Genomic DNA, 432,465 nt, shown 5'->3' on the forward strand with positions numbered 1-432,465 from the left:
CGTCCATTTTCGGTTTAATGCATCAAATTTAGACACATAAGCCAGAAACGACCCACATCCATTGACAGTGAAAATTGTGTGAAAGTGTTCCCCTTTGCCCATCTAATATATGTATTATTTTTCAAAATTGCTCTAATGTTACCTACAACAATTGTGAAAGATAATTGTACATATTATTTGATTAGGTTTAGGTTGTAGTTATCAAGGTTACCTTGAGAGAGTACTTTTCATAAGTAATTACTATTGGCTAGCTAGCTATTATGCCATATTCTATTTTAGTGAGATGTTCTATTGTAGTGAGCGAACTCTCACCTCAACTTTATATAAATGTGCATGTATGTTGATGTGCCTTTGAAAATATTGTGCTTCTGATTATTTTTTTACCCAGAGTATGGGTAGAAAACCAAGACTGGGAAGATATGGGGGCAATTTGGAGGTTTAGGGCCCCGAAAAATTCCCTTGTTCTCTTGGTCCCTCATCCTCTACCCTGCCTTCCTCAAATACTTCGACCAGGAGTTCCCTCCCAAGCCGAGTAGGGCATCAGGCAGAGAATCTCGAGGTGGCCGGCCCATGATTCTCTGGTACAATTTGCTGGATGAAGCCACCCTCGATGCCTGTACCAACTTCACAGCACAACACGCTGATTCTATGGGTGGTGAGAACAACATACACAACCATTCATCGAGGAGCTGGGCAAAGCGCTTGTCCAAAGCAAAAAGCACATAATGTTAAGTGTCCATGTTATCTTTTATCATAGGTACAGTATGTGTGACAAAATGACAAATAACCATGTTGCAAATATTAAATACATAAGTGTTAGGCCTCACTCATTGCTAAAGTAATTATTTGAAACAAATTATTTTTGTAATATTTAAATCACACTTGGAAGAATGGGTCATTTTTGGCCCATGCATTTAAACTCTATTTAGTAACATAAAAACAATTATTGTTCATAAATTATGAAAAGAAAGGTGTAAATAATGATCTATCGCAATTAAAAACAAGGTACTTAAAGAATACTTGGAATATTCAATCATTAAAAAGCTTTATTTCAAAAGATAGACCCAAAGAAAAACTCAGCCAGCATGAAATAACATGGGGAAAAAAAATGTGGGTCATTTTTGACCCATGTTGTGCATTAGAAGGAGTGTACATACAGTATGTTGTGCAAGGGTTAATCTCTTGCGAAACTATGTCTCTGCTATGTAGACATGAGCTACACAATTAATTTCTTTTAAAAGACTGTTCTTTTAATTGCAGTTTTCTTCAACGCCAGCCCGGCTCCGAAAGCACTGTGCAGATATTAGTTCTCCTTTAAGACTGTTAAATGTTTGTTTTCTCATCTGCCTCTGCTGGAGTGTATTGCTTGTTTGTAAGACCCAGGGGCAGTGTGTGTGCGGCTGTAAAAAATGATTTATTAAATAGTTTTCTCACAACAACTACAAATATCTGTCTGATGGCATGTGGTGCCAACATACGGATAAATGCCATCTGGCAAAGCCAAACACGTTCTTTCATGTCTGCAGACATGACACATACACCAGACAGATTATTACTGATTCAAAATAAATCTTTGTCAGTTAAAGGGGAAGTCATCGCAAAATTTGTTTTTTCAAGAATATGTTCTATGCAAGCCCACTAGTTGAAACAGGGCATTCTGATAAATATTGCGTTTGTGGAATAAGTGTTAATCCACTCGTTTTTAGCCATCCCTGGGGGGGCCATTTTGTCTTCTGTCGAATGAAAATGACAATGAAATGATTCTTGATTTTTGCTGCAAGCACAGGAGAGAACATATCAACTCCACACAAACCAGTACGAGCCCAGATGCCAAGAAAAAACTTGCTTTGAGACAGAGGCGTTAACCACACAAGTAACACAACACAACTACAGGGAGCAGGGGCGGAGCCATGGGGCCGGCCTGGGTGTGCACAGTATGTGGATGTATGTATGGCAACACAACAGACAAGTGGTTAACACTTCTACCTCAGTGTTTTAAGTTTTTAATCTCGGTGGAGTTTGCATGTTCCCTCCTCATGCGTGAGTGGGCTACTCTAGCTTCCACCCACATTCCAAATTATGTTTGTTAGCTTCATTGAAAAATGGTTGTTTTTCTATATGTACTCTGCAATTGGGTGGCGACCAGTCCAGGGTGTATCCTGTCTCCCGATCTCAGAAGGGGTCCAGCTCACCTGCTCCATAATGAAGAAAACAAAACAGGTAGGTGGATGAATGGATGATTATGTATGGGGACGTGGTGGAGCATTGTGGTTAGCATGTCTGCTGCCCTGACAAAGGTTTCTGGGTTTGAGGCTAACGGCAAGCCTTTCTGTGTGGAATTTGAATGTCTTTCGTCCACGTTCTGTAAACATGCATGTTTGGTTCATTCTAGGCTTTACACAATCGTGATTTTGGAGCTGATCACTGATCAGCGAGTTAAAAAAAAAAACATAACCAATTACTGATTCAATCAGAAGATGGACCATTCTATTGAAACAACTTGTTAATATACTGTAGAGTCGATGCCCAATACTCATGGGGCATTGGCACCAGGCTGGCCCATGAATAGACAAAATTCACGTATAATCGACACCCATTGAAATGCATTGGGGAAAAAATAACCATCAAAACGTAAAAATTCTCCCACAAATGCTGTCTACGTCAAGGGAGGGAGCCAAGCGTGGTATTATTGCTCGCTTTGTCAGTTCTGTTGTCTAAAACAGCGACCGATCGCCACCAAAATGCAAATGCACATTACTACTCTTGTCCACTTCAACCTGTGAAAGTATAAAAGTGTTCTGCACAATAGTTTGGATTTATTGACATAAAACGTGATCTCACCATGATCACCTCCACAAAATCAAAAATAGCGTGGCGATCGCTTCTCCACTTACACAGGCTGAAGCGGACAAGAGCATGAATGCGCACACGAACCCCGAATGGTCATATTTCGGACATTTAGCGACGCTAAACTCGTGTCAACTCTCGGGAGGCACACGGCGACTGGCAGTGGGCAGGCAATGAGGCAAGCATGAATCTTTATCCAGAAATGGGGGACTTGATTCTTATGACTTTACTCGAGTCAAACTCAGGTTGCTATATTTAGGACTTGCGAATTGCTCGGAATGACTTGACTTGAGACTTCATATCTAACTGACTCAACTTGACTTAGACTTGCACCACATGAATTGACAAGTCATCTTGTTTATAGTTTGAAATCTGCATTTTAACAGAGTTTGCCTTTTTAGGAAGGAAGGCAAGAAAGAAAACAAAGAGTTTTTGTTTAATTCACGGCAACCTGGAACCCAGTCAGCTTCACTTGTTAGTGTGAAGTGGTGACCAAAACACCAACAGCGTGGGAGCAACTCCGTAGAACATTAATTTGAATGTAAGGATTATTTTTGATGGCAAAGTGCATGGTATGCCATCCTATTTAAGAAATGAACACGCAACAATGACGATGTCTAACTTCATTCGTCATTAGAAAGCCCATAGATAGGAAAGCTAACGTCAAAGTTCAGCTAGCAATATAAACACTGGTTCTGAACCTGTAAAAATATGTGATTGTGAAAATTTAAGGACACCTAAGTCACTTTACTAGAGGTGTGATGTTTTGTGAAAACTGTGTGAACTGTTGTTTCGACCGTGACGTTTCCATCCGCATTGTCATGCACAACAATACCCCAGGCCACGCCCTCTACTTAATAACAAGGTGAAGCGACGTGCACTTCAAAGTAACTCCTATTCACCAAAACATAGATGCTAACCACTGAACGCAAAAGAAGTGAACGTGCGTGTCAACTGTGGAGAGAAAAAAAAAAGGTGGAGATGCTTGGTATTCAAGGATGATCATTTTGATGAAACTGGGAAAAAGAAAATAGTAACATGCAAGGTTTAAAACTCAAACATATTTCTCGAATCTTTATTCAAGTATTAGGATTTTAGTACGAGGTTGCCAAGCGCAGGTCTTTTTACAAACGTGCTCATGTTCTTAAAATGCCTTTTCACAATGTGAAGGAGCTCACAAAATCAATTTTCACCTGTAAGCCAAGTCAATTCTAAACACTGGGAAAAATAAACAAAAAACAAAACTCTGCTCGGCCAGAGGAAGAAAATCCTTTGTCTGTTGCATTGTATAATCTATTAAGATGTTCCCACACAAGCTGCACTCTCACACCTGCCAGCTTCAGAGATCACCCACACAATATGTGCATTTGTCTGTCTGCCCTGACTAACAGCTCAACAGCTACGTGGCAGGCTGTGACTCTGCCTCCACGGCCACTGAGACCTATGCACATCCATCATAATTATGTACTGCAGCGACTGAAATAGCAGCTCTTCGTTCTTCAAGAGGAATGTTGCAGCATTCCCTCTCAATAATATTCCACGCTTGCAGCACAGAACATTTGGAATACATCTAGAATGTACAAAACTCATCTGTCTCAAATGTGTTTTTCTTGTTACCTGTGTGGGAGAGGTCACCTTTCGATTGGCAATTTTACTCATTTTCAGAGGGATTTCAAGCTGGGCTTCCCTGCCAGGACCACATCCACTTTCTCAATTGCATCTGAGACTCAGTTAACCTACAGTCCTAACCTACAGCACACAGAAAAATCTCACAGCCTCTCAGAAGGATTTCACAGGATGTAAACACACATGGAGAAAATTGGCACTACCCTTCATTTAAAGAACAACAATCATCACTAAAATAACATGTTACTTATTATTATTGACAAGCCACAAAGCTTCTGGGAGAATGTCCTTTGGAGAGATGAGGCAAAAACTGGAGATTTTGGAATGTCGCATCAGCTCTATGTTAATACCAAAATGAATGAAAAGAAGAAAAGAACACTGTCTTGGTTATTTTCTGGCGCTTCTTTGCTACATCTGGCAGCGGGTGTCTTGACTTGATGCAAGGTACCATTAAATCTAGTAAATACATCATGTCCGTGTGCACGACAATTTGTTGCCCAGTGTTAGAAATTCTGGGCATAGCCCAAAAAGCCATAATGGCCTCTTAATTAAAGGATTACTAATTACCAAAACACAACGCTAAAAAAAAGTGCCCTTTGATGAGTCTTGATCTGTGGAAGAATCTTAAACATTTTGTCTGGGTAACGTAAGAAAACTGAAGCACTTTACTAATAAAGAGTTAGCCTAAATACGCGTTTGATAAATCAAAGCAATGTTGTGCATCCGATGGACGGACCATTCCATTCCAGAGGTGGGCATTTTACAAAAAATGTGTGGTCCGTTTATCGCCTACAGCCGGAATACGCTTCGGCCTATAGGGCGGTCCGCCTATATTTTAAACGGGCTTCCTTTAGCGTTTCTGACTACCAACTTCCAACAACAACCACTATACACACTTCCGACTATGCTTAGTCTGACTATTCTTTTTAAGTTTCCCGTTTATTATTTATCGCCTACAAAATGGGCATCCGTCATAGGCAACTCGACGGACTGGTCCGTCACATAGGTGGAATGCACAGCTCTGCAAACAACCATTCATACATATGGAGTATTTAATAAATGTGCATGTTTTTGGAATGTGATCAGAAGCCACAGCAATCTGAGAAAACTTATTTTTTTCATTGGCCATTGTGGGTTTATCTTTTTCTTAATGGAGAAGTACCAACACCCAACACTTTGCCCCTAATGAACTCCTTTGTTGTTTTGGCCATGTGAATGCGTGTGTTATTATGCTGCATGAGGTAATCTCCCAATCTGGTTGAATCGTTCTTGAAATTGGCAGTTTTAGTTTTGCTGCTGCCATCACATTTCTCAAAAATGAAGATAAATGAGCCAGTCGCAAATGAAGCCATGTAAACCCAGGCCACGACATTACCTCCGCTGAGCTTCAAAGATAATCTTGCTCATTTTTCTCTCATCAGTCCACAAAACTTTGTCCCAGATTTTAGGCTTGTCCCATTACTTGTCAGCAAATTCCAGACAACCTTTCGTAGTCTTCTTGCTCCCGAATTCTCTGCATCTTAGAATATAGCAGCTGTACTTTTATGTACCTCTTCGACAAATGGGCAAACGACAAAAATTGCCTCAGAACGCTTCAAACGCGCCACTAATTACCCAACTGCGCATAGTTGCTTGCATTGGGAACTCCCCGGCGGGAACGCTGTGCACTGCACACATTCGGTCTGCATGGAAGGGAGGAGAAAAGGAAGAATGAGAAGAAGAATGAGACAAAGAAAAAGGAGAAGGAGCGCTAGCGTTTGACCGTGGGAAATTTGAAATCTGGATGCCGCTGCCGCTTCATCGCACATCGGAGAGGGGAGGGGCTTTGCTTGGCAGTAGACGACGCCTGGCAAAAACAAAAAAAAGGTTTCGACATCGCAATCAAGTGGCCGACACTGTGCAAAAGCTAATGCAAACAATAATGCAGTCTTGGTAAAGTTCTCCTGCTCTTTTTTTCTTGTCCCAGTAGTGGTAACTGGCCGTGTCATATAGCTCGTGATGTCCACAAACCACGACGATAATCTTGTACTCCATTTTGCTCTTTCCACAAGACCCGCCGAGTGTACTGGACTCTGTGTGTAACGCAGTACTCCCCGATGCTGATTGGCTGCCGCAAGGTGAAGAGCCGCCAGTTTCAATTGAACATTCACATGTAGCAGCACCGAAACTGCTCTTGCACGATTTGTTTCTCCACACACGGACTGAGGGTCCAGTCAGTGCTCCGGAAGCATTTTCTTATTTTGCTGGGCGGGGGCGGACGTAAGGAGGGAACCGCTTTAAAAGGACGAGGACGGACGGACGGGGTCGGAAGATGATCCTATTTACGAATCAGGACGGAGGGACGAAGCCGGAAGTGTACCCAGGTAGCGGATGGAGGACGGAGGACAGACCAGGGTCAAGTGCCCAGCTCTCTACATTTACGCATTGTGCCTTGGCGCCCGTGCTTACGTCATCAACTAGTGGACGTGTAATATGATGTGATAATGTTATAAGACCTCTGGGTGACCCCAAAAGGAAAAAGGAGGCGGCTGGATGCAGCCAAACAAAAGCTTGGTAGAGTTCTCGTCTCAGAGCTTCGTCAGGACCACCAGGGGTGGTTCTCCTGGCCTTCAAGCACGGAGCAAAGCCGCCTTGTTGCTTCAGCTTTTGCTCCCAAGAGCTAGATTTTTCTCGGCTCACCTGCCATATGCGTGGTGGCATCGTAATTTATTGCTCCTGTTTAGCTGTGAATGTGGCATTTATGGCTATAATTTTCTCTCCAGAGACTTATTAAATTGCCTTCGGTTGTGCAAAGTTGGATACGGTCCGCTTTAGCTCAGTTCAAGCCAGACTTCTGTGAAAAGTCTCCCCGACATCCCAAGCAATGTCAATCTTCGGTTAATTTAGCAATTACCAGGGTTTCTCCTCCGTCTTCTGTTAATTACCAGAGGTGGCCATTCCGTCAGACCGACGGATTGACGGACGCCCGTTTGGCTAACAATTTTTGGGGGGACCAACTGACGGACCAACAGACTTCTGACAGACGAACTGACAGACCTAACAGATGGACTGACGATTACAATTCAATTCATCACAAAAAATGTCAGACGTGTACGCTAGCCACTGACGGATAACAAACCAATAAAATTTAGTAACATGCCCAACGTTGTTAATTAGTACTCGCCAACCCTTCATTAGAACAGTACTTGTAAGAAGCGAAGCTTATTCACCGCCGTGGAGGCGATGGTTACTGATTTAGGAGCAATTCCACAACGTGTTTAGCCACACTAGTAGCGAGCCGAAGCTACATGCCAGCTAGCTGGTGCGGTATAAGTAGCACTAAGCTCACCTCGACCTCCTATTTCCCATGCGTCATTGACGAAAGCCCGCTGTAACACGTGAGTGCATCCAACCCAGCAAGGCTTTTTCAGATAGTCTCTGCAGGTGCAAAATAAACTTTAATTGTTTCTAGTGAAAATGGGATTATTCTCCCTTTAATTTTCCTCTGATCCCTTTTCCTACTTCGACAAGGGAGGCATAATTGTTGCACAAGATTTGCAGGCTATCCATGGCATTTTCCAGGATAATGTGCACAAGGTTAACCTTGAGGCAACTTTCGGACATCAAAGGAAATGTAACGGAAAGGAAGAGGAGAATCGTAACCATAAATCATAAAGTTTTAACTCCTTGGAAGAGGAAAGCTGGATGAAACTCGGGGGAGATTAAGTGAGATTAAAATTTCTTAATACTTGGCAGGCTCATCTTTGGGCAGCTTTCCATGAAGCAGTGACACTAAAGGTGACTTTGATACGAAGAGTTGAGCTGTGACACCTTGTCATGTGGGAGCGGGGCTTTTCTGCCCCATTCAGCATGAAAACACAAGAGAAAGAACCTTCTAAAACGCTGTTTATTTAGTTTGGATCTTCGAGTTAAAAGGGATCTGAAATTGGGGTTTATTGGTGCTTTATTGGTTCATTGACTTCATTAGGTGCATATTGAAATTCATTTTTCCTTAAATGGTTAACTCGGGCAATCACTGTACATTGCAAGAGAATGTGTTTCACTATTTACAGTATAACCTCAATATAGGTTTTATTGTTAATTATATTTGTAATCATTTATACCATACATGTACATGTGAACCAATGTTTGAATGAAAAATTCTAATCAAATTCCATTTTTGTACAATTGAGAAACGTCCAAAAATGTGAATTTTGAAATGTTTAGTTTGAATTATTTATTTTCATTAAACTCAACTCTTGCACCGTAATCATCCTCCTCTAACCCCCACCCACCCATATATACTAAAACACACACAATACACATGAAATTGTTATACCTGTACCGGTATTTGTTTCTTTTGTTTTCACCATCTGAACTGAATATCTACATTCTAGTATGAGGATATTGTTGTGTTATTATAAATTACAGTAAGTGCATGAATTGTTTCCTACAGTTAAAAGCATTATAACATTTAAAAAAAAACAAATTTAAAAAGAGGTGAACATTAGTTTATTGTTCACAAATCATAAATGTATTATGTAGAGTTCAGCCGCATTGGCTCTTCTCAATAGGCTTTTAACCAAGACATAAGGCTATTATTTAGCATCTAATCATAATTTCACTATACTGTACTATTAATCATACTTACTCTACAATGGTTTCTTATAGTCAGAAGAAACAAACCTTTCTCAAATACCATCATTCATCCAGTAGAGAAGCAGCCTAGCAGATATTTGAATACATTAACTGAATTAAAGTGCAGTAATTCACTAGTGTCTGGTTCATTTTCCCAACATCATGTTTGTTTGATTGCATTTAATCAGGGCATCATCCACTGTGTATTTTTTTCTTCATACGATGCATTTTAATAAATCAGCAGTTATATTTTAAAGGGGTTGCTCTATACTCCCATATATTGTAAGATGTAAGATCAGTGTTTCATTGACTTGGGAAAAGCTTGCCTATGTTCAATTTCCTTCTCAATAATATGCCCTTGAATAGAATTGACTTGTAAAATTGAAAATATAGGAAACTATTTTGGTGTGATGAAATTATATTTGGTACATTGAGAGTAAAGTCTATGTCCCTTTCTAAGCAATTCCACCGATAAGAAAATCAATATTTCTTTGGCAGCATTTCTGCCAACTTAATGGAGGCGGTTGACTACAGGTGGAGGGAGCAGGATCAAGTTAGGAATCAATCAGTTTCCAAATATTTCATCTGAAAGATGGGAAATACAGGGCACAGAAGGGGGAATGAGTCAACTTTAATAAGGTTCAGTTGTGGTGGAAAAGTGTGCACCATCTTGTTCGCGAGGTAATAGGAAGGTTGGATTGAAAATCTTGTGTGATAGAATTTATAGTTGGTGTAAGATTTGCACTGTTAAAATGGCCTCTTACTAGCCCAGGATAGCCTTATTATCTGAGAGGTTGAATAATGCCAGGATGGAAACCAGAAGAAAGGTGAACTTTTGATTTTTAACCCTTTCATGCAAAGTGGTCACTACACTGGACAGCGATTTAAAAGTGGCTTTCGCCTATATTAATTAAACTAAAAAATATATTTATATTTTAAATAATAACATTAAATCATAATTAATGCATGAAAGGGTTACAAATGTTTTTTTTTAATTAGATTAATGAATATAGGCGAAAGCAACTTTTAAATAGCTGTCCACTGTAGTGACCACTATGGATGAAAGGATTAATCCCCCTCCTCTACATACAACAGGCAACCCCTGACATTTTTTTTCTTCAGACCCTCTTAACTAGTGAGAGGTTTAAACCACTTACATTGATTGAGTGACAGTTTGTTTACAAAAAACATATTCTCAATATTATTTATATTCTTAGCAGCATATACACACTTATTTTTAGCAGTAGCAATACGTTACATGTGTTTCTTCTTTTAAGTTACAATTTAAATGTCTTAGTTTAGCATTACAACAGAGTCTCCCAATTAAAGCACCTCTCGACCCTCCCATGGGTGCAACTTGGGAGAATCTGATCAACGTGATGATGTGCACCTGGCCTACACCCACATGGTCATGCCTCCATGTAAGTGCTCCACCAATCACCTCAAGGAAAGGAGAAACTCATGAGAAATCGGGGGGGAAAAAAACAATAACCTTTATGTGAAAACTAACTAAATAAGGATCCAATCTTCAGCAGACTAATTGGAAGACGAATTGACTAATTGGAAAAGAAATGTAATATATTCATTTAAGTGGTGGTTTAAATGTACAGTATGATTCAAAGCAGAAACCCTATTTACACACCGTCGTTGTCCTGTGAAAATCACGTATGTCCAATTTTTTATTTTATTTTTTCACATTAAAGCGATGTCTGTAAAGCGGAAACACCATAAACGCAAAAATAAGAAAAATGAAATAAAATGGACATGAGTATTTTTCACAGGACAGCCACGAAATACAAAATACGAGTGGGTAAGTATGGTCAGACCACAGTTGATGGGGGTTCTGGATAGCATCTTCACAGGAGGCACTGTCTGTCTTCTACATTGCGTATTGACTTTTCAGTTTTGAACTATTAAATTCAAGCATTTGCAATATGATAAAACAATTAGTCATCCTCAAAAAGGAAGTCAAACTAAAGATTAGATTGTTTTTCAAGAATATGTTCTATGCAGGCCCACCAGTTGAAACAAGTCATTCTGATTAATATTGTGTTTGACATGAGTCAAGCAGCAAAATCCACCCGTTTTTAGCCATCTCAGGGGACAGCCATTTTGTCACTTCTGTCGACTGAAAATGACATCACAGTTGCTCAGGGCTCAGGTAACAATCAATCACAGCTCACCTGCTTTCTGAAGCTGAGCCATGATTGGTCATTATGTGTATAATTGAAACGGCTGGAGAATAGTAACCAGGCACATCATTTAGGCATGAATGATGCATTCATCTGTGACATCATCATTTTAGTACTCCAGATGTCTCATCTTCATACATTAGTGTTCCAACTGCTGTCTAGCTAGTATAATCACTATAATAGAGACATCCCATAAAAAATGATAAGTGCAATTAAGTATGGTGCATTATTTCTAGATAAATGAATAAGTGAATGTTAAATCAATTGCCTACCAACATAAGGTCCATCCTGAGCCACTGATTCCCATCCAAGGTGCCTCAGCACTCTAGTGTGTCATGAGACAGCATCCGGGTGGGAAAATATCCGATTTCACTTGTGCCTGTGACGTGTATTAAATGGTTTTCCGTTAGATGGCATAAGGCGAAGGTGTCACACTTATTTTTATTGTATTTACGGTTTCCCTTGGAGGGCCATTATAATTGCGAATTTTGTGAAATCATATAAATGTTTAATCATCTCCACATGTTATTACATACACACTGCACAACAAATTGATAACTACGTTCAACAATAATTATTTATTCAACTATTGTTTATATCCATGTAATAACGGGTATGGTAACAAGAAAATGCTGGCAATATCTCAGTGTTATTTTGTATTACCAGAGGTGGGAATTTTACTAAAGTTTGCCGGTCCGTCATTCATCATTCGTCAGCAACCTGGGTATCCGTCCGTCATTCATCTTTTTGTCAAGCCGAACCAAATTGTAATCGTCTGTCAGTCAGTCCATCATGTTATTTTAACTGTGCTTCCGTCAATTAACATCAAAGTTCCGTCAGTCCGTCAATCGTCAATCCCCGCCCCCCCCACCGAAAAAAAGGTCCAACGGCTGAAATAGCCATTAAATGAACCGATTTGATTAAAATAGTAAATGGAGTGCACTATGTACATTATAATATGTTGGCTTGCTGCTCAAACACCTCTGTGTATTACATTTTGCATTCAGAAATTTTGGTTCAAATTTTAGCAAGCATCATGGAAGTTGACATGCTTGATTTGCTTTCGCGGACCACATAAAATGATGTGGCAGGCCAGATCTGGCCACCGAGCCTTGAGATTGACACTTATGGCACAAGGTAAATGAACGTGAATAAATAAAAATGTGTTTATCCATTTCCATTCTTCCATCAATGTGTCAATACTTCAATAAGTTACGTTTTTCTGTGAGTACATGAGCTTTGTGTTCAATTGAATAGGCCCACATTTCACACCAAGTCAATTTGTGAGTAAATTTAGACTATCATTATTTCAGTACTTGTACTTTTTGTGAAATCTTTGTTTGGTGTTGTGTTTTTGTATTGTTTGGTGTTGTGTGTTTTTCTGAGGTAAATGGGTGTCTTGGCTCAATAAAGTTTGGGAAAGACTGGTGTGAGACACATGAGGATGTGTTAAGTTCATAAACATGTTTATACTGACAATAACAATGACATATAAGAGCAGCCTTTGTATCTAGTCAGGCTTTAAAAGCCATCCATTTGTTCACATTGAAATAATAGGGAATGATAATCTCACACCACACTAATATTGTTATACAGACACGAGCACATGCATAAAATGTCAGTGTGAATCCAACCGTGGAACTAATGTTCATGGAGAGTCTCTCTCATATTATTGAATTACTTGCCATCCATGAAATAACTATTAAGTACATTAGAGAGGGTGAACTTCAAATCAGTGTGGGCATTTCTCACTCATCAAGCTTCAAATGTGTCTATCCGGCTTTAGAGGCCTAAAATTAATAACATGTTTCCAAGACAATCCTGTTAGCACCATCTAATCCGGCTCAGACTGAAAGACTTGAAGACTGGTCTCAGAGGAAGTTGAAGGATTACCTAGCATCAATCTTCTAGACAACATTTGTCTGCTTTGGCTAGAGACTGTAGAAAAACATGTCCATTGGAATGAGAGACAGAAATTTTGTGATCTGACCTGAAGTCTTCAGTGCTCACCAAACATAGTCAGGGCTGAAGTGAGGAAAGAATATCAGAATACTTTGCTATTAAGACCTAAGGCATAACAGGCAGCATGTTCCATCCACTTGCCATTGTGGGTTTTGAAATGAAAATCTATCCACTTAAAGCCTCCAGTGGTTGGATTGTGTCCTACTAAATCCTCATGGGGTTTGTCCATGCCTTGATGAGAGGCGCTTAGCTAATGGGCTAATAGGCTACCAGGCACCACAGACCCTGCGCCAGGGCGTACAACACGTCCGCACCTTATTTGGTGGTGTGTCGGTGTGTGGGTCCACATAAAAGAGACACTAAAGGGAAAGTTAATCATAACCAAATCAACCACAACCTGCACACATTATACAGCCAGGTGGCTGGCTAACTTGGATTGCCACCCCTTCCGTAAAATACGGAACGGTTCCTTATTTGGCCATTAAATGTCGTGTCTCAAATTGAACCAATACAGGATGCGATTTGGTTAGCATTTTCTTTCATTTCCAATGTAAATGTCCATCATACACTAAATCTGACAATGAAGAGCCAAATAAAACAGCAAAGGACAGCAAATCTGTCATGCGAGATACGTTATGTGGGAGCTCTGCTCCAGTCTTAGTGTAGCTCACTAATGCTGTCATTCATGGTTTACTGGATTTTTTTTTCTTTTTAAATGTCCAGTGCACCCAATATTCACCAATGTCCGCGAAAGAGAAAACATTTGCAGAAATAATACAGACATGACTGGGTAGAGGTTAGACAGCATGAGTGGAGATCATTCTAAAGTGTTTTCAATGGCTCATGGCGGGCTGTTTGATATCCGAATCAATAAAAACGGAGCGACCAATTTAGCAAGAGCTATTAACACCAATACTATTGGAGCTATTACAATACATACATTTTTATCAACGTGCTGAATTGTGGGTACAGGTTACTAAACTACAGTTTAGTACGACAGATATGACTAAATGTTGAAAACAGAGCTACATTAGCCACATACTAATGCTAACAGTGAAACTCATCATTAAATTGCAATGTATCGCCGTAAGCCTGTGAGTCCAGCTATATTTGAGATAGAACGACTTTATGAAATAAATATTAATAAATTGCACGATGCTGACTTTATCTGCTGTGAAGATGCGTCTCCTGAGCAGCTGGAAGCGCTGTCCGATCCGCTCGCGTTCGCCATCTTTGTTTTCTTCTCTACACATGCGTGGGGAGAGGAATCGCGGATCGAATAGCTCCCCTTGGGACCTGCCTGTGGCCTGCGTGACGTCATCCTAATTTGCATGTTGTGTTGATTCATCCTCTCACAAAGTGATTCGTATCGTCAGCTGGCAATTCGTGCGTAGTGAAGATTCGTAGTCGTAGAAGCGAGAGTTGTATTCACAAAACAATGAACTCACAGATTGTTGATTCGTACTCAATAAAAAATTAAAACCCTCACAATTTTGATTCATACTCAAGAAAAAAAAAAAAAAAAATCAAACCCTCACAATTTTGATTTGTACTCACAGGGAAATAATTAAAACACAAATTATTACTATTACAGATACGAATCGTGAATCACGCATATGACTTTTTGACAGCTAACTTACTCCATAGATACGTAGAAGAGACGATCGACATCACTCACAACGTTGTGTTTACGGAAGTACATGTGGTGCAGCGTGTCGGGGCATTTCGACAGTGGAGCCAATCGGTCGGAGGGAGAAATACAGTATATGGGGGAAATGATGAGGCGAGGCTTTTTAATACAGACGCCACTAAACCATCATAACGTGTAGGGTGGAGTAAATTTGGTTCCTGATAACAGAACGCTTCGGGAGGAGTCGCACTTGGGTCAGTTCGAGTATCCTACTGCCTAACCTGGGTGCTCAAACCTTCGCACTACTGGGCCAGCAGATTAACAACACAGCAGAGTTACGCGAGCGCCTCTTCCTGCTGTCCCACCAGGCATCCCTGGCTGGTCAAAGCATTCTTAGATTTCTCAGATTCTGCGGGATCCATGGTCGGACAATTCTGACGAGTCCAACTGAAGCGGACGGACAATGATGTGTGATCCCAAAAATGCTGAATCAGACAAAAGGCATAGAGTACAAAAAGCGCTTGTAAAAAGCAAGGGAAATAGCAGAACTGAAAAGTATAACCGAGATAGGCAAAATCCAATCGCATGAAACATAATATGCTCAGTCAAAGTGACGAGGAAAATACTATCAAACAAGCAACAAAACTATATAGAGACCAAGATCGAGAACCTGGCGTCTAGAAAATGAGCTTGAGCTGTGAGCCGAGAAAGGTCAATAATCCGACAAAACATGGTGGAGAATGGAGTCCTTTTAAACCCTACTGATTGTGATCAGCATCAGGTGCGCAGCTGAAGGGAATGCCCCCAACTTCAGCTGGGCTGAAACGAGAGAGAGTGAGAGAGAGAGAAAACAAACAACAAAAACCAAGCCCAAACCATGACACATTTTTATTACGATCGGGAATTTAATCCGAATAAGTGTGTTCATTTAAACGTGGCGATATCGACGGCTTTGTAACAGAATAGAGGATGGTAATTACCACTCAATTTTTTTATTTTTTTATTAAATTATATATATAATTATAAAAATATGCTTCTCTTGCACTGACACTTTATTTTTACATCTTTGATTGAAACATTAAATAATAATGGACTCCGGTTTGTGTGACAGCCACATGTCTAAGATCTGAAATTCTTTTGTAATTATGATCTGCTACAGGGGCTGAGATATCAATTATTTTATAGGTGTTGAATTTCCGGGAAAACCTCAGAGGGTGATTCTATAGGCGCCCTTAGGTTTTAGAGGGATGTTTCGCCAGGCGCTTTAGGCTGAATGGTAATATGCAGCAGATACATTACTTTTTCCCTCTCATCCACTTAAAAGGGTACATCGACGTGTAGAATACATTAAAGTTAATTAAGCATTTTTGCCTTGTGAGCTGTATTAATTGAAAAGCCATTACTCCAAGACATGTACCAAAAGACCACATTGAGTGTCAACATTATATTTGATATCTTTCCAGAAGAATAAGTGCCTGACAAGGTTTGAATGCACTCATACAATCAGCGGACAAGTACTAAGCTTGTGTAGGTGGTTGGGTCAAAAGTCCAAGAATGAACTGCTGTCACCGGTCCTAATTGTTGCTGGATGGGTTTTCCATGTGGTCCTATTTTTGTCCCCATTGACTTTCGTGGTCTTTTGCAAACTCGGCAGACACTTTTTTCTTTCTTTTCTTTTTTTTAAACCACATTCTAAAAATATGTTAGAGGTCCCTTGTTAGCAGGAAAGAGATAGAGGAGACAAAGATGAAGAGGTAGTAGATGTGGCACTATAAGATTCTGTCCATCAATTACCCATAATCAGCAAAATGAATGAGCAGCGCCAAATTAATGAGATAAAACAAGGACTTTGCACTTCCTGCTCCTCCGTGTTTACCTGAAACTTGGCTCCGTATTTTACATCTGCGAGGCAGTCATCAACACTGAGTGACTCTAATGTTGTTTTGCCAAAAAGACAGAGAATTAGCTTTGATATCAGCAAAGTTTGAGGGAGAGGCGTCACAAAGACCAGTATAAACAGAAAGAATAAAAACCATATTTTTGAACAGCCTACAAATTGAGTCAACATGACACAACACTAATTTCCTGACTCCACATTAAATGGCAAATCTGGCATGATAACACTAAACACACTACAGCGTGTTTTAACATGAGTTGTAAAAGTGAAGTGCATAGCTGAAGCGTCAATATGAGCATCATAGTTGCAGGATACAACACACAAAATGGAGAGTCCAACAGCAAACACTTCTCAAACATGTCCTGCTGTGGGCATGCTGCGGGAAAACACTATGTTTTGACATTATTTTAAAACGATTGGGTTTTTCAGAACAACACAAATAAGCGTTTCCAAATAAGCTGCAAACATGGATTTACCACAGCTGGGCTCTTTCCTAAAAATTGAGCGTCCGTTATTCGTCATCAGTCTGCAGCGTGGGTACCCTTCCATCACCCGTCATTCGCCTCTTTTTCTGGGGGGACTGTCTGACTAGAATCTGGAAATGTTATGTGCCTTGATGAGCCACTTCTCTGACTGAGAGCCTTTCACCTTGACACACTGCTTATATAGAGCTCTCACCTGCACTGCTTGTTCATGATTGGTGGCCCTCGTCGGAGAATCGGCCATCCAATCAGTGCGCGCTGTGTGCGGGAGCCCTCTCATCAGCGCGCTGATTGGATGGCTGATTCTCCGAAGAGGGCTGCCAATCACAAGCTCGATATAAGCAGCGTGTAAGTGTTCCTAGTGAGACAAGCGGCTCATCGAAGGCACGCAACATTTCCAGATTCCGGTCGGACAAGGGGAGCGCTCACTGAGTCCGAACAGAAAGAGTGGCTCACTGTATCATGGAAGCCTGTTCATGGCCTGGTCCATCACTCCAATCTGTCCCCCAAGCAACAACAACTCACTATTGCTCCTCGCAGTGAAGCCTCGCTGGGAAAAACAGACTAAAGACAGACTACAGACCAAGACGGATTCAATATATGGGCTTCTGACTATGCTTAGACCGTCTATTTAAAATGTTTTCCAGTCATTCGTCAACCGTCAGCAAAATGGGCGTCCATCGTAGGCGAATAGACGTAATGCCCTGCTCTGCTACTTACAACATGCATGAGTTCATGGATCCAGTCTCCGCTATATAAATAAAATTGTAATGTATTGTATTGTATAAGTCGCTATTGTACAAATGCATGTAAGTCTGTTCTGCAGAAATGGAGAACGGTGAATGGTAATTACAAATTTGTTTCTCTTTTTATGTCTATCTTATCTGAAAATGGGACAAAATGTTTATGGGATTTGGTATAGACTGACATTGGCTTCATCGGTACCGCACGGAACCGCGCCCGTCCGCGCTAACGACATTAACTTCAATTGAATCGCACTGCCAGAAATGCCCTCAACGGAACCAGCGAGCCAATCAGCAACCCGAAGGGGGCTGACCAATGGAAGCATTCCCTGTCCCTGGACCAGGCGTCTCCGCCCATCCGTTCGGAGACTGACCTCTCTCACGTCAGCTACATTGACATATAAACAATGACCGCTATTAAATAAAGCAGTCACATTACAACTCTCGACTCGCTCACTTCGACTCGTTACACAAATACAGCGTATGCCGGAAAACAGTACGTCAAACCGGTAAATCAGAAGTGGGTGCCCATAAATTAAGCGGATTTGAATCGTAAATTAGCCAGCCAATGAACTTTAATCAAACTTCTGCCTTTAGCATCCCTCACGCGCCGTCATGCACGGACGCTTTTTTGGGGGGGAGGACGTAAGGACGGAACCGCTTTAAAAGGACAAGGACGGACGGGGTTGGAGGATGATCATTTTTATGAATAAGGACGGTGGGACGAGGGCGAAAGGGTACCCAGGTCACGGATGGAGGACGGACCGTTAAAAAGGGGTTCAGCTCTGATGCTTTGGGAAAAAAAGCAATCAACATTCTCCCCCTTCACAATACCAACCAGTCCTATGTTAGAGATTTTCGTAACGACTTTCCCCAAGATCTGAAGGAGGGGAGCTGCTTTTACTCTTTCTATGTCAACAACAGTATGTTATGCCGCAGGGGATTTTGAGGCAGCTCAATCTTGTCCAGTGAATCCATCCGGTGCAAATTCATCAGTCTGGTTTGAGGCTGACAAACCGTACAAAAGCACACCACAGCAAACATTTAAGATGCATAGTAAAAAAATATCATTGCCGCTCAGTGTACACCCTCCCAGACTTTAAAAGCTAGAATATTTCCAGGGGTGGGGCGGGGGGAAATTGGGGATTCCCAACACGGGTTTTTACATGGGAGAAGTTTGTGTCCTTGTGTGTCATCCACATAAATAACACCCCCAAAAATTGGTGATGCAACTATTACTGTGATTTGTGCACCAAGCTATTACACTGATTCACATCAGAAGGGACTCGACACTCCAAGCACCTAGCGGCATACTCTATTTCTTTCCAGTATGTGTTTTATAATTAATACAGAGCAATGATTCAGTTGCATAATTGATATGTTCTGTATGAATGAACCTGCATTGCATCACAGATGGCTACCAGTGATGGCATGGATACATTTGACAACGCCATGGACAGTGTGTGGGGCAACTCTCATCCTCCCTACCTCGGCGTGCTGCATGTTCGTTGCGTCATATGTGACAATGACTCTCAACTGGTGGGTCAGGAGCCAAAGGTTGGTCGCGGAGCAATTTTCGGTGGGTCGTGAACAGGTAGTAAAAATTTCCATGGGTTCCTCAGATTACAGCAGTACAGACATATGACAATCCATTGTCCATTGTATTAAGAATATCTATTATTATACTTGTAAAAAAAAATTCTTTGCAGTTATGCTCATCATCATTTTTTTAATAAGGTTCTGCAAGGCACTTTGAACATGTAGGCTAAGCATGTGTAGTTGAAATATCTTTTTAAAAGTTATTTTAAGATATTTTTCCTCTGTTGCTCTTAACGTATAATTGTGTGCTTTGTTTTGTGTGTGTGTGTGCACACGTGCGTACATGTGTGTTTTAGCATGCCTCAACTTTCTCAGTCTTTTGTTGTCCCTGTCCCTGCTTTTTTGGAAAGTGTATAAGGCATCAAATTGAATTTTAATATGAGAGAATATTTGCCCAAAAAACATGCATCCATCCATCCATTATCCAATCCATTATCCTCACAAGGGTCGCGGTCGTGCTGGAGCCTATGCCAGCTGTCATCGGGCAGTAGGCGGGATACACCCTGAACTGGTTGCCAGCCAATCGCAGGGTAAACAGAGAAAAACAAACATTCCCACTCACACTCACACCTAGGGGCAATTTAGAGTGTCCACTTAACCTAGCAAGCATGTTTTTGGAATGCGTGAGGAGTACCTGGAGAAAACTGGCAAAAAACAACAAAAAATAACGTTTACCATTTTTGAACATGTAATAATAACTTGTTTTTGTGGTGTTTTCAATTGAAAATACAGTAGGTTAAAAAGTATTTCCAAATCATTGTAGAGTAATCCCTCACCTCTTCGAGTTTCGCGACCTCATCATATCGCGTGTTTTCAAAAAGAATTCATCCAAAAATAGAAATGAAAAACACAGCCGTAGCCGCAGCCATATTACAGAAAGACGCGTTGTTTCAAAGGGATGAGTTGACTCGGAGGCTTTGTATATACCCGCAGGCGCGTGATTGCTTCCCAGTGCGAGATTAACCAATTGAGCTGACTGGCTGCGCATCATCACAGCCTCTCGCCAGTCTCGTCCACGCTAACAAACAAACATCACTTTTGAACAATGTTCGTTATTCGAATGTGCCGTTCAGATGGTCAGAGTCGAGACGGATGAACGGGTAGTAAACAGCCGTGTTCAGACGTTGTGAGCCGAGCGCGCTCAGCCACCCGGCAATCATGACGCGCTCAGCACGTCAAGGACTACAAAACATCGGCAAATAAAATGTTCAAGTGTTTGTTAAAGTTTGTCTTAAAACAGCTTGCCTTAACTAGAATCCCGCGTTGCATTTTATCCAAAGCTCCTTGTTGATGTTATTGTGTTAAAACTAAATCAAGCCATGATTATTAGGACGGCGACCGTGCTTCTTCTTCATGGTCAAAGAAGAGTGAAGGAGACGACAACGAAGAAGGAGCGGCAGCAACAAGAGCAGAAGTAATGACACTTGCTTTCGCTTTGCACAACAACAACTAGGATTTAAAAGTGCATTGATACACCAGGATTGTACCTTTGGCTAAAATGCACTGCGGAATTCTAGTTACGGTAGGCCAACTTTAGGATAAAAATTAAACTTTAACGTAATTATTAAGCAAAGTTCCGTCGTAATCATCCGCTGCCGGGCTTGTAGCTCTCACAGCCTGCAGCTTGGTATTTATACTTCATTTTGCATTTTTTTTCACCTTTCGTGGAGAGTTCTGGTCCCCATTAACCGCGATAAACAAGGGATTACTGAAGTCTATTCAGTTTTTATTTATGTTTTACACAATATGCTGACATTGGAAGTGGGATTTGTATTTGAAATGAACTGAGTTCATCCATTGCTTCATTGGGTCTCCAATATCACTATGCAATAAAATGTTTTTCATATGTTTGGAAAGCTGCACTCGAAAAGTTTATGTCACCAATGGATCAAATGCATCTGAAAGGAAAAAAAATACTCTACGGTTGCAGTATCTCAGCTTTATAGTCCATTTTATTGTTACGGTTTACTCATTCCCAAAGCTCCCATCAACATTGTTTGCAGCAGTTTTATTTTCAAAAAAAAATAAAAAATCCATATTGCTAGTAAAAAAAAAAAAAAAAAAAAAGGAAAAAGAACATACAAACAGCTGGCAGAGACTCAACAAGCTAGTGGTCACAATACTCTCAAGAGTAAGTGCAGTCCAAATTGGAACGCAATAAACAAATAAAACCAAAATATGTGTGTGTGGGTGTGTGTGTATGTGTGTGTGTGTGTGTGTTGATAAGGATACCAATTGTGTTTAACAAAAGTGCTCAAGCCAACAGAAACGCTGAGGTTCACAGAAAATTTTGAGATCATAATCCTGTTATATCAGGCACTCTGTGCTAATAAATGAAATCATCTGCTGCAACTGGCAGGTTGCCAAGTTGACATAAATAAATTAAGCAACAGATTTATTCCAACCTCCTTTGGTGTTTGCATCTGGTGTCTCTTAGCAGAAGCCAGATTAATTCCGAAGATAAAGATCTTAAAATAAATTACATTCAGACTGAATTTATTTCAGCCATGTCCATGTTTTTATTTGTATAGGCTATTGGTAAATTGATCAATGAAGTCGTATCCTCTTTCCAGTATCTCTGTGTGAATGAATGAAATTAGCAAGGACTAACAAAATGAATGATTTTTATGAAGACTGACACTGCATGAAGTACACCTACCCACTCACTCATCACAGATATTTCTAAAACGTGCTGACTTTTTTAAGATGAATGAGAGGAGCCAAATATCAACAACTTCTGTTGTGACACAGTGTTGTCCTACACCATTGCACATTACAACTACAAAGCTAAACACAGCTGTATCTCTGCTACGCTAAAGGTAGTAAATAGGGCCTGCCCTGACCGATATGGATTTTTTTTTAGGCTGACGCCGATTTTTGGCTGGAATAAATACTGATTAATCGGCTGATTGATTTTAAAATTATATATTGTATTAAACAAAAAAAAATCCCAGTACATTTCAATGGGAGGTATATATATGCAGATTTTCACTATTTGCGGGCCTGCCTGGTCTGTATTCCCCATGGAAAATGGAGGTCCACTGTAAATACATTGTTCAAAAAAATAACTTTCCTTTTTGATTCCCAAAATGCATTGCGTGGCGCAATGCATTTTATTAATGAAGTTATAAGAACATTAATACTTGTGTTGCTAGTTGTTGAATGTGTCTTATTTAACACAATTATGTTTGATTTTATGTTGCACATTTTTTAACTTGTTTATTATTATTATTTTTGTAATCTGTGATTTTAGGTTGTGTGTGAAATAGTGATATCCAGGTCAGTTCTTGCTGAACTTACATTTGATACCTAAACATTGCTTAGAATGACCTTCTCAACAATTGCCATGATATATATTTAACGAAACAAGGTCATATAGATTCATGTGTAAATGATATTGTGTGTGCCATAGATGACAAAGATTATTGTGCTAATGTTTCTGTGGATCTGACACAGGTATTTGATTCTGTTACATTCCATACTGATAAAAAGATTGCCCAACATTGGCAACATTGAGAGCTAACTCCAAAAGTCTTCCAATATTTACATCATCAATATAACCCTTGCACAGTATTGACAACTTACCCATTGTATGCCAACAACAAATTTATACTTGTCGCACCTCCTTCCAAAGCGCCATATCTGTGCTTCAGACGAGTTTTATTCACATTCAAAATGATGTTTCCAGTCTACAGATTTCCCTGAACATTAGCAAAACTATATGTATGGTCTTCAACAGAGCACCCTGGGAATCAGTTACTTAGATTTGAAACGCATATAAACACACTTCTCTCTCAACAGGAGTCAGGTCGAGACCCCGATGAGGATGACGACCATGCAGATGAGCTTCCCCGAGACGGCTTTTGACATTTGTGCAGAAATTCTTTGGTTATGCAAACCGATTGTTTCAGCAGCAGTCCGAGTGGCTGGTCTCAGACGATCTTGGAGGTGAACATGCTGGATGTGGAGTTCTTGGGCTGGTGTGGTTACACGTGGTCTGCGGTTGTGAGCCTGGTTGGATGTACTGCCAAATTCTCTGAAACGCCTTGGGAGACAGCTTATGGTAGGGAAATGAACATTCAATACACGAGCAACAGCTCTGGTTGACATTCCTGCTGTCAGCATGCCAATCGCACGCTCCCTCAAATCTTGCAACACCTGTGGCATTGGGCTGTGTGATAAGCCTGCACCTTTCAAAGTGGCCTTTTATTGTGGCAGTCCAAGGCACACCTGTGCACTAATCATGGTGTCTAATCAGCATCTTGATAGGGCACACCTGTGAGGTGGGATGGATTATCTTGGCGAAGGAGAAGTGCTCACTATCACAGATTTAGACTGGTTTGTGAACAATATTTGAGAGAAATGGTGATATTGGGTATGTGGAGAAAGTTTGGACCCTTAAGTTCATCTCATAAAAAATGGAAGCAAAAACAAGTGTTGGGTAAATATTTCATATTTTTGTTGAGTGTATAAAACTCCATATAAGACTCCACCCCATCTACGCCCACTGCTCACCATCAATACCACCAACACTCTCCATTGCAACAGTTTAATTAACCTCTCATATCATACACATCATAATTTTAAAAAGTAGTGTAAAACAACTGTACACGATAGTTACCAGAGCTGGGCATCGCCTAACCGTGACAAAGTTCTAGTCGGCATATTTAGCCGACCCACGCCACGTGGCCCCAGTCGGTCCAGATCAGCCAAACGGAATTGAGAATGGACTTAATCGGTATCAAGTCAAACGCAGGTGCCGCACTCCTGACACGCAGCCAAATACAGAGAGTGTTGTATACCTTTCAGATCCACGGACGCAATGACATGTTCCCCATTTTGTTTTTATTTCACCAATCAGCACTGTGCGTGTGTGCTTGTCTGTTTTTTTTAATTTGGCAAAAAAAAAAAAAAAAAAAACTCAGTTAACTCAGTTTTATTTACTTCCTGTAGCTGACCTCTGCTCACTGCGCATCCAAACTTAGAGGAGAGTCACTGTCGCAAAGACGGACTTTTACATAGTGTTGCTTTAAAAAGTTGCTCGACGGCTCATTGGAGAAAATAATTTGCACACTTTGAAAAGCCAAATTCAAATACCATATTAGTTGTACGTCTTTGGTGTGTCGTTCAGCTGTTGTATTTTATACAATACAATACAATACAATATATTTTCAAAGTGCATTTCATAACAGCTACAGCTGTGACAAAGCACTTTACATTACAACAACAAAACAGCAACAATATAACAAGTGAAAGCAATAAATTAAAACACAAAATACTATATACTAAAGATACCGGAAAACAGCAGAAAACCGTCAGTCTCACGTCGGATCAAAAGCTGGAAAAGAATCGTATTTAAGGACCAAAATATAATCAAAATGAATCCAAATACATTTGAATGTTTTTCCATGTTAATTAGTTGAAAAATATGATTAATTGTGATTAATTATGGAAAATTTTGTGATTAATCCGTTAAAAAAAAATTAATCGTTTGACAGCACTAATATATATATAACTACGTATCCTGGCTGGTCTGTGAATGCCTTGGGATCCCCCCGGGGGAGCTGGAGTAAGTGGCTGGGGAGAGGAGCTGCTGCCCCCGTGACTCGACCCGGACAAATAGAAGAAAATGGATGGATGGACGGATGAGATTAATAAAGCATTGTTTTACTTTAAAAAGGCATCTATACTATAAATGTATTAAGAGTATTTGTGCTCTAAAATAAGTGAATGACGCGCTCAAAATAATGAGCCGGTAATTGTTTCGATTTGCTGCCAACTAGATTCTTGGATACACATTGTTTGAATCATCTATAATTGAACACAATTGATGGCATGCTGTTAAGACGTTCACACAGTCTCGCGCACGAGCACACACACGCGCACACACGCACACATTTGCCAGTTATCAAAGAGGGAGTACATAACAATGTCTGGAAGAGTTAATGATCTTGAGCTTAAGGTAGCAGCCTGTCTGAGCAGGGAGCGGCAGTCGTGCGGGCTCTCTAGTGTGGATGGATGGTGCTCTTTGATCGCTTGTTATCCAGGTGTGTTACTCCAAGGTCGTTGCGTTACTGCATCTAGTCCAAGTCAAACCCAGCGTCATTTCACATTTGAATTTATTCAGTTTGGCGGGGAGCCTTTCCCTCAGCAACATCAAAAAAGGGAGGAAAATTCTTTGCAAACAAATCAAGTTTACATTTCTATGGTTAAAGCTGTGTGCCCATGTTAGGGGGAGGAGTACGTGTAGAATTATAGCACGTGTTTATCAGGCAAATCATTCTAAATCCTTCACTAAACCTAATTTAAAATGAGACCTTCGTTGACAAAAGGATATTTCCAATTAATGGCGCAGAAATGAAAGATCTTTCATCAAATGTATGAAATGACTGTGCCACATCATTCATTTCTTTCAGATGGATGAGTCTTTTTCTGTATCAACCCCGGATTAATGCTCATCCGCACACTTGTCTTTCCCTCTTTCAACGGATCATTTAGTGCAGACGTAGATACACATTGCCAAAATAGTGGAGAAAACATTTGTGTACTTCATTGAGATAGATGTTTGTGTGCTTGAAACGTTAGCTTAATTACAAATGTAAACACTTTTTTTCTTTGTCCTGCAATCCACAAGTGGAGCAAACATGAAGTAATGATCCCAAGTCTATTACATTTTAATTATGTTATTACCTCATGCGAGTACAATTAGTTAATCTGAAGGAGTTGATCATTTCTAATGTCCTCGCTCTTTTTAACAATAGCAGGATTCTGGCGCTGCAGGAAAAACACCTTGTATGAGGTGGGTGACATTTAAAACCAGAAGCTATTTATAAAAAAAACTGCGATTGTGTGCAATTTACCCGAAAAGCCAATCTACTTAGCATAAATTTTGCATGCAATACTGAACTAAAATATCAGCATATGAAGGATGAGCCTGCGAGTAAGCCGTTACTTAATTTTCAAGCTCTTATGATACTTTTCTTCATTGAAATATGAAGTCACTCTCAGATTCATTTGAAATTTAGTCCACTAATTTTGTAACCACAAACATTCCTGCACAGAGGTTCTAGTTGGGATGTGCTGTTTTATTACCCACCTGTGATGCCATAAAAAACTTACGTTTGTTGTAATCAAGTGAGGTATAGCTGGAGTGATACCTATATCCCATCACAGCAAGACCTTTGACAGGTTCCCGCTTGTCAGAACACCGCAATGCTATCTGATAGGTCAATTTGAAATTGGACAGGTGAAACAGTATGCCATCCTGACAATGGGAACAGGATTATCATTCATAGGAAGAAAAATTGGATTCAGGTTCACCTATTTTAGCGGTTGCATGACAGGGAAAATAAAACGTGCTTTTGTTTTAACAAAGCCTGTTCAAATGATTAACAAAAGTGTTTTCCGATTGTGGAACTGAATAACAGTGCTGGGCACCGCCTAACCATCACGAAGTTCCCGTTTGCATATTTAGCCGTCCCACGTAGTCTCAGTTGATCCGAGTCAGCCAAACGGTATCGAGAACGGATTTAACCGGTACCTCGTCATACGCAGGTGCCACACTCCTGACACGCAGCCAAATAAAGAACAGTGTTGTACACCTTTCGGTCCCACCGATGCAATGACATGTGTTTTTATTTCACTGATCATCTCGCTGTGCGTGTGTGTGTTTGTTGTTTTTATTTGATGTTTTTTCTTTATTTGGCGGCGTCGGCTTGTGCGGCGCCTGCGTGTGACGTGTACATTCATTTCACGACACAGATTGGGTGTCACCGACCAGGGATGGACTGGGACCGCGTGGGTCGGCTACATATGCAGACGGGAACTTCGTGACGGTTAGGCGGTGCCCAGCTCTGATGAATAATATGTCAATGTGGCAAATGAGTTGTGTTAAATAGAGGGTTTCAATCCTGTTCCTCGAGTGCCGGTGTCCTGCCTGTTTCCCATCTGTCACTGCTGCAACACACCTGGTTCAAATGATCAGGATCCTTATCCAGCTTCTGCAAACCTTGCTGATTACCTGATCATTTGAGTCAGGTGTGTTGCAGCAAAGAGAGATGGAAAACAGGCAGGTCACCGGCCCTCGAGGAATAGGATTGACGATACCTGCCCTGAGGCAACTACATATTTTAACTGCAGTTGCAGTGTTGTGCCACTATTGAGGTACTATATCAAAAGCTGTGCGCCTGACCTGACCTCCAACACCATACTGCTCTTACCCGCCAACCGAGGAGTATTGGCGCAACTTCGTGCCCGAGCTGCCAGCCGCATCGACTGCGGACCAGGCTCTCTTCAGCGCGCTGTCGAGAGCAAAGCAGCAGCAGCAGCCTCCGGCCATCAAGAAATCCCCCGGTCACGACTGATGACGGAAGACAACACCCGGGGCAGGATCTCCGAGCTCTGTCATCGACAGGACCAACCTGACGGGCAATTGCATGCTTCTTATATTGATGCTAACTGTCATTTAAACATAACCGTTGACGATACACACTCATGTATGAAAATACTTAAATGTTGTACTCTCAAGTAATCCCAAAAATATATATGCATGCAAATAAGCTAATAAAGGCCTCCTCATTCTCAAAATTAAGATCCACATCCGAGGCACAGCCACGTGTCAGGTTGGCGAGGTTGGCGTACCTCAAAAATCATCGTGTAGATTTTTAATCATCATTTTAAAAATCATCATTAATATTTTCAAATCTCACCATGATGACTTTAAAAGTCATCATCACGATGACTTTAAACTCATGACTTAAATCTCATCCTGTCCTTTTTTCCTCACTGGGTGACACTAATAAGCCGTCGTCGTTATGCTCCTAATTAGAAACGGATTTAAGTACCCTCGCCTCGCCGACTCCTCCTGTGTCCCGCATTCTGACCGCTGCTATCTCTAGACCCTCGTGAACTACTTTCAGACCTGACACAAATTTCCATCACCGCCATGAATTATTAGATTTTAACTGCCTGTTACGTTAATTTCTCGGCTCTGTTTCACCTGGAATCTTGACTTCCTTCCTCGCAAGGTCGTTTTTTAAAGCAGTGGCTGATTTTGCCTGCCATCTGCAACATTAAAAATCATAACGTTACTCCGACATAAAAAAAACTTCAATTTAAATGAACACGACATGCTTGGATGCAAAAAAAAAAAAAAACAGGCAATACTTACCTATTTGTTACTATCCGCCAGGGAAAATCAGGACACCGATAAAACTAAACTGGTGGAAAAAAAATGGAAAAAACACAATTCGATCTGTTTCTTCTTCAGTAGCTGCTTCAGGTCTTTCCTTAAGCTCAACCTCACTAACCTTGCCAACCTGCCACGTGGCACTGTTAAAAACGCATTGTCAACGCGTGCAGTGCCACGTGCTAGGTTGGCAAGGTTAGTGAGGTTGAGCTTGAATGAAGGAGGAGTAACAACCACAACCACAGACAAAAATGAGTTATATCAAGACTTATACAAGTGGCCTCAATAGCTTCCAGATGCTATCGGGCGGTGCTAGAAGCAAAACAGTATACATAAGGAGCACACAAACAAGTCCAATCTCATAGCCAATGCGACTGTAGCGAATGTACTGTATGCAAACTTAATGGACAGGCGCAAGGCACAGAAGAGACACTTTGCCATACAAAAGAAGCTCGCGGCAAAAAGACAAAAAACAGAGGAGCAGTATAGTGAGCAGGAGAAGAAAGAAACTCAGCAAAGTGAGTATAAGCGAGAGCAAATTCCTAATCGAGACGCCAAAGAAGGAGACGATCCGTCGAAAGAGGATCTTTACGGACGTAAAGAAACTTTTGCCAGCCAAATACCACAGCTCGCAATTCCAACTGACTCGGGAGGGACTGATCTTCCACTGCACAAGATTCAGGCTGAAAAACACCACGGTGAAGGGCAGCCCGCGGACCCTGCACCGGATGGTGACGGTGACCAGGTTCCCGGAGGCTTCCATAGACCTGCAGGAACTGCTGAAGCTCAGGAAATTGGAGGATCACTACAAAGTGCAAGACTTCGAGAGATACTACCAAGACCTGAACAGGGACAACAATAACGACTACAAGGAGTAAATGGAGCAGATGCGGGCATAAGTAGGACATCCATGGCAGCATGAAGTCAACCAGTCACGTAGCTCGGTTGTAACGAACGCCAGGATACAACCAAACATGAAGTCGCAAGTCTCCATACCGCAATGATTAAAGAGTGGGAAAATGCGCAGATGTTGCAGTAAATTGCAGTTATCGTGATGACTTTTAATCTCGTCATGACGACTTTGTTTCTCATCATGAACTTTAAACCTCGCCATGACGACTTTAAATGTTCTCGCTGGGTGACGCTAATACGCCGTCGTATATAACGCAAAGCCAACATGTACGTGATTGAAACACTATTTTTTATTCCTCTTTCCAGAGTCAAAAACACAGAGACAATGGTTTTGACAAACAAGGAGGAGGCATGCACTATTATTTTATTTTATTCTATTTATGCCAAAAGAACTGTGCCCCAACACAGCAGGCAATTGCTGCCTCCGTCGTGAGACAAACATCAACCAACTACAGGCTGGACACATTAAAAAGGCAATAAGAAATAATTGGTTGTTTTTTTTGTTTGTTTTGTTTTTTTGTAGGGATGGCATGATAATAGTCATATTCCTATTGGAACGCTTATGTCATGATTTGTTTTGTTTTTTGCCTCCTTCTCCTGCTGGAGTGGTGGGCGTGTCCTTGGCAGCACACCTGTGCTGCATTTTCAATCAGTGGCCTATTTAAGGACTGCCAGGCATACTGCACGCTGTCGGATCTTTCGCCTTGCTCATGACCTTGTGTTGCCAAGTGATATTTCTAGACGTTCCATGGTTTTCCCCGTTTGCTCTTTTCTCGTTTTTTTTTTTTTTGCCTAGCCTCGTGGAAGTAATGTTTTTCTTCCGAGAATTACTTTAAGTTGTATTATACGCGTTTTGGCTTTATTTGTTCTTTAGCAACAAGCAATTTTCGTTTATCTCCTACCTTGCCTTTTGCAAGCACTTTTCGTTTCTCACGTTTTTCCTGGTTGATTGATTCCAGCGTCTTAATTTGTACTTTGTCGGTCCTGCGGTCTTTTTCTGTAAGTAAAACGGTTTTCCAAATTCTTATCCTGGTCTGCGTTTGTAGAATCTTTCTGGAAACTTTCCAGATTAACGTGACATCTTAATTTAAAAGTATGTTGCTTGTAAAAGAAAGTGAGTCAGTTGAATTTACAGAATACATGTACGTCATGGTGCATGGTCAGGATGGAACCACGTCTGGTTCCTGAGCCAAAAAAAAACCTGCATTATTTGCAAAGAATTAAGAATATATGTCCGTGAGTATTGTTGTATGGACTGTCTGCATGTGTTGCAGCATTTTTTTATTTCAGATACAGGTTGGTTAAAGGGTAACACCTCCACAATAGATGCTACTTGTTAGCCTGTGTTTCTTTAGTTTTGCAATCAATATTAGCAGTGAGGTAGCAGAGGCTATCTGGTTGCTTTAAATATATGTGTAATTCTTTTTGATTTATGTTTGACAGTAACCTTCAGATGAGTGTGATTAATAAACAGTTTGAAGCGTCTTTTTTGAAGACTATGTACGAATTAAATCCAGCAAACTGCTGCTTGTTGTGAGTTGAGTCACCTGCCACCATTCAGCACTCGTATTGCAAGTTTTTACTCCCAAGTCAAACCAAAGAATCAGCCGATCGACGGCTCGTATCTCAAAATTCTAGTCATTCGTATCTCGAGGCACCACTGTAATTTTACTGAATGCTCAATCATCACATTGAAAGGGTTTATATATCTATTATGAATGACAATAAGATTTCGCACGGCAGTGAAACAGGAAGAATGTTGGGGGAAAAATGGCAAAAGTTTAGAAATGTATATACTTTTCTGCGTCACACAATGTTTACCAAGCAGTAATTTGCCAGATGAATTAAATTGAGAAATATAAAAGAATATCGACATCAAAGGACAACACATGCAACTGAAAAAGACATGGAATGTGACAGGAGAGACCCTCATTGTTGAACATTAAACTTGGCTCCTTTGATTTCAAGTGGTGTCTTCGAGGTTCTTGTGATGTTTTTCCCGCACGAATGATGCCAGGCTGCTGCTGTGAAATGCAGAATTATATAGACCTACCTGTCTTTCAATGTCATTCTATTTCATTGTTTAGTCGTCAATGAAATATCACCACTATCAAATATGATAAGAATTGTATCATTACAATGTTTAACATGTTTAACAATTCAGATTTTGGGTGCATTTGCTTACTGATTAAGATTTATTTATCTATCCAGCCATTATCTATACCGCTTATCCTCACAAGGGTCGCTGGAGCCTATCCCAGCAGTCATTGAGCAGAAGGCGGGGTACACCCTGGACTGGTTGCCAGCCAATCGCAGGGCACACAGAGACAAACAAAACAACGCACTTACAACCACACCTAGGTACAATTTAGAGTGATCGATCAACCTACCATGCATGTTTTTTGGGAGTGTGGGAGGAAACAGGAGTACCCGGAGAAAACCCACGCAGGCACGGGGAGAACATCCAAACTCCACACAGGAAGGCCGGCCGGAATCGAACCCACGACCTCTGAACTGTGAGGCGGACGTGCTAACCAGTCGACCAACATGCCGCCTATTTGTTTATGTATTTATTACAAGTTCAAGTAAGTGGTTAATGGTTGTTTGTTTTTTTCACAAATTAGAAAAGGGTACAGAATATTTCAAAAACTTGGAAAGGGATTCCACAAGCATTGTTTCTGTAACATCCATTTTGGGCCATTGACATACAGTCAACAAGTGGGTACCATGTTTGGTATGTACTGTCTGTCTTGCTGAAGCCAGTCAGCAGAAGTGAGAGAGAGTGAAAAATATATGTCCATTCAGAAAGGACTTCTGTGCTCATCTTTTATTAAAGAACTATTGACAAGTTCTTTGAAATCTGCTGCTTGTGAGAATCCAATCTCTCTTTAGAAGCTTTGACGCGTCAAGGCTACACCTGACACTTGTAGCTAGCTACAGCCTATGTCTACTCAGGACATGCTGCCACTGCTGTATTTATTGAGTACATCTTGTAGCTTAACAACAAGGATTTGTGATACTATATCACGTAAATTGCCACTAAGTCTTTACAAAGTTGGGAAGCAGGCCAAAGCGATTCCCTGAACCAAGTCTCAGGCCTCTATAATCAAACCAATGATCTAATTTGTTCTATTTGTACCTAAAGCATAATAGATTGAAAGATTTACCCTGAACTTTTTATATCGATATATCTATAATAATGATATATCTATAATAATTATATATATATATATATATATATATATATATATATATATATATATATATATATATATATATATATATATGGACTTCCATTGCACTGAGCAAAATAATGCTGCCATGAGGAATTGTCATATGTTTAGATGTTTAGAGTTCAACCTTCTGGAGGTGATGGAATGTTTTTTACGTTGTTCTTCGTATTCAGGCCATTAGCTACTTGGGACTGAATCAAAAGCGCTTCTGCTGCTTGCAGTCAAGCAGTAAACTTAAATTTTGCCTCAGTTTCTATCAGCCATCAATCCTGCACAATTGATGTTAATCAATTACTTATTTTTGCCCAAATTAGGTTAGAAGCGATTGTCAGAAGGCAGGCATGTGCACATTCTACATGCATTTGTTCAAATATTGGTTTCTTACATGAGCTTTCCTCTGGAAATACTCCAGCTTCCTTCTACATTTCAAAAATGTGTGTTCGGTTAATTGAAGACTAATTCCCTATAGGTGTGAATGTGAATAGGATTTTTTTGTGTGGTTTTTTTTCCTCTGGTCTCTGTGATTAACTGGCGACCAGTCCTGGGTCACCTGAGATCAACTCAAGCTCACCCATGACCCGAACAGGATAAAAAGTAGAAAACGGATGAATGGATGGTCACGATGATCATAGAATAATAATACTGCATTATTCTATAAAAAAAAAAAAAAAAGAAATTCTGTATTGGAGTATTCTTTTAAAGTTGAACGTAGTGAGCCACACAATACTGTAGCTATGTACAGTATACAATACTTTTTAAAAATTACATTCAAACCACGCAAAATTGTAATTACTACATAGTCTATTTTATTGTCTGTATTTGTTTATTCTTTTGGGGATATTTTTTCTGTCACAAACAACAGTAACAGTTCCAATATATCCTCCTATGAAAACACCCACTTCTCATCACTCGAGGTATGCACACTCACACGAACACAAATGAACACACTTAGCAAACCAAACACTCTTCCCAGAAGTGAAAATCGGTAAACAAGCAAACAACTGACATTTCTTTTGTTTTCGTCAGGCTTTTCTATGCTCCTCTGCAGTGACTTCAGAAAGAAGCACTGTGCACCAACACTATGAAAGAGGTGATTGAGATCAAGGGCAATTCAAAGAAAGAGATCTGGATCTTTGGAAACTAAAACATGGGGAGACCATGACATGTGCTTCCTCACTTCAAGTTAAAAAGCTTGTGGTCCTTTTTCTGCCTCTTCTCAAGCCTATTAAGTCATCTGGATTCACCAGTGTTTGTTTTTCATTCTTCTTTATCAGCCTTCTGCGTGGGGGTAAAGGGGGGTGGCTGTACCGTAGACAACAATGGAAACCTGCCAAGACATAAAACCGTGCTACCTCCCATCTGCTATGAATTGACATTATAAAACGTGATTTTCACTGTGGAGTTCATTGAATCTATTTTTACTCATGCACAACTTAAAGAATCAGCGAGGGCATGACCATGTCCTCGATGAGAAAATGGAGAAAGAAAGATGCAATAAAAGCAGAGTAAATCCCTCTGATGCCACTTGGCAGACGGTGGCTTGCTACACCTCAGGCTGGATATTAAAAAATCTCAGATGGGCTGTCCAACTGACAACTTAATCCATTTAGAGTCTCTGAGTAAGCAGCAGGAAGCTGAGTCAGGGTCAGCGTACACAGAAGTCTGTCATTTCTCACACGAGGCACAATAGGTTTACAGTATCTCTGTTAATCTATAAAACACACCTGAGACACAAACAGCAGAGAGGCAGGAGGAGAATGCAATCATCCTGTTGATATCATGATGATTAAAAGGTGCCCCGGCCCCCAACACAAACCTTCACGGATGGAGGTCACACGACAAGTGCTTGGAAAGGAATGGCGTGTATTATCCATTTTCAAACAGCAGGAACGATGCACCAGTAACAATGGACTGTATATGATATTATTATGCAAAATGCTTCAAGTGGGTAAGGTAGATGACCTTTCAAAAAAAGGAGAAGTTCAATATGTTAATTAAAAAGTCCATGTTCCAACCAGGCAAAATGAAGAAGATCAGCTAAGAGCACCAGTGGTCTCTCTGACTTTCTTATTATCATCGCAGGTAGAAAGAACAGACGGTGACATTTGCAGTACATTCTAGAATAGAGTTCTGGTGTCCCCGTGACATGAAAAAAAAAGAACATTTGTGTACAGCCGTGAGTGAAAAGCAACATGACTTCTAAACAATAACTCAACTGCTGAGCGGGACGCCAGACATTAGAAAAGCACTTGAAACTCTTCAATCTGTTAAGTGAATGCTAGTATTCAGTATTACTTACATTGAATGATATCTTAAATTGCATTTTGCTGAACTGCTTGATCATAAGCCACTATGAAACCACCATATTTATGATTGTATACTGTGCTTATTTAGTCATGTTGTCAAAGCTATTTATCGATACACATCAGCGGGAATTCCTCATTGTGAGTTGAAAGATAAATCGGAATAATAATAAGTCAAGATGTTTTGAAAGCGACCAAATGCACAGAAAATGGAATTCAGTAGAAATGTCTTACACTAATCGGTTCAGATAGAAATTCCAGTATACAGTACATGGTATGCCTCTTGACTATTTAAATTCCAAAATGATTATATTATTTAAAGATTATTGAGATTTTGCAGTCATGTTTTCAAAAGTAAATTGCTGGAATTTCTGTGGAGTTTTGTGGCAGGATACACTGGCTTTTTCGGGGGACAATTTGGTAAAATCCTTAATCTATCAAACCCTAGCAACTGCAGCTGGTACTGTTAGCTCACTGTGACTCATATATTGACAGAAGCATTTACAGGCAGTTTAGGTTTTGCAAAGAATGTCAACTCTGACAGGTGTCAGCCACGTCAACTGTGCTCCAAAGCCACAGAGAAATAGAAGGATAAATGCCCGTGTGCGCGTGTGTGTGAGCGTGCGTGTTGTGTGGGGGAGTAAGAGCTCATTAAAGTAAATTAAAATCCAGACATTGAGTTGGCAGTGTCATAGTGCCATCTCCTGGATAATTACCGTCCTGTCATGACGCCGAATCTGTCGGCCATACGCAGCCATTATGAGGAGATTCTGATTTATAAAATTGTTGCCATGCTGCTTTGAAACTGATTACTGTTGATTATTTGACAGAGAGTCACATTTATAACGACTTAAAGATATTGTGTGCAAATATGTGGTTATAATAATTACGGGTAAATAGATGGATAGCTTTTGGCTAGTCCAGTAATTACATAAAAGTATAGGTGATTTTAGTTTTTGTTTGCGCTGTACCTTTTTAATTGTATTGTTTTTTTCTTATCTTATATGATGAGTGTTACTAGTATTCATATTGTTTAATTCTGCTTTTCTAACATGTGAATTTAAGACCATTGATTCCCAACCAGGCTGCACATGAGTATGCCCTAAAAGATCATTAGGAGTTCGCAGGAATTTATCCAATTTCACTTAATTGGTCTGAAAAAAATTATATTTACCACAATGATGTATGCTACTCTGCCATACACATACTGGCATTTGTACAAAACAATAAGTCATTGCTTGCGAGGAGAAGAAAAAGGAAAACAAGACAGGGGTAGTGTAATAAGTTAAAGTTGTTTATGACTGTCAGTGTACTGTGTACCGGTTTAAGCTTAAACAGCTAGCTAGCTTCTGCCTTCTAATACTATTTCAATTACTTGAAGGAATAAAATTATGCTAATTTGTTGACTTTTTGTACAAATGTGAAACAGACACAGTCACTGAATGGGAACCAATCCCACGCCACTCGCACGCAACTCTAGGCGAATGTATATTTTATGTATCCTTATATTCTATTTTACTACTTTGGTTTCTTTAGCTTTAATAAGGGAAATATTTAGTTATGTAAAGAAATATAAATGTGCACGTTATTTTATTACTTTGGTTTGAGTAGATTTAATAATGGATATATTGTGTTTAAAGAAATGTAGATGTGCGATTTTTACTCATGTACGTGTATTACTGTTTTTATTTTGTTTCAATAAGTCACTTAAATGAAGCACAATTAATGGTGATTGTTTAAGATGCAGATGCAATTTTCAAATTAAACTATGTATACAACAAATGTTTGTTATCGTGATAGATAGATGTGAATTTTCTAGTCCCTGGAGGCGGCACGTGTTGACAGCTCTCAGTGTGGATCCAGTGATATTTGACGTTGGGCCTTGTTCATTAACAGCTCAAGATCGTGGGAATAAGACAAGAGTGCTGGGCGTGAAGCCATCAACTGGTTTGTGACTGAACCAGGATGCCGGGGGAAGTAGATGAGGATGGTATGGAGTTTGATAAAGGGGTGTTGGGTAGTGGAAGGAGAGAGTGTGGACAGGTACAGAATAGGGGCGAGGGCAATAGAGGCAGTCAAAAGGCTAAAAGAAGCCTGGAAGGAAATAGTTCGGATGAGGATAGGCAAGTGGTGAGAATGAAGATGGGTAAGGAGCAAGTTAAGGTAATACTTCATTTTAGGAAGGAAGATAAGGATATTAGTTGTTGCCCTGTGACGTTGAGTAAGGAAATACAAAGGAAAGTAGGAGAGGTGGAAACGGTGAAGGTACTGAGCGATGGGAGTTTGTTGATAAGTTGTAAAGATGAGGTGTAGAAAAACAAAGTCCTGAACTTGGTTAATATTGGGAAGACGTCGATATGCGAAAGGAAGGTATTGAGGGAGCGAGGGGAGGTATGGGGTGTTATTACAGGGATTCCGGTGGAGGAGGACTTGGGGAAACTTAAGAAAAGTACAAGTGGAATACAGGTGAGTGACGCGAAAAGGTTGATGCGAATGGTAAATGGTGAGCAGTCCGATAGTTTGTCAGTTTTGTTGGTTTTTCAGGGGGAGGCGTTACCTGAGAAAATACGGATAGGGTGTATGAGTTTTCCGGTGATCCCTTATGTTCCGCCGCCTCTAAGGTGCTTTAGGTGTCAACGCTATGGTCATGTGGCTGCAGCTTGAAAAGGGAAACAGGAGTGTCCTAAATGTGGGGGGGAGCACAGGTTTGAGGAGTGTGGGGACGTCGTGGAGAAATGTTGTAATTGTGGAGGGTAGCACAGGGTGATGTATGGAGGCTGTGAGGTATGGAAAAAGCCGGTGGAAATCTGTCGTGTCAAAGTGGTCAGTAATATTAGTTATGCTGAAGCGACGACGAGGGTCCAGAATAAAACACGGAGTGAGGATGATGAGAGGTTAACCGGTTCAGAACGAACGGCAGAACCAAATTATGAGGAAGTGTGTAACATATTGTTACAGAAAAGTTCATTCCTTTTATGGCTTGTGTCGTAAACTGTGTGGAGCAGGTCAAACAAAAAACGGAAACGATTCAAATCATCGTGAAGGCTACAGAGAAGTATTTGGTGGGTGAAAAATGTCTCATGGGAGCATATGAATAGAGGACTAAAAGTAGATAAAAGGTCAGGAGTTTCAGGGCAAGGGACATACACGTCGTGTTAATATTACAATGGAATGGGAGAAGTTTTATTTCAAATGGACAGGATTTTAAAGGATTTACAAAAGGACTAGCAAGGACACCTAATGTTATTTGAGTACAAGAAACTTGTCTTAAACCTACTTTGAATTATGCGTTGTATGGATATGAAAGTGTTAGGAGGGATAGGGAAGGGGGAAGAGGAGGTGGGTGTGCAACATTTGGGAAACACGGGCTGCAATATAGAATTTTGGGGAAGGGGATAGAGTTGGAGTATATAGTAATTGAGGTGTGGACCAAAGAAGGTGATATTACAATAATAAATTATTATAATCCATGTAAAAAACTTACAGTTAATTCTTTGGGGGAAATGATCACGTGTATGAAAGGTAAGATGGTTTCGTGTGGCGATTTTAATGCACACAGTACTTTGTGGGACAGTTTTAATGATGATAATGGGGTTGTAGTGGAAGAGATATTAGAAATGAAAAACTTGGTGTATATGAATGATGGGAGAGGAACAAGGATAAATGTGCGGACTGGGTCGGTGTCGGCAATTGATATCACAATGGTTTCGGATGTGTTGGCTGGTTTGTGTGAGTGGGACGTACTGACCAGAACTACGATAGGCAGTGACCACTATCTGGTATGTGTTGAAGTGTTCATGGGTCTGGACAAAAGTAAGAATGGAGTTGATAAGTGGAGGTTTATAATAGTGCAGATTGGGAGAAATACAGAGATAGATAGGTGTGAGAAAGCTTTGCTGAAGATCAATATGAATGACGATGTTGAGAGTTTGAATCATGGGGTGTCGGAGCATTCTCGAAGCAGCGAGGGTGTCTATCCGGAAGTCGGGAAGTGGACAAAGGACTAAGATAGTTCCTTGGTGGATGAAGGAATGCAAGAGTGTGATCAAGTTTAGGAATAAAGCATTTAGAGAACTGAAGCGAAATAATATTTTTGTAATGTATTTATTTAAAAGGGACAGTGCATATTAATGAACATTTACATGTAAATATGCCAGAATTAGCCAATGCCTACTTTCTATCTGCAGTCCCTAGCAGGTCAAAAGAAGTAACATTACAATAATAACACCAATAAAGAAAAGGACAGAAATAAATCAGCACATAGAACTGACACATCAGTGACATGCAAAACAAAACCAAAAAATAAATATATGATAATACAGTAATACTAACAAGAGGGAACATAGAATAATATCAATAGTTTACAAAACTTGTTGGAGTATAAACATAGACAAGCTGTGGTGAGAAGAACTGTGAGGGAAGATAAGAGGCAGTATTGGAAATCTTTTTGTAACTCGGTGGGAAGGGAGACTCCTATGGATAAAATGTGGATGAATGAGTGATAAGACGAATGAATGGTGTAAAGAGAAGTTATGGTTATCCGGTAGTAGAAGATGGAGAATTATTGGCGATAAGAGATGACGAAAAAGCGGAGGTGTTTGTAGAACATTTTGTTAAAGTTCATGGTTACAATAATATTAGTGAAGAAGGAAAAAAGGGAAGGGAGGCAACGAGAACGAAATATAACGAGTTTCTGCTGGAGGTGGAAGATCCTAACGACCTTCTTAATACACCTTTCACAACAACAACGGAGTTGAGTAGGGCATTGTCAAAAGTCAAAATGACTGCGCCAGGTAAGGATGAAATTTGTTATCAGATGATAAAGCAGTTAATCAATGTGTCCAAGGATATTTTGGTCTGATTTTATAATAGAGTGTGGATGGTGGGACAACTGCCAGTGAGGTGGAAAGAAGTGGTGCTAATTCATATCAGGAAACCAGGTAAGGATCCGACAAAACCAGAGAATTATAGGCCAATAGCTTTAACATCTACATTGTGCAAAGTTATGGAAAGGATGATAAATGATAGGCTAATGTACTTTTGTGAAAGGAATGGTTATCTAAGTGTGTTTCAAAGTGGTTTTAGAAGGGGTGGGAGTAGTTTAGATCCAGTGGTATGCTTGGAGCGCGAAATAAGAAAGGCACAAGTGACTGGTGAGAGCGTAGTGGTCGTCTTTTTTGATATAGAGAAGGCTTATGATATGATGTGGAGTGAAGGTTTATTGATTAAATTGAGTCGATTTTAGATGAAGGATTTATAGATGGATTAACGAATTTTTACTAGGTAGAAAGATTGAAGTTAGAGTTGGAGAGATTTACTCGAGTATATGTGGTATTGATAATGGAACTCCTCAGGGTAGTATCATTAGTCCTCTATTATTTTCAATAATGGTAGATGATTTGTTTTGGGGATTGGAGAAGGAGATAGATGTGTCGCTGTTGGGGCCATTTGGAGAAGAGGAATAAAATTGGCGTTTGTAGTTAGATAATTGAATGAATCAGTTAAGAGAGCGTAAGAATGGTCATATGAATGGGGTTTTAAATTCTCTGTGGAGAAAAAAAAACTGTTTTACTCAGAAAAGAGACTGTGGAGTAAAACTGAAATTATACGGGGAAAAATAGAGAGAGTAAAACAATATAAGTACTTGGTGTTATGGTTTGATGAAAAATGAATGTGGGAAATACAAGTCCAGAAGGTGATTGATAAATGTAAAAAGGTTATTAATGTGATGAGATGTCTAGTCGGCAGGGACTGGCAGGCAGATAGAGAAGTATTAAGGCGTGTATATCGTGGATTAATTCGGTCTACTATACATTATAGCTGTATAGTATATAGGTCGGCGGTTAGAACGGTTTTAAAGAAGTTGGATGTAGTCCAAAATCAGGCATTGAGGATCCATACAGGTGCATTTCCAACAACTTCCAAAGCGGAACTAGAGGTAGAATTGGGATATATGCCATTAGATATTCGTAGGGAACAGTTGTCACTCCGTCATTGGGCCATCTTGAAGGCACGAACTCAGGATCACCCCGTTAAAAAAGTTTCCTGGCAATAAAAATCTATTAGTAGAAAAAGAAGAAGAAGCTTGCTAAATAGCAAACAAGAACAGGTGGGGGCGTATAGTTGAGTATTTGCATAGAACGGGGTTGATAGGGAGGATCTTAGTTCGATTTTTTTTAGATTTGGTCTGTAACTGCCAAAATCATCATCTTCCAAACCGCTTATCCTGTACAGGGTCGCGGGGAGGTGCTGGAGCCTATCCCAGCTGACAATGGGCGAAAGCAGACTACACCCCAAACTGGTCGACAGCCAGTCGCAGGGCACACACAGACATCGTCACTGAGCTGGAACCGATCCCACGCTGCCTGCACACAACACAGGCGTGTGTACCACTACACTATCAGTCACTTGTAACTGCCAAAATCTCTCGTCCAAAATCTGTCCCAGTAGATGGCGGTAATACCCAAATAATATGTGGTAAACTGCCATAACAAAAGAAGAAGAAAAAGCTTGCTAGCAAGCTAGTCCCTTCCCGTCCGCTCGAATACTCGTCGGTGCTTGTCAGACTCAGACACCGGCTCACATTTGGAAGGATGGCAAGTGTACATGAAAGTTTGTATTTCAACCCGATGATAACCAACGGGGTGGTCCATGCTAACGTTTTCGGGATTAAAGACTGGGTCACTCCGTACAAAATCTCCGTATTGGCGCTACTGTACGAGATGACATCGTTTAAGATCACTCTGCCGGAAAGAAGACGCCTGAACAAGCTCATCTTACCTCTACAGCAGGTAGTCTGAAAAGAGTGGACACAATACAGTCTGCACCAGTGAGTGTGCCTGATGATGCTTGTTTCATGATGGGTGCAGAGCTCGGACCTGTCTCTTGGCCAGTTCCTCAAGACTGTGGGAGAGTGTTGTCCTGAGACCGCATATTCCGTCAAAATGAGGTTTGAAAACAGAAAAAAGTTCCGTGAACCTATACAAACTTTAATATATTTCTAATATTTTGTCCCTCACTCGCAGGTGTATTTAATTTACATTATTTATTGGTATATAGGTAAGGAAATTGAGAATATATTGTCTTAACCAAATTGCAGACATGCATGGCTGCAGACAGCAGAGTCAAACAAGGCTATGTAAAAGAAAAGCAAATACAAATAACACAACAAACTGTGCAGTGTGATGTACATAGACTGTAAGCAAAACATATACACAAACACACAAAATAACAATAATAAAAAGCAGTATGGTGGCTAACTGGTTAGCACATCTGCCTCACAGTAAAGCGGTAATGGGTTCAAATCTGGGTTTTAGCCTTCCTGTGTGGTACTCCGATTTCCTCCCACATTCCCACCTCCTAAAACCATGCATGTGAGTTATGTGAACCATGTGAGATGCATGGTACACCCTGGACTGGTCATTGCAAACAATTGCAGGCCACATACAGACAAGCAACCATTCACTCTGATGGACAATTTTAGTCCTCAGGTATCCAAACTGACTCGAAGAAAACCACAGGAGGGCCTGAGATTCAAACCCATCATCTGTTTATTATTATTCATACATGTTAATTACACACTTGGCCTATATCTGGAAATCGCAATGTTGCTTGTCAGAATAAAAGAAAGCAAGATCTGTGTACAACAAATGTATATCTCATATTGTTGCTGTATTGTTTTTGCATTCAAAGTCTTCGTGAAATGGTTGATGGAGAGCTGAAGGACATGGAACATTTCTTTTCCACTCTGCTCACTCCGTTCACAGCTTTTGATTCGGAGGCGTATAAAACCAGTGTTGTGGGTGGGTAGCAGTGCAAAGCCCCAAAAATGTCTGTTTTAAAAAAAAAGTGTTACAATGGAACTAATCATGCAATAATCTCTGCTTCTCCTGTATTTTAGGTCTTTTCATGAGACACATGCTCCTGGCCTATAACAAGCTTTCCTTCAGTCAGGTGTACAAGTTGTACAAGTCCCTGCAGCACTACTACCACAGCAATTACTCCAAACCCACTGAGGGCCAAGTGGGTTTGATGGCACTGGCTGTGGACAACTTTGATATGGATCTCACCAGCACTGAGGATGCAGTTGGGGACCGACTAGACAGAGAGGAGGGGGACAACTCTCTGGACGAGTCAGAAATTCGGTATGTGTTTTTATTCGTTTTATTCAAAGTATCAATTTTGTTTTGATTGGGGTGACTCCTCACTTGTATTACTCTGATGGTATTTTAGACCTGAAAACGCTCCAAGCCGGGGTCCCCTGTCACAAAAACAAGCCGAGTACTTCCTTGCGAGACAGGTGAGTTTCGAACTTGGGCAATTGTTTCATATCAACTTGCATGTGCGTGATGCATATTTGGCGTGTACGTGTGTCCTCAGGCGTACCTTCTGAAGAACGATGAGAACAAAGCTCTAAAGCCTGCATTGCTGCAGGAGGAGCTCAACAACATGCTCAAGTTTAATCCAGACTTTGCTGAGGCGGTGAGACTCGTCTTCTGCAACCTTACAATTTCGACCTTTGCATAATTTCATGGATGGTTTTCTCTTTCCTTAGCACTACTTGAACTATCTTAACAGCATCAGAGTAGGGGACATCTTCCTCTCCGCCCACAGTCTCTTACATTATTTTGACCGCCTCATCTTGTCTGGGAATGAAGGAAAAAGCAATGGAGAAGAAGGCTACGGCAGAAATCTTCGCTATGCCACTCTAAACCTGGCCAGCCTTCACTGTCGCTTTGGGCACTAGTGAGTAAAAGAGAAGTTGAACTCAACAGACGGGTCTTTGGACTGCCTGAGTGTTCCCTTTTCCTGTCCCCTAGCCAGCAGGCTGGTCTCGTTCTGCAGGAGGCCATCCGCATCGCCCAAGAGTCCAATGATCATGTCTGCTTGCAGCACTGTTTGGTAAAGCCAGCTTTTATTATATATGTGTGTTTTTGTACAAATATGAATTATGAGCATTGTCCAATTTCTTTTCCTTTTCTTCTTGTACCCTCTTGCCTCAGAGTTGGCTCTATACGCTGGAACAGATGAAGGGATGCGACAGCACTAGTTTAACTGAGGATTCTGTCAAAATGGCTGTTCATTTCTGCCTGCCGGTGAGTGTAACATGACCTGAAATGGGATTGCTGCATTGAATAGTGTCAGGGGCCTTATTTTACTGTTGATTTTTTTTTTAATTAACAGCTTCCAACAGATTAGATTTGAATGTGGCCAACTCAATATTTAGTGGAACAGCAATGACTAAAATAAGATACTCACAATACTGTTCTACATTACTGTAAAAGGTAAATAAAATGAAAAATAAAATTTATATCAAACAATCAGACAACGATGGATGGATTATTCAGTGAAGGCAGTTGAGAGCAGATTCTCATTTGCAGTGCCGACTTGGCAATGATGACAATAATAATAATACAGTGTACATAGTAGGTTCTGGGTGATATGACTGAAAAGTATATCACAATATAAATATTAATATATTGGTCAATATGTATTCATTTATTTATTTATAACCATTGAAAATAAATACCTTGAGAAAAACAGGCTGAATTAAAGTAATTTTATTTTAACATATCGTCGCTGTCCTGTGAAAAACACTTATCTCCAATTTTGGAAACTTTTTTAATTTTCACCTTAATGCGATGTCAGTAACACGGAAACATGATTCATGCAAAAATAAGAACATGAAAAAAATGGAGTTTTCACATGACAGTGACGATATAATACGAGGTCTTTAATAAGAGGTCAACGCAACTATGAAAAATTCAAATAAACTGGTCAGTATAAAGATTAAATAAACTCCTTTTTAAACATAACATGCTTAGTAGGGCTCCGCGATGTGGCTGAAAAATGTTTCACGATACAAATATTTGATATTGATTTTTTTTTTTTTTTTTTAATCTATTTAAATTATTTAACTGTTTTTATGTGCATTGTAATGTAGTGTAATGTACAAAGTTGCTCCTCAAGCAGTGCACTGTAAATGCAGAAGACGCACTGCACTGCATGCAGTGCCGTTGGCTTTATATTTTTAGTGAGCTCATTATTGCCATAGTCCATTCACATTTTACTTGCCGGATTTTAACTTGTAAGTCCGTCAGTTAGTCCATCACAAGTCCGTTGGTCCACCAAAAAATGTCAGAAAAACGGGCGTTCACCAGTGACGGACCATCACTGACCTACGCGGTTAGTGATGATTACACTGATGGATGAAAAAACCCACTTCCGTCATTCGTCAGTCTGCCATTTTTAAAAGGTGTCCCATCATTCGTCAATCATCAGCAAAACGTCAAACTGATGGAATGCCCACCTCAGGTTCTCCATTTGCATATTCACCTATTCGCATGTATAGGCAATTCTGAACCACTAAATACTTTTAGATTACTGTACATGCAAATCACACAGCACTTGAAAGTTACACAATCCAGTAAAGCCCTATTTAAATACATTCTTTTTAAAAGCTTGTAAAAGTTATCAAAGAGTGTGTGTCATCTGCAACACCACTTAAACTGTACAGGGTCGCGTAGAGGTGCTGGAGTCTGTCCCAGCTGACCCTGGGCGAAAGGCAGACTAAACCCTGAACTGGTCGCCATCCAGGCGCAGGAAGTTAGCAAAGATTGATGACAAATTTGCTTTATCAGAGAGATGTTACAGAAACAGCAGTCAGGTGTCATTGGAATTATTTTGTTAGTCAGACTAAAACCATAAAATTCAGGATGTTTTTTTATTTCAGTTTTTTTATTATTATCTTTTTTTTTTTTAGCTCGCCTCCCTATAAACTGCAGCCACTTAAAAAAATAAAATAAAAAGCTTTTTATTACTCATACAAACATGAGAAAAAAACAAAAACTACCAAGTTGACAATTGGAAACACAATTTGACGTCTGCATCATTGGAAAGATGTCGTGTTTTCGACATGATACACGGGTGTGTGCTTTTGCAAAGCAGCTCTAAATAATGAACCGGATGTTTCAATATGCGTTTAAAAATGTTAAAACTTCGACTTGGAGATCATGAAAATATTCAAGAACAGTAAACCCGAAGATAGCACCCTCCCATACACAATGAAATCAGTATTTCACTCCCTTTTGACCAACATAATGGGAAGTTCTGTACCCAGCCTGCATTGCAATTTACGGATGGACAGCCCATAGAGCTGCATCAACGTCAGCTCAGATGCAGACTGCGCAGAAACGACAGAAGCAAGTTGGATGGACTGGACTGTCTCTCTTGTTGTGTTCTAAAGGGCTGTACAGCAACTAGCAGAAGTATTCAGTTAGATCGTCAGCCTCTCGCTCAAACAGACTGCATTTCTCACTTGCCATAAGTCAGCCACAATCATCCCAATACCCACGAAAACAGTAGTGAACTGCCTGAATGACAATCATCAGGTTGCTCTCTCATCACTGCAAAGTGTTTTGTGAGGCCGATCCTTCCCTGCATCGGGGCTGCCATCCCTGCTGATGTTGACCCAACATCAGTTCGCATACTGACAACAACAACAGATCGACAGATGATGCCATCATAGCATCCCTATTCACAGCACTTACACATCTGGAGCAATCAAATTGCAGCAATAGGGTGGTGTTTGTTGAGTTCAGTTCACCATTCAAGACAATACTCCCTAACAAACTGGTTCAGAAATGAGAAACCTGGGCTTTGAACAGCTGACTGTGCAGATTTACCTTGGACTTTCTGAACAATAGACTAAAAACTGTCCCGATGGGAGATTACACCTCATACCCTAATCATGAACAATGGAGTTCTGCAGGGGTCTGTCTTCAGCCCTCACCTCTACTCCCTCTTACCACACAATTGCTCCGCCCGTCCATCTCTCCAATACAATTTTCAAATTTGCTGATGACACCACCATAGTAGGTCTGATACACCACAACGCCGAAGCACTCTACAGAGAGTAAATATGTCAACTGGCAGAGCCCCCAAAGCAATGTCGACCTAACCATCACAAAAACCCAGGAGATGATCATAGACTTCAGGAGATCACACCACATTGAACACAGGCAGGAGGTGGGGAGAGTGGAGTGTCTAAAGTTCCTTGGAATCTACATCTTAGCTGACTTCACCTGGAACACAAATGTCTGTCATCAGACAGGGAAGGCCCACCAGAGGCTCTGCTTCCTTCGGAAGATGAAGTAGGCACAGCTCCCAAAATAACTGCTAGTACATTTTTAGTGAGCCACAATGAAGAGCCTCCTCACCAACCTGCTGTACTGAGTAATTCAGCAACTGCACGACAGAGAATCGAAAAAACCTGCAGCGATAGCTCAAGTCAACTAAACGGGTCATTGGGACACCCCTAAGCCCCTCAGTGATATATACAAGGCCTGAATGAGCAAGAAAGTGAGCAGCATCGTGAAGGACCAAACCCACACGGGTTACTGTTTATCCCCGCCACCCTCCAATATAGAGCTCCGGACGTCACGTCACAAATCCCGCGCGCATTTGTTTACGCAGCCATCCTGGCAGTAGAGTAGCGCCAGCACGTCAGGAGTAAGACTGGAGAGCAGCAATAAAACTAGCGTTTATCCATCAATATTCCATCCAAGTAAATTCACATCTCACTTGGATTAAAAGGACAAAAGAAAATACATGTGCAAGATGGGCAGGTTGGCTATTACTGATCTATCCAGCGCCAGGAGTGCTTTACCCAGATAGCTACAATTATCTCATTGAGTTTCCCTCTCACTACACGGATGAGTGCTTGCAATCATGCAAAGGCTTGGAAGGTTACAGGTTGGTACAATACTGATTTGTTATGCCTCTTAATGTGTGGTCATTGGTCAATATGCTATCTAAGATAGCATCTTAATGCAGGCCTTGCACTGTTGTTCGGTGTGTTAGCATCTGCTGTTTCGGCCGCAACTGCCGTCGTTTGTGCCGTAAAAAGTATCCTTTGTGCTGCTACTGTTGGTCAGTTATTAAATTTAACTGTGTAATATATATAAAATCATAGCGGCACAAACAAGTTTTTGTGGCATAAACGAAACGGTCTTATTTTCCTCAAACTTTGCATGTGGTGGGAGACGAGCTTCACGCAAGTCTTGCACTAGTCTTATTAGGTATTTTAGCATTTGCTGATACAGCTATCGTGTGCCAAGTGCCGGATCACAGCTTTTGCCATTGTTTAATAATGAATGGCTATACAATCAAGCAACATCTACATGACTAACTGATTCAGTAAGATTTAAGATTGTGCTATAACGCAATACTATTACATACGTTGTACGTCATGTACAGTAAGTAATGATGACCTCCTCTCTCTGCTACAGTACCTGGCATCGCTCGGCATCCAGTCTTTGGTCCAGCAGGGGACAACACAGGGGAAAACGGCACACAAGCTGATGGATGCGCTCAAGGACACGGACATCCTGCACTGGAAGCACAGCCTGTCGGAACTGATCGAGATCAGCTTGGCTCAGACTACATCCATATGGAGGATGTGTGGCAAAAGGTCGGCCTTGTTTACCTTGTAATGCCGGTACAAAGTTTCCGGCATTCATCATGCTAGGGCTGAACAAATACCCTAAAATCCTGTATATTGACACGCAGCCGTGTATAATACGCCCCCTCCAAATCAATTCTCTTTACCCATGAATACAGTGCCCTGATTTTGCTGATATCCATTATTATCATCTGGTTGCATTTGTGCAAGTGCGTGTTCTTAATGCTTCCGTAACACAGTCTCACTGTACATTATAAAACATGGTGGTTGAAAGTTGCCCTCTTTTTTCCTCGACTAGCACCTGTTGTTTTGAAGAGAATGCCAGGAGAGTGTGCTGAGACAGAAAAAAAAATCCTTTGCATTTACTTAATTTGAACATGTGAATTTGTTGCACATGATTAAATTGTTAAACTGACATGTTTTTTGATTATTTGTATAACTGGCTGTAGAAACCGCTATGAGAGTGTAACAAACTTGTTTTGCATTTTATTGTTGAGTGTTGCTGTTGAAGGTTGTAATGAGCATGCCGAGCTGAGTAAAATGTGAACATTTTACACACTGTCCCTTTAAAAAGCGCAGTCCCGCATGAACGTAACCTAAAATCTCATACACGTTTGAAATGTGGTAAATAACATTTACAGTTTGAGTAATAATGATTTCAATAAGTCAATGACAATACAGTCTGTAAATATGAATTGTTTTTCTGTGTGCAGCACCATGGCTCTGCAGCAGGCTCAGTTGCTTCTCCACATGAGCAGCTTGGAACCGGTCAATTATGGGATCCAGCAGAACAACACAGAGGCCTTCGCCGTGGCTCTCTGCCATCTGGCTGAATTGCATGCTGAGCAGGTAGCACTTTGGATCTTGTATACTGTACATGTGATTTATGCCCCGCTGTTGTATATCTGGTATGCCCCGAGGAGGAGGTAATAAACACAGCGGTTCACATACCGTTGTCTCCAGGGTCTGTACGCTGCCGTTTCCGACATCTTCCAGCACCTGAAAGATCAGTTTCCTGCTCACACCCAGCATGCCAAGGTGTGTCCTCTCACCTGCAAATCATTTCTCCATAAATCGTGTCCTATATTCAGCTTGTTTGATTTTCCCAATGCAGCTCTGGATGCTGTGTGATCTAAAAATCCAGTTTGAGAGGCACATGATTGAGGGGAAATACAATTTGGCAGAGCAACTGGTCCCTTCCATTTCTGCTTTAAACAAAACAGAGGGTCTCTACAGGTAATATGAAGGCACACGTGACGTTATATCTCCCAGCTGGAGTTGATTTTCTGTATTTGCTGTTGCCAGGAAAGTGCAAGTTTTAAAAGTTCTCAATCGAACCACTGAGGCTTACAGCATCTTGCAGCGACTGCAGGTGCACTGCGAGAAGACCAAATGCACAGAGATGGTCATCAGGTAGAAAGATGCTGCTGGATCACAAACCCTATCCCATTGCAAAATTCAAAACTGAATATGTGCCTTTAACATTTCTTATCATTAGAAATATTGTCACGCTTTCGTCAGAGGAATCACCGGGCGTTTTGTGTCTTGCAGAGTTATGCTTTCCACGGCTGAGCTCCACTGGGAGTCCTCTGGCTTCTCCACTGCCCTTCCTCTCCTCTTCCAAGCCTTGGCTCTGGCCCGACAGCACCACCTACAGTCTCTGGCTTCTGAGACCCTCCTTCACCTGACGTTTACGCAGGTCAGTCCAATAAGTTTTTTTCAGGGCCGATACCGATAATTAATAGTCGAGGAGGCCGATTAGTGATATTTGGAGCCCATATTAATTTTCAGTAAAAGAGAAAAGATAGGCAGAAAAATCTTTTCTTTTTTTTTTTTTTTTTTAAACTCTTAACTTTGTTGAAACGTCTTTGATTGTTTATTGAACAATTTTTCAGTTTTGCATTATGTTGATTTTTTTTCTTATTATTCTTCTTATTATTATTACTATACATTTTTGACAATATACATCTTTGTTGTAAAATTCTAACAAAAAGTTCAGGGAGCACCCTGGGTCGTCAGCATGTTCAAAAGAGGAAGTCAACCCAAACATTTTTTTTCAAGAATATATTCTATGCAGGCCCACTAGTTGAAACAAGGCATTTTGATTAATATTGCATTTATGGAGTATGAGTTAAGCAGCAAAATTCACCCGTTTTTAGCCACCGCATAGGGCGGCTATTTTGTCACTTATGTCGACTGAAAATGACATCACAGTTGCTCAGGCTCAGCTTCAGGAAACAGGTGAGCTGTGATTGGTCATTAGCTGAGCCCTGAACAACTGTGATTTCATTTTTAGTCGAGTACCCCCCGAGATGGCTAAAAACGGGTGGATTTTGCTGCTTCACCCATATTCCACAAACGCAATATTAATCAGAATGTCTTGTTTCAACTAGTGGGCCTGCCTAGAACATATTCTTGAAAAAAATATGTTTGGGTTGACTTCTGCTTTAAAAAGTTAAATGAAAATTTAATAGCTCCACATACTACAGTAAATGAAGTCCTCCAAAATTTCAAAATGACAGAAAAGTAAAACTTTCACACATTTTGCCGAATATCGGTCTATCCCTATTCCAAACCCATTTGCTATAAAGTTGTAGTCATCACGTCATACAACACTTGTTTGTTGTTTTTTTTTCTTTCTGCAGTTGATGTTGGGCGTACCTGAGCAGGCGCTGCTTGTTCTGCATGAAGCCATTGAGCCTGTTCTGGCCCATGGAGCGCTGGTGGACAAAGGGCGTGCTCTGCTGCTGGCAGCCCGATGTCAGATGGCTGTTGCTGGATTTAGGCCAAGTAGACAAGGACAAGCAGGTAACACTCTGTGCCTCACACACATTCCTACGTGAGAGTAGCTCTTCAGCCTCACACACAGCTGGTATTGAAGACTGTTTAAAGTGGAAGTCAAATGGAAAAAAAAATCTTTACAATAATGCGTTCTATGCGGCCCCACTAGTCTAAACATGGTATTCTAATCAACGTCGCGTTTGTGGAATACAAATAAAGCAGCTACCCCTTTTCTCCATGTCAGCGGGCGGCCATTTTCTACTTGCAGTCAACTGAAATGACATCACAGTGCCTATGGGCTCAGCTTGTAAACGTCACATAACCAAACCCAGAAAACAGGTGAGCCGTGACGTTATCACCTGATTATTGTAAAGAAAATTTTTGACTTGTCTTCCACTTTAAACTTTTTGGGTTTTTTCCACAATATCCTATCCAATATCCAGTTTAACGTCCAAGTACTAGTACACCATTTGTTTTTCATTCATAGGACATGTACATGTTACTAGTGAGGAAAAACTGCACTAGTTGATAACTATGTGCTACTAGTCTAGTACCACTGATGACCTAAGACACTTCTCAGCAATCATCAATATAGCACTTCACTAATAGGACTAGTAGTGCAAAGATAACTAGTGCACAGGTTTCCCTCACTAGTAATATTTGGGTGGCGGGGTGGGTAAAATGACAGACGGAAGTGTGTTTAAAATAATAGACGGACTTACCGATAGGCGATTACTATTTGGTCCGGCAAATAGACGATGGCGGAAGGGTACCCAGGGTGCAGACAGATGGTGATTGACGGACGCGCAAATTTTTGTCAATTTCCCACCTCTGCTAGTAGGCCAAAAGTGGCGCCAGTAGTGGGAAAGAAAAATTTTACTAGTAGGACACAATTGTTCTACCAGTGCGCTGCGGCTGAATTGTCTTACTCGAGAGGACAAAGAGTGTACTAGTACATGTACTTCAAGCTTGAGCCCAAGCATAAGGAATAAATGCTCAAACGGTTTTCCATACGTGGCCGACTGTCTCCCAGCAGATTTGCATGTTGCAGCTTTGGCGGTGGACATGTTAAATGAGGCCGCAGTTTATTTCTCCAAGCTGAACTGCAAGGAGCACCTGCGAGAGGTCCATTACCTGCAGGCTCAGCTCTACCATTCTCTGGGACAAACATCACAGCGCAACAAAAGTGCCATGCTCTTTCGCCTGTTGGACCAGGACCTGCAATCACCGGCACTGCCACTCTCGATGCGCCTCTAACTCTCTTTGAACAAAGAGGACATTTTGAGCTTTGAAAGGAAGCCTGAACCAACCACTAGATGGCAGTAAGGCCATGTTCTACTTGATTCTGCTGCCAGCTCCTTCACCTTGAACATTTATTTATGACACCGACTGGAGGAGAATGCGAATCAACTCCTGTATTGTGTTCCTGCACAGAACAACCCTAAGATGAACACTCAGCACTATGAGTTTTTCGTAGACCAAAACTATACCTCCACTTCTGTTCCTAATGGTGTTCAAGTAGCAAATGATTGCACATTGCGAAATATAACGTGGTTTCATAGCTCGCGCCAGGTGTCAGACACTGCTAGATATGGCCAAAGTTTATCATGAGTTGTCATTCCGCTGCGGTTGTCGCTGCAGCTTTTTGATGAATGGAGGTAATCTTCTCGTTTCACTGGCCTGGATAATATTCACAGCACGGCAGGAGAATACTGATGATGAATCCACAGGAGGCAATTGTGATTCCACTTACAATGTTGAAAACCTTCGATGACGTTACTAGACACTGTCTGGATTCCATTTATTTTTGACACGCTGAGGATAAGCGGATTGGATAATGGATGGATGAATGGATGTATGAAGACTGCCAATAACGATGTTCTATGACTGGACATCCCCCCTCCAAAAAAAATATAAATAAATAGTTTTGTCATACTTTGATTTTATTCATGTGATTTGTAATATTTGGAGAACAATGGAAGCTCTTAAAAGGATTTACGCTTCTTTTTGCTCTGACATCAGCATATCGATGTCATTTAAAAAAACATTGAATGATACTATCGTTTATTGCGTAAAATGTTCAGGCATCCCTGATCTAAAATAATTTTTTTAACAAAATGTATTTGAAGAATTTTGATGACAAACCTGGTCACAAACAGCAAAAAAAAAAAAAAAATGCATGTTTTAGAAAAACATGTACAGATGTTTTCAGGATCGACAATACATACATTTAACAGCCACACTATATAAAACATACAAACTAATTGTAAAGTAATAAGTTAACGCTTACGCTTGTGGTAAAGAAACATGTTTATTCGTCTTCAGACAATCACGATAACATTACAGATCAGAAGGAAGATATTAGCAGACGTTGGACAGGCAAACAACCTGAGGTGTCTTTATTTCATGAAGAGCAGCTGCTTGCAAGTCTAATACTTGCGGTGTTAGATGGCAAAAAAAAAAAAATTAAAACACTTGTACAACATTCAACGTACAACTTCTTACATTTCGACTCAGAACATATTGTATAGCTGCATTTTACATTTAACAGGATTTAAGATGCATATTTTAAAAATATATTTTTTAAACTCATGTACATGGATTTGGTTACTGTCCAAATCAAGTAGGCTTCACTCAACATCTCAAAATATTAAAAACATCACCATTCTCTCCCTTGAGGACTGAATAACATCAGTGCAGGTAGATGCAACTTCTTACTTAATGAAACAAAGTAAAAAAAAAAAAAAAAAGTCAGCAATGCTGGATACTTATAGCTTGTCTCACAGAGGTATTAAAACGGAATCATTCCTTGCTATGCGTTTTTGAGCGGGTCTAGAACGACATTCAGTATCCGGCAGGGTATCCTCCTTTCCTGGGGTCCGATTCTGCGCAGAGATGCTCTCCCTGTCGCATCACCACCTGAACCACAGACTCCGGATTGCTCTGCAGCCGTGTTACATGGTTCTTCCAGATTAAGCCTTCGAGGATTCTCTAGTATAATCACACACAGGCATGCAAGTCTTATGATGTGTGTGTGGTTGTTATTTTGCACTTAACAGCACCGTTGTAGGACAAAGGTAAGACTATGGCACCCAAAACGGTCATACGTCCTTTTTACTCCTCATAATTACACTATCGAAAGAATTGCGCAATAATCCAAGTGCCATTTTAGCACTCGATATCTTCCCTCACCTTTTCAAAGTCTTGCTCCACTATTGTCATATTTGGATTGAGCTGATTGTGCACTCGCGGTTCAGTCACCGCTTTCCTCAGGTTGTACTTAAAGAACAAAGAGTTCAGGATGACCTGCTCACAGGACAAAAAGGAGCGTGCAATTGGAAGAAAGTAAATACTGTACATAAGACTGCATGGGAGTGGTTTTACCAAGGCAGTAGCTGTGGTAATTTTTGTGCCTCCAGATGCTCCAACAACCATTTTAACTCTTTTGTCTTTGTCAAAGATTATTGTGGGAGACATGGAAGACAGAGGTCTCTTTCCTGTAACAGATGAACACAATAAACCATAAAGCTTTATTCCAGAACATTTTTCTCAGTTTGCTCAAGATAACAAATGCACATAAGGCATAAAAGGACAGTTGTTGTGAACACTAAGCCTCAAAAGTCCTCAAGAGCCCCTAACCAGCCTCTTTTCTATCTCTCCCTGCCTGCAACACATGTGCCCCTGATTCAAACGATCACAATCGTTATCAGGCTTGTGCAAAGCTCGCTGTGGGCGGATCATTTGAATCAGGTGTGTTGCAGGCAGGGAGACATGGAAAACAGGCTGCACTACACTAACAAACACGCTCCATGGTAATGACCTAAATTGGACAACCTGGTTGGATGAAGTTGTTAGGCGAGGGAGGGATTCCAAAGCCATTGGTTATGTATGGAGAGCTGAAGTCATCCATTTCATCATTGAAAATGATTCCAGTTGATCGAGACATGACTTTGGACCCAAAGCTGGATGCACAAACAAGCGTGTAAATTAAGCAGCAACATCATTTATTCATACCTTGGCCAAATGTTTTTGGAAAAAAAAAAAATGTAATTGCTGAATCGGTGTCTTTTAGTTAGAAATGACAATAGGCATATTTTTTAAATGGGTATTTTCAGCAAACTATTCATATCAGTCCTTAATAAACGTATATCTATGCTCTAAATGTGTTGTTGATTATAATGTGCCATTATGATTCAGTCCAAGGATTCCAAATGATTAAGATCCTTCAAAATTGTCAGGAATATAAATATATCATTATCTCTGCCATAACTGCTCAGTGTTTTCTTTCCTAGCTCAAAGATACTCATTTACAAATTCATTTTAACTTGAAATTTGGCCAGTGTATGAAAAACTTTCCTATATGTACTGTTCTACAAATCTGTGGCCACAAGAATTACTCAGAATGCCTATGTAGGCTACAGGTCAAATAGAAGTGAATGTTTGGATTTATTCCAATAAGGCAGATAAGAATCTTACTATAAATTAATGGTGCTGGTGGCTGCCACTGCGCTTCCGTCTTCAGCTATCACCGACAGATGGGCTGTTCCGTGGCTGTCTGGCACAAAATAATCCGGCTCGTAGTAAATGTCAGGATGAGTGGTGTCGTCTGTAATTTTCTTTCTTATGCCCTCGGCAAAGAAGGCCGATGTCATGTTCTGAATGAGCTGAGAAGAGCCAAACAATTTGCCGTTTAAGATGATGACCACACAAAAGACAAATGTTTTTGATAACATTTTTATCCAATCAGTCTTTAGTCAAAATCAATATGTTCATATCCAATATGTTCATATCCAAGGCTTGACATTGTCACCAGCCAACGCAGCAAATGTGTGTGAATTTCAGCCAGTCTCACTAGACATTTTTCTCAGACGATAATGGATGGATGGTATCTGTAATAATAAATCGATTGCAATGTGGGACTACAACAACTCCCGTGAGGCCTGCCAAGTACACAGTGTTTGCTCATTTGTGAAGCCTTTTACCGACATCACTGCTGACAGTGTCACACAAACGGACGTATATAATGGCCGCGTTTGGAAATTTACTCTGATGCCTGTGCATTACTCTAAGAGTGGGTGTGTTCAGAGAGGCAGAGTGTGCTCCGCTCCCATTAATTTCCGAACCCAGCCTATGTTCTAAACTAAGGATCGGCAACTCCTTCATCCTTCTGTTGCGGCTCTGCGTAATTGGGAAAATACATTACAAGTGTCCAATTGAAGTGCATGTTATTTGTCTCAAAAACGTGCATCATGTCTTCTTATCAAGTCAAAGTTTTTGGCCACTTTCATATGTGGTCCTAGCGTGGATATCTATCGGATTTTTTGCAATGCAACCGCAGTCTGAACTGCCAGGTCGCATACATCTGACATTTAAGTCAGGAGCCGAAAAATGCGCTGCGTGCTGACAGCAGGGAAATCCACTCTTCAGTTGTTTTGAGTGTATATAAAGTATTGACGTAATATTTGACTTTAATTGAATCCCACTTGAAACATGAAACATAAAGTGGACATTTATGGTAATAGTATCGTAATTCGGCCACGGCTTAATCGGCTCACTTTTTACACGCATTTGTGACATGACATCATCTTTGGTGACGTCTCCAAGAAATTAGATCGAAAAACTTCCTCTCATCATTTCTCCCAAATACTGTATTTCTACCTCCAACCGATTCGCTCCACTGTCGAAATGCACTCACGCGTTGCACCACATTTACTTCCGTAAATACAACGTCATGAGCGACATCGTCTCTTCATATGCGCATGCGGGTCACTTTTGGGATGCATATGATCGCCAAAGAAATGCCCCAATACATAAGGGCACTGAGAAAATAATTTATTAATATATTTTACTATATGAAATAAAATGCTGGAGGGGTACCATTTAACAAGAGCTGCGCATATTTCTGACGGGGCTATATAGCCCCCCTCTCCAGCCCCAGTGTAGCGCCATCCCTGCTCGCCATAGTGAGAAGTCACGCTACTAGCGGTGTCACTCACTAAGCTTGCCTAATTTGAATACATCGGTCTTTCTGTGGTGTTTTGACATTACAGTCTGTCTGTATGGCGAAAATACCACAATGTGTGGTGTACATTTTTAGGCTCAAGTTTGGGAGAAGTTCAAAATGCATATTTTATCAGTAAAAAGGAAATTATATTTTTTTCTCTTACAATGTATAGTTCGGAGTGCTGCTTAAAGATTCGTCTGCATCACAATGTCGGAACCATGAACAACGAAATGAAAGCAAAAAAAAAAAAAAAAAAAAACGCAGTGAAATATGAACCTGACTTCTGTATGTCCCGATAAACGATACTGAGTTAATATACTCTGTATTGCGTATAACCTCTATTATCCCAAAACAGAATTATGGCTACTGAAACTGCTGAGTGGATATAGTAACTATGGGAACCCACTAGCCACGGTGGCTGGTGAGCAAAAAAAAGTGTGTCTGCGGGCACCACAGAAAGAAATCTTGAACTCTGTAGTTGCTCTGTCGATGTGTTGTCGTCGAATCTTATGTGGTTTTCTGCAGTTAAGTAAAAATGGGCCACTTATTTACAAGCTTATCTGGTCATTTTATGTTTGTCACAACCCATTACGGCTACATGCTATTTATATTAGCATGGGATTGATAAAAAAAAAAAATTAACTGAGGAAACTATAGTCTCCCAAAGAGGACTATGGCCAATGTAAAATCTTTGAGATATTAGTTTGTGAAAGGCAGCGATAACTTGGAGGCTTACATCTGTGATGTTGAGAAAATGTGGGTCCCCAAGTCTGCTCCTCTTGGCGTACGCAAAACGGAAAGCTTCTATGATGCGATGATACGTTAGGGTCTTCATCTCAGCTGTGGAAACACTTGTGTTTGTGAAGTTGTACCCTGGAAAACATCCACAGGGACAAATGTCTGCAGTGAATAAACAATCACATTTTCTTGGCCGAAACATTTAATGAGGCTTCTTCATCAATGTGCTAAAAGCCAATGTCAGATGCATCCACAGCATTGGCAGGTTGTTAAAGTGTTCACTCAAGTCATACAACATGAACGAATGAATGAATGGGAACATACTCTTCCTTTATCGGTGAAAACAGCGTACATTCAATTTAACTTACTTTTGGGTTCAATATTTTCATTTAGGGAGTGGATTATCATTCAAACACAGACTTGAGCAGTCGCTTGATTTTCCGTGACCGAAACAGGTTTGGAAACATGACAGGAATGACCGACCAAAAGGAAGCATGTGCATGACAAAAGCTTGGCCAGGCTGCTCACCGTTCACTATGTTGAGAATGAGTGCCAACACTGGGCCACTGGAGGGGGCGTCCGGAACATACATGGTGTATTCGCCGACACTCATCTTCAGGGGATTTTCATTCAAAACTGGCCGGTACTCCGATAAATCATCTAAAGTGATAATCCCACCTAGAACATTGATAGAGATTTTAATTGATTGTGAATAATTATCCTTCCTCTTGTTTTGCTAGTTGTTAATTTAGTATGCACACGCTCATTTTTGTCATTTGTAAGAGATAATTTAACAAAACCTGATGCCTGGATGTCATCCACAAGTCTCTGTGCCATTGAGCCATTATAGAACACGTTAGGGCCTTCTTCTGCTATTCTCTGGTAAGTGTCTGCCAATTTTGGGAATCTTACAATGTCGTTTTCCATGAGAATGTTTTTTTGTGCATCACAAAACACTTCACTGTAAGATGAGAGGAGATGAAAATGTGTTTAGTATGTAGAAGTTCAGTAAAAGTCAAACAGGATTTTGCAATGAGCCAAAAAAATATTTATGGTTTCTTGTTTTGCCTGTTTTTTTTTCAAGAATATGTTGTATGCAGGCCCACTAGTTGAACCAAGGCATTCTGATTAATATTGTGTCTGTGGAATATGACTTAAACAGCAAAATCTAGCCATCTCAGAGGGCGGCCATTTTGTGACCTCTGTCGATTGAAAATGACTCAAGTAACGACCAATCATGGCTCAGCTTCGGAAAACACCTGAGCTGTGATTGGTCGTTACCTGAGCACTGCGAAACTGTGATGTCATTTTCAGTCGACAAAAGTGACAAAATGGCCGCCAAGAGATAGCTGAAAACGGGTGGATTTTGCTGCTTAACTCATATTCCACAAACGCAATATTCATCAGAATGCCTTGTTTCAACTAGTGGGCCTGCATAGAATATTCTTGAAAAAAACTGTTTGGGTTGACTTCTGCTTTAATATTGGGTTTGTGGAATATGAGCTAAGCAGAAAAATGCTGTGCTGTGCAAATGTGATGTCATTTTCAGTCGACAGAAGTAACAAAATGGCCGCCCCATGAGATGGCTGAAAACGGGTGGATTTTGCTGCTTAACTCATATTCCACAAACGCAATATTCATCAGAATGCCTTGGTTCAACTAGTGGGCCTGCATACAACATATTCTTGAAAAAAAAACATGTTTTGTTTGACTCCCAAATATGTTTATATCAGAAGTAATTGCAGTATGTTCTCTACAGAATGTAAAAAAGCAACACAAACAGCAGTTCAGGATTAGTGTTCCACCATTTATGTTGGTAACGATTTCTCCTCACCAAAGGTTAGCGTTTCCTTGAACGAAATCCTTGTTTTTAAAGATGGCATGAGCCAAGGCTTTCCCAATGGGAAAGCCTTCGCGGGCCAGGGCGATGCTTGGCTCGAACAGCTCTTTCCATGGCAGCCTGCCATGTCTCTTGTGTGCCATCTCATAGCCGCGAATCTCCCCGGGGATGGCTATGGACAGTCCACCTGCCATGTACAAACATGTTCAGTGTTTTCAATATCACATGGCTGTTCTTTGTTCTGAGTTACTACAACTTAGTCATACTGCTACTACTCCTACTATTATATTACATTTTAGCACCAGTCCATAAAATCATTCCCGTACCAGCCATATTGAAATGGTACATAAAGGGTGTGTCTTGACACACTGCTGTCTGTTGAGTGTTTGACAAAGAATTATTACATCTGTGCAACATTGAAAAGAAGAATAACTGAAAACGCACATTTTCCTCAGCCAAGCACCGGGAAGAAAGTACACACGATATTGGATATCTTCTACGTCCTCTATTTATTCTTTGTTTTATTAATGTTTGATTCATTCCTTGGCCGGTTATACTGTCGCACACGGCCGATGTGGTCATTTCCATCCATCCTATCCACCCTGCCAAGGAATTTCCAATTAGTACTATTCCAAATAAAACCGTGGCAAACTGAACCGTGCCCCCTTGTGGAAATGCGGTTACAGTCAAATTTGACTGTCCCCACTGGCATGTGATTGCACCTGTACCTGTACGAGAAAGTTGTGTGTTGTTCCCAAACATGTCGTCAGTGGCGTTCTTGGGTGCTGTCTCCCTTGCATCAATGGTTTCTACTCTCCCTGTTGAGTAGAAATGCAAGGTTCAATTTTGCTCATTAAACTTTGCTAAGACGTGATAAATAATAAGGCGCACCCACCCGAAGAGGCATTGTAGATTACAAAGAAGACCCCTCCTCCGATGCCCATGCTGTGCGCATTAAAAAGGCCAACACAGAGCAAGGCAGCAATAGAGGCATCCACCGCTGAACCGTTTTTCTTCAAAATGTCCCTATGGACATTCGAGAAGTTCATAGTTAGGTGTGTCATGCACAGACAGACGATAAACAGCACATTTGATAAACAAACACCTCGTTACCTCCCCACTTCTGAACACTTTCCAGCATCCGCAGCAACGGCAGCCCTTAAGAACAAGTGGCCTGAAGCGGGAGTCATGTTTTTGTTCCCCATGCCGATGAAGAGGAAGAGCCCCACAACAACCACCAGAAGGGTCACCAGAGCAGCAATCAGAGGCTTTGAAACCATTTTCCTGCCATGTAAATTCAACAAAGACCATCATCAGACGGGATTTGGTGACCGAGACAGGCCAAGAGAAGTGTCGTAATTAATAGCCCATTCATTCGATGTGTGTCCTGTGTGAAATGATAGCAGAGCATCTATGTACCTTAATTTGCTGTTTTAATACAGATACTGTACATTGTCAAACCTTGGGGTGGACGATATATGCATATATAAATGAAATTGTATAGTATATTGTATTGTATAAACTAATGAAATACAATGCAACAGCTCTGCCAATCTCGATCAAAACCAGACAAAATTATATTGCACAAGAACAACTGTTGATAGAGTACTTGTATCAGATCTCAGATGGGCAGGCGGCGTACCTTATGAATGTATCAATGTGTTTTTCCTTTGTGTTATTTGCTCAGCCAGCAGTGGCACGGTTGCAGTATCAGTCTTTCGTTTATTCTGCTCTCATCTCACACCGATTGACATGTTAGACTGCAACATTGAGCCCAGCCAGTATTTGTGATGCAAGCTTCTCAACAGCATGTTCCTTTGTGTGTTACCTCATATTCCTCGTTTGCCTCTCATGCTGCTGCTGGGGAAGACTAATAATGCGTCTGCTGCGGCTCCTGCCGCCGCTGCTTTGATTGCATCTAAATCTAATCACAAAGGTCCTGTTCTGAGTCTACCAGGTTCAAAGTCTGCCGCAGAAATGCCAATGATCATTCACAGTAGGAGTACGATTCTACATCTTTGTTACAGATGACAAAAATTCTCATTTGCCTGTTTGTGTATACACCACTGTCAAAACTTCAGTCTGAAGTTTGTTTCAATTTCATTATTTTCTATGACATACTGTTTAGTTTATATTTTGACTTCCTCCCCATGCTAGCAGGAGTTTTCTGGGCGAGCTAAGCTTCCTCCTCACATACATATTAGGTTCATCCATCCATCCATTATCTGTACCGCTTCTCCTCACAAGGGTCGCGGGGCGTGCTGGAGCCTATCCCAGCTGTCTTTGGGCAGTAGGCGGGGGACACCCTGAACTGGTTGCCAGCCAATCGCAGGGCACACAGAGACAAACATCCGCACTCACAATCACACCTAGGGGCAATTTAGAGTATCCAATCAACTTACCATGCATGTTTTTGGAATGTGGGAGGAAACCGGAGTGCCCGGAGAAAACCCACGCAGGCACGGGGAGAACATGCAAACTCCACACAGGGAGGCCGGAGCCGGGATCGAACCCACGACCTCTGAACTGTGAGGCGGACGTGCTAACCAGTCGGCCACCGTGCCGCCCATATTAGGTTCAGTGAACTGTAAATTGTCCATAGGTGTGAAGGTGAGTTGAAATCATTGTATATGTGTCCTTTGATTGGATACCCCACCTTCTCGAAAAGGGATGGTAATATCTGCCCATCCATTTCTGTTGTGCTTGTTCTTGTGTCACGGGTGAGCTGAGGCCTCCCAGCCAGGGGCGGAGCCATGGGTGGGCGTGAGTGTGCACAGGCCCACCCAGATTGACAGACTGCCCACCCAGTGAGATTCATGAAAAAAATATACTTAAACATTTTTTAATTATTATGACATTATTTTTGAATTTGTGTTTTGTTGGTTTTTTTATTGAATTGAATATTTAAGAATTGCATAATTGTGGTTGTTTAAGGAAGATCTGAACTTCATATTATTCACTTTGTCATTTTTTTAATATAAGATGTGTCAGGAAAAGAAGACTGTGCTCAGTGAGAGAAATATTCAGGCCCACCCAGATTTTTCGAGGCCCCCCCATTAGCCACGTTCTGGCTCCGCCCCTGCTCCCAGCAGACTTGAAGCAAGAAATGGGTTACTGATCGCCAGCCAATGGCATTACACATATAAACAACCATTCTCACGAGCATTCATACCTGTGGACAATTTACGGTAAAGTCTTCAATCAACCCAACATGGATGGATGGATGTATAATTAGCTATAGCATCCATCAATCCATCTGCTATTTTACATCGTGCATGTCCTCATAGCATCCATCCATCCATCCATTATCTATACCGCTTTCCTCACAGGTGTGTTACAAATTATTATGCAAATGTTTTTTTCCTCAGATTTTTATAGTCTATGTAAATGCCGCTCAGCATAATTTTCAAGTCATCAGCTGTATTGTAATGCTGTTAAACAAACCTCCCAATGTTAGCAGTATTTTTTTTTTCCCCCCCAATTTTTTTAATTCACTGTTCCAAATTATTTTTGCACAACACTATCATCAAGCAACTACACTTCCTGTTGCTTACCTAATATGTCCCATATGGGAATGTGGTACCTCTCTGTACCAAAGGGGGAAATAAAATTAAGAATACATGGAATGAGTTTTTTCTTTGTACGAGCTGTGCGCAACCCACCAAAGATGGGTCTGCGATCCACTTTTGGGTCCAAGCCCATGAGTTGAAAATAACTGATTTGGAGGAAGAGGGGAAAAGTGAGATACACTTCTCAGCGGAAATTACATCATAGGGTTAGTCCTCACTTAGGCCACAGATCCATATATATATATATATATATATATATATATATATATATATATATATATATATATATATATATATATATATATATATATTCAGCCAATGCAACCCTGTTACTCCTATCAGAAAAAGATGTTACTATAAACAGTGGCAATTTATCTAAGACTACAAGGGAAGCTCAACTTCCCTTAAAAATGCCACCACTCTCCCACCCAAAAAAAAAGTGGTGAAATATGTACTGCTGTATGTACATTTAATTCATTAAATATGCACTAGAGTACAGAACCAGCTACTTTTATCACAGGTACGACTTCCTTCTCATTCATCTCTGCGGCTCATCATACACAGTCGGACACTGAGCGTCTCCTGCCTTGACGAGGAATCGTAGAGTGGACGGTCATTGAATTTTACCCCCATAATCCCGCCGATTGGACACTCAGCGTCTCTGGGGGTCTATGCAGCAGTGGGCTGGTCCGAGCGCTCGGTTTCTGCTTGATGATTGGATGATCTTTTAGAGGCGGAATCCCCTTTAATTGACAACGAAATAAGCAAATCAGCTGTCATCAAATATAAACGACTGGAGCATTTTTCATTCCGTTGTTATGCTGGTTTAGTAGCCCAGCGACTTTATCTTTGTTGAAAACGACTAGCGTTGTGTTTAGTGACTCTGTTTCTTGAAAAGGAACGGAGGGTAGAATTAACATATAAATAAATTAACAAACACGTTTAGGATGTAAAAATGAGCGATCCCCTCCTCCAATGGCCAGCAGCCGCAAGTGCATACTGTATGTACAACGAAGTGTTTTTAATTTATTTTTGATACGTATTGTTTAGCAATTTCCTGTTCCTGTCATTAAAGTAAAATGAATTATTTAAATAAAATGTAACTTGCTCTATTTATTTGTATTTAACACAGTGTTGTGTCAAACACAGAAAAATATATTACATTATATGACCAGTAAAATATATTATCCTTCGATATTAAGTGTATCCTTGTTGGCTGACCTGAACGAATCCTTTTTGTTGTTTTGTTTTGTTTTGTTTTTTCTTGAACACATCCTAGAAGAAATTGTTCTTTTATTTTTGTTGGTGCATAAATTGTCCTTCAATTGTGGAATGACCGTTGTTCCTAGTGTCCATTTATTCAGACAAGATTTATGCCTTCAAATGTCAGTGCACAGTGGGAGTGGGGGGGAGAGTCAATCACGTAGGAGGGGCACGCAGTGGGCTACGCGTGCTGCGATTGGTCAAACGTTCCACGTTGGTAAAACCTAAACAGCAGCGTAAAAACAGCAGACTATTCGTGATAAAGCATTCAGAGCATTGTGTCCTCATCGCCGTCATCACGTGAGCCAAGGAAGGAGGGAGACGTCCGAGTATAAAGTAAGGACAAATCCACGTTGAGTGTCGTTGTGGTAAACATCGGCTGCTTAGTGGTGACCAGCGACAGAGGCAGACAACACGACGCTGTGTCAAAAGAAGGCTGATCATGGGTCAGCCCTGCTGCTAATCTCGTCTGACTTGGAACAACAACAAGGCAGCCTGCACCTGCGCCACATATCGGCATGGGTTCCAGACTGAGCAGACAGAACAGCTTGGACAATGAGAATTTCTCCAAGAAGCGACGCAGGCTCCTCGATGTTGCGTCGGACGGCGACAATCGAAGCGGCCGAGCAGGCGGGGACTTCCTGTTCGCCCTTATGCTGAAGACTGACAAACTGCCTGGGATGCTGCGTCGGACCAACCACAGCCCCTACATGAGAAGGGTGGCGTGGATCAGGGAGATCCAGAAGCTGCTTCGCGAGCGCAGGATGGAGCAGGCAACCGACGTGCTCAGACTACTGAGGAAGGTGAGGTGAAGCACATGGGAGTCTTGCTGAGACATGTCAGAGCCTGCATGCTGCTGTCGTCCTGTTTTGGGCCTTTTATGTTACTGATGCAATCCAAAAGCAACAGATGGCTACCAAACATGTCAGTGTAGATAGAGGGCTCTGTAAAGTCTTGGCCTTTCATAGAATGGTTGTTGCATTGCTACAATGAATTATTATTATTAGTAGTACAATCTGATTACACGGTCCAAATTGGTCACATGCTTAAATGGCCGTTAAGAATGTGTTGATTATGTTGAAGTTGTTGTTAATTAGAGCAGCGTAGTTCATGTTTGTTGTATCAATTCTGCCTGCTGTGTTTTGCATCATTAATTATGCATGTGTTTGTGTCATTAATGTAAGATTTTAAATTGCCCATAGCAGTGAATGTGAGTGTGAATTGTTTTTCTAGCTTACACAGGACAAGTGCTGTACAACAAGGATGTATGTATGTTGGTGTCATGGAAATGCATGTCATATTTTTGTGTTTTTTGGAGTTTTCTGTAATTCTGTAAGGAACCACATTTCTAATTTGAGGTGAAAATTATGAAACCCTGCTATATGAAACCATCTTCCCCATCCAACATCAATCATCATCTGATGATGCATTGTGCACACACACAGCCATCTCCGGATGTGTTTATTGTTATCGAAAGTAGGTCACTGAGAAGAGTGGTGTAGACACACGGCCAAAGTTGCAGACACAGCATGTGACTGACTCACCACAGCGGTCACGTTCACTCATGGTCAAATGTGCAGTGTTGATTTTAATAAGGTAAACCTGCCCTCCAAATGAATAAATGTATCATGGCCTTTGGGCAGACAGTTATCTTCCAATGAGGACAGGGTTTTCCCACACCATCATCCCTACCCTGTCCTCTCTTGTTGTGTCCTAGTTTCTTACACATTGAGTTCCACTCTTGGTGGGCTTTTTTGACATTAGAGCACTATGTGTGCTCCGTAATGGCCTGCACTCTTTGAAAAGGTCACTGATAAGGAAATATGGAGCCGTCTCTGCCCTTTTGTACGGCTGTCGGCATTGATGTAGTGATGTGAAATCATTGTAATTGTTGGTGACTGATCCAATTTTCCACCAAACGTAATATGCTTTGTGCATGTCCATCAAAGAACATATACCGTACTGTATGTTTGCTTTGGCAAGCATTAACACAAAAAAGCTTCACTAGCATCAGGTGATGCAATTGTGATGGTGCATGAAAATGGTGGTTTCCAGATTCTTAAGGGAAATTCAATGATGTTTTTTTCCTCTCCATTTATATTTTTTGCTTTCAATTTTGCTCTTCAAAAAAGGTTTTTAACATGTTTGTGGTGATGTCATAAAAATAATCATGTCGTGGAACAAGATACGTCTGACCCCAACATCCCATAATGTTACTCGAAAACTGTGTAAAAATGCAGTAGTAGTATGATTACATTTATGCAAAATGAGGCCAGACTAATAAAGGATTATGCTGCACATTTTGTAGAAGCAAACCAGCTCATTGTAAGCTCATCTGCTTGCGTCCGCATTCTCCTTTTTGTCTTTTAGCTGCCAGGCAATCCTGTGTTAATTATGCTGAAGTCTTGACACTGGAGGTAGCAAAACCTCCTTAATTGATTCGAGCCAGGCACCATTAGAGACATCACAAGGGACATATGGATTCTATTTGACTGCAATTCTGAAGCTTGTCATATGATATATATATATATTAAAAGGGAAGTCAAGAAAAAAAAATCTTTACAGTTAAATGTTCTATGCAGCCCTGCTAGTCTAAACACGGTATTCTAATTAATATTGCGAATGTCTAATATGAATTAAGCAGCAAAACCCACCCTTTTTTATCCTTCTCAGGAGGCGGCCATTTTGCCACTTTCTTTCACTTTATAAACTCCCTAAATCTCAATAAATATCCCATGTTCGTCAGCGTCTCTCCTTTCTCCGATCTTTTGATGCTTCGTTTACATCATAAAGGCTTTTCTCTTGGACCAGCATCGCTTAGATCCTGCTTTGTTTTTTTCACACACACTTTGGGGCTAGAGACACAAATGGACGACGAGACTTAGGCCTCGTAAAGTCAAAACAGTGTAGGTCAAGTGCCGCGTAAACCGAGGACCATAATAAATAACAAAAATTAGAACGATTGAGAAGGTATGATGCATGCCTTTGTCATCAGTATGAATGAGAAACAATGATATCCACCACACATGTGCCCAGAGCTCAGAATCTGTCTGCCTGCACCTCGAGCAAATTCACCAGAATCACGTTACACCACCGGCGCCACAATTTAGAGCTGCTTCAATCTGGTCTAAATTTTAGTCTACTTTCAGATAACAATAAAACACCTTTGGTCCATCTGAACGGCTAGTAGCATGGCTCAGCGCAGACTGCCAAATTCCCAAACACGTTAAACGAGGCTTGCACCTGCACGAAAATCAAGATGTCAGTTTTTACGCCCGAGCGCACTTGCGCTGTCTACAAAAATAAATCCCAAAGAGATTAGTTTAGAAAAGACGCTATCGTTGCAGCCAGCAGTTATATAACACTTTTTTCCTCTTTGGCTGGCCTATTTGGCTTGCAGTCAACCGGGATTCCCGCCATATAATTAATCTGAGATATATTCTAAATGGCTATAAGATTGCTCCCATTAAACTTCAGATCGAATCCAGTCCTTGATGGCAACCAGTGAGTTTTATGAAATTACGCGATGCTTGTAACATTTTTTGAGTCTTCCTTCGAAATTTAACTGCATTCATCTGACATTCATCAACGGTGCTGTGATCAGAAGTGTCTCATCTCTTCCACTGCTACTTTCTAGACAGTGCTGGCTTCGACTGCAGTATTTCAAAATGTGTTTATTTTTAGACATGTGTTTATATTATGTAGGGTTTCAGAACATCTATGTGGCATCATTAAGAATCTACAAGACACTGTATATTGTGCAGTACAATATACTGTATGTCAATGGAAAGGAAACAATTAGTACTTTCCTAATAAAACACAAATAGCTTTTTGGCAGATTTAGCATCTGAAATGTTGTACCAAATTGTATTTGGTAATGTGGGTGGGTAGCTGACTCATTGATTTACCATGAAGACTGGGTACTGCTCAGAGTATATTATATATTGTAGACACTAGGGGCCCTACTTTCGTGTTCGACACAAGTCTAGTGCAAAGTGCAGACTGTGCGCATGGGCAGAGTCTTTTGTCGATGTGTGCCCTGCGATTGGCTGGCGACCAGTTCATGATGTACCCCGTCTACCGCCCAGACAGCTGTGATAGGCTGCAGCCTGCCCTTGTGAGGATAAGCGGTTTGGAAAATGGATGGATGGATGGATGGATGGATGGTATTTTCCCCCGACTTTGCACAGGTAGAATTGGGCGTAATGGGGTGTTGTGCCATTGTGGAATGGAATGAAGCTGAATCCCAGCCAATCATAGCAGATAGCCTCATCTGCATTCAAATCAGGGCCGTCTAAGTGCGTGCAGTGCTTGAAGGCCTGACATTGTTGAAGGAGAAGTTGACTCGGTGCAGTCGGTGCATGAGATTGTCACGCACGAAATATGTTTATACAAGTAAACTGCAAGATCTCCCCTTGGGGATGATGTAGTCAGCCGCACATGTGACATGGACAATTGGAGATCCCCTTTGCACCCTCGTCTTTGTGTGACCCCCCCCAAATAGTTGTGCTGTTCGGTCGGGGCAGGGGTGCTATTAAAATATTTTTCAGATTTAATGATTATAATATGGTGATTTCTACAATGATTCAGAGGAATTGTCCCACGCTGTTGTCATACTTATGAATGACATCCATCAAACATGTCCACGGAGCGCCAAATCTGTCTGCATGCGCCTCAATCAAACACACCAAAATCGCCTAGTAGCACCTGCAATACCATTTAGACCAGCTTTTAGGAAGTCTGAGATTTAGTCGACTGTTTCTCACCAAACTCGGCTGAACCGAGGGATTGCATAAGCAAACGCCCTTGGAACACCTAGCAGCACTACCAAATTCAGAAACACACTTGCCCCGGTATGAAAAAGCGCAGTCAAATTTATATGACCAAATTGTCAGGTGCGTCAGTGGTGAACTTGGTCCCAAATCCGCTAAAATAGACTTGCCCCGGCACCAAAATGAAGTTGCACCCATTTTTAGATTTATAAAAGATTTATAAAAGATTTATTTATAGACGCGTCTATAAATATATAAATTGATAAATCTGCCCTACTTTTATAAATCAGCCTTACTTGATTAAGCAAAATTAGATATTTTCTTTTCTGTCCTGGTTTAAGAATATTAATTATTTTGAGTTTTGGTCAGTTGGTGTTGTAAAACAGTGGCGATGAATGGCCCTTTATTGATGTCATAGTTATAATATCAGGTCTTTCTCCAAATACAGTGCAGGCTGGAATCTGATTGTTGACATGTTATTAATTTGAATGTCACCCACAGCCAAAAGACAGCATATTGTATTCCGTGTAAACTGTTGTGCAGATGCTAGAAAGATCACTTTCAAGTTGGTTTCAAATCAAAACTAACCAAGGTCTGTCTTTCTACTGTTCCCGTTAAAAGGAGAGCCAGTAATGTGGAGCGGCCAGCCTTCCACTCAAACTGTCTATTGAAATCAATGCCTATCCTGCTGTGGAAAAAACAAATGTGTGTGCAGGCATGTCTGTCTCCAAGGCTTACTTCTTATTAAGGTTGCATGCGCTTGACCAAGTGCTTGTCATTGTAGTTTGCCTCATTAGGGCCTCAGTGCTGGACTTGCTGATGAGGGCAGTTGCACACCTGTATTGCTCACTGACAGTTGCCTTTCTTATTGTGCTTTTGAATCTTGCATTCCAATTATAGTTTTCATACACCTGCACAATATAAGATCCAGTACAAGTGGATGTTGTATGAAGAATTCCACTGATAATTAGTTAAGATCATTTTGTATGTGAAAATTTAATACGTAGCAGTAGAGATGGAGTAAATAGTGAGAGGAGAATGTGAGCTGTGTCCCGTTTACTCTCCACACAAAACTGACTACACAGCAAGCAGCAAGTGAATCTCTTTAATGCCTTTCATCCCTTTGAAATAATAGGAGGAAAGGGTGCTTTACCTCCCTTAAAGGTAGTTTCCAAGTGACTGTCTCACCCTTGAGGGTCACCACACAGCCCCAGGAGAATTCAATTTACCATAGTAAAAGTATAATCATGAACAATGCCAAGAAAAACTGTTAAAAAGTGTTGGGAGGGCAGCATAAGTGGCCAAAACGGCTGCGCTTAGCCGGAGGAGGGGCCGGACTGGAGACCTCTGAGGGCAGGCGCCCCAGCTGTGGTGGCACGACCAACTGCAGCAGCATATCGATGTCGACATTTGCAGGCTTGAGTTGGTCTATCATTGTATTCGGTCTGGTTTACCTCCAGTGTCTACCACAAAGCGCTTAGCCCCTGCCTCCATCCTGAAAGACCCATTGCGGCGTATGACGAAGACTTGGCGGATGATAGGTCCGCTGGCACATAGGACTGGGGGAGGCCATGGCGAGATATGAACAGCGACAAAAACACGAGCAACCTCAGGGGACACAGCCCATTGATAAGCGGCAGACCAGAAGGCAAGCAGTAGCTGACTGTAAATCAGTTCACCAGAACGGCCTCCAGAAGGGACTCCTTCGGGGCAGAGCGGAGACCCAGCAAGACCTATGAGAGATGCTTGGGCCAGATGCTAACTGTGAGGCTGGCCCGCAGAGCGGCTTTCATACAACGATGAAACCACTCACAGTCCGTTGCCTTGCGGGTGGTATCCTGTGGCGAGATTGAATTTTCACCCCTCAGTGACTGCCGTCCAGAGATTTGGCAACTCTGTGGGCCTACACAGTCAGAGGTAAGGTCAGCTAGCTTGCGAAGCGGGCAATGCAGGATGTGATGAACGCCCAGGCCACCTTGGCGGAGGTAGTAGATAACGGGAACAACATCTGGACACTTGGTGGTCCTGTTTACCATGGTCAGGATGTGAGTGAAACCGCAGGAGGGAGCTAGCGGTCCTGCTAGGTCGGCGTTCACATGGTTGAAACACCACTAGAAACACTGCCACGGCAGCCTGGTGCGGCGTTATGCCTTGGTGTGCTGGCACGCCATGCAGGAGCCGGCCCATGTCCTTTCTTGAGGCCTGGCCAGATGGGCTTGGCCCCCACTAGCTTAGTGGTGGTAGATGGGTGCACTAGCAGAGCTGCATTGGCCAATGCAGCCTTTGCAGAGTCAAAAGCTTCATCCATCTTTGTGGACAGGTCCACTTCATACTTGGGGCCCTTTTCCCCACACAGTTGATACAGATCTCTGGTTACCACCAGTGACATAGATCTGGAGGCTATAACATAACATCCCAGCTGAAATGCTTACACCAAAACAGATGTCCACATACCTAGTGCCGTAAGTACATACTGTATGGGCATGCCATAAGCAGCTTCCATCCTGGGGCTGTGTCCGCCCTCCGTAGTGTCTTCTGGCTAAGCTGGTAATAGGCTGCTTTGAGCATCGGAGTCCACCAGCAGACTGGCGTTATCTAGGCCCTTGAAACTGCAGGGTTTGCAGTGGCCCCAAACATGGCATGGTAGTAAACATCCCTACATGAGGTTGGCGGTGGGCCATCAACGCAGCTGCGGTGTGTGTAGCGTTCTCCGGGGTTAGTAGCGAGGCCCAGGTGTCCTGTTTGGGGAGTATGACATGGATACACTGTCGCCAAAGAAAAAAACCTCCGTGGCAAGCTCACGGTAGTTCTTGGAGAAAGAAAGAGGGCCAGAGGCTAGCACGGTGCGCAGTGGTGCTGGAAGCTGCTGCAGGAAATTGTGATTAAAAAGGCAGGATCGGACGAACCCTTCACAGCCAGCATCCTTTCCTCCAATTCTGACAGTTTGCTCTCGCCAAGGCCGTTAAGTGACAGCAGCCGGTCTGCTTTGCACCGCTGGTCCGTTGTCGTTGTCGTGTTCTGTCATAATTGATCACGTTGGGGTCACCAGTTGTGGAGCTGCGGTAAATGAGGAAATGGAAGCCTATTGTGTCCCATTTACTCTCCACACTGAACTGACCTTAAACAGCAAGCATCAAGTGACTCTTTCATCCTTTCATGTCTAATCCCTTTGAACCTGGAAACATGTCACCCTCCCCTCTCTTAAAGGTACAGATTCCTGGTGAATTTCTCTCCCTGATGGATCATGACATCGCTGAAGTTTTTAGAGGAGTCTTAATAAACTTAATACTCAATCTCACAGCACACTACCAAACAAAATGTCAACAATATACTTCCCATGATCTAATAGAAGATCATTTAGTTGGTCTCCATGTAACTATAAGTCATTGTTATGGATAGAGGAACAAAGATACATTATTTTTTATAAATAATTTTTTCACCAATTAAGTGAAATTTTATCATTTTCCGCGGCACACCAGAGCTCTCACGGCACACTGGTGGAGAATCACTGCCTTAATGTATGCGCTATTGATTGAAAGGTGACAAATACACCGCTAAATTCTTATTTGTTGTGTTACACACTTGTTTGGCTGTGGTATCATTCATTGTTTTTCTGTTTTTAGGATCTGGGGCTGGAAGGTACCTCACTCAATGACATACTATACAAGAACGCTGCCTTCCTCAATCTGGTGGATCCAATTTCGCACGAGCTACTGCTGAGCTTGGCCCGAGAGATGCAGAATCCTAAGAAGGTCAGCCTCCCCCATCCCCTATAAAGCACTGCTTCTCTCTTTTCTGTTATAGGAAGAAGAAAACATTGCGTGCCCCTCCACCGTGACTATAAATAATAGTCTGTTTATAAGTTACCTTTGCCCATCATTGTATTCTTATTAACATTAATGAAACACAAAAAAACTTAGAACAATGAATAACGTAATGTTGTTTGTTAGTCTGTAGGAAAGTGTTAAACTAATTTGCCTGAAATATAAAAAAAATAATGAATCCCTATATAAACATTTTTTGACAGACTAAGTGAACCACTGATTGTTTGTCTCATTATCTCTGTCTCCCTCCGACTTTCTTTCATCCCTGTTAAGTATTTGTCGATGGTGTCTCTGAAGGGTTTGTTCACTGCACTCCATGTGTGTGTTTGGAAATTTGACTTACCACGACTCTGAAAGTGAGTGTTCTGAGAGGTAGACTGCAGTACCTTTCTATGAGTTAACGAATGCAGCTGTGTTTTTGTTACTATGACTAGCGAGACTACTGTAAACAGCTACAGTGACACTTTCAGTAACGCCACTAAACTGCCACAGAAAAAGTGAATAACTTACCAACACGAGTTGTATTCATGGTATACGAATCATGAATGAGGTTGTTTAAATCCTCCATCATCCCACAACCCTCACATCTTGCTTTTAGAGTTTCTCTTCGTCCTGCCTGGCTATCTGGCTATTTTGCGTCCACAGTCCGGGTAGCCAGAGCATACTCCTTGACTCCTATTTTGTGGCACTCTGAATAAGCGACCGGCACGTTCCAACAACGCTCTTGAGTTTCCGAACTGTCGACGTGTCACAGAGCATGCTCTGAGTGTATTCCCGAACCCACCCGTAATCTGACGATGTGTGCGCTGCCACGTGCTGTAGTGGATGTGCAGTTAAACTTTATTTTAGTACGGAAAGAAAGCATGTTCCCCGTCGTGCCACTATTTGAGAAGGACTGCTACAAATCAATACACTCAATGCAAAATCCTGTTGTAGTCAAGAGCTTCTTTACGATAGTTCACATTGTGAACTCCTGAGTATGTGTTCATACTTAGACACATAGACAGATCGACAGATACTGTAAATGGTTCCAACGAAAGTAGAAATTCTGTGTGATAACAAGGGCAGAATTACATATCGTCGCTGTCATGTGAAAAACACTTACCTCCATTTTTTTTTTCATTTTCTTGTTTCCAAAATTGGAGAAGTGTTTTTTACAGGACAGCGATGATATTTGTTTGTTATCTGCTTAAAAGGATTATAAAAGATACTGTATTTCTGGGAGTCGAAACGTACCTTTGAGTGACAAAATACTTGCTGTCTAAAATGTACTTGAGAACCATGCAAAAGTAAACCAATCACAGTTTATGTCAGAGTCAACCTTGTCAAATGTCAAATGCAAATATAAACCAATATTGTAATTGGTACTAAAAGCGCCTCCTCCCGCCGAAACTGAATCACAATAACACGGAAGCTCGCCCCCACTTGAGCTGCCGTGCTCCTCTCGGTCAGCTCCTCCGCTCGCTTCGTGCCGGCCGGCAAGCCCGGGCCGCAGCAGTAACTCTGGGCGTGCCCTTCCCACGGATCTCCACAGCTGCGGCGGCCACTGCGACACCGCCGTGGCAGCAGTCGCCTTCGGCCGACGCCTAGCCATAGAACTGACACGACGCGGCTCCAGCTAATATTTAGCTTATAGTATACACAGCTGTAGCATATACATACATACTGGACATATACACATGCAGCATATGGTTACATAGACTGCTTACTAGATTAGATAGACTTTCCTTGCTTGCCCGTAAAATGCAGCATTGTGTTTGTCATATATATTTTCTTTCTAAAGCAAAACGAAGTTAGCCAATCAACTGGTGTTCAGTAGCATGCTTTCAGTAACAGCTGCATTAATTTGTCGTGAACTTCTCAAAAATTGTGAAATTGTGAAAAATAATACGAAATAATAATACTAAACATTTTATTAAAATAAATATACTGGTTAAAAACAACCCTTTGAGTAATTCATGGTAAAGTTCACAAACAGTAAAAAGTTGATGAAATTAAAGAACAGAGAAGTTCATGTGATTGGTCCAAAAATAACTCTTTTTTTGGTAAGAATCAGAATCGAGAATTGTTAGGAACCGGAATCAAATCATAGAATCGGAACTGGAATTGTTCAAATTCAAACAATGCCCAACCCTATTGAGGCATGAGTGCATTAGTTTAAATTGCAGCTTCAAGGTAGTGAATTTTACCAGCTCATTAGTTTAGATTTTAATTATATCATGGCTGAATGGTCCAGTCTGTGTTGCAACTGCAAAGTTACCATTAAAAAAAAAAAGTTTGACTAGTCGAATAGCAGGTGGGCATTTTAAAAAACTTTGCTGGTCCGTCATCCATCAGCAGAGGTGGGGAATCCAGGTCCAGAAAGTAAGCACCTCTGGCTAAAGACAAACTGGCAGGGTTTTTACTTTCTGGACCTGGATTATCCACCTCTGTCCATCAGCGTCATTTTTTTCAAGCCGTACTGAATTGTAATCGTCAGTTGGTCAGTGCATCAGTAATGTCCGTCGGTCCGTCAGTCCCCCGCTCCCCCAAAAGTCAGAAAAACGGGCGTCTGTCAGTCACGGACGCGGTTAGTGATGGTTACTCTGACAGATGAAAATCAACTTCCGTCTGTCATTTTTTTTGAAATTATCCCGTCATCTCAATTGTCAGCAAAACGGGCATCCGTCAGTCTGTCGGAATGCCCACCTCTGTCTAATAGTGAGTTAAATAGTGAGCTGTGATGTGTTGGAAAAATTAGGCGTATGGGCTAAATTACAGCAATTACAAGCAACAACATATTTTTATAAGATATCTTCTACTTTGGTCCACAGGATTCAGACACCATAAAGTCATCAGATAAAATTTGCAGACAGCTGATCTACCACCTGACCCCTCATTCAAAGTGGCTGAGGCAGAGCATGTCCAGACGGAAATCCCAGGCATGGTAAGCACTTGTGTCCAGACATCACTCCATGTCGAGCTGTGCACAGTTCCCTCTCCGTATCTGACATTGAATTAGGACAGAGCTGGCCACAGGCGGACCTGATGGGGAAGCCATGGTAACCACAGCTGTCAATCATCTTTCCATTTAAGTGCTTGTCCATTGCCACTGGCTTCTCCTGCTCTCCGTCGCGCACTCTCGAGCTCTCTTCAGAAGTGGCACTGCAATACATTCTCTGATAGGGAAAAAAACTACTCCAAGAGCGCAACACTTCTCTTGCAAATCATGAATACAAAATAAGCTTTCTTTGTGCATGCGTTGAAAAATTCCGAGGGAACTACTCACCCGGTCCTTTTTCATTATACTAAGTTATCTGCCAGCAGACTGTTTATTTGCAGTTAAACTATTTAATGAATGCCAGGAAGATCGAGACACGGCGGAGCCTTTTCTATAAGATGCAGAAGAAGGCAATTCATCCAACATGGTTTCATATCATTTACACTCTCTCCGTGGGCGACTGCCTCGCCCATTTGACCATGTTTGACTCCACGGTCTTGACTGGTTCCAACTAGATACATTACATGTGTGCCAGAGTGCAGATAGATAGGAAGATGCCGAACCAGGAGGAAAGGTCATAGCTAGCTCAACAGACTAGCTCGAGTCACCTAATTATTTGTGTCAACGAGGCCTAATCTAACAGTGTGGCTCAGGTATTATACTCATGACAAAGCTACTGCCAGCTACTGTAAATAACATTTATTTCTGAATATATATTTTTTTTGTGTGTGTGTCTGAAATAGACATTTTGAGCCAGACGATCAACAAAGATGATCTGAGCTCTGGCAGGATCACAAAGTTCACGGTTGAGCTTACTGTTGGTTTATTGAGCTCAACACCATGTCTTGGACAGCCTTTTCACATTTTTTCTTGAAAATAGGATACTTAGTTGCAGTTATGGGTCAGATGTAGTATGTGTTGCAATTCAGGATGGGCATAACAACCCATTAGTTAATTAAACGATCATTGAGAACTCTGTTGATTGTCTAAAACATAGTTGTTTATTTGCCAGCAAAATAATGTGCACTACCTGGCTGCAACCAGCAGCGGCGCTATTGATTCACCTCTACTAGTTTGTAGTCTGATGAACCACAAAAGCAGCTACATTGTAAAATAGTTTTTTTTTTTAAAGTACGCTTTCTACAATTAGTATAATATCATGTTTTAAGTCATCTTTTTTTTTTTTTTTTCCCTAGTTGATCACTAACCGTCGATCCGTAATTGCCATAGTAGCTTGAAAGCAGTTGAATACTGCTAGCTTGCTTCGTCCAAATGCAACAAAATGCCAAGTTGTGGCAACTTACTGTCCTTTGCCACCTCAAAACAATAATAAGACTTCAGGAGGTCTCGTCAACCATTCGGTTGTATGCTTAGTGAGATAATTGTAATTATTGCTGTAATGTAAAGTGCTTTGTTACAGCTGTAGCTGTTGTGAAATGCGCTATATAAATAAAGTTGTATTACATTGTATTTTAATATCAGACAATTGCCAAGAAAAAGTTGCTCTATGCTTCCAACTAAGTATAGATAACTGCTTATAATGAAAGCGTTATCTTGCGAATCTTGAACAAAGTTGCACGGTATTACTCAGGCAGGATTGTTATTTATTTGTCTAGATCTTATTAATTTTAGATTTTTCTCTAGACAATTGAGTTTGATGGAAGAAGTGATCAGCACACAGGCTGTTGAGCCATGCTCTAGTTATGGTAATTTAATGTTCGGGTACAAATGTAGGATCTTTTACTCAACAATGTTATGCCACCATCTTCAAATTCATTCAATGTGACTTACCCTCAGTATGGTATGTCCTCTTTGAATGGTTATTTTGTTTTCAATGCTGTCCATTCCTTATTCCAAACAGGAAAAACTGCATCGTAACAGATGCCTAAGAGTGCTTGAAAGCTTAAAAAAAAGACTCTTTACGTTATAATAATATTAGTATTGACTGTGAGGATGGAGTTACTCTACTGTGGAGGACCAAGCTGAGGAGCGAAGGCCATCAATCAGATCCACTCGAAGCGCAACACACATTTATGATATAGAATTCTCAGCTCTGGTCCGAAAAGATCTCTTTAGACTGGATTGCCATCTCGTGTTTATGGAAACGGTTTCACACTGCTTTTTGTCTTGAGATTTGCCATTAGATTTGAAAGTTAGTTTATTAACTGTTTTATGGTATTAGCATTTTTAATATCCACAGCAGTTGCTTATTCATTTTCTAAATCTGACCTGAGTTCAATCAACTTAACGGAATGAAATGTATTTGACCTCAGACTGTGTTTTTATTACAATTAGCATAACAAGTGATGTCGTTGATAATCAACAAATCCAATGTTGCCTTGCATTAAATTATCAACCTACTGTTGATCCTCACACGGTTATAAGACTTTGATTTTACCTAAGAGATCTCTTGACTATGCAATATGAATTTAATTGAAAGCATGGTTATGTAATGGATGTTAAATAAACGACTCAAATCAACAGGCAGTTTGCTGAGCATCAGTAATTTCCTGATAGCAATTGTCATTATTAATCTCACTTCAATTCAATTGAGTGATTACTCCCTATACTTCAGATGCTGCGTTATATCATATATAGTTACTTGATTAACCAAGTTTTGATCATTTTAAACAAACCGTATTGTGTTGCTGTGAAACGATTTTAAAAAATGTCTCTGTGCTCAATATTATCTTTGTGACACGTATACCTGCAAATTCAGCTGAAAGGAGGATAAAAATGGCTTTTCAACAGGATGACATCCATTTTTCATGCTTGCTGAGCTCAAAAGACAGTGTAGCAGGGTGGGGGAAGGGAGCTGCGTCATCAAACCCAATTCACATATGCAGGGAGCCCTGCACCAGGCAAAGGACAGTATGATTTTAGTGCCTGTAGTGAAGATTTTGCTTTAAAGGCCAGACAGTCGAGATAAGGAAGTGAAATCTTGCAGTGTAATAATTGGATGGCCTACAATGGTGTCTATATTAAAAACATAATGAACTCTTGTTGAACTGACATTCATGATTTTTTGACATTGGCCTTTGCTCTCTTTGAACGTGAGTGAGTCACATCGGCATAACGCTCTGTCATTGTGGCCATGTATCACTATAAAGCGTCAGAAGTGACAAATACAACAGTAGAGCGAGTCATAAAGCTGCCTGCCATTCTATAATTCAAAAGATCAATCAACAAGCCACGCCAGTAACAGCTCAGAAATAGCACTCGCTCACCACACTGAGAGGCTACAGGTGGTATGAAATAGTATGATGTACATGAAATAGCCACTCAAATTTTGCGCATGTGTGGGCACCAGCAGACCAATGTTGGTTCTTTTGGCCGATTGACTGGTAAGGCGTCAGAACTTGTGCACATACATTTTGTATTGTAGCTTCCATTAGCTGCGTTTTACATCTCTGTCATGAAGGTCACTGCGCTCTTGGCTGGCGCGGATGTTTTGGCTCCTCTGTTAAGTCAGTGGCCATGCTGCAGTCTTAGTCAGCCTTTGGCCTCAAGGCTATCCATTCACTCCCTCTGTTACACAACACGGGAACAACAGCATGAAGCCAGGCCCATGTTTCCAGATCAGTAGCCCAACTTACACCTCATTTAGTTTGTGCTATTTAAAGTGGAGTAGGCCTCTATTTTGACCGTGTTCTTCCCGTTCCTTTCATTATACAGCCTCAAGACAACACTCCAGAAGAAACTGTCCAATGACACTGTGGACTTGTCGGGCATTCCTCTGTCCACCCGAGATGTCCGTCAAGTGGCTTTCTACCTGCAGAACAACAGAGACAGTGTGGTGGCTGTGGATATCAGCTTTACAGAGCTCCAAGATGAAAACCTGAAGCTGCTTCTTCCTCTTCTCGCCTCAATACCCAAACTCAACACCCTTGCTCTCAACGGGAACCGTCTCACCCTGACTATACTCAAGGACTTGACTGAGATGCTGAAAGACCCCAAGAACTTCTCCAGCCTGGCCTGGATAGACCTTGGCAACAACGTTGATATTTTCACCATGCCTCAGCCGCTGTTGGTAGCTTTGCGCCGGCGCTGTAGCCTGAAGAGCAGTCTACCCACCATCTACGAGTACACCGAGGGTCAACCCTACTGCTACCGGCTGGAGACTTCTATCGAGGAACCCAGCCACTATGAGGAGGAAGAAGAGGAAGATGCAGAGGACGACACAGATGAGATGGGTAACAAATTTGAGCTGGAGTCATGGGGCTTAGGTGAGAAGCAGCTCTCCAAAGACTTCACCCTTCACTATTGTGAGAGGTGATCAGCTGTTTCTCTCTGAGGCTCTTTCAACTCTGGCTGAAATGTTATCACGCAGCAATCTGTTAACTTCCTAAGCTTGAACAACCTCACACCTTCCGGCCCAATCACCCTTTGAGGCACCAGGGAGACCGCATTGTGTAACACTCAACCAGACAATACCAAGACGTCTCAGAATAAACTAGCCGACGGCGGAGCGAGTGTCATTGTAGCGGACTTACTGTGTTGGTGGATGGTGCGCTCGGGAACAAGGAGTGGAGGACTGGAGTCATTGGAGAAACGTGTCTCTCTTGCCCCCTCGCTTCCCTTTACTATATATCTGTCTGATTGGAGTAGTAAAGAAGCCAATTCCAAGGAGGTTTCGGTCAGTTCTCTGGCTGGAGGAGCAGCATTTCAGCAGTATTTCAAGTGGAAGGCAAGTCCGTTTGGAACCAGTGGATCCCCCCCCCCCCCCGAGTTCTCAACCAGGACTGAGACAATCTCCGGCAGGCAGAGCCTCGCTCCGCATTGTGTGTTCTTTGTTAATCTCTCAACAAAAGCTTTGACACAAGTTCAACAGACTACGCGGCCAATGACCTGTCACGTGACTCTGACAAAACTGCTAGGTCAAGACTTTTCCCTGACTTTCCTAATGTCTACTTGTGAATAACCATGCTGCTCATGTGTATATGTAAATTAGGAGACAAAACATGGCTCTGTTTTCACACTCACTGTTTTTTTTTTTGCACTTTTTGTGAGCAAAGCAATCTTAGATGTCAATAAGTAGGAATAAACAATGGTAGCTGTTACTTGTTCTTTATGTACTTGCTTAAATACTTAACCTCTCTAATGTCGTCGTCACCACTGTTTCAATTTGACCAACTTGTAATATGGGCTTCTGAATTCACACAGCCCCCAAACAGTTGTCTGTTGTTCATTTCTTTGATCATTGTCATTAGCAGTCATTTACTGTTACTACACTTCTTCTTCGCCTGTTTCTGTTTTTAGAATGTCATGACTGTTACTCATGATAAGACTGACTTTCAGGGTCATGTCCTTTGCAGTAGCACATAATGCTCACGCAGACCAAAACAGTGCAATGCACTTCAATGCACTTTTCTGTTTATATTTCTCCATATAGCAGACTCTGTGGGCAATTGTATAAATTTACAATGAAGAAGCTATCACATTTACAATACTGATACAAATGGCTCAAGATTGTTAGAAAGTTCCACAAAAAATGCTGCTCCATTAGAATATATGTACACAAAATGTCTAAATGTGCAATATATATACATGCTTGTCTCACTGAAATGTCTGGTTATTGTTGTAATGATTTGTGTTTGGTGTCTTGTCCTATTCTGTGACTATGTGGCTCCAATTTCATCAAATTGAGCACAGTGGCCTTCTCGTGTATATTGAAACAATGAAAACAAAGTACAGTATGTGGCAAAGGGTGTTACCGGAGTTTGGCAACAGTCCGTCATCCGTCAGGGTTCTGGGTACCCATCTGTCATTCGTCAGTCCCTCATTTTTGTGACGAACCAAATTGTAATTATCAGTTGATCTCAGAATTCCAATCGTGACGATTACTCTAATGGCCACTTCCGGAATCCACTTCCATCAGTGATTAGTCCGTCATTTTTAAAAAGCGTTCTATCGTTCTCATTAGTCAATCGTCAGCAAAACTGGCGTCCGTCAGTAACAAGTCCCTCGGTCTGACGGAATACCCACATCTCAAATATTGTAATTTGTGCATTTTATGTTCATAGTTTAGTCTGAGTAGGGAAGAACACTGACCTGTGGGTTTGTAGCGTATGTTCCATGTCTGCAAACAACTCTTCCTGTATTTCCGAAAGCCAAACACTACCAATAAAATGATCCACATTGAGTAATTGACTTCTGGTCATTTTTCCGGTCGCATTTACAGAGATTCTTAAAATGGGCCAGTGATTGAGAACTGCTTCTCTGGATTGGGTGGCTGGAACAAAACATGTTTTTTGAGCAGGTGGCTGTGAATCATTTGTGTCCCTTTTGCATCGTTGCGTTAGCTACCAATGTTGTCATCAGATAAGGTCCAATGCATGATCCTGGGAAGGAAATCTTTTGTTCCTGTTCTCAGACATGGTAATGTGGCATTAGCAACGGGTAGCTCTCATAAGGTGGAGAAGAGCGCAGTATGACTCGCAGCCCGAGATCAGAGTGTGTGGTACGTCAACAAGAATCATCCCCAAAAACTGCATGCCACGACTAAAAGCGGTGTGCATTGAAAAGATTAAAGCATACACCAAATTCAATCATCACTCCCATTTGCATACCAAGCATATTTCAGCCCAGTCAGCCTGACTGCTGTCAAGCCGGCTCCCACTGATTGCTGCAAGTTTCAATTTCAACATAACAGCCTAACAAGGCATTGATGTCCATGTACAGTAGTACTTGTTAGCCAGAGCTGGGCACCTGACCCTTTTTTGGAGGTCCGGCCACGACCCTCCACCCTTGACCTGGGTACCCTTCCGGCCGCGACCCCCCCGCCCTTATTCATAAAAATTATCATACCCCCGCCCCGTTCCGGCCCAAAAAAAAAAAAGTGTCCGTGATTGACGCCGCCGCGGGAGAGATGCTAACGGCAGAGGCTTTTTAAGGATCATTAGCTGGCTAATTTACTATTCAAACCCGCTGTGGACGCGCTTCAAACACGCTTCAAAATACACCTCTAGTACTTTACTACTTACCCAACTGCATGTGCTTACTTCCATTGCGAACCCCGGGGTTGGTTTTGTCGTATTGTGTAATTATTTTGAGTCCCAACAGCCGGCCAGAAGTTGTAGTCAAGAAGTTACTTATTTTACACACTTCCCCTCCTTCGCGGCCTTCAAAATAAAAGCAGAACAGCAAACCACTATACACAGCAGGTTTGCTACGGTGTATTTCCAGAAGTAGAAGACGCCAGAAGAAGTGCATGAACTCCACCTTGATGTGGCAGCATCATCCTTGAGTCAGTGCTGCGCGCAGCTTGAATATACTCGTGGACACAAGTTGTTTTGAAACAGTTGAGTTCCAAGTCGGGCGGCACGTCCGCCTCACAGTTCAGAGGTCGTGGGTTCGATCCCGGCTCCGGCCTCCCTGTGTGGAGTTTGCATGTTCTCCCCGTGCCTGCGTGGGTTTTCTCTGGGTACTCCGGTTTCCTCCCACATTCCAAAAACATGCATGGTAAGTTGATTGGACTCCCTAAAATTGCCCCTAGGTGTGATTGTGAGTGCGATTGGCTGGCAACCAATTCAGGGTGTCCCCCGCCTACTGCCCGAAGACAGCTGGGATAGGCTCCAGCACGCCCCGCGACCCTTGTGAGGATAAGCGGTACAGATAATGGATGGATGGATAGAGTTCCAAGTCGGTCGGCGTCGCTTCAAAAAGACAGCGACAACAATGGATATCGTGCCTGCTACAACCATAAAGGGACCGAGCTGACAAGACGATGCATTTAATTTCATTGCCAAACTAGTTTGCTTTGCAGCAGCAACAAGCCGCGTGCTCTCCTCTTCTCCGTGTGGGAAACTATGTCATCGCAACGTGTGACATAATGGACCGATCAGAGCAACAACAATTCCTGACGTGTGCGTGGCATGTGTCGCAGACCTGTCGCCAACAGCACAATGCGTCGGTCATGTGAATCAATGCGGAAGTTGTTGCTCATGCCGAGGCGGCAGTAGAAAGAAGCCTAAAAAGAAGCCTTTCACCGAGTAGGCTGAGATGAAATTTGGCCACCTCGCGACCACGTTAAACGCATGAGGGCCGATTAGCGGGCCGGACTAAAATCCACTTTCGGCCATGCTTAGTCCAGCCATTTTATTTCAAATTTATCAGCCCCCACACCCCGCTCCAAAAATGGGCATCCGGCCGGGCCGGAAGGTCCGACCGGTCCGGCCCAGGGACGGACTGCCCAGCTCTGCTGTTAGCCTTGTATTTAGGAGTTGGACCTTGCCACATGTTGGCGGCGTGTCACCAAAATGCATATTTGAACAATAGTTGTGGCAGCTGCCTTGACTTGGTTGGCTTGATCACACGAGAAATTCCCCCGAAACAAAACTTGCGAGACGGCAGCGGTTGCTAAATCTGAAGGAGCCGCCAACTATCCACCATATTTCTCAGGGTTCTCATGTACAAACAAATAGTGAAGCTAGTTCCGGTAAGACATCGGAAGTAACGTGAGCCATTTGTTACGGCTTTTGTTTCCCGCAGCGGTTTATTTGAACATTTCTTTTTCTAAACGATCACAAGCCCCTGTAGTATTATAGCAACTTGTTGTACTAACAAGCAGAAGAAGTCGAGTGTGGCTTCAAAAGTTACATTTTGAACATGCATCCCGGATGAAGAGACAATGTTGTGATAATCGGTAAATTCCCAGCGCCTGCCTGGGGATGATGTACAAAGTAGGATTAGGCTGAGAATCTTCATTTGAAAGGATTTGCAAATTACCAGTAGCGTATTTATTTATTTTTTTAGTTTTTTCACAACATTCTAACTTGAGTAGGATTGGGGGTTTTAAGGACTGCATACTTTTTATTTTATTTTGACTTCATAAAAGCTACAAAGGCAGGTCAGGGTGGCCCACAGGCTGTACTTGTGAGCTATAAGTCTTAGACCTCTATTTTCGTAGACAGCGCTCAGCCTATTTTGGACTTTGGCAGACCATATTTCACAATTTCACTTCGACAGTTTGGTGGCTGAAAGTAGACTGCTGTGTCCGCCTTGCTGAATGAGTAGTGGCTCGCTGTGATTTTTTTTCCTCATTTAAGATCTAGGGAGTCACTAAGGGGACCTGTTTTGAAGACATGGTCAACATCAAGATGGCTGTACCGATGGAGCTGTGGAGATCCTTTCCTAATATTTCCAGGAGTGCATGAATCCATGGCAGGTAAAGCTCATTAGATTCTCGTGGAATTACTTCGAATGGGAAAACTTGTAGTCTGTAGTTGAAAAATACTGTAGCTTTTGTTATACCAGTCCTGGAGCTTTTCTGCCACAACTCCTATGAAGTCACAGCAATTTTACTAAAGGATTTGACCTTGGGTAACCTGTTATACTGATTATCTGGCTCCAGGTGCATCTTACTGAAGTACAAAAATGATAGCACAGCTACTCTAAAAAAAAAAATGCAGCACAGAATGGTCAAAATGACCTGAAGCACTTTTTACAACCATCGTGTATTAAAATGAATGTTACATGTACAAAAACAATATTAATGGTATTTACTGCATCAGCATGTTGTTGTTCACAATTTAATAGTAGCGCAATATGAGTATGACATCCAGCAATTCATGAACCGATATTGTAGATGGTACAGTAATTGATAATCCATTGAGAATGTATATTAAATAAAACTACTGCAAATGCAGAATCCTAAGAACATATTTGAGGACTATTTATTATTAAATTCATCAAAGAGTATCTTACTTGTAATAAATTAATACAATATTTGAAAAAGAACACATTTAATCAAATTTTATTTATATAGCACCTTTCACACATAAAAATGCAACTCAAAGTGCTGCACAATAAAAATATTAAAATACAACATAAAAGAAGACCCGCTCCCTCCTTCCCTCGCAATATACACAAAGACAGATATCCACAAGCACTCCTGCACTCACACACACACACGACCTGATGAACTGTAATAAAAAAAAGACACGGCAAGGCACAGAGAAACCATATGAGGAAAGAGTACCCAAGGGGAGCTCATCCACGCTGAGAGGAATGAAAGCCCATGGCCACGGGGAGCGCCACCGTCACAGAGACCCCAGGGCCACATTAACCGGGGCACACCCTACACATAGTGCAAGAAGGCCAGCCACACCTCCCAGCGCGGAGGCCCCACATGAGGAAACGCTGGAGCTACAAGCTAAAGAAAAAAAATAAAAACAATAAATCAAGCTAAAAGACAAAACAATAAAAAACGCTAAGAACTATAAAACAATAAGATTGGACAAAAATAGTCCAAAATAAAAAGAGTAAGTGCGATTATTTAAAAGCCATACTAAAAAAGGAATGTCTTGAGCCTCCCCTTAAAAATATCAACAGTCTCTGTCCCATCAGGAAGTCATCTGCTAAAGATCCCAATAAGATAAAACATAAAAGATAAAGAGTCAAATTAATTGCATGCATGTACAAAAACAAATTCTACATTTTGTGGATGTTGTGTTCAAATGCAATTTTTTTTTTTTTTTTAAATGCTAATGCTCGTTTATGCAGTTTCATGTTCAGGACATGATGGGAGCATTAATCTTTCATGCTGTACATTATTTGTTGTCTGCGCAGGTTTGTATCTCCCCTGATTTATGTCTATATTTTTAAATGTTCTTTTTGTGAACCATATCATACAATTGAAAATAAGTCAATAAAAAATGTGAAATTTGTTTTTATTGGAATTTGACAAAAATGTATCTAAATTGTAGCTGTAATACACTAATGTCCGATGGTAAAGTAGTTGTAAAAAATTATTTTATGCCACTTCTTACAGCAAAAAAAGTGTGCATTTGAAAATCCTCACAAATGAAACAATCAAGGGATAAATGTCTTGTAGCGTGATAATATCTGCTCATTACTAAGTCGAACAAGGCTTGCACGCAAAAGAACAGTTTGAGTGCCATGGCAAGAGAGGCACTAATCCCATCCAAATTATTTGATTTTTTTCTCTTCAAGATTAAATGTACTACATATTCTGTCTTAGTTTTGATGCGCTTACACGTAACAAGGTGGCATTCAACGGTAGGTTACATTAATTTAGCGCCACAAATCTTGCTTCCATATCCATGTTGACTGATGCAGAGCATCAGTAACCAGCTGGCTCACCCAATTTCCTTGAATCAGACACTGCACTGATACATCCATCCTCCTTCTCCACACCATTGATCACAGTAAACATCTTCTTGGCAGGTTTGTGTTTTTGTCCCAGAGCTTTCAGATCCTCAATTACATCCTGAAAGACAATGCAAAAAGATTTAGACGGGATAACAGCACGCGTTGTGCCCAAAAGAAATGAATTCAGTTCATTACCTTATCAAATTTGTCTTCAAACTGCACTGCATTTTCAGAGTCAACAAAAAGTACTGGAGTGGCAATCGCCTCCTTAAGGCTCTTTCCAAACCAAAGGTTGTTTATGATTGCCTGAAGGGAAACATAATTATACGTCTGCCAGCTGATACACTTGTGAACAGAGAACGTGTTCTGAAAACCGTGAGTTCTTTGCATCTTAAAGGGTCCATATCATGCAAAATCGGCTTCTTTTTTTTTTTTTTTTTCCTTTTAGCCATGTTAAAATGCACTCTTCTCACGTATCCGGAAAAGAGGCGCTATGAGCGGTCACCTCGGCGACGGACCATTCGGCAGCTGTTTGTCTGTGATCGTCATTTCTCAGAAGACTCCCAGGTGAACCTTGGCCAGTACCGAAGTGGATTGGCCGGGAGATTAAACATTAAAACTGTCTCAATTCCCACAATAAAAACTGCTAGAGAGGCCAAAGTTTTAAAGCGGAAGTCAACTCAAACATATTTTTTTCAAGAATATGTTCCCAGCAGGCCAACTAGTTGAAACACGGCATTCTGGTTAATTTTGCGTTTGTGGAATATAAGTTAAGTAGCAAAATGCAATCGTTTTTATCCATCTCTGGGGGCGGCCAAAATGGCTGACCTGTTTTCTGAATCTGAGCCGTGATTGGTCGTTGCGAGCAGTTGTGATGTCATTTTCAGTCGACAGAAGACAAAATGGCCGCCCCCGGAGATGTCTAAAAACGAGTGGATTAACACTTATTCCACAAACGCAATATTTATCAGAATGCCCTGTTTCAAGTAGTGGGCTTGCATAGAACATATTCCTGAAAAAAAAATGTTTGCGTTGACTTCCGCTTTAAGTAGATGCAACCGCCAGATAAATGATGACATAATACTAGCATTAATGCACTAACGTTAGCTTCATTGTCAAGCACGATATGTCAGACGTATTGTATAAAAAAAATAACTTACTTTTTACACACCTTACCAGGTGCACGGATGAATAATACATCAATGTTTTATAAAGATTGCCACTTGACTCTAAATCGAGGATGTAAGGCTCCACAATAATGTTTTGTGGGGGGTGAGCGTAGTAGCCGGCTTTGTGACTTCATAAAAGGGTTGCGGTAGACACACGGGGAGAGGCTGGGTTTCAGTGAACTGGGCATCTTACTTCCGGGTTCGCAAAATACCCACCAAAATAAGTCATATTGCATAAGAAATGAGATTGCTATTGTGCCAAAGGTAATACATAACTGTGGAACGATTCAAATAGCATGATTCAGACCCTTTAATGGCACTTAGCATGGACACGCACTGAGGACATTCCACTGGTGATCATACTGCCACCAGATGATCCAATAACCAGCACTTTTGACTTAGACTTGATCACAGTAGGAGCCATAGATGAAGGAGGCTGCTCCCCTGCAAACAAAACAAAAGCCTATACAGTTACTACTCAGCAGAGATGGGCATTTTACAAAAAATTTGCGGTCCGTTTATCGCCTTCCGCCTACAGCCGGGGGTACCTTTCTGCCGTCTGTTTAGCCGCCATTTAGTCCGGCCGAACCAAATAGTAATCGCCTAAAGGCCGGCCCGACTATCATTTTAAACGGGCTTCCGTTAGCGTTTCCGACTACCAACTTCGACAGACTTTAAGAAAAGAATAAATATTTGACAATACCACTCTTTTGATTCGCACAACAACAACAAGGGTTTAAAATTACATTCATCCACTATAGGATTGTACCTTTGGCTAAAATGCACTGCAGGATTCTAGTGAGGGTAAGACAATTTTTGGATAAAAATTACAACTTTAATCGTTGCACGTTATTTGAAACGAAAGACGAAAGACTAAATTGTATTTATTTGTATTTGTATTTCTTTTTTTTTTTTAAAGTATACAGGGACAGTGCATATTAATTAAACAGTTTCCCGTAAATATACCAGATTATAGCCAATGGCTAATTTGCATCTGTTGTCCCTGTGGCAGGTTGATGTTAGGATTAAAAAATAAATAAATAAAGCGTCTCCAATGGCACATATTTTTCAAATCACCGTAACTCATGAACCGTTTAAGATAGCAATGTAATACCAACGGATTCTGAAAGCAGAGAAGTGGAGCTTTCTGTCAATACCACGTACATTACGGTAGCTGACAATTTTATGCTTTCAGCTGATCAGAACCAGATCATTTTAGAAAACAAAAATGTATTAGATTTATCTTATTTCATTTTATTTTATTTTACTAAGGGCTACAAAGCAACAAAAGCGCGGAAGCGCGTGCATTTTGAAGCACACGCACTACGGTGCCTCTGAGAGACCACACGTCACAAGCCTACCAACAGTTTCTTCAGCAGAGGTGCAAGAAAATGTCATCACGACTTCTAGCATTCCCTCAAGTGAGCGAATCATGGCAGCCTCCTTTAGGGGAGGCACACCCTATGTAATATAATTAGAGATTACTTCACATACAATTACATAAAAATAATTACTTTGATGTGATAGAGCATATTTTTGTTGCACATTGCTGAAATGAATAGTGTGTTTTTAAAACGAAGAAGCATTGAAAAATCCAAACATTCTACACACTGTCACATTAAGAAAACGTTGATACGCTCTTCATTTCTGCTTAATACATTGCCAAGGTATCAGATCGGGACCGGTATTGGCAGATCCTCAAAATCAGGTGACTCTGACTTGGACTTGGGTGCAAAAAAATGTGATTGGGACATCCCTACACACAACCCTTAATACTCATATTCATGTCACCATCATCGGTTGGGCACAAACGCCATGTTTGCATGGAGGCCACATGACATTGATGCAAATCCTCACTGCTGGTTAGCTAAGGGTTAATAATTTACACGACAGAGTGATCCACTTGGGCCTACCTGCAATTAATCTGTCAACTCTTCCACAGAAGTCACTCAGTTGACTGTTGAGGATGACTCCGGTGCTTGGAGATAAGACTCTCGAGCCAAATCTGTAACGAAAACGAATACAGTAAGCTTTCACGTGTAGAGAGGAGACGCATCAGCTGAATTTTCCTGGGTAACACTGACATGTGGTTGATGCTGCTGGTGACAGAAACAGCAGATCCGTCCTGGGCCAGCACCGACACATGTGTGGTGCCCGTGCTGTCCAGATATGGCGTCATGTTGTAATACTGCGGATCGTGTGACATTTTGTCGTTGATTAAACTGCGGATGTAATCGCCGAAGCTGTCCTCTGTGAATTTCTTTGTCGGCTGTGAGAAAGACAACGTTGTGCATGTGTCACAAGAACCAAATTTAAAAAGGTGAAACTTGAAGCTCTGTTTATTCTTTTGTCTGCCCTCCGTTGTCCTCCATTGTCATTAGGCGACCTTTGTGAGGCTTGACCTCGGCACTGGAGAGTTTTTATTTGCCATGGCTTTTGATGAAACCCATCCTATTTTCACTGAGCCACGTGAGCTTTGGCTCAATAAGATGCCTATGTACCTCCACTCTTCATCCCCAAAAACTAGGATAGTGATCAAGAGACATGAACGTGTACAAATGCTGTCTTATTTTTTTAAAGTTTTTTTTTATTATTAATTGTAGACTTTACACACTCAGGATTTTGGAGCCGGTCACCGATCAGTGAGTTTAAAAAAAAACATTTTTAAACGATAACTGATCACCGATCCGGTTAGAAGATGGACCCAATCTACGCAATCTACTTAAACAACTTGTTTATTTACTGTCAAGTCACGGGGGACTGGGACTGAATCCCAAAATTTGCGTATAATTGATGCCCATTAAAATGCAGTGGGAAAAATTAATCAAAATTGAACCCAAAAAATTCTCCCAAAAACACTGATAAAAGTTCAGTCCACATAAAAAAAACATTTTTGAAGGGAAATCAACCCCCCAAAAAATCTTTGCAATATGTTTTATGCGCCTTCACTAGTCTAACCATGGCATGGATCATGTCTCGTGGAGGTAAGTCTCTGTTTCATTTTAATATCCACTTAACAGATAGGGTTAGTTGGCTCATTATTTTATTTATTGCATCACTCATGGCTATAAACCTTTACGAAGGTGTTTTGTGAAGATGTAGTAGCCTAGGGCAGACGTTTGCTTTTGTGGACATTTTGCACGATGGGGGCTTGACATGAACGCGGATTTTGAAATGCTTGGCTGTGTCGGCTTCATACTCTCAATAAATGCAAGTGTTAAATTAGTGATTTAATGTATGTTTTTAAGGGATGGTAAATGGACTGTCACCTGTATAGCGCTTTTCTACCTTTTTGGATAATTCAATTTGAACGATCGAAGCAGTGCCTGGGAACTCAAAAAAGCTGCGTTGTTTTTTTTTTTAACATCCTGTAAAGTTGTCATTTTAACACTACGAGGATTCCGCCCGACAACGAAGATATATACATTGATATATGCAGAGCTGGGAATTTAACAAAAAATTGAGAGTCAGTTATTTGTTATCCGTCTGCAGCGTGGGTATCCTTCCGTTGTCCGTCATTCGCCTTTTTTTCCAGGGGAAATAGTACTCGTCTATGGGCTGATCCACCTCTGATTTTAAACGGGCTTCCGTCAGCGTTTCTAAACTATTACAAAAAAAAAAGCTTACTGTCAGCTACACTCAGCGCTGAAAATGCGTCACCTGCTTTTCCCGTGAGGACACACTGCAACAATCATCGCCATTTTGGGGTGATTGTGTATTATGCACAGGATTTTACAGCAATAAAGATTAATTTTGTTTCATATTATGAAAAATTTCAGGTATGAACTTACTTCGGAACTGAACTCAAGATTGCGGTTATGTTTCTTTAATCCATTAGTAAACTTGAGAGCTTCAACATAGCGGTGATAAAACAATGTTTTTTGTTCACCTCTCAGGGATGCTGGAGTCAGGTCATATCCTATAGGAAAAAAATGAAAAATGAAATGCCTCCTCACACATCTATTCAGTTCAATCTCAATTGTCATTAGGCATAAAGCCTTACACTGGCATGCATACAGTATGATGCACAGTAGGAATGAGTCAGTATGTGATTTCAAAGTAAACTACACTGTGGGGGTTACTCCAGCAAGCAGGTTCAAGACGTTCCTCATCTAAACCAGAGTTCTTAGTCGACTTCTCCTGAACTGGAAAACTGTGACCATTCAGTTACAGAACAATTAAAAGGAATTACTTCAGTCAAGTCTGAGTACTCTCACATGCAGGGCCACAACCCAAAAACATCAATCGATCCCAGATATGTCGATTAACCCTGGAAACTGATAGAAACATTTCAAGTACAGTATTACTGTACTTGAGCTCTCTACATATTCGTATAACTGTTGTTGACCAATATTCCGCAGCTCCAAATGGTAAATGGATTTTTCACCTACAAGGTACTCAAAGCTCCTCAACACTGACTCCTCATTCACCTACTGATGGTGCAGCATCAGGAGGAACTGGGGGTTCAGTATCTTGCTCAAGGACACTTCAAATGGTCACAAGGGCCAAGGATCGACCCCACAACCTCTGGGTTGGGAGACAACCACTCTACCACGGCGGGTCTTGTGGAGAGCGCAAAACAGAGTCAAAGATTATCGTCGCACTTTGTGGACATCCCGAGCCATGACACGGCCAGTTACCACTACCAGGACAAGAAAAAAAGAGAGCAGGCTTGGAGAAGCGTGAGCGAGGAGCTTGTTACATCTGGTATGTTTTGACTTCCTTTCTTCCTTTAGTTTTTTATAGAAAAAAAATTGTGTGCTGTGGCAACCCCGACAGGAAAAGATGAAAATTTTTCTTACACCATTACAGTTAACAGGCATTTGACTGTGAGGGTGATTCTTCTCACTGGCAGACACACTGTTGCTTTTAGCAAATAAATAAATAAATTGCGCGATGTACAAAATCCACACCAATGTCAACGCAAATCCGTGTGCAAAATCAGCAATGTATCGCCGGAGAATATTATTCAGGTAAATAACTCATGAAAAACATTACTGTCCAATAAATCTGGGAATACCACCGTATCATTTTCAGTGTAGTTGTGCCTCAATATTGCAAAGAAACGAACAAGTCATGTCTGCTTGAGTTGGGAGGAGACTGGTAAGAAGTCAGGTTTTTGCACGCAAAACCTGCAAGCGAGCAGGTTAGGTTTACAGAGTCTGTTACCGCAGTGACCGTGTTGGAATTTCTCCCCCCCCTTCTCTTTGAAATTAATAGTTCAGGCTTTCCCTCATCTCAGGGTCAACTTCCTCCGAGTTTTCGCATAACCTACTAGCTGGAATACCGCTGTGGTCTGTGTGCTGAAGCAACCTTTCATGATGTTGAGGACCAGGCTAACGATGTCTCCACCTCCAGGGGGTGGAGCAATATACATCTGATATTCTCCCAGAGGAACAGTCCATGCATCGCTCACTGTTGCTCTGTAGGATACCAAGTCCTGCAATGTCAGTGACCCTCCTGGGCAAAAACGTGGGACAAACATGGGTTCTGTTACACAAACAGAACACAAAAGAGCTACACATGATCAAAACTTGGAATGGATCAAGGCAGCTCACCCTTCCACTTGGGAGGGATCGCTGTACTGCTTTAAAGGCAAATGAAGATCTCAAACTCAAAAGCAGACATCTCCATCTTTGTGAATTGAGCAAAATTTGTTTTGTTATTTCTAATTCCAGGTTAAAGATTTGAATTTGTATGTAAAGTATTGTAAATGAACATATATAAAGCAAGTAGGAGGCTATTTTGGTGAGAAATCTAGCTATTATTGAAATGGTCTTTCAAAGAAGTCCTTCATGTCATTTAATTTAAAAACCAGACAACCCTAGGAAAATAATTTTGTTCAAAAGTGAAACATTTTCACAAATTAAAATTACAGTGAAATGGCGACTAGCACATTTTTTTTTGTTAGTTTTAATTAGTTTTCATGGCAGCTTTATAAGTTTTTCTTAGTTTTAGTTTTTTCAAAAACACTAGATTTTTGTTGAGGTTTAGTTTTAGTATAAGTTTTTTTTTCAATTGTTGTACTTATGTGGAGGAAAAACTGTTTCAAAAACACCACCATATTGTGTGATATAAATCCAACAAAATATTATTTTAAAACATTTTGATAATACAGGGTACAGTTTAACAATCCACAGACATTGAATTTCAATAAGTGCAGTACATAAACTCCGCTTCTAAAATTAGATGAATGCATGCACCCTAATTAAATTAAGATAGGATGCCTCGTTTGCCAAGTTGCCAAGCCACAAGGCTTGAATTCCTGTGGAGAAGTATTAAAGCGGAAGTCAACCCAAACATATTTTTTTCAAGAATATGTTCTCAGCAGGCCCACTAGTTGAAACATGGCATTCTGATTAATTTTGCGTTTGTGAAATATAAGTTAAGTAGCAAAATGCACTCGTTTTTAAGCCTTCTCTGGGGGCGGCCACTTTGTCTTCTGTGGACTGAAAATGACATCACAACTGCTCGCAACGACCAATCACGGCTCAGATTCAGAAAACAGGTCAGCCGTGATTGGTCGTTGCGAGCAGTTGTGATGTCATTTTCAGTCCACAGAAGACAAAGTGGCCTCCCCCAGAGAGGGCTTAAAAACGAGTGCATTTGTGTTATTATGTTCCCAGCAGGCCCACTAGTTGAAACACGGCATTCTGATTAATTTTGCATTTGTGGAATATAAATTAAGCAGCAACACACATATAACGCCCAGACTGCTGTTTGACCTTCTCTTCTTCCGGCTAACTGCCGTGCAGCAATATCGAAATAAATACTAAAAATTTAAAATCAACCATAAAGGCTTATGTATTCAATTAATTGCCAAAGACGAAAACGAAGGACATTTTTGCTATCAGTTTTAATTAGTTTCAGAAACGTACGTTTCGAATGTAGTTTCATTTAGTTTTCATCTTATTGAAAGCATTTTTGTTTTTATTCCATTTCATTAACGAGAATGTTTTTTCAATTTTAGTTTTAGTTATTTCGTTAGTTTTCGTTAACTTAAATAGCCTTGGAGACAAGACACACTGACTGCAGGTAACTTTCTTGTTGCTGGTATCCCTCAGATCCTGTCGACCCACTTGATTACGGGTGCCAGTTTGATGGTATACCGCGATTATAAAAAAAGTCACAGTTTCAAAATCACGTAAAGTTTTCCTCACCTCTGCCGTTTTTGTTTTGTTTTGGTTTGGTTTTAGTCCTGCTTAATATGATTGGCTACTGCAGTCAGAATTATTGACGCCTGTTGTAAAGAAAACGGTTCATTAAAGCGGCTCTTTTTCAAGTGAATGATGAGCAGTCTCCCGATTGTGAGCTGCTATTTTTCTTCCACTTTGCTCTCACTGTTTTTCTACAAGGCGTTTGCAATTGATCCTTTATTTTCGACAACTTTGACGCAGCAGTTGTTTGGTTTTGCAAGTGGTGCAAATGCGCCTTTGAAAGACAGGTAGCATACTAGTATGCGTGGCTCTATATTTGTCTAAATTTTGTGTTTGAACTCTTGAACTATATTTCCTCATTCACAATGAACTTATTGTAAATGGCAGACATCATACATGGTTGGGAAACAGATCATGATTGAATTCATCTCACAATACCTGCCTCCTGTATGTCTCGGATTAAATCTTCCGCAATTTTTCCAGTGTAGAAAGCATCCGCTCCATGATTTGCAATTGTCTCCAATGTGTTGGCTAGCGTCTCAAATTTCACAAGATCTCCTGTTTTCAGCAGGTTTCCTTTTGTATCTGAGAACAGCTCACTAGAGGATAAATACAGTATAAGAATAGTACTCATTATACAGAGGCAAAGGATGTACACTTAGGTATGACTGCACAACCTATATATATACAATGGGAGCTGTTTCTAATATTTTGGCACCTTAATTAGCTAAATGAAAGGGACAAAGCACTCCAAAAACCTGCATTCAGTTATCACTTTACCTTTTGTGAAACTGGGACAGTAGAATTGGTAGTAATAATGGCTAGCTCAATGGTTAACATGTATTGTATTTCAAATAAAACTAGTCTTAACTGTAAAGAACATCAATGTAAGGGCAAAATTGATGGTGTTGGGGGGGTGTCCTACCGCAGTGGCCGCGACTCGTTGGTATCAATAATAGGCAGGTATTGACCAAGGATTTGTGGAATAGGAAACCCCCGTCTGGCCAGCTGAATGCTCGGCTGGAAGAGGGTTGCCCATGGCAATTTGCCATAAAGCCTGTGCGCTTGTTCATAACCGCGGAGTTCTCCTGGGATTCCAATCCACAGTCTACCTGGCTGGGGAGCGACTGAAATGCAATGCATAAAATAATCAGCCACAATGCTAGCTACGTATCAGTATCATGCTGTAAAGTGCTACACCACTGCAAACTACAACCATGATGAACATACAGTACATACTGTATATGTCTTATTTTATGGTGTTCCATGTTCATGTGTTGTCTTGCTTGTTAGGTTTTTGGTGCCAACTGGTCTTATCAGCCCCAGTTGCTTGTATACCAATCAGCTCTCTCATTCACTCGTGTCTTGTCCAGGTGTAGCTCGTTGTCTCATCCATTTCTTTGTATTTAAGGTCCCTGTCTTCTGCCAGTTTGTCGGTTCATTATTTTGTGGCTCTCATGTGTCCAAATGTCTGACCTTGATTACACTGAGCATGACAGCACTAGAGATTTTACATTGGATACATGCCTATGTGCAGGGATGGGCATTTTACCCTTTTTTGCTGGTACGTCCTCCATCCGCAACCTGGGTATCTATCCGCCCTCATCCCTGCATCATCATTCATCAAAATATCGTCCTCCGACCCTGTTCGTCCTCATCCATTTAGAATGCTTCCGTCCTTACATTCCAAAGCGCTTTAAAACGACGAGGACGAACGGGGACGGAGGCCAATTTTTTTTCGGAATAAGTACGGAGGGACGAGGATGGAAGGGTACCCATTTCGCGGACGGAGGACCTGTGGCTAAGACAAACTGTGGCAGGACCAGTTTTTCCCATCTTTATATCTAATTTCCAGGGGGGCAGGCAAACTACTTTGACAATTATTACAGCACATTTGATAATGTAAATAGTACTCTGTGGGCCGAATTAAAGAACATAGTACTTTGCTCGATCACCCCTGCTTTATGGAAAGCAGAGACACTCTAGAGAAAGGACTGGAAATTACTACATTAAGAACAGTTACGAGTAGTTACTGATGTGATAACCTAGAAAGCTATGGGCGTCTAGGTAAGAATCTGGTAGTAAAACAGTGCATCTATCGTTGGTGCAAGTGCGCAAGTGTTCAACAGAAGTGGAATACCTGACATAAACACGGAAGGACATGACTTCAAAATGTCAGCTTGAAACTTCTCAGGGACACGTTCTCTGGAATTGATGATTTTTACTTTTCCTTGGAAACAAAGAGACAAGAGTCGTTTTTCAGCTGTATCGGTTCAGAGTTGGAACATTAATGCGTGAGTGAACGTGACTTGGCACCGGTGCTGTCCATCACTGTGAATATGGCTCCGCCCCCAAGGCTCAAACTCTGAGGGTTCAGGAGGGAAGTGCAGAGCAGAGCAGCAATGGCGCCATCTACCGCTGAACCGCCTTTTTGAAGCATGTCCCTGAAAGATAATCACGCCACATTTACATGTTGATGTTGTTTAGTTTAGTTTATAATTTAGTTTAGTTTAATTTCGTTTTGTTAAAATTACAAAGGTTTTAAAACCATTTGTTAGGTTTAACACTATTGAACAGTTTATTTTTTAAAAAATAGGTTAAGAGCAGACAAAGCCCATTTCCTGAATCTGTCCCCTCTGTGACCCCCTCACTTTTAAAGCCATTAAAATGCTTCAATAATGTTTAACAACACGTTTTTCCGAGTTTCCCAACAGTCGGTGCACACCTGCAGACCCTCAATTACACAGATGGCAGATGAGAAACGTGCTGTGTGCTGGTTGTGGAAGGGCTGAAAAAAACTTTCAAGAGCCAATACTAATAACAATAATAATAATAATAATGATAATAATAATTATAATGATGATAACGATAATGATGATAATAACCTTTCTCTCCATGAGTTAAGCAATACTGTTACACCTTGGTAATGTTGCCAATCTATGACAAATTTATGTCTAAATTTAATATTAGGGCAATAATTTCCAGATAATATGGGTCATCTATTTGTTGACCCAGCCACTTAACATAACATCTTTCTAATTATCAATAAGGAATTGCAGCTGCAAGCTGCAATTGATTGCAAAATGTCTTACTTCTGAACAAGTAGTGTCCCCCACTTTTGAAATGATGGCTATGCCCCTGCCCTGAACGTCACAGTTAGCTCTGCCTGTGTGTCTGATTCTTGGTCACTCAGCCCCATTTTCAAAGTAAACAGAAATTCTACTTACCTTGCAATTCGTGAACATGTCCCAGTGTCTGCAGCGACTGCAGCATGAGAGAAGAAATCTTGTGGACACTTGCGCCTCCCAAGTTGATTGATGCACACAGACACGACAATCACGCAGAAGACCAGCATCAGTGCACAACATGCATACATTTGCCCCTTTGACCTGGCCATGGCTGCTATGTGCTCTCACCGCTCATTCAGGTTGCATCCAAAATGTGACTTATTTATTTATAAATGCAGGATGTGAAAAGTATGAAGATATGTGTCTGTGTGCTTGTATGAATGTGGCGGTAAACTCGTGATGTCAATAAAGCTCCAGAAAGTGGGCTGAGCTGGGCAATTAGGCTCCACCTCTGCTTGGCATGCAAGAGGGGGAGCAAAGGTTTTCAAAAGTGTTAAGCGAATTAATTAAACAAAAGAAAATGTTGAAATTTTTTTCAGAGCTAATGAAAAGTGTACAGTTAGCTGAGCTGCAGCTGATCTCTAATTACATGATAGATTATTATGGCTTGAAAGATAACAAATGTATTTCAAATATGGTTCATTTAATAAAAAAAGATGCTGCTGCCTAGATTGTCCTCCATTTGTGGACTGACCAACACAACCAACCTAGAAATGTAAACGGTAGTCTTTAAAAGCAGTAACTTTGAGGTGAAAGCCCAGTCAATTGTGTTCCCCGGCTGATAACGTTGCAGTCATTGGACTGTTAAAAGTGTGTCAGGCAGAAATGTTCACCAGGTTCTGTACTGGTCCCGATATTGTATCTCTGTTCCATGCTCATACTCATAAAAATCCACTGATACTACACACCGATACCATTCTACCAGTCTGATGTATACAGTACCTTTTAGGTAGGGGCCATGACAGATATGTGGTGACTCTTTTGGGCAGGGCTGCCCAAGTCCAGTCCTCAAGAGCCCCTATCCAGCCTGTTTTTTGTCCCTCCTCCAACACACCTGATTCAAATGATCAGCTCATCAGCAAGCTCTGCAGAAGCCTGATAATGATCTTGATCATTTGATTCAGGTGTGTTGGAGGAGGGAGACATCATATTTAGCCAACCGCAAATTATGCAGTGCTCGGATTGCGATGAAGGCGGCCGCCCCACGAGCCATCCGGCAAGCGCAGAGGTTCAAGCCCTGTTCAAGCTCCACATTGCTTGGCTCGAATTTGGCGCCCTCGTGAAGAAGTGATGGTTAAAAAAAGTATCACTTCGGTAGTCCTGTCACAGAAAAATCTGAATCAAACTTGCAAATTTACTGCACTTTTTACAGACAAAAATTACAAGAATTTTTTTTCCCCAAAAAATGCCTGTTCAACATAAAGTTATAGTTAAATATTTGGCTGTAGCTATTTTCCATGACTTCTAATTCCAAATTCAAATCATTGTTAAAAATAATGATAATGAAATACAGTGTCATCCATCCATTTTCTACCACTTATCTTAAGGGCCACAGGGAGCTGAAGCCTATCTCAACGGTGGACTGCACCCTGGACTGGTCGTCAGTCAATCAAAGGGCACACATTTCACATTACACACTATCACTGAGAGTGGGAAGTGAACCCTACACGGCCTACACTAAAGTCCTGCGATTGAACCACTAGACCATCTACCACTGTATGAGTATTGTACAGTATTTTATGTCTTTTTGAATGACACAATTTTTGTGCTTGATTTCCTTTGTTATTTTTGCCCTTTGATTTAGGCTTTTATTGATGTTATTCCATTTGATTAGTCTGTTAACCTCAACAATTATTGTGGAAAAGCACTTTTCTGAAACATCTTTCAACTTTAGCACGGTTGTAGCGACTTCCTGGAAGCAGACAACCAAGGACGATCGCCCACTGCTTTCCTCAAACAAAGCTTTGCGGCAAACACAAATGTTAAGGAGACCACCAAGGCATCATAAAGCTTTCATTTGCATATTCGGAATGAGTCACTTTAATTTGATTTTAAATTGTTTGGATACAGTGTTTCCCTTTGTGCTTTATTGATCCCTTTATTGCCAATGAAAATCAAATATTTGACCTTTCCCATATTCGTGTTTAGGGCTTAATAGGAATTTGTGAAGAACACAAACTATTTATGACCAGTTTTTAAGATGATCATATAATTATTATAGCCATGGATCTGAAGAAAAATGTTCAAGTGTCTTAAAAAGAAAATATGTGGTGTGGAATGTTATGTGGTACAAGAGATGACCTAATTACAGCATTATTAAGGTGTCATATGAACCTAAAAACCACTCTAGCTAAAGTGCTCTAATAGAAGGCTTTTTTTGTGGGGGGGGGGGGGGGGATTCTTCATGCCCAAGTACACAACATACATATGCAACAATAAACATTTTGATTGACTAGCCTCTGTTTGTAATCATGTCCTGTTTTGTGATGTACAAAACATTACCAAGAGGAACAATTAACTGGCGCCACAATGGCTTTGTGTGGCACTGAGTCCACTGATGTGGTGAACTGCAGACAACATCAACATGTGGTCTGTCTTCCGCCACTATTATAAAACATCATCATGGGTAGTGAAGTTTACAGCTGTTTTCAAATCGATGGACGAGCCATGAGACATACGGAAGGGGGGGTGTCTGTCATTTGAATGAAACAGTTGGGGTCGGATATGGCAACGCTTCCCTTTCAGAATAAAAGTACTCCTTGAAAAGTATATCAAGTGATTGGGTGAGAATGTGTGCACAGTACATATATATATATATATATGTGTGTGTGTGTGTGTATTTGTTACGAAATAAATTTCAGGGTACGAAAGGTAAAAGTATGGGCTGCTACTCGCAGTATGGGCAGCTATTAGCAGTATGGGCTGCTCCAGAGTTTCCTGAACGCAACATACTCACAGCTGCTCTGCCATTGTGTATTGTCTTCCGATAGTTTTATGTGAATTAGAAACGAGGAAAAGGAAAAAAAGAAGAAAATCGGTTTTTTGTCCATACAAACAAAGAAAGGGATAATAGAAAAGTATGAAAAAGGGATGCGTTTGGCTGATCTCGCCCAAAAATATGACGGTAATGACAGTCGCCACGTTATTAAATCAGTTCTTTACAAAACGCCAGGCAAAAACCACTTCTGAGAGAGAACATGAACCAAAGAGGGCAAAAAGCGATGAGGACAGCAATTAAAAGGTAACCGACCATCATTTTTATTCTTTACTCTATTCTTTGTTTTTTACATTATGCACAACTCTAAATTATTGTGCAATAATCTAATTGTAACATGTATTTTTTACATGTTTTGATGCATTTCTATGCTTCATAAAACATTTATGTCTGAATATTTGGGGGCTTGTAACGGATTAGGGCATTTACATGTAAAACATGACTTGGACCAGGAAACAATATTACAATGCTTGCCTCCTTCCCTCTATGAGGACAGGATGAGATGAAAAAAACAAAACAAATAAACAAGCCAGGCCCCAAAAATGGGCGTTCCAACTCGTGTTAAAAGTCATCCCAAAAAAAGAAAATCACGTAATTGCAAAGTTTATTTTGAAACGTGAAACCGGATGTAGTTAGGCATATTACTCTTTCTTTGTCCACACACTGGGTGTCTTTCCGGATGGATCTTTAGTATTTACGAGAAAATTATCCTGTCAGCGGTTGGTCGCCACTACAGACACAAAGACAGAGTGTCAAGTTGTCGGTAGGGTGGTGTATTTTTGGGGGGGGTCAACACGAGTGGTGTGTTTTGCTGTTTTGGAGTTCCATTTTGCGTTTCGAAGAAATGTGTTTTCATGTTGAGTGATATCCGTATGCGTGCACTGCAGTGGTGCGCTGCTTAGCCAGGAGGGAACACCTGTGTGCCTTCTGTTCTACTCTCTTGTGGTCACATTATGAATGTTGAGCAGGTATGGATGCACGATTCAATGTGTCGAACATTCAGGGGAGCGGGGGCGGGGACACAGAAAAGACTGACGTCAACTCGAGTGTTTGTAGTGAATGTTGTGGTTTATGATGGTATGTGTGGCGAACCTTTGTGTCTTTATAATTGTATTGTGAGCTCTGTGTGTGTTTCATGCTGTGGTTTGATGCTACCAGCCAGGCTTCCGCAAACGCAGTGTGTGTGTGTGTGTGTGGGTGTGTGTGTGTGTGTGTGAGAGGGCTGGCTGCGGGGGCGTCTTGAAGCTGTCAGCCAGGATGCTGGAGGGTTGGTGGGGGTTAGGGTGGCGATGTTATAACAGAAGGATTACCCGACCATTTTTGGTGAGGTATCTTGGTGGAGCTCTGATCACAGTTGACGCGATGCACTTGGCTGTTGGTTTATTATCGTTATATAATCACAATCATGTATTATTTTTTGGGGGGTTATTTCAAACAGACATTACACAGATTTCACATCACTCCTTAGCTCACCAAGATGATCTCATATGCATCTCTTACAGAATCCCACTTAGAAATATGTGTGGACATTATTGGCACTGCTTTATGTAATGTTATTGTTTAATGTGCGTGTCTGCATATGTACTCAGGGAGGAAAACCCCAGGGAGAGATTTGGGTTAAAGGCAGCAAAGTGCCAATGACTCGTGTTTTTTTCCAGTGGATACAAAGTCCACAATGTCTGGATATTAGATGGATGCACACAGTAAGGAAAGTCTTTAGAAATTTTGTTTACACACATGCGGCACAGTGAGCTTGGGATCAAGTTGAGGGCCGCAAAATATCATGTGGGCTGCAAATGGTCCCCAGGCCGTGAGTTTGAGACCCCTATATTGTCCATAAGTGTGAATTAAAGTGCGAATGATTGTGTGTGTGTATGCAGAGCTGGGCATTTTACTAAAATTTCCCGGTCCGTTTATCGCCTTCCGCCTGCACCCGGGGTACCCTTCCACTGCCCGTTTATCCGCACCTTTTGTCCGGCCAGACCAAATAGTAATCGCCTATTGGCCGATCTGCCTAACATTTTAAACATGCTTCCTTTAGTGTTTCCGTCTACCAACTTCAACCGACTTCCACTAGGCAGTCCATGGTGTCATTGGCCTCTCATCCAAAATCATCCAGGGTAGCCTCTAGCTCCCTTGCAACTCAAGTGAGGATAAGCGGTGTGGAAAATAGATGGATGAAATAAATAGGAAGGAAAAAAACAAACCTATAATTCAACAAACACATAAAAAGGTGAATCAGCAAATTAGGAGTCAGCAACTAAATGTTTTCAAGCATTTCAAGATGTTCAATCTCCACAATGGGAAAGGAATCTAAAGTGACTTTGAACGTGGTTGCTGCTTCCCGACCGGCTATTTCAGAAACAATATTGGTGTGTTTTTTTTTTTAACCTCAAGGGCCACCCTAGGTCCTATCCATACCCGGGAATGCTGAAGAAAACCAAAACAAGTCAAAACAACCACCAGTCAGAGTCTTCAAGCCACATCACTATTTCTTTTGTGTGCTCCTTTTGAAATTTTGTGCCCTCAAAATGTTTTGTCCAAGCCCTCCCACATTCCGTGATCACAGTATGTATTCTTTTAATAGCTACTTTAAACAAGATAACACACTTAGTCACAAAGCAAAAATAATATTAATACACCTTCCAATGGCCTCCACAATCACCTAACAGAACACCTTTGAATGTGGTGGGCCTGCAGTTTTACACCATGGATGTGCACCTGTCACATTTTCGCACTTTCCAGCACCTTTGACGATGCGACCCAAAATTCCGGAATTTCTTCATGAAAAATAGGGTCCCATTTAGAACTAGCAAGCTGTAACCAGTAGACTGCATACCCATCCATTTTCTCTTCTGCATTTCCTCATTAGAGACAGATTGTTCAGTGTTAATTGCCAATAAGTCACAATTTCCATCTTTTGATCTGAGCTGGATACATAGCAAGAAGTTCATGGTTGAGAATAGTTGAATATATGGGCAGATGGATAGATAGATAGACAGACAGAAAGCAGCCCCCTGATGTCAGTTCCAGCCTCATCCTTATCGCTCTTTCCCTCCTTCTGTCCTTGTTTTTCAGAGAGCGGATAACCTCGAGGCGCAGCGTCTGTCTTCATTTGTGTGAGAGAACAGGAGTGGCAGCAGCGCGAACACCGCAAGCCCAAAAGCAAGCATGGAGAGAGCATCCCTCTTTGCCAAGAGCTGAAATGTTAAAGTTGGAGACGGAGGGTGCCGGATTAAATCAGCAGACTGATTACTTTCAAATCAGGGACAGGAAGAGCTGCTTGACACAAGAGCCTTTGTGTGGTTTGAAGGTGCTCCCAAGCCCAATCCAGAACAAGTCCCATTAACTGTTAGCTGCATCTCCCCTCCGCTGTGCGAGTGAGCCTTGTGGAGCAGAGCCCAGATGGAGTGGTCACTCGAGAGTGTGAGGGAAATGGTGGCAGGAGGCATGCAGTCTGTGAGAGAGTGTGAGATCTGTGCTTGCGCCACGGTGGCGTGTGTCCTGCTGCTGTTCTTGTGGTACTGCTACAGGGTGGGCCGCGATCATAGCTCCAGCCCATTGCGGGGAAGGTATCTGACCGGGCCTGGCAGGATCGGAGGGGTGGTGGGGGGCTTCATTGGCGCAGACTGTCGTAATAGGGGCAAAGGGAAATCCGGCTCCATGTTAGAGGAGCAGAACGGCTTTGCTTTCTGCCAGTCGTCCGAGTGTTTCCGCTGCACCAGCGCTGGAGAAAGTCTGAACCAGAGGCTCTACCACAGCCTGCAGGAATACGCCAAACGCTACACCTGGTCAGGTATGGGCAGGGTGCACAAAGGGGTGCGCGACCAAGGCCGATACCTTAACAGCCGACCAACCATCCAGCGACCGGAGGTCTTCTTCCTCCCTGACCTACCGTCAGCTCCTTTCTTCTCCAGGGAAATTCAAAGACATGATGTGGAACTCCTGGAGCAGAGCTTCCCCGCCCTTCTGGCTGAGTTTGAGAGCATCTACAACCAACCCCCGGCCCGCAGCGGCTCCCCGCTGCCGCCGGGATGGAAAGCCAACAGCACTCCTCGGGGCCAATGGTGGACCTACTATCTGGTCAACCAAGGCACCCCGCTGGTACTCAATGTCAGGAGGTGTCCACGGGCCTGGAGGGTGCTGGGCCAGCTGCGTACTTTCATCGCCAACAACGTGTTTGGAAATGCCTGCTTCTCTGTGCTGTCGCCGGGAGCTCTCATCACGGAGCACTATGGTCCTACAAACGTGCGGCTGCGCTGCCACCTGGGTAAGAGCAAGAATCGGGCCAGCTAAAACACATTCGGGCAGATGTGCAGTGTGGACTCGCCGTAGTTCAGGAGGGGCACACGAGAAGTTGGTTACACACAAGGAAATCTATCGTACTTTCTTACTATCTGATGTGCAGTTTTCAATTCAAATGGCTCTTCAAACTTCAGTGTTATCACCCACGCAGACGGATTTTTTTGTTGTTGTTGTTTTTTAACAATTTCACAATTTAAGTTATCTAGCGGAAGAATTAATATAAAGTTCCCCTCACACATGTTCACAGTTGAATCACTGCAATGTATACATTCTAATATATGTATATATATATTTAATATAAACACCGCCCTATGTTGTTGCCCGGCCCCTCATTCAGAGTTGCCACAAAGAAGAGAGTACCTGTGAAATCATCTGCTGTTGCGTTCAGTTGTGACTCTCTGGAGACATGATGACATGCGTACCAAATGACTGGCATTATAAACGCTCCTTAAAGAGGGAAGTCAACCCAAACATATTTTTTTTTCAAGAATTCGTTCTATGCATAGTTGAAACAAGGTATTCTGGTAAATATTGTGTTTGTGGAATAAGAGTTGATCCACCCGTTTCTAGCCAACCCTGGGGACGGCCATTTTGTCATGCTGACCTGTTTCCTGAAGCAGAGCCGTGATTGGTCGTTACCTGAGCCCTGAGCAGTTGTGATGTCATTTTCAGTCGACATAAATGACACAATGGCCGCCCCCGAGATGGCTAAGAAGAGGAGGATTTTGCTTCCTAACTCATATTCCACAAACACAATATTAATCAGAATGCCGTGTTTATAGTAGTGGGGCTGCACTGACCATTTTCTTGAAAAAAAATGTGTTTGGGTCGATTTCCACTTTTAAGTTATTTCCTGCAAGCAACCCCCTATAATAACATTTGCCATGTGTGCACTGTGTTCTGCTCTGCAATTGCTGTCGGTGATTTTAAAAGATATGAATTTGATTGTGATGTTTATTTGTGGTTGTTGCTGTTGTTGTTGACAGGTCTTCGAGTGCCCTCCTCCTGTGAACTGGTAGTTGGTGGAGAGCCCCAGTGCTGGTCTGAGGGCAGCTGTCTGCTTTTTGATGATTCTTTCCTCCACAGGGCCTTTCACGAAGGTAATTTCTGCTTTTTTTCTTGCAGACTGATTGAGCTAAAAGTAGAACCTCGAATCAACTGTAAGTGAAACGCAACAATGACATGTTTTGATATGACTGTCTGGGTTATGTTTGTAGGGGGTCCAGAGGACGGCCTCAGGGTGGTCTTCATGGTGGACCTCTGGCACCCCAATGTGGCCGCCGCCGAGAGACAAGCCTTAGACTACATTTTCACTCCAGGCCGCTTAGAGGAGAAGGACGGCAAATAAGTGAACATATGTGAAGAATCGTGTCCAAGCAAGAAGGTAGAAAAGTGTGTGTGTGTGTGTGTGTGTGTGTGCGCCGCAGAACAAATATTCCTCTGCTTTCAAGACCAGCTCTCACATTCACCGTGTGCTTTATTTTCTTTCTCTTAACTGAGCTCAACTGAGAAACTGCACAAATATTAGCCTCATGTCCGTGTCAAACACAACCACATTTAACAGCACATTTACCATTTACTTCCAGTGAGTGCAAGCAGTATTTTGGGAAGTGACACTCATTTTTTGGCCTTTATAAACCATTACAAAGGATATCATATAAAACAATCAGCCTGTGATGCTTTCAACGTTATCTTGAGAGGTTTCACAAAAGTTCTGGTATCTGCTGTAATATTTAGCAATTACACCCAGAGATTTTTGTACACAAAAGTATTTGTATTAAAATGATTGGAGGAGAAAAATGTGGAGAAGCAAAGGGACATTATCCTAAGAGTATGTGGAGCACGGTGGAGCAACGTTATAACACTGGCATGAATGGCTATCGATGGGACGGAATTAGTGCTTATTCATAGTGTGACAGTTGGCAGGGATTAAATTAATGAGAAGGTATGTCAGGCTTTAAATAACACATTCTGCAAAAGTGATCAGCTGGCGACTCGGTGTGGATGGATAATGATCCGTAACGAGCCGTGAAAGCATCAAGAGACATGTCAGTGCTTGAAAAATGTATTAGACCACCTGTCATAAGAACGAGAAGAAACCTGGGAGACTTTTTTGGAATTTAGAACTGATTTTGCCTTTTTATGCATCTACCATAAATTTGTGCCAGTTTCTCTCAGAAGTCCGAAATGAATCAAGTCAAGTAACATTCAAACACAAACTCATGTTTCTGTTTGGGGATGCAAGTAAATAACCAGAGCTGGGCATACCGCCTATGTCCGTCTGTCCGCCTTTGACGGACGCCCATTTTGTAGGCGATAAACGAAAGACGGGAACCTTTAAAAATGAAACCGACTAAGCCTAGTCGGAAGCCCATTTTTTCCGTCCCATAATCGTCTATTGTCTATTTTTGCGGTGAGGTCTCCGTTTCCCATTGACCGCGGCCGAAGCTTTTTGACAGCTTCAGGGTCCTAAAAGGAGACACATTTAGTCCGGCCGCGATGAGGCTTTCGTTTCACGATTACTATTTGGTCCAGCCGGACAAAAGGTGGATAGTCGGACGGCGGAAGGGTACCCCGGCTGCAGACGCAAGGTGATAAACGGAGTGGGAAATTTTTGTAAAATGCCCAGCTCTGTAAATAACTATATTCCGGCATCATCAATAAGTAATGTGCTATGCTATTTTTTCAGGGTTCTTCTTGTAAAGGATTGAATCTAAAAATACATGGATGACAGTTAATTATATTTTAGCATCAAAAATATAATTTTGGTTGATGAGTTTTTACATCCCTCTGTATTAACTATTATAGAAACATACAGTTGTTTTTCCTATGCGCTATTAATTTAGGGCGACTGGCACCAGCAATAAGTTCGGTTAGGTTGGTCTAATACATTTGTTACGCACTGCATATTCTGTAATGAAAAAGTATGTGGCCTGATCTTAACCTAATAGTGCTTGTGCTTCACTGACTACATTTACATGCAGTCAATATTCGGGTTCAGGTCAAAATTCGGATTTCTGAACTCTTTGGAAAAATCCGTTTACATGCGTTAACGGACAGCGGTACGCCCGCATTTGAATAAACCAATTGAAACGGCGCCACACGGACGTCGTGACGCACATGGACGTAATTTCCGCTTGTTACTAAATGTAGTCAATGTCTACAAAGTGAAATCTCTTAAATTATGGAAGTCTTTGTGACATCTGGATTGTTTTAGTTCAAATCCATTGTGGTGTCAGTGTTCACACAAAATATTTCTGAATCTTGATCATTGGTCATGCAGAGCATTGCTTGCTTATTTTGCTTATTTTTAAACATGAAATTACACATTGGAATTTTTCAAAACATGCAATTTGGCATCAGCATTTAAAAATGTGAGATCAGCCACTTATGTCATGTACAATTGGAGATTCTTAGGTTTGATGTTTAACTGATAAAACCAATGTCTAAACTAGATATTTGTACCAGTGGTCTCAATCCAAATATGTTTGATAACAGGGGTACTACGTCAGTCATTATATGAATGTTTACAGAGCTAATGCGGCTGTGGTCGCTGATTGTGCTCAAGAGTCTCCACCTGCTTGTACAAGACATGGTTGAATAAGCACATTTTTGTGTGTGTGTGTTAGATGATATGAATCAAACTGTGCAGACACAATGAAGATGAATACAGTATGTTTTGTTAAATTTGCTAAACTGTGGTGATTTGGATGTATTTGATATTTACATTTGTACTCTTGTAAATACACAGTGTAAGGGTTGAAGTTAAACTGGGGGGAAAATGGTCTGATATGTTTTGGAATAATGGTCTTTAATGCTTGTAATTATCGTGTTGTCTTCAGTTAAATAATGCGCTGGTCCAGACACAATGTTGGTTGCGATTTATTGATTCTGAAAAATACTTTTGAAATTGCTACACTTGCTGTTCTTGAGATATTTTATTTTATATTATGCATGAACTGCAAACATCCATCAATATGTTTGTATAACCTAAATCCATATTTACATACATCATACAGTACGTGTGCTGTTTAAAAGGGCCTCTTTTTTTTTTGCACATGAAAAGTATTTAATCTCAAACAGCTTTGCGTGCCGTTTGAAATCTAACACCAATGTTTACAATGTCTAAGAACAATGGCACTCACATTGAGCTGTCTGTTTTTAAATTTTGATTTATGGACGACAACATGAAGAAGAGCATAATTATCAAAGCTCGTTCTTTAGACTTCATGGGGGAACAACAACATTGTGTTTACATTTGGATTAGAGGCAGTAACAAACTAACACTGTCTTGCAGAGGCTATAGCGACCTCTGCTGTCTGAAGTGATAATTACAGGACACTGGTGCCTACTGCTGTTGCCACCCACTTGTCAAGGATCTACAAAGAGAAACTATTTAAAGGACTTTGACATGTTGCGGTGATATTTTGTAGTGTTATAGTGCAGAGGTCTGAGTATACTGACTTGAGATGTTGAGTATTGCGTGTGTGAGCATAGACAGATAGGACAGTGACAGTGCCTTCAGAAGTCTTTACAAACAACTTTTGAAATTAAGTATGTCTTATGTTATTGTGTGATGAGTTTTAGTCAACAACAGTTTGGTGGGAATATCAGCCATCCGTGAGCCATCAATGTTGTTGTTTTTTTTAATGCTGTTGTATTGTATATATTCTCATTATGTTGCTTCCTTGTACATTTTCAAGTGTTTCTGCACATTTAATAAATGGTCAACAACATTCATGTTGTCAGTTCTTTGCGAAGAGTTCACTTTAAAATGATGTAGCTTTCCTTATGGATTTACAGCTGACTCTCATAAAATATTGGCTTTGTTTGAAATTACAGTGAGGAGCATTATTCAGACTCATTGCTAACACTGAATGGTTGTTTCATATTCATTTGAAATTCTTTATTCAAAAAAAAAAAAGTTCATCTGTGTTTTGCAAACTACCCTGTGATAGGCAGGTGCCCAGTCTCTGGTGAACCCCGCCTCTTGCCCCATTTCAGCTAGGGTCCAACTGGCCGACCCTAATCAGGAAAAGCGGCAAAATGGATGAAAGAATGCAAACAAAATATTCAACAGTCAATTCAAGTATACAAACTGGACACTTCATGAATACTTTACCTGCCTTTTCCCCTCGGTTAAGACACTGTTGTCTGGGACCTACTATTCTACTTGAGTTTGTATGTGCACATTTCATGACTGCTGGAGTTTCTCTGTTCCCTCAATCTTCAGTTTTTTGCAGGTCTTCTCTCTGAGTCTGAAGATACTGAAAGTGGCATCATTCCTAATCTGGTTTGACATTATTATGGAAAACCAAAAGGATCAACAACAATTTTAGCATTTCAATTTTGACCTCGGCGGCACTGTGATCGACTCGTTAGCATGTCCGCCTCACAGTTCATAGGTCGTGGGTTCGATCCCGGCCCCGGCCTCCCTGTATGGGGTTTGCATGTTCTCCCCGTGCCTGCGTGGGTTTTCTCCGGGTACTCCGGTTTCCTCCCACATTCCAAAAACATGCATGGTAAGTTGATTGGACTCTCTAAATTGCCCCTAGGTGTGATTGTGAGTGCGGATGTTTGTCTCTGTGTGCCCTGCGATTGGCTGGCAACCAATTCAGGGTGTCCCCCGCCTACTGCCCGAAGACAGCTGGGATAGGCTCCAGCACGCCCGCGACCCTTGTGAGGATACGCGGTATGGATAATGGGATGAGTGAATGAATGAAACATTTGTGTCAAATAATGTAAAAACAGAATTCCTTAATATTTGTTTTCAAAGCTTTTAATTATGTTTTACTCAATTCCACACTGTCCAACAATGTGATAGCAAGAAAAACAAAAGAATAAGGTCAAGTACATTGTTGTCGGGTTGTTGTTATCATATATTGGTCTTCTTTTCAGATCTCTCTTAAAAAAATAATTTGGTCTTCGCTTCATATATAATGTGTTTTGAAAGCCCCTTTTATAGAATGACCTAGATGTCTGATATCATAACTGCAACTGCAAGTCTGATGTTTCTCACAGGACAATCCGTATCAAAATCGGTAAAGAATTTGAGAAGTTACGATAAATTTATTGGAGCCAAACACACCATGTCAATACAAGTGAATGGAAGAGATCACCATGAACTCCCGGTTCAAGATGGTGGCTAAATCTGCACATCATCAATCAGCCGAGGCTCGCTCCAGTCCAGGGGTCTCAAAGTCCAAATCGACGGCCACTTTCCTGCATGTTTAAGAAGTTACCCACCTGCAACACACCTGATTCAAATGGTCAGTTCATCAGCAAGTTCTGCGGAGGCCTGATAACAATCCTGATCATTTGAATCGGGTGTGTTGCAGGAGGAGACCTCTAAAACATGCCCCCCCCCAAAAAAGCATCCCTCGAGGACTGGAATTTGAGACCCCTGCTATAGTCAGTGCAGGAGTGGACATTTCCGGTGCCTGGGCAAGCACCCTGAATGTTTTGTACGTCTCCCTGCTCCAACGCACCTGATTCAAATGATCAGGACCACTCCTGCTCTAGTGGTGACACGTCTATGGGCTTCTTCTACAAGCCAAAAGAGCGCAGCACTGCCACATGCTGGCAGCGGCAATGTACTTGCTTACAATATTATTATTATTAATATTGTGCACGAAAAAGACTAAATACGTCACACACATTCATGAACATCAGCATGTGCATTACATGTGTGATAAATTACGTTTATTGGCGATAGAAAGACAAACAGCGTCTCTAGTGTTCGTGCCTGAGTTGGCAATGAATGCGGGCATGGTCACCAGCCGCATGGAACGTTCAGTCCCTCTCTTATTGTTCGCACATTTGAACAGGAAATACAAATTCAGATATGAAGGAAATCAATGTAAAGTGCAGACCGTCGAACTAAATTGTAAGATAATTTGATGTAATCATGTGAAATGCGCTATACAAATAAAATTGTATTGTATTAGGTTGATGTTTTTTCCTTTGTTATTTTACTCTTCACATGCAGAGATCGGCTAGCAGGGGGCGGCACTGCTTTACTTGCCTACCCTGACCACACATCTCTGACTCACTGTCACCAAGAACAAACACCCCCTTGAAGAAAGTGTACAGCAGCTGGGTTGAAAGACCCTCACCTCCAGGAAAAAAGAATGCAAATACTGTATTTATAGTGATTCCAAGAATAAGAAAATTACCGGTCGGTTAAATAATAATGTAACTGTACGGACTGTATTGGGACACCAGTGCTCAAGAGCCACATGTTATTCATAAAACGGACGGATGAGCTACAGTCAAGGCTGGGCGATTATGGAAAAATGATCATAATCACAATTATTTTGGCTGATACTGAAAATACAATTAATAAAAATGATTATTCATTGATTTCAAAACAGGGGCGGAACCATGGGTGAGCCTGGGTGTGCACAGGCCCACCCAGACTGCCCACCCAATGTGATTCATGAAAAAATATGTTGTTATACTTTCGGCTTTTCCCCCCAGGGGTCACCACAGCGAATCAAGTGCAGCATGATTCGCATCATTGATTTGGCAAAGCATTTTACGCCGGATGCCCTTCCTGGCGCAACCCTATTAGCAGGGCACACACACAGACACCATCACTGAGCGGGAAGCGATCCCACGCTGCCCGCACACAACTCGGGCGCATGTACCACTACACTATGAGTGACTCTATTCATGAAAAAATATATACTTTTACATTTTTAGTAAAATTATTAAATTGTTTTTTATTTTATTGAATATTAAGAATGGCATGATTGTTGTTGTCTAAGGAAGATCTGAACTTCATATTATTCAGTTGATCATTTTATTTGAGTGTACGATATGTCGGAATAGGAGGATTGTGCTCAGTGAGAGAAATATTCAGGCCCACCCTAATTTTTCCAGGCCCACCCATTAGCCACGTTCTGGCTCCACCCCTGCTTCAAACCGTCACATTTACTGTATTTAACTACCAAAACTCAGCTATTCAAAACTACCATCATAGGCTCATTCCTCCCTGCACGTTGAACACTTTATTCTTGAACTCTCTATTCTTTTTGTCACCTACAAAATGACCTTGTAAATAGCATGTGAAATTCAAGCCTATTGCATTTTCATTCTGCTGTAGCAACACCTTTGATACTTCCACAACTTTGCTGCATTGCATATTTGCACACATTCAATTCAGGAATATTGTGCATATTGTTATATCCGCATATGTTCCTACAGCGTTTGTTTGTGGACTCGCGGAAATCAATGCTAGTTTTCTGTTATCATGTCAACGGGATTTTACACTGATTTTAACATTAGCACTGGCAATATTTTTAACTCGTTGAGAGGAGCCAGATGAGGTGGCTCGGGCATCTGATTAGGATGCCTCCTGGACACCTCCCTGGTGAGGTCATGTGCCACTGGCAGGAGGCCCCGAGGATGACCCAGGATACGTTGGAGAGACTATGTCTCCCGGCTGGCCTGGGAACGCCTTGGGATCCCTCCGGAAGAACTGGAAGACGTGGCTGGGGAGAGGGAAGTCTGGGCTTCCCTGCTGAAGCTGCTGCCTCTGCGGCACTATCTCGGATAAGCAGCAGATAATGGATAGATGAATGGAATGTTTTTAACTCGGCCTAAATGATCTTTATTTATATAGTGCTTTTACAAAGCATTTATTGTATTTAAATATGCAATATGTGTAATTATTTTGGTTGTGTTTAGATTTACAGTAAACTCCAACTGGGGTGTCATTAAACAGTTTAAAAGCATGCTCAGGGAATGCAGAAATGTCTCCACGCTTGAGGCGCAAGTGACAAAATTAAAATCACGATTGAACTTTTATTAATTTCCCAGCACTAGCTAGAGTGGGAGGAAAAATTATGTGAACTTTTTCTTTGGAATTTCTTTCATTTCTCTATTAAATTGTTAGAAAATGTGGCCTGATCTTCATTTAAAAGACAAACAGAGTCTGTTTAAACTAATAGCACACAAATTATTTATATGTTCTCATACTTAGTTGAAAATCGGGGAAGATTATGTGAATGTTCAGTGGGCCGGTTTGAAAAAACGGCCCGTCTGCAAGTGGCTCGTGAGCCATACTTTGCCAACCTTGCTATAGGGACTTAAATAACACTGGTCAATGGAACATTTTAATCAGACGGCTTTATGCGTCTAAAAAATGTACTTTTGACGCTGATTTGAAAAATGGCTTTACTTTTCTTTCCCAGCTCATAAGGTTTTTAGATATTTGGCCTATAATATGACGGAAAAAAACGACCTGTTACTGAACCGAACCCTTAATTCATAAATACAGTATTACTAAATGTATTATTATTATTATGATTGGTATTTTTATTATTATTATTATTATTATTATTATTATTATTATTATTGTCATTATTGTTGTTATCATTATTATTATTATTGTTGTTGTTGTTGTTATTATTATATTATTATTATTATTATTGTTGTTGTTGTTGTTGTTGTTGTTATGATGAAAACCTGATGTGTTAGAGAACAAAACGAGGGCAGATTCTGAATTAGAGGAATAAATTCACCGAGAAAAGTTTTACTTGCATCTCTTATTGAAAAAAAATGTAAGAATGTCATCACCAGTGTAATCAATCAGGTTGCAAAGACGACGAAAGACGATTGCAAATAAACGATCGTATGAAGCTGTGCGGTCAATATTATCCCCGTGTTCTCTGGACCTATTTGCTTGCCATACACGTGTGGCACACACATACACGAGCAGGTGCTGCTGCTGCTTATCGCGAGCAGGAGAAAACTGGTCGACAATGGAAAGGGAAGGACGCGTGATGTCGACGATCACCCCGCCGTCACATACCAGAGCAGATCCGCAGCAATGAGCACCTCCTTTCCAAAATCTGACTCCACAACCTCATTGCTGAAAACATCATCGAGAAGATCCACGCACGTCCACGAACGCACGCCAGAGAGCCGGAGAAGTCATCATCAGCACCATCATCACCGTCCCACCGCCGCCGCCGCGTTCCAAAGCAATGGAACAGCCGATGAGGCTTTCTTGTCTGCAGAAAACGACGTCAGCTCGCGGAGACCGCTCTGCCACCCTTCTCTCACTGACACCCTGGACAGAGTTGAATCCACGCGGGTCAAGTGTCGACCCCACGCGTCTGACAGCCACCTCGACCCCCCAGAGCCTCACAGTGAGGCCGGCCGTGGCGTGAGGGAACGCGGCACACACCGACACCACCGGCGCAGGAAACACAACCGCGAAGATCGAGCTCCCACGGCCGGACCGCCCGAACCAGAGCCACCGCCACCGCCACCCCCACAGCCGGAGCATCGCCGCCGTTGCCGCGCACGCCCTCTCCCGAGGATGCCCTCGTTCTCGGCCAGCCATGACGACAGGACTCCCTTGTGCGAACCGCGTGACCAGAAGAGGGCCGGTTTGACCAAAAGCGTTGGCCAGGCCAGTAGATCTCCGCCGTCGGCCAGCTCCCCGGTCCCACTGTCCAGCACCTCCTCTCGCCGCTCCCGGAGGTCCAGTGCTGCTTCTTCCGCATCGGATGTCAACCTGCGTACTGTCCTCAATTCACTTTTTGGCCAGGTACGACCCCCCTTGAAGGGGGCCATTGTCACTTACCTATTGCGCCAAATCACGCATGGTCCGTTAGAAAAATCCAGTAACGTAGGCAGTAGCCTACATCGTTACTGTACTTAAGTAGACTTTTCTAGTACTTGAGTTGATTATTTTTGCCACGACTTTTTACTTTTACTCCCTATATGAAAATCGTTATCAGTAGGGATGGTGCTCCACTGGGGCTAGGCGACCTATAGCCCTGTCAGAAATCTGTGTAGCCCCAGTTAAGCCCCTCCAGCAGTTTATTTGATATTCTAAAATATGTTTAGAAATAAAATTTTCAACCCCCCAATGTATCGGTCAAGCCAAAAACTCGATGGAAAAATAAGTGGGATGGCGTGTGACATGTTCCTCTTTGGCCCCAATTTACATTTGAGTCAAATAATTGGCCCTGTGAAACATAAGATCTTTGAGGGAGGGAAATGGACACAACAGTGCACATGCACCGATGACCTCAAGTCTGGTTATTTGTTTTTATGAATTACTGATTTAATGACACAACACTTTAAGAATCTTCTGGAGATAATGTCCCTGTTTTCTTCAGGGTTCTAATTGACCACATGTTAATTTGTCGAACTGACTTCAGACGTCACACACATTAAGGTTTTGTCGATATGCAAATGTGCTTTACACAGTCTGTAAATATAGTACTACCATTTTTGGACAGGCAACACATGCAATCCTTGCACAAATTCATTTCTTATGTAATATATCCTCCTACAGACCTTCTCAATGAGAGCCCTTCCTTATTGAAGTGGATTGTGCTGGGGCAGAGGAAATGTTCCAGTTGAGGTGCAAACCTGTGGCCAAATTTAACTTCCTGCATGATTTATTGGGAACTCTGTTTGTAGCGAACTGATATGAAAATGCCCCGGGCTCCGTTTTGAGCATCATTTCAATCTGAGGTAATCTGACTCATTCGGGCTCACGGAGCTTCTATCTTTTTATGTTTTATTTTTTACCTTTCTGCATATGTCAGTGAAAAACACGGATTCAATCATTCATTTCCCATGCAGTTATAATTTTTTCCCATTTAGGTATGAAGCAAAATGTAGCCGCAAGTAATCACAAAACTGGACAGTGGTTAGTCACAAAATATGCTTGGAAATAAAGTACTGTGTTGTAAAGCGATGAATGTCTCAAAATTATAAGAAAGAAATCATTCCGCAAAACCACAATTCAGAGGGAATACATCAATGTAACCTAGAGAAGAGACATAGACGCACAAGCGCCTTTATTAATCCGTGTAATCATTACACTATGTTTCATTGTTACATCCGGCATGTCATATGGTCGAGCACTGCCGTGTATAACATTTCCATGTTGCTGCTCCCACACAGTATTTGTGTGCTCCTCTACAGGGAGCGTAGTATCTGCTGCAGGTCAGAGCGACCTTGTCTCTCCCTGCAGAGGGCAGAGGATGACATGTGTGTGTTGTGGGGGGGGGCACGGAGGCTGCAGCTTACATGACGCATGTCATGTGGGTAAAATGGACCATTTTGGAGGGCAAGAATGAATGAATCCCAAAAAGTGATTGCCAGAAACCTTTTAGCACCTCACAATACAGTATGTTTATGCAAATATTCCGAGGTATTATTGGGGCCATTTTCTGCTATTTTTATCCTTTGGTGACTGTGCATCTGTGCTGAGTTGTATCGCTTGGGCAATGTGACATGAAACACTGGATCACCGCCCCTTTAATAGGCGTACTCCTGTTTCTGCCCTCGGCCTGCTTTTGTCTGTTTTAGTTACAGTCACAGGAACGCATTCTATTACATACGGTATCAGTGGGGAAGCTTACGGTTCTTACTGTCATTCACACTCAGAAAGGGAAGTTGGAGGTTTGGTAGTTCTTCTGTCCACATGGGTCTTGTTGAAACCAGAGTTTACGCTCCTCTCAAAAGTCCAGCTGCAAATGTTTCAGAGAAAGGGTCCACCTGGTCCTTTTTAATGCCATTTTTCGCCTTTGGTTTGGGAAACTGCCTAGATTCACCCTGCACAATGGTAAGAGTCTTATTCTTGTGTGTTCTATTCTGCTTTTCTTTCTAATAATTGTTGGTTTGAACTGTATCTGGAACTGAGCAGGGAATGTCACAGTATGAAATTAAAATGTGCTGTCTGTTTTTATTCAAACTTAACAGTTGTTGTTTTGGGAATTGTAGTTGGATGTGCACAACTTTGATGCGTTTGTGCAGGGCTACTTCCAAATGAACGTCAGAAACCTGTGCTATTTTCTAAAAAGCACTGTTGTCATCATGTTGTCTTTGTGTGGCTGTGCGACTGTATTATCATTCTCCGCTCCTGAGTATGTTTACCGTTCCCGTGACAGCGTACAGGTGGCAGTCTGTACACTCTGTCATGTAAACCGAAATGAGTGATGAATGGAAACTTGGCAGCCGGCCTTTTTTATCAATGCTTTTAACTTGTTTTCATACAGTACATTCTCTCCATTCTCTTGCACAACTCACTCACAATTATGACAACAGACACCGGTAAAAACTCTCGTCTTGCATACTAATACTGTTATGCTCCAGCTATCAAAGGATGCTTGAGGATGCGGTACTGAATTCTGTCCTGTAAGCAGGGGTGAGCCAGGCTGGCTATCTCGGATCCTATTAGGAGTTCATTGTAGATTACATCCTCTGTACATCACAATGTCCGAGTGAGGAACATACTTGGACAAAGCTTTGTCTTCATCAGTTAGGTTCGGCAGACAGTAAATAAAGTCTGAACACATGCAAACATTTTGTATGGTTTAAAGCAAGCGTGGTTTTTATTGATGTTTGAGATACATTGGCAAACAGGCAGCTTTCACAGTGCCGCTAGTTTTCAATGACCCAGTTTTCCACATCACATCTTTCAATTTCCACTTGGTTACAACCCAAAACTATCCGCAAGATTTATTGCATATAGGACTGAAGCGTGACTGAGCCTGAAGAGTGGAGCGTACTGAGCCATTGCATGAATTCAACAGTACAGTAGATGTACTTGGCCTTCTACTACTTGGCCATATTTTTTTTCTAATAATTTGTTTACCTTATTTAGCTACATGATAGGGGGAAAATATTAGGAACATCTCTAAATATGATGCGGTCCAACTCTACAAAACTACATATGACACTACGACAACAATACACACTTCTCTGACAGCGTCAACAAAACAGAGCATGATTAACTTTAAAAGTACTGAATTCTTGATACAGCTCTTTAGTTGGATTCCATTAACGTTTATCGGTGTACCTAAAGAATAATTTGGTGAGTGTATGCACATACTTAGGTTTTCTTCTCTCATTATTCCTTGCGCGGCTTCGTAGAACGGTGTCGCATATAGAGTACGTGCAAAACACATAGTGATCATTTGTGATACTCTGATATTATGTATAAACTGCATGTACCTGTACGACTATCTGAATACAGCTTGCATGTGAGCACGTGGAGAACAATTTGCTGTCACTGAATGTGCTGATGTTTGATGAGCTGACAGTCGTGGTTACAGGAAGTGCTGATAATACAGATTCAATTGTCTGCTTGTGCTCCCTGCGCCCTTGCGTCAAAGCTGTTTCCAGCTCCTTCAGTCGTCAAATCTTTGGATCTGACGTCAAGACACCATGTTGTGTTTAGACTCCGCACTCCTTCTGCTGTTAACCCCTGAGGCTTCTGGGATATGTCTGCTGCTGTCTCTGCCCTTTAAAGGTTGCGTTCATTGTAAGCAAGCATTGGGGGGGATAAGAAGACACATTCACATTCTTTTGTGAACACTGTATCATGGAGGTGGCCCATTCAAACATGAAATAGTTTCTACTTGCTTATGTTTACATCAGTTGGTTTATGGAGATGATTGCTGCTCTTTGTTTGGGCATCAGTTATGGTTTGTTTTGTTTTTTTTCCTTGTGCTGACAAATGATTTATTGTGTTTTCTCACTAGGACAGAGAGCTACGTCCAGAGGAAATGGATGGTAAGTTGACTTTTCTTCAACAATGAGTCACCAAAAACAAATACACAAGGAGTGAAATGAAAGCATCGGGCAAGATGAATACTCTTTTCTCCGCACTTTTGCACATTTGTTTTTGCTGAACAGAGTTGCGGGATGCATTTAAAGAGTTTGACAAGGACAAGGATGGTTTTATCAGCTGTAAAGACCTTGGAAACTGCATGAGAACTATGGGATACATGCCTACTGAAATGGAGCTGATCGAATTGAGCCAGCAGATAAATATGAACTGTAAGAACTGACTTGTTTTATATTGTATTACTGTGTTTATTTGTTGTTGTGAAATCATCGTTGTAGTGATTTTATATTGGCATTTTCTTTAGTGGGCGGTCATGTTGATTTTGAGGATTTTGTCCAATTGATGGGTCCAAAACTCCTTGCCGAAACTGCGGATATGATAGGAATAAAGGAATTAAAAGATGCATTTAGAGAGGTAAGAATATCTATTTCATGTATTCCTTTATCTATTTGTCCTCTCAAATATGTGTTCCCTTGCATTCTCTGCTCGGCTAGTTTGACACAAATGGAGACGGTGCCATAAGTACGTCTGAGCTCCGAGATGCAATGCGTAAGCTCCTGGGACATCAGGTACTAGTTGCAAGACATTAACAACATACTTTAAAAACAGTTGGGTTAAATAACACAATTTGGGGTCAAAAATGGACCGAACCACTAATTGGGTCAATTTGACCCACTTTCGTGCATTGTTTTGTACAAAACAGTTCAATTTTAAGGGGTTATTTTGTACAAAACTACCAACTGTTTGGGTTGTTTTCTGCATAAACAACCCATAGAAAGTTGGGCCAAATTGACCTAAATAGTGGATTGGTCCATTTTTGACCCAAAATTGTGTTATTTTTAACCCATCTGTTTTTAGAGTGTAACATGGATCCTTCTTTGAGAGATGTCCAGTGTGCAATTTTGCTGTGCTAACTGTTGCAGCCTGTTTTTCCAGGTTGGGCTGAATGAAGTGGAGGATATTCTGCGGGAGGTTGATTTGAATGGGGATGGGCTTGTTGACTTTGAAGGTAATAAAAAAAACACTTTGTTGAAATATTCATAGTCAAAGACGCTTACTGACTTACTTGCAGCTGACAACATGAGTCTTCTACTATCTTCTCTGCACAGAGTTTGTACGAATGATGTCACGTTGAGATCACCGGATAGTCTTCAATGTCAAGCCTCACCCCTCGCCATACTTGATCCAGTAAACGAGAGGACACGTTAAGATTTCTGAGCCATTCAAATTTTGACTGACACTGGAATTTCAACTCCTTGAATGTTCTGGAGTGGAGAGTCACCGCAAACTTTCAATGGATAAATGTTCTTCCTGATATGTCTCCAATGCAACTGAGGCAGAACTTGCTGTAGCTTAGCTGATGATTGTATATTTGTTTTTGCACTTTAACTCTCACTTAATAACGTCCTGTGTGCATAGATTGCTGGTGTTATGTCTCACCTTCTACATGGTGAGATTAAATGTATTACAAAATATTGCCTTCTATGTTAGACGAAGTCAGGATATGAGAATAATTGCTTGTAGATTCGACTTAAAGACTGAGTGCACTGTTAAATGTTTTCACACATGAGGTGTAGATTTTTTTTTTTAATGAAAAATGTATATTTGGGATGTTGGGCATTGGCATGTGACATTGGGGCCCCACTTGGGATCCCCTGTAGCAATACTACATCTGTATCAGACCTGTGTGTGACCGACTGTCATTTGTCACTGTGCCTGTCTAGTGCTATAGCATCACTCAGACAGTCACATGAAATGTACAAAAAATGAACTGTGAGCAACTTCTAATGAATGTTATTCCTGCAATCAGACCACAAAGCACTTGCTATAACGTACCTCTTGGCTCTTGATATAATACTTTTAGATTGATTTCTGTTAAACCTGAAATCTAGACAACCAAAGTTGAAGCTGTCCTAATCCTGTTGTGTGTTTCAGCATGTGCCACAGTGAATTTAGAACAGTTTCACGTCACAGAGTATTTCCATGCTCACAGGCTCCAAGTCCCTGAGTTGTCAATCTAGCTTCGGTAACACACAATGTTGGAATGACATGTAAGAACAGTATTTACAGTGAATGTCAGTGTCAATATGATTGTAATAGTGGCAAAGTCTCTCAAATCTGTGTTGTTGAAGCAAATTCTATGCATGCCAAAGAGAGATTTCTGTACCGGAAGCACATTTGGATTTTGGGATCACAGAATAAATATAAACATTTTGCCAAGTGCAGTGTGCAAAATAAATGTCATTACATTGCAACCATATTTTAAGTGTTGATTCGTGATTGTGGGATATATCAAGGGTGTTACCCATAAGTACATTTGAAAATGCAGTCCCCTTTGTAGCTAGTCACTCGTCTTTGGCAAGAACAGTTCAGACCTTTGCCAAAGCTTAAACATTTTTCATCTGAAATCATACCAGCATCTGAAACCTGAAAATAGGATTTTTTTTCTTGGGTCCAGTAAGTTGTGGATCTGGATGAAGTTTACTCATCAAAATGCAGATGAAAACAACAATTTTCAACCTAATTATGCATTACACTTTAATTTGCTCGAGTGCAGTCAAAGCGGATCAGTCTGGATCATTATCCAAGTAAAACTTTGATATTACAGCCTGAAGTCCGACGTGATTTTAAATAAACATTTTCCCCATAAACACCATAAACAAAAGATATTATTTTAGGAAAATGACTAAATGCATTTGCTTTAAGGGCAGATGTTACTTGGAGAAAGGTGTCAGTAACAAATGTTTACCCAAGGTACTACTTTAACTCTGTTAAAACAATTTCACTGTGTGATAGCTGGCTATAAATGTTATACTGTAGTTTATTGCGTTGCCCTCTGTTTGCTTCATTATAAAGTTGACAGGTATTATTACCACATATGTTGGCCAACGGTGTGTTTAATTAAACTCCGCGATGAGGAATCTGTCATCTGTGGAGCTGATTAAATGTTACCATAGTAACCTGTTTGGTCGCATTTTTGTCAACCCTCTCGTGAAGCGAGTTGCGTTGGATTCTCCTGATTGGACAAGACAAGAGATCAGCCATACGCGAAATGAAGGAACCGTTCCGGAAAAAGGGGGCGCGGCGAAAACGTCAAGGCCACGCGTATATTACTGGACGATTTCACTTATTATCATCATAGTTATGTTACTTCAAAAGTCATTCAATAAACACAATGATTAGCACTGGTGTATACATAAACATACATACATAGAAATGTCAGAAAACATACTGACAGATGGTTTCATGTTCGATCGTAGCCATGAAGGACGTCGTTGAACCAGCCTGTGAAATGCGGGAGGATGTGATTGGTCAAAATATATGTCACTCATCCGATGTGTTACGTTGCACTGCAGCTAGTAGCCAGTGTCGATGCACACACTTTGAATGAAAGTCGTCAAGTGTTGCTGTCAGAGACCTCCACCATTTGGCAATATATGAACGCTACCAACACTAAAATTATTCGTCAGTGTATGTATTCAGTGAGACTGTTTCACCAGTGCAAGGCTTTCACTTTGGCAACATTTCCGCATTTCCGAGAAGGTAAGACACATGGTAGCCGCTCTCCAGTTGACCACGTATTTCTGGTTAGACAGGTATGCTAGCTAGCATAACTGGCGACTGTTAACCCTATGTTAATTGCTATTTGAATGCCATTATTTGCATACATAATAAGTACGCGTTATGATATAAACGTATTCATCTTTGTCTTTAATGACTGTGCTGTCGTGTGTTCTGTCTTGCTCCTGCTAGCATCCAGGCTAACCTAAACCTATCATATTGCATGTCATCACGTCAGGCTTTCTAGCTCGTTTTGAAGACCTGCTAAATCTCTCGTACATTATTGACTGAAACTGTGTCCCTTGACAGTGCCCGTCTCCGTGTCGAAGACTGGAAGTGTGCGTGGCGATGCAGCGGTTCACGGTGCACCTCTTCGCCGGGCTGGTTGCAGCGGTGCTGTCCGTGCTACTTGTGCAGTGTTGGGCGGACGGCGGCGGCGGCCCCCCCAGTCTCGCCGAAAGGGTGGTCTGGGCTGTCAATGCTGGAGGGGAGTCGCACGTAGACGTACATGGTATTCACTTCAAAAAGGACCCTTTGGAAGGCAAACTCGGTAAAGGTGAGTAATCAAGTAATGATGTATCAGTATGAACCCACATGCCCACAATTGAGATGATTAAACTAGTGCAAATAAAACAAAAAGATAAAAAATGTTAAAAAGTGAGAATAATGGAGTGTAGATGATATACCGCTTGCGTGTATTTTGCTGCTTCGGAACCTGGAAAAATACAGATGGTACCCTGGTGTTTACCACCATTAATTAATTGAGCCAATCTGTCATATTCAACATGAGAAAAATCTCATGGCAGCACCGCCAAACAAAAATATCGCAAAAAGCGGATACTCAGGTAACTGAAGTGTTACGTACCTTCTGCCATTTAATTGTTATGCTTATAACCAGAGCTGGGCATTTTACAAGAAAATGAGCTTCCGTTATTCATCATCCGTCTGCAGCGTGGATACCCTTCCGTCATCCCCCATTCGCCTTTTCCCGTCTATAGTAGCCGTCCATAGGCCGGTCTGCCTCTAATTTTAAACGGCCGTCCATCTTTCACTCACTAGCACTATCACTCAAATCTGTCCCCCAGGCAACTACGACTGACTATTTGTTCATTGCCGCGGCCGTCGAAGCCCCGCCGAGAAAAATAGACTAATGACAGACTACAGATGAATGACGGATTGAATAAAGGAGCTTGCGACTATGCTTAGTCCATCTATTTTAAAATTTTGCCCGTCAACCTTCAGCAAAACGGGCATCCGTCAGTGACGGATAGACGGATCGGTCCGTCACATAGACGGAATGCCTAGTTCTACCTATAACTATATTTCACTGGCACAAAGGCACAGAACAACAAAGCTACTTTACATTATATTACATCATATGGACCATACATTCCCACGCCATGGCACTACTACCACACTTCACTGATAAGCTGGTAGTGAGGTCCATGGTCGTGAGGTCCATAAATATTAGCATCTTTTTGGCTCTAAATACCACTTCGATGGATTTGAAATGATATGTCGTAAGGACGGAAGCGCTTTAAAAGGACGAGAACGGACGGAGTCCGAGGATGATTATTTTTACGAATAAGGACGGAGGGACGATGACAGACTGGTACCCTGGTCGTGGACGGAGGATGGACCGGCAAAATAGGGTAAAGTGCCCATCTCTTGAATTTATAACTAACTTAGGTGAACGGCGTAGGGACACCATTTTGCATATGTGTCACCAACTTTTTTAAGAGACCAAAAGTAATGGGACAGTTGGCTATGGTAGGGGAATACAGTACTACCACAATAAACACACATCCACTGTTATTTTTTTCCCACCAATATGAAATGACTTTTTAGCCTAAGCAATGTGGTTAGCTACCTAATATGACACTCTCTTGGCCAGGGGTCACCAAGTCCAGTCCTCAAGGGCACCTATCCTGCATGTTTTCCATCTCTCCCAGCTGCAACACACCTGAGTGAAATGATCAGTTCATCAGCAAGCTTTTCAGAAGCCTGATAACGATACAGATCATTTGAAACAGGTGTATTGCAGCAGGGAGAGATGGAAAACATTCAGGATAGGTGCCCTTGAGGACCGGACTTGGTGACCCCTGGCCAAGAGAGTGTCATATTTGGTAGCTAACCACATTGCTAAGGCTAAAAAGTCATTTAATATTGGTGGGAAAAAAAATAACAGTGGATGTGTGGTTACTTGGTGACGCCTGCTCTAGGCACTTATATTTGTTGAACGATCCGTTTTGAAGGCTTCATTGACTTGGAGAGCCACTCGCCGCATATTTTGCAGAATGTGAATGAGAATCACCTGTTGCGATAAATCCGCATGTCAAGTAGGTCTCCTGGTATTGTTGTCTGAGAATGCACCTTTTTTTTTTTTCCCGGGGGAATAGGCTTTTGTGTTGAATCCTCACTGGGCCTTTTACCCTTTGCAAAGAAACTTTCCAAATCCGTCTTTTTTTTTTTTTTTTTTTATCTGTGGGGCCCTCCGCTGCCTAATCCAAAGTCCATGTGCCGTAGTCCGGTGGTTGAGGACCATTGCTCTAAACAATTACTTGATTGTTAAAATAGTTACACATTCATTTGGTAATCGATTAGTTGTAGATTAACCCATTAATATTGTCACCTTGTAACAACAGCAAATGTCTGAGTTACACCACCTTCCCAAAACACTTTTTCAAAGTTGTTAGAGCCAAGAGCAATGCAATAAATGCATCTGTGAGCTAACGAACTGGCGATTATTAACCTGCATGCAAACTTACTCCATTGCTAGACAAGCTTCCTTCTGCAACAAAGCTTTACAGCACAGGTGTCAAACTCAAGTCCCGAGGGGCCAGATCTGGCCCACCACATAATTTTATGTGGCCCATGAAAGCAAATCAAGCATGTCAACTTCCATGAGGCTTGCTAAAATCTATACCAAAATTAAAAATTGTCATATGTAATGAAAAATAATGTTGAGATATTGAAACCATTTTGTTCTTATGTTAATACAATAACTTGAACAATAGTTGAACAAACTATTGCTTGACTTCTGATTTCAAAGCTAGTTTCGCATCAATTTGTATACTGTATATGTAATAAAATGAGGAAGTGATTAAACATTTACATGGTTTTACAGTCATATTGGCCCTCCGAGAGAAACTGTAACTGCAATGTGGCCTGCGACAAAAGAGAGTTTGACACCCCTGCTTTACAGCGATGGATTTTAACAAAACAAGCATACTCAAATGTATCCAAACGTACTATTTGCACTTGTTACTGTCTAAATAACATCCAGACTTTCAATATAGGTGGGAATTATGCCGCATGGCTTCTCTGCAGAACCTAGGAAGAGGCGGAGTTTAACAACAGTTCTGACATTTTGAGCGTTCAGGAGTGTTCTCAAGCTATTTTCAACCCTTGAAATTTGCAAATTTTGAGAAAAAAAAACAAACGAAATGGGAAGAGACCAAATAGCATCGAGTTATGAGGAAATATTAAATTGACCATTTTTGGACATGCAGGGTTTCCGCCCAACAGTAACAATATAGTGCAATAAGTCTTTATCTTTAGTTGAGCAACAAGCCGTTACCAGTTAATCTGTTGTTAACTTCCATCACTGCCTGTAGCAATCTGGACCTTTCTTTGCATCACCTTTTAGAAGTTTACTATTCTGCTACCTCCTGCACCAACACCACAAGCACCCTCAGATGCCCGTCAGACCTCTACTGGAATCTTCCATCGTGCTACTGTTTGTTGTTAAGCCTGACGGCTATCAGCTTGTGGCCATACTCCTCCGCTAACATAGTCCTCCTAACATAGTTTGAACTTCCCACACGTCCTTGGTAGCCTTGGAAGGCGGAATAGACAGCAAATCTAAGGTAATATTATCAGTTTGTTGTGAATGTAGTGTTTGAGCTGCTTAGAGTGACACACTCGCATGTAAAAGCTGTTACCCAGTATGTCAAAAGAAGGAACATACACTCATTAAAAAACCAAAACAATGGCTCCATCTTGGTCAGAAGCTACGATAGTCGTATTCCATAAAGATGGCAAGGACCCTACTAACTGTGGCTCTTACTGGCGCAATGTCTAAACCAGTGATTCTCAACCAGTGTGCCGTGGCACATTAGCGTTGAGTGAGAGCTCATCAGGCGTGCCGCAAGAAATGATCCAATCTAAATTATTTTGACATAACATCAAAATATTCTAATTCCAAAAAAATGTTTTGATTTATTTATGCCATCCACGAATAGTAACAGGCAAAGCAATATATATTTTTTCTTCCACTAGATCAGTGTTTTTCAAACTGTGCACCAGTGTGCCACGAGATATTGTCAGGTGTGCTGTGGGAAATTATCTAATTTGTGTGACTGTGCGGTCTAGCACCTGGTAGCAGCAGGTAGCCAGTTGTCTTTGTTTAGAGACAAGCGAATTAGTGATGCATGTTTATCCAAACAGCCCCATGTTTCACACTATCAATATGAAACATTACAAAATACTTTTTTCTTTGTGTTTATTTAATTCCTATTCAAGACGTTATAATATAACGTCATTCTTCAATGTTAAAAAATGCTTATATAAACAATATAACACTTACCTTGTTAAGATAAGCTTTTTTTTTTTTTTTCACAATTTCAGCTGCTGGTGTGCCGCGGGATTTTTGTCAATGAAATAAATGTGCCTTGACTCAAAAAAGTTTGGAAAAACACTGCACTAGATGACCGAAGGTACATAATGACCTTGTATAGCCACTTTTTGTGAATCGTTTTGTTTAGTGGTGTGCCGTGAGATTTTTTTTCTGATGTGAAATTTGTGCCTCGGCTCAATAAAGGTTGAGAACAATAACAGATTATTCGTCCAGATCAGACCGGATTTATTATAGGGAGGCATTATGGTCATAACTTGAGGCATTTACTTAAAATGGAAGTCAAACCAAACTAATTTTTTTCCAGAATATGTTCTGTGCAGGCCCACTAGTTGAAATAAGGCATTCTTATTAATATTGTGTTTGTTGAATATGAGTTAAGCAGCAAAATTCACCCACTTTTAGCCATAGTCAGGGGTGGCCATTTTGTCACTTTTGTCAACTGTAAATGACATCACAGTGTCTCAGGGCTCAGATAACGACCAATCCTGGCTCAGTTTCAGAAAACAGGTGAGCTGTGATCGGTCGTTACCTGAGCCCTGCGCAACTGAGATGTCATTTTCAGTTGACAGAAGTGACAAAATAGCGATGGCTAAAAATGTGTGAATTAACTCTTGTTCCACAAACGCAATATTTATCAGAATGCCTTGTTTCAAATAGTGGACCCGCATAGAGCATATTCCGGAAAAAAAATAAGCTTGGTTTGACTTCCCCTTTATATCATGTTAAATTTGGTCCTGAATTTATAAACTGGATTGAAACAATATCTTCTTCACCTCAGGCAGCTGTCAAAGTCAATGGGTTCTGGTCTGCAAGGTTTAATTTGGAGCGTGGATGCTGCCAGGGGTGTCCACTGTCACCCTGGGTTTTTGCCAGAGATGATGATGATGATATAAAAAGTGTTAATTGGGGGAGAAGTACCTAAGATATCCTTGTATGCAGACGATGTCCTTTTGTATTTGACAGAACCATCCACTACAATTCCATGTCTCGGGAACAAGATACTATTGTGTGGGTGTAGAGGCTTGGAAATATTTATGCATATGCGAAATGTGTTCAAATGAAACTTTGGGTAAAGTAAAATAGAAACGGGTACGAATACATTTTTACATCTCCACGTGTAAGAGTTCTGGAACCATAACCAATCACTTTTTGTTTGTTTTACTGTGTCTGATACAAGACAGCTCCCAAGTCTTTGTCTGACGCATCTGTATGCAATACAAATGGAAGGTCAAAATTGGGATAGGCTACAACGGGAGGATTACTCAGAATGTCCACAAATCTTGATACCACATCCTGATGTTCACTGGTCCAACTTAGAAGTTGATTTTTGTCTCCCCTCTTTTTTGCCCTTTGTTTTTTTGGTGACGGGTTGTTGTCATTTGTTTGTTTTGCTCTGCAGGAGTTCGAACAAGGGTCTCGCCAGATGTGAAAAGTCTTGAATAAACGATTTGTAATAACTGAGAAAACCCAGTAATGTTCTGAGCTCTCACATTCATACCTATTCCAACTGTTCCTTATTGGAATTCCTGGCTCAACATTTGTAGAACTTGACAAAATCAAGAAAGACAGTGGACTTAATTTACCAAATTTAAAGTTATTTCTGGGTGTCACAATTAAGAGCACTGATTACATGGATGCAAAATGATGTACATACAAGCTACATTGAACAGTCAATGTGTTCTTCTGAACCACTATAAGCATTTCCGTTTGTTATTACTCCAGTTAAGGGCTTAGCAAGTGGACTAAAACCACGCTTGACATTTGGAAGAAGGTCGGAGTTGCCTTTAAGTTACCAACTCATCTCTCGGCGCTCTCTAAAATTGGGCATTTGAAATTCTTCACTCCAATTAGTTCAGATGTGGTTTTCCTGAAATGGGCTGACTACGGTCTTATCTATGTTCACATGTTGAAAAGGACGCATTATTGTCATTTGAACAGTTAAGGAGACATTTACAACTTCAAAAAAAGTGATTGTTTTTTTTCCCCCCCCCCAGATCTTTTTTGATGTCTCATAAAAAATGGTCAGGGGGGAAATGGATCCATCACCTATTGAGACTTTTAAAATTCAAATTAAAAAAACGACGAGGCGATTAAAAAAATATTACAAATCTATATAAAATGGTATCAATGGCTCAAAATGAGCCCATTCAGGCAAAACAAAGATGGGAGGCAGAAGCGGCCCAAAGCTGTGCCGTGCACAGACGTCATCATCCGCCATGTTGGGAGCTAAGGTGAATGAGCGTACGTGAAAGGCTGTGTATTTGTTGATTCAAAAACATGTTAAAATGCAAGAAATTGGCGGGGCTTGAGAAGGATAATTTAGACCGTGAAGCCAGAGACCGATATCTTACAAAAATAGACACTATAAATGGTTTGGATCAGAATTCCCAATACTGAGTAAAGCTACGAAGCGGACCTACTTCCTCCTTTTGTGTGCGCCGGATATTTTTGCGTGCCTTGTGAAGAAAAAAAAAAAAAAAAGAAAAGAAGATCCACATAGTGAAGCTTTTTGAAATAACTACAGAATAATGAGGACGTAGCAATACAGTACATGAACGTGTTACCCCTTCACACCTATCCGTCTCAGCCCACTGTCAAGCATGTGGAAAAGCGGGTGATGATCAAATGGTCTCAACCAGCAGAGTCTTTCTGCTTGGACTCTGGTCACAACAATCAATGGTGCACTGCAAACTATGATGTAGCTTGTCATTTCAGACAGACAGGTTTCAGCAAGTTCACGGAAAGGTCACGGCTAGCACACATGCAGGTGGCGTTTCTATAGATTCCAAACTGTCAGCAAGTTATAGACTCGACTGTAGCCATGTTTCATCGTATCTGAGTGCAAATATGGTTTTGTTTGTCTTTGTAGCATCTGATTATGGGATGCGTTTGCCAATCCTTCGCTCCAGTCCGGAAGATCAAGTTCTCTACCAGACAGAGCGCTACAATGAAGACACTTTTGGCTATGACATCCCTATACGTGAGGAAGGCGACTACATACTCGTAATGAAGTATGCAGAAGTATACTTTGCCCAGTCACAGCAAAAGGTAATCATGAAATATTACACTGGTCAATAAATAATATAATATAATGTGGTAGATATGTATAAACAGTGTTGGGGTAAGGCGGTACAGTAATATATTACTATGTCTAGTTAGTAACAAAGTATATCACGAGTTACTCCCCAATTTTTTTTAAATATTATTACAATTACTGAGTCTGGTAACGCGTTACGTCTTGTATTGCCACTTGGCTTTTGACGTTTGTAAGCTGAGCCCATAGGCACTGGGATGTCTATCAGCCGTCAGCACGCGTCAATACAAGGCAAAATGGCCGCCCTCTGAGGTGGATAAAAAGAGCTGGATTTTTCTGCTTAATTCATGTACCGCAAACACAATATTAAATCATAATATCATCACAATATCAGAATACCGTGTTTAGACTAGATACGGTGGATAGAATAAACTATTGTGTAGAAATAGTTTGACTTGTCCTCATTATTAAAGGTCGTATCTCACCGAGCGGCGCAGGTTTGCGAGTGTGGGTGCAGGGAGCGAATGTTGTTTTTCCGTCAGGGTTCGTTCACGGTCGCAAAGACGTTCGCCAACAGTTTTAATGGTCGTAAACAGTTTTTCTTGTCGGAACAAGTGCCGACGAGAAAAGCTGTTTGGAACCTTTAACACTGTTGTCTGTCGAACATCTTCTCGACCGTTTGCACCCTTGAACGAACCCTGACGAAAAATGGAACATTCGGGCCGTGCACAAACACTCGCAAACACTTACAGGCTAAAGTGTTAGGTTCAGAAACAGGTGGGATATTTTTCTTCATAGCTATAAATGATAACTGTGCAATCTTAAAGTTAAAAATTGGAAGTTGATGTCCAAGAAAAAATGAAGACATTTTTTAAAATCTGTGTGAAAATACGTTTAGGGACAAGGGGAAGCCATCTCTAAAATTTGCTGTTGACCAGTGTTATTAACCATTTCATGAATCAATGTAAAAGAATATGTAACAAATTGTGGTTTAACAGGTATTTGATGTTCGACTAAACGGCCACGTGGTGGTGAAGGACCTAGATATCTTTGATCGAGTGGGTCACAGTACAGCACACGATGAAATAGTGGCCTTCTCCATTCGACGCGGCAAGCTGAGTGTACAAGGAGAGGTGTCGACGTTTAACGGCAAGCTCACGGTGGAGTTTGTGAAGGTGAGTTCAGTGAGACCAGCAACACTTGAAAAACAGCTTTATACAGTGGTACTATGACTCAGGACTTTAATGTTTTTAATTTTCCCAATTGAATAAGATAAAATGCCATTAATATGTTCCAGCCGCATAAAAAAGTTTTGTCTTTGATTAGGAAAATAACACTGTTGTATAAAAGTGAATTTAAATAAATCTATTGGTTTCATTTGTTGAAAACTCGACCAAGCGATGGCTCGGAACACTGAAAGCTTGAAAGTTGGGGCACTTTCAAACTAAATCAAGGTACCACTGTATAATGATGATAATAATGGTGACGATGATGACAATTCAACTTTATTTCTTTACAAATTGCTGTATAATTCACAATAACATCAACAACAATTTATAAACAATAATGTAAATATGCATCCATCGACAAAGCCGAAAAACAGACAATAAGAGTGAGCTTTTAGAAAAGACAGTGATGTAGCTTGTCTGTCTACCATAATCTTGGAAGTCAAACCGCAAAGGCTCCATCATCATTAGAGACCACAGGAGGACATGTTAAAAAAAATTCCTGGCGACAAGAAAAGCTGTTAAAACTGTTGGCGAACATCTTTGTGACCTTCTTCATCCTTCTTCATATCTCTAATGAGAAATCAAACATTTGGGCCATGTGCCAACTCTCGCCAACCCTTTGGGAGTGACTCCGCCACGTGTTTAGGCGCACTAGTAACCAGTTGAAGCTTTTTCTAGCTAGCTTTTTCTGGCTAAGTAGCACAGAACTTCCCCTTGACCTCACCCACCAGCGGTGAGTGACGTGAGCCCAGCAAATCTTTTTGGGAACACCTCGTGGTTCATCTTATACTTTCTTTTGACAGTTGTTTCGACGTTTGAATCTCAGTTTTGCTATTCAATATGTAATAATGAGGCACAGAACGTCAATTTTGCTCTGCAAACAGCAATGCAAAACCGCTTATTTCAAGCTCTGCGATGACAGGTAAACTGGCAGTTAGCCAGAGAAGTATTCCAGAATACAGCATTGCAGGAATCAAAACTGCATGAAATAAAAGCATGGACTACTTTTTACTTGATAGGATTTCACACTTTGAGTGGGCAAGCACTCAAAGAACTATTTTATTTAATTATTGATCTTCGGTGGATTTTAACCGACAATTTTACCAACATAATTCATTACATTTAATTGAATACATTGCCAGAACTGTAAAAGTGAGTCTGCTGTTGATCCATTGAACTTGCAATCCGAGTAAGCATGTCTATATTTGTGGCCCGTATGCATACATGGCTAATCTTAGCGCTGAAGAGAGAACCTTTTTAAGTTTGAGAACAAGTGACAAATGATGTCCAGCTTGCCTGAGGCTTCTAACAAATGGAAGATTTTGTCTCTGTGGATCACAGGACGGCAGCATGGAAAAAAAAAAAGCCTCCATACTTCCCATGTGCCGATAGTGGGTCAACAATTATCAGTTACATTTGTAACGGTTTCTTCGTTCGTCCACATAGAGGTCATCTTTGTGGAGCTATGTGTCGTTTGGAACACAAGTGATTTCTCTGTCGCAAAAGACATGTTGCCTCGTGCGCTGACTTTGCGTTGGACCTTTTCTGTATTTCAGGGCTATTATGATAACCCAAAGGTCTGTGCGCTCTACGTAATGAAGGGAACACCAGAAGGTATGTTTCTTGAGATTCATATCTGGATGATTCTTTTTCCGTTGGTTGTACACATGTGGACAATTGTCGGTACCCCTCTGTTAACCCATTAAGGCCGGAGCGCATAACCGCATTTCTTCCACTAAAGCCGGTAGCGCCGTTGCATCTTTCCGTCCATAAAGCCGGGAGGAGAGCATTTACGTCTTTGTTTTTGCCAATGAAATGCATCAAAATGTAGGCGTGATAATGATGATCGTTTGAAATTAAATGAACATGATCATTTGAAAATAAATGATCATGATCGTTTGAATCGGGTGTGTTGGAGGAGGTAGAAATCTAAAACGGGCAACTTTGAAGGCACCTGTGATGCTAATTAGAGGACACGCAATGGTTCAACATGGTAAAATTATTTTTCAAGGGGTACCATCATTTTTTTCCAGGCCTGTTTCATGAGGGTTTTTTTTTTTTTTTTTAATAATTCTGTTGAACCACAATTCAAAAGCAATGTCTGATTTTCATTGGTTAATTTTCATTACATATTTTAAAGAAGTTATTTCTGTGAACACTGTGGGTTTTTCTTTCATTAACAAAGAGTTACTGACAGTTTTGTGCACATGTGTACTCAATCCAAACATATTTTTATCAAGAATATGTTCCCAGCCGGCCCACTAGTTGAAACACAGCATTCTGATTAATAATGCGTTTGTGGAATATGAGTTAAGCAGCAAAATCCACCCGTTTTTAGCCATCTCAGGGGGAAGCCATTTTGTCATTTCTGTCGACTGAGAATGACGTCACAACTGCTCAGGGCTCAGGTAATGACCAATCACAGTTCAGCTTCAGAAAACAGGTCAGCCTTGATTGGTCGTTACCTGAGCCCGGAGTAGTTGTGATGTCATTTTCAGTCGGCAGAAGTGACAACATGGTTGCCCCCAGAAATGGCTAAAAACGGGTGGATTTTGCTGCTTAACTCATATTCCACAAATGCAATATTTATTTATTTATGGCACAGAATGAACCTCACTTTTCTGTGCCGCCCATTTTCTTGTGAAAAGATGTACCGAAACTCCAGCCTCACCCTGGCTTGGAGAAGCATGAAGAAGAAGAGGAAGAAGAGGAAGATGGAGAGGGAGGGGACGATGTGGGCAAGAAGAAGCTCCCGCCGGATTCTAAGCCCAGGGTCCAATCGGGCCCCCGAACGCCCAACCCGTACGCTGCCGACAACAGCAGCCTAATGTTCCCCATCCTGGTGGCGTTTGGCGTCTTCATCCCAACTTTGTTCTGCCTCTGTCGGCTGTGAGATGACTGGACGGACATGAGACTACGGCAGGTGAGGGAAGGGCGTTGAGGGCGGGAGTTTCGAGGAGGTAAAGCGTACACACGACCCGGAGGAAATATGGACCGTGGAGGAGAGTAAGTGCAGGCGAGAGACGGTGAGCAGAGTGAATGTTTACCTTCCCACCTGCTCTCGACATCCTTCATCCATTTCATTTCCCAGATGAAGTCTTCAAAAGTCTGAGCTCTGCAAACGCGCGCTCACCGTTCTCTCCTGGGGGGCCGCTGTACCAACATTTCAGTATTTTGCACGCAGCCTGGGGGAAAAAAAAAACACTGTCTGACACACTCCTCATCATCTGGCCACACATGGGATTAGGAACAGGCTCCATATGGAATAAACCACAAGATGAACCATGGGAATATAGCCACCATCTTCTTTTTCGCTGCTTGCCTTTCTGTGTCGAGGTAGTCCATTGTAAGTGTGGCGTCCTCTAACATGATATGGAGAGCCGTGTGAGCATTTATTCAATAGTCCCAATATCCATCTTAAAGTCCATGTACTACTACCCGCTTCGTCCTCACTAGGCAGCTTTATTTATGGAGCACATTTCATACACAAGGCAATTCAATGCGCTTCACACAGGCAAAGAAGCGACAGTTAATGACATTCAGAAGCAAAGTAGAGAAAAAAGTCGATTTCAAAAAATGCTAAAAGAATGTAGGTTAACAGAAAACTTCAAACAAAACATTTAAAGTAAAGGAATAAGAATAGGGTTGAAAAAATGATTTAAAAGCTGTGAGGGGGGGAAAAAAATTTTTTAACCTGGATTTAAAAGCATTTACTCTTGGGGTTGACTTCACTTCTGTTGGTAGCGTATTCCATTTGTGTGCAGCATAACAGATGAATGCAGCTTCACCGTGTTTGCTTTGAACTCTGGGCTCCACTAATTGACTCAAGTCTGCAGATCTCAGAGCCCTTCAGGGTTTGTATTCAATAGGCATGACTTCATTGTATTTTGGACTCAAACTATTCAGTGATTTATTTATTTATTTAAAATCGATTCTACAGCTGATTGGCAGCCAGCTGTAGAGGACTGGAGTAATATGTTCTGATCAGAACCCGAGCTTCAGTGTTCTGAATGAGCTGTTTGAGTCTCTTTTGAGGGTGACCATTACAATAATCAAGTCTACTGGAGATAAAAGCATGGACACGTTTCTCCTGGCTTGCTTGGAGCATGCAACCCTTCAGTTTTTCAGCCGGTAAATGGCTGTTTAGTGATTCATTTTGATATGATTGCTGAAAGTCAGGTCTGAGTATATCAGCACTCCAAGATTTCGGACTTGGTCTGCGGTTTCTATAGACAGTGACTCCAGCTGTTTTCGAACTCTTTTCCTTTATTGCCAAAAACGATCTCGTTTCATGGAGACGTCACTAAAGATGCCGTCACCTCATAAACGCGCCTAAAAAATGAGCCGATTGAACCATGGCTGAATTACTATCGCCATAAATGTCAACTTTATGCTTCATGTTTCAAGTGGGATTAAATTAAAGTCAAATATAAAGTCAATACTGTTACTCAAAACAACTGCACAGTCCATCTTTTATTTATTTTCCCAAGCCACGCAGAGCCGCAACAGAAGAATGAAAGAGCTGCATGCGGGTCGCCGACCCCCGCTCTGGGGACATTGATAATTATAGTTGTGTGTCATCTGCATAAACATGATATCAAACATTGGCGTTCTGAAGCATTTGACCCAAAGGCAACATATACAGACTGAACAAAAGTGGTCCAAGGATTGGCCCGTGAGGGACCCCACATGTCATGGTCATTTGATCAGATGCAGAACTACCAATGGTGATAAAGTAACTCCTTTCCTCCAAGTAGGACCTGGACCATTTTAGGACTGCTCCATTCAAACACACCCAAGTTTCCAACCTGTTCAACGGTATGTTACGATCAATTGTATCAAATGCTGCACTGAGATCCAATAAGACGAGCACCGGCACCTTCCCTGCGTCAGTGTTCAATCTTATGTCGTTTTAGTACTTTGGTAAGAGCTGTTTCTCTACTGTTATGAGGTTGGAATCCTGATTGGAATTTATCAAAAAGTCTGTTTGAGTTCAAGAATTTAACGAGTTGCTTAAAAAACACTTTCTTGACAATCTTGGTTGAGAGGGGTCTATAATTTGCTAACAAGGAGACATGCAGCGTTAATCTATTTTCTGGGGTTTCGGAAGATCGCCTGATTGAAGTGAGCACTTGATTATTTGCTGTAACTCCATTTGAACACATTTCGTAATAGTTTTGAAAAAGTCAAACGTTATTGAGTCAAGACAGCTAGTTGAAGATTTCACCTGCTGAACCAAATCTGTTACCGTGTTTTGATCCACTGTATCAAATTCTGTCAAGGTAATTGAATTATTCCTGGGTGACTTTTAAGTGCGTCATCATTTTGTAATTTTGCTGGTTTGTGACAATGTTTGACCTGGTGTGCTTAGATAGTTTTAATAAACAGTGTTAGCGTTGCACTTGTAGGACAAATTGGCGCACTTCACCATTTTTCTACTACTACGGCATTTCTTCACACTCGTAGAACAGCTAGAACAGATTACAGCTGAGTGTGCCGCATTTGTATGCTCCTAATATGGTCCATGAGGTGACACATGTTGACACACATAGTTGAACTGAGGAGTTTAACTAATGCAGCAAGAGTTAACTAGTAAGGCCAAAAGTCACACCAGTAGTAGAAAAGTGTTGCTAAGGCGGTCGTTTGTGCGCTCGGTCATTCTACTAGTGTGCAGAATTGTGTAGCGCGCGTACATGGACATTATGCTGGATATTAAGGATATGGACTACACGTAAATGTTCAAACAACTTTCCATAAGCCGGAGACCGTGATCGTGAGTGTCCTCAGCAGTAACCACGGTGATTAGGATGGATCCATTTCAAAACATCTTTGCATTTCTGTCTTTTTTTTTTTTTTTTTGCCAGACTCGGTTCAACAATGAGTGTCATTTAAAACTATTCCGACTAAATGTGACTTCATCAAGAGAGCTCACTTTGTCTATGATGGTGGCAAAACAAGAGGGAGTCTGTGTTCCCTTGCATTCATTAGTTCACTCTGACTTGTGTGTCAAACATGAAGTTTTGCTGTGTGATAACGGCGTTTAGTTCCCAGGAGGAGCCTGTGGCCGTCATCGCGTCGGTCTTCCCATCCCTGAAGTGACTCGAGTGTGTTTTCCATTGACAAGAAGAAAGCACAACGTCACTGGTGGTTGCAAACAAATGTTTACTCCACATCCTCTGAATTCCCAGCAGCCTTTTAAAAACCTCTTGTCTTAAATCTTCCCTAAATGTCCGGCCTACTTTTTTCTTTTTTTTCTTTTCTTTTTTTTCATCCCAATGGGAACTTTTAGGTTTAGTTCAGCTGCAGTTTGTGGTTGTTGAGCAAACATTGTTTAACGACTTTGATAACCATGGCCTCATTACCAGAGTCCTCTTTGTGTTTTCGTCTTGGCCCTTGGACAAGACCAAACTATTTTCTAAGAGTTCTTTTGCCAACCCTCTCCCTAAAAGTGTTGGGCATTTTTTTTTTCAATGTTCAATTAAGTCTTAACATGTCAATGCCTCATGCATTCAACCCAATTACAAATTCATGTGCTGCGGATGCTTCCCTACTCCTCCTCATTTTTTTTTTTTGGACTGATAATTGAACACCAAGAGATCATGTGGTGCCATTTTATTCTTTTGCATTTTGTAACACTTTGCCTAAAGACGCGAGCACCTTTTTTTTCCCCGTCTGAAAGGATGCAAAAACATCCATGTCCACGGTCACGTGTGTATATACTGTATGGTACAAGTTCACACATTTTCGTTCCACGGTTCTCTCCCCACTTTTCCGTTGGGAGTTTGTTTCAGTTTTCTCTTAAAGAGACCAGTGGCCTTTCTTGAGGAGAGGAACGGCTGTTGGAACACAGAATGAAACAACAACAAAGATGAACAGACAGACAAATGAAATGGCTGTCATGAAATCAAATAAATTAGCTTATCTGAAAATGTGGGCTCTTCCGTTTGATTATGTGTAATTTAAATGTGAGTGGGGCTGATCTGGAGATTTAATATACATTTGGATTTAGTGTTTGAAATGTTGCCTCAGGATGTCTTTTTGTTTTTGTTAGGAATAGTTGAACATATTTTATTGGTGTGACATTTTGCACTGCCTCGTGTGTCATTGTTGTTGCCTTGAGTTATTGAATACATTGTGCTTTACCATCTTTAGCCTTCTTTTCCCTCTTGTGCTGAGGTATCATTCTACACAACTTTTGCTGGAGTCATCTGTCAGCAGAATTGAATTCATACTTGGTCAATTTGTTCCACGAGCAAATATGTGGAAAGTGGGAAACTTCTGTGAACGGGACGCTCGGCACCGCTTTTATTTTTTTTTTATTTTAGCCGTCGGCCCCGGTATTGTTAGTTCATTGCACTCATAAAAGCACTGGAGTGGAATGAAGAACCGCCCTTGTCTTTTCATATGAGAACCAAAGATGTGTCGTCACTCCATCCACACGCTTCTTGAACATGGGGTCCTATCTTTCCGATTCTTTGCTTACCTTACTTATTAAGCGTTCAATAAATCAGGGAAGGAAGCCCCAGCCATGGTGAAATCTTGTCACTCTCCTCAGATCACATTCTTTTAAACTTGCTTTGCAATTAAGGGGACATTGTTTATTTCGTGATATCATTCTGTATCTCATTTAGGTGAATGCCCTGCTCCGCCCCCTCCCCCTGTGTTATTTTCCACTCAACTGTCCAGGATATGTGAGGTGAATTTAAACAAGAGACAAATTTACACAGCAACACCTCAGTCAATGTCTCCACCGTCCAGGCAACACCAAAGTGTGTCACCAACCTCAATGTGAGTGTGTGAGATGGCCCGTCTATGATCCGACTGCCATGCACATGTTTTGGATTCACAAATTCTGCTATGAGGCCTGAAGGCAGCAGCAGGCGGACTGAGAAATGTGCTCAAGTCCCTCCACGATTGCTCACGTGTGTCCATGCAAAGTGACAAAATGCTGATAAATGCTGTCTCTTTTTAATAAATGTGCTATTTTATCAGACTGCCGCTGCTGTTTTTTCAGCCTGACATCATGACAATCCTGGTTCTGACAATTTTTTGCTTGTTTTAAATTCCATAAATCCCTCATCTGTTTTTAAAGAGGTTTCCCGAGGAGCCGATCACTGCTAAGTTCAGCATGCTTTTGTTTGTCCAGGTGTCTCCTCCTGCCCCAACAACCGAAAAAGCATCTCTTAAATAGGAAATCAATCCAAACCTTTTTTTTTCAAGAATATGTTCCCAGCAGGCTATGAAAGCCCATTCCCGCAAGTAAAAAAAAATTAAACATCTTTTTGTTACTTTGGAAGAAGCCCATTCACGGCAGTAAAAAAAAAAATTTTTTTTTAATTGCAGAGGCCTGTCTCCACCTGTTTTTTTTTTTGCACAAGCCCATTTACACCAGTGGAAAAAAAAAAGGTTTTCTTAATTGTACTATGTCCACTAATAATGTTTGATATAGACGGCATTTGAAGAGCATATACCTACGGTCTGTAGGTATACCCTATAGTGCGTGCAACCCTTTGCATCAACGTCATGGGCTATATCGCATATAGGCCTATAAAACCAAAACTCACACCAGTTTAACACACGTTGTCAAATACTAGTAGACAATAATACCATTTTTTTTTGTTTTTTTTTAACCAGCGGGACTAAAAAAAAAAAAAATCCATTGGCGGAAACAGGCTTCTGCAAGTTAAAAATATATATATTGTTTTGGGGATATTTTTGCAGGCGGGAATGGTCTTCTTCCATAGTAACAAAAAAAAAAAATTTTTTTTTTTTTACTGGCAGGAATGGGCTTCCATAGTCAATAGGCCCATTAGTTGAAACATGGCGTTCTGATTAATATTGCATTTGTGGAATATGACCATTTTGTCACTTCTGTTGACTGTAAATGGCATCATCATCAGGTAATGACCAATCATGGCTCAGCTTCAGAAAAAAGGTCAGCCGTGATTGGTCGTCACCTGAGCCCTGAGCAGTTATGTCATTTTCAGTCGACAAAAGTGACAAAATGGCCGCCCTCAGAAATGGCTAAAAACGGGTGGATTAACTCAGTGTTTTTCAAACTCTGTCTTGGTAGCTTTGGAAGGCGGAATAGACTAGAATAAATCTAAGGTAATATCAGTTTGTTGTGAATGTAGTGTTTGAGCTGCTTAGAGTGACACACTCGCATGTAAAAGCTGTTACCCAGTATGTCAAAAGAAGGAACATACACTCATTAGAAACCAAAACGATGGCTCCATCTTGGTCAGAAGCTACGATAGTCGTATTACATAAAGATGGCAAGGACCCTACTAACTGTGGCTCTTACTGGCACAGTCTAAAGTGATTCTCAACCAGTGTGCCGTGGCACATTAGTGTTCAGTGAGAGCTCATCATGTGTGCCGCGAGAAATGATGCAATCTAAATTATTTTGACATAACATACAAAATATTCTAATTCAAAAAATGTTTTAATTTATTTATGCCAACCACGAATAGTGACAGGCAAAACAATATTTTTTTTCTTCCACTAGATCAGTGTTTTTCAAACAATTGTGCCAGTGTGCCACGAGATATTGTCAGGTGTGCCATGGGAAATTATCAAATTTGTGTGCCTGTGCGGTGTAGCGCATGGCAGCGTAATGTCTACTACATTGTAGTGCTCTTCCGTACCAGCAGGTAGCAGCAGGTAGCAAATTGTTTAGAGACAAGCGAATTAGTGACACGTTTATCCAAACAGGCCCATGTTTCACACTAAGTATCAATATGAAACATTATAAGATACTTTTTTCTTTGTGTTTATTTAATTCCTATTAAAGATGTTATAACGTCATTCTTCAATGTTCAAAATGCTTATATAAACAATATAACACTTATATTGTTAAAATAAGCTGTTTTTTCACAATTTCAGCTGGTGGTGTGGCACAGAATTTTTTTCAATGAAATAAATGTGCCTTGACTCAAAAAAAGTTTGAAAAACACTGGATTAACTCATATTCCACAAACGCAATATTTATCAGAATGCCTTGTTTCGACTAGTGGGCTTGCATAGAACATATTCTTTAAAAAAATATGTTTGGGTTGACTTCGACTTTAACTCATTGAGTACCAGGCATTTTCAGAGCCTCTTTTGCCCTAATGTTTGAAAAAATATATATAAATTCCTGGGATTGAATGGCTGGACTGTGAAAAGACATAAATATGTCTTTGGGATTGAATGAATTAAGATGCATATCGTCGCTGTCCTGTGAAAAACACTTAAATTTTCACTTTGATGCAATGTCTGTAACGCGGGAACATGATTCGTGTAAAAAATAAGAAAATGAAAAAAAAAATGGAGATCAGTGTTTTTCACATGACAGCGACGATTTGCTAGAAAAGATGGGAGACTAAACAAGCAGCTACACAAAGATAACTGAAGCCACAATATACAGGAGTAGACCAGCGTGTTTGTGACTTTGCTCATAAGCTCTTACGTGTATTTTAAAAAAAAAAAGCATAGTATATGAAAATGTTCATGTGTATATATATTTATATAATTTCTACAAACCATAACATTCATAAATTAATATATTTGAGTAGGAAGTGCATCATTTCAGACCAGTCTTAATTTGACAAGTTCAAAAGTGAAAGTCTCTGTGTGATTGAGTCCAGTGTCAGTCAGTTTGACCTCATAGGTAGAAGAGGGCCATGAAAGGCGCGTGTAGGAGGCCAACACCGCTTTTTTCACAGGGCACACCGACTCCGGCCCGACTGCAGCCTAAGGCCAAGTCCAGCTCCCCCCACACGTCTCCACCATTGTCCTGGAGATCCACTGAGGCCAGCTCTTTATGCGAGGAGGAAAGCATGACCTTCCGCATGTTCACCAAGCGGCGACCTCTTCCGGGACCACCCGCCGCCTCCTGAAGACTCTGGAAAAGGAACAGCAGGTCCACTCGCAGCTCCGCGGTGTTACCGTGGGATCTTGAAATAAATCTACAAGAGGAAACAACATGGCGACATTAAGGAATTAAACACTGCCTTTGTCCCTCAAACACAGTACAGAGAAGAGAGTTGTGCTGGGAGTTATTACCTTGTCGGAAGGTTGCTCTTTGCCGTGGACAAAAGCGCGGGATGAATGTCCACCTGTTGCGGATTTGTCAACTGAAGGTGAAGCTCAGCTCTCTTTATACTCAATGATAAGACCTCCCTGGTGAGGAGCAACTCTACAACCGAACCTGAGAATGAGGAGCAAATTGTCATTGGTTTTATGGACCGGTCAAAACTTTACATTACTCTCAATCCAGCGGATCAGAATAGCTTCCTGGAGGTGATGTTTTCACTCCTAATGCCTTGTTAATCTGTCAGCAGGATCTCTCAACAACTCTTGGAGAGAACATTAAGCCTGCTAAGTGTCATTTGTATGCAGATATCATTGTCTCTTCGGCACAGCTGAATTAATCGAGCCATTAGCGTGCAAGAATGGCTTTCCAGCAGCTTGACAAAATGCTAAATGGGAGCTTGCAAGGACGCTTGCCACTCTTTCAAACAGCTGCATGACTTACATATATTTGCTTCCATCTTCCAGGTTTATTTTGTCATTTCGCTTCCATTATCTTACATGCAGTTCTGCTCATTTTACTTGGCCGTGCACATTGTTTCAAAGAGCATGTGGGAAACTACTAGTTGGTGGTGGGAGTGCATCCTATGGAGGCAAAAGTGGATTATTCAGAGAAAAGAAATCCTGTTTCTATTAGCACTGCTACATACTCGCTAGGCAAAGTATGGCCCGGGGGCCACGTGCAGTCCACCGAGCATTTGCATTCGCAACAGTCCTGCAATCTTTTTCACATTAGCAAAGTTTTTACCCCGACAATTTGTTGATTAAACATGTATTGATTTGTATACATTTTGCCATTCATCTCATTCGATATTTGATGTACTACAGGGATGTCGAACTCATTTTTGTCACAGGCCACATCATAGTTCTGGTTTTCATCATGAGCATCAAAATGTCACCTCATCATATACACATACATATATATATATATATATATATATATATATATATAACCCTTCAGATAAATATATATATATATATATATAGCAATTGATTACTTATATTGTTAATTTAATTTGAGATCGGAAGTCATGGAAAATTGGCACACTATTATAAGTATACATATTGATCACTTTATGTTAAGAAGGGATTGGCGGGAAACAAATGCTTTTTATATCTGTTAAAAGGGATGAACATTTGCATGAAAAGAACAAAGTTACTTGGCAAGAAACATGAAGCCCACTTTAAATGCTTGGGCCACAAAGTGGCTTGACCTGGCCCCCGGGCCTTGAGTTTGACATATTGTAAATATGAGTCAAATAAACAATTGTGCATGCATGTATGTTTACATTTTTAGTCTAGTTAACAAAGGGCTATGAAAAAGTTTCCCATATCCCGTTTTACCTCGTCTAAAACGGCCCTGGAGCCCTTTGACGCTCCTGCAGTCTCGTCTGTCCTGACAACACCGATAGACCCGCCGCACAAGGCTGAAGAGGGGCTTCTCTGGAAACACCAAGCCCCGGGAAACTCCAGCAGACAGAGGCCTGAAACTGATGCGGACCACTGTGGAATTATCCCGGGCATTACGATGCGAGCTTTCCTGCCAGGCCGCCGTGAGTTCTGCGCAGCGCTCCCGTTGAGCCTCCGCGGCCCCTCGCCTCCAGCGCCTCAGGAGGTCCAGGCGTAAAGATGCACTTTGGGACCGAGTCGACCTTCCATGCAACGGTGCTACGAAAACATGCGCGTCCAGTGCGCGGCCCCATACTCCGATATCGCCAATAATCACCGTGATAAGAAGTAAAGCAATCCAAGGGTGGAAGTGTGTGGAGGCCATGGTGGTGCTTCTGTTTCCGAACTCGAGCTTCTCTCCCCTCCGCCGGGTTGGGCGCCTGCTTTATATCCCCGCTCACAATGGCAACAACTTTCCACTTAGAATTTGAATCCCGACCCTCGTCCCGATTCCTGCCTCTCTTTTTGTTCGTACCCACTTGACCCCCCGCTGCTTTCTTTTAATGCGCTTGCATAATGAGGCGCCCCGATGAGGGCCAACCCCACCCATTCATATTCAGCTACTTACTTCACTAATGACTCCAATTACTCCATATTTGCAACATCGCCATGTTTTCCAGACGCACAAAGGCACCGACAGAACGCGAATCGTGTTTTATAAGACTGTTTGCGCTTTTTAAACAGCGCGCGCCATTCTTCGGGCGTTTGTAACACTTGAAATCAAATCGTTAAGGTGGAGCCTGCGAACAACGGAACGGAGGTCGGTGTCGGCCTAATAACGGCCTTGTTGCTCCTGCGGTTCTCAACAAATCGCTCACAAGGCTTGATCACATGTGACTGTTCTGTCAGCTTCCACTAATTATGGACTGCTCAGCGAAATCCATTCATTTGTATAAAGGCAAAGTTTGTAACAACACAATAATTGCGCTAGCTAGTAAAGTACAAACAATTTGCTTTTGCACTTCAGCAGAATTTTCTCTGCTTGAGTATTTACTTTTCTGACACCTTTTTACTTTTACTTCCTACTTTAGAAAACAGATATCTTTACGTTCTACTCGTACTTTGTAGGCTTGTTACTTTTTCAACCTCCACAGAAGACTTACACAATATAAAAAATAAAATATAATTAATTAAAAAAAAAAAAGTTAAAAAGGCATAAACAGAAAGAGGTGGGGTAAAACGTCATAGTTAACTAATCAAATTGTCGGTTCTTTCAAGAAGAAAAACAGGACAGTGGTTATTCGTAAGGACATGAACCGAAATTAGTTTTTGAAAATGATGGAAAAGATATTCCGCAACCATGATGTTATTTATGGAAATTCAATTAATTCACATATCATATATTACAGTTGCACACTTCCTACCACCATGAGGGCAGCCTGAAGTTTACCATACAATCACATGTGAATGAGACAACGCATAGAAGCTACTTTAACCTTATTTGGTGGGGCTCAGGACATTTAAATACATACCAAGACAATAAAGTTGTGACAACAACGACGACAAAAAAAAAAACAAAAAAACTTCACAAACAACAACAAAAACTTCACACTTCACAAACAATAACAAACAGGACGATGCCAGTCATTAGATTCAGCTAAATTATAAGAGTCTAGTCAATAATTAATTTATTAATCTATTGTAAAACAAAGATGTCAAACCTATATTTGATGGTTAAGATGGCTCTAGATCTGTGGGCCATAACACACAACATGTAAGCTGGTTGTTTAAGGCCTTGGCTTCTTCCCGGTGATGACGTCTTTCTTTCTGGTGTTTTGCCCATCTAGAGAGGAGCTAGGTGGGATAAGCTCGCTGAGGTCAGGGTTCAAATTATTAATGACTTGACACATTAAACATGCGTTATAGTAAATACTGAGCTCAAGGAATCTTAAGGAATCTTCCATGGTGACGAAAAAGTGGGCTAGAAGGGGGATTACATTCAGACCAGGAAAAAATACAGTACACACCACTTCCTTTTGCAGAGCTTGGAGGGTTTTTTTTGTGAGGCTAGGAAAAGTGTTGTACAAAATGACATAGTGGTAATGCAGATGGGGTTCAAATTGTTTTGTATAATGTAAGGAGTTGGAGGTGGGAGAAAATATTAACTTCAAAAAGAGGCCCACATATTTTAAGTTTTTTGTTTTTTTTTTAACGAGAATCAAAGTGATTTTTAAAATTTTGTGATTCATCAGGGTTTATTCCCAAATATTTGGTAGAGCCTACTTGTGATATTGTCTATCCATCAAGTTCAATACTGTATATGTGTTTTGGCATAATCTTGTTTTTGGTAAGAGCGAAAAATCATATAAAATTTTTTGGGACATTCAAGTTTGTTACGTTTAAACCATTTGTCGATTTCACAAAGTTCTTTGTTTATAATTCGGTTCAGTTTCGAATGGGCTCTCGTGGGCCAAAAGGAGACTAATGTCATCCGCAAAAAAAGACTCTGGAGCACTTTCGAAGAGTTAAAGTCATTGATATACAGACTAAAGAGAAGTGGTCCCAATATGAATCCCTGAGGGAAACCCATGTTTAATAATTCTATAGAATGATATGTGATCTTTCACAGATACATATTGTTCCCTTTCATGTAGGTAGCTGCTGAACCAGTTCAATGCGATGCCTCTGATGCTGTTTTGCTGCAGCTTTCGTTGTGGCATTGTGTTTTGTGCCAGCCTAACGAACACCAGCTTGTGCCTTACATAAATTTACCAACTAATCTTGAGAAAACACAAGAAAGAATGTTTTCGTGTGCTAATATAAAGTACAGCGCCTCTTGCCCACAGTCAACTGGGACAGGCTCAACCGTACCCCTAGTGAGGAAATCACTATTGCAGGAACAGGCTGTTTCGATGGCATAAAAGTCAAAACAACGCTAGCAAGCTTCTAACATGCGAGATGTAGCATGACTGAGTACGAGCATTATGTAATTTTTTTTGTTAGGAGCATTACGTTTTTGTTTTGTTTTTTAATAGTGTGTGTGGTTTTTCATTGCACCGTTATTGAAATAGATATTGTTTGTGCTACAATAAAACAAAAAATACTTTTGTACATTTCCACCTCATTTTTTTTATTTGTACATACTGTGAATACAGGAGTTGAATCGGTACCATACTTTCCAGTGTCTTTTTACACAACTAGCTGTACTTAAGTACAGTGTGAATACTTTTGCAACCACTGTAATAGATGAAAACAAAAACAGCTGCCCAACTTATATCAATGTCTGTACGAATACAAATACATTTTCTAAGACGAGGAATTAATGTCATCAATGTATTGATAAGACGAGTGTAAATGATCTCTGATCAGAAAAGTGAGGAAAATGTTTGGCAAAAATGAGCTCACGTTTGAAGAACTGAGATCATGATCTTGTGTGCTTGATTATAAATAGGCCAAATGTACGATACTTGAAATGGCGACTCGCCGATTAAACAAGTGTATTATTGTTTTCAGTGCAAAGCGTTGCTAAATAAGGTGAGTTGATCTAAATTCGGGTTTACCAAAACGCATGTTGACAAGGCTTTAAATAGTTTGAAGTCCTGCTGTGAATTGAAGCGGCGCTGTCACATCACACGAGGTTAACGCCATGTTTGAGCAGTCTGTGCCGAGCCTTGCTGGGCAAGGAGAACGCGCTGTCCTGGTGGTTGGGGATGCCCGAGTTCCTCAGCGTGACGCCGCACTGCATGAAAAAGGTCTCCTGGGCCGCAGTGCGGGCCCCGTACACAGCAGTGGAGGCGTTCCTGCAAGTGGCAATGCACCCATAAAAGACATAGGAGAGATGAGCATCAGTTCGGGAAGGCTGTGTTGCGATGATAGACTTGATGACAGATCCTTAACCCTGCCCCCCAACCTCTGTTGAAAGGAGCCATGAAAGGCCCCCGCCCCCGCCAATCCAAACCGCCACCGTTAGCAGTCACTGGCATACTGACCTGATAATAGCCTCCTGCAGAGTTTCAGTGTTACAGAAATGCGAGTGAAGAAGTGACGTGGCTCTGACAAAAGGACGCTCGGGGGCTCCCTCTGGTCGACCAGACAGGTTGGCTACACAGGCACACAATAACGGCGTCAGTGCGAATTAACCTGGACAGGCTTTCCTGCTGCACAAAGGAATGCTCGTGACAGTCCCGAGTGGCACAAGCTCCCTTACGCAAAACTGATGATTACAAGGAATCGGGCAAAAGGAAAACGATGAGGCCTCACTTGTTAGCGTGCTCTGAGTGCAGTCGAAGTGGGCGAAGATGTAGGGTCCCGCACTGCCCGGCGCCCCCGGAGAGATGCTTCTGAGATGGGCCTCCAACCCGTTTAGTGACGCTAAGCAGCTGTGATACTGCATACAAACCATAAAGGCAGAGCTGACTGGCTGACAAAGCTCGGCCATTAGCATCACAAAGGCAACTTAGTGCACTCGTGTACTTTTCTAAATCGTCAGTGGCATTTTTCACATTCAAATTTGAAGGATAGTACCAGGATTATAAATATTCTAATGCAACATATTATTAAGATTCTTTATGTTCTACTCTGTGAAAAGAGGTCATCAACTTTTAACGTGACAGGGTCAGAATCATTTGGAATTTTTTCCCAATATACTGGAACTCGTTTTTATTTCATTTGGACTTTTGTTGTTGAATTTCAGTTACTTTGCATTAGTTTTTAGAGCAGGTTTGTTAGTTTTTGTTCATTTTTTTTCTCCGAAAACGCCTTGTTTTAATTTTTTATTCAAAGACAGCTGGGATAGGCTCCAGCACGCCCGTGAACCTCGTGAGGATAAGCGGCTTGGATAAGATGGATGGATAGTTTTAGTATTAGTTTACTCATTTTTTTAATACAGTAAATAGAGTATTGGAGCATGATTTTTTATTATTTTTTTAAAGATCAATATGTATTGTGTAAGAAAGCACGGTAAACTACAATTGTCAAATGACTGATCTTCCTTCTGTATGGATGTAAAGCAATCACAAAATAAATACATTTAAAATGAACTCTGACAGCTCATGTATGATATTAATTGACAAGGACGAAAACTAAGGACATTTTTCAATATTATTATAGTTAGTTGTAGTTAGTTTTCGAAATACAAAACGTAGTTTCAGTTAAGTTTTAAGTATTTCCGTTTCTATTTGATTTCATTCGTGAAAATCTTTTTTCAATTTTAGTTGAAGTTATTTTGTTAGTTTTCATTAAGTATGATAACCTTGGACAGGTATCTGACATTCTTGGTGACCCGATGGCCCTGGGCCATCACGGCACAGTGTCAGATGCTGGCCCAATCGGTCCAGTAGAGATTTTCGAAATACGAGGATGAAATCAGTGTATTCTTGCTTTTTTTATATGCAAAAAAATATTAACTAATCAGAAAGAATATATTGTTAAAGTCTTAAATAAAACAGTATAATGTTGTCAAATGTGAAATAATCACAGAAACGTGTCACAGTAGATTATGCTCCATGTGCGAGTACCGTTTCTGACAGGGCCACCACCACAACGTCCTCTAAATGGCTTCACGTTGGACCCTGTGTGATGACGTCTGGATGAAATGTGTTGCTTCTTACCACTTCCTCCATGGCGGCTTGGTCACATAAGAAGTGAGGTTCCACCAGCAGGGCCAGCACAAGACCCTTGACCCTGTGCAGGTACAGTGTCATGGGAACCAGGGGGGTTTCATCTGGGTCGACGGGGGTATTCTTGGTCCCCCTGCCATCTGTATCGGAGCCTTCTAATATTCCATGCTGTGATTCCTCATTGCAGCGCTCTGTGTCTCCCGAATCGAATACCGTGCCGCAGCACGCGCCCACTCCATCCTCTCCACCGAGGTGCGATGTTGCGTTCTGCTCCGAGTCGCCTCGTTCCCCTCCGCTGCTGTGAAAACTATCATTGGTGGAACTTTGTAAAACTTCGTCCTGAGCTTCATGCGAGGCCTCTCCATTTGGTCTGGGGCGGACTAGTTCAGTGGTGCTCTGCGATGGAACCGGGCCGAGAAATGAGTTGTCCGACGCAGACAAGCGAGGGCTTACGATTCCCTTTTGGGAGGAAGGTGGATCTGAAGGCAAAGACTCGGAAGAGGCTGTATCCGATGGCGTCCTTGACAGGCTCTTATGTAGGGAAGAGTCTTTCCTTGGAGTACAGTGGGACCTGGGGAAGAAAAGAAAAAAAAAAAAAAAAAAGAATTGCGCAATAGTTTGGATTTATTGACATAAAATGCGATGTCATCATGATCACCACCACAAAATCAAAAACACCGTGGCGATCGCTTCTCCACTTACACAGGCTGAAGCGGACAAGAGCATGAATGCGCACACGAACCCCGACTGGTTATTTCGGGCATTTAGCGACGCTAAACTCGTGTCAACTCTCGGGAGGCACACGGCGACTGGCGGTGGGCAAGCAATCAGGCAAGCATGGATCTTTATAAATCTATGGACCGGTAGCTCTGCTCACTTCCACATTTCCTCATCCTCAGATAAATCAGCCACAGAGAGGTTTATCCTTTTGATATGTTGAAGTGGTCATTAGTAAGGATGTCCACATACATTTTGGTGCCAATTGATCACCCTTTTTGGACGTTATAAGCAATGAAAGTACAATGATTTCCAATGGAGAGTTTGGAATCGGTCCCTCCAGTGACTCCGACCGAACATGGATAGAACGAAAAGGGGCGCGGCCATTCTCCTCATTAACAAGAGGCGTTATTCATGGAGTCACTTATTTCCTAATTTCTCCCGAATTTATTGATGAAATAGAAAACTTTTCATTTTCCTGATCGAAAAAATATATAAAATGAACTTGTTAGTGAAAACATGGCCATCCCTTTAAGTATAACACAAGGTCCCAACTCTCATTGGTATTGGGTTTGTAGATCTCCGACTTAAAGCAGGTCACAGACACATTTTGACCAACGTTATGCAAAAGAAGTGGAAAAAGATTGGGATTTTGATGGCATGGGACCTTTAACACACCCAACAGCAAAGGTGAAGCAATCAGAAATATAGAAAATCGGGCCTAATTTGCTGATTTTCATAGGGGGTGATGCTGCAATTACACCTTATTATCGGCGAGTGTGTACCCAAAGTAAAAGAATCAGCACCCAACGTGTAAACCAGAGTACCAGACTAGAAGTATTAATATGGCCTGAGAATCACACACAACGGAAATATGTTTTGTGTTACCGTACCATGATTCTCTGTCAACAGGAGCAGACTGCAGGTACTGAAGTTCAAACATGGTGAGGAACACAGAAGTAGAGCTGACAGCATCACCGAAGAAGCTTGATGGGCTCGGGCCTTTGGGCGATTGCGCCTGAACAGAAATGTAAAACACAGGTGTACCTCAGTTTTGTTCCAAAACAGGACTAGACATAAACAGTCATACATTCTGTACTGCGAGACAGAAATGCTTGTTTGAAAAAGGTAGAAGGTCCAAAGTCAGACATGCCTTTTACAAACATGCACAGTGTGAACAAATGTAATAGTATGCTTTTGGACTTAATCAAAAAGTAAAGCATTATTTGAATTGTGTGTATATTGTGGTCTTAGTATACAGTAGTGCGGAACGGTACAAACTACAACACATCAGTTGCTAAACGAAGAGCGTGTGACAGCGTCATCCAACTATTAATGGCAAGGACGACTCTTGCCTTTTGCCCAAAGTTAGCTGGGATAGGCTCCAGCTCACCTGCAACCCCAATAAAAACTAGCAGTATAGAAAATACATATATTTACAGGTGTACCTAATTAAAGGGCTGGAGAGTGCATGCTAAAGTAAGCTAACTTAACCCATTAAAGCCTAAAGCGCCTGGCTCAACAGCTCCCCAAAACCAAAGGCCGTCTTTGGAATTGAAAACCTGACGTTTTCCCAGAAATTCAACATCTACAAAATAATTATCTCAGCCCCTGAAGCAGACCGAAACATAATTCCAAAAGAATTTGAGACCTTAGACGCGTGGCTTGCATACAGGCCCAGTTTATTCATCTTTACCCATTCAATCAAAGATGTAAAAATAAAGCACTATTATTAATGTAAAAAAAAAAAAAAAATCGAGTGGTAATTACCATCCCTCTATTCTGTTACAAAAACGTAGATATTGTCATTGTCTACAAACATATCATAACTATATATCACGTTCGACTGGTTCTACTGGTTCAAAGTCGTCTATATCACTGCCATTACTCATTTCATAGCTCCCGCGATCGACCGCCATTATGACTCACAAGGATTCCGAAACATCCTTTGTGGGCTTACGACACTGTCACGTGTATATTCCGATACATTTTATTGGTTAAGAGACCAATAATTAAATAATAAAAAGAAAATGATGTGTACGCTCTCTCGGCTTTAAGGGTAGAAAGACGCAACAGCGCTCCCGGCCGGCTCTAGTGGTAGAAACGCGGTTATGCACTCCCGTCCTTAATTGGTTAAGGGAAGTACCGGTACATGCAAACTACACACATGCGAACCTGGGCAGGCATGTTAAATATTATTCCACTGCAAAACTCATCTCCCAGGTAACGTCAGCTAATAAAATAATGATTCATTCACCTTGAAGGTTTCACTCTCATGAACCATAACTTTCATGGTAACATCTGGTGACATCTGTGTGCTCACGACTCTGTGGAGGAGATGTGGAAGAATATGTCCTTGACAAAAATCCAAAATTCACAACATATCTAGAGAATACAGCACTCACAAAAAGTTAGGGATATTCAGCTTTCAAGTGAAATTTCAGGATGAACTGCAAATGCATGGTAAATGTTACAGGTGAACTTAATTTTACCTTTTTGAAACTTTTGAATGTGCATGTCCAACTGCTCAGTGTTCCAATACTTTCTGCACAATTTGCTGTGGTCCAAAAAGGAGGAGGAGACTCCTCAGAGGGAAGTGGCCACTGACTGTAAAATTAACCGAAAGTAGCTCAAACATCTTTTGTGAATTTTCCCATGCAGCTCCACATTAGAGAGCAGCAAATTGTGCAACATAGAATAAACAGTCCGACTTGTGTTTAGAGAAGAAGAAATGAAATTTTTTTTTAAAGGTTAGAGTACATTTTGGGTTCATCTGAAAATTTTACTGGAAAACCCAACATTCTTCCTTTATATGGATGAGTCAGCCTACCTTCCTCTGAAAAGAATACAGCCTGCTAACACTAGGGGGCAGCGCTGGCAGGCCTGTAGAATGAGGGCGGCTTTAAGAAGCAGAAGAGGGTCAACCTGAGGACCAAAATATTGCTCATCATCATAAACAAGTACAAGTACAAAAATTCTAGTGAAAACAACCAGACAGTTAACAACAGTGTTAATAATGTCGTCGGTAGAACAAGATGTGCACCATTTTTTTTTTTAATTACTGTATATCATCACTTAGATCAATGTGATGTGCCCCAGGGCTTGTTTTGCAAAAACCTGCGGCGTGGCCTTGTGTAACCAGTGAAAGCAATTTGCATGGGCTGTATCAGAACTAATAAATGCAGAAGCATATTTTGGTATTGCTCAATAACACAGGACATGCTGATAGTCATATCCTGTTTCTACTCATGCATGAGCAGCAACGATACAGTTCCAGTGCATCAACATTTGCATTCACATTTTTTTCACCTTTTTGGGCACTCCGGTGTTCTCACCTCGCACTCTGAAAATATGCATTTTCAGTTCATTTAATCCTCTAAATTGTAGATGCGAATGTTAGCGTTAGCAGTGGTTTGTTTTTGGCTCCAGTTCGCCCAAACCCAAAAGAAAACAAGCAGAATAGAAAATGTATGTATGGATGAATCTTGACGTACATTTGTCGAGTCAATAGTGGTCAAGGAGCTGAAGATGTGATGAAGCTCAGAAGGTACAGCTAGCAGGTGTGACAAGTACTGTGACCACCGAGCAGCCAAGGTTTCCCGACTATGAAGCTAAGGGAGAAAAAAAAAAACACTTAATGATAACTTATTTTCAATGATGGACAGTCAGGACCAGCCTTCTCTGGCCTTCTCTGCTGGCCTAAACATTATCCCGAAGCCCAAACTAATATTTATAACCATAATTGTTAGGGGTGTAACGGTACACGTGGGTGTATTAATACGTTTCGGTATGGCATATTCGGTTGGGTCCACTTGCGTTCGGTTGGGTCCACTTATTAGCGCGGGTTTACGCACGGGCGCTATTGACTGCTGCATGCGGGAGAGGAGGGCGGCGGCACTAAAGGGGAGAAGCCGTGATAAATCATAAATGCGCGGATAAATGGCATTATAATGGCATACGCAAACAAGCCAGAGCTCGAAGGTTCCCCTGTACACTGCGGTCTCCTGTTTGGGAACATTCTGGCTTTGCTGTTAAAATCGCCGATGGGGAAAGGTATGTGGATAAGTTCCAAGGTTGTGTGCCAACATTGCTACATGAGATTGGCAGCAATGTTGCAGGTAACACGTCTAACATAATAACGAATACCGAACTTTGAATGTTTCTTAGACGAGGAAGCAAGCAGTCTTTTTAGCCAAAAACAAAGTACAACAGCTCTCTCCTTTGTTCTCCGCTGCCGTACGATGCATTCATGAACCTCGGAAACATCACAACCCAGCAAAACACAAAGCCGACCACAACACAGATAACCCAATTCGTTACAATATGCTGTTGAACATTCAAAGATTTCAATGCCTAAAAAGTGCAAATAATTTCATAAAGACTTTAAAGTTACCGTATTTCATTATAAAAAGAGTTTTAATACAGTTAGCAATAATTGTAACTGTTATTGTATGTATTTTTTTTCATCACAAAAAGTGTACTGTAATGACAACTTGTCTTTAACTTGAATACTTAGATGTGTCATAGGCTGTTGCTGCTGAGTGTTTAAAGATTTCAGTGTTTTAATACTTTACAAAATTAAGAGACCTTTATTGTTAGTATATTTTTTACTCTGGTGTAATTTCTCAGAATGTCACCCGAATGGTTCACTTTTATTTAAAGAAAAAAAACGTACCATTTACTTGTCATCTTTTCAAAATAAACTTTTTTTTTTTTTAATCTGTTTTTTTGTACCGAAAATATACCGAACCGAAGTTTCCAAGAAACCGAACCGAAATGTGATTTAGCGAACCGTTACACCCCTAATAATTTTAATAGTTGTGCCATTAACACGTAATAATGTGCTGCCATGTCAATCTAATCTGCCCAGGGCCTTCAGAATCAGTAGTGCTGGTAGCAATAGGCGCACCTCTTTCCAAATTTTCCTCATTGTACCAGCCAATTGGTCTACAATAACGGCATTCTTATGTCATCTGATCAGTCGGTCAGTTCAAGCCAAGTTCAACTAGCATAACACGTCTCTAGAGATATGCACACATCAATGCATTTACCGGTAATAATCAACATCTCTGGTGGTGTATTTTATTGAAAGGATAAGTATTGATTGTAAACTGGACCGGATGATATATGTGGTAAAGTCTGCATAAGTACCTACTGAATGCCCCTGGACCAAATGCACTGCCCACAACTGCTTTTATTACTTCAAGATTGCCATGCACTATTCCTAAAACACTTTTGAGTCACCCCAAAATGTCACCATTATTGTCTTGCTTTAGTTTCAGCGTGCGTTAAGGCCTAGATAGACCAATCCGACATCAGCCAACTGTGACCGGCGCAGACCAATCCGACATCGGCCAACTGTGACCGACGCTTACCCTCTGTGGCGTCGGGCACATCGCGCTGGAAAAATACACAGCAACGACAGACAGCGACGCTGACCATAAAGTACCTAATGCACATACGAGATGTAATACCCCTCCATACCATCGGCGGCGGTAGTCACTATTCCTGATGGTTAGAAAAAGCCAACCGGAAAGCTATTGGCGTGGGCGGAATATAAAAACATAAACAATGCATTCTGCTCTATTTTTCGCTCCCACGCAAAGTAAAACCTCACACCTCTTGACACAATGTAAAAGGGCACAGTACCTGGTAGCTCTGGCGAACAGAGCCATTGTAGAAACAAAAGAGGTTGATTATCTTATCCAGTAGCTCACAGATACTGACGGTGGGAGTTTCCATGGAGCACCCCAGAGCCTGAAGGAGGAAGAACAAGAGAAAGGTCATCTATCACAGACTGATAACTAGTTCTCAAGACATCACACACACACTCACCCAAAAGAAGTCCTCTTTCATGTGAATTGCAAATTTGTGGCGACGCAGCCTCAGAAGGCGCAGAGGGGAGGAAGAAAGCTCCGAAATGCAACGGCCCACTCCGGCAAGTTGGCCACAAAGTAGTTCCTGCTTATCTATGGGAGTCTGCAGCAAAGATATGTATGATATCATCATCATCAACATCATCATTATCCTTTTAAACATCAACAAATTCAACTGCATTAGGCAACAGTTTTCCAGCAGACAAACCTCTTCCGGATAGAAGTAACAGATCCCCTTGCTAGTTGGATCGCCCTCACCCTGCACCTTGGAGCCATCATAGAGGAAAAAAATATTACACCTGTAAAAACAAGTGTAAAAACGTGTCATGAAAAAACTCTTTTTCTAACAAGGACTTTTGATAATGTTGTGAAAACATCTGCACTTTTTAACATCACTGTTCATGATTAATTTACAAATTCCTTTAAAGCGGAAGTCAACCAAAACAGATTTTTCTCAAGAATATGTTCTATGCAGGCCCACTAGTTGAAACAAGGTATTCTGATCAATATTGCGTTTGTGGAATAAGAGTTAATCCACCCGTTTTTAGCTAACTCAGGGGTGGCCATTTTGTCACTTCTGTCGACTGAAAATGACATCACAACTACTCAGGGCTCAGGTAACGACCAATCACAGTTGACCTGTTTCCTGAAGCTGAGCCTTGATTGGTCGTTAACTGAGAACTGAGCAGTTGTGATGTCATTTTCAGTCGACAAGAGTGACAAAATGGCCGCCCCTGAGATGGCTAAAAAGGGGTGGATGTTTGGGTTGACTTCTGCTTTAAGTTTAAAGCAATATACAGAAGTCATCAAAGGATGTTCATATCAGATAGATAGAATAACATTATCACATCACAGCAGCAACATTCACACGAACACTCATTAATAATGTAGAACAAAGTACATTTAGCAAAATTGAGCATAGATTAAATTCAATCTATTTTTTCCAAGGTTCGGGTGTTCAAACCTTGGCTGTTTTTTTTTGTGACAAAACAAAACCATACTGGTCTATGCTGTGTTTTATTATTACAGTATTTATTTTTGGGGGTAGGACTGCTATTTTCTCTAAGGAGATTATCGAATGTTCACATTTCTACTTTTTTACCTGTCTTGTCTGTGTTTTCCTTTCTGTATCACAAAGACTTGTCGTTCTGATGGCACTGACATGTTCAATGATACAGATACTTTTGAGGGATGTTCTCAAACCATGATGTTTTGCTATTTGTACGAATTGTTTTGAGAAAGTACATACTGGTTTGCAAATTTCAATTCTGATCTGAGAAATATACCAAAACGACTGAGAAAAACTAAAGTATAAGTACAGTATTCCTAAATGGGAAAAAATGGGTGAAACCATTTGAACTGCACTGTGCAGTAAATCCTATCCCAAACTTTGTCTTCAGCTTCAAATGTTCATGTCAAATTTATTAGGGGTAGTCTAAAACGCTTAATCTAAAAAAGCTTAACATCACTTCATGACAGAAAACTATGACCAATCGTTAACAAAATTCACATGTACTTATGCCCACTTCAACCTCTCACAGTATCAAAACAATCACTATAGTATTTTGGATTGTATAGGCGTTCAGCTTTTTCCTCCCCTTAGACGTTCACTATAGAGAAAAAGCTTAAAGTTAGAAAACTATATCCAATCACAACCAAAATTCATGAGCATATCTCTACCTGAGCCCACATCAATCTCTGAAAATACAGTGTCAAAACGATCACACCAATGTTTGAGATTTCATGGCCATTAACGTCTTTCTCTTCAAAGGTGCATACTTAAGTTTAATGTCCCTTAAAGTGGAAATCAACCCAAACATATTTTTTTCAAGAATATGTTCTATGCAGGCCCAATAGTTGAACACGGCATTCTGTTTCATATTGCTTTTGTGGAATATGACTTAAAACGGAAATCAACGCAAACATATTTTTTTCAAGAATATGTTTTATGCAAGCCCACTGGTTGAAACAGGGCATTCTGATAAATATTGCGTTTGTGGAATAAGTAATTAATCCACTCGTTTTTAGCTATCTCTGGGGGCGGCCATTTTGTCTTCTGTCAACTGAAAAAGACATCACAACTGCTCACAACGACCAATCACGGCTCAGATTCAGAGAACAGGTCAGCTGTGATTGGTCGTTGGCATTTTAGTACTGATGTCATTTTTAAATGCAAACCAATTAGACAAGTGCAAATGTTAAGCTCATCCAAGTGTCCCTTTAATGCCCATAATATCCAAAATACTGTGACGAATACTTTGGGCATAAGCGGAGATGTGCATGTGAAATTTGATGACGATTCATAGCGGCTTTCTGGCATTAACCGACGTTAAGCCTTTTACGCGCACATTATGTGTTGTTTAGACTGTCCCCGTTTATTAGACAAATTCAAGAAACATACAACGGGTGGAAGAAAAAGGAGACGCAAAGGGGCATACAGGTGGCATGTAAGGATAGAAAAAATATCCCAAACATACACTATACCAACATGTGTAACAGTTGATTTAGCGAAGAAGGGACGAAAAAGTGAAAGGTAGAACATGAGGGTCTTACCCTCTGGAGTCCGGCGGAATAAGTTCCGCCATGGTCCAAATGTATGTATTAAGCCGCCATCAGTTATCTCGGGTCTCCTCAAGTCTCTGCCACCAAAACACAAAACGGCGATGTTGTCCCAGGTCACGTCAGATGCTGCAAAATAAAGTGCCCCGAAAATCTAAACGACAATGTTGTAATGTGAAAAATAAAAAGTTGAGTTAATTACAGCAAATTTCACGTTTTGTTGTGGTCAGTCTGCCGGTGAAAAAAATGGTTTGACAAGAGGAACATAGCTGGAGGAATGCAAATCAGTCACACGCAAAGAGAGTCATGTGAAAGTACGGCGAGTGGTAAGGGACAAACTCAAAATGCGTTCCGTAGTACAGGAACTACTACTGTACTGGCTTAGTTGAACGGAGAAAAACAATGACATCAAAACAGCAGTATGGTATGCACGTTTCATATTTTGATGGAAAATATATATTTAAAAAAAAAACACAAAATGAATGCGTAAAAACTGTGTTTCATTGTTATAATTTTTAATTTTTATTGATTCAGTTGTGCGGCACGGTGCCCGACTGGTTAGCAAGTCCGCCTCACAGTTCAGAGGTCGTGGGTTCGATCCCGGCTCCGGCCTCCCTGTGTGGAGTTTGCATGTTCTCCCTGCGTGGGTTTTCTCCGGGCACTCCGGTTTCCTCCCACATTCCAAAAACATGCATGGTAAGTTGATTGGATACTCTAAATTGCCCCTAGGTGTGATTGTGAGTGCGGATGTTTGTCTCTGTGTGCCCTGCGATTGGCTGGCAACCAGTTCAGGGTGTCCCCCGCCTACTGCCCAAAGACAGCTGGGATAGGCTCCAGCACGCCCCGCGACCCTTGTGAGGAGAAGCGGTACAGATAATGGATGGATGGATGATTCAGTTGTGCTAACAGTATGCTTTTTATGGCTATATTTTGCAGTGATACAAGTGCACTGCAACATATGTGTAACAGTGGTTTCTTTACAAATCACAGTAACAGTGCCATGGTACATTATTCAGTATCACTTATGTGATCTGAAAATGATTTGCTAATTGTATCTTTGTTCATCAATCCATCCCAGCAACATATGGCGACAGGCCAAACAATTAAATGCTTTTCCACTAGATGGCAGAACGCACAATTGATCTAGGGGTTGCCGACCTTTTTGAAACTGAGAGTGACTTCTTGGGTATCTATTAATTGCCTAAAGCCCATCAGTTTGTTACACACTTTTAAAATAACACATTTGCCCAAATGACCTTTGGTTTTAGGAATTAAACATGTTACCAATGGAAGAAACATACATATCTAAATACCGCACTTATTTGTTTCTGTAGTGTGTACGTTTTCAAATAATCACCCTTGTCTCACTTTCACTTGCCCCTCATACTGAATCCGGAGCTATTTTTGAAACAGGCCCTGGGCTACTCATGGTCATTGGTTTCCCTACCTGGTGCTCACGAATGAATTAACCATCTAATACCATTCATACAACAGAATAACTTCACGTTCAACTAAACAGACCAGTTTTCACACTGGGTGAATCAATTTGTGAGTAAACTCAGCACAGCTCATTATTTCAATATATACTTTTTGGAACATTTTGTTTGGTCATGTGTTATGGGTTTTCCTCATAGCAGTTTGGGTGTTGTATTTTATTATTGAAATTTGATATCAATGAAGGTGATGTTGATACCTACAGACCTTTAAAACCTTTTTTTTCTTCAACCATAGGGCAGTTTGCCTGCTTGGGGCTACTGACTGAGCAAGTGTGAGTGGGTGAAAGTCAGCTGTAGAATATGAATCACTACACTACTAGTAGCAATACTTGACCTGTTTAGTTGAATAGTTCTTTTTATATAATTTAAAAAATATTGTTTCATGAAGCTAACAGGTGGCTAGATAGGTGTACCTTCTGCCATCAATTGGAAGAACATTTAATTGAAGAATATGAATTGAATAACTACATTACCAGTAGCAATACTTGACCTGTTTAGTTGAACAGTTATTTTTACACAAATTATTTTTTTAAATATTGTTTCATTAAGCTAACAGGTAGCTACATAGGTGTACCTTCTGCCATCTAATGGAAGAACATTTAATTGCAGAATATGAATTGAATCACTACACTAACAGTAGCAATACATGACCTGTTTAGTTGAACAGTTATTTTTACACAAAGTATTATTTAAAGGGAGGTTTGACAAGAGAAACATAGCTGAAACACACACCTAAAAAAATAATCTCTAATATCTAAAAAACAGTACCTGCATAAAGAACAGTTTTTATGGCACAAACGAGCACAAAAAAACAGTCTATTCCCACCAAATTTTGCATGAGATGTTGGAGCAGCTTCAAGCAGGTCTGATATCATACATAAAGATTTTTTAAAAGATTTTTTAAATGTAGTTTTTGGTCTTCATGCAATATGCAAGCATCCCAAAAATGTCCTGCTCAAGTGTTGATGCAAATTTGCTGAGACATACATTTTACCCTAACAGCAGAACACTTCATTACAGCAGTTATGACCAAAGAGTCTTGGTCACATCAGCTGCTTATCCAGTAGGAAAATTTCCTTTTCCAACTTCCGCATTTTCAGAGATCTGTAGGCCATCTCTTGGTCACGATTCTCAATCTCTTTTTTGAGGTAGGAACAGTAAAGTGTTCTTAAATCTTCAGCCTGTAAAAAACAACATGCACTTATATTGAAATCTTGAATGATCATCACCAGTTGATGACCTAACCTCACCTCTGGAACTCTGGCGACAAATGAAGCACATGATGAGCTGATTCCCCGGAGACACGTCCTTTCCGCCTTCTATAAAACAACAAGTATGTCACAATCTGCCCAAATACCAGAACAATACTAGTTTTCTGAACAATTTACCTCTGCTAAATTAATGTCACTGTCACTAACGTCTGTCTCACCACTGCTCGAGCTCTCTGGTTCAGTCTTTGTTACAGGCAGGAAGAGGAGGGGCTGGCAGGGCACTGCAGAGATAAGAGTAACAGTTTAGTTGATACCTTTTGCGTTTTTCTTTTAACTTTATTTTTAATTAAAGAGGGGTAATGTGCAATCAGACCCACCATTAATAGAAGAACTCTCAAAACCATTCATGACAGAGGAACCCTCAGAACCATTCATTATCTCAAAACAGGGTCCTCCAGGTGACACCTTTTCTTCAAAGCAAAAGTAAACAGTTGAGCAATAAGTACCGAAAACTTACGATATGGACGAATCCAACATTAGCACCTCAAGATTAATTCATTCATTAATCAACCATCCATATACTTTTAACACTGTAAACCTCTGTGGAATGTTAGAGCTCTTTGTGAGCGAGACAAGTGTGTATATGGAGAGAAAGAAAGAAGGCGCCTTACCTGGCCCGCTATTAGCAGTATTGGCATTATCAAAGGCCTTTTTAGTGTTTCCGCCTTTTGGCTTAAGCTTCATCTTGTTATGTACCTTTGAGAGATGTTTCATGAGATTCGAATTACTCAGAACGGACGTAGACAAACACTTGTCTCCGGGGCATAACGTACACTTCACACGTATGTTCTTGCCTTTACATTCAACCATACTGAAATAGTGCCTGTATTTCCATCCTGAAAAGGCCAGTTTTATCTCGATACACGGATTTGGAATCGCCATCCTGCTCACGGAAAATAGTGTGGCCGGTTGCCGCGTGTAGAGGTTTGTGGTAACACCCACCTCGCTGAACTCTCGCACTGGATTGGCTTACCATCGCATTGTACGCCACCTTTAGCCAATCATCATTTCCTGTGCGTGCGTGCGTGCGTGCGTGCGTGCGTGCGTGCGTGCGTGCGTGCGTGCGTGCGTGCGTGCGTGCGTGCGTGCGTGCGTGCGTGCGTGCGTGCGTGCACCCGGAATGGTCGCCAGCTAATCACAGGGCATGAAAATGAAATATAATACGATACAAATATTAAATGATACATACCACTTATATGGACTCACCTTCACTTCAACCCCCACCGTTGATTTAAAATGGGTATACCCTCCATATTACTCCACTGACTGTTATCTGCAATTAATTTACTAAATAGCCACATGATGTACCATATTTAGACAAGGTTTAATCGTCCGTTTACTGAACGTGCTGTCTTTGAGCAGACACGCTTATGTATATGATCGATGATTGGTAAATTTCAATGTAAAGCTCGCATCGACTGTTCGGTCTCTCTCATTATTAAAAAAAAGAAAATAATCTGTATTTTTATATAATACAGTTTGGTTTGTTTTCCGGTTTTTCTTTTTACCATTTCACCCCTGGTAAAAGAAATATTGAATGGTCAGCGTTTTTTTAAAGAATCCCAATGCATTTAAATGGCCGTCAGTTACATGCAGATTTTCGCTAGTCGCGGCCGGCCTGGTCCCTATCCCCTGCGAATAGTGGGGGTAAACTGTACATTTTTATCCACGTTTGGAAGAGGTCTGACTTCTATCTGATGATGAAGTCTTCTCTCTTTACGATGCCTCAGTGCATATATGATTTTTTTTTCCAGTGGAGAGCAAAAAAAGCACTATTGTGTCACCTAAGCCACACAGTGTAAATCCAGCCTAACAAAAATTTATGCGAAAAGGTCAGTCTGATTGTGCATTAAAATTCAGATACAAATGCAGATATTCATTTGACTTCTTGTGTTTTGAGTTGATTGTTTTTTTCTATTGAAAAAATACATTAAAACTGCATTACAAACTAGACAGAAGAAATACACAAAATACAGTTAAGTTACTTTATTTCAGTTATTTAAGGTGACATTTTGCTTAACAGTACAGAGCAAATAACTCAGGTCCCTCGTGTTCAGAGGTAAACACAGAAGAGAAGTAAACTGCAAATGAGTGTGTGTGGTCCTGGAAAGAAAAACCTACTGAGGGAAAACTGGTCCCTACACCAGTTATGAGGTCTGGAGAGAGGGTCTACTCCTCGTGACCCTCATAGCCGTCAGGAAGGGCGTTCACGTGGGCATTGTGGAACAGTGTTTTGTTGCCATCTCCCCAGGGGAATCGCTGTTTATAAATAAAATACAACATTCAGAAGGTCAAGTCAAACCAAATGACGTTATTCATTTAAGTCCAACCTTGCTCCGAATTCGGAGGTGCGAGTAAGGGATGAACTCTGGCTGTTCATGGCTGTGTTGTTGCTCCTTCAGGTACATGTTTAACATGCACACTGCAACACCAGGCAGGGCAACCACAAAGGTGAGTATCTTCCATGTCTTAGCTGGAGCGTTGGAAAATCAGGATCAGACAAAACAGGAATTTTACATGCAACCAAGGTGTGTTGAAAAAAAGTTTTTCTTATTATTTGATACACTGTAATGGACAGTGCTATGTAACATTTGTTTAAAATCCTTTTTCTGACCAATGTAATGGTCACACAATGAGCCAAATTCATGATTACGCATGTTGTTTTCCGTGTTCCACTCCATTTGCATTTTTCCATCTTAGCACAACCACAAACGATAACGTACAACATATGTCCTAGTTTTAATCACGACTTCGAAAGATCAAGCACAGGCGGTCAACAAGTGAAGTCAATCATCTTAGATGTGCAGGGATATGCCCAGTAATTGTGCATGTACTGAATGGCAACTTGGCAGGATAAAAATAACATGGAAATAAAAAATAAAAAATAAAAAATAAATATAAATATATATATATATATATATATATGTGTTATCTGGCGAGGGCGCAAACACCCATGTCAACTGGCTTCTGGGAAGCAACTTGAGATTGTCGCGATCGTGCTGTTTTCACCTTAATTAAAGGTACAGGTATGTATAGATATAAAAAGAAGTTATGTCAAAAAGAAGCATTAACGTGTTTGAAGCAGTATTCTAATCGGCTCCATGCTCAATAAGTCTAAAAAGGAAGATATGCACAACTGCTGTTTGTCTGTCCGATCGCATTGTTTTCACCCATCCCAAACCGCTTATCCTCACGAGGGTCGTGGGCGTGCTGGAACCTTGGGCAACATTAGTATTTTCATTACCCATTTTGCAAAGATTGTAGTTGTCAGTGGATCACTGACCAACTGGCTTCTGGGAAGCAACTTAACATGGTTAACATGTTGCCAAAGGTTGCCCAAGTCAACTAGTCCACGTGCTGATCCGTGTAATTATGAATGAGTTGAAAACAATGTGATCAGATGGACAAACTGCGTGTCTTCCTTTCAGACTTATCGAGCATAGAGCCCATTACAATATAGCTTCAAACACATAAATGCTTCTTTTTAACATTGCTTCTTTTTACATAGACGAGACGTTTTGTTTCAAGTGTTCATTGAAGAATTGAAAAGTTCTGCAGTTGAACCATTTTTCTGATGGAAAGTATAAAAGAAATAAAGTTGAAACATTTTGATGTAGCACCGTGTGACCGTCTGTAGTTTAATTAAAGATTACGTACATCTTAACATAGAATTTGAGCATCGTAATTTAATGGACGAATTCACGTGATTTCAAATAGTAAATGGATCACATATTAGCATTTTCGCGAAACTTGTCTTGACTGTTGTCGAGTCAAGGATACCAGGCTAATGCTAGTGCTAACACAACTGACGGCAACGCAACAAGGTCACTGTGGTATCGTAGCCCTTTCTCGTTAAAAAACCCGAATGTCATTAAATCAACGTGTAGTTTTAAATCGATTGTCAGACCCACCGGCTTGCTCGCCATGACCAGCAGCTGCAGCAGAAAGCTGGCGACGGGTCTGGGTTAAGGAAGACCTCAGCAAGGCTTGAGTCAGTCGTCCCACAGCCGCCATCTTCGCTTCAAATGGCTCTATGGTGGTGACAGACCGGAAAGACGTTTGGACGAACACTCACGTGACAGGAAATAGTTTTTAACGGCTCTTACATTATTATTATTAAAACATAAATTCTATTTATTTTCTGCAGTTATTAATGCATTATGTGGCGTTCGTTTTTTTACTCTCGTTTGTACTTTAGATTAAGTTGAACTGGAGCTTATGTAGCAATATTGTGTTAATGAATGTATTGTATCCTACTTAAAAAAAAAAAAAAGTTAAATACTGACATAATATATTAGAAATAAATGAATAAGAGCGTCAATAACGTTTCCCATGACTTATGTCAAGGACCCCAGACACACAAGCAGATCGATACTAGCTGACATTTAAAGGGGGAGGACTTTGTGTCAGAGTCCAATTTGGCAATACTGTACAATTGTACATTTTCTATTCGACCAAGATTCGTGGGGGGAAAAAGGCTGTTTTCTTGGGTACGTGTATATGTGTTGGAAATTTGTTTACATAAAGAATGGTCTATTTAAAGATACTCAGTGAATGTGGATTTATTTTAATTATTTTTTTATGTAGTTAAGATGTCATTGGTAAATGTGTACCTACATTAATCATGCTTTAGCTCTTATTAACAAGTTCAAAATTTGCATATTGTGATACTGTAAATTGTGAACATGCCGGTGAAATGAACATGAACATGTGTTTCAAGTGATGGAAGCTCGGTACAACCAATTTGAGTCAACCTCTGAGAGATTTGAGCTTGCAGATCAGAATATGACTTTGCAGAAAGGTAGAATACATTTCAAGTCATATGATTGAATTATTCCAGATATCTCTCTGTTCTATAAATATGTTGTTTATCATTTATAGGTATGAGGAGGATATTTCGATATACCCTGTATGGCATCCTTGTTGCCCTGCTTTTAATTCAGCTGATGGTTACTGGGATCAAATGTATGTCTATAAAGTCATTGCCGTTCAGTAATATCTTGGCAAATTCTTACAGTAAGAAGCGTTACTATGGTTTCCTCTGCTTAAAGTCTCACAGTTAAACACGGAAATCACTGACATCAAACTTCACCTCGAAAGACTCAGCCATAAAGCCTCGGGTAAGAAAGTAAAGCCTGACTTATAACGTTGTAGCAATACTGTAAGTAACTTTTCTTTTTTTACTTCCCAATTGAAGGTGATGGGGCAACTATACAAGATGTTCACTTAGAAAAACGTGTTCCAGTTAGAGGTAAATATTGAGGTTTCTCACTAACATCTATCCATCCATTTTCTGCACCACTTTTCCTGTTCAGAGTACCAGAGAGCAAAGCCTATGCAAGCTGACTTAGGTCAAAAGGTGGATTACAACCTGGACTTGACGAAAGGCAATCACAGGGCGCATATAGAGACAGACAAACATTCACACTCATATTCACACTGTCACTGAGGGGGAACTGAACCCATACTTCTGGCACCAGGTAGGGGTTTGGGGGTGGGTGTGCTGGGGGGTTTTATGGATGGCAGCTGTCGCACAACGAAATGCATCGGCCAGTCTGGAAAATCCAGACATTTTCCGAAATTCCCAATGGCCACTGCACCCCTGGTATCGATCAAGCCCCTCTAGCCCCGGGAGAGAAAAAAATCCTGGAGCCGTGCATGCTGCACTGTTTTCGGTACATGCAGGGTTTGGATTTTTTTTCTACTGGTCCAATCAGATTCCAGCCTCGATGTATTGCCCTGTCAATCTAATCTGCCCATACATGGCCTTCAGAATCAGTGCTGGCCAGCATAACTTAAACCATTAGCACTGTTTCTTCAAACAATCATATTTCATATTTGTCCTCAACACCTGGTGGTTTTAAGAGGTGGATTAAGTCAGGTAAGGCCCTCCTGGAGGTCCAGGTATTAGATGTACGGCCTGTCACTGAATGAGCCACTGCACCGTCCTCAACTTTATCAATAACACTCCTTGATAATGTTCATTATTCAGGATGTCCACAGATCCTTATAGAGGAAGTCAACCCAAACATATTCTTTTCAAGAATATGTTCTATGCACAGGTGGCATGGTGGTTGACTGGTTAGCACGTCCACCTCACAGTTCAAAGGTCGTGGGTTCGATCCCGGTCCCGGCCTTCCTGTGTGGAATTTGCATGTTCTCCCCGTGCCTGCGTGGGTTTTCTCCGGGTACTGCGGTTTCCTCCCATATTCCAAAAAAACATGCATGGTAGGTTAATTGAGCACTCTAAATTGCCCCTAGGCGTGATTGTGAGTGTGTGTGTTTGTTTGTCTGTTTGTGCCCTACAATTGGCTGGCAACCAGTTTGGGGTGTCAGCTGGGATAGGCTCCAGCGCCCGCGACCATTGTAAGGACAAGCGGTATAGATAATGGATGGATGGATGGATGTTCTATGCATGCTCACTGTTTGAAACAAGGCATTCTGATGAATATTGCGTTTGTGGAATATGAGTTAAGCAGCAAAATCCATCCATTTTTAGCCATCTCAGGGGGCGGCCATTTTGTAACTTCTGTCAACTGAAAATGACATAACAGTTGCTTAGGTCTCAGATAACGACCAATCATGGCTCAGCTTCAGAAAACAGGTGAGCTGTGATTGGTCGTTACATGAGCCCTGAGCAACCTCAATGTCACTTTCAGTCGAAAAGAAGTGACAAAATGGCAGCCCCCACAGATGGCCAAAAAACGGGTGGATTTTGATATAGTCCATAAACACCGTATTAATCAGAATGTCTTGTTTCAACTAGTGGGCCTGCATAGAACATATTCCTGAAAAAATATGTTTGGCTCGACTTCCTCTTTAAAAGGGCGAAATTCATTATTCCAATATGAAGGCCCCAAAAATGACATCATACTGAAGTCAAAATATACAGAACTGCTACATTTGCCAGATACGGTATAGAAAATGTCCTAAGAATTTGCCTGCAGACACTGTACTTATTTCCCAGTTACAGCATTTGACCATATTACTGCATCAAACCAGGAGCATGTAAAGAGGGATGGGTGTCGTTCCAAACCAGCTGCTACTTGCTGTCGACCACCACCGCCACCTGGAGCAAAGCTGAGCAGCAGTGCCTTTCACATGAGGCACATCTGGTGGTTGTGAATGGTGTGGAGGAACTGGTGAGCTTCATGTCCAGCTCCATTCAGCTAGCATATCCAGCAGAAACTGAATTAACAAATGATCACATTATTGTTATTGTAGGACTATCTTTCAGAAATTTAATTAACACCGTAACGTTGTTGTTACTGTAGGACTATCTTTCGGAAATTTCTGAAATCACTTATAAATACTGGATTGGGCTGGTGGAACGAGCTCACGAGGGAGAGTGGAGTTGGGTGGATGGAACTTACTACAGTGTAACCCCAAAGTAAGTATCAGTTGTGAAAGCCATTAAAAGCACAATTACATGCTTAATGATTTTTCTTTCTGTGTGCGTTCTTAGGTTCTGGGACGTAGATCAGCCTGACAATTGGGCCTTCAGGAAAAAAAGCGAGGACTGCGGGCAGCTTCATGCTACCGACGTACGCGTACGCCGGCGGTGGAATGACGCTGACTGCAATGTGTCATACAACTATATATGTGAAATCGGCGTATGAGTCTCCTTTCAATATGACAGCCCAAACAAGAGTGATGTATTTTGGTTGTAGTGCTTTTCAAACATTTTCATAAAAGTTCAAACAAATTGCATGTCTCCGATCTATGAATATAATGAGTTGACATAGGTGTCTTTTTTATTACTTTGTACACAAGATGGAACCTTACAAAAGACGTTTTATAATCTGAAATACCCTCATAACATCACCAAAATATACTGTGCTCTGAGTCGTAACGGAACAAAACATCCATCCATCTATTTTTGACACGGTTTGTCGTCATGAGGGTCACAGGTGAGCTGGAGCCTATCCTAACCCGGCCAATGGAGGTGCACATATGAACAAACAAACATTCACACCTATGGGCAATTTGAATCTTCAATGAACCTTACCTAACGTATTTGTTTCCGGAATGCGGCAAGAAGCTAGAATACCTGGAGAAGACCAAGGCTTACGGGGCGACGATGTGCAAACGCCACACTGGATGGCCTGAGCCGAGCTTCAAACCAGGACCTTTCGACTGAGAGGCAGACGTGCCAAGCACTTGACCCACATGCTGCCTGGAACAAAATTGATCAAATAATTTCACGGTACATTGTGTGACTTGGTGGGACTGCAGTCAATCAGACCAATACAGGCTTCATGATTCCTTCATCCATGCACCCATTCGGTCCACCTGGCTATTAACTATAAGGACAAAAGTATGGGATACATCAATTAAAACAAGAGGGGAAAAAAAAGTAAAATATGGAATGGGTTTCCTGTTTTAAGTTCTATCAGCTTTCTGCAAGATTTTGAAATTGACACACAGACACACTCAATGTCAGTTTTCAATTGTAACATACTATATTGCCTTTTCTGCTAAACTAAGTTGAACATTATCAGGAATTTTCAGTGGAACGACTTGGGAATTCTAGCAAGTGTTTGCTGTTTACACAGCTGTGTGTCAAGTTAGATCAAAATGTATAAGTGCAATCGAATGGCATGGTCGTCCAAGAGAGAGAGAGAGAGGGAGAGCAAGAGGGAGACAAAAAAATAGTCCAAAGACAACTGGATTAAAGAGGAAGTCAACCCAAACTGTTTTTTTTTTTCAAGAATATGTTCTATGCGGGCCCACTAATTGAAACAAGACATTCTGATTAAAGGGACGGTTGGGCCAGGATGGCCATGTTTTCACTAACAAGTTCATTTTATATATTTTTGATCAGGAAAATAAAAAGAGTTGTCATTTTCTATTTTATGAATAAATTTGGGAGAAATTAGGAAATAAGTCACTCCATGAATAACGCCCCTTGTTAATGAGGCGTTCTATCCCTGTTCGGCCGGAGTCACGGGAGTAGCCGATTCCAAACCCTTCATTGGAAATCATTGTACTTTCATTGCTTATAACGTCCAATAACGGCGATCAATTGGCATCAGAATTTATGTGGACATCGCAACTAATGCCCTCTTAGCTCGTCAACAATAGCTCACCTGTTTTCTGAAGCTGAGCCATGATTGGTTGTTATCTGAGCCAGGATTAACTGTGATGTCATTTTCAGTCAACCAAAGTGGCAAAATGGTCACCCCCTGAGATGGCTAAAAATGGGTGGATTTTGCTTCTTAACTCATATTCCACAAACGTAATATTAATCAAGAAGGACTTGTTTCAACTAGTGGCCCTGCATTGAACATTCTTGAAAAATGTTTGGGGTTGACTTCCCCTTTAAGGCATTGGAAAAGTCATAGGACTAAGATCTTGTGTCATTTTGTGTTTACGTCTTGAAACATGACCAAAGGACATAACTAAAACGATAACAGAAGTTAATCATTCAGTAGTTGCTAATTTAGTAGAATCGTATAGTTCACAAGTGATGACTGATTTGCATATCCCATCAAACGAAACCATGTTTTCATTCTTGCTTACTGTAACCAATTCAAAGGAAAATTGCTTGATTTGAATGTTGAGAAGTGGTTATATAAAATTCCCAAGTCCAAAAAAATTTCCACTCCTCCCCATGTACTCCTTATCTCTCGCACACCTCCTGGTCTATAAGTACAAGCTGTGACAATGTTGCCTGTTTCTCTGCAGGGCAACCATGAACCTGACAGCTCCTCTGCTGCTGCTTGTCACAGGTGAGACTTCTTAAAACACAGCAACACGTACAAAGAACATGGCTGGCTTTTGCTTCATTCATCTGTGCCATTCGCCAGCATGTGTGGTCAGTGGGGCTCGACTGCCAAAAGCCTTATGGCAGTTTGGGAACATGATCGAGTGTGCCCAGCCAGGAGTTAACCCTCTGAAGTACAACGATTATGGCTGTTGGTGTGGCTTCGGGGGCACAGGAAGCCCACGGGATGAATTGGACAAGTGAGGAGGAGACGCCGAAGGCTGCATTCACTCATTACTTTGAAAGACAGTTGAGTATTACGCTTATATTAAAAAATGCAAATCCGCTCGTTTTAGGTGCTGTTACGTCCATGACAAATGCTATGAAAGAAGCAGAAAGATTCCTGGATGTACGGCCATCGCTGATCTTCCATATGTTCTGGTTTATGATTTCACCTGCTCAAATAACCAAGTCACCTGCTCAGGTGAGTCCGTGACCCAACTGCAGATTATTATTACATTCCATATGCTAAGGGAATAAATACAACAGAGCAATTTGAGAGTCAGGTTGAGTGATGAATGCAGATTTTTAATTGTGAACGCTTGACTAAATGTCAAAATTGGCCAGAGCACCAACAACAATAAGCATGTTCAAAAAATATACTAGTACTGTCTCTTACTGACAATGTCAGTTTAAAGTGACTTAGAATTTTTTGTACAGTTCTTCTGTGGGATGACAGTAGATAGTACAAGTGTGTACCACTGTACCCAATGCAATATACTGTATATACAGTTGACTTGGGTTGTGATATTCTTCAGGGTTCATGACGTAATGTTTCTGATGTGTCTTTGTAGCCACGAACAACAAGTGCCAGGCGGCCGTGTGCGAGTGCGATCGAGTGGCAGCTCATTGCTTTGAGCAGGCCAACTTCAACCCTGAAAACAAAAACCTGGATCCAAAAGTCCACTGTGTCACCTGAGCAACACAATCAATAAAGAAACACGTTTTCACCACACAGTTCTTATGAAAATGCACATTTATTTCTCATTTGGACACACAAAATGAACATTCAGAAATGAATCAGAAATAGATCCAAACAATTATTGGTCTCCATACGTCTGTTTGCTTCTTGGCCTCAAAAGGCACTCAAATTTGATAGCTTTGGATTGACATTCGAGGCAACGTGAACTAAATATGGTTCACAGACGAAAGGTTTACACAATAGTTCTCAAACAATTTTTCACAAGGATTTTAACACACCTAAAGAAAATGACAAAGTAGTTGAATGTCTCACCAGCGGAGGTGTCAAATACAGAAAGTAGACAAAACATGCCACAGTTTGGCTTTAGTCACAGGTGTTTCTACTCAAGAGCTCGTTTACCGGCCGGTTGAGGAGAAGAACATGTGGCTAAAGCCAAACTGTGGCAGGGTTTTTTACTTTCTGAGCCTGGATTTGACACCTCGGCTCACCAGGCGGCATAATCTGTCGGTCACACTTCAAACGAAATTGGAATGAAAAGATCCACAACATTCAAGAATATAAACAGCAAGTCGTAATTAACACCAACAGACTGGGCCTCATTCACTAACCGTGTGTTCGCGCGAATTTGCGAGTCAAACGTGCATAAAAAAATCTGTGATTCATCAAAATCTTCGCACTTGAATTTGTGCGTATTCTGCAAATAAACATCCTCAGCCAAGCATACGCACAAATAATGACGGATCAGCTTTCGAAAAAAAAAAAAAAAGTCAAACGCATCTTTTACCCGAGATGCGCAACATATTGAAACTGCAGTCATTTATAAAATCAATAATACATTTCATTAAGGACTTAAATCTGCCATTTGCTAATGAGTTGACTAATGTCCTAAACCCTGAAGGACACTTTTCATCACTTTCACGTTCAAGTGTATGTATGCGTATGTACTGCATAAATGAACCATGTGTAGTTCCTGGTTAATCCAAAGTTTGTGTATCGATCACATACAATTTAACGTTGGAATTAATTCAAAATGATTGATACCAAGAATACTGTATATGTCAATTTCTGTGTTCACCAAGCTTTCCGATGAAACCAACCTTTTGAAAATAGGATAAAGCTGAAGAAAGTCTTCATTTCATCAAGTTCATTTTGAATGAATTTGAATACTGTACATATTGTACGCACGGTGGTGCAAAGAAAATGGGCATTACATCATGAATCTGACAATGATTTTATGTATACTGTACTTAACTTGTGCGTAGAGTAAGAACTTTTCCACGCATTTCTTAGTGAATGAGGGCCACTGTGATTAAAAAAAAAAAAAAAAAAAAAAATCTAAATTTAAAACAACATCAGATAGGCTTGGGCTTTTATTTGACAACCACAACATTGCCATGACAAAGAACTCAAATTTGCTACACGGGCTTGTACAGAAGAGTAGTCACATACTTCTTTTTGTATCTGTGTGTTGCACTCAGAACCATTACGCCATCCTGGGACAAAACAAAATGTATTTGATTTAGGAAAGGGGAAGGGGTTTTTCCTTGTCTCATGGAGAAAAAACAGTGACAGTCCTACACCACTGCAAACTACGACCACAGTATTAGACATTTTTAAATCAATATCTCTCCAACAATGCCAGCCAATCAGCCCGAATCCACTGATTGGGCTTGCATTGAATCTCATTAGAGTGCGCAGTAGCTAATGTTGTGATGCTGCACATGATTGCTGTTTGTCATGTGTACAAATGCGTGCAAGAATGACAAAGCGGACATGATGTTTGTATTACCTTGATGGAGAGGGCGTATAGGTGATTGAGCATCACATGGTTGGGCTCAGGAAGCAGGGTTGGGTCGCACTGGGAAAGACCAAAAGAAGACTGACTTGAGCTCATATTAAATACAACGTTTGACAGGAGAAATGGTGAAGGTAAGACATACAGAGATCCCCGTGTCTTTGTTGAGCAGCACTTGGAGCAGGTGTGGAGGTAAGATAGGAGGATGTTTGAGCTTGTCGTCTGACTTGACAACGTATGCGTCCTGCTGGTAGGGACCAGGAGGGGAACTGGACAAGTCTGATCAAAATAAATACATAAATAATAATCAGCAAAGTAAGAGTCGCTCAGAACAAAACCAAAAGTGAACAGTACCTGATACGTCTGCAGAATCTTGAGAGTCAATTCGGAGGGCATCAAAGACCTCAAAGTCGGTCGTCTTCACCTGAATAATGTTATTCACGGTTCCGGTTTTGGTCGTGATCACGGCCTGTGAGAGCACAAAGAGATAAGTACTGAAATACATTCAAAATTTGAGTTTTCATGTAAACTTGTAGTGTCTTTTTTTTAAAGTAATGAAATATAACAAACAGGGTTCCTACAGAAGTGAAATTGAAGACTTTTTAAGAAATACAGTATGTAAGACCATTAAAAAAAACTTTGTTAAATACCTATGTCACCGCTAGATCAGCAAAACAAAATCTGTGAATTGGTGTTAATTTATTTCTCCAACATGAAAATGTGGAATGTGTGCAGGATGAACAAATGCAACATATTAAGTAGGCTGCTCACACGACACCACCGGAGCGCAGACACAACATGCAGATTGAAAATCCGACGGAGGGAGTTTGTTCCTTGCCTCTCATCGAGGTTGTATGATTGGACAACTTAGCATTGGACTCTAGCATCTTCATTCCCGTTGCACCCATCTGAATTCTTTTATTTGAATGTGATGCAAAAAGCCTCAAACGCATAGCTATCCACCGGCTTGGGTCAAAGGTGAAAGGATTGTTTACTCAACAAAGCTTTGTTGAATTTGTTGAAATGTCCCCATTTCTCTAATATGAAATGTGTGGCTAGGTCAGGGATTAAAGCAAAAAACATTTCATTTGACCGAAAATTTATGCTTAGAATGCCTGCAGTCAATTAACCAAGAATTTTCAGTGCTGTGGGGCGCACACTGATTCTTTTGAAATAATATTGTACGATGAGTATATATCTTGTCGAATATTAAAGGCAAAAAACGGTGAGTGTTTAACATAATATGGTTCTCCCTCAGATGTTTTTAAAGTCAAATTTTGTGCATTCTGATGATTTTTGATGCGTACAATGCCCTCTATAAAAAAATATTGTTACTAGAATCTGCATTTATTGGTATAAAGCAATTAGAGAAAATGTGAAAAGGACATTTTGAATGCGGTCCACAATTTCGCCTGTTGCCTCATTAATGCCACATTTTTTACTCTGTAGCACTATTCATCATTATTATTATTATTATTATTTATTCATTTGTATGCACGTTCAGATGTGAAGCTTGCAGATGTGACGTGTGCAAAAAAAGACACGTGTATTGGGTATGGATAGTCTTGACAGTGCATTCTTATCAATAGCGCATGCTTGGTTAACTCCAGTAACGGTTGTGACATGGATGGGGAAAGGTCGTGCTCTGCTATGAAAACACACACTTGCACTTTCAGGTCGCAGACGCGGTCAGCCATTGATGCCGGTGCGTTTGTTGATGTCGCTGGGGGGGCACGGGTACAATGCTCAAAAGAGAGAAAAGTGCAGCCTTGTGTGTGGCTTCTAACTGGTGGCGGAACAGGACATTTTTATCCTTACGACCACACTGATTTTTGTCATGGCATTATATACACGTGCACGTACCTAGCTGTTTCTTTTTATTTTTTTTTAACACCGCGATCAGTCGGGCACGCCATTTTCTCCTTTCTGGTCAAGTCATGACCATCTCTATCTTTTTTTTACTGCAGTGTCGATGTTTCCCAATGCGGTGACTTCCTCCACAAAAATGTGTCGATAATTACGGAATCAATTTCATCTGAGCTGTTTGCCAAGTTAGCTAAAACGTTGTTTCCTTCTCAATCAACAACAACTGTGCATGTAACTGTGCACATATGAACTTCACTGTCAAAGCGCACACGACTGTTTTTTTCTTCTTAATTTTTCTAAATGATGGATGTCTTTTAGCTAGGATTTTTTTTTTACTTGGGAGGGCCATGGGGTGTGGGGGTTGGGCAAGGATACATCGGTGCGCCGCAAAACGAAAAAAACAAATAAATTATAAACCAAAATCATTCTTCAGAAAACTCTGATAAACATTCATTATTTGTTCACTACAGAGGCTTTGGAGACATGTGGAAAGAAATTCCTGAAAAAAAAAAAAAGTCATAAAATACCCAAAAGTCAATTATCTGGCATAGCACCTGGAGGGGGGTTTCAAGCATATTTCATCTCTGCCAGTGGTTGTAGCAAATGCTCTTCAGTCAACATTTTTTCAGTATTTTGACCACAGATTATGACCCGGGGCTGCATTTTGTTCTCAATGAACATTTATTTAAGATATGTTATTTCAACAAAATGTGCCCCTTTTGAGGAGAAATGGGACACAAAGAAGTTACAGTTGAAGTAAGACCCAGATATCAAAATTCAAGGCTTTTTTCAAAACTTTTTAAGGGATTATTTCCAAATTCTTAAATTGAATGCTTTTAAGTCTTTTTAAGACCCTGTGGGAACCCTGAACATCTAAAAAATAAGACATTACTGACACTATCTAAATAAAACGAGATTTCATTACTCACCCCCGTAGGATCCAACGTCCATTGTCCGTCTACACAAAACCTGTACTGGTGCTCTCCCTCAGGCAGGTCCATGATTGCCACAAAGTTGTTCTTACTGAGTGAGAGGTAGCATGTCATCATTCAACAGAGCCATTCAATTATATCTCATGAACAAACTGCAAGGTTCACACGTGACCTTTTATTGAGAGGGATCTTGGTGGCCCAGTTGTTAAAGGAGCCAGACACAAAGACCTCTTTGGCACTGCCGGCCCAGCGGAACACCGTTGGCCTGGCAAGCGTTGGACACTTGCTGTCACTCTCCAGGTCCTGCTGCCAGGCCAGAAACTCCTGATCCTCCTGTGGTGCCTGGAAACAAGGTTGTTTCCATATTAATTCCGCTTCATCAAGGCTACGTTTGCTGACTTGATAAAGCAGTCAAAGCTAGTTTGGGCTTTTAGGACTTGGATTTGGGGGCAGCGGATGTAGGGTGGCAGGTTCAAGGCTTCTTGTATGTGAAACACTTTCTGGGCAGATGTCAATTTGGGTCCCGAGCACTGCCATGGTACATTTGAGATAGGCATTGAAATCCCGTGGGCCCAGGGGTGCGATCACTCTAATTAATAAATGAATTAAAATTTAAGGCTCCAAATAAGTGGTTCCGCATCCCAGTTTGTGTGGACAAATTTGCATTTTGCAGAGGTTGAGGCAAGCTTGGTGCTAATTACGCCACTCCAGCTAGCTAGCAACGAGCTATGGCTGGCTACTAGTGTGGCTAAATACGTAGCGGAGTCGCACCTAAAGTCAGTAATCATCGCCTCAGAGGCGGCGAATAAACTACATTTCTGACAAGTATCATTCTCACGAAGGGATAACAATGAACGACGGAGAAGCCATGCTACTAATTGCTAAAATATCCATCCATTCCTCCATCCATTATCTTCCGCTTATTCGAGGCCGGGTCGTGGAGGCGGCAGCTTCAGCTGGGAAGCCCAGACTTCCCTCTCCCCAGCAAAATCTTCCAGCTCTTCCGGAGGTATCCCAAGGCGTTCCCAGGCAAGCCGGGAGACATAGTCTCTCCAGCGTGTTCTGGGTCGTCCTCGGAGTCTCCTGCCGGTGGGACATGCCCGGAACACCTCACCAGGGAGGCGTCCAGGAGGCATCCGAATCAGATGCCCGAGCCACCTCAACTGGCTCCTCTCAACGCGGAGGAGCAGCGACTCGACTCTGAGTCCCTCCCGCATGGCTGAACTTCTCACCCTATCTCTAAGGGAGAGCCCGGACACCCTGCGAAGAAAACCCATTTCGGGCCGCTTGTATCCGAGATCTTGTTCTTAGGTGAGAGTAGGAACGTAGATCGACCGGTAAATTGAGAGCTTTGCCTTTCGGCTGAGCTCCTCCTTCACCACGACAGACCGATACAGGGTCCGCATCACAGCAGACGCTGCACCGATCCGCCTGTCGATCTCCCGTTCCACGAGCACATAAATCCAGTAACTGAACACCACTCGGGTTCAGATCGGGGGGGCCGTTCCTCCCAATCACGCCCTTCCAGGTCTCACTGTCATTGCCCACGTGAGCATTGAAGTCCCCCAGCAGAAAGTTGGAGTCCCCAGGTGGAGCGCTCTCCGGCACACGATCCAAGGACTCCAAAAAGGGTGGGTACTCTGCACTGCTGTTGGGTGCATAAGCGCAAACAACAGTCAGGACAAGTCCCCCCCAACCTAAGGCGGAGGGAGGCCACCCTCTCATCCACCGGGGTAAACCCCAATGTACAGGCGTCGAGCCGGGGGGCAATAAGTATGCCCACACCTGCACGGCGCCTCTCACCTTGGGCAACTCCAGAGTGGAAGAGTGTCCAACCCCTCTCGAGAGGGCTGGTACCAGAGCCCAAGCTATGTGTGGAGGTGAGCCCGACTATATCTAGTCGGAACTTCTTAGCCTCACACACCAGCTCCTTCCCTGCCAGAGAGGTGACAATCCATGACCCAGTGTTTTCTTTTCCGTGGAAGCCGGGTCGGAATGGCTCTTTGAGTGTTAAAGGTTGCCGACCCCTGATCTAGGGGAATTACAATTTATCTCTGAACATATTGAGCTTGCTTATTTTGCTGTGTGAAAATAATGTACTTCTTTCATTAGATAGTAAAAATGCAATTTCTTCAGGTATATGTTAAATATCACCAGAGCTGGGCATCACCTAATCATCACTAAGCTCCCATCTGCATATTTATTTAGCCTGACCCACGTGGTCCCAGTTCGGCCCTCGTCGGCGACAGCCAATCAGCGTTGAGAACTTAATGTACACGTCACATGCAGGTGCCGCACAATCAGACACGCCGCCAAATAAAGAAAAAATATCAAATAAAAGACGCACACACACACATGCACAGCGTGGTGATGGGTGAAGTAAAAACAATACGGGGCACATGTCATTGCGTCTGTGGGACCGAAAGGTATACAAGTTACAACACTGTTTTATTTTTTATTTTTTAATTTATTTGGCTACGTGTCAGGTGTGCAGCACCTGCATGTGACGTGATACCGGTTAAGTCTGTTCTCGATGCCGTTTGGCTAACACAGACCAACTGCGACCACATTTGTCTGCTAAATATGCAGACGGGAACTTCATGACAGTTCGGCGATGCCCAGCTCTGAATATCGTAATAATCTCGACATCGCTATAGTCAACTTTAATATCGCATATCGTATGTTTTTCCAATATCATGCAGCCCTACACACAACCCACTCAGAAATACTAAGTTTAAACTGAAATTCTGAATTGTATATTTGTGTTTGAAATCGCCCTACTGAAAATGTATCAAGACAATTAAATACAGTTTGCTGCAATAAACAATGTGAATTTAAGAAATAAAATCTGTGAATTATTTAAAAAATACTTTTGTGCGCTCATCCATGTACAGTCTCATATGCAGATCATTGCCATTCATTTTGTATTATCATTTTATTTATTGTATTATTCTATTTTATTTTTTCCCTATAAAAACAAACACTGAGGCATGTCTTGTATGGCTTTTGTGTGAATTTAGCATTTACTGTTTCCAAGAAAAACATATTTTAAAAATACAAATTGTTCATTCATTATATTGTCATATTTGTATTGTTTAATAAACCCCTTGCTTCAAATCCCTGGGTTAAACCAGCAAAAAAAATCCTCAAAATAAGACAGTTGCTCCTCAAATGAAGTCACTGATTAGCAAAGCTGCTCTGCAAAGAAAGAAAATTTCAAGCCTTGAAATTCAACTAATTTTGATGCTAACTCTCAAAACACACTGGTTTCAATATCAATTCCTTTAGTGAAAGTGTTGTCGAAATGAGCTAAACGCAACATCTGATATTGTCATTGGAATTCATTTGCATTGCACTTGTGCATACTTGTTACCTTTGCATCTTCCCTTTGGAAAATGTCTGCGTCCTCTGTGCTGTCAATCAGGATGTTGGGACGTGCCTCCTTCGTGCTGGCTCTGTCGCTGCTACTGTTCCCCATTCTGACAGCATCTAACACTAGATGACACACAAACACAAACACACATTCATACTCACTGACCACTTCATTAGGTATACTTGCAAAATCCAATCAAACCAAATAAAATAGCTTTATTGAAAATTCTATCTTCACAAAAGATAATGATTAATTTTGTTCGACCAAACATCGATACCATTTGCGTGTATTCAATGATCAATATTCATATTATTGTTGTTGTACCTTGCAGTGGAGTAGAACTAAAATGACATTTTGTTTAGTGTAGTGCCGTGAGATTATTTTTTCTCGTGTAAAATGTAAATGATGTGTCTTGGCATAAAAACAGGGAAATTGCAGGCATCACTGTACAGCACATGCTCCTGGACTGGCCTCTAGGGGCGCTTTGAGACTACTGCAACAATAGTGAACTCTGTGTGGTATTCTACCTAATATCGTATGTTACCTACCTAATGATTCTTAGATGACGTCTGGATGTCTTAGTCTTGGGCCAAAGATATCGTGTAGTCCTCTACGGGACTGGACGAAACCTTAGATCTTTTTCCGCCGTTGTTTCCGTCTTTGAGCAGCAGTTTTCTTGTTTTGAGGACGAAGCGGACGTGCGCTCTTTGTTTACCTAAAGCTACCACACAAAGTGACTCGAGCCTCTATTTTCCAGCCTTTCCTCTACTTTGATTATATCTTTAAACGCCTGTAATCATGAACAGCGAGGACCGACTCGTTCCTTGGAGACTTCACTTGCAGTTGTACTGTGTCTGTGTGTCCAGTTAAAAACACGCCTCTTCCGCCTAGTTTGACTTTAACCCAATTTGCGCCGAGTATGGGTTGTTTGTACTGTAACATCAAAGATTTACAAAGAAAAGGAGTGAAATCAGAGCGATTTAAAACGAGCATTTTCCCCCAAGCTTGTTTGTTGATTGCGCATGAAGACATACAGCAATATAGCAACAAATGGCTATCGTTGTTGTTCCTACCCGGACTACAGAGTCCACATTATTGCTTTTAATAAATTTGGCGTTCTAAGGGTTATACAGTTCTCCAACTATGTTTATAACACACGATGCAAAGTTATTTTTTTGTGACAATTAAAATCCTGGCTCAAATTTAAGTTCTTATTTTTGACGTATTTGCAATTTTCCTGTTTATTCCTTTCAACACATGGTCATCCAATAATTCACACATACATAGCTTCTAAAACGCCTGTCCTCATTTGAGAGTGGTGACCTGGGCTCGGAGGGCCGCAGCTGACTTTTGGTGTATATGTGTATATATATATATATATATATATATATATATATATATATATATATATATATATATATATATATATGGGAGATTTGAACATCAGTTTTCACTGACTGACACTTCAAAATGATTCTCCAATCGAGAACACTGATGAGTGGAGTCTATTGACCATTTTCGTATGTGGTGCATGCATTGACAAGAAAGGCATTCTGAATTGTGAACATTAGAGTAATTATGCATACATTTATAGAGGTTTGACAGAGAAGTGTGATTTATAGAGCCCATTCAGACTATAGTGTAGATCTCTCTGTGTTCCCACGACGATCAAGCCTCTTGTCACTGAAGCCTGTTACCAGACACGCGTCATGAAGATGCCATGTCATCAGTATTGCAGTTGTGATAAAGGTCAGCTTTTTCCCTACCGAATCACTCTGTCACCTTGTGTCCTCTCAATGAAGAAGAAACCTGCCACCAAAGTCATTTAGGATAATTCCGTTAAATACATTCCTTTTGGAGTTGGATGCTGGTTGCCACAATCCGGATACAGTACAGTATGTAATAAAAACAAGTCAGATGTTGAACTTCGGCAGCTGTCGCCTTCAACATTCTCATTTGTCCTTAAAGCGGAAGTCAACCCAAACATATTTTTTTCAAGAATATGTTCCCAGCAGGCCCACTAGTTAAAACACAGCATTCTGATTAATTTTGCGTTTGTGGAATATAAGTTCAGTAGCAAAAGGCACTCGTTTTTAGCCATCTCTGGGGGCGGCCATTTTGTCTTCTGTTGACTGAAAATGACATCACAACTGCTCACAATGACCAATCATGGCTGCCCTGTTTTCTGAATCTGAGCCGTGATTGGTCGTTGTGAGCAGCTGTGATGTAATTTTCAGTCGACAGAAGACAAAATGGCCGCCCCCGGAGATGTCTAAAAACGAGTGGATTAACACTTATTCCACAAACGAAAATTTATCAGAATGCCCTGTTTCAACTAGTGGCCTTGCATAGAACATATTCTTGAAAAAACAATGTTTGCGTTGACTTTCTCTTTAAGTGTTGTTTGTCCATGTGTGTCCTGGGATTGACCGGCGACGGCTCCGTGGTGTACACCACCTCTTGTCTTTTACCCTAATGATGATAAGTGCAAAGGAAATGGATGTGTGTGTAGTATTTTGAAACACACAATTAGTGTGTCTAACCTAAAAGCATAGAACTGCCATGCAGCACATTCGTTCGTTAATGGCCAGCTGCAGGTAATTGCCAGTGGCAGCCTTCATCCGTAGCTTGTGGTGGCAAAATGTGGCCGACAACTGACACCAGAGCCTCCTCCTGCAACGCGCACCCTCCACCTCCACCTGCAGGTGCTTCAGACAGCTGCAGCCCAAATTCCTGCAAACATCGTCTGTGAGCGATCTAGCAACGGCCACCTACACCAGCAGGTTGTGTCAGGCAGACATCCTGAAAGGGCCTCAGTGTTAATGACGGCCTGCAGCACTTTGCAAGACATGAAAAGCACGGAGGGTGACACAGGAAGATGGAGGCTGGGGAGGAGAGGCAATGAAGCGCAGTTAATGTGAAAGAGAAATCACAAGAAAGGAGGCAGTAAGGGGCACAGATTTGGGGAGAAGTCAATCTGTAGACGAAAATAAGCACAGTCAGCAGCCACAAAAGGTTAAAAGAGCAACGACCTGGGGCGGAGCCATGGGTGGGCCTGGGTGTGCAGATTGACAGACATCCCACCCAGTGAGATTCATGAAAAAATATATACTTTAAAATTGTTTGTAAGTTATTATTAAATTATTCTTTAGTTTGCGTTTGGTTTATTTTATTTTATTTTATTGAATATTAAGAATGGCATAATTGTGGTTGTCTAAGGACGATCTGAACTTCATATTATTGATTTTGTCATTTGAATATACGATATGTCGGGACAGGAGGATTATGCTCAGTGAGAGCTAAATCGATATAACAAATAGTAAAATATGATATCTAATTTTAAGAACATTTATTGTGCAGATCTCAAAGGTCCAAATTAAAACACAGCCTTATTGTGCAAACAAACAACATTGCTTGTACTATAAGTATTTAATGGACTATATATTGATATATTTTTATTCTTCGAGGCCCCAACTCTCTGATGACACGTGTGCTACCATATTACAGTTTTTCTTCGTTGGTTTGGCTGATTTCTTGAACCAGAAATGACATTTTCGAAATGACATGGACAAATCCCCAAACTACCTTGCAGTCGTTCACAACAGATTGTCATTTCTGAATGATTTCATCAAATTGAAAATGTCTCAGTGTATAAGTACATGTCTCAAGCATCTCAGTGCATCTTTGCAAATGGTTATGTACAAGTAGCCCACAATTTATGAGCCCACATTTAGCACATTTTCCAAATAAATATTTGTAAAGCTTGCTGATCTCAACTTATGAGATGAATATTAGACTAATGGTTGTTCTCTCCAAAACATGTAAGCATGATTTCATTGTGTAAGTCATCATACGCATAATAGTCTGTTCAATTGACAAAATCAGTCAAGAACACAATCCAATTGAGGATTGTTTTTTTTCCGCCTGGAGTTGGAGAGTGGATGAACATCGGACTCAGGACCAGAGGTCCCTGCCCCATGCAATGGGTGCTGCGTGCTAGGACATCACAAGGGATCAGTGTAGGGCAGCGGTCGCCAATCCTGTTCCTCGAGGTCCGCTGTCCTGCCTGTTTACCATTTCTGACTGCTGCAACACACCTGATTGAAATGTTCAGGATGGTTATCCGGCATCTGCAGACCTTGCTGATTATCTGATCATTGGATTTATATACAGTATATATACACTCATATATTTTTGTGTGTATTTGAATTTCTTACGTGTACAGAATATAGATTTTCTTTTTATGTACTCTCAGAAATGTATGGAAGTTACTTTGTGTGTGAATAAAATGGTTACACTTTCCTTGAGTGCAGTGTGTGGGACCGGGACGTCAAACATGGGAGTCTGCTCTTTACTGACCCTAACTAACCCTGCAAAAAAAAAAAAAAAGCAGCATAGACCAGCATGGTTTTGTTGTGTTTTTTCTACCTGGGGTTTCACTTAATACTGCGGCGAGTAAAGGGCATCGCAAGTCCATATATTCCTCCATGCTTAGCTTCAGCATGCCTTCAACTGTAAATTACTACTCGTACTCCTTTTATGTTAATGACACATGTCTAATGTGTCACTTACACACATGGTATATAAAGGTATATGGGCCTATATAGGCCAAATATATAAAGCAAACCACTAAAATTGATAAGTGCCCCTTTGACAGAGGTTAAAAAAAAAGCAAATAGAGTAAATAGAAGAACAGTAATAAACCATCAGAGTATTTACTCTTAGACTGGAGGTACCAATATTGTCCACAAAATAAACATTTGTAAACATAAAGAAAAAAATCTATGTGCAAAGGTATCCAATAATGAAACCTAAGTGGAATGTTTTAAAATAATTTATTAGGAAATTTAAAAAGGTTTTTATTTTCTTCAAAGAAATAACATGACAGGAAAGCGAAATTCTGAAAAGGTTACAGTATTGACAAGTTTGTTTTCATCGAAGACAGCATCAAAACTACAGTGGCAGCTTGCACCAGTTTGGGTGAGTGTATATGAAAATATGAAAACTTAAATGCGGAGTGCTTTGCTCTTCTGCCCACTTAATATTGGCCATCCAGTGCAACATCCTTTTCACTTTGTTTAGAATTGTTTTGGTCAAAAAAATAGTCGTCACATTGTCTTAGGTGTGACCTCCAGTGTATATGTGTGAGGGAGTGAGTCAAGGTGACTAGGAAAAGCCACCTTTAACAACAAAAAAATATTTTGTCAAATACGTTAATGTATTATTAAAAAGTCTAATCAAAAATTCACATTTGCAACAGAGGTACCTCCCCCAACCAAAAACAGCATATGGTGCATTTTATACATAGTAGGTCAATGTTTCGGAAAACGCGCAACACACAAACAGCAGAAAGAAGCGGCCATCAACATGTTTGATTGTGTCCGTGTGTGTGCACGGCGGTTCAACACACTACTCCTTCATATTCTTCCACAAAAAATATTCACATCTTAAAAATCACAGTTAAACAACAATACGACAAAGTAAGAAAACAGTATGTTTTATCCTCTCCTAGGTAAGGAGCATTTTTACGTGCATGTGACCCCACTCCTCCCAAAAAGTAAAAGAAAATAAAGACACAACCTCCCTCCGCTGAACTCACAGCAGCTTTTCAATGAGACTCAAGTGACAGAAAGAGAAATGCCTAAGCAAATGTATGGCTGCTCTAACGATGACAGACATGTATTGAGATGTTCATGAAACTATATAGCCGTCTAAGTTGCCAACATGACTGATGAGAAGAAGCAAACGTAGCACTTCTCCAAAGCCTCCCAGCCCTAAAAGTAGCTGCCCCTGCCCTTTAAGCCCCGAACAAAAGTCATATTTACAGTATTTTACAACATTGTACAGCTCAAGTAGGCCTACCATGTAACTGTGAGCAATGACCTGCTTCCTTGCTTTATGTATACAACAAGATTTTGTTAAAACCTACCAATACACATTGTGACACATTTTTAAAAAATAGAATTGATCACAAATTAAGTTGTTAATATTCATTATGAACTTCAGACAGTTTTTGCAGTACCGTTCGTAACCGTCACTTGGAGATTCAGATTCAGAGGTCATACAACCTGATAAGACAAATTGCGGCCATCGCTCAAAATTGGAAAAAGTAAATCATAACTCAAAAAAGTAACACTAAAAATACAGCATCTGTATGTGTTTGCTACGGTTTGCTCTGTTTGCTGGCTTTTCCAAACATTCCAAGGATTGATTTTGCTAAGGTGCCGTTAGGGTTGGCTGGGTTGAGGTTGCTGTAAAGAGAGTGGTGTGCATGTGTGTGTGAGTGTAAGAAATGGGGGTTTAGCTGCCCCCACCACGAGAAGCCAAGTGGACGGAGCTTGGGCCAGATCAGCTCCAAAGCAGCTTCACCTCCCTCCAGCTCTCTGTCCGTCAACAACCTTTCTCTGAAATGTAAATAAGTTGCATTAGTTAGAGGTCACATGCAATCGTGCCTTACTATACTGCCACTTTACATGTACAACAACTTACATTCTCAGTGATAGCCGTTAGTGAAGGCCGTGGCGATCAAAGGGCCCTGTAGGAGGAAACATGAAAGGTTCACCTTACTTTTTTTCAAAGATGCAGCATTTGACTATGATGAAGGAAATGACATTTTGCTTCTCTGCACTGTGTTAAAGTAGCACTTGTTTAAAGGTTTAAATTACCATCACATTGCTGCTAATTTTCATTAACCCATCTATGGCATTTCAGATTATATGTTGGCAATAAGATAGTATGATTTCATCCAGCAATCCATTATCGATACCGCTTATGCTCACAAGGGTCGCGGGGCGTGCTGGGGCCTATCCCAGCAGTCTTTGAGCAGTAGGCGGGGTACACCCTGAATTGGTTGCCAGCCAATCGCAGGGCACATGGAGACAAACAAACATCGGCACTCACAATCACACCTAGGGGCAATTTAGAGTGTTCAATCAACCTACCAAGCATGTTTTTGGAATGTGGGAGGAAACCGGAGTACCCGGAGAAAACCCACTCAGGCAGGGGGAGAACATGCAAACTCCACATAGATCAAACCCACGACCTCTGAACTGTGAGGCGGACGTGCTAACCAGTGGCCAGTATGATTTCATTAGATGAAATTATATGGTTTGGTTGAACATTTTTATGTTTAAATTCTCTTTTATTTTATCTGTTAGTTCTACAGTAAACTTCAACTTGGACTGACAAATACCGGTAACTTGAAGCGAGCACGCTTTGACTGTAATTTGAAGAACTGTCCGAGCAAGAGTGAGAACAGTGCTAAGGAATTCTTTTTAAAAAGGCTTGCTTTAATAAATTTAAGTGTGTTTTGATATCTATCTATCTATCTATCTATCTATCTATCTATCTATCTATCTATCTATCTAGCCATCCAGCTAGCTAGCTAGCCAGCTATCTAGCCAGCTATCTAGGCTGCTATCTAGGCAGCTATCTAGGTAGCTATAGGTCTTGATTACTGGTTGTAGCTTCATATTTAACTTTAGCATAACTCTTCACAGCTCATTGTTTTCACCCTTGTCCAAAGTGGGCAGGGTGGTGTAATAGGTGGTATCTCACCCCAAGAGCATGGCTGAATCCAGCGCTCGGGGCAGGACTTGCAGCACTGAGGTAACTGCTGACTGCCGACTCCTGGGCAGCTGTTCCATAAAGGTCCGCCATTGGGCCCGGGCTACTGGTTCCCAAGAATCCAGCTGTGCGAGATGGGGTAGAACCTGAAAGTAAGATCACAACATCAGAGTCAGGTTCCAAATGACTCTTTCAAGAGAATCCTACTCAAATGTTTTATTACTTTAACTAAGGCTCCTTAAGGCGACAAAACTACCAATAGAACAGTGAACAGGCTATTTAATAGGAATTTTTTTTTAACATCCTAATCCCTCAAGGGAAAATTCAAACTCACATTCTGTGGTAAATTTTATCATTTACAAACCCCAAATCGAGTGAAGCTGGGATTTACAAACCCCAAATCGAGTGAAGCTGGGATTTACAAACCCCAAATCGAGTGAAGCTGGGACATTGTCTAAAACATCAATAAGATGAGAATACAATGATGTGCAAATCTTTTTGAACCTATATTCAGTTGAATACATTACAAACACAAAATATGTAATGTTCAAACTGCTCAAGTTTAATGTGTCTATTTTAAAAAAAAAGATTCTCTCATTTTTAATTTAATGTTTCCAACACATTCCAAAAATACCTCGGAGGAGCAACGAAAGATTATGGAAATTGAAAAATGCTCAAAAACACCTGTTTGGAACATTCCACTGCTGAACAAGTTAATTGGTAACAGGTGAGTGTCATGATTGGGTTCAAAAAGAAGCATCCCCGAAAGGCTCAGCTGTTCACAACCAAGGATGGGGTGAGGTTCACCACTTTGTGATGAACTGCATGACAAAAAAGCAAGCCCAGCCCTAAAAGGGGCAGGGCAATTTGCCGTAAATCTAATAACAAAAAAAGCCCTTAAATCACTACAGAGTCTTTTGGGGGGAGCATTTTAGCACTGATGTCATTTTTACATGCAAACATTTTATATAAGTGCCAATGTTAAGATCATCCAAGTGTCGCTTTAAAGTTTTACCTTTTTTACTTATTTACCTTTATTTATTTCCTATTTTGAAATTTGAGGTACTGTGCACAAATGGCTCTGATTCCTAAATGATAAATTCCCTATATTTGTGAAATTAAATGTATATAAAAATACATACTGTACACAATTAAAAGTCCACACTTCACATTCACACTCCATTCAGTTCAAATCCATCGCGGTGGTGTAGACAAAATTTAAAAAAGGACACTAGCCAAATGCTTCTGGACAAAGTGTTTTCATTTAAAAAAAAAAAAAAAAAAAAAAGAAAATCACCACACATTGGCCAAAGTAAAAGTACAATTCAATTACAAAAGGATCATGGTCAAAATGGGAAACCTTTTAGAGAATCTTACCTCTGACTACTGCAGCTGCTGCTGCTGCTGCCATTGGTCCATACGCTGTGAGCGGAATGGCTAATGACAGAGAAGGTCCACATATAAAATCAAAAACCATTAAAATGTCTCAGTGTAAAAGGTACAAGTATGTGTGTGTGTGTGTGTGTGTGTGTGCGTGTGCGTGTATGTGTGTCATCTTATGGGGTGTGTACCAAACAGGCAACATGCTGCTTGTAAAGTCCGAAGGAGGGTCTGACTGACTGACCTGTGAGTTCAGGGGGGTGGGGTGAAGTCAGAAGGGGAGTCCTCTCTAAGTGGAACTCTAAAACAGAAACATCAGAGTGATTTTGAGTCCTAGACGCCACCTTTGACAGGTGAGCAAACTAGAAGTCAAACTAGCGCATACAGGATTTGAGGAAGGAAAAGCAGGATTTGTTGGCTGGAAAAATGGCTTGAATTAGACATTAAGTGTTTTAAAATATCCATCAAACAACAAATACGACCTACTCCCTCAGTTGTGCTCAGAAGGGGATTCAAATCAAACTATAAAGCAGTTCAGAATAGCCTAATCATTAAAGTGGAAGTCAACCCCCAAATTTTCTGGACAGTGATATGTTCTATGCGCCTCGACTAGTCTAAACACATCATTCTGATGAATATTGCATTTGTGGAATGTGAGTTAAGCAGCAAAATCCACCTGTTTTTAGCCATCTCTGGGAGCGGCCACTTCTGTCGACTGAAAATGACATCACAGTTGCTCGGGGCTCAGGTAAGAACCACTCACGGCTCACCTGTTTTCTGAAGCTGAGCCATGATTGGTTGTTACCTAAGCCCTGAGCAACTGTGATGTCATTTTCAGTTGACAGTAAGTGACAAAATGGCTGCCCCCTGAGATGGCCAATAACGGCTGGATTTTACCACTTAACTCCTAGGCCACAAACACAGCATTAATCAGAATGCTGAGTTTAGACAAGTGGGGCTGCATAGAACGTATTATTGTAATTTTTTGGGGTTGACTTCCCCTTGAAACAAAAAGCAAACAAAGCAATAAAAAATAATGAGATAATCTCCATTCAGTCATCAGTCATAATAAAATAAAACTGACAATCCTTCAAAAATCATGCACATCCAAATTTATACGCACAACTGTACATATAGTACAATTGAGGCTCAAGGGCTGATGTACGTGTAAAAAAAGGACTGGAATGGAGAATAAGGTGGACCCCGTTCATCACGGGTGATATGTTCCAGACCCACCCGCAATATGTGAAAATCTGCAATATACAGTACAGGAGAGAGACCAGGTAAAAAACTTGTATGGGCATTACAGTAGGTAAGCTACTGTAAACTGTAAAAACCCATTAAAAAAAACAACAACGATATCTTAAATAAACATATAGCAGGGGATGAATGATGAAGCGCAATATAGTAAGGGAAAACTGTACATGCCTAAACACCTTCACACATAGCGCTAACACACACGCTGACACGCAAGCGAAGCAGATGCGAATCCACTCCCTGATATTTACAAGCAGCAATTTACACCCTCAGTGTAACTTGTTTCTGTAAAGGAATGTGTTGTATATCGCTGGCCTCGGGCGAAATCCTTGTACCTCCAAAATCCTCACTTTTCTGAAGACCACCAAAATGGAATATTTGTTCACCTATCAACATTGCATCATCAAAGACAAATTGGACAGTGATTACATTGATATCAATAATTTGAAAAAAAAAAAAAAACACCTACATGTGTGGACTGACCAACAGTAGAGATTTGTGAAAAATATTAAATTTAGGAAATTGTGACATTGGAGGATTTGGCCCGATGCCAGCGATATGTGACAGTACATCCTTATACACTACAGTTCAAATATTTATACAAGGTATTGAGAAAAAAAAGAGCGCTGTTAATACAAGCTCAACTAGTTTGCTGTCTCAACAATGTACAACGTCATCTTAGGGAAAGTGAACAACTTCCATGCTATGGCAACTCCTGCAGGGGGAATTAGTACGCTTAAATACGACGCTGACATAAAAAAAAACGTTCAGAACATTTAAAGAGAGATTAACGGTAACATAGAATATAAAATAATTGATTAATCAATTCTCATTTTTCACTGGAGTCAATCAAGGAAATGTAGTCAAATGCCTTCTGAGGACTGAATAGCATTTATCGTGCTTTTCTTAGCTCTCGTGATGTGAACCTGAATGTCTGTGTTTGTGTGTGTGTGCCGTATCAAAGTCTTTGTAATTCAGTCCTGCTTCTCACCTACCAGGGGTGAAAATCAAATTACCATCATGCATCATGATGCGAGTGGGTGTTATGTTTACCAGGGAACTGGTACGTATATCCGGGGGTGATGCCTGCGTAACTTCGACTGGTGTAGGTGGCAGTCTGGAAGCTTGGATAACCTGTGGAGAAAACATCAGGGATGGAGTTTAGATGCAATAATGTTCACAGTGTGAGATTCTAACTCAGTGTTACACGATCACACATACGAGTAACGTAGCACTGCCACGTAATGCTGGTTAGTGGTAAGAAAAAAAAAAAATCTGAAACTAGAATGGCAATTATGAAAACTATTCCACCCATCCATCTTCTATACTGCTTATCCTCACTAGAGTGGAAGGTGTGCCTATCTCAGATGACTTTGGGCGAGAGGCGGGGTACACCATGGACTTCTGGCGAATCATGCGCTAACCACTTGGTCAGCATGCCGCCTAAACCAAACCATATCATCCCAAAATGCACCAGAGTGCAATTCAAAAACAACTTCTGTTATAGAGATTTGTGCATCGTTAAATTAAATTAAATGTTGGAGATCGCAGATTGTTTGGATCCACGCACTGTAAAAGTAATGTTTTTTTCTTTTCCAATACCCCAAGACGGCAATTGGAAACGATTAAACAAAATATAAAAAACTAAACAAAATTGTTGGCTCGTAAATCCTGGTACAGTATGATGACCTGTAGGTGGCTGATATTCTACACTTGACATTTGTTTCTTTGTATACATAGTCACACAGCTAAAGCTTTGTACACATATAGCATAAGGATTACAATAAATGACTAATAAAGATGCTTTTTCCAATAACTGACTTAAAAGCAAATCAGTGAAAAAGCTGCAGTTATTTTACTGAACAGTAGGTGGTAGCATTAGTGTGTCTAGTTTAAAACGGAACAAACCTGTTCACTCGGGAACTCTGAGTGATAGGGCAAATTCCCAAGACCTTTTGTTGTAGGTAGTATGAAGAGCAGAAACACTTATGTGCCATTTGACATCCATACATGTTTTTGAAACTAGTTATGGTACTTGTGTGTCATTCATGGGACTTTCGAAGCATTTCAAATGTGACATGGGACATATTCAGGATTATGCACTGATCTTGACTTGCATTTGAGGAGGGACCAATAATGAGAATGTGCTGCGTGACGTTGGAATAATAGTGATTTGGTACTATATAAATATGACTGAACTGAACTGTACTGAACAATGTTTACAGTAGACCAGTTAATCTTTCAGATATAAAAAGGCACCCGGTGAACACTAAAGAAAGCCCAGACAGTGCATCTCGGCACCTTTGCCACCTCACCGGATCTAGATGATCCTAAGATACATGGTGGTGAAGCAGAAGACCAGTTAAGGAACCCATTTAATTGCTCCGCCTACTTATCATCATGTGACCTTCTTCTTGCTAAGGTCATGAGTGCAGGAATAGCTTTTGAGAAGCACAGATGAGAGAACAGCTACTAGATCTTTCCTGTTCCGATCAATAGTAACTTACCCAGCATACCAATCCCCAGCATGAAGGCGTCCATTCCATAGGGCATCACCCGAGAGCGCCCCCTGGCTGAGCCAGTGGGGGACATCACCTCTTTGGGTTGAGCTTTCTTGCACTCCACCTGTTTCCAGAAAAAAACACAATCAGGCAACTTGCTGACGCTAAGTTACAAGTCCAAACATCTCACCATTTTGTTGTTTATCTCGTGGAAGTGGATCTCGCAGACCTTCTCCACCACATCCTCATTCTCAAACGTCACAAAGCCAAACCCTGATGACAATGAGGCAACATTTCATACAATGTTAGGGCTCAGACAGTATGCCTTTTATGCACACTGCTGCAGCTAATAGTCCTGAGTAATCAGTTGTAATAGCTGCTTAACCCCCCTCAATCACACTCACATGCAGACGCACACGCACACAGACGCTCATCCACTCCTCCCTCCCTTCCTGGCCAGAAGGCCAGGGCAAAGCTAGGTAGGTAGGCTGTCATAATCGATCAGTCCCAGGGTGGGGAGGAGGTGCTTAAGGCTTTATCCTGATCCCGATTAACGGACTGGCTAATTAGACTAGCCCCGTTTGTCTCCTCGAGCTCAGCCCACAGGAAGGAGCTCAGTAGGGGAGGAGGGAGGGGGTGGGGGGATCAATAGATATCCAGGAAGGAGTGGAGGAAGAGTAGTAACTTGAGGAAGAGGTTGACAGGAAATGAAGGAGTTGTCGCGAGTGGACAGAGTGAGGAGGTCAGCCCGTCTCACCTCTGTGCCTGTTGGTGGTCTTGTCGAACATGAGCATGGCGTCGTCGACCTGGGGGGAACAAACAAGACGATTTTACACTTCCCTCTCTCTCCCCTGCCACACGGCATATTGCCTGACCTCAGCCCTTCTCAAGTTCTGCAGGGGAGGCTCTGCAACAGATGGACGGACGCAACGAGAAAGAGGAGGAGGAGGAGGAGGGAAAAGACTGGAGGCGAGCGGCAGGTTATGAAAGACGAAGCAAAGAGAGGAAAATATGAAGACCTGCTCTTGAACAAGGCCTTGCTGGGTATGTGCCCACTGCACATAATGGGTGGCATGCAAAGCTGGAAGTCACCGCAAAAGCGCCTGCTCACAATCCCCTTCAGAGAGCACATAATCTGCCCCCTTTCCACCCTCCAAACTTTGACATTCCCATGGCAACTATGCAAAAAAAAAAGTGCTCATGAAAGGGCCCGAGCCGACATCAAACATGGTTCATGAATGCAGTAGTGGGAGAGCGCTGGTGAGACAAAGCGAGACATAAAGGGGGAAACAGTGGCTGTGTAGAAAGGTGAATCTTGCAGGCAGGTGGAGCCTCGTTGAGAGAAGGGGGGAAAGGGGGGGGAGGCTGAGAGTGAGGGGAATAGCGACAGGTGGAGATATGGTGAAAGAGAGTACAGAGAGCTGTAAGTGAGTCGGAGGAAAGAAAAAAAAAGATTGGGTCAAAGTGGAACGGGAGGAGAAAGAAAAGACAAAGGGAGAGGGAGAACAAAGACGCCTGCAGTTTTGTTTGTTGGCACACTCAACCATAATTCCTTTTCCTCTTCTCCTTTTGACCTCTCCCACCAGCCCTGCCTCCCTTTATGCACCACGGACACAGGTGTCTACTCTATTCACGCACACACCAAGACTTTCTTATGTCAAAGTCGACCCGCTCTTTTTCTACCTGCTTGCGTTCGCTCTAATCATAGGCTGTTAAGTCTGCGCATGAACAAGCATTTGGTAAACGAATCACAGTGTGCTCTTGATCTATAATAAGTGTACTGGATGCTGCGGTGGATATGAGCCATACTGACGCGCACTATATGACTATGCCAACAGAGAGAGAGAGAGAGAGAGAGAGAGAGAGAGAGAGAGAGAGAGTGTGTGCGTGCGCGCGTAGAGCCCCAAGGGCAGTTTGCCTCCAGAAAGGTCAAAGGTGAGCGAGGAGTGTCAGTATGAAAGCGGACCTCAAATCATGGCTTCCCTCCACCCAAACGTTGGCCTATCAAATAGAGCCCGCTCCGCTCGTTTTATAGGCTCAGACGAGTTTGGCGGTCCAAGAGGCCAAACGGTAGGTGCCTCACATCTGTGTCAAGACATCCAGGACACACTTTGTCAAAGAGTTGTGATCCCGCAGTCAAAAAAAGGGGAGGGCAGAAACTCCACAAGAACACGCAGGAAAAGCATCCTGCAAACCATAAAGTGTGTCAACTTGCACACCATTGCTCAATATTTCAAACTGTGAGCACTTTAATAATGATGTGCCGCGGCAAAATATTCCCGCTTATCCTTTTTTTTCCCCACCTCTCATCTTCCCTGTTATCCCCTGCCCATCCCTCTCCGCACTCCTTTGTCCTCGCCATGACGGGACACAAAAGGTCCAGTGAGGCAGTCTAATCAGGAACTTCCATGGATGGCTGGAGCCCACATTTCACATTTCATCCCTCGATATCTCTCTCGGAAAAATTCATCTAGCTGCTATGATTGAGGTGGGGGCTCAGGGAACCGGGAGGCCATACCTTTGGCACCGAAAAAATAATGTGACACCCTGTAGGAGATACGATGGATGGCAGACAGGTTTGACTTTGAAAAAAAAAAAAGTCTGAAAGATTTGTGTCCACCTGTTACTTGGTCAAAAGAGTCTTCAAATTCATGAGAACCATCTGGAAAGTTCCTCTATGCCAGGGGCCTTGTGGACCAAATTAACAAAATATTTGTCTGGCGTTGTGCAGAGGCCTAAGAGCTTTTGTAAATCTTCCCCACACCCCATCTTTGCCCCACTTCCCTCTCTTACGCCTCCACAAACCTCTCTCAATCAAGCCCTCCCTCTTTCGTCGGTGCCTTTGTGGGCCCATCGTCTATTCCCCGCACTATGCCTGTGGAAAAAAAACAAACACCACTTTGTGTGGGAAAATATGAAAATGCACCGACACTTTGGAGACCTCTGGTCAAACATTTAGGGCGTATGTGAGGAACTTTTGGCAAATTAGTCAACTTTTTAAAACTGATTTCTAAACTCAAGCTGACCCCCACCAAAACACACACGCACATGCAAACACCCCCAAACACCAACCCGTCCCTCCTCCTTCAGAACAAAACCCCCTTACCCACAGAATTACTTGGGGGACAATGGGCAAGCCAGGTCACCACGGTAACGGGTCAGGAGGGGGTTGTGGGCAGGAGCAGCTGTTACATCAGATTAATTCAGATTCTGATAATCCCTCCTCCTTCCTCACCATCACCATACACTCACCACAAAACTTTTTCACCCACCACCTCCTCCCCTCTGCACTCTTGCAGTATCCCCCAACTTCGCCTGCTGCTCGGGCCCCGAGGAACCTCTCGGCCTCTTCAGCTTTCCCCAGCTACCCTCTCCAACAAGCTATTTTTTTTCTGCCCCCACTTTCTCGCCTTCCTCTTCACAGTAACTCCTTCGCTCCGAGCGCTCGTCTGTTTTCTCCGGTGAATCGATTTGTGATAACGGGGCCATTGTGACCCAAAGAGGTGATTTGCATTACGATTACTTTGTGCGCCTCGGCGTATCGATCAAGGCTGCTACAGAATTCCGACAATCACTCACCTTCCCAAATTGGTCAAAGTATTGCTTGACATCTTCTATGGTGGTGTTCACCGACAGGCCTCCCACAAAGATCTTCTTGGTGCGCGTCACTAACTGCAAAGCAATAAAAGCAAGAACTCAATCAAATTACTTTTCGCTAACTGTTGTTCCATTATTGCACGTGATATTGTCAAGGTCCATGTACAAAATACAGTTTTGAAAGAAGAAGTGAACATATTGAGATGGATCGGTACGTGTTCAAAAAGAGCAAAAATAAGAGATTTTGCAAGTATATGTTAGCCTTATAACACTCACTAAAATAAATAAATAAATCTCACATACTCATCCGTTACATCAGTTTAGTATGTGCGCTGATTTAGAAGCTACTTTGTACGAAGCAGACACAAAGGCCTGCTTGGGTACAGCCTGCACTTAACACCTGTAATTATTTTGGGCTTTTCTAACAGGATCGGCCACACAGCAGCAGGATAAACAGCATGTCACCAAATCATCCATTCTCTTTTTTGTTATATTGATTAAAAAAAAAAAAAAAAAAAAAAACAACTGAAAGAAAGAAAAAAAAACATGGAGATTGTTATGACTTAAAAACATCTGACGAGAAGCTGGTTGCCTGGATGCATTTCTGTTGGTACTCAGTAGGAAAAGAGATCAGCCAGATTTACAGCTATGACACCGGACAGCATGTTCTCACGTCCGAGCTTCATTACAAGCTCCTGATAGTATAAAGTCACACAGTCTGTATAACAAGTACTGCTTTGACTATGTACCATTACATTTAGCTAATGTATTATTTCATTTTTAAATGATTTCATTTTGTAAATGAGTATAATACAACTTTTTATTGATCTATTTTATATATGTTGTCATCCATACACATTCGTCCAATGGTGCAGGTTTTTGTTTTTGGGAAAATGCTATTGAACTTCATAAAGAACCCCTTTGTACTTTTTTTTTTTAAAAGAAATGTAGATAGGTTCATTGAGTCATTCTTTACTTAGATGTTATCTCGATACACCACAAAATGGTTATGGCGAGGCGTAGTGTACTTTTAGGTGCTATGAGTAACAATAGCTCACTAAAGTTGTGAGACTTGATTAATGAACAATCACATAACGGTTCGCATTTCAAACGTTCATTACATTTGAAGGCTATATTAAGCAGAATAGTGCCTGACAGCTCCAGTAAATTTACATGACATTTAACTCACCTTAGGCTGAGCCCGCCGGGGGAATGCGACTTTTGGATCAATCTATAGAAGATAATACAGAGACAGAGAGGTGTGTTAAGGGACGTGATGTGTCGTGTGGGGCGTTGCGGTGCTGGCCGGGTGCACACACATGCACCATCTCTAGTCAAGTTACCTGTTTTAATTAAAAATGCTTCACCTTTCAATATATCTTAAGAATGACCAATTCTATTGATGTGTAATATGATGTGTAATACCCGTTTTGTTAAACTGTGGCCGTTTGGGAACAAAGCCATACAGGGAAGTTCTTTCCCTGTGTTCAGTCCTTTTACTAAAGATAACCTTTGGTGATGGAAATTAATCAGATTGAATTGATACCGCTATCGATTCTACTTATCATGCTCAGACACGTAGTTCTTGAAAATATAGTACTTTAGTGCAAAGAGGATAAGTTATAGAAGAAGAATACACCATACAATTGACATGTTGTGTTGAAAACATCTTAGCGAGTGAAATAAAATGCTAACAGGGAAGAACGTTCCTTTCTATCAGTATGTCTTGTTGTCGCTGAATGGCTATATGCAACAGTAAGAAACACATCAGTAGCATAACCAGATAATTTGAGGCTTATTTCTACTGATAGACGGATATGAAATCAAAAGCTATTGATGCTATCGAACCTTGGCAAGAAATGTCGATTTTTCACAACGTACAATTCCTGCGCTGTTGTTTTTAAGCAATAAGGGCACTGTGATGAAGTGCATTTTAAAACGGAAGAAATTTAAATGCAAACAAATGTTGACTTAAACTTCCAATACAGCCGTTTGAGATGTGTCAGTAATTTACCAAAAATATCGTTAGAAAAGCGACTCACAATGGTGAAACTTTTGAACACCTTAATTTAGATTTGATTCCGAAGTGTGTGCGTGCGTGTGTGTGCGCATGCGTGCGTGTGCGTTGCGGCGCTCAGGTGGAATGCCTGGGAATGTCCAGTCAACCCCTTCCTCTCTCGTCACCACCATGTGACATGTGAGCTCCTGGAATCTCACACGGGTAGCACAATCACAAACCCACCTCACCTCTGTGAGGAGAGCCTGAGAGGAATCGGGGGAAGTGTGTCAGAGAGAGAGCGAGAGCGAGAGCGAGAGGTGGCCAGGTTGAGGAAGACAGGATAGAGGAGAGGGAGCTGTCAATCACACCACAGCGACAGTAGAATCCACCACATTTTGTTTGTTTGTGTTAGTTTGTTTTGGCCTCCTTCAACTTTTGTGTCGAAAACAGCGCACGGCATCGAGTTCGTCTACGCGGCCATGCGTCCTTTAAAGTGGAAAAAAAACTCAAACATATTTTTTTCAAGAATATGTTCCTAGCAAGCCCACTAGTTGAAACACAGCATTCTGATTAATATTGCGTTTGTGGAATATGAGTTAAGCAGCAAAATCCACAGTTTTTTAGCCATCTCAGGGGGCGGCCATTTTGTCATTTCTGTCGACTGAAAATGACATCACAACTACTAACGACCAATCACGGTTCAGCTTCAGAAAAATGGTCAGCCGTGATTGGTCGTTACCTGAGCCCCGAGTAGTTGTGATGTCATCTTCAGTTGACAGAAGTGACAAAATGGCCGCCCCCAGAGATGGCTAAAAACAAGTGGATTTACTCTTATTGCACAAATGCAATATTTATCAGAATGCCTTGTTTCAGCTAGTGGGCTTGCATAGACCATATATATTTTTTAAATATGTTTGGGTTGACTTCCCACTTTAATGTGAGCGTCTGTGATTCCGGACTGTTCTCTGCTTTGTAGTTCCCGAGTCCACTTATGATTCTTATTTCTTCACCAATGTTAGAGAGAGCACCACACCATGCCATGAGAATGTCAATATAATATCATTTAAGTCTATACTGATCTAGTAGAGGTAGAGATCGACTAGACTACTCCACACTGTACCACCGTTACACTAACAGATGGTGAGGCGGTACAGCGCTAAGATTAGTTTGCGACCATGAGAGGGTAAAGTTAAACTACAGTACAGTAGAGAGCTAGAGCCTTTATGGTAAATCACATGCGTTTACCAGAATGAGGACGACAGCGTGTTTCTACTTGAATACGACTCGAGATTGCCACAGGTTTTCCTTTCTCTTCTAAAGAGTGAGAAGACTAAAGGCTAAGACTGGAGGATCAGATGCAGAGTCTACTGTTTAGTTTCTATAGTGGCTAGACTACTCTGATAGTCACCTCCGGTCACCAACCCTCCTGATGGCCAACACTCCTGTGCACATTTAAAAACAAACAGACACACACAAACAAACAAAATCAAACAGGGCAGCACACAGCACATGAGCGGGAAGGAAATAGTGGACATTAAACAATGACTGCATTAATGGAAGTGGTTTGTGTGGTGGAGAAAAGTGTTGAGAGATGAATTATGCAACATGGAAAAAGTTGAGATTAGCACATTTTCAGCTCATATAATGCAGGCGTGTAGCTTGAAGCCTCGTGCATACGGAGATGGAACCTCATTGCAAGGTGAGAGAGGTGAAGCTGGACGTAAACGCAAGAGAGGTTTTGGAAATCGGAATAATCTCCTTGTGGACAGAAAAAGTCTACACGCCCCGATTGAAATGCCAGGTTTTGTGATGTCGTCGAAAAATACATCAAATAAAACATTTCAAAACTTAATTAATGTGACCTATAACCTGTATAACTGGAAAAAAATTCAAACTGTCAGAGAGGCCAAGTAAACAGAAACTACTGAGATAACACACCCTCTTGTATCTAGGATGGGGTTGTTTTTAGAATTAATAAATCACACTCAAACTAAGCGGAAGTCAATCCAAACTTTTTTTTATTCAACAATATGTTCTCTGCAAGCCCTACTTGAAAAAAGGCATTCTGATAAATATTACGTTTGTGGAATAAGAGTTAATCCACCCGTTTTTAGCCATCTCAGGGGGCGGCCATTTTGCCACTTCTGTCGACTGAAAATGACATTACAACTGCCCAGGGCTCAGCGAACGACCAATCACGGCTGACCTGTTTTCTGAAGCTGAGCCATGATTGGTTGTTACCTGAGCCCTGAGCAACTGTGATGTCATTTTCAGTTGACAGAAATGACAAAATGGCCGCCCCCTGAGATGGCTAAAAAGTGGTGGATTTTGCTGCTTAAAAAAATATTCTACAAATTAAATATTAAATATTAATTAAATATTAATCAGAATGCCGTGTTTCAACTAATGGGCTTGCAGGGAACAAATATGTTTGGGTTGATTTCCACTTTAAGTTAAATGGGAGTCAGCACAGTAAGCACACCACTTCAACCATTACAGTGCACTGACTAACTCCAAATCAAGTTCAGATGTTCTAGCAGGCTTTTCCTGGCCTTTTTTTGTTTTCTAGCAGAATACAAAATGTTTTATAACACCGGTATGTAGAACTGTTCAATATTCCTTCAGTGTGACTAAGGCCAAAGAAAGCTGAAGTAAAACATCCCCAAAAGATGATGCAGCCATCACTATTAGGGGTGTAACGGTACACTCGGGTGTATTAATACGTTTCGGTATGGCATGTTCGGTTCGGTCCACTTGCGTTCGGTTCGGTCCACTTAATAGAGCAAGCTTACGCACGGACGCTGACTGTTGCGTGCGGGAGACGAGAGTGGCGGCACAAAAGAGATAGCCAGAAAAGAGCCAGAGTTCGAAGGTCCCCGCGTACACTGCGGTCTCCTGTTTGGGAACATTCTAGCTTTCCTGTTAAAATCGCCGATGGGGAAAGGTACGTGGAGGAGTCCCAAAATTGAGTACCGACATTGCTACATGAGATTGGCAGCTCTGTTGCAGATACTGTAACACGTTTAACATGCACTGCATCATCCGACTGTGAATGTTTCTTAGACGAGGAACCAAAAACGTTCAACTTAAACAGCGAGATTTATCATATTGTAGCGTCATCCAGGAACACGCCGTCAGACGTAGTTTAATAATCACGTTTTTATTAATCCATCCAAGTACAACTGCTCGCACTCTTCTTTCTCCGCTGCCCCACTCGCTTGCCGTACGGTGCACTCATGAACCTCGGAAACATCACAACTCAGCAACACACAACTCCGACCACAACTCAGATAACCCAATTCGTTACAATATGCTGTTGAACATTCAAAGATTTCAATGCCTAAAAAGTGTATACAATTTCATAAAAACTTTTTAAAGTTCCTGTATTTTTTCATTATAAAAAGAGTTTTAATGTAGTTAGCAATAACTGTAACTGTTATTGTATGTATTTTTTTTTATCACAAAAAGTGTATACATGTACTGTAATGACAACTTGTGTTTAACTTGAATACTTAGGTGTGTCGTAGGCTATCTCTGCTGAGTGTTTAAAGATTTCATTGTCTTAATAATTTACAAAATTAAGAGATCTTTATTGTTAGTATATTTTTTACTCTGGTGTAATTTCTTAGAATATCACCCGAATGGTTCACTATTACTTATTTTTTCTAAAAAAAATTACCATTTACTTGTCATCTTTTCCAAAAAACATATTTAAAAAAAAAATCCGTTTTTTTTTGTACCGAAAATATACCGAACCGAAGTTTCCTAAAAACCGAACCGAACCGAAATGTGATTTAGCGTCCCGTTACACACCTAATCACTATGGTTCACTGTAGGTATGGTGTTCTTTTGGTGAGGAGCAATGTTGTGCTTGCACCAAACATATCTTGTGGAACTAAAAGTTCAACCTTGGTGTTATCGACCCACAACACATTTCCCCACATGTATTTTGGAGATTACGTTTTTTTGTTGTTGTTGTTTTGTTTTTGTTACTTCCCCTCTCTATTTTATTTTGTTCATTTGAGTTAGTTTTATGTCACATTGGTGTGAAACATATTTATTTATTTATTTTACATTATTTATCTTGGTCTCATTTTTAACCAGTTCAGGGTGTACCCCGCCTACTGCCCCAAGTCAGCTGGGATAGGCTCCAGCACACCCGCGACTCTTGTGAGGATAAACAGTTTGGAAAATGGACGGATGGATGGATGGATGGATGGTCTCATTTTTTTAATCTCACAAAATCGGAAGCCTTTGAACAGTGGTACGTAGAGTTTTTCCATTCACATTACATCCCAGTTACAGTGTGCAACAGTTGGCCTGGTATCTGAACGCACTCCCCACAGCATGCTGATTGGGCAGCTCTCAAAATCTCTCGAGGACCAGCACAAGCCTGTTGACTCCAATCCTATTAGTCAGGAGAGCCACACTAATCGCAGACAGGGGTTGCTCCCCCCGTCGTGTTTCTGAAATAGTTAGCGAGATCTCAAACAGAGCGGCGTGACTGAAAACTTTGTTCAACAAATGTGCAGTTAGTATCGCACTAACCCAGTTAGAGATGACAGAAAGCTGAGGGCCAACTCAAAGTGTAGCGGTTACACGAGCTCAATCTTACACTCGCCACTATCTGCGCCTCAACACGAAGAGGAGCAATAAATTGTGTATTTGCTCGGCAGCCTCACTGCTGTGCAAAGGTCCGCTCATTCCAGCAGCGCCCGAGCGATTCAGTCGGTCTCAGCATGGCACATTCTTTGTGTTGCCACCGGAGAACCTTTTCTCTCCCCTCGCTAACAGGATAACCTGTCCGTATGAGGGAGAGGGCGGAGGTAGGATGAGCGGCCTACGATAAAGTCCTCCTCCAGTCACCATCCAACGCCTTCGCCCGGTCTAGAGTTCTCTCAGTCAAAGCCGCACCCAAAGGTTGCCCCCTCTACCACCGCCATCCAGTGCCGTGGCCGACCACGCTAAGCAGCATTCACACTGGCAAGTTGAAGATTTTTTAAAAAAGAAATGGAATCATCGTCAATGTGCTATGAGCAATGAGCTTATCGTGAGGCAGCAGGACTTAATGACCTTCACTCTCCTCGACTGTGCCTGTTTATACGGTAGCCAAGAAATAATTGTAAATGATGTGCATTGTTATCGGCCTCTTTTTCTTTTGTGACAGAGCCATTCTTCAACCGTGGGGAAGCGGGGGGGGGGGGGGGGGGGGGTCACTATGGAAACCAACCCCATGGCAATTTAGTGGCGTCCAACCATGGTGGCACAAAGTGTCACAGGCCTTGTCCCTGCAAGTGACACAAAAGAGCCAAACGGAAGGCCAATAAAAAATGCCACTTTCATTCGTTTTAAAAGTTATACTAATGTACATTTCTCATGCCTGTGTGCCTTTCTTGAAGTTTCGAATACTACTTCTTCTTTTTAAGTTCTTCTCCACTGCCTCAAGTATCGTGAGTCGGTGCATCGTTCAGCGCACAAAAGGGGGAAAAGAAGTACCCTCTCCTTACTCCAACACAGTGACTAAAGCCAGGTTCACACGGCAGGATAATGGGCCCGATTTTAGCCCCGAATCTCCCCACCCGAAAATCGCAGGCCGACTCTCGTAAGGGCTCCAAAGATCATGTTATCAGATAATCGTGCTGTGTGTGTGCTCAGCCTGATCTCGGCCGCTCGAAAGGATGTCCGACCTCAAATCGGGGATATTCAACATGTTGGATTTTTTGGGCCCGACTTCGCACCGTGTGTGCTGTGCCCCGAGGACGAACCAGCGCGTGGCCAGTTGACAGTAACGCACAGTCAATCAAAAAGCGAGTTGACGGGGTGGCGAATAAGCGCGGTGGGAATCCAAACTGAAGTCATGGCGCAACAGGGCCCAACATCTTTACTTTTTGGGTCACTTTTTTTCCCACTAAAAATTATTCACAGACTAGCGCCACCGTCGCGACCTGAGACCCCTTCTGCCTTTTCATCCGCCATGTTTGTTCACTCCGAAGTCTCGTTTAATCTCGCAGGGTTTTGCGAGATTTTCCCTCTGAGAACATCTGTGAATGAATGCGGTTCGTGCGTGATGTGTTGATTTTGCCGTGTGGCTGCACACCACACACGGTACGTTCAAAACTGTAATGCGCGTGATTTTTTTTCTAGTCACGTGCGGGGTCTCTCAGAGTTTGGAAGTCGGCCGACAATTTTAAAATCCCGCCGTGTGAACCAGGCTTAACCCGCCGCCATCACCACTCCCACTGACGAGAGAGAGAGAGCGAGAGGTGGGAGCGGTGGTCCCTATGGCGACCAACGGAGTCACATTGTTCCCGAACGGGCCCACATTCATCACTGACACACACATACACTCTCACGCGCGATTAAAACATCCCAAGTTAGGGTTGTGCAGGTGGAATAACCTGTCACGACTTTATCACTTTGGAAGTGTTACAAGGAGTTTATTTGGTGCAGCCGTCACACCTTGATGGTCTCAGGTTGCATTTGCCCGTTCTGCTGAGAAACTTTTATTCTGGAGGTCATTTCCACCCCTCGGGAAAGAACAGAAGAGGCAGACAGAGAAGAAAAAGAAAAGTTTGTTTCCCTCTCCGGAGAAGCAAATCCAAGAATGGCAAAGGGGAAGTTCACCAGCTCAACTCCCCTTGTTTCTATGGAAATGGACACCGGGTGACATTTTGCTGAATGATTGGCAGAAAGCAAAGAGATTGTCCCAGGTGTCTCCGCTGTCACTTTATCATTCAAAAGCGTCCAAATCAAAGGAACGGCGGCAGTTATTCACAATGAACACTGAGAACATCAAACATTAGGAAAATTTTGTAAACATAACCAAATGTAAAAACTTTAATGGAGCACTATTAGATCATCGACTAATCAAACAGCGGGCAAAGAGATTAGCCAGTGGAAGGAAAGACAGAGAACTCACTGTTTTAGAGTCCAACTCATGCCTGGTTTGGGCCAAAACTTTATCCACGCCAGCCTGATCCACAAAGGTGACAAATCCAAAGCCTCTGCGGACATCAGGAGGAGGAGGGTGGGGCGAGTATTAATGACAGTGAAAACTATGTCAACGCGTAATGATATGTTATGAGCAGTGAGGAATCACGGAGGACAGATAAACTTTCAGAGCAGCAGCCAAGCTCACCTCGAGCGCTTAGTAACCGGATCTCGCATCACCATACACTCCTTCACCTCGCCGTACTTGCAGAAGTACTCCTTCAGACCCTCTGGGACACAAAGCAACAACAAGGGGACACATTAGTGGAGAATGGTGCTGCAGAGTAGATGGAAATATGAGACGAATTTGTATTTTTCGCCAAACAAAGGTAACCAGGGATTAAAAAGGATTACGTTCAAATAATCATTAAGATTCCTATCACTTTTTTTTCATCACATATCAACTAAATTGGGAATAACTGATTGTCACCAGTCTTTACACCAACATATTTTTTTTCTATACAAGTTCTGAAAGGGTGCATTCATACAAGTCCAAGGAAAATCACAAAATAAACAAATTCAGCATGAGCAAGTGGAAATATTAATCATACAAGTCCATGGAAAAAAAGAAAATAAAAAATTCAGCATTACCAAGTGGACATATTAAGAAATGTAGCTTTCGAAACAAGTTCGTGCTTCTTTGCCTTAATCCACGCAGAGTATTGAAGACATTTGAGAAGATGTACCTTGTGTTGTTTGCCAGCTGAGTCCACCTATGAACATTTTGCTATGGAGAGAAAGAGAATATTTGCATTTGTAGGCAATGGGATTCAGTAAATTCAATATGTGTGTGCTCGCACAGCACAAACAAACAAAGTTGTTGATGAAACTGGAGTTCGGTGTATGATCAGTAAATGTGACATGAAGGCTCCCAGTGTGGAGGTGTGCGCTCCTCCGCCTCCTCGCAGAATGAAAGGCTTGTTCCACCAAACGTGCGAGGGGGGGAAAAAAGTTTTCTTTTTGGCTTACCAGGGGTCGTGAGGGGAGTCCGCGGAGGACAGGCTGCTCTGGCTCCCTTCCGTGTCCATTGCGTGTCGTGGTCGTGGTCGTGGTCGTGGTCGTGTGTGTGCGGGAGCTGGTGCTGCGCGAGGGTGTCCGGGGCCGAGACGTGCGGGGGAACAGACGGGCAGTGAGTGAGAAGCTCAGGGCGGGTTTGGCCCGTGGTGTCAGAGGGGAGCGGGCCAGATGCGGGCTGGGACAGACTCCACCTCCTCGTCGTCCTCGTCCTCGTCCTCGACTCCGTCCACGCTGCTGTCTCTCCCTCATCCTGCAGCCAAGGGACGCGGCGCCACCGCGGTGCAAAGCCACTGTGAACGATGAAGCCGCTTCCGGCGTGTACTTGAAAAATAAGAGTAAAGTTTATGGAAGTGAATGCTTTGAAAATCACTGTAGCAATATTGGGACAAATAGATACACATGTAATTGCACTAACACCATTGGTGAGCTGTCAGGATCAGCAAGGCCTTCTCTACCGTCCTACAAACTATCAGAAGCATAGGTCTACATTTATAACCTAAATCTAATATTAGTTCCATGAAATTTATTCCCAACCATTTATTTTCATTATTTTGTAGCGCCTCTTAAGGTGTCACTGCTTTCAGTAGTAAGCAGTTTGAAATGGATGTTAGATTATATACATACATATATTTTTTGGGGAGGTCGGGGTGGGGGGTGTCGGGGTGGTGAGGGAGACCAAGCCAAGTTCGAAAAGCATAACACATCGGTAATGATCTGCACACATTAATGTCTACATTTAATCAGTGTCTTTGGTCAGTATGGTGTCTTTTACTTAAATTAATTGTTTTTGTCGTGTTATAAGATATATATTGATTCCAAACTGCTCCAGATGTAAACGGCTGTAATATGATTGTTGTAACTTATATAGCATTATTCCATTTATCCAACATTTTCTATACCGTTTATCCTCATTTGGGTCGCACGTCACAGCCAGGTATAAGTAGCATATTAAACGGTGTCTATGCTTGCCAAGTGAATGTGGTGGTATTAGGAGTTGGATTAAGTCAGGTAAATCCCCACTGAAGGCCCAGAAATGCACGGCCAGCCACTGAATAATATGAAATATCAACATCCACCTGCCAGAATGTGACACAGTGAGTACCAAATTATTAAGCATACACTCTTTTTGCTCATTTTCCCAAATAAAGAATACAGTACAACTTAGAATGATTTGTTTTAACATAAACAATTATGTTAGCTTGTATAATAATGGGGATTTTATTGTACAAAAACGGCATGATGACAGCCGTACTTTCTTTGCCAAATTACTCAAAATAGTGGTTCAAATGATCATGCACACAGTTTAAAAAACAAAAAATATATATACATTGTAAAATAGGCTGTTGATCAAGTTACATGTTAACATAGGACCCACTCTTCAATATCCCCTTAAGATGTCCCCCATTATACATTACATACCAATAGCATATATATATATATATATATATATATATATATATATATATATATATATATATATATATGCATTTCACATTATATGTTGGTAATAAGCTAGTATGATTTCATCCATCCATCCATTATCTATACCGCTTGTCCTCACAAGGGTCGCGGGCGTGCCGGAGACTATCCTAGCTGTCATCGGGCAGCAGGCAGGGGACACCCCGAACTGGTTGGCAGCCAATCGCTGGGCACACAAAGATAAACAAACACACACACTCACAATCACACCTAGGGGTAATTTAGAGTGTTCAATCAACCTACCAAGCATGTTTTTGGAATGTGGGAGGAAACCGGAGTACCCGGAGAAAACCCACGCAGGCACGGGGAGAACATGCAAACTCCACACAGGGAGGCCGGAGCCAGGATCGAACCCACGACCTTTGAACTGTGAGGCGGACGTGCTAACCAGTCAACCGCCGTGCTGCCCATACATGCCCATACATATATATATATATATATATATATATATATATTATCACAAAGAAAGTACATTACATCCAGCCATGAATAACGTAAACATGAAGCTGTTTTGATAAAAAAAAAATTAAATCAAAAGTCTTTTCATAGTTTCTTGGATGTTGACAGTTCAGATTCACTTCTCAGGTACAGTATTTCTAAGAATCCCAAGGTAGTTCAGATTGAGTGCATCAAGCGACTGCTTTTTAAGGATGCTTCTGAAGCAAGCATTTCAGGCTTTTAGTCAGCCTCAAGTTCTACGCTTTTAATACTCAAATGCTGCCAACCAACTGATGCAGTGTTCTCTAACAGGAGGCCTGCTGTGCTCATTCACTGCTGGACTTTAAGTATTTAATTAGTGCCAAAGCCAGCTCCAGCTAATCTTCTCAACACTGCTACGACATGTGACCTGGTAACCAATGTTAAGACCAATCAATAGCCAAAGTAATTCACACAAAGACAATGGCAGCTTTCACTTGCTAGGTGTAAGGTGCATGCAGGATCTGTAAAAAATAAAAATAAAAAATAAGCCTTTGGAGTAAATTTTTCATATATCTAAGAGTGAGTGCAGATGGACTGTCTGTATTCTTCTTTAGCAGTCATAAAGTAAAGGATGTAAGTAAAAAGGAAAACGAAAAAAAAAAAAAAAAGAGAAAGTAAGCAGAGAATTAGTTTTATGGTCTTGCGATAGTACACAGCCAACTCTGCCAACTTGCCTGCCCTTCACAGCAGATGAAGCTCTGGAAGTGGGACAAGGGCTATTTGGACATGAATGAAGGGGTGGTTACATTTCTGCATGCATGATCAATGGGGTTGAATAGTGGTGTGGGGGTGGGGTCGTAGGGCGGCTAGGAGGATGTGGAGACAGAAGAGAGAAGTAGTAGCGAGTACACAGAAGCAGCCTGTGAAGTCTAATGAGAGATGGACAGTGTGGATTGCATCTCATTACCAATCACTACTGCTTTCAGCTCTCTGGGGAGGGAAAATGCGAGCTCATAGTACATGTGTGCTGCATGTGGCCAATCTTGATAAACCCAGCTTGTGCGCTTGAGAATTCGTCACAGCAGTGCCTGAACTGTCGAGAGTACGCACACACTACCCTCTGTCCGCTTTGGTGTGGAGTTCCCTCTGTAAGGCAACAATGAGTCTTAATTACAGGTCAGTGGCATATCTCAGAAAGATAGAGAGAGCTCTGTTACCCATCCAAATACAGTATAATGCCATTTTCCCAAGGGTGGGGGGGGGGTAACAGAAGCGCCACACAAAAAGGTGCTGATGGGCTGAACCTGAGAATGGTATAAGGTGATCGAGGCGGAGAAAGTCAGTGTTTCACACTGAAAGAACAAGAAAGATTTGTTTACTCTCAAAGGCATTCTCTCGTTCCGTTTGCCCTCTTTTTATTCCATGCTGCTTCTGACTTTCTTTGGCAGACTGATGAGCCCAAAAATTATGAAAGCTTAAGTTTGGAAATCACATCAGATTTTGGCGAGAAAGTGAAAGTCTACAACTAAAAGAGGAATCTCATTGCCAAGCAAAACATAGTAACAAGTTTGAGGTGTGACCATGCCTATTATGCGGGGATGAGGAATGCACCCTTCCCTCATCGTTCCATGCGTCCTTATTCATAAAATAATCGTCCTCTGTCCCTGTCCGTCCTCATTCTTTTAAAGTGCTTCCGTCCGTATATTTCATCTGCCCCCCCCCACCCCCCCAAAAAAGTGTCCGTGCATGACACTGTGGGAGAGAGGCTAATGGCAAATGTTTAATAATTGATCAACATTACTTAAAGTTCATTCGCTGGCTAATTTCCTATTCACATCCACTTACCAGCTGAGCGTATCGTGAGTGGAATGAATTGTTTACAACTGTTTAAATGTCAACCAAGATAGCATTTAGCTGCCAACACAATCATCGTCAGTCACCAGACTACGAAGCCCGCCAGGGGACATCAGGAGAATATTTAAGATTGGGATAGAATACAATACCATTACGTTTTATTCCAAAACATTTGCGTTATAACTCAATAGGTTTGCGCTATTTCACAATGAAAATAACTATTACAAAATAATGCAATGTTATTTTAGGAGGAGAATGAAAGGCTTCCACTTCCGGGTCGTAGCTTTAAGTGTACAGCGACACTGCCATGCGCGTGAATGACGGTTTGGAGAAATTTTTAAGCTCTATAGATGTTCCAGACAAGGACATACGTAACATGCAAAGGGATAAAGTATGTACTAAATGTACAAAACAAAATTGTTATCCACCTTTTTTCTACACCCCAAACATACTTTATCCCAGATTACACACGCAAGACGCAAGTTTCAGTTTCATCCTGTGGCGTAATGCATGGTATTACATGTGTTGAACCACTAGAGGGCAGACTATGACTGTGAGTACAATGTTACTGCAGGGAACACACAAGAAAAAAAAGGACTCCACAGTGTTGTTACAGGCAGTTAACGCAGAAGAGAACAGTTGTCTTTCTTTTTAAAAGAACCCAACACAACATGTCAGTCAGTACTTGACCTGGTTAGGGATGATTACAGGGACGGACGAAAACCCACTTCCGTCCACTTCTCATCCTCTGTCTCCAAAATGGGTGTTCATCATTGTCACAAAATTCAGAAATACATAATGAAGGAGAAAACTGTTGGCAAAAGCAATGGTATTGTTTCAGACACTAAATGTGCTCTTAAATTTGCAAACCTTGGCAAAATTTGCGATAGTCCCATTTTTAAGCAATATGTGGCTGATGACTGAATGGCGACCATAATATTATTTTCTTATATTGCCATGTTTTATTAACTGATTGTGCTACTGTGTTCTGCCCGGGTATATGCCTAATGAACTTATCAGCAAAACTGTATGTGAAAGCGAAAATGTAATATTGACTTGATGCGCTAAACCAGGGGTCTCAAACTCCGGTCCTTGAAGGCCGTTTTCCTGCATGCTTTAGATGTTTCCCACCTCCAGCACACCTGATTCAAATGATCAGGCTCATTATCAGGCACTTGCAGAGCTTGCTGAAGAGCTAATCATTTGAATCCGGTGTGTTGGAGGAGGGAAAAGCGTAGGAAGGCGGCCCGCGGGGCTAAACATTCAGGTGACGCATGAATGGCTCAATAGCGTCCTCTAGTGACGATTCGGACTGGTCAAATCTGCTTTCTCAAATATTTTAAAACTGCAACATGGAAACTTATTCCACAACTACCATAGCAACTTTTGAATATTCTTAACTTAAAAAAAAAAAAAAACAGAAAAAAAAAAAAAAAAGTGATAATGGCCATTGTGTGTTGCACAATTTTTGTCTTTATTAGTAAAAAGACAGGAATGGATTGTTATATCAGTTTTTTTACATTGAGAGGGGTTCTGCCGTCCTCTTAAATTATGCCGGAGACTTTATCATTGTTGCTTTTCCCCTTTGAATTAATGTGTGTTAAAGTGTACTTTGGTCACCGTTGGGGAATGAGGGAGAGGGGACAAAGTTCAAGGCGGGGGGAGGCGGTGAAGAGGAAGAAGTTAAAAAAAAAAAAGAAAAAAGAAAAATTGACCTTTGAAAGCTAAACAGCAGGTGGAGAGCTAAAACCAGGCAGCCCAGGATTAATTGCGAGGAAAGTAAATATAAAGAAAAAGAAAGTATCTTTTTTTTTTCTCAACTGAAGAGGGATTACAAATATGATGGCACCCATCTTCGTCCATCTGGCGAAGCTCTGAGTGTGGAACCAGCACATGAGAGCAGAGAGTTTGTTTGCAAAGCCGGAGCAGGTAAGGCATCAGAGTAATGGAGGGTGAGGAAAGGGCCGGGGCTGCCATGGCTCGGTCCAGCCGTCTGACGGCCCTTCAGGAACAGCTGGTCTGGGCCCTTCTGGAGTCAGGCCTTTCCCGGGATGTCTTGATCCATGCAATGGGGGAACTGGAGCGAGACAGGGCGAACGGAACAGACAAGGGAGAGAGGGGGGACGGAGAAAGCTCCGAGGAGGGAGAAATGGATTACCCACCACCGATATTCCGAGATTTGGAGAAGCTTCCTCCTGAGGAGGCGGCCAAACTGAGGGCTGAAGTGGAACGGCTCCTGCAGTAAGTAGATCCCAGCACTGAAACCGTCACAGAGTTGTTTCCTCCCAATGAGTAGAATAGGAACATGTCTTGAAAATGTGGTGACCAACACCTTCATGCCGCATTTACATGCCCTTGCTTTTTTACCTGAGAACATAACTTGCAAACCGTTGATTGTGGGACACCTCCCAAGCTTGGTTCCCCTCTCTTCCCAAATGCTCCCTCCTTCTCCTGCTTGTCTGTCTCGCTCTGGCGTCTGAAGCCAATTTAAAGAGGGTTCCTCCTTTGCTAGTTACTAATTACCCACCCCCATCATTATTCTGTGGCCATTTCTTAATAAATAAGCTACACGCATATATGTAGGTGAAGATTAATGGAGAAGGGCTGGTCCTAAGTCAATGTTTGCATAGCAACACGTGAGGTATCTTCACATTGGAATAACTTATTTCTAATACGGTATCTGCTTCAAATGATGCATTTTCCGATAATTTAAACGTGAATTGCTGACAATAACATTTTCCCATCAAATACCGTAAAAAAGGACAATATTTAACTTTGAACTGGATGCCAATTATGGAACCACTGATATTTCTGTTGGTGTTACTTTTCCATTTTTCATCTCTTACTGACTTTTAGCAAATTTTTAAAAAGGCTTTCCATGCCCTGTACGTTGTAGGCGCTTTCATCACTGATCTGAAGGAGTTGGACTTTGCTCCTGTGTGCTTTCTCTTATCTCTCTCTGTCAATAATGCTCCTGGACACTTCTTTCCAAGCGATCACGTCTAACAGCTGTTGCAATAATTATATTCTCTCTCTCTCTCTCTCTAAGTCTATAGATGCTCAGTATTCTTATAAAATGAAACCACCTTCGACAAGATCTCGGAGTGGAGTGTAGGACATCCATCCATCGATCCATTATTTGAACCGCCTTAAGAAAATATATGGCAAATAAATTGAAATCTCAGTTACACTCACAAGTCACAATCTAAAGGCAAACAAAACAAGAGCAGGATCAGAAATGTTGTCTTTATAAAGACAATAAAGCAGGTGTAAATAAATGAAATGGCACTGTCAGAACCATGCATATAAAATTATGATATAGAGTATGTTCTGGTTGTTTACATTGGTGAAAAACTGCACTGCAACATTTCTAATTTGAAGTAAAGAAAACTGATTTGAGTATCCTGTACACTTCAGGCTCTACCATTGTTATTTTATTGACCCTTTTTCAAAGCAGTCACATGGCCCAAGGAAGAACCCATTACATTTTGAGTGTATCTTTACTTTTACCCAGTCATTATATTGCGAAAACGGCAAATCCAATATTGGTGACTTAAGAAAAATAAAGTAAAAAAGTTATTATCTTAGCATCATTTTCAATACAGCCGTTATTACTATACCTAATGTGCGGATGATTAATTCAAAAAGATTTAACTTCATTTGACTTTTACTTAATTAGCAGTTTATTGTTGTTTTTAACTAATCAATATTCTAAATACATACGATAAATACATTAAAGTGGGAAGTCCACCCCAAAATTTTCTTTACAAGAATATGTTCCCAGCAGGCCCACCAGTAAAATCTACCCATTTTTGTCCATCCCAGGGGCGGCCATTTAGCTACTTGCTGTCGACTGAAAATGACATCACAACCGCTCAGGGCTCAGGTAACGACCAATCATGGCTCAGCTTCAGAAAACCGGGTGAGCCGTGATTGGCTGTTACCTGAGCACTGGGAAACTGTGATGTCATTTTCAGTTGACAGAAAGTGACAAAATGGCCACCCCCTGAGATGGCTAAAAATGTGGATTTTGCTGCTTAACTCATATTTCACAAACCGGTGGCGTAGGGTTGCTGGGTTTTGTAAACCTATGGGCCCGCTTGTGGTCACTGTCATGGTATATTCCTGGCTTATTTAGTCCTTACTTTTTGAGCTTTTTTTCTGTTATCTATTTGCGTGTGTAATGCCGGCCGGGCCCCATTGACCTCAAAACCCATTCTATGTTTACGAGTGAAGGCGCGTAGAACATACTGTATTAGTGCAAAGAATGTATTGGGATTAACTTCCCTTTTAAAAGCATAGGAAGGATGTAAGAACATAGGCATAATCAAGTCAAGTCAAATTTATTTACATAGAAATTATTCACAGAAACATCTTAAAGGGCATCACACGCCCACAGTTGACAAATATTAAGGACAGATGATCATTCAATAGTTGTGAGGTTCTGGAGTGTGGAGTAGGCACGTTCTCTGCGTGCTTGCGTTTTGTTTCTTCCCACAAAAACGTTCACATTTTAATTGAAGGCTCTAAATTGCCCATATATGCGATTGTGAGTGTAATCGACTAGCGACCAGTCCACTCTCGCCCAAAGCCAGCCTTTCGGCTAAGTTTCAACTCTTCCATGAACCTGAACAGGCTAAACTGTAGTAAATGAATGGATGAACGAATGAGCCAAAAAGGGCTCTGTTTCGTGTGTCTGCTTCCAACAGGGAGGACCCATGGCATGTTGCAAAAATGGTGAAAAGCTACATGCAGCAACACAATCTCCCTCAGAGAGAAGTGGTCGAGTCTACAGGCCTCAATCAATCGCACCTCTCCCAGCATCTCAACAAAGGCACACCTATGAAGAACCAGAAGAGAGCCGCACTGTACAGCTGGTACGTCAAGAAGCAGTGTGAAATCAGCCAGCGTGAGTACACAAGCAGCCGGAGAGCTGTACGAGTCATAATGTCTGATTTCAAAATCTCTGAGAGCGGAAATCTCAAACGGACGTGACCATTCCCTGCTAGAATTCACCAATGCCAAACATGGCCTCACGTCAATGGAAGAGCCAGGTGAGGACTCCAGGAGGGGTCGGAGGAACAGATTCAAATGGGGCCCTGCTTCCCTACAGATCCTTTTCCATGCCTACGAACGGCAAAAAAACCCCAGCAAGGAGGAAAGAGAAGGCTTAGTGGAGGAGTGTAACAGGTGGGACACAAAAGTAGTGTTTCTTTACATACAACCTTGATTTACTTGACGGCTCTGTAAGCGCAAGGGTACATTTTCATCACATTCAACGTTGCATTTAAGAGGAAGTTCATTTTTTTCCACAATATGTTCTGTGCGTCCCCACTAGTTCACCAACCTTTTCAGGCATGAATTATGATAACCTACATCAGGATTTTCAAGGATATTTTTTGAGATTCAGTTATACAGGAGAAAGAAACTTTTGTATAGCTGTCCACTATAGTGACCACTGTCCCGAAAAAGGGCTAAACACGGTATTCAGATGAAATATTGTGTTTGTGGAATATGAATTGAGCAGACAAATCCACCCATTCTTATTCATTTGAGCGGGCTGCCATTTAGCACTGCAATGTGCTGTGAGGGCCAGCACTCCCATAAGAAGCAGATGATGCACTGCGCGTCGGGACCCATCGCCCCACGGGGAGATATGTTTGACTTGAGTTCCCCATTAACTCGGTGTTTCTTCCTCCCTCCCAGGGCAGAGTGTTTGCAGAGGGGTGTGTCTCCTTCACAGCTTGCTGGCCTGGGCTCCAACCTGGTCACTGAGGTCAGGGTGTACAACTGGTTCGCGAACCGTCGAAAAGAGGAGGCCTTCCGGCACAAACTGGCTCTTGATGGGCCTTTCACCAGCCACTCGCTTTCTTCTTCCAACCCCAACCTTTCTTCAAGTCCAGAGCTCAGTAATAACCTTAAACATTCAGATATGAAACATGTTTTGACCTGTAGTTTAAATTAGTATCTGTCTCACTGTCTTTCTGACAGTACTGTATTCAAGTGGCCATACTGTATAGGAAGCACATGTGACGGATTGTCAAAAGGTGTTTGGTTGGTGATTTTCTGTTACATTCCAGGTGTCAAATACAGCCATCAAATCCAATGTGACACCCTGAACTCAGCCAGAGGCAGCGGAGGGGAAAGTGTGGGGCGTCTTGTGGCCAGTCCTGTCCAGCTGGAGCCGAGCCACACGCTCCTTGAGAGCCACCATCCCAAACTGGTGAGGGCGTGTTCTATGCCCCCCCCCCCCGCAGATACTGCTGACTAATTGGGGGCCATCATGTTGCCATCTGGTTTTAGGTTTCCAGTGGAGGCCCACTGCCGCCTGTAAGCACTCTGACCTCATTGCACAGTTTGTCCTCCTCCCCTGCATCGTCACAAGGCCTCATCATGGCCTCCCTGCCCAGCGTCATGAGCCTGGGAGAGTCCTCACTTCTCATTGGTAACATTCAACAACATTCTAACGTTCAAAGTTTTGAATGACTTCCTTGTTTTTTTATACTCTCATCTGTTCATGGTCAGGTCTAGCTTCAACGCAACCTCAAGCGGTACCAGTCATAAACCAAATGGGAGGCGGTTTCACGACTCTGCAGCCAATCTCATTCCAGCAGCAACTTCACGCCCAGCAACCAATGCCACAGCAGCTCCAAAGTCACATGGGTGCCAGTCCATTTATGGCTACCATGGCACAGCTGCCAAGTCACAGTAAGGGTGCAGCAATATGCACAACTCAGCATAGTTTGTGGAAAGTGGCACTTCACTCTGCTCTTAATTGTAGTGTATAACAAGACCGATTCGCCTCAGTACGCTTCGTCCAGTCTGCTGTCGCAGGCCATGGTCATCACTGACAGCAGCAGTCTGGGGACACTAACTAGCCTCGCCGCTGTCAGACAGGTGACTTCCCCGGAGTACACAAGTCAGCACGAGTGATCCCTGTGTACTGGAATTTCTCAAACGCCACAATTTTCTTTTTGGATAGATTCTAACGGCAGATCCCGAAGAGCAAACAGATCCTTCACTGCAGGAAAATTCTCTGCACCTGCAGGCTCACACACCTGTCCCAGGTACGGAGTAGTGAGCGCAGGTTGCAAAGTGACATGGACCCTCCGGCCTGTAACTGCAACTGCGGCAGAGGCGTAGTCATGATTTGCTATGACACAACTCAAAATGCATCAGTGCCGTTTACACAAGGCTGGAGAACTGTGAGGTCGTTAGTATTAGTTTGCCACGCACCTTATCGGGCTACTGCTATTAGTCGGTGGTAAAAGTAAGCTAAGGGCAGTTGGTATTTTCTTTTTACTATGACTGTTATTGCGATTCTTACTTGCATGCATAACATTGCCAGCCAGGTGAAAGATAATTGTCACGTTTTGGTCAACAGCATCAAGCCAGAGCCCGGAGATGTATACTGCTTCCCAGACAACAGACAGCCACCAGTCTCACCTCCTGTCCCCTTCACCAACAGACATTAGTTCTTACATTCCTGCACAAATGGTCTCTCCAGCACAGTAGCGCCGTGCTCCAGCTACGTGTGACCAAGGAGCTGTTCGGAAAGGAATGTTGGTTCTGAGGAAAGGACTGCCAGAAGTTTGGAGGTTTAAAAATCTCAGATATGACATAGCTGTAACGTAAACAAAGATGAGTGTTGGAGATCATTTGCTTTTTACACAGAAAAAGAAAATCAAATTTTACAACAAAAAGTATTTTATTAAAATACTTTTTTTTATATATATAATCCTGGGAAATTGTATGCTCACTTAAAACGTGAACTCAATATTTTTGGCATTTTATAAGCATCTTTTGTGACAAACTAAGCAATAGTATTAAATGGCATGCAGACTATGATTGTAAACACGGAACCAGTTTCTTGAATGTGTTTTCATCAGATCTTTTTACATGTTTTGACAGTGTAGAAAGGCGCATTTTCACTCCAGTCCCATTAGTCACACTCTGCCACTTTCTTTTTCCGCTTGACTTTGTGGTGTTCCGGCTTTGAACCTGCGTTCTCACCGTTCTTCTGAGCACAAGGAGATCCTTCGCAGTCCACATGCTTGCTTCCTGCATCTTCGGCCCGCTTCCTCTTCTTTTTTTTCTTCTTCTTAGCAACATTGTCCTCTTCTGTCTCAGTTGATTTCTTCTTTTGCTTTTCCGGGTGGGGAGGCGCTGTTGCCGTTGGGGAGGAAATGAATGACGATGAGGGTAAAAGATCGATCAGCGACACCGCTGCCTCCTTCAGCCTCTTTTCCATCTCGCTGTCACTGTCACTGGACCAAAAAGAGTGTAAATTGTTGCATTATGGAGCAGGACCCTTATTCAGTCAATTCCATTTTCTATCTCACTTCACCACCTCCCTCAGCAATATGTCCTTCCGCCGCAGATTCATCGAGGACTCTTTCCTCCATTTGCTCTTTTTCCATCCATGTTAAACAGACTAATATGAGGGTAAATTCAACAACTACTGAGCCTCAATAGGACAGTGAATTCAAAATGGCTGATTGTTCGCTGGCATCACTCCTCTTTCTATGTTCCTTCACAGACTCCCTTTGCATCCATCACAGTAGCGCATTAGACTGCCCCCAAAAACATGCAGTATCACACCTCTATTGCTTTGACGTATGGGGGGGGGAAAAAACAGCATCACATTGCAGCTGTCTAGTAGACTAAATGGACTTGAAAGAATCTTTACTCTGTTCAATCCTCTAGGGTTGCATACAATTCATTCCAGATTTTCCAACCTCAGATTTTGGGTGGGATTTTAAAACAATTTATTTTCTCGACATCATGGGCTGCATACTAGTAAGCATTAAAAAACAATTTGTTCCTAGGATTCTTACAAGTGTGAAAATAAGTTAACAACAGTATAAAATACCACAAAAGAAAACAATTAAACCTCAAGATGAATGATGACGAAATCAGATGAGTCATGTCTCTGAGGTGCCAATAGCATTCCACTATTCTTGTCATTCAAGTGGAAAATAAGTTAACCATTTTTCACAGTAATATGCCAGAACAGTAACACATTTTCCTTTAACTTCTTTCAATGCGTCTTGCCGCATTGAATTCACCCAAGTTTCTCCTCTTATGTTCCTCTCTTCAAACCTCCTTGTTGAAACTGGCCTCTTGCATTTGACAAACAAAACACAAGAAGAGCAAAGACTTCTAAATTTGCTAAACTGACATGAGTGAGATATTCTTAAGTCTCTTAAATGTGCTTGAACCCTGAGTATTTTTTATTTTAGAGGTGTGTTCCAGAAAACGTTAGCTACTGTACATCCATATCGAATGGCCTTACGTCTAGAGATTCCACTCTAAATTCACTCTGCTTATTCCTTGGCTCCATTGGCAACAAACTGTCTTGCTACAAAATGAACAGTGAGTGCCCTTTCAGTGACAAGGCAACACTACAAACCTTGAACTGGGAATAGGCCTTCGTCGTACAGCAGAAGGCGGATCAACAGCTGGCTGTCCTGGGACTGATGTCGAGAACAAAAGGAACCCTGAAGGAAAAATGTAACATTCACATAGATCGGAAAAAAAAAAAAAATAGAAAGCATGCACAAATGATAAGAGGAGATGAAGGTTACCTTCATTATCTTCACATTGTGGTGGTCTCTTACAGGTTGATATGTGAGTCTGGATTTCTGTCAAGCGACTAAGCCAAATACATGTAGATTTAAATGGTTAATATACTGTATTGATTAAAACTTGGGATGGAAAAAAAATGTAAATTAAATTTAAATTTAAGTTACCTGTCAAGAAATTTTCCCAACTTTTTGGCAACATGAGTTTGAAACCCATGGGTGACCTGGAGCTCGTTGCCATCGTGTTCATGCTCAGCAACTACAACACTTCACCCGCCCCCCACAACATCAAAATGGTCATTATCACATAGAATCAGACTGCAACATTACGTACAACCAGTGCTTTAAGTGGGCTGGTACGCACCAGTACGGAGTACCAGCACTTATTAGTTTTAGCCTCTAGCATTCCGGGACTTTTCAGCACACCATAATTATTATTTATTTTTGTATTTATTATACAGTATATGTATTAGTTCATATATAATAGATATTCACATATCCTAATTAACTTAATGCTGTTACCCACCGCCTAATTTATCTGGCAATAGGCAAATAAGGGGGAGTACGGTTCAACTGGCTTCCAGATTAACTGGCTCCCGATTCCAGATGTGCCGTTAGGGCAACGTCAGTCCAGTAATTTTAGGTGTCCTGTCTGCAGATTCGTCACGAGCTACATCAAATTGTTCAACTGCATAACCGTGCAATTCTTCAAAATTAATCTGGTGTCAACGTATACGTTCATAACGGTCAACTGGCTTCTGGGAAGCAACATGACATGCTAAAGTGATGTTACCCAAGTCGAGTAGTCCATGTGCTGTTCCGTGTGTATGTATACCAGGGGCGGAGCCAGAACGTGGCTAATGGGTGGGCCTGGAAAAATCAGGGTGGGCCTGAATACTTCTCTCACCGAGCACAATCCTCCTTTCCCGATGCATCGTATATTCAAATAAAATGACAATCTGAATAATATGAAGTTAAGATCTTCCTTAGACAACTACAATTAGACCAGTCTTAATATTCAATAAAATGAAAATCACAACGAAATACAAATTCAAAAATAATTTAATAATGATTTACAGTGGTACCTCTACTTATGAAATTAATTGGTTCTGGAAGAAATTTCTTAAGTAGAAAATTTTGTAAGTAGAGACGCGTTTTCCTTGTAAATGCCATAACCCGTTCCAAGCTCCCCAGTATTCAGACATAAATGTTTTATAAAGCATAAAAATGCATCAAATACACATTACAATTTTATTGTTTGTTTTATTTATTGCACAATAAATGAGAGTTGTGCATAATGTAAAAAAACAAAGAATAGAGCGAAGAAGAAAAATGATGGTGGTTTACCTTTTAATTGCTGTCCTCATCACTTTTTGCCCTCTTCGGTTCATGTTCTCTCTCAGAAGTGTTTTTTGCCTGGCGTTTTGTAAAGAACTGATTTAATAACGTGGCGATTGTCGATACATTACAGTCATATTTTTTCGCGAGATCAACCAAACGCATCCCTTTTTCATACTTTTCTATTATCTCTTGCTTTGTTTGTATGGACAAAAAAAACGATTTTCTCCATTTTTTCTTTTCTTCGTTTCTAATTGATGTAAAACTATAGGAACACCTCATGGCCCGAGGGGCAACTGACGAGGACGCTGCATAGACATATCTATCACATATATATCTATCTACCTGTCTATCTACACACATAGACACATACGGTAGAGGTCCCTCTTAGCCAATGGGATGCCAGGAAGATGCTAGGCTAGCCAAAGGCAGAGCAGCTATGAGTATGTTGCGTTCAGGAAACTCCGGAGCTGCGAGTGGCAGCCCATATTGTATTTTTACCTTTCGTATCTTGAAATTTCTTTTGTAACAAGAGGCAATATTTTCCTGTTGAGGCGTTTCGTAACTTGAAAATTTCGTATAAAGAGACGATCGTAAGTAGAGGTACCACTGTACTAAAAATGTAAAAGTATATTTTTTTTCATGAATCTCACTGGCTGGGCAGTCTGTCAATCGAGGTGGGCCGGTGCACACACAAGCCCACCCATGGCTCCGCCCCTGATGTATACTACTCTCAATTGTGAGGACCTCTGTGTAAGTATTTCTTAAGGGATTTTGTAAAGTTCTACCTACCAGTAAGCATCTAAACAAACCAAGGTGAAAGTGCACGGTAGTGTTTTGGACATTAGCCTTCGATAGGAAGTTTCGGAAAGGCCAGGACATTTTGGCAGAACACCGGCACTATTTTTTCCCCCACTTAAAGCACTGGTTACAACTGTTGCTTAAATAATGCATCATCTTGTTGAGGGCAGTTTTCATAATCTATTACTATGTAAATTCATATATTATGATTGAGGAAAGCAAGTCATTAAACGTGTAGGTTAAAATGAGTTTAGTATTAAGGACTCAGTGGACACAGGTTTTGTGATGAACTTACCGGTTTGACTGTTTTGGATTTCCTAGAAATAGAGAGGGCATGGGCAGATGAAAAAGTTGAAATAAATCAGCATTTCAATTAGACACAAATAATTAGGTTAATTTCGTTGTAAATCGCAACCCAAACTTGGATGCGTGACAGTGATGTTGCTGAATTCAACTTTGCGACTTGAGAGTACGGTATCATGCAAATACAGTAGTCGTGGGTGAGTGAGTAGGTCATGTTTCTGTCGCATTGAAATCTGCTTACGTTTACCGTTTATATCGATATCGGGATTAACTTTAAACAAAGAAAAAAAATTACCACTGGTCCCACTATTTCGTGTATCCCAAACTGCTTCTTGACATCGTTTGAGCTCTTCATCGTCGCTGCTACTGGAGTCCATTGCTGACCTGACCAGCTTTACAGCATTGCCCGCCATGACAACACACGTGCCGAACTGTTTCCTGTTTTCTGCTGAGGATTATGGGTAACGTAGTTGTCGATAAGCATAGAGACAACCAATCTCTCCTTATACAAATATATATATTTATAAATATATATATAAATATATATATATAACTATATATAATATATATATATAAATACATATATATAAATATAAATATATATATATATGAATATACATATATATAAATATATATACATATATATATATATATATATATATATATATATATAAATAAATAAAATGATCTGAACTGCTCATGAGGGTGCTGGAGCCTATCCCAGCTGTCTTTAGGCGGGACCATACACCCTGAACTGGTTGTCAGGACACCCAAAGACAAACAACCATTCACACTCACACCTTGGAACAATTTAGTGTGCTCAGTTAACCTACCATGCATGTTTTTGGAATGTAGGAGGAGAGTACCTGGAGAAAATCCATGGAAGCACAGGGAGAGTATGCAAACTCAACCCAGGAAGGTCAGAGCCCAGATCGAACCATGCAGCTCTGTACTGTGAGGCCTATGTGCAAAGCAGTTGGCCAGCGTGCCGCCCACTTTGTAAATTAATTTGTTTAAATTTAGAATATATTTTCAAGAAATGAATCAATTGCAAAACTACTGCATTATCAGTTAGTTTTGAGTCATACAAATTGAATCAGTACTTTTTCTGCTGTTTTAACATGACTATTGACCAATAGATAAAAACCTGATCATCTATCATGTGAAATATAACTAATTTCTTACCGGAGCTGTTAATCAGCAATTCAACCGGACACACCCTGATTTTATGCAGTGAAACATAAATAAATGAATCTGCGGGGGGAAAAAATATCACAAGCTAAACAATGCTTTTAACACAGATCATTACAGCGGCACAATTTTAGATCATTCAACGAGTTTACTTGATTCTTTTTCCTACATGAGCATATAAAAATATTCCCATCATCAAATTGGATGAAAGAAAAGACAACTGTAGTCTCATCACACATTTGGATGACAATTCACAAGTTTCTTTTCACAATGAGCATCGGGATGAAAGGCACATAACAGTTGTTCCAATGAATGCTTTAAATAGAAAAAAAATGTCAAAATAGTTGGCTAATCAAATTATTTCTATGACTACCATCTACTTATTAACTTGAAGCAATACCAAACATTTCCGGAGTGGGAGTTAGTTGCCTGAAATTTTTGCAACCAGAAATGAATAAATTCAAACACATTTTGACATGACACTCTCAGGCACACTATGATCAAGCATTGAAAGACTAGAATTGTTTTTTGACATAAAATGCTCTTTTTTTCCAGGATGAACATGACACCTGATGTCAAGAAAACTTTATTTTAACTTAAAGAGGGTTATACTACCAGGATATAAATAAACCAAGCATGTTATATCAAGCACTTCCACCTTAAATATTTCACACTACAGTCCCAGCATTATAAAAAAACGATACCAATATTTAAGAGGGAATGAAAAAGACCTATCACTATCAATACTTCTAACTTCAAACTTCTACTCGGTGCTCCTTATTCTTGAAGAGGAGCAATTGTCAAACATGAGAAAAAGTAGTTTGAGTCATTCCAATGGAAAACTATTATACTAAACCAAACCGAATTGTAACAGAACCTTTATTTCTAGAGGTCTGCGATTGTCCCTTTCCAGCAGAGACGCAACTAACTAAGTGAAGGCAAACAGTGCACAAACGCTAACGTTATACTTATGTGACAAACTGAACAGAATTTTCCTCAGTGTCACAAATCCCTGTAAGATTCTTAACAGATTCATGAAAGCATTGAAGAGCAGATCTGGACTGTTGATTCTGCTGATGAAGGAAAAATTCATCTGTCTCAGAAAAAAAAAAATACAGTATATACATATAACAGGATTCATACAAAACAAATCAAATTGCACAGTTGTCCTCCTTAAGGTCTTACTGACCACCATTATAGGCATAGTCTGCCTTGTTGTGCATGATGAGCTTGTTGTCCACAAAGTAGAAACTGTCTGATCGGGTTTCATAAGGATGCTCCACCATTTGGCGAACTGGAAGAAGGAAGAAATTACAGCAAAGATGAAATATGGACACATGTATTATTTATGCCCAGTGCAAAGACAAAACAAGACTTACTGAGGTCATCGGGAAGTTGTGGAAACTCGTAAATGTGTTCACATGTGTTACGGCTGTTGGGAATGCAAAAGCCGAAGTCAAAGTCAAAGTTCTTTAGAAGGCATCCTTGAAAGTAATGCCTTTCAATCATACGAAAGTTGTTGATGGGCCGATCGCCAACGGTGAACTCCACACTGACGTTTGGAAACAGAGATAGAGATTTCACACTTCAGTTGTGCACAGATTTCTTGTTAGAAAATACTGACAACATGCTCTGAGTTGTGTGAAACTGGACGTTATGGTCACTTACGTTGCACCGACAGTCTGTAGTTTCAGGAACGCTGGTGTAAACTGATATCGCACAAAGCGCCCAGCACTGACGTCAACATCTCCGCTCCCCTCTTCAACCTCGACAGGACCTGACAGACAAAAGCACTTTAGCTGCTAGGAAATCAAATTTTACAGATAGGAGTGATAGTCATTTTGCGAGAACAATAGCTGTGCCAATTGAATGCAATGCATGCAACTATCATCAGAATACTGAAACAAATCCTCTCTGCGATTATTCCCATTTGTATCTGCTGAATAAAAAAAGTACATTTAAAAAGAAAAGAGTTAATCATTAATGGTATTATGTTGGTCAAGGAAAATTATGCCATTTTGTCATCAGAAGGCATATATTTGCCAAACGTGTATTCAACTTATTAAATCACTATTCCCCGATGTTTCGAAGGATCAGTGGGCAATTTAGGCGAATTGAAATGTAAAAGAAGAAGAATTATCCACTCTAAATAAATAAAAATAAACATTTGAAATAAATAGGCATTGGTCAAATGCAGGCAGCATAACGGTATTTTTAAAATTGTTTAAAAATACAGCATCTGAATTCAGTGGAACAAAGTCAAATTCCAATTCAGTCATACAGTTTGTATTTGGCGAGTGCCTAAAAATGCATCAAGTCACAAAAACATGGAGGCTGAACATTCGACATTGGAATATAGCGTGAGATTCAATGACCATAGCATAGCAAATCATTGGCTGTATACAATTAACATACACTTTAAGGGAATTTGACTCTTATGGTTTCAATTTAGTTTATTTCCTATAAGAAAATGTTTTTCAAAATACAAACAAATCAGGTTGGCCATCATCAGGATGGATTGTTGTTGAGGTTAGCAGTGGGGTGGTAAAACTGAGGACCCTTTGGCATTCTCTGCAAGGGACAATATAGCTTTATGGGCCGCAGTTTTTCGCTTTTCAGAGTTACTTTGCATTGACGCTAGCATGAGCGGAAGTTTAGATACAAAAATTTAAGCAGCACTAAATTAATTCAAATTGTTGGTGTGGATTTATTTCGGTTTCACAGTGGAAAACGGAGACAAGGGATGAAAATTGTAGACATTTTATGATTTACAAGTGTTGATTGAAACATGTTCTGAACACAAATGCTTGTTAGTATCTTCAGTGTTCTGTTTTTTTTCATTCTTCTAAAAATATTCAATTTTTGTCACTCAAGCTGTCTTTACTATTAATGCTAATATTGAGAGCCTCGCTGTGTTGTTGCAATACCCCAGAGGGATCTATGGAGTATTTGTCAAGTGCAAGATAAAGTCATAAAGTATTGTGTAATAAAGTAAAGTAAAATTTAAAAAAATCGCATAACTTTTTGATCTTTCGTGTTTCCTGTATGGACGTACAGCAATACTGTACATTTCAAATGAATCCCGAAAGCTACTGTATATTAACTAAGAAAGATGAAAACAAACAACATTTTCGCTTTAATTTTAGTTAGTTTTAAACATGCACGTTTTTTATTTTGTAAAGGAAATGTGTTTTTCAATTTGACTTGTATTTATTTTGGTAGTTTCCCTTAACTATATATTTTTTGTTATTTCTAAGATATGTGTGATTTGTGAAAGTGCCGTAACAATTGTTATGTCTTGACTATTAATATGACAACATTGTAATGGGTTTGTTTAATTAAGTATTTAGTGTCATATTTGCACTTGTATCTGTCGAATTTGAAGGGCAACTCGTGTAAGTTGTGCAACTCCCGTGTTTTTTAGGAAGCTGCTTGTCTTGTTCTATCACAAAGCAGTGGCAAAATTTAAGTCGTTATCATTGTATGTTTTACGGTACCCTTACGTTCCGGAAAGACTTTCTATACTTATATGTCATGTCTTTGTTTATTGTAGTTGTCTGTTACTGCAATACTAGTGTGTCATACTACCAGAGACAAATTCCTTGTGTGTTTTACTGTACATACATGGCCAATAAAGGTGATTCTGATTGTTTATGATTGTCCCATACCAGTTTAAATCGGAAGCCAACCCAAACATATTTTTTTAAGAGTATGATCCCAGCAGGCCCACTAGATGAAAAACAGCATTCTGATTAATTTTGCGTTTGTGCTCTCACCCGAGACGGGCGAGGGCAGAAAAGGGGCACGGTCTAACATGCAGCCCTCACATTTATACTCTCTTCAAAATCTAAACATAATGTGGGCTGGTCTCCTCCCTGGCTGGCCCTGTCTATAGGGCTGATCTTCTGCAGCTTGGTCAGATCAGGGCACACTGACTCTAACACATTTAACTGATTATGCGATGTCCTTAAATGTGTAATTGCCATATTGGTTTTTGGTTAACCTGTTGGCTAATATAAAGCCATTCATATAGATTTAGGTCCTTCACTTTCTTTTTTGCTTGGCGTTTGGCCCTAATCCTCATGCCTGACGTCAACGAATGATGAAGAAAAATGTACAGCCAGACTGTTTTGTACCATTGAGGTGCTCCAGTGAACTCCCCCAAATTACCATACAGTGCTAACTCTCCGCAACAGTGCACAATCTCTTCGACTACGACCTTTTTTTTTTTTTTTGTTGGTCGACAGAAGCGCGTTTGAAATGATAGATGGACCGACAGTTGATAGTGATTACCATTTAGTCAGCGGAAGGCTACCGTCTTTACCGTTATTAAATAAATTATATGAAACGTGTACACGCTTCATACCACCCCGCACACACATTCAATTGGTAGAGTCCATTAACACATCATTTACCACTGTTGGGAGGTTTGGCGATCTCAAACAGTACTGTGCCAGTCTCAAGATCTCTGATCTTGAAACGGGTGAAGTCGATGTTGTAGATATTATCTTCAGGTTTGCAAAGATAATCTGCAAAAGGAAACAAGATACTAGTTAAAATTTGGACATAATGTTCAAGTGCAGAGTTTCTCCTGTGCTGTCACTCACAACTGTTTTCTCGCTCCTGTGAGGCAATACTATAGCATTGTACTGTATACAGCGGGCTTCCAGCCCAGCTCTTTAATCGCACACTCTGATTGAGGAGGGAAGTAACTCCATTGTTGTCTGGTGCATGAAAAGGCCAAAACAATGAGAGGCATTTAACTTTGGCTGAGGCTCCGATGACAAACCCCATGGTTGGAGCCACAATATGAGTCAGGTAGTCTCATTAGGGAGTGATGCGCACAGTTGCTGGTGTTTTATCAGAGTTTGTGCGTTCAAAAGTAACATTGTACCATCCATAAAGGCAGGAATATAATTGAGCAATGTTGAAGGGATTAATACTGACAAAGATTAAACCCCAACACTATGGTGATTTTACCAGTTATGTTAGGCTTTTTTTGTTGTTGTTTTTTTTTATGCAAAAGAGTAATACAAACCAAACCCTTAAAACAGTAAATAGTACGCACGACCATATTCAAGAATAGATATAAGTAAACACCACATGTCAAATTGGAATTCACATTTTGGGATACGTATTTCATATAATGTATGGATCTTCTTGCTCCACTCGCTAAAGTTTCGCCTTGAGTTTAAGACTAAATACAACAACTCCTTCCATTCCTATTGTGCAAATGTGCACGTGAGAAAGCTGACCAGGAGACTTGTCCCCTCGCCTTAGCACACAGCTCGGTTAGCATACGCCACAAACAATAGTGGTGCTTGAGGTCGAGCGATACATTTAGGCCAGTAACGCTATCGTTCACGTACCCTCCGTGACAGCACGGAGTCCCAGGACGTGATCCGGAGAAATCTGTCCTCCGAGTGCCCGAAGTTCATCCTCTGTGACCACGGGCCACTTATCCGTTTGACTGCGCCTCGATTTGAGCTTCTTTAACATCCCTCCAACAGCTTTTCGGTCCCTGCGATTCGACTCCGTGCCAGTGTCTGCGTCCGTGTGTCCCTTCCCGACTGTTGGTGCCGTTTTGTTCCGAGAACCGTGCATATTAGGCACCGTGGCGGCGGTATGAGGAATCCAAATATTTGTGTTTTTTATTGGAGAGCGCCTTGGCAAGTAGCGGCTGTAATTTCAAGATGGCGTAAAGCGTGTATGGGTGACGGAAAAGTACGACTGCGGTTGGCTAAGAACAATGTCCGTTGTCATAGTTACCAAACGGGTATAAATGATTTGTTGCCCGGGTCCTCCCGTTTTTGTTTAACTGGGCGGGTAATTACTTGCTTCAATTGGTTACATAGGCCGCAACTCAAACAACAACAGCAGCGCTTGAACAAGTACGCAAAAGTAGCGCATATTCATCTTCAGTATCATTAAAGCCCAGCATGCGGCGCTAACGAAACTGGCAATTGTAAATAAGTAAGACGTTTTATTGACGGAAGTTGGCGTTCGTAGAAGAAGAAATGAGCAAATATGGTGAGAGTTAAGTCGAGGTAAATGATAGCACTGTCTAGTCCTGTGCGTGTATTTTTTCTTCTTTGTGGGTTCGTTTCTGAAACTGTGTTTGTTTATTGACAGGTATTTACTCTGTGAGATAAACGTGACGGACAGGAACAGTCTTTTACTCCTGAATGACAAAGATATCGCCGCGGCGGTGAAAGAAGCGGTGGCCCGCATACACGGCGACTATGGGGCAGCCATGTGCAGCATGAGATTCTCTGGTATGCTTACTCATATTAGCCCAGTTTCTTACAAAATGAATTGTATTCAAACCAGTATCACAGGAATTTAGTAAATACATGTATCCAGAGTCTGACAAAGTCCCAAGGAAGTTGAAAACCAAGACACATTTGGTTGTATAGTATTTGTAGAACTCCAGTGTACCCAAATTTTAAGCCAAGGCTCATACACTATTCACAGAAAAATAGGGAAATTGGAGCATGTATGTATAATGTACGTTATCACCCGGGCAATAGACGTCAAAGTAAACGTCTACCTTATGTACTGTATAAAAAAATTGGCAAGTTTGGCAACTGTATACAACTGTGTTACAGCAGACATATCATATGGTCTGTTTTCTTTTCAGTGAAATACCTGAATACTCAAACGGGAATGGTATTTCTGCGTTTCCCTAAAATGAGCTACAAACTACTGTGGTCAGCATTACCTTTTATCACCAGTATTGAAACCCGTTGGCAGAAAATACCATGTTTTCTGAACTGTCTGCACGTAGGAGGTAAGAAAATAATCTTGTATTTTCCATTTATAATGTTTGTTAAATGCATACTTATTATAAATTCATTTTTAGACTTCAAGAAAATGCTAAATTACACATTTTATCATGAACACATTCGTAGCCCATTTGAAGTAGTCATTAATTTAATTTAATATTCCCAAAGGAACAATCAGAACATGTCAGAAGTTTCTGATACGGTACAACACACGGCAGCTCCACCGAATGCTCCCAAATTGTAAAAATGAAGGTAAGTCTTATCAGTTAAGCCTTAGATAAAGTAAACATCATAATAGTAGTCCTCTATGTAAATAGCTTCTAATACTTGTTTTTAATACATGAGTAACAACGCAATTGGCTACTAACTATATCCTTACATGTGTTTACTACTAAATGACAACTAACATTTACAAATATTTCTATGCAGTGTATTTGTTAGTTGTCTATGATGTCAGATCACTACATTCATAAGCGTCTACAACAGGTCTGGCCAACCCACGGCTCACGAGGCGCATGCAGCTCTTTGGCCGGTTTCATGCGGTTCTTGAAGCCCTTTTCACAATCACCTAATCTGGGAGCAAGCAGTGTGTGCGCTTGCTCGCAAAACCTTTTACCATTAATCGTCAAAAGACGTATGCATTAGCACATAAAATTGTAAATCTGGTTCAGCGTTGTTGTCAAACCCTATTATGTTCATTGTATATACTGTATTTTTATGACTTTGGCGAAGTCCGGCGGGCGGCTCGTCTAAAACCAGGAAACGGGCATATGCAGCGGAGTACCTTGCTGCATCGCTGTCAGCCAATCAGATGACAGTGACTACACAGCTGCGCTCGGCCTCAGACAGCCGGCACTTTGAAGTAACTTCCTAGATGGTTCTGACAAGCGGATTCATTGTAACCGCTTATCACCAAAAATGTCTAACGGAATAGCGAACATCCGGGGCCAAGCAAGGTCATCTTGGTGTGGAACCAGTTCAATAGAAAACCACCTTGAGTGCAGTTTGTGTGTGAGGGCTCATTGGAATTAGAGAGAGACGGATTTGGCTTTTTTCAGGGCCAGTACCGATACCAATTATTGGTAGTCAATTTTTCACATTTGCATAATGTCGATTCTTTTTTTTTTTTTTTTTTTTTTAAATCATTTTTATACATTTTTGACAATATACATGTTAGTTGTAAAATTCTAACAAAGTTCAAGGAGCTTCCAGCGTCATCAGCGTGTCTTAAAAGGTTAGATGAAAAATTAAACAATAGCTCCCGATAGTTTTCTACAGTAAATAAAGTTTACATTTCAAATTGACAGAAATGTTAAAATGTCACTTTTCTTTGTTTTGATTTCAAACAAAAACAAAAGGTGCATAGTGCACCCAGGGTCAGTAGAATCTCTTGTAAAGTTACGGCATGTTTTAACACAGTTTTTGCTGAACATAATGGTAAGGCATTCAGCCTTATATGTTGGGCATTATTAGAGCATTTCAAGGCTTCAAATCGCCAGTGGCACTTCAGTTCACTCTATGCAAACATCAACCAGAAAGTTTACTGAAGTTTGCAAGCAAAGCTTTCCTCACTTTGAAAGCTAGGTCAAGCAGCACAGTAGTTCCCAAAATGTATGAAACACTCGTATGAACTTGCTTGGAACATTGCACAAGCTAAAAAGGCATACAATATGAAGGGCAGTTCGTCCAAACATGCAAAAGAAAGCTAGGGAGTGAGGGGTCAGAACAGGGGCAGTTTGTGTGAGGAGGCTCTTTGCAGTAACACGGTAAAAATTGTGACTCTTAGCCTCGGAATGGTTGGTCACCCCTGGTCTGTCCTACAGATGTCTATGTAAAGTGCAATAAATTGGTTTAAAGTAATGATACTTATATTTCCTTTTGAAAACCTTGAATTAAAAAAATTGTAAAACCCAACGATTCACTAGCAATCAAATGTTATCTCACACGTCCCTCTGGTTTAAAGATTGTCAAATAAAATTGACATTTTGTTTGTTTTGCTCAATTGCAGAAGAAAAGAAACAGATTCGCAAAGCTATTGTAAGTTGCTCCATAGTAAAAGGAGCATTTGAAGATGAACCAGATGACGATGATGATGATGAAGATGAAGCGTAACTTGACAGCGTGGACCTCCTAACCCCCAAACCTGCTGAGTTTCATTCATTTCTAACCTGCCTTGTACTATATTTTTTGTAATAAAATGAAAAAACTTGACGTGTTTTTGGGCTGTTTACCTGTCTTTAATTCGTAGTATCTTTTCATAAAGCTGAACAACAAATCTGGTGACCCTGGCAAATATACTAATAAAGATAAGGAAATATGAACTTGGTTCTTTGTTTACAGAATCCTATTATCCCCTTTCCTGGGAAATCATTCATTACGAATTTGAATTGTTTCTGTATATGGCAATTTTTAGCTCCAGAATGGACATTGGTTGATGTTGAATGAGAACCCCTGGCTCACATTTTATGCTTTATAATCCTCGAAGTGTGGTGTGTATACTACTAGTGGTACACAGAAGAAAAACAGATTTATTTTAAGTGTATTTAAGTGTACATACATACATATAGAACTAACACGTCACTATACTGTACAAGAATGTGATGATCATGCGGCCTATGGCACACCCATAGCCAAAGCACAGGGAGCTTCTTTTTTTGGAGCCAATATTTTTAAAATGAGTCATAGTATGTTTTTAAAGCACAGTTAAATTGTATTTACTATATATTGTATACATTTTCGTTCCATGTTTAATAATCCTACTGCAAACAGTTTTTTTTACTTTGATATGCATTGTATTTTAATTGAATCACTTTTTATTCCACTGCGACACAATGAAATTACATTTATTAAACTCCCCATGCTTGTAAGGCAATGTTATCGACCAAACAAAAACAAGTTTTGAAAAGTTTAGAACTTTGAACTTGCATTCAAGACGCTTTGGTGCGAATGTTAAAAGCAACAGCGCCGTTGATAATTCATTTTTTGTTAACCACTGTAATTAAAGACCATGATGTAAGTTTTCAATCAAATGACGAAGAAAGATAATCACGTTCGTGATTCGAACTGGCTTAGATGCGTAGTAACGTATCGTGGTAGTTCCAGTTAGATAAGCAAGTACAACTACATTTCCCAAGATGCCCTAAAAGGCCTCGGATCACTACATTTGTTGCAGCGAGGAGAAACATCCGGGTCTCTCAGGATTCTGACTGGCGACCCGTCGCCATTCGTGAAAGCGAATAGAAATATACATTTGGAGCTAAATATCAACATTAATACATTCTAACTATTAGGGAGCATTTAAAACATCGGATTGGCTAACTGTTGGCCTGGTCGAGAAGGAGCTTCATTGTTGGGGGTCTTGGCCCCGTGTGGCGAGCTTTCGTCCTCTCTTCTCAAAGCCTCCATAACTTGAGACGCCGATATCGTGTCTCTTGTTTTTTTTCTCTGGAGTATTTTGTTGTGAAGATGTCGCCGTGATGGGTTCTCCGCGTTTGAACGATATGAATCGGGGCCTTCGCCGCCTGACCCGCACTCATTGCAGCCCAGTTTATTCCTTTGGTTTTTCGTTTGATGCTAGAGAGCTCAGCAGCTCTCGGCTCGAAGCTCGGCCTCGTTCACTGCACGAAAACAATCATGGAGAAGAACCCGAGCAGCAGCAATACCAAGGTTCCACCTCGTTCCAACTCCTCTGGGCCAACCCCGGGAGAATCTAAACCCAAAACAGGTAAAAAGTTCAATCAGTATCGAAAATGTCAATCGATTTTGGAAACACGATGTCTCTTGCTGCACGACTGTATTTTAAGGCCTCGTCGTAGAGTAATGTTATGTCCAACATGGCTGACTTGTCTGTCAAAACATTTGACCCGCTCTACAAAGTTAACAGTATTATGCTTGTAGCACACCTACGTCGGATCACGCTGGCTTATGTCATTTAGTGCTCGTAGACAATCTCAAACTTTATCCCTTTTTGTTTTTTTTAAAAATGCACCCGTATAGTAACGTTTATCAACAAAAGTTGATTTGTGCGGCTGGTATTAGGTTAAGAGTACTGTAACTTGTAAGTAAAATTGTAAACTAGATAATACATTTTAATTTACTAAAATACTGGACTATGCTATTTATGTCTTTTACAATTGATTCTACTACAAATTCTGATGTGGAATTAGGGCACTTCCTTTGATGATCACGTATTTTTGCAGCTCATACAGTTTTTTTTAATTCAATATTTTCAGAAAGTAAGAATAATGGCGGCACCAAGCGCTATAGCCGTAAGCGGGAGCCCTCCTTTCCCAAAGCAGAAAACTTCTCGGGACCGCGTCGCACCAATCCACAGAAAAGCAAGAATTTTGACAAGAGACCCCCCCAGAGAGGCGGAGGACGAAATTATGGGGTTGCAGGTGGAGGACGACGGGAGGAGGTTGGTATTTTAATATCATTTCTGTATTTAAAATCTTGTGTGTATATAATGACTTGAGTCATGAGGACTTTAATATACCCACAGTTCTGTATAATTGTCATACACCTCTGCCTTTTCAGGTAGCAGAGACACGCCGGGCAGAGTTTAGCCCGGCTCAGTTTGCGGGACCGAAAAAAATAAGCCTGAACCACCTGTTGAACTTCACCTTTGAACCGCGTGGAGGTAATGGTGCTGTCGGAGATGGAGGCTACACCTGCTGGGGACGCCGAAATAAATGGGGTCATAAGCACAAGCCCTTTAACAAGGAGCTTTTCCTGCAGGCCAAGTAAGCAAATATTTATTTATTAATTTTAACACGAATGAGGAGTCAAGATCATGTGCTATCAATCAAGTTTGACAATTGCTGTGTGCATTTTAGTTGCCAGTTTGTGGTGACTGATGACCAGGACTACAAGGCTCACTTCACTGATCCAGATACTCTGGTCAACTGGGACTGCGTGCAACAAGTGGTTAGTGCATTCCCATCCTGTGTGGGATGTTTTCTTTGTCCAAGCCACAAACATTTAAGGAATGTATCTCTTATTTTTCCATCCAGCGAATCTACAGTCATGAGGTGCCATCTTGCCCCATCTGTCTGTATCCACCTGTGGCAGCTCGCATTACACGCTGTGGGCATATCTTTTGCTGGCCTTGCATACTACACTACCTGTCTTTAAGTGACAAGACTTGGTCGAAGTGCCCCATATGTTATGAAGCTGTTCACAGTGTGGATTTGAAGAGGTAATCAAAAATTAATTAACTACAATTGTCAGGAAACTGAGAGTATATACAAAATTAGGTTAGAAATTCTCAATGTCAGTAAGTATACTCATGATTGTAAAATGAAATTTATTCTTGTTGCAGTGTGGTTGCTATGGAGACCAGGCAGTATGTGGTTGGTGATGTCATCACCATGCGCCTCATGCGGAGGGAAAAGGGCGCTGTGGTGGCCATGCCAAGCTCTCAGTGGGTGAAAGTGGAGGAGCCTGTACGGTTTGGAGGTGAATAATCCGACATGATGATGGTTCAGTATGTGCTTACTGTTGTGGTGAAGTTTATTCACAAATCCAGGAGACCTCTTCTGTAGGTTGATGTGCTCACGACTGCTGGGAAGAAAAACAAAAATTGAGAAACAAGATTCCTTTCAACAAGGGTCTGCTTTTGTTCTTTAGATGCTTCTTTGAGCCAGTATTCCAAGCTGCTGCTAACCACCTCCACCCAGGTCCTCAGCCTTGTGGAAGAGGAGAAGGCAGTCCTGCAGGCTCAGCTATGCCAGGAAGAGGAAGCACAAGGTTGCTTCATTCAGAGCGCACTTTGCCATTTGCAGGTAAAGGTCTGCGTGCGTGCCCTCGTCTTTTTGTTATGCCTGTCTAATATTTTTCTGCGAAATGTGAGGCTGATGTTATGAAACCAGCATTAAGCTTTTATTTTGAGGTGAGCCCTTGCATTCTGAGAATGTTTGCAGATTTCTTGGCATGTCTAATGACGGTGCACGCACCAAATAAACTGTTACCCGAGGCAAAAAAATAATCCTCTATAATTTTTTGGAAGGTACCTGAATTACTCATGGACTCGTTTCACCCCTCGTTGACTTCACATGCTCAAGAAGGGTTTTCAAGTTCCTCTGCTGCTGTTATAGTTAATGTGGACTGATCGTGTTGTCTTCACATGAACGTGCAGAATTTTTTATTTATTTTTTACCAACCATTCCGAGGGCCATGTAAGCCCAAACCGAACCTTGACGCGTGATCCATACAGATCACGGATCAAAGATGATCCGTTGCACCACTACATTCTACCAACAGAAATCTTGAAGAATGATTTTTTTGCCCACGATACATTGATACTTACAGTATTTGTGCTCTGCATTTAACCCATCACAGTAGTGAGCACAGCAAACACACAGAGTTAGTAGCACACATTGGATCAGGGGGCTACTTTGTTTGAGGTTATCAATGACCACAGGTCAGCGGGATGTTGAGGGCGAATGACCTGAACCGGGATCCCCGTGGTGGATCTCCTTAACCACCAGGCCATGGCTACAAAGAACCAGACAGATTTGGGGCTCCGACCCAAAACCTTAAGATAAAGACAATGAGTTAAGCTTATTAAAGACAATAAAAAAATTGCCAATGGCCACAGCTGGAATCCGGAGACTGGTAAACTGGGAGACGGTCCATTTGTAATAACCGTCAGTGTTAGCACCGCACCATGCTAACGAAGCAGCTACTGTCCAGACTATTGTCATGACCATCCCTAGTTAATTCTGTTTGTAACGTAATCACAAATGGCTACCCTTGTTTCTTTGTGGTTTAGGAGCAAGAGGAAATGTTGCTGAAGAAGCAGCCCGATATGGACAAAAGCTTTGATTCATCCTCTCTGGCTGTTGTGGAACCTGTTCCTCCTGTAGACGAAGTGGTGACCATTAACAACTCTATCAAGGTATATTGGAAGGAAAATCTACAGTTGTTCAAATTTAACCTTCCTGGCTTGAGCCACAGTTACAATTATGTTTGCTCTTTTTAGCCTGTGCTGCAGTACTCTTCTGCTTTTGATGATGAGGTGGCAGAAGTCGTTGCTGCTGAAGTGCTACAAGGGTCTCCTGAAGACACTTTGGAAAGTGCGCTTGAGGAGCCTACTGCTGCTGTGTTGGATCCAGCCCCACACCACATTTCTGATGAAGAAAACCCTGCCAAAGAGTCTGAACCAAGTCACACTCAAACCAGCCAGGTGCACGGACCCTTCTATTATTTCTACCAAGGTTGGTATATTTCAGTTCTTCTGTCAAAGCCATAAGAGTGATGTACAATTTAATTGTTTTGTGGCCCGTTTGTTGGTTTGTAAGGCGCAACCTTTTTTTTTTGTAAGCAAAAAGTAAATATTGAGACTGAAATCAAGCAATATTGCATCACCAACTTACGACTTGTGTTTTTTTATGAATTCCAATATTTCCCCTCTAGCTGAGGACTGCCAGCAGATGTTCTTGCATCCTGTGAATGTACGTTGTCTGTTGAGGGAATATGGCAGCTTGGAGGCCAGCCCAGACTCCATCACTGCCACAGTGGTGGAGATTGAGGGACACACCGTCACTGAGGTTAGCAAAGCTGAAGTACATCGTACAATGCTTGTTTTGGTTGTCTATTTTAAAAGAGCAACATATGAAATTGTCATGAAAAACCGCGATTAGGGCTATAAGTGATCAAGTATGATTTCCTACTATTGCACGGTGTTAAATTAGTCCTGAATGTCAACTGTACACATCACATTTGAGATCAAGTATAAGAAACCTTATCAGGTTGAGTTCCCTGAATTCAACTATTTGGCCCAGCTATACAAAACAACAGCCTGTGTACACTGCCTATTAACTCATTCACTGCCATTGACGAATTTACTTGTCTTTTCACAGTCCGGCCATTCAAACCCAGGAATGTATTTATATATTTAAAAAAAAAAAAAATTAAAACATGATGGTCTGAAAATGTCTGGCAGTGAATGAGTTAATCAGCTTGTAAATGAAAATGCTAAATCAGTTTAGGAAAGGTAAACACAAGCATTACTGCCTTAATGATTTGTCATGTTGTTACCCTTCTTACAGGAGATCCGCCGTCGACATCGTTACTTGTCACATCTGCCACTCACATGTGAGTTCAGTATCTGTGAGTTAGCCTTACAGCAACCAATCTTGTCCAAGGAAACCATGGATACATTTGCAGGTTTGTGTTTGCATTTTAAACAACATGGTTAAAGTGACACAATTCAGTTTTTCTTTGTTCCTCCCAAGTGGCACGAGTCAGATGTGTCATAGCAGGGTAAAAAAATTATTGAATGTCCTCGGATCAGAATCCTACTTTCTTATTGTTCTTCTAAATATAAATACAATTTGATGCTTATCAGACACTGCCCATTGCGACTGCAGTGTGAATTGGCAAACGGGCTGCATGATGAAATGTTTATCTAATGAAAGAAATAGTTTTTTTTCATTCAGCAAAATAAGGAAGCTCTGTAGTTAATTGTAATTCTCCCAGATAATGTACAACTATTGGGTGCCGATGCGCATTTAAGTCTGCAGCTTATTGGTCAAATTCAGATAATAGCATACAATTCCGTAAGAAAATGATTGCATTTCTTTGTGATATGCATATTGCATAGGCAATTATCTCGCTATCGATATTTTACGATATATTGTGCAGCCGGCAAATAGACAGGAGAGTGGATATTTGGTCTACACACCTTTTCAAATTCCAGGTCATTGAGAGGAGGAGAGAAAGAAAAAAGAAAGTCAAACCTTTTCTCACCATTAATGTAACAGATATCCTGTACAATACAGTTGAAAAAAAAGAAAAGGAAATCTTTTAGAGAGTGGAAGTAAAAAAATAAACACCTGAGATAATGTGGTCACACAAGCGTCTGTCCATCCATCCATTATCTGCTGCTTATCTGAGGTCGCATCGCGGAGGCAGGGAAGCCCAGACTTCTATCTCCCCCGCCACGTCTTCAACTCTTCCGGATGGATCCGGAGACGTTCCCAATATTTGAAAAATATATAAATAAATTCCTGGGATTTAATGGCTGGACGGTGAAAATTATTCAATCCTATAGAAAAAAAAACCACTGAAAGAGATATGGTTGTGGAATGGTCTGGCAAGAGTCCAGAGCTGAATCTGCCCAAACATTTTTGGGGTGATTTGAAGAGGATTAGGGTTAGTTAAGATTCCCTCACAATATGGAGGAACAGTGAGAAAATATTAGAGAATATTAAAGATAGACTTCTACCCAAAAAGATAGACTGCTGTAATAAATGCCAAAGATTTTAGTTTGTTTTTTTAAATGAGGTTGTACAGGATATAGGTCACATTAAAGGCGGGAAAGGTTTAATTAAAAAATATGTTTGACACTGTATTGAAATTGGGCACTAGCTGCACAGGAATTGTATGTTTAACTTTTGACTGAATGATTAAAAAAAAAAATACACAGATGAATTGGAGAAAAGAAAGCGTCTGAGACAAAAGAAAGCGAGAGACGAGAAGCGCAGAGAGAAGCGAATTGAAATCGAAGAGAACAAGAAGCAGGGTAAATGTAAGTATACTCGCTGTTTTGAAAATCTTCTCCTGCAGGACTTACTTAGTATTGCATTGCATTCATTTGCGCTCTTGGTTTTCCCCTTAGATCCTGACGTGCATATTGGACTTGAGAACCTTCAACATTTCCCAGCATTTGGGTCACCACCTCACAACAGCAGCCCTCTGGTTCATCCTGATTTTACTTTAGTTCCTCCATCTCCCCTGAGCAGCAGTCCGTCCTCTGGTAAGCTCCACCATCTTAGGTATTACTCTGGTTCTCTAGTTGCACTCAGCAACTGCTGCAATTGTTTAATAAAAAATTTAGGCTCAGTTATTTTTCAAGTTACAGATAAAACAGTATTATATTTTTCATTTCATGTCTGTTATAGAAACCAAAATTGTCCCATTTTGTCAATCAAGCGAAAAATAATAATACAGATGGCACACAGAAGGCAGTGCAACAACTTTTGTACATAAGGTTGCTATTTACTATTTGCACATTTGAATTGGTCAAAAATAAATAAACACCACCAAAATGTTATACATGCAAGATTGCATGAAACAGAAAAGACTAAGAGGACAGTGATCTTAATCACAGAAGTAAGTCAAAAAGATTTGAAGTGTTGCCTTAATGTAGCGACTTTTTTTTTCTGTATATGGGATAATGATATTCTATTAAATTATTTTTCTCTTGGTGGGCTTTAAATAGGCAAACTTGGCGTCACTTCTGTCCTGGTCTTTGTAGGTGACTAGAATATCCCCATCACCTACGTTTTTCGGCACCGCATCATGAGTCTTCTGCTTGCTGTTCTTGTTGTCTGAGTCGCCTCTTCCTCTACAGTTCATTTCGCTCTTTTTGTCGTTACTGCTCTCAGAGCTAAATACGGTAGAAATGATATTTGAAATGTGTAGCGATAATACTAATCCTTTGAAATTTGTAATCACGGTTTATTTGTAAACCATTTTATCCCTATTTCAAAACGCAGTACCGTATTTTCCGGAATATAAACCGCTATTTTTTTCCCTAGGTTTTGAACCATGCGGCTTATATAAAGGTGCGGCTATTCGGAATTTTTTTCCCACCGCAAGGGGCGGTCTACCCGTAATTACAATACAATACAATTACCATTAACAGGATGTGACTCCAGATGGAGTTAGGTGTTATGCCAAAGTAGACCTTTAGAGTAGGTGGAATTTAACTGGCAAACTGGAGTGACAGCGGGCAGGGAAATGAATATAAGTACTTTATTTTCTCTTGGCTCTGTTCCATTTTAATCAGCAAAGTTGCTGCCCTGTTAAAAGGCACTCTTAGGAAGGAATCCGTTCAGGTACATACATGTACATTTACAGTTCAAAATGTATCTGTAAATGCAGTAAATATCATTGATAGGTGCAGCTTATATAAAGGTGTTGCCGTTATATGATTTTTTTTCATTATTTAAAAAAAAAAAAAGTAGGTGCGGCTTATTGTCCGAAAAATAGGGTACTTCTCACTCCATCTCGTTCGCTCAGTTCTCAAGTTCTCATAAGGGATTCATAAGTAACCAAATGTTTTTTTTCCCCTCTGTATTGCAGATGGGATGACTTTCCCAAGTCTGAATGGACCAAGCTCTCCTATTGTGGGAAGTGTGGAGGATGACTCTCACTGCATGTCTTTTGCACAGGTGTGTGTGCAAGTCAAAAAGATATACTGAACACTTACTTCAATCATTGCTGTTATTGCGCCTATAAAACAGTTATACAGTTAATATATTGAGAGTCTGAACCAAGTCACACTCAAACAACACTCACACTCATGATCAAAATAATGTTAACATTTTTACAGTCACGTGCATCTAAAGCATTGCAACTTCAATATAAAATACAAAAAATACGCCAGCAACCCTTTGTAGATTTTTTGCACATCAGAAACTGAAAACAGCAATAAAGTAACAGATTTCTTGCATATAAAACACCATGGATTGTTTCCCAAATTTTTCCCTTCTGCATTCTCTGCATACACGGTATTTACACAAAACAAAATCCATCACTGGTTGCATTTCAGACCAAGTGAAATTCACGTTGGACAAATACCCAATTAAAATACTCCTTGGCATCTTTTTGTTAACATTTATAGCCTTTTTTTCAGGTCTTGAAACAAACTTTGAAATAGTACAAATGTATTCAAAAACATGAAATGTATTGCGAGCCAGAAGAGCAATGGATGAGACAAAAATATTGCATTATCATTTTACATGATAAAATGAACCTACCGCCATTGCTTTCGATACAGCTGAAATGCAGGATAGCAGAGGATTGAGACATAATCATGTCTTTGTAATCTCTTCTGCAAAAATGAGGCTGATGTTTTCTATCTTCAAAATGACGCATTGTATTCTACAATACTGTGCCGTCTGGTATTACACCCTAAAAGAAAGAACAACGTTGAGTTATAACTGGACAAAAAAAAAGTCTGCGAAATAGCGGGACCTCAAACCCGTAGTGGGGGGGTTACGACATCTTGCATTATTTTTCATCTTTTTAAAAAAAATGTTTTTTATATATATATATATATATATATATATATATATATATATATATATATATATATATATATATATATATATATATATATATATATATATATATATATATATATATATATATATATATATATATATATATATATATATATATAAAACCCGAAGTAGGTCTAGACCTCTGCTATAGTTGTCTTTTGTGGGTAAAAACAAAATAATACCCTGTTATGTAGCAACGTAGTGTATAATGGTTTTGATATCCTCTGTCATCGGTTTCTACTAGGGATGCTCCGATCGATCGGGCACCGATCATTATCGGCCGATTTTCGTGAAAAATTACGTGATCGGAATATTCGATCAAAGCCTTTTATTGCCGATCAAAACATCCGATCACCCGCAGCTCATGCTTGGCTGCCACGAGACGATATGGAAAAAAAGTTACTTTTTTAATACGCGACGACGTACCTCGCGCGGGGAGCATGGCCAAAATTTCAACACAATCAACTTAATCCGACATTTGAAGAACAGACAATTGGGAGACTGGTGAGTTTACGAGGCTCACTGCTTGAATAAAGTCAAGGCGGACACAGCGCAATATAAGTGGCATTATTGCCACAGGGAGATTAAAAGATTAACAGCGACTTTTTTCTCGTTGACAAATGCGCAAGACAGTTTGTCTATGTACTGGTCAATAAAGTTCCTGAGTCGTTTTAATTTAGGAAGCAGGAAGCCTGCATCTGACTATTTTTTCTACTTTGATTATATTCTGAACCATGCAATGTTTAGGTGGCATTTTATTTATTTGACTTTTTGCATAGCTTAGTCTTTTGAGACTGCTGATTATTTTTGATCTGTTAAAAACTGTGTTACTAAAAGCTGGTAAATTTAAGTTTTTCAGTTATCTTTGTGACTGAGTAATTGTTGAATTGTGCCAGCAACAGTTTTGCATTTCTTCATGCTTTTGAAAATATATATAGATTTTTGTCAAAATTACGGCAATAATATGGCTGGTTTTTTTTTTCCAGATAATATTGCATAATAGCAGTCACCATAAATGAATGGAAAAATATACTTACTTGTATAAATATACCTTACTTGTATTCCATATAGATGCTGAGAGATGGGAAAGCCAGAATTGATGGGCCTAAAATCACCACGAAGAAAGGTACTTAATTGCAAACAATACAGTTAATGTGAAATTGTAATTGAAAAATGCAATTGAACACTGGTTACTGTGAACACCGCTATTTAGTGTTAATAAGTGTGAAGTTTTAATATCATAAAAATAGTGTTAGCTAACCATCAAAACTGCAACAAATAAACTGCTGCCTTAACAGGTTGGTCTCAAAAAGCAGTTTGTTACATGATCAGCATTTGCAGAGCTCACATGATTGTAAGAACTACAAATGATTCGATTTCTACAGTCGCAGATGACCTTGTCAGTGCAATGTGCTTTGTTAATGAGCAACAATACCTACTGTTGGTGGGTGTGTTTGTGGGGTGAAATAATAGTTTTGTTGTATTGTGTTTCACTTCCTGTAAAACCGGTTTTGTGACTATTGAAGTGTGTGACTTCTAAATGCTCCCTGTTGTCAAGCAGATAAGCTGTTAGCTCCGCCAGCAGCAGACAGCGATGGAGAGAGTGACGGGTCAGACCGTGCTCCCGTGCCCAACTTTCAGAACTCTTTCAGCCAAGCATTTGAGAAGGCGCTTCTGCAGCTAGACAGTCCCGAACCTTCTCCACAACCCTTGGTTGTCTCAGGTGCGTCATCGCTGAAATATATTTTTGAAAGTGTCAAATGCATTTTTTTTTTAAAGTAACTTTGTAACACAATCCATTCCCTTTTCTTTTGCAGATGAGAAGGGAGGCAAGAAGAAAAAGAAAAAACAGAAACTTCTCTTCAGCACATCCATGGTTCACACAAAGTAGACAACACTGAAATAAATGTAATGATTTGGTTTCTTGGATAACTGCTTTGCTTCCCTGCAAACCTCTCTGGGAGTTCAACATCTTTGCAAAGGATTTCAAAATGTACCCATATGTTAGACCGTGTCACTCATTGTATGGACTGAGACTATGTGTTTCAGTACACTCTTATTTTCATTTAGTACAAATTCTCCTGGGTGCTGCTTGGTGGAATTGAGGATATTTTACTAACAGTGGATACGATTTGTTTTAGGTGCTTTATATTCTGAGTAGCAGTCAGCCAGCTGCAGGTACATTGTACCTTTGAAATCTTTCCAGAATTCTCAGTGCTCGGATATACCAGATCTTGTACTCACATAAAACAAATGATAATAGTTCTTCTTGAAGTACATTTGGGTTGAAAGTATTGCTTTAGTATTTTGTGGCAATTTGAATACACAACCATTGTATGGAAAGACAACAGTATTGCAATAAAGAGATACGATCTTAGCGTTCAGCAAACTCCATATTCTCTGTGTGTAAACCATAATTGATGCACTTACTCAATGTCCCCTTTACTGACTTTTGGTCGCAATATAAATTTAGTTTCAGTGTTGCAGTTGTGTGAAGCTGGAGAATTTGTACTATTTTAAGAATGCTTGTGACTTGAATAAGGAGATGGAGATTTTGTTTGAGGGTTCATGAATTAACATTTAATTTTGAGCAAACGCATAGGTAGGCAGAAAATGAATAAATGAATATGCACAATCAAACAAGTGACTGTTTTGTTCACTAACAATTTAATGCTAAAGATTTTTTTTAAAACACTATATTAGGGGTGGTGCCTGGGTATCCCCAAGGGCTACATCAGTTGCCTGCCAGACTTCTAAAAAAAAAAAAAAAAAAAAGTGAAAGGAAATTGTGACTTTCTTGAAGTGTTATACAGTACACAATAACTCAAAATGTAAACATGGGAAGAGATTTATAGAAATGTGTTGCATATTTGCACTTACCTGTTTCAATTATTGTGGGGAATAGCATGGTCAGTGTCGTCACATAAATGAATAACTAGGATTGTCACTGACAGATCATTTTCGAATTGATTATCCTATTGATTACTTAGTCGATTACTATGCTAATCGCCCAGCCTTTAGTTTCAAGGCAGGAGTTTCTGTCATCCAGATTTTGCAGTGTACTTAGCTGAGTTATCCGATTATTTTCCCCAGACGTATAATGCATCTGCACGTGCATAATAGAGTACAGTACTGTCAAGTCGGTATTGGAAGAAAGTCGCTGCGACTTGCCATCCATCTATGATACATCAATTTTCTGAAACGCTTCACTAGGATTGCCAATTTCCGTATACAGTACTTAAAAATTGCTATAGTATAACTTTTATTTTGGAAACATTAACCGGAAACACTTTGTAATGCAATTTCGCTCTCCAGCCAGTCAAATCGTTGAGCGCTGTCTGGTCCTGCCTGTCAACAACACCGCAACCTGAGACAGGATAGCAACCTCTTGGCTAGCAAAGTGTACCTGCTAAGTAGCTAAAAACCCATTGTTTCTATCCGAATTTGTCCCAAGTTCTTCATTCTACAACCATGTAGCCCGTTTGTAAAGATATTTGGACTCGGCAAGATGAAGAGAGGACTTCTTTAGGTAAGTTCCGTGTGTTTCGCATCAAACAGCGAAAGACAGGTTCAGTCAGTGTTTCCATTTTGATTAGTTGGCTTGTCTTGACTTAGCTTTCGCTGATTCAGTTTTCGTTTACTTGGCCGTGCAATCTAAACTTTTATTATTTTTTAAAATTGATTTTCTATTGTTATCGTATAGTACTTTTTAAACATGTGTCCATATCTGCGTTACTTTAAGTAGTCTTTACTTTGGAGCAGGCCAACACAGACTTTTGCTAATCTGCACCGGGCGTAGTGGCTCTACTAGCTCATACAGGGAGATTTAGCATTGGATGCACATTTTTAACATCTAAACACTTAAAAGTATGGACTTCAAATACAAGTTACTAAAGTTGGACTTTTGTAGTTGGACGATTGTCTGTTCATGAGTGATCTTTGTTTGAGACGTTCAGGTGTTAAAGCAAACGTAGAGGTCGAGAAGATGTTACACTAGTAAACGATGGACTTTATGTTGATACAGTAAAAACTTAATGAATCACTGTCGGTTGTTTGTCTTGCTATTCCAGGAGTATGACAACCCTGAAAACTACAATACTTTTGTGTGGTGATGGGAGCGGGCGGGGGGGTGGATGCGTTATGTAATGTGTTGGGGAATTTGACACTCTAGATCTGTTATGTGCTCCCTGGATAACTAAAAACATGTATGGCTTCAGGTTATTAGATTTTAAAGCGGAATGATTTTGAACAAGTACTACATCTTGCTAAGAGCAATCACTGACTTATTACTAGTCTAGTATACGGAAACGTTTTGCATTGCACTGTGGCTGAAGTGTTTCCTGTAAGTCTCAAGTGTTGTAAATTAATTGATTCATAAAAACAAGAAAAGGGCTCAGAGTTGATCAACATTCAGAAATTAGATGGTAGGTGTTAAAGGGAGGACCGATGAGCAGTCCTTACAAGTACAAAATAAGCCTTTGATGAATTACTTTTCTCATGTAGGTAGTAGGTGGTGTTTTTTTGTCTGGATTTATGCTTAAATATGTGGGTGTGACTAATGTCTGTCATTGTAAGTACTAATGTGTTTCTATGGAGGTTTGCGGATATAAAAAGACGAATTGAAGTCATAGAGTGGTTTTGCTGTGATTTATACACTGCAATCTTAAGAACGGCAGTCGTCACGTGTGTGCACTCGGATAAAATCTTGAGGTTTCTTAGGCTGCTTCAACACCTTCCTCATGTGTGATATGACGTCGCTGCTGGCTTACGACACAAGCCAGAGCTCTACAGCACACGGTTGACATCTGCAAGTGTTTTTGTATTTATTCCTTGCCCTTTCATAATTTGTCTGTTTTTCCACCAGTAGAGCAACATTTATAGTGCTGATTTTCCACACAGAAACATTTGGAGTCCATTATCCAATTCATAATGGAATACAGAACTTTTAAAAATCCACAGGGAGAGGCTTGTCCCCAGTGAAAACAACAAATGGAGTTGATTATTATATTTGATTTGGTTTATCTCCATCAAGAATTTGGATAGGGGAAAAAAAGTGAAAATTGCCCACTGTTGTCTGGAATATGCTTACCTCTCTGTCTTCCCTTTTCTTGCTGCAGCCACTATTGTACAAAGAAGCAACAGTCAATCATGAAAGAAAGTAAAGGCAGTCAAAGCAGAGATGGCAGAAGATGTGGCAATATTGTGAGAAACAGCCCCACGAGATGTGTGAATTTTAAAGCTGTTTTCGATTTGAGGTATAACGATTAGTCGCTGTATGGATTTTTACTCCTACATTATAACTACTATACATCATAAAGTCATCCCGAGTGGGATCTACATCAGCATAAAATAGATTTGCAAGATTTGGGGTTGTGGGTGAGCTTGAGAGAGTTTGGCGTACAACCTGGACTGGTCACATATAGACAGAGCTGGGCAGTCCGTCCCGGGGGCGGAACGGTCCGTCCCAGACGGACGCCCACTTTTTGGGACGTGGGACGGGGGGGCAACACGTTTTTAAAAAGGGTCGGACTAAGCAAGGGCGCAGGTGGATTTTAGTCCGGCCCACTAATCAGCCCTCATGCATGTGACGTGGTCGCGAGGCGGCCAAAGTTCCTCTCAACCTACTCGGCGAAATGGGCCAGTGAGAAAACTTGCCTCAGAACACTTCAAACGCGCTACAAGTTACCCAAATGCGCAGGAGATTTTTCAACAGGAGAGACAGCGCCAGTTCTACTAGTACGACAAGTGATGAGACCCAGTAGAGCAAGCAGTGTCAGAGCCAGCACACCGGCGAGTGATGTCAGCATGTTGCTTGACTGTCCGCTGCTGGAGGAGTACGTAGCTTTAGTTGTGCTAAAGTTAATGCAAATAAATATTCAGTCACTGCATGGTCTCTTCTACAGATCCACCTTCATTAATTGCCTGCACAACGCTTTTAATGTGCTTACCAGTAGTCACATTGCACATACATATTCTGCCCTCTAGTGACATAATACCACAGGAATCAGATACATTTGGCCATTTTCATCTCACTGACAGAAAAACGCGCAGCCTGTCTTGTGTGTGTAAACCAAGTTTGTTTTGTTTTGTTAACTAACTGTTCACATTTAGTACCTTATCCCTTTGTATTTGCCATAACACAGAAATGTAGCCACAATGGCCATTGAGTTTCACTTATCCTTTAAAACGAATAAGATTCCAGTTCCAAGAATTTTATGCTGCTGTCATTGCGCAATAATCCCTGATAGTTTATAGACATTAAAACTGGTGCTTTGTAGAGCGTTGAAAGGTAATGAAGTTTTAAGTCACTGATGAATGAAATGACTAAGGTATTAATTGTAGTGCATTGCAAGCATTGTATCTTACTTTTTTGAGTATAATGCAGATAAGTGTTCCATCTGCATATTTATAAGTGTGTTAAATAGCCTTAACTTAAATAAACGAAACATTTTCAGATGGTTCTTCATCAATTTTTACATGCCACATACTAGTTTACAGTTGAAAACTGCTTTGTATACATTTATTAATGAATGATAATGTTATTTTCGAATGCACTATGGAATGTGTGTGAAATCATTATTGGAAACATTTTCTTGCTGTGAGGAATATCAGAATGTAGAAAGTCATGATCCATGATTGATTATGAGCACTATTCCTTATTCACTTGTGCAAACCTGTGCTTTATTGCTCTGGAGTGATTTATTACCTTGAATAAATAGTATTTTTCTGCTGCCTCTTAGGGCACTCCTGACACAAAGTCCACAGTAGTGGCCAGATAAAATACATTGTGTGAAGCTTTTATGTGGTACCATGGCAAGTGGCCGTCACCTTTGTGGGGAAAAAAAAAAATGGACTGAGCACTTCAAACACCTCTAAAATCCTCCATAACAAATACATTGAAAAAAATAATCAAAGTAATTTGAAGTGTCCACTTGGAGGACCGCTTTCGCACCCCACGTGCTTTATGGTTACTATTTTGAACTGAAACTTTCGCAGAAGGGTTCCCTGAGTAGCTAACAAAAGGAAAGGAATGGTTGAGGAGATTCAGTATGTTGTGACATAATGAAGTTACAGTTACAGTTACAGTTTTACGGTACTCTAATTTCAAAACTCTTTTTTGACCACATTTCCATAGGTGACCCACAAATGTTACCCAAAAGGCATTTTTCCCCTACATACACACACACACACACACACACACAAAAACATTTCTCCAGAACCCGTCATCTGATTTTCAAAATTCTTGTGTCTTACTCAGGTTGTAGTCGCCATTCCAACCAGACTTAGAGTCTTGACAGACTGTCAGTTTGGGAAAATCTGGTCATGTTGCTAATTTGTTGTACCGTATTACTAGACCAATGAGAGCAATGTTTGTGTTTATAGGCGCTGTGAAAGAGGATGGCTGCACAGGTGGAGGTACAGAGTGGGGAGGTTGGGAGGACTATGACGGGAGGAAGACCTCACTTGAGTCCCCTGACTGACTCAAGCAACACAAGTCCATCAATCACTCAGTCGCATATCATCACTCCTGAACCCAAAAAACCTGTCCCTGGCCCCAAACCACGGCTGACTCCAAAACCGTTTGCTGTGGAGAAAAAAAACATTGTCAAGCCTATACTTGCCCCAAAGCCGCAAACCAAACCCAGACCAGAATCCACGAACACCACTGGATACAAACCAGAGCTTTCCAGCTGTCCAAAACCACAGCAACCAGTTGCCATTGTTAAGCCAAGGTCTGTGTCAACCAGTTCCAGTCGTCCCGCCTCAACCTCATTTAGAACATCCAGTAAGGTGAATACTGGGCAAACAACCAAGCCTGTTGTCCATCCATTTAAACCAGCCCCTCCTTTTGACTCTGCAGACACCAACAAAAAAACACCTCCATTGCCAGCAGAAAGACAGAAACCTAAAAACCAGATGACACCCATGCAGGGTGGGACATCCATTGCTCGAGCCAAATCATTGGGGTTTCTTAATCTGGTTGATAAAGAGGATGAACAAAATAAATCTGTCACAGTTGTCCCACCCCGACCCCAACCCCGAGGTAACAGGCCCAGACCTGTATCAGCTGTTTTTGTCAACAATCCAGAGATACCAGTTCCTGCTCCACGCTTGGCTGGCGGAAAACCTCTTTCGTCTGATCTTACATCCAAGTTTGAGTCTATTGGTCTGTCATTGCACCGTAAAGCGACCAAAGATAATGTTAATGAAAACACTCCAAAAGAGACGGCACTTCCACAAAAGACACAGCAGGAGAAAATCAGTACCTTGGGACAGAACACTGGTACCGATGTTAAACAGTCGGCTTCAGACGAGCAGGGCGACGACATTGCAGAAAAAATAAGTGTCAAAGAGACTGATGAGGATCAGCGAGGGGTTAGCATCAAGTCACGAATTAATCTCCTGATTGATTCCTCCTCCACTCCTGAGACGTTGTCTTCTGAGCAGACAGTCCCTGAAAGTGAACCACAAGTGGGGGTTAAACAGCTCATCAGGCAGCTAACAGAGGATATAACTTCAGCTCAGAGTCCCGTCATGAAACCTGCACTTAAACCTCGCCATCTGCCCGCTGATCTCACTAACAAGTAAGTGCTGCTGCCAATCAATACTTTAGTTTACTTTTGGTACATGTTTGTGTCCATGATTTTCATTGTCATGCATGTTTTTTTTTTTTATGGTGGGATTTGTGTATTGCAGGTTTTCATCTGAGAGGTTGTCTGATCTCGCCAATGTTTCACTCAATGAAGCTGCAGAACATGAGATCAGCAAAGATCCTCAAAGGAGGGTAAGAGATGCACAGAATTTTGCAAGAGTTTGTGTTGGGTTTTGTCAATAATTTGCTCGTAAATGAGATGATAAGATCGAAATGAGCAACTGGGCATTGATAAAGATGGAAAAGGGCACGTAATATAAGTATTTTGCATTTCTGTAATACATGGAAATGAATACCATTGCACATTTAAAAAATTGAAGAACGCTTTTCCAAAACACAGTGAATGTCAAATAATAATAAAAATGATCTTGCCATGCCACTCTAGTGTACAATGTACTGTATTAAGACTCATCTGCATGTCAGTATATTGTCGCGCTGAAATGTGTCTGAGTTGCTTCAAACTGCAGTACCGTTCCAAATTGTGATAAGCGGCATACTTGTTGTTAGGCAGAATGTGAATCTCTATTTTGTCAAATCAGCGTTCAAGCAGATAGTGGTGTCACATAGTGGTGCTCTGAATTATTAAGTTTAATTTAGCTTTTCAAAACACTTCTTTTCTTTTAATTCCAGATACTTTTATCAGTCCTAGGGAACAAATTCCATTTTCACCAGGCCGCAGATGGCATAGGTTGAAGAGAACCAACAATTTGGTAAAACAATTGGTTTTCAGGTGTGGATCAATTCTAGCGGTGGGGTGTGTGTCAATGTGGGTCGAATCCTTTCAGTTCTTCAATTTTACCGCACCTTAGCATTTATATTTAGCTTTTATACTGTCTGACTCCGTTCTCCTTTCCCTGGTTGAGTTGAGTCCATGTATTTGTTTTTAATTATACGCATGTTTGCAAGTTTGTAGAAACATTGAGCGTACACACTGAACAGTTAACGCTCTGCTTTGGTTGTCTTGGCTCGTTTGGCATTCATTTAATTTTAATGTGTGAGGAACTTTGTTATAGACCTGCTCTATATGTTGAGTACCTTGAATTAGCTTTGAGAATTGGTGCAACATACATTTAATTCACCTAACTGATTCCACAGATAATGTATTGAATTTTGATTCTGTAGTCTGGTGAACTCATTTAGTTTATAATATTGCTAGAATACCAATGCATGTTGTGTTTTTTTGAAGAGATAAACAAAGAAGGAATTATTGGTATCCTAACATGGATTTTTAGAACCAACAACATTGCTGTGGCTTTTGTCAATTATTATTAACATATTCAGACTGAGTCAATTAATTGTTTTAACAGGGTTATGTAATTGTCAAAATTTCAGGTGTCTAAATGAAAATGTTTGCAGAAAAATAAAAATATTAATTATGTTTTTGAAAAGAGCTTTTGATGTGTTAGTATACATAAGGACTAGGAGTAAAATGTAATTAACTTTATCACTACTGTATGAACTTTGATGATGAGGGACCTCTGCATAAGCTCACAACCCTAACAGAGCAGCATTACTCAACCATGGTGGCTGTTAATAAATTCTCTAGCAGGGTTGTGTGAAAATATCAACACTTGTTTTGAGCTTAACTGCTACACCGCACCCACTGTTATATGAGGGTTATGTAGTATAAGGGAATAGTGTATCTCCGATACTTTATTTTTTCCATTGTTTGAAAAAATATCTTTTTAAATATAGGAAAATCTGAAAGGGAGTGGTTTCATTGGACCGTAACACGCTTCTCCACGTGTTTGGCAGATTTTGTTGTGGTTTGATTAAAACAAGGTTAAACTTTTTGCCCATAATTCATAAAGGTATGGTTGGCGCAAACACAACAATTCTCATCATCACCATGCTGACAGTCCTGACAGTGACAGTGCTTTTTTCTCAGCAGACAAGTTCCAGGGCATTTTGAACATTCCAATATAGCACTCAGTGTTGGCACAAAAGCTTCAAGATTCTGCTCAATAGCAAGAAAAAAAAATCCCGAATGCTTCTAAACGTCTGAAAAATATTTGCTGACGGGTGTGTGCTGACTGCTTCTTACCATGAGTTTGAACCACAGCACAGTTATAAGCATTTGTGTACATTTGTACAACCACATTATCTTGCTTGTTTATTTGTACTTCATCGCTGCATTTTTTTCCAATTGAGAATGTTATAGGCCGCATTAATGGTGGAAACAGTTTGAAATTATCTTGCTTTAATTTTTCTGTCGCAAAAACCTGGTATTTGAGCAGGCGTGTGTAGACTTTTTATAAAACTTTAAATTGTTGTATCATTACATATGAGTTTACGTACAGTATATAATTATTATTTACGTTACGTACGGCATATACCATGATTAATGTTTGTTTTACAGTAAACCTGTAATACTTTTTCTTTTTTTAGATTGAAGCGGTCAACCCTAGTGGCAAGATGGCTGTGGACGTCCAAGATCACATCAAAAATATCAGCTCAATGACAGAAAGTCTGGAAACAGAACATGTGTCAATTGCCACCAACAATCAAAGCGATCCTAGTGTTGAAGTGCAGACAGTGCGAGCATCCTTATTTGATAATATTGTGGAGAGATCCATTGTGACCAATGGCACTGACGTACTCAGTAACCCATCTTTGACAGGGGGAAACAATGAGAATGAAGTAACTCTTGTGACTGCCATCTATAAAGATTCTGTATCTCCAAGTCCCCTGCGAGTGAACTACGCCATGGACACAGTGCAAGCAGTGGTAGAGAGCAGGGCGGTGAGTGAGAGCATTCCATCTGCTCAGTGGGAAGATAAAGCCATGACATTACGCTACAGACGCTCAGAAGGTAACAGACCAATGATGGAGGCAACTGGTTTAATAAAAGGAGAACCAGCTTCAACAATGGCAGTGGAGCAACAGCCTCGATACTTGCGAATCGGATCCTTGCAAAAATGGCCTACTACAGGTGTAGCTCAAGAACCCGATTTGGAGAATGTTACGCTAAAACAATCACAAAGGGGAAAAGAAATGGATTTGAATAAGGACAAAGACAGACAGAGAGAAGCAGACCATGAGGAAACAGCTGCAGCTCCTAAACGCATGAAAACACTGCAGACAGCTGAAAAGCCAAAACCCAGGGCAACCTATTTTGCTTTGACTGGACAAATTCAGGAGTCGGATACTGGATCAGACATTATAGATTCAGCAGTGCCTTATGATGATATAGGTTCTGGACAGGTAAGCTCTCAAGGTACAGTAGCTGCTATTAAGAGGAATATGTCATTAAATGCAACTTTTGGGGGAAAAGCCCAAGAGAAATATGAGGACAGAAGGAGGGTGAGCCAAATTTCAGCCAAGCAGGTGTTATCAGCTCTCGATGTGCCGACAGCAGAGAAAATTACAGAAGTAGTAAAAACAGAGCAAACAAAGGAGGATGAAAAGCAAAATGGCAAAATGAAAATTATTGATAGGGATAAACAGAGACAAATGGAAATTGAGAGACAAGCCATTTTACAGTTTTCACAGATGAAGGAAAGGGAGATGCAAAGAGAATTTGAAAGACGTAAGGCATTTGAAAGGGAGAAACAAAAACAAAGAGAGCTTCAAAACCAGAATCTCCCAGAATTAGAGTATGAAAATATGAAAGAAACGGAAAAGCAAAGACAATTGCCATTCACTCAAGAAAGGACGAATCATCAAGAACAGGAAATGCAGAGGAATCAGGAAGTAGAGAGGCAAAGAGAGCTAGAGAGGCAGAGAGTGTTAGAAAAGCAGAGACAGCAAGAAATGCATAGGCAGAGGGAACAAGAAAAGGAAAGAAAACAAAAATTGCAAAGGCAGAGAGAGCAGGAATTAGAGAGGCAACAAGCACTGATGAGGCAAAAGGAGCAGGAAATGGGTAGGCAGCTAGAACTTATGAGGATGAGGGAGCAGGAAATGGAGCGACGCCGAGAACTTGAGAGGCAGGAAGAACTGTTGAGGCTGAGGGAGCAGCAAATGGAGAGGTATAAAGAACAGATGGGGCTGAAAGAGCAGGAAAAGGAAAGACAGGAAGAATTGAGGAGGCTGAAGGAACAGGAAAAGGAGCAGCAGAAAGAACTTGAGAGGCAATGTGAAATGGAGCAACAGCAAGAACTGAGAAGACTGAGGGAGCAGGAAAGGGAGAGACAGCGACAATTTGAGAGGCAGAAAGAGCTGATAAGGCGGAGAGATCAGGAAGAGGAGCGACAGCGAGAAGTTGAGAGACAGCAGGAACTGCTTAGGCTGAGGGAGCATGAAGAAGCGATGCTGCATGAACAGATGAGGCTGAAGAAGCAGGAAATGGAGGAAATGCGAGAACTTGAGAGGCAGCAAGAACAACTGAAGCAAAGGGAGCAAGAAATTGAGAGACAGCGAGAAGTTGACATTCAACACACACAGATGAAACTGAGGGAGCAAGAAAAAGAGAGGCAGCAAGAACAACTAAGGCTGAGGGAGCAGGAAATGGAGAGACAGCGAGAACTTGAGAGGCAGAAAGAGCATGAAAAGGAGAGACGGCGAGAACTTGAGAGGCAGCAAGAGCAATTGAGGCAAAGGGAGCAAGAAATGGACAGACAGCGAGAGCTTGAGCGACAGCAAGAACAGTTGAAGGTGAAAGAGCAGGACCTGGAAAGATGGCGAGAACTTAAGAGGCAGCAAGAACGACTGAGGCAAAGGCAACAAGAAATAGAGAAACAAGAACTTAAACAGCAAGAAGAGGCGAGACTGAGGGAAGAGGAAATGGAGAGACTGCGTGAACTTGAGAGGCGGCAAAGGGAGCAAGATATGGAGAGGCAACGAGAACTTGAGCAACAGCAAGAAACGGTGAGGCTCAGGGAACAGGAAATGGACAGACGACGAGAACTTAAGAGGCAGCAAGAACGACTGAGGCAAAGGGAAAAAGAAATTGAGAGACAGCAAGAACTTGAACAACAGCAAGAACGGGTGAGGCTCAGGCAGCAAGAGCTGGAGAGACAGCGAGAACTTCAGAGGCAGCAAGAACAACTGAGGCAGAGGGAGCAAGAAATGGAGAGACAACGAGAACTTGCACGACAGCAAGAAAGGGTGAGATTGAAGGAGCAGGAAATGGAGAGACAGCGAGAGTTTGAGAGGCTTCAAGAACAACTCAGGCATAGAGAACAAGAACGGGGGAGACAACAAGAACTTGAGACACAGCAAGAGCAGTTCAGATTGAAGGAAAAGGACAAAGAGCGACAGCAGGGATTTCATAAGCATCAAGAATTGGATCTAGAGAGGCAGCGTGAGTGGGAAAGACAAAGACACAGGGAGGAAGAGAGACAGACAGAGCTAGATAAGGAGACACTTCTTTTGGAAATGCAAAGGAATAAGAGAATGGACGAACTGGAGAGCGTTAAAGAGAAAGAAGAAAGTAAGCTCTTGGACCAAAAACAGAAGCAGAAAGAAAATGAGATGTATTATCTTTATGAGCTTGAAAAGCAGTGGTACAGAGGGAAGGGTGAGAAAACAAAACTAATGACATTAGAACAGGAAATGCTAAAGCCGAAAGGAATTGATAAAGAAAGGGAAAAATTAAGACAATTGGAGAGGGAGCATGAGGAAGAGATTGAGAGAGAAAAGTTTAAAGAGCTAGACAGACTGAGAGACTTGCAAAGGGAGAAACAACTCCACACTGAGAGACAGAACCAAAGGTTATTACAACAGGCCTCGCAGAATGAAAGGCTGAGATGGGAGGCAGAGAGAGACGAGATGGAAAAGGTTGAGGCAGAGAAAATGAGACAGATTGCCAGACTTCAAGAAGCAGAGCGACACAGGCTAAAGGACAAACAAAGGAAAGAGGAACAGGAGAGAATGAGGGTGGATCAATCACCTCTGAGGCCCAAAGTGGTTGATGTGGACTCTTTGATCAGAACTACCCCTTCTCAACACGTTGACCCTGCACTAAGATGGAAGGAGCCCTCTCCCAGATCTGAAGAGCCCTACAAACCTTCCATTCTTGATGTGGACTCTTTCACATCTCAATCTCAGTCGTCCTCAAATCAAGATCTACTGTCTGTTTCCAGTATTCAACAAGTAGACTCCAACTTTGGTAGTATATCACGGCCTGCACCTGAAAGAGATATTACCTGGAGGATACCACCTCAAAATTCAGTTGATTTAGCAAGTCCAGTGTGGACAATATCCACCCATGACCCACGGCAGCTACAGCCAACTGAGATTTCTCACAACAAACCTCTTCATGAGCCCAGAAAACACACAACCAAAGTCAGCCCAGAACAACTGCTTTTTAGGCAGGACGAACATTCCCCGGCCTCACAGAGGCATTGGCGCCGTAGGCAAGGTGAGCCACTTTACTTGGACCCTTTTGTCCAAAGAGAGGCAACAACAGTTCCCAGCAGTGCTCCTGTTAATCAGGTCTGGTTGCCAAGACAACTTAAATCCCAAGACAACAAGGAAGAGGTCTCAAACCGTAGGAGGTCCCAAGGATCCCAGGTAAATTGGGACTTATTGGGAAATATCTGTAAAATATTTACTCAAAAATGTTATGAAATAATGTTGGCATTATGTAGTTTTTTTGTGTTGTTGCTATTCGGTCTTTGAAAATGTTTGTATCAATGAAACATTCAATGTGGCCATGTTTTACATCCACCACATGTTTGACTACACATACAATACAATACAATACAATACAATTTTATTTATATAGCGCATTTCATAACAGCTAGGGCTGTAACAAAGCACTTTACAATACAATAAATAAAACAAAAACAATAAAAGGCTGTGGTACATGTATTAATAAATATAGACATAAATAATATATAAAATATAGATAAATAAAACCAATTAATTGACATAAAACACTATATAAAATTGACACCGGAAAAGAGCCGAAAAATTCAGGTCTGATCAAAAAGCCAGAGAAAAGAAACGTCTTCAACTGGGTTTTAAAAATGGACAGAGAGGGGGCTTGCCTAACAACCAGTGGGAGGTCATTTCAGAGGGAAGGACCAGCGACAGAAAAGGCTCGATCCCCTCTGCGGCTCCGCTTGGTCCTCGGCACCTCGAGCAGTGCATTGCAGTAATCTAGCCGAGATTTAACAAAGGCATGGATGACTGTTTCTAAGTGCTGATGAGAAAGGAGGGGTTTTACCTTAGCCAGCTGTCTAAGGTGAAAGAAGCGCAACTTTACAACAGCGCTGATTTGCTGGTCCAATTTAAGATCACTGTCCATTTTAAAACCCAAGTTCGAGACTGTTGGCTTTGGTTATGAAGACAGGGGGCCCAGGTCAACAAGGTGGGATGAAGACGAGCCACTGGGACCGAACACCATAACTTCTGTTTTCTTTTCGTTGAAATTTAAGAAATTTAGTGACATACAGTCTTTGATGTCCTCTAGACAGGACAAAAGTGGTCTTAAGGAGAAAGTCTCTTTTTTGCTTGGCGGTATATAGATTTGACAGTCGTCCGCGTAGCAGTGGAAGGAGATTCCTTGTTTTCTAAGGAAGGAACCCAGGGGCAGCAAATACAATGAGAACAGCAATGGCCCCAGAATAGAACCCTGTGGAACACCATACGATAGAGTGGCAGAGCGGGACTCAGAGGAACCTAGGTTAACAGAAAAAATCCTGCCAGCTAAATGGGATCTAAACCACTCTAGACCACATCCACTAATGCCCACTTGGTGTTGCAAGCGAGTCAAAAGAATATTGTGGTCTACCGTATCGAAAGCTGCAGTCAAATCCAACAGAACGAGACATACGTGGTCTCAAGTGTCATTTGCCAGGAGGATATCATTGAAAACACATAGCAGGGCTGACTCTGTGCATCTTCGTGAAGCCTGACTGGAAACCTTCTATGACATGTAGGGCACGTTTCCATTACAAGTTTCAGACCGGCCTGATCCTGATGTGCCCCAGCCTAGCAACGAGCAACGAGTAGTCTAGGCGCACCGCCCTAGCCTCCGTTGCTTGTCCTTTGCAACAGGCACCAATCAATTGGGGCAGGAAGCATCCACTGCGCACTCTCAGTGTGCGGGGATGCGAGGATTCAGAACATGAGTTGCACGATGTGGCGGCATCCCAAATAATAAGCCCATTAAATACACAGAAGCTCTCACACAGATGAAAAATCAGTTTTCCGGTTTAAAGGGACACTTGGATGAGCTTAACGCTGGCACTCATATAATAGTTTTGCATGTAAAAATGACATCAGTACTAAAATGCCCACCTCAAAAGACTCTGAGTGATTTAAGGGCTTTTTTTGTGATTGGGTTCACGACAAATTTTCCCCGCCCCTATTAGGATTTCAGGCGTTACGTTATGTTTTCGGTCTCAGCTGTCCACGTCACGGGAAGGAGCCAAGCGTGGTAATGTTGCTCGCTTTGTCAGTTCTGTTGTCTAAAACGGCAACCGATCGCCACCAAAATGCAAATGCACATTACTACTCTTGTCCACTTTTACCTGTGAAAGTATAAAAGTGTTCTGCAAAATAGTTTGGATTTATTGACATAAAACGTGATCTCATCATGATCACCTCCACAAAATCAAAAATACTGTGGCGATACACAGGCTGAAGTGGACAAGAGCATGAATGAACCCCGATTTCTGACTTTTATCAACTCTCGGGAGGCAGACGGCGACTGGCAGTGGGCAAGCAATCAGGCAAGCATGGACGTTTGACTCCCTGCCAACACATAAAAGTACAGTTTATAGAGTACAAATACTGTATGTTGTGTTGTACAAAAATACTGAACTATATTTACAATTTCAAATGTACCTCTGGGTGATATACTGTCAGTGAAGCTTGTGGTAAAAACCTCTGAGAGCCGTGCGCTTGTCACCGAGTCCATTCAAGAGTCCCATCTTTCGATATATCAGCATTTTTGTCTTTGTTGTAGTCCATGTCTTTCTGCATCAACCTGTATGTTCCTTGACTGACACGGTGCAGTGTGCGGTGGCGGCAAAGAGGAAAGTGTATATATCGAAAGACGGGAGTCGCTCTCATTCACCTGAATGGATCCGGCAAAGTTACACGCAGCTCATGAAAAATTGGTGTGATGATGATCTCTGAAATAACTTGAAAATGACAAAGGTGAGGAATACACATTGACTGAAAATTACATCGTAAAACCCAATGTTTTATTTGACAATTCTTTAAAAAAACGTTCTTAGAATAAATTAATATTCTGTTTTTAGGTAATCACTGCAATCAAGCAATTTACCGAGATTGTATTGAAATGAGATTTTTTTTTTTTTTCATTTTAATTGGTTGACCAAAATAATTCTGTCAGACTACAACAGTAAAGCAATGCCTGATTTTCATGAATTCATTTTATGTGATTTTATATTTAACATGTTAGTTTAGTTAGTTTCAACTTATTTTATTGACCATTGTTAGTTTTAAAGTAACATAAAAAAAAATAAGAAAAACATTCTTGGGCCAGAAAAATGTCCAAAATAGCACTCCAGTTCAATTCACTTTGGTCTCTTTGTGTTGCAAGGAGCTGAAAAGGATGCGTTCTCGCAGTATGTCACGTCGATCAGCCCCATCTGGTGTTGCTCTTGAGAAAAGTCTTTCTAGAATACGGAGTCGTAGCGCCCACAGAGAACAGGACCGCCACAGCTGGGTAAGTTTGATTTCACCAGCTGCAAGACATTTTTTGTGTAATTTTCAGGAAAGCAAATGCATAAAGCAAACATACTCTATATTACAACCTTAAGGAAAATGTGTTTCCAATCTTTGTAAATACAGTGAAGAAACATGTTAAATTTATGTTATGATCTTGCACAATCAAAACAGATATTCAGGGGAAATGCATAGTCATGTTGGCAGCTGAATTGCCTGGATGATTAATGACTGACTAATGGATGGATGTTTAAGGTATGGCATCAAAGGCTCACCTCCACCCATCCTATCCCATGTTGTCTCTCAAAGTGTGCCAAATGCCTTCTCTTGCCTGCAATTCAAGATTGGATTAAGCAAATTGTTTGCATGTCGTCAGAAGCCTGTTAGCATGGCTCAGGGAAAGCTGTGACATGAGATGGCCTGCACTGCAAGGGTGCCCAGCAGAGATGTTTTCCCTCAGTGCCCCGTGGTTACATCTGTAAATACGAAACCAACTGTAGTGACATTACTGTACTTAGATTTAGAATATGGTACAATATGCTTGTTTTCTTTGCCTCTATTAACACAATGTTAAACTCAATTTAAGGTGATTACCACCATCTAGTGGTTATACGGGGTCCTAGTGGTGCCAAATTTGAAATAATTATTTAAAATGCCGCTATAGTGTAATTCTGGCAGTTTGACCATAGCTTTAATTTTTAAAAAAAATATTTAGCACATGAATTACCCGAAATGCCATGCCAATGTGCAGCGTTGGCACTGGGTCTTGAAACCTCTTATGCTCGGTTCAATCAATCATCCATCCATCCATTATCCGTATCGCTTATCCTTACAAGGGTTGCGGGCACGCTGCAGCCAATCCCAGCTGTCTTCAGGCAGTAGGCGGGGTACACCCTGAACTAGTTGCCAGCCAATCCCAGGGCACACAGAGACAAACAAACATACACACTCACAATCACACCTAGGGGCAATTTAGAGTGTCCAATTAACCTACCACCATGCATGTTTTGCACCATGCACGGGGGAAACATGCACACTCCACACAGGAAGGCCGGGGACGGGTTTGAACCCCTGACCTCTGCACTATAAGGTGGACGTGCTAAGCAGTCGGCCACCGTGCCGTCCTCAATCAAGCACTTTTCACACATAAAAATGCAACTCGAAGTGCTGTGCAATAAAAACATCCAAAATACAACATAAAAAGAAGACCCGCAAAAACATACACAAAGACCTATATCCACAAGCACACCTGCAGTCACACACAAAACTCACACTTAACCTGATCAACCATGTTAACACTCGGACTACCAGGATTTTGAAACTCTTTGAACTATGAGAGCAGTCATTTTGACGGGTTGTGCTTCGTTGCGCTCTGGCAATGACGTCAGTGACTAAAATGATTATTACTTGCTGTCTATTGAAGGTGTTTTGTTTATTAGAATTCTGTTTTGAGTACATTTGAATGTAAATTAGGTCATATAAATGAATGAGAAACAGTTGTCTTCTACGGCTCTCGCGCCCGCATGGACGGAGGGAGGGAGAGAGAGAGAGAGAGAGAGAGACAGAGTCTCTCTGGTCCGCCTATCGTTTTAAACGGGCATCCGTTACTGTTTCCGTCGATCAACTTCAACCATGCAAGACATTCTCGGAAGAAGCAATGCTGTAAATATCAGTGCAGTAACATTAATCATGTATATTTGATTGAAGATTATCTGATCAAAACAATAAATATGAATTTACGCAGATCATTAAGTTAATTTATTTATTAATATATAATACATACATAAATACGTTGTAAATATATGTATTCAGAATGTTCCTTTTTAATTTATAGCACACTCTGGTGTATTTGTTTGGGCCGGATAATATTACGACTGAATATTAGATAGATGCTTAACCAATCGAAATAGTTGTTGTTATAAAAACTTTTGCTGGGGGAGGGTCCTTCGAGTCACACAGATGAGGTGACGGTTGTGTGCTGACATCATGGTATTGGTCGAAGGGAAGCTGATACGTGGGGCAGAGCAGAGCAGAGCAGAGATGGGCATGGGGCTGAGCTCTTTGTTGTACAACTTGTACTTGTGGTCATGTTGCTTGAGTCCGCACTACTTCTGGGTAAGTAATACTGCAACACCTATTTGTTTTTCTAGGAGGCTGATGTGTCCGAAAATATAATTGAAGTACAGCATGTCTGTAGGCTACTTATCATGTCCTTTGTATGTTATCGCTGGTTGGGTTTCCTCCTGGCTACTGCCGCGCACTGAATGATATCATCAGAGGAGGGGGAATTGATGAGCAGCCGTGAGTCACAACTGGTCACATGGTTGGTAAAGAGGCAATGCAGAGCATCTTGTCTTGGCAGCTTTTCCTCTTCATACATTTGGTTATTTTAAATATAAATCAAGGATAGAGAAAATATTTGTGATAATCTCTTTTCTCTTATTTGCTCCTGAAATAAATGTGGTGTTATTGCTGACGCAGACACCTTTTCTTCACATTTCAAAATATTAGGGAAAAAAACACATTGCGAGGATTTGTATGCCTTTGTCATTCGTACAAGACAACATACTGTGTGTTTTCAAGGAAAGTAAATAACAGTTATTCCTATATCTTGAACACGATTTCCAAAGTAATGTTCACACCATTTTATGCCACGGTGAGCCATTCAGAAGTGGCAAATATTTGACACATTTAGAAAAGTGTGAGAAATGTGGACTTCTTAGCTGTTCAGAACAGAGAATAATTACGCAGCTGTTTTCCTGTAAGTGCAGTTTCTCGGGTATGTTCCAAAGATTACCTGCAGGGGGCATATTTGGACAGTGAGGCAGCATATTAGCTCCTCTGTCCCAGTTTACTCTAACATGAATTGTGTTAAGTATGTATGGAGTATTTTTAATTTGGAATTTCTTGCACACCAGATTAAATTTACAGTGGACAAAGTGTTGTGAGTTTTTTTATGGAAACACTGTGATCCCACAAAACTCATAGATGCCTGTTTTGTGTTTTCTCTCATGTCATGTCATGTCTTGTCATGACACACTCATGTCATCACTAGCTGGTTATTATTCCCAATTATTATTCATGACAGTGTTTTTAATTCTGTGCTCTGCTGTCAGAGCCTCTTTGCCAGCCTTCTATATTTGCTTCCATATCCCTTCTTTTGTTGCTATAACGCTTGAGTGTTCTTGCACTGCAATCAAAACAGGCCTGAGCAACGGCACCGCAGAACCCTCCCCTCTCTCTCCCTTTTGGAATCAGGGACCTCCCATTCTTGCTGTCGCGCTCTCTGACTCCACTCTCCCTCTCTCCACCCAGTTTCTCCTCGACGCAAATGCCCAGAATACAGAAAGGAGCACCGCTGACGCATTTTCTCCTACCTGTCTGTACCTGCAGATTACAGCGAGGAGAGAAGAGTCTCTATTTTTCCCCTCCTTACTCTGGATTTGACTTTCCCTACCACATCTCCCGCTTCTGCCAGTGGTTGCTCTTTGGGTTTCTTAGTGGAATACAAATTAGGACAGCAGCTTTCTTTTTGCAACTACTTGTCATTTACCGTTTCTCCTTTTTGCCAGGATAGCACCGCCTAGTTGCCATGGGAGTTTAATCGTTGATGGATTTTTTTTTTTTCCCAACCTTTTTAACCTTGGCGTCATTCAGGAAGAAAACCTGGGAGAAGTGTGTTTGGCTCCGGTTAAGGCTGGAATCTCGACAGATATTATATACACCTGCTGATTCGATGAGAGCTTTAAAAATCTAATTATTCCTCAGTTTTGTTAGCTGTGTCAGCTTACCACGGGTCTAGAAAACTTGAAGTATTTGAGTAGTTGGTACTTTCCGCACTTGCAGGCTGAGAAACATGGCGGAGCCTGTTGGTAAACAGCACATTGGTGGACTGGCTCAAATTAAATATTAGCTGTAGAGTAGGATTACATCACATTTACATGTCCTGGCATTGGCTTTACAGGAAAATCATAGCAACAATATCCTGTGTGAATCAAAATAGACATTAGAAATGTCGCAATTGAATGGCTGGCAGCCTGAAGCCTTGACAGTGATGAGCTGAAACGTAGCCCTTGTGGCTCCTCTGGGACTGCACTGCAGAGAAGACTTGAACAAGTGAAACCAAAGAGTGGCTCGCTCCTCGTACAGTCAGACTGGCGGCTATCATAAACTATCGCCATCGCTCCTATATCAGACCACATGGGCAGTTTTGTTCCCTCACTCTCCGCACCGCTGCAGTATTGACCGAGCAGCCAACACCAGTGTTGGGGATAAAGTTCCTTCACTCGTGCACTCTTCATGATTCCTTGCTGCTGTGATAGCAAGTGTTACAGCTCAGTTCCGAAGCGATCGTGACAAAGCTGGTTTTGTGCACATTGGACTGTGATGGAGTATTTAGGGGACAAGCTGTCAGTGGCGCATTCTCAAGTGTCAGGATGGGTAGGAAATGTCCGTCGCTCCTTTCATGGGGCACTCAGCTTTTTTTCCAGTTCAGTGGAGAGGGAACGAGGAGAGGTCAGGGCCGGACACTTCAACCGAACCAGCTCCTTGCGCTCGCTAGCTTCCCGCAGCAGGGAGTCAATTCGCAGGTTCTCGCTGCGCAGCCAGCAACGTCTGTCCTTACGCAGGCGCACCGCACCCAACACCCCCACTGCTGTAAGAAAGTATCCTGAAATCTGAATATTTTGCAGAAATGTGCATTTAGTGTTTACCCATTTCACAGCTCACACGCTGCCTCTCAGTCCCTCTTTTTTTTTTTTTTTTTTTTTTAAATTTCCGTCTATATGTCCTGTCTTTACTAGTTTCCTTGTTTAGTCACTGTGGTGACTTTAAAACTTTATTTTGCATGCTTAAATCAATCTTCAAAATTAGAGAGCGAAATCTTCCTGTTTTGGCAAAAGTATTCAGCTTTTTTTGGTAAGCTCTTAAGTAATGATCGGTGGTTGACTCATTGTTTCCCCTGTGCCTCCTGTATCTTAATTTTGATTGTTGTTTAAGACATTTGGACGAGTCTTTCTGGCAGCAGTTTGTGGAATACCCTTTTCTGTTCAAGCCTGACTGTGTCCATTACATTGCACAACATTTTCCGGAAGACTGCAGGCTGCTATACCGTCGCTCGACATTTCTATTCATGTAGATGTAATGACCACATGTTCCAATACTTTTAGTCCATCTACTTGTTTCTTGTAAGATCGTCGATTGTTTGTACCCTTGTGACCATATCTACCCTGTGCTCTATGGATAAGACGGATTTAGAAAGCCATGAATGGATGCATTGCAGTTAGTAGACTCACTTCTATCTTTAGGTAACACCTGTTTGCTGTTCAATGCTTGATGAGTCATACCAGCTCAAGATAAGCAATGCTTTCATTAGATATTTGTGCCCTTACAAATATCTTTTTCATGTGTCTTTGTATTTTCAGGGGGCTTTGTCACTTGTGTTTTTAACGATTATTTCACTGTATAAAGAGATGGAAGTCAGTGTTAAGAGCAGAACTGTTAAACCTGCTACACACATATTGAAGACGAGAGCCCACATGGTGTTCTGACTGCTTTTAAAGCGCGTGGTGTACTCTTGATCACCTATTCACCACACTACACACACTTAACTCATTCACTGCCGTTGAAATATTTGTCTTTTCACAGTCCAGCCATTCAAGCCCAGGAATTTATTTATATATATTTATTTTTTTTTAATTTTTCAAGCGTTTAGGGTAAAAGAGGGTCTGAAAATGTCTGGCAGTGAATGAGTTAACGATCCCCTCACCAACAACTGTCTTTTACTCTATAACCTGGTGTAGTACCCGTCCCGGACTAATCTATGAGCAACATGGTGCCACGGGAGGACATCCATACTGCCCAAACGTATAAACAAGAAGAAACAGTAGTTTAAGAAAAAGTAGAACGAGCTAGGCTAGCTGTTACCTTTTCCGGTAAATACATTGCAGTGCCAATTTCTTGCCAACGTGTGTCTTGTTTACAGTGTTCCCTCGCTACTTTGTGGTTTGATTCTTGAGGCTTCAGTCTAGTGCGGGGTTTTCATCTGTGACCATAACTTTGTCTATTACCGGTTTACCGCACGATTTTGTGGGGTTTTCACAGATTTCGTAAAACAGATTTGCTTTGCGAACCATCGTCATCATCACCACCATCATCTTCATCTCCATAACTGCCTGATAGAGCTGCGACTCGCACCCAAAATCTGCGTTTGCTACTTCCATCAGGGGCGCGGTGGCAATCGGGAATTTCGGGAGTTTCCCCAACAGCCGGTCCATTTCTGGGCTGGTTGACACCCCCCTCCTTCATTGATGAATAGAAATCGGCGCATGTCAGCTGCTGTCCGCACCCCCACTGTCAACGAATTGGAATCGCGCATGTTGTTTGCCGTCTGCACCACTCGCATGGGAAAATTTTGATTGAGCGTTCGTTTTCAATGGCCAATTTGCTACTCGGTTTGAGTCACTACCCTCATGTGCACAGCCCTAGTAAATACAACAAAAAAAAGTGAACCTACTACTACTTCGCAGAAATTCATCCATGGCAAGGGGTCACGGAGCATAAAGTGAGGGAACACTGTATTGTGATTAATGACTTTTTGAACACATTATCCAATCACTTCACATGCTCAAGGATTTTTCATTTGTAAATATTGAACTTGTCAGCGCTGACCACTTTTAGAGCAGAAAAACGTAACCCTTAACATACCCCTCACTACAGGATAATCTGTCAGGATAATCTTTAGACCCTTCTGATAATTTGCTGGCTTTAGTTATGGGAGGAATTGTGACAGAACTGGCCCAACTCAACTTTGTGTGTACCAGGCTTTATGTGGATTCATGAATTAAAATAATCACAACAGTCCTCCTGCTTGTATTTAGAAATGCTTGTTACCTCCACCAAACATAGACTAAGCAAGATGACAGATCAGGTTTTATTGGGTTTTGTTTTGTTGGTTGGTCGGTTCGTTATTATTTTGTTGGTGACACAAAAAATACATAACAATTTCCTTAGTACTTTGTGGAAGAACCTATTAGTTTGGCTGCTGATCTAGCTACAGGTTTGCATTGAGGATTATGTTTCACTTTTTCTTCTTACTGTCTAAATTGTATTGGTGCAAACTGAGCCAGTGACTCATCATATCCAACAGCACTAAAAGTTGCTTCCTATGTGTGGCAATTGAAATGTGCATTATTGCCACCTGCAGGACTGGACCAGCAGTATCGCCGGTCTCATTATGATTTTTTTAATTTAACCACCAACACATAGAGGAGGCAGAGGTCTGCATTCTACAGTAGTGAGTGCCGTTCTAGTTTTCTTTCCTTTTGATACACTTGTGTTTAGAAATTGGACATTTTGATCAGGTTTAGGGTTGGGTCAGTTATCTTATTATTATTATTATTATTATTATTATTATTCTGTTCTATCATTTTGTTGTTCTGATGGTATTATTCCTACACTTTCAGTATAGGAGGGCAGGGCAGGCACGTTTCCTGAGTTGTCAGAGTAGGTTGCTTTGCTGAGCACAAAGGCCAGATTGCAAATATGTATTGCAAAAACATTTTAAATGCGTGATGGTTACGGTGTACCGTTACCACTAAAAGTGATATACCAAGTTATATGTGGAAAAACAGAAAACTAAACTCCAGACGGCAAGTATGTGAATGTGAATAATCCTTTAAGTCTCTTTTCTTATCGAGCCACATTAGAATTAAGACGATGTCAGATCCGAGTCAGATTTTTTGCATTCTTTTAGGCTAGGTTCAAGTCTGTTTTTAGTTGTTTTGGTCACCTTTTTTCTCTTTTGTGTTTGCGTGTTGAAGTATACAGCACATTTGTATAATGAAATGCCTCTGACATGTAGCAAGTGTTGGGTTGTTTCTCTGGGATGATGACTTCAGATTCTATGATTGCAAGCAGAGTATTCTAACAACTAGATCTGGCACACATTCATATCACAAGTCTTCAGAGTTGAGGACTTTTTTTTTTTTTTCATTATTTTGTTGTTGACAGTATTATATACCGTGCGTTTGTTACTAAAGTGCAGACTAGTTTACCATTATACTCGCACACCATTGCCTTGTGTAATGGGACATGTGTAGCACTCATTAATCAGTGCATTATCAAGTTCAAGTCTCCAAGGTTTTATTCTAACCGCTTCCCCTGTAAACTGTCAGTTAAGCCTGTTCAATGATCAGCTCTCTCGCCTTCATCCCTCCATTCATCCGCTCTTTGTGTTGTTTCCCCGGCACACCCTTCTTATCCTCAAGGGCAGCGCTTGCGATGGCTAATGTTATTAAGAAAAAGCCCGCCTTCTGACAGCTATGAATCATTACAAGCAGACCTGTGAGCCTGCTTTATTTAGTAAGCACATTTCCATACTTGTTCTGCATCATGTGCTTTCAGTGTGATAGTAGACATGATGGATGTCCATCAGAAAAAAGAGATGTTGGGTTTCTCACAAACATTTGCAATCTTTGCGCTCTAAATATGTAGAGTAGAATAGATTAAACCTTTATTAGAAATGATAGTTCCAAATACTGTACAACTAAATGTTGTATATTTTTTGTATTCTATTCTCATTTTAAAATACATTAAGTGCACCCCCCCCCCCAATACCCAGCAAGCTTAATGCAGCCTTAAACTACTCCCTTTTTTGTGGAATAATAAGCTAGTGAGGTATTGCAAAAGTATTTTGAATTTGGTTTGGGGATTCACTTTTTTTTTCCTCCAGATGTGGGCCGATGCAGTAAAATGGTGCAGAAACATTTTCAGTAAAAGCAATGAGCCTCTTGCATACGGTTTTCTGTGTTTTTATACAGTGACTCAGACATACTATACGTATAGGACAGGAATTTTTATAATCAACAAGGCCTGGAGTTAAGGTTTTCTTTGGCATTTTGACAACGATGATAGCAGTGTAAGAAAGGCAAGAGGGTGATGACATAATTCCGAAGTCTCCATCTGGAACTGAGGATAGCAATTACATGGTACGCTTGCAATGATGTTCTATACTGGGCCTCTTGACTCACGTCACGTCAAGTGTGTTGTACAACCATGTCTGAGTGTAAACATGTTTCTGCCCTTGAAAGTTGGTCAAAATACATTTTACAGTGAAGACTACACCAGGGTGAATTAAGTAAGAAGTTATCACTATACCAATTTCATGTAAATGTTCATTGCTATTGTTCTGTGCCTGATTTTTCACCCATAGTGTTTTTTTTTTCAATGCCTTGTGGTAAAATAGTATTTCTTTTAAGCTACTTTGATATGAAATCGTAGTAAGAGAAAATGTTGTGGCCACAACATAAAGAGAGAAATGCTGACTTTTTGTCAATATTACTCTTTTTCCCTGCCAATCACTTACTTTGTACTTTTCTTCCACACTTCCTTCTCCATGTCTCAGTTGTGCCCTTTTGCGTTTTAAAAGTTCTCTACAGTCCCTGCTGTGCTCAGTAGTACTGCTCTGCTCGCATAAGTACTGGGAGTACATGGTGGTAATTACAGAGGCAGGTGTATCATGTTTCCCTATCCAAGCCTCAGGCAACATATGAGGACAGAAGGATTTCCTATTGTGCTTTCCTATATAGGGCAGGTTTATCAGTTCATGTGCAGACTCGCCTCTGTTGGCTCTGTGTGCTTTTTGAGACAGTATGTCCTCTGTACCAGCCTCATTAAAAGAACCATGCTTCACTAGACGGCAAACACACACTCAGTCAGCCACCCATCTTTATCTTTGTCCCTGGTCTGGTTGCGCCTCCATAAACCAGACGCTTTGCCTTTCATTGTCTTTCCGATGCAGGTTTTTTTCATTTTACATTGTGAGCTCTTTAGCGGTTATGGAATTATGATGTACGTTTGCCGTACTTAACGCACTATAGTTCATACTGTATTTTATTAGAGCTGGACGCTGCAAGAATGTGTGCCCAGATTGATCTTGTGTCATGTCATCAAAATGGAAGTCAACCCCCAAATTTTTTTTTCAAGAATATGTTCCCAGCAGGCCCACTAGTTGAAACACTAGTTGAAAATATTTTGTCTTTTGTCAACTGAAAATGATATCACAACTGCTCACAACGACCAATCACGGCTGACCTGTTTACTGAATCTGAGCCGTGATTGGTCTTTGTGAGCAGTTGTGATGTCATTTTCAGTCGACAGAAGACAAAATGGCCGCCCCCAGAGATGGTTTAAAACGAGTGGATTAACACTTATTCCACAAACGCAATATTTATCAGAATGCCCTGTTTCAACTAGTGGTCTTGCATAGAACATATTCTTGAAAAAAAAAAATGGTGTTGACTTCCGCTTTAAGGCTAAATTGCATTTTTCTGTTGTAACTTAACATCAACTAGTTTTAAACATGGAGAGGTTTTCTTTCTCGCTATTCAGATTCTCTCTGTCTCTCGCCCCCAGGAGCAACAGAAGCAAGCTGTCAGTGATGAGGATGACAGAAAGGACTCTGACACTCCAGTGGGTGAGACGGATAGTCAGTATGGGACTTGGGAGACAGGACTACGCACCGATGATAGGTAAACACACACGACCGCATCTTACATGGAACAAATATTTATTAAGTCATTCACATCATATTTATTGTCAACATGTGTGCAATACACACAACTTATGATGCGTCATCACTGACAATGAGAGTATATGAGGCAAAAATTAAATATGTAATGTAATGATATTCAATTACATTGTGAGGTACAATTAAGATAACACGGAACAAACTAATTACAACAATATGACCGCTTATATATTGTACATAATCATATACTGTATTGATGTTAGAGATGTAGAGTGACAGAAGAAAATAAATACACGCCCACTAAATGGCAGAAAGTAGAATTAACTTGTGTATCCCTTTATACAACAGAATTTCATCATCTTTTAATGAAACAGGCCGAGCTTTCACACCATGGATTGAGACAATATCAAAAATTTTTCAGTATTCATACTTTTTATGAACTATTTGTTTGGTGGTGTTCTGTGAGATTTTTTTTTTTTTATTGTAGGATACTTGTCTTGGATCAGTAATGCATGTCAAGAAACTATAAGTTTTTTTCTGCTGTATGATTTCAGGACCGGTATCAGGGTACATAAATGCAAGCATTGTATCGAATTCAGAATTTTGTTATTGTGGCAACACTACCCCATCTACTAAAAATATTGTAGAAGAGACGTCCAGAAAGCTATCAAACAGATTTATACTGCCACGTCAGTCTTTCTTTTCGTTTTCTTTCTTCCTTTTTTTTTCTAAATGTTATTTTTATTTTATTTTTTTCAAACCATAGTCTTATGCAGTATGCCAATGTAGGCATAGACCTATATTTACATGAAGTCTCAGCTCTCTGGCCAGGCCACTCACATGCCTGACCGATGCTTATTATTTTAATAAACTACTGTAAAGCAGCATCTCCAACCACTATGCGTGACCACACAGAGCAACTGAACAAAAAGTATTTCATAAGTTGATCAAAGAGGCACTGTGAATCAACAATTACAGCATTTTAGTTGTGATATTTTTGGTGGAGAACAGTGCGATCTGACTTTTTTTTTTTTTTTTTTTTTACGATGCTGCTACTACAAGAAATGATTCTGCTTGCGGCGCAAAAAAAGGTTATGGGCTGCTGATCTAGCTACAGCGTGGTACTCGACACATCCTTTTTTATTGATGGCCCTTAAACCATAATTGAGTCATAAGCACAACTTTTGGATGACTTTTCATACAGAGTAAAAAACACACGCTCTTCTTTAAAATGTAAGTGTAGCCGCCAGCCGAAGCGGTCCGCACGTCCCAACTAACTGAACTCCGCGTCCACGAGTGTAAGGTATTTTTGATCTTTTTCACAGATTTAAGTGACATTCAAAGTCTCCGGAGAAGTATATGTCCCAGGATTTCCAAGGAAGCTCAGTGAATTGCGCCTCTTTGGTGTTTCCGCCTTAATTCCCTGCTTGGGCGCGGTGAATGTGTCAGAATTCTTGGCGATAGAATATGTGTAGATGAAAAGTGTGCAAGCCCAAGCATGTCAAAAAGGACCTACGTGCAAATGCGTGAATTAGTCACTCGTGACCGTTTCGTAAATAACTCAAACTAGTGATTGAAATTGGAAAGGCTTGTGTTTAGAGTTAAGATCATTAGGGAGATACTTCTCTGACTGACCATTCCAAAATATTTTAAAATGCCCTTGGAACTCACAATGAAATATGACTGTGCTAGAATCAAAACAACAGCAATTTGAGTTGAATTGTCAAACCAAACACTGTCCTTACAGCTGGGCAATATGGAAATGAAATCTATCATGATATTTTATGTCATGATAACGATGTACCACAATATATTTTCAGTTATTCTTAAAGCGGAAGTCAAAACAAACATATTTTTTTCAAGAGTATTTTCCCAACAAGCCCACAATTTTGCGTTTGTGGGACACAAATTAAGCAGCAAAATGCACTCGTTTTTAGCCATCTCTGGGGGCGGTCATTTTGTCTTCTGTCGATTGAAAATGACATCACAACTGCTCACAACGACCAATCACGGCTGACCTGTTTTCTGAATTTGAGCCGTGATTGGTCGTTGTGAGCAGTTGTGATGTCATTTTCAGTCGACAGAAGGCAAAATGGCCGCCCCCAAAGATGGCTAAAAACGATTGGATTAACACTTATTCCACAAACGCAATATTTATCAGAATGCCTTGTTTCAACTAGTGGGCTTACATAGAACATAGTCTTGAAAAAAATATGTTTGCATTGACTTCCGCTTTAAAAACATGATACAACACACTATGACTGCTTACCTTTTCTTACTTTATTTTGAAGTGACATTAAACAGACTAAACTGACCTGTATCAAATGAGAAATATCTCCAGTGCTGCTGTATAAAATTAGCAGAGATGGGCATTCCGTCCCAAGGACGGAACAGTCCGACACGGACGGATGCCCGTTTTGGGGACGGAGGATGAGAATTAAAAAAAAAAAATTTAAAGGATGGACTAAGCAAGGATGGAAGTGGGTTTTCGTCCGTCCCTGTAATTGTCCCTTATCAGGTCAAGTACCGACGCCCATTTCATTGACAACTGACAGAAACGCCCAGCCTCTCTTGCGTCTGTAATCCGCCAAGACACTACTTCCGACCGAATGTGTGTTCGGGGGGATCAAAATTTAACCGAGACGCTCATTGGCGGAAGCGATGGCGGAAGCCCGTTTAAAATGACAGGTGACCAGCCTATAGACGGGATGATGGAAGAGTACCCCATGCTGCTGACGGATGGCGATTGAAGAACCCTCAGTTTTTGTCAAATGCCCAGCTCTGTAAATGGTTATCAATAACTAGGTGTTTGTTGTTGTTATTTAATTCTTTCCCAAAGTAGTAGTATTCATTATTTGTATTCACCCACCTCGTTAATTAATTTTGATTGACTATTATACTATTGAGTCTCACTACTGTGTATTGATTATAATGTATGATGACTATGCATCATGATTCACTTCCATGAGTTGTTGTTTAGTCTGCCATCTAGTGGCAGCTGTGTGAAACAAGCAAGGTACGAAGTGAAAGCTTCTGACCATAAAACATATTCCCTGTTAGCTGTAAGTGACAAATGACGTTAGACACATTAGAAAAGTTTTTAATCGGGCCACTTTCTTCCTATCGCTTTCACAATATATATTTTCATATCGCCCAGCTCTAAATGTCCTTAATGTCAAATTGGCACCGTTTCAGCAAGCAACTGATGTATGAATGTAGGAGGTGTTGTTGCTTTCATCAACAGATGATCCAGGACAAAACTTTTACTTGGATAGCGATGTAGAAATCAAATTAAAAGTATGAAAAGACCAACTGTGTGAGATGTCTACTTTAAAAAATGGGTTTACTCACAGATACATGTATGTAATTGAACATTATTCAGAACAGTTAGGATGTATTTTAGAGAGGCGGTTAGAAGGGATTGCAGAAGAGTGGTGGCATCCCTGGCCCCCATTTCACTCCCTTAAAAACGTCCTTATTTTGATTTGACGTTTGAGGACATCTCTTTAAATTTGATTGTATTGGCCATGACCATGTTTCATAAATCTCAAAAACTGAAACAAAGGTTACTGATTAAAACAGTTGCAACTCAATGTCAAATCGGTTATGAGAATTAGTGAAGGTATTAAAAAGGTATTAAAACATTGCAAACTTGAGGATTTCTGTCCATACCCGTCTTTTGATCACTGAGAGGGAATCCACAGTCAAAACAGTAATGCTCGCTACCAGTTTTCTTTCAAATAGTGACCTTTACTGACCTCCTGTGGCCGTAAAAAGAATATCGCGTGTGCGCGGAATTCACTATGGTTTGGTTGAAAATAGAGCCTCTTCTGATGTGCATGGTGAAATTATTCTTTCATTATCAATATCCATCCAATGTGGAGATAGATGGCCAACGGCTCGCAACGGGCTCATGTTTGTTTTTTCTCTCCTTTTCTAGTTTAACTCCTGCCACTCCCAGCTCAGAAGGCAACCTCAGCCCTTCACCAAGGAACACAACTCCTTCACACCCACAAGGCCAACACGACAGCTTTGATGGCCCGCATCCACCGTCTAAATCTGAGAACCAGCCGCTCTTGTTCCCTGATGTAAGCGTCATCGTGTAAATGTACCAAGGTCTCCAAAATGGAACTAGGGGCTGTATTAATGCATATGCAAATATATTTTCTTTGTGTGTCGGCATCCAAGGCCCCCACCACTCTGTTAGACAGTGGTGTCCTCCGGTCCAGAGTCCAACTAGGAAAAAAGCGTGCTCCCAGGACACGGCAATCCAGAGCTGCCCGTCAAAAGACTACTCAAGATGGGGAACAGGGGGTCACCTCTGAGGACTGGCTCTACAGAGATTCCACAGGTTTGTCTTTGCTAAAGAACTGGATCCATATATTGAATTGCTAGTCACTAAAAGCAAACTACAGCGTAACATTTGCGCTTGAACATTTTAAGTATTATGTGACAGAATTTCTCAAAAATGAAAATCCAAAGTCTGCTTGGAAAGGTCAATTCCACCTGAGTGCAACACAGCAAGCATTTTGAAAATCGGATGAAATGTTTCAGAGAAATTTAGCTTTATGGTGTGGCGGAAAAAAACGGGAAGTCAGGCGACCAGGCCACCTCGTGAGATAATGGGTTATAAATCAGTGCCAGCCCCTCCTTCCCAGGAGTAGCTGTCTAGTCTAAAACCTATGTGTTAGCGCTGCTCAATAATGAAAAAAATATTGATCACGATTATTTTGGTAATAAATCACGATTACTCAAATGATTATTTCTTTATTTGTACAAAACAAGAAAATATTTAATTGTTCCAGCCTCCCTGTGTGGAGTTTGCATGTTCTCTCCGTGCCTGCATGGGTTTTTCCAAAAACATGCATGGTAAGTTGATTGGACTCTCTAAATTGGCCCTAGGTGTGATTGTGAGCGCGGATGTTTGTCTCTGTGTGCCCTGCGATTGGCTGGCAACCAATTCAGGGTGTCCCCCGCCTACTGCCCGAAGACAGCTGGGATAGGCTCCAGCACGCAACCGCGACCCTTGTGAGGATAAGCGGTATCGATAATGGATGGATGGATGGAATATAAAGACAAATGAAATTCTCTGAAACACTATAATTATGTAAGTTCCAAACAAAATGTATAGAATTAGTTATTATAAATTTTTAAAAAGGTGCAAATGTATACATTCAAGTATGATTTCCTTGTGTGTAAACAAACATAATGCTTTGGATATAAATGCATATTAATAATCGTTTTTTACGATTAGGCCAATTTGTAATTGTGGAGGGTAATAATCGTAATTGTAATTGAATTTTGATTAATTGCTCAGCCCTACTATGTGTTTCTCTGTGATTGCATTATTTAGCTAGTGTGTGTGGGCGTGCGCGTGTATGTCCTATTGTGTAGTGAAAGATGCAGCATAAGAATATTGTACAACTAGATAATGCATACAAACTACAAATCGTACAGAAGTCAACCTTAAACCATTTCACAGACTCATTTTGACATATGTTATGCATAAAACAGTGGAACATTTGGATTATGGTGGAAGGGCCCCTTTTAATAGCATTCTGCCCACAAATCGGCTTATGTTGTTTTTCCCTGACAGAGGAGAAGGTTGAGCGTAAGATGGATGAAGTAGATTCTGAGGAGCAAGCCAGAGGAGCAGACGCCGCTGCTACTTTTGCCTCTCAGCCACAAAGGATTGCGTTGTTCCCTGGGGTGGACTCTCAAGCTTTAAAGGTGAATATTGGACTCGGTGGGGTAAATCCACTAAAAGGATTCGCGGTCAGCCTTGTGATTCACCTTTGTTCCGCCTAAATATGTTCAATTTGTGCTGCTAGGTTCAATTGAAGAAGAGGAGCGACTCTGACAATCAAACTGATGCACCCTCTCCTTCCCTTCTTTCTCGCTCCCCCAAATCGCCCTTCCTGCCTCGGGCTGCTCGTGTACTTCCCCCAGCTGGTGGGAAAGAAAACGGGTAAGCGATGCCAGCTTTGAGAAACCTGTTTTTATTGTACGCTGTCTTTTTCACCTGTGGGATTCACTGCAATAGTTCTCCACCTCTGACCGTGTTTTCCTTTTTTGTCAGTGAGGAAGAGTCGCCCCAGTGGTTGAAAGAGCTCAAGTCGAAGAAGCGCTTGAGTCAATATGAGAATGAGAGCTAGGAAGAGGTGAGAGAATGTGTTCTTTGTCTCTTTTAATCATTTAACAACGCAGTTTAGCATAGTATTCGTTTTTAACACATGCCTCTCTCCCTTAGGTTGCTTTCTGAAACACATCCACAAGAAACAGAGGCCTTAACCTTCAACTCAGACAGTTGGAGGGGGAAATTTGCTGCTGAGGAGTTTTTTTTCTTCTTTTGGTTCTCTCTATCTGGCTTTGATCATCCTGCATGGTGCCTTTTATAGAGAATGTCTGCAAGAATATAAACAAAAAAGGGGGCACATGGAAAGAAAAGAAAAAAAACGCACCCATCTGCTCGGCCTATCGATCCCTTTCGTACACGCGTGATCTCCGCTGAGAGATTGACGCTTGGTGAACACTTCATTAGGGACCAGAAGTCGTTTGGGAGCGGGAGTTATTTTAATCATTCATTTCCTGTCAGGCTGCATGTCAGCAAATGGTTAACTTGAGGGACCACTGCACAATTCTCCGCATGCTGGAGAGCCAGCCAGCCAGTATAAGATGTTTCTATTTGGTTCCCCTACTATGTACAAGTCATTGGTTGTGTGTGTGTGTATGTCCTCTTTTGTCCGTCACCAATCATTGATGGAAGTCATACAAGCATTGCCATAGGACAATATTTTAGATACTAATGGTTCCTTGTTGAACTTTAAAAGCTGCTTACCACATTATTAGATGGAATGTATATCATGTAAGTAACCATGAGATGTTATATTTGTATGTTTTGCTATGACAGAGAGCTAGTTTTTGGGAGAAAAGATGCTGTTTCATTACGATAGAGGCTCCACTGCCTTGCTTTGATACACTCCTCAATGTTAGCCTCACGTTTTTGCTTGAATCTATATATTTTTTTTCTTTGTGGGAGAGGGACGGGCGGGGGCCATGGTGGGTTAGGGGGGCTTTTGGGGCGAGTGACACGGCATCGTGAACACACTAACAGCACAAAAACTTTGTTCAGTTTTATATGCAAACACTAATCATGTTCACTCCCTCTTGTTGGATCGAAAGCATCCATAAAAAGCCATCGAGCGCCTGACTGTTGTCACACACTCCTCAATGATGCTCTGACAATGTGTGTTCCTTCAATCCTGTGTATGCACAATCTTTGGCGTCAGGCTTTGCTTCAAGTGACCGGCCACAAGAGCCACAGGAAGTTTGGTCGCACAAATTAGGCGTTGTGTGCTCCATTGTTACTGGACACAACATACGTCGGGCTCCATGCATGTGACTGTGTGCACACCTGCTCTCCAAGTTAGCCGTAATCGCTACGTAATGTTGCCATCGACCCGTTCACATCTCGAAAGCACTTTGTCACTTGACGCATGGCAGCACCGACCTCGCTGGTCGTGTTTTGTCTCATGCATGCAGGTGAACACATTAGAATGTCCGTGCAAAGTAAGAATGTGTGGATCAAGTCTTTTGAGTGATTGTACCTGTTTTCTTTTCTTTTTTTTTTTTTTTTTGTATGTACATGATGTTTGGGATTTCTTTTAAATGTCATTTGTTTATATTTTTTATTTGAAAGTACAGCTGTATAATGCACTGTGTTGTCTGGCCAGTGTCCTCAAGTGAATCAATTCTTAATAATAATAAAAAAAAATAAAAAAATCTATTTGACTTGCACTACTGTCTCATCTCTTATAATTTTACCCCCAATCCCCATGTCTTAAAAAAAGAAAAAAGGGTTAGTAGGTACAAATTGTCCAAGTCTTTGTCTCTCCAATTTGGTCTTGATAACACCGTTTTGGATTTTATGAGGAGCTATGGCACAGCCAAGCCGAACCTGCTTGCCTCCTTGTATGTTTGTGCTGAGTGAGGCTGATTGTGCAATCCTCTTGGCTCTCTCTCCTCGTGCCGATGCGCAGCGTTGCTTGGCAGGCAGGCGGACAGGCAACGCAGCCTGTGCCAACACAGCTGCCTATTGAGAGGCAGCGTGATGGACACAATGTGAGCGACAGACTTGCTGTATCAACAGCTCCCCCTTTTCTGCTGCTGTGGCCAGAAATAAACCATAAATACCCCCCCTGGCCCTGCTTTCTAATGGCCCAACCGCACCAAACACCAAGTGGCTTTGAAAAGAGGGACAGCGCCACTTCTTGCAGGCATACCCAGGTAAAGTCTCCATTCAAATGCAGTGATCAATAGTAATTGGTAGTAATTCTAAAAAAAAAAAAAAAAAAAAATGGACTTGGATGCTGCATCAGTGAACATTAATGGAGAATTCGTATGTCATGTAATTTAGTTGAATTGATTGAGTCAAATGTACTTGGTATCATTCAAACTGATCAGATAAACATTCACATTTTAACCTCTGGCCAACTACATTATATCAGGCATGATCCATTACTTCTGTATTGTATCACATTTTTTTTTAAAAAACACAACTCGTACACACCTGAAAGTCATTTTTGAATTGTGACTATGCCAATAGAATGTCATTCTGTATGCTCCTTTTTACCAACATACACATCATGGCCAATGGGATTTCTCTGTATGTGTGTGTGTGTGTGTGTTAACTAAAAAGCGGAAGAGCAATTGGAAGAATGTCAGAACAGCAGAGTGCCCCAGAGCAGCTGGCTGCAGGGAAGAGCCAGGGTGGTTCTGGAGCCACATACAAGGTACTGATTGGACCAGCAAGCCTAGGCAGCAGGCCGGCTTTGATTTATGCACATGCCAATGACGCCCCCTCTATCAAACAGTTTAACTCGCACTCAAAGCACCCTTTTCCACATGGCCCAGGTGGTGCTGTTTGAATTTGAGAACTTCCAGGGAAGCAAGGCTGAGTTCTCAGCGGAGTGTAAAGATGTACTCGAGAAAGGCCTCCAGAAGGTTGGCTCAGTGATAGTTGAATCCGGGCCGTAAGTAATCACAGATGCTTCAATTCACACAATTCGTACACTGAATACACATTATGAAATGTCCATTTAATCACCGTTTTTGTTCTCCTTTTTCCTCCCTCAGATGGGTGGGATACGATCGGCACGGCTTCACAGGGGAGCAGTTTATTCTGGAGAAAGGCCAGTATCCTCGCTGGGACACGTGGACCAACAGTCAGAACAGCTACTCTCTCTTGTCTCTAAGACCACTCAAAGTGGTGGGTATATGTCGCAATACATTGCTAAGTGAGTCTTGAGCGGTTATCGCATTTTCTATGTCAACATTGTGTGTCTGCCGTCCATCTTCAGGATAGTGCTGACCACAAGATACACTTGTTTGAGAACCCCGGATTTACCGGCAGAAAGATGGAGATTATTGACGATGACGTCCCCAGTTTATGGGGCCACGGTTTTCAGGATCGCGTGGCGAGTGTCAAAGCTCTCAATGGAACGTAAGAGCTCTACTGTCTCTCACTTCAGATCAGGGGCGGAGCCAGAACGTGGCTAATGGGTGGGCCTGGAAAAATCAGGGAGGGCCTGAATATTTCTCTCGCTGAGCACAATCCTGCTGTCCCGACGTATCATATATTCAAGTAAAATGACAAACAAATAATTGAAGTTCAGATCTTCCTTAGACAACCCACATTTAGCCATTCTTAATATTCAACAACAAAACACAAATTCAATATATATATATATTTTATTTGATTTTTTTTCCATGAATCTCACTGGGTGGGCCTGTGCACACCCAGGCCCACCCATGGCTCCGCCCCCTGCTTCAGATTCTCTTGATAGTCTGACGGTAATTTTGCACGTCATATTCTGTGTGTGTGTTCCACTTCTCCAGATGGGTGGGCTACATGTATCCAGGCTACAGGGGACGCCAGTATATCTTTGAACTGGGGGAATTCAAGCACTGGAACGACTGGGAGGCCCCTATGCCCCAGATCCAGTCTGTCCGACGTGTGCGGGACATGCAGTGGCACAAGAGGGGCTGCTTCTCTGCTCCGGCTCCGGCTCCTGCTCCCGCTCCGGCTCCGGCTCCGGCTCCCGCTCCGGCTCCCGCTCCGGACCCAGATCCTGCTCCGGCACCACCTGTCCCTTCTACCAAAGGTGGGGCCAGCTGAGCGGGATCCTAACCTGCCTCTTCACCTCCCACTGCCTCTCCCAAGCTCCACACAGTGCCCGGTCTCTGCCTTCACTAACCTTGACAAATGCTGCTTGTCTCCACAGAGGAGCGCCATATATGTTTCCGTGGCCAATAAAAGTGATTTGACTTGGAATTGGTGGTTGTTAATAATGCTCTTGTAATCAGCCAAAGAGTAGGTGACATGTAAACATTGTAGAAAAATAACTAGAAGTGAAACATCTTAATGTATATGAAACTATTCCAGTCCCCCCCTTTTTCATATAGAATAAAGAGGCCACAATGTGTTCTGTTAATGTGTGATTAGCGACAGAATGGAAACAATATCAAATTGTATGTAAGCTTGCTATTAAAACACAGTGCACCGCATTCCCCTCTGTAGTCCTCATTGTCTGATTGATCACTCACTTCATTAACAGCATTGTGATTACCTCTTGGAAGCCAATATTCAAAACTCCAATTTCAAAATGTGACTCAGCCACAAGCAGCCCACATGCCAACTCAAAACATTTGATAATGTAATCTTGACATTCACGTGACTACAGCTCCAAGTGTGCCCTGCAATGCTCCCCTCTGCAGTGCTGCGTCTTCATTACACGAGTGGCTATCAAAGTAATCTTAACCACCACTACTCTGCTGTACTGCAAACACCAGCCATGACTCAAAGGACAAAACATCTAGAAGTTGTATCACAAGGAAAAGCACATCACCCTGAGCCTAAATTGAGATGTATTTCTTAACTGTAAATGAAATGAATAAAATATTAGGCCAGACCACGGTGGAAATCTTCATGGGATTATGGTAACCTTGCATCCATGATATTCATCATACTGCCAATTATAACATCCAAGAAAGGAATATATACGCTGTATATAAGCGTCCTAATAGCTTATGACCTCAACTGCTACAACCTTTCCATAAAATTAGAAGAAACAACCAACACACAAATGACAGAATGCAACATCTTCAGAATGCAAACACACGTCTTCATAACATTAAATGAACACATGCAGGGGGTTAACCTGAACAATGTCCCCACTGTACAACAAAGTCATCTTTATATTAACAGGGAAGAATTATTGCAAAAGTCTAATACAAAATATGACTTCTAATCTGCAATAATGGTGAAACTTTGCCACCAGTAAATATTTATTAATCACGAGTCTTCCCACTTATTTAATCAAAATAATGTTTCATTTCTACCAAACCATTGTCGGCCCTCAAATTAAGAAGAAACCTCAGTTTGCATGCGTAAGTACATGCATACACACATCACATGTATGCATGTACTATAAAATAAGAGGCCCCACAAACGACATGAAATGTGTCCAAACTACAAAAAAAAACCCACAGCATATACTGTGGCTCCTCTTAGAAGTTGTTAGTTAAATGCCTCGCTACAATATTCTGGGTGTAAGGTTTATCTCTAATTATATGTTCAGTCTTCAAGTTAGCCAAAGTAACTTTGTTTTTAACTGTATGACTGAGACACATGGTACCAGTTGACAGAAAGAATCTAAAATGGCACAAAGTCATGATCTGACATTTGAGCCCCACAAAAGATTTTATTTGCTGCACGATACATGATCTATAACAATGTAAACAATAGTTTGATATAGATTTAAATCAAGTTGTAAAATATATAATTAAGAAAATACATCTCATTGTTATTTCGAGGCTAAATACACAAACATACGAGGCAATGTACTGTATTATAAAAGGGTACCGTACTTCTATAACATCACATATTAGACGCAATTGTTTAACTTCAGTTAGCCATTTTGCTGCTAACCTTGCAACCCCAAATTTGCGTGAAGATTTACTTGACTTATGATGCTGCCTTTATAGTTATGAAAAATAACTCTCCATGAAACATCTTCCACAAGCCCCATCACAGGAATGCTCCCTCTCTCTCTCCTCTCTCTCTCTCTCTCATTGCGGGTGGGGACCTTTTGGCACTGTTTGTGCTGAATCATGGGGATATTGAACAATGACTGGCCGGATAAAACTGACAACTAATGAAATTACTTTGTGGGGGTGTGACACCCCAGCGTGGCGGGGGGGGGGGATCTACGCAGTGACCCCTCAACTCAGTCTGCCTGGCCTATGGCAGGCCTCTCTGCGGGCTGGCATGGTCGCGGTGGGTAATGTTGGCAGAGTTTCCACCCCTGCGTTTCGTGTATATATTGAGCGCAGCGCGCCATCACAACCACACTGGCACAGACTGGCACTGGTAAGACTTCATCTCTGTTATTTTGTATTTTTATACCCTTTTGCGTGATGGTTTCATCGTAGGCTCATTGCTCTTCTTTTGTTTTGACACATACATTTTACATGGTATTGTTTTTGTGATGCTGAGATAAGAAAGCGGACCACGACTGTAGGAAGTAGCTCTTTCCATGTCCAAAATTACGCTTTCGTGCTTATCTTCTGAATGTGTAGTTTATTCGGATGCTTTATATCAGTCTTGATTGGTGGGTCATGGAAAGCTAATGAAAATACAATGTGTGTCCAATGTTAGACTTTTATTCTGGGGGGGGGGAAATCATAGGCTCAGAAATAAATGAAATATCTAATAGTGTTTATTTTGTGAGAGTTTGACATTTTATTTTGTTTTTGTATGTGTTCATTCTCATTTGTGTACATGAAATTCATGTTCCTCCTCAGTTCCTTAATCATTTGTTCTGAGACGACCATTTCATTGTATGTGTTTATTTTTGTATGTATATTAAAGTTATTTCGGGGGGAAAAATTACTAGGCTCTATAAAAGTGTAAATATGGGTTCCAAAGTGATAAAGAATCCCTTTAACTCAAAATGTGATCAGTATATGGCTTTATGCATCCTCCTGACTGAGATCTTAAAATGAAATTGACAATACCTGCTCACATATGTTTTTAGCTTTGTATGTGCATTCCTATTTTCGAACAGTAATAAAAGTAGCATTTGGTATATTTCTATTTCAGTTTCATCTTTGCCTATCAATTTATTATGGCCACAGACCACCAGAACCCTGCATCCAAGCAGCAGCAGCCAGGCTCCAGTGCACTCAAGGTAATGTTCATTTAGCTTAAAAAATAATAACCGTGAATGTTCACGTTCCCCTCTGGAGTCAACGTGTGTTATTGAAACATACGGGATTTCTCTCTCCACTTGACTGTCAAAAACATCTGAATCATGTAACATTATCATTTCTCCCTTTTTGCTGTTACAGCTGGTTATCTATGAGCAGGAAAACTTCCAGGGAAGGTGCCATGAGCTGACTGGTGCCTGTAACAACCTCCAGGAAGCAGGCGTGGAGAAAGTGGGCTCCATACTGGTGCTTTGTGGACCGTGAGTATGGGTTGAGGGACGGACTTAAGTTGAGAAGACGACTATTATGTGGTTTCACCTCCACACAGAACACAGCGCTGTATCTCTTTCTCTTAAACTCCTCTCAGATGGGTGGGATATGAGCAGGCTGACTGCAAGGGCGAGCAGTATGTGTTTGAGAAGGGGGAGTATCCTCGCTGGGATTCCTGGACCAACAGCAGGCGCAGCGACACCATTGTTGCATTCCGACCAATTAAAGTGGTGAGAAAGCAACCTTTCTTTTCGGAAGGGATTTTTTAAAATCTTTTTTTTTCCCGAACGTAACGTACATTTCCTTTCATTTACATCTTTCTGTTTTACAGCTGTACATGAAGTATTCTTGCTATGCGAATATTATTTTAGGGCATTTTTCTCTGAGAGCATCAAATAGGTCCTTCCAGGAAAAAAGCTTCAAACGGTATGAATCATCATAGTAGCTGATTAGAAAGTTTGCTTTCTTCTCCAGGACAGCCAGGAGCACAAGATTGTCCTTTATGAGAACCCCAGCTTTGCGGGGAAGAAGATAGAGATCATCGATGATGATGTCCCCAGTTTTCATGCGCATGGCTACCAGGAAAGGGTCTCCTCTGTTCGGGTTCAGAGCGGCACGTGAGTCCAGCTCGAGCTAGTCGCCGTCCCCTACAGCTTCAAACTAATCCTTATCCGATTCCTCTTGCGCTCCTGACATGTCAGTTGGGTGGGCTACCAGTATCCGGGCTACAGAGGCTACCAGTACCTGTTCGAGAAGGGCGAGTATAAGGACAACATGGAGTTTGGGGCCCAGATTCCACAGATCCAGTCCGTTCGGCGCATCAGAGACATGCAGTGGCATCAGAGGGGTGCTTTTCACCCTGTCAACTAAGCTCATGAGTATTTCCTAGTATGAACCTTGACCTCTGCAAGCTTACTCCCATTCAGCAATGACCAGTTCCCTCATTAGTTGCAAACTGCACCGATATGCCAACTTATTTCAGCTGTTGCAGAAGTGAATCATTTGAAGCAACTGAATAAATTGCTTCTTGCTTACATTGCTCCAAGTCAAGTGAGTCTGTTCTGTGAAAATGACCAGAATGTGTTGCACCATCTCAATATTTTTAGCCGACAGCTGCAACTCAAATTTCTGTGTAAATGAATCGAAACAATGGCAGTGTCATAATTATCGCAGGTATTTGTATGAAAAACACTTTCGTGCCATACATATAAAACAACCAAATGAAAATCAGTATGTATGGCAGTAACCTTGTCCTGCTGGATGACATGCTCTTAACCCACCGCGCAAACTGACTTCTCCTTGATTGTTGTTTGTAACCTCCAAAGTCGTAATTACAGAAATACTTCTGTGCCATAAGTCAATGAAAACCAACAAACCATGAAATGAACAGTACAGTGGTAACTTAGTGATGAACACACCTGTTCATCTTTGATGGGTCAAGGGAGAATCTTGAAACAGTCAAAGAGTCCAAGTCATTCACAGAACAGGTATATTTTTATGTGACAATTTTTACCGCAGATTTTACTGAGAACTCGTTGTGTTTCCTCCACATTTACACATATATGCAGGTTCCAACAGAAACATACACCTGTTGGTCTTTGAAGGGTCATGGCGGAATCTTGAAACAATGTAAGAGTAAATCAGCATAATAATGACTCGAGCATACATATTAAACACAAGGCTGAGAAGTCATAGATTGGTTAGAACAGGGGTCACCAACTTCGGTCCTCGAGGGCGCTTGTCCTGCAGGTTTTCAATCTCTCCCTGCTGTAACACACCTGTTAAAATGATCAGGATCGTTATCAGGCTTCTCAAGAGCTTGCTGATGAGCTGATCATTTTAACAGGTGTCTTACAGCAGGGAGAGATTGAAAACCTGCAGGACAGGTGCCCACGAGGACCGGAGTTGGTGACCCCTGGGTAAGAGGGTGCCTTGACGCAGGCGCAATACCTGCACTTGCAAAAACAAGTAGAGTACTTGCCAAAATACAAGCAGCCGTTTCCCAGAAACATTGATTATTGAGTAATAATCCATCCAGCAATGTCAGACAAGCTAATAATACATTAAAAAAATATCTGTACTTCAACATTTGATATAGACAATTAGTATTAGGATAAATTCTTGGTGTTTGCCACGGAGAAACAGGACGACAGCGCACTTGTGCTGGGAGGCGTTTCCACCTGGTTGGTGTATTGCTGTTAGCACTTTGAAATCACTCCACCAGCACCTCTTCTATTCAATGTATCTTGATCTCACCATGATACCGTTCTCGAATTTAGAATTTCTATATTAGAGGGTATGCTGCCTCGTGGCGTAGCGCGCAAGGTGCACATTCCATCCTCAAGCACATACACAATGAATGTGTTTGACAACAATGCAGTGCACGTTCCTAAGTGGAGTGTGAAAAGGCCTTTAATAACAAACAATCTTCAAGACAAACCAGTGGATTTTTTTTTTAAATATGAAAATGGGGAAAAGCCGATTATTGATTCCTTTGGTACACCTGTAGCCAAAGTACAGGAAGCTTGGAATCATTGAAGTAGTTTTTTTTTTTTTTTTAATTTCCCACATATAAGTGATGTGTTACTACTGTTTACTACTACTGTACTACTTTGCTTTTTAATACAGAACAGAACATTGTTTGCATTTCATGTACAGTTTCTTTTCCCCCCACTATTCAAATATAGTTAACTTGTAAGTAGGCTAGTATGCATTTGCATTTAAAGTTTAAGTTTTGTTTTTAAACATTTATTTGAGTAGAACATGCATTTAACCTTTATGAGTAATACATTTTAATACAATAATTATGTACTTTATAAAAACATATTCATGCGCAGTGTTAATGTTCAACCCGTGCACAATATTGAACAAAATGTAGGAATTAAACCTCTGCCTCATTTTTAATGGACACTTGAGCCTACTAAACAAATGTATTTAAATGTTGGTCATAGTGGTGGTACTTGCATAGCTAATTTTTTGAGTGTCGTATTGTGTACTGTAAACTGTTTGAGGGGTCTTTCATGGCGTCAACGATAGGGTGCGCTGTTGGGAGTTGACGTGACTTCCCTTTAGTCAGTGAAGAAGAACTGATGCAACTCAGCTGCTCTTAGCTAGGCAGCATGCAGCTGACAAATGTGACAATTTTTTCTACTACTGCTTACTAGTTGAGCACAGAAGTTCACCTTTGTGCTCTAGTTCTTTCTTTTATCTTGGCATTCATTCATCCGCTTGAACGGTATGAAACGTCTTACACAAACTACATTGGCTTAGGCTGTAGTAGGTAACCATTGCGAATCGTTGTGGTAAATTTAAACGAACTAACAAAGTAATTGTCTAGTATACACTCGAAATCGAGACGTACTATTTAGTGTTACATGAATATGTATAACGTGGGACTCTAATTCTTAGCAGTAAATATGGTTTATGTTTTCTTTCAATATTAAGTACAGCTTGTGGGAGGTACACCGGTTTGAGTATGAGTACATTCTCTGAGCATTTACCCATTCCCGTAGACTTATTTCAACACTCAAGCACACTTTGCTCAAAAGTTCTCATTATCAATTTATTGGCATGCTTGTCTTATAAATGTACACGTCACAAACTGCGTGGTTTTCTTTGAATATATTCTTCACATCACCCTGAAAAAACAAAAACAAATCAGTCTGATGATCGCGGTGGTCATTCAATTGGCTCTCATTGTATATGGGGTAATTAATTTGATTGGGGTATAGAACGGTGTAATATAATGTAATATAAAATCTCAATTTACAAATACATTTTTTTAATTGAAATGTCATAGAGCTACATCACATTTGTAATTGTAACCATGCAAAATATAACAATGAAGGTGGATTTTAGGGGTTGACTTATTGGAGAAAAAGTGGATGTCAAAATGAGCAGTAACATGTTGCATGTTCATTGATGTAAACACATTTAATTCCCCAACAGTAAAGATGCCTGTCCAGTGCAGCAACTGTGTTGAGAAGCGTGCCATGCTGAAACGTCCAAAAACAGGCCACTCGTTGTGTAAAGAGTGCTTCTTCTGTGCCTTTGAGGAGGAGGTGCATCAAACCATTGTGGCAGCGAATTTATTCCAACCCGGTGAGACCGTTGGGATCGCTGCATCTGGTGGCAAGGACTCCACAGTTCTGGCGCACGTGATGAAGCTCCTGAACGAGAGGTACTCGTACGGCTTGAATCTCATGCTCCTCTCTGTGGATGAGGGCATCACGGGTTATAGGGATGACTCTTTGGAGACGGTGAAGAGGAACCAGCAACAGTATGAGCTGCCGCTAAAGATCGTGTCATATGAGGAGCTGTACGGCTGGACCATGGATGCCATAGTGAAACAAGTGGGGCTGAAAAATAACTGCACCTTCTGTGGCGTGTTCAGACGACAGGCACTGGATAGAGGAGCTGTTATGCTGAAAGTGGACAAGATCTGCACAGGTAAGGCCAAACTGAATGTGTATACAGTGGCCACTGCGACAGTGTCACCCTCCTCTGATATCTAGTAGGTCAGTTTATTCTTGCAATTTTAGTTTGGCGTCCAACTGCATTGCATCATTATAAGGGCTGTTTCCAATATTTTGATTACCTGTTTTTGTTACATTAGAGCAGGGCCAAAGTCAAATGGACGGAGGGCCAAATAAAAAAAATTGCGACAAGCCAAGGGCCGGACTGATAAAATGTTCACTGAAATTTTTTTAAATGACCAGATTGGATCGGGTCCTTCGCGCCAGCTGATGATGTCACGCTTTATATTTCTGTAATATATTTCTTTGCCTCTACGTTTGTTACCGCCCTGGCTGTTGTGTTTTTATGTTCGGAGTTACTAAATAAAAAATAAAATAAAGTACATTACTGCTACTTTTGCGAGGCAGCTCGTATTTCACTTCTGCTTATGACCCGAGAAGAAGCCGCTGCCCGTCTTGTGAAACAAGATCAGTGGAACTTTTGCGTTTCTCCTGCCAAACTGGAAACAATTTTCTGGTTGACTCTGGCTGCAATATTGTATGAACTGTGCATAATGTGAAGTAAAACGGGCAGGATCATATGAGTGGTTTGATGTCTCCAGCTGCCTCTATTTTAGAGTGGCAAGGTATGAATGTGGGTGCTCCTGTCAGAAAACACAGGCCAGTATTCGACTTGACACGCCTATTTATTGTGGTCTGCAACAACACAGACAAAGAATAACCTAGCGACATCATCCAATGCATAGCCATTAGTTAACAATATGCCTAAACATTACAATTCACTGAATTAAGCAATGAAACAGCCAAACAATACATACAATACACATTCACACGTTTCATCACTGGAATAGTTAGCATACTAGCCGAAATAACTAACTAGTGTTCATCAACGTGACATCACTCCCGAGAACATATCTAGGCTATTATGTACAGCAGTTACCTGACACGAACCTAAATTATTAAACTCACCTTTTAACATTTACACACAACAACAAACGTGGTGAAACCTGCAACTACTGAGGTTGCTGGCACGAACAAACTACAAGCTGTGTTGAAGGAAGAAAAAGGAAAGAAACGTCACTCGCTATCAACACTTAGCACCCGAGGAGCTTTGCATGCCTGCTCACATTGTTGGACATCTCACTACTACATCGAAACTCAATGAATTTATCAAATGCCAACAATTACTAATAATAAAACAATGCGAGATTTCTAACATGATGTATTTCTTAATAAAGCGTGTTTGACTCCAAATAACTTTTCACCACAATCCGATTCTGAAAGCCACGAAAAGTTACGCGAAGTCTTCGGGTGGCACGTAGACGACCGAAGGACGATCCTCGCAAAAGTAGCGGTAATGTTCATTATAACAACAGCCAGGGGGTGGCAAATATAGATGCAAAGAAATATATTACAGAAATAGTGTAACGAATTGGGTTATTTGTGTTGTGGTCGAATTTGTGTCTTGCCAAGTTGTGTTGTTTCCGAGGTTAATGAATGCATCGTGCGGCTCGCTGGATGTGAGCGGAGGACGAAGAGGAAAGCCGTTGCTCTTTTTAGACTGAACGGTTGTCGTACTGTATTGGCGTCAGCTGCGGCCCACATTAGCCGGTCGGACTAATAAAAACGTGATAATTAAACTACGTCTGTGTTCTTGGAAGACGCTACAATATATTTTAAAGCGTGACGTCATTGGCAGGGGCGAAGGACCCGATCACATCTCCTACCCACACCGGCTTTCTGCGGGCCGGATCTAATAATAAAGCAATATCATCCCAGGGCGCGTAGAAAACCTTCTCGTCGGCCAGAGGTGACCAGCGAGCCTTGACTTTGACATAGGTGCGTTAGAGGTTTATATCTCAGTCAGGTTTCCACAGGCAAAATAATAACCATATTGTTAAATAGATAAATATTACATATTTTAAAAGGAGAAAACAAGGTATTGTAATATTAACTTACATAATTATTGGCACACCTAGTTAAAATGTTATAAGCTGCAAAATTAATTGTTTATTGCAGAACAAGCTTACTCTCATACTGAAAATTGTAGAAACGGTTCACCTGACACAGAATCAAGCTCCTCCCATGGCCATCTCAACCTCATTGAAAACCCATGGAAGGGGCTAAAGAGGAGAATGGAGAGGACCGAGGGAGATGATGGAAAGAGCAATGGTCGAAGATCCTTCTTTCTGTATTCGCCCATCTTGAAAAACATAGGAGTGATTAGGTGCTGATTTGCACGCAAAATGGGGTTGTACGAAGTGTTAACATTGTGGGTGAACATTATTATGGCATACATGATTTGATGTTAAACAATTATTACTTAATGTGGGAGTAACTTGGTTTAAAATCACATGTGTATCTCACAAAATTAGAATATCATAGCGAAGTTCATTTATTTCAGTAGTTCAATTCAATAGTGGGGTCATCATGCCGAATCATTAAACAGGAATAATTTGAATTTTTTTTTTAATGGTAATACTGTATTGTAATTTGATTTTGAATGTTAGTGTTTTCATTAGATGTAAACTGTAGTTGTCCAAATTCTTCACAAAAATAATAAAATCGGGAAAAGGTTCATTTTGTGTAATGAATCTATAGGGTTTCACTTTTTCGATTTTAAGTTTTCCACGATATTGTAATGAATGAGGTGCACTTTTATATTGTAGTATAGTATTATAATTTTATGTCAGTGATGACTAATGTGTGTGCTTTTGCGCAGGTCACAATGCCGATGACATAGCCGAAACGGTACTGATGAACGTCTTGCGAGGGGACATAGCCCGTCTGCGGCGTTGTACGGCCATCTCCACGAACAGCGAAGGCGACGGGGTCGTACCACGTTGCAAGCCTCTCAAATACGCCTATGAGAAAGAGATAGTTTTATATGCTTATTTCAAAAAGCTGGACTACTTTTCCACTGAATGCATCTACTCTCCCAACGCTTATCGTGGCTATGCAAGGACCTTTTTAAAAGACCTGGAGAGTGTACGTTCCAGCTCCATCATCGATATCATCCATTCGGGGGAGAATCTTTCCATACGGGAGGGTGTGAAGATGCCTGTTCAGGGTACTTGCAGCAAGTGTGGCTACATCTCCAGTCAGATATTGTGTAAGTCCTGTGTGCTGCTGGAGGGTCTGAACAGAGGCTTGCCCAAGCTGGGCATCGGAAAACACCACCGTTTGCATGATAAAATTGTCAACAATGAGCCACTTACTGAAAAGGAGGAGAGGAAGATGAAAGTGTTTGCCATTTGACATGTACATACATTTTCCCAGAAAATTAACATTGATGCTACACTTACTGCTGCCTTTAATTACGTAATCATGTCACTTATGTGAATTTTTTGAAAAAGTTTGCTACTGCGTCATTATTAGTACCCATGATCAGTTCATGTTGTGCTCTAACATGATTTTCTGTATCAACTGTTTTAACATTGTTTGTTGGAGTTGGAGGAGCATGTGAAATGATATCAATGGATGACTGTCCCAGTATATATATTTTACACCCCCTAGGTCCATATGGTGTAATGTATGACTTTCATACTAAGGTATTCTGTGAAATACTATTTAAAATAATAAACACTTTGTTTTCATTTGATTTCCATTCTACAAACTCTTGTCAGCACATGTTGCCAATGGGTCACAAAAACAACACAAGTGTTTTCTTTTTGCACTGACAATACTGTTAGAGTAGTGGTTCTGAAACTGAGATAAATTTACAATAAATTAAGTAAAATAAAATAGTTACCTACATATGGGAACCAATGCATTGATAAAATAAAAAGGGATCAAAGAGTGGATGGGTGAATATGCATTTTCATTACAATAATTGAGTAATTTTTTTTACGATACGCCCTTCCTGTTGGGCAATGTGCGTCCATTGCAGATCATGCTCGAAGGGGGATTCCCCCCTCTGGTCCCTTCTCAAGGTTGCTCATTTTTCCCTAGCTGTTTTTTTTTTTTTTTTTCCTTACCCTCCCGGGGGATAAGATCAGGGCATGTCATTAATATTTGTCAGCTGTGGGCATGTGAAGCCCTTTGAGACTTTCTTGTGATTAAGGGCTAAATGAATAAATTTGACTTGACTTCAATCTTTGGGTTAGTGATCGGCAACCTCGCATGACCCTGCACAGGATCTTTAGCAGATCCATAAAAAGTTTAATATGCTGACTGAAATAACCAATTATGCTTAAAAATGATACTTAATCCTTAATTCAATTCTTCTCGGGTTTGAAAGCAATTTTTGTCAAATTATGTCAGATTTAGATGGCTTGCACAAATATATTTTGCAAGCTGCTATCCTTGCAAAAACGACTCATTACTTTTTCTTGTGCATTACAGTGATTTTTTTTTTTACTTTTCACACTTAGAAAAATTCTAGCTTGCCGAGTACAACTAATGACCAACATAAAAAAAACCGAGCGAAACGGGGGCGATTTCCCAAAACAATGGTTTACCATAATTTATCTTATTTCTGCGTTACGACATTTGCTAATTTAGCTGAGCATAACTAAAAAAAACCACCTCCTTTTATGGGTTTCTTTTACTGTTTTTTTCCAGATGAGACAGAATTTTGGAACGCTAGTGGGTTTTGGCAATTTTCAAGTCCACCCCTACCCCCCAGGGAATAAAAGTTGAAAGTCTTCAGAAAAATACACACTCAAATCAAGTGCAGATACCTGAGGAAAAAAATCAAAAGTACAGTAAGTACTGTATTTTCGTACCACCCCGTGTTAAAACATTGTGTGGTCGCTTGGCCACCAGAGGTCGCGCCGAGCTCCATGCGCGTTGAGTGCCAAGCGGGCGCTCCAGCGAAGTACACGTAACGCGCGCACACAGTTTGCGCGTTCACGTGGACGACCCTGACCAACTTCCAACAGGAGAACCAGCGGTGAAGTTTGCAGAGGAAAGCCCACACTTGGTTCAGAGTGTTTGAGGGACTGTGGTGCATTGAGTGACACGGCTCGAAGCAGGCACTCAGCATGGACGACCTGGGTGAGTAGCAGCTTCATGTTGCATTGGGAAGGGTCGCGCTCGGTATTGGGACGCCAAAGTAGCGGTGAAAGCGAGGCGGAGGAGTCAACGCGACAAGGAAAAAGTTTCTCCGTTCACTTTGAGACGCATTCCAGTGGAGAAGCTAACCTTTCACTGAACGTACCATTCACGCATCCAGCATATAAAATGATATGTGAGCTGTTCGATGTTTTTTCGGCAATCTTAACAGTGTACCCTCGCGGCTGGTCATCGCTAGCATTTACCTTTTAAAACTCCCTCACGTTAGGACGTCAGCCGTTTTCCCTGTTAATAACTCATACAATGTGTTTTATCAATAAATTTTCTCCGGACTGCAGATCTATATGACTGACCTTTTCATGATAGCCCGTCAACTATTGCTCCACCAAGTTGCTGATTGTGCGTGGGGAGGTGGGCGAGCCAACAGGCCTAACTATCCCCTTGTCTGTCTTCACAAGAAAAAAAGTTGCGTCTGCTTTCAAACATCCTCTACGAAACCTAATGATGAAATTTTCAAATTCAAAATCCAGTCATTGAGACTTCGCTTAGTGATGAGCTTCTGCAACGCGGCATAAAGTAATGAAATAAGAAAGCTCTCCCAGTATTGGCATTACAGTAATACCAAAATGTAATAACACAAATAACTTTAAAACAAAGTTTGCACTATTGGTAAAACAGCGTGATGGGTGTGATTATTCAGTACAGCACCAGTAACATTAGCTTGAAGACTGATGTTGTCATTGCTGTGTTGATGATGTAGCATTGCTGCTGTAGTCATAATAGATTGTGGGTTTAAGGCAAAAATGACAAAGGGAAATTTTGGCCTTGAATGCAGGTTTGTTTAGCAGCGACTTGAGTTGTTGGTTAACCACTTAGGCATGAAATAAGCCTGTGACTCTAATACTAAACCCAGCTTCAAATGTATGTAAGGATAGTGCTCCCACATAGTTGCATTGTTTTAGCCTATCCTCCGTCAAAGCTAAAATCTCACCTATTAGCTGCTAAGCAATAACAGTATTGCTTTGGCGCTGTCCAGTGGCATCTTAGTGCCAAGGAATATGAAGTGAGCGGAGCAACATAATTTAGACAAATGTAGTCATTTGCCACCATTTTTTGGCATCCATAGTCAATTGCAAACCCTTTTGGAAGAAATTTCAATTACTCATTGATTTTTGCTAAGGTCCCTTACAAGTTGTTTTTATTGTATGAGCACAAATAAGCAACCACTTCCTCAATCCGTACCTCTTTGACTTTGGCACTGAACTTCTGAATTTCCGAATTTTGTTATCTTTTTTTCACTAGCTGACCCATCTGCTGTATTTGAATGAAACTCTCACTTGTATCTTCACTTTTTAGATCGAAGAAAAGCTGTCAAACACTTTAATAGTTCCAGTGGTGGGATGTTGGGCCGCATTTTTTGTGTTGCCTTGTTGTGCGAACAACACCTCCGGGATACATTTGGAGTCATAGCTGCCGCCGGATAGTGAAAGGGCCGATTGTTGGTTAAACAGGAGCTCGCAGTCTCACTGAAGAAGCCCAAGTTTGAAGGCGGGGGCGAGGCTGCACAAGAATGTCAGACATCACTCTGATGCAGGCTCCAAGGCCAAATACTCTGTGGGTCATGACCTATCGCTACTCTTGGCTCAGTGCTTGTTGCCCCAAGAGGGAGGGCTGTCATCCTGTCGAACCTATGCCCTGGGATAATTGCAAATACTTTGGAATTGTTTTAAATATATCTATTTGCTATAAGGTTTGGTAGATGTTTGAACTTGATGACTTCCAACTGCTCAACTTCTTATCGCCCATCACTTTTCTCAGTGGCGCACCGTGGATATGTGAAGTCAAACAGTCTAAAGTATTTATTTCACATCCTGTAAACCACACTTGTCAACAAATGCTTCTATGCACGCCCACTGTTCAAATGTGACCAATGTGTACCACTACACTAACAATGGTCTTGTGATAGTTACTCTGAGTCTTTTGATCTATAACAAAATGGTATTTGTTACTATAGAAGAAACAGTTTTAAAACTTAAAATTATGATTATTATAACCAAAATTATGGGTGTTATGATATTGCTCAATTAAATTACAGGTACAGAAACCTAAGCATTGCAGCAACTTTATTTTCATTGCATAGAAACATCAAATCAGCAGGCTTATGCACATTTGCCCATTTGAAAATGCAAACAGCACTCAATCAAATGAATTTTTACGTAACCATGTGACATCACCTTCCTCTTTTATGGTCACAAGAATGTAAAGTAGGAAGATGTGACTAAATTTGCTTTACGGATTAGCCACTGATAAGCATATTAAAAAAGCGCAAATAATCACCAAATGGATCAAACTTGGAAATGTTTATTTTCTGGATAATTTAGCACGCTAAAACGCATCAGAAAATTGTGTGCACATTAAAAAAACATGATTCTAAAACCTCATTATCCTCATTCAGCAGTGCAAAGAAAGTGCTAGAATGCTAATCCAAAGACACATTGAGTCAACGGTCTGATCTTTCCAGATGCCACCTTTAGAATCCACAATGAGCACGGTGGGAACGTGTCAACATCACCTCCCTTAGTCCTGTTACATGCCGATGCTATCACTAGTTTGTGACACCAACTATCAAATGTTACATCAAAGAGCCACCTCTAGAGGCGTTTACTCTCGGCAACGCTAAATACGATATTAACAATAATGATCATTTTAAATGGTCATACTAACCGTTTGGAATGTCATCTCAATTTATCTGTAAACTGTAAACCGTTTCATCCATATTTGTTACACATTCACAGAGCCTAAGGTGACCTTTTTATAGTGTTTGTTTCTCAAACTGAACTGATGGGAATGTTCTGCTCCTCTCCAAAAGTGGGGGATAAACACAATAGAAGTACAATCCAGGTGCCTGACAGCTAGGGATGCATGAGGCTACATTTATCAGAACGAGCATGGGTCATTTCGTTTGATTATTCACCAATACCGAGTCCCATTACATCCTGCAATTTTGATTAATTTTTCTTTTTCTTTTTAACGCAATTTAAAGAAACACAAGCTTTTCTTGAACATGGCATATGTTTCACTCAAATATAACCCTTTTTGGTGACAACTTGTCATTAAATGACAACACTAACAGAATAAATCTCATATTACAAAAGATTTAAAAGAAAAAACCTGAAATGATTAATTACAATTATGATGGTGTAGTCTGAAGCATCCAATCCAATACAAATGTTAATTCCCCTCATCTTTTTTTTTTTTACAATAGTGTACAGAAATAAATCATAAAACATATACACTGTAATTAAAAAAGTGTGCCAGAACGCAGTTCACACAGCTGTTATGTGACTGCCAGTGTAAACAAGAATAGCAGTTGCGCAGAATGGGAAGATAGCACTAATTACATGACAGACGAGTGAAAAATAACATAAGAAGAAACAAAATACAGCAAAACTTACAGAGATGCATGGAGATGCATGACCTACAACGGTTTCATCTGCACAATGAACAACTGCAAATTAATTCAATGCGAAAAAAGTGCACTTCCTATCACTTTAAAGATGACACAGATCACAGTTTGGGCAAAAATACTAATCGCCTGTAGGCCGGTCCTCCTATGATTTTAAACAGGCTTCCGTTAGCGTTTCCAATTACCAACTTTGACCAACTACCATTCGCGCACTACCTACTACCCTACTACAGCTGCTGTAAAGCATTTCTAATGCTTTTAGAAACACATAATGCAAAAGCATTTCATCACAAAAAACAACAACTGTGACTGTCATTTTAGCGGAAAAAAAAAATCACCTAATGATGCCTCAAAGACTACATCTTGTTGTAGCCAAGATTTTTTTTCTGTTTACCTTGTTCAAGTACTCATGTACCGTGGTTGAAACTGCCCTTTGCCACCTGCAGCAGCGCTCCAGCGCGTGAGCTGATTGCGTTTTGGACAAGGTCTTCTTGAGGTTGAGCCCACGTGCTCTTAAATATTGTGTTCGAACGGCATACGAAAAGTTATTTAGCGGCTTTTGTGTCCCAGTTATTTTGCAGCACAGTTAGTGTAACTTTACTAGCTATCATCGCCCTATGATGGCTGCACCCCAGTAAAAACCACCGGGCTCATGTATGCAAGACCGAAGCTCCTGGCTGTAAATCACTTTCGTTCCCGAGCTCCCCACCCATCCTGTTCTGGATCTGGGGAGAAGAGAGCAGCATGGCTGACCTCATCGCTTAGGCAACAGACCCTGCCCCACATCCTGAGGAAATGGGTGAAAAACAATGTGCAGAGTTTGCGCTGAAGGCCACTGTGAGAAATGACAGTTTGCGGTCTACAAGTCTTTCTTTCTATATTCTCGTCTTCTTCTTTTCTCTTCCTCACATTTTCCGAGCTCTACCCCTGGTCCATTGATGATTTTGGGGTTTGCACACAGAGTAATTTGTTGAGCAATGTTGTGGTCCCAGAAAGAATGCATGTAGCGCAGATTCCTTGTCAGCCCCATGCTCATATGCGACTCTCCAGCACAAAACCGATCGGAAGTCGCAGGGCCGTGTTTTGAGCTGCAGTACAAAGAGAGCCTATGTGAAAATGATCACTTTTCACATTTGAGATTCAAACATCAGAAAAATCTGAAAAGATGTGAATTCTTACCTTAACGCCCCGAAACATCGACAGCGACATATCATAATAAAAGTCAGAAAAAGCAATAAAACGAATGGACTGCTGCCCCTTGCAAGACAAGGAAAACCACATCATGTCAGGTATGACCAGAAAACTTGGGGTTCCCTGCAGCCTTCAGATCTCATGTTAAATCCACGTCATTACACGTATGACCCAACAAGATCCCGTAATAAAATCATCTCATGGTGTTAGCAAAACATTCTTGTAGCTAGGCTAACACTGAAATGCCGCTTCAGTTTGGTCTGAATAACTTCACGTGTGCCCAGTTTGAAAGTTGGGGACAGAATGGGTTCTGAAATATTAATCATATGAAATATATTACAACAATCAATAATAGTACATTTTTTAAAATTAGAAAAAGGAATTATTTTTTTTATAATTATATTTTTATAATTATCAATTGATGTTGGGATTTCTGTATGAAAATTTGTTATTATAATGATTGTGATATGGGAAATAACAAACAAATGGTGTTAATTTCAATTATTTCCGGTAAGTGCTAGTATGTGTTGCTAAGGCGTACATTTCACCAACTTTGCGATTTTCTATATCCTCCAGCTACTTCATTCCTAATGTTTAAATTGACATATCTTCACCAAATATTGCTAGATTTCCACTGGTGCTGAACAATTAATCAAATCGACATCGCTGTGTAGTAGAATGTATTTTTTTTTAAATGGCAATTTTGGAGGAGGGAAAAACTCTGGCCTATAACCTATGTTTATAACAAATCTGAGATTGGTTATTGTTATACAGATCAATTTATTGCTTGTGTTTGTTAGAAAACAATACATTGTAAAAGAAGAGTGAAAAAATAATCACAATTGCAAATTGGGGGGGGGGGGGGGGGGATCGCAATTAGATTATTTTTCGAAATCCCTCAGCCCTGATTTTTCACAATATACAAATCATTACAAAGCATTTTTAATGCCCTTTCAGAAAATCTCAATTTCTTAAATTTGACCCCAAGTAATTTGTTTTGTGCTGCAGGGTCACATATAATTTTGAGGTTCTTTACATTTTCAAGGATGATTTCTTTTAATCAGAACAATGCACCTAACTGGTAATCAAATCGTCTTGCTGTAAGAATGTTCAGCGCAATTTTGTTTTAAACTTTGTAGTTCAATGGAATTTAAGTATAATTGAGGCTGTGGTGTTGCATTAAACAAAATTCAAACGTGGCATTCAGTACATCAAATCAACCACAACCATTAACAAACTAAGCTCACCCATCCGGTGGGTTGATAAGAAAAGCTTGGTAAGAACTCAGATATTTGGGAGCAGCGAGTCATGACTGTTTCTTAGCTTCATGATGGTTTAGGAGGAAAGAAGAGGTCGTAAATCACTACTGCTAAAGCAAAAACTGTCCACTGCGTCTATTTATGACCTATTTACCAATGTTTCGATACAGACTCTACTTTTATGCTGTGGTCATGTAATGTATTTTAACTTTAGTGTTCTGTTGTTGTTGTTGTTTTTTTAATATGTTGTATTTGTCTCTTTCTTGCTCGTGGGATGAGGCTGACTGAGCAAAAGTTTGTTGCGCAATGTACAATGACAATAGTCCTGTAATTGTAATTCTTAAAAATCAATCAATCAATCAAATGACGGCAGCCATGCCAGGGCCAGCTTCTGTAATGACAGCAGAATGTTCCATGTGAGCAAAAGCAAAAAAGTAAAGAAAATTGCCAGTAATTGCAAAAAACATGTAACAAATGCTGTCTGCATATTACGTATATTTCAAATCTTTTTGCAGGTCTCGTGTAGGCAGATGGTATAGCTGTGTCAGCAATGTACACGCATGGACAGAATTTTTGGCAGCCTTCCGTTAAATCAACAAAAACCCTTGAGGGCCCGCTGAACTAACTTGAGACTGACAAAAGCATCCATACATACAAAAAATAGATAAAATGAACAAATTAAAACCTGGCATCCCGTTTTAATTGTGGTCCAACACAATTATTGGAGAAAAAAAACGAATGAAACTGGCCTGAACAAAACTGTTGAATTGTCCAAGTTATATTTTGGAATCCTTCATATTGGAAATGCAGCAAATGATGTACTCAACTTCATTCTTCTGTTTTTTGAGACCTGACAGAATGTTACGCGAACCAACGTTTGTATATGCCATGTAAAAGGGAACGCAGGAGCAGCTGCACGGTGGCCACAAAGCAGCTACTCTGTTTGCAGGGTGTTCTGTGTTTTTTTGCACATGCAACAAAGTGGCCTTTCTTTGAGGGCCTGCAACATCGTGCACAATTCTAATCCGTCAAAGCACAGTATGCTGCTTACTGACATGTATTCCTGACATATTCACGACAATGAATGTGAACTCGGCGAATTGGTGTACTGCTACGTCATTTGTTTCAGTGCTCTGCAGGGAAAGGCTTTCACGTTACGGTTTGGAACCGGTACAATGTAAAAGCGCCATAAGAGTATTGAGGTATTCATTGTGTATGAGTCTCTTTTACTGCACTGGAACATGTGCTGTGCTTGTCTGTTTACCTATTAATTAACCCGCATGCTGTGCTCAACTGTGACTTTTTTTTTTTTTTAACCCCCTGGCATGTTAACATTTGCTGGCAGTCTTGTTTTATATAAATATCATGCGGGCCTGTTGGTCTAGAGTTTCATCATGGGTCCATAAACAGGTGAGCTGTGCACCCTGGTGACCCATCCCCACGGCCAACGTGTTAATAGAAAGGATTAAACAGCTCTGCTTGCACTGTACTCTTTGGTGCGCTCTTCGGTAAAGACACTGACAACATCATCTCCATTATTCTGGAATTCAAAGTATGCACTAGTTAGCGGAGTGCTCCCTGTAATCGTCAACATAATTGCCATTATTTTCACATTCGGTCGGCATGATTGCGTCAGCTTTCTTTTACGTCTCCCACCCAGTTTCCATGTCAAGACAGGTGTGGGTATGAAATGGCTGCATGGGGCTAATTATACATTTCCTTCCGAGCCTGAGCGCTTTCTTTCGGCACATTGGACCAAGGAATGTGCGGAATGCTGTATCAACCTTCACATCCATCTGATAAAAGCTGCAAGACGGTTGGTGCGGCGGAGCCCCGTGTGGGTGCACGGACAAGACCGGACAAGACCCACAACCACAAGAATGTGCACTGTATCCACAGACGGATTATCGGTTAGCCCAATCAGACACAGAGGCTGCATTTGACTGGGCCCGAGTGGCTGTAATGCAAAGTTGATGTTTGACTGATGGATTCAACACCAGTCATAAAGCTCTGGATGACATATTGTCTCCAGAGACTGCACAATCAACCATTGAGTCAGTATACTGTTGGAACAGAATTGAACTTTGTCCTCTGGCTTCAAGTCCCGGTTTGGGATGGAAAAGATTAGTCTGTTGCTTGGCTTGCAGTGCATGTTTTCAATCTGGCTGCTTCTATCACTTTGTGAGCCACACTTGGTGACACAGGCAAACACACACTGTCATCCTCATGCAACACTCGATACTGCCCTCCAGCCTCCACAGGGAAAAATCTCCTTTCGCTTTAAAACAGGAAATTGTTTGCCTACAAGAGTTCAGCATTAAAATGAACACGTGTTCATGGTTTCGAGTAGAGAGTTAATGAGGACGGAGTACAAACTACTTTACAGCACGGATATTATTTCACTAGTGGCTAGTAAAAGCAGTCATATTGCAATTGAGATATATTGTTGTTGTTTTTTAAATGTAATTATGCAGAATTTATGTATCCACTTTCTTCCTTCTTTGCTTGGTGGTTATCCTTCTCGTGCAAATGCTAACTGCCCAGTCAACAAGGTCCAACATGTGGTTTCAGAAAGTGGCACGTACAGTCTCCAAGTATTTTGGAAGGCCTCAGGCAGTAGAGTTTCTTTGTCAGTGTAAGAAAGCTTTCTAGGAACAGGTTATTAAAATTAGTTATACGCTGACACTGATTCCATTTTTCATTCCATTTCTATGGTGTGAGGCAAGTGTTTACAGTCGGTAGAAATCCCACAGTCAAAGCCAACACTGGTATTTTTCCTTCCTCGAGGCTTTGTCTTTTTAAGTGACAGTTATCGTCAGGGAGACCTTGTTTAGCATGTTAGCGCCAGGTGCAGATTATTTTGAGAAGGCCGTGATATTTCAGCTCATTTGCACAGACATGAGCTACTCGCTGGGCTTAGTGCTTTAAATAGGCAGGAGGTCCCATGTGGTTTATGGTAAACCAGCCAAATTCAACATGTGTCTTCTGGGCAGGATGCCAAGATGCATATCCAGTATTGGTCCGAACCTGCGCCAGTGTTCATTTTATCTAAAGCTTTTCTGGGGATTGGATCTGTTTCATACTGGTGAATTACCGCCATTTTAAATACTGTACCAGATCACATTTGCCACAATCATTTAGTATCTTGGGATGAGAAGACTTTTTTTTTCCCCCAAAATCTGATGACTCCGATAATTGTCACTTAAGGGATACTGTCAGGCAAGTTTGGTGACCAGACCCCTCCCCTTGTGGCAGTATATCATTGCTCTTGTTCCCTAACTATCTTTGTCTACTTCACGAGCACACATTGCTGTGGATGGACACGTACAACAGGTGCAGCAAGAATGTGAGTACAGATTCTGACCTTTTTATGGAGCCTATTTTAAAAGTTTCAATTCAACGTTGGCTGTATTTGCGAAATGTTTTATGGGCGTTGACGTCGGTAGCGTGTCATTTGACCTCAGTAATATAAAGTAGCTTTGAGCCTAACATGAACTCAACTTCGTTTCCATTACAGTGACAGCTGACATATTAAGCCTACTCATTGTAGAAACTGAGTGGGACAAACTGGAAGATGCGGGATGACATCCTAAACAGGGCTTGTTTCGCTTTGATGAAGAACCATTTTTACCATGTACATATAATATCCACATAAAAAGCTTCTGTGGATAATCACATTCCGGATGATATTCTTTGTACGAATAGAATTACCCATTAGTTATTTTTTTTCTTTGTCGCTTCCATTCCTTGTGATTCAAAAGTGCCGACTGTAAGTGTTCCAAGTGTCTTTACTGACAAAGTATGCAGCTGGTGATTGTGAACTATTCCTGACGGGCTGGCGATGGACACATTGTGTGATGTAAGAGTCTATTTTATTCTTGCATTCCGGTGGCCACTAAGCAGTGTGACACAATCCCTGCCCTGGACAGGGCTCGAAACACCTCCGCTTCTTTGTTCAGAAAAATCATGTGGATTCTGATCCACGTTTCTCAAAGGTGGAGGCTAACTGGAGGAGGACAGGTTGCAACTCAGTGACAGCAGGGTTGTATTTATAGTGAAGAATGTTCACTATGTTTAGTCGTGGTGATGGTATTGGGAAGTGAATCGCTTTTTGGTGACAGGTTGGAATGAGAGACAGCGATCAATAGGGTACTATTGTGTTTTTACAGCCTGACAAATAACCAGTGCCTTCTGCACATGCATGCGATGTAATACCCTTCCATACCGTCGGCGGCGGTAGTCACTATTTCTCATGGTTAGAAAAATCCAACCGGATTTAAATCTATTTGCTGGGGGCGGATTATTAAAACCTAATCAATGCATTCAGCTATATTCTTCGCTCACGATGAACTCCCACGCGACATAAACCATCACGTTCTTGATACGGTATTGTGAGATACTTAAAGGTCAGGGTGCAAACATTGAAAACTTTTCTGTAGCCCTCTAGAATCCCCTTTACAATGCATAGCTGTCATTAAAATGTGATTAGGTCGTTGGTAGACAGCAGTTCAATCACTAAATACAATTGAGAATGTGTCGTCTGCCGTTTGAATGTCGCGCCCCCTCATATTGGGCTTTTTCCGGAGATGTGACGTCACAGTACCTGGAGGATTCAGTGACTACTAATCATGAACAGTCTAATAACGCCCCCTTCTGTCGGCTCGCGTGTTTCAAAATCCTCTCATTCCAAAACGTCGCTCGCCATTGAATGTGCTGTGTTTGTAGCGCATGGAAATTGTACAGTCTATGGTGTAGCCAACGGTTTAGCTATATCTACGTCACTTCTGGTGGCTAGAGCCACGATTCCTCGAGCTAACCGTGAGGTTCGGAAACACTCGGAATGAGTAAGTAAAACCTATTTTCTAATCAATCTGTGGTTGACAGTTTGCAGGAAGTGACTTGTATGTATTATAAAAGCTATTACCAATGAGAATATGAATTTTAACAGACTCTGAAAAACGTTTGCACCCTGACCTTTAAATTGTCAACCCTCGCTCTTGTACATGTAAGAAGATTAAGGCAACGAAGGCCTGCTCACTGTTTATCGGTATTTGTCACTTCCCGTTGGTGCTCCTAGCGCTGATTTGCTAACTAATCAATCAGAGTGACCAAATGTAAAGCCTGGCGACGCCGATTCAACATGGGTAAATGCTCCCCAGACGCTTACTGATGAGTTACGACACTACGATGGTGGTCACTACACCAATCAGACGGCGCATTCAGACGCCACGACGCTTCACGACCTCCGACGTCGGTTTGTTCAATCTACGCCTTAAAACCACGATAATGAAAATTGCTTATGCAAACTTTTTCTTGCAGACGCGTTATTGGCCGACCTGGAATCGACCACGTCCCACATTTCAAAGCAACCGGTGTTTTTTCCAGACGAGACACCCTACTCCATCCCCACTAGTGGGAATTATTACCAGGATCAATCAATTCCACCTCCAGTCCCTCCTCCACCCTCAGCTGAAGCTCTGAATGGATCGCTGCACGACCATTCCCATCATTCCTCTCAGCAGGTACACATCTGTAGTGTGACCCCACTTTACAAAAACATTTCTCAGACAGACTTGATTTTTAATGGAAAAACTAAGACGGATAAAACTCTCACTTCATTTGTTTTGTCTATTCTCATCAAGAAAGCTTTAAATACGCCTTCGTCATTGCTTTTGAGTCTGTGCATATAACTGGTTTTAAAATGGCTGCAGTCTTTAGGTTCAGCCCAGAAGAGCTCATGGTCAAGGGACAGTAGCAGCCCTCCATCTCATATTGAAGAAGACCACGTCTACAGGTTGGCATGCTGCTCTCTTGGCATCTACACTGCATCATTGTTGTGCTCTGCTGCTTGGGTTCACACTTGTTTCTTTTCCTTAGCTTTCCAAACAAACAAAAACCATCAGACTCCTCAACAGGAGCCATGACATCCACCCTGGGCAGCAACTTGTCGGAGCTTGACAGACTGCTTCTGGAGCTTAATGCGGTTCAACAGAGCTCCCCTTCGTTCCCCACTACAGGTACGTTCAAGGGTTTCATCGTCATCAGGCCTGTTAACGCCAAACGGGATGGGTAATGTTCATGTTTTCACAGAAGAGAGGGCCCCACCCTTACCATCCACCAGCATCACCCACTATGAGAATGGCAATGCCCCTGACATCAGAGTTAGCCCTCCGCCTCAGGAGGAGCCCAAGAGGAATGGAACAAAGCAGGATGAGGTTCGGACCACGGTGGAGAGTCTTTTAGATGAGCTGGAGGGTTCGGTGCATTCAACCAGGTTAGGATGAGCTCAACAACAACAAGGCCCTGCTTAATTTCATGTTGTATCTGAAAAAACAGCAGATGGATGTCTGCTCTGACCCTCTCATGTTGCTTCCCTATTCGGGGGCATCTTGACACATATCCCAAGTTTTTCTTTCTGGTCCCAAGATGGCATTTCGGACAATAGCCATTATGAGTTTCACCAATAGTTCATGTTCAAAGGTAAGCACTCTGTATTTTATTTTCCAGCACTTCCCCTCGCCACAGTGATATGGATAGCCCCTCTCAACAGCAGGCACGGATTTCAGCTTCATGTGCCACGAGAGAGTTAGACGAGCTGATGGCCTCTTTGTCTGACTTCAAGGTATGAAACAACAGTCCAAAAAAAGAAATCCCATCATATTCAGGATGGTTTCTCTATCCCCACGTTGTGGCTTACTCTCATTTCTGTGTTTCTAGCCCAGCTCCTCTTCCACCCCTCCTCATCCTCCAGTCTCTACCTTGGTCACCCCAGTGGCTTCTCCTTTTCTCAGTCTGTCCCACTCATCTGCCTGTGCCTCTCCTATGTTCTCTTTGCCCGCTGGTCTGGAACTGCATATAGATGAGGACGGAGTAGACCGAGGCTCGTCAGCGGCCTATTTGAATCGTCTCGCTTGTCACAGTCCTATATCGTCCCTTTCTGCAGCCAGTGATCTCGACTCTGCGGCAGATGTGTTTGCCAATGTTCCACCATCGCCAAACAATTCACTGCTTGTCCTCACTACTTCCGTTAGAAACAACCAGCAGAGAAACAGTTCAAGCCCATCCACTACTCCCTCAATGACTTCAGTCAACACAGTCTTAGACCACAAGACTTCCAAGACACCTAGTCCATCTGTGGAGCGCGTTTCACCCCCAGCAGCTGCTTGTAAACTATCTTGTTCACCTGTCAGGGTGATCAACGGATCCTTTACCATTCAAGATCCTAGTATGAATCCCTCAGCCTCACCCCCTCAGTTCCTCACCCCTCCTATCTCTGTACCGTCACCTCTCCCTTGTACTTCCTCTGTGTCTCCACCACCCACCAATAACACCTTTAAAACCTTCCCCCCGGTCTCTCTGGCCAACATTCCCTCGCCCTTGACCTTCCCAAGCTCTTCAGTTTCCAGTGGACATGTGTTGCAGCCAGCACCTATAGCCAAGAGTAGCAGCCCCCTCACTCTGAACCAGCCTCCTCTAGAAGAACACTGCCTGGATGAAGCACTTGACAAACTGCTTGAGATGAGTTTTTCACAAAGTCACTCAGCGGCCGAGGTGAAAGAGCCACAGCTGCAAATGGAGGCGCACTGTCTTGGCAGAGGAGCCCCCGAGGTGCAAGAGGAGCTCATCCTGTCCATGGACAGAAACAGTGTGCAGCCGGACATGTTCACCTGCACCGTCAACACCATCACAGATGACTCAGTGGACGGAGGTACCGACACCAATGGAGACCTGGACTGGGCTGATGAGGAGCTGTCCATGTCCTTCCATGACGGACTGGATGGCACCATGACGCCGTACACGGAGAGGCTGTACACAGACGGTAGTGTGACTCCGCTGACGGAAGCCAGCTGGATGGACGATTCCATGACGCCGTCCACATGTCCCGGCACGCCAGACGTTGCCCTGGACCTGCCTTTGTTGCAGCCGACCAATATGGACAGAGTGTCTGCCTCGGGACATGTAGGCATCTCACTTGCTCAATGCAGGATGTCCTTGCGTTTCTCACGTGTGACATTGTTTGCTTATTGGAGTGACGCATCTCTCCCAGCTAGTGCCTGCCGCTACACCCTCCGCTTGAAACGCAGCAGATGAAAATCCCATTCAGCACATTTTCTCCAATTTATGAACGCCTCAGTGTTGACGTTAGGCTTTTAATATGGATTGCTTTGCTGTTCTACTCACTGTGTGTTACCGAGCAAGCTTAGCTCTACCTTATTTGGGTTACCAGAAGGTTTGTCAAAAGGGTTTGCCACAGCATGGAAGAGTATGACTCTTAAGCCCCTCCCCTAACTACTGCATCCCTGCTTGGAAATGTCATCATGTGACTCACCTGCTCGGTGTGCTCTTGCTGTTCATCACTGAGCCGTGGTTACCGATGACCGATGATGAGCTGCTCCACGTTCCTGTCTAGATCAAATCTGTGATAAGGCGCACTAAGGAGATCCCCAATGTGCACCCAATGTATCGAGACGGGGTCCTGCGTAGGAAAACGGGCCCCGTCATTGTCAACAAGAACTCTTCCCAGGACCGCCTCATCGAGGAGCTTCAGGGCAAGTTTGGTATCTGCCGCTCTGAGCGTCGACGTAAACAGCCAGATGACTGGTTGACGGACGGAGTCATTGTCACATCCAAGCCTCAACGCTTCCGTCCCGATGGAGAGGTCGCCGAGGTGGACAAGGTTGGCTGCAGTGTTTTCACCTGATACTTTCCCCCAGATGCTCCGCCTTCAGTGTCCACACTGTTTCTCTTTGTGTGCTCCCTCTCTGTGTCTCTCTTCCACTTTAGATTGTATTTGCCCCGGGGTCACCTGTTCCCGTGAGACGGGTTCTCCCACCTCACTCACCTCCTGCTCCCCGTCATCCTCCTATCATGGAAGAACCCAAGCAAATGCTGCCAGTGCAGAAACTTTCTGCTCCTTTACCTCCACCTCCTCTGCCTCCTTCTCCTCCTTCTCCGCCTCCTCACAGCCAAGAGCAAGTCACGGTTCCACTTCAGCACGTAATAACGGCTTCACCAGCACCACAGCCACCCGTTCAGGAACCACCTGCCCCCAAACTAGAGCCCCCTCTGTCTATTCATAAAAGCCCAACACATCCTACACCAGCAGAAAGTGTTCCGCCAGTTGCACCCAAACTCCTGGTATCTGTAGGCTGCCAAACTGACTATGATCCACTCTTCTCCTCGGTGCAGGCATGAACCCTTTGTCTTTTTTTCTCCCCTTTCTGTCGGTTGCATTCTCTCAAATGCTTGCCATTAGTGTGATATTAGCTATTAGGTGTATTTTCAACCCTTTCCACATTCCAACCTCCCCAGATGGCTCAAGGCAAAGGGGGTGCTCCGGGCGGTCCGCAGACACAGGTCAACAAGCTGGACAACATGCTTGGGAGCCTGCAGTCGGACCTCAACAAACTGGGTGTGCAGACAGTGGCGAAGGGAGTTTGTGGTGCCTGCTTCAAGCCAATCGTGGGACAGGTGAGATGCTCACTTTCTACGCTGTCTTCTGAGGGCAAAAATGATTCAGTGATGCCCCGTATATTCATTTGTGTTTGTCTAGTTGGTGACTGCCATGGGCCGCACGTGGCATCCTGAACACTTTGTGTGCACGCACTGTCAAGAGGAGATCGGCTCCAGAAACTTTTTTGAGCGGGAAGGACAGCCTTACTGTGAGAGAGACTACCATAACCTGTTCTCTCCTCGATGCCACTACTGCAATGGGCCCATACTAAACGTGTGTCCCTGCTTTTTTTTGTTGTTGTTGTTGTTGCCTTGTGCCTCTGTTGCAACTTGAACTCAACCTGCACAATTCGCCTTCGTGTTTACAGCAAGTTGTAACTGCGCTGGATCGAACATGGCACCCTGAACACTTCTTCTGTGCTCAGTGTGGATGCTTCTTCGACCCAGACGGTAGGTAGTGTGGGTTCTTGATCAAATTCTATCCCAGCAATACATGAATTGAATTGTCTGATCGCTGAGCTCCTTCATGTTTTCCCCACAAGGGTTCCACGAAAAGGATGGCAAGGCTTACTGCAGGAAGGATTACTTTGACATGTTTGCACCAAAGTGTGGCGGCTGCGCTAGAGCCATTGTGGAGAACTACATCTCAGCACTCAACTCACTTTGGCACCCGGAGTGTTTTGTTTGCAGGGTGTGTATCTGACAGTGGTTTTTGGATATCTAAGATGTGATGTGAGAATGTAGAATACATCATCATCTCTTGTCCATTCTTTCTCTCCAGGAGTGTTTCACGCCATTTGTCAATGGAAGTTTCTTTGAGCATGACGGCCAACCCTACTGTGAAGTCCACTACCATGAGCGCCGGGGTTCCCTGTGCTCCGGTTGCCAGAAGCCCATCACGGGTCGCTGTATCACAGCCATGTCCAAGAAGTTCCACCCGGAACACTTTGTCTGTGCCTTCTGCCTAAAGCAACTCAACAAAGGCACCTTTAAAGAACAGAACGACAAACCCTACTGCCATGGCTGCTTTGTGAAGCTCTTTAGTTAAGGAGGGAGGCATCTTCAGTGCTTGTGGTACTGCACCGAAAAAAACGCCCATAGCAGCCAAGGCACAAGTACAGTGTTAAGTAAAGTCTATGGTTGTAACCTTTTGAAAGTGTGTATGGATTACATAACATGCATTGGCTAAACAACATTCATCCTTCCTGCTTCGGATTGAGTCTATAAACTGTTGTAGATTTGCCCAACATTTACGAACAATGGAAATCAAGGGTGAAATAATGGTTGCATGTTTTGACTTATGACTTCAGCTTTCCTGATATTTTGTTTTCTTTCCATTATGTTTGCTAGCTCATTTACTTATCAGGTGACATTGAAAGAGCGAGGACTGAAGAAATCATAAAAATGTGCATTTTTAACATTCTCACTGGTTGAGTATGTCCTTTTTAGGATTTAAAAAAAGTTACAATCAGACAATTATAGCAGGGAGCAGGTGACCTGCTATTGTGTGATTACACATCAACTGATTTTCAGCCAGCTGATAATGTAGAGATGTTTTAGTTTTTATCATGTCATGTTTGAAAAAGCAGATGCATTCGTGTAAGTGAACCATCAACTGGAAGTTGGCTGGGAGAGTAATTGACTTTTTTTGTGGTGTGTGAAGATGCTTTGTCTTTTTCACTCTGTGGATTAATTCAATCAGCCACACGTTTTAGAGTTGAATTGTTTATACCAGCATGTTGAAAAAAAATATTTGATGTGGGCCTACATACAGTACATGAGTCAGATATTCTTAGAGTAAAAACGTGTTTCTAGAATTTATCATCTGAATATCTTTTGTCATTGAATAATTCCAGTTCAGCAGTAAATGCAGTTGTCTTGAATTGGTGGAAAGCGAAAGCACGCACTTGCGAAATCTTGTATTTCGAAATGTTTCACTACCAAATCATTCCTTGTTTTCGCTGATGAAAATAAACACTGTTTCACCGATCACTCATCAAAGTGGAACTTTTCACAGATGTTGCCGTTTGTAGTGATTCCTGCCGTCTCCAGCTGTTACTGAAAAAGAGTGAATCAAAAATCTGTCATTTTAGGCAAGGCATTGGGATGCTTAATAAGAAGATTTTTGATAACCACTCCCTACAAAGATGGTGACTACTGGTGGGACAGCTGATGCTGGACTACTGTTGTCCAATGACAGAATTGTTGGTCAATAAAGGACAGTCTGTGGCATTCTATTATCAAATTCTATACCTATTATCAAAACTTTAAATTTGTACCTACAATTGTGTCTTTAGTCCAAAACTGTATTTAGACCAGAGCTGGGCACTTGACCGTTTTCCGTCCGCAAACCTGGGTACCCTTCCGTCCTCGTCCCTCCGTCCTTATTCATAAAAATTATCGCCTGTCCGTCGTCCTCATCCTACGTAAGCGCTTCCGTCCTCCGTCCGCCCCCACCCCTGCCGAAAAACAAACAAAAAACGTCCGTGCATGACATTTCAAGCTTGTTAATTGGCTAATTTCCTATGCACATCCACTTACCAGGTGGGAGTGTCGTGAGTGGATTCAATTGTTTACAGCTGTTTCAGATAGCTTTTCCCTGCCAACAACAACCTTCGTGATGTGATGATGAAGATGATGATGATGCGGACCGGAGCAAGCGAGGGACATCACTAGAATATTTAAGATTGCATAATAAATAATAACGCAATACTATTGGGTTTTGTTGCCCGTTTTCACTTATTTCACAATAAGAATAATTGCAAAATAAGGCAATGTTATTTTAGGAGGAGAATGAACTTTCTCGAACAAATGTCAAATACAATATTTATTTATTTTATTTTAGCGACTTATTCAACTAACATAATTCTCTCTTTTAGTTGTTGTCTCAGATTTCAATCTTTTGACTTTGAATTTAAAACGCGTACTGTCAGTAGTGAAATTCACTCATAAATATATTATGTTTTAGGATCAAAAGTTTTCCTCATGGGGCTTCGTTCGTTCAGGCATTTGTTGCCAGACTTACATGGTGGGAGGTGGAGGTGGGGCTGGTTGTCATCAAAAACTAGATTTTCAATGAGAATTTACTTTTTATAATAAGCAGTGTAAAGGTGAAAATAGGTATGATTACAGGTGTGTGAGTTTGGCATTGTCTTGGCGTCTCTTGGAGAAAGGAAAGCAATAAGCGCCACCTAATGTAAATTGTTGACAGCAAGTCGATGTATTTCGGCAAAGAGTGTATATTTGTTTTGTGTTGTTTCATTTGTTTCCTACTATATGCACTTAAATTCTGATTGTTACAATGTGTTTGTTTTCAATTTTAAAAAAATACAAAATAACTCGGTCACGGTGATTGGTGAGGAAACCACGTGACTGTTATAGTACCACCTTAATAAAGAACTCGATTGCGGCGATTGGATAAAAAAAGTATCACGTGATTGAGTCTGTTTTACCCGGAAGAATGACAAATCGTTCTTGTTATAAGCTTTCGATATTATTGTAGGTGAATTGCGTTTATAGAAAGACTAGTATGAGTAATTCAATTTAGTTTTTAATTTTTACAAGTTCAAGAAGGGAGGGACATTCTCCGAAATCTCAATGAAAATGAACATTTAGAGGGTGCAGTTTTGTTTTAGTCACATATACAGTACAGTACAGTACTTTTATCTTTTCAACATTTGGACCGGTGATTTAGTTTGAACTCTTCCATAGCGAATTTAGTGCATGCGATATTTCTTTCTGCGCGTTTTAATTACACATACAACTTGGACTGTTAGCAAAACGCGTCCTTCCTGTGTGAGAGCATTGCAACATGGCATCCTACTTCGACGAGCACGACTGTGAGCCCACCAACCCTGAGGAACAATACCGCCAGAACGCTCTACTTGAACTGGCCAGGTGATGATCTACTCCTCAGTCATGGGAAGCCATTTGAGCATTTATTTTATTACATATCCTTGAGAACAAGCTTCAGGGTCGTGTACAAGTAGTAGCACGATCTTTGTCCTCTCGAGCAGGACAACTACTGTACATGTTACCAGTAAAGTAAACTCAAGACATCTGCGCGCAACGAGTCTTACTCGTGAAGCGCTAGATGTTACCTAGTAGTATTTTTTTTTCAATATTACTAGTCTAGTATCATGCAGTTGTCAACTAGTGTAGTGATATACAGTAGCTCGCCAAGTCCATCATGACCAAATCCACTGTGTAGTATCAAAAATGAGTCCAGGGTTTTATTAGTAAAAAATACATATGCACAGTTTGAACATTAATTAACACTGTGTAAAACTGTACTTAATGATTAATTAGAAATGTGTTGTATTGCAAGTTAAATACAAATTGTACCTGTATAAAAATTTGAAAACCAAATTTTCTTAAAAATGTAATGCAAATATATTGAGCTAAATACAACTGAACTGTCATTGGCGAATGATTCTTTCACATCCCACTAGACTAGAGTAAGCCTACTTCGACCTTGAGCTGGATTTCAAAGCTCTCCAATAAATACTCACATGGTTTTCAATAGTGATGGCAGAGTTTACCATAGCAATCATTGCTTCATGAAACCATTTGACCTTTTACACCGGCTTGTTTGCATGTGAAAGGTCTCTGATGCAGGGTTTGGATTTGATGGACTCAGGGGATTCATCAGACTGGAACCAGCGTCTTCCTCCTCCTGCTGCAAAAGTCGCTGTGCAGACCCTCCATGTGGTTGTTATTTCTCCTGAACAAGCAGGTGACACATTAATATGCACTTCACCCAAATATTTTTAATTCTGCTGCTATTCAGCAGCAAAAATGCATATGCACTTGTAGCTATGTTGTAAAGGATGACAGCATAAAAAGAGGAAAGTAGTTCCCAGCGGTCTGACATGTTTTCAACAAAACAACCAAAGAAACATGAATTTGAGGTCACTATACACCCTATTTCTTGTCTTGCTAAAATCAGCCCATCTGAGAGGTCGGCCCTCTCTCATGCAAGTGGACACCACACCCCATATATAATATTACATACATAGCCGATCAGTGTATATGACAGGTGCCCAGCCAACTGGTCTCTAAGTAATGATAACTTTTTGCTAATGCAGACAAAGGCCTGAAGTGTCCTGTTTGTTTACTGGAGTTTGAAGAGCAGGAGACGGTTCGAGAAATGCCTTGCAAACATCTTTTCCACTCTGGATGTATACTGCCATGGCTAGGCAAGGTACAAACAGCACACACAATTTTTTTCTGTTCAGTCTATTGCAAAGCAACATTCTTTCTAATGTAGCATTTTTTTTTTTTTTTTTTTACACAAACTCAAGACTAACTCCTGCCCGCTGTGTCGACTTGAACTACCGACTGATAATCCAGACTATGAGGAGTTCAAGAAAGACAAGGTGAGTGTGTGGATAAAGTGAACACGTGTATTCGCCTAAGTGTTTGCTTGGTGTGCGTGTCATGTAGGAGAGAAGAAAACAGAGGGAGCACAGACTGGAGGACCTCCATGGAGCAATGTACACATGACGGCGACCTTTCACCATTCCTAAATATTCAGGAAGTTCTTAACCATCAGAGTGAAAGTACACACATTATAGCCTTCAATAGACTCAGTATTGTTAATACAATTTCCTCAAAAATATATAATTTATTATATAAATGACATCTTTAGGATTTGTTCCATGTCCTTTTCACCTTTTGTTTCATACATTTTGTTGAAAATGTAAACAGTCATTTTACACTAGTAAGGATAATCTACAATATATACAATTTTATTGTATAGCTGGTTTATTATGCATCTCTACAATAAGTCCTATCTTACATGGATTTTAATGGGTTTTTTTTTGTTGTTGTTCTGAATGGCCCTTGTGGTGTGTTTTGTGTGTTTACTGCAAGGCTGATGTACCATCTAAACCAGGGGTCTTAACTCACAGCCCAGGGGCCATTTGTGGCCCGCATGATATTTTGCGTCCCCCTACTTGATATCAAAGTTTGTTAGTGAGGCCACCGCTTTTTTTTTATGCCCGTATGCAACGTATCAGGGAGATGAGAGAGAGGACCGGGTTACCAAGGTTGTTCATGAACCGTTAATGTCCTGAACTGTTATTAAAGATCAAGATTGGATCAGTTGTACTTTTTCTGGAATACTTGAACCCCACTATTTCATTGAATAGTTGATACAGCACATACACATCCAGACTCTACTTGAAGCAGCCCCCACATAAATTGAGTTTGAGACTCCTGATCTAAAATTAAATCTTCACTATTTGGATGGAAGTGTTTTTAAGCGGAATTAAGGACTTGACCGTTTAGTTTTCATCTACTCTTGTTTTTTTTTTAACTGAGACTTTCAAATAAATCTATTTGTTGTACAATTCTTGACTTCCTTGTTTTTGTGACACACTCAAGTGCGGATCTCCCAATCCTGTCAATGCATCATCAGTTGTGTATGTTTGCTACGATGTCTCCAAGGTAACCATCAAATTCTACATACAATAACTGTCCAAGAACATTCCGTCATAATTTAAGATTTTATTTCATATTTGAATATAAATCTCTGTCAAATTAAAATACCTAAATGATAAGACAAAACATACATATTTACAGAATGTAACGAAAACAAAACCAAGTGTGTATTTGGGGATCTCATTTGACACAAGAGTAAAACTGAAGAGATGAATCACTTAATGCGCCTGTGATAAGAGTTCATGCCAGCCAGCCATCCATTTTCTCAAGTGACGGCTGAGCTGGAGCCTATCCCAGCTGACTTTGGGCAAGTGGCGGGGTACACCCTGAACTGGTCAGCCAATGTCAGGGGAGTTCAAGCCATGTCAAAAAATAGGGATGCATTTTTTGCACATTTTCTACAAAAAGGTTAAAATCCAGTGTTGAGTGTGGCCAAGTGGCATATTTGTATTGATGCCGACAGAATAATAAATCCAACCCTGCTGTGATGGATCATACAAGCTGCCTGTTAAAAGCCACAACTTGTGACTTTGGTTTCAAAATGGTGAACATGGCTAAGGCTCGACGCAAAGACCCAAACAAAAGGGATGTGTTCCTCTGGCACATAATGAGGGATAAGGCTAAATCTGTTTACTCGCAAATTTTGCACTTTTGGGAAACAACATAACCAACATTGGCAAGATCGAGGTTCTAGATGCAACTGAAACGCACATTTTTGTTTTGATCCTACTGTTCAAGAAAGAAGAAAGAACTGGCTAACTGAAGTCTTCTGTCACTCGTATGTGCACAAAAGACTAATCAAACTAACAAGTGTCAACAAGGTCCAGCCGAGCTCAAACTGAAAAAAAAGGGTCCAAATTTGCAGCTGACTGGAGAATTACTGCAATAGTCGATTTCAGAAGACAGGTCATAACACACGCCGTGAGCAGTTTCTTATTTTAAGGGTCATTTTGTTGGCCCAAACGGACACAGTGCAATTACTTTGTTGCTTTGCAAAATCAACCGTATAACTAACAGCTATTTGTTTGTCTAGAGCTAGGATTGGGATTAAAGCAGACAAACACAATTCAAGTCTGGAGCAATTTCATTTACATTGCTCTAAGTAGGGGTCAGCACCACCTGTCCTTGAGAGGCCCTATCCTACATCTTTAGATGTTTCTCTCCTCGGGCTCCACCACACCACATTCCAAGTGATCAGCAAGCTCTGCAGAAGCCTAATAAAAATCCTGATCATTTGAATCAGGTGTGTTGGAGGAGGGAAACATCTAAAAGATACACTCTTGGACTGGAGTTGGTGACCCCTACTTTAGAGTGACGGGCACATAAAAGAGGCTGAGAAATTGATGTGTCAATCCTGATAGTACTGGTCAAGCGATCTGAGCTCAAGAGATTCGGTCAGCCGACTCGAGTAGCTGAATGCAGTGAACGAGCAGCCTTTTCCCTGCATGACGAGACGGACAGACTTCAAGATGACAACGTCAGCATTTAGGGGCCTCAAGTGATTCAAGGCGCATGAGACGCCCTAACTGTCCAATTGCCATCAATACAGTAGAAGTGAAAGCAACCCTGGAGGGAAATGTTCATTCAAGGTTGTGACACTGCATCAACATGTGGAGGTGCATCATTGAGAATGTGTTGACTTTTTCTGCTATGTTAATGGGTGGACAGACACACTCCAAGGACATAATTCCCTCCTACAGTATATCTTGAATTTCCCTTCTGGGCATCTCTAATTATTATTATTAGTTGTATTATCTATGATCTAACAGCCTACTAAATGTGGGCAATTTGTATGGTACTGGACTTGAGTGCAACATTCCCCTTTGCTCCCCACTTGCTTGTACTCACGCTCATCTCTCGTCATTCGGGCATTGGTCCAATTCTAAAACCACTATAGGCGTCAAGTTGGCTCAAGCACAATTCAAATGGCCTTAGTGTGAGCATGACCTAAATGTAGAATGAAACAATCATGGCGCCATCTACTCAAACACGAGGGCAGCTGATCTGATTAATGGTCAACATTTGAAAAAGGCTTCAAATTCTAAGCATTCGGGTGAGAAACTAACGATTCAATTAATTAATTCTTGACGTGCCATAATCAAAGCTTGAAGGGAAAACAAGTCAACTGTCGTCAACATTCAGAAATCTTTGTTACTACGCAAGCGTCGATTAATATTCTCTCTCTCTCTCTCATTTGAAAACTACGGGCTGTGGAGAAATCCATGAAGTGGGGAAACATTCAAACAAAGCCGCAGCATCCAATAAAATAAGAATAATCAAAAGATTACAAAAATAACAATTAAAAAAAAAAAAAAAAAAAAAAAAAAAAATCAACAATTCCTAAATCAAGGCAGCCCAGTTGTCCAAATATGGATCGAAACACCTGAAAGGTAAAGTCCAAACACCAGTGGAATGTTGCCCATTTCTATCTAAAAGGGTTCCCAGTCCAAGATTCAACCTTCCACCAACTTTGAAAAAAGCTGCTTCAAGTTGTGCATGATCCTGCTGACAGACACGCTCGGATTTAATTAAAAAAAAAAAAATAAAATAAAAGGGAAAAACATCAACAAACTTCATATCAGCAATCATCTTGGAGACATTCAGCAATCAAACAACCTTGACACAGTCCTACAGCATCACTACAAAAACCTTTCTGCAGCCGAATTTAGTAAGATGCCATACAAAAAGTTATGCACTGAATTGGTAGTGAAAGAGTGTAAGGACTTTTTTGGGGGGGTAATGGGGTCTTTCGGATGAGTTAAACTAAAACCTACTTTCAATCTTTCCGTGGTGCGCATCCCCCCATTTTGTGTTAAAGGAGCACTTGAGGCCATTGTAAAGGGCAGTGGTCCCCAACCTTTTTTCAGCCGCGGACCACTTCATACAAGTCCCGAACTTTGGTGGGCCGGCAACCAGGAGGTGGTTGATTATTAAATTGCTACTACAACTACAAGCAGCACCAACACCATAACATGGGTAAACAACTTGAGAGTGACAAAGGAGTGGATTTTCACTCTCGTCCCATCCCACAGAAAAAAATCCCATCCGTCCCAGTCACGGATTTTTGTGTTTTAAAAAACAAACAAAAAAAACCTGTCCTGTCCCGCTCCTAGTGAAAACAACTCCCACTCCTGTCCTGCTGTCCTACATTGAAAATATCTGCGCATCTGTCCGAGTTTTTTCTCTCTCTACTGGATAATCCAGCTCCCGTGAAGTTTTTATTCCGTACCGTCCCAATACCGCGATTAAAGGTAAAGTTGTCTCCAATCCCGTGGCATTCTCGTAAAAATGTCTAGTAACAACAACGCTTTAGAATGGTCACTATCGTAACGCTTAAACATGCAACAGACACCAGAGAACAAATATAAAGTGCATGAACGAGACGAGCAACACAAAGATTGGGGCATTTTGTAGATATAACAATAAACGTGAAGCCACTTTTTTACGTAACTACTGCATATGAGCAGCATCCCCCTGAAGTGCGCAAACATAAGGCACAACAGAAAAAATATAAAGTGCATGAAAATGCACCTTAACGCAAAATCAAGAGCCACTCGTCACATACTGTATTGGGCTGGCTTCGTGGGCGGTCTGTTTTTTTTACTCATCTTGCTGGCTTGTGGGTTTCATATTAGTGTTACGTGACCCGAGACAATTAGCATTTTGACATTCATCAAGAGTCCGTCATACACACGGATTTAACAGCGAGATCCAATCACCTTTAAAAAAAAAATTATATTCATTTATCTGCACTCTGGTGGTTGGGGACCACTGTTTTTTTTTATGGGTACCGAGCTTGTAACTCATTTTACCCAAAGAAATCATATGGTTTTATAACGTGTCATTACTGGATGCTGGGATGAGGCAATGTAAGAGGCGTGTCCTAGTGAATGACTACATGAACATGGCACGTTAGAGTGTTCGTGTCTGTTTGTACTGTTCAATAAACAGCGGTGAGGAAGTGGGGAGGTGATTGTGGCTCCCCCCCCCCCCCCCCCCCCACTTCACTGGACAGGTTTGAACTCACAAAACTTGTAAGTTGGGGCACTTGCAGGTCAAGGTAGCGGTGTATAGTGCGTCACTTTTCGTATGACTTCCTTAAATTCTTGTAACACTGCAGAAGGACAGCAGACTGCAGCTGTTCACCAATCAAGCCGGTTTGGCTTGCACCTTGTTGGGAGGGGGAAAAAAAAAATGATCACAGCATTACAGATGGGTGTTGGTTGAATTTGTTTTGAAACACAACTAGTCTCTCTCTTGGCATGCTACCTCAGCCACTTTTCCATGCGGCAAGCATCCACGGAGCTCCTCGGCGCCGAGCTACAACATGGCTATACTCTCGGTGGTACAGTTGAGATGCGTGGATGTGCTGCTCCCCCCGGGAGACTTGAGACCCTTGGTCGCCCCACTCAGCGTGGAGTCCCGGGCCCCGGCGCCCAAGATCACCCCCGAGCCGTGGCGGAGACACTGCTGCAGGCCGGTCATCATGGTCTCGCCGGTGACCGTGCCGAACTCGTAGGTGAAGGTGCCGTAGAAGACCAGGATGTCCACGGTGAAGACCCACTCGCAGATGGCGGCGGCGTGCTGCAGCGTGAAGCTCTCGTGCACGAAGAAGATGCCACCTGGGAGGAAGATGTTAAGGAGCAACCGGGAGAGGGAAAGGTCTAGGCCGTTTAAAAAAAAAAAAAAAAAAGGGACTCAAGATAGACAAATCATCTTGAGTGAGTAAGTAACAAGATGTCCTCTCTCTTTGCATGTCATTTATTCTTATTCAATTTTCTTTTTGTCAATTCATAAATTATGTAAGTAAACATTAGGGCCTGAATGACGTAGATTTTTTTGTAAACATTGGCAGAAAAGAACGTGGAATGAATCAAATCATTTAATTTTGGTCCGTTAACACTTGCCTGTGCGCAAATGGACATTAGGCACCGCCTCTGACGGTCAGCAGGGATGATATAGAACGAGTTACGTTACGTATGTAACAACGTTTCTATGAATCCCGAATAACTGCCAGGCACTTGTCACTTGGAACCCTCGTGTTCAATGCGAAAAGATTCTGTGGGAGTGACCCTCTGGTGACACTGGCTCTTACACCCGGCCTGGTGACTACAGGCAGACCATTTCATTGTTTTACAATATCTTTACCCCAGAGAGTAGTTTTCAAGAACAAAAACATGCAAGATAAGCATGAACAGATGAGTTTAGCTTTAGGTTCCAAACGTATGCAGTACAAAAGCAATACAATGAGTGAAGTTGCTAGCCAAACATGATGTTTTCTAACTTTAAATCTAATTTCCAGAGATGGGCATTTTACTAAATTTTCCTGCTCAGTCATTCGTCATTTTTCATGATGAACCGAATTGTAATTGTCAGTTTGTTAGTCCGTCAGTCGGTCCACAGAAAACATGTTGGCAAAACGGGTGTCCGTCAGCGATTCCTCTGATGGACGAAAATCCACTTCTGTCAGTGCTTAGTGCGTCATTTTTACAATGTGTCCCATCAACCGTCAGAAAAACAGGCGTCTGCCAGTCTACCGTAAGGCCCACCTCTGTACATTTCTTCAACACCATTATTTTGTTTGCCATGAAGTGGTGACTTTAAAATAAAAGCCAGAGATGTCTTTCTCACGTCAAAACAGGTTGCATTTGAAATAATGTACAGAGAGAGTTCAATTGAAAATTGTTACAATTTCAACTCAAATAATGCACATTAAGCATGAATATAATTGGCAAAATTTCAGCCAATTATTATGATTTTGAAAAGGCCTAATATTAGGCCGATATAACTGGTCAGCCAATTAAGCAGTCGGGCCCTAGTAAGTATCTCTTTTTCAAATGCATACATAATATGAACCTCTGTCTGTCTATAAACAAACAAAATGTCAACACCTGAGCGCTACCAGTGGTCTGGTCAAAAAAAGGATACTGAGTACCAGGGAGACCATGGCTCCGAGTGCCAGAGCCACGCGGAAGTGGGCCATCCAGTAGTCAAGGGCGGTGACGGCCACCCGGTAGGTGAGCACGCACTGCAAGCACACGAAGAGCAGCCCCGCTGGAAAGGCCACGCCGGCGCCCACATAGTGAAGAGACTTGGCGTGGTCAACCTGCCACACACACACGGGCCTGCGTCGACTATGATGTCCAAAAGGTGGAGGTCAAAGGTGAGGACTGAGTGAGTTTACCTGGAAGTTGCCCACCATGACCAGACCCACCGCGTTGGTGCAGCCCGACACCAGAGCGCTGGTGTTGACCCAACATCTGTGGCTGTGTTCGATCACCTGGGCGTAGCGCAGAAGGCACACCATCACCACTGCGGACAACAAATGCACATTCACGTCAAACCGCGCAGGCAACTTCCTTCAGGATTTTGTAGACTAGTATGTAATACAATAGTGGAAATCTACTCCAAAATGCATTTTCCTCCTCTACTGCGTTGGCCATGGAGGGTGCATGAAGGAGAGAGGCCAGGGGAGAGTTGGGGCGGAAGGTGGAGAAGGAAACTGCATTCATTATTGATTTAGAAAACTCGGGCTATTTCAAGCCCCTCCACAGCTCTGGACGCTGACATAGGCACCACGCAAGCGCGCGCACACGGATGACAGCTACTGTACATAAACACATTTGCAGCCGCATGTGTAAAAAGGGAAATGATGATTTCAGTCGTTTTACCGAGGGTACTCCATAGTCCATCCACGATCATTGAATGTGTCACTATTTTGATCTCAAAGTGACAAAGCACTGACCCGATTGATCCCAATCGTGTGCCTCTTTTAATATCAAATGTGTTTAGCTTGGCATGAACTGAAAGCAGAAGGCACAATTAGTCTCCAAAGACTACTGACTGGAATCGTTACTTCATTATGGTGTGTTGTATATAGATTTTTGCGGGAAAAATTGAATTTTTGGAATAAGGCCGTAAGATAAAATGTGGAAAAAGTGAAGCCCTAGGGATGTAACGATAACAGCAATAACCTGATATTGCAATATTAAAATTGTCACGATATCGTCGGCTTCGTGTCGCGATAATAGCAGCAAATCTGTTAACTCATTTGATGCCTAACTCGTGTTAACTCGTTTTTTATAATCCAATAGTATAGCACCATCCAAGGGTTAACTCGAGAAATGATTTTTTTGCAGAGCTGGGCGTTCCGACTATGTGACGGACCGGTCCGTCTATCAACCACTGACAAACGCCCGTTTTGCTGACGGTTGACGAATGACGGGTAAAATTTTTTAAATAGACCGACTAAGCATAGCCGGAAGTCTATTTAATCCGCCATACGTCTGTAGTCTGTCATTAGTCTATTTTTCGCGGCGGGGAACAATAGTGAGTTGTATTTGCCTGGGGGACAGATTTGAGTGATGGACCTAAGCTGTGAACAGTTTCCATGGCGCAGTGAGTGACTCTTTCTGTTCAAATAATCATCTATTGTCTATTTTTGCGATGAGGCTTCAATGTCCGCAGTGAGGCTGTTTGTGTACAGAGAGAAAGTGGAACGTGACATCCTTATCATCATGTGACAATTGGCCGGATGTTCAATGCAGCAAGCTGTTTTTTTGGGCAAGTGTTGCCAAAATGCGGATTTTTTAGATCCTTGGTTTCAGCATGTATGAATATGAAGATTCATTTGTTGGTCAAATGTCAACGCACCAGCAAAATAATGCATTAATTATGACAAATTATTGCATGTGGTAGAAAAGGCACGGATGAGGAAACAAGAGGACCATTCGAAAGAAACAAGCAGGTCTTTTTGCCAAGCAAAGCTCCACCTAGCACTAGTTTCACTTACTATACATACATGAGACAAACAACCTTCCACACGGCACACACTGCTTCACCACCACGTTTGGTGTTTAGTTCATTTCAGTAACGATCTTACCCATGAAGGCTCCAACATTGCCGATGAGGCTAAACAGGCAGCTTTCAGGGGGGTAAGAACCACATTTACTGCAAAAGATAAAGACAAACTGGGGTGTTAAAAACACTTCAAATGCACGTACTGACTATACAACTGCCTCGTCGAGTTGCCCACTCACTACACAGGTGAGTGCTTGCGATCATACAAAGGCTTGGAAGGTTACAGGTTTGTACAATCCAGATTTGTTATGCCCCTTATTGTGTGGTCAATATGCAATTTAAACCGGCAGCTTGATGCAGGCCTTGCACTGTTATTCGGTATGTTAGCTTCTGCTGATTTGGCCGCCGCTGCCGTCGTTTGTTCCGTAAAAAGTATTGTTTTTGCCGCTGCTGTTGGTCAGTTATTAAATTTAACTGTGGAATATCGATAAAATCGTAGCAGCGCAAGCAAAGGTTTTTACGGCATAAACGATACAGATTATTTCCCACAAACTTTTGCATGTGGTGGAAGACTAGCTTCACGCAGGTCTTGCACTAGTGTTATTAGGTATTTTAGCATTTGCTGATACAGCTACCGTGTGCCAAGTGCCGGATGGCAACTTTTGCCATCAATTAATAATAACTACACAATCAAGCTACATCTACATGCCTAACTGAATCAGTAATTGACTCACCTGATATGACGTGAACACTACATAGAACCATCGCACCGTGTGCTTATCGAGGTCTGTGAGTGACTAATGCACTGTGAGGAAATTGAGGAAAGTTAGTGAGGTAGAAGAGGACACCTGATGAGGGGGATGTCCTGGATAGTGCAACAGGTCTTGGGAAAGCCCGGGCGGAGCAACTCCTCTGTGCATGTTACATTGTAGGACCTGCAGTCATGACACAACCAGATCAGGACAACTTGGACCCTATAACTGGATTATCTGGTTGAGAAAATAAAGATATGTGACAGCTCCTGGCCACTTTTCTCAAATGAAATAAGGATCACTCACCAGTTCTCCACAGGACAAACATGGTGATTCATTACAGCCATGGCATACCTGCAGAGTAAACAACACAGTGTCAGAAAGCTATTCACTCAGTAGATCAGGGATGGGAAAATTTGGGAGAAAAATCCTGGGGGGAAAAAAAATGGGTGGAAAAAAATAAATAGAAAAAAAATATTACATAGACTGGATGGCAGACAGGTCTTAGTTGCACTTACTGGGTCTAAATCTGCCCTACATTGCGATTAGGTCAAAAAAAAAAAATGCAATTTGGAATGTTATAAAGGACAAACATAGGACCTGAATAATATTACAATTTTGAGTGACTTGATGTTTGTGGAAAAAATGCACAAAAGAGTTCTTGCACTTCATGCTGGTTTGCTGTTCAGCAGTTTTGTGCCGACCTTGAATGCTAATTTTTACGCAAGATAGCCTTTTGTGCTGGGGAGGAGGAAAAAAAAAAAAAAAATCACCCTATGTGGTTATTTTGTTGTTTGCTTTAAAACCCTTTGTTGCTGGGTTAGGATTGTGGCTCTTTCATACATGCATTGAGAAATGTATTATGAAAAATGAAATACATAAAGAGCACCTATGAATGCATTTTGTCCATATTCAAAGTGGCATTTTTGTCATAAACCTAGTTTGGAAGTGTGTGTGGTCCTATGTGGCCACCCAGTAGCTCTGATGAAATATTGTGGCCCCCTTCAGCATTTAAGTTGCCCATTACCGCAGTAGAATATTATTATAAGAGGTTACTCATCGCAGTTTAAATTGAAGTAGAGAAATACTTTGTATTTTTTTTCAAGCAGTCGCAAATTAATATCATGATTGTTGAGTTGTTCTATGTACAAAGTGTGCAGTGCTGGTTCCAAACACAAGATGGTCCCCTTTACACTAGAGTGTGCTATTAGTTATTTTGGTAATCAATAACAGGCTGAATTAAAAGGTGTATCTTTTGAATACTTCAGTCCATATACTGAATGTATAAAAGATGTTTGTGAGAGCAGTTAAGTGAAGACGTCTCATCGTGTTGTTTTTACAAATGGAAAACAGCAGAGGCAATGATAAGGGCCGCTACAAGGTTACAGTCACAACACGTGTTGTCACAGGACACATGATAAGGTTGGAAGGAATGCGTGCACCACTCACACTATCCATATTCCTGTGATGGAAAAGGCAGACAGGCTGACCGGCAGGACGATCCAGGCAGTCATTGGGCTGGCAGTGAGCTGGCTTTGTCCCAAGCATGGGGTGAGAGGGTGGCTGCGGGTCGGAGTGGTGACACGACACGGGGGATCAGATGGGGTCGGGTGGGGCTGCGGGGTCACTAACACATGGGGGAACACACAAGGAGGGGGAGGGGGGATACGAGAGGACAGAAGGACGCGTCTGCTCCAGGAACCCTGCAACCCGCCTTCAACCTGACAGAAGAAACAGTAAAGTGCTTTTACAGCATTGACTGGTGTTAAACTGAACTGCACTGCACTCTGACCTTCTCATGTAACTTTGTTAGAGAACCAGAAGATTTGACAGCTCTCAGTATGATGTAGTACATGTCTAGACTAGTTCTACCACAACCACAATAATGAACATAACACATATTGTTATATTAATAACGCTCTGAAAATCAAAACTGACCAGTGTCATCTTTGTAAAGGCAGAATATTTGCTACAGCTCTTGTACAGAATATCACCTACTAGATTTTGTGGTCAGCGTTGTAGCTGGTCAGTGAATATACCATAAAAGTTGTTGAACAAAACTGATTTGCTTTATCCCTAACACTGACCTGTGTTAGCACAATAAAAAAATCTTTCAAGTGGACGCTATGGATAGTCCTCCATACTGGTATTGTTTCCTGTGCTGTAGCTTGACATGCTCAATTCACAAGTGAGCAGAAATAGTTACATAACACCACGTTCAAAATGTTCAACTACATTTTTGACTGTTGAGAGAATTTGGGACTATTGCTTTGTCGACACCTTAGACATGGAAGGAACTCTGAATATCTGGTACAACAAACACAAAAATAACAGTAAATTTGAATCACGCAAAATGATCACTTAATTTTTGGGTTTGGGTAGGTGCATGTGTTGTTTATTATAATAGGAAGGTAAGCAGGTCACCTTCATCACATATATATATTATTTACTGATAAAGATCCAGTGACAGCAAACAACACAGTATGTAAAGGAAACAAGATATGCATTTTCCCCCCATAATTTAAAAAGGCAGATTTCTGATATTCTTCCATCAAAATAAACAAAGATTAAAGATTTACAGAACATTTAGAAGCCACGACAGACTGAAATCGCTCTGTCTGTCTTCTGATGGCAAGAACAAGAACTTTCTTGGTATCCCCAACTTAGTGACTAGGTCACTATGTATTGTGATTTTCTGACCGTCTAGTAAGACATCTTAGCAACTATTAGTGACGTTATTGGAGACTTCTAGAAACGTATGACTCACTCCTGCGCCAGAGATGTTCACCCTCCTGCATCTATACCGCAAATGAATGGTGTTCGGGTGAAGCCACCACTGCCCGGCACAGGAAATCTCGTTTTACATGGCTTGGGTGACCTTCAACAGCCTTCCCCATAGAAAAGAGGCCTCAGATTCCAAGTACATCTCACCGACAGATACTCTAACTAATTATAGCTATTTTCTGTAACTTGTTGGTTGGAAAATTTAAGCGACATGTACTTTGACACTTAATTTTAGTTGCATTCTTGCGAGATACTACCAACGTTTCTGCAAATGCAGATTTCTATCAGTAATGATTGACTTGGTGGACTCGTGTAAACCAACATTTGTGAAGACATCGCTGGAAATCCCAAAACATATGATGAAACGCCCATCAATGATACCCATGATATGTCCCCCAGAAAAAATCTAACGTGTTTGGTTACAAAATAAACAATATTAACTGTCACGAGACCGTAGGATACATTGATATTAGGAAAGAAATTCTGTTGATGATTTTAGGAGTGACTCCCAAGTCCCAACTGTTCCTGATGTCTTTAGGGGTACTGAGACAAAACTCCTTTCTGTAAGAAACAGGCAGGCAAACTACAACTACAATAATAAAAATGTTACTTACTACATATTGAATACTCCAACAACACCGATCAATAGATGTACAATGAAAAGTATGTGAAGTTATGCCTTTATAAAACGGCAATTGACACATAATCACAACTGCCACCTCTTGAAGTACTTTTAAATGTAATTTCGTAATCGGTTCCTCTGCCATTACCACTTTAAAAGTGGCAGGTGACGAGCAAGCATCATAGTCATACGACACTCTGCAGAGAAGAATGAAAGATCCTGCATGCAAGCAAGCAAGCAACACGGAGCGCGCATGTCCTTATATATTTGTATTGGGGGCCACCAGAAACACAACAGTGCAACTCTCAGCCGACCTGGGCTAACTGCATCCGACGGCGCTTGGGTTGGCTCACAAAAGAGACACAAGTTAACTTCATGCAATGCGAACGGGAATGCATCCACGGAACAAGTGGAACAATATTCTTCAAATTGTCCCGTCTGCTCGAATGAACCGCGCAACTGTTAGCCGCGTTAGCTTAGACATCGCCAATTCCCGGGTGCAGTTTGCCGGCTAGTCCTTACACTCGCGCGCGTCTGCATACCCGTTAATCTTCGCGATTAGCCGCTCGCGAACGAATAAAGTATTGGCCAAGTTTGCAAATTGATCAATGGAAGCAATAGTGTATACATGAATTTGTACCTACCACCAGCCTGCAAGACCCTCACCGTACACCAACAACCTTGGCTCCCTTTAGAAAATCGCTCTCAGCTAATCAAGCGTGCCACAAACAAGCTTCCGTTTTATCTATTTCAAAATAAGACTAAGGTTTGTCGGAGCGTTTTCATGTTCGTTTGAAGGATATAAACAACAAAAGACGCATAGGTGGTATTACAGTATAATAATATTAGCTCTGCAAACAAAATTACGTATTGCCTGGGAAAGTGGCTCTTGAGGTTTCAGTTGGCAGTTGGTGCACATCACCTAATAATTGTTTAGGACCGAAACAATGCAAGTCAAACAACACTGTTAAACCTAGTGACAAACAGCATGCAACACTTCAGTAACATGCATTATGCACTGTCAAAACTATATATGTCCTTGTCTTGTTTAACAGTGTTGCCAACAAAGCCTTTATTTTTATAGAATTGCAGATATACGATGGATAGTATTGTAACTTGATTCACGTTGTCCGGCCCTTCAAAATTGTGGGCCACTATCTCCAGATTGGAATAACAGACGACTACACTTGTACACTGTTTACAAAAAAAGTGAAGTTGAAAAAGCATAAGAAATAAAAGGGGGGGGGGGGAATCATTTTTCATCGCAAAACATGCATTGAAAACGTTAAATATTCTGATGTGTAAAATTATATTTGATGTGTGTTGCATTGAACAGCCTCTTTGCTATTTGGTAGCTGAGACATTTATGGCAGGAAAAGTGTGAATGAGTGCATGTGCGTGAATGTGCGTTTGTGCGCACGCCTGTGTGAGCGCGCATGCTCGCGTGTGTGTGCGTGAACGTGCGTGTGTGTGCACGCCTGTATGAGCGCGCCTGCTCGCGTGTGTGTGTGTGATCAGTCAGTCCTGCATTGTTTTGAAGGAGCATTTGAGTTCAGGCATGTTACTGCACATGAGGCAAAACAAAAGCAAATTACTGACAGTGAGCGGATTCAAGTAGACTGTAGAGATAAATTGCGCATTATGCTGTTCGTTTCACAATATAAAAGATGCAATATAGATAAAGACAATTGATAAAGATACATATGTCACCAGAAATATTGAAAAGCAGTCATCAGTGAAATGCATTTTAGTATCTCTCTCAAATTAAGGCTTCGACGGCTCTTAAACTGTATTTGCACACAAAACTGTATTTGACTTTTTGTCCTCCATTGAGAGTTCGGAAAAATGACTTTTGCCATTTTCATAAAGTAAAGCCAAGCCCCGCTGAATTTCATTTTAAAAATCAATGAATTTTATGTATATGAGTATTTGAATTATTGTCCGTTGTTATCATTCAAAAGATATAGTAATAATTGTTTCCAAGAAAAAAATATGAAGTAATATTTTTCGCACTTTTAATACCAAAATTTCCTGTTTACCGTTGTGTCCCATATTTAATTTTATGATTTGAAACATTTTCAGAGAATGCTAGTTACATTTTTAGATGAGCATTTTTATGCATATATTTTCTCCTATTGATTTATATGTCTTTTCCATGAAAACTAATACAAATGCATCCTTTGTCTTAAGAGTTCCTTTTTTGTTTTTGTTTTGTTGTTGTTTTTTGTTACAAATGGTCCTTCTATATCACTCAAGCTGTCTTTACCGTTAACGCCACTGGAGGAGCCTCATTGCACCAGTCACAATACACCAGAGGGATCTTTGATCGGTGACAGGATGTGGCAGCTATTTTACATTCAGTCAATATCAGACAGCAAAATATATTTTATTGTATGTCTGAAATAAGTTTGAATTTCTGAACATGTCAGAACAATTGCACAACTGTACCTTAATATGAATGTACAAAGACAAGAGTGTTATTAAGTAGTTAGCATCATCTTTGCGTTTGCAATGAATTGTTTGTTTTTACCGCTATGAGCGCTTTTGTTTTTGTCATCATACAATAAATGTATTTCCAGGCCACCACCATTTGCTCTGGATATGGGTTCGATCAAGAAAGCTGTGGCAATATATGAATCGTTAGTAACCAATTGTTACTAACCATTGTTTATGATTTTCACCATATGTGTTTAAGAAAAATTGTTCAGATTACATTTGCATTGGACTGCCATGAAATATGTGTAATTTCCTCTTTGCTTCACTATTATAGCCAACAATTTAAAATCATCAATAACTTTTTGGAAATTAGGACATCAATCATATAGTTGTTTCAGCATGGGAAACATTTACACATACAAAACCAAGGCGGCATAAAAAAATGCTAAATTAGAAAAATATATATTAAATATATAAGTGTCTTTACCATTTTAATTGAATTATATAAAAAATGACCTATATATAATATTTGTATAACATGATAGTATACAATTAATGAATACTGCTTTCCCTTGCCTGAACCCAGGTCACCGGGGGCCCCCTCTGGAGCATGCAGGCCTGGAGGTGGGGCTTGATGGCGAGCGCCTGGTGGCAGGACCTGCACCAATGGAACCCAGACGGACACAACCAGAAGAGGTAACGTGGAATCCCCCCCTTCCCATGGGCTCACCACAGGTGGAAGGGGGCAACATGGTCGAGTGCAAAGACAGCTGGGTGGTGGCCAAAGACGGGGACCTTGGCAGTCTGATCCCCGGCTACAGAAGCTACAGGGATGTGCAATGTCACCACTCTGACAGGGAAGGAGTCTGAGCCGGCGTGTGAGATTAAGAAGCTCTGTCTAGATGTAGTCAGACTCGTCTCCACAAACGCAATTGGTTGAACATACCATTAAAAATGCCGTTTTTGCGGTCTCCTTTAAAGTGATGATTTAGGAGGTAATGTATATAAATCATTTCCTCGCTCACCCCGTATCTTCTCCAAGCTCGGGTCCTCTACCAGAGGCCTGGGAGCTTGAGGGTTCTGCGCAGGTTTTTAGCTGTTCCCAGTATTGTGCTCTTCTACTTGGGGCTGTCAGATGTTGTTTCTGGTATCTGCCAGAGCCATCCACCCAGCTTGGAGGTTACTGCCCACAGTGCCCCGATCACTACTGGCATCACTGTTGCCTTTACCCTCCACATTTTCTGTAGCTCTTCCTTCAGTCGTTATATTCAGTCGATATTCTCCAGATTTTCGTATTCCTCTTTCCGTATGTTGCTATCATCCAGGATAGCACCTTCTCCCCCGTAGGCCCGCCCGCCGCTGCCTGCGTCTTGACTGAAGTCAGCTGGCACAGCCTCCAGCTCACTCATGACCCTAATGAGGACAACACTGCAGAAAATGGATGGATGTCATCTGTCCTGTTACTATGAGTTGCGTTATTTTTTTTCTTGGCCTGGCAGACTTCAGACTACCTTAAGTCTGGTGTCACTGCTTCTACAACTGAAATCCTTAATTGTTTGAAGTGGTTCATGGTAGCAGCCATCACTAACATGAATAGCGTTGCTGTCATGCGCCGTTGGCCTTGCATACTGATCTATCTTCTCTGGCTGTAATAGGGCAACAATCTGATGTCTAATAAGAGGATTGGATGGCACAAAAAGTTATGTTTGATGCTGAGGAAGAAATCAGATTAACAACAGTGACAGGCATGATATGGGTACATCCATCCATCAATTTTAAATGGCATTTGTCGTCATTAGGGTCACGAGTGAGCTGTATAGTCTATCCCAGCTGGCTTTGTAAATAAACAAATAAATAACCATTCACACTCACATTAGACAGTTAAAGCAGAAGTCAACGCAAACATATTTTTTTCAAGAATATGTTCTATGCAAGCCCACTAGTTGAAACAGGGCATTCTGATAAATGTTGCGTTTGTGGAATACGTGTTAATCCACTCATGTTTAGCCATCTCTTGGGGCGGCCATTTTGTCTTCTGTCGACTGAAAATGATATCACAAATGCTCACAACGACCAATCACGGCTCAGATTCAGAAAACAGGTCAGCCGTGATTGGTCGTTGTGAGCAGTTGTGATGTCATTTTCAGTCGACAGAAGACAAAATGGCCGCCCCCAGAGATGGCTAAAAACGAGTGCATTTTGCTGCTTAACTTATATTCCACAAACGCAAAATTAATCAGAATGCCGTGTTTCAACTATTGGGCCTGCTGGGAACATATTCTTGAAAAAAATATGTTTAGGTTGACTTCAGCTTTAAGAATATTCAATGAACTTAGCATGCATGGTTTTGAAATGTGGGAAGAAATTGCAGTACTCAGCAAAACTCGACACAAACACATGGGAGAACAAGTAAATTCCTGTGAGGCATTCAACCGCCGTGATGCCCAGCATGATACATTCTATCAGGCAAAAACAATAGATTATGTTATAAAGGCCATAACCTTTGCTTACTTTAGCTCTGAACAATGCAGCACCCACCCCCAATGGGTACGTACCATGGCTTAATACCTTGATCCTCTTGTATGTATCTGCTGTCTTTCTTAGTTCAAGAGAGGCAGAAATGTAGCATTGGTCTAAACTGCTTAGAATGTAACATTTAGTGTTCTAACTGAGCGACTGACTATATGAATGATTCATAATTCCTGAACTCGCCATTTTGTGGAATCTTACAATAAAAGTGTTCCTATAGGACTTTCTTTGTATAATTTGAAAGGACTTCAAAAATATTTATATAATGTACCACACATTTCAGTACTTGTATTCACCAATACCATAGTTCTTTTTAAATCGGCTATCATAACAGTGAACCAATCAATAAGTATGCAAAATGATAGTTGATGTAAAAGTGGACATTGATGAGAGGCGTTTGTTGAGATATGCCACCCCGTCCACATTACCTCAGCTGGGGAGATCAGCAGGGGATAATGGTATTTAGATGTCCTGTAAGCACACGGATCCTCTCAGTCAGCAACATTAATGGGGCCATGAGGCATCCTGCTCATGTCTTCCATGCTTAGGTAAAAGGCTATTAGACGGGAGTAATGCTGCCAGCCTCTGTCTTCTTTCCAGTTGGTACACTGACATGGGGAGCACTGGCAAGATGTTCCGGTTCTTCAGCAGGAGACAAAGTCTCTTCCCTAACTACAAGGTCACAGGTTCTGACGTTAATCGGAGATCTTCAGAGATTGTCTATCCGTTGGCAAAGGAGAGCTGCGTGAGGACATGGAACTCCATGCAAGAGCTGAGCAAAGACATCTACGATATCTACGCTGAATATGAAGATGAGGAAGATGATGCCCAGCAAAGCTCCTCCAAACAGATTTCCCCATCCAAGAACTATATGATCAACATCAATGTAGGTGGGAAGCCCTTCCAAATCGCCTACAAAACGGCAGCGAGGTACCCCAAGACCAGAATTGGACGGCTGGCCACTTACACCGACCACAACATGAAACTGGACCTGTGTGACGACTACAACGTGACCAACAACGAGTTCTTCTTCGACCGAGACCCGGATATCTTTCACAGCATCTTCAATTTCTACCGAACCGGGGTGCTGTGGATCAAGGATGAGCTGTGCCCCCGAAACTTCCTGGAGGAGATCAACTACTGGGGGGTGCGGATCAAGAACACCCACCGCTGCTGCCGCATCTCCTTCGAGGAAAGACAGGACGAGCTGAACGAGCAGCTGAAGATCCAGAGAGAGCTCGAAGCCGAGGTGGAGATCGAGGAGAACGAAGCGCTCTTCCAAGATATGTTGATGGGCCGCAGGCGGCGAGCTATTTGGAACTTGATGGAGAAGCCGTTTTCTTCAGTCAAGGCCAAGCTGATGGCAGTGACCTCCAGCCTGTTCGTCCTGATCTCGCTGGTGGCCATGACGCTGAACACAGTTGAGGAGATGCAGTACCGAGCTCACATGGGGCAGCTCAGCGGAAAGACTTACTGGGAGTACGCCGAGTCAATGTGCATTGCTTTCTTCACCATGGAGTACCTACTACGTCTGGTATCCACCCCTGACCTCAAAGCTTTCAGCAGGAGTGTGCTCAACACCGTGGACCTGATCGCCATCCTGCCTCAGTACCTCCAGGCCATTCTGGAATTCTTTGACAACAAGGAAAACTACATGAAGCACGAGGCCGACATGCAGGCCGTGGGCCAGGTGGGAAAGCTCGGACAAGTCTTGCGCATCATGAGACTGATGCGCATCTTTCGGATCTTGAAGCTGGCGCGACACTCCACGGGCCTGCGGGCGTTCGGCTTCACTCTGCGCCAGTGCTACCAACAAGTCGGCTGCCTGTTTCTCTTCATCGCCATGGGGATCTTCAGCTTCTCTGCCATGGTGTACACTGTGGAACATGACATGCCTCAAACAAACTTCACCAGCATTCCTCATGCGTGGTGGTGGGCATCTGTAAGTATGGCTTCATCAAGTGAAAGATCAGGGAAATCTTTGGTTGACTGCAACTCACTGACTACAAAGAGAACAATGATCTTATACATTCCTACTAAAATAGTGACCATGAACTTTTATAAGAGAAACCATTAGCAAGCATTCTTCATGTACTTTTATGGAAACCACTTTAATCATTTTATGATTCTAATGGTGTGCAAAAAGATGATCAAACATTAAACCTGTTTCTCTCAGTACCACACCCTAGTGCATATCTTATGCTGGTGAAATTATCTTTATAGAAGGAAGTCAACCCCAAATATTTCTTTGCAAGAATATGCAGCCCCACTAGTCTAAAAATGGCATTCTTATGGATATTGTGTTTATGGAATATGAGTTAAATAGCAAAATCTATTCATTTCTAGCCATCTCAGGGAGCGGCCATTTTGTTATTTGCTGTCGACTGAAAATGACATCACAGTTGCTCGGGGCTCTGCTAACGACCAATCATGGCTCAGCTTCAGAAAACAGGTGAGCCGTGATTGGTCGTTACTTGAGCCCTGAGCAACTCTGATGTCAATTTCAGTCAACAGCAAGTGACAAAATGGCCGCCCCCGCATATTCCGCAAACAAAATAGTAATCAGAATGCCGGGTTTAGACTAGCGGAGTCACATAGAACATATTATTGTAAAGAAAGTTTTGGGGTTGACTTCCTTTTTAATGTTTTATATCATTCTATTTTCTGTAAATTTAATGGATAGGTTACAACCATTTCTCCTTTATTTTTGATACATTCTCTCAGTCAACTTTCCTTTCTCCAACTCTTCTTTCCCCTTTCCTTATATTTAGTTTCTTACATACTCTCATTGTAGATTCATTCATCCAATTTCAACACCACTTGTCTTCTGGAGCCTATCCCTGTCGACTTTGGGTGGGGGATGTGGGGTACACCTTGTACCGGTCGTCATACAATCACAGGGCACATACAGTATATTCAAACAAGCAGACACACACACCTAACATGCACATTGTTACATTGCTGCAGAAAACCCACACAAGCACAGTGAGAACATGCACATAAATGTAATGTGTTCCTTAAAATGCTAATGCATTTTGCATTAAAAGTATTTTCGCAAAATACTTTAAATTTAAAATGTAAGTTGCAAAAGCAAACCAAAAGCATACCTGAACTAAATCAGCAAAAGACCTTTGAAATGCTTTCTGCTCCTCATCATGATCGTGACTGCTCTCCCCTGAAAATCCCGCAGGTCAGCATCTCCACGGTGGGCTACGGCGACGTTTACCCAGAGACAATCCTGGGTCGTCTCTTTGCTTTCATCTGCATCGCTTTTGGAATCATCCTCAATGGTTTGCCCATATCCATCCTCTTCAACAAGTTCTCAGACTACTACTCCAAACTCAAGTCCAATCAGTACACGGCCTCCCTGAAGAATCGAGGGAAAGTGAGATTCGCCAAGAGGACCGTGAAGAAGCTGAATGACTGCTTTGGAAACGACCACTGCCATGCAAACTGAAGAAATTGTATTCTTTAAGACATTTACGGAGTGTCAGCGACACAATTTCTGTTGCACTCAACAGATTCTCTACTTTGCAGCCTTAACAAACCTGACGAGAGGCCTGATGCAGATAGCGGCTTAATAAAAACCTCTTGGCAGCATAATTTACCAAAATTGGTTGAAGATTAAACACCTGACTGGTCTCATCAAAATTTGCTTTTGAAAGCAGAAACGTTTTGAAATAAATCATCATTAGTGAAGAAAACATGAATCAAACATGGTTCAGATAAGAGTACTTATTTCCACTAGTGCAGTCCAAAAAAGTTTGCATGTTCTGTTTCTCTCAGCATAAATGTTATGTTACTTTAATAACTATGCATGTTTCAATCTTAATGTTGTCATGGTCACAATAGCAATTTTCAGAGCATCTGTAATTGATGTTTCATTTTATTTTCCATGCATCCATCCATTATCTATACCGCTTATCCTCACAAGGGTCGCGGGCGTGCTGCACCCTATCCCAGCTGTCTTCAGGCAGTAGGCTGGGGACACCCAAAATTGGTTGCCAGCCAATCGCAGGGCACACAGAGACAAACAAACAACCGCACTCACAATCACACCTAGCGGCAATTTAGAGTCTCCAATCAACTTACCATGCACACTTTTGGAATGTGGGAGGAAACCGGAGTTCCCGGAGAAAACCCACGCAGGCACAGGTAGAACATGCAAACTCCACACAGGGAGGCCGGAGCCGGGATTGAACCCAAGACTTCTGAACTGTGAGGCGGCCATGCTAACCAGTCGACCACCATATTTCATTTTATTTAGTTTTAATCATTTTCAGCCAAAAATTCCAAGTGGTATTTTAAATGAAATTTGGATATACAGGTTAATATTGTAACTTCTGTCGCCAACACACAATAGAAAGTTCTCTGAAAGGTTTCCAAATAAATGCAGTTTGGTATTATTGTATTTTATCAAACACTCCACTGCTCATGAAATATGGCCAGTATGTACACTACAAGGACAAAAATATTGTGACACATGGTAATCAGTAATCACATCTACAGAAAATTCAAATGGATACAAACATGGTTGATTTTTGCAGCAATATTCTTATGACACTTTTGTAACGTTCGTCTACAAGAATATATGTCTATATAAAGTCAAAGTAGCGAGAGAAACTCCACAAAAGCATGGTGAGAACATGGAAACATTTGCAATTGTTCTAGGAGCTGCTTTTGGCCACAACTTCAGTGCAGGCTAACCTGCCAACTCAACTCCATCTTCTTGTCACCTACTCCTTGAGTCACTATGCCTTGCCCTTCAAGGCACACATTCAACACATGAATACGGTACGTATAGTAATTAGTTACACTTTCTCAAACCAGTTTATTTCATTCTCTTTGATTATGTTTTTATACAATACAATGCTGTTTTCGTTTCTTTTTTTAAAAACAGGTGTAGTTTTTGCGGGGCTGGAATGGGAATGGATTAATAATAACATTTCAATAAATTTCAATGGGTAAAATTGATCTGAGTAAATTAGTAACAAGCTTAGTGACGGAACGAATAAAACCTCTAATTAAAGTCACGGAACACAGTAAATAAACTATTTTTGTGAACGTCCAGAAGGTGGCAGCACTTTAACAATGACATGTCGCTGCCCAAATACTGTACTCATTGAAGAAGTCATCGCGTCAACCTCTTTCTCCCACAATCCTTTGCGACGATAACGCGACCCCTAATCTCTTCTGTTAGCTTTTGCTCGCCTGTCGTTAAATCATGGCGCCCCCGGTTGCAGTGTCTCCATTGATTAAGGTTTGTTTACCCTGTATTGTGCAAAATAATAGTGTTTGTTGTCAATTGTACTTATCGTATCTCGCAATTTACCAGCTGTACGTAGCTGTTCAGCCAGTGCGTCGGCTAGCTAGTGGAAATTGCTGCGGTTTCTTCTCGCGCTACGACAACCAAAATCACATTAATAACAGGTGTGCTACTTTAAGATGAAATAATATTAATGTAATGGTGAAGTTGTCCTCTATTGCACAGCTCAAAAACGGCGAATGAACGGAAGCAAAGGGTTATGTTGTTGACATCTTGTTGACAGCTTGTATCAGCGACTTAATTCCACGTTAATTGTAGTATTCATATTTAAATCTGTCCTATTGAATTAATAGTTTTCGGTGATACATGTTGATGATACTTTCATAATAAAGTGTCAGAATGCCCTCAGTGTGTTCATGTGTTATATTCCAGACTGCCAGGTATTCAGCTTTGATCGCAGGCATCATTTATGGCAAGAGGAGATATGGTAAATTGTCCCCTAAAGCATGCTTTACCACAAACGCCATTGAGTATAAACGTCAATATATCCCACCCACTTCGAATGTATGCCTCTCTGTCCAGATAACTTGAAGCCTATTGCAGCTGAGGAAAGGAGGATTGAGGAGGAAGAGAAGAAAGCCCGTGAGGAGCAGGAGCGCATCGCCAAGCAGCTGGCAGAAGGTAACTAAATGTGTTGGACATGTTTTGGGCATGCTGAACTGTGAAACCAAAAACATGTTCAATAAAACAGGAATTAAACGTTCTCCTTATAAATATACTGACCTATTCTTATTTTATTTTGCCCATAACAGCAAATGAAGACACCATTCTGAAGTAAACCTTCCTAGTTCCTAACTTCTCCTTCGTCATTTTGGTACGGGCAATGTTGGTGCTCAACCATTCAAACTTTCCCATGTTGTAGATATCGACACTGTTGCTTAGGAATAATTTATTTCTCTGGATTGCCTGCTTCTGCTCCTGTTAGTAACGTGATCATGTAAATAATTGGCTCTAGAGCTCTTGATTGTTAAAATGGCAACATGGCTAAACCCAATCTACCCCCACTATTGTTTTCCTATTGACTGTTACATTATTGAACTAAGAATGCACTTCTTAGCAATGGCAGTTCTCAATTTGTATGTATGAGACCACAATGTGATCAGAGACTATGAACTTGCTTGAATAAATGCAGAGTATACTAATTTAAAGTTGCCCTTTGTTGTAGAGACCAGATTCATTGTCTATTGATGTTTGCAAAGAAACACTGATTGGATTGGAGCTGCCCAATAAATATGTCAAATATGTTCAATACAAATATGTGCACAGAAACTTGATGACTTAAGTGCGCATCCGTGCTTTTTCTTGGGCGCTTTTGGGTGCCTGGACTGGTCGCCTGTCAGTAGAGACAACCGTTCACATTGTCAGTGAGTAAGAATGGAACACTAGCTGTCAAACCTGTTTTCATGGCCACGTCGTTATGGTTGCTCTCACAGGGAGGTTAGGATGGCGAAACCACATTAATTGTGAGTGGTTTAGGCAGCGGTACAATAACAATCACCGTTTGGCAAATGTCTTGGCTTTAAATTTGCATTGGGCAGAGTAAGACAATGTTTCCAAACCTCTGTTGAAGAGGGAAATCAACCCAAACATATTTTTTCCAAGAATATGTTCCCAGCAGGCTCACTAGTTGAAACACGGCATTCTGATTAATATTGCGTTTGTGGAATATGAGTTAAGCAGCAAAATACACCCATTTTCAGCCATCTCAGGGGGCGGCCATTTTGTCATTTCTGTCGACTGAAAATGACATCACAACTACTCAGGGCCCAGGTAACGACCAATCACGGCTTGGCTTCAGAATATAGGTCAGCCGTTTGAAAACAAGTAAGCCGTGATTGGTCATTACCTGAGCAACTTTGACATTTTCAGTCGTCAGAAGTGACAAAATGGCCGCCCCCTGAGATGGATACAAATGGGTGGATTTTGCTGCTTAACTCATATTCCACAAACGCAATATTCATCAGAATTCCATGTTTAGACTAGTGATGGCCAATAGAACATAGTATTGCAAATAATTTGGGTTGACTTCCCCATTCAACCAAGACACCCATTTTATGTGACGAAAATGTCATGACCAGAGCTGGGCATCGCCTAAATGCCACCGTGTTCCATCCTGCATTTGTAATCGACCCACGTGGTCCAGGTCCATCCCTCGTCGGTGACAGCCAATCGGCGTTGAGAACGTAATCTTCACGTCACACGCAGGCGCCGCACGAGCAGACACACCGCTGAACAAAGAAAAGATATCAAACAAAAATAACAGACACCCCTGCACAGCGTGGTGATCGGTGAAATAAAAACAGTATGGGGTACATGTCATTACGTCTGTGGGACTGCAAGGTACACAAAACTCGTATTTTTTCCTTAGAAGGAAAAGGAGTGCGGCACCTGCGTGTGACGTGGTACAGGTTAAGTGCGTTCTCGACGCCGTTTGGCTGACTCAAAAACAAAATGACATTTTGTTTTTTGTGATTTGTTTAATCACAAATGCACTTGCTTTGGGGTGATGAGGTTGCAACTGAGTTAACTGACATTTTTCCAAGGTGTGAAACGTAGAGAAAAGCGCTCGTATCAAGAGTTGTGATGCGACTTGTCTCCGTTGACGGTGACCTGACCTGACGTGACTGACGCCAGTCCAGACAACGTGAGGTCACGTCAAGTTAAGAAGGTATGCATCTTCAGATGGATCAGCCCAAGCCAGCAATTAGCTAACACCTCAGTGAAGCTTGCCAGCAATAGCTGTGCAGTGTGCACAAAGATAGTCCTTGGCTAAACTTGGCGCTCACCCACTGTAGTCAAAAATAGTTGCTCATAAATGTTGAGGGGAATTCTTTATATTACTGTACATACAGTACTGTATTACTGTAATATTCAGCTTTGGTTTGATATTTCAGGAGGGCAAGAAAAAAAAAAGAAACCTTGAGAAAGGACCACAGATGGGGGAATACCCCTTCCAGGATGATCAGGCTGTAATGGATGCCGAGTGGGCAAATATTTAACACATAGTATGATGCTATACAATGTTGGTTAAAATAATGTCAATCAAATGAAGTGCTGCAGGAAGACGACTTCGTCGAAGTGGGTCCCTGCCCAGTTGATCTCCATTGCAGCACCTATGAGGATGTGATCAGCCTCCGACCTCGTAACGGTCAGTTGCTGTGGAATCCAAGCAGTAACCTCCAATTCGGTCATCATCGCCTAATTCCCAAGCCTGGGAAAAAGGGACAGAGAGAAGAATAGAAGTGGCAATAAAGTGGCCAACAAATAGTTCAACCAAAAGCAAAAAAAAGTATATAAAAAAGTCTTTAGTCTAGTTTTAAACATTTCTACTGAGGTAGTGCCCGAATAGAAAATGCTCTGAAACCTCCGGACTTCTTTTTTGCTCTCGGGATCACTAAAAGACTGGCATTTTGTGAACGAAGGTTTTGGGATGGAGCATACGGTGTTACTGGGTTGACGAGATAGGAAGGTGCTAAGACATGCAATATTTTATAGGTAAGTAGCAAAACCTTGAAATCGCATCTCAAGTGGACTGGGAGCCAATACAAATTGACTAGTAACGGGATAATATCATCAAACTTTCTCGTCCTTATCACGAGTGCAGCAGCATTTTGGACTAGCTGTAGACTTTTATTACTAGACATGGGAAGACCAGAGAGCAAAATGTTACACTAATCGAGGCGAGACGTAACCAACGCATGGGTCACAAGTCGATAGAATTGGATGAATTTTAGCAATATTGCGGATGTGGAAAACCCAGTTCTACGTAATATTCTTAATGTGCATTTGAAAAGACAGAGTTGAGTCAAATATAACACAGATTGTTTCGTTAAATCACTTTGGGTAATAGTATATTTATCGAGACTCAGAGTGGTTGCTGATGACGAGCAGGGCCAATAATCAACGTCTCAGTTTTATCTGAGTTAGAAAGCAAAAAATTGAAAGACAGCCGTTGTTTAATCTCGGCAAGGCACGCCTCTAGATTACAGCAATTACGCGGTTTTATTTCCAGCGGCATATATAATTGGGTATCATCGGCATAATAGTGAAAACTAATGCTATATTTACATATAATATCACCAAGCGGAAGCATATAGTTGTTAAACAATAGAGGTCCAAGTACGGATCCCTGCAGGACTCCACATTATAACATTATAAAACACAGAAGTCGCATTGCCATGAATTACACGGTGCATGCTCTCTGAAAGGTAATAATTGAAACAAGAAAGTGCTGAGCCTGAGATACCAACACAAGTTTCAAGGCACTCTAATACTATGTTATGATTGACTGTGTCAAAAGCAGCGCTAAGATCCAGTAAGAGTAGTATCGATGAGGTGTCGGAGTCCATATCGAGGAGAAGATCATTAGGCACTTTAGAAAGGGCCGTCTCAGTAGAGTGATCGGCTTTAAATCCTGACTGAAGAGTTTCAAATGAATCATTAGTGGCCATATCATCATGAGCTGTTGCGCTATGACTTTTTCAAGAATTTTTTCGATAAACAGGAGATTTGAAACTGGCCTATAATTACTGAGGTTCTCTGGATCGAGGTTTTGTCACTTAAGTAGAGGTCGAATAACAGCGGTTTTAAAAGCTGTTGGTGCAGTGCCCGAGGTGAGTGATAAATTCATGATATTTAAGATGGTGGGTCTAGGGTCGAGTTTGCTAGGAAGCGGGTCAAACACACAAGAACCCCATTTCCAGGTTCAATCAGTTGGTATTTAGTATATTTAGTAAGTATTTAAGACCAGCAAAGTTTATCACAGACCCCGGGTGGCCAGATGCGGCCCACCACATCATTTCACGTGGCCCGCTAAAACAAATCGTAATGCATTTATGTCATACTTCGAGCTAATTTACAAGCTATTTAAGTTCTCAGTGAAAAACTTGTCATCCATCAGTCATAAATAATATGGTGGGTGATTATACATTTATAAAGTATGGTTTCGGTCATCACGACCCTCTGGCCTGTGACCTATTCGACTTGTGAGGGGAAAAAAAGTTTGCTTTCTCCGCTGTTTATGGTTCAACAGCACGTCGACATTTGCCTGCCTCTATTTATAAACGCTACTTAAGTGAAGAAGTCAGACTTGAACACCTGAGCTTCCGCTGACATAACGTTACAGTTGCCTTGAATGAGTTGATCTTAAAAATAGCCACATCCAAACACTTCTTCTTACTCTGTATAAATAGGGCTTCATAAATTGCAGGCCATGTGAGAGTAATTTGAACACAATTTACAAATTGATATAGAACTAAGTTAAGTGCGTATAAGCGTCTCAATTAGTGGGAAATTGAAGAATAATGAGTTGCCCAGTCGGATCTGGCCTGCCACATCATTTTCGGTGGCCCACTAAGGCTTTGTGTCAACTTGATGTTTCTTGCTCAGTGCATTTGTTCTTTTCATTTTGACAGAAAAGCTGCACCAAAAGTGCAAATCCCTTCGAAACAAAAATTGGATAATAGAAGGCTACCAAAATGTTTGTTTGCCCCTATTTTCCCTGACTCGTTTTATTGAATGGTCAATGGCCTGTCACTTGTATAGCGCTTTTCTACCTACAAGGCACGCAAAGCGCTTCAACCCGGATTTGTCATTCACCTCCTGATAACGCAGCGTCAGGAGCAACTGGGGTTCAGTACCTTGCTCAAGGACACTTTGACATGGTCACATGGGCCGGGAACCAAACCCACAACCTCTGGGATGGGAGACAACCATTCATCGACCGAGCCATGCTGCCCCATTTTTAATTGTCATTGTTATTATACTATTATTATGATGAAAACCTGACGTGCTACTTAAAAACAAGACGGAATCAACACAAAAAATGTATCTAAGAAAGTTTACTTTCATCTCTGATTTAAAGCGACAGTCAACGCAAACATTTTTTTTCAAGAATATGTTCTATGCAGGACCCCTAGTTGAAACAAGGCATTCTGATTAATATTGTGTTTGTGGAATATGAGCAACAAAATCCACCCTTTTTTTAGCCATCTCTGGGAGCGGCCATTTTGTCACTTCTGTCGAAGTGAGTTGTGCCCCTGAGTTGGCTAAAAATGGGTGGATTTTGCTGCTTAACTCATATTTCACATTAATCATATTGCCTTTTTTCAACTAGTGGGCCTCATAGAACACAAAAAATATGTTTGGGTTGACTTCTCTTTAGAAAAATAAAAAATAAAATACAGATCATAAGCATCATGGCCGTCTGAAGGAAACCATAAATATGGTGAGGCCCACATGGAAAGTGAATTTGACAACCTCGATTTACAATTTTAAATTAACATAATGAAGGATATGGGGGACTTCATATTAGCCAATATGTTAGCAAGATGTTAGCCAAGTGATTTTTGTATTGCATATGGAGAATCATGGTTTTATGTGAATCAGTATATTAGTGATACATGGATCAGAAAGTAATTGCGTTACACATTTTTGGTAATGGCATTACACATTTATGGTCATCATACACAATTAGCTAAATATCTTTAATAGCTAAGAAAGAAATCTCTTTGTGTCTTGTGTAAGCTCACAGACACGCAAACACATGTACACCCACACACGCACACACCAACAGGCATTCATTGTTATGCACACTTTTATCTGTACACGCATTCCCTCCACACAAGCTCGTGGAGGGAATGTGGCCTCGAGTTGTTTCACAGGGCTGATTCCTTGGGACTCTGGAGCCGCCAGCCAAGGGAAGGGTTCGAGACGCCAAGATGACCTGAGACTTGGACTGATAAGCCACGGAGGGAGAAGATTCGAATCTACCGACATTTTTTTAGATTCCTCTGTTAGGGCAATATGGTATATATGTCAGGCTGCATTGTAGATGGGGCGCTTTTCTGACTGTGCCCGTCACGGGTACGAGTCCACGCAAGGTTAAGGAAAGCAGCCCAGCTTGACTTTTGTCAGATTCCTGAACTTCAGAAACTGAAAGAAACAGACGGAAAATTCAATCAACTTGGGTGAGTCTTTATTATTATTATTTTTATATTTGAGTTCCTTCTTGAAAGATAAAACGAACACGCAGTGAGTTGTTTTTGTGAATTGATAATTGGGCTTGCGCCCTTGGTGACCCAAACCTGACAACTCCAACAATAACATAAAACCCTGAAAATAAAACCACGCAAACACGTAGCGAACATGCAAACTCCACACAGGAAGGCCGGTGCAAAGATTTGAACTTTGTAGTTGCAAGACAGATGTAGTCCGTCCTGTAGTCCTTCATGCTGCCTGAACCAAACCGTAAATATGTCATTCCAGTTTAAACAAATCAAAAGTGCGGCAATGTCATTTTTATGTAACCCTCATGGCCAAAATAAATCACCAGTAAATGCTTTGAGTGCGTCCACGTGGCCCAAGGACCTGTTATGTCCTCACCCCAGCCCAGCACACCAATCATTATATATGTTATTATGGGACTCTGCAAACAATTACATAAAGCCTATACACTGCTGAATACGAGCGCTCACCAGCTTACGGCAAGGGATTTGGTTAAATGGATTAAGGGTAGATTTAAATTCTGTATTTAGGTTCAAGACATGAAAATAAACTGGGAGTCAGGTGTGCTTCAGGTATAAAAACTGCACCGCCGACTTGTCCCTCACAACCCTGAACTGGACCTTCCTGCTTCAGCTTGCCGCTACCCCTTCAAGGTAAGGTGATGCAGCCCCATTGGGACGGGCGACTTGGCCAGAACTGCCGAAGAGAAGCGCAGCGAGAGAAACCTCATTTGAAACATGAAGCAAAGCAATGTTGTCGACTTGTCTTTGCCTAGAATGGACTTCCAAATGTTTGCCGTGGTCATGCTGCTTCTGGCCAGCGTGGAGCACAGCCTGGCCAGCTGTGTGGTGGACAGCTTCACCGTCAAACAGGACTTTGACCCCAAAAGGGTAAGTCCGCATTGTTTCATGAAGAAAAACACGCATTCGGACGGGAGTGTGTCTACTGTATACTATACTAATTTACTCGGAGGTGGCAAAAGTTGTCACACTTTGTACTTAAACTCCTGAACAGGTTTAAAAAGAAAAAATACAGACTGAAAAATACTTACAAGTACCAAAGGAAGAGGTACAAATATTTTTTCATGCTGTCAATGTTGTTTAAAAATGCTTACGGTAGTTAGCAAATCATACAGTAACAACTGAAAAAAAATACACCTTTACCTGTTTGTCTTTTAAGATAACACAGAATTTGTGAACACCAGAAGCTGATCAGAATGAGAATAGCCTTAAGAAGGAAGAAGGGTTGGGGGGAGAAGCTAAAAAAAAAAGGGGGGCTGATAGATATGATACAGGTGATGTATTGCATTTGTGTGATCATAGAAGTGTGTGTGTGAGTCTTTTGTCCCAGCAGCATGCCAACACATTGTCTTGTTGCCATGGTGATGATGATAATGATGACGGTAGTGCTTAGGCTGGCACAAGACAAAACGTATTCGCCAACAAATGATTCTTGGAGCCCACAAATTCAAACAATTCTCTCAAATAAGGCCATGGGCGGGGAATATCTTGCGTCAACACGGTTCATGCTCCCTGGTTCCCGTTCCTCCGTGTTTCTTCCGCCATATGTCTCAGAGATTTTAACCAATCACCCAATTGAAATGTTTTTTTACGCTGTGTCGTCGCTGGCGGAGGTTGAAACACGTAACAAGCCCATTTTGACAGTCTACTAATAAGTATGGTGTGACAAAAAGAGTTAGCTATCCATTTTTTGAATGTATGCAGTTCAAATAAATACAAATAGGCGACTTGAAAAATCAAAGTATTTTGTGTTGTGAATGATTCTAAAAGCAACTTTATTGTTGCCCTCAGTATGCAGGCAAGTGGTATGCCTTGCAGAAGAAGGATCCCGAGGGCTTGTTCCTCCAAGACAACATCTCTGCTGAGTACACTGTTGGCGATGATGGCGCTATGGTGGCCTCCTCCAGGGGCAGAGTCACTTTGTTCGGGTCAGCGGCGCTTATTTATTATTGCCTGTGCATGCATTTGTTCAAGCGCTGAAACTCTTGTAGGCTGATGTGAAGCTTTTCTCATTCCCTCTCCGACCTTCAGGTTCTGGGTGGTGTGCGCTGACATGGCCGCTCAGTACTCTGTGCCAGACCCTGAAAGTCCAGGCAAGATGTTCATGAACTACCAGGGACTGGCCAGCTATCTGTCCAGTGGAGGTATGTGCAATAAATCTTGCGCACGTCTGTAATATCTGTACCATTAGTTTATGTGTACACTGCACACTTGCACAAAACGTTATGTGATCACCAATTGTGGCAATTATATATCATTGCAGGAATTTATTTTTCCATGCGCCCTAATGATGATTATTAATTCTGTCTCTAAAACACAAAGTGCTTTCCAAGTGTTTCCTTACAATACAACAATAATAATTAGGCTTTACAGGGTCAGGATTTTGGAGTCTTATCACCGATCAGTGAGTCCAAAAAACAAAAACAATAACCGATCCCCGATTTGATCAGAAGATGCACCAATCTATCCAATCTATTTAAACAACTTGTTTAGTTACTGTACAGCCGCTATTGAAAGGGATTAGAATGTATTTTTACATTTGAAGTTATTTTCTGTTGTGATCTTTACTGGCACTTTGAAATTATTTTATTTGAACTGAATGAGTGGTGGAAAAGTGGTAAACACTTCAGCCTCAAAGTCAAGAGGTTCTGGGTTACGTTACCTGAAAGTGCCAAACAGTCCGGTGGACATCAGCATAAATGGTTGTTTGTCGGTGAATTGCGATTGGCTGGCAGCCAGTCCAGGGTGTGCCCCGCCTCTTGCTCAAAGTGAGCTCGGATAGCCTCCAGCTCCCCTGCAACTCTCATGAGGACTAGCGGTGCACAAAATGGATGGATGCATGTTTTAGCAGGATTTGACCTATATTCCATATTGTCAAATATTAGAACTGGATAAACGGTTGCATTGAGTTGAACAATATGCACACATCACCCCAGCCTAAACATGCACCCTCTCTGTGCTCCCCCAGGTGACAACTACTGGATCATTGACACCGACTATGACAACTACGCCATCACATACGCCTGCCGCAGCCTGAAGGACGACGGAAGTTGCGAGGACGGCTACGCACTGGTCTTCTCCCGCAACCCCCGCGGCCTGCCGCCGCCTATCCAGAGAGTTGTGCGCCAAAAACAGGAGGAAATCTGCATGGCGGGTCAGTTCCAGCCTGTGCTGCAGTCTGGTACGTGTTCACTCCTGCACTCGCTGCAAGTATGGACTCATTTGAGGTGTCATAAGCAAGGTGGATGTTTGGACTATAATCCATTCATTGTTTTCCTTCCCATCAGGAGCTTGCTAAACATGTCGCGACCAGCAGCTGGAGAGCACTTCATTAGTCATCGCGCCGGGCTGAAAGTCAGCAACCCAAGATACAAGAATTATCCTGTTATGTCTAAAATTGTCATCATTGTTTCCTATGTCATGACCCCATTGACCCCAATGAAATGTAAAGCAGTTGCCAAGATAAACACAACAAATGTCCATTGTGTTTGTTTGTTACTATTACACAGATGGATCAAATCTGTACTGTTTCATCATTCTGGAGTACATTTTATTAAAAAAAAAAAAAAATGCAATGTTTGTGTTTAAAAACTATTTTATTAAAAAATAAAATATATTACAATGACAACAAACCACAAATGACTCCCGAAGTATCCATCTCATTTAGTATTTAAAACAATGCGTGGTCTGTAAATAACCGCATGCATGGGCTAAGTAGCAGATTAGTTACATAATGGTCTGAGATGAACACCTTCATCGATGATGAGCCACGTCTAAAGCGCATCTGAATACTCCTCAGGCAGTGAGTACATCCCAGGCCTGCCCCAGTAGTCCACGGCTCGAACTCTGTACCAGCCGCTCACCTGCTGGTCCGCTGAACAAACACAACATGCAAGTCTGCATCATTAACCTGGTTCATTTGTTAGTCTTGGATTTGACGAGGATCACACTATTATTGGGACCTTACACAAATACCGTAAACGCACCAATGTGAATTTATGCAGCATTTTCTCGATTCCACACAGGGCTAAAATGATACCTACAAGCTGAAATATTGTTCGTACTGTACACACATGCCTACGTTTTATTTGGATAAATGTCTCTAAACAACAGCAGATGCTTTCTGGATATTTGAAACCTCTTCTTCATGGACCTAGAACACCAACGATAAAATTAGTAACACATCGGGTACATTTAACCCAATGTAATATCCCGGATAAAATACAGTTTTCATCAATTTATGTAAAAGTACAACGCCGTATGCCAAATTAGAAGTTGTCTTCTTTGATTTCCAAATACAAAATATCACATTAAAAAATCGTGTGGGTGAAAATCACCGGACGTTAGTGTTCTAGGTTTATGCGTGGTCAATTAATGTTCAATAAGGTTGAGGTCTGGGCTTTAGGAAAGCCATTCCAGAAGCTTCATTTTAGCCCGCTTTATCCATTCCAAACCATTTTGGATTTTTCTAGTTACAATTGTGCCAGAATCTTGTTAATTCCTACAAAACGTGTTTGATTGAGTTAAAATTTGCTCTAAATGTAACCAAAGAATAGTAGGGATGCATGTTCAGACCATTTTAAGCCTGCGTGTACACCTTTGACCCTGCGGAGATCCGAGGAAATCCAAAAGAAAGTCAAATTTGTGGCCCCTGTTCTTGTGGGTATTTAAAAACTCATTTAAGAGCCACTTTCCATAATCATTCCACTCTGGAAAATGATAAGTCAAGCAATCATGTAATCAATCAAACTTTCCAATGGCCAGATTACCACTCCTGCCCATCATAAGTGAATGAAAGATGACATCACAACTGCAGATGCCAAACTTCACAAAACCCCTCAGTGATGTTGCATTCCGCAAACTGTTTGACTTACTGTCGTTTGGACAAGCATTACAGACGGGCCACATTAGGGCACCACCGCCACTACACGGAATCAATTGTTCAGCATGTTCACTACTCACAACTCACAAATACTGTAGCTTGCGACTTTCACGGCGCCATTCAGCAGTTTAGAAAAGATCAAATTCAATTGACTTTTAAAGACAAGTGCATTTCTGAAATTTCTCCTGCAAGCCGAATAACCTTTTGTGAGTAGTGTACAATAACTCCAATAACATGTTGTTACGTTAAACAATCACCAAAACATCTTACCAGGTGAATAAACAAATGATGTGAAAATGGTGTTGTGGCTGTTAATCCTGCTGAAGTCCTTGTGACTTGCAGAGCGCTCCACTTCAAAAGTGTGAATGCATCTGCAAATAGTGAAGGGATACTTTAGTGAAGGGATAAGTTTGATTTCAAACAAAAAGTCTCACTGAGTTCATGCACCCACTTGGAATCAAGACAGCCATCAGACCAGATAATGAGGACTTGGCCTTTGGTGATCCCGATGAAGCGCAAACCATTGACCTTGAAGGGCAAATGGAACAGACATGCCAAGCCAAAGAATGACGCGTTATTCGTATAACTCGGGACCTAAATTTAGCCAGCTAAGCGTTTAGTTGATATTCTTGATATCCATCGAAATCCATGGACCAGCAACTTGTGCTTCACTGACTTTGAGCGTGTGCTGAATTTATACAAAAACGGAATAAAACACAAATGCTTTCTAGATCCACCTCATCACTCCGAAGAACCAATCTACTGACCTGGTTGGGAGCAGTTTTGGGTCGGGCACATACATGTATCAGCAGCACAGAGGGAACACGCAGTCTTGCCTTCAACGTTAGAGTGTTGCCTTCAGGCACCGGTTGCGGTCCATCAACAAGAGGGTCCTGACAAAGTAGCATATTAATACAAAGCCAAGCTGACAAGGAGTATAATTCCAGAGTTTGACACTACAGTGGGTGGGACAACAAATCGCAATGTATGACATCATATAGGGGGAGGAGGAACAGTATTTCATGTAGCCTGAGGCACACCTGTGCAATAAAAGTGGTGCACTGCGTGAGGAAAATGGCGCTCACACCAGATACTGACGGCTTTTCTAACAATAGATAAAAGTGCGCATTTTGGAGTGGCCTTTTATTGGGAACTTAAGGTACACCTGTGCAATAATATTGCTGTCTAATCAGTCTCGTTATATGCCACACCTGTGAGGTGGGCAAATTATTTTGGCAAAGGGGAAATGCTCACAAACACAGATTTTGATTTGTGAACAATATTTGACAGCTCATGAAAAATGGGAGCAAAAACAAAAGTGCTGTCTTGAAATGTTTCTTCTGCATATATGGAGACCATCCATCATAATAATAATAATAATAATATCAATGTATGCATATTTCAGATTGCAATTTTGACATAATTTATCTAAGGGGAGCGTTTCACTAAGTTTTAACTTCTTCCTCCTCCTTTTTTGACCGATGGTACAGCGTGTTTTACTATATTGCACATTTTTCGTTTCTTTGTTTCTTTTACTACTGCATGTTCAAAATTAAAAGTTTCATCAAACATCATCTCTTATGATGCAGTATCAATGCATATTAAATATGCTGTTCATGAGTTTATACAGCTGCGCACATGATGATGTTAACTTTATCATGTCATGTGACCGTAATTTCTGTTTAGTGTCAACAGTGCATAATTGTAGGACCGATCAAAGCAATATTTACTATGCACTTTAACAATTGTTCTATTTGTACATATATATCTTGTCTTTTCTTCAAATCTATAGATATTGTGATATAGATTGTGTTTTTTGGCATCATTGGCAAAATATCATCTTTCTATCACTACCTCCTCATTTGGCTCATGTCAAGATCTCGGACACTGGCGCGAACACACACACGATTGAAATATCATCAAATTAAAACATCAAACCTGGACGTTCCTGAGCTTTGTGAACTGCTCTGTGGTGGGGTAGGTGGGGCTTCCCATGTTCCGCCATTGTTGATAGGGGTTACTAACGTTATTGTCCATCAGATACGTGACATAGGCAAGACCTGAGTAGCAAATAAACAGGACGTGAACATTTTGAACAGCCACTTACTTGCAGATATGCTATAAAAGTCAGAACGCAAGTGCAGTGAACCATATGCAATCCACCTGTGCGCGACTCCAGTCCTTTCAGTGACAGGGTGACATCATTAGTGCTGGTGGACGTGCGGTTGTCGTCACTGCTGTAGACCAGCAAGGCGGCCTGCCAGCTGTCTGAGCCTCCGGGCGTTTCGGGCTGGTGGCTACTTGCCAGAACTCCCACGCGTCCGCTGTGGGCGTCATCGGCTCCTGAGGTGTTCAGAACTTGTGCCAGGACCTGGGTTTCACCTGGACGGGTCATGACAACAGGCCCATTACGGAGTAAGGAACATTTTAATCATTGCATAATGTTCATGTTCCATACACACAGAGCATTCAGACTTGACCAAGAATATCCTCATCTTTGTTTATATCATCAAATTTTCAAAAGTGTACTTTATATTTTACACCACCTTTTGTTTTGTTTCATTAAATAAAAACAAGTGTTTGGCATTTAGTACATTTAGTATGTATGATGATTCTCATGCTGTTTTAGTCGTACACTGTTTCAAGATTCCCCAATGACCGAAAAGGTACACTTTTCTGCAGACTGTGTGCAAATGTGGTGGAAAGAACACTCTTGAACAGTGTACTACTGTGGCCTATCAAAAAAAATTACATAATAAAATACATTTATGGAATGTACAGCTTCAGATTCAAGAATCCACCATTCTCCTTCATTTAATTAACACTGGTTAGGGCTGCAAGTCATGTTTATTTTAATAATCAATTAATCCGTCAATAAATTGGGTTAATAAAAATGTTTTAGTTTTCATCCCTGTATTCAAAAGCGGGGCATTATTTCAGATTGACAGTGCAGAAAATGCACAAACTTAAATGAATTGTGATTCAGGTACTGGTTTGGTCTGCGATATGTCTAAAAAAAAATACAAGCAAATGTTTATCTTTGTTTTTCAAAGTAAAAGCAGATGTTTGCAAATGTTTTATTTTGATTCGACACAAAGTAAAGTCTGCTTTCATGGAGAACTACCGAAATCTGGGAATATTTACTGTTGAGAGGCTGAAATTACGAGGATTTGGGCAATTTTAAATCAAACGGCGTCTCGAAAAGATTAATTGATTATCACAATGATTCTCAATGAATTTGACAATCGATTTGTAGTCAATTACTCGTTGCACCTCTAAATGGTGGTAAATATAAAATCCATTTTAGTAGCCACGGGTCAAATTTGAGGCTCAATGCACTTTGTACCTGTACCAAAGAATGACATTTTAACATTTGTATTTTTGTATGTATTGGGTCACTGTAGGAAAAGTCATCCAATTCCAGGGTTAAAGAACAACATTTTGGGTATTTTTTTATGGTTGTCAAATTTGAACGGAACAGTTCAGGATTAAAGAGTTTTGCAATATATAAATCAACGTAAGGCCATCAGGTCACAGTACCTAGCAGAGCCAGAAGGCCCATGACAGTGAGGATGGGTTTCCGAATGAGCTGCACGTGAGGAGGCCGCGTGTTGTTGACCTGGAAGCGAGCGGTCAGAGTGCGCTGCGTGAAGGGGTGAGGATGGTAGCTGAGGAAGGCGTTGTCGTTGCTCAGCAGGGTGTAGTTGATGGTACTGTTTGCAGACAGCACCTCCTGATGCTGGCTGATCACCTGTTCATAGGAACAATTAGTATTCGCTTACACAACATTGCAGGGTCTCGGTTTACGACATCGCGCGGCGCCATTTTTATGCCGAAATGTTCTATTTTGGTTCATGTCGATCACATTGCCATCAGGACTCATGTTCTTTCACACCAAACTCCTTCGAATCTTGTAGTCATGCTCGGTCAATGCTCTTCACCTTGACGGCCATGGCAGCATAGGTCACATCCGCTCTCCACTCCTGAGGCCGGGACCAGCCCACCAGCGGATCAGCCTCATCATTGTACACAGGCCGAGTGCGGAACCGAGGAAAATGCTCCAGGATCTCTCCCATGGTCTGCAACTCCTGCTGGAGGATAGGCAAAGAGTAACCTCCTCCCTAGAAGAGAGAAGAATGCAAAAACATACAAAACAAAAAAGACGTAAACAGAGACAGGTAAAGTCACGTTGAGATCTTGATTGATTGAGCTTTTGGCGTCTTTTACGGCGGATAAACTAGGGACAGCAGCAACATTGGGAAATGTGAACCAGGGAGCGGGAACGACAAGAGTAACAGATTTGATGGAGCAAAATATTCCCTAGTCATCTAGAGAATGATTTGTTATTGTAGGCTTCATCAATGATTTGTGGTGAATGTGTTGCGTCCTGCCTAAAATCTTCAGCTTCTGGCGTTCAATAATTCTTTAATTTGAAAAAACACATTCAAGTACTTTTACGGTTGTTACCATGAGCTAATTTAGCTTTTAGTCATCAGTTTACAGCCTTGGCAAAGGTATGGGAAGACGCTGATTGATAGCATAAAAGCCGAACCAACACTCACAAGTGATTTCCCCCCCCCCTCCTCTACTCTGTAGGAGCGCCATTTAAGTTTTAAAAAATCATTTTTTACTTTTATGTAAGTACAGGAGCTGAATCAGTACAGTACTTCTACATTTACCAGTATTTTTTTTGCACAAGTATCTGTACTTCTACTTGTACAGTACAGATTGTGAGTACCTCAGCATCTCTGCTCAGATAAGCTCTTCGAGCCTATGAGTCACGCCCTCTTGACAATGATCATGTCCATTCATGTAAATTTGCCGACACCTTCTTGTGCAGGGCGATGTAGTCCATCCGGATGCCCGTCTCTCCAGTGAAGTAGTTGGTGCCATTGTAGGAGTGTTGAAGCATGGCCCAGCAGTAAGGTGAGCGTGGTGGCGAGTGACACGAGTCTCCCGGACCACCGAACCTAAGCAAGTTGCTGGCAGCCCGCAGACCCTCCGAACAGGCATCGTAATAATTTAGAAACCCTGAGGAGAAAAAATAGCATTTCCATCAATATATCATTGCGATTGTACTTTTGTACATAAACATCATGAGAACTATTCATAATATTTTAGTTAGCTTATTTAAAGTAGAAGTCAACCCAAACATATTTTTTTTCCAGAATATGCTTTACGCAGGCCCACTAATCTAAATGTGGCATTCTGATTAATATTGCGTTTGTGGCATATGAGAAATCCACCCGTTTTTAGCTAGCTCAGGGGGCGGCCATTTAGTCACTTTTGTCGAATGAAGATGACATCGAAGTTGCTCAGGGCTCAGCTAACGACCAATCATGGCTCGGCTTCAGAAAACAGGTGAGCTGTGATTGGTTGTTACCTGAGCAACTTTGATGTTATCTTCAGTCGAGAGAAGTGACAAAATGGCCACCCCCTGAGGTGGCTAAAAGTGGGTGCATTTTGCTGCGTAACTTACATTCCACAAATGCAATATTTATCAGAATGCCGTATTTATACTAGTGGACCTGCATAGAACATATTCTGGAAAAAAAAAATCAGTTTGAGTTGACTTCCACTTTAATACCTTCCTGTCATTGAAAGACCGGTTCACAATACCTCAGCAGCAGGCTGTGTGGACACTGACAGCACTGTACCTTTAATTGACATGCTGACATTATCAAAGTCATGGTTGTTGGGCTCATTCCATGTTTCAAAGTTCCACTGAGAAACACTCCCAAGACCATATTTTTCTGTAAGACACAGTCACCAGTGGACATTTGAACAAAGTCAGTGTCAGTGACGCCTTGCATTTGCTCGGAGCTGTGTCATTTGCTTTTTAAAGAGATGGCAGCAGCTGGCGCTCACTCACCAATGTACCTCTTGGCTGTGAGATAAACCAGATTCCTCCACTTGAACACTTGAGCTTTGTCTTCAAAGTCCGTGAAGTAGTTGGAGACGCTACCCATCAGTTCAAAACCTGAAAAATAGCAAATGCGCAAGGACGAAAAAAACAAAAAACAAACAATGAAGTTGGTTCAAGTTTATCACCTTTTATGAATGCTATGCATTTTTATTTTATAGCCACATACTGTTTGTCATACTGGTCTTGCCCTGTATTCAGCTACTATTTTAAATGACAACTGATAAAATGCTAATGTGCTAGCAGTTGAATATGCTAACATATAGGAGGAGAGAAACCTCAGTAGAGAAAGAGCAACGACCAATTGATAAGGGTAAAACATCTCACCCTGTATTTAGGCGCTAGTTCTGATAAAACACTAATACCAAGATGGTATGTTATGTCAATCCGCACTGTGTGAAACATAACAAACATATCAAAATGTCATTTTCAAGGGCTGAAACAATTGAAAAAAAAAACAACAATAATACAATCATAATCAAATAGCAACGTGAACAAATAAAACACGAAGGATTGACAAGGCTTCTACATCTTATCTTGTAGTTCAATACTAATTCTAAATAGAAATTGATGACATGCAAACATTCCAGCAGGATTTGTAAAATTTCTCTATTAATTTGGGAATTTCCTCATGGAAAATGTGGAATTCTGCAAAAAAATAAATAAAAATAAATAAAGTACTGTAGGTTGTTTTGTCTTCAATTCCCTGAATGTCCTGAAAATTTTGACTTTGGATTGTTTGAGAAATTTGGAAGCATGAGACAAATTCGTAAAAATATCTCTATTCGCTGCAAAGACGCTTTATCTCAATTGGAAATCTGCACACACAAAAAAATGTCAAAATGGTTTGAAATTGTTGAGGACTGAGGAAGAAAAGACCAGAGGTGAATCACAGGTGCAAAAGTATATTGTCGAGCCTGAGATGGGGATGTTGTACCTGGCTGGAGTCCATTAATCCATAAGAGATTCATTAGCTGGTCCAATTTTGTAAAATTGTACTGGGGTTGTCCTCCAACATCTCTGAAACAACGAAAGCAGACGCCTGCTCAAAATAGTGATCCACACACACAATGACAGCAAGCTTGTCTGATCTGCTACTGCTGCTGTTTCACTTACTGGGCAGTGACCAGCTCCATCAGCCAGTGTATTCGGACCTGCTGGATCCCTCCATGTGGGACAGAGCCCACGTAGGCAAGGTTTTGTTGCTGGTCAATGCTCAGATCAAAGTAGTGCGCCTGAGTGTGAGGGAGAGGAGGACTGCACACAACACATAGTGCTTAACAGATGTATTACACACATGACATGAAAAGGACAAGAGCGCACACAGCATCATTAAGTGCTTCGACGGAATTGCTAACGGAAGCGTGTTTAAAATGATAGACGGGCCAACCGATAGGCGATTACTATTTGGTCCAGCCGGATAAAATGGAGGATAAACGGTCGGCGGAAGGGTACCTCGGCTGTAGGTGGAAGGCGATAAACGGAGCGCGAATTTTTAGTAAAATGCCCAGCTCTGGTTTTTATAAGTTAAAGTTATATTATAGAGTGCTATTTTAAAAACACAGAGAAGGGCTGTTATTTGGATCAACAGCATTTCCATTCCAGTCCGTTCAAATGTGGAAAGATGACACGATACACGAGTGTTTTAAATTATAAGCGTGGTCCAGTAACAAATTAAAATTCATACCTCAAGGAACCACTGACTGCACTGTGCATGACTTATTTAATTGTTCAGTATTTTGTATTGTATTTGCACCTCTATAGTATATTTTGTACAGTTTGAAAATTCATGGATCATGAAAATAATTAACGGTAATAAACTCATGCTAAAGTTAGCAATTTTGAATGTATCGATTAAACACGTTTACATAGACTACGGGTATATTGGCACGAACAATGATTTGGGTGTTGCTGTTTATTAAGTGGTGGTCTTGTAATTATTGTTCAAACAAATTGTTAATAATTAAATACAATTAGAATCACACAACACACATTAAACTTTCACTTCACTACTCCTGCACATTAACGCAAGAGCAAGAATTGTGCCTACTCTTATGCCTGCAAAGGTAATGACAAGAATAGGTTAGGGTTTTCTTTCTTTTTCTTTACATGCAGCTTCTGTACTACGTAGTGCAAACTCAAACCTCTCAACGTAATTACTGGCAAATAGTATTAACATTCATACAACTTGCGGTATAGTAACGGTGCATATACCAACTGTAGCAGATACATTACTTAAAGTAGTTTGCTACCACCCCCCAAAAAAACGTGCAACAGTACTGTATACAAATGCAGAGTTTAAGCCAGGGCTTACTCCCGACTGGTGTTTTTCTGGGACGTTTCTTTACTTACCAGAAACCAGTGCTTCTCCAGAAATGTTTCAGAGGTGCTACCGGTTTTCCAAAGTCAACGTCGATGACGAAAGAATCGCAAAAGGCGACTGTGACACACACAATAAACGCAAAGGAAATAAATGTTTTCTTCTGCATTTCAGCAAAGCTTGGCAAGTTGCGCTAGAAACCCCCCTATTAAAAATAAGTGAAATCAGCATTTCATAAGTTCAACTGTCCAAGGCAAACTTTCAACTAAGTCAGTAGAAACAGAATGAAAAATAATCACACAACAACAAGGATCGAACATGTCAAGTACCTCATAAAAAGCGTTTGTAGAGGAAAGCGGTTGTTAGTCAGCTGACCACAATGACGTTATAAGACTGCGACGCGCTTGTAGTTTTTCCACTTTTCTGTGATTACAACGTTCTAGTGAGCAAAGCAGTTATTAAACACGTTTATGAAGGATGCGTTGCCGCAGAGCCTCAGTGGCGTTTACAAACACTCTGTGCTTAACTATTGGTTAAGACCAATAGTTTAAAAAAAATAAAATAAATAAAAGAAGTCCGACACATCACGAACCACATCATTTCTACCAATGCAGCGATGGTCATTGGATATTATGTTTGGAAGCAGATATGAAAAAATGGAAAAACGACTCGTTATTTGATTTTCATTTTAAAATACAAACACCAAAATTGAAATACAGCTTGATTTTCTTTTTTGTTGTCTGGAACGAGTAAGGAAAAGTCTAAAAACGGTTTTATTTTCCATTTTTAATTCTAAAACGAAAATAGAATACAGCACGTGACAAATCGAAATACGGCTCGTATTCTGTACATGTATCTGTTTTAGATTCCCGGCAGTTGTCACCGAAAGCATTTCTCCTAGTGACCAGGAGATGGCGACAGCGCAGCGCCTGTAGACGATATCGTGAACTGTTTTGTAATTTGGAAAAAATTGTTGGCATTCTTCTGTTAAAGAAATAATAGTAATAATAATAATAATAATAATAATAATAATAATAATAATAATAATAATGTACAAGAAAAGTAATAATAAGGATATATAAGAAAAGTAATAATAAGAATACACAAGAAAAGTACCGGTAATAAAAACAAATAAACGAAAACGGTAGATAGATAACATCATAGGATAACGTTGCTTGCCAAATGCCTTTACGATCTCCTGTCCACTCGGTGGCGATATGCACCAAGGAGATGTAACCCGCCAAAAACAAGATGAAGAAGAAGCACCAAAGAAAAAGAAGAAGAACCATACACACATCCGGTTCAAGAACCATGTCTCCTGTGACTGGAAGCTGTGTTTTCAGTGAGTAATTTAAACATTTTTAAACTATTTGCCATTTATATATAAATGTATGTTTGTACACTATTTAGGAGCATAATTACGACACTGAGGCCTTCTAGTTTGTTGATTGATACTCGCTACGTCACTGGAAGCTTGCTAGCTATCTAAAACAATACCAACAAAGGTGGCTAGTTAGCTAGCACGCCCACAAGTAGAACTCAACTGTCAATCAAAAGTCAATCAAGGAAAGTGTTTTACTTGAATGTTTTTTGTGTGTTTTCCTCACCAAAGCTGATGTCCACAATGGAAGAGTGATGGCTTCACATATGGGCAAAGATTTGTCTCAAAATTATTCACACAAATGCATCCGCGATTTTCAAGTGTTTTTCAGATCCACAAATATATTCGCGATTTTCACGTTTTTTGTGTGTGTTGTCACACGCACACACACGGTCTCAGGTATTTACATGTGTGGAAATGTCATCGCTACTCATTCCGCTATAGGCAGTGTTGCTGTTTCCATTTAACGGGAATGCTCTACATCCCGTCGTCTCAGTTGGCATACTGTAGTTTCCTATGTAAAGATTGACAGTGACTCAAGATATATTTGCAAAATATTTTGCTGTAATAAGAACTTTGTTTTGCAATGAGCAGCGGCTGACGAAACAGGTCAAAGACAAAAAGGAAACAATAGCAAAAAAAATGTTGATTAAAAATACATGTTTATAATTTTTTAACACCTTAGAACAATTGAACGTGAAGACTTTTTGTTTGTTTGCTTGTTTTACACACTACTGTTATTTTTATTCATAACCAGGACTTAACAAAAGTCTCATCAAAAGATTTGATGTTTTTTATTTAAGCCTTTGGAGACTGGGTAGTATAACATATGTTTGACATCCCAACCACGAGAGTGAGGATCGAAGCATGATATAGGCTAATGTCATTGTTTTGATTTTTAGTTATTAACATTTTAATGCATTGATCCACTTATTTCTGTTCGAGTGCGAAGTGCTCGACTGTATTGAAACGCAACTCGTGTCTCGGCGAGCGTTGTCAATGTTTAATGTGACGTTCTCGTTATGATCCGTTTGAACCATGCAGTGATCGCTGCTAGTTAAATTGGACAGCCGTTAACGTGACAAAGTACACGCCCAGACTGGGATATTCCGAGAGGACCGATTTACCATGACCCGCGTCACACGGGATTATTCAGTTTGTGCGCGCAGTCCGACAGACGGACGCAGTTGGAGCGCCTTTGCTGTTTGGGCGATTGAAATGTCAGCCCCCAGTGTGGGAATATTTTAGAAAACATTAGGTTTGTGTCAAAAGGAAATGCAGTTGTCCGCTGAGCCACAAACGCACATTCGACAATTCACCCGCGGATTCATGATAAATGACACACAACATTAAAAAACAATTGTGAAAATCACCAGTATATTTGTGGATCTGAAAAACACGTGAACATCGTGGATGCATTTGTGTGAGTATTTTGAGGCAAATCTCTCCCCATGTTCACCTGCTGCTGGTCGCCTACCTGCACATCTCACCATCAACATATTCTTCAAAGGTACTGCATGCTGCTTGTTCCTTCCATTTTCTTCTGTGTAGCATTATGTCTCTGGTGGCTCGAGAGAGTCAAAACATTAGGGACACCGACACAGTCTAATGACACCCAATGTTGTTATTTTATAAATACACTTTTAGTTTAAGTCGTGGCTGTGAAAAAAAGCAAGTAGCAAGTTATGGTTAAATAAAATGAATGAAAAATCAAAAACTAAAAAAAAAAAAAAAAAAACGTTTACAAAAATGAAAAGTAGTCCCCCCTTATGGGTTCAGACTGCAAATGCACCACTATGGTGAGAACCCATAAAGATGGATTGTAGAGGCAGCTTTTAAAGCTGTCAAATTGTATGTTGTCAATAAATGTAGTGTGTTGGGGCGTGACGTTGCCAGACAGAAAGAGCCTCCACCCCAACATCGACTTAGCCAAACCTTTGAGTATGCCTTGTGTACAGGTGCAGCTTCACTGAGAGGCATCTTGAATATGTTGCTGACCAAAATGTTGTGTTGCTTTTTTTTTGTGCTGGCGATTGCATTGAATAAAAGTCATTAAATAGATAAGCCATTACAGAAATGCAAATTTTATTGTAAATAAATGTAAACACTCAAAATAAATAAAAACACCTCGAAATTAAGAATGTCATGACGTATCTAAATTGATCCTGAAAAAAAATTTGTTCTGTCAAGCGATTAATTTATTTGAAGTAATTAATGCAAAGGTTTACATAAATCGTAGGCTGTTCAAATAGATTTCTTTGATCCTTGAATATGATTCTTTGAGTATGTGGGGATGGAGCCTTTTCTGTTCCTGGTCCTTCCGCTTGGATTGACCTTCCATTAAATGTCAGGCAAGCCCCCTCTCAGTCCATTTCTAAAACCCGTTTGAAGACACATTTCTAGTCTTTGGCTTTTGATCTGACGTGAGACTGGCACTTTTCTGCTGTTTTCCAATGTCTACTGTATATAGTAATATTTGTGTTTTAATTTATTGCGCTCACTTGTTATATTATTGCTATTTTGTTATTGTAATGTGAAGTGCTTTGTGACAGCTGTGGACATTATGAAATGCCCTATGTAATTAAAGTTGTATTGTATACTATAGAATTAGGTTTTATGACACCAATACCGATGGCCATCATGCATGAGTGAGATCGGCAGATACCGATTCCGATCACATGGAATATCTGTATATTTTCCCATTTATTTATGGTGACTGCTATTATGCAATATTATCTGGAAAAAAAACAGCCATATTATTGCCGTAATTTTGATAAAAATCTATATATATTTTCAAAAGCATGAATAAATACAAAACTGTTGCTGGCACAGTATTACAATTACTCAGTCACAAAGATAACTGAAAAACTTAAATTTACCAGCTTTTAGTCACACAGTTTTTAACAGATCAAAATAATCAGCAGTCCCGAAAGACTTAATTATGCAAAAAGTCAAATAAATAACATGCCACCTAAACATTGCATGGTTCAGACTATAATCAAAGTAGAAAGAATACATGCAGGCTTCACTTGAATTAACTATTCAATGAGTTCCTAAATTGAAAGGACTCAGGAACTTTATTTTCTTGTGCATAGACAAACTATCTTGTGCATTTGTCAACGAGAAAAAAGTCACTGTTAATCTTTTTGTGAACTACAAAATGATATAGTGGTTCTGGTTACCCACAAGTGACCTACAATGCGTCTCCCTGCATGTGGAAATAATGCCACTTATACTGCGCTGTGTCCGCCTTGACTTTATTCAATGCAGTGAGCCTCGTAAACTCACCATAGTCTCCCAATTGCCTATTCTTCAAATGTCGGATTAAGTTGGTTATGTTGAAACCTTTGGCCATGCTCCCCGCGCGAGGTACCTTTTCATGGCATGTACAGTATTACAAGACGCAAACTCCGCATACACAGCAGACAATGCTATGTTCACACCAACGGCGGTGGTCGGAATATCCGATCAAAGCCTTTTATTGCCGATCAAAAAAACATCCGATCACCCGCAGCTCATGCTTCGCATCCTTGTGTTGCGTCCCTCCCCTCTGCTCGCAGCGGAGGCGCGGCTGCATTAGGGAGCCTTTCTGGCGGCGCGTTTTAATTGGAGTTAGTTCGCGCGGGTGGCAGCGGTTGCGCGCAGGGCGGCGCGAGCGATGCTTTTCACGTCAACTTTTTTGCCATTTCGTCTCGCTGCAGCCAAGCATGAACTGCGGGTGATCGGATGTTTTGATCGACAATAAAAGGCTTTGATCAAATATTCCGATCACGTCATTTTTCACGAAAATCGGCCGATCATGATCGGTGCCCGATCGATCGGAGCATCCCTATACAGAATACAACTGTTAAACGATACGCCAAAGACATACAAGTAATATGGTATTTGGATTTGGCTTTGCAAAGTGCACAAATTGTTTTGGATTTCTCCAATGAGTAACTTTTTAAAGTAAAACTACATAGAAGTCCGTCTTTGTCTGTCTTTGTGCCAGTGACTCTGCTATGCAGAGGTTAGCTGCCACCGGAATTAAATAAAACTGAGTTCTTTTTTTTTTTTTTTCAAACGCTTTATGAAATTTAAATTAATCTCCAGAATGAACGCTTTGATTCTGACAGCCCTAATTAGAGTCCAAAATTGTATTAATGGAAAATGTAATCTGCTATTCCCCCAATAAATATTTTTTACATTCTAATACAAAGGATTATTTGGGCCACAGGGAATAAGAACAAACAATGTGTAATCTGTAACTTGACAAGTTTTCTGCTTTTGATAAAAGTGCTGTATTTTGGAAATGTAAAGTAATACCTATCAGATAATGTAGTGTTGTAAAATGACAAGTGTAAAGTGGCATTTTTACGAGGGCTGGTAAAGGAATGATATCAAGGGGATCAAGATTGCTGCCTATTGGAGTAGTTTTAATTTTTGTGTATGTTTGAACAATATTAAACTACGCTATCTTAACACAAGGGCGGAGTATTTTTAGGGGGAGGACTTTGAGGCCCAGCTTGAGCAGTTGATTGAAAGGAGCATGAGTAGCTCATTGGATGTCAGGTGTGGAGAGAAAGCCACCAGCTGATTGCTCACACAGATGCATGACGTGTGTGAGCACATTTGCAAAAGTTAAAAGTGAAACTATACCATCCTATTTTACTCATAAAACGACTTGAATCTTAAAATAGACAATTTAAAACTTTTGTGTACAGAAGAGTGTTACTGCTTTTATTTTCTGCCTGACCAGATGGATGGATGAGGCTTCGTGCTCAAAGTTTGCAGCCGACGGACTTGTGGGACGTGCGGAAAGGAAGGCTCCATTTCGACCCGTGTGAGTATTGAGCAGTGTCGTGTGATGTCACATCGCACCACAAAGTGGACGTGAGTGCACTGAACTTCAACTTCTGCTTTATGCATGTTTTTGAATAACAAGGATGTGGGCCAAGTTAGTCAAAAAATAATGTCATATAAAAAAAAAATAGTATATCTATTTTTGACGAACTTGGTTCACATCAGTGTCATTTAAAAACATGTCCAGCAGTGTGTGATGATGGTGTTGTGCTGTACACTTAGTTTTTGTCCCGGTGCGCTCACGTCACCCTTTGGTGCCATCGCCCAAGTGTGTGCGTGTCATTTGAAGTCAGTGACATCACACATGAGCTCGTCAAGCAGGCAACGCTTACTGGTAAGCTGCTTCCATCGTCAGTGTCTGTGTGTGCAACTTGAGTTGTGCTTTCAAATTGTCATGTTAGCTACTCTGTCCAATAAATTGTTCAACTTGAATCGGAGTCTTTGTGTTTTATTGGTAAATCTGCCCTCATTTGAAGCCTTTCATGCGTGTCGGTTGCTCCAGTGAAAAACTATTCAAACAAAGGCTGCTTGAAGTCTTGAGGTGAGAGTTGCACGTCAGTCGCTACTACTGTGGACACAAGTATCACATTACTACTCCTGTTTGTCTCCTCATGACTCAAAACTCGAGCAATCTTTAAATACATCGAGTTTTGGGTCATGTGATATTGAGGGGAATAGTAAAAGACTTGTCTCATGTAGTGACTTTGACCTGAAGACTCAAAAGTGCCTTCAAAAAAACTATCTGCTGCTAGGACCGCCTTTAACTCCGCCCAATTTCAAATCCACCAATCATGACGCAGCTTGAATTTGCATAGCCAATCACAGTGTGTTAATTTGCATATCTTCAGCCACTTTTGCCAATCTGACCAATCACGGTGCTTTGAATTTGCATAGCCACGCCCCCTTCGCATCCTACCAATCGCAGTACTTTGAATTTGCATAGCCACGCCCACCTTTTGACCAATCAGCCTTTTATCTGCATTGCTACGTCAGCGAATCAGAAGGCCTCATTCCAGCCTTGCCCCCCCCACAAAAAAACGGGGAAAAAAAGTTGGGAAAATTTGTTGTGAAAAATATTTTTGATTTGTTTGTTTCGTTACTTTTCTTTAAGCGATGTGTGTAAGAATGAAATTGAGAATTGAAGTGTTATTTGTAATCCAGCTTTATTTTTCAGGGCAGACAATCGCAAACAAACAAGTTACAAGTCAGATGACAGTCTGCTCGTTGCGAAGTGGTCGGCCAGCGAGAAGAAGCGAAGAACTTGGACAAGCGTGTGGACCTAAGAGAAAAAACATCCACCCCCCCCCTGTGAGTCAAAAGTTAAGTCAATATCTGGTGCAGAAGATTTTGGGCGCTTGAAACCTACCAGCAAGCAGGACTCAAGTCTTCACAGGCGAGTTATGATTTAAGATGATCTTGTTCCTTGCTGCCTGGAAAGGGGAAATTATGAGGATTGTGCAGTGAAAATAATTTCAAGAGCATACTGTCCAAGTGTAAAATGTCTCCCATTTCTTCTGAGGCTGCCTCAAAGTTTGACTTGAGCACCTCGTGGATGAGCAAGCAACAAGAAAGGCAAACTTGTCGCTGGTCTCGTGCTGTGAGCAGGTACTCGTGCTCCACACTGGACACAACAAATCATTCAACTTTGTTAGTCAACTGGAACATGCTAGCTGAAATGAAATGTTCCTTTTCTTACCAGCAGAGGACTCAATGTTGCAGCTCGTAGCACCTCAGTGGCGCCATCTGCAGGACAAGGAACATGTGAGTAGATAATTCTATTACTAACCTGAAATGCAGTCATCTCTAACACCATGGAGACATATTGGATGAAATGTAAAAACGGTGAAGTCGTCAGTTGGCCAGCGTGTGGACCTAAAGACAAAAGGTGAGTCAAAAGCTTATGGCATCAGCAACATGTCATGAATGTATAGTGTTTCACCCTTAATGACAAGGCGAATCATTTTTGATTCACTGTAGACTGGTGCAGAGACTTCTCCCGGATGGACAAACAACGGACCAGACAAGCTGCTATTTTTAGTAAGTTTATTTGCACGTCTTAATATTGAAAATGTAGGCAGCTTTGAGGACCTTCCACATTTAGAAAAAAATCTTTGCCCAGCAGGTGGAAGAGTCCCTGACGGCACTCTTACTGGAAGCTGCAGCGCATGCCAAGTCCAAGAAAAAGCAGGCGCGTGATCTTTCAACATGCAGAATTTTTTGTCACCTGTTGATCCGGTCAGCACGTTGATCATTGCGCCACCTAGAAGAAAAAAAAAAACAACAAAAAAAAGTCAAGTACTTTGATTCATTAAGTTTCCTTTGCAACAGCTCCCAACCTTGACGAGGAGCTCGACTTCACAAGTTGATCCATGTTGATCAGGTTCTTCAGCGCCACCTTGTTGACCAGGGTCTTCAATCCTGCCCGGTTTCCATTGCACCCATCTGCAACACACCCGATTCAAATGATCAGCAAGCATTTTAGGAGCCTGATCATTTCAATCAGGCGCATGTCGCAGCAGGGAGACAAAACATTCAGGAAACCGCCCTTCAAGGAACAGGATTGGAGACCCCTGATGAGTGTCCTAACTGCAAATTTGGCAAAAGTGCAGAGGAAAAAAAAATGCTCACTTGATACACCGCCATCTTGTTTCACAGCTCTCAATGAAGATCTGGCATGACTGCAGAAAAAGAGTGGGAGGAGAAAACAAAAAGCAGAAGTTTGGATGGGACACTGCTGAAAGTCACATCAGGTCTCCTGACCCGCCTTCGGTGACATCCAAAATCCTGGCGGGTGCTTCTTCCTAGAGTGATACTGCAGCAAACATTAAAGTTGACAATGATCTTAGTGTTACCATTGAGTCCATGTTTGCACCTGACTCAGCTGTCAAATCCAGGTCCAGAAAGTAAAACCCCAGCCACAGTTTGGATGTAGCCGCAGGTGCTTCCACTCAACCGGCAAGTAAACGAGCTCCCCAGAAGCACCTGTGGCGCAAGTCAAACTGTGGCTGGGTTTTCACTAACTGGACCTGGATTTGACACACCTTTGTTGATTGATAAGCTCACAAGAGGCCCCTTAGTCAGAACATGCTGAAATAATTAGTCAAACATTTGTACATGTATGAAAGAGTGTGTTTTACCAGTGAGGAGAGCAGAGCTGGACGCCTCTTTAACAGCACGGTGGCCTGACAGACGAGGGAACGTAAGCATTCGACTTTAAAATACTCAGCCTGAGAAACTAGTGGCTTAGCAACCTGACATTTGGTAGACATGCAAAAGTCTCATGACGCCATGTCCCAAAAAGACAGGAAGTCAGCCATTTTAAGGGTCATTATGTTGAAGAACTCAACCTGTGGACAGAAATGAGGCAATCAACATGCAGGCATGCATGAAAATATACTTTATTTATTCAGTTTGATTGTGAAGTTGTCTACTTATCTTTGGCAAAACAGCACTTTCCTCCAGACGCTGGAAAAGGTTTGAGCAAATGCTTTGTTAGTCATCGTCACACAAAGTAGCTGCATTACTGTTGAATAAATATCAACTTAACAATGAATAAATATTTTAATTGCGTTCATCCGTTTATCAGTACGTACGTTGCCAAAACGCGTTTTGGTGCAATTTAAAGTCGTAGAAAGCATTAATTACCAACGCTAAAGCAAACGCTTTAGCTTGCCATGTTAGCAAGGCGTGAGAAAGCCAACAGTGATTCTTGAAGTTCAAAGTGAGCAAAAGCAGTGAGTTTTAAGAGTCTATTAAAGATTGAGAACTCACCTTGTCAAAAGTTTTCGATGATCTTGTGGAGCTGTGTGCGGAGCAGCTGGTGGACGACCGGAGGCTGACAGCGAGCTGAGAAAGACTGATTTGACTCCTTTTCCCCGACTTAAATAGGTTTCCGGTGATGACGTCACTTACAGAGGAAAAAAATAAAAAAAACTTTCATTTAACACAGAAAGCTAAGTAGGCGACGTTAGTAAAGAAGTTGTGTTACATTGAAAATGCAGGAGCGAAATAATAGAAGCATTGTCATAAATGCTTGCCGGGGCTCGAACCCGGGTTGCCTGCGTATGAGAAGTAGTGGTGTACTCCACTTGACTGTCGTCGTTGTCTGTCTTAGTAGTATACATCAGATATGATGCAATGAAAATGCAAATGTGTGAATTAATGTATAGATACATCCAAACGTGTTAATCAAAAAGATCTGACATGGCCTAATGGTTGGTGTCGTGACTTGGTCTTTAGGAGACCCAGGATCGATTCTTGCTTTGGTCTCCATCTAATTTGTAGATGGAGCAAAGAGTGAGGCCCGAACCCTGGTCTCCGGAGCATCAAACCACTTCTTATACCACTCGCCCATCTTTACCGAGAAAATTTGAAATTTTGTTGTGTATTTATTGGATTATAGCCAACAGTTGGGAAGTGGGTGCAGTCAAAAAAACATCTATCCGGCCATTACCCGAGCCGCTCATCCTCAGTTCCATGAAGAAAGAAAAAAAAAATGTAATTAGGGAGATGGATGGCATCCCTCGTGAAGTGGTCACTTACACCGCTAACATTCCACGTGGGCTGTGTAATGACACTCAAACAGAACAAATGACCCCCCAACCCACCAGTGTTTACTACCACTAACTTCATGATGTCATCCATTGGGACAGAGTTTGCAAAGTCAACGTGGTTTGAAATTGAAGACGAACATGACAAAGAGGCAGTGTAGTTTGTTACTTTGCTTTATTGGTGATCGTAAATAAAGTGCTTGATTAAAACACACGTGTCTTCTTGTCTGCTTCAGCCACAAACAGTTTGTGTTTTAGTTTCAAGATGCTTTGTCGATAAAGGCAAGTCTGCTGGGAGGCAGCGTCTCATCTCCTTAGTTGGGGGGAGTGTGTGGATCGCTACTAGTGCGACAGGTCTGTAGCCTTTACCCGCAACACACAACGAAACATGGTGAAATCAAATTTAATAAATTGATTTCACCATGCAAGCAAAACCTGAAATACATGGAGGATTACACAAAACTACAATTCAAATTGATCGAATAGCCAAGACTCAGCAGATGAGCAGCTCCTGGCAAAGTAAACAAAAACCTCTGTGAGCACTGCAACAATCAGACTGTGTCAATGTGAATCCAAGCTTTCGTCAAGAAGCCCCCACAAGCTCACAACCGATTGAACTCTTGAGCCACAAGACACTGTGAAGATCGGCAAGCGACTGATGAATGCTGTAGTGCTGGGCCTATACCAGGGACTGCGGATTTGTTTGAATACAACAGAAATTATTATCATTGAGTGGCCAGCCGAATTCGTAAAAATGTGTGGAGTGAAAAAAAAAAATGCTGTTTTGACCTGGTATGGAATACCTGCTCAGAGGTGCTGGAACTTGACGTGAAGCAGTGTTAAGATGAGAATGTCATTCCAACTTATTAGTTGAGTGATTCACAGGAATTTTATGCAGTTAATATTTGACTTGGCAAAGAAAAAAAATGGAAAGGGATTATTTCTTCCACCCATCGATCGCTTATCTTCACAAGGGTCGCGGGGTGTGCTGGAGCACTATCCCAGCTGTCTTCATTTTTTTTTTAAAAGGGTTAACATATTTGAAAAATGTTTTAATTTGGAATAGACTGTTTAGTGTTCCCAATGCATTTGGAAAATGCAAACGTATGCTATTATTACAAGAACTTTGATCTTTGCTTACGTTTTATAAATATGCTGTTATCCTGAACACAAACTTTTGATGTAAATGACAACTGTACTACACAAATGTATTCACTAGAGAACTAGATTAAATTGTATTTACTTTGCAGCCAAATGGAATGTCAGATTTGAATGAAAAGAAAGCACAATGAACTGTTAGTGTGACATTTATTTAAAAAAAAGAAAAGGGAGATTACAGAAGGCATAAAAGTAACACCACATCCTTTTATGTTCAACTCAAGATACTGTTAAACAGCAACAGTTATAAACAACCATTTACACAACCTGTACAAATATTTTTTCCTGAAGATTTTCCATTTATTCAAAATAACTTAAATAGGTTCCTATGTAAAAGTGCAAATCCGTATGCATAAAAGAAGACCAACGGTGACAGGAGGGATGCTTTGATGTGTTCACTGGCAATCAGGTTTTAAAACATCACAAGCATGTTTCCACTTACTAAGCTATTCTGTCATATATAATGCTTTAAATGTACAGCATTCGTGTGTGTACACTATCCCTCATATTATTAGGGTGTCGTGCACTGCAATCAAGCCGTGTTACCGAGCGTACTCTCATGCATGACTATATTGTAATGCCGAGTAAAAGTATCCGATCCTTCCCGATGGCTTGTGCAACATGACTAAAAAGAATTCAAAACTGTAGTGTTGTCCTGGAAATTCAGAGTGAACATCACAGGTTAGCAACTGTTTTCATTGATAGCGTTTGCATGAAATCTTCTGTACAGCATGAACCCAGATATGTTTGCATTCCTAGTCCACATAATTTGAAAACGCAACGCGTGTGTCGAAAGAGATATGAGGAGGTTGGTGGTTCTCCACAGTCTTCGGGCAACGGAGTTAAGAAGGGTGGCAAACTAACAAGAGAAGTAAGCCATAAACCAGAGGGCCTTACATGCTCCTGTGTTAACAACATGCAACTGATGCACAAGAAGTAAAATGAGACAGAAGCGTATTACACTGCATATCTGCTCTCTACGCACTGGTCACCACTGGAGGGAAAACTGGAAATGTGTCACGGGAAAGGAGGAACTAGCGTGGAGTCAGTCTTGGACCAACTATGACTTCTGCTCAGCTCCTGCAGAAGACTGGGCTGCACTCTCTGGTTTTAAGATCTGATAGCTGATGAGGTACTCCGGGAAGGCCTGAGGGAAATGGAGAGGGCGGGGAAACAAAACACAAAAATCAGCTATGAATGTTCCGTGGTGTTAGCGCTGCATCTTGATCGAAAACGTACCTGCTCTCCTCTGTATATCACATACTCTGCATAGGCCAAGCCGTTAACGCTCGGCCGCCCGATCACTGAGTGGTGCCCTGGGGGAGCGTGGGCCATTTTCATGGCACTGAACTGGAGGAAGGACTTTCCTAGAGTCACCCTGCAGAACAGCATCTGCCTGCGAGCGGCACAGCAAAAGAAAGCGTTCGACCCTGACCTCGCTCAAGAGCAGCACACCCAAAACACTCGGACCTCGTTTGCGACGCGGCTAGTTCACCTGTGGCACAAGTAGCAGGAGCGGTCTTTGTGTGTCGGGCAGCCTGTGCCTCCGCCGATGCCGTAAACGTACTGGTTGCTCTTGGAGGAGTTCTCAGCAAAGTAGATGCCCGCCCCGAACATTCCACCAATGTAGGCGTGACGCTCATCGAAGCCTTTGTGGATGATGGCATTGATGAATGGGGAACCTGAGGGAGGACACTTGTCAAGATGATGCACAACAGATCTGTCCAGGACAATTTCATGCTAAAGTACCAAATGAAAGGCATTTATTTCAACATTTTGTTTTGTCATAGGCAGACATGGTGCAAAATAGATTGCTCTCCTTGCCCACATGTGAGGGCATTACAGTAGCTTCATTGCGACATTTCCCCCACACTTCATTACATTAATGACTTACCTTATGCCTGCTTGTACCTCAAACTTTGACTCGCAACAGAGTCAAACTGTTACGGCCTGGCCGTTTTGTCAAGGATTGTGCGGGTGAATATATTGTTAGTGTGTATTAGTCAGTTCAGAGCGTATCCTTAGTTTGCGTGTCAGCTTTTGCGACCTTTTACTTTTGACCCATTTTTGGATTTTGTGTCAACTTTGATCCTTGTAAATCCCTTTTGCTTCTGGCCTCTTTTTGTTAATAAACCTTGTACCTTAACGCATCATTTTTGTTCCGTGTATGTACGCTTCCAATCCTAGACGGGTGCGTAACATAATTTGGGGGCGGGATAGAGAGAAGAGAAAAATGGAGCTATCAACAGGTCATAACTTGAAAGTTGGGGCTGCTCTCCTTCAAGATTCTACTACAATATATTTTCCGCAACTAAATCTAAGTTCCCCATTAAGAGCAAAGCTTCAATTTGGTAAATTCCTGCTCTCCTTCCATAAATTCCATGGGAATGCTAAAGTCTCCAACTTTGAAAGTGTCCTGAATTTTCAACCCTATTTGCATACGATTCATATTTTACCTCACGAAAGCCGATTACCAACGCATTCTGCAAGCGCACGAATGCACGGCACGGTCACCCGAGAGGACCGGCGGCGCTCCGAAAGTCCGACAGACTGCAGCTGGGCAGACGCGCGTACCGTGAAACAGCATGCGCTCGTTGTGGTGGTTGTGGTTCTCGTCGGCGATCTCCTTCTGCCTGTGTGTGTAACGTTCCCTCAACTTCTTGTTCACCACTTTTTGGATCTGTGGGCCAAATATGTATCTTTGACAAGACAAAATGCAACAACCCTCACGCTGGAAGGCGGAAACTCCTTTGGCAGGAAGTTGAACTAAATATGAGGTGAGAAAAGACTTGAGACCTTGATGATGTTGTATCTGCTGAACACGCCACCCGCGTTGCCTCCATCTCTGTGCTCCCTGATGGTGCTCTGCATCTGAGAGACAATTAAAAACCTGCTTAATGATGAGTTTTCCATGCTTTCCAGGCTTTAAGGGTAGAAAAACGATTCTGCACTCCCAGCCTTAATGGGTTGAACCACCCTTGTTCCTTTAGTTGTTTGTGAACGCCTGGTATTTATTTTATCAACTATAATAATAGCTTGACAACTGCTATCTAGCCATTTTAAATGGTTTTCTTGATAAAAACCAAAATCAAAAGGAATACAATTAAGCTTAACTATGTCAAATAGAACAAAGTATTAAGAAACCAGCTGCATTTTTGTTGTGTTCACTGCATTCTTCCAGTAATAACCATTCAGCGATAACAGGCATTAAAATGAACAAGAAATTGAACAAGCAAGGATGCTCTCACATTTTTTCCATAAATATTATACTCAACAAAAAACACTGACAGTGTAAATCAGAACGGAGCATTAAAGCGGAAGTCAACATAAAAATTTCTTTCCAATGGTATGTTCTGTGCACCTAAACACAGCATTCTGATTAATATTGCATTTATGGAGTATGAGTTAAGCACAAAATCCACCTGTTTTTAATCCATCTCAGGGGCCATTTTGTCACTTGCTGTCTACCGAAAATGGCATCTCGGTCGCTCAGGTAACAGCCAATCACGGCTCACCTGTTTTCTGAAGCTGAGCCATGATTGCTTGTTACCTGAACCCGGAGCAACCGTGATGCCATTTTCAGTCGACAGCAAATGACAAAATGGCCACCCTCTGAGATGGATGGTGGACATACTACTTAACTCATACTCTGCCCACAATATCAATCAGAATGCCGTGTTTAGACTAGTGGGGCTGCATTGAACATATTATTCTAAAAACTAATTTTGGGGTGACTTCCCTTATAAGATATCTCAGCCAAGGAGTCACTTTGCTTCACTGTAAGAAGGATTAGACAGAATTGGTTTAACAGATCATTATGGCACCCATGACGTGTTGCTGATAAAAGTGTGGATTCACACATTTGTTTTGTTGTTTAGCCTTGGAATAGGTCTGCATTCTGCCTCTACCGACAGAGTGAGCGGGTACCTAATAAACTGTCCGGTCAGTGTATTTTGTACAGTCCTAGTAAGTGCGGACCACCATCTACCTGAACGGTAGATTAAGTTGGCCTAACTTACTTCCTCTTCCACCGACTGATACTCCTTGTCATCCGGGGCGAGGTCTATGAGGATGGTGCCCTGGTTGGCACAGTGGAATGTCAGATATGGATTGGCACCTGTGGAAGAGAGAGAAAAAGTGCTTAAATTGCTCAAGAGAAACATTTACAAATGGCAATGACCTCAAACGGGCCTTCTCACCTTGCTGACCACCCAGTAGCCTCTCTACACCCTTGATAAGTTTGTGTCGGTGCCCGTAGGCATTGATTCCGATTTCCTTCAGCTCCTCATGACCCATGTCAACAAGGACATCCAAAGTGATCTAAAAACAAACAAAAAAAGAAGTTGATGGACTGATGCTTGAAATCAGCTGCATCTAATGCATTTGTGCCTAAAAAGGGACTTTGCTGACAAATTTAATACAGTGAGCTAACAAGTCGCCAAATTGTACATTAGGGTTTATATTAAATTTCACATTTTTTACATTTTATTTATTTCTCACCTGCTCTCTTTCAAATATGTCCCTCAAGTGCTCCAGGCCCAAACTCTTCAGGAATTGACTGATGTTCATGTCCAGCATTTTCACTATTTAGGAAAAAAAAAAAATCAATAAATGAAAGTAGTATTTGTTAACCACCTTCTGAGACAAATTTGTGAGGACCCAAAAGGCAGACTTACGAATCTTACATTCTCCTTCTTTGCGGTCAGTGCCTGCGGCTCCATCTGCCACTCCAGAGCTCCCAGCAGCAGCACCGCTGGCCAGCTCATTGAGCGGCCCGTCCAGGTTGTCTATGCTGCTGGCGGCTGATAAACAGGATGGTGTGGAGGCTGGAGAGATGACTGAGGCGCTGACCACTGTGGCTTGTGGCTTAAAGCAGACCGGGAGAGCGTCTGGCGGCATGGCGTCCATAAGAAGGGCCCGGATGTCGTCGGCCTAAAGGCGCAACAACAGAACGTGCTCCAGTTTAAAGAGCAGAAATCAAATCGCGCCTTATGGGATGAAAGACAAGATCAGATGAGGATGAGATGCACTCATATCTGTAATGGGCTACACATGGGCGAGAGTGAAAGCTTCGAAGGTGATGTTACCGTGGCCAGGTCCAGGGCTGTCTGGCCCTCTTGGTTCTTCATGGTTGGATCAGCCCCATGAGCCAGCAGAAGGGCACAGAGTTGTGTGCGACCCTTCTGGGCCGCCTCGTGCAGGGGTGTGAAAGCCCATTTGTCTGTGGCATTCACACACGTATTGTACTTGATGAGCAGGGCAGCAATGTCAACATGCTGTCAGAGCGGGAAGACAACAGAGCACAAGGCGCAGTTTTTATTGCGCTGACAAAAAAGTCGATTTTTCAATACACGAAAGAAGGCACTGAAGCTACTAAATGCCTTAAGAGCGCCGTAGGTTGAAACTCACGCCATAGGAAGCAGCATTATGGAGGGGGATAAGACCTCCTTTGTCTTGAGCGTTGACGTCTGCCCCGTGTTCCAGCAGATACTCAGCCACTTCAAGGTTGTTGTAGCCAGCTAAGGAGAAAACAGGAATCAGTACAAACATTTTAACAAGCACAGAAACTCAAGTATAAACCACAGTGAGAGGAAAAAAGCCTGTGAGAACACTTATTGGAGATCAGACCTGCACAACGATCAAGACGAATTCTGGACGATTCCTCTTTAGAAAATTGTTGCAGTTCATCAAAATTCTTGAGATGTCTGGTGTGTATTGCTCTTTTGAGGTCATGCCACAGCATCAGGTGACTAACATTTTTGATATGGTGTCCACATATAGATTGATACTACAATCAATGAACAATATCAATGAACGGGGTTATTTTGTTTATTTCTTTTTAAATCACACAGAAGACGCATAAGGTCATAAGGAACATTGTTTTTGTGAAGCATTACATGTGAAATTGTTTATTCTAAGTGTACTCTTGTTGTTCATTTGATAGATTTAGTGCTATTATGCTACGTTCAGACCGGCGGAAAACATCGGGTCGCGCCTCATGTCTCGCTTGCTTTTGTTCGCCGTGTAATTACATGCTGGTTGTTTTGGAGGGTGGAGGGGATCCTCCAACAGACAAAAAAAAAAAGTTTGAACGTCGCTAGTCAATCTGGTGACCGGTGGTTATGTTTTTACATTGGCTAAACGCTATCATGGTTGACAGTTCAAGAGATGCACATAAGTCAATACACTCATCAGTAAAATTTTTTGCTTGGTCTCAGCAGCTATTGGAAGCTGGCTATGTTGTTTACCTTGCGCTAGTCCAGTCCCACATTGTAACGTTGTAAATAGGCAGGCAGAAAAGCTTTGGGAATCTCGGTGACCGCAGCATTGGGCTAGTAGGATTACATTTCCCATGATTCTCACACATGAAAGTAGAAAGTAGTTTTAGTTCCAGTATGACGAAAACAGATGCCCATGAATGTGAAAGTAAATAGGAAGGAATTTAACTTAACGTTTACCTCTCGGTCCCACAGACCACAATGATATTATCCCACATTTTAATAATGGAAATACGCAGCCAGAAACGGTCCACTGACCAAGCAAGTAGTCCTTGTTCCGACGACGATTTAAACATAGATGCCAGGTAGTGATTAGAGAGAATGACAACGCTAACATAATAGGAAGGATCTAAAGACGACAAATTGAAAAGCTGACTTTAACCCATATATACGCACTGTCGATTTTTGAGAAAACTGAAGGATTTTTAGTGCGCCTTATGATCCGAAAAATACGGTATGTTTGCTTATAGGTGCGGTTGGTGAGTTCTGATTTTCTGTTATCACTTTTAACCCAGTGACACTACAGTAAAATTTGACTCACAGATGCTCCAGTAATTTCCTTAAAACTGCCTTTTAAAAACGCATTGTACAAATACCAAAAAAGGGGGCTAATTTTCTTTATAAATGCCAGATTGGCACATCTAACTTTGATTCACCTGTGACAAAACCAGAAATGCGCAAAAGCAGTCGGAGCCCATTACCTGCAAGGTGGAGTGGTGTGGAGTTGCGGCCCTGAGTGTCTCTACAGTTGATGTTCTCTGGGGAACAAAGTTTCTGGACACGAGCCAGGCAACCTTTTTTGGCCGCATCCAGCAGGGCAGCATCACCCCTCAGAAGGTCCTGGATGTCAGTGTCTCCATCCTTCACCATGTCGAGTGGCATGTTGCCATCGCGGTTCTTCTTGGAAGGGTCTGCGCCATGCTGAATATAGAGGGGTTTAAAAAAAGTCATCCAATTAATTTTCCCCATCGTACAATTTACCCGTCAATGATTGAAAGGCTTCTCACTTTGAGCAGCAATTTGCAAATCTCATATTTTCCCTTGGCTGCTGCCTCGTGAAGTGGGGTGAACTTCCACAGGTCGGCGACATTGACTGAGGCTCCATGTCTTACCAGCAGCTCAGCGACTTCATAGTGGCCGTACGAGCAAGCATTGTGAAGGGGAACCAAGCCGCTGGCGAGAGGAGTAAAAAAAAGTAAAAATCTATTCTGCACAAAGATAGTCTCTACGGATATTTTCACTCATGGCAAATCAACACTGTAAAGAAACGCACCCCTTGTCCTTCGCGTGGACATCAGCTCCATGGTGAAGCAGATATTCCACCACAGCCACTCGGTTGTAACCAGCAGCAAAATGAAGGGGAGTGGAGTGGCGGCCCTCCAGATCGCGACAGTTTACATTTTGAGGCGTGCACAGTTGCTGCCACACAGAGACAACATTACAACTATGAATATTGCGAGAGATTTTAAGTGATAGTTTGATGGTGAGAAAGAGGGCGTAATGAATGGAAGGCTATAAGTCTGGCAGAAAGTTTCTATTCTGAGTGTTACATTCAAAAGAAAAGAACAGACCCTTGGGAAAATAAGAATCACCTATCAAATGTCTTCTCCTGAAGGTTCAAGGTAAAATGTGAAATCAATAGCTGATTACGACACTACACATTGACCGGAAATATTGTTACCAGTAGAAAAGGTTATAGAAAAAAATAATGAAAACGCATTATGGAACCAACTCACTTGCACTGTGTCCAGATCTCCTGCTTTGGCTGCCTCAAGAAATCTGTAGTCCACATCGGAGTTTCGTGTGGGAACATTTTCTGGAAGAAAATAAAATAGTTGATTCAAACGAAGAGCTAATAATAAATTAAGAACCAAATCCTGAACTGAATTTTTCTTAACTCACGCAGAAGTAGGCTTTACATGAAAAATAGTTTTAATTATCATGATTTCAATCTCAATCAAAATAATTGTGAGCATTAGTTTTTCAATAATCGTCCAGCCCTCCCACAAATACCAAAATGTGATTACCGTTGAGAATCTGTTGCACGGCTTCATTTCCCATCTGGGCAGCGGTAAAGCCCTGCAGTGACACGATGGACGGGTCGGCCCCATAGCTCAGCAGCAGCTTGCAGGTTTGGATGTGACCAGCCAGAGCAGCCCGGTGCAACGCCGTCTGTCCTAGAGTGTCCACAGCGTTCACCTGAGGTCAGACAAGGAAGGAGAGGACCGGGGGTGAAACAACCTTTCCGGAATCTTAGAAGGTTACTGCAAAGACTTCTGGGAAAACCAAGTATCAGAAAAGCTAACCTTTGCACCGTGTTTCTGCAGCACCTCCAGAATGTCATTGTGAGCTCTCTCAGCAGCAACATGGAGAGGAGTCATAAAGCTGTGACACACAACAGAACAAGTTAGCCCATTTGCATCTCAAAGTGTGACCCGTTTGTGACATGTATCAATAGTTAAAACATCAAAATGTCAAGTGTTGAAACAAGCTCTGGACTTACTCTTTGTTCTTCTCGTTAATGTTGGCACCTTTACGCAGTAGCAACTCAGTCACTTGCTTCCTTTTTGGGTGGGGGGAGGCCACAGCACAATGCTTTAAATGAAAAAAGAAAATGAGTATAGGGGCCACACATAAAAAAAAAAAAAATGTCACGATACGATATCATGATATGAACCTCACGAACCTGAACCGATTAGCGTGGGTCTTAAACATTGATGGCATCAAATTACATTGCACTAATAAACTAGCCACCAGAGGGTGCTGGAACTGCACAAATGGAAAGCAACTTGGGCTTTTCAATAGATTTGCTATTAATATCGTGACATGACGATGACGATATAGCGTGGCAATTAATATCGTGATATCCAGAGTTAGGCATTTTACAAAAAATTGAGCATCCGTTATTCGTCATCCATCTGCAGCACGGGTACCCTTCCGTCATTAGTCATTCGCCTTTTTCTCCAGGGAGAAAAAATAGTACTCGTCTATAGGCCGGTCCGCCACTATTTTCAAACGGGTGTGTGTCCTCCCTGTCCCCCCTGATGGACGATATTTTAACAGAAAGAGTGACTCACTGCACTTTGGAAGCCTTCCTGCTTGCTTTGGCAGCCTGGTCCCTCACTCAAATCTGTCCCCCAAGCAACAACAACGCACTATATTCCTCCCCACGCTCGCTCACCATCGAAGCCTCACTGCGAAAAATAGACCTATGATGGACTGCAGACGGACGACGAACTAAATAAAGGGGTTTCCGTCTATTTAAAAAAAAAAAAAAGAAAATCCGTCGTTCGTCAATCGTCAGCAAAACGGGCATCCGTCAGTGATGGATAAACGGACCGGTCCGTCAGATCGACAGAACGCCCAACTGTGGCGATATCACGATATAGCCGATATTGTGACATCCCTATAAGTCATTATTCCGTAGAACATTAAAATAACTTTATAATTATAGTGGAGTATCCACTGTAACGCGCAAGTTACCCAAAACTCTCTGCAGTACTGGAATATAACATTCAAGTATGGAAGTGGCATGGTTCTGACCAGAGCTGTCTCATTGGTTTGAGGATGTTTAAAGCTGATGATTTCCAAAGCCAGGGTCTTCTTCACTTTGGTCATGTCTGCCTCTCGGGCTGCTTGGAGCAGTGAATGTCCTTTGAACTCATCTTTACAGAATGAAAAGACAAAATGAAGGGACCCAAAAACAAATCACTTGGGGTGATGACAGCCTGATTGTTAAGATATATTTAGCGATTTCGGTCGTGGCTGCTCAAGAGGACTCACAGGTTAACCTCTCTTTCAACTCTGGAGTGGGGGCCATGTCCACAGCACTCTTGCTGTGACAGTTGAGTAGGGTCGGGTCGGCCCCGTGGCTCAGCAACAAGGAGCAAACTTCCACGCGGTTCTTGGATGCTGCTTCGTGGAGAGGCGTGAACTGCCACAAGTCCATAGCGTTGACACAGGCACCGTGCTGCAGGGGTGTGGGCAAAACACAAGCAACATGGGGAGGTTTTCACATCATTCAAAATTAGAAATGCATGCCAGTGAACTTGAACCTACTTTAAGCAGGAGCTCAGTAACCTCAAAGTGACCATAGGAACAAGCATTGTGAAGTGGAACCAGGCCGCTGCAGTCACAACATAGTCAGGTTAGAGTTTGTGATCATGTCCATTGTCAAGTGCTCAAGAAGGTCATCGTAGCGCTCACCCCTTGTCCTTGGCGTGAACATCAGCTCCGTGCTGCAGGAGAAGCTGGACAATGCGGACTCTGTTGTAGCCAGCAGCCAAGTGGAGAGGCGTCGACTGTAAAAAAAGCACGTCTTATTAATACAAATGCAAAGAAACCTGGCTGGTCGGCTGCTTGACTGTGCGTTGCCTTCGATGGCCATAGGAGCAGGCGGCTGATTAGAGCCACAGCCAATGAGATTCGGCCGGCTATGCTAGGTGAGCTGCAGATGAATGATGCAATATGATGGTGCCAAGTCAGTGGAGGTGTGGGCAAAACTTAACATGCTGTCCATATTTCTGTCAGAAGTGAGAACTAACAAGGCTAATTTCATTTGATGACATCTACATGAACTGTTCTGCAGTACAAAACTGAATTTGTTCACATGGGCAGCTGACAGAACCTACAAGTATAAAATTATAAAACTGGATTGGTAGATGTTACAGTTGGGGCACAACGGCTGCTTCCATTGGGCTACCCAGAACCTCAAATGAAACGTAGAGATTAATGACATCAATACCTTCTCATTTCATCCGTCTCAAGTATTGATTAAGCAATCGTTTGGCCAGTTCTAATTTGGATTTGATAAAATTATACCATGCAAAGAGGCCATAAAATGCAGTGCTTAAGGAAGCATATTCAAGCTTAAGTACTTAAACCAAAATGTATTTCAGCCAAGAAAAAATGTTAGTGAAAGAAGAGCTGTAAATCCAAGTGCAGTTGTTGTTTTTACAGTGTGTAACATAGATGAAGCTTGCAATCAAATAGTCCTTCTCAACCAAATTTCCATGCAGGGATGTTTTGTGGGCGGGGGGTGGGGGGTGGGGGGGACAACTGAAATAGTCAATCCAAATCCAATTTCCAAGCAGGAATATTTTGTAAAGGAAATATTCAAACTGCAAATCCTAGGTGACAGAACTTGCTGTGCAATGGCAATGTCCAGTGTGAGATAACATCGAGGAAAGCATGGTGCTCGACAAACAGGTAAAAGTCATTCCTGAATACCAACCGATTCATTGGGGCATGTGCAGTAGACACATTTCACACATTGCTTTGGGCATGCACGAGTAACTGTCAGATATCATGTCAAGAAGAAAAAAAAAGATAAGCCAGATCAGAAACTGTGTGGAGGCTGGGTGAATGATGTTGTGGGTGAGTGAACAGAGAAGACAGATGCTGAAGAAAGCAGGCAGTGAGACAAACTGAGCTCCTCTGTAAATCCAAAGACATGGAGTTGTCAACACTGACACAATCCAAACACTCACATGCCACACGCAAACCCGCACACACATACAGAGGAGCATCAGGGTGTGATACATGAGTGACCCACACACCCATGATGTGCAATTAATCGAGTGACAGCCAGCTTATTGGTCAAATAAAACAATGGATTAAAAAGGGGGAAAAATAAAAGACCACAACAGTGCATCAATCAAGTGGCAGCTATCAAGGTCAACTTACCAGCATTTTTTGAGATGTTGACTGATCGACAAATGTTGCCAGAGTCACACAGAAAACAAAATGAAAAAAAAAATTACTAAACGGCAGCATCGGGTCACAGATAAATCTATTCTCCCCTCTAAAAGACTGAAAACAAGGCCTAGTCCATCAATCACCATTTGATCGGTCAAACATGCGGTGAGATTTAGGCTAAACAGCTTGAAGGTGCACGAGAGTGGTATACGGTGTTTATATGCCGGAACAAATGAAACCTAAATGGATTAGTCCATGCAGGCATAATGAAAACCTACAGAAAAAAATGACAAGAAATGGATGAAACAAGCTAGTGACGATGCAGTAAACTGTTCGCAATCCAGGGCAATGCATATTATGAATGCACATTTTAATGTGTTTTTCAAAACAAAAACAAAAATGCCCTCCTGGTGGTGGTGTCGGGGGTGGGGTAGTCTCTGTATGACATCAACATTAGTAGTGCTTTACAATGACACCAGGAAAACACTGTCAAATGCACTGTGATTTGGCTTTAGACAATTAATCTTGCACTACAAAAAAAATTCCACATGCCGGTGGCCTATAAAAGGCCATTATGGAGAAAACGGCGACGATATCTCTCATGAGACACACTGTGTTGAAATTAAACATCCAGAGAAGCACTCAAGGACAGAACTGTGAAATAAAAGTTCCTAAAAGTAGACAAAAAGTCAATGCCAAAATAACACAAAGGAGAAGATGAATTAGGCATCTGAGAGAAACTTCAGATGTTGCAACGTGAAGAAAAAAAACCAGACACGTTTAAGTGAGAGGATGCATGGACCATGCATAATAATCAACCATGAATATTAAGATTAAATACAACTAATACTGCTTTATGCAGTGTCCGAGCATACATATAGGAGAGAAAAACTGTATACAGACGGCAACAGTACATTATATCAATGGTTTCATGATAACCATTTGTGGTTATTTGATGGATTTGATTTAATTTACCTTGCGACCATCACTGGCATGACAGTTAACATTCAATGGAGTCAGGAGAGCCATCAGTTTCTCTTCATTTCCACTCCTGGAAAGATAATTACATACAGTAGTTGAATAAACTTAACTTTCATTTCCTAATTCAAAGGCAATAATATCATAATGTTGCAGCAGCTATCCTAACTCAAAGTGTATATATGTAGGCCTGTCACGACAATTACGATATCGACTTATCGGTCGATGAATAAAATGGACAATACATTTTTTCACTACATTGGTTATCACTAGGCCTTCACAATGCTTGCTCACTATGCCGGGCATGTCCAATGTGCAGCACGGTGGCCAAATGCGGGCCGTGTTCAAATTTCCACTGGCCTGTAGCGTCTGCCATAAAATTAATAATGTATAGCCCATCAGTAGTGTTGACCACAGTAGAAAATATACATATATACATTTCACCAGAAGATGGCAGCAGACCCGTGGCCGCACTCTTGGGTGGTTTTAGAAATGCGCTCCGAGCCATGCCCCCGCTGCCTCCCAGACCGAACACACCACTCACAAAGTCGTTTTAGGTGTCAGAGTGAACTCATTGCTGCATGACCTCTGTGTGGCCCTTTCCTGGATATTTCTAAAATAGTCAATGTAGCGAAGAAAAAGAAAGTTGAGAGTGGAAATTGGCAGATTTTTTTTCCCATTGATGTACAAAACAACTGTCTGCCTAGTTCACTAAGAGACTGAGACTGTTTTCAAGGATTTCAATATCAAGCGTCACTACCAGACGAAACATGCAAACTACGACAAGGTGACTGGTAACGAACACTATGAACATTAAAGCAACTGGAAGCTGAATGGTCAGGCTCCCACACGTGAACTGTGGGTACGGAAAGTATTCAGACCCCTTGAACTTATTTTTCCTGTCACGATTGGGTGACGAGTGTACATTAATGGGAAATAAAATGAACTTTTTGGATTTTGGCAAATGGCTGCAATGACAGAAAATAGAACATTTAAAGGGGTCTGAATACTTTCCCTACCCACGGTATACCTCACCAAATCTGGCCCTCTTTACAAAAAGTGGACATCCCTGCACTCGGCAGACTAGTGCCACTTTCCTATTCGTCCCAAACAGCCCCACACGGCACACCGCTCTGAGCTCACATTCATTTGGCCACCCCTCAGAGTCGACGACTCGTCATCTTGACTCTGCGGCATTTGAACCCGGCCAGCGGCTGCCCAAAGCCGCCATCCCTGAGGGCGGGGGCCACAACCGCCTGGCTGGGGAAGTGGCGACGCTCACCTATGGCGGCTGGAGACCGCTCATTCAAGTGAATGTAAGCCAGTGTATGAAAGGAGCTACTTCTCACAAACTCCAGTGCACAAATGAAAGTGTCTCACTGATGTCTTATCTGAGACAGTTGACGTGTTTAGTCTACAGGCGCGGTATGGGGGTACTTTGTTGACATTGAAAAGTGAGGACACATATCATTATCTTGGATTGGGTGGAGCTGTTGCAAGAGGGGGAAAGAGCAGGAATGCTCAGAGATGGGTAAATGGAAGAAAACACAAGTTTGGGGATGCTTTGGTAAGGAATTAGCATTTTAACATGGCTAAAAGCTTTAAAAAAAAAAAGTTGATTTAGCGTGATATGGCCCCTAACTTCAGCTTTGATTTCGGAGAGCATTGATTAGATCAGTTGGAAAACAACCTTTGTTGAGCCAAAGTAGCTATTTTACATTAGAAACATTTCATAGGTAACCACCAAACAATAATATAAAAAAGATATGAAAACTGAAATGACCTTGTCCCAATTTAGTCACAAATGTAATTTCTCAGTGAGAAATCTGGCATTGTTAATAAAATGAATTAGAAAAATACACAACCAACAATAATAATTGTCGTAATAATAATGCTGTGAACATACTTCCTATGATCATTCTTTCACATTTTAACCTAACTGAAGACTAGTTAGCCAGTACAAGCTGCTTTAAAAAAAAAGAGTATTTTCCCAAACAGCCATTCCAGCCTTGTGCAGGTAAAAGAGGACATTCTGAAGGAGATAAAACGCATTTGATTTTACTCTGCCAATCCAGACAATATGTGGTTGTATGTGTTGTTATTTGTTGAAGTGCATTTTTTCTAACAGAGGAATCATATTTTGTATTTTTTATCTAATATATTTCATTGTTCTACATTCCAATGCAAATGTTCAATATTCTAGAGAATTGAAATATAATTGCTCTTAAAAAGGATGTACTTTAATACATTTTTTAATCATCATTTTATCAGTGGCATAACCCCCCCCGATATTATTGTTTATCCTGATAGTTTCTCTCAAACATTTTTTTTCCTGACAGGCCTACATATGTGCGACTATCAAACATTTAAAAAATATGGTGGCGAAGACTCACCTTGCTGCTTCCAGGAGTTCATCCTTCTTGTATTCACCTATTTATAGATACATTTTTAGATTAGATCCAGGCATGTAACAACCTTCGCAATATTTCGACTCTGGCATAACTATACACCTTGTACGGTTGGGCAATATTGCAGTGACCCGTCGTGTCTACAAATTGCAAAACGGTGTCAATTTCTGCACCGTCGTTAAAAAAACAAACAAACCCAAAAAAAACCCAACTGCAGCACATAAGGATCTAATATGATATTTACACTATAATTTAATGTAAATTATGTCATATCAATGAATGAGAAACAGTTGGTGGAGCGCCTATGACCCACAACGTCAGGACTATCACATCTAACAGCCTATTTTACCACAAGCGATACGGCTCCTCCTCCTGGCCAGGGGGACTTTTTTTTACTGTGACTCGCTGTGAGTCAGCTGAGCAATTCATCCTCAGACTCATCAATATTTTGAAGCAGATGTAACGCCTCCTCTGCTCTATGAGATTTTTTTTTTTTTTTAACCAATCACGGTGACCCGCAGCGTTTCTCAATGCAACCGCTGGTTGCTTTAGATACCCAGCGGCGCCATCCGAGCGTAATGTGCGTAAGATTAAGTACAACCGTCATATTGACTGAGATGCTGTAGTTAAAGGAATAATGACTACCGGTAATACTGCAATTATTTTTATATCGTTTAATGCCATAAAACTGGACCATGGTAATGAAATATATACAGAATTAGGAAAGGTCAAGAGGCCAGGAGCATCTTCTATCTACAGTATATACCCAGAGTAATAACACATAGGTTTGAAAACAGTCAAAATGACTGCTCTCATACTCCTAGTGTTAAAATACTTTTTTTTTGGAAAGCACATAAATGAGAAGTTGTGTAATCAACTTAATATCACTATAGATATTTAAAACTAATAGTAGGCTATAATGTTTTGTTACTTCATTTGTGGCCTCTCACTGCGGCATACAAAGGGAGTTTGGCCTTTCTACGCCAGCGAGGAGATGAAAATAATACTCAGGTTATCTTAGGCGCTTGATAGCAGCTTGATGACAAGCAGATGGATTTAAAATTGTTCCAAAAGAATAATCGGTTCAGAAAATGGATGCATGGATGGATGACAGAACACCCTGGGTTCTGCCGTTTGACGGTTTACGTCGAGGGATCCTGGAGCTTATACCAAGTTAGTTGTAACTAAAAGGTTGATGTTGTGAATTTGTGGCTTTAGACAACATATGATATAGATAAAGCACTACAAAAAGTGCACTTCATTTACCATTATGTCAAAATTGGATGTCTCATTTTTTGATTATGATGTATTTTTCAGAAAAAGTACAATCATTAACCTATTCGAACCGATTCGGGATTTGGTGGTTAAAAGGTAAACTAACACCAATCACGGATTTGGGCTAAGAGTCCAGCCTGTACTTGACAGACTCATGGTGGTCGGCGCAAGCTACTAAAATTTATGACGGTATTACCGTACAACCGAGTATAATGAGACGATGGTAAAATGATCTGAATATTTGAACCCCCACCCCCCCCCCAAAAAAAGACAGCTTTTTGGATAAAAGAGAAGAACCGTAACTGACCGGTGAGCACTGCCTTGGCAGAGGGGTCAGCCAGATCCAGCGCTGATTTTCCATCAGTGTTACGGATGTTTGGGTCAGCTCCATGCTGTAGTAACACTACATTTAGAGGATAAAAACAGGAGTGACTTAAAAATTCTGCTTTCAAATGTTCTCCAAACTGTGACAGTTGTTAGTTTTAATCTATAGACCTTTTGATTTTGCAGTTTAACGAACCGTAAAAAACACACTCACAACTTTCAATATGCATGAACTGAACAGGCTTCATAAAACATAATCAGATAGTAAAGTTTACCTATGCACACATCAATCTTCCCTTTAATAGCTGCCTCATGCAAAGGAGTATAATTCCAGTTGTCTCTGGCGTTGGGGTCTGCACCCTGGCACAAGAGGAGGCCAACAACCTCAGCGTGGCCGAAGGAGCAGGCATTGTGCAAGGGGATAAGTCCTCCATCATCTCTGGCATGGACATTAGCACCTGTCTGTAGGAGGTGCTCCACCACATCTTTCCGACCAAAACCTGAGGAAAGATCATTTTTAGATTATGCTACTTATAGAGATAGAGGAAAGGATTTCTGTATATCCAACCTAAATTATTAATTTATACGATTGGACAAAGGGGTCTTCAACGAGTAGGAAGTCAGTAAAAACGGAGTTATTTTTGTTAAAAAGTAGATTAACTTAATATATGCGACGCCGTAGAATGGTAGCCTGTGCGCCAGTTTGTTGTTGATTTGACATAGAGCGACACAGAAGATACGTAATTTTGCTGCCATCTGGGATTAGTTAGTTAACAAGGCTACATTTTGTCACCCAACTAAATGGAAACACGGTGGAGTGGACACAAACACCGGTCTAGGATTTCAATTTAGCTAAGATGATGATGAAGCCAAGTGATAGCTCGTTATCTTAGCTTAGCTTAGCTAGGTAGCTAGACATACCCGCAGCGAAATGCAGAGGAGTCGATTTTCGGCCAGCCATGTCTTTTGCGTTGACGTTCACCGAGTCGACGAGCCGTTTCACTCTCGATACATCTCCGTTGCGGCAGGCTTCGAACAACTCGCGGAAGGCTCCGCCGATACCATCGGCGGGGCTTGTGGCCCCGGAGCCGGGGCTGGAGACGCCGCTGCCTCCAGAGGTGGTCGTGCTTGAGCTCGCGCTGTTCGCTAGGACCGTGGCAGGCAGGTCCGGAGAGGCCAGAGCGCCTTCGATCCCTCCGCTGCATTCCCGCTCAGTTTCATGTGGTGAGTTGATCACTGCCATCGGCGCAACCGTCGAGGCAGCACCCGAAAGTGAGCTGTTCCTCGGCGGAGACTGTAAGCTGTTCTGTTGCTGCTGCGCTGCTGAGCGACGAGACACCGCCATTACAGCAGCTCGCAAGCAACAATAACCACTGCTCTGCCTTTCCGGTAGGGGTGGGCGGATCGATCCAAATGTAAATATTGTCGATTCTAAGCAAATACTTGGATCGGATCGATACTAATGTCCTCGGATTGATACTATTGGCAGAACACCCCCGCGGACACATAGACAACGTACTCTGGCAGTGGCTTTTCAGCCCAAAAAAATCAACAATAGTTGTTTTAGTAGAAGTATTTTATTTTTATAGTGTTAAAGGTTTTCACATTGTATTGTTTACTCGATTTGCACTTTCTGACTTTATTTTCAAAATATTGTGCAATGGAAAGTATTATAGTTGTCAACTTGATGTTGTTATATTTGTATTTTGGTTACATTGCTGCCTTTTTTGGTTTGACCCTCTTGACTTTTGTTCTGAAACAGTTGTAGTCGATTTTTTTTTCTACTGTTCAATGTTTTTACATTGTATTGTTTACACTATTTGAACTACTGACTTTATTTTCAAAACATTTTGCAATGAGATATATTTAATAGTCATGTTGACATTGTTAATTGTATTTTCGTTACATTGCTGCTTTTTTTGGTTTGAATCTCTTTATTTTTTTAAACAATATACAAACTCAAGGGGATCATAACATTTCCAAGCAGAGTATCGGTATCGGCCGATACTACCCTCTATTTACTTGGTATCGGATTGATACCAAAATTCCCAGTATCGCCCACCATTACTTTCCGGTGAAAGTGGACGTAGTTCCGGTTCGCAATCGCGTTTGCTCGCCTGCTCGTACGGGATATTGTTTACTTTCTAGTGAGTGCAATCGCAACAACACTGCACTGTTGTGCTACTCTAAAAGCATAAGACCAGTCCCTTTAATTTTTGATTGTGGGACTGTAATTCTTTCCCCACATTCATTTACGACACGACGTTTATAGTGTCTATGTCGACGTTAAGACCACAGTATGTTCTTCAATTTAAGTGTATGTATGAACATGTCAGGAATGCTTGTGCAAGCTGCAAAGTTTAATCAAAGTCGAATGTACTATCATCTTAATTAGGGCCCGAGCTGCCCAACCAATATGATTTTTTTGAGGCCAATATTGATTTTTGGGCAGAAAAAAAAATACAGATTACAGATTAATCGGCCAATTAATAAAAAAATATATAATGCATAAAATAATTCCTCCCGATGCATTTCAATGGGCATTGATTATACACAAATTTTCGCTATTCCCTGCAAAAAGCCGGGGTCAATAAATACATGAGTTAAAAAAACTTTTCAATTCCCAGAATGCGTCACGTGGCACAATATATTTAAATAATGAGGTTATAAGGATATTAATCCTGGTCATATGCGTGTTTGTGTTTCCAGTAGTTAGTGTTATATTTAACACATTTGTTTGATTTATGTTGCACTATGTTGTATATATATTTTTAATGTATATATGATATATATTTTTAAACAAACTGTGACTTGAGGTTCTTTGCTTTGTTTTGAATGAGGGATCCAACGAATGAATGACCTTAATCAACAAATTTCATTATATATATCGAAGAATACAAGGTTACAGTATGAATTTGTGTCATAAATGAGACCGGTGTTACTTGTGTACAACTGCTGTAAATGGTTAGAGTACATACATTTAAAAAGAATCAGCAAACATCGGCCATTTGGTCATTGTATTTATTTATTTTTTGGAGGGGGGGCATGTCTGAAGGCCCATAATTGGCCGATTTAATTGGCCGGCTGATTAATCAATCGGGCCCTAATCTTAATTGTCTTCATTTTTAATTTGCACATACCTCAAAGAATTCAAGATGTGAGATAGTGCTGGTTTTATAAGAGCAGTTGCTTGTTGATGCGATATGCTGCGATTTAAACAATTAGTCGACTCATCGCTACTATTGGTGACTAGTCAACTACCAAAATAGTCATTTGTGGCCGCCGTGACACGTTTAGAAATAATTAAAAATTAAATTAGAGGCATAAGATGGAGCAGGAGAGGGACAATTTTTTAAAAGATTATTTTGATATTTTACCCTCGTGAGGTTAAGCAGTTCTGAGAATACAGGGATACTGTCAGGTCATACAGACAATATATATCAACATATGACAAAAAATTTATTTAAGACTAGAAACAATCATTAACAATTCTTATTCTATTCTATTGTTCTTATCAATTCTTTTTAACAACTTTAATAGGAAACAGCATTTTCATTTACACCATAACTGGTTAAATGTTAACAATAACACAAACAACAACAGAACTGGTGTTTCCAAGGAAAAAAAGCTTGTCAGTGTTTCAAAGGAAAAAAAGCTTGTCGGCCAGCTGGATGGATGGTTCTGAATGAAGGTACTGGCCTGAAAGGTAAGCCAGTTTGTGCGCATATTTGCATGGTGCTGGAACGCGAATAGTGCCTGGCCAGTTCCAGTACAAATGGCACATCTTGAAGGTCAGCCTGTCGGAGCATGAAAGTCAATGTAAATAAAAGAAGCTTTTGAAACAGTATGATGACTCAAATTGTCTTACGATTGAATGATGCATGGTAAACCATGGGTGGACATCCACTCTGAATTGTTGAACTCCACTGTAATACCTCTCAGAGAGGATGCACCGTGTAATTCATGGCAATGAGACTTCTGACTTTTTGTAATGTTACGGAGTCCCGCAGGGATCGGTACTTGGGCCTCTATTGTTTAGCATCTACATGCGTCCGCTTGGTGATGTTGTTATCCTTTCGGCTTGTCCCCTCCGGGGTCGCCACAGCGAATCAAGTGCACGCACGATTCGCATCAGTGATTTGGCAAAGCATTTTACGCCGGATGCCATTCCTGACGCAACCCTATTAGCAGGGCACACACACAGACACCATCACTGAGTGGGAATCGATCCCACGCTGCCCGCACACAACTGGGGTGCGTGTACCACTACACTATCAGTGACTCTTGCGTCCGCTTGGTGATATTGTAGGGAAATATAACATTAGTTTTCACCTTTATGCTGATGATACCCAATTATATATGCCACTGTAAATAAACCCGCACAAATGCTGTAATCTAAAGGCGTGCCTTGCCGAGATTAAACAATGGATGTCTTTCAATTTTTTGCTTCTTGACTCAGACAAAACTGAGATGTTGATCATTGGCCCTGCTCGTCATCGGCATCAATTTAAGGACACCATTCTGAGTCTTGATAAATGTACTGTTACCCAAGGTCAATCAACAAAAAATCCTGGCGTTATATTTGACTAAACTCTGTCTTTTTAAATGCACATTAAGAATATTACCAGAACTGCCTTTATTCAACTCTGCAATATTGCTAAAATTCTGTCAATTTGATCTATTAGTGATGCAGAAATCGTAATCCATGAGTTGGTTACGTCTCGATTATTGTACCATATGTTCCGTCCCAAAACCTTCATTCACAAAATGCCTGTCTTTTAGTGATCCCAAGAGCCCAAAAAAGTCTGCAGGCTCTAGAGCATTTTCTATTCTCTTCTATTTTCTATTCACCAATGCTCTGGAATACCCTACCCACGGATATTAGAGGCGTTACCCTCAGTTGAAATGTTTGAAACATAACTAAAGACTTATTTATGTACTTTTGCATTTTGTTGAACTATTTGTTGGCCTTTTTAGTGTCGCTTCTATTTTCTTTTCTGCCCCCTCTTCCCAACGGCTTGGGGATTAGGTGCTAACTGAATTGGAAGTCGCTGTCTGGGTTCTACAGCAAATGACCGGTACAAGATCGGAGGTTGACCACATCCTCGGAGGTGCTGTTATGGAGATTTCTGCATTGACCAACTGGGCAGTGACCCACTTCACCGAAGTCGTCTTCCTGCAGCGCTTCATTTGATTGACTTTCACATTAACACTATTTCAACTAACTTTGTTTCGCATCATAATATGTGTTAAATGCTGCCCGCTCGGCATCCATTGCAGCCTGATCATCCTGGAAGGGGGATTCCCCTATCTATGGTCCCTCCTTAAGGTTTCTCATTTTTCCCCAGATTTTTTTTTGTGTTTAGTTTTTCCATGCCCTCCTGGGGGTTAAGATCAGGGGATGTCATTAATATTTTGTCAACTGTGAAGCATTTTGAGACTTTCTGGTGATTAAAAGCTATATAAATCAATTTCACTTGACTTGGCAATACAATGAGTCATTATCAAACAAAATCATGATTTGAATGAAAATCTCTCTTTGCAGAGTAGGGCTGAACAATTTGTGGAAATAATCTAATTGAGATTTGAGGAAACCTTTGCAGATGGTCTGGCATGAGGTTGGCCGTATTGTACAGGGTAATGTAGTGGGTAGGAAGTCCACATCCATGGCGAATGTGATGTGCCATGAGATAGAAGTCCACCCTACAGTATATGGAAAAAAGAGGGAAGACAGACTTATAACTTTATGAGAAGATAACTCTTGCGGCATACTCACACAAGGCCTCTTGAACGATACCGGACATGGGCAAAATTCCATCTCCCTCTTCTGACAGGCCCATCTGCTTTTATGTTTATTTTTTTCTTCTTTTTGTATTGCTCCAGGAGCCATCGGCGTTAATTATGACTGCTTGCGGGCATGTGCCTGTGCCTGCCATGGGCATTTTCCATTTTTGATTATTTCTAATGAGGTTGGGTGGATTCATGGATTTAATCAATAAATTTTTTTTTTCTGGTTACAACTACAACTCCACTGATACACTGATGACAAGGCGGCAAAACGGGAGTCCAACAGTGACAGACTGACGGACCGTCATTGATAGACGTGGTTAGTGACGATTGCACTGACGGATGAAAAGCCACTTCCGTTATTCGTCAGTTCATCATTTTTAAAAGGTGTTCTGTCATTCGTCAGCAAAACTGCTCTCCGTCAGTGACTGACTGACGGACCGGTCCATCAGTCTGACGGCATGCCCTACTCTGATTAATAATTGCATATGGGTGAAGTAGCGAAAGCTTATGGCCAAAATGTAGTGAGCAGACCTTGCGTTCTTGAAAAACAACTGCCAGGGAACAAATAACCCTAGTTCAATTATTCATATTTGTTCCTCGTATTACTGTTTAACTTCGTTCATTGCAAAGAATCTTGCTTCGCACTTTGTACTGTGTAATATTGATTTATTGTTTGAGTGATTTATACTTTATTGTAAAATGCAGAGGTGGGCATCTTTGCTGAATTTTGTTGGTCCGTCATTTGTCAGTCCATCATTTTTCATGACGAACCAAATTGCAACCGTAAATTCGTCCATCAGAAATCCGTCGGCCCGTCAGCCCAAAACCCCACCCCAAAAAAAATAAAAAAAATAAAATTAAAATAAAAAAAAATAAAATAAAATAAAAAATCAGCAAAGTGGGTGCCCATCACTGACAGACCTTCACTGACGGACACTAGTTAGTGACAATTTCACTGATGGACAAAAAAACACTTCTGTCAGTGCTCATTCTGTCATTTTAAAAAGAGTGTCCCGTCATTCATCAATCGTCAGCAAAACAGGAGTCGGACAGTGGAACGGTCCGGTCCGTCAGTCTAACGGAATGCCCACCTCTGGTAAAATGTTATGCCTTTATTTTTCCTCCATCCTCTGGATCGTTTGTTTTAAATCCATAATTTTATGTTATTTGTCAAATTTGACATATTGAAAAATAATTACTTAATTGAAAATGTTGTAGATTTTATTGTTGAATAAATTAACATTTATTACAACAGAACAAAAGTACCTAAAATTGGTACCGCTGAGTACCGGTATTGATTCCCAGGTACTTAGAATCAGAACCGAACCGGTTCAAATGTGAAAGGTACCCATTCCTAGCCCTCATAATATGTGTCTGAACATGAGAAATCCCAATCTATGAAATTACTATGCACATTATACTGGTCAACACGTTTTTATCAACTATTTTTTTCAATTAGAGATGCAAGTAAACTTTTCCAAATGATTTTTTTGTGCCGATTCTGAATCTGCCCTCGTTTTTGAGCACATCTGGTTTTCATAATAATAATAATATACAATATATGTATAATATATGTATTATGTAATATTGTAATATACATAGTAATATTTATGAATCAAGGGTTAGGTTCAGCAACAGGCGGAATCTTTTTCTGAAACGTCATGGCTATTAATTACAATGCATGGTAAAATCCATATTGCAAGCTTTTTATTCGTCACACTTAAAAACAAAAAACATCATGTGTCACAAAAAACTTGCATCAAAATTACATTAAGAGATCCAAAATCATCTCTGATTAAAATTTGCTGTTGACCAGTGTAATAGTTAAATTTTTGAGGATGGATGGATACCAGCACTTTGGAGCGCATAACACAAGTACAAAGGAAAATCAGCTTTTGAGGGGTGATTTTGGGAGAGCGTCTTATATACAAGTGCATATTATGCTGGAGAAATTAGGGAAAATTGGGGTTAGCCGTTATTCAGTTGAGCGACTCCTCGCTTATCCACCCCCCAACCAAAAGATGCACTGACCAGTCTTTTTGAGTGAGCGTGTGATCCAGAACAGTTCCAGGTGAAGGCGCGCCAAAGCTACTTCCAGCACAGGAATAGAGGGTAGTGCTGATTCTCTTTTTCACCACAATGAAGACAAGCTTCGGCTCATAGCTGGGAAACGTCTCGAAGCATTTGATCAGCTGTGGGATCTCGTACTGCTCAACCATCTTGAGCTGACCATCTGACACTCCATCCCGATACACCACAATCCTATCTGGCAAGTAATGGTTGACCTGCAGTATGTACAAGGTTGGGTGTGGCGGTTTTGTGTTACAATGTTGTTGTTAAAATGAGATATTGTATGCGCATTTTTTTCCCAAATAACATTGCAAAGTATACAATACATAAATACCTAGTGATTGGCCGCCCTCTTAACCTACCAAGTCAAAAATGTAGTGCAGAGTGCAACAAGCAAAGGACAAAGTGTATTTAAGCCAAGTCTATACCATGTCATGTCATCTTCCAAACCGCTTATCCTGTACAGGGTCGCGGGGAGGTGCTGGAGCCTATCCCAGCTGACTATGGGCGAAAGGCAGACTACACTCCGAACTGGTCGCCAGCCAGTCGAAACCATACTTTAACTTATACATTTGCACTTTAAATTTAGAAAAATAATAATTTAATAAATATTGTTGGGTTCAAAACGAACTTAAATTATTATAGCGTTTCTAAGAATTTTGTCTTAATATTCTTTACATGTTCAAACCTGTTCTTGTTTTGTAGCAAAAAATAAATAATCGTTTGAATAATCGTGATTTCAATTATTACCAAAATAATCGTGATGAATATTTTTTTCATAATCAAGCAGCCCTAGTCGATTTGAAGAACCGTGTTAAGTCATCACAGCCACTATATTATTCTCTACCCAACGGTCAGGGAAAGCTTGGCAAGTATAAAACAAACTTCCAACACAAACATGACTGACACCATTAACAATGGGCTTGACAAAATTAGAATCAACCACAACATGCTCGTAATTACTGCGCTTAAAACGAATTTCCAGCATTGATAGGTCAAAGCATATACCTCATGATACTTGTGCAGTGCATCCAACAAGCAAACGGTGAAGCCATTGATGAGTTCTTCATTGGGTCCTTGAAAAGTTACTCTGGAATACCAGCGAGTTATTGAGCTATAAAAAAAAAAAAGTTTATAACCTTTCAAGAGACATAACGCAACATTATTCATAATACAAGACTTATTATATAGGGCGGAAATAGGCTTGCGAAGCTGAACATGAATGACACCAATAAACGGTAAAAAATACTTACCTGTTTATGCTTGCAACAAAGCCCATGACGGATTGGCGAGCCTTGCTGGTGTCATGGTGGACATCAACTCCCACCACCATCAAGTTTTTCTATTATGAGAGGTACACAAATATAAATGTAATCATGCACACCTTCATTAACTCCACACATCTTCAGACTCTCTTTTATCCTAACGTTTCAAAAAATATGAAAAAAATATTAATACGTTTCTGGGATTGAATGGCTGGACCTAGAGGTGGGCGATATATATCGTCATCGATATCATCGTCAATCTTGCTTTCATGATGTGTAATATTACATTATCGAGTATTTAATACTGCCTCTAAAAGCATAACGACTCGAGTCAGTCGACGGCCGTAATGTATGAGGAATGCTGAAAATCAGGATGCATTGACGGCAGAGGAGGAGGAAGTGATAATCATTTGCCGAATCAGCGGGCAGGATCTGGTCACGTGACTCTGTCCGCACTGCAGCCGAGCTGTTTCAAACATGGAGGTGGGAATGACATTGTTAGATGTGCCAAAACGGTCACCGTGAAAAGCAATTCTGTTGCACCACGAGCCATATGAATTACGAGGAAAACTTGGCGACCGCGCGAGCACGCTAAACAAAAGCTTAAACACACACACTCAGAAAACAGTCGCCGAGTTGAACCAACAAATATAAACGCACGCACGCACACACTCAGTACTTTAGCGAGCAAGTCAAACGTGACAGCCTGGATCATCGGTTAACATTCAGTTTACACGCTTTTAGTCCACATCATTCATAACTAGCCTGTATTCCCGAGGCATGTTGCACAAACTACGCCGGTTTATTAGTGTGGCGCCAGGATACACCCAAACACGAATAAAGTCACAAGGCTACATATCACAGCGATGAATGAGTGGGAAAATGCACTTTTCGGTAAACTGCAGTTTTGTTATTCAACTTTATCCTGAATACCGTGGCCAATGTCTGAGAATGGGTGTTGTCATGACGCCGTCTTTTTTCTCTCTCGCTGGGTTACACTTCGTTACACGTCAAATATCAAATACATTTTTTCTCATTCTGATTGCTGTAGTTAATACCTTTTTCTCATTCTGATTCCACTGGTAGTTGGCAGTGGTACACCAGTACTTAATGCAGCTCAAAATGTGACATCATTATGGAATAACAACAGAGACATTTAAATGGCATAAATATTCCCCAAAATCTATGTAAGTCTATACATATTTTTTTTCCCTTTATTGTTAAATATTGTCGAAGAATATCATTATATTTTGCAGAAGCTGTATTTAGCAATTTAAAAGAGATGTTGTTCACAAACGCTGTCTATCCACAAAAGTGCAGATTTAAAATATTTTTTGTAGAATATCGTCAAATTATCGTTAAGAGTTTTTTGAAAAATTTCGAGATATTATCGCCCATCCCTAGGCTGGACTGGGAAAAGATAAATTCATCAATGGCAGTGAATAATTTAAGACACATTTTCACCATTGTGACAAAATGTACAACTCAATTGGAAAACAAAAATCTTTCGAGAAGAAAAATAAAACGGTTACAATCACTTGGTTGCATAATTGCACACACCCTCAAACCAATACTTTGTTGCAGCACTTTTGGCTTGGTCACATGAATGGTGAAAAAGTTTTGAAATAAACTGTCTTGTCTCATTTTTTAATACCACACAAACTTGGCATTTGAATAGGGGTGTGTTGGCATTTTATATCCATTGCGTACATGCAAAGACATATATTTCAGTGACGGGCGGTGAGGTTCATGACTAGTGAGGCACTACTTACCTGGAGTCACATATAAAAATCTGAAGGCAAAATAGAAGATTAGCCTGAATTTCAATTTTGACCTTCATTAAAACATGTCTCAAATAAGGTCAAAATTGAGTTTGTTTTCAAAGCTTTTAATTATATTACAATTGATACAACACTGTTCAACAATGTAATAGCAAGAAAAACAACAGGATATTTAATATAAAGGTCAAGTTCATTGTGGTTGGGTTGGTTTCTTGGAGATTTTTTTTTAATAGTAAAAATAGCATTTGATCTTCTCAATATTTAATGTTATGAAATAGGGGTGTCACGATTTAGATTTTTTTATTGATAGATAGAAATTACGTCATGGTCTCCATCCTCAAAATCAACGAGACTTTAAATAATAAACTAGGTGTTTATTATAATTTGTTTAATTTTCAACATTTAAAAGAATTTACAAACATCATTCTATTGTTTTGTCACCACCTGTTCACAAACTGGTGTCCGCTCTGGTCCAGACAGTACCGACAACGCGAAGCGATGAAATAGCAAACATCATGAAACAATTCCCTTGGTATTTGTGTGCATTCACATGAAATGGTTGCTCTCAATTCAGTGACTGTTGCAGGTCTCATTGTGTAGACTTTGTCTTTTAGGTATCCCCATAAAAAGAAGTCTACTGGTGTGAGGTCTGTTGCACTTAAGATTTATCTCTAATTTGAGTAATGGTAACTCGTGTTGGCGGTTCTGTTTGAAGCTGCCTCCTAAATTGTCTTCACACTTCAACTGTGTTTTCATAATTCCAGTAGCATTTTAGAATAAATTTCCTTTCTTTGCAGTTTAGTCTGGCTGCCATCATTTGTTTCAATGGGCAAAGAGAAAAACAAACAATTGAGTTATCAGCTGCTAAAAGGTATATACCATTTTTTGGGACACCCTATATATTAATAAATATATCAAAAACACTAGTGGGGTAATAAAACACGACCAACTTTATTAATAGGTACTATATTCATCAGAGCTTTTGAGATTACTCATCGCCTCACCATCTGAAGTAACGAGAGTTCAGAATGTAGCAAAACATGCGACTACATTGTTGCTGACTACTTTTTTTTTTATATCATTCTTTGGCCCCACTACATTAAGAAGAGGGATTGAAATGTTTTGTTTAAAGCTTCAACAACAGATATATTTCTGTTATCGGCATCAGCCAAACAGAGCAGGAAATTATCGTGCATAATTACATCTGGGAGGTGTGGAATGGCATGACGAAGCAGCACATTGTAGCCGGTGCCACTAGTTAGCCAACGCGGGTAAAGGAAATGTGGCACCGGAATGTAAAGCCGCTCTTGCTTCTCTTAAAATCACCAGTGTGGAAATATTTTGCATTCCTGATGAGTTATGTTGAAAATTTTCACAGTGTTGACACACTGCGCCTGCGTGTGACGCAGTACCGGTAAGTATTCTCAATGACGATTGGTTGTGGTCGAAGACTTGGACAGACTGAAATAATGACTGGATGATGACAAACGGACTGGCGTGCCCACCACTGCTAATATCTTCCCCGTCATAAGAACATGTGGCTGTTTATAAGCATTGGGCTTACCAAAGGGACACTGACAGTCCAAAGTTCTCCTCCCAATTTGCTGTTCACTTGCAGGAGTATCTTCTGGGCTATACTCTTTAACTTGTGTTGCTGGGAAATAGTCCGGACATTGATAGCCTAGCAAGCAAACACAATAAAATTAGTGCTCAGTTTAGACAGGTGGTCAACTCTATGAAGAGTCCCGCTGGTTTGGAACTTCTTCCATTTACATGTGATGGAGGCCACTGTGCTCATTGGAACCTTCAAAGCAGCAGACATTTTTCTCTACCCTTCCTCAGCTTTGTGCCCTGAGGCAATCCTGGCTCGGAGGTCTGCAGACAAATCCTTTGACTTCATCCTTGGTTTGTGCTCTGACATGCAATGTCACTTGTGAGACCTTACCCACCTAATTCCTGAGGGAACTTATGGAGCAGCAAAGCAGCTACAAAACATAAAGCCTCCTCCATGTTTAGTAAGATAGTGTTCTTTGCAGGGGTCCTTTGTGCTTCTTTATCCATTTTCACACAAGAGATCTTTTATTAAAGAAGTCTGTGAGCCAATTTAAAATGTACGAAAATACATTGTTTTCCCTTTTAAAACAGAATTCCAAGTATGTCACTTGTTTGTTCTTGCGCGATTGTATGATACCTGGGATGGGATGGGACTTTTAACACAGCAGAGCTTCTTGATGGCACTGTAGAGATCTTCTCTGTTCCCAACCAGGATGCACACAACAAGTTGCAAAGTAGACTGTAAACAAGTACAAAAATATGACAAGATGTGTGACAACAGTGTAACATTAAGTTTTCATTGATTATGGCAGTGACGTGGACAAAAGCGCTAATGTTTTGAGTGAAGTCAACCACATTTCCCATGAGCGCTAGTGGCACAGCACATAGTGTACTGAAATCCTGAGCTCTCGCTTGCCAGCAGTTGGTCTGCATTGCATTTCTGTTTCCAGTGGCTGTGTTTAGGATGAATGGTGATGATGTAGTGAATCTAACTGTGTCTAAATAATATAACAATGTTTCGTCTTTGTAACAAATGGGGAAGGGGCGAAGTGACATATGCCGTAAAGCAGTCAGCACAATTGTAGGTTTTTTTGTGTGGCAGGGTTTGTGGTTTCCTCCTCAAAGTTGCCTAATGCCAGTAAACGTGATACAGAACCCCTCATGCCATGACTAGGGTACCATTCAACCAGTTGTAAGTTGACGTTTCATCAGAAGAGTTATGAAAATATTTTATTAAGGTCGAATACTCGCGGTGTTGCTTTAATGGATTTTTTCCCCTCGACAAAATAAAATACATTTTGTTTTACAATTACAGACAAGTGTTGACTTGGGATTTCAACTTTCTCCCACCATAAGAAATAACGGATATAAATGATCAGTTCGAGGATCAAACTGTCACTGTCATAACACCTTTTTTTAATCTATACTGGCACAGTCTTAATATCTTAATAGTATTACAAGAGCAACTTTATAAAAAAAATTCTATGTAGGTTAAAATATGATAAGAATATAGTATTGACATGGAATTAACGACAGAATGCTAAAATGCATGTCTTACCTCACTAGTGAGCTGAGAGTGGATGCTCTTGACATACGATTCTGTGCGATCATCCCTCAGCTCTACACACACAGGACGAGCCACTTGGACCCCAAGAGGCCCACCCACCTTGTTAAAGGTCGAAATAAACTCTTCAGCCTGGTCTGCACAGCGTCTAGGGTAGAAGATCGCCCACGTTTTCAGGGGGACCTAAGAGTTGATTTGTCAATGAATACATACGACCAGAACAAACCTGGCTAACCTAAAACAACAGTAACATTGGCTACTGTACTTTTAAAATTATTATTTCCAGAGCTGGGCATTCCGCCTATGTGACGGACCGGTCCGTCTATCCATCTATGACGGACGTCCATTTTGTAGGCGATAAACGATAGATCAGAAACTTTAAAAAATAGTCAGACCAAGCACGTCAGAAGCCCATTTTTTTTCCGTATATGTAATTGTCTATCATCTATTTTCGCGGCGAGGTTTCCATGGCCGCAGCAAGGTTTCCATTTCACCTTGGCCGCACCCGAGACTTTTTTACAGCTTCTGGGTCCTAAAAGGAGACACATTTAGTCCGGCCGAGGTGCAGCATCCTGAAACGAGCCTTTCGTTTCAGATATCGCTCAGCCGGGGGACGGCAGAAGGGTACCCCGGCTGCAGGCGATAAACGGACTGGGAAATTTTAGTAAAATGCCCAGCTCTGGTTATTTCTCATGTATTATGAACAAGTTTAGGGATAAAATAGTTTACTTATAAGTCTTCAACCTAAGCATTACGGTTTCAATTTTTACTTATCTTTACTTTTTATAGTATTTTACACTACAGCATTTCTTTAATTTTTGTTGTAATGCATTCCAGTGGGCCATGGTAGTTGACTGGTTAGCATGTCCGCCTTACAGTGCAGAGGGCGTGGGTTCGAATCCGGCCTTCCTGCGTGGGGTTTGCATGTTCTCCCTGTGCCTGCGTTTTCTCTGGGTAATCACCTTCCCTCCCATATTCCAAAAACATGCATGGTAGGTTAGTTTGAACTTTATTTTAGAAATCTTACCAAGTGTAATCATCTTACTGCATTGGCAGATAATTTCACTTGTTTTTAATCTGAATCCTCTCAAAACAAGTATTTATTTCTTAAATTTAGACAGTTAATTTTTGCAGTGTATGATGATGACTAAGAATAAGACAATGCCACTCAGACAGTAACAATGACAGACGCCTAAGTTACGGTGGTCACTGTAATCATGAAATTAAATTCTTATCATTTTAAGGTAGGTATCATTCATTATTCAAGACGCAATTACCAGATGTCCCGTTACTTACAGAGCTAATTGAAGCCAGCCTGACGACCTCTCTGGACCAAGATCCATCAGCACCAATGGTAAATGACGATGTTTGGACACAGATAGTTTCAAGAGGCAGAGTTCTACCCTTTACCTGAAACAGTGGAAGTGAAATTTAACTTAATCAAGATGGTGTGGATTGGCTAGCGAATGCTGGTTTTAATGAAGAATTTGAGTAAAATATTATTATTGTCAATAGTATGACTTACTTGCAGTATTTCTGAGCCAAATTCCAGGCCCCATTGAGTGACTTCTTTCTGGCTATCGAGGTTCGTGCTTATGTTCTTCAGAAGTTGCTTTATTGAATGGGTGTGCTGGTCACCATTCACATTAATGTGCATGGTCAGGTCCTAAAATATTCAAATATTAAATTTTGAATTGTGACAAACTACACTTACTGTATAGAAAGGTAAAGGACTTTACTTTTGAGTCTACTTTCAGTTAGATGAGCTAAAATCAACAGCTAACCAATGACTACCTTAAAAAAAAGTGGTATAAAACCTTTTGTTCGCGTCTAAAATAAATCCTGACATGGTGATAAAACGTACCTTCATTGCTCTGAAATCCTTCTTCATATTTTCTGGAATCCCAGTCATGAAAGAAAGCTCAGGAACTATTAAGATCTCTCCAGTAATGACTTGCTGCAATGAATAAGTGTTAAATTATTAAGTGTGACAACAGTGACAATGCCACAGTCTACACTTTTTTTAAATGTAAAAATAAGAACAAATATGAACAACTTCCAACTGAAGCAACATGCAAGGTTTGAAACTCGAAGATGAGAGAGTCAACATCTATATGTTTCATTTCATCTGTCTGACACGTATAAGATAGCTCTGTGAACCTAAGATAGCTAGGTTAGCTCAACAGTTTAGCTCACCAATAGCTAGTCAAGTACTTCATGTTGGTTATGCATTTCATTGAGAACCAACACGCCGGGGAGACCGGTGTCTATGTTTTGATCAATAGAAGCTACTTTTGAAGTGCACAGTACTTCATCTCGTTATTAAATAGAGGGCGGGGAGTAACTTTTGCATATGCGAACAGAAATACCGCAGTCAAAACGAACGGTTTGGACAGTTTTCACAAACCATCCTACCCCAAGTTACGTTACTTAGCTGTACTTAAATGTTCAAAATCAATGTTTTTACTGGTCCCAAACCAGTGCTTGTATCGCTAGCTAAACTGTAAGGTTGGATTACCTATCTGTGGGTTTTGGAATGACGAATGAGGTTAGACGTCGTTCTTGTGTCTTCATTCCGTGAGGTGCAAACCATGCGTTTTTCCATCCTATTTATGTCAACATCATGGACAAAATAATCTCTTAATTCAAATTAATGATCGTCGGAGTTTCTCCGATGCTGTTAACAAGTGACACAGACCGCGTTGCCAGGTTGGCGTGAATGAACAAAAACCCTCTTTTTTCTTCCTTTCCTTCCTAAAAAGGCAAATTGTGTTAAAATGCAGATTAAAATGATAAAATCTAAATCAAGTCACTTACAAGTAGATACAAGTCCCAAGTCAAGTCAAGTCATTCCATGTTTTTGGCAAGCAAGTCGCAAGTCCTAAAAATAGCAACTAGAGTTTGACTTGAGTCATATGACTCGAGTCCCCCATCTCTGGGAGCAGGATGGGAGTTATTTTCACCGGGCTGGGTCAGGATTTGTATTTTTTTTATTTTTTTTACTATGGCCCAGGACGGGATTTTTCTATGGGAGTGGGATGGGACGGGAGTGAAAATTCACTCGGATGTCACCCTCTAGTGCGCACGCACACACTCACCCACACACTGGGAAACACAATTTTTGTTGTGAATGATCATAGCATTTTTAATTGGCAGGTACATCTGCAATATTGCAATGCCATTGATTCATATTTCAAATCGCAGCCAAACTTCAACGCCAATCGCCTAAAATTTGTTGCACAACACCACACACGTGCTACAATTCAGTCATGTTTGGCCGTGTCGCTCAGTATGCTGTTTCTAAGTACTGATATTTTAAATAGATTCACATTTCCATTGAGATTTAAGTTTCAACATAGTGTCGCCAGACTCAAGAACACAAACACTGCAACATGTACTTTATTGAAGTTAATAGACTGAAATTGAAAAGGTTTTACCTTTCCCGCTGGCTTGGAACGCTCCTTTGGCTTATGCATGAGAAGTGGTTGGTCCATCTCTTTAATAACAATTCCATAGTTCTTGCTGTGATTAATTGACAAAATGGTAATGATAATGTTAACTTTCAAACAGTTCAAATCAAAGCCTTGATGAAAATCATCAATTTGAATATCATTTCAACATGGCTTAAAGTGATAACAGTACAGTACAGTACAGATTCCAGCTACCAAGGGGAAATCTGTACTGGTACTCAAGGGTAGGGTGGGCGATATGGGCAAAAAAAAAAAATCTCAATATAAAAAAAAAACAAACTCGATAACGATAATTTGACGATATTCTACAAAAAATATTTTAAATCTGCACTTGCTTCACAGATCAATTGTGGATAGACATTGTTTTTGAGCAACATCTCTTTTAAATTGCTAAATAAAACTTCTGCAAAACATAATGATATTCTATGACAATATTTAACAATAAAGAACAAAAAATTATGTATAGACGTACATTGATTTTTGGGAATATATATGTCATTTAAATGTCTCTGCTGTTATTCCATAATGATGTTACATTTTGAGCTGCAGTAAGTAATGGTTTACCACTGCCAACTACTAGGGCAATCAGAATGAGAAATGAGAAAAAGGTGTTAACTACAGCAATCAGAATGAGAAAAAATGTATTTGATATGTGACGTGTGACCAAGTGTCACCCAGCGAGAGAAAAAAAAGACGTCTTCATGACAACACCCATTCGCATACATTGGCTACGGTATTCAGAATAAAGTTGAATAACAAAACTGCAATTTACCGAAAAGTGCATTCCCCCCATTCATCGCTGTGATATGTAGACTTGTGACTTTATTCATGTTTGGGTGTATCCTGGCATCACACTAATAAGCCGCCGTAATTTGTGCAACATGCCTCTGGAATACAGGCCAGTTAGGAAAGATGCGGACGAAAAGTGTGTAAACTGAATGTTAACCGATCATCCAGGATGTCACGTTTGACTTGCTCGCTAAAGTACTCAGTGTGTGCGTGCGTTTATATTTGTTGGTGCAACTCTGCGACTGTTTTCTGAGTGTGTGTGTTTAAGGTTTTGTTTAGCTCTTCCGCGGTCGCCAAGTTTTCCTCGTAATCCATATTGCTCGTGGTTCAGCAGAATTGCTCTTCACGGTGACCGTTTTGTCACATCTAACAGTGTTATTCCCACCGCCGTCAGTCTTGTCAACCCAAAACCATTTACAGACTACGGACGACGTGGACTCGCACCTGTGAATCCCCGCTCGACACTCCATGTTTGAAACAGCTCGTCTGCAGTGCGGACAGAGTCACGTGACAGGGTCCTGCCAGTTGATTTGGCGAATGATTATCACTTCCTCCTCCTCTCCCGTCAATGCACCCTGATTTTCAGCATTTCCCCATACTTTGTGGTCGTCGACTGACTCGAGTCGTTATGGCAGTATTAATACTCAATGTAAAATTCCACATCGCTAGCAGCACAAAAGCAGGCTTTTGGAGTGAGGAGCAAACCGGCTGCTTCATTCCTGTGGTGAGTGACATGAATATCAAGTGTTTTATTGACAGTTGAAAGTTGACGTCCATTTGAGCCATGACGCCGTGTCTCGCCGTACTCGCATTCAAATGCCGGAGCAACTCTGTCCGCTCAATCATGTAAGCGGGTTATTCAGAATGCTTCAGACATCGTAATTTTAACCTTAATGTGAATATTGACTGCATGTAAACGTAGTCACTATGGTGCTGGGCGGTCCATTTTTCAATAACAAGCTTAGTTTATGTTTTTTTTTTAATCTGTAAAATGATATTAGCTTGCATTTGAACTTTTATCAATTTGTTTTGAATCTTGTACGTGAACTGCTTCGTTCAAGTGTACCATGGAAAATCGCCAACTCTTCCACTCCCGCAGTCACAAGGATGTGCTTATGAACCGAAACATGCTACCATTTGACTTTATGAACTGGTAGAACAAAAGTAGTTCCAAAAAAAGTAAGGACTTTTTATGAGTATAATGAGTCATACCATCGCATACTAATGGTGAATTTAGTCCTTTGATTCACTCTGGTGTGGAAGTGCACACACACATAGGGTGGATCTTGTAAAAAAAATTCCGGCATACATTGGAGCACTTTCAGCCATGTTGCGATGTCTACCTTCACTGCTCAATTATGATCATCTCAAAGACAGTTGTCGCACCTGTAGTAGTCCACAAAAGTGGTTTTTGTGCCATCCATCAAAGTGAAGGTGTCTTTGGGTGATTTGTCCCACTCAATGTCATCAATGCGGTAAGTCCGGTTATTGTAGCGGGTGATGATGATGCTACCAACAAGTTCTTTGGTGCATTCATCCCTAAATTTCTCTTTGCTTTGTTGGTAGAGGATGTTCCTGTCAGAAGGAAACATATCAAATGTTGTGTGAGTGGCTTAGGCTGCATACATTATGCATTTTGAAAAAGTCAGCATTATTTTGTCTCAACAATCACTTGACCAATTGATCATCCAACAGATTGGTATACTGTTATTTGCCAGAGAATTTACAAACACAGCCAATCTTAAACCCAATTAGGCCGAGAGCACATAACCGTGTTTCTACCACTAAAGCGCTGTAGCGTATTTCTATCTTTGCAGCCGGGAAAGCGGATACGTCATTAAAAATTTTTTTTTAACCAATTCTCCGTCTCTTAGCCAATGAAATGCATCAGAATATACACGTGACGGTGTCGTGAGCCCTCGTAGCTCTGAAATAAGTGACGGTAGTGATTAGGGATGTGCACGACTAGTCGTTTAACCGTCTACGATTTATTAAACGTTTTGTATTTTATCTCGGCCTCTGTAAACAACCTGAGCACCAAGAGAGAAGGACATCTCCGCAGCTGTGTGCTTTATGCGCCTTGGAGGAAAGACACACAGGTGAAAACTTGGCTGCTCTCCTGCGGAGTGTGATGGGTACGTGGGCACTAGAAAATAAAGCCGTCGCCTGTGTGCATGATAAGGCACCTAATTTATGGTGAATGAGACCCTGCTGGACTGGGAGTCGTTACCATTACATTATTCATAATAAATGCCATGCATTGCATTGGTAAATGTATCAGAAATAAATTTCTCTTTCAATTGTTCACTTTTATTCAGTCAGTTGTTACATCAATAGAATTGAAATTAACAAACTGTCCTGAATGTTTGGGCTAAAATAGCCCCTACCGTAAATACAGTAAGTATTCTCTAGTAAGGAATCATATTTGCATTGTGCTATCTTTCCTTATAACGGAATTTCCTTATGTGGGAAACGACTACGGTACATGTCCTGTATAAACGTGCAAGTATGTTAACAAAATACATGTGTAACAAGTTAACAACACAAGCAATATAATAATAATAATTCAAATTGTATTAAACAAAAACTGCACTATAAAGTACAGGTATATGAACAAAATACAGTACAGTATAACAAATATGGTCCAAATGCTGTTGAAAAAAATACTGTAACAGCAATGCAGTGCAGTACTGTACTTAACTAGAGTAAACTGTACTGTATTTTAAATACTGAGTTTTCTCAGACTTAGGAAAAAAATAGTGTATTTTGACTGGTTGTGTTGGCTTCAGTCTTTGCTGTATGAAAATGTTTGTCTGCGTATCATACAGTTTTGTTGCTAATTGCAAGTAACTGTCCCGTTGATCATCACTGATGTCTGGTGATTCTTGTGCATACAAAAGGACACGTTCATTTACGCCACTGTACTTCGTCCGTCGAGCCGCAAGCAATTTCCTTTGAGCAGGCCAACTGCTGGAATCGTACTGAGCCAGAATCGATTCCTTGTTTTTCAAAGTCTCGTAGATTTGAGTTTTTCCGACTCCAAGTGTCTCCTGGATGTTTTTTTACATTGTGTCCAGATTCGCTTAATCGGATGCATTTCACTCTCTCTTCCACGGTCATTACCGTTCTTCTTCGTTTGGACGCCATGAGGTACAGACGAAAATGTAAATGAATACATTTGAAATCTTTTGCAATGCCAGCAAAACGCATGCCAAAGCAGTAACTTACATGTCGCCGTTTTGGATCCGATGTTGGCGGAGCGGTCAAACTTTTTCCATAGTATCGAGTGGGAACTGCTTGAGTTTGCGCTACTGCAGGCTTCGCTATGGCTTCCGGGTTCATGATACAATACCGGAACTTCGTTATAAGGTAAGGAGTAGAAAATTTAATGCATACGTTTTTTTTCTGAGTGAGGGAATTTCCCGTTTGATCTGATGATGGCGGAGCGGTCAAAGTTTTTCCATAGTATAGAGCGGGGACTGCTTGATTTTGCGTGACTGCGGGCTTCGCTATTGGTTCCGGGTTCCGGATACTGGAACTTCCGTTGTCAGGAATCGATCGTTAATGTAATATAGGAGTAGAAAATTTAATGCATATGTTGTTTTTTTTCCGGGTGACAGAGGTCCGTAGGTGGGAATACTTAGTGTATACAAAACATTTGCATTTTAAACTTTGAATTCAATGTATTAAATTTCAAGTTTTCTTGCTTATAGACTAGTCGCAAATAAAATTTGAGACTAGTCGGCGGGCAAATTAGTCGAAATTCCCATCCCTATTTACTACAGAAATCAGAATGGAAAAAAACTAATATATGTGATTTGTGTGTCAGTGTATTAGTGTCACCCAGCGAGAGAAAAAAAAAGACGTCATGACAACACCCATTCTTGTACATTGGCCACCATATTCGGAATAAAGTTGGTGTCACACCAACAAGCCGTCGTAGTTTGTGCAACATGCCTTGGGAATACAGGCTAGTTATGAATGATGTGGACTACACGCGTGTAAATTGAATGTTAACCGAACATCCAGGCTGTCACGTTTGACTTGCTCGCTAAAGTACTGTGTGTGTCATGTGTCAAGTCATGTGAATTTGTGATATGAAATGTGTCACCAACTTTAAATAATACTGTACTTTCAGTACAACTAAAATGTCTGCACTTTGTTGACTTTAAAGATGCTGTGCTACTCTCACAGTTATAGATGTGCCTTTCCCATGTAGTCATCATCGAACAAATATTCATATTTTACATTCAAATGATTTGTGAACTTAACGGTTTTGTGTGACTGATTTTGCTATAACTCACATGACATCCAGCACAGAGTCATTCCGCAAGACTTTGTGAGACACATCAACACACAGGTACAGACCTCCATCTGTATGTTTGATAGATGTTGAATAGCCTGGCCACACCTGCAGTCTACAAAACATTAACACGAGATAATTAGTTCAACGACTTTGAAAAGAACTGCCCTACGGCAACATAGCAACATGCTACTTACCGATGTTTTCCAAGAACTATTGCATTTTCTGGGTCATAATGATTTCTCCCTACAGGCTTTAATCCAATCATTTTCATGACCCTTGAAAAGAAGCATACCCTCATAAACATAAATGGTTTTAGAAACAAAGACATTTGAAAATTTAAAAGCGTACCTCCTGAGAACGACATTGTAGAGTGGGATGCATAGATCAGAGCTGGGTGGCAACATCTTTGTCATCTGTATTTGGATTTGGATTTCTTGATTGTCGGTTCTTCTCAAACTCTTGAGAACCACCTGCTGTGCATTAACCAAATGTTACTTTCACACAGTGCCACAAATTTACAGTTTAACAATATGAACAATTCCCAAATTGTGAGCCTGACTCACAGATGGGCTCACCACTATTTCAGGGAGGGCTGGCAAGGCTGAAAAAGTGAAATGAATGAATTTTCACATACACTTACTATAAAGCCTTACTTAAGTAGTGTGCGACAAAGACGAGGAGGAGGTTTTTTCCCCCCTCAGTACTAAAGTTCTGTTGCAAAGTGGTTCTTCCCTTCTGTAGCTTTCAGGCACTATACTATATAGCAGGTACTATACTGATGTTTCTTTTTTTCCCGCCGATTCAATAATACACAAAAAAGCAGCAAGTTGTTTTTAATGATTGGCTAGCAGTTGCTGAATCTGGCCAGAAGAATGACAACCTACAGGCCACCGGCGAAACAACCATTTATCGGGACACAAATCATTCAATCAAATCTGAGTGGTTTGGCACATTCCTCGTGGCTTCAACAAGACGGGAAGAACAGTATTTTTTCCTGTAAAGTGTGTGAAAAAGAAAAATCATATACTTTCATGAGAGGAAAATCAAGGGGCCTTCAGGATGGTCTTTCAAAACATGAGGACGCTGCCACAGGTATGTGTGTATTCTACCCAGTTTTGTTTTATTAGATGTGACGTCTGCAAATATTTTCCCGATATAAACTCAGCTGTGGTGCCGAATAAAGGGAGTCTGAGGTGGAGTATAACTTAGCTCTTTACTGACCATACTTTAACAGTTAGAGCTTTCAAAGAACCCGGAAGAGAGCCAAAAGACCGGCACGCTGAACTATCCATGTGGAACCCCTCAATAAACCCTTAGTTCAGGAAGGAATTTCATCAAACCCCAACACAGCCATGATTAACAGAACGGAATCCCTCAATGCACACGGATTCATGCATTTGTGGTAGTAGTATGTCTTACTGCAGTTGTATGTAATACAGTAATCATGACAATGTCATTACTACTGCCAAAGATGGATAATAATGAAGATTGTAAAGTGAATGACTATTCTGTGGCACATTTAAATCAAGTACTTCTCTCCTAGATCAGTTAATCATGTCACATCAGTCCTGATTGACGACTAGGTTAGGGCTGACACTATTGAATATTTTTTAAATTGATTATTCCATCTATTAAACAAATCAACATTTATTGCAAAATATTTTTTCCTGATTACTGTTTGTAAACCAATTATTTGGTTTTGTGATTAATGAATAAACAAATTCAAATAAACAATAAGAAAAAGTAGGGCTGTCAATTTAGCACGTTATTCTCGGCGTTAATCCAACCCCCTTTTTCAATTTATTTGATCGCATGACTAAGGTTTCCATAGCAACCAGCGGCTGCATTGATAAAGGCTGCTTGTCACCATGATCTTTTAGGGATTGGACGAGCTACGAGATCTCGCGGGATTAGAACGCCACGAGATTTCTCATCCCTGCACAGCACGAGACCCCTAGTTCAAACAAGGCATTCTGATTAATATTGTGTTTGGGGAATATGAGTCAAGCAGCAAAATCTTGCCATCTCAGGGGTCGGCCGTTTTATCACTTCTGTCAACTGAAAATGACATCACAGATGCCCCGAGGGCTCAAATAGCGACCAATCATGGCTCAGTTTAAGAAAACAGGTGAGCTGTGATTGATTGTTACCTGAGCAACTGTGAAGTTATTTTCAGTCGACAGACGTGACAAAATGGCCGCCCCCAGTGATGGCTAAAAACAGGTGGATTAACTCTTATTCCACAAACGCAATAATTATCAGAATGCCTTGTTTCAACTAGTGGGCCTGCATAAAACATTCTTGAAAAAAATATGTTTGGGTTGACTTCCCTTTAATAAAGTCTTTGCATAAGAAAATCAATCCTCTTATTCATGTCAAGGGTATTGGAATTCAAGAAAATAATCGGACAGAAAAATCAAGGGATTTTTTGTTACAATAAATAAAATATGCGATTAACTACGTGTTAACTATGAAAAAATGTGATCAACTACGATTAAATATCTTAATCGCTTGACAGCACTAATAAAAAGCAAATAAAAAAATACCTGTACTTGCTTTGGAAAATACTTCTTGCCGTCTGGGGAAGCCACTTTTATACAAAATCAGGTAGGACATGTTTTGTCACTTCCTTGATTGGCTACATTTCGTTCACATTACAGTCCACGGAATTAAATGACTCAAAAGTAAAATCGGCTTTCCCCACAAATGAAGATATTTGGTCATGAATATTGAACACAATATACAATATTTAAGATGAGTGGCCCCGAACCCTTTCAGGCTCTCTACTCTTAAAGCACCTTAGACCAGGGGTGTCCAAACTTTTTCCAAGGGCCAGGTGAAAATATGTGACCATGCAGCTTCTAGTTGCCTTATATATATATATATATATATATATATATATATATATATATACACACACACACATATATATACACACACATATACATATATACATACATATTCATATATATATACATATACATATATATACATACATATACATATATATATTTTTTTGCGGCATTCATTACCAGTTATGTTGCCGTAATTTGTTTGTTGTGTCTAGTAGTGACTCTTGAAAACAGCCACAGTCTCTAAGCGAATTAGGCAGATACATTTGTTTTGTATTTCAGTGAAAAAAAAATCTGCCAATTTCCACTTGTCTTGGAAGCAATGGCACTCTCTGTCAACTTTCTTTCTTTGCTACAACAAGTCTCTTCTTTTTACACGTGTATTTTGTACTGTGGGCAACAGTACTGACGACTGACACATTATTAATTTTATGCCAGAGGCTGCGGGCCAGACTTTGGACATGCCTGCCTTAGACCAAAGGATAATCTTACAGGACAATCTTGTAAGACACAAGATAGTCGAGCATTTGATGTCCTTAGTCGAGAAAGTGAACACTATATCGGCAGAACATAGCACACTGTGCTGCTTTGTATACAAGTCTTAAATTCTTAGATACCTACATTCTTCAGTTGGAGGGGAAGGTACAGTATAGAGCCATCAAAAGCTATAACTTCTCCTGTGGTCAAGCGGTGGTCTTTCAACATCCCAAAACGCATTGACATGGATTCAACATTTGGTCTGGAAAAACAGTGGACATACAAATTCTCACAAATATTTTCACAGACACATTTATAGGCGAATAAGAAAGTGGAGAATAGAGAATACAAGGTCAGTCATCCTAAAGCGGATTTACATGTTGTCATAGAACATCATCAAAGTACGATAAACACTATGTAATAGGAGTTTTTCATTATACTTGTAGAATTAGAGTGTACAAAAACATTTATTTTTGCACTAAAGCTGTTCTGGTTGATTGTCTGCTGAAGAAAAAAAAAAGGCAGGGATCAGTGTTACTTACGTGAATGTCACATGGTACTGATACACTGCTTTGTTCTTGCAGTGAATTGGAATATGATTGGAACCAATAGTTACAGGAGTTCCTTTTGATCCAGCCTTGTTGAGCGGCATGCTGACCAAGAAAATGGACACACAAAAATATAGTATTGATTCAATAGCACCAAACGTTGATTTGATTGCCCAACACTGAATTTTGTAGGGCTGCACAATATTGGAAAAATATATATATGCCAATACGGCAATAATTCAATATGAATATACAGCGCCCAGCATAAATGAGTACACCCCAACAAGAACACCTTTAGTTTCCTTTCAGAATCAAGATTTTCTATAGGATACTATACTACAAAATACCGTATTTTCCGAAGTCACACTTTTTTTTTTCCATAGTTTGGCCGGGGGTGCGACTTATACTCTGGAGCGATTTATGTGTGAAATTATTAACACATTACTGTCATGAGTAGTTAGTGCTGACTTATGTTTTGCCTCCTTCTGCAGGCACTTTAGCGCTAATGCGCCTGCAGAGGGTGACAAAACATCATAAATACAGTCAGCACTAACAAGCCATGACAATTACTTCTATATCATTTCACATGTTATTGTAACACAAGATACATCCTAAAAGCTATTAAAATGCATGAATATCTTAAACGGTTAAAGTCTAATGTTTTGTTAAACTAACAGGCCTTGCTAGTCGAGGAAGCCAGCTTATCCAAACAGCTAAACATTCACAAACAAACTCCACTGAATCCAGGTGTGCAGCGAAGTTGCCTGTTTCTATTGTGAAACTGCACAACAAACAGAAAATACTATCAATCTATGCATTACATACACATGTATTTTCATAGACATGAACACGATGAGCCTATGCTAATGATTAGCGATCGCAATTAGCATTAGCGATAGCGATTAGTATGTTGAGTCAACAACCTAAAATCATCCACAATTCAGCTCATATATAAATGCCATTACATACAATTGTCTAAGTTAGTTTCAGACGATGGTTGAACAAGAATAAACCACAAACAGGCAGACAGGCTAACGATTAGCAACCGTGATTAGCATTAGCGATAGCGATTAGTATGTTCAGTCAACAACAGTACAATCAGCCACAATTCAGCTACTATATAAATGTTGCATGGTCATTACCGGTACACACAATTGTCTAAGTTACTTACAGACGATGCTTGAATAAGAACGAACCACAAACAGGCAGTTGCCTACCTCTGGCAGGGGTATTGCATCATGCAGCCACACACGTAATGAGGAGCACACTCAGCAGAGAGGAGAGGAAGACATAATTACGACGAATACATAAATACTTTTGGAGACTTGGAAACATTCTACATGGTCGGGGATGAATAAAAGACTTATTTAAGCGATCTACAATCCTTTTGGTGAGTTTAAAGTTACCTTACCATAACTTTCTTGTATGCTACATGTAGCATCATAGCTCGGTGGAAATGATGCGTACTAAGTGCACAATTTCCTCCAAAAATGCGACTTATATTTCAGTGCGACTTATATATGGTTTTCCCCCTTTTATTATGCATTTTATGGCGACTTGTACTCCGGATCGACTTACAGTCCGGAAAAGACGGTGATACCACAAATGGGGGCCATTGAATGCAAACAAGATTAAATTAATTGAAGACCGTGTTGCACAACTAAGTAGACCCTGAGAAAAAGACTGACAACTTCATTCTAAGCCTATGGAGGTCATACAAAATATTAGATATAGTCGTTTTGTTGTGCTGTCAGGAAGCATCTGTGGCCGTTTCAGCATATTGAAATGGCGGTTAGAGGGAGGGAGCAATTCTCTCTCTTGGTGCTCAGCATGTTTACAGAGGCCGAGGCGTGTGGAACAAGATGTGTGATACTTAATGCCACGTTTAACCGACTAGTAAAATACAAAACGTTTAATAAATCGTAGACGGTTAAACATCTAGTCGCGCACATCCCTATTCCTAACCATGAGGAATATTGACTACTGCCGCCGATGGTATGAAAGGGTATTACATCTCAAGCATGCGCAAAAGGTACTTTAATGTACAGCGTCGCTGTCTGTCGTTGCGGTGTATTTTTCCAGCGTGACGTGCCGACAGCTGGCCCTACGCTACAGGAGGTAAGCGTTAGTCACTGTTGGCCAACGTTGGCCTGGTCTATCTAGGCCTTTACTCGGCTTCTGACTAGAGATCAGGCTGGTCTGCCATGTAAAACATTGAGAAAAAAAAAAAACGGACAGCAGGTGATAGTGATCAGCCAGGAGCAGGTTTCAGAGGCAGGCCAACATGGAGGCAGGTTGTGGAGTGGCCGTGTTGAGAGAGGTCAGAAAGAAAATGGAGGCAAAATGAAAAAAGTAAGACTGCTGTCCCTTGACGATTCCTTTTTGTGGGGTTAGATAAAAAGCCACCTTGTCTAAAGATGACGGCGATCCAGTGGCTTTGGTGGAGAGAATGACGCGTCGTTCCATAACAGGTAACAAGCAGCCATGCCATTCGTCGCCAGCTCCGAATCCGACCCTCAGCCAAGTGATACGGACCGCACAACAGTCAGAGTCGGCTGATTATACAAATGAAATATGTTTCATGCCCACATCAAGCACAGGATTTTCTTTTTATTTGCACACTTGGGTAGCCAATTAATGGGTGTTAAGTAGCAAGCTATATGCTGCATTATTGTATTGAATTTCCTTGAGGTTCTCCAAAATAAAGCTTTCTTGTGGATAATTCAAGCTCATAGGTTTGATAATATATTTGTAAAAAATAACCATTGGAAAAAATCATAGGTAAATTCATAAACAGTAGAAAACACACACGTGCGCACAAAAAAAAACAAAAAACAAAAAAATCAGAATTGAGAACCGTTAGGAACCAGAATCAAATTGAGGAACATGAATCAGAATCGCCTAAATTCAAACAATGACCAACCCTACCAAAGAGACAGCTATTAAGATTCTTACTCGTAACAAGGGTTAGAGGCAAAAATAGTAATCTTACCGGACTGCCTCCACTTTCAGTTCTTTCTTTCCTGGTACAATAGCCGAGGGGCCTTGCACCTCTTGAGTGATGGACACAATTCCTAAACAAAATTGGCAAAGCAAATTGTTATACAGGTATTGCCTTTTATTAGTGTAACGATTGCAGTTGTATATATTTTTTTACTGTTGTGTGTTGCAATTTTCCCTGTGATTGGCTGGCAACCAGTTCAGGGTGTACCCCGCCTACTGCCCAAAGAGAGCTGGGACAGGCTCCAGCACGCCCGCGATCCTTGTAAGGATAAGCGGTTCGGATAATGGATGGATGAATAACTTATGTGGTAATGGGTGGGGGTATTATAACCTAATTTAGGATAACTGGAGTAGAGGAAAAGATAGTAATTTACAGTTTCATCAACCCTTGTTCAAAAAAAAAAAAAAATAGACCAAATGTTAAATGGTCTTTCAGCTGGGAGCTCTGTTGCGTGTTTCTACTTTTATAGCCGGGGAAAGTGGACAAGTCATTCTTTTTTTAACCAATTCTTGGTCCCTTAGCCAATGAAATTCATCAACTATACACGTGACTGTTGTGAGCCCTCGGAGGATGTCCCGGAATTTTTTGAAGCAATAACGGCGGACGCACACGATCGCGGGAGCTCTGAAAAAAGTGACGGTAGTGATATATACGACATGCTTGGACTTCGAACCAGTCAATCTTGATATATGGTTAAGATATGTGTTTGTAGACAATGATGATGTTGATGGCTTTGTAACAGAATAGAGAATAGTCATTTCCACTCTATTTTCTAATTAAAAATAGTGCTTCTCCTGCACAAACACTTTGTTTTTACATTTTCGATTGAAAACAGTAAATAATAATAAACTATAATAATAAACTCAGGCCTGTAGGAAAGCCACGTCTAAGCTCTCAAATTCTTTTGGAATGATGTTCCTGTCTGCTACAGGGGCTGAGATATCAATTATTTTCACTTCAGGTTTTAGAGGGTGATTCTAAAGTCACTCTTAGGTTTTAGAGAGCTGTTTCGCCAGATGCATTAGGCCTTAATGGGTGAAGGCACTCAAAGCGCTTCACACTAACATCACATCTACATACTGATGGTGCAGTATCAGGATCAACTGGGGTTCAGTATCTTGCTCAAGAACACTTCGACTGGTCGCAACAGCCAGGGATCGAACCCACAACCCCTGGGTTGGGAGACGACCACTCTACCAGTGAGCCATGCCACTCCACCACAAAATACACACACGCACACACACACATATATATAATCGAATTAATCACAGCTTAAAAAATAATTGATCGTAATTAATCGCAATTTGAACTCTATCTCTAACTCTATCTCTAAAATATGCCATATTTTTCTGTAAATTGTTGTTGGAATACATACAAGACGAAATTGGCAAAGCAAATTGTTATACAGGTATTTCCTTTTATTAGTGTAATGATGAGTTAAGTTGTAAAATCCATCCGTTTTTTACCAGGGGTCACTTCTGTCGACTGAAAATGACATCACAGATGCCCTGAGGGCTCAGATATCGACCAATCATGGCTCAGTTTCAGAAAACAGGTGAGCTAATTTCGCCTTTTTTGTGGGATGGACTGATGAAATAAAGGATGGAAGCGTTTTAAAAGTACGAGGACGGACGGGGATGGAATATGTTTATTTTATGAGTAAGACCAGGGACGATGCCCGGAGAGTGCCTAGGTCGCAGACGGAGGGTGGCAAAATATGGTAAAGAGACCATATCTTATTACCTGTGCCGGAGATCTTCGTGGGATCGCATGCTGTCACCTCAGAGGTAAGTGAACCGGCCTGAACACTTTCCAGAGGAAAGGAAGAAAGAGGTAAAGGGCAACCTTGTCCCTGTCCAAGCGCAGTCATTGGTGCTCTTCCAACTCCTACCATGATGGTAGGGGAAGTTACTTGGCCAAGAAAGCTGAAACAGTTCACAGGCCATGCCAGCCATTAGTGTAACTCATAGGGATAACCCGGCAAAAATAACACTTTATAAACAGCAGGAAAAATATCTAGTGAACAAGAAATCGGTACCTTGTAACTTCAATTACACCCCAACTGTACATCAAAACTTAAGACAAAAATCACATGGGAAAATGTAACGTTGAACAAAAAATACTATGGAATTTTGCTTTTGCTCTGTTATTGCTTTGGGGTCCAACCTGTAATACCTTAACAATTAATTTGCTGCTCGTTTGTTACTCTCTGCTGTAACGAAAATGATTCCAGCAACACTTGATTGAAAATTGTATTGTTACTAGTGTTGTCACGAGGGCGATATATCGTTATCATCAAGAGCATTTATATATTTATTGTATTGTGTATGTAATGTATTGGATATGAACATTCGAGATATTCATATCGAAATTAAGACAGTCCGTGAACTTGCCATGCTTGTGCTACATGTGAGCTCAGGCCAACCAACCACGTGACTCCTTTCAAGTTTGGTGTTGAGTGATATCTAAAGCCAGCCAAGAAAAAAATAAACAAATCCCAAATATATTTTTTAAAAAATCATCTGCCGGAGGGAGCGAGGAAGGATGCAGCAGCACAGCACACACGAGAAATCCACTTTCGGGTCAGCGAGAGCCATGTGCCATGGCTGTCAAGCAATATAAAGTACGGTACATATACAGTATAATATTTTGGACCATAACTTGACTAGATTTATAATTTCATATGTTCCATTGGGGCGGCACGGTGGTCGACTGGTTAGCACGTCCGCCTCACACTTCAGAGGTCGTGGGTTCGATCCTGGCTCCGGCCTCCCTGTGTGGAGTTTGCATGTTCTCCCCGTGCCTGCGTGGGTTTCCTCCGGGTACTCCGGTTTCCTCCCACATTCCAAAAAACATGCATGGTAAGTTGATTGGACTAAATTGCCCCTAGGTGTGATTGTGAGTGCGGATGTTTGTCTCTGTGTGCCCTGCGATTGGCTGGCAACCAATTCAGGGTGTCCCCCGCCTACTGCCCAAAGACAGCTGCGATAGGCTCCAGCATGCCCGCGACCCTTGTGAGGATAAGCGGTATGGATAATGAATGAATGAATAATGTTCCATTGGATGAAATAATAAGCTTGTGGTAAAAACGTACAAGCAGTTCGCACTTCGCCGGCCCATTAAATTGAATGGGACTTCAATTTATCCACACGTGTATCTTCCTTGACTGCCATGCAATTCAGGCTGCCGCAGTTGGCATCGCTGGGAGTCTAGACAACATCGCCTTATGTGAGAAGGTGAGTGGCCACTGGCCAACTGTTATCAGAAGCTTTCTGATGGTGATAAGACACTGTTATGGGATTTTTTTTTTTTTAATGACATTTTATTTTGAAAAAAACAAACAAAAAAAAAAAACGAGTAGCACGATTCATAAATGTGATATAACAAAGGTAAAGACAAATAATGTTTGCTGTTCATATGACTTGCAATTGTGATGTTGTAAACATCTGTTGAGTATTTTAACAGAAAATCATTTGATTGTGTTGCTTTGAAAACCCAAACCTCTAGCGGGTCTGGTGGACCCATCAACACTGGCTGAGTAACAAAAATACGAACATCACACAAGGGTCAAGTCTTCAGGCAGCAAAAAACAAAAACAAAACATTGAATATTTAACATCACAACCCCAAGAGTGGAGGATGGAAGCCTAGTGATTTGATTATGTATTGTAATACTGTATAAGATGGATGGTGTCAAAAGCACAGCCAAAGCCAGCCAGCACCATGGGCGTGGTTGGCTGGTGGAGACATCACAGAGGAGTAAGGCATTGACGTTATCAAACATGACGTCCTCTACGCAGTCCAAAAGGCAGCTTGGAAATGGGTCTAAAATTTGACAGCACACCTTGATCAAGGCCAGGTTTCTTAAGCAGGGGTTGCACTACAGCATGTTTAAAATGTTGGGTGACTACACCAGAAGCGAGGCTGTCGTTGATAATGGCCAAAACAGATTCACCAACACTTGGGAGAACCTCCATAAAGAAGTGAGGAATGGAGTCATAATGGGAGCCACATGGTTTGATTTGGCAAACCACATCCACCAAAAATGTCATGGAAACCGCCTCAAAGGAATCAAACACTGCAGAACAAGATCGTGGGTGGACAGGGGTCAAATGTGGCATTCAAAACGAGAGCCCTAGCTGTAGCAACCTTGTCAGTGAAAAACTGCAAAAATCGCCTGCACAGTTGGGTAACTAGTGGCGCGTTTGTGTTTGGAGGCAATTTTTTTCGCTTGCCTATTTCGCCGAGTAGGTTTAGTACATAATATAAAATCACTCCTCCATGACTTCTTTAGTAACTTGAGCCTTTACTTTGGAGAGGAATGATGAGGCCAGTGTTTTCCAACCTTTGCTGAGCCAAGGTACCTATTTTACATTAGCAAAACCACCAAACAAAGATAAGAGCATTCACAGTAATGTTCTACCAGTCACTGAATACTACTGACAATACATAAATAATATTTCCTGTGTTCATTCTTTGACTTTTAAAATGTGATCAACCGATCCACCGTGCACGCCAAATCCCTCACCGCTGCCTGCTGCTGGATACCCACCACTGCAAATACATTCCAGTCCTGTGGGAAGCTGATGCACCCCCTTCACATGTACAAAATGTGAAGGGGGGGTGCACTATAGATTATCCCATCATAGGTAGGTGATTGAGAGTACGGCACCATGTCAGTCATACCTTCTCCCTCTGCCGATCACTGCTTGTTGGTGGCCCTTTGTCTGTGGGCTACTGGCTACAACATCAACATCCGGACTTGGCTGCTTTAACTCTTCCACCTCCCCGACTACTTCTCTTTCTGCAAAAATAATTGAATTCAATTTTGACAATTAAAATGTGAATAGATATGGGTAATCTGTAAACTTCCAAAGAAATTTGCAATGCGTTTGCCACCAGTTCTGTCCTTTTACGGAGTACAGTGGTCCCCTGCTATTCGCGGGGGATTGGGACCAGGCCAGCCCACAAAAAGCAACAAGCCGCATATAGTTGACATCCATTATAAATTATTTAGGGGTGGACGATGATGGAAAAAAATATTCATAATTATTTTTGATTAAAAATGAAATCACGATGAATAAAACCATTGTTCAATGATTTCAAAAGGTATTCAACTACTAAAGACTATCGTCAAAGCCTTATGCCCATTCATCCATGTATGGTCAACACAATTCTTGAACACTATTCTTTTAGTCTTGTACAAAATTACCTTGTAAATGTGAAATTCAAGCCTTCTGCATTTTCATTCTCTGATACACCTTTGATGCCTTGTAACTTTGCACACATTGAGACCTTGAATAAGCATTACCCTTATCTCTTTATCATATTTATTTTATGTTATTGTCACAAGTTTTGGGATTTACTGGGTTAACCTGGGTCCTTGGTCCTTACCAATTTCAGACACTAATCAAATCACGTTTGATTCACAGTCCGTCACAGTTTAGCCTTGTAGATGCGCTTTGGAGCAAGCTATGCTAAGATAAGTTCGCAACAGAAGCTTGAACAATAGTCAAAACTGTAAAATTTTTTACAGGGCTCTTATCCCCCACACACACTCTCAGCGGCATGCTACTGTGGACATTAGGGCTGCTACAAACGATTAGTTTGGTAGTCGACTAATCACCATCAGTAGTCGTGATTAGACAACTAATCGGAACGTATATATTTGCAGCATGTCGCACCAGCAAGCAGCTTCTCTTATACAACCATAGTTTACAGCTCGATTCTTTATGCATGTACAAATTAATGAGATGGTACAACATTCAACTTTGATTAAGCTTTGCAGCTTGTACCAGCAGTTCTGGGATGTTCATAAATGATGCTACACTTTAAATTGAAGTCAATATTGTGACCTTATAGGTTTTGGCTGCAATTGTTTAGTGCATTTTCAAAAGAAACCAAAACTCTACACAATGCAGAGTTTCACTAATCCTATGAAACTATCTAATAAATACAAAAAGAAATACTTATCACATTTTACTCTTCTTTGGCACCAAGCATTTTTTTTTTAAAATACAGAAGGTAGTAAAATCAGGACTAAATTAGGAAAAAGCACCATGCTAAAGAAAACTAAAAATAACCACGTGTATTGATTTTTAATTTTGTTTTCATTTAACGTTAATCCCAAATGATTTGTTTTCTTCAATATGGGTGTATATATATATATATATATATATATATATATATATATATATATATATATATATATATATATATATATATACATATATATAATATGGGTAATTTATTGGTCTGCACAATCAATGCAACAGGGGAAAAAAATCTTTAACTATTTTTTGTTTTGTTTGTACTATGAAATAGTATATTGCAACAAATTTAATCACATTTTTGGTTGGCGGTTGGGGGAAAAAAAATAAAAAAATGTTTCCCTCCACCACTACAAAATCCTGGAGCGGCAGTTATGTACACACCAACTGGCAATGTTCCTCTTCCTCTTGAGGTCACTGAGGGTTCAAAGCCTATTCCTCTGAACAATGACACCAGTGTAGCGCCTTGACCAAGTGGTGGGGAATCAACCTATGCACAAAGTAAATAGAATATAGGCATTTTGTTAAACGATAGAGACAAAACACTTTTTTTTTTTACCTCTTTCCTGGTGAATTCTTCTGCAAATTCCTTCCGAATCTCCGTGCTGGGCAGGACTGCACCTCTTGAAATGCCTATCTTGGGTTCTGTTGAGGGAAAGAGCCCCCCTCTTGCTCGTACAAGTCCACCATCCTCAGACAGAAGCCCTCTACCTCGTCCACCTAAAGGGTCATAAGCGGGTATACCGGATCCTTGTCCTTGTAGGACATTAGCAGGAGTAAAAAAACCTCTGGCTCGTCCTACGTCAAGCCCTCTACTGCGTCCCGGCCAAGGGATGCCCGCCATATTACTGAAGTCAGATGGCCTGTTTGGATCCATTTTGTCCACTCGAAATTTTTTGTGGGAACTGCAGTGAAAAGGGGAGAAATTCCTGTTAATAAATCTTAATGTTCTAAGATTTACATTCTTAAAGTAACGACCAATCACAGCTCACCTGTTTTCTGAAGCTGAGCCATGATTGGTCTTTATCCGAGCCCTGAGCAACTGTGATGTCATTTTCAGTTGACAGAAGTGACAAAATAGCCGCCCCTTGAGGTGGCTAATACTTGGTAGATTTTGCTTCTTAACCCATATTCTGCAAATGCAATACTAATCAGAATGCCTTGTTTCAGCTAGTGGGCATTAGGGGTGGGAATCTATGGGTACTTCACGATTCGATCCGATTCCGAGGCCCGCGATTCGACTGATTTCCGATTCAAAGGCCTACAATTCGATTCGATGAATCACTACAATGGCTTACATTTTATAGTTCATCCAAAACACTGGTACCTTTTTTAAAGCAATTGCAGAACTCAAGGAAGAGCAAGGATTTAAATTTCCCACTTTGACTTGTGTCAACACACATTTTAAAAAGTGCCAATGACAGCATTTGTTGTAACAAATGTCTGTAACTTCTCCTATAAAAACGTAAAAAACATATTTAAACTTAATCTGATTTAGCGTAACCTGTATTTTAATACTTGAAAGTGCAATATGCATCTTCTGATTGACATTACTGTGTTGCTTTTATTTAACCTAATGTACAGTAGCACGTATTTTCTTTTCTTTTAAACGATATTGTAATTTGCCCTGTGATTGGCTGGCAACCAGTTCAAGGGCAGCTGCGATAGGCTCCAACACCCCTGCGACCCTCGTGAGGATAAAGAGGTATAGATAATGGATGGCTGGATGGATGGATGGATGGATGAGGTTTGCATTGTATTGAGTATATTTGGTGAAATGCGCCGCAACTTTCGGACTCTGTTGCCAACATGAATTAGCCCTTACAGTGTAAGGCTTACACTACTTTACCCACAATGCTTCTGTTTACACCACACGGATTACCACCACTGCGCATGTGCGTTGCAGAAAGGAAAACAGCTAGCGGGAGAAGAGCGAGACGCGGCAGTCTTGAACGAAAAATAATGTGCCAAATAAACAAATATATAAATAAACGACACGTCGACGATTAAAATTGTTAAATTAAAAATGTTATTTCATCGTGATTAGTCGACTAATCATGGCAGTCCTATTCAAAATATAAACCAACAGCATATTTTGTCGGGATGGACGATTATCGGCCGGGCCCATTATCAGGGCCGGTATTTGGCATTTTGGCGATTATCGCCATCTGCCTTTTTTTTTTCATTTTAAGGCCGATAAATTAAAAACTGCTTGATTCGTGCTTGCTGCAGCGTGCTTCTCTCTCTCTGTTTGCTGCACCACTGGTCCTGCCTGCATTGGCAGATCGGCCCGTCCAAAGCACCATCTGATTGGTTCCTTCAGTGCAGTGCGTAACAGCCAATCAGCGTAAAGCTGCGTGTGTGCTCCCTGCTCGCTCTCTGTCTGTGTCTCTTGGGCGAGCCAGGCACATACACGATGGGAATCGGCGTGTTAGTAGTTCAAGGTAATGCAATAGACTTCACCGTCATTTCTGTAAATGTCAGTCTACTATAACTCACTATGAGCCCTTCTATGTCATATAAACACAAGGGGCAGTTCTGCTCACCACAGTAAGCTGCTTTGCGGCTCAAGCTAACCACTCCCCCAATGTCACAACAGTTAATTTGCTTTGTGAACGACATGGCTCCTAAGAGAAGTAAAGTTGCTTATAATATAGGTAAATGGTGATAAAAGTAAGATGTGAGTGCCAGTGTGTGCGTGTCTGTGTGTAAGCCATGTCATGAAAAGCTAAACTCAACTTTATTCATAGAGCACTTTAAAACAACCACCGCTCCAAATACTGTACATGATGCAAAAATTGACGACAAAGTACTGCATCTGAAAGTCCGGTCTTGGAAACATGCCAAAGAAAAAGACTTTTTCCAAACAATAATTTTCATTGCATGTGTTGTTATGTGGAATACCAGGTGTACTATGTACATGAAAAAAACATTATGATAAACAGTGATGCCGTAGTAAAACAAATACTGGTCTACTTGCGAAAAGAAAGAAAAAAAAAAACTATCGCTGGCACACAGTGGACTTGGACCTTTGAATACCCATCAGAACTTTTTTTAGAGTACTCTGTCAAGAAATTATTTGAAATCACTGTCCTTTTTCTTATGGTATTTTTGTGTATTCTGTGTTGTAACTTTGTATTTGCTAAATAAAGTTTTGTCAAAAAGGAAACATGCTTATCTTTCTGGCTAGTAGCTGCGTTGAGGATTCACTTTTATGTTTTTGAACTTTAAAACAGAGATGTGTGAAGGATAAACATTTCAGTTATAGTGGATTTTTAGAAAAACATTTATTGTAAGGAGATGTCTGTTTTCATTGAATTATAAGACATGCAACTGAGCCTGGGAGCTAGCTCCCTGCACTTTTTTGTGAGACTTAAAACAAAGTTGTCTATTTTTCAGATCTAGAAAAGCTTTAACATCTAGTAAATCACTAAAGTTGTTTAATAAACATGGCCTTAAAGGCATTTAAACGAAATCAAGTGTTGGAGTTTTTATTTTTCATAAATATGACACCATTTTACCCCTTTTTTCTACAAACAAATATTGGCTTCAAATATCGGTTATCGGCCGCCTTGACTGCTAATAATCGGCCCTGAAAAAAAGCATATCGGTCTATCCCTAATATTTTGTCATAAAAAATAACAGACTTAACTGCTAAGCTTGCGAAGGTGTGCATATTCTAGGTTTTTGTGTGAGAAAAGAATCTACATGCTCTGATGTTATTGTACTACGCGACGGTAGTTTAATATCGTGGATACAGTGTCACTGTCTGCATCATGCCGCAAAAGCCCCATCCTTTCACAATCAATTAAGGGCGCAAATGCAATGTATTGTGTAATGGATATGGTCATTTATCTTGCTCTTTCGAAGTTTGGTGGAAGAGTTGTTAGAGCACCTGGCAGAGTCGGTCGGTTGTTTTTAAGATCCGATGGGTCCGCCTTTCGCCGCACTCAACTCTGGGTGGTAGCGTGTCATGTTTGTTGGGTTCCCGGAATATTTTTATCCTCGTCTCACACTTCATAAAGAAATGAAATGTCTCCAAACTGATGCTTTTCACGAGGATTGCGCCGCTCGTGTGAGGTTTTGCTTGTTCCGCCATCTTGTCACGTAAGCCTCGGCGCAGACATCTGACGTACAAACGTATGTAACCGCTTGCACATCTTTTTCGTTTTTTTTTTTAAATGTATACTTTAAACATCGATTATTAATAACTCTGAATCGATACATAATCTTTTTAATAAAACGAACAATGCATCGAAAAAAACGATTATCGTTCCCATCCCTAGTGGGCATGCATCAAACATTCTTGAAAAAAAAAATGTTTGGGTTGTCTTCCCCTTTAAATCTGCATAACTGTAAGTGGGATCCACTGCACCAATAGAACAAGCAATCTGAGTCAGTAAACTGTCACTTTGGGCTGTGCCATATCATACTAGGGCAGGGGTGGCCAAGTCCGGTCCTCAAGAGCCACAATCCAGCCCGTTTTAGGCTTATCCCTACGGCAACACACCTGATTCAAATTATCAGCTGAGCTGACAACACACCTGATTCAAATTATTAGCTGAGCTGATAATTTGAATCAGGTGTGTTGCCGTAGGGATAAACCTAAAACAGGCTGGTTAGTGGCTCTTGAGGACCGGACTTGGCCACCCCTGTACTAGGGGGTTAAGAACTAATAAATGGCAGTGTTTGCCCCAAAACTTGTTTACAACAACTTTTATGTGACATGCAGGGCTACACGGTTTATTCAATATAAGGTAAGAATTTGCCCAAAGGTAGACATTTTGACCCGATCACAATCAGGGATGTGCGCGACTAGTCGTTTAACCGTCTACGATTTATTACACGTTTTGTATTTTACTAGTCGGTTAAACGTGGCATTAAGTATCACGCATCTTGTTCCACATGCCTCTGCTTCTGTAAACATGCTGAGCACCAAGAGAGAGAATTTCTCCCTCCATATGCGACCTGGCCGTTCAGACCACGAACGCATTGGAAAAGATCGGATACGTATCCAATCTAGGACCACATATGAAAGCGACCCAGGTCGCATTTGAATAAATCGGAATTGAGCCAGTTATTTTTTCATAAAAAAATCAGATACAGGTCGCATATGGGCAAAAAAAAATGCAATCTGGGTCGCATTTGCCTGCTGTGTGACCCTAGCCTTACATGGTGCTAGCGAATGAGACCCTGCTGGCCTGGGAGTCGGTACCATTACTCATTACATTATTCATAATAAATGCATTGCATTGGAAAATGTATCAGAAATGTATTTCTCTTTCAATTGTTCATCTTTATTCAAGAATGTTTGGGCTAAAATAGCCCCTAAATACACACATTTCCATTTTAAAGTTTTTTTCCTTATGGACTAGTCGCAAATAAAATTTGCGACTAGTCGGCGGGCAAATTAGTCAAAATTCCCATCCCTAATCACAATAATGCATGTTGATTAAGTCTTTTAATCCTCTTCCATGTGCACTGCTCAGTTTGACAGAAATGCCCAAATGGTATGCCCACATCATCTTGTTGTTTCTATTGAGGAATGCTTGTAGCACATTATTTTGCAAGTCTCCACTACTTACAAACTGCGGCTGAATCGCAAACGTGGCTAGGGCTGAACAATTATGGAAAATAATGTAATTTCAATTTTTCTTTAAAAAATGATGATTGATGAAGCACATCCAACCTAGCCGCATGGCGCCATATTTAATCCCCGCCGTCACATAACATCACACATAATTTTAATTATCCCATCCCTTCCCCGTCTTTCAGTTTTATTAAGTACATAAATATACTCTTTCACGCATTTCTCATACCTTGTCAAATAATTGCCACAACCAGCACGCAGCGAATTTTGCAAAATGAGCTCCGAGCTTGTGGAAACACTTCCAGGCCGCTGATGCTGACTTGGCAACAATTAGCAACAGCAATTTGCATTTACTGGACTAACTAACCAATGTCAGTATGCCGGTGAAGTTAAAACGTTTGTGAAAATTTATTATAAAGATTAAAACTCACATTTTATCGCCTGACAAACGTTCAGGTTTCAGAGCCAAACTTCTCAACCGTCGTTGTCGAAAACTGAACTGGACTGGACTGTACCTGCCCTCTAGCGCTATTGGACGATCCAATAGCTGGAGATTTATGCCATTGGTTTACACCACCTGCCAATCATTCACCGCCAATTAATATCAAATTTGACTTTATAAAAGATTTGCTTCCCTCCCATACAGAACAATGCTAATTATTATTAGTGCAGTACAGTGCTATTCATAGCCACAGTCCTTACCGAATTAATTACAGCATTTATTCAGATGAATGAAATCCCACCCAAAACTCATGGTGGTAGGCTTCACCACCGCGGTCCTTCAAAGGTTATTCCAAAATAATCGACAGATACTTTGTTAACATGTAACCGATAGCAATAGCAATTGTGAAATTTCTTCTAAGTATTAGGAATATAATTATTCTTTATTTCCCCGCCACCCACACATATGTTGTGGGGAAAAAACAATTTAAAGCAAGTCCTTCATTAATTGTTACTGAAAATATGCATTAATCACATTGGCAGACTACTAAAATGTTGTGAAATTGTGTGGTATATTAACGTTACTGATGCTCTCGTGATGTTTATACTTCATGACAGTATCCGGTGACGTATTATATCACATTTTAAATTGGGTCATACAAATGCTGACCGTGGATGTCTTGCCATCTACTGTTAGACAGAAGTAACTGCAACGTCAATCCATCTAAAAACAAACCAGGCACACATGGGACGTGCATATCCATCAGGGGTGGGCAATTTCGGTCCTCGAGGTCTGCTATTCTGCATGTTTTCTGCATGTCTCCCTATTGCAACACATCTGATTCAAATGATCATATAATCAGCAAGGCCTGCAGAAGCTGGCTAACAATCCTGATTGCCCACCCCTGATTTATATGATGATCTATACATCATACAATCACTGCCCATTTATATTTGCAAGGAAACACATGCATATACACAATATATTTATTCCAAATGAAAGTCCTTAGAACAATACTGTACTCAGAAAGACAAGGCAACAACAAAAGACCTCAGTCAAAATCAGTAACTCATACTCAAACACGTTTTTTGAACTCACACTGAAATCCAACGTTATATTGTGACGATATCCTTCTTATCATATTATTGCATAAGACTTTGAGTGAAACCAAAACAATTGATGCTCCTTTCCTTTCAACATAGGCCTGACCGCAGCGGACATACAGGCTGACTGACAGACAATATGATAACTGAGTCACAGAGGATGAACCCATTTTTGGCCAGTGAAAGTAGTCTTCAAACAAAGCTTACATTAAATCTTCGAATGAAAAATGGACCAACAGCCACCTTGACAATCAAAAATTTGAATTTTGAACAATTTAATTTATGTCCACCTATATAGACTGTGGAATATCAAAACAAATTGTTTTGTTACCCATAGTACTGCTTCATTAACTGTTTTATTTGTAGTGGAGTACTCTCCTAACTATTGTGCCTTAATATTCTATTTATTTTTTAGCCTTCATATTAGGTGACCCTCTGAAACACTGAAAAAGACACTGACCAGCAGAATTTGCCTCAGTCTTTTCACCTTAGAAGTCTGACCCATCTTCCTGACATATTCAGATTAGTAATAGCTTAAGTGTAAATGGGCCAAATTTTCTTGGCAGCAGGAGGCCTGAGAGAAAGTAACATTTATGTGATGTGACAGTCATTACAGACCTGCCTGTCAGACTGCACAGTAGATAATTAGGAGTCAGCAGCCTAGTCTGTTGTGGCCTGCCTGCATCTTCAGTTAAGGAATAGGGATGACAGGCAGGATTGTGG

At 41.1% G+C, this 432,465-nt stretch overlaps 34 protein-coding genes and 2 long non-coding RNA genes across 70 annotated transcripts; 20 read left to right on the forward strand and 16 right to left on the reverse strand.

Annotated features, from left to right (window-relative positions):
• Positions 1-41,716: 41,716 nt before the first annotated feature.
• anapc5 (anaphase promoting complex subunit 5) lies at positions 41,717-53,414 on the forward strand. 2 transcript variants are annotated; one of them, XM_086032020.1, is made up of 17 exons: positions 41,717-42,021; positions 42,100-42,179; positions 42,923-43,032; positions 43,131-43,374; positions 43,463-43,529; positions 43,610-43,711; positions 43,785-43,975; positions 44,050-44,131; positions 44,233-44,325; positions 48,520-48,701; positions 49,406-49,541; positions 49,656-49,730; positions 49,807-49,928; positions 49,998-50,105; positions 50,244-50,391; positions 51,338-51,500; positions 52,507-53,414. In XM_086032020.1, the coding sequence occupies exons 1-17, from the start codon at positions 41,824-41,826 to the stop codon at positions 52,728-52,730; spliced, it is 2,325 nt and encodes a 774-aa protein (XP_085888146.1). In that variant the 5' UTR covers positions 41,717-41,823; the 3' UTR covers positions 52,731-53,414. The 2 variants fall into 2 exon arrangements, with proteins under 2 accessions (XP_085888146.1, XP_085888148.1); XM_086032022.1 differs by having other exon boundaries at positions 52,510-53,414.
• Positions 53,415-53,844: 430 nt separating this feature from the next.
• On the reverse strand, positions 53,845-65,633 carry ggt1a (gamma-glutamyltransferase 1a). 3 transcript variants are annotated; one of them, XM_086031404.1, is made up of 13 exons: positions 64,846-65,633; positions 64,252-64,367; positions 61,169-61,339; positions 60,951-61,081; positions 60,784-60,873; positions 60,050-60,242; positions 59,016-59,176; positions 58,744-58,893; positions 58,214-58,350; positions 55,950-56,137; positions 55,308-55,435; positions 54,666-54,970; positions 53,845-54,464 (listed from the first exon to the last, which is right to left on the reverse strand). In XM_086031404.1, exons 3-13 carry the CDS (start codon positions 61,333-61,335, stop codon positions 54,318-54,320), a joined length of 1,797 nt encoding a protein of 598 aa, XP_085887530.1. In that variant the 5' UTR covers positions 61,336-61,339; positions 64,252-64,367; positions 64,846-65,633; the 3' UTR covers positions 53,845-54,317. The 3 variants fall into 3 exon arrangements, with proteins under 3 accessions (XP_085887530.1, XP_085887531.1, XP_085887529.1); XM_086031405.1 differs by lacking the exons at positions 64,252-64,367; positions 64,846-65,633 and adding an exon at positions 61,884-61,893 and having other exon boundaries at positions 54,666-54,779; positions 54,858-54,970; XM_086031403.1 differs by lacking the exons at positions 64,252-64,367; positions 64,846-65,633 and adding an exon at positions 61,884-61,893.
• On the forward strand, positions 65,093-82,605 carry lrrc75ba (leucine rich repeat containing 75Ba). Its single transcript, XM_086031406.1, has 4 exons — positions 65,093-65,690; positions 73,283-73,411; positions 76,297-76,409; positions 80,139-82,605. The coding sequence occupies exons 1-4, from the start codon at positions 65,406-65,408 to the stop codon at positions 80,737-80,739; spliced, it is 1,128 nt and encodes a 375-aa protein (XP_085887532.1). The 5' UTR covers positions 65,093-65,405; the 3' UTR covers positions 80,740-82,605.
• Positions 82,606-86,244: 3,639 nt separating this feature from the next.
• ggt5a (gamma-glutamyltransferase 5a) lies at positions 86,245-99,377 on the reverse strand. Its single transcript, XM_086030884.1, has 12 exons — positions 99,129-99,377; positions 98,218-98,345; positions 98,042-98,131; positions 96,827-97,028; positions 96,340-96,500; positions 94,058-94,204; positions 92,536-92,663; positions 90,829-91,013; positions 90,658-90,749; positions 89,082-89,188; positions 87,771-87,881; positions 86,245-87,693 (listed from the first exon to the last, which is right to left on the reverse strand). The coding sequence occupies exons 1-12, from the start codon at positions 99,296-99,298 to the stop codon at positions 87,547-87,549; spliced, it is 1,668 nt and encodes a 555-aa protein (XP_085887010.1). The 5' UTR covers positions 99,299-99,377; the 3' UTR covers positions 86,245-87,546.
• Positions 99,378-102,648: 3,271 nt separating this feature from the next.
• On the forward strand, positions 102,649-111,065 carry asphd2 (aspartate beta-hydroxylase domain containing 2). Of its 5 annotated transcripts, none has more exons than XM_086031608.1 (5): positions 102,649-102,787; positions 105,103-106,294; positions 107,316-107,429; positions 107,547-107,721; positions 110,627-111,065. In XM_086031608.1, the coding sequence occupies exons 2-4, from the start codon at positions 105,430-105,432 to the stop codon at positions 107,675-107,677; spliced, it is 1,110 nt and encodes a 369-aa protein (XP_085887734.1). In that variant the 5' UTR covers positions 102,649-102,787; positions 105,103-105,429; the 3' UTR covers positions 107,678-107,721; positions 110,627-111,065. The 5 variants fall into 5 exon arrangements, with proteins under 5 accessions (XP_085887734.1, XP_085887733.1, XP_085887730.1 ...); XM_086031607.1 differs by having other exon boundaries at positions 107,547-107,713; XM_086031604.1 differs by having other exon boundaries at positions 107,547-111,065.
• Positions 111,066-115,978: 4,913 nt separating this feature from the next.
• Positions 115,979-123,194, forward strand: cabp1a (calcium binding protein 1a). Of its 2 annotated transcripts, none has more exons than XM_086031653.1 (7): positions 115,979-116,890; positions 120,849-120,879; positions 121,003-121,146; positions 121,239-121,348; positions 121,429-121,503; positions 121,871-121,943; positions 122,044-123,194. In XM_086031653.1, exons 1-7 carry the CDS (start codon positions 116,165-116,167, stop codon positions 122,067-122,069), a joined length of 1,185 nt encoding a protein of 394 aa, XP_085887779.1. In that variant the 5' UTR covers positions 115,979-116,164; the 3' UTR covers positions 122,070-123,194. The 2 variants fall into 2 exon arrangements, with proteins under 2 accessions (XP_085887779.1, XP_085887780.1); XM_086031654.1 differs by lacking the exon at positions 115,979-116,890 and adding an exon at positions 118,344-118,927.
• Positions 123,195-124,235: 1,041 nt separating this feature from the next.
• On the forward strand, positions 124,236-141,390 carry mlec (malectin). The gene is made up of 6 exons (XM_086031555.1): positions 124,236-124,477; positions 124,805-125,051; positions 132,004-132,182; positions 133,167-133,343; positions 134,954-135,011; positions 136,046-141,390. The coding sequence occupies exons 2-6, from the start codon at positions 124,844-124,846 to the stop codon at positions 136,288-136,290; spliced, it is 867 nt and encodes a 288-aa protein (XP_085887681.1). The 5' UTR covers positions 124,236-124,477; positions 124,805-124,843; the 3' UTR covers positions 136,291-141,390.
• A 2,525-nt stretch (positions 141,391-143,915) lies between these two features.
• On the reverse strand, positions 143,916-146,440 carry LOC147147733 (uncharacterized). The gene is made up of 3 exons (XM_086031212.1): positions 145,815-146,440; positions 144,444-144,588; positions 143,916-144,346 (listed from the first exon to the last, which is right to left on the reverse strand). The coding sequence occupies exons 1-3, from the start codon at positions 146,242-146,244 to the stop codon at positions 144,043-144,045; spliced, it is 879 nt and encodes a 292-aa protein (XP_085887338.1). The 5' UTR covers positions 146,245-146,440; the 3' UTR covers positions 143,916-144,042.
• Positions 146,441-148,969: 2,529 nt separating this feature from the next.
• Positions 148,970-160,979, reverse strand: hps4 (HPS4 biogenesis of lysosomal organelles complex 3 subunit 2). 2 transcript variants are annotated; one of them, XM_086031624.1, is made up of 13 exons: positions 160,844-160,979; positions 160,624-160,758; positions 158,279-158,369; positions 158,030-158,173; positions 157,844-157,951; positions 155,689-155,805; positions 155,025-155,119; positions 154,452-154,521; positions 153,088-153,212; positions 151,469-152,048; positions 150,120-150,246; positions 149,849-149,960; positions 148,970-149,659 (listed from the first exon to the last, which is right to left on the reverse strand). In XM_086031624.1, the coding sequence occupies exons 2-13, from the start codon at positions 160,653-160,655 to the stop codon at positions 149,488-149,490; spliced, it is 1,773 nt and encodes a 590-aa protein (XP_085887750.1). In that variant the 5' UTR covers positions 160,656-160,758; positions 160,844-160,979; the 3' UTR covers positions 148,970-149,487. The 2 variants fall into 2 exon arrangements, with proteins under 2 accessions (XP_085887750.1, XP_085887749.1); XM_086031623.1 differs by having other exon boundaries at positions 160,832-160,925.
• Positions 160,980-161,518: 539 nt separating this feature from the next.
• LOC147147735 (uncharacterized) lies at positions 161,519-164,347 on the reverse strand. Its single transcript, XM_086031625.1, has 6 exons — positions 164,339-164,347; positions 164,008-164,092; positions 163,714-163,806; positions 163,514-163,617; positions 163,376-163,444; positions 161,519-163,306 (listed from the first exon to the last, which is right to left on the reverse strand). The coding sequence occupies exons 2-6, from the start codon at positions 164,078-164,080 to the stop codon at positions 163,169-163,171; spliced, it is 477 nt and encodes a 158-aa protein (XP_085887751.1). The 5' UTR covers positions 164,081-164,092; positions 164,339-164,347; the 3' UTR covers positions 161,519-163,168.
• A 1,020-nt stretch (positions 164,348-165,367) lies between these two features.
• Positions 165,368-167,463, reverse strand: cox6a1 (cytochrome c oxidase subunit 6A1). The gene is made up of 3 exons (XM_086030680.1): positions 167,308-167,463; positions 165,727-165,869; positions 165,368-165,655 (listed from the first exon to the last, which is right to left on the reverse strand). Exons 1-3 carry the CDS (start codon positions 167,408-167,410, stop codon positions 165,566-165,568), a joined length of 336 nt encoding a protein of 111 aa, XP_085886806.1. The 5' UTR covers positions 167,411-167,463; the 3' UTR covers positions 165,368-165,565.
• A 335-nt stretch (positions 167,464-167,798) lies between these two features.
• On the forward strand, positions 167,799-171,101 carry LOC147147737 (C-type lectin domain family 4 member E-like). Its single transcript, XM_086031044.1, has 8 exons — positions 167,799-167,886; positions 168,117-168,197; positions 168,278-168,361; positions 168,448-168,516; positions 168,594-168,647; positions 170,399-170,538; positions 170,671-170,786; positions 170,862-171,101. Exons 2-8 carry the CDS (start codon positions 168,119-168,121, stop codon positions 171,013-171,015), a joined length of 696 nt encoding a protein of 231 aa, XP_085887170.1. The 5' UTR covers positions 167,799-167,886; positions 168,117-168,118; the 3' UTR covers positions 171,016-171,101.
• A 1,952-nt stretch (positions 171,102-173,053) lies between these two features.
• Positions 173,054-174,119, forward strand: pla2g1b (phospholipase A2, group IB (pancreas)). Its single transcript, XM_086031315.1, has 4 exons — positions 173,054-173,127; positions 173,206-173,362; positions 173,459-173,586; positions 173,957-174,119. The coding sequence occupies exons 1-4, from the start codon at positions 173,091-173,093 to the stop codon at positions 174,079-174,081; spliced, it is 447 nt and encodes a 148-aa protein (XP_085887441.1). The 5' UTR covers positions 173,054-173,090; the 3' UTR covers positions 174,082-174,119.
• A 1-nt stretch (position 174,120) lies between these two features.
• prkab1b (protein kinase, AMP-activated, beta 1 non-catalytic subunit, b) lies at positions 174,121-183,017 on the reverse strand. Its single transcript, XM_086031314.1, has 8 exons — positions 182,599-183,017; positions 182,051-182,172; positions 178,850-179,019; positions 178,675-178,768; positions 176,234-176,348; positions 176,025-176,158; positions 175,874-175,942; positions 174,121-175,577 (listed from the first exon to the last, which is right to left on the reverse strand). Exons 2-8 carry the CDS (start codon positions 182,153-182,155, stop codon positions 175,500-175,502), a joined length of 765 nt encoding a protein of 254 aa, XP_085887440.1. The 5' UTR covers positions 182,156-182,172; positions 182,599-183,017; the 3' UTR covers positions 174,121-175,499.
• A 3,849-nt stretch (positions 183,018-186,866) lies between these two features.
• Positions 186,867-208,640, reverse strand: msi1b (musashi RNA binding protein 1b). 2 transcript variants are annotated; one of them, XM_086029922.1, is made up of 15 exons: positions 208,310-208,635; positions 208,027-208,067; positions 207,489-207,570; positions 207,270-207,354; positions 199,541-199,582; positions 198,334-198,426; positions 195,512-195,560; positions 194,945-195,027; positions 194,761-194,878; positions 193,307-193,387; positions 191,241-191,297; positions 190,994-191,053; positions 189,608-189,762; positions 188,540-188,585; positions 186,867-188,454 (listed from the first exon to the last, which is right to left on the reverse strand). In XM_086029922.1, the coding sequence occupies exons 1-14, from the start codon at positions 208,366-208,368 to the stop codon at positions 188,544-188,546; spliced, it is 1,047 nt and encodes a 348-aa protein (XP_085886048.1). In that variant the 5' UTR covers positions 208,369-208,635; the 3' UTR covers positions 186,867-188,454; positions 188,540-188,543. The 2 variants fall into 2 exon arrangements, with proteins under 2 accessions (XP_085886048.1, XP_085886049.1); XM_086029923.1 differs by lacking the exon at positions 191,241-191,297 and having other exon boundaries at positions 208,310-208,640.
• Positions 208,641-213,560: 4,920 nt separating this feature from the next.
• LOC147147741 (uncharacterized) lies at positions 213,561-214,690 on the reverse strand. Its single transcript, XR_015086728.1, has 2 exons — positions 214,478-214,690; positions 213,561-214,392 (listed from the first exon to the last, which is right to left on the reverse strand). It is a non-coding gene; the product is annotated as an uncharacterized LOC147147741 (long non-coding RNA).
• hnf1a (HNF1 homeobox a) lies at positions 213,805-220,030 on the forward strand. The gene is made up of 10 exons (XM_086029921.1): positions 213,805-214,351; positions 216,820-217,019; positions 217,120-217,300; positions 217,817-218,019; positions 218,191-218,333; positions 218,414-218,555; positions 218,636-218,818; positions 218,892-219,007; positions 219,093-219,177; positions 219,495-220,030. Exons 1-10 carry the CDS (start codon positions 214,056-214,058, stop codon positions 219,623-219,625), a joined length of 1,680 nt encoding a protein of 559 aa, XP_085886047.1. The 5' UTR covers positions 213,805-214,055; the 3' UTR covers positions 219,626-220,030.
• c5h12orf43 (chromosome 5 C12orf43 homolog) lies at positions 219,800-224,606 on the reverse strand. The gene is made up of 6 exons (XM_086029924.1): positions 224,432-224,606; positions 224,129-224,150; positions 221,863-221,961; positions 221,698-221,765; positions 221,523-221,610; positions 219,800-220,377 (listed from the first exon to the last, which is right to left on the reverse strand). The coding sequence occupies exons 1-6, from the start codon at positions 224,547-224,549 to the stop codon at positions 220,053-220,055; spliced, it is 720 nt and encodes a 239-aa protein (XP_085886050.1). The 5' UTR covers positions 224,550-224,606; the 3' UTR covers positions 219,800-220,052.
• Positions 224,607-225,565: 959 nt separating this feature from the next.
• On the reverse strand, positions 225,566-231,211 carry unc119b (unc-119 lipid binding chaperone B). The gene is made up of 5 exons (XM_086031517.1): positions 230,697-231,211; positions 229,743-229,856; positions 226,996-227,104; positions 226,707-226,879; positions 225,566-226,621 (listed from the first exon to the last, which is right to left on the reverse strand). The coding sequence occupies exons 1-5, from the start codon at positions 230,929-230,931 to the stop codon at positions 226,509-226,511; spliced, it is 744 nt and encodes a 247-aa protein (XP_085887643.1). The 5' UTR covers positions 230,932-231,211; the 3' UTR covers positions 225,566-226,508.
• On the forward strand, positions 231,149-234,323 carry pop5 (POP5 homolog, ribonuclease P/MRP subunit). Its single transcript, XM_086031518.1, has 5 exons — positions 231,149-231,374; positions 231,460-231,602; positions 231,968-232,117; positions 232,281-232,364; positions 234,121-234,323. Exons 1-5 carry the CDS (start codon positions 231,355-231,357, stop codon positions 234,222-234,224), a joined length of 501 nt encoding a protein of 166 aa, XP_085887644.1. The 5' UTR covers positions 231,149-231,354; the 3' UTR covers positions 234,225-234,323.
• Positions 234,324-235,255: 932 nt separating this feature from the next.
• On the forward strand, positions 235,256-246,563 carry rnf10 (ring finger protein 10). The gene is made up of 17 exons (XM_086031479.1): positions 235,256-235,836; positions 236,345-236,529; positions 236,649-236,854; positions 236,948-237,038; positions 237,125-237,309; positions 237,433-237,569; positions 237,741-237,895; positions 238,885-239,010; positions 239,095-239,329; positions 239,529-239,662; positions 240,164-240,281; positions 241,543-241,644; positions 241,735-241,872; positions 243,204-243,292; positions 245,258-245,312; positions 245,748-245,909; positions 246,004-246,563. Exons 1-17 carry the CDS (start codon positions 235,683-235,685, stop codon positions 246,075-246,077), a joined length of 2,346 nt encoding a protein of 781 aa, XP_085887605.1. The 5' UTR covers positions 235,256-235,682; the 3' UTR covers positions 246,078-246,563.
• A 971-nt stretch (positions 246,564-247,534) lies between these two features.
• Positions 247,535-280,752, forward strand: LOC147147747 (uncharacterized). 2 transcript variants are annotated; one of them, XM_086030687.1, is made up of 13 exons: positions 247,535-247,715; positions 251,570-251,972; positions 252,048-252,771; positions 252,884-252,971; positions 255,228-259,295; positions 262,303-262,428; positions 272,841-272,956; positions 276,896-277,043; positions 277,144-277,306; positions 278,552-278,685; positions 278,787-278,923; positions 279,035-279,116; positions 279,206-280,752. In XM_086030687.1, exons 2-12 carry the CDS (start codon positions 251,585-251,587, stop codon positions 279,108-279,110), a joined length of 6,168 nt encoding a protein of 2,055 aa, XP_085886813.1. In that variant the 5' UTR covers positions 247,535-247,715; positions 251,570-251,584; the 3' UTR covers positions 279,111-279,116; positions 279,206-280,752. The 2 variants fall into 2 exon arrangements, with proteins under 2 accessions (XP_085886813.1, XP_085886812.1); XM_086030686.1 differs by having other exon boundaries at positions 251,570-252,771.
• A 395-nt stretch (positions 280,753-281,147) lies between these two features.
• Positions 281,148-283,521, forward strand: LOC147147748 (beta-crystallin B3-like). Of its 2 annotated transcripts, XM_086031819.1 has the most exons (6): positions 281,148-281,241; positions 281,654-281,747; positions 281,869-281,987; positions 282,091-282,223; positions 282,315-282,457; positions 282,853-283,521. In XM_086031819.1, exons 2-6 carry the CDS (start codon positions 281,673-281,675, stop codon positions 283,130-283,132), a joined length of 750 nt encoding a protein of 249 aa, XP_085887945.1. In that variant the 5' UTR covers positions 281,148-281,241; positions 281,654-281,672; the 3' UTR covers positions 283,133-283,521. The 2 variants fall into 2 exon arrangements, with proteins under 2 accessions (XP_085887945.1, XP_085887946.1); XM_086031820.1 differs by lacking the exon at positions 281,148-281,241 and having other exon boundaries at positions 281,644-281,747.
• Positions 283,522-285,310: 1,789 nt separating this feature from the next.
• crybb2 (crystallin, beta B2) lies at positions 285,311-287,528 on the forward strand. Its single transcript, XM_086031636.1, has 6 exons — positions 285,311-285,385; positions 286,118-286,205; positions 286,366-286,484; positions 286,592-286,724; positions 286,969-287,111; positions 287,196-287,528. The coding sequence occupies exons 2-6, from the start codon at positions 286,143-286,145 to the stop codon at positions 287,362-287,364; spliced, it is 627 nt and encodes a 208-aa protein (XP_085887762.1). The 5' UTR covers positions 285,311-285,385; positions 286,118-286,142; the 3' UTR covers positions 287,365-287,528.
• A 1,998-nt stretch (positions 287,529-289,526) lies between these two features.
• On the forward strand, positions 289,527-294,570 carry ctu1 (cytosolic thiouridylase subunit 1 homolog (S. pombe)). Its single transcript, XM_086032151.1, has 3 exons — positions 289,527-289,729; positions 290,443-290,943; positions 293,692-294,570. Exons 2-3 carry the CDS (start codon positions 290,448-290,450, stop codon positions 294,225-294,227), a joined length of 1,032 nt encoding a protein of 343 aa, XP_085888277.1. The 5' UTR covers positions 289,527-289,729; positions 290,443-290,447; the 3' UTR covers positions 294,228-294,570.
• A 1,225-nt stretch (positions 294,571-295,795) lies between these two features.
• LOC147147751 (uncharacterized) lies at positions 295,796-313,372 on the forward strand. Its single transcript, XM_086031365.1, has 14 exons — positions 295,796-295,967; positions 307,221-307,423; positions 307,613-307,695; positions 307,779-307,918; positions 307,992-308,175; positions 308,409-308,523; positions 308,619-309,860; positions 310,312-310,578; positions 310,686-311,090; positions 311,214-311,372; positions 311,455-311,628; positions 311,723-311,804; positions 311,897-312,045; positions 312,136-313,372. The coding sequence occupies exons 1-14, from the start codon at positions 295,955-295,957 to the stop codon at positions 312,400-312,402; spliced, it is 3,483 nt and encodes a 1,160-aa protein (XP_085887491.1). The 5' UTR covers positions 295,796-295,954; the 3' UTR covers positions 312,403-313,372.
• A 1,403-nt stretch (positions 313,373-314,775) lies between these two features.
• rnf181 (ring finger protein 181) lies at positions 314,776-317,707 on the forward strand. The gene is made up of 5 exons (XM_086032102.1): positions 314,776-315,251; positions 315,959-316,089; positions 316,442-316,557; positions 316,658-316,732; positions 316,800-317,707. The coding sequence occupies exons 1-5, from the start codon at positions 315,166-315,168 to the stop codon at positions 316,857-316,859; spliced, it is 468 nt and encodes a 155-aa protein (XP_085888228.1). The 5' UTR covers positions 314,776-315,165; the 3' UTR covers positions 316,860-317,707.
• A 142-nt stretch (positions 317,708-317,849) lies between these two features.
• Positions 317,850-330,476, reverse strand: tmem150aa (transmembrane protein 150Aa). Of its 2 annotated transcripts, XR_015086933.1 has the most exons (9): positions 330,401-330,476; positions 327,800-328,071; positions 326,657-326,704; positions 326,447-326,533; positions 325,681-325,748; positions 323,983-324,110; positions 323,727-323,904; positions 322,068-322,420; positions 317,850-321,968 (listed from the first exon to the last, which is right to left on the reverse strand). XR_015086933.1 is itself a non-coding variant. In XM_086031655.1 (8 exons), the coding sequence occupies exons 2-8, from the start codon at positions 327,862-327,864 to the stop codon at positions 322,119-322,121; spliced, it is 876 nt and encodes a 291-aa protein (XP_085887781.1). In that variant the 5' UTR covers positions 327,865-328,071; positions 330,401-330,476; the 3' UTR covers positions 317,850-322,118. The 2 variants fall into 2 exon arrangements, 1 of the variants encoding a protein (XP_085887781.1); XM_086031655.1 differs by having other exon boundaries at positions 317,850-322,420.
• Positions 330,477-335,235: 4,759 nt separating this feature from the next.
• On the forward strand, positions 335,236-338,594 carry LOC147147754 (potassium voltage-gated channel subfamily V member 2-like). The gene is made up of 2 exons (XM_086031578.1): positions 335,236-336,663; positions 337,912-338,594. The coding sequence occupies exons 1-2, from the start codon at positions 335,335-335,337 to the stop codon at positions 338,176-338,178; spliced, it is 1,596 nt and encodes a 531-aa protein (XP_085887704.1). The 5' UTR covers positions 335,236-335,334; the 3' UTR covers positions 338,179-338,594.
• Positions 338,595-339,830: 1,236 nt separating this feature from the next.
• On the forward strand, positions 339,831-341,189 carry atp5meb (ATP synthase membrane subunit eb). Its single transcript, XM_086031579.1, has 4 exons — positions 339,831-339,981; positions 340,420-340,474; positions 340,570-340,668; positions 340,800-341,189. Exons 1-4 carry the CDS (start codon positions 339,946-339,948, stop codon positions 340,823-340,825), a joined length of 216 nt encoding a protein of 71 aa, XP_085887705.1. The 5' UTR covers positions 339,831-339,945; the 3' UTR covers positions 340,826-341,189.
• Positions 341,190-347,563: 6,374 nt separating this feature from the next.
• LOC147147756 (purpurin-like) lies at positions 347,564-350,704 on the forward strand. Its single transcript, XM_086030915.1, has 6 exons — positions 347,564-347,705; positions 347,828-347,942; positions 348,864-349,000; positions 349,104-349,216; positions 350,041-350,253; positions 350,360-350,704. Exons 2-6 carry the CDS (start codon positions 347,829-347,831, stop codon positions 350,368-350,370), a joined length of 588 nt encoding a protein of 195 aa, XP_085887041.1. The 5' UTR covers positions 347,564-347,705; position 347,828; the 3' UTR covers positions 350,371-350,704.
• idua (alpha-L-iduronidase) lies at positions 350,650-360,601 on the reverse strand. Of its 4 annotated transcripts, none has more exons than XM_086030911.1 (15): positions 360,527-360,601; positions 360,230-360,317; positions 358,994-359,134; positions 358,815-358,897; positions 357,827-357,934; positions 357,612-357,707; positions 356,783-356,985; positions 355,896-356,075; positions 355,495-355,705; positions 354,118-354,336; positions 353,893-354,014; positions 352,722-352,847; positions 352,406-352,482; positions 352,225-352,325; positions 350,650-350,946 (listed from the first exon to the last, which is right to left on the reverse strand). In XM_086030911.1, the coding sequence occupies exons 3-15, from the start codon at positions 359,011-359,013 to the stop codon at positions 350,846-350,848; spliced, it is 1,647 nt and encodes a 548-aa protein (XP_085887037.1). In that variant the 5' UTR covers positions 359,014-359,134; positions 360,230-360,317; positions 360,527-360,601; the 3' UTR covers positions 350,650-350,845. The 4 variants fall into 4 exon arrangements, with proteins under 4 accessions (XP_085887037.1, XP_085887038.1, XP_085887036.1 ...); XM_086030912.1 differs by having other exon boundaries at positions 358,994-359,112; positions 360,527-360,558; XM_086030910.1 differs by lacking the exon at positions 360,527-360,601 and having other exon boundaries at positions 360,230-360,520.
• Positions 360,602-361,397: 796 nt separating this feature from the next.
• On the forward strand, positions 361,398-369,992 carry LOC147147758 (uncharacterized). Of its 6 annotated transcripts, none has more exons than XR_015086917.1 (8): positions 361,398-361,539; positions 361,810-363,088; positions 366,317-366,400; positions 366,643-366,754; positions 367,595-368,025; positions 368,120-368,457; positions 368,540-368,608; positions 369,076-369,992. It is a non-coding gene; the product is annotated as an uncharacterized LOC147147758 (long non-coding RNA). The 6 variants fall into 6 exon arrangements; XR_015086916.1 differs by lacking the exon at positions 366,643-366,754 and having other exon boundaries at positions 368,120-368,305; positions 368,398-368,457; XR_015086920.1 differs by lacking the exon at positions 366,643-366,754 and having other exon boundaries at positions 368,120-368,305; positions 368,398-368,457; positions 368,543-368,608.
• LOC147147759 (uncharacterized) lies at positions 367,565-370,324 on the reverse strand. Of its 9 annotated transcripts, none has more exons than XR_015086911.1 (10): positions 370,192-370,324; positions 369,856-369,885; positions 369,672-369,767; positions 369,558-369,602; positions 368,757-368,862; positions 368,645-368,680; positions 368,117-368,163; positions 367,966-368,041; positions 367,787-367,846; positions 367,565-367,699 (listed from the first exon to the last, which is right to left on the reverse strand). XR_015086911.1 is itself a non-coding variant. In XM_086031511.1 (9 exons), exons 3-8 carry the CDS (start codon positions 369,687-369,689, stop codon positions 367,819-367,821), a joined length of 318 nt encoding a protein of 105 aa, XP_085887637.1. In that variant the 5' UTR covers positions 369,690-369,767; positions 369,856-369,885; positions 370,192-370,324; the 3' UTR covers positions 367,565-367,699; positions 367,787-367,818. The 9 variants fall into 9 exon arrangements, 2 of the variants coding, with proteins under 2 accessions (XP_085887637.1, XP_085887636.1); XR_015086910.1 differs by having other exon boundaries at positions 367,787-367,850; XR_015086908.1 differs by having other exon boundaries at positions 367,787-368,041.
• A 1,937-nt stretch (positions 370,325-372,261) lies between these two features.
• On the reverse strand, positions 372,262-390,470 carry LOC147147760 (poly [ADP-ribose] polymerase tankyrase-1). 4 transcript variants are annotated; one of them, XM_086030930.1, is made up of 28 exons: positions 390,010-390,470; positions 389,364-389,588; positions 389,072-389,167; positions 387,475-387,511; positions 385,079-385,154; positions 384,092-384,112; positions 382,613-382,707; positions 382,466-382,532; positions 382,190-382,376; positions 381,950-382,071; positions 380,910-381,001; positions 380,713-380,791; positions 380,434-380,605; positions 380,143-380,222; positions 379,680-379,825; positions 379,414-379,579; positions 379,108-379,327; positions 377,538-377,647; positions 377,216-377,404; positions 376,814-377,060; positions 376,629-376,711; positions 376,328-376,448; positions 376,148-376,245; positions 374,925-374,999; positions 374,703-374,808; positions 373,624-373,810; positions 373,368-373,524; positions 372,262-373,275 (listed from the first exon to the last, which is right to left on the reverse strand). In XM_086030930.1, the coding sequence occupies exons 1-28, from the start codon at positions 390,431-390,433 to the stop codon at positions 373,189-373,191; spliced, it is 3,765 nt and encodes a 1,254-aa protein (XP_085887056.1). In that variant the 5' UTR covers positions 390,434-390,470; the 3' UTR covers positions 372,262-373,188. The 4 variants fall into 4 exon arrangements, with proteins under 4 accessions (XP_085887056.1, XP_085887055.1, XP_085887058.1 ...); XM_086030929.1 differs by having other exon boundaries at positions 376,805-377,060; XM_086030932.1 differs by lacking the exon at positions 384,092-384,112.
• A 2,058-nt stretch (positions 390,471-392,528) lies between these two features.
• On the reverse strand, positions 392,529-430,785 carry piwil2 (piwi-like RNA-mediated gene silencing 2). 3 transcript variants are annotated; one of them, XM_086030904.1, is made up of 24 exons: positions 430,629-430,785; positions 425,167-425,512; positions 424,992-425,097; positions 423,244-423,361; positions 420,302-420,483; positions 418,547-418,628; positions 415,549-415,659; positions 415,151-415,268; positions 412,026-412,147; positions 411,872-411,952; positions 411,676-411,789; positions 408,758-408,946; positions 406,550-406,634; positions 404,977-405,069; positions 404,638-404,778; positions 404,409-404,522; positions 403,107-403,295; positions 402,186-402,287; positions 401,559-401,675; positions 398,202-398,290; positions 397,957-398,062; positions 396,910-397,163; positions 394,684-394,791; positions 392,529-392,885 (listed from the first exon to the last, which is right to left on the reverse strand). In XM_086030904.1, exons 2-24 carry the CDS (start codon positions 425,482-425,484, stop codon positions 392,729-392,731), a joined length of 3,096 nt encoding a protein of 1,031 aa, XP_085887030.1. In that variant the 5' UTR covers positions 425,485-425,512; positions 430,629-430,785; the 3' UTR covers positions 392,529-392,728. The 3 variants fall into 3 exon arrangements, with proteins under 3 accessions (XP_085887030.1, XP_085887029.1, XP_085887031.1); XM_086030903.1 differs by having other exon boundaries at positions 412,026-412,150; XM_086030905.1 differs by lacking the exon at positions 394,684-394,791 and having other exon boundaries at positions 412,026-412,150.
• Between the last annotated feature and the right edge of the window lie 1,680 nt (positions 430,786-432,465).

This window comes from Filicampus tigris, chromosome 5, assembly GCF_054856515.1.
Source record: "Filicampus tigris isolate MCC_2025a chromosome 5, RoL_Ftig_1.0, whole genome shotgun sequence".
In the NCBI taxonomy this organism is placed as follows: domain Eukaryota; kingdom Metazoa; phylum Chordata; class Actinopteri; order Syngnathiformes; family Syngnathidae; genus Filicampus; species Filicampus tigris.

Coding starts and splice junctions, on each gene's coding strand:
- anapc5 (XM_086032020.1), top strand. CDS start 41,824: ATGGCAAGTGTACATGAAAGTTTGTATTTCAACCCGATGATAACCAAC. Junction 49,542..49,655: donor CTGAATTGCATGCTGAGCAG/GTAGCACTTTGG, acceptor CGTTGTCTCCAG/GGTCTGTACGCTGCCGTTTC. Junction 49,731..49,806: donor CTCACACCCAGCATGCCAAG/GTGTGTCCTCTC, acceptor TTCCCAATGCAG/CTCTGGATGCTGTGTGATCT.
- ggt1a (XM_086031403.1), bottom strand. Junction 58,894..59,015: donor GGATGACATCCAGGCATCAG/GTTTTGTTAAAT, acceptor TCAATGTTCTAG/GTGGGATTATCACTTTAGAT. Junction 58,351..58,743: donor CATTCTCAACATAGTGAACG/GTGAGCAGCCTG, acceptor GATGTTTTCCAG/GGTACAACTTCACAAACACA.
- lrrc75ba (XM_086031406.1), top strand. CDS start 65,406: ATGGGTTCCAGACTGAGCAGACAGAACAGCTTGGACAATGAGAATTTC. Junction 73,412..76,296: donor AGATGCAGAATCCTAAGAAG/GTCAGCCTCCCC, acceptor TTTGGTCCACAG/GATTCAGACACCATAAAGTC. Junction 76,410..80,138: donor AGACGGAAATCCCAGGCATG/GTAAGCACTTGT, acceptor TTCATTATACAG/CCTCAAGACAACACTCCAGA.
- ggt5a (XM_086030884.1), bottom strand. CDS start 99,298: ATGGCCAGGTCAAAGGGGCAAATGTATGCATGTTGTGCACTGATGCTG. Junction 98,132..98,217: donor CACAGTGATGGACAGCACCG/GTGCCAAGTCAC, acceptor TTTGTTTCCAAG/GAAAAGTAAAAATCATCAAT. Junction 90,750..90,828: donor ACCAGCAGCATCAACCACAT/GTCAGTGTTACC, acceptor TTTTCGTTACAG/ATTTGGCTCGAGAGTCTTAT.
- asphd2 (XM_086031604.1), top strand. CDS start 105,430: ATGGAGTGGTCACTCGAGAGTGTGAGGGAAATGGTGGCAGGAGGCATG. Junction 106,295..107,315: donor GCGGCTGCGCTGCCACCTGG/GTAAGAGCAAGA, acceptor TGTTGTTGACAG/GTCTTCGAGTGCCCTCCTCC. Junction 107,430..107,546: donor CCACAGGGCCTTTCACGAAG/GTAATTTCTGCT, acceptor TTATGTTTGTAG/GGGGTCCAGAGGACGGCCTC.
- cabp1a (XM_086031653.1), top strand. CDS start 116,165: ATGAGCACCTCCTTTCCAAAATCTGACTCCACAACCTCATTGCTGAAA. Junction 116,891..120,848: donor TCAATTCACTTTTTGGCCAG/GTACGACCCCCC, acceptor TTTTCTCACTAG/GACAGAGAGCTACGTCCAGA. Junction 121,504..121,870: donor GTAAGCTCCTGGGACATCAG/GTACTAGTTGCA, acceptor CTGTTTTTCCAG/GTTGGGCTGAATGAAGTGGA.
- mlec (XM_086031555.1), top strand. CDS start 124,844: ATGCAGCGGTTCACGGTGCACCTCTTCGCCGGGCTGGTTGCAGCGGTG. Junction 125,052..132,003: donor GGAAGGCAAACTCGGTAAAG/GTGAGTAATCAA, acceptor TTGTCTTTGTAG/CATCTGATTATGGGATGCGT. Junction 133,344..134,953: donor TCACGGTGGAGTTTGTGAAG/GTGAGTTCAGTG, acceptor TCTGTATTTCAG/GGCTATTATGATAACCCAAA.
- LOC147147733 (XM_086031212.1), bottom strand. CDS start 146,244: ATGGCCTCCACACACTTCCACCCTTGGATTGCTTTACTTCTTATCACG. Junction 144,589..145,814: donor CCAGGGCCGTTTTAGACGAG/GTAAAACGGGAT, acceptor CCTCATTCTCAG/GTTCGGTTGTAGAGTTGCTC. Junction 144,347..144,443: donor AAGAGCAACCTTCCGACAAG/GTAATAACTCCC, acceptor TTCCTCTTGTAG/ATTTATTTCAAGATCCCACG.
- hps4 (XM_086031624.1), bottom strand. CDS start 160,655: ATGGCGGAACTTATTCCGCCGGACTCCAGAGG. Junction 158,174..158,278: donor GTTACTTCTATCCGGAAGAG/GTTTGTCTGCTG, acceptor TCTTTGCTGCAG/ACTCCCATAGATAAGCAGGA. Junction 153,213..154,451: donor ATGAGAGTGAAACCTTCAAG/GTGAATGAATCA, acceptor ATTTCTGTTCAG/GCGCAATCGCCCAAAGGCCC.
- LOC147147735 (XM_086031625.1), bottom strand. CDS start 164,080: ATGAAGCTTAAGCCAAAAGGCGGAAACACTAAAAAGGCCTTTGATAAT. Junction 163,807..164,007: donor TACTGCTAATAGCGGGCCAG/GTAAGGCGCCTT, acceptor TTTGCTTTGAAG/AAAAGGTGTCACCTGGAGGA. Junction 163,307..163,375: donor TTGTCGCCAGAGTTCCAGAG/GTGAGGTTAGGT, acceptor TGTTTTTTACAG/GCTGAAGATTTAAGAACACT.
- cox6a1 (XM_086030680.1), bottom strand. CDS start 167,410: ATGGCGGCTGTGGGACGACTGACTCAAGCCTTGCTGAGGTCTTCCTTA. Junction 165,870..167,307: donor TGGTCATGGCGAGCAAGCCG/GTGGGTCTGACA, acceptor CCAACGCTCCAG/CTAAGACATGGAAGATACTC. Junction 165,656..165,726: donor ACCTCCGAATTCGGAGCAAG/GTTGGACTTAAA, acceptor ATTTATAAACAG/CGATTCCCCTGGGGAGATGG.
- LOC147147737 (XM_086031044.1), top strand. CDS start 168,119: ATGGAAGCTCGGTACAACCAATTTGAGTCAACCTCTGAGAGATTTGAG. Junction 168,517..168,593: donor ACTCAGCCATAAAGCCTCGG/GTAAGAAAGTAA, acceptor TCCCAATTGAAG/GTGATGGGGCAACTATACAA. Junction 170,539..170,670: donor TGAATGGTGTGGAGGAACTG/GTGAGCTTCATG, acceptor TTGTTACTGTAG/GACTATCTTTCGGAAATTTC.
- pla2g1b (XM_086031315.1), top strand. CDS start 173,091: ATGAACCTGACAGCTCCTCTGCTGCTGCTTGTCACAG. Junction 173,128..173,205: donor TCTGCTGCTGCTTGTCACAG/GTGAGACTTCTT, acceptor GCCATTCGCCAG/CATGTGTGGTCAGTGGGGCT. Junction 173,587..173,956: donor TAACCAAGTCACCTGCTCAG/GTGAGTCCGTGA, acceptor GTGTCTTTGTAG/CCACGAACAACAAGTGCCAG.
- prkab1b (XM_086031314.1), bottom strand. CDS start 182,155: ATGGGGAACAGTAGCAGCGACAGAGCCAGCACGAAGGAGGCACGTCCC. Junction 178,769..178,849: donor AAGATCCCTCTCAATAAAAG/GTCACGTGTGAA, acceptor CCTCTCACTCAG/TAAGAACAACTTTGTGGCAA. Junction 176,349..178,674: donor GGACGTTGGATCCTACGGGG/GTGAGTAATGAA, acceptor GTGCTCTCACAG/GCCGTGATCACGACCAAAAC.
- msi1b (XM_086029922.1), bottom strand. CDS start 208,368: ATGGACACGGAAGGGAGCCAGAGCAGCCTGTCCTCCGCGGACTCCCCT. Junction 207,571..208,026: donor CAGCTGGCAAACAACACAAG/GTACATCTTCTC, acceptor TTTGTGTCCCAG/AGGGTCTGAAGGAGTACTTC. Junction 195,561..198,333: donor ACTTTGACCAATTTGGGAAG/GTGAGTGATTGT, acceptor TGTTCCCCCCAG/GTCGACGACGCCATGCTCAT.
- hnf1a (XM_086029921.1), top strand. CDS start 214,056: ATGGAGGGTGAGGAAAGGGCCGGGGCTGCCATGGCTCGGTCCAGCCGT. Junction 217,020..217,119: donor GCAGTGTGAAATCAGCCAGC/GTGAGTACACAA, acceptor ATTCCCTGCTAG/AATTCACCAATGCCAAACAT. Junction 219,008..219,092: donor GCCTCGCCGCTGTCAGACAG/GTGACTTCCCCG, acceptor CTTTTTGGATAG/ATTCTAACGGCAGATCCCGA.
- c5h12orf43 (XM_086029924.1), bottom strand. CDS start 224,549: ATGGCGGGCAATGCTGTAAAGCTGGTCAGGTCAGCAATGGACTCCAGT. Junction 221,766..221,862: donor TTGGGAAAATTTCTTGACAG/GTAACTTAAATT, acceptor TATTTGGCTTAG/TCGCTTGACAGAAATCCAGA. Junction 221,611..221,697: donor ACAATGTGAAGATAATGAAG/GTAACCTTCATC, acceptor TTTTTCCTTCAG/GGTTCCTTTTGTTCTCGACA.
- unc119b (XM_086031517.1), bottom strand. CDS start 230,931: ATGCACGGTTCTCGGAACAAAACGGCACCAACAGTCGGGAAGGGACAC. Junction 226,880..226,995: donor CTACAGACTGTCGGTGCAAC/GTAAGTGACCAT, acceptor TCCAAACGTCAG/TGTGGAGTTCACCGTTGGCG. Junction 226,622..226,706: donor ACAACTTCCCGATGACCTCA/GTAAGTCTTGTT, acceptor TCCTTCTTCCAG/TTCGCCAAATGGTGGAGCAT.
- pop5 (XM_086031518.1), top strand. CDS start 231,355: ATGGTGAGAGTTAAGTCGAG. Junction 231,603..231,967: donor GTGCAGCATGAGATTCTCTG/GTATGCTTACTC, acceptor TTTTCTTTTCAG/TGAAATACCTGAATACTCAA. Junction 232,118..232,280: donor GAACTGTCTGCACGTAGGAG/GTAAGAAAATAA, acceptor ATATTCCCAAAG/GAACAATCAGAACATGTCAG.
- rnf10 (XM_086031479.1), top strand. CDS start 235,683: ATGCTAGAGAGCTCAGCAGCTCTCGGCTCGAAGCTCGGCCTCGTTCAC. Junction 237,896..238,884: donor GCGCACTTTGCCATTTGCAG/GTAAAGGTCTGC, acceptor TTTGTGGTTTAG/GAGCAAGAGGAAATGTTGCT. Junction 239,663..240,163: donor AGGGACACACCGTCACTGAG/GTTAGCAAAGCT, acceptor CCCTTCTTACAG/GAGATCCGCCGTCGACATCG.
- LOC147147747 (XM_086030686.1), top strand. CDS start 251,585: ATGGCTGCACAGGTGGAGGTACAGAGTGGGGAGGTTGGGAGGACTATG. Junction 277,044..277,143: donor AGCCGCTCTTGTTCCCTGAT/GTAAGCGTCATC, acceptor TCGGCATCCAAG/GCCCCCACCACTCTGTTAGA. Junction 278,924..279,034: donor GCTGGTGGGAAAGAAAACGG/GTAAGCGATGCC, acceptor CTTTTTTGTCAG/TGAGGAAGAGTCGCCCCAGT.
- LOC147147748 (XM_086031819.1), top strand. CDS start 281,673: ATGTCAGAACAGCAGAGTGCCCCAGAGCAGCTGGCTGCAGGGAAGAGC. Junction 281,748..281,868: donor GTTCTGGAGCCACATACAAG/GTACTGATTGGA, acceptor CACATGGCCCAG/GTGGTGCTGTTTGAATTTGA. Junction 281,988..282,090: donor GTGATAGTTGAATCCGGGCC/GTAAGTAATCAC, acceptor TTCCTCCCTCAG/ATGGGTGGGATACGATCGGC.
- crybb2 (XM_086031636.1), top strand. CDS start 286,143: ATGGCCACAGACCACCAGAACCCTGCATCCAAGCAGCAGCAGCCAGGC. Junction 286,206..286,365: donor CAGGCTCCAGTGCACTCAAG/GTAATGTTCATT, acceptor TTGCTGTTACAG/CTGGTTATCTATGAGCAGGA. Junction 286,725..286,968: donor CATTCCGACCAATTAAAGTG/GTGAGAAAGCAA, acceptor TTTCTTCTCCAG/GACAGCCAGGAGCACAAGAT.
- ctu1 (XM_086032151.1), top strand. CDS start 290,448: ATGCCTGTCCAGTGCAGCAACTGTGTTGAGAAGCGTGCCATGCTGAAA. Junction 290,944..293,691: donor AGTGGACAAGATCTGCACAG/GTAAGGCCAAAC, acceptor GCTTTTGCGCAG/GTCACAATGCCGATGACATA.
- LOC147147751 (XM_086031365.1), top strand. Junction 308,176..308,408: donor GGTTCGGTGCATTCAACCAG/GTTAGGATGAGC, acceptor TTTATTTTCCAG/CACTTCCCCTCGCCACAGTG. Junction 309,861..310,311: donor GAGTGTCTGCCTCGGGACAT/GTAGGCATCTCA, acceptor GTTCCTGTCTAG/ATCAAATCTGTGATAAGGCG.
- rnf181 (XM_086032102.1), top strand. CDS start 315,166: ATGGCATCCTACTTCGACGAGCACGACTGTGAGCCCACCAACCCTGAG. Junction 315,252..315,958: donor GCTCTACTTGAACTGGCCAG/GTGATGATCTAC, acceptor TGCATGTGAAAG/GTCTCTGATGCAGGGTTTGG. Junction 316,090..316,441: donor TATTTCTCCTGAACAAGCAG/GTGACACATTAA, acceptor TTGCTAATGCAG/ACAAAGGCCTGAAGTGTCCT.
- tmem150aa (XM_086031655.1), bottom strand. CDS start 327,864: ATGACTGCCTGGATCGTCCTGCCGGTCAGCCTGTCTGCCTTTTCCATC. Junction 326,705..327,799: donor ATCACAGGAATATGGATAGT/GTGAGTGGTGCA, acceptor TTTACTCTGCAG/GTATGCCATGGCTGTAATGA. Junction 322,421..323,726: donor CATGGTCTCCCTGGTACTCA/GTATCCTTTTTT, acceptor TCTTCCTCCCAG/GTGGCATCTTCTTCGTGCAC.
- LOC147147754 (XM_086031578.1), top strand. CDS start 335,335: ATGGGGAGCACTGGCAAGATGTTCCGGTTCTTCAGCAGGAGACAAAGT. Junction 336,664..337,911: donor ATGCGTGGTGGTGGGCATCT/GTAAGTATGGCT, acceptor AAAATCCCGCAG/GTCAGCATCTCCACGGTGGG.
- atp5meb (XM_086031579.1), top strand. CDS start 339,946: ATGGCGCCCCCGGTTGCAGTGTCTCCATTGATTAAG. Junction 339,982..340,419: donor CAGTGTCTCCATTGATTAAG/GTTTGTTTACCC, acceptor GTTATATTCCAG/ACTGCCAGGTATTCAGCTTT. Junction 340,475..340,569: donor TTATGGCAAGAGGAGATATG/GTAAATTGTCCC, acceptor CTCTCTGTCCAG/ATAACTTGAAGCCTATTGCA.
- LOC147147756 (XM_086030915.1), top strand. CDS start 347,829: ATGGACTTCCAAATGTTTGCCGTGGTCATGCTGCTTCTGGCCAGCGTG. Junction 347,943..348,863: donor AGGACTTTGACCCCAAAAGG/GTAAGTCCGCAT, acceptor TGTTGCCCTCAG/TATGCAGGCAAGTGGTATGC. Junction 349,001..349,103: donor GGCAGAGTCACTTTGTTCGG/GTCAGCGGCGCT, acceptor TCCGACCTTCAG/GTTCTGGGTGGTGTGCGCTG.
- idua (XM_086030910.1), bottom strand. CDS start 360,366: ATGCAGAAGAAAACATTTATTTCCTTTGCGTTTATTGTGTGTGTCACA. Junction 357,935..358,814: donor GATTAATGGACTCCAGCCAG/GTACAACATCCC, acceptor GCTATTTTTCAG/GTTTTGAACTGATGGGTAGC. Junction 355,706..355,895: donor ATGCTGCCATGGCCGTCAAG/GTGAAGAGCATT, acceptor TCCTATGAACAG/GTGATCAGCCAGCATCAGGA.
- LOC147147759 (XM_086031510.1), bottom strand. CDS start 369,702: ATGAGACTTTTGCATGTCTACCAAATGTCAG. Junction 368,863..369,557: donor CAGCTCTGCTCTCCTCACTG/GTAAAACACACT, acceptor GGTGTGTTGCAG/ATGGGTGCAATGGAAACCGG. Junction 368,293..368,644: donor CGTGCTGACCGGATCAACAG/GTGACAAAAAAT, acceptor TTTTGTCTTTAG/GTCCACACGCTGGCCAACTG.
- LOC147147760 (XM_086030929.1), bottom strand. CDS start 390,433: ATGGCGGTGTCTCGTCGCTCAGCAGCGCAGCAGCAACAGAACAGCTTA. Junction 387,512..389,071: donor TGCCAAGGCAGTGCTCACCG/GTCAGTTACGGT, acceptor ATCTATAAATAG/GTGAATACAAGAAGGATGAA. Junction 382,533..382,612: donor GTTCACGCCAAGGACAAGGG/GTGAGCGCTACG, acceptor TTGTGACTGCAG/CGGCCTGGTTCCACTTCACA.
- piwil2 (XM_086030903.1), bottom strand. CDS start 425,484: ATGGATCCAAACAGGCCATCTGACTTCAGTAATATGGCGGGCATCCCT. Junction 411,953..412,025: donor TACAATGTCGTTCTCAGGAG/GTACGCTTTTAA, acceptor CTTCTTTTCAAG/GGTCATGAAAATGATTGGAT. Junction 398,063..398,201: donor TTTGTTGCAAGCATAAACAG/GTAAGTATTTTT, acceptor TTTTTTTTATAG/CTCAATAACTCGCTGGTATT.